Source organism: Sorex fumeus, unplaced genomic scaffold, assembly GCF_029834395.1.
Source record: "Sorex fumeus unplaced genomic scaffold, SorFum_2.1 ptg000026l, whole genome shotgun sequence".
NCBI classification, from domain to species: domain Eukaryota; kingdom Metazoa; phylum Chordata; class Mammalia; order Eulipotyphla; family Soricidae; genus Sorex; species Sorex fumeus.
Genome location: NW_026606083.1, coordinates 3,369,822 through 3,946,537, shown reverse-complemented (window position 1 = coordinate 3,946,537; position 576,716 = coordinate 3,369,822). Strand labels below are relative to the sequence as shown.

Here is a 576,716-nt window from a genome sequence, read left to right as displayed (position 1 = left end):
TCCCACGCAGATCAGGGGTTGAAAACTGGCTGTCTAGGGGCTGTTTCTAGCTGCGCGTGCCCAGAAAGGAACCCAGGCCCTTGGGGGCGGGCTGTACCTGTTGGAATTGGAGCCGTTCAGCTTTGTTGCCCAGAGCTGGGCCTCTGAGCCTGTCCCACGCAGATCAGGGGTTGAAAACCGGCTGTCTAAGGGCTGTTTCTAGCTGCGCGTGCCCAGAAAGGAACCCAGGCCCTTGGGGGCGGGCTGTACCTGTTGGAATTGGAGCCGTTCAGCTTTGTTGCCCAGAGCTGGGCCTCTGTGCCCATCCCACGCAGATCAGGGGTTGAAAACCGGCTGTCTAGGGGCTGTTTCTAGCTGCGCGTGCCCAGAAAGGAACCCAGGCCCTAGGGGGCGGGCTGTACCTGTTGGAATTTGAGCCGTTCAGCTGTGTTGCCCAGAGCTGGGCCTCTGTGCCCGTCCCACGCAGATCAGGGGTTGAAAACCGGCTGTCTAGGGGCTGTTTCTAGCTGCGCGTGCCCAGAAAGGAACCCAGGCCCTTGGGGGCGGGCTGTACCTGTTGGAATTGGAGCCGTTCAGCTTTGTTGCCCAGAGCTGGGCCTCTGAGCCTGTCCCACACAGATCAGGGGTTGAAAACCGGCTGTCTAAGGGCTGTTTCTAGCTGCGCGTGCCCAGAAAGGAACCCAGGCCCTTGGGGGCGGTCTGTACCTGTTGGAATTGGAGCCGTTCAGCTGTGTTGCCCAGAGCTGGGCCTCTGTGCCAGTCCCACGCAGATCAGGGGTTGAAAATCGGCTGTCTAGGGGCTGTTTCTAGCTGCGCGTGCCCAGAAAGGAACCCAGGCCCTTGGGGGCGGGCTGTACCTGTTGGAATTGGAGCCGTTCAGCTGTGTTGCCCAGAGCTGGGCCTCTGTGCCCGTCCCACGCAGATCAGGGGTTGAAAACCGGCTGTCTAGGGGCTGTTTCTAGCTGCGCGTGCCCAGAAAGGAACCCAGGCCCTTGGGGGCGGGCTGTACCTATTGGAATTGGAGCCTTTCAGCTTTGTTGCCCATAGCTGGGCCTCTGTGCCCGTCCCACGCAGATCAGGGGTTGAAAACCGGCTGTCTAGGGGCTGTTTCTAGCTGCGCGTGCCCAGAAAGGAACCCAGGCCCTTGGGGGCGGGCTGCACCTGTTGGAATTGGAGCCGTTCAGCTGTGTTGCCCAGAGCTGGGCCTCTGTGCCCGTCCCACACAGATCAGGGGTTGAAAATCGGCTGTCTAGGGGCTGTTTCTAGCTGCGCGTGCCCAGAAAGGAACCCAGGCCCTTGGGGGCGGGCTGTACCTGTTGGAATTGGAGCCGTTCAGCTGTGTTGCCCAGAGCTGGGCCTCTGTGCCCGTCCCACGCAGATCAGGGGTTGAAAACCGGCTGTCTAGGGGCTGTTTCTAGCTGCGCGTGCCCAGAAAGGAACCCAGGCCCTTGGGGGCGGTCTGTACCTGTTGGAATTGGAGCCGTTCAGCTGTGTTGCCCAGAGCTGGGCCTCTGTGCCCGTCCCACGCAGATCAGGGGTTGAAAACCGGCTGTCTAGGGGCTGTTTCTAGCTGCGCGTGCCCAGAAAGGAACCCAGGCCCTTGGGGGCGGGCTGTAGCTGTTGGAATTGGAGCCGTTCAGCTGTGTTGCCCAGAGCTGGGCCTCTGTGCCCGTCCAACGCAGATCAGGGGTTGAAAACCGGCTGTCTAGGGGCTGTTTCTAGCTGCGCGTGCCCAGAAAGGAACCCAGGCCCTTGGGGGCGGGCTGTACCTGTTGGAATTGGAGCCGTTCAGCTGTGTTGCCTAGAGCTGGGCCTCTGTGCCCGTCCCACGCAGATCAGGGGTTGAAAACCGGCTGTCTAGGGGCTGTTTCTAGCTGCGCGTGCCCAGAAAGGAACCCAGGCCCTTGGGGGCGGGCTGTACCTGTTGGAATTGGAGCCGTTCAGCTGTGTTGCCCAGAGCTGGGCATCTGTGCCCGTCCCACGCAGATCAGGGGTTGAAAACCGGCAGTCTAGGGGCTGTTTCTAGCTGCGCGTGCCCAGAAAGGAACCCAGGCCCTTGGCGGCGGGCTGTACCTGTTGGAATTGGAGCCGTTCAGCTTTGTTGCCCAGAGCTGGGCCTCTGTGCCCGTCCCACGCAGATCAGGGGTTGAAAACCGGCTGTCTAGGGGCTGTTTCTAGCTGCGCGTGCCCAGAAATAAACCCAGGCCCTTGGCGGCGGGCTGTACCTGTTGGAATTGGAGCCGTTCAGCTGTGTTGCCCCGAGCTGGGCCTCTGTGCCCGTCCCACGCAGATCAGGGGTTGAAAACCGGCTGTCTAGGGGCTGTTTCTAGCTGCGCGTGCCCAGAAAGGAACCCAGGCCCTTGGGGGCGGGCTGTACCTGTTGGAATTGGAGCCGTTCAGCTGTGTTGCCCAGAGCTGGGCCTCTGTGCCCGTCCCACGCAGATCAGGGGTTGAAAACCGGCTGTCTAGGGGCTGTTTCTAGCTGCGCGTGCCCAGAAAGGAACCCAGGCCCTTGGGGGCGGGCTGTAGCTGTTGGAATTGGAGCCGTTCAGCTGTGTTGCCCAGAGCTGGGCCTCTGTGCCCGTCCCACGCAGATCAGGGGTTGAAAACCAGCTGTCTAGGGGCTGTTTCTAGCTGCGCGTGCCCAGAAAGGAACCCAGGCCCTTGGGGGCGGGCTGTACCTGTTGGAATTGGAGCCGTTCAGCTGTGTTGCCCAGAGCTGGGCCTCTGTGCCCGTCCCACGCAGATCAGGGGTTGAAAACCGGCTGTCTAGGGGCTGTTTCTAGCTGCGCGTGCCCAGAAAGGAACCCAGGCCCTTGGCGGCGGGCTGTACCTGTTGGAATTGGAGCCGTTCAGCTGTGTTGCCCAGAGCTGGGCCTCTGTGCCCGTCCCACGCAGATCAGGGGTTGAAAACCGGCTGTCTAGGGGCTGTTTCTAGCTGCGCGTGCCCAGAAAGGAACCCAGGCCCTTGGCGGCGGGCTGTACCTGTTGGAATTGGAGCCGTTCAGCTGTGTTGCCCAGAGCTGGGCCTCTGTGCCCGTCCCACGCAGATCAGGGGTTGAAAACCGGCTGTCTAGGGGCTGTTTCTAGCTGCGCGTGCCCAGAAAGGAACCCAGGCCCTTGGGGGCGGGCTGTACCTGTTGGAATTGGAGCCTTTCAGCTTTGTTGCCCAGAGCTGGGCCTCTGTGCCCGTCCCACGCAGATCAGGGGTTGAAAACCGGCTGTCTAGGGGCTGTTTCTAGCTGCGCGTGCCCAGAAAGGAACCCAGGCCCTTGGGGGCAGACTCACCTGTTGGAATTGGAGCCGTTCAGCTGTGTTGCCCAGAGCTGGGCCTCTGTGCCCGTCCCACGCAGATCAGGGGTTGAAAACCGGCTGTCTAGGGGCTGTTTCTAGCTGCGCGTGCCCGGAAAGGAACCCAGGCCCTTGGGGGCGGGCTGTACCTGTTGGAATTGGAGCCGTTCAGCTGTGTTGCCAGGAGCTGGGCCTCTGTGCCCGTCCCACGCAGATCAGGGGTTGAAAACCGGCTGTCTAGGGGCTGTTTCTAGCTGCGCGTGCCCAGAAAGGAACCCAGGCCCTTGGGGGCGGGCTGTACCTGTTGGAATTGGAGCCGTTCAGCTTTGTTGCCCAGAGATGGGCCTCTGTGCCCATCCCACGCAGATCAGGGATTGAAAACCGGCTGTCTAGGGGCTGTTTCCAGCTGCGCGTGCCCAGAAAGGAACCCAGGCCCTTGGGGGCGGGCTGTACCTGTTGAAATTGGAGCCGTTCAGCTGTGTTGCCCAGAGCTGAGCCTCTGTGCCCGTCCCACGCAGATCAGGGGTTGAAAACCGGCTGTCTAGGGGCTGTTTCTAGCTGCGCGTGCCCAGAAAGGAACCCAGGCCCTTGGGGGCGGGCTGTACCTGTTGGAATTGGAGCCGTTCAGCTGTGTTGCCCAGAGCTGGGCCTCTGTGCCCGTCCCACGCAGATCAGGGGTTGAAAACCGGCTGTCTAGGGGCTGTTTCTAGCTGCGCGTGCCCAGAAAGGAACCCAGGCCCTTGGGGGCGGGCTGTACCTGTTGGAATTGGAGCCGTTCAGCTGTGTTGCCCAGAGCTGGGCCTCTGTGCCCGTCCCACGCAGATCAGGGGTTGAAAACCGGCTGTCTAGGGGCTGTTTCTAGCTGCGCGTGCCCAGAAAGGAACCCAGGCCCTTGGGGGCGGGCTGTACCTGTTGGAATTGGAGCCGTTCATCTGTGTTGCCCAGAACTGGGCCTCTGTGCCCGTCCCACGCAGATCAGGGGTTGAAAACCGGCTGTCTAGGGGCTGTTTCTAGCTGCGCGTGCCCAGAAAGGAACCCAGGCCCTTGGGGGCGTGCTGTACCTGTTGGAATTGGAGCCGTTCAGCTTTGTTGCCCAGAGCTGGGCCTCTGTGCCCGTCCCACGCAGATCAGGGGTTGAAAACCGGCTGTCTAGGGGCTGTTTCTAGCTGCGCGTGACCAGAAAGGAACCCAGGCCCTTGGGGGCGGGCTGTACCTGTTGGAATTGGAGCCGTTCAGCTTTGTTGCCCAGAGCTGGGCCTCTGTGCCCGTCCCACGCAGATCAGGGGTTGAAAACCGGCTGTCTAGGGGCTGTTTCTTGCTGTGCGTGCCCAGGAAGGAACCCAGGCCCTTGGGGGCGGGCTGTACCTGTTGGAATTGGAGCCGTTCAGCTGTGTTGCCCAGAGCTGGGCCTCTGTGCCCGTCCCACGCAGATCAGGGGTTGAAAACTGGCTGTCTAGGGGCTGTTTCTAGCTGCGCGTGCCCAGAAAGGAACCCAGGCCCTTGGGGGCGGGCTGTACCTGTTGGAATTGGAGCCGTTCAGCTGTGTTGCCCAGAGCTGGGCCTCTGTGCCCGTCCCACGCAGATCAGGGGTTGAAAACCGGCTGTCTAGGGGCTGTTTCTAGCTGCGCGTGCCCAGAAAGGAACCCAGGCCCTTGGGGGCGGGCTGTACCTGTTGGAATTGGAGCCTTTCAGCTTTGTTGCCCAGAGCTGGGCCTCTGTGCCCGTCCCACGCAGATCAGGGGTTGAAAACCGGCTGTCTAGGGGCTGTTTCTAGCTGCGCGTGCCCAGAAAGGAACCCAGGCCCTTGGGGGCGGGCTGTACCTGTTGGAATTGGAGCCGTTCAGCTGTGTTGCCCCGAGCTGGGCCTCTGTGCCCGTCCCACGCAGAACAGGGGTTGAAAACCGGCTGTCTAGGGGCTGTTTCTAGCTGCGCGTGCCCAGAAAGGAACCCAGGCCCTTGGGGGCGGGCTGTAGCTGTTGGAATTGGAGCCGTTCAGCTGTGTTGCCCAGATCTGGGCCTCTGTGCCCGTCCCACGCAGATCAGGGGTTGAAAACCGGCTGTCTAGGGGCTGTTTCTAGCTGCGCGTGCCCAGAAAGGAACCCAGGCCCTTGGGGGCGGGCTGTACCTGTTGGAATTGGAGCCGTTCAGCTGTGTTGCCCCGAGCTGGGCCTCTGTGCCCGTCCCACGCAGATCAGGGGTTGAAAACCGGCTGTCTAGGGGCTGTTTCTAGCTGCGCGTGCCCAGAAAGGAACCCAGGCCCTTGGGGGCGGGCTGTAGCTGTTGGAATTGGAGCCGTTCAGCTGTGTTGCCCAGATCTGGGCCTCTGTGCCCGTCCCACGCAGATCAGGGGTTGAAAACCGGCTGTCTAGGGGCTGTTTCTAGCTGCGCGTGCCCAGAAAGGAACCCAGGCCCTTGGGGGCGGGCTGTACCTGTTGGAATTGGAGCCATTCAGCTGTGTTGCCCAGAGCTGGGCCTCTGTGCCAGTCCCACGCAGATCAGGGGTTGAAAACCGGCTGTCTAGGGGCTGTTTCTAGCTGCGCGTGCCCAGAAAGGAACCCAGGCCCTTGGCGGCGGGCTGTACCTGTTGGAATTGGAGCCGTTCAGCTTTGTTGCCCAGAGCTGGGCCTCTGTGCCCGTCCCACGCAGATCAGGGGTTGAAAACCGGATGTCTAGGGCCTGTTTCTAGCTGTGCGTACCCAGAAAGGAACCCAGGCCCTTGGGGGCAGGCTGTACCTGTTGGAATTGGAGCCGTTCAGCTTTGTTGCCCAGAGCTGGGCCTCTGTGCCCGTCCCACGCAGATCAGGGGTTGAAAACCGGCTGTCTAGGGGCTGTTTCTAGCTGCGGGTGCCCAGAAAGGAACCCAGGCCCTTGGGGGCGGGCTGTACCTGTTGGAATTGGAGCCGTTCAGCTTTGTTGCCCAGAGCTGGGCCTCTGTGCCCGTCCCACGCAGATCAGGGGGTGAAAACCGGCTGTCTAGAGGCTGTTTCTAGCTGCGCGTGCCCAGAAAGGAACCCAGGCCCTTGGGGGCAGACTGTACCTGTTGGAATTGGAGCCGTTTAGCTTTGTTGCCCAGAGCTGGGCCTCTGTGCCCGTCCCACGCAGATCAGGGGTTGAAAACCGGCTGTCTAGGGGCTGTTTCTAGCTGCGCGTGCCCAGAAAGGAACCCAGGCCCTTGGGGGCGGGCTGTACCTGTTGGAATTGGAGCCGTTCAGCTGTGTTGCCCAGAGCTGGGCCTCTGTGCCCGTCCCACGCAGATCAGGGGTTGAAAACCGGCTGTCTAGGGGCTGTTTCTAGCTGCGCGTGTCCAGAAACGAACCCAGGCCCTTGGGGGCGGGCTGTACCTGTTGGAATTGGAGCCGTTCAGCTGTGTTGCCTAGAGCTGGGCCTCTGTGCCCGTCCCACGCAGATCAGGGGTTGAAAACCGGCTGTCTAGGGGCTGTTTCTAGCTGCGCGTGCCCAGAAAGGAACCCAGGCCCTTGGGGGCGGGGTGTACCTGTTGGAATTGGAGCCGTTCAGCTTTGTTGCCCAGAGCTGGGCCTCTGAGCCTGTCCCACGCAGATCAGGGGTTGAAAACCGGCTGTCTAGGGGCTATTTCTCGCTGCGCGTGCCCAGAAAGGAACCCAGGCCCTTGGGGGCGGGCTGTACATGTTGGAATTGGAGCCGTTCAGCTTTGTTGCCCAGAGCTGGGCCTCTGTGCCCGTCCCACGCAGATCAGGGGTTGAAAACCGGCTGTCTAGGGGCTGTTTCTAGCTGCGCGTGCCCAGAAAGGAACCCAGGCCCTTGGGGGCAGGCTGTACCTGTTGGAATTGGAGCCGTTCAGCTTTGTTGCCCAGAGCTGGGCCTCTGTGCCCGTCCCACGCAGATCAGGGGTTGAAAACCGGCTGTCTAGGGGCTGTTTCTAGCTGCGCGTGCCCAGAAAGGAACCCAGGCCCTTGGGGGCGGGCTGTACCTGTTGGAATTGGAGCCGTTCAGCTTTGTTGCCCAGAGCTGTGCCTCTGAGCCTGTCCCGCGCAGATCAGGGGTTGAAAACCGGCTGTCTAAGGGCTGTTTCTAGCTGCGCGTGCCCAGAAAGGAACCCAGGCCCTTGGGGGCGGGCTGTACCTGTTGGAATTGGAGCCGTTCAGCTTTGTTGCCCAGAGCTGGGCCTCTGTGCCCATCCCACGCAGATCAGGGGTTGAAAACCGGCTGTCTAGGGGCTGTTTCTAGCTGCGCGTGCCCAGAAAGGAACCCAGGCCCTTGGGGGCGGGCTGTACCTGTTGGAATTGGAGCCGTTCAGCTGTGTTGCCCAGAACTGGGCCTCTGTGCCCGTCCCACGCAGATCAGGGGTTGAAAACCGGCTGTCTAGGGGCTGTTTCTAGCTGCGCGTGCCCAGAAAGGAACCCAGGCCCTTGGGGGCGGGCTGTACCTGTTGGAATTGGAGCCGTTCAGCTGTGTTGCCCAGAGCTGGGCCTCTGTGCCCGTCCCACGCAGATCAGGGGTTGAAAATCGGCTGTCTAGGGGCTGTTTCTAGCTGCGCGTGCCCAGAAAGGAACCCAGGCCCTTGCGGGCGGGCTGTACCTGTTGGAATTGGAGCCGTTCAGCTGTGTTGCCCAGAACTGGGCCTCTGTGCCCGTCCCACGCAGATCAGGGGTTGAAAACCGGCTGTCTAGGGGCTGTTTCTAGCTGCGCGTGCCCAGAAAGGAACCCAGGCCCTTGGGGGCGTGCTGTACCTGTTGGAATTGGAGCCGTTCAGCTTTGTTGCCCAGAGCTGGGCCTCTGTGCCCGTCCCACGCAGATCAGGGGTTGAAAACCGGCTGTCTAGGGGCTGTTTCTAGCTGCGCGTGCCCAGAAAGGAACCCAGGCCCTTGGGGGCGTGCTGTACCTGTTGGAATTGGAGCCGTTCAGCTTTGTTGCCCAGAGCTGGGCCTCTGTGCCCGTCCCACGCAGATCAGGGGTTGAAAACCGGCTGTCTAGGGGCTGTTTCTAGCTGCGCGTGCCCGGAAAGGAACCCAGGCCCTTGGCGGCGGGCTGTACCTGTTGGAATTGGAGCCGTTCAGCTGTGTTGCCCCGAGCTGGGCCTCTGTGCCCGTCCCACGCAGATCAGGGGTTGAAAACCCTCTACATGATTCTTTCCTTGCTGCATTTATCATTCACATTTGAAGGTGGAAGGAAGTAGGTATCCAGGTGATTGGTGTGCTGTTGAGATGAGATATGCATAAAATGTCATTATTAAAATTATTATTTTAATTATTATTACAATTATTCCCTATACCGACAAGAACGTGAAAGCAAAGATAAGCAAATGAGATAAATATTACCTAAGAAGTTTCTGCACCTCAAAAGATACAGTGATCAAGTTACAAAGATAGCCCATGAAATGGGAGGAAATATTTATCCAATACCCGTCTGTCAAGGGGCTAATATCCAAGACATATATGGCACTGGTCACTGTCACTGTCCTCCCGTTGTTCATCGATTTGCTCGAACGGGCCCAGTAACGTGCTAACCTAGGTTCAACCCCTTTCATCTCATATGCTCCCCTGAGCACTGCCAGGAATAATTTCTGAGTGCAGAGCAAGGATTTACCCCTGAGCATCGCCAGGTGTAGCCCCCCCAAAAAAACAAAACAAAACAAACAAAAAATAATCAACAGGCATATAAAAATTTCATCTTCATTTATTATTAGAGAAATTCAAATCAAAACTACAATGACAGCAACTTATACCTGTAAGAAAGTTCTATAATAAAAAGAATAAAAACAACCAATATTGGTGGGAATGCAGTGAGAAAGGAACTTATCCCCCAAACACAAAAACATTAATATGAATGGATAGATGCTCACCAATGTTCATTGTCGTACTTAGCAAAATAGTCAAAATACAGAAACAAACCAAAGATCCAACTACAGATGAGTAGTTCAAGAAGTTGGGGTATATATGCAGAATGGAATACCATGTAGCTTTAAGAAAAAGCAAAATCATGCAATTTGCAGCAACATGAATAGAACTCGAGAATATTATGCTGAATGAAGTCAGTTAGAATGAAAAGGATAGATTCTGGATGATCTCTCTCATATATAGGACCTAAAGACACTGTGCGATAGCAACAAAGATCCAAAGGCAACGTGGAAAACTGATCTACATAATTGAGTTGGGCAGTGGTGAGAGATAGGAGTGTTGGAGCCCTTGGGGGAGGGAGATGAGTACACTGGTGATGGGTGGTGTTGGAATTATGTCCACAAGAAACCATTATTAATGTATTGTAAAAAATTAAATTGAATTAAAAATAAGTCATTTAGAGTTGAAAAGAAGCACTCACTATTGGTAGGAATGTGTTCTGGTTATGACTATCAAAAACATAATGGGAATTCCTAAAAAAAATAGAATTTCTATATCACCCAGCTATTTCACTTCTTGGAAATCTATTCCACACACACAAAAACATGAACTTGGGAAGATATATTTGTGTGTATCTATCTTCACAACAGCATTGAGTACATAAAACAGGATATGGAAACACCAGATAAAGTGATATATGCACAATGGCATATTACACTGATGTAAAAAAGGTCAGGATATGGAAACACCAGATAAAGTGATATATGCACAATGGCATATTACACTGATGTAAAAAAGGTGAAACCCAGAGGAAAGATACCAAATACCAGATTGTCTCCCTCAACTGTGGAATGTGGAGGCTAAATGAGGGGGTAGAGAGTAGTGAAAATAACAAACCCTTGGTCTTAGATTATAAAACTTATTGACAAATGGTGAGTAGAGAAGTTTGTGTCTTGGTGGGAGATGAAGACCAGACCAGAAGTGACATGGAGACAATGGGAACTTGGGTGGCAGTTATGTGCACTTTAGCTGTAAACTTTAATTGTGTTGTAACCATTTTGCTTAAAGTATAAGAAATATTCTAAATAAGAAAGTATGGTACCAGGTTCTAAGGTGGGACCCTGGGAGAAGGCACAGTGGCACTCGGGGTCACTTTCCCTTCCCACAGACAGAGAGGACGCAGAACTGACCTCGTTTTTGAAAGTGAAGTCTTAGCACTGGGGTAAGACCCCACGCCACACACCCTCTCTACAGGGTTTGCTCACCAGCCAATGAGCTGCAGGCAGAGGGTCTCTGTCCTAGTGCAGCCCCACCTGGCAGGGCAGTGCTTTTGCGGGCAGGAGCAAAATTGTGCCCAGCTCCTTGGGGGAAATGCATTTATCAGTTTTAAGTCACACAGGGTAGGAAAGAGTAGGGAAGAGCAGGGCACCACTGCACAAAGGCCTGTGTGGAGGATGTGAGCCTCTGCTGCTGCAGAGAAGTCATTCTGCTAGTGTGTCTTCTGGAGGTGTGCCGAGCAAGTCCTCAGGACAGTTGGTAGTTACGGCTGATTAAGGACAGGGAACTGGGGCCAGGGAGTTTCTCAAAGGCTGCCCCTGCCTAGCACCACATGCACTAGAGGGCTTATGAGCATTTCTGAACGCTGCCCAAAGTACTCCCCACTACCCCACCCAACACAAAACAGGGGGTGGAATTTAGCACACATATTCAGTAGCTGAAAACACAGAAGCAAGTAACTGGGTATTATGAATATTCTACTAGGGATACAAATTCTATTTAAAAAAGGAGATATAACTTGGTTGGTGAGGAACTTAAGTCAGTATGTCTTTGTATGCATCGGATGAATCCCAGAGTGGTGAAAAAAATGCACGATCTCTGGTCGTTCTGGGCTAGGGGCATACATGTTAGAGGCCAATAGCTTCCACAGGGTCCGAGCGCCTGTTCTTGACAGCTGCCCTCCTGTGTCCAGCTCAGTTCCCTCAAGGAGGTACAATTTGGGAATGAAAAAGTACATAATCCAGGGATATGGAGGCTCCAGCAGGTCAACCTGTACCTGTGCTGAGTGCATCAGCAGCTTGATGGTGACTTCAGGCTTCCTGACATCCCCAAATTGCCGCTGTGCCTTTGGCTGGACCTCAACAACTTGGGGCCAAGTTTACCAAGAGATTAAATAAGCCAAAAGTTAGGTATGTGGGAACCACGCCCACAAACCACCTCTGACTCAGTTATACAAGCTCATCTATTGGCTTTATTTCAGACACCCATAGATAAATCTCAAAAGAGACCAAAATCCATGGTTAATCCCAAGCCTGAGCATGGCTGAACAAACTGGGGTACATTGGAGGGGGGCAGGTTGGCATGTGTCTCCCCACGCAGAGCTCCTAGCAGCCACTTGCTTCCACAATTTAAAATCGCCATCATACTCCTGGTCTGATTCCACCATCTCAGGACGGACCTCACCAAGATATAATCTGCTGAAAATTCAGGTATGTGGGTTTTGTGGTTGAAATCTCCAGGTTTTCACAGAGTTGGGGTGGGCTACCTCCCCCCACTTCCCTATACACATGGAAGCACTGGAAGTCACCTCCATGAACCAACTTTAGTGCCACCTTGTAATTCAACTACTGGCCTTGCTTCAGAGACCCATAAATAGATCTCAAAAGAGATCAAAAGCCAGAGACACAGCAGCGAGTCCCGGAAGACACCACAGAGCTGGAGATCTCTCTGGGCCCCATACCGAGTCAATTCACTGGGGTACCCCAGATGGAGCAGGTGCAATCTCCCCGCCTACTCCAGATGGAATTCCAGTGACCAACAGCTTCCACAAGCAAGGTCCAGGTATGCAGGTTCCAGGAATAAATCTCCATGCCGCATGGTGGCAGAGGCGCCAGGCTGTCCCTCCCCAGCTCTCCGCCTGCTTGTCGGCCTGGCTGTGACTCCCACAATGTGCCTACAGGAGCCATCTTAGCGCACCAACAGCCCTAGTTCAGAGATGCCCAATTGAATCCCAAAATGGATTAGTGCGCTATATAAATGTCTCTGGAACCCAACCATCTACAGTCTAGGATTTCAGAAGCATGTGGCCATGACACTCCAGATACTCGAAATAAGCAATGGACAAGAAATCATCTAGCATCTGCCCTTAGCAGGCAATCTTGAATGGTGGTGGGAAAATTCGATCAAAACATAATGCCCCAAAGTAGAGAGACAGTATTGGGAAAATTGCCTGTCATGGAGGCAGATAAGGACTGGAATGGGTAAAGGGATATACTGGGGACACTGGTAGTGGAGAGTGTGCACTAGAGGAGGGATGGGTGTTCAATCATTGTATGGCTGATTCTTGAACATGAAAGCTTTGTAGCTATATCTCATGGTGATTCAATAAAAAAAAAGAATTGTGGAGTTCGTGCCAAATTCAATCAGCTTAATCAATGACTGAATAAATAGTAGTACTCTTACATTTAAAAAAAGTACATAAGCCATATTTTCTAAACACAGGCAGCAAATTTTCACTAGGAACCTGAAATGTAAGGAATGGTGAGTTCATGGGTTATCCTAAGAGGCAGGACCCAGCTGGTCTCCAGTCACTTTCTTGGTGTGTGTGTTTGGGATGCGGGTGGGCGGGGAAGGGTGGCTTCGTGTCTGTTACTGAGACTGGAGTCTGAACTCTAGCCCTACTGTTATCTTCTAGCCCCCTGGTCTCCATGGCCCATCACCTGGGCTCTAGCTTGCTGAGGGCCAAGCAGAAAGACGGATGATCTCTACATTTCCTTTTCCTCTCCTAGAGGGAATGTGCAACTCTTAACACATATTCTTGAGGCAAAGTTTTGGGGAGAATGTTTCTCAGGTCTTTTCTTTCTCTATATTCTGCTTACCTCTCTTCTGAGGTGCAAACAAGGAAGTTAGTTACTCTTCCTACTGTGCTGGATGTTGACAGAGCTTTAAAGCCACCTTCATTCATTTGCAACAGTGAAATTTCCAAAGTCAGTGACAGAGAAATGGGGTGGACGAATGTGGACCCTTAAACCAGATCCACATTTAAGTGTCTCCCAGCAATTCAAAGAAAATTCTTTACATGCTCGCTTGCCCCCACAACTCTTGTTCAGTGGGAAGGATTTTACCTGTTTGCATATGAGACAGTTGAAAACACAGATTAGAAAACACAGATCTGAGTGGTATTGTTGGATGTCCCACCAAGCTCTCCTTTAAAGAATAAACCCTTCCTCATACTGCCCCCTATTGTGAAACAGAGCTTGGTGCAAGACCTCGCTCCTTGCAGAAAAATAACCCAGAAACTTCTAGATGGTGCGGGGGAGGCTGTTGGCAGTCTTTAGTATTTGTCTGCCTCAGGGTGACCACCTGTGCAGACAGTACCCCTGCCAGCCTACCACTGGCAGCCCACCCACCCACGCTGTGATGGTGCCAGGCTGTGCAGCAGGGAGGATGGACAGGCTGGTGCAGTCCCAAGGGAGGCCTTGCTCCTGTCCCTGTCTGCGGGTGGAGCAGCACGAGGCCTCTGTGCCTACCTGAGTGCCTCAGCCCCTTCTCCTTGGGGCTGCACTGCCACCTTCCTCCCTCCACACTGTGATTATGCTTATTGGGTCCTGGGGCTGGAAGAGAGACCTGGAGGTTTGCCAGCTGTGCTTGTACCCCTCCAGGGGCTGGGAAGGCAAGCAGAGCCGCCCACTCTGGGCCTTTTGATCCTGCCTCAAATTACAGGTCAAACCGTGAGTGTTTTTTGGCTCTCTCTCACCAGTTGCCCTGAACCTGGGATCTTCTTTCCCTTCTTCACCTGCCCGCAGGGCATCCTGACACCGTGGGGTCTTTGCCGCAGCCTTTCACCAGCATGGAGCTCTTCTTCAGTTGAAGAAACCAGCGGGAAGAAGGGAAACAGCACAGGCCCCTCTCAAGTCACAATTACCCTGCCAGAAACACCTGCTGCTCCCATACACCCAGAGGGGAAAAATCCTGAGTGATCTTGCCTGATAATTAGGCCTATAATTGGCTGGCTAAGGAAAAGCTTGAATTTTCCTGAGGGCATTTGAGCAGGCACGTGTACTTGAGTGCACATGCATGAGCACACACACACAGAGTTACATATATACCCGCTTACATTCACCACATTTACTAATTTTCTTTCCTAAATGGAGCTGTGATTCATGACAAATCATAGGTAGTTAGTAGCTTGAGTTATGACAGGCTGGTTGAATAATGGAGTAACTGCAAGTAACAGTAAAAACAGCTTCAACAAATGGATCCCCTCCCACACACACAACTGTGACTTTAATTTAGAGCTCATCAATAACTGTTGACCAATTCTTTTGGATTTCTGTTTGTTGTTCCATGACTACAAAATAGCTGCCCCCACTATTCACAGTAGCTAGAATCTGGGAACACCCTGAGTGTCTGAGAACAGGCGGCTGGATAAAGACACTATGGTTAATCCACACAATGGAATACTGGTTAATCTACACAATGGATTAACAATGGATTCCATCTACACAATGGAATACTATGTAACCACAAAGGAAAATGAAGTCATACAATCTGATTATAAATGGATGGGCATGGAGAGTCTCATGTTGAGTGAAATGAGTCAGAAGGAGAGGGACAGACAAAATGATTGCACTCATTTATGGGATATAAAGAAAACATAATAGTAGACTAATACACAAAGACAGTAGAAACAAGGGCCAGGAGGACTGACTCATGGTTGGAAACTTTGCCACTAGTGGTGGTGGTGGTCAGGGAGAGATCAGTTGGTATAGAGAAGTCCACTATTAGTGATTGCTGAAAATGGTCACTCTGGACAAGAACTGAGTGCTGAAAGGAGGTGGAGGGATAAACATGATAACCTCTAAGTACCTGTATTGCAAACCACAATGCCCAAAAGAGAAGAGAGAAAGGGAGTGAGAGAAATAAAGAAAGAAAGTGTGTGCCATAGAGGCAGGCTGGGGAGGGGTGGAGCAAGGGAAACTGGGGACATTGATGGTGGGAAATGTATACTGGTGAAGGGTTGGATGTTGGATTATTGTATGGCTGAACAATTATGAACAACTTTGTAACTGTGTATCTCATGGTGATTTAATTAAAACAAACAAAACAGTTTCTAGTCTCTTTCCATTCCTGATAGTTGAGCTGGGTTCTGGCTGTGATTGAAAGATTGAAAGAGAAGTGTCAAGCACTCTTTACAGATATTATGTCATTCAATCCTATGCTTATTACATACGGTCTGTATAATTGATTTTTCCCATTTTCGATGTTTTTTTTTTAAAAAAAGAATGCTTAGGAAAACTGAAAATTTATAAGCATACAGTTTGGACTTAAATCCAGCTCTCTCAGTTTAATGCTGAAACCTAGCTCTTTAATGCTAAATCAGGTCTTTATTACAAGGTAAAGGGTTAAATCTCTAATATAGGACAAGTGCTATTGAAGTTCTTAAAACCTGTTATATTAATTCTGACTGAATAAAGGGGTGAGGAGGGGATGAGTAAACAGGGCTTCAATAACCAGGTATGATCAGAGGTTCACACATTTCACTTCTTCCTCTAATTCAGGAGAGCTCTTAAAAAGCACACATCTCTCCACACAACTGGGAAAGGTGCTTTTGTGTTCACACCAGCAATTCCTGTTCACACCACAAAGAGTGACACTACGTCAGTTTGCACACAGGACCTCTTTAAATAAAGGGAGTGAGGGAAGGGCCTGCAGAATTAGAGAGAGAAGAGACAGAGCATGGGTTACCCCCGCAACTTTAAATACAGTGGTTTACAAAGTTACTCATAGTAAAGTTGTTTTAGGCATTCAATATTCCAGCAACAATCCCACTACCAGTCTGACCTTCCCTCCACCAATGTCCCCAGTTCATCATCTCCCCAAGACTGGCACTTTAACAGGCACAAAATAATTTGTTTTATGTTACTTATTATAATACAATGCTGAGACTGCTCTCCAGACGCATGAAGATACTAGTAAAGAAAAAAAGGCATTCGGGTCCCAGGGCTGAGATCTCCAAGCCTGCTCGGATCAGGGGCTGAGCATCCTCCACCCAGATCCTCCATCTTCCAGTAGGCAGGGGTCACACCCACCAAATGTACCCCGGCGCCATGTAATCCATTCAACGGCCAAGACCCAGAGACTATAAAATCCAGCTCCCAGAAGCACACGGCCTCATTTGCGGCTTTGCAACATCTTATTATCTCACTCTTACTTTGGACAACCTGGCAGGCTACCAAATGTAGCCTGCCCACATGGCAGAGTCTGGCAAACTCCCCATGGTGTACCTGATATGCCAAATACCAGTAACAATGATGGGTCTCATTCTCCTATCCCTGAAAGAGCCTTGAATATGGCACTTTTCAAAATCTCATGGCGAGGGCGAATGAGACATTACTGGTGCCTGCTCGAGGCAGTCGACAAACAACAGGATGATCGTGATTGTTATCATGATTATAATACAGTGATAAGTGGAGCTATACAAAACTTATTCGTAAGAGAAAAATTGTGAAAATTGTTTTATCTAACAATGATGTTATTAAAGCCACTGTCTCAGGACTTACTCAACTGTTTATTGCTAGTTGAGCCCTCTGTGTTTTTATATTCTTTTATTGAGCTTAGTGGGTTTATGTGCCACCTTCACATGTAATTTGCTGAGCTCCTACTGGAATGTCAGTATTGTGGGATTTTGAGGTGTTGCTGGGATGTAGCTATGTATGAGGCCACACACTCCAGGAGCTTCAGGATCTGTAAAACTGGAATGATCCTGCCCGGCCCTCTTCTGAGAGAACCCAGAGTTTTCAGTGTGAAGACCAGTGTACCTGTGAAATTCATCAGCTTGGGATCTTGCTGAGATTAGTCATGAAGCTGTAAAACTGGTGGAGGCTGTAAGATGTGGGTGTGGCTACTGGGGCTTCCAGCAGCACACAAAGCTTGGCATTTAAAAAAATACATTTATTTATTTATTTCACTGAAAATAGAAATAAAGAAGTTTAGGAAATTGGAAGTCTTTTAGTGAAAAATCAATTCTCTGCAAAATTTTGGAGTAGGTTATTTTTCTGATGCAACCATTTAAATTTGTTAAATTTATAATTATCTAAACATCACTTAATCAAATAAACTGAATAACCCATTTTTATTTTCTGAACAAGGCTTTCTCAGGTGTTAGCCATTTGTGTGGGTTGCAGGTGGTGGGTAAATATTCCTGTAAAAGCAAAGTTATTTGAACACAGGTCTTCAGTCATGTGCATGGGCTCTGAATAGATCCTGTCCTGTTTGACGCTTTTTTTGGCTCTTTGGGCCATGCCCGAAAATGCTCAGAGATTATTCCTGGTCCTGCATTCAGAAATTATTCCTGGTAGTGCTCAGGAGACCATATGGGATGTCAGATGCCAAGCATCGAACCCAGGTCGGCCACATTCAAGGCAAGCAACCTACAAATTGCCCATGTTTGACACTTTCAAATCAATAATTTGAAGAAAGATATGTTACTTTTAAAGTCTCAAAAAACATAAATCCAAGAGGAATAATCTATAAAATGGACACAGTGCCAAACATCAAATTAATAAATACAGTGACCTTTTTCCTGAAAAATAAATGGTTCTTTAAAGTATGACCAAGGTGCATCTGCTGCCCAAACCCTGTGCTGCCTATGCCCAAATGTTGCTGCTGTGTGCATTTCGGCTGCATATCCCTTCTTGGGTGTGGACTTCCACACATTCACATCCGGTGATATCTAATGCTGGGGTGTGTGATGGGGGTCCCTCTCCCTCTATAGAAGCTGGTGTTCTCTCTTGAGCACTTCATTCTCTCTCTCACCCCTTCCTCAAATAATGTCTATTATATTTCACTGCTCCTCTCTTCCTGAAATTCTTTTCAGTGAGGCAAAGAGACACTGAAAGGCTGGAGTAAGGTGTAGGACTGACTTTTTTTTCCCGCCAGGAGGGAGGCCCACAGAAGACTCTTATCATTCCTAGATTTCTCTAGTTATTCCCAGGAAGAAGAGGTGAAGAGAGAGAGAGAATCTCTTTTGAGGCTGTCACCTCTCTTCTCCCCACATTACATAAGTCACCTGGAGACCCTACTGGCATCATGAAGGGAAGTTGATGTAGTGAAGAACTTTAAGGAAGAAGGTAAAATAGAAAATCTCCTGTGGTGGTATACTCTTTGGGAACAGTCTGGCGCAAGGTCTGTGTGAATGTGTGGTTTCCCTGAGAAGACATCTTCTCCTTTGTATGTCCTGTGCGCCACTAAGCATACAGGAAAGGACAGAAGGAAAAACCACCGGTGTTTAAGATTCTAGGGGACCATGGCATATGATCTACCTCAGGCAGGCATCCTTTCACCTATTTGTGTTCTCAGTTCAACAAAGGGAGTTGCCTAGAGATCTCCAGGAGGAAATTGGGATGCTAATGAGGCCAGCCTGTAGGCTCAGGTCTCCTCAACTGAAGACCTGCAGAAAGAACTAGTGAGAAAATTTCACAAGTTACTTTTTTCCTCCCCTGACCCAGATGCAAGGCCACCGCCATAGGTCAGGCTCAGAAGGTAGCTGTGGCTGAATCCGAGGCTGGGTCAGACTTCAAGGACATCTGGGTAGAACTCAGAGGTTATTGATAGAAACAAACAATACAAAAACTAACAATTTTTAGGGACCCTGGCCTGGACATGGGATGGGTCCCCTTCTGAAACTCTCAGGGTTTCCTTTCCAGGGCATGGGGTGGCATCCCCTACTTTAAGGGATTAAAGGCTCATCACCACAAAAATTATGGCAGACAATGGAAAGTTACAATGGAGGTGTTAGTCACGGTCTTCCCGTTGTTCATTGATTTGCTCCAGCAGGCCCAGTAATGTCTCCATCATGAGATTTGTTGTTACTGTGTTTGGCGTATTGACTACATCATGGGTAGCTTGCCAGGCTTTGCCGTGAGGGCGAGATACTCTCAGTAGCTTGCTGGGCTCTTGGGGGGGGGGCGTTAAAATCTCTTGGTGCGAAATTAAAGTCAATACACTAATATCAGTTGCATTACTATTTACAAATAATGAATCAGAGAAAAAAAGACAAAAAATATATCCCATTCAAAATAATATCCAAGAACATCACGTATCTAGAAATCGACTTAAAAAAAGAAGTGGAAGATGTAGAGCCGGGGAGCATGTCCCTTTCCCGTGGCCTGCATGTGCGCCCCCGTTTTCCCACAGCACACTGGACCCCCACCGCCTGGCAGCCAGAGGAGACTTGGGGAACACCTGCCGGAGTTCCATGGGATCTCCCACCCACATCTTCACTGCTCTGCCCTCCTCTGCAGGTTCCTAGGTCAGTGCTTCTCTGGGACCGGCTGGGGGTGGACTCCCCCAAAGTGGACATGGCCTTCTCCAAGGTGGGTATGGCCTTCAATGTGGTGGGTGGCCATAGTTACATTTCCCACTCCCAGCGCTCTAGACTCACATCCCAGCCTTTATCACCTAATTCTGTGGAAAAAAATCCTGGCTGTCTCAACTACAATATAACAAAAATCAACTGGCCTACTACAATTCTAACAAAAGACCAGTATGCGAGAAGCTGTACAAGCCTAATATTAAAGAGGACCACGTCCAACGCTCACTAGATGCCTGTCATAAGCCAAATAATAATGCCTGAGAGGAAGGTCAGATTCTAGAAAGGGAGAAGGGTGACCACCATCGACCAACCTTATACAGAATATTTTTCCAAGTTCAGAGGTAACAGTGCTAGAGAATTCCAAGGTTTTACCTCTAGAAAACCAAAACAGCATGAAAAAACTGCGCAGATCTCCACTATTGGAGAGGAGAAAGAAAAGAGTCCCGAATCCTCAACCGGGGTTATCCACAAATATGCTCTCTCCAATATAGAATTACGAGATGAAATGCGGAGGATGACCAAGGAACTACTCAAAGAATCAATGAAGGAGACATCCAGAAAATTAAAGGAAGAAATGAAAGAAACAATAGAATGGATAGTCAAGAAAATACAGGAAGAAATGAGAACAGAAATAAAAAAGCTACAAAAAGAAGTGTCACAAATAAATGATTTGGTAGACGAAATTAAAAACTCAGTGGCTGCCCTCAGCAGTAGAATGAATACACCTGAGACAGGATCAGTGGGCTTGAAAATGAGCAACAGAAATCGCATAGGGAACAACAAACAATGGCAAAAGACCTCAAAATACTTCTAAGGAGAATCAGAGACCTAGGGGATGACGCCAAGAGGAATAACATTAGATTCATCGGAGTACCAGAAGGACAGGGAGGCACCCCCAATGGAAAAGCCACAGTAAAAGAAATCATTGCTGAAAAGTTCCCAGAGTTATAGAATGCAAACATACAGATCCAAGGAGGCAGAAGAGTTCCAGATAAAAAAAAACTCTAATACAAACACTCCAAGCCATATCATAGTCAGAATGATGGATGCTGTGGATAGAGACACAATACTGCAAGCAGTAAGGTTAAAGAAGGAAATGACATATAAAGGAGCACCCCTTAGGCTTACAGCAGACCTATCAGAGGAAACCCTCCAAGTCTGAAGACAATGGTGGGATATAGTGAAAAAACTCACTGAAATGAATGCCTCACCAAGAATACTTTATCCAACTAAACTCTCACTCAAACTCGATGAGACGATACACCATTTTGTAGATAAACAGCAGCTCAGGAACTTCATAGACTCAAAACCAAATCTAAAAGATGGATTAAAGGGGCTCATGTAATAGAAGAAGGAAAACACTTAAAAATACAACCAATCCCTACAGAAAGATGGCACAAAAACCCATGACAATAATCTCTCTCAACGTCAATGGTCTAAATGCACCAATCAAGAGACACAGAGTGACAAAATGTATCCAGAAACTGAAACCAACATTCTGCTGTCTACAAGAAACTCATCTGAACAGTCAGAGCAAACACAGACTCAAAGTTAAAGGATGGAAAACAATCCTGAAAGCAAACAGCCCCCTTAAAAAAGCTGGGCATACTAATATCAAACAACATAAATTTCAGGTTGAATAAGATTAGAAGAGACAGCAAAGGCCATCTTCTATTTATCAAGGGATACGTACAACAGGAAGAAATCACACTCTTAAATGTATAAATGCACCCAATGAGGGACCAGCTAAACACAAAAAACAACTGCTAAAAGATTTTATGGAGAGCATTGCTAACAACACAATAGTAGCCAGAGACTTCAACATCGCCTTATCAATACTGGATAGATCAACAAGAAGAAAACTCAGCAAGACAACATTGGCTTTGAAGGAAATTAGAAAGGAGAGGGTTAATAGACCTATACAGGGCTTTACAGCCCAAAAAGAAAGGATACACATTATTTTCCAGTGCACATGGAACATTTTCCAAAATAGACCACATGCTAGGCCACAAAACATACCGCAATAGAATCAGGAAGATAGAAGTAGGATCAATAATCTTTTTAGACCACAATGTGCTGAAGATAGAAGCGAATCACACAAAGACACTGAAAAACAAATCAAACACCTGGAAATCAAATGACTCAATGTTGAACAAGGAGTGGGTCAGGAAGGAAGTCAAGGACGAAATTAAAAGATACCTGGAAACAAACGAGAATGAAGACACGAGCTACCAGAACCAATGGGGCACAGCTAAAGCCATACTAAGAGGAAAATTTAAAGCGTTTCAAGCATTCCTATGGAAAGTAGAAAAGGCCTACATAGATAACCTAACCACATAGCTCAAGATCATAGAAAAAGACCAACAAAAGGAACCCAAATTTGGTCTAAGGAAAGAAATAATAAAACGTGAGCAGAAATAAACGACACGGAAACCTAAAAAACAATCTGAAAGGTCAATGAAACCAAGACCTGAGAGCACGTTCTTTGAGAAAATAAAAACATTGATAAACCACTAGCAAGACTCACAAATATATAGAGAGAACCCTAATAAACTGAATCAGAAATGAAAAAGGGGACATCACAACAGAAACCAATAAAATTCAAAAGATCATCAGAGACTACTTTGAAAGTCTGTATGCCACGAAACAAGAGAACCTAGAAAAAATAGATAAATTCCTGGATTCCTATAATCTCCAAGATTGAACCAAGAAGACTTGGGATACCTGAATAGACCCATTCATATCAAAGAAATTGAAGTGGTAATCAAAAGTCTTCCCAAAAATAAAAGTTCAGGCCCAGACGAATTCACTAGTGAATTCTTCCAAACATTTAAAGAAGACCTTTTGCCAGTTCTCCTTAAGCTTTTCCAGGAAATTGAAAGAAAAGTAACTCTCCCAGACAGCTTCTATAAGGCACATATCTCCCTAATACTAAAAGAAAACAAAGACATCACCACCACCAACAACAAAAAAAACTATAGGCCAATGTCCTTGATGAACACAAATGCGAAGATCCTCAACAAAATATTAGCAAATAGAATCCAACAACCCATCAAAAAAAAATCATACACCACGACCAAGTGGGATTCATCCTGGGGATGCAGGATGGTTTAACATTTGGAAATCAATCAACATAATCCATCATATCAACAAAAGTAAAGATAAAAACCTATTAATCATATCAATAGATGCAGAGAAAGCTTTTGACGAGATCCAGCACCTATTTATGATGAAAATTCTCACCAAAATGGGTTTTGAAGTAACTTTCCTCAAAATAGTCAAAAGCAGAAAGTGTCCTGGAGGGCAGCTGCGGCTGGGTAGTGGAAGTAGTGGAGGTAATGGAGGTCAGCCGGGCTGCTGGAAGCAGGCAGAGGATCTCTGCTCTCGGGTCCATTGAGCCTGGAGTCCGAGGTCAGAGGGTTCTGATACCCTGGCTCTCTGGGGCTTCACTCATGCGTGAGTCCCAACTGAGTGTCCGGAGAGCGTCCTGAAGGGCTTCCATGGCTGGGTATTGGAGGTAGTGGAGGTAATGGAGGTGAGCCAGGCTGCTGGGAGAAGGCAGAGGATCTCTGCTCCCGGGTCCGTTGAGCCTGGAATATGATGTCACAGAGTTCTGCTTCCCTGGCTCTCTGGGGCTTCACTCATGTGTGAGTCATGGAATGAGTGTACAGAAAGCATTCTGGAGGGCGTCTGCAGAGCCTGGCAAGCTAACCGTGTTGTATTCAATATGCCAAAACCAGTAAATACAATGGGTCCCATTCTCCTGACCCTGAAAGAGCCACCAATATGGCAGCGTTAAGAAGGATGAGAAAGGAGAGGCTCATAAAATCTCAGGGCCAACCTAGGTTGCCAAAACAAAGAAAGACAAAAATGACTGTTTGTACTTTCAATGCACATATGCTGGCATCAGATGCATCCATTAAGGACCTGATGAGGCAAGCACGAAAATATCAAGAATGACATCATTAGTCTGACCGAGACGAGAAGATGTCAATCACATCACACCGTTTTCAACACTGGGGAAGAACTGTTCCTTGAAACATGTGACAAAAGAGGCATCGGTGGTGTCGGTATCCTTGTCAACATGAACTTGGCCAAAAACATTGATTTAGTCGAATGCCTAACAACACAAGTCAGATGATTACACTTGAATAGATGTTGCTCACTGCCGGCAGTTTCTATCTTTGTTGTCTATGCACCAAGACCCAATTATGATGAAGGAGAAATTGAGAAGTTCTACATGGAGCTGGAGAAGTTCTATAAAGAATACCACACCTTCTACAAGACGATTGTTGGTGATTTTAATGCCAAGATAGCACTGAGAAGATCAGTCGAAGAACTCCACATCGGGACCCATGGTCTAGAATGGAATGAACAGGTTGAGAGACTGTCTGAGTTCATCATGTCAACCAAGACCATACATGGTAACTCACAATTCCAGAAGGCCTAATCTAAACTTTGGGCATGGGAGTCTCCCAGTGGATGGTTCCATAATGAAATTGACTATGTCATATTCAATTGGCGGTTTTGCCTGACTGATGTCGCTGTTGTCCCAAAATTCCAAATGGGATCAGACCATCATCTCCTTCATGCAAAATTCTACTTCACAGAGCGGGGAGAAAGGGCTGCAAAGTTTAAGAAGAGAACTCCTAGAACGACCACCAACTGGGAGCTCTTTGGCACTATTGCAGAAACATGGGAAGATGCCGTCATTGACAACATTGATGAGGAATACGACCAACTGGTTCAGCACCCCCATGATTGTGCAAGGAACGCTGAGAGAGAGATAGCCACAAAAAGATGACTGTCTTCAAGAACTCTCGAGCTCATTCACCAAAATGGCTTGGTGCAAGCCTCATGGAACTGCAAGCGCACGTCTGAGCTCACAAAGAAGTGCAGAGAAGCAATAAAGGAAGACCTCAAAGAGAGAGGAGCAGCAGGGCTGGCAGATGTGGCAGAAGCTGGGAAAAGCATTCACAACGCCCGCCTGTCTGCCAAATACAAGACCAAGATGACTACCCTCAGACATCCTGATGGATCTATCACATCTTCCAGAAGGGCAATGGAGAAGATCCATGACTTATACTTGGATCTCTTTGATAGCCACTTCCACCTGCCCACATACCAAATCCACAGGATGAATACATCGTTCCCAAAATTCTCCCTTCCGAAATCCGACACGGCTTTTCATCGGTAAAGTGAACAGCACAGAGGCCCAGCTCTGGGCAACAAAGCTGAACGGCTCCAATTCCAAACAGGTACAGCCCGCCCCCAAGGGCCTGGGACCCTCTCTGGGCATGCGCAACTAGATCCAGCCCCTAGAAAGCCGGTTTTCAACCCCTGATCTGCGTGGGACGGGCACAGAGGCCCAGCTCTGGGCAACAAAGCTGAAAGGCTCCAATTCCAAACAGGAGACGTTTCCAACTCCTCGCCCAGTGCCAGGGACTCTTTCCAGAGCCGCGGCCACGTCAGCGGCCGTGAAATATTTTCCCACTACATATGCCATAGGAACCATAAGCTACCTTCTTAGATGGAAACGTCTCTACTTTAGCTCAGCCACTAGAAATACAGTAGCCAATAACTCATAAGCCTATCTTAACTCACACTGCACATCAAGCAGAATAGTAACAGTGAACGTGAAGGACTAAACCACACCTCTCACAATGGTAAAGCAACGCAAAAGCCCACCAAACTTTCATATTGAAGAATCTAGCCCAGATGACACCAACAGTACTGTAGTGTTAGACAACCTCTCTGACAAGGAATTCAGAAGGGAGCTACTTAGGATGCTTAGGGAATTAAAAGAAACAATGGAAAGCAATGCCAATAGAAAACAAGAGGATTTGAAGGCAGAAATGAGGAAAATGCAATCAGAAATGTCAGACCTGAAAAATCTTGTAGGCGAATTGAAAAGCTCAGTGGAAGGCCTCAGCAGCAGAGTAAGAGCTGCTAAGAACAGAATCAGTGAGCTCGAAGATGAAGTTCAGAGACTCTCCAGAAAAGAGCAGAAAATGGAAAAGAGACTCACAATTCGGGAACAGATGGCAAGAGAAGATCGTGATGAAGCCAAGAGGGGTAACATAAGAATTATTGGAGTCCCAGAGGGACAGGAAGAAAACGTTGATGAAGAAGAAACTGTCAAAGACATCATTGCTACAACGTTTCCAGAGCTGAAGAAAACTTGTGACCACATTCAGGAGGCCCGAAGGGTACCAGCTAGAAGAAATCCGAATAAAAATACCCCAAGACACATTCTGATCAAAATGACCAAAACCTTAGACAGAGACAAAATTCTGAAAGCAGCAAGATCGAAGAAAGAAATCTCTTACAAAGGAGCATCCTTAAAATTCACAGCTGATTTTTCTGATGAAACCCTCATGGCTCGAAACCAGTGGTGAGACATAGTGAAAAAACTCAATGAAATAAATGCCTCCCCCAAAATACTTTTCCCAGCAAGACTCTCATTCATAATAGAAGGAACAACACACAGTTTCACAGACAAACAACAGCTCAGGAACTTCATAGACTCAAAACCATGGTTCCAAGAACAACTAAATGGGCTACTTTAAGGCAAGAAAGGCCCCTCAAATACACCAAATTTTAACAGAAAAATGGGACAAAATCCCATAACAATAATCTCTCTCAATGTCAATGGGCTAAACGCACCAATTAAAAGACATAGAGTGGCAGGATGGATTAGAAAATTGAACACAACATTCTGCTGCCTGCAAGAAACGCATCTCAATAGTCAAAGCAAACACAGACTCAGAGTCAAAGGCTGGAAAACAATCCTATAGGCAAACAGCTCCCATAAAAAAGCTGGGGTAGCCATCCTTATATCAGACCACATCGATTTCAGAGTGAGGAAGGTCATAAGAGACAGTGAAGGCCGTTTCTTGTAGATGAAAGGATCTGTACAACAGGAAGAACTTACAATAATAAATGTATATGCACCTAATGAGAGACCAGCAAAGTACTTAAAACAACTACTCATAGATTTGGAAAAAGACATCAATAGCAACACAATACTAGTGGGAGACTTCAACACTGCTTTTTCACCTCTTGATAGATCAACCAGACTCAAGCTTAGCAAGGACATACTTCATTTGAGGGAAACAATGGAAGAAAGGGACTTAGTAGATATATACAGGACACTTCATCCACAAAAAGCTGAATACACATTCTTCTCAAGCGTACATGGAATATTCTCCAAGATAGACCACATGCTGAGCCACAAAACATACCTCCATAAAATTAAGAAGGTAGAGATTGTATCAACAATCTTCTCAGACCATAATGCGCTGAAATTAGAAGTAAATCACACACAAAAACAGAAAACTAAATCAAACACCTGGAAATTAAACAGTGCACTATTGAACAACGAGTGGATTAGACAGGAAATCAAAGAGGAAATCAAAAGATTCCTAGAAACGAATGAAAATGAGAACACGAGTTACCAAAACTTATGGGACACAGCAAAGGCTGTGTTAAGAGGAAAGTTTATAGCTCTACAAGCATTCCTCAGGAAGGAGGAGCGAGCACACATAAGTAACCTAACCTCACAGCTTAAGAGCTTGGAGAAGGACCAAAAAAGGGAGCACAACCCGAACAGGAGAAAGGAAATAATAAAACTCAGAGCAGAGATTAACGAGATGGAAACCCAAAAAACAATCCGAAAGATCAATGAAACCAAAAGCTGGTTCTTTGAGAAAATTAACAAGATCGATAAGCCTCTAGCAAAACTCACAAAGAAAGGGAGAGAGAAAACCCTAATAAACCGAATCAGAAATGAAAAGGGGGTCATTACAACAGAAACCACAGAAATTCAAAGGATCCTCAGGGAGTACTTTGAGAAGCTTTATGCCACGGAACATCAAAACCTCGAGGAAATGGATAAATTCCTAGACTCCTACAGACTCCCAAGGCTGAACCAAGAAGACCTGGAATACCTGAACAGACCTATCACCATCAAGGAAATTGAAATGGTAAAAAAAATCTCCCCAAGCACAAAAGTCCTGGCCCGGATGGATTCACTAGTGAATTCTTCCAAATCTTTAAAGAGGACTTACTCCCAATGCTCTTTAAGCTTTTCCAAGAAATTGAAATATCAAAAACACTTCCGAACAGTTTCTACGAAGCAAATATCACACTGATATCAAAAGCAGACAGAGATACCACAAAGAAAGAGAATTACAGGCCGATATCCCTGATGAACACAGATGCAAAGATCCTCAATAAACTACTAGCAAATAGAATCCAACTACTCATCAAAAAGATCATACACCATGACCAAGTAGCATTCATCCCAGGGATGCAAGGATGGTTTAACATTCGGAAATCAATCAACATAATCCACCATATCAACAAAAGAAAAGATAAAAAGCATATGATCATATCAATAGATGCAGAGAAAGCATTTGATAAGATCCAGCACCCCTTTATGATGAAAACCCTAGCCAAAATGGATATAGAGGGGACCTTCCTCAACATAATTAAAGCCATCTACCACAAGCCTACAGCAAGCATCATCCTCAATGGGGAAAAACTGAGAGCCTTCCCTCTAAGATCAGGGACGAGACAGGGATGCCCACTCTCTCCACTGCTGTTCAATATAGTACTGGAAGTACTTGCAATAGCGATTAGGCAGGAAAAAGATATTAAGGGCATTCAGGTAGGAAAGGAAGAAATCAAGCTCTCACTATTCGCAGATGATATGATACTCTACTTAGAGAACCCAATAACCTCCACCAAAAAAACTCCTAGAAACAATAGACTCGTATAGTAAAGTTGCAGGTTATAAAATCAATACCCAAAGTCCATGGCTTTCCTATACACAAACAGTGAATGAGAAGAAAGCAACATGAAAAAAAAATCCCGTTCACAATTGTGCCCCAGAAAATCAAGTACCTAGGAATCAGCTTAACTAAGGAAGTAAAGGACCTGTACAAAGAAAACTACAAAACGCTACTTCAGGAAATAAAAGAGGACATGAGGAAATGGAAAGATATCCCCTGCTCATGGGTCGGGAGACTTAACATTGTCAAAATGGCAATACTACCGAAAGCATTGTATAAATTCAATGCAATCCCTATAAGGATACCCATGACATTCTTCAAAGAAATGGAGCAAACACTCCTGAAATTTATATGGAACAATAAGCCCCCACGAATAGCTAAAGCAATTCTTGGGAAAAAGAAAATGGGAGGAATCAACCTCCCTAACTTCAAACTGTACTACAAAGCAGTAATAATTAAAACAGCATGGTACTGGAACAAAGGCAGAACTGCAGACCAATGGAACAGGGTTGAATACACTGACATCTCCCCTCAATCATACGATCATCTAATCTTTGATAAAGGTGCAAGTAATGTGAAGTGGAGTAAGGAAAGCCTCTTTAATAAATTGTGTTGGCATCACTGGACAGCTACATGCAAAAAAAATAGGCTCAGAACTCTGCCTAACACCATGTACAAAAGTAAGATCAAAATGGATTAAAGACCTCAACATCAGACCAGAAACCATAAGGTACATTGAAGATAAAGTTGGCAAAACCCTCCATGACATTGAAGCTAATGGTATCTTCAAAGATGCCACGCCACTGGCCGAGCAAGTGAAAACAGAGATAGATAAATGGGACTATCTTAAACTAAGAAGCTTCTGCACCTCCAAAGAAACAGTGACCAAAATACAAAGACAGTCTACAGAATGGGAAAGGATATTCACCAAATACACATCTGACAAGGGGTTGATATCCAGGATATACAAAATACTGGTTAAACTCCACAAGAAGAAAACATCCAACCCCATCCAAAAATGGGGCAATGAAATGAACAGAAACTTTCTCAAAGAAGAAATCCGAATGGCAAAAAAGCACATGAGAAAATGCTCTACATCATTGATCATCAGGGAGATGCAGATCAAAACCACAATGAGATACCATCTCACACCTCAGAGACTGGCCCACATTCAAAAGAACAAAAGCAACCGATGCTGGCGTGGATGTGGCGAGAAAGGGACACTCCTTCACTGTTGGTGGGAATGTCCACTGGTTCAGCCCTTCTGGAAAACAGTATGGACGATTCTCAAAAAATTAGAAATTGAGCTCCCATTTGACCCAGCAATACCACTCCTGGGAATATATCCCAGAGAGGCAAAAATGTATAGTCGAAGTGACATCTGCACTTGTTTGTTCATTGCAGCACTCTTTACAATAGCCAGAAACTGGAAGAAACCTGAATGCCCACGAACAGATGACTGGTTAAAGAAACTTTGGTACATCTACACAATGGAGTACTATGTAGCTCTTAGAAAAGATGAAGTCATGAAATTTACATACAAGTGGTACAATATGGAAAGTATCATGCTAAGCGAAATGAGTCAGAAAGAGAGGGATAGACATAGAAAGATTGCATTCATCTGGGCGATATAAAGTAACAAAGTATGAGATTAGTACCCCAGAATAGCTTAGATCAGCACCAGGAGGATTACTCCATAACTTAGAGGCCAGCCGGGTATCCTAGAGGAAAGGGCAGTTCAGATAGAGAAGGGAGCACCAAATAAAGGATGTTTGGAGGATCCTCCCAGGAGGGGAGATGCATGTCGAAAGTAGACTATGGATTGAACGTGTTTGCCACTCAATGCCTCTTTTGCAGACCACAACACCCAAAAGGAGAGAGAGAACACAGGGGATTGCCCTGCCACAGAGACAGGGGGGATGGGGGGATGGGGGTGGGAGGGATATTATCCATGGTGGTGGAAAATGGGCACTGGTGGAGGGATGGGTATCTGATAATTGTATAATTGAAACCCAAACACAAAAAATTTTAAATCTACAACTGTAAAAAAAATAAAATAAAATAAAGGGAAAAAAAAAGAAGTGAACAGCACCCAGCCCAGACAAGGTCAGACCCGAACACCTGAAGAACCTGCCCTCAGTACTCATCAATACACTGGCTTGGCTCTCCACATGCTACCTGTCTGAATGCAAGGTTCCATCTCAATGGAAAACCAGCAGGACTGTACCACTGTACAAGAGGGGAGACATCCACGACATTGGCAACTATTGCCCAATCTGTCTGTTGTCTGTAGTCTACAAGCTGTTCACTCAAGTCATCCTGAATAGGATTGGCAGAACACTAGATGATGGACAGCCATGTGAGCAAGCCGGTTTTCGAAAAGCACAATTGACCATATCCACATGATAACCAAGCTCATTGAGGTTTTTCGGGAGTTCAAGATGTTTAATGTTCATTGATTTAAAGAAGGCCTTTGATTCTGTTGAGACGGAAGTGGTCATCGAGGTCTTAGCCAAACAGGGTGTTCAAAGTCAATGCATCAGGATCCTCCGTGAGCTGTATTGCGGATTCACTACCAGGATCACATCATTCTACAGGAAGGTGATCATTGATGTCAAGAGAGGGGTTCGGCAGGGTGATACCATTTCACCAAAACTCTTCAGTGCCACCCTAAGAACATCATGCGACAACTGGAATGGGAAGGAAGGTTTGGCAACTACACCACCTCCGCTTCGTTGATGAAATCGTTCTTATAACACCAAACATCAGCAAGCAGCACAAATGCTGGCCGACTTCTACCGTGAGTGTGGAAAGTTCAGACTACAGCTGAATCTTACGAAGACAATGTTTATGAGAAATGGTCTCATCCTGATGTTCCATTCACTCTCAATGGGATGAACATCTCCAAGTGCAACAGTTTTTGTACCTAGTTCGAGAAGTCAACATGATGAATGACCTGGCACGTGAGTTGCGCAGGAGGAAGAGAGCAGCTTGGAACACCTTCAAGAATGTCAAAGAAATAGCTAAAAGGACAAAGAACCTCCGGCTCTGGGCACATCTCTTGGATTCCACTGTTCTTTCTGCATTAACATACGCCTCAGAGACCTGGGCCCTACGAAAGCAGGATGAGAATGCTATCTGGGTCTCCCAAAGAGAAATTGAAAGAGCTATGCTGTGAGTATCTTGCTTTACTCAAATGAGAGAAAGAATTTGGAGTTCTGACCTTTGTCGATGGTCAAGTATCGGGGATTCTGTCTCGTTTGCCAAGGCATCGAAAATGAGATGGGCTGGACACGTAATGAGATTTGGAGATGACCACTGGACTAGAGGCATTACTGACTGGATTCCACGGCATGTCAAAAGATCGCATTGCCGTCCATCTATGAGATTATCAGACTTCTTCATCAAGACCCTGAACTATCGGTTTGAGGCTTTTCGTATTCCTAGAATGAGCAGGTGCCATTGGGCTGCATTAGCATGTGACAGGGATGAATGGAGAAGTTATTGGCGCCTGCTAGAGCAAATGATGAGTACCGGGATGTCAAGTGATCAAGTGATCCAAGTCAAAGCCATCTACGACAAACCCATAACAAGTATCCTCAATGGGTAAAAACTCAGGGCCTTCCCTCTAAGATCAGGGACAAGACAGGATGCCCACTATCACCACTTCTGTTCGATATAGTACTGGAAGTACTTGCAATAGCGATTAGGTATGAAAAAGACATTAAAGGCATCCAGAGAGGAAAGGAAGAAATCAATCTCTCACTATTCGCAGATGATATGATACTATATCTTGAGAACCCTAAATCATCTACCAAGAAACTCCTAGAAACAATAGACTTGTACAGTAAAGTTGCAGGCTATAAAATTAATGCCCCAAATCCATGCCCTATCTGTACGTAAATAATAAGACAAAAGAAAGTGACAGGAAAAAAATTCCATTCACAATCGTGCCCTAGAAAATCAAATACCTCGGAAACAGCCTAAATAAAGAGGTAAAGGACCTCTACAATGAACACTACAGAATGCTAGTCCATGAAATAAAACAGGACATGAGGAAATGTAAACATATCTGCTGCCCATGGATAGTAAGAATTAACATTATCAAAATGGCAATACTCCCCAAAGCATTATACATATTCAATGTGATCCCGATAAGGATACCCATGAAATTCTTCAAAGAAATAGATCAAGCACTCCTGAAATTCATATGGAACAACAAACGTCCACAAATAACTAAGGCAATTCTTGGAGAAAAGACGTGGGGAGGCATTACCTTCCCCAACCTCAAACTCTATTACAAAAGTGGTAATAATTAAAACAGCATGGTACTGGAACAAAGGCAGGACTGCACACCAATGGAACACACAATCCCAATTGTATGAACATCTAATCTTTGATAAGGGAGCAAAAAATGTGAAGTGGAACAAGAAAAGCCTCTTCAACAAGTGGTGCTGGCATAACTGGACAACCACATGCAGAAAAATGGGCTTAGACCTCGACCTAACACCATGCACAAAATGTAGATCAAAATTTATTAAAGATCTCAACATCAGTCCAAAATTTACAAAGTACATCTTAGAGAAGGTTGGCAAAACCTTCCACGATATTGAGGCTAAAGGTATCTTCAAAGACAACACTCCAGTGACTAACTAAGTGGAAACAGAGATAAACAAATGGGACTATCTTAAACTAAGAAGCTTCTGCACCTCAAAAGATACAGTGACCAGATTACAAAGACAATCTACAGAATGGGAAAGGATATTCACCCAATACCCATCTGAAATAGGGGTTGATATCAAGGATATACAAAGCACTGGTTGAAGTCCACAAGAAGACATCCAACCCCATCAAAAATTGGGGCGACAAATTAAACAGTAACCTTTTCAAAGAAATCCGAATGGCAAAAAAGCACATGAGAAAATTCTCTACATCACTAATCGTCAGGGAGATGCAGATCAAAACAACAATGAGATATCATCTCACACCACAGAGACTGGCCCATATCCAAAAGAACAAAGGCAACACGTGTTGGCACAGATTTGGTGAGAAAGTGACTCTCCTTCACTGCTGTTGGGAATGCCGACTGGTTCAGTCCTTTTGGATAACAGTATGGACGCTTCTCAGAAATTTTGAAATTGAGCTCCCATTTGATTCAGCAATTACACTTCTGGGAATATATCCTGGAGAGGCAAAAAAGTATAACCGAAATGACATCTGCATTTGTATGTTCATTGCTGCACTGTTCACAACAGCAAAAATACGGGAAAAAAAACCGAGTGTCTGAGAACAGATGACTGGCTAAAGAAACCTTGGTACATCTATACAATGGAGTACTATGCAGCTGTTAGAAAAGAAGAAGTCATGAAATTTACATACAGTGGTACTACATAAAAGTAAAAACATGGAAAATATGATAAGTGAAATGAGTCAGAAAGAGAGGGACAGACATAGAAAGATTTCATTCATGTGGAATATAAAGCAACAAAATAGAAGACATCTGCACTTGTATGTTCATTGCAGCACTGTTTTCAATAGCTGGAATCTGGAAAAAACCAGAGTGCTCGAGAACAGATGACTGGCTAAAGAAACTCTAGTATATCTACACAATGGAATACTATGTAACTGTTAGAAAAGATGAAGTCATTAATTTGCATATAAGTGGATTAACATGGTAAGTATCAGGTTAAGTGAAATGAGTCAGAGAGAGAGGGACTGACATAGAAAACTTGCACTCATTTGTGGAATATAAAGTAACAGAATGGGAGACTAACGCCCAAGATTATTAAAGATAAGTACAGGGAGGATTACTCCACAGAAATTCAAAGGATCCTCAGGGAGTACTTTGAGAAGCTTTATGCCACGGAGATGCAGATAAAACCACAATGTGATATCATCTCACACCACAGAGACTGGCCCACATCCAAAAGAACAAAAGCAACTGGTGCTGGCACGGATGTTGCGAGAAAGGGACCCTCCTTCACTGCTGGTGGGAATGCCGACTAGTTCAGCCCTTTTGGAAAACAGTATGGACAATTCTCAAAAAATTAGAAATTGAGGTCCCATTTGACCCAGTAATACCACACCTGGAATATATCCCAGAGAGGCAAAAAAAGTATAGTCGAAGTGGTATCTGCAATTGTTTGTTCATTGCAGCACTCTTTACAGTAGCCAGAATCTGGAAAAATCCTGAGTGTCTGAGAACAGATGACTGGTTAAAGAAACTTTGGTACATTTACACAGTGGAGTACTATGTAGCTGTTAGAAAATATGAAGTCATGAAATTTACATACAAGTGGTATTACATGGAAAATATCATGTTAAGCGAAATGAGTCAGAAAGAGAGGGACAGACATAGAAAGACTGCATTCATCTGGGGAACATAAAGTAACAAAATAGGAGACTAATACCCAACAATAGCCAGATAAGTACCAGGAGATTTACTCCATGGCTTGGAGGCCAGCCACACATGCTAAGGAAAAAGGCAGCTCAGATAGAGAAGGGAGCACCAAATAAAGGGTGTTAGGAGGATCAGCCCAAGATGGGAGAAGCATGCTGAAAGTAGACTATAGATCAAACATGATTGCCACTCAATTCCTCTTTTGCAAACCACAGCACCCAAAAGGAGAGAGAGAACAAAAGGGAATGCCCTGCCACAGAGGCAGGGTAGGATGGGGGGGATAGGTGGTGGAGGGATAATGGGATTTGTGGTGGTGGAAAATGGGCACTGGTGGAGGATTGGGTACTTGATCATTGTATAATTGAAATCAAAGCACAAAAATTTGTAACTCTATAACTGTACCTCATGGTGTTTAACTAATAAAATTTTTTTTAAAAATGAAGTATCATTGTCTTACGCTGGTTAAAAGTTATTCAGAACTCTTTATTTCTGATTGCTTTATGAATATTGACTATTGGGAAAACAAAATATGTGTTTCTGATAAAAGAGGATATAAGATTTAAAATATTTTAACAGAAAACTTTTGTTTCCAGGGAAACTGGTCTTTAATTTAAAAAGAGATAAGAATAGAAAAGTAGGAGGAATATTTGACCTTCAAACTGAGGTGAACATGGGTAATTTAAAACTTTGTCCCTCTAATTATATTTTGTTTTCTCCAGGGAAATTTTAAGGTATAAATTCATCAGACCAGAATCCATTATGTACGTTGAAGAAAAGGTTGGCAAAACACTCCACAATGTTGAAGCTAAAGGTATCTTCAAATATGAAATGACACTGACCCAAGTGGAAGCAAAGAAAATCAAATGGAACTATCTTAAACTAAGAAGCTTCTGCACCTCAAAAGAAGCAGTGACCAAGATGCAAAGACAGTCTACAAAATGGGAAAGGATATTCACCCAATACCCATCTGATAAGGGGTTAATATCAAGGATATTCAAGGCACTGATTGAACTCTACAAGAAAAAATCATCCAACCCCATCAGAAAATGGAGTGATGAAATAAACAGAAACTTTCTCAAAGAAGAAATTCAAATGGCCAAAAGGCACATGAAAAAAATGCTCTTCATCAGTAATAATCAGAGAGATGCAGATCAAAACAACAATGAGATATCATCTCACACCGCAGAGAATGGCACATATCCAAAAGTACAAAACCAACTGGTGTTAGTGTGGATTTATGAGGAGAAAGGAACTCTCTTTCACTGCTAGTGGGAATGCCGATTGGTCCAGCCTTTTGGGAAAACAATATGGATGTTTCTCAAAAAACTAGAAATTGAGCTCCCATTTGACCCAGCAATTCCACTTCTGGGAATATAACCCGGGGACCCAAAAACACACAGCGTGGGGGTATGGTGCTGCCAGCAGGTCAACCTCTACCTGCGGGTGAGTGCATCAGCAGCCTGATGGTGCCTTCAGGTTTTCTGATAACCCCAAATTGCCACTGTGCTTTTGGCCAGCCCCCAACAACTTGGGACCAAGTTTACCAAGAAAATAAATAATCAAATGTTAGGTATGTGGGAGCCACACCCACAAACTACCACTGGCTCAGTTATACAAGCTCATTTATTGGCCTTATTTCAGAAACCCATAAATAAATCTCAAAAGAGACCAAATGCCACAGCTAATCTCGGACCCACACATGGCTGAACAGACTGGGGTAAATTGGAGGGGTGGGGGGCAGGATGGTCTGGTGGCCCAGAGCCTCCAGCAGCCGCTTGCTTCCACAATCCAAAATCACCACCATATTCCCAGCCAGATTACAGCAACTCATAATGGACCTCACCAAGATAAAATCTGCTAAAAATGCTGGTATGCGGGTTTTGGGACTGAAATCTTCAGGCTTTCTTAGAGTTGGGGTGGGTCACCTCACCCCAATTCCCAGTACACATGGAAACACTGGCAGTCACCCCCATGAACCAACTCCAGTGCCACCCTGTAAGCACTACTGCCAGCCTTGCTTCAGAGACCCCTAAATAAATCTAGTAAGAGATCAAAAGCTACAGAAAAGCTCAGACACGCACATGGCTGAACACACAAAGGTAAATTGGAGGAGGGTGGGTTGGCCTGAGCCCGCCCAAGAAGGGCCCCTGGCAGCCACTTGCTTCCACAATCCAAAATTGCCACCATACCCCCAGGCTGACTTTGCTGTCTCACGATGGACCTCACCAAGATATGATCTGCTGAAAAATTTGTAATGTTGATCTTAGCGCCCTGGCCCAGAGACACAGCAGCAAGTCTGAAAGACACCACAACACCAGAGATATCTCTGGGCCCCATACCGAACCAATTTTACCAGGGCACCCCAGATGGAACAGGTGCAGTCTCCCCGCCTACTCCTGACGGAATCCTGGTGACAAAGAGCTTCCACAAACAAGGCCTAGGTATTCGGGTTCCAGGACTGAATCTCCATGCTGCATGGTGGCAGAGAACCTGGGCTGTCCCTCTCCGTGTCCCCCCACCCAGCAGATTGGCTGCCATGCCCACTATTTGCATCCGGGAGCCATCTTAGTGCACCATCAGTTCTTGCCCAGAGACTCCAATTGAATCCCAAAATGGATTAGTGCCATACATAGATGTCTCTGGAACCCAACATTTTACAATCTAGAAATTTACATTTATAATCATGGCCATGCGAGCTTCCATGATATTCAAAATAAACAATGGAAAGTAAATTATCTAGCATCTGCCCCTGGCAAATAGGATTGAATGGTGGTGAGAAATTTCAAGAAAAACATAATGCCCAAAAGAGTACTGGGGAAATTGTCTGCCATAGAGGCAGGATGAGGACTGTGATGTGGGTGGTAGAAAATGTGCACTAGTGGAGGAATGGGTGTTCATCATTGTATGGCTGAATCTCAAACATGAAAGCTTTGTAATTCTATCTCACGGTGATACAATTTAAAAAAAAGTAATGTGAAGTTCATGCCCAATTCAATCAGCTTAATCAATGGCTGAACATATAGCAGTACTCCTACATTATTAAAAAAAAACACCAACCCCCTCACCAAAAAAATCACACAGCAGAAACACCATCTGCACACCTATGTTCATTGCAGCACTATCCACCATAGCCAGAATCTAGAAACAACTTGAGTGCCCAAGAACAGACAAATGGATAAAGAAACTCTGGTACATCTACATAGTTGAATACTATGCAGCTGTTAGGAAAAATGAAGTCATGAAATTTGCCTATAAATGGATGGACATGGAGAGTATCATGCATTCATTTGTGGCATATAATATATATATAGTGTGGAAGTAGTGTCCACTACTTCCACTACCCAGCCGTCGCCACACTCCAGGACGCTTTCCAGACCCGCGCGGCCGCTTGCGGCCGCGCGACACATCATAAAACACTAAATACCCATCTTCTGGAATTGTCGTACCATATTTGATAGGGTTCAAATATGGCAACACCTACAAGGGTGATTAGAGGTCACCCCAAGAGCCTCTATACCTCTCGGAAAGACTGGCAAGCTACCGAGAGTATTTCGCCCGCACGGAAGAGCCTGGCAAGCTATCCGCTGTGTATTCGATATGCCAAAACCAGTAACTACAACTGGTCTCATTCATCTGACCCTGAAGGCTTCACCGACAAGGCAGCACTGAGAAGGATGAGAAAGGAGAGGCCGACAAAATCTCAAGGCCGACCTAGGCTGCCACAACAAAGGAAGACAAAAATGATCGTCTGTACTTTCAATGCACGTACGCTAGCATCAGATGCATCCATCGAGGACCTGATGGTACAAGCGCGAATGATCAAGTACGACATCATTGGTCTGACCGAGACAAGAAGGCACGAATCTCACCATGCCGTTTTCGACACCGGAGAAGAATTGTTCCTCGGAACATGCGATAAAAGAGGTGTTGGAGGCGTCGGTGTCCTTGTCAACACAAACTTGGCCAAGAGCATTGATTCATTCGAATGCCTAACAACCCGAATCGGATGTTTACATTTGAATAGATGTGGCTCACTGCCTGCAGTTTCTATCTTCGTTGTCTACGCACCAACATCTCATTATGATGAAAGAGAAATCGAGAAGTTCTACATGGAGCTAGAGAAGTTCTATAAAGAAGACCACACCTTCTACAAGATCATTGTGGGTGATTTTAATGCCAAGATAGGACCGAGAAGATCAGCTGAAGAACTTCACATCGGGACCCATGGCCTAGAATGGAACGAACAGGGTGAGAGACTGTCTGAGTTCATCATGTCGACCAAGACCATTCATGGTAACTCACAGTTCCAGAAGGCAGAATCTAAACGATGGACATGGGAGTCTCCCGGTGGACGATTCCACAACGAAATAGACCACATTATATTCAATCGACGGTTTTGCCTGACTGATGTCGCTGTTGTCCCAAAATTTCGAACGGGATCGGACCACCGTCTCCTTCGTGCAAAATTCTACTTCACAGAGTGGGGAGAAAGGGCTGCAAAGTTCAAAAAGAGAACTCCCAGAATGACCACCAACTGGGAACTCTTTGGTACTATTGCGGCAACATGGGAAGATGCCATTGTTGACAACATTGATTGACTGGTTCAGCACCTCCATGAATGTGCGAGGAACGCCAAGAGAGAGATAGCCACAAAAAGTCGCCTATCTTCGAAAACTCTTGAGCTAATTCGCCAGCGTGGTTTGGCGCATGCCTCAGGCAACCGCAAGCTAACGTCCGAGCTTGCAAAGCAGTGCAGAGATGCGATCAAGGAAGACCTCAAAGAGAGAAGAGCAGAAGTACTGGTAGATGCGGCAGAAGCCGGGAAAAGTATTCGTAACGCCCGCCTGTCCTTCGCCAACTATAAGACCAAGATGACTGCCCTCCGACGTCCTGATGGATCCATCACATCCTCCAGAACGGCAATGGAGAAGATTATCCATGACTTCTACTCAAATCTCTTCGATAGCCATGTCCACTTGCCGACATACCAAATTCCACAGGATGGGTATGTCGTTCCTAACGTTCTCCCTTCCGAAATCCGACACGCCATTTCGTTGGTAAAGAAGCAAACAGCACCCGGCCCAGACAAGGTCAGACCTGAACACCTGAATAACCTGCTGTCAGTACTCATCAATACACTGGCTCGGCTCTTCACTCGCTACCTGTCTGAATGCAAGGTTCCGTCCCAATGGAAAACCAGCAGGACCGTACTACTGTTCAAGAAGGGAGACATCCATGACATTGGCAACTATCGCCCGATCTGCCTATTGTCTGTCATCTACAAGCTGTTCACTCGAGTCATCCTGAATAGGATTGGCAGAACACTAGATGAAGGACAACCATGCGAGCAAGCCGGGTTCCGCAAAGGATTCAGCACCATCGACCATATCCACACGGTAACCAAGCTCATTGAGGTTTCTCGGGAGTTCAAGATGCCGCTCTGCTTAACGTTCATTGATTTAAAGAAGGCCTTTGATTCTGTTGAGACGGAAGCGGTCATTGAAGCCCTAGCCAATCAGGGCATTCAAGCCCAATACATCAGGATCCTCCGTGAGCTGTATTGCGGATTCACTACCAGGATCTCACCATTCTACAAAGAAGTGATCGTTGATGTCAAGAGAGGGGTGCGGCAGGGTGATACCATTTCACCGAAACTCTTCAGTGCCACCCTCGAGAACATCATGCGACGGCTAGAATGGGAAGGAATGGGAGTGAAGATAGATGGTCGGCAACTACACCACCTCCGCTTTGCTGATGACATTGTTTTAATAACACCAAACATCAGCCAAGCGGCACAAATGCTGGCCGACTTTGACCGTGAGTGTGGAAAGGTAGGACTACAGCTGAATCTTACGAAGACAATGTTTATGAGAAACAGCCTTGTTCCTGATGCCCCATTCGCTCTCAATGGAACGACCATCTCCGAATGCAACAGCTATGTGTACCTAGGTCGAGAGGTCAACATGAGAAATGACCTGGCACCCGAGCTGCGCAGGAGGAAGAGAGCGGCTTGGAACGCCTTCAAGAACGTCGAAGAAATAGCTAAGAGGACGAAGAACCTCCGGCTCCGGGCACATCTCTTTGATTCCACTGTTCTTTCTGCATTAACATATGCCTCAGAGACCTGGGCCCTACGCAAACAAGATGAGAAAGCCATTCAGGTCTCCCAAAGAAGAATAGAAAGAGCTATGCTTGGAATATCACGTTTCACTCAAATGAGAGAATGAATCCGGAGTTCTGACATCCGTCGACGATCAAGGATCAGAGACGCTGTCTCATATAACAAGGTGTCGAAAATCAGATGGGCTGGTCACGTAATGAGATTTAAAGACGACCGTTGGACTAGAGCTGTTACTGATTGGATTCCACGGGATGTCAAGAGACCGCGTGGCCGCCCACCTACCAGATGGTCAGACTTCTTTGTCAAGATCATGAACGATCGGTTTGAGGCCCTCCATGTTCCCGGAGCGAAGAGATGCCATTGGGCTACACTAGCACGCGACAGGGACAAATGGAGACGTTACTGGCGCCCGCTCGAGCAAATCAACGACTAACGGGAAGTTAAGTGATTAAGTGTAAGTGAATATATATATACATATATATTAGTAGAATAATATCTGTATCTATGGCTAGGGTAAACAGGAGTTAGGAGGACTGGTCAGTGATTGGAACTAATCACAAGTATGTAGTATGTATGGGGCTGAGAGTAGATAAGACAGAGAAGAGACCAGTATGAGAACGTAGCACTGTAGCACTGTCCTCCCATTGTTCAATTTGCTCAAGCAGGCACCAGTAATGTCTCCATTGTGAGACTTGTTGTTACTGTTTTTGGCATATCGAATACGCCATGAAGAGTTTGTCAGTCTCTGCCGTGCAGGCAGGATACTCTCTGTAGCTTGCCCGGCTTTCCAAGAGGGACTGAAGAATAGAACCTGGGTTGGCTGTGTTCATGGCAAATGCCCTACCTGCTGTGCTATCGCTATAGCCCATGAGAAGAATGTGGAGTGGGAATGTTCCTGAAGATTCTCCAAGGTTCTCTGGGCCTCCCCACCACAGTGTGTCCTATCCTGCTGTCTGGTCAGTACGTGGGAACTGGCCACAGACACAGGCCCCTTCACCCAAGCCCCCTCACCCAAGTCCTGCTCAGTATGAGAATAATAGCTGGGAATGATCATGCTGGAAAAATCCGAGAGTTAAAAGTAGGTAAGGGATACTCTTGATAACCTTTCAGTATCAATGTTGCAGACCACAATGCCCAAAAGGGGACAAAGAGAGAGTGAGAGAGGGAGAGAGAGGGAGAAAGAGACAGAGAGAGAGAAAGAGAGAGAGAGAGAAAGAGAGAGAGAGAAAGAAAGAGAGAGAGAGAGAATAAAAGTCAGCCATAGAGGCAGTCAGGGGATAGGGAGTGGGTGATGATGGGAGCGAACAACCTGTGGACACTGGTTCTGGGACATGTATACTGGTGTAGAGATGGGTTTTGGAACACTGTATGACTGAAATCCAATCATGAACATCTTTGTATGCTCTATCACACAGTGATTCAATAAAAAAGTTTAAAACATGATATAAATTCAAACTGTGTATAAGACTGAGCTTTGTACTGGAAATTTTAAAAATTGGGGATAAGAAAACACAGTCTAATTCTACAAAAGCTGAATAATAATTGCAATTTTAAATTTTATCCTGCTTTACACAATTGTGTCACTTTGATTAAATGTGTAGTTAAATAATATTTATGATAATTTTTATGAATTTTTTGTGAAAATTTATTAAGTTTTGGGAATTTGACTAAGAGTAAGCAACTAGGAATTTTGCAAAAGAATGAACAAATCATTGACGATGAATATAAATTTGGTTTAATATCATAAGCATATATTTATTTTAAGTGATTTAAGAAACATTTTTTTGGTCTTTAAGTTAATTACCTGAAGCAATAAGGAGGACTGCATCATTATGCAAGTGAAAAATTTGCTTTTCTCTCTCCTTATGCTTTTTGTAAGTTTTTGTTTTGTAGAAATGACTTACTTGCATGGATACAGGAAATCAAATAATCTTATGCTTTTGCAATACATAAATATGCGACTTAATTTCAAAATACTAGCATGCAGGTGAAGTGATAAAAAGAACATGGGCACTCATCATAATAATTTAAGTTTCAGTTGCTTTAAGATTGTCCTTAATTCTTAACACCCCAAAGGTGGATCCTGCTTGGGGCCTTGTATGGACCTGGGACAAGCTTTATGATACCCTGGCTTCAACGCAGAGAATCTAGGATCCATAACAAATATAACTATTCAAGAGCACAGTCTGAAACAAGCTCTGAAACAACTAACAAGGGCAGTGTGGGATTGGGAGAAGCTAAACAAATTGACCTGAGTGTTGTAGGTATGGGAATATGATGAGATGTCCCTGGGTAAAGCTGTCCTCAAGTAACTTGCCGCCCCTGAACCCAGAAATACCATTTAAGTTCAATCTAAACTTTTATATAAAGAGGAATCTTTATATTTACTATTGTATTTATGCAAAGTGACTGACAATATTTATCAGAAGTAAACACTACCCATTAATATTATGATTATTTTTCCACATTATTTTTATTAAAACACTGTGATTTACAAAACTGCTCATAGTTGAGTTTTAAGCATATAATTGTTGCAGCACTGATCTCACCACCAGTGTCTACTTCTTTCCACCAATGTTCCCAGGTCCCTTCCCATATCCCCCCCCATTCCAACTTAACCTTTTGACAGGTCCCTTTCTAGTTTTGTTTGTTAAACTTTGGGTCTCCTGATTTCAGTGTTGTTGACTCTGTGGTTTGAGTATTTGGCTCTATTATTTCTTAACACCACGTTGGTACCTGACTACCCAGACCTGGCCCCTGATGTTTCTCATCTTTCTCTACTCTCTATCCCCTTCACTCTTTCTTTCCTTCTCCATTTTGTGATTATTCAGTGAATTACTAGTAGTGGATGAGAGAATGCAATATTTTGGTAATTTTTCCCTTTACATAACATAGAGCCTGCATTAAACAAGTGTGTCCCAGTAGGTTGATCTAAAGGAAATCCAGCAGATTCACCACTCTGATGTTGACAAACTTCTAAGGATTTTCAGATGCTTGAGAAGCTATAGCACTACCCTAGTCACATCTTGGAAGCTTTCTAGCCTGCGTTGCAGAAGCTTGAATGCAGTATAGAACAGAAGTTGCAGTGAGGTACCTCTCCATCTTTGCAATCAGCTGCTACTGACTTAGGCTGTGGCTGCCAGCACATAGAACAGGAAGCCACTGGCCTTGACAATTGGAACTGGATGGAAAAGACTTTATTAGTAGTCTAATTTCAATTGGTGCTGACTGGTTTAGTGGGACCCTTAATATTTTGCTACTTGCTTTTTGATTGGACTTTATATTTTAAACTGGGTCAAGTGTGTTACTCAATGAATTTCTTCTATTAAATTGCTGTATATGCACATTTATTATAATCCTGCTATGTGAAATGATATTATGATAATAGAAAATGATGAAATATCAATGATTTGATATGCAAATAGAAAAGGAAGAATGATATAGGAAGAGTCAAAATTGCAGTTTTTGATCTTTGTGAACTCTTTTAATGTTGCTACTTTTTGTAATTTATGATTAACTGTTCATGAACAGTTTAGAACTATTTAGAAGAGAACAAGAGGACCTCAACCACCTGGTTTCATAGGTGGGAGGGGGACGGGGCTAACAAAATATTTAGTGAATTAATGTATTTGGAAACAAAACAATGTATTTACCACAAAGATTCCCAACAGCAAGAGCCCCTCTTTATGTATGACTCCAGAAGGGTGAATTGTGGTGAAGTAATCATTAAAAAACTCATGGTGTTGGGGCTGGAGCAATAGCACAGCGGGTAGGGTGTTTGCCTTGCTCGTGGCCGACCTGAGTTCGATTCCCAGCATCCCATATGGTCCCCTGAGCACCGCCAGGAGTAATTCCTGAGTGCAGAACCAGGAATAACTCCTTTGCATTGCTGGGTATGACCCAAAATGCAAACAAACAAACAAAAACAAAACAAACAAACAAAAAGAAACAACTCATGGTATTTCACTAATAAAAATTAAAAAAAGATATTTTTGCTTCAAAATTTAATTTTAACCCCTAAATGACACCACCTATATATTATATTATATAATATATATACTTAAAAAGAAATCTATCATATAACTTGGTAAAGGACATGTTGCTACAATGGCAATAAATGGAAATCAAATTCTGTATGGGATATGAGGAATGGCATGAGAGAATGCTGGTGAAGAAGTCCTGTTGAGAGTCTGAGCAAGAGAAAAAGTGACAACCTGTGCCATTAGAAGATTTATTACATACTTGAACATGAACATCCTATGACAGTGTGTTCCCAGTTTTAAAGATTTTCATCAAGTCCTTGGCACTTCAGATACAATTTCATTATGTACCACTTGACTTTAATCACAGGTAGAGACAACTAAATAAAACAAAAGAAAAAACATCTTAAGATGACCCAAACAAATTTTCTTACATTTTCCCTATTCTGACTCTATTCATGTAAAATTTAAAGTGTATATTATTATTTGCGAAAAAATTCCATTGTTATGCCCTTCTTCTTTTGGTTTTACTATTGCAGTGATTACTAAAAAACTCCTATAAAACATGTTGTGAACTGCAATTCTGGGCCTCAGTTTTAGGTGAGGTTGCCTAATTGTGGCCCATCTTGACTTTAATTGAATAATTAAATAAATAATACTATAGGTATATAATAGTTTTATAAATATTATAGCTTTAACCTTTGAAATTTTTTATTATTAAAGATATTTCTTCCCCTTTTTTGAGGAAATTCTACAAGGAAATAATCCCAAACAGAAGATGAGGTATTATGAGAAAATAAGTTCTTATTTTTCTAGAATTCTAACCTTAGGTTGCTGTTAATTAAATTAGTGAAATATTAATAACATTTAGGAAAGTTTTCACATTAATGAGAAAGGTGGCGATACACAGGAGTTACTCCTGGTTCATGCACTCAGGAATTACTCCTGGCGGTGCTCAGGGGACCATATTTTGTTAGAATCATCCTAGGGAAGAACAAGATTAGAATGAGACTTGTGAAACTGTCTAAGAACTCACTGGTGCTCTTCAGATCCTAAAGAGAGACATATAAACCACTGTTTTCCCCAGAGCAGAGCAATGTAAACACAGGATCCCATGAGTTTTGTTTGCTTTATTTTTCTAGGAGCACAGTCTTCAAATTATGGGCAATAGGGACACTGTTAAAGAAGAAACAAAAACCTGAGATAGAAGTCAAGATGACTATACGGGGGCCTTTACTTATCCAGGTATTCTGGCTGCTATCCTTTAATGCGTGTTCTCATTTCTTCTTTCATGCGTTTTATTGATTAGGTGGTTAACTGTACTCAGAACGTAATCCCTGGATTCCTTATCCGAGAAACTATATAACTGGGAGCACCGGGAGTATCTTCCACACTACTGTCTTTATTCAGAGAGTGTTGTGGGATTCTGCACTGTTCCCTATCACTTCTGTAGCAGTCTGGGCATGAGTCTTCTTCTTTACCACCCTTGTCCTGCTACCAAGAAGTCAAATGAGGGTTACCTCACTGCTTTCCCAGCTGGAACTGTCCAAGTCAATTTTATTCGTAGTAAATAATTGCTTGAATTTAAAGTCCTTGGCCTTTCCTTTCCTTTGCATGTAATTTGGGGTTCTGTGATTTCTTACTGCTGCTACTATATAGGAATTTTTTCCTGGATGTTCATTATTGGAGTTATGGCTTTGTTATGAGTCATTGTGTTTGTGGGGAGTAAAGCAATCTCCAGAGACTATGATTTTGTTGTCAGAGTTCAGCATGTACTTGCTTTTAGAAGAGGGAAGAAATGCATGTCTGCAAACTTCTGGGAGGCCAAAAAGTTGCTCTACTTACTGTAGAAGAAGCATAGAGAGATGGAGCCCCCATTGGTTTTAATTCCTAGCTTTACAAGTAAGTATTTAAAGTAGGGTATTTTAATTACTTAATTAAAATAAATATTTGCATAATTATTATTTTAATTGGCTAAGATGTGTTTTATAGCTTAGAATGTGATCTGTCTTGGGATGAAGGAGTTTATAGATACTTGTTATGTTCAATTGATGGATGGTGTTGCCCCATTCAACTATGTCTTTACTGCTGGCTGGATTAGTCCTACTTTTGATAGAGGAGTCTTTAATTATAATAGCCTATGTATTACATTTTTCTTATAATTCTGTTACTTTTTTCTTGCCTAACAGCTATGGCAAGCACTTCCAGAACTATATTGAATAGAAGTGATGAGACTGGGCTCCCTTGTCTTGTGCCTGATCTTAAAGGGAAAACTTTTTAGTTTTTCTCCATTGAGAACAAAACTTGCTGTGGGCTTGTGGTAGATGGCTTTGACTTCACTGAGGGATATTCTGTTATTTAAATGGCCTAAAGGTACACGTTAAAATGCTCTACATCACTAGTCATCAGTGAGATGCAGAGAGAGAGCGGGGGTCGTTCCTGTACTAGAGGCAGGAAGGGGTGGTGGGGAGAGAAAAGCTGGGAACATTAGTGGTGGGAAATGTGCACTGGTGAAGGGAAGGGTGTTGGAACATTGTATAACTGAAACCCAATCGTGAACAGTGTCGTAAACTGTGTATCTCACTGTTATTCAATAAAATAAAGTTTTTAAAAGAAAAGATCCTAAAATAAGTAATCCACAGAATTGTAAATGTAAAAAATCTATCTATCATTTGATGGAGTATGAATTTTTGATAGGGCTAGGAAGGTCCCTGGGGGAGCCTTGCAGATTACAGAAAACTTGTGCAACAGTTGTCTGTCAATTCTGGAGTTTGTAATGACTCCATGCTGACACCAATTTCCCATCTGCAATTGTTAAATGAACAGGATCAAGTGATAAAAATTTAAAATAGTTTTTTAAAAGTAAGTCCTGAGAACCACAGGGTGTGGCCCCCCAAAAAATCAGTAAAACAAGACAAATACATGTCAGTTATGTGAAAGACTAGCAAAGTACCAACTATGGATTCTAGTCTGATAATGTCACTTTTATATTGCTTTTTGTTGAGAGAGTGTATTGCAGTGAATTATTTACATATGTTGAACAGTGCTTGCATACTTGGGATAAATCCCACTTGGTTATGCTGAATGACTTTTGTTTATATGTTATTAAATATGATTTTCCAAAAATAAGAGGAGAATTTTTGCCCCTCTATTCATCAGATATTTTGTTCTGGAGTTTTCCTTCGGTGTGTGTGTTTTCCTTTGCTGGCTTTGTAATTAAGTTGACACTGTCATTATTGTATTTAGCAGTGCTATTTCCAGCTTCTATTTTTTGAATAACATTTGAACAGGTGGAAATTAGTCCTTGAAAAGTTTTATAAAATTTATCGGTGAGAGGCCAGATGCACATGCTAGGGGAAAAGGCAGCTCAGATAGAGAAGGGAGCACCAAATAAAGGGTGTTGGGAGGATCCTCCCAGGATGGGAGATGCATGGTGAATGTAGACTATAGACCGAACATGATTGCCACTCAATGCCTCTTTTGCAAACCACAGCATCCAAAAGGAGAGAGAGAACAAAAGGGAATGACCTGCCACAGAGGCGGGGTGGGATGGGAGTGTTTGGGGGGGGTGGAGGGATACTGGGATCATTGGTAGTAGAGAATGGGCACTGGTGGAGGGATTGGTACTTGATCATTGTATAACTGAAACCCAAGCACAAAAATTTGTAAGTCTACAACTGTGCCTCATGGTGTTTCACTAATCACTTGATAACTTGACATCCCGTTACTCATTGATCTGCTCGGTTGGGTGCCAGTAACATCTCCATTCATCTCTGTCACATGCTAATGTAGCCCAATGGCGTCTGCTCATCCTAGGAAAACGAAGATCCTCAAACCGATCATTCAGGGTCTTGATGAAGAAGTCTGACCATCTCATAGGTAGGCGGCCATGCGATCTTTAGACGTCCCATGGAATCCAGTTGGTAATGGCTCTAGTCCAGCAATGGTCTCCAAATCTCATTACGTGTCCAGCCCATTTGATTTTCGATGCTTTGGCAAACAAGACAGCGTCCCTAATTCTTGACTGTCGATGGAGGTCAGATGGAGGTCAGAACTCCGGCTTTCTCTCATTTGAGTGAAATGTGATACTCCAAGCATAGCTCTTTCTATTCCTCTTTGGGAGACACGTATACCATTCTCATTCTGTTCTCTTAGAGCCCAGGTCTCTGAGGCATATGTTAATGCCAAAAGAACAGTGGAATCAAAGAGATGTGCCTGGAGCTGGAGGTTCTTCATCCTCTTAGCTATTTCTTCAATGTTCTTGAAGTCATTCCAAGCCAGTCTCTTCCTCTTGTGCAACTCATGTGCCAGGTCATTCGTCATGTTGATTTCTCAACCTAGGTACACACAACTGTTGCATTTGGAGATGTTCAGTCCATAGAGAGCAAATGAAATGCCAGAAACGAGACCATTTCTCATAAACATTGTCCTCGTGAGATTCAGCTGTAGTCTGACCTTTCCACACTCACGTTCGAAGTCAGCCAGCATTTGTGCTGCTTGGCTGATGTTTGGTGTTACTAGAACGATGTCATAAGCAAAGAGGAGGTGGTATAGTTGCCGACCATCTATCTTCATTTCCATTCCTTCCCATTTCAATTGTCGCATGATGTTCTCGAGGGTGGCACTCAAGAGTTTCAGTGAAATGGTATCACCCTGCCAAACTCCTCTCTTGACGTCAATGATCACCTCCCTGTAGAATGGTGACATCGTGGTAGTGAATCCGTAATATAGCTCACGGAGGATCCTGATGCATTGAGTTTGAACGTCCCATTTGACTAGGGCCTCGATGACCGCTTCTGTCTAAACAGAATCAAAGGCCTTCTTTAAATCAATGAACATTAGACAGACCGGCATCTTGAACTTCCGAGACACCTCAATGAACTTGATTATCATGTGGATATGGTTGTTTGTGCTGAATCCTTTTCGGAAACCAGCTTGCTCGCATGGTTGTCCTTCATCTAGTGTTCAGCCAATCCTATTCAGGATGACTCGAGTGAACAGCTTGTAGACGACAGAAAACAGGCAGATCAGGCAATAGTTGCCAATGTCATGGATGTCTCCTTTCTTGTACAGTAGTACAGTCCTGCTGGTTTTCCATTGGAATGGAACCTTGCATTCAGACAGGTGGTGTGTGAAGAGCTGAGCCAGAGTATTGATGAGTACTGAGGGCAGGTTCTTCAGGTGTTTGGATCTGACCTTGTCTGGGCTGGGTGCTGTTTGCTTATTTACTGCTGAAATGGTGTGTCAGATTTCAGAAGGGTACACTTTGGGAACGACATCCTGTGGAATTTGGTATGTGGGCAGGTGCACGTGGATATAGAAGAGATCCGAGTAGAAGTTCTGAATAATCTTCTCCATTGCCCTTCTGAAAGATGTGATAGATCCATCAGGATGTCTGAAGGGAGTCATCTTGGTCTTGTAGTTGGCAAAGGACAGGCGGGCGTTGCACATGCTTTTCCCAGCTTCTGCCCCATCTTCCAGCACTGCTGCTCTAATCTCTTTGAGGTCTTCCTTTATTGCTTCTCTGCACTGCTTTGTGAGCTCAGATGTTCACTTGTGATTGCCTGAGGCTTGCGCCAAGCCATGTTGGCGAATGAGCTCGAGAGTTTTTGAAGACAGAGTTTTTGCAGCCCTTTCACCCCATTCTGTGAAGTAGAATTTTGCATGAAGGAGACCACGGTTCGATCCCCGTTTGGAATTTTAGGACAACAGTGACATCGGTCAGGCAAGACAGTTGATTGAATATGATGTGGCCAATTTCATTGTGGAACCGTTCACTTGGAGAAACCCATGTCCAGCGTTTAGATTCAGCCTTCTGGAAGTGTGAGTTACCATGGATGGTCTTGGTCAACACGAGGAACTCAGACAGTCTCTCACCCTGTTTGTTCCATTCTAGGCCATAGGTCCCAATGTGGAGTTCTTCAGCTGATCTTCTCGGTCCTATCTTGGCATTAAAATCTCTGACAATGATCTTGTAGAAGGTGTGGTCTTCTTTATAGAACTTCTCCAGCTCCATGTAGAACTTCTCAATTTCTCCTTCACCATAATTGGATCTTGGTGCATAGACAACGAAGATAGAAACTGCTGGCAGTTAGCAACATCTATTCAAGTGTAGTCATCCAATTCAGGTTGTTAAGCATTCAAATGAATCAATGCTCATGGCCAAGTTTGTGTTGACAAGGACACCCACACCACTGATGCCTCTTTTGTTGCATGTTTCCAGGAACAGTTCTTCTCCAGTGTCGAAAATGGCGTGATGTGATTCATGCCTTCTCGTCTCGGTCAGACCAGTGATGTCATACTTGATCTTTTGCACTTGCACCATCAGGTCCTTGATGGATGCATCCGATGCCAGTATACGTGCGTTGAAAGTACAGACAGTCATTTTTGTCCTTCTTCGTTTTGGCAGCCTAGGTCGGCCCTGAAATTTTATGAGCCTCTCCTTCCACATCCTTCTTAATGCTGCCATATTGGTGGCATTTTCCGGGTCAGGGGATTGAGACCCATTGTATTTACGGGTTTTGACATATTGAATACACTACGGATAGCTTGCCAGTCTCTGCCATGTGGGCGGAACACTCTCGGTAGCTTGCCAGGCTCTCCAAGAGGAATAGAAGCTTTTAGGTTGGCCTCTAATCATTCTTGCATGTGTTACCATGGTTCAAACCATATTTGAACCCCATCAAATATCATGCAGTAATCTTGTAATAAGTGTTTTATCATGTGTCAGGTAAGTGTCCTGGAGCATGGCGGAGGCTGGGTATTAGAGGTAGTGGAAGTAGTGGAGGACTGCCAGGCTTCTGGGAACACGCAGAGGATCTCTGCTTCCGGGTCCGTTGAGCCTGGAGTTCGAGGTCACAGAATTCTGCTTCCCTCGCTCTGTGGGTCTTCACTCGTGCGTGAGTCTCAGCCTGAGTGTCCGGAAAGTGTCCTGGAGTGTGTCTGTGACTGGGTAGTGTAGGTAGTGGAGGTAATGGAGGTCTGCCGGGTTGCTGGGGGCAGGCCATTTCACTAATAAGGTAAAAAGGTAAAGGCCCTCCCGTTGATCGTCGATTTGCTCGAGCGGGCCCAGTAACGTCTCCATTGGAGACTTTGTTGTTACTGTGTCTGGCATATCAAATACTCTCGGTAGCTTGCCAGGCTCTCCGAGAGGGGGTTTCACTAATAAAAATTTCACTAATAAAAATTTAAAAAATTATGGGTGAAGTTACAACCTTGTGTTCTTAGGGTGAGTTTATATTACTGCTCCAATTTCTGTATTGTGATTGGTTTATTCACGTTTTCTGTCTTAGTAGTTTCATCTTGAAAAGTTATATGATTATAAAAATTTGCCCATTTCTTCTGTTGTCTAGTGTGTGTCAATATAGATGTCCTAATTTTTTAAGTTCATTTCTGTTTCTGTAGTACCAGTTTCAACTTTACCTAGCTTATTGAAATAAAATTAACAAATTTCTGATTCTTTATGTCAAACTTCTGCCCTTCTTTTTTTGATGAGTCGTCCATTTTATTCACCTGTCCAGACATCTGTATCCTGGTTTCACTGATTTTTTGGACACTACTTTTGTTTTAATTTTATTTGTTTCTATTCAAATTTTTATCATTTCCTTCGTTTTACTAATTTTGGCTGTTTACTAATTTTGGCTGTTTTCCTATTTCCTTCAGGTACAACATAAGCTCATTTATTTGACGTTTCCTCATTAATTGATGTGCCTTTTATGCATCCCAAGGTTTTGATAACTTTTCTCTTTGTTTCAGTTGTTTTCCAAGGGATTTAACTTTTTTTCTTTGATTACTTCATTGACCCTAGAGAAATATAGAAGCATGTTGGTTAGTTTCTACATATTTGTCTTTTTCCCTGTTTTCTTTTTGGTGTTTGGGTCACATCTGACAATACTCAGGGACTATTCCTGGTGGGATGCCCCTAATGGCACTTGAGAGACTGTGTGTGTTAGAAATTGAACCCAGGCCTCTGACAGGGAAAACATGCACTCCATCTCTTGAAGCCATCCTCGAACCCATTTTCCTTCTTATTGTTGATTATTAGTCTCATAATATTGTGGCGAGAAAAAACGTGTTTGGTATTATGTCAATCTTCACGTGTTTATTAGGACTTCTTTTGTATCTGTATTCCATTAGATGATCTCTCCTTAAGAACTTGAGAAAAGTGTGTGGACAGTTATTTTAGGGTGAACATTTCTTTATAGATTTATTAAGTCCTTTGCTTTGACTGCTACATTTAATGTCATTATTTCCTTTAGAAATTTTTTCTGTCCATTATCAAAGGTTGTGTTATGACTCCCTATAATCATTCTGTTGCTGTCAGTGTATCACTGGAGTATTGATAACTTTTTTATATTTAGATGTTCCCCTGTTTAATGTTTAAACATTAGTGTTTGAACATTAATAATCTTTTTATGCTCTTGACAAATTGATTGACATCATCTTATTAAATTGCATTTTATTAGTTGAAAATATATTTTACCAGATATGAAAATAAGCAGTTTCTGCCATCTTCTATTCTTTGTTATCTTGGAATGTCTTACTTCAATCTTTCACTGAGTTTTTATTTTTTTTAATCTAATGTGAGACCCTTGTATTCATATTATTAATCACTTGATCACTTGACTTCCCGTTAATCGTCGATTTGCTCGAGGGGGCGCCAGTAACGTCTCCATTTGTTCCTGTTGCGTGCTAGTGTAGCCCAATGGCGTCTGTTCGTTCTAGGAACACGAAGAGCCTCAGACCGATCGTTCACAGTCTTGATAATTTACTTCACTTAACATAAGATCCTCCAATTTCATTGATGTTGCTGCAAATTGCATGATTTATTATTCACTATGGCTTAATAGCAATCTATTTTGAATGTATAAAACAGCTTCATTTTCTGCCCTTATGTACCGGTGTTGTTTTTGGAACATGGCTATTATTCTAGGTATCTCGGTAAATATTGGTATGCATATATCTTTTTGAATGAAAGTTTTTGGGTCTTGTGGATAGATACCAAGCAATGGGGTTGCTGGGCCATATGGTAAATCTATTCTTAGTTGCTTTTTTTTTTTTAATGAATCTAGATAGTATTTTCCATAAGCGCTAAGCTAGAAACATTCTCACCAGCAATGAACAACATTGCTGAGCAACATTCTTGCCATCTTCACTGGTGGGGGCTGATGTCTCACTGTCATCTTAATTTAAATTTCCATGATAATAAGTGATGGTGAACACTTTTTCATATGCTGGTAAATTATCATCCGTCTTCTTCTGAGAAATGTCTGTTCATTTTCTCTCCCCATTTTAGCGTGACTATTGCAGTTTAATTATGTTGATCTTTGTGTATCTTGAATATTAAACCTTTATCTGAGGTACTGTGTACAAATATTTTCTCTCAATCAGAATACTATCCTTAACTTTAGCTTGTGGGTTTTTTTTAAGCAAGATAATTTTTACAATTGCAAACTCCCCGTGGCACACCAAATATGCCAAATACCAGTAACAATGATGGGTCTCATTCTCCTAAAGAGCCTTGAATATAATCTCAGGGCTAGGATGAAAGAGACGTTACTGGGGCCTGCTCGAGGCAATTGATGAATAACGACGAATGAAAAGATAATTTTTATTGAAACTTGTTTGGAGAGACATGAGGGGAGAGAGAGAAGTTCAAAAGAGTACACAGGCTTCTTTCTCCAAGGTGGAAATAAACGAACTAAGAAATATAAAGACAAGACAAGCAAGTTACCTATTTAAGAGAGCACAAGTGCTTGGAGAAGACTAGCCTATATTTATTTTGCTATCAGAAACTTTTTAATTTGATGTAGTCCCACTTGTTTATTTTTCCTTCTGTTGTCTTTGCCAATGAAATAATATCTTTGAAGATATCTTTGAAGTCCAAATCCTGGAGCATTCTGCATACTTTTTCCTCAACTTTCCAAATGGAATCTGGTCTATTATCAATGCCTTTGGTTCACTTTGAATTTATTTTTGTGCAAGGTGCCAAATATGGATCAATTGCATTTTCTTTGCATAAAGTATTCAATTTTCCTAATACCATTTATTGCAAAATACTATTTTACTTCCTTGAGCCCAGATCCTTTGTCATAGGGTCGATGACCATATATTTGAGGATTTATAATTGGGTTCATTGATCTGACAGTATATTCTTGTTCCAGAACCATGATTTTTTTTTAATTACTAATTTCAAGTTGGGGAGTGCAATATCTCCATTTTCTTATTTCTCAGAATGTATTTAGCTATTTCATTTTTGTTTTATATTTTTAATGTAGGAGTACTGCTTTTTATTCAGCCGTTGATTAAATCTGATTGAATTGGGTATGAACTGCACATTACTTTTTTTTAATTGAATCACCGTGAGATACAGTTACAAAGCTTTCATGTTCAAGATTCAGCCGTACAATGATCGAACACCCATCCCTCCACCACTGCACACTTTAAACCACCAGTGTCCCCAGAATTACCCCCCCCCCCCATTCTAGTTATTTGGGGAGTTTTATGGTTCCATCCAAATTTTGTCAGGGACTCTTCTAAGTCCTTCAAGCATTTCATTGTATGTTTAATGGGTATTTCATTGAATCTGTATAATAATTTAGGTAGGATGGTCATTTTGACCATGTTGATTCTTTCAACCCATGACCATGGAATATTTTTCCATTTTCTAAGGCCTTCTATTTTTTTCTTAAGTTATTTGTAGTTCTCCAGGCGAAGGTCATTCACCTCTTTTGTTGAGTTCTGAGTACTAGATGTTTTTGGACATCACTTAAAATGGGGTTGTCTGTTTTATATCTTCCTCTTCTAGATCACTATTTTAATATAGAAATGCACATATATTGTGCATTGGTTTTGTAGCCTGCTGCTGGTTTATCATTTTTGAAAGTTTTTAGTGAAATCCTCAGTTATACTAAATTATTATCATGTCCTTTCCAAATAGTAATTGTTGGATTTCTTTATTTCCCAGTTGGATCCTTTGATTTCTCTTCCTTGCCTATATCAAATAAAAGTGGAGAAAGTGAACATAATTGTGTCTGATGTCAGAGGGAAGGCTTTTCATTTTCACTTATGTTACATTAAGTGTAATACTAGCTCTGAGTTTGTTGTAAATGAATAGCTATTACTATTTTGAATGAAGTTGGATTTTGTCAGTTTTTTTCTCTGCATCCATTGATATAATCATATGATTTTCAATCTTCCCTTTTGTTGAGATTAAGCTAACTGATTTGTGTATGTTGAACCATCCTGCATCCTGTGTGAATCCCACTTGATTGTAGTTCTTTTTGATACATTGATGGATTTGATTTGCTAAAATTTTATTGAGGAGTTTTTCATTGATATTAATCAGCGAAATTAATCTGATGTATTATCTTTAGTAATATCTCTATTTGCATTGGAAATTACTGGAATGTTGGCCTTGAAGAATTTGGGGAGAGCTCCTGGTTCCTCAATATTTTGGTAAGATAGTAGAGTATAGGAATAGTAAGTCTCATTTGAAGACTTGATATAACTTACTGGTGAACCTATCTGGAATAGAACTTTTGTTCTCAGGGAGATTTTTGATTACTACTTCAATTTCCTTGCTTGCAATTTGTCTGTTCAGGCTCTATATTTCCTCTTTGTTCAGTTTTTGGCGGTTATATGCTTCTGTGAATTTATTTCTTTTAGGTGCTCCAAGTTGATAGTATAAAGTGACCACAGTAATTTCTTATGTTCTTTTTTATTTCTGAGGACTATGTTGCAATTTCTCCCTGACATGATTTATCTCTGATCTGATTTATCTTCTTTTTCGCACTTATTTCCTTATGTGTGTGTCTAAGGTTTTGTCTATTCTGTTTATCTATTCAAAGAATTGATTCCTGATTTCATTTACACCTTGTATTGTTTATTTTAAACATTTCTATAATGTTGATTTCTGTTTAGTTTTTATTATTCCCTTCCTTCTACTAATTTTGAGGATTAATTTGTTCCTTCTTTTTCATATTCTTTTTTTTTAGGGGAGTGAAGGTACACCCTTGAGTCTTATTCTTGGATTTGTGCTCAGGGATCACTCTGGGTAGGATTCAATGTGTTGGGATAAAACCCAAGTTGGGATAAAAACTCAAGGTGTTGGGATAAAACACGCAAGGCAAGCGACCCATACACTGTACTTTAGTTCTGGCCCATCTTTTCTAGATCCTTAAGATGAGTGTTTATGATATTGACTTGGGTTTTTTCTTTTTTATTAATGTAGACCTGCATTTTCATAACCTTCCCCTTTAGTACTGCCATTGCTATGTCCCATAGGTTCTGAAAACCTTGTTTCTTCATTCTTATTTGTTTCAAGGACTCCTTTTAAAACTTCTTTAATTTTTCTCTTTGACCCAGTTTCTTACTAGCTAGTAAGAAATATATTGTGCAGTTTCCTAGCATAGGAGTTCTCCTCCATGTTTTTTTTATGGTTAATTTTGACTTTCATAACATGGTGTACTGAAGTGATGCTCAAGAAAATTTCTATTTCTGTGAATTTTTGTATATTTGCACTGTGTCCTAGTATGCAGTCTATCTGATTAATGTCCTTGTGAACTAGAAGAATGCATATTCAGCTTTTTCGTGGTGGAGAGCCCTGTATATGTAAATTAATCCTGCTCTTCTTGCTTCTCATTTAAGGCTTTTGTTTATTTACTATTAATGAGTCTGATCAATCTGTTCAATGGCCAAATCGAGGTGTTGAATATCCTACTATTATTGTGTTTCCATAAATGTGCATTTTTAGTTCTGTGAGCTTTTTAGACTTTTTAGACTTTGCTGCCCTTTCATTCAGTGTATGCATGTTGATGACTATCAGAACTTCTGTTCTGCTCATCCCTTAACCAGTCCAAAGTGATATCCCTAACTATTATTACTTTGTTCAGTTTAAAAGCTGTTTGTCTGATGTTAGTATAGATGTGTGTTCCCCATCCCCTCCTGTAACTTGTGTAATTTTTCTCATCCTTTCACTCTGAGACTGTCTTGAACTCTGAAATTAAGTACATTTACTGTAAGTAGCAGAAGGTCGATTTTGTTTCCTGATCTATCCAGTCATTCTGTGCCTTTTGATGGGGAAATTCAGTGCATTCAAATTTAGAGAGATTATTGTTATAAAGAAGTGTGCTGTTATTTTTCTGCACGGGATATGTTTTTATTTAAATAGGAATTTGCTTTTTATAGAAGGCCTTTAAGTAAATTTTGCAAGATAGGTTTAGTTACAGAAAATGTCACCAGCTCTTGTTTGTCTGAGATTGTTTTTGAGCCCTCCATCAGATTTAAATGACGGCTTTGAAGAGCAGTGAACTCTAGGTTGATATATTTTTTAACTTTGGTACTTTGAATTCGTCATTACTATCTTTTCTTGTTTGGATGCTTTTATTTGAAATATCCTAATTAGTATGTTATTTTCATTGCCTTTGGATGTTTTCTCTTCTTGATGCTTTAGTCTCTCTTTTGGTCTTTTGTCATTTATATACATTGTGTCTTGGTGTGTTTCTGTTTGAGTCTATTTTGTTGGTATTTTTTGGACCTTTTCTGTGCAAAAGACTTCCTTCAGAGACCAGAGAAGGAGCGATAGCACAGCGGTAGGGCATTTGCCTTGCATGCAGCCAACATGGCCGACCCGAGTTCGATTCCTCCGCCCCTCTAGGAGAGCCCGGCAAGCTACCGAGAGTATCGAGCCCGCACGGGCAGAGCCTGGCAAGCTACCCATGATGTATTCGATATGCCAAACAGTAACAACAAAAGTCCCCAAACACAGTAACAACAAAGTCTCCAAACACAGTAACAACAAAGTCTCCAATGGAGACGTTATTGGGCCCACTCGAGCAAATCGATGAACAAGTGATCTTGTAGGAGAACTTTGGTTTGTGCTTTCTCCCTTGCCACTGGGAGATTAGGTTTATTGGGTTATACCCATTACAATGCTCCCAAAGCACTCCCATTTCCTTGGTATTCATCTTTAACTTCTCTGTGCTCTGCTTTCCCTGTTAATCACTCATTTTCCTAACCAGAACATGCGACTTGTAAAGTTAGATCTTCTAAGGATTCTGAAATTTGTATTTGTAAGTGAAATATTACCTTTCTCTTTCCCTTGTGTTCTTTGCATAATTTACTTTAGAGAACAGGCCTTTTTGTATAGACACAGGAACACAGTTAATGCTATGCTTTTGTAACTTGGGAGTTAATTGACTCTGAATATAATATTTACTCCTGGCATCTGTCATATTTACTCAACTTAAGTCTCAGTTGCCTTTAGTTCCTAGCACCCCAGAAGCAGTGTCCTGACAAAGGGACTGAATGGACCCAAGGCAAGTTGTAAGCTACCCTAGCATCAAAATGGATCAGGCCAAGTGCTATAAAACTTATAAAACTAAGATCATGGTCATGGACTAATTCTGTCATGACCCAAAGAGAAGTGAATGGACAAGGACTCTCCAAGGGTTAGGTAGGACTGATCTGGCCTTAGGACTGTAGTCTGGTGTCTATAGAGAGACATTCCCAGGGGAGCCACACTTTAAGCTTAATGTATCTCTGACTCTGTGTCCATACAAAATGACTAGAAAGATTATTAAGAAGTAAATTTAAGGTGACTGTTTAAATGGTTATGGACTAAGGAAAGGAGAAATACAGCCTTAGGTGAAATCACACCTTTGAGTAGATCTCCTAGCAGGATTCTTAGAAGAGCTATCTTTGTCTTAGAAGAGCTTCCCCAAAGTACCGGCTTTCATGTGTTGATTGTGCTACCTCACCCAGGCATAGTTGCTACCCTGGAGGTGGGCTCTAGACTAAGGCTGCAAGACTGGGCATGGGGAGACTAGCATGATGGGAAGTAGGAGACAGAAATGCAGGAGTGCAGTTTGAGACTGGAAGGGAGCACACAGTGGGTTTGAAATAGGTGCGTGAGGAGAATGAAATAAATAGCTCAGAACTACTCTAGTCTCTGAAGGAAGTCTTTTGCCCTCCTTCATGTGTCTGTTGGCAGTGACTGCAGGCTAGGGTGGGGAAACTGAACACAGTGGTGAGAGAGAGCCCATTCACAACTTATTTTGTGAATACACATCAATACACAGGATGAGAACGCTATTCGGGTCTCCTAAAGAGGAATCAAAAGAGCTATGCTTGGAGTATCATGCTTCGCTCAAGTGAGAGAAGGAATCTAGAGTTCTGACCTCCGTTGATGATTGAAGATCAGGGACGCTACCTTATTTGCCAAGGCATCGAAAATCAGATGGGCTGGACACATAATGTGATTTGGAGATGACTGCTGGACTAGAGCAGTTACCGGCTAGATTCCACAGGATGTCAAAAGAACTGGCCGCCCACCTATGAGATGGTTGGACTTCTTCATCAAGACCCTGAACAAACCGTTTGATGCTCTTCATGATTCTGGAGCGAGCAGATGCCATTGTGCTACACTAGCACACGACAGGGACGAATGGAGACGTTACTGGCGCTCACTTGAGCAAATCGATGAACAACAGAATGACAAGTGAAGATCTTGTGCTTCTTTTTTCTTTCTTTCTTTCTTTTTTTTTTTTTTCTTTTTGGGTCACACCCAGCGATGCACAAGGGTTATTCCTGGCTCTGCACTCAGGAATTACTCCTGGCGATGTTCGGGGGACCATATGGGATGCTGGGAATCAAACCCGGGTCGGCCGCGTGCAAGATAAATGCCTTATCCAGTCTGGTGGATAACTCATTTTCTTTGTAGAATTTTACCTTATTTTTAGTCTAATCGACTTGTTTAATTGCACATATTTTCCTGTAGGTGGTGCTGTGGTTTTAGTGATAGAATTCTGTTTCTAAAACTGTGATAGGGAGAGGGAAGATGAAAAAACTGAATGAATCAGAATTGACAATGGGGAGCAGCCCAGGAAGAGAGATGCTGCTCTGGTCCTTCCGGTACCTATTTCTGTCAACTGAAGGTCTCATGGTCTGTGCCTCTGGGCTATGGCTAGATACTTGGTTATTATTCTTGATGGAAGAGGAAGGGACTTCATAGTCAAGTTACCCCCAGCTTAAAACAGCAGTACTCAGTTTTGATTTTTGTCCCAGATCTTAATTGTCAGTGGCAAAATATGTACCTCTGACTAAAAGTCAAACTGCTGTTTCTGCATTCTCATCCCTTCCTGCGTGATCTGGTTTCTTGCGCTCATGGCTCAAATCAATTGATCCCACCTCTCTGGATCTGCTCTGGATTGTGACTTCATGTGAGGAATATATTTCTTTTGGGAAAACTTCACTGTATCGGGAGACATTTTTTGTTCTATGCAATTGAATTTTGGCTGTACTTTATGGAAATTTTTCTTTTAATAGCACCTATTTCTGCCATTTTTTGGAAGTAAAAAAATTACTACTTTCCCCTTATAGTATCTACCTTTCTGTTCAAATGATCCAATCCATATTGTTGCACATTCCAACTTTAACTTTAGCTCTTTTAATATACTAATCATAGTTACTTTAATTATTAATATTATGGTTGTAAAATGTGTCATATAAATTGGTTTCTTTGTTTCCTGGCAATGTGAATCCTTCCTCTTGCTCTTTTGTCTGACTTGTAGCATTTGTTGGGTGCCTGATAATCAGACTAAGTTTGAGCCAGTTAGAGACTATAGAAAATAGGTTTTGTGCCTGGAAAAAGACATACCCTTACTTCTGTGAACCTGTCGTGGAGAGGTATAGATCTGTTTGGTCATGATTTGAGTTAGATTTGGAATTACTGTTATTGCTTTTAGTGCACTGAGGGCTTTAAAGTCCTCTAGTGTTACCTTGTGTTTATATATAGCTGGATAATTAAACGGTTTTTCTTTTTAATCAATATCTATTCCTCCTTCAATTTTAGATTTTCTCCTTTGGGCTGGAGCGATAGCACAGCGGGTAGGGCGTTTGCCTTGTACGCAGCCAACATGGCCAACCCGGGTTCGATTCCTCTGCTTCTCTTAGAGAGCCCGGCAAGCTACTGAGAGTATCTTGCCCACACAGCAAAGCCTGACAAGCTACCTGTGACGTATTCAATATGCCAAACACAGTAACAATTGTCACAATGGAGACGTTACTGGGCCTGCTTGAGCAAATCGATGAACAACGGGAGGACCATGACCGTGACTGTGGGATGAGCCTCAAAAAAGAGTGTCCCTCCACATTCTTGCTCTGTTCCTGCAGGCTCTTCATGCCAATGTATTCTGAGGTGCTCTAGCCCACCACAGCTAGAGTTCTGGACCAAGAATGCATTTCTGTTTTCCTCAGGATCCTTCTTTTCTTCCTTCCTTGCTCCCTTCCTCCCACCTTCCTCCCTCCTTCTTCCTTCCTTCCTTCCTTCCTTCCTTCCTTCCTTCCTTCCTTCCTTCCTTCCTTCCTCCCCACACCCTCTTTCCCTCCCCCTTCCTTCCTTCCTTCCTTCCTTGTTTGCTTCCTTCCTTCCTTCCTTCCTTCCTTCCTTCCTTCCTTCCTTCCTTCCGTTTTTCTTTTTCTTCATTTTTTTGCTTTTTCTTTTGTTTTGTTTCTAGGTCCTTGATCCCAACAACAAGGGAATCTCCCCACAGGGGAAGGGCAGCACTTTTCTGTGGAATATTGGTGAAGGATCTGGGCAGGTTTCATGCCTGACCCTTGGTGGTACACTGCAGAGATCCCTATCTCAGGGCAGTGGAGTGCAAATATCCTGTGAGTAGGTAGAGAAACACCTTCAATTTTGGTCCAAATATCCATTAAATCAGTGAATCTCAGCCAACAATTCTCATCATTTGTTAATGATAAAGCCCTTAAGACAAATGCTTCTTATCTGATTTGATGGTATTTGCCCAAGAAGCAAGTGAACCTATTTGTATCTCTTTGGAGATATCTACTTTTCTAAGAATTTTTACCTTGAAACCTTGATTTTTTTGATGGATTTAGAAAAATCTTTGATGTTGTAAACTGGCATTTGTTTGGATTTTTTTACTATTATGAGAGTAGAAACTATGCTCTTTCTAAGTTCCCAAATCCCCTGTGGAATCTGGAGTCAATTATTTTAAATATTTTAAAATTTAATTGATGGACTGTTTTATATAATTTTTGATAGTTGAGTTTTAAACATATAATTATCCAATCCCTATCCAGCAACCAGTGTCAACTTACCTCTACCAGTGTTCCCATGTTCATCCCAAATCCTCACCACGCCTGCCACCTTGTCAGGTGCATTTCACTTTTTGCGGTCTTTTTCTCCTCTTTGGAACTTAAACATCTTCCCAGGTTTAAGTCAGTAATTACAAGTATTTTATGCTCTTCAGTTATTATTATAATTATTGTTAATTTGGATTCTGGGCCATACCCAAAGGTGGCCTGCTCAGGGATCACTCCTGACAGGGCTTGGGGGACAATTTGGGGTACCAGAGAATAATTTCAGATTGACTGAAGGCAACATTCTTTTTTTTCCCTTTATTTTATTTTATTTTATTTTTTTTACAGTTGTAAATTTATAATTTTTTGTGCTTTGGTTTCAATTATACAATGATCAGATACCCATCCCTCCACCAGTGCCCATTTTCCAACACCATGGATAATATCCCTCCCACCCCCATCCCCCCACCCCCCCTGTCTCTGTGGCAGGGCAATCCCCTGTGTTCTCTCTCTCCTTTTGGGTGTTGTGGTCTGCAAAAGAGGCATTGAGTGGCAAACATGTTCAGTCCATAGTCTACTTTCGACATGCATCTCCCCTCCTGGGAGGATCCTCCAAACATCCTTTATTTGGTGCTCCTGAAGGCAACATTCTGACCTGAGGTATTATCTATATATCTGACCCTATTTTTATCATCTTAAAATTAGAAAATCTTCTCTAGGATATTGAGTCAACTCCATTGGTAACTACAATAAAAATAAAATGAAATAAATCAAAGTAAGGAGTGGCAAAATAAATGCATGCCAAACATTAAAAGACATGTTGAATAGGAGAAAAAGTGTTTTCACACCCTATATTGGGTAAAGGATGGATGTCCAATATATAAAATTTATTTTAAGAAAACTCAACAATGAAAAATCCAATAAACCTAACATAAGCTAGGGAAAAGAGTTGAACAAACACGTCCCTGAAAAGGACACATGTTTTGCCAACAGACACATGAAAAAGTGATCACTGTCAGTTATTATCAGGAAACACAAGTCAAAGCAACAATGAAAAATTATCTTACACAAGTAACAGTGGCATACACCTAAAAGGCTGGCAACACACAGTGCTTTCGTCCATGTGGTGAGAAAGGAACCCACATTCACTGCATCAGGAAGGTCATCTGGTTGAACTTTTATGAAAATCAGTGTGGAAATACCTTTAAAAGTTGAGAATATAACTTTCACATGACCCAGTGATCCCACTGGGTATGTATCCCAAGAATACAAAAACAGTAATTTGAAGAAATGTATGTGCATCAACGTTCATTGCAATGCTTAGCACAAAATAAACAACCCAAATCTCCTAGGACAGAGATTGGATAAGAAAATTGTAGTGTGTGTATGTGTGTGTGTGTGTGTGTGTGTGTGTGTGTGAGAGAGAGAGAGAGAGAGAGAGAGAGTGTAAATGGAATACTGTGTGTTTATAAGAAAAGATGAAGTTATACAGTTTGTTGAAACTTGGATGGAACTGGAGGCTATCATGTTAAATGAATATATCAGAGGTCAAAGGACAAATTTGGATGATGTGACTTATCTATGGAATATAAAGGGGGAAAACTTGAGTATAGAAAATAATAAAAGAGAACAAACTCTTGGTCTTTTATCACAATGCCAAAAGTATAAAAGGGGATGAGAGTAGGGAGGAAGGAAGAGGTAGTTTAGAGGTGACATGAAAACAGAGGTGTAATGTCTGGGGTACATTGGAGGTGCTGAATATGTGATCATTTTGCACATTAAAACTATAAAAGAAAACACTTTCAATCATGTTATATAAACTACAAATAAAAATAGTTAAAGTAAGTTGAAAAAAAGTGAAGTTCAGGAGGTGGAATAACATAGTAAATAATAAAATATAAGAATAGAAATCTCTGAACTCAAAATGATAATGTTCTCTAGTTCTCATATTCCTTAAACCTGAAGCAGACCTTGGCAGAATTTTCATTTTCAAATGTCACTGTTCAACTGAGCTTTCAAAATATGTGCTTGAACATAATTAATTTTATTTTTTATTTAAAGAATTTGTATGAATGGAATTTTTATTATTGTATGATTTTTTATTTGTATAAGTTTATTATTGTTTGTACTTTCTACAAAAAAGGAATCAAGTGTTCTGTCTTGGGGCTGGAGCAATAGCACAGTGGGAAGGGCATTTGCCTTGCATGCGGCCAACCCGGGTTCGACTCCCAGCATCCCATATGGTTCCCCGAGCACCGCCAGGAGTGATTCCTGAGTGCAAAGTCAGAAGCCCCTGAGCATCGCCAGGTGTGAGCCAAAAAGAAAAAAAAAATGAGTTCTGTCTTTTCGCGACCCCTGAGCCTTGGAATGTGGGTCCCTGAGGGAGCTGCCAGGTACACCTTGTGACAACAACTTTGTTTTTAGTTTCCATTTATTAACTGGATTTTAGGATGCTTATTATATTGTATCCATATTTTCTAGGAATTTTTAGGAGGAGAATTTCCAGATAGAACAGATTATTTTATTGAATAACTTGGAAATATATCAAGTATGAGGAAAGAATACATTTCTCAGGACTCACAAAGTTTATATCCTATGTATTCTTTTTTAGGAAGCCTATTTTTCTCTCTTCCATTCCCTTTTGTATCTGTTTCTATTACTGAAAATTATTACATCCTTTTTTTAATCCTTAACCAATTTTTTCTTCTCACACTTTTACTTTTTGTTTTTTCTTTTAATAAATTAATAAATACCTCATCAGCAGAGCTCCACTACCTCCACTACCTCCACTACCCAGCTGCCGCCACACTCCAAGACACTTTCCGGACACATCATAAGACACTTAATACCCATCTTCCAAGATTACCACACCATATTTGATGGGGTTCAAATATGGTTTGAACCATGGGAACACCTGCAAGGATGATTAGAGGCCGCCCTAAAAGCCTCTATCCCTCTCGGAGAGCCTGGCAAGCTACCGAGAATATCCCACCCGCACGGCAGACTCTGGCAAGCTATTCGTGGTGTATTTGATATGCCAAAAACAGTAAATACTGTAGGATAACACTGTTTTGTCCTTCCTCAGGTAGCTTAGGTCACACCCATCCCAGTGCTCCCAAGTCACTCCCATTCAGGTCTGATATCAAGATCGTTGGTACAATTTGAGTTGACTTGTGTAAGATGTGAGATACAGTTCCATCTTTAATTTCTTGCTTGTAGTTATTCAATTCTTCCAACACCAAGTGTTGAAAAGGCTGTCCTTATTCCATTTCATGTTGCTCCCATCACAGTGTTCCCATTCCTCTGTGTTTATTTGTAACTTCTTTCTTTGTGCTCTGTTGACTTGTAAATATTACTTTTCTCTTCTCCCTAAGTCCTTTGCATAGTTTATTCAGAGCAATGTCCTTTTTGTATGGACACAAGAAGACATACTTTTGTAATGTGTCTCTCACTGATATTTTCCTCCTGGACATCTGTTCTCTCACCTAAGCCTCAGCCGCCATTGCTTCCTAGCGCCCCTAAAAGCCGGGTCCCAACGAGGGACTGGAATAAATCAGGGCAAACCATAAGCTATGTGCTACCCTGGCATCGAGATGGGCCTGGCCACAGCGCCATAATGCTTAACTATAAGTTAAGAGCTTGGTCTTGGATAAATGCTGTCATGATCCAAACGTAATAACTAGATTTGGACCCTGCTAGGGGTGGGAATGATTAATCTGGCCTGAGCTCTGTAGTCTGAGTCTGTGGCAAGATGTTCCCAGGAGAGCTGCCCTACAAGTCTCAATGTTATCTCTTAACATGTCCATACAAAAATAGTATTGATATGATAATAGTTATTGGACTGAGGAAAAGAGGAAAACACCATAGAAGATATTTTGCCCTTGTGCAGTCAGGAGGGCTGGAGCAATAGCACAGCGTTAGGGCGTTTGCCTTGCACGCAGCCAATATGGCTGACCCGAGTTCAATTCCTCCGTCCCTCTCGGAGAGCTCGGCAAGCTACCGAGAGTATCTCGCCCGCACAGCAGAGCCTGGCAAGCTACCCGTGATGTATTTGATATGCCAAACACAGTAACAACAAAAGTCTCCAATGGAGACATTATTGGGCCTGATCGAGCAAATCAATGAACAAGGAGAGGACAGTGACAGTGACAGGAAGGGTTTTGGTATGTAATTTAGGTGGTGTTCCCTTTGAACTTATGGGCCCCCAGGGAGGACTTTCTTATGTTGATTTGGTTACCTGACTGGGTGCAGTGTCAGCTGGAGAAATAGGGGAGTTGGAGAGAGAGGCAGGGAGAGAGACACAAGTGAAAGAAGAGGATTGGAATAAACTGCAACTAAGACCAACCAGCCTGGCCCTCCTCTCTTCCTTTGTCTGCCCTTGGCCAACAGCCATCCCGATCCAGACCACAAACAACGGCTCTAGGAAAGCAAACGCGGGTGGTGAGATAGAGCAATCCAGAGAGCCCACGAACACACAACCTTCAGCTTGCTTAGTTTTTTACAACCAGCTACAACACCAAGATGACTGCCCTCCGATATCCTGATGGATCTCTCACATCTTCCAGAAGGGCAATGGAGAAGATTATTCAGGACTTCTATTCGGATCTCTTTGATAGCCACGTGCACCTGCCCACATACCAAATTCCGCAGAGTGTCGTTCCCAAAGTCTTCCCTTCTGAAATCCGACACGTCATTTCATCGGTAAAGAAGCGAACAGCACCCAGCCTAGACAAGGTCAGACCTGAACACCTGAAGAACCTGCCGTCAGTACTCATCAATATGCTGGCTCTGCTCTTCACACGCTACCTGTCTGAATGCAAGGTTCCATCCCAATGGAAAACCAGCAGGACTGTACTACTGTACAAGAAAGGAGACATCCATGACATTGACAACTATTGCCTGATCTGCCTGTTGTCTGTCGTCTACAAGTTGTTCACTCGAGTCATCCTGAATAGGATTGGCTGAACACTAGATGAATGACAACCATGCGAGCAAGCTGGTTTCCAAAAAGGATTCAGCACAATTGACCATATCCACACGATAACCAAGCTCATTGAGGTTTCTCGGGAGTTCAAGATGCCGCTTTGTCTAGCGTTCATTGATTTAAAGAAGGCCTTTGCATCTTTACAGCACACAGCAACAAAGAAGAAAAACCGCTGGGAGGCTCCACAGCTCCCGGAGAATGCTCCAGGTCCCAAACAGAGCCAAGATCACCGGGAAGTCCCAGATGGGGTAGGTGCCGCATCTCGTCTCCTCCAGATGGGACCCTGGTGACCATGAGCCTCTACAAGTATAGCTTGGGCATGCGGGAACCAGGACTTTTATTTCAAAACGCGCAGCCACTTATGCGGCCTCGTGACATCTCCTTATATACAAAGTGATCAATGGAAAGTAAATCATCCAACGTTTCTCCTTGAAAATCAGGCTTAACTCTTTTACAAACCACAACACCCAATTGGAGAGAGAGAACAAAAGGGAATATCCTGCCACAGAGGCAGGGTGGGATGGGGGATGGGGGTGGGAGGGATACTGGGATTTGTGGTGGTGGGAACTGGTCACTGGTGGCGGGATGGGTATTCAAAATAAATAAATAAATAAATATTTTAAAAAATAAAGAAGGCCTTTGATTCTGTTGAGACTGAAGCGGTCATCAAAGCCTTAGCCAACCAGGTAGTTCAAAGTCAATACATCAGGATCCTCCACGAGCTTTATTATGCATTCACTACCAGGATCTCACCACTCTACAAGGAAGTGATCATCCAGGTCAAGAGAGGGGTTCAGCAGGGTGACACCATTTCACTGAAACTCTTCAGTGCCACCCTCGAGAACGTCACGTGACAACTCGAATGGGAAGGAATGGGAGTGAAGATAGACGGTTGGCAACTACACCATCTCCACTTTGCTGATGACATCGTTCTAATAACACTAAACATTAACCAAGCGGCACAAATGCTGGCCGACTTCTACTGTGAGTGTGGAAAGCTCAGAGTACAGCTGAATCTCCCCAAGACAATGTTTATGAGAAACGGTCTTGTTCCTGACATTCCATTCACTCTCAATAGAACGAACATCTCCAAATGCAACAGTTATGTGTACCTAGGTCGAAAAGTCAACATGATGAATGACCTGGAGTTGTGCAGGAGGAAGAGGCTTGGAATGCCTTCAAGAGCATAGAAGAAATAGCTAAGAGGATGAAGAACCTCCAGTTCCAGGCAAATCTCTTTGATTCCACTGTTCTTCCTGCATTAACATATGCCTCAGAGACCTGGGTTCTACGAAAACAGGATGAAAAAGCTATTTGGTCTCCCAAAGAGGAATCAAAAGAGCTATGCTTGAAGTATCACGCTTCACTCAAGTGAGAGAAAGAATCCAGAGTTCCGAACTTCATCAACCATCAAGAATTAGGGACACTGTCTCTTTTGCCAAGGTGTCGAAAATCAGATCGGACACATAATGAGATTTGGAGATGACTGCTGGACTAGAACCAGCCACTGGATGTCAAAAGATTGCGTAGACACCCACCTATGAGATGGTCAGACTTTTTCACCAAGACCCTGAATGATCAGTTTGTTCATGTTCCTAGAACGAGCAGACGCCATTGGGCTACACTAGCATGGGACAGGGATGAATGGAGACATTACTGGCATCGTCTCAAGCAAATCAATGAGTAATGGCATGCCAAGTGATCAAGTGATTAGTAAATTATTGAGATTTTGTGGATTACAATACTCTTTTTTTAAAAAAATGTTCACGATTTATTACATTCATATCCCAACATCAATCTCACTTCCATTACAACTTCCCGCCACCATTATTTCCAAGTTTCCCAAACAGCACCCAATCATGCCCTAATAGCAGGTCGTGAATAATTTATTTTGTAATGTTTGTTATAAATACTTGGCTAAAAATGATCAAAAAAGAAATCTTGAAAACAAGGTTTATGAAGATTGCTGTATCTCTTGGAGCAATTAAGCCCTCATATAAATTACTAACTTGTTGTTACAGGTTAGGACTTTCCATAGTTTTTAATTCAAAGCACCATGATTTACAAAATTATTCATAGCTGAGGTTTAGACATACAATATTGCAGCACTGGTCCTACCACCAGTGCCAACGTCCCTCCACCAATGTTCCCAAGTTCCCTCCCATATCCCCACCTGACCCCCCACCCCCGCTCTCCAGTCTGTCTTTTTGACAGACTCCTAAGTCTGATTGTTAAATTTTAGGTCTCTAGATTTCAGTGTTGTTGACCCTGTGGTTTGGATATTTGGCTCTATCTTTCCTTAATAACACCTACTTCTCTGTATCCCCAGCGCTGCCCCCTGTTGCTTCTCATTTGTCTGCTCTTTCCCTCCCCTCCAGTCTTTTCTTTTCATTCTTATACTCTGGGGCCAACAATTGACTAGGACATCCCGCATTAAAACAATGCATTTATTCTCATTCAGTTATTCTAAATACTATATATAAGTGATATCATCCTGTGTTTGTCCTTCTTCTGGCTTGCTTCATTGATCATGATGTCTTTCAGCTCCATCCATGTTGCTGTAAAGTGCATGATTTCATCATTCCCAACAACTGTGTAGTATTCCACTGTTTATATATACCAATCTTCATGCTATACTTATCTGTCCTTGGACATCTAGGTTGATTCCAAACTTAGCTATGTGCTGAGTGCTACAATGAATAGCGGTGTGCGTATGTTCTTTTACATGAATGTTTTTCTGTCCTGGAGGTTCACCCCAAAAGTGAAATTGCTGGGTCAGATGGAAGCTCATTTCTGAGTTTACTGAGTACCATCCAGGGGTACTGAACCAGACAAAATTCCCAACAGTGGTATATGAGTGTTCCTTTTTACCACATCCCTGCCCATGCAGAATATTTCCAGTACTTTGAGAAATAATTTTGATACATGTCATTCTCACTGGTGTCAGATAATATCTCACTGTTGTCTTCATTTGGATTTCCTGAATAATAAGTGATGATGAGCATTTTTTTCCATGCTTTGCTATCCATTGGTCTTCCTCAGAGAAATGTCTGTTCATTTCCTCTCTCCAATTTTTGATGGGACTTTTAGGTTTGTTTTTATTTTTTAATCTATGTGAGTACTTTATAGAACTTGGATAGAAACATTTTACCTTATGCATTGAGTGCAAATATTTTCTCCCATCCAGGTAGCTGTTGTTTACTTTTATTTCATGTTTCTTTTGCCATACAGGAGCTTTTAAGTTTGAGGTCGTCCCATTTGTTTTAGTTTTGATTCTTTACCCCTTGTCATCATATGGCATCATATCTCTGAAGACAGTTCTAGGTCTTGGAGAATTCTGCCTATATATCCTCAGTTCACTTCATAGATTCAGGTCTGATATCAAGATCGTTGGTACAATTTGAGTTGACTTGTGTAAGGTGTGAGATACAGTTCCATTTTTAATTTCTTGCTTGTAGTTATTCAATTCTTCCAACACCAATTATTGAAAAGGCTGTCCTTATTCCATTTCATGTTCTCAGGTGCTTTGTTAAAAGTAAACTTACCGTATATATAGGAGGTTATCCTTGGATATTCTATTCTGTCCCATAGGTCAGAGAGTCTTTCTTTATTCAAGTAGATGCTGTTTTGATCACAATGGATTCAAGTTAGAGAGATGCCTCTCAGTTTCTTGTTTTTCAATATGGTTTTGAGTATGGGGGCAGAGTTTCTTATGGCTCCATAAAAACTTTACAACTGACTGTTCTAAATCCTTAAAAAAATGTCTTAATTTGAACTGGGATTGTATTGAATCTATATAGGAGTTTAGGTAAGATGATCATTTTAACCATGTTTATTCTCCCAATTTGTGAGCATGGAATGTTTTCCATTTCCTAAGATCTTCTTCTGCATTTCTTTTTTGAGCGTTTTGAAGTTTTCCCGATGTAGGTCTCTCACCTCTTTTGTTAATTTGATTCATAGGCACCTGATGCTTTTGAAAACTTTTTAAAATGGGATAGATTATTTGATTTCTATCTTTTCTTATTTCACTTGATCACTTGACATCCCATTACTCATGAATTTGCTCGAGCAGGCGCCAGTAACATCTACACTCGTCCCTGTCACGTCCTAGTGTAGCCCAATGGCGTCTGCTCATTCTAGGAACATGAAGAGCTCAAATCGATCGTTCAGGGTCTTGATGAAGAAGTCTGACCATCTCATAGGCCACATGGTCTTTTGACGTCCGTGGAATCCAGTCAGTAATGGCTCTAGTCCAGCGGTCATCTCCAAATCTCATTACGTGTCCAGCCCATTTGATTTTCGATGCCTTGGCAAACGAGACAGCTTCCCTGATTCTTGACCTTTGACGGAGGTCAGAACTCCAGATTCTTTCTCTCATTTGAGTGAAACGTGATACTCCAAACATAGCTCTTTTGATTCCTCTTTGGGAGACCCGAATACCATTCTCATCCTGTTTTCTTAGGGCCCAGTTCTCTGAGGCATATGTTATTGCAGGAAGAACAGTGGAATCAAAGAGATGTGCCCAGAGCCAGAAGTTCTTCATCCTCTTAGCTATTTCTTCTTTGCTCTCGAAGGCATTCCAAGCTGCTCTCTTCCTCCTGTGCAACTCAGGTGCCAGGTCATTCGTCATGTTGACTTCTCAACCTAGGTACACATAACTGTTGAATTCAAAGATGGTCGTTCCATTGAGAGCGAATGGAACATCAGGAACAAGACCGTTTCTCATAAACATTGTCTTTGTGAGATTCAGCTGGAATCCAAACTTTCCACATTCATGTGCGAAGTCGACCAGCATTTGCGCTGCTTGGTTAATGTTTGGTGTTATTAGAACAATGCCATCAGCAAAGCAGAGGTGGTATAGTTGCCGACCGTCTATCTTCACTCCCATTTCTTCCCATTCAAGTTGTCGCATGACGTTCTTGAGGGTGGCACTGAAGAGTTTTGGTGAAGTGGTTTCACCCTGCCGAACCCCTCTCTTGACATCAACGATCACTTCTTTGTAGAATGGTGAGATCCTGGTAGTGAATCCGTAATACAGCTCATGAAGGATCCTGATGCATTGACTTTGAATGCCCTGTTTGGCTAGGGCCTCGATGACCGCTTCCATCTCAACAGAATCAAAGGCCTTCTTTAAATCAATGAATGTTAGACAGAGCAGCATCTTGAACTCCAGAGACACCTCAATGAGCTTGATTATCATGTAGATATGGTCGATTGTGCTGAATCCTTTGTGGAACCCGGCTTGCTCACATGGTTGAACAGCTTGTAGATGACAGACAACAGGCAGATCAGGCAATAGTTGCCAATGTCATGGATGTCTCCCTTCTTGTACAGTAGTACAGTCCTGATGGTTTTCCATTGGGATGGAACCTTGCATTCAGACAGGTAGTGCGTGAAGAGCTGAGCCAGTGTATTGATGAGTACTGACGGCAGGTTCTTCAGGTGTTCAGGACTGACCTTGTCTGGGCCAGGTGCTATTCGTTTCTTTACCAATGAAATGGCGTGTCAGATATCGGTAGAAGAACGTTGGGAACAACATAACCATCCTGAATAATTTGGTATGTGGTCAGGTGTACGTGGCTATCAAAGAGATCCGAGCAGAAGTCCTGAATAATATTCTCCATTGCCCTTCTGGAAGATGTAATAGATCCATCAGGACATCGGAGGGCAGTCATCCTGGTCTTATAGTTGGCAAAGGACACGCGGGTATTGTGAATGCTTTTCACAAAATGCTATTTTAAGTTTTTCACCTTTAGAAGTAATATTAGCTATGAAGTTTTTATATATAGCCATTACTAACTTGAAGAAGTCTTCTTCCACCCTTGGTTTATCAAGAGCTTTTTTTTTTATCATAAATGTGTTGGACCTTGTAGAAAGCCTTTTTTGCATTAATTGATATGAACATATGAGTATTTTTTTTTGCTTTTTGGGTCACACCTGGGGAGACTCAGGGGTTTCTCCTGGCTCTGCACTCAGGAATTACTCCTGACAGTGCTCAGGGAATCATATGGGATGCTGAGAATCGAACCTGGGTTGGCCGCATACGAGGCAAAAGCCCTACCTGCTGTGCTATTGCTCCAGCCCCAAATATATGATTTTTATCTTTAATTTATTGATCTTTACTTTATTGATGAGGTGTATCATGTTAATTGATTCCTTGAATCCCTGGAATGAATCCCTCTTGATCATAGTGTTTTTTTTTGATGATCTGTTGAATTCAGTTTTCTAATATTCTGTTGAGGATTTTTGCATCAATGTTTATCCAGGAATTTGGAGTAACATTTACTTTTTTTTGTATTACACCAAAAGTTAACACACACAGAGATTTTGTGTTATCTCTGTTAACTTTGAATGTAAGTGTAAAATTAACTTCAAAAAAAGTGTTAGAAAGGATTCCTGTTTCTTTAATATTTTGGAAAAGCTTAAGAAGCAATGGCAGTAAGTCTTCCCTGAAGCTTTGATAAAACTCACTTGTAAACCTATTTGGGCCAGGACTTTTGCATACATCCTTAATGTGTTGCTCACACACTTACTTGTGGTGCTTCAAAAGTTGAACTCTTTGTTGTGCTGCTGGATTCTGAAGGGTCAGGTCAACTGGAATTGCACTAAGCATGTGGTTTGGTGGTAGGGTCCAAATTCACTCAGGTTTCCAAGATGGGCAATCTGCCACTGAACCATCGTCAGGTCCTACTTAGAGATTCTTCTCTGTTTGTTTTGTGGACACTCTCATGCTGGGGGTCACAGAGGGTTACACTTGGTAGAAACTGAGAGGTTCAGGATCTCTACATGCTGGGGATACACTCTGTCCTTTGATCCATCTCTCTAAACCTCTCTTTGGAACATTTTTTGTTGTTTTGTTTGTTTTGTGGCCACCCCCAGAAGTGTTTGGGGATTACTCCTGGCTCTGCACTCAGGTATCACTCCAGCTGAGTTTTGGGAACCACATGGAATGCCAGGGATTGAATTCTGGTTAGTTATGTGCGAAGTATGTGCCCTATGCACTGTATTGTTACCCTGCTCCCTTTCTTAAAGATTGTTGATAATAATTCTAACTAAATGAGGAACCATACCAAGAAGAAGGAAGCAAATTAGGGCTCTTCCCAAAAGGGCATTTAAGAGTCTAGGATGAGAACATTGGTTCTAGCTAAGAACTATAGGTGACGCCCTGCAAAAAGCCTTCAGAAAAAAAGAAATACCTCAAAATAATGAATTTTATAATATTGTTGGAAAATAATTTAAGTTTTAATAAAGAAAAATGATGTATGAAATAGAAGACAATAAGAAATTTAAGGGCAAGAGGAAACCCTCAAAAAAACTGTACCCGGAACTTCAAATAAAAAGATAAGCAAAAATTAAAGCTGCTAGCATAATCAGCTTGCAGAACTCAGAATAGTCTCACATTGTCAGCATTGCTGGGAATGTAAGTGGCTATTTAAGTCAATTATATGTAGCTATTTAGCTAAGCAAGAGAAGAGCACATTGAATTATCAAGGGATGGAAGAAGTGCGGGTGAGTAGTGCAAGGAGGATTGAATCCTTGTGGTCATTTAAGCTAACTCTCAGGGTCTATTATAGTCAAGAATCAGTGGTAAGATTGTGAGCTAGACATATAGAAAAATGTGAAGAAGCACAAAACCAAGGGCATTGGAAGTGGCATGGAGGGCAGTGAGAATCACTGCCTCAGGGAGCACTGCTGAGGAAGCTGTGGGAAGCTACTTTATTCATGACCTTGTGCCTATGCTACTTTGACTCCATAATTAAAAATTAACTCCATTATGGGTAAAACATCTATAATATGACATGATACAATGTTAAAAGATAAAAATGAAGCAGATGTGGTATAAGCAGAAGTGGTAGATGAGGAAGAGTAAAAGGAGAGATTAATATGATTAGGAGAAAGGACAGAACAAGCAGAAGAGGCAAATCCTAAAGTCATTTTAGAGCAGGTATTCTTAGGATATAATTTGTTGCCTTATACTGCCTTGGACTCATTGAGTCTAGTTTTCTATACAGAAGGTGACTAAGGATGGAATCCAGAGACTGGGTCCCTAAGCTACCTGGAGGCCTGATAGCTCTCAAACTGACTAGGGCAGAGTCGTCAGACTGAATCTAGTGAGACTAACAACCATGTGAAGTATATAGTGAATAGGAAAAAAGGCCAGAAAAGGCACATTTATAACAGTGTACATTCCTAAAATAAACCCTCTTTTATTTTATTTTTTTTTTAAATTAATGTAGGAGTACTGTTATTTATTCAGCCACTGATTAGGCTGATTGAATTGGGCATGAACTCCATTATAAACCCTCTTTTAAAATATTAAAGAAAAACATCTTAGATTGTATCTTAGGGAAAAAAAACACTGCTGAATACTTTTCAACCTTTATTCCTCAAATTCTTAGATAATTTAATGAGGAGGAAATAGCACTGTCACTGTCCTCCCCTTGTTCATTGATTTGCTGGAGCGGGCACCAGTAACGTCTCACAACAAATTGTGAGACTTGTTACTGTTTTTGCCATATCGAATGCATCACAGGTAACTTGCCAGGCTTTGCCGTATGGCGAGTGTGTAAACACAAAAAAGGGGCCGGCAAAGGGATGGCATCAGCCTATCTCTCCCACCACCCATGTTCGGTAGTCTTGATGTAGGCAGGTAGATAGGGAAAGGCCCTTTGCAATGAAACAAAGTTTCGTGGAAGAAGAATTCTAGGAATGACCACCTTGTGGATACAGAAAACAAAGGCCTGATAAGACCATCCACAGACCCTGAGGATATAGGCCTCCTCCCCATGAAATTCCTCTTTTTGGACCTCCCCTTTAATCTGATTAACTTTAGTGATTCAGCCCAAAGAAGACCATCACAGCTTCCAACCTCCCTAGTAACCTTCTTAGCAACGGACTTTTACCTGGGAAGAAGCTTCATGTGAGGACAGACTGGAGAAACCCTATAAAGGCCACCTTGAACAAAGGAAGGGCGCACATATGCTGCCTGAGCCATTGTGCTGCTTGCGCCCACGTGGCCGAGCACATGTGGGCTGAGCACATGTGTCGCCGGCATCTCCCCTCTTGAGATGTGTACTTTCATGCTTTTGTGTCTAATGCTGGGGTGTGTGTAGGGGCTTGCTCTCTGCACCCTTGGAGAAGCCCGCGTTCTCTCTGGACGCGTTACTCTCTCTCTCTTACTCTCCATTCAATCCACTTATCTGCTTATCCCTTTCTCTCCCTCTCCAAAAGCCTCCAAATAAAATCTATTTATTTCACTGCTTGTCTACTCCTGAAATTCCTTTCTGCGAGGTTAGACAGGAACCCAGTAACTCTGGGTCCCGGGCAGCAGAGGTGGTTGGGGAGAAAGTGACTGTCTTTCTCCTCCCCGTTTCACATAAGTCACTCGTGGAGCCCACTGATATCAGTCTCAGACTATTTCCCCACTACAGGGAGGTCGATAGCGATGGGCAGGCGAAGGAAGGAAATGGAGGCCAGGATGGTTGGTCTTACTAGCATTTTATTACATGGAAGAAATTTATGTCATGGAGGCCCAAAATCTCTCAAGCATGTGCTCTCCAGGTAATCTCAGAATGGGTGTTCCCCATTCCCTCAGTTCTCTCAAACACGTGTTCCCCAGGTTCCCTAAAGCATGTGTTCCCTAGAGAGGCCCGAAAATCTCCTTACATAGATCATGGTACCTCTAAAGGGGGCAATACAGTAATGTAATCAAAAGGAGTTACAGAAAGAACATTAAGCCCCGCAAAACATACATTGTTTCTTTACATCTGCCAGCCAGTAATTTTGGCCTTCAGAAAGAAGATACAAAACCAAGACTGAAACCTTTCACAAGCACTTTCACAAACTACAAGCACTTGGACTTGCATCCCTAAAACCAGTCTGCTAGAGCAGACAAGTATCTGAGTTTTGCATCCCAAAGACTAGCCTGCCTTGAGCCTGGAATCTACATCTCAAAGATCAGGCCTGGCTAGCCCTGAGATTTCTGTGAGAAAAGGGAAACTGCCTCTTACAATATACTGAAATTATTTACTGAAGGCAGTTGGAAGGGGAGAAATGTTCAGCCTCATCCAAACTAGTCAGGACACATGGGAAAGCTGCTTCTAGGGCAGATTCTCATTTAGTAGATCGACTCAACCTAGAACAGAATCCCCTGGGAGTGTTTCTCCTCTCCTTGTCCAACAAACATATAAGCATACATAATATGAATCATTTGTATGGATACAGTAAGAAATACTTTAAGCTTATAGAATTGCTCTCCTCGGGCCATCTCGATCTCAGACTACATTGCTCAGGACAGATAGTCTTTCCTATCCCTAGCAGGGTCCTAGTCTCATTGTTACTTTTGGATCACGACAGCATTTGCCTATGATCAAACTCTTAACCTATAGTTAAGAATCATGGCACCTTGGCCTGGCCCATCTCGATGCCAGGGTAGCACATAACTCACTGGCTTGCCCTGGTTCCATCCAGTCCCTCATTGGGACCCTGCTTTTGGGGGTGCTAGAAAGTGAGGGAAACTGAGGCTTAGGTTGAGAAAGTATATGCCAGGGAGTGAATAATATTCAAAGCCAATTAAATCCTAAGTTACAAAGCATAATATTAACTGTCTTCCTATATCTATACAAAAAGGACATTGCATTAAGGTAAACTATTCAAAAGACGTAAGGAGAGGAGAAAGGCAATATTAACTTACAAGATAAGTTCGGTGTCCTAGAAGGATCTGATCTTAAAAATTAACAGATTCTGATTAGGGGGAAAGCTGATTAACTGGTTGGGGAAGAGAGCATAGAGAAGTGGTTACAGACAAACAAAGGAATGAAAGTGACTCGGGAGCACTGTGATGGGTGAAACCTGATAAACCTAAGCTCCTTGTATTCCAACAGGTGAGATACTGGGTAGCTTGCCGGGCTCTCTGAGAGGGGCAGAGGAATTGAACCCCGGTCGGCCATATGCAAGGCAAATGCCCCACCCGCTGTGCTATCACTCCAGCCCGAGGAGGGAATACTACTTAAAAATCTTCTCATAACTTGACATAGCTCTTTGGTAATTAGAAATAATAATCTTCAAGATCTAGAGCTATTTTCTCAAAAGCTCATAGCCTGTCAAGTGCACCTGTGGAGTCTTGAGAGCGAGCACTGCAGGCGTTTCTTAAGTACAAGGTGTTTCTTCTCAGCTGCATGAGAACTTTACATTTCTGACTACATGATGCAAGGTACTAAGTAGTTTCAAGAGAAAAATACATATGCTAGTAAATTATTTAATGAATTGATTTGTCCTAAGAAAAGCCATTTGGGAATCGAGGCTGACAAGAAGGAAGTCAGTGGAGCAGCAGTAAATACTCTCATTAAGTTCCTACAAGAGGAGCCAAAGCACTGGAAAGGTTTATAGAATACTGTGGCAGACTGCATAACTAAAGAAGGAGCCTAACATTTGTTAAGTGCCAACTGTGTGTGGTAATTGTTCTTGGCTGTCTGCAGGCCATGTTTGTTTCATGGTTGGAGACAACAGTGTTATGGCCTTAGTGTGACTCACAAACTTTAAAGATAATGGTGGTAATAGAAACATAATGATTATCTGGATGGGAATCTGTAAGAGGAAGGCAATACAGTCACCTTATTTCTAGGATGAAAGGACTGTAAACTACTAGCTATAAAACTAAGTCACTTTTTTGGTTCAAAATCTGTACTGTGTGCAAAATCATATCTGAACAAGACTAGCATTTTCCTATCACTTCCATTTAAGTAAATGCATGAAGAGACATCAAGATAAATCAGTCCTTCAACCTGTTTTCAAGCACAGTGTTCCACCTGAGAATTCATAATTACCTATGTGGGGACTTCTCTTATTTGTCAACTCACTTCCAAAATCAGTCAATTTTCAGGAAAAGTAATACTTATACATTTGATTTTTCCTTTTTATAATTGATGCTCTTGCTTATAGTTGATGTTCTGTATGACTTATTCATTTTTTAGAACTCCTAAAGACCTTTAGAATTCGAACTTCCAACAATAGAGGGAAGAAGATAAAGAAGAATGATGGGTAAGACCTTCACTGCAGAGAGTAGGGCTGCTCTAGGGCTGGGGTTTGAGTGGAAAGAGGAAGCAGAGTCAGCAGAAGGAATGAAAGAGGAGGAGGCTAACTGTCTTCTTCTGTGTGCAAATGGGGACGTGTTTGGTGTGTCAGGAGGACAGGTTCCCAGTCTCCATCTTATTATTTCCTGTGCCTCCACCATGTAGTTATCTTTTAAAAATTTTATCGTAGTTAAGGCAACAGATTTTTTTTATTTTGGCTGAACAGATTTGTGCTTTCTCTTCTTTCATGCAGATGTTAATTAAACTCTTACCTTCCCAGGGCTTACAAAGTTATGACCTAACAGTACTACCTTAGAAAGGCTGGGTCAAAGAAACCCACTGTCACAATAACATTTTTGACATAATTCTTGAACCATTAGTTTTGTGAAAATATATTTAAGCCACACCAAGTATCTTAAACTTACTCACATTCACATTAATTTATATTTTGAGGACCATATAGTTTATGTCTTGGACTAGGAACATAATTGGCTTAGATAATTGTGTTAGCCAGGATTTGATTAGAAAAGTAAAACCACTATGAATGATATGGAACAAAGGATTTTATATAGGAACCAGTCCTATAAAATTGCAAAAGCTGATGAAGAAGTCTTTGAGAGATTGTTGTCTTTGGTGTTGACTGAGGTGAGTAGATTTGAATAAAGAAGGACAAGGACAAACTGGAACAGCTCTGTCTCATCACTCCCATCACTCTGCCTCGACCAAAGAGTTGAACTACAAGAGAGTCTGCATCATTCCTTTCAGCATTATGTCGTAGGACCCAAAGATCCAGACAGATAACTGACAGCATTACTAGTCCATGTGTCGGGGAGTCTGGGAAGCACATGGCAAATCACCAACCTCCATCTCCAGAGTGTCAGGAGGAAACTTCTTTCTTGTTTATGCCTTCCATATCTTGCACACATCTGTTTTATACCAGGATTCATCTTGAAACACACAGGAAAAGGAGGTTGGGAAGATTCTGATGAGCTAAGTTTTATAGTTTAGTTACTAGAAAAATATCCAGTTAAAAGTACTTGTGGCAAACCTGGTATTTGGTTGTTTTACCAATGTGTAAAACACATTTTTACATTTTTTGGTTTACATTTACATTTGGTTGCCCCTGTTTGTAATTCCTAATCATCCCTTTCTGAGACTTTGTCTATGGTTTTTCCCTTGTTCTATATTCAGGCATTCCCCCCTCTATTCTCTTCATTACAAAGTTTGTAGAACTGTCCATATGGGCAATGAATGGTAAGAGTCAGAACTCTGTCATCCTGGGAGAAGAAAAAGGCTGTTATAGGTCATGCATTTGTGACTTTGTTCCTTATTATTACGATACAGTTGGAGAATTTAAGATATTGTTGAGCACAGGTGTTGCCTAATTCTTACTGTATGCTATTACTTTGAAAACACCTACTATATTGCTTGATCCATTTATTTAATAAATATTTTACGATTTTAGATCCATTTCTGTGCTGTACCATCTGCTTCCTGTGTCAGAGGAGTCCTGACTTATTGTAGGATAACAATTGATTTGTCCTTTCTCCCTTGCCACAAGGAGCTTAGGTTTATCAGGTTACACCCATCACAGTGCTCCTGAGTCAACTCCCATCCCTTTGTTTATCTGTAACCACTTCTCTATGCTTTCTTCCCCAACCAGTTAATCAGCTTTTCCCCTAGTCAGAATCTGTTCATTTGTAAGGTCAGATCATTCTAGAACACAAATTTGTGTGTTAATATTGCCTTTCTTCTCTCCTTATGTCTTCTGAATAGTTTAATGCAATGACCTTTTTGTATAGATAGAGGAAGACAGTTAATATTAAGCTTTGTAACTTAGGATTTAATTAGCTTTGAATATTATTCACTCCCTGGCATATGCTTTCTCAACTTAAGCCTCAGTTGCCCTCACTTCCTAGCGCCCCCAAAAGCAGGGTCCCGATGAGGGACTGGATGGAACCAGGGCAAGCCGGTAAGCCATGTGCTACCCTTGGCATCCAGATGGGCCGGGCTAAGGTGCCATGATTCTTAACTATAAGTTAAGAGTTTGATCATGGACAAATGCTGTCGTGATCTAAAGGTAACAACGAGACTAGGACCCTGGTAGGGATAGGAAAGACTAACTGTCCTGAGCAATGGAGTCTGAGATTGAGATGGCCCTAGAAGAGCAATTCTATAAGCTTAAATTATTTCTTACTGTGTCCATATAAAATGATTTATATTATGTATATGGTTATATGTTTATTGAACAAGGAGAGGAGAAACCCACCCAGGGGATTCTGTTCTAGGGTGGGTTAATTTGCTAAAAGAAAATCTGTCCTAGAAGCGGCTCTTCCTGAGGGAAAGAGCTCTACCCCTATTGATTGTGACCACACCTATGTGTAATTGTTACCCCAACCTGTTGGGGTTGGACTGAGCTGTCAGGGTGAGCCCATGTAGACTGCACTGCACAATGGGCAGGAACATAGGGACCCTTGAAAATAGGTGAGATTTCTTGTGTGTCCTGACTAGTTTGGATGAAGCTGAACAAACTGCCTTCAGTAAATAATTTCAGTATATTGTAAGGGGCAGTTTTCCCTTTCTCACAGAAACCTGGCTGGTCTTTGACAAGCAGATCTCAAGTGCTAGCCAGGCCTGCTCTTTGGGATGTAGATCCCAGACTCTAGCCAGACTAGTCTTTGGGATCCAAATCCAAGAGCTTGTAGCCCAAGAAAGATTTCAGTTTTGGTTTTGTATCTTCTTTCTAGAGGCCGAAATTACTGGTCTGCAGATGCAGAGAAAAAAATGTATGTTTTGCTGCCTCAGTGTTCTTTCTGTAACTCCTTTTGATGACGTCACTGCATTGCACCCTTTAGAGGTACCATGATCAACAAAAGGAGATTTTGGGGCTCTCTACTGGGCACACAGGTCTGAGAGAACCTGGACCCTCCATGACATAAATTTCTTTTATGAGACTGTTAGAGGGGGCTGAGGGAGGCAGAGGGAAAAAAGAGCGAATGGAGAGAGGATTGGAATAAACTGCAACTAAGACCAACCAACCTGGCCCTAGTTTCCTTCCTTTGCCTGCCCATCGCCCTTGACTTCCCTGGAGTGGGGGAAACAGCCTGAGACTACCGAACGTGGGGGCGAGGGGTGGGGGGTTGGGGGGTAGACTGCTGCTGTCCTTTTGTGTTCACACAGCTTATGGTTGTGTGTCTTTAAGGAATATTTATTGAATGAATGAACAAATAACAGATGAAAACAATGTAAGGGTTTTGAAAATTGGAAACTATTTTCTGACAAGTTTCATTGTTTTATTAATGAAAAATTGTGGACCGTTCTTCTGAAAATTTTCCTTAGGGGAATATTTTTTAAGCATGTGCCACTCCTAATTTACCCCTAATGTAATGAAGGACACAATGAGAAATAAAGGAGATATAGACAGAAAAAGAATTCTAACTCTGAATTACATTTCCAATGTGGTTTAAATTCAGTACCTTAATGGCATTTAAAAAATGACTTTTGTATTTAATTATAGATAACATAGGTAAGTATAGGTAAACTATTACTTGAAGGCAGGCAGACACAGGAAATTCAAGAGAACTAATAGGTTTTTAATGACCAGTTATTTATTGCTTGGAAGTTTAATTAAATTGCTTCCTTCAAATGCAACTCATTACTGATTAATAAGAGTATGTTTTCTATTTATGTGATATGAATGTTTATTAACCCACTACACTTTAAAGGTAAAACTAGAATTAATTATGTTTAGAGTGATAGAAGACAGAGTTTGCCTTGCAGGTGGACAACCCAGGCTTGATTTCTTGTACCCAAGGAGTCCGCCAAGTCCTGCTGGGAAGGATTTCTGAGTACAGAGCCAGGAATAATCACCTAAGCACCACCAGGTGTGTCCTCAAAACAAAGCAAAAAATAAAGACTTAATAAATATGGGTGAAAATTATATTTCACTTGTACAAAGTGGATTAGAGAGATTAAACCTTACTAATCTGGTGTAATTAGATGAATTTAAATGACAATAAACCAACTTTCTATTCCTGAAGATAGTAGCCTAACAGTGATAAAATTTTTTTTCTACAGGTCCCTTTGGGCCAGCCGCCCATCTGAGCCGCTAACTTGTCCACCACCCCCCAGGTTAGTCTTCGTGCCGTCCCTCTGACCAGGGACTGGGACCCCATCGTGCAAGTGTCTGCAGGCTCCCCCGCCCCCGACGCTGGGAGGAAAAGGGGATCTGCGCCTGTCTGCCTGTCATTTTGGGCTGGCCGCCCATCTGAGCCGCTCCCTTGTCCCCCAGCCCCCAGGTTAGTCTTCGTGCTGTCCCTCTGACCAGGGACTGGGACCCCACTGTGCAAGTGTCTGCAGGCGCCCCTGCCCCCGAAGCTGGGAGGAAAAGGGGATCTGCGCCTATCTGCCTGTCCCTTTGGGCCAGCCGCCCATCTGAGCCGCTCCCTTGTCCCCCACCCAGTCTTTACTTCCTGGACAGAAACCAGGTATCCGTGGGGGCGTAGTCACTTCAGAGGTGGGCGTGACTTTAAACAGTGGACGTGGCCTAATTTTCGGCGGGCGGTTGGCCGCAGGTAGTTCACTCAAACCAAAAAATATTACCCCTCCACATACACAACAACGTGAAGAAAAAATGTAAATCCCCACCACAGAGAGACCATGAGGAAATAAGTCTAGAAGCCTCAGTAGGTGCTAGCCACCTTAGGGACCTCTCTGACAAGGAATTCAGATATAAAGTCATCAAGATGTTCAATCAACTCGATGAAACATTCACACACATATCTGCTAAACTGAAAGAGGACATGAAAGAAACAATCGATCGCACAAATGACAAAATACAGTAAGAAATGAGAACCGAAATTGGAAAGCTTCGCACAGAAATGGCACGCATCACAGATTCCATAGATGAAGTCAAATCCTCACTCACTGCCCTCAAAAATAGAACAACCACAGCTGAGGAAAGAATCAGTGACTTGGAAGATCAGCTGCACCAAGCCAACAGGCAACAGCAAACAATGGCAAGAGACCTCAAAATAGCTCAAGAGCGAATCAGAGTCCTACGAGATGATTCCAGAAGAAACAACATTAGAATCATTGGACTACCAGAAGCTCAGGGAAACAATCCCAATGAAAAAACCATGCTTAAACAAATTATCGCCAAAAAATTTCCAGAGCTCCATAATACAGCCATCCAGATTCAAGAAGCACGAAGGGTGCCAGCTAAAAGAGACCCCAACAGAAACACCCCAAGACATATTATAGTAAGAATGATCGATGCTGCCGATAGAGACACAATACTGCAAGCAGCAAGGGCAAAAAAGGAAATCACATACAAAGGAGCACCCCTGAGATTCAGAGTAGACCTGTCAGAGGAAACCCTACAAGCCAGAAGACAGTGGCGAGATATAGTCAAAAAACTCACTGAAATGAATGCTTCACCAAGAATACTCTATCCGGCTAAGCTCTCACTCAAAATAGATGGAACGCTACACTATTTTCTAGATAAACAGCAGCTCAGGAACTTCATAGACTCAAAACCAAACCTAAAACAAGGACTAAAGGGGCTACTATAAGACAAGACAAATCCTACAACCACAACACACCCGCACAGAAACATGACACAAAACCCCATAACCATACTCTCTCTCAATGTCAATGGTCTCAATTCACCATTGAAGAGACCAGAGTGGCAAAATGGATACAGAGACAGAACCCAACATTCTGCTGCCTACAAGAAACTCATCTCAACACTCAGAGCAAAAACAGACTCAAAGTCAAAGGATGAAAAACAATCCTGCAAGCAAACAGCTCCTGTAAAAGAGCTGGGGTGGCCATACTAGTATCCAGCAACATTAATTTCACCATGAAAAAGGCTAGAAGGGACAGTGAAGGCCATTTTCTATTCATCAAGGGATACGTACAACAGGAAGAAATCACACTCTTAAATGTATACGCACCTAATGAGGGAACAGCTAAATATTTAAAACAACTGCTAACAGATTTTAAGGAGGACATCACTACCAACACAATAGTACTGGGAGACTTCAACATTGCCCTATCACCTCTGGACAGATCTTAATCACTTAATCACTTAACTTCCCGTTAGTCGTCGATTTGCTCAAGCGGTCGCCAGTAACGTCTCCATTTGTCCCTGTCTCGTGCTAGTGTAGCCCAATGGCATCTGTTCGCTCCGGGAACATGAAGGGCCTCAAACCGATTGTTCATGATCTTGGCGAAGAAGTCTGACCATCTGGAAGGTGGGCGGCCATGCGGTCTTTTGACATCCCGTGGAATCCAGTCAGTAACAGCTCTAGTCCAACGGTCGTCTTTAAATCTCATTACGTGACCAGCCCATCTGATTTTCGACACCTTGGCAAATGAGACAGCGTCCCTGATCCTTAATCGTCGATGGATGTCAGAACTCCGGATTCGTTCTCTCATTTGAGTGAAATGTGATATTCCAAGCATAGCTCTTTCTATTCTTCTTTGGGAGACCTGAATAGCATTCTCATCCTGTTTGTGTAGGGCCCAGGTCTCTGAGGCATATGTTAATGCAGGAAGAACAGTGGAATCAAAGAGATGTGCCCGGAGCCGGAGGTTCTTCGTCCTCTTAGCTATTTCTTCGACGTTCTTGAAGGCGTTCCAAGCTGCTCTCTTCCTCCTGCGCAGCTCGTGTGCCAGGTCATTTGTCATGTTGACCTCTCGACCTAGGTATACATAGCTGTTGCATTCGGAGATGGTCGTTCCATTGAGAGCAAATGGGGCGTCAGGAACAAGGCTGTTTCTCATAAAAATTGTCTTCGTGAAATTCAGCTGTAGTCCTACCTTTCCACACTCACGGTCAAAGTCGGCCAGCATTTGTGCCCCTTGGCTGATGTTTGGTGTTATTAAAACAATGTCATCAGCAAAGCGGAGGTGGTGTAGTTGCCGACCATCTATCTTCATTCCCATTCCTTTCCATTCCAGTTGTCGCATGATGTTCTCGAGGGTGACACTACTTCCACTACCCAGCTGTCGCCACACTCCAGGACGCTTTCCGGACCCGCGTGGCAGCTCCGGCCGAGACCCACGCACGACTGAAGACCCACAGAACAAGATAAGCGGAACTCTCTGAGACCTTGGACTCCAGGCTCGGCGGACCCAGGGACAGAGCTTCTCTGCTTGCTCCCACCACCACAGCTAATCAGGAGCCCCACCCTACCCTGCCCTGTCTGCTTCCATCAACCACCCAGGGATCGAATTGTGCACAGGAGACCCACCCTACCCAGATAAATACCCCACTGGCAGACTTCCACTCTCGACACTACTTCCACTACCCAGCCATCGCCACACTCCAGGATGGTTTCCAGACCCGCGCGGCCACAAGTGGCCGTGCAACACATCATAAGACACTAAATACCCATCTTCTGGAATTGTCGTACCATATTTGATAGGGTTCAAATATGGTAACACCTACAAGGGTGATTAGAGGTCACCCCAAAAGCCTCTATCCCTCTCGGAAAGACTGGCAAGCTACCGAGAGTATTCCGCCCGCACGGAAGAGCCTGGCAAGCTATCTGCTGTGTATTCGATATGCCAAAACCAGTAACTACAACTGGTCTCATTCACCTGACCCTGAAGGCTTCACCGACATGGCAGCACTGAGAAGGATGAGAAAGGAGAGGCCGACAAAATCTCAAGGCCGATAGAGGCTGCCACAACGAAGAAAGACAAAAATGATCGTCTGTACTTTCAATGCATGTACGCTAGCATCAGATGCATCCATCGAGGACCTGATGGTACAAGCGCGAATGATCAAGTACAACATCATTGGTCTGACCGAGACAAGAAGGCACGGATCTCACCATGCCGTTTTCGACACTGGAGAAGAATTGTTCCTCGGAACATGCGATAAAAGAGGTGTTGGAGGCGTCAGTGTCCTTGTCAACACAAACTTGGCCAAGAGCATTGATTCATTCGAATGCCTAACAACCCGAATCGGACGTTTACATTTGAATAGATGTGGCTCACTGCCTGCAGTTTCTATCTTCGTTGTCTACGCACCAACATCTCATTATGATGAAAGAGAAATCGAGAAGTTCTACATGGAGCTAGAGAAGTTCTATAAAGAAGACCACACCTTCTACAAGATCATTGTGGGTGATTTTAATGCCAAGATAGGACCGAGAAGATCAGCTGAAGAACTTCACATCGGGACCCATGGCCTAGAATGGAACGAACAGGGTGAGAGACTGGACAGATCAACAAGAAAAAAACCCAGCAAGGAATCATTGGCTTTGAAAGAAGAAATAGAAGAGAGAGGGCTTATAGACCTATACAGGGCTTCACACCCCAAAAAGAAAGAATACACATTCTTCTCCAGTGCACACGGAACATTTTACAAAATAGACCATGTGCTAGGACACAAAACATACCTCAACAAAATAAGGAAGATAGAAATAGTATCAGCCATCTTTTCAGACCATGATGCACTGAGTATAGAAGTGAATCACACACAGACACAGAGAACCAAATCAAACATCTGGAAATTAAACAACTCGATGCTGAACAATGAGTGGGTCAGGAACGAAGTAAAGGACGAAATCAAAAGATACTTGGAAACAAATGAGAATGAAGACACGAATTACCAGAACCTATGGGATGCAGTGAAAGCTGTATTAAGGGGAAAACTTATAGCTCTGCAAGCATATCTTAGGTCTGTAGAAATGGTGCACATAAACAACTTGACCTCACAGCTCAAGTCCTTAGAAAACGATCAACAGAAAGAGCCTAAATCAGGCAGAAAGAAAGAGATCATAAAACTTAGAGCAGAAATCAATGACATGGAAACCAAAGAAACAATCCGAAAGATCAATGAAACCAAGAGCTGGGTCTTCGAGAGAATAAACAAGATAGATAAACCACTCGCAACACTCACAAAGAAACAGAGAGAGAGAACCCTAATAAACCGAATCAGAAATGAGAAGGGGGATATCACAACAGAAACCAAAGAAATCCAAAAGATCATCAGAGACTACTTTGAAAGTCTGTATGCCACGAAACAAGAGAACCTAGAAGAAATGGACAAATTCCTGGACTCCTATAATCTCCCAAAGCTGAATCCAGAAGACCTGGAGTATCTGAATAGACCTATTAACATCAACGAAATAGAAACTGCAATCAAAAGCCTTCCCAAAAACAAAAGCCCGGGCCCAGATGGATTCACTAGAGAATTTTTCCAAACATTTAAAGAGGACCTGCTGCCAGTCCTTCTCAAGCTCTTTCAGGAAATTGAAAAAACGGAAACTCTCCCAAACAGTTTCTATGAAGCCCATATCTCTCTAATACCAAAAGGAAACAAAGATACCACGAGAAAAGAAAACTACAGGCCGATATCCCTGATGAACACGGATGCGAAGATTCTCAACAAAATACTAGCAAATAGAATTCAACTACTCATCAAAAAGATCATACACCACGACCAAGTAGAATTCATCCCGGGAATGCAAGGCTGGTTTAACACTAGGAAATCAATCAACATAATCCACCATATCAACAAAAGAAAAGATAAAAATCATATGATCATATCGATAGATGTAGAAAAAGCATTTGACAAGATCCATAACCCATATATGATGAAAACCCTAGCCAAAATGGGGATAGAGTGGACTTTTCTCAATATAGTTAAAGCCATGTACCACAAGCCTACAGCAAGCATTGTCCTCAATGGCGAAAAACTGAAAGCCTTCCCTCTAAGATCAGGGACGAGACAGGGATGTCCACTCTCTCCACTGCTGTTCAATATAGTACTGGAAGTACTTGCAATAGCGATTAGGCAAGAAAAAGATATTAGGGGCATCCAGGTAGGAAAGGAAAAAATCAAGCTCTTACTATTCGCAGATGATATGATACTATACTTAGAAAACTCTAAAACCTCTATCAAGAAATTTCTAGAAAAAATAGGCTTATATAGTAAAGTGACAGGCTATAAAATCAATGCCCAAAAGTCCATGGCTTTCCTATATGCAAATAGTGAAAGAGAAGAAAAAGACATGAAGAAAACAATCCCATTCACAATTGTGCCCCAGAAAATCAAGTACCTAGGAATCACCTTAACTAAGGAAGTAAAGGACCTGTACAAAGAAAACTACAAAACTCTACTTCAGGAAATAAAAGAGGATATGAGGAAATGGAAAAATATCCCCTGTTCATGGATCAGGAGAATTAACATTGTCAAAATGGCAATACTTCCCAAAGCACTGTATAAATTCAACGCAATTCCTATTAGTATACCCATGACATTCTTCAAAGAATTGGAGCACACACTCCTAAAATTTATATGGAACAATAAGCCCCCACGAATATCTAAAGAAATTCTTGGGAAAAAGAAAATGGGAGGAATCAACCTCCCTAACTTCAAACTCTACTACAAGGCAGTAATAAAACAGCATTGTACTGGAACAAAGGCAGAGCCGTAGACCAATGGAACAGGGTTGAATATTCTGATGTCCCCCCCCCCCCAAGCATACGAGCATCTAATATTCGATAAGGGGGCAAGAAAATTGAAGTGGAGCAGGGAAAGCCTCTTTAACAAATTATGCTGGCAAAACTGGACGTCTATATGCAAAAAAAAAATGGGCTCAGATCTCTGCCTAACTCCATGTACAAAAGTAAGATCTAAGTGGATTAAAGACCTCAACATCAGACCGGAATCTATAAGATACATTGAGGAAAATATTGGCAAAACCCTTCATGACATAGAAGCTAATAGTGTCTTTAAAGATGTCACACTGCTGGCCAAGCAAGTGAAAACAGAGATAGACAAATGGGACTATCTTAACCTAAGAAGCTTCTGCACCTCAAAAGAAACAGTGACCAAAATACAAAGACAGTCTACAGAATGGGAAAGGATATTCACCAACTACACATCTGATAAGGGGTTAATTTCAAGGATATACAAAATACTGGTTCAACTCCACAAAAAGAAAACATTCAACCCCATCAAAAAATGGGGAGATGAAATGAATAGAAACTTTGACAAAGAAGAAATCCGAATGGCTAAAAGACACATGAGAAAATGTTCCACATCATTAATCATCAGGGACATGCAGATCAAAACCACAATGAGATATTACCTCACACCGCAGAGACTGGCCCATATCCACAAGAACAAAAGCAACCGGTGCTGGCACGGATGTGGTGAGAAAGGGACACTCCTTCACTGTTGGTGGGAATTTTGACTGGTTGAGCCCTTTTGGAAAACAGTATGGATGATTCTCAAAAAACTAGAAATTGAGCTCCCATTAGACCCAGCAATACCACTTCTGGGAATATATCCCAGAGAGGCAAAAAAGTATAGCCAAAGTGACATTTGCAATTGTCTGTTTATTGCAGCACTCTTTACAATAGCCAGAATCTGGAAAAAACCTGAGTGCCCGAGAACAGATGACTGGTTAAAGAAACTCTGGTACATTTACACAGTGGAGTACTATGTAGCTGTTAGAAAAGATGAAGTCATGAAATTTACATACAAGTGGTATTACATGGAAAGTATCATGTTAAGCGAAATGACTCAGAAAGAAAGGGATAGACAAAGAAAGATTGCATTCATCTGGGGAACATAAAGTAACAAAATAGGAAACTAACACCCAAGAATGGCAGAGATTAGTACCAGGAATTTTACTCAATGACCCGGAGGACAACCACACATGTTAGGGGAAAAGGGAGCTCAGAAAGAGAAGGGAACACCAAATAAAGGGTGTTGGGAGGATCCGCCCACGATGGGAAAGCATGCTGAGGGTAGACTATCGACCAAACATGATTGCCACTCAATGCCTCTTTTGCAAACCACAGCACTCAAAAGGAGAGAGAGGGAAATGCCCTGCCACAGAGGCAGGGTGGGATGGGGGCTGGGGGGTTGGAGGGATACTGGGATCCGTGGTGGTGGGAAATGCGCACTGGTGGAAGGATGGGTGTTTGATCATTGTATAATTGAAACCCAAGCACAAAAATGTGTTAGTCTACAACTGTACCTCATGATGTCTCACTATTAAAAAAAATAAATTAATTGATAAAAAATATTATAAACTTAAAAAATTTTTTTCTACAGTTTTTTATGTTATTAAAGCTATTTTTTGTGGGGTGGGGAACACCAGGAATGCTCAAGTGTTACTCCTAGTATCGCATACTTATGGGCGATCTCTATGGTGCTTGTGGGATCATGCAGTACCAGGGATTGAGCACTCTGTGCAGGGAATTTTCACATGGAGAGCACTGCTACAGCCCTTTGAGTTATCTCCCCAATTCACAAAAGAAATACTTTGATCTTAAATAATTCTGCCTCATATATGGGAAATTGACCATATGAACCCCAACAGGGGCTGGAGTGATAGCACAGCAGGTAGGGTGTTTGCCTTGCACGCAAACACCTGATCTGGCTGACCTGGGTTCAATTCCTCCACCCCTCTTGGAGAGCCCAGCAAGCTACTGAAAGTATCTCGCCTTCACGGCAAAGCCTGGCAAGCTACCCATGACATATTCGATATGCCAAACACAGTAACAACAAGTCTCACAATGGAGACGTTACTGGGCCCGCTCGAGCAAATCAATGAACAACTGGAGGATAGCGTGACAGTGCGAACCCCAACAGCTTTCCTTTTTCTCTGTTATGCACCAAATGCCATTTAAAACAGAGGTCTAGTGGCCAGAGAGATAGTACAGTGAGTAAGGCACAGCCTTCCAAGGTTTGATTCATAGCACCATATAGCAGAGCCCTGCCAGGAGTGAATGTCCCTGAGAGCAGAGCCAGGAATAAGCCCTGAGCACCATGGAGTGTGAACGTCCCATAAATATGATAATAAAACGGAGCCTGAAGATAGGAGATGATACCTGTGATGTGTTACACAATGCCTTTCTTCTCAGAGATGAAAGACCCCATGAGTTTTTTTTCATCTTAATCCTGTATCACTGTATCACTGTCATTCTGTCGTTCTTTGATTTACTCAAGCAGGTGCCAGTAACATCTCTATTCATCCCAACCCTGAGATTTTAGCAGCCTCTCGTTACTTGTCTTTCCCAACATATCGGAGGCCCTTTCAGGGTCAGGGGAATGAGACCCGTTATTTTTACTGTTTTTGGCATATTGAATACACCACGGCTAGCTTGCTGTGTGGGCGGGATACTCTTGGTAGCTTGTGAGGCTCTCTGAGAGGCATATATATATGTATATATATATCACAAATATGTTGTGGTAATTATGGAAAATGGGAAATGGGTAAGGAGTGTCTGATAGTGTCCAGGAATATATCCACTCATACGTGAGGCTCAGCCCGAATGTGTGGAAAGTGGCCTGCAGCTGACAGAGGTTGGGTAGTGGAGGGCAGCTGCCAGGGCTGGGTCCCTTGGGGCAGGGAGGGCTCTCACTCACCCCACTCTAGAGTGCCCTGAGTGAAAACATCCTGGCGCAGAGTCTGGTGGTATGGTTATGGGGATCTCATTTTATACTCCCATCTGGGAGGAGCAGCCGTGAGTTCTGGAAGGTGGTCGATGAGAAGACTATCTGGTGCCGGCAGGGTGTGGCTTATCTGCGTGACCCCTGGGAAAGTGGAAAGTGGCCTGGAGCATGATGGCGACTGGGTAGTGGAGGTTGGCTGCCAGGGCTGGGTCCTTTTGATGCAGGCAGGTAGATAGGGAAAGGCCCTTTTTAATGAAACAAAGTTTCATGGAAGAAGAATTCTAGGAATGACCCACCTTGTGGATACAGAAAGCAAAGACCTGATAAGGCCATCCGCAGACCCTGAGAATATAGGCCTCCCCATGTAATCCCATCAACGGCCAAGACTCAGAGACTATAAAAACCAGCTCCCGGAAGAGAACAGTGCAGTCTTCTGCCCCCGCTCCTGGCTGTCCTCGCCGGGGCCCCTTGGAGGGGAGCGGGTTGAGCTTTCCTCCCTGCCCCGACCAGGGCTCCGGCAGCTGAAGACCTCCAGGACCAGCCACCACCATGCTGAGACCACTCTCCGCACACCTGAAGGTACTGGCAGAGGAACAAAGGCAAGAGGGTCCCGGGGCTTCAACCCCTGAGCCGCGTGGGACGGGCACAGAGGCCCAGCTCTGGGCAACAAAGCTGAACGGCTCCAATTCCAACAGGTACAGCCCGCCCCCAAGGGCCTGGGTTCCTCTCTGGGCACGCGCAGCTAGAAACAGCCCCGAGACAGCCGGTTTTCAACCCCTGAGCCGCGTGGGACGGGCACAGAGGCCCAGCTCTGGGCAACAAAGCTGAACGGCTCCAATTCCAACAGGTACAGCCCGCCCCCAAGGGCCTGGGTTCCTCTCTGGGCACGCGCAGCTAGAAACAGCCCCGAGACAGCCGGTTTTCAACCCCTGAGCCGCGTGGGACGGGCACAGAGGCCCAGCTCTGGGCAACAAAGCTGAACGGCTCCAATTCCAACAGGTACAGCCCGCCCCCAAGGGCCTGGGTTCCTCTCTGGGCACGCGCAGCTAGAAACAGCCCCGAGACAGCCGGTTTTCAACCCCTGAGCCGCGTGGGACGGGCACAGAGGCCCAGCTCTGGGCAACAAAGCTGAACGGCTCCAATTCCAACAGGTACAGCCCGCCCCCAAGGGCCTGGGTTCCTCTCTGGGCACGCGCAGCTAGAAACAGCCCCGAGACAGCCGGTTTTCAACCCCTGAGCCGCGTGGGACGGGCACAGAGGCCCAGCTCTGGGCAACAAAGCTGAACGGCTCCAATTCCAACAGGTACAGCCCGCCCCCAAGGGCCTGGGTTCCTCTCTGGGCACGCGCAGCTAGAAACAGCCCCGAGACAGCCGGTTTTCAACCCCTGAGCTGCGTGGGACGGGCACAGAGGCCCAGCTCTGGGCAACAAAGCTGAACGGCTCCAATTCCAAACAGGAGACATTCCCAACTCCTCGCCCAGTGCCAGGGACTCTTTCCGGAGCCGCGGCCGCTAACGCGGCCGCGAAATATTTTCCCACTACGTATGCCATAGGAACCATAAGCTAACTTCTCGATGGAAGCTTCTCTATTTTAGCTCAGCCACTAGAAATACAGTTGCCAATAACTCATAAGCCTATCTTAACTCACACTGCATATCAAGCAGAATAGTAACACTGAACGTGAAGGACTAAACCACACCTCTCACAATGGTAAAGCAACGCAAAAGCCCACCAAACATTCATATTGAAGAGTCTAGCCCAGATGACACCAACAGTACTGTAGTGTTAGACAACCTCTCTGACAAGGAATTCAGAAGGGAGCTACTTAGGATGCTTAGGGAATTAAAAGAAACAATGGAAACCAATGCCAATAGAAGACAAGAGGATCTGAAGGCAGAAATGAGGAAAATGCAATCAGAAATGTCAGACCTGAAAAATCTCGTAGGCGAATTGAAAAGCTCAGTGGAAGGCCTCAGCAGCAGAGTAACAGCGGCTGAGAACAGAATCAGTGAGCTCGAAGATGAAGTTCAGAGACTCTCCAGAAAAGAGCAGAAAATGGAAAAGAGACTCACAATTCGGGAACAGATGGCAAGAGAAGATCGTGATGAAGCCAAGAGGGGTAACATAAGAATTATTGGAGTCCCAGAGGGACAGGAAGAAAACCTCGATGAAGAAGAAACTGTCAAAGACATCATTGCTACAACATTTCCAGAGCTGAAGAAAACTTGTGACCACATTCAGGAGGCCCGAAGGGTACCAGCTAGAAGAAATCCGAATAAAAATACCCCAAGACACATTCTGATCAAAATGACCAAAACCTTAGACAGAGACAAAATTCTGAAAGCAGCAAGATCGAAGAAAGAAATCTCTTACAAAGGAGCATCCTTAAAATTCACAGCTGATTTTTCTGATGAAACCCTCATGGCCCGAAAACAGTGGTGGGACATAGTAAAAAAACTCAATGAAATAAATGCCTCCCCCAAAATACTTTTCCCAGCAAGACTCTCATTCATAATAGAAGGAACAACACACAGTTTCACAGACAAACAACAGCTCAGGAACTTCATAGACTCAAAACCATGGTTACAAGAACAACTAAATGGGCTACTTTAAGGCAAGAAAGGCCCCTCAAATACACCCAATTTTAACATAACAATGGGACAAAATCCCATAACAATAATCTCTCTCAATGTCAATGGGCTAAACGCACCAATTAAAAGACATAGAGTGGCAGGATGGATTAGAAAATTGAACCCAACATTCTGCTGCCTGCAAGAAACGCATCTCAATAGTCAAAGCAAACACAGACTCAGAGTCAAAGGCTGGAAAACAATCCTACAGGCAAACAGCTCCCATAAAAAAGCTGGGGTAGCCATCCTTATATCAGACCACATTGATTTCAGAGTGAGGAAGGTCATAAGAGACAGTGAAGGCCATTACTTATTGATCAGAGGATCTGTACAACAGGAAGAACTTACAATAATAAATGTATATGCACCTAATGAGAGACCAGCAAAGTACTTAAAACAACTACTCATAGATTTGGAAAAAGACATCAATAGCAACACAATACTAGTGGGAGACTTCAACACTGCTTTGTCACCTCTTGATAGATCAACCAGACTCAAGCTTAGCAAGGACATACTTCATTTGAGGGAAACAATGGAAGAAAGGGACTTAGTAGATATATACAGGACACTTCATCCACAAAAAGCTGAATACACATTCTTCTCAAGCGTACATGGAACATTCTCCAAGATAGACCACATGCTGAGCCACAAAACATGCCTCCATAAAATTAAGAAGGTAGAGATTGTATCAACAATCTTCTCAGACCATAATGCACTGAAATTAGAAGTAAATCACACACAAAAACAGAAAACTAAATCAAACACCTGGAAATTAAACAGTGCACTATTGAACAACAAGTGGATTAGACAGGAAATCAAAGAGGAAATCAAAAGATTCCTAGAAACGAATGAAAATGAGAACACGAGTTACCAAAACTTATGGGACACAGCAAAGGCTGTGTTAAGAGGAAAGTTTATAGCTCTACAAGCATTCCTCAGGAAGGAGGAGCGAGCACACATAAGTAACCTAACCTCACAGCTTAAGAGCTTGGAGAAGGACCAAAAAAAGGAGCACAACCCGAACAGGAGAAAGGAAATAATAAAACTCAGAGCAGAGATTAACGAGATGGAAACCCAAAAAACAATCCGAAAGATCAATGAAACCAAGAGCTGGTTCTTCGAGAAAATTAACAAGATCGATAAGCCTCTAGCAAAACTCACAAAGAAAGGGAGAGAGAAAACCCTAATAAACCGAATCAGAAATGAAAAGGGGGTCATTACAACAGAAACCACAGAAATTCAGAGGATCCTCACGGAGTACTTTGAGAAGCTTTATGCCACGGAACATCAAAACCTCGAGGAAATGGATAAATTCCTAGACTCCTACAGACTCCCAAGGCTGAACCAAGAAGACCTGGAATACCTGAACAGACCTATCACCATCAAGGAAATTGAAATGGTAATAAAAAGTCTCCCCAAGCACAAAAGTCCTGGCCCGGATGGATTCACTAGTGAATTCTTCCAAATCTTTAAAGAGGACTTACTCCCAATGCTCTTTAAGCTTTTCCACGAAATTGAAATATCAAAAACACTTCCAAACAGTTTCTACGAAGCAAATATCACACTGATACCAAAAGCAGACAGAGATACCACAAAGAAAGAGAATTACAGGCCGATATCCCTGATGAACACAGATGCAAAGATCCTCAACAAACTACTAGCAAATAGAATCCAACTACTCATCAAAAAGATCATACACCATGACCAAGTAGGATTCATCCCAGGGATGCAAGGATGGTTCAACATTCGGAAATCAATCAACATAATCCACCATATCAACAAAAGAAAAGATAAAAAGCATATGATCATATCAATAGATGCAGAGAAAGCATTTGATAAGATCCAGCACCCCTTTATGATGAAAACCCTAGCCAAAATGGGTATAGAGGGGACCTTCCTCAACATAATTAAAGCCATCTACCACAAGCCTACAGCAAGCATCATCCTCAATGGGGAAAAACTGAGAGCCTTCCCTCTAAGATCAGGGACGAGACAGGGATGCCCACTCTCTCCACTGCTGTTCAATATAGTACTGGAAGTACTTGCAATAGCGATTAGGCAGGAAAAAGATATTAAGGGCATTCAGGTAGGAAAGGAAGAAATCAAGCTCTCACTATTCGCAGATGATATGATACTCTACTTAGAGAACCCAATAACTTCCACCAAAAAACTCTTAGAAACAATAGACTCGTATAGTAAAGTTGCAGGTTATAAAATCAATACCCAAAAGTCCATGGCTTTCCTATACGCAAACAGTGAGAGAGAAGAAAGCAACATGAAAAAAACAATCCCATTCACAATTGTGCCCCAGAAAATCAAGTACCTAGGAATCAGCTTAACTAAGGAAGTAAAGGACCTGTACAAAGAAAACTACAAAACGCTACTTCAGGAAATAAAAGAGGACATGAGGAAATGGAAAGATATCCCCTGCTCATGGGTCGGGAGACTTAACATTGTCAAAATGGCAATACTACCGAAAGCATTGTATAAATTCAATGCAATCCCTATAAGGATACCCATGACATTCTTCAAAGAAATGGAGCAAACACTCTTGAAATTTATATGGAACAATAAGCCCCCACGAATAGCTAAAGCAATTCTTGGGAAAAAGAAAATGGGAGGAATCAACCTCCCGAACTTCAAACTGTACTACAAAGCAGTAATAATTAAAACAGCATGGTACTGGAACAAAGGCAGAACTGCAGACCAATGGAACAGGGTTGAATACACTGACATCTCTCCTCAATCATATGCTCATCTAATCTTTGATAAAGGTGCAAGTAATGTGAAGTGGAGTAAGGAAAGCCTCTTTAATAAATTGTGTTGGCATCACTGGACGGCTACATGCAAAAAAATAGGCTCAGAACTCTGCCTAACACCATGTACAAAAGTAAGATCAAAATGGTTTAAAGACCTCAACATCAGACCAGAAACCATAAGGTACATTGAAGATAAAGTTGGCAAAACCCTCCATGACATTGAAGCTAATGGTATCTTCAAAGATGCCACGCCACTGGCCGAGCAAGTGAAAACAGAGATAGATAAATGGGACTATCTTAAACTAAGAAGCTTCTGCACCTCCAAAGAAACAGTGACCAAAATACAAAGACAGTCTACAGAATGGGAAAGGATATTCACCGAATACACATCTGACAAGGGGTTGATATCCAGGATATACAAAATACTGGTTAAACTCCACAAGAAGAAAACATCCAACCCCATCCAAAAATGGGGCAATGAAATGAACAGAAACTTTCTCAAAGAAGAAATCCGAATGGCAAAAAAGCACATGAGAAAATGCTCTACATCATTAATCATCAGGGAGATGCAGATCAAAACCACAATGAGATACCATCTCACACCTCAGAGACTGGCCCACATTCAAAAGAACAAAAGTAACCGATGCTGGCGTGGATGTGGCGAGAAAGGGACACTCCTTCACTGTTGGTGGGAATGTCCACTGGTTCAGCCCTTCTGGAAAACAGTATGGATGATTCTCAAAAAATTAGAAATTGAGCTCCCATTTGACCCAGCAATACCACTCCTGGGAATATATCCCAGAGAGGCAAAAATGTATAGTCGAAGTGACATCTGCACTTGTTTGTTCATTGCAGCCCTCTTTACAATAGCCAGAAACTGGAAGAAACCTGAATGCCCAAGAACAGATGACTGGTTAAAGAAACTTTGGTACATCTACACAATGGAGTACTATGTAGCTCTTAGAAAAGATGAAGTCATGAAATTTACATACAAGTGGTACAATATGGAAAGTATCATGCTAAGCGAAATGAGTCAGAAAGAGAGGGATAGACATAGAAAGATTGCATTCATCTGGGGGATATAAAGTAACAAAGTATGAGATTAATACCCAAGAATAGCTGAGATCAGCACCAGGAGGATTACTCCATAACTTAGAGGCCAGCCGGGTATCCTAGAGGAAAGGGCTATTCAGATAGAGAAGGGAGCACCAAATAAAGGATGTTTGGAGGATCCTCCCAGGAGGGGAGACGCATGTCGAAAGTAGACTATGGACTGAACATGTTTGCCACTCAATGCCTCTTTTGCAGACCACAACACCCAAAAGGAGAGAGAGAACACAGGGGATTGCCCTGCCACAGAGACGGGGGGATGGGGGGATGGGGGTGGGAGGGATATTATCCATGGTGGTGGAAAATGGGCACTGGTGGAGGGATGGGTATCTGATCATTGTATAATTGAAACCAAAGCACAAAAAATTGTAAATCTACAACTTTAAAAAAAAATAAAATAAAATAAAGGGGAAAAAAAAAAAAAAAAAAAAAAAAAAAAAAAAAAAAAAAAAAAAAAGAGGGTCCCGGGGCTGAGATCTCCAAGCCTACTTGGATCGGGGCTGAGCATCCTCCACCCAGATCCTCCGAATTCCAGTAGGCGGGGGTCACAACCACCAACTGGCCCCCTGGCGCCGTGTAATCCCATCAACGGCCAAGACTCAGAGACTATAAAAACCAGCTCCTGGAAGCGCGCGGCCGCATTTGCCGCATTTGCGGCCGCGCGACATCTTATTATTTCATTCCTACTTTGGACAAACTGGCAGGCTACCGAATGTAACCTGCCCACACAGCAGAGTCTGGCAAACTCCCCGTGGTGTACCCAATATGCCAAATACCAGTAACAATGATGGTTCTCATTCTCCTAAAGAGCCTTGAATATAGCACTTTCTTAAAAATCTCAGGGCTAGGATGAAGGAGACGTTACTGGGGTCTGCTCGAGGCAATCAACGAATAACAGGATGGTTATGATTCGTGATTCATGTGGTAACCTCCTTAGCAACAGACTTTTACCTGGGGAGAAGCCCCACGTGGGGGCAGGCTGGAGAAACCCTATAAAGGCCATCTTGAACAAAGGAAGGGTTCACATATTCTGCCTGAGCCCATGTGCTGCTTGCGCCCATGTGGCTGAGACATGTGGTGCCCGAGCACATGTGTCGCCTGCATCTCCCCTCTTGAGATGTGTACTTTCGTGCTTTCATGTCTAATGTTGGGATGTGTGTAGGGGCTCTCTCCACCCTCGGAGAAGCCCACGTTCTCTCTGGACGCGTTACTCTCTTACTCTCCATTCCCCCACTTATCTGCTTATCCCTTTCTCTCTCTCTCCAAAAATCCTCCAAATAAAATCTATTTGTTTCACTGCTTGTCTACTCCTGAAATTCCTTTCTGCGAGGCGAGACAAGAATCCAGTAATCCTGGGTCCTGTGTGGCAGAGGCGGGTGGGGAGAAAGTGACTGTCTTTCTCCTCCCTGCTTCACATAAGTCACCTGTGGGGCCCACCGACATCACCTTGGGACAGGAAGGGCTCTCACCTTTCCCCCTCTGGGGTGGCTGGTGTGGAGTCCCATCTTAATTCTACCTATCTCTAAATCTTGTTTGTGACAAGTAATGCAGAGTAGGGTTGCTGAAATTGAATACACACATGTGTTTTTATGCAACAGGCCCAAACTGAATTATAAACAAAATAAATAAAATAAATAAAATAAAAATGATCTAAAAATACTTATATACCTATCCTCCAGAGGTAAGAAGGATAAATGTTTGCATCCCAATTATTGCCCACTTACAATTCAGTGGATAAGACTGTTCCAGAACACAAGAATTAGGATTTTGGAAACTTCAGTAAGGTCTTATATACTTTGAGTCAAAATATAAGCATGCGAGTTAACCTAATTCAAAGATAGAAATGTCCTTAATTTTGTCATCATTTATTGATGACATGTAAAAATGGTGTTACTGCCATTTTAGTTGTTAAGGGCCATTTTGTGCTTTATATGTTTAGTAACTGACAGCTGAACTGGGCATGAACCCTAGACCTTATCTTGGAACACACCCTGGAAAGAGGAATAGGAATAGAAGAAGAATAGATGGGTAACTCCTTACGAAACTGATGAGGTACCAGCCAATAAGCATAGGGCTGGAAATACCCTGGTCGTCAGCCAAGAGTGTGGTTTTGGGGTACTTAAGCCCTTCTCTGTGGTTGAAGGGGGTCATTCTCCCACTGTCTTTCTATGGGGTGTGGCCCTGGCTGGCCAGACTGTAGCAACTCTCTTTAACCAAATCTATAAACTCCTTCTGGGTGTCCTGTATTTGAATCGCAGACTCTAACAATTGTCAGGGTATTTGAGGGATACCTTCCATGCCACACTGCAGATCCACAAAGCAGATCAGTATCATTACCCATCAAAAGAACACTTGGAATTATCTTGCACATGTTTAAATTTTGCACATACTATTATGTGAATGATATGCATTTGGAGTTGTAGGAACTATAAAGATAATTGACTGGCCTCATATCTTGATCAATGTAAGAAGTCTGTCTTCAATGATAGCATGTCAGACCCAGTGATTATTTTCTTATGTGATGTGGAAATCTTGTTGTGGGTATTTAGGAGGCAGAGCTCCAGGTTGAAGCCCTGCATTAGGTGCCATCAGCAGCCTGCCATGAAAGAGCAAGGCAGATGTGTGTCCCTCAGGCACAGTTCTCTCTCTTTGATTTCAGAAGATGGTTTCAAGTACAGGGAAGAAAATGTGGTGGGAATTTTGGGCCCTGTTTTATCACTCCTATTACACAAATCAAAAATCAACTTTTATAACATAAGGGCATGGATAATTTGGGAGATTGTTTATTATAGGAGATGATTTAATGCATATTCTTGTGGTAAAGTAGTTACTGCTTTGCGTGGTAGTCTCCTCTATTTCTAGATAAATAAACCATCATTCCTTATCAGGAATCAAGGTCTATCTTTCCTCTTTTTTCTACCTCAGTCACAGCTCCACAATACACAATAATGACCCAAATGCCATGCAGATATGTGATGTCAGTGGTCAATGTTTATTGGTAGTTAAAAATATTGATTTATTGTGGTAATGTAAAAGGCTGAAATGGTTTTACAATTCCCTACATTTTTGAGCATTTTAACATCTGGATGTGATGAGAAAAAGTAATGGTTAAAGCTCAAGGGAAATCATTCAGATTAGTGAAATACACAGGCAGAGATCTAATCTTGTTCTATGCCAGATTCATACTCTGCTCTTTTATTTTCAGCTTCTTCAGAGTAAGCTCACTGCATATGGAAGATAATATTTTCCAGGAAAAAAGGAAGCACAGCAATATTTCCAACATTACATATTCTTCTAAACCTTGGTACGCATCCCCCCCCCCCGCTCAGAATGTACAAGAGTGTTTTCCCCTAGTTTATTATTATTATTATTATTATCCTGGATGGACTTATGATGATGAACTCATGATGTAATGGAATGAAGAGGTCATGACCCTCCATGACTCCAGAGATGACACTTTCACTGGACTTGCTCCCTGGAGACATTCACTTGTGATCCAGGTCACATGGCTTTCCATGTAGGTGCTTCAGCTGAAACCCAGTCCCAAGTGGCCATTCAGTGAACATCCACACTCAGCAAGTCTGTGAGCCAGCTCAGTAGAGGAGAAACAAGATATTTCCATAAGGTCCTGTCCCCGAATAGTTGCATTGGGAAGATAAATATCATTGTTTAAACCACTAACATGATAATAGATAACTGAACATTCTTATGGCAAAGCTTGCAAATACCACTCCATTTTTAGCTAAGAATTCAACAGAATTCCCACCAGGCCTCCAGAAAATTTTCTAGCAAAACAAACAAAAATAAAATGTTACTATTTCAAAAATTTTAGCCCTATGATCAGTAATAACATTCATTTACATTGCTTAGAGAAGAAAATATAGGTAAGATATAGTGGAAGTTGAATGCAGGCTCTGTCTATGGAAACTCCCATGTTAAACAAGACTGAGGTTGGCACCCATCCATGCTCACACACCAGCAGGTGCCAGCATGCTGGAGGGGAATTGAGGTGTGAATGTTTAACAGGATGTTGTATTTTTTTAATTAATTGTTTTTGGGGGGCACACCCCGTGGTGCTCAGGGCTTACTTCTGGCTCTATGCTCAGGAATCATTCCTGGTGGTGTTCAGGGGATCAAATTTGATGCTGGAGATTGAACCGTGGTCAGCTGCATGCAAAGCAAATGCTTTACCTGCTGTACTATCACTCCAGCCAGGGATGCTCTTTTCATTTTTTACAAAATTTTATTTTATTAAATAAACAGCACCATAAATTATACTTATTTATAGTTGGGTTTTTGACATACGACATTCATCACCAATTCCTCCACCAGTGTCAACTTCCCTCTACGACCAATGTTCTCAGATTCTCTCTCTTATCTCCTCAACCTCAGTCACAACTGGCCATTTTGACAGGCACTTTTTGATCTCACGATTTCATTGTTTTAGAGGAGCTGACTAAGGAAATGCAATGGCCTAGAGAGGGGATGACTAGATCCCTCTTGGTTTCAGAGTATAGAGAGGAGAAAGAAAGAAACATAGAAAAGAAAGAAAGAAGAGATAGATGAAAAGCAACGGGGGCAGGGTCAAGGAGATTCAGGTACATTGGTGGTGTTAAGGAATGATTATCTTATCCGCATGGCAAAGCCTGACAAACTACCCGTGACATATTCGATATGCCAAACACAGTAACAAGTCTCACAATGGAGCCATTACTGGGCCTGCTTGAGCAAATTGATGAACAATGGGATGACATTGACAGTGACAGTGACAGAGCTAAATAACCAAACCACAGTGATTCTATGACTGTATCATTTTTCTATTTTTTTGCAAAGTTTTTCTAGGAAAGCTATATCTTTAGGCACATGTGGGTCTGTGACCTGTTTTTTATTCATTTTTTTCTCCACTTAATTTAAACACCTTGGTTTACAAAGCTGTTCATGAAGATTTGTTACAGACATTCAATATTCCAACACCAATCCCACCACCACTGTCACCTTCCCTACACCACTGTCTCCATTTTCTCAACCACCCCTCAAGACTGGCCAGTCACATACTGGCAATAATTTATTTTATATTGCTTGTTACCACTAAATAGCTAACGGCACGATCAAAAAATGTTTCCATAGAGAATTAATGAAAACTGTTGTATCTCACCATGGGTACATTAAGTCTTTGTCTGAGAGTTTACTAAGCTGTTGTTACAAGTTGACCTTCTGTATTGTTTTTGTTAGTCTAGATTGGTTGGTTTCTATGTTACATCCCATCCATCTACTTCTGTGATGTTAGTGTTGTAGCTATTGGAAAATAGCTCCAGAAAATCCAGAATTCTTAACTGGGCAGTCCAGCTGGAGTTAAATTTTTAACTGGATGGTGGCTTTAAGGTGTGGGAGTGGCTGTTGGGGCTTTGGGTGGGAGCGGCCCGTCTCCCACCACAGACTATCAGAGGTCTCAGCCAAGAATGAGTGTCCAGGTGCTTGAGAAATTTTCTTTGACGTGGTTTTTAAGAAATGTTTAAGATCCTTCTTTCAAAGATAGTTCAGAGGAAATGCCAAACAATGGGTTGTTAGCTCTTCTGTCTCTAGAAGTGATGTTCCTTGAGATACATGAAAACTGCTAGTATTTCATTCTTAAAAGGACTATGTATTTTACCATAGCTCAGAATAAAAATAATTCATGACAGGCTCACCATTCTAATCTTCCCTTAGAAAGAAGAAAAATCATGTTTTCCATTCAGTACTCTTTCTCATAAGATTGATTATTTTATATTAGCTCTATATTTTTCATAAAGTATTTTATATTCTCCTAGAAAGCACATCAGTATAATTTATAATTGACAATCTCCCCTTGGATGATTTAGAATGTACTTATTCCAAGATATGAATTCAGATATTAAGTATTATTCACTGTCAATTATGCTGTGATTATTGTGGAGGACTTCTTTATATTCAATTTTCATTCATTTTGTTTATGACTATAATTTAAATAAGGCTTTTCTTTATTGTGTTAAACATATTACCCATTCAGTGCTTTAGTTTAATGACTGTACCATGCATACAAGTTCAAGTATTTTCTAAGATCTTGAGCCAAACTAAAATAAAGTTTGTTTTGTCTTCAAATTGGGGTACAGAATTTATTATAATCCTTTTGAAAACTGTGAAAGAAAACAGACAACTGCAGGATTAATTTTAATTCCCTCAAAGAATTTGAAATATTTTTGCCATAGTGCTATGGAAACTTCAGTTATTAATGATGGGAAACTTTATCAGAACTATTCATTGCTTTACAGTTGAAGAAGTTGATATTTATATATTTAAGTGAGTGACCTGTTTCATAGATTTAAAAATATTTATATTCAAAATCCAAGTAATTTCTTAATTCCTGAATTGAATTGGCATATAAAAAGTCTAGAGAGTTGTTCAAGGAAAATTCAACAAGTCTGGTCTAAGAACTACCTAGTCTGAAGGAGTTCTATTTGCAAGAACTAGGGAGGTCAGCACCAGCATCTTCTACCATTGTTCCTGCTGACCCCAGTTGTTCTGCTGTGTGATTATCATCTTGCTTTTCCTGGGCCTCTGCAGATCACTTACTTTCTCTGTGTGGTGGATAATCATTCTCTTCCCTCACATCACCTTCTTCTAAGTAGCAGACTTTTGAGTCTCTCGCTCAGACTCTTGCCCAGGGAGCTATTACTCTCTAGGAGGCTGTAATAGGAGGAAGTCTTCTGATGTTAGCTCTACAGTCAACTGGATCGAGTGACCATGGCCACCAACACTTGGGTCATTGAACCAACCACATCTCTTTTTGGATGGGTGACCTCTTATATTCTAGGTACCTTTTTTATTCTAGCTCATTTGAAGTGTGGGCAGAGTTTATAGAAACTCATAGCCTTTTGGCTTCACATGCATAAGGTTCTAAGAAAGTGTCTTTTCTTTTTTGCTTGTTGGGTCACACCCGGCGATGCTCAGGGGTTACTCCTGGCTCATGAACTCAGGAATTGCTCCTGGCGGTGCTCAGGGGACCATATGGGGTGCTGGGAATCGAACCTGTGTCAGTCATGTTGACTGCATGCAAGGCAAACGCCCTACCCGCTGTGCTATCACTCCAGCCCAGAAAGTGCCTTTTTTAAAGGCACATATAAGCCCCATTTCATGGTGCTTCACATTTTCAGTAAGGAGAGAGCCCATACACAGTGCAGCCTACACGATTAATACTAGTTCTAATTCTGCTTAACCATATATAAGTATCTTAGCATGAAAAGATAAGAGTTCGATAGAGAAACAGCACATCCTGTACTTGGAATAATGACATTTTCATTTTAGGTACCTAGACAACTACTGCAAAGTGAAACAAATGCCTGGTATATATTTTCAAGCTTGAGAACATTCCTCTGTAAACATCACTGTGCTGGGGATGGTAACATTTGCATAGCAATAAATCACATCTGTAAAGCATTTTGTAACATGCAGATGGAAATTGTTATAAGTAACCAGGGAAACTACTGAGATACCTTCCTGGAAACTTCTTGTTTTTTGCCCCTCTGGAAATGAAAAAAATTCTTTTCTGCAGGTTTTATGGAAGAAGCAGTGGTTACTCTTCTGGCCTATGGCTTTATTTATGACCTAAGAAAATGTATCCCAGTTTCTTAGCTCCAGATCTTTCCTTCCAGAGCTCTGTTTGAATCATACCCCCAATTTTCATACCTTAGAATCCCCCCAATAAGCTAGCACTTCAAAATCATGACGCTAATCTAGAACTTTTTATCTGGTCCTTTAAATTGCCCTCATTCACTTTAATGGGTAGAATAGCCATGTCTCCTCTGCTATCCTTTCCCTCCTACCAAATCATGGATCTAGGAAACATTTCCTAGATGTTTTCATGTGTGTATAGAGGTTTACTGAGTAAGCCTTTTTTTTCATGTGTGTGTATAAAGGTTTATTTAATTGCAAAATACTGTGTTATTAATGGAAGTCAGGATGTCAACTTAAAACTGGGTTATCAAGGAGCCTGAATTCAAGAAAGTAATTAAAGAATTTGTATTGCATGGGGAGACTGAGAGAGTAACAGATAGAGAGCAAGAATGAGTAAGTGAGAATGAGAGTTCTTATGGAAGGTCTGAGGGTCATCCGCCTTTTGAATCTTGCTATTTGAACAGTAGCATCAGGCTCTGGGAATCCCAAGAAAATTCCCAAGTACAGTGATTATTGGTGCTAAGTGTAGGAAGGACATTAAGTGCTGAGGATAAGAATCAACCATCTACTCCCTGCCTCATTAAAGCCCCATCAGAATGGGATGATATGAAAATTAACTCCCTTGTCATCAATACCCATGGGAAGCACAGCTAACATGAACAAAGGCAAGGGAACTGGCCATTGTGCGAGACCCACCCCAGGCATGGTCGACTGAGACCAACAACAGTGGACAGAAATGTGGGGTGACCTAAAGAAGGCACTAGCGCACGGTGGGAATGGGCTGGGTCTCTTGCAGCTTTCCTGTTGGCACCACTGGAATCTGCCGTGGCTCCAATTATTAATGATGCTCATGTGGTCTTTCCTTTATTTCTGACAGGTGAGGTGATGACAGTCTCTCACCACCCTCTTCAGACACTCTCTAAACTATATCGTCATGCCATAAACTCTCCTTCACTATTGCTTTTCTTCCCCATTCTCCACAGTTCTGTGATCCTCGGGACTTTTGAAAGATTTTCTCTTTTCTTCATGGATGAAAGCACTTATTACTTTGGTTTTTCCTGATGCCTATAAAGTAAGGATCTCAAGTATGCACTCTAGCTTTTTGTCTTATAAACTCTAAAATCTTGGTAGAAAAGAGATCCTGGAATTTCAACTTTTGGAAGCAAAATCTAACTCTTCAAACAGTTTGCTTAGCCTGCCTCTCCCTTGACTTTCCTACTTGTAAAAAGGAGTTTATTTGTTATTACAATTAATTATGAATAATAATGGAATGAATTTAAATGCTGGAGTGATAGCACCGTGGGTAGGGCATTTACCTTGCACGCGGCTGACCTGGGTTTGATTCCTCTGCCCCTCTTGGAGAGCCCAGCAAGCTACCAAGAGTATCTAGCCCACACGGCAGAGCCTGGAAAGCTACCCGTGGCATATTCAATATGCCAAACACAGTAACAACAAGTCTCACAGTGGAGACGTTACTGGGCCTGCTCGAGCAAATCGATGAACAACAGGAGGACATTGCTACAGTGCTAATTATAAATATAATTTATATTTATAAATTATAAATATAATTTATATTTATAAATTATAAATATAATTTATATTTATAAATTATAAATATAATTTATATTTATAAATTATAAATATATGATTTTATATATATAGTTTATAATTATAAATGGGCTGGAGCGATAGCACAGTGGGTAGGGCGTTTGCCTTGCATGCAGCCAACATGGCCGCCCCGGGTTTGATTCCTCCGCCCCTCTCAGACAGCCGGCAAGCTTCCGAGAGTATCTCGCCCGCACGGCAAAACCTGGCAAACTCCCCGTGACGTATTCAATATGCCAAACACAGTAACAAGTCTCACGTTACTCGGCCCTCTCGAGCTAATCGATGAACTATGGGAAGACAGTGACAGTGACATAATTATAAATATAGCACTGTCCTCCCATTGTTCATCGATTTGCTCTATCATTCCCGAACACCACCTTGGTACCTGACTCCCCTGACCTGGCCTATTACTTCTCATGTCTCTTCTCCCCCCCACCCCCCGCCACTGCCACTCTCTCTTTTCTTCTCCTCCCTATTCTCTGGGGCCAAGGTTAATCAGGGTATCCCCCTCATCCAATTATTCTAAATACCACATGTGAGTGATGCCATCCAAGTTTATCCCTCTTCTTCTGGCTTGCTTCATTTAACATGATGTTTTCCCGCTCTGTTCATGTTACTGCAAATTGTGTGATATGATTTCATCATTCCTTATAGCTGTTTAGTATTCCATTCTCTCTCTATATACATACATATAGATGTATGCATAAATATATATATATATAGAATGTAATATATACATCACTATCACTATCACCCCGTTGTTCATTGATTTGCTTGAGCAGGTGCCAGTAATGTCTCCATCCATCCCTGTCACATGTCACGTGCTAGTGTAGCCTGATGGCATATTGGGGCTCTTTCAGGGTCAGGGGAATGAAGACCATCATTGTTACTGTTTTTGGCATATCAAGTATGCCACGGGTAGCTTGCCGGGCTCTGCCATCATGCCAGATACTTTCAGTAGCTTGCTGGGTTCTCCGAGAGAGATGGAGGCTTTGGGGGCAGCCTCTAATCACCTTTACAGGTGTTTCCAGTCAGGAATATATGCAGGCAAGATACTCTTGGTAGCCTGCCAGGTTCTCTGAGAGCGGGAATTAGACAATAAGACTAGAGCTTGATTTTATAGTCTCTGGATCTTGGCTGTTGATGGGGTTACACGGCAGTTGGTGGGTGTAACTGTCTAGATACAGGAAGATGGGGGATCTGGGTGGAGAAGGCCCAGTCCCAATCTGAGCAGGCTTGGAGATTTCAGCCCCGGGTCCCGCACATCTGGGTTTCTCTGCTGGTTCCTTCATGCGTGAGGCTCATCCTAGCATGTGGAGAGTGGCCTCAGCATAGCTGTGGCTGGGTCACGGAGGTCTTCAGCTGGAATATATATATATACACATACATATATGTATGTATGTATGCATATATATCACGGCAGAGCCTGGCAAGCTACCCGTGATGTATTCGATATGCCAAACACAGTAACAACAAGTCTCATGATAGAGATGTTACTGGGCCCGCTCTAGCAAATCAATGAACAATGGGAGGACCGTGAGTGTGACTGTGATGCATATATATATATATATATATACACATACACATACATATATATGTATGTATATGTGTGTGTGTGTGTGTCCTTGGACATGTAGGTTGATTCCAAATCTTACCTATGTGCTGAGTGCTGCAATAAACAGTGGTGTGCATATGTTCTTTTGCATGAATGTTTTTCTGTCCTGTGAGTAGATCTCCCCAAGTGAAATTTCACATGGAAACTCAACTCTGAGTTTACTGAGTACCATCCACAGGGGTTGAACCAGACAACATTCCCACCAGCAGTAGATGAGGATTCATTTTCACCACATCCCTGCTAACACAGATTCTTCCCGGTGTGTTTGATATATGCCATTCTCAATGGTGTAAGATGATATCTCTTGTTATCTAGATTTGGATTTTAGGAATAATAAGTGATGATGAGCACTTTTTCATGTGCCTGATGTAGTGTGGCCATAATAACGTTTATTGAGAGCCTTAATTACTACAAAACAATAATGTATTTCAATTAGGATTCTTGGTAACAACTTATAGAAACCAATTTTAGGGTATTTTAATGAAGAAACAATTGAATGAATCATGAACCCCTTGGAATCACCATGAAGGTTGACAAAGGTTCAGAGCCCTACTCCTGCCTGGCTAGTCCAGAAATGAGTTCCCTTCTCCCAGGATGATACAAGCACTCTCCTAGTCCAAAGGACATCAGGATCTGGATGCTGTTGCCGTATGTAGTGGTGTGATTGTCCTCCCCACAACCAACCTTGCAGCTCCAGAAGGCTGTGCATCCTACTCTATCTCTATCACAAGGGCATGGTTTGGGAGGGCAGTGCCTGAGGGAGCTCCAGGGTACACCCTATGGTCAACCTGGAAAAAATAACAAGGTGACTTCTACCAAGTGGAGACTCTCCCAAATATGAGGAAGGTCACATCTCGGGCAGCCAAAACTGTGGCTTATAATAACCTCAACCAGTTTCTTTTGATCATCCTTATCTTTGGAAGGTTCTTCATCCTAAATTCATAGACAAGGGCTTCAAACCCCTTAGCACTCTACAATGGGATTATTTCTCTCAGAATCCAACCTTTCTGTTCAATTAACGTATCATGAGATTTTATGAATTTTCTAGGCAGCTATACTACATTGATGACTCATGTTGGCTCATATTATTTTTGTGGTTTACTGAATTCCCAAGACCTTGAAAATGGCTGTTAAGCCAGGTCTTCTCAATCATTTTCTTATATAATTGTTTTATTCGAACATGAGCAAATTTAAATTAGTAATATAAAATTGTATTTGTAATACTTCAACAATTCAGTGCACACCTTTAAATTCCTTTATACTGTCATAAATTTTACTTGGTTACTTCACCCAGAAATTGCAAAGTGGTGGCTCAAGAGTCAATTTGGCCTCACAACCATTTTGTTTGGCTGGGCTGGTGTTTTTCCAGAACTGAGTTAGTTACCAACTAATAGTTAGTCTAACTGTTGAATATTTGGACTTCTCATATGAAAACCAGGTCTTCCAACTTCCCTTGCCAAAGTAGATAGCACAAGAGATTCTGGTCCTATTTTCCTATGGGCAGTGTGTGATCAGCTGGGGCTGAGTATCGAAAGCTTCAGGCATGGTTCATACAATCCCTACATTGCTATATTGCCCACCCTTGTCAAGCTTCATTGCCACTCTCACCATGCCCTCTGAAAGGTTTGGGTTTTCAGCCTTCCCTTATTCCTGAGGTCAGAATTTTTTGATTAAATAATGACCTTCTGGGTCAAGTGAGGAACGACGATTAGAATGCTCAACCAGTGAGGGCACCCTGTAGCTTATAATAACCTCAACCAGTTTCTTTTGATCATCCTTATCTTTGGAAGGTTCTTCATCCTAAATTCATTCATTGTCAGTAGTTAAAGTATTGGAAAATGTGCTTCTGGGAAATCCACTAGTTTTCTTGTCTTACAAGTTGGAAAGCAGAGGCAGTTGGTGCAAGAGAGATAAGGAAGCAAACCATCAGACCTCAGAAAGTTGAACACAGGACACTGTATCTCATCTGGAGGCTTTGATAGAGTTCTAACAAGGGTCCTGTAAGGTGCTTCTGATTCAAACAATATTTTTGGCTATTTGAAAAAAATTAGAGTTCATTTCTGTTGCTTGCTTTCAAAACCAAACCAACAAACAAATGGACCTGTCATAACAAGCATCCTGGGCTCAACATAATGTTCCCTGAGCCTGTTCATTTCACCTGGGATTGGGCCCAGGTCCTGGGTGCTCTCAATAACTTCCTTTTGAGATTGCTGAGGGAAGACCAAAGTTTAAGATCATAATGTAAACGTTTTATTGACCATTGGGACCCTGCACTCCCATTCTCCTGGCTTTCAGAAAATCCTTTTCCAGGGTCAACTAGCTAGGCAGCACAGGGAAGCGGCTCCAACGCGCTGGCCTGCGGGATCTGGAGTGAAGCATCTGCCTGGCTGTGGAGTCTGTGCTAGCAAGAACAGCGTTCTCGGGGAAAGCCTTCAAACAGTATGTCAGGAGAGCTAAGTCGAGGCAATAGATTCGTTCAAATTACTGCATCCAAAAATGGTGGCAGCCGTGTACACCAAGGGCACAAACACAGCCGAGAGCCGAACGGAACGCAATCCTTACGACGCATTCGGTTCCGGCGTTACAAAAGGTCAAAAAAGAGACTTGATGACTTCATAACTATAAGGTCAGTATACTTACATGTAGCACTGTCACTGTCCTCCCGTTCATCGATGTCCTCGAGCGGGCCCAGTAACATCTCCGTTGTGAGACTTGTTACTGTGTTTGGCATATGGAATACTGCACAGGTAGCTTTCCAGGCTTTGCCCTGCCCGCGAGAAACTCTCGGAGGAATCAAACCCAGCTTGGTCGGGTACAAGGCAAACACCCTACCTCTGTGCTATTGCTCCAGACAGGATACTTACACGTGAGGCCAAATGGGACCATTTAGAGTATTAAACGAAATAGTGCATAGGCAAGTTCCTGACGTTTGTCTCAACAAACCCTCTCTGAGAGTAGAAACATCCCACTCCCTGCTCCCAGGGAGAGCCTGGCCTGCTCCCGCAAGCCCCAGCCCCAGGAGGCCTAGTCCAGCGAGTCCCATCCGAGGCGTTCCCCCGAGGGCGGGCCGGGCGTGGGAGCCGGCGGCCGCGAGGGGGCAGAGCGCGGCAGGGAATCGGGGTCTCGGCGCGGCCGGCCCGCCCCGAACTTCCCCGCCGCCGCGGTGCCCCCCTCCTCTACGCGCTTCCGTTGCTCTGACGCTCCCCGAGCCGGGCGCGGGGCTCCGAGCGCCGGTGCCCCCTGGGCCACTGAGCAGCGCACCCGCTCGCCGTTCGCCACCGCACCCACCCGCCTGGCACCGTCAGCGCCGCGCGTCGGCATGGAGCCCTGGACCAGGGTGCCCAGATGCCCGGGCCCGTAGGCACACTCCTGCCACTCGGCTGTCGGGGACAGGGGCCGGGTGCCGGGCTAGGGGCTCCGGGGGTCGGGGGGCAGCGGGCGCCGGGCTAGGGGCTACCGGAGGTCGGGGCAGTGGGCGCCGGGCTAAGGGCAGCCGGGCTAGGGGCAGTGGGCGTCGGGCTAGGAGCTCACGGGGGTCGGGGAGCGGGCGCCGGGCTAGGGGCTACCGGGGGTCGAGGCAACGGGCACCCGGCTAGGGGCTGCGGGGGTCGGGGCAGCGGGCGCGGGGCTCGGGGACCTCCTGGAGTCCGGAGGAGCGGGTCCGGGGTAGCGTCCTCCCGGGAGTCAGGGGCAGCGGGCGCCGGGCTAGGGACTCCCGGGGGCTGGGGGCAGCGCCCGGCTGGGTCCCCCTGCAGCCCTGGCGCATGGAGGCGCGGCGGGCAGCTTCCTGGCCCCGGCCACTGGCCGCGCTGAGCCGCGGGCGTCGGGACAGGTGTCCGGGCCGCCGTGACGCTGACGCCGCGCTCCCGGGCCCGGGCTGAGCGCGCGGCCGCGCACGGTCCTCGCGGGGCCAGCAGGCGCTGGGGAGGCGGCCGGGCGCTGCCCGCTGCCAGTGCGGGTGCCCGCCGCCCGCTGCCAGTGCCGGTGCTCGCCGCCCGCTGCCCGGCGCCACTGGCCGCCGCCCGCCGCCCTCCGCCCGCTGCGCGCCGGCCCCGGCGGGTGCCCCCCGCCGCTCCCAGAACCTCCTGGCCGTGGGCGTCCCGAACGTGGACGAGGAAGGCGGGCCCGGACACCGGCGCCATGGACGAGTCGTCCCTGCTGGACCTGCTGGAGTGCTCCGTGTGCCTGGAGCGGCTGGACACCACGGCCAAGGTGCTGCCGTGCCAGCACACCTTCTGTCGCCGCTGCCTGGAGAGCATCGTGTGCTCGCGCCACGAGCTGCGCTGCCCCGAGTGTCGTATCCTGGTGGGCTGCGGCGTGGACGAGCTGCCCGCCAACATCCTGCTGGTGCGCCTGCTGGACGGCATTCGCCAGCGGCCCCGCCGCGCCGCCAGCCCCGCCGGCCCCGGCCCGGCCGCGGCCTCCAGCGCTCCCGGCTCCCCGCTGCTTCCTGGCCTGCGCCCGCTGACCTCCGGCAGGACCGCGCAGCTCGCCAAAGTGAGTGTTTGCCGGGCTCGCGCGCGCGGTGAGGGGGTCGGGAGCCAGCTGGGACGTCCAGCAGGGCCCCGGCCCACGTGCGGCTCTTGGGGGTGTGGAGTTTTCTCCAGCACCTCCCTGATCAGCTTCCAGATAGCTCCAGCCCGGCTCCCAGAGCCCGCCCGCCTAGGTCCCCACCACCTCCATCCATCACCTGTGTCTGTTCCGTGGTTGCCCCGTGGTTGCAGGGCACCCGGTTACCTGTTGACAGGCAGGCCTCGCACCTGACCTCTCTAGGGATAGCAGCATGCCTTTCGCTCCCCGCTGCTCGACTGGCCTGGCCTGTTTTCTTGCCCCTCCCTGTCTTTCAAATGTTGCTGGGCCCTCCCATGTCCCTAGAAATGATCTTTATCGGAATCTCCAGACTTGGCGGCCTCAGCCACCTGGAGTAAAGTCAGCACTTAGTTGGTGTGGGCCTGCGACTTCAGGTGTAAAATGGCAGTAGCCCACACGGAGATTGAAGAGTGTACAGGTCCTGTTAATAGTGGAGACGAGTAGCAGCCCAGGAACCAGAGCTACACTCCCTCTGCTCTCCTAGGAGACCTTTGGAAGCACCCCGGCTCTGAGGGCCGCACCCTCACTCCATCACTGCATCATGTTGTGCATGGCTTCTGTTTTAGTCAAAAGATCTTATCTCCTGGGTTTCAATGATTCAGTTTCAAAGATGGCTTAGAAAGCTTTGAATATGCTGAGATGGTTACTGAGGGAAAGGTAGGCCACAGGGTGCTGATGTGAGAAACAAGAGACTGAGGGTTTTCTATGGAAAATACTTATTTAAAGGTTGGCAAATCCCTTTGTTGATCTATAGCAGTTATCTTATGAAGGACAAGATGCTTCTTCTTCTTTTGACCACTTATGGGGTGGTGGTCATAAACCATTTAGATAATACTTTGGGATATATAAAACTGAGATGCTAGGAAACTTCTGTTATTGGAATTATCCAGAACTGGGGCCTCTTCCAGTTAGGAACTTCAGCCCTTGGGTCTTCAGCTTTAGAATTAAGTGTCATACCCTTGGCCATGCTGGGTTTTTAATATGATTTAGGGAGCATGGAGAGTCAAGAATAGAGAAAGAATGCTTTTACTTTTTCACTGCTAAAGGGGAATTTAAATATCTTTGGTTTCAGTTGTAATTAAATCCAGTTAGAAGTGTTCATGTTACAGATTTTTAGTTTAGCATCCATTTCTAGCTGTTTAATCTAAGAAATGATAATGAGCTTTTTATCTACAGACCAAGGCACTTCCCTTCCTGGAGAATGAGGTGGTGTCATGAGGCATCTAGGGACTCTGGGGCGTTTGGGTGACCACGTGTGTACAGGCACCTTCCCCATTCCTATGACGTGAATCATGTTTGATCGAAGGTTGGGAGGTAACCTCTGAGAGAGATTCCTATAGTTTAAGCAATGCCTGAGCCTCTGTGGCATCTACAGCATTTAAAGAAAAATTGTCACTTTTAGTGATGATGCTCAGTGACAGGGAATTAATTTTCTGATATTGATGCCTTTCTAGGTAGGCACATGGAAGCGTTCTATTTCCCACTTGTGTGTTGGAGGAAAATTTAGAATACGTTTTATTTCTTGTGCTAGCTAATTATGTTTCTTAACCCTTTCCTAAGAGGCAAACCTTGCAAAGTCTAAAGGTTTTAGGAAGAGACTGAATATATTAAATCTTATATTTGATCATTTTTAGAGAGGAAGAAGCAATGGAGTTGAGAATTGCAATACATCTGGCTTCATATCCATTGATTTTTAAAATAGTCTCTGGAAGTCTTATCAGACGACCAGAAGTACTTCATGCCTATTTGTTCTCCTACTCTGAAGTAATAGCATTTATGTATTGTATTGCATTCGTGAGTGTGTGTGTGTGTGGGGGGGGGGTTGAGCGTGGGTATGTGGATGTGTTGGAGGTTGAGATGGGGATAGTGATGAAGTGGTAATGGGAAGTGGTTTGTACTAGAGTGTATTTTGGCCAATCCTAGAAATGTAGGCAAAGACTTCAACTGAAAATGACTTCCAAGTTGACTTTTTGTACTTGAATGCTCAATGATGTTGCTTTGCTCCCTCCTTGCAAAGGTGAATGCTGTGTTTCTGCATGTTGTTTTATATATCATACTTGCCTTACTAACAGGCGATTATAAATATAATGCAAGCTGGCCACAAAATATAAGAGAGTTTCCTACTTTTCCAATGAGAATATGCTTATGCCTTCTTTTGAGCCAACTGAGACATGTGTTTTAGTTTTAAAGAGATAAATATCTGCTTAGATTGTTTCTTAATTTAGTTACAGTGGGGCATTGGGAACCTATTGTATAAAATGTGCTCATTTCTATTTGGTTCCAGTTGTAGTTCATGGAATAATTTTTCCTTCAGATTCTTCACTTGCATCTTTTCCTTCAGTGCTGTGCTTGTGCCGTCACTTGGAGTCCTCTCTTTGCTTCAGCTGTGAGTTGTGTCACGTAACTGTGGGGCATCTCAAAAATTGGCAGTGATAAAAGATTTCTAAATGTGTGCCTGACAAAAATTAATTCAAAGTCAACCACATAACAGATCTGAAGTGTTCCTGGCAGCTTTGGCCCATGTTGCATTTCTCAGATGAAAGGGGTCACGAATGGAAGAAGTTGGAGAAGCCATGTTCTGCCCTTCCAGAGCTGCTTTCGTGCTGTCACTGAGATCAGTCTGAATGATTAATAACGCTTTCCCCAGAAGGTTTGCACCAAGTTACAAGTACATGCAGCTTAGGTTCGAGTAGTTGGCCACTCCATTTGCCTGTTGGAAACTGCTTGTCATTATATGCTGTTTCTTAAAATTGTAGGAAGTTCTCCTTCACAGCTCTATTTTAACACTGTTTAGTCAAATTTCCTTATATGTGCTGAGTTTCTTAGCCTTATTTGTTTCTTGTTTTGCTTTTAACACTTTACAGAATGACCCTTTTAACCCCCTAAACTGGCATTAATCAGGGTGTTTCAAGAAATGAATATTTTTAAAAGGGCTTTGTGGGTCCAAATGAACTAATTCAAAGACTACTTTTAAAATATGTGCTTTATTCATACATATGGCACTCCATTTTTTCCCTAAATGATTAAAAATAATTCCTTTTCTTATTATTGAACACACAGAGAATTAATTATGTAGTTGCATTGCCAGGCCATCTTTTTGTGAGTTTGCATAGGCACTTTATATGAAGCTATTATTAAGTGTCTCCTGGCTTAGGAGGTCCCTGTTGCTCCTGGGCCCTGGAGCAATCTGTTGGCGTCAGTACAGAGCTCTGATGGTTGAGAGAAAGGACATTTGAGAAGTTAAAATGCTGTAGAAAGCTTGGGTAATTTTTTTATGATATAAAATGAGTTTGTATTGTTAACAATACAAGCAAGAGCTAATTAGTTTGTATTGTTAACCTCAAGGTGTTTCAAGATCATTTAAATTGGACATTTCTTAAAACTCAGCAATTTAAAAAGTAAAATATTTATAATTTATATACATGGTATCTATTGTATATTTACATCATAAACTACACATATATGGTGTGAATTCTTGGCTCTGACTCAGGGGTCACTGGTGGCAGTGCTGAGGGACCGTGAGGGGTGCCACAGTATCTGCTGTACTGTCTCTCCACCCCCCAGTTTGATTGTTTTTAAAGCAGTCTGTCTTGGGTGACTGTCTCAAAGCAGTGGTTTTTCAATAAGTGGCTGCTTTTGACTTGAACTTCTTTGGTTTATATACTACTTAATTTAACAATAATTCAATTTATGGTTTGAAGTTAAAAATAATTTAAGGTTTATGTTTTGCCTTTTTAAGTTAAACATAAATCTTAAATTATTCACATATTCACTGTCTCGACCATGGTTGGAAATCGGGACAGTGGAGGTATGCAGCGTATGCTAGCCCAGAAGAACTGGAGGGTCTCCTCCACTCCTCCTGGAGTCGGAATGTGTGTGTCTTGTTCAGGGCATCACATAGCTGGAGATCAGGGGGCAGGGCTGAGAGAGTCTGCAATATCTGGGAGAAAATCATGGTGCTCTTTAGTTATCAACAATTGAGAAGCTTATGCTTGAGATTTTCTTCTTCACAATTACTGAATGCCTATCTGGTGCTGGGCACTTTGACAAATATTTTATTATGTAAACTTCACCATAAGATTTCTCAAAAAATAGAAACAAAAAGATGAAAAGAATTCCATATCTAGTTAGCTTACTCTGGATAGTTACCTGAAAATAGTGAAACACTGATCTGTGTAGATATATGCAGCCCCATTTTCACCAGAGTTCATACTTGGAAACAAACCAAGGTCCTAAATGACAGAAATTGGAGGTGGAGCTATAGCATAGGGGGTAGGGAGCTTGCCTTGTACGTGGCTGACCTGGTCCCACCCTTAGTACCCCATATAGCCCCCAAGCCCTGCCAGGAGTAATCTCTGAGGACAGAGCCAGGAGTAAGCAGTGAGCATTGCTGGGGTGTGGCCCCCAAACCAAAAACCAAACCAAAGTAGTCATTTCTGTGTACAGGAATACATTCACTCCTGCGTGCGTGAGGCTTGGCCTGAGCATGTGGGGAGCGGTCTTGAGCGTGGCGGTGGTTGGGTTCTGGAGGTTTTCAGCTGCCGGGGCTGAGACCCTTGGGGTGGGGAAGGCTCTCTCCCGTTCCCCTCTGGAATGCCCTGAGTGAAACAGCCTGGCTTGGTGTCCAGTGCCATGGCTATGGCAGGCTTCATGTTATCGCTTATTTCACTTTTTAAATTGCTTCCAGGTTTTATTACCAGAGGTAGAGTACCTGATATTTGAAACTTCATTAAAGTTAAAAAAATGGTAACTATAATTTATTTTTAAAGAGGCAATAGGATGAATAATCCTGCTCAGCCTAGGGTACAGTACATCTCACATCTCACCCTGAAACCAAGCACATCTCTTTTCTCTTTGGGACCCAGTAACTCTCCTGTGGCTGCCAGGAATGAACCTGATCAGAATGACGTCCAGGTGATCTCTTCCTTCTTATCTTTCAGAGCCCTCTTGCTTCCTGGAGCATGAAGGGATTGAGTCTCAATTATGTATTGTTTCAGGTACTTATTTCACTTCTATTTGTATTTAATCTCTACTTTTCACAGTTAATGCTCTTTTTTGAGCTACACTTTGAAATAAAAAAATAAGCAAAGATTTAGTTAGGGAAACACAACATAGCACCAGTTGAGGTCAAGGTCAGTTTTTATCCTATTTGTCTTAGCTGGAAGACAGACAAATCTAATTCATCAGATTTGATGAATTAGAATGGAATGCTTGATACCATTGGAATTTTAATTAATCTGAAGGGAATAGGGTGCCAAACTTAAGGTGTTGGCAGTGGTGAATGGTTAAAAATGGGATAGTTAGTGTGTGCCCATCTTTTTCATTCAGTGAACTCAGAAGATAAAACAAAATATTCATAGGTTGCTGACTTTCTTAAATATGACCATGGCCCTTTACAGCTTATGGATATTTAGAGATATTTAGTTTAGATAGTGATCCTAAAAGACCCATGAGGACATCTGGATGGAGTTGCTTTGCATGGAGTTTCTCTGCCTGCCACTTCTATGTGTTTACATTGCTAACCAATAATGATGGTTATCTGCAAATAGGAAGATATTACCATATTTGCATTTCTGCTTAGTGGAATGTGTGTGTAATGCTTACATGAATTTATATGAATGCAAATGAATTGGGGCTTGTGGTAAGGTCCAGGGCATCAGGAAGTGTGGGGGCCTGTATGAGGATGCCAGCTCTAGGAGTGGATGGGAATGTTCTGGAAGTTAGCTTGCCCAGAACACAGGTGCAAGGTCTCAAGAGAACTTGGACCCGAGGAGGCAGCCCAGAAAATCAGACATTTACCTCACAGGAAGCTGACACAAGTAGGATGGATGTAGATGCACTTTTCTCTCCTATTTCACTGACCACATATTGGAGTAACTGTTACATATTAGTCAATACAGCAAGCATGTGGGATAAAACTTACATTAGGATTAGAAAGTGGCATCAAAATTTACCTACCACCTTGCTGGCCAAAGAAAAATAAAATGACTTTTTAGCATCAGAATTCTGGCCACAATAGCTTCTGTCTTTTCTTGGCAACTGAAACTCAAACCCCTTTCTTCCATATACCAAATTGAAGCCCCCCACCACCACATCCCTGTGTATTTTTTTAGATGTGTTTTACTCAGAATATGTATTCTTTATGGGTTACACTGCTGGATTTCTTAAATATTTACAATCACTCTGTAAATTCTGCATAACTTAAAAGTGTGTCCCATTGGCCTGTAAAAGGTTATTAAAGCCAATATGGTTTTTTTTTTACTTTTTAATTGAATCGCTGTGAGATAGACCCTTATAAAGCCGTTCATGGTTGGATTTCAGTCATACAGTATTCCAACACCCATCTCTCCACCAGTGTGTATTTCCCAGCACCAGTGTCCCCAGTTTCCCTCCCCCCAGCCCCTACCTGCCTCGATAGCAGGTGCTTTCCTTATTTCTCTCTGTCTCTCTCTCTCTGTCTCTGTCTCTTTTTGGACATTGTGGTTTGCAATATTGATACTGAAAGGTTATCAAGAATATCCCTTTGCCTACTTTAAACACTCAGTTCTTACCCAGCGTGATCATTTGCAGTTCTTGTTGTCATAGAGGTCTCTTTTCTATCTTACCTACCCTCACTCCCCCCTCCCCACGTTATGGTGAGATCCAACCATTGACCAGTCCTCCTAACCCATTTTACCTGGCCATGGATATTATTCTTCCTCTCGGAGAGCCCGGCAAGCTACCGAGAGTATCTCACCCACACAGCAAAGCCTGGCAAGCTACCCTTGACGTATTCGATATGCCAAACACAGTAACAAGTCTCACAATGTTACTGGGCCTGCTTGAGCAAATTGATGAACAATGGGAGGACAATGGCACTGACAGTGTTACTTTTTTATATACCACAAATGAATGCAGTCATTCTATATCTGTCCCTCTCCTTCTGATTCATTTCACTCAACATGATACTCTCCATGTCCATCCATGAAATTTATAAGCAAATTTTATGACTTCAGTTTTCCTAACAACTGCATGGTATTCCATTGTGTAGATGTGCCATAGTTTCTTTATCTGTTCATCTATTCCTAGGCACTCAGGTTGTTTCCCAGATTCTGGCCATGGTGAATTGTGCTGCAATGAACACAGGAGTGCAGATGGTGTTTTTGCTGTGTGCGTTTTGGGCCCCCAGGGTATATTCCCAGAAGTGTTATTGTAAAGTTAATATGTTTGTGTAGGATGAAACATGCAGTATGCATAGGAACTTAGGGGTGGGTGGAGAGGGGGTAACAACTTGTGTGAAATAGCATTGCCTACCAAATTCCTGATGTCTGCCTTTGAGTTGTTTCTGTGGCAGAGATGGCATAATGAGTTTGTTGTGTAAAGGTACATAATGAAATTGGACTCAACTGAAGAAAGGGCTGCTCTTTTATTTCCAAGAGTGAAGAGGCTTTCTTAAAATGTATTTTATCACTTTAAAATGATTTCTTAGGGATTTACAAGCTAACCAGCATCACGATAAGACCCCTTGATTGTTGTTTAAGTGAAGTTGTTGCCCCAACATTTCTGATGAGGGGATGGATCTTGGTTTTGGGAATTTGCATCTCTGAGATCAACCCTAGGGTGGTAAACACAGTAGGCAAATTCCAGTGGCTTGTTCAATGATAGGTTTGCAGCTCTTCAACTTTTCTAGTCAGTCACTGCTGAAAGCAGCAAGTCCCCTCCCTTACATGTGCTGAGAGCCCCACTGATGGGGCAGTGCTTTCTACTGTGTGTATTTGAGGTGTGATTTGCATTCACTGGTGTCAATTATAGCTGCCTTAGAGAAACAGGATGTGGCACAGGAGATGATGTCTCAGTTGCTAGAGGGCACATGGAACCCCGAGTTTGATCTCTGCCACCATATAACCTCTGAGTACAATCAAATTTGACCCAGTGGTTCGAGCACTGCACCATGAGGTTCAAGCCCTGAATCGTCAAGTCTGCACACTGTGCTGAGATTTGCTAGGAGTGGCATCAGGTCTCCCCTGCTTTGCCAGGAGTGGTCTCAGTTCCTCAAAACTCTTCTTGGAATGGCTCCTATGAAAGACAAAGAAATGGAACAATTTTGACTAGAAATACTAACTCATCAAGTTTTTAAACTGTGCCCACTTAAGCCAAATGATAAGGCTGGGGTGAAGGCTATTGGCCAGAAGAGAACTTTCACTTCAAGCTGGTGGAAAGCCACTGGCCATCCCTCTAGAGCAGTCCTGCTTTCCTTCCTACAGGCAATCAAGAGCCATGGATCCGGAGGGATTCCCCTTTGCTCCAGCAGGAGAGACTGAACTCCTGTTCATTTCATTCCTATTCTTTAGCTCTTAATTCAGCCATGTATTGGTTGGTTGTTTTCAGCCTTCAGAGGTTCCAATGTGCTGAGTCTCCTCCACTACCCAGCCCCCTCTGAAACCTCCAGGACTTTCGGTCAAGGTCCTCAGGGCACCCCCTCCTCTGCCAGCATCCCTCACACAGTCTTCCATTTGCTGATGCTATTCTTGGGAACAACATCACTGGTGGTCTCACCTTTGGTATCACATTTGTTAAAATTCATATAAGTTATGGTGTGTTTTTGAATTTCTTCTCAAAAAACAAAATTCACATTTATCAACTTAAATCTTGGAATCTAAATAAGTCCAGGACTTCCTCCAGCTCTGCCCCACTCTGGCTGGTCAGGCACAGCTGGGAGTGTGAATATTTGTGATTTGTACTGCCCCATATATGGTGTTTCAGCCCCTGGGCCCAGCGAACCCCCATAGGACAGCTCTCTCAGCCTGGCAGTGAGAGTTGCTGGAGAGAGGTTTCACAAGAGGCTGCCTATTTGTTGTATATGTTTGTGTTTTTTGGGGGGGAGTTCCTCATTTTTTCTGGGATCATTGCAGAGACCTTTTGGTGCTGCTGATCATCCAACTTGGGGCCTTTCACAAGTCAGGCATGTGCTCCAGCCTTTTGAGCTACTTCCCTGGCCCTAGCAGTGGTGATTTTTGCCACTCCTAGCAAATCTCAGCACAGTGTACAGACTTGACGATTCAGGGCTTGAACTCTGCTCTGAACAGTCCCTGGACCCTTCTTCTTGGAGGCTTGTTTTCTGACTACTGATGTTTTCAATGGCCTTTCAGGCAGCGTTGTTGGGCTTATTGTGAGGGAAGCATGCTCCGGGTCCTTGGCAGCAGATGTGAATGGTGGCTGTCATTTGGGGACACAGTCACTCTCTAAATGTCAGTGGGAAAATTGCTGTCAGTTGTGAACTTTTCAAGAATGTCAGTTTTCAGTGTGACAATCATAATGTTGACAGATTCAGGGAGGGGTATTATAGTAGAATGCCAGGGACCTGCATGGTGGCCAGAATATAACCTGGCCCAGGAACCCAAGAAAGGGTGTCACTGCTCCTGGAAGAGAGACACAGCCTCCAGGTTGAAATGTGCCCGGGAAGCTGCAGAATGTCCTGTGCTGTGCTTGGCCATTGCCTTTCAAGTGTATTTAAACATGGTGGCAGTTACATGATGTTTAATTTATAAACCGTTGAATTAAAGCTAAGTCAGGTTAAAGAAGCTCATTAAGCAAATCTTGTGAAGCTGCAGTTGGACAGCCATCATTTGGATGGTGATGAGCTGCCATGAAAGCAGAGACTTGGCTGCCCTGGGCTCTCCCCTTTTCCTCTCAGCTCTTCTGTTCTTCCTGGGACTGCACTGTCGACCTGTGACCCTCAGAGCTGGGAGAGTGTGGCAAAGCAGTGTTTTACTTTGGGGAATCAACTTTTGGAAAAATTGCTCTTTTTGATGTCCTAGCCCCCAAATCAGGTGAAAGACTTGTTATATTTTTTCAGGCTGAAAATCTAAAAGGACCAAGAAGGGTGACTTGCTGAATTGCAGATCTGGGCAGTGATGCCTTCATCCCAACCTGCATAATACCATCACCATATTCACTTGAACCAATCAAACACCAGACTCATACTTAGCAAAGAGGAGAAATCATGCAAAGTTCTGACTCAAGAGATGAACCAAAAAAGTGATAAGTACTGTGGGGAGAGGGCCATGTCCACGAGACAGGACAACGTTGGATGGGCAACATTCAGAGTCCTTCTCAGGACTTTGGTCTCCACACTCAGGTACACAGTCAAAGAAACCCAGGAGTCCAGTGTCCTTTCAGGGCTGCAGGATATGCTCAGAATCACAGAGACATGGACTACTTTTGACATATTTGGGGAATTGGAGCCAACTTTGTTATTTTTGTTTATCAGAAGTGTCCTGTCACCAAGTCTCATTACTCTTTCTAGCTAATACCTCTGTTCTGCTTCCAAGAGAGAATAGACTTAGCCCCTGCTGTGCTCCAGGGCCGCTCCTGGCTGCATCCTGCCGTATCTGTGCTTCCCAAGAGGGAATATTTGCCTTAGCCCTGTGATCTCATACCACCCAGTTCCTGGCTGTGGCCATGGAGAGCAGGACTGCGCTTTCAATCCTGTCCTTAGAGCTCACTCTTGATGTCAGTGAGGCCCAACAGTTTAAGGCTCCCTGCTGCTCCATGTGAGTGTATGTGTGTGTGCATGTGTGTGCATGCATGTGCACTTGCGTGTGTGCATATGTGAGTGTGTGTGCATGCATGTGCATGTGTGTGTGCATCTCTGTGTGTGTGTCTGTGAAATTTCTAATTCCAACTGGAAAGCTCCTGCAGGATGGCTCATTCTGAAATCTGGACAGGTCATCACAAGCTATCAAGCCAGCCACGTCTGCATGGAAGTTTCACTGTGATTTGTTTTAAATCAATTTGACCATGTGGTCCATGTGGCCAGTGTCATTGGACTAGTGGTGTTGGAGGTCACCAAGGCTAAACTGGTGTTGCCCAGGGTCCATGCAGTACTGGGCAAAGCACTCAGGGCCTTGCACATGTAAGCATGTGCTCTGCCAGTTAAACTCTCCCCCAGCCCTGTCACATGAGGGTCATGTGATGTTGGCATTCTCTTGAGTGTAAGGAGCAGTGTCCCCATTTTGTTCTGTGAGGAGATCATTGGGTGCTTTACACTCACTCAGGCTTCCTGTGACTCACTCTCAGCCACTGAATTCATCCACTTCCTGCAGTCCTGCTGGGAGCTTTCCAGACTCTTCGAAGTTGGGGGTCTTTGAGGGACCCCTCTCCTAGTGTGGCTCCCTGTGTCGGCCTTGGGGCACCACTTCTTCTGCACTGGGGTCTGCCTGACCTCTTCCTCTCTCCCCAGTGCCATAGATCTTCCCATTCTCTTCTTCCTCTCCCTCCCTTTCCAGCCCTGGGCTTCCAGGTTCACTCAGGCTTTCTCCTAAGCAAACACTCTAACAAGTTCCTTCCCTCCTTAACTCTATTAACTCTATTCCATTTTTTTCCCTCTTGGTGACCCTGGAGTGAATCAGAAAATGTGTTTCTTTTTGGCTTAGAGGTGTCTGTAGAAATGGTTCAAATGCTCCTTTCTTGTAATTATAACCTACTGTCAGGTGTCTGTGGGAAATAAATAAAAGGGGGTGGTGCTCCCTCTCTGAGAGCATGACCATAGACAGGCATTGCTTTTAGAAGTATATTAAATAGTGACTTCTCCTGGTCTCCTGCTCTGAGTTGTCAGCTAAGGGTGGATTCTATCCATCCCACCTGTGCTGTGGGGTGGGGAACATCTCTTGCCTTCCCCAAGTATTGTGTCGATTTGCTCTTCCGTTTTTGCCACCTGTGCTTTGCATGTGATGGATGGACATGGATGTGCACAATGTCCAGGTGAGGGCAGAGAGCCACCAACAGTACTGCTCATTTTCAGACGAGTGTTTTTAGCATTTAAAACATTTTAAAAACCTGTTGGTGCTCAGATCTTACTCCTTTTTGTGCTCAGGGATCGCTACTGACAGGGCTTCGGGGGCATGTGTGGGGTGTTAGGGACCGAGCTTGGATCAGCTCTGTGCAAGGCAAGTGGCCTGCCCACTTCGCTCCAACCCTGGTGTTCAGTAGTTTTATGTCTGTGAAATGGCAGTGTTAAACACCGTCACACAGAAAGTCAGTGTGGTGAGGACTCCTTGAAAAATAGTTTAGTCTTTTTGGATGAATTGGGAAGATACTAGAGCTCCAGCTGTGTCGTTTTCTGCTCTTGCCGGCTGGTGCTTTTGGAGAATGAAAGAAGGGTTGAGTAATTGACTCTGGGGAATATTGTTGCGGATGGGGACCATTTGGATGAGTAATAGAGCCCATTAGATCACAGTAAAATACTCGATGATGCATAATTAAAGATGGCATTAGTCAAGCCAAACCCACAACATTTAAAATGTGAAAGGGATCATTACTACTGCTGAAAAGTATACTCATGACTTAAGAAGAGAGTGTAATGTAGTGTATCTGAATCATGAAGTTATTGAGGCTTGTTACAGACATGCTGTTCAATTGCCATGATGCCTGGTATCTTATAAGGGTTGAAGGGCTTGGAGTGATAGCAGTCTTGGTGGTTGCAAGAAAACAAACATTTTAGGTGAATAAGTATTTGTGATTTATTTTTAAATCAACAAAAAAAGAATTCCCATTTCTTGATCTTGCGGATTAGGCCGAGCTCACATAACCCTAGGGCTTGAGTTCTTCTGTGTATGTACAGCTTTCAGCTCCAGTTCCTTTCTTCTTCTGCTTTTCTTTTGCTTTGCCTTTGCTCTTTCTTCATGCAGAAGCTCTGCCGGTGCATCGCCAGCACTATTCACACTCTCAGGAGCCACTGCCCACTGAGCAGGCCCTGTCCTTGGACCTGGTGTCCCAGGAGCAGAAGACCTAGGGACAGTGCGGAGCAGCCAGCCGCCGTGGGCAGGCTGCCCCGCCCGGCTGCACACAGACTGCTCCAGTGTCTTGCTGGCAGCATGCCCGCAGATCCTTTGGCCTGCAGCTGGAAAGTCTGGATTGGCTGGAGCTCCTTCACTCCGTTTAATCAAGAGTCAAGTGTCTGGCATGCGACTCAACTTGATGCCAGCTATTAATAATCTGCTATTAATATTCATATTGACAGTCATTTGCACTTCCAAACTTCTTTTCATCTCAAAGGTTACTATAGTGTTTCTTAAACCACAGATGAATGGTTTCAGTTGAAGGTGCAGGATTCTTTCCTGCAGTGAGGGCAACCGGTGTGCCAGGCAAGAAAGAGCAGCAGTCACCGGGAGTTCGTTCATTCAACTGAGCCTGAGTCTTTGCTGTCTCTAGGGTTCCTGTGTCTTGGCCAACTCTGTCCTGGAGGAAGAAGGCTGCCCATTGGCACCCGGGCATGCCTGCTGGGTTCTCTGTACTGATCATATCACCAGAGCCAGATAAAGTCTTTGATTTACAGAATTTAGGAATAGTTGCCATTATGGGGGCACTGTCAAGAAACTGAATGAATAGTTAGCTGGAAATTTTCAGTTAAAATGGAGATGTTGGGCTGAAGAGATAGTAGAGTAGCTAATGTGCTTGCCTTGAATGCAGCCATGCTGTATTTGATCACCAGCACCATGACATGTGCCTCAAGCACCTCCACGAGTAATCCTTGAGCCCTGAGACAGCTGGGGGTGCCCACCCCTAAATAAAAAAATCAAATGGTAATGCTTGTACTGCAAATAATTTAGTACTTTAAATGGATTATTTAGATTAAAATAAAAGGTCTATGAATTCTCTTTGAAGTGCTGGAGGCCTCTGGTCTTCTACTAAGCTACATCCCTAGGTCAATAGATATTAATAAAAGGTTCTCTTGGGGGAGCTGGAGAAAGATCATGTTTCGCATATAGTATCACTGTATCACTATCAGCCCGTTGTTCATTGATTTGCTTGAGTGGGCATCAGTAACGTCTCCATTTGTCCCTGTCGCATGCTAGTGTAGCCCAATGTCATATTGGAGGCTCTTTCAGGGTCAGGGGAATGAGGACTGTCATTGTTACTGTTTTTGGTGTATCAAGTACGTCTAGTAGCTATAGTAGACCTGGTTATATCCCTATAACCACAATTTCCTGAGCACTTCCAGGAGAGATCCCTGCCCCCCAAGCATTGAACTGGGAATAGCCCTGAGCACCTCTAGGTGGTAGGTGTTAGTTTGTTCTCCAAAACAAACTAATAAATCTTCTGAAGACGGAAGTCACCCTATAAACGATTGCAGCTGTGTTTCTTCCCTAGCCCTGTGCTCAGAATGTGGAACTCCCCGGGGAATTTCCCGATGTAGCTCTCTTTTCTTGTGGGGCCTCCCAAGCAGTACTCAAGAGGTCCAGTGGGCACTCATGGCAATACTCAATCAAGTGGGCTAGAGTGTACCATGCTTGCCCAGTGCTGCTGGAGGCCTACAGAACTCACCTGACAGTGCTCAGTGATCTTGAGGTCTGAGAATTCAGCTCAGCTAGCTGCACACGGGCCCTGGAGCTGTCTTGTGGGCCAGCATCAGGTCACTGTGACTGCCAAGAACCCAGATGGTGTTGACTCCAGCTCTGAGCAGTGCAGATGAAAGCTCTAGCCTCTGAAACTTGGGTGGAGGACCTGTATTGGCTGCGTAACTTAAGGACTTTTTATTTTCAAATTAGTTTCCGGGGTCCTGCATTCGCTTGGGGTGGAGCCACCACAACCTCAGGCTCCTCCGGGAAAGGAGGAGAAGAAGGGTCCAGCCAGGCCACGTGCCCACTGTCCTCTAGCCAAGTTCTTCACCTCAGGTGGTAAGGCACTTAGCTACTAACCCCACAGCTGTTTCTCTTTCTCCACTAATGACCGAAAATCGGAGTCTGAGACAGTCTAATCAGAAAATCCACTCAGCTTAACTATTGCTGTGGTTGGAGTAAAATGATGGAACTGATGGAACTGTCCAGATTACCCCGTTTGCATATAGTAAAAGATACCCAGATGAAACCCCTTTATGGAATGTTCTCCCAGGAAAATCTAGAAGAGAATGGTGTCTCAGACTTTATAAATTCTTAGTACTACAGGCAGAAGAAAACCTTGGTATGGTAATGACCTTTACCTTGTGACAACTGTGGGAAAAAATTAAATGAAATAGTAGATCAAATGAAAACTAGAAGAGAAGGAGAAAAGAAACAAAAAAGAGAGGCAGAAGAAGCTGATAAGCAATTACTTTATGGCATTCCTGTTACAATTGAACATTTCTAAAATTGGAACTTCAAATTGGATGCAGACTCTTAGAAATTAAAAGGAAACAAATGAAGGAAGAGCAAGCAGGAAAAAATGAATTATGTGGGAAGCAGCTATTTGAAACAGATCATAGTCTTGACACATCAATATCCAGTTCTTGGAGGATAATGGAAACAGTGTGAGGGGAAAGGAGACATTGTTCCAGGAAATGGATGACTTGGAGTTGGGGGATGATCATGATGGCCCAGAATATGGTCCAGTTGACCCAGAGACTGGGCTGACTATAGACTCTCTAATCAGGCCCGGTTGCCACAGCGTCTGTGGCCAGCCTTAGAGGTGTTGAGTTTTCATTCTTTTTTTTTTCTAAGAGTGAAGAATTTTTAGGAGAATATTCTTCTTAGAGCTTTCATCATTGAACTTTAATGAACTCAGCTTAAAATTTCAAAATAAAAAGAAAAATAAAGTAGTTTCCATATTATCAGTAAGTGCTTGATTTTTTTCGCATATCTTTTATATATATGGGGTAGTGCGAAAGGGTTTAAGAGGTTCTGATTTAAACTACAGAGGGTATGGAAAATGATGTTGTGAAGGAAACATTTCCTGGAAGGCTGTTCCCAACTTGCAGGGAAATGAAAAGTTGGCTAGAGCTTCGCCTACAAGAGGAAACAGAATAGGACCAGTTAGGAGGGAGAGAGAGCTTGGGCCCACAGAGCTTCCTTCCTTCCTTCCTTCCTTCCTTCCTTCCTTCCTTCCTTCCTTCCTTCCTTCCTTCCTTGCCTTATCTCAAGTTGTTGTCCTGTGCTATCAGTGGGCCCCCTATCACCTTCTTTAACTTTCAGTTTTGCATCAAGCAGCTTAGTATTTCAGGATTTTGTGTCTGCAGAGGTGGGGGGTTGAGGGGACATGGCAAAAGACATGCTAGGGATTTTTCTAACATTGGTTTTGTTCTCAGAACTTCTGTGTTTAATTCAATTAAACACTTTCTTAGAAAAAATAATTTTCTATAAAACAGTAGACTCATCACTTAAATCTTTTAACAGTTCTGAAATGGAAACCTGTAACTCATTTTGCTTATGGGAAAGAGAGGCCTGCCACACACTTTTCAGTCTGAACCTTGAGAGGTTTTGCTTTCGGTGTCACAGTTTTTCTGGATGAGTGCAGTGGTCCTTATTTTACCAAAGAAAGAGCAGGACACCAAGGTATAGGCTGAGGTTGAACTTTAGTTCCAATAGTTGCACAGTTAACATTATTTCCTCCTTACCTGCCCATTCATTCTTAGAGAGCAATTAGAATTTTTTGTGCTTTTACCCTAATTGTAAAAAAATGTGCATAAGTACCAGTGCAAATTAATATTTCATAGCTAAACATAAAGAGCTGCTATACAGAGGAGAGGATGGCGAAGGGGTTGTCGCTGACCTTGTCGGGGGGGCCTCTGTGCTGGCAGCACTTCAGATGTAATCTAGGGTCACTGCACAGAGAACATCAACATGACATGTTCTTCCCTGTATTTGAACATCTGGGATCCTCTGGCTCTTGCCAGGGATTGAAGGACTCTCATTCTGGAGGATTAAAATGTGTGCATAAGGGAGTCAAGTTTTAATGCTATCTTTTTGTCCAAAAGTTTCTTCGATGACCCGTCTCTGCAATTAGAGTCTCCTTCCTTTTAGAGTGAGTGTAAAATGAAGCCCAGATATTTGTGGGGATCAGCATTTATGGCCATGGAGACAGGCTTAAAATATAATCCTCCCCACCCCCAGACACATACACTCACATATCTCAAAAATATTTGCCAAAAGCTAATGGATTAATATGTGTTCAAATAAAAATTTTTAATAGTTCAAATTCTTAAATTTATACTCCAAACAGCAGTGTCCATACAAATAATTAATGGAAACCACATGTGAACTTTAAAACTTTCTAGTAGACACATTTTACAAAGGTGAAAAGCAATATGTGAAACTGTTTTAATAATTTATCTTACTTAGTTCATTGTATCTGAAAGTTAATCACTCCAGAATTATTAATAATATATTTTACTTATTTTTCATTGCTTGGTCTGAAGCCTCATGAATATTTTGTATTTAGAGCTTACCTTACTTTTGTATCTCCCTTTTTCAAGCATTCAATAGTCACATATAGCTGGTAACTCTGTGCCAGACACTGGGCTCTAAAGGATCAGAACGTTCCAAATCCTGTCTCAGAAGCTCAAATTTTACTACTTTTATGGTTCTGACATACTTGTATACATGTAATTCACTGTTAGAGGTCAGAGGCAGCAGCAAGGCATTTCCTAGTTTCTGAATTGTCATTGTGATAGAGTCTGCAAACAGTTGCAGGAATTTTGGGATTGAACATAATGTAATAACAGCCTGGAGGGCTTATCAGAGACATGCTGAGAAATTGCTCTGATACCCAGAATGAGCATATTTGTCATACTCAGCTGATGATCTAAATTCACCAACAGGAAGTTATCGCTTCTCTCACAAGTCTCTTCATCAGCAGTCTTTTTTTTTTTCAGGGCTTAGTTGATGAACTTGGAATTTAATTTCTCCCCACCCTCAGCCCTTTTCTGGAGGAAGTGAGATTCAGTACCTGCATTTAATTTCTTCATGGAAGAGTGTCTTATAAGTAAATGATTACAAAATCATCACTTGCTTTTTTTTTTCTTTTTGGGTCATACCCGGCGATGCACAGGGGTGACTCCTGGCTCCGCACTCAGGAATTATTCCTGACAGTGCTCGGGGGACCATAAGGGATGCTGGGAATCAAACCCACGTCAGCTGCATGCAAGGCAAATTCGCTCTCTGCTGTGCTATCGCTCGGGTCCCAAAAGTCATCACTTTCTTATTGTCTTTTTCCTAAAGTGATAGGCAATACCATAGGGTGAGGTGGGTACTTCCCACCCACATCATGTTACATTTCTGTGATTTTGGGGAACCTGTGTTGTACCCTGTTCTTTTCTTGGTGTGTTTTTGTCATATCCTTCATATAATGCTCTTTGCTAACATGCATCATGAAATAAGTAAATAATATTGGGCTCATGTCTCAAGTGAAAGGGGAATGTATAACAACTTTGTTCCAGGTCCTGACGTGACATTTAGGATCAAATCTAATTTAATAAAACAGTGATGTTTGAAAGTTCACTATAGGGAAACTGGAATTTGCTGTATATATGTATATATATATGTATATGTATATACAAGTAAGTATATTAAAACCAAACACATGTGTGCTGCTTTAGGTACATCAGTGGTACATACTTGCTTGTATTCTCTTATATACATTCTCCATCCCTCTCGGAGAGCCTGACAAGCTACCTAGACTATCCCGCCCATGTGGCAGAGCCTGGCAAACTCTCTGTGGTGTATTTGATATGCCAAAAACAGTAACAATAACGGGTCTCATTCCCCTGACCCTGAAAGAGCCTCCAATATGGCAGCGTTGGGATAGGTAAGGAGAGGCTGCTAAAATCTCAGGGCTGGGACAAATGGAGACATTACTGGCACCTGCTCGAGCAAATCGATGAACAATGGGATGACAGTGATACAGTGATATATAATTATCTAATAGCATTTCATTGGGATATCAGTGAAGAGACTGATGCTGTCCTGAGCAGGTGTGGTTGGAGCCCTGGGCTGACCCTTACTGCCCATGTGCTAGGAGGTATACATACTCCTACTCCAACAGTGAAGCATGGACCTTACTGGACCAGGCACGGGAGTTGTCCTTGCCACCTCCTTCAACGGTGCCTCTTAGTGAGGAGCTACCTGTTTTTCAAAGTTGGATGGGGGAATTTTAGCTCATGTTCTCTTCCCTCAAATGGAGGCCCCTGGGCACCATTTTCATAGCCACCTCCCCTGGGATGCAACCCCTGGTCAAGGCAGCACCAGCTGTGAGATTGGCCTGGTGCAGTGCAGCACAGGGAAGATCCTTTGGGAGGCGGGGTGTGGTGGTATATTTGCAAAACTGGTTGTGATCCTGTTAGCAGCCTAGTCAAAAATTGCATCGGGATGAATGTTTCACTAAAACAGGACTAATGTTGGTGAAAAGTTCTGTCTGTGAGTGAGGTGAATGAACGCTTCCTCTTCTGATAAAAGAAATTTAATTCACTTTCGACGGTGAAGCGAGTATTTAATGAGAAAGTGAGAGTTTATTCCTCAGGGAAAGCCAGAATTGGATATTTCTCTCTCCCTTTGTGATTTTTAAATTTGTCTGTTTGGTAAGGGCTTATAAGCAAATTAGGGTGATGTTGCCTGCAGTTTGGATACATGGTTCTACTGAGAAGGAAATGAGAATTTCCAGTGATAGAGTGAGAACAGCAATTTGCAGAGTAACATGAAGGTAATAACATGAACACTAGACCGTGCTAGGGGAATCTCAGTTGCCCACCTGCCTACCTTTGCTCGCACATCCAGCACTCACCGTTTCTCTGGTCTGAATGCCACTCCAGCTTTCTCTGGAGCAGATGTCTGCTCTTGACACGCAGTGCCCAGAGCAGAGCGGAGCTGCTCTTTGTGCATGCTGCTGGCTGTGTTTCCACGTGGGGTCTGTGGATGCTTCCCAGCATATCTCACACTCAGGCTTGTTTGCATTTGGACCCATGATCTTACTGATGGGGCCCTCATTCAAGATGATCAATCAGTGACCCCAGTGACTTGGGGTGCAGACCCAGAGGCCTGAAACTTCTGTATTGACATAACAAAGTTCAGACACTACATTGTGTGGTGATTCTCACACTTTGATAACATGTGCTTTAAGCTATTTCCAGAGTGTCTGGTTCCCTGCATGGGACATACCTGATGGCCCTGAGTTGCTTGCTGATGGGGTGGTGGTGGGTTCCAAGGTGGTCCTTTGCTGTTGCTTTGTATTCCTGGGTGACAACATTGACCTAGAGTTTGGAAGTACAGAGATGAAGACCTATGCTTCTCAGCACAGGGATGATGATATGTTTTCTTGGTGGGAGTCTGGCAGTCAAGAGCCTTGTGGGGTGGTACATATGAGTGGAAAGCATTTTGAGAACACTGCCACTACTGATCTACAATAATGAAGTGTGGGCCTTTCCAGGCCAGGCTCCTGAAATAGGACCCCAGCCAATTTTGATGTCTCAGTTGACTTGAATTTTTCATCAGTGGGTACACTAGAGCAGACTGGATGTTATAATTGACCCTAAGTCATTACCAGACTGTTCAGCTAAAGGTGGCAGGTTCTGTGGTTACAAATGTCCTTGTCTTTGCTTTCCTGGCATCCAGGTGAATGTGTGATCTGGCCGGGGAGAGGGGGTGAGCTACCAAGAATTGAGACAGGGTCAGTGGAGAGCCGGGAGAGTAGTGCTCTTACTTGGTTTTAGAGCAGAGTCCTCTTCTGGAGACTGTTTCCACGTTTGGACTACTGTCCTTTTTCTCACAAACCTGAAGAATTTGCACTTTCTATTTCAGTACTCACTTTTAATGACTTCCACCTGTGCATGTTGCAGTTGGTCATTTTTTATTGGAATTATAGAACACAACAGTGTGTTTCCTGGCTTTTCTGTGGCATTCTGGGATCCCTGCTGCCCTCTGAGGTCAGGTGATGGGTCACTGAGCTAAAGAAAGGGGTTTTGTAAACTGAACATTCTTCTACTATCAGGCAAAGGAAGTTTTAATCAATGTCTATCTTTTATTTATGGCTACTTTTTAAATTGGGCTGGAGCGATAGCACAGTGGGTAGGGCGTTCGCCTTACAAGCGGCCAACATGGCCGACCCGAGTTCGATTCCTCCGCCCCTCTCGGAGAGCCCGGCAAGCTACCGAGAGTATTCGATATGCCAGACACAGTAACAACAAAGTCTCCAATGGAGACGTTACTGGGCCCGCTCGAGCAAATCGACGATCAACGGGAGGGCCTTTACCTTTACCTTTACCTTACTTTTTAAATTATTATTAGTGAGACACCATGAGGTACAGTTGTAGACCTACAAATTTTGTGGTTGGGTTTCAATTATACAATGATCAAATACCCATCCTTCCACCAGTGCCCATTTCCCACCACCACGGATCCCAGTATCCCTCCCACCCCCCATCCCACACTGCCTCTGTGACAGGGCATTCCCCTCTGTTCTCTCTCTCCTTTTGGGTGTTGTGGTTTGCAAAAGAGGCACTGAGTGGCAATCATGTTTGGTCTATAGTCTACTTTCAGCATGTTTCTCCCATCCTGGGAGGATCCTCCCAACACCCTTTATTTGGTGATCCCTTCTCTATTTGAGCTGCCTTTTCCCCTAGCATGTGTGGCTGGCCTTCAAGCCAGGGAGCAAAATTCCTGGTACAAATCTTGGCCATTCTTGGGTGTTAGTCTCCTATTTTGTTACTTTATGTTCCCCAGATGAATGCAATATTTCTATGTCTATACCTTTCTTTCTGACTCATTTTGCTTAACATGATACTTTCCATGTAGTACCACTTGTATCAGGCTGGAGCAATAGCACAGCGGTAGGGCGTTTGCCTTACAAGTGGCCAACATGGCCAACCTGAGTTCGATTCCTCCGTCCCTCTCGGAGAGCCTGGCAAGCTACCGAGAGTATCTCGCCCACACGGCAGAGCCTGGCAAGCTACCCGTGACGTATTCAATATGCCAAACACAGTAACAACAAGTCTCATGATGGAGACGTTACAGGGCCCGCCCGAGCAAATCGATGAACAACGGGAGGACCGTGCTTATCAGACCGTGCTACCACTTGTATGTAAATTTCATGACTTCATCTTTTCTAACAGCTATATAGTACTCCATTGTGTAACTGTACCAAAGTTTCTTTAACCAGTCATCTATTTTCGGGCACTCAGGTTCTTTCCAGATTCTGGCTATTATAAAGAGTGCTGCAATGAACAAACAAGTGCAGATGTCAATTCGACTATACTTTTTTGCTTCTCTGGGATAGATTCCCAGGAGTGGTATTGCTGGGTCAAATGGGAGCTCAATTTCTAATTTTTTGAGAATTGTCCATACTGTTTTCCAAAAAGGGCTTAACCAGTCGGCATTCCCAGCAGCAGTGAAGGAGGGTCCCTTTCTCGCCACATCCACGCCAGAATCGGTTGCTTTTGTTCTTGTGGATGTGGGCCAGTCTCTGTGGTGTGAAGTGATATCTCATTGTGGTTTTGATCTGCATGTCCCTGATGATTAATGATGTGGAGCATTTTCTCATGTGCCTTTTAGCTATTCGGATTTCTTCTTTGAGAAAGTTTCTGTTCATTTCATCATCCCATTTTTGGATGGGGTAAGATGTTTTCTTCTTGTGGAGTTCAACCAGTACTTTGTATATCCTTGATATCAACCCCTTGTTGGATGTGTATTCAGTGAATATCCTTTCCCATTCTGTAGACTGTCCTTGTATTTTGGTCACTGTTTCTTTTGAGGTGCAGAAGCTTCTTAGTTTAAGATAGTCCCATTTGTCTATCTCTGATTTCACTTGCTTGGCCAGTGGTGTGACATTATTGAAGATACCAGTAGGTTCAATGTCATGGAGGGTTTTGCCAACTTTGTCTTCAATGTACCTTATGGATTCCGTTCTGATGTTTAGATCTTTAATCCATTTTGATCTTACTTTTGTACATGGTGTTAGGCAGAGATTTGAGCTCACTTTTTGCATGTAGTCGTCCAGTTTTGCCAGCAGAATTTGTTAAAGAGGCTTTCCTTGCTCCACTTCACTTTTCTTCCCTTTATCAAAGATTAGATGATCATATGCTTGCGGGGAGATGTCAGTATATTCAACCCTGTTCCATTGGTCTGCAGCTCTGCCATTGTTCCAGTACCATGCTGTTTTAATTATTACAGCTTTTTAGTAGAGTTTGAAGTTAGGGGAGGTTGATTCCCCCCATTTTCTTTTTCCCAAGAATTGCTTTAGCTATTCGTGGGGGCTTTATTGTTCCATATAAATTTCAGGAGTGTTTGTTCCATTTTTTTTGAAGAATGGGTATTCAAATGGGGATCACATTGAATTTGTACAGTGCTTTGGAAAGTATTACCATTTTGACAATGTTAATTCTCCCCATCCATGAGCAAGGGATATTTTTCCATTTCCTTGTGTCCACTTTTATTTCCTTAAGTAGCGTTTTGGAGTTTTCTTTGTACAGGTCCTTTACTTCCTTAATTAAGCTGATTCCTAGGTACTTGATTTTCTTGGGCACAATTGTGAACGGGATTGTTTTCTTCGTGTCACTTTCTTCTCTTTCACTATTTGCATATAGGAAGGCCATGGACTTTTGGGTATTGATTTTATAGCCTGCAACTTTACTATACAAGTCTATTGTTTCTAGGAGATTCTTGGTAGAGGTTCTCTAAGTATAGTATTATTTATGGCTACTTTTATCTTGCTTTTGTTACCACTTTACACTGGAGAGATTTTAAAGTTGTGTATTTTTTGATTACACATTAAACATTATTTGTAATTTGATTCAGAGACTGTCTAACCTCTAATTCAATTCTGAATTTAACACTGAAATTTGGAATGGTCTCCATAGTACTGTAGGACAAGTAGTGAATAGCCAATACATATAAAAGTTCATGAGTAGAAATAAAATAAAGTGGATGGTGAATATATCAAGATGTAAGGCTTTATTTGAACTATTTTGTTGGATCTCTCTCTAACCTTATGTTCTTTTTACTGTTTCACGTATGATGGATTAAGGTAGGATTTCTTAGTGGCTCTAGGGCCAATCTACAGCCACATATTGAACCATCTTTTGATTTCAAGCACATTCCCCTTCAAATTTATTTGTCCATGCAAAAAAACGGAAGATAATTTTGAAAGCAAGAGTCTTTTCTCATTCTTGACTGTCTTTTTAAAGACTTCTGGCCTACTAGCCATTGTCCAAGATTCTACATTCTCTAATTTGTATTTCACCTGAGCGTTCGGGAACCAAGTTTTCAGAGTGATGAATTTGCACTACATCAAGCTCACTTGGTGAGTTACAGACTAGAGGGTTATCATAGACCTTGTAGAATCCTGATTGCATTTCATGTTCTCATGCTTCTCAGTATTCTAGATTCTCAGGGCATGGAATCTTTATGCTTTCTAAGCTAGATGAGGGTCTTGGGCGGTGGGGCAAGTCTGCCTAAAGTGTTTGTAGCACCGTTGGGTCAGGGAACAATCACCAATTATAAACAAACAGCTATGAATTATTTCTTTAAAGTAATAGTCTACCTGATTGTTCATTTATAATGATTCCCCAGCCTGTGGACCACCTTCACCATGGTGCATGTCTTGCTCCAGAGACTCATAAATAAATCATACAAGAGATCAACTAGTCGCCAAAATTTCTTAGACACCCATTCCTGTCTGAGCCATCTGGAACACTTGAAGTGGTGTGGGCCAGTGCCTGTTCAAACAGAGCCCCGGCAACTACTTGTCCCTACACTCCAAAATTACCACTGAGTCTCTGGCCAGATTTGATCACCTCAAGGCAGCCTTACAGAGAACTTAACCATAAAAACCTCAGATACTTGGGTTCCTGTGGCTGAAAACTCAAGGACTTCTTGGAGTCTGAATAGGCTACCTCTCCCCACTCCCCCACCTTCCTGTGCTTCTGGAAGCACCAGCAATCATGCCCACACCCCAAAGCGATCACCCAGTTAAAAGTTTAACTCCAACTTGACTGCTCAGCTAAAAATTCTGAATTTTTCAGAGCATGCATCTGCATTCACAGCTATGCAACATCTCCGACCTTTATAACACGAACAATCAAGTTATACCAGATTGGTGTGATAGAAACCAACCAATCTTGATTGGTAGAAACCAACCAATCTTGAAATAGAAACCAACCAATCAAGATTGGTAGAAACCAACCAATCTTGAATAACCAAAACTTTAACACAGCAGGCTTAACTTGTAACAATATCTTAGTAATCCCTTAGACAAGGACTCATAAAACATGAAATATGAGTTTTAAGATCCTCATGGTATGATACAACAATTTTCACTGACTTTCTTCTAAGGAAATAATTTTTGACCATTATGTTAGCAATTTGTTGGCAACAAGCAATGTAAAATAAATTATTTTGGGCCTGCTATAGGGGCTATAATGGAGACAGTGGTGGGGGGAAGGTGACAATGATGGTGGGATTGATGTTGGAATATTGAATTCCTGGAACATAAACAACTTTGTAAAACACGGAGTTTAAAAAATATGTGGGGGGTTGGGTGGGATGTAAAAAAGCAAGCAACCAATCTTGATCAAGAAAATAATAATATACAAGGCTTTGCCTGTAACAACATGCTAGTAACCTCTTATATAAAGGCTTAATTGCTCATGGTAAGATACAACAATCTTCACACACTTTCTTCTTTAGAAATCTTTTTTGATAATTTTTAGCAAATTATTCATAACAAAAAATACAAAATAAATTATTTATGAGCTTCCATCAGTGCAGGCTTGAGTAGTGGTTGGGAAAATTGAAAATAATGATGGTGGGAAGATGTAATGGTGGTTGGATTTGGATTGGTATTGGAATATTTAATGTAATAAATCACCATGAACAACTTTATAAAAATAAAATACAAATAAATAAATAAATGTTCAATGTATGCTTGGAAAAATAAATAAAATAAAATATTGTCTCTTAAAATGCAGGGAAACAGAAATAAATAAAATAATCCCTCTGTTGAGATGATGGGAGGAACACTTCTCCTTTATCAGTTATAGCTAAAGGGGGTACTTATTGCTTTCTTTTTAGTCCAAGTACTCTTATTTAAAAGCCACCAAGTAAAATTTAATTAATGTTGATTTCTACCTGGAATCACACAGATCACTTATTATGTCTGCTTGCTTGTTTTTCCAGTCAGATTTGCATATTTGACCCCTGAAAAGGCCCCAGGAGTCACTGGGAGAAGAGATATATTTCTTTTATGCTTATAATATCTCTTTGGTATTCTTATCATCTGTGTAAAGTAAGAGCTCTTGAATTTTATTTCCCAGATTGTTGTAGTGTCATCAACGGGTATTGACTGGCCGAAGAGTTTTACTTACTTCATCATAATGCTCATTTTATCTCTATAGATCACCATTCTGTGTTCTGACACCATTTTACAGATGGTGACACAAGTCACAAAAGATTACGTGAAAGCCCCATGGTTAGTAAGAAACCAGAAGAGAACCATGACCTATATTTTCCAGACTTCTAAACTGAGGCAGTTTCTTCCTCTTTAGGAAACTCAGGCTGGCAAGAGGCCTCCACTAGTGCAGGAAGACGGTTATCAACAAAGCCTTCTGGTTGCAGCTCTGCTATGCTTTGTGGAAACTCAACTAGAATAGGGGAAAACCTTCAAGGACTTTAATACATGCACACTTCTCCACAGCATGCCCAAACAGAAAGTATGCATCTGTGCGGTGGCCTTCCTGGCCATGGGAAGCTTTGCCTGCCCATGGCAGTGCCACAGTGAGACACTCCACAGTGCAGCAAGTGAGAAGCCTTCACATATTGCATTCTCTGTCCTACAATTCTCAGAATTGCCCCTAAGCCTCTCTTTTTCCTCTGCACAATGTCTACACCACACTTAGGATTCACCTTATGACAATCTTATGTTTATATTTTTCAAGTAACAATTCCTTTGCTATTTCAGAAAAAAATTTTTCAGGTAAAGCATTTTCAGATGCCTAGAGTGAACTGACTGGTGGTTATAATGATCTTCAGCTGTTGAGAAGAGGTTTCCACTGTTCCCCGTCTTCATTCAGCAGCATGAGGGTGACTTTGAAACTGGAGCCTAAACAGCTACATAATTTACACCAGGGTATGGCTAGCCTCCTCTCATTCAATTTTCTCAAGGTAACTCAGCAAAATAAGAGTTTATTCAGTACTTGTTTTCCAGTGGAAAAGCAAATGGAGAATTAACCAGGTATTCAAAAATAGTGGACCTAGACTCTATTCAGACTCACCTTGTACAGCTCATAGGTTTCCTTGGAGTTCCACCACTATGGAAGGAAATTCTGAATTCATTATGGACTGACCCAGAGTGTGTACTTCAGTCCTAGAAAGGTTGGTAAATGAGGATTACCAAAGGGGATGTGAATTTTGGAGTGCCTCTCTGCAGTGGGTAAGGGATGGCTTAGAGGGGTTGCTAACTAAAGCAGTCTTCCATGTGTCTTGACAAGCTAAGGGGATGGAGACTTTCAGCCCTAGGAGGTAGGGATTTCTAGGGGAAGCTTAGCATATTCTGCTGTGAAAGTAGAGGATGAGCAAAAGCAATGAGCTGTTTATTTAGAAACAAAGTTCTCTGGTGCTTCCTGGAGTGCTCTTGGGTTTCTCTGCATCTAGTCATCATCACCACCAATGAGACTAGTTTTGTTGGACATGAGTATCCGGGGATCAGAAGCAATTGAAAGACATGGACATCCTCACACGAGTCCTTTACACATGTCCCCGCCTCCTCCCCACACTCAGAGTCTAGCAGAATCTTGCCCACTTGCCTAGTATCAGTTCACTGAAGTATAGGAGTATGAGAGAGAGCAGAGAGGTGGTCCCACATTAGAATTCTCTCTCCCACCCACCATCTGTGAGATCTGGGGGTGAGGCATCTACCTACTGATCCTCTATTTTCTTAATTACTGGGTAGTCAGAGGATTAGGTCCTGCGGGTTGTAAGCCACAGGTGTCTGTTTTATATATGGTGTCCTATGTTGTTTCCATTCAGATGTGTCTTGTTTGTTTTGGTGTTTGTACCTCATCCTGCTGGAGTTTATTTCAGCTTGTTTCTTGGGAGATGCTTTGAGTTACTACCCAGCCCTTGGGATGTATCTTAAAGATATGGAGGGAATGTGTAGATGCTGGTTTAGGATTCTGTTGACTTAGATAGGAAGTGTTGAAGGACACAGCTGTTTTCTTCTACGAATGTATCTGGCACAAAGCCAGCTAAAGAGACAAGGTCTCACACTGATGAGCTCAGCTTGTATATGTTGTTAATCTAACTGAAGACTTTTGTGAGCATGAAACACTTAGGCATGACTGTTAGGATCCTTATGAAGTGTTAAGTGTAAATAAAACTACTTCAGAAAATTTCTCTGACAGCTTAGAAGCACATCCAAGCCAGGGTCTCTTTTCTCTTCCTGCACCCCAGCCCCCTGCCAGTCCAGTGCTCTACACTAGCTTGTTAATTAGAAACATTTAATTCCTTGACCAGACACTTACAGTTGGTGCCATTGGACTGAACACTGCAACTGGACACTAGAAGCAACAGCTTTCTTCTTTACTTTTGCTTGTTTGAGAGAAGCTTTTGGTTGCTTTTAGGAAAACTGAAGTGGTCATCTTTCAGAGATTTACATCCTCTTTGATCTGAGGAGTAAAAGTTTGGGATGCTTGACAGTGATGGGAGATTCATGTTCAGGCTCTGCTGCTAGAAAACTCAGGTGGAATAGATCAAAGTAGTGACCTTTAGCTTCCCACTGGGTCTGGCTGATTAGACATCCCACTGAAAGCACCTTCTGAGGCCTAGTGTGGCCCAGCCTGAAACGGGGACTGAAGGACACTTCAGTGGCTTTGCCTCAGCCCTGAGGTTATATTGGTGTGTGAGTTTAGGGCATTTTCCTTGTTCTTTCTGATGATACAAGTTATTCCAGTGTTGGAAAGCAGAAATCATAAGTATACTTTTAAGTATTATCAAACTGCTGATGGCTGCTCTTTGTAGACAAGAATAGATGTTCTGGGGTTTGGAAGTCTTGTGACTCCACAATTTAGAGTGAAATAACAGCCCCTGTGTAGTCTGCAGTTCGATGTAAGAATGAAACATTGGTAATTGGTCTGGTTTTCTCCTAAACAATGTTTTTCATGACCTCTCTGATCTATTTTCATGTTTCTCTTTTGTCATCTGGATGTTGTTTTTCAATTCTTTCCTTACTTCTGCCTCCTCCATAAGATTTTAATAATGATAATTTTTACATTAAAATTTCCATTTCATTGTTCTAAAAACGGGAGACCTATCCTTGGCATATTTTTTAGTGTACAACACAGTATTGTGCTCTATAAACACACATTTTTACAGTTTCACTATTGGACTGATTCGCCGTCTACCCATAACACCCAGTGCTCACTCATCAGCCAGGTTCATGACTCCTTCCCTCAGTCATGGGCTAACACTTCTTTTTCCTAAGATTTTTTTATTGAATTACTGTGAGATAACCTTTAGAGAGCTGTTCATGATTAGGTTTCAGTCATACAGTGTTCCAACACCCATCCTTCCACAAAGTGTAGAATTTCCCAGCACCAGTGTCCCCAGTTTCCCCTCCTATCATCAGGTATATACCTTTACCTACTTTTAACCCTCAGATCTTGTCCAGCATGATTATTTCCAACTATTATTGTCATACTGTCTCTTCTCTATCTTACCAACCCTCTGCCCCCCACACACTTGTGGTAGATTACAACCACTGACCAGTTTTCCTAGCCCTTGTTTTCCCTGGCCTTGGCTATGAGTCTTCTGCTATATATTTTTATATAGTACAAATGAATGCAGTCATTCTATATCTGTCCCTCTCATTCTGCCTTATTTCACTCAGCGTGGTAATCTCCGTGTACATCCAGTTATGAGCAGATTTCATGACTTCATTTTTTCCTAACAGCTGAGTATTATTCCATTGTGTAGATGTATCATAGTTTCTTTATACATTCGTCTGTTCTTACATGATCCTTGGACTCTTGTATTTTCCTCTAAGCTGAACCCCAGTGATTGTGGGGGCAATTAGAGATGTATCTTCTACTGTGTCAGATACTCAGGAAATTCTTCGTCTGGAACGCAGCCGACCTGGCCGACAAAGGTTCGATTACTCCGCCCCTCTCAGAGAGCCCAGCAAGCTACTGAGAGTATCTCGCCCGCACTGCAAAGCCTGGCAAGCTACCCATGACGTATTTGGTATGCCAAACACAGTAACTAGTGTCACAATGGAGACGTAACTGGGCCTGCTCGAGCAAAGTCAATGAACAATGGGAGGACAGTGACAGTGACAGTGACATGGATAACTATTATTGTGTGTGTGTGTGTGTGTGTGTCTGTGTGTCTACTCTATAGCAAAGCCTGGCTGTTTTACATTAACTACTAATATTAACTCTCCCATCTGTCTAGAATTTTCTCAGGCAGTTAAGTGCTAATAAAGCTTTGAAGATTGGATCTCTAAAAGGGGAAAAATATAAACAGAGCACTCACTTGTATGTTGTCAATTTCCAAAGTGTAAATGTCTTACTTTGTTCAATTTTAGGCAACCAATATGATGTAGACTACCTTGTACAACCTATGAAAATTTGTGTCAGTCTGTACCTTGCAGAAACTAGATCTAGCTACCTTTGCTCCAGGTCTTGGTCTCTCTAACAAGCGTTGTTAAGATTTTTTTTGTACAGTGCAACTGGACCATTGTAAACAAAACTAAAACCAGTGAAGATATCCTGGTTGGTTTCCTTTTCAAGATCTTAAAGAATTCGGAATTTAATTCATTGGAATTTAAATGAAGATAGCCAGTTTCCTTCACAGAATTACTTTTCATTCCTGTAGCAGTGGGCCTTGATAAAATATTATGTTTTTGCACCTGTTGGGTGAGTTTCTCTTTGTTTTCAGCCTTCTCTCCTTTGATAGGGCGGCCTGCTTTAGGTCATCAGTTCCCTGCCATATCTCTGTGAACCAACTGCACACATGGGTCTTTTTGCATAGGACTTGGAGGAAAGAGAAAACCATTGGTTCACACGTCTGTTGGGCTTTCAGAGGCATTTCCACAACCTACTGAAGAACGTGTGGGAAGCAATGGAGTTGGAGACAGATGTTTCTGTCACAGCTAGAGGAGAAAGGACACACTCAAGAAAGATGGAAAAAATGCCTTCAGTCAGGGTACTTTATGGGACCCTGGCTCACACTCTCATTTCCTCATGTGACAAAAAGTAGCCAGAGTAGAGTTGTGCTAGGAACACAGACCTGAGAAGAATGGTTCTCTGGCTCTAGAACACAGTGCTGATAGACTGAGTGCTGGGTGAGATGACAAACTTCAGGCAGGTGTTTCTTTGTCCAGTGATATCGCAAGAGGGAGTTCCACTCACTGCCACCCCTAGACTCCTTTTTTTTCTAGATATACAAGAATCCTCACTTGACCAAGGGAGAAGCATACTTATTCTAAAGCTTTCAGAGTGTGTGTGTGCCACAGGAGACAGCGTTTCCACAGGTGCCCCCGTACTGGTGATCTGCAGTATTTGAGAAGTGGAACATGACTAACTTTGTTTATGGTTATGAATTTAACTCTGTCTCTCTTGTTTTTACCATAAGGCCTACTCATTTTCCCCCCAATTTTTCTCTTTATAAATTCTGTTGATAAATAACTCCTGTATGCTACCCAGGTGAGCTCTGGAGAGTTTTAAAATCACTCACGCACAAAGTAGTGTAGAAACTCCTTAGTGTGGTAACCTCTGTCCTAGTTCTGACATTAAAGAAAATAATTTTTGCTACCATATTATGCTTAGCTTATTTACTGTGTTAGGGCTGGAGTGATAGCACAGCGGGTAGGGCGTTTGCCTTACAAGCGGCCAACATGGCCGACCCGAGTTCGATTCCTCCGCCCCTCTCGGAGAGCCCGGCAAGCTACCGAGAGTATTCGATATGCCAGACACAGTAACAACAAAGTCTCCAATGGAGACATTACTGGGCCCGCTCGAGCAAATCGAGTCTCTGTCAACTGAATTTGGGCTGGAGCGATAGCACAGCGGGTAGGGCGTTTGCCTTACAAGCGGCCAACATGGCCGACCCGAGTTCGATTCCTCCGCCCCTCTCGGAGAGCCCGGCAAGCTACCGAGAGTATTCGATATGCCAGACACAGTAACAACAAAGTCTCCAATGGAGACGTTACTGGGCCCGCTCGAGCAAATCGACGATCAACGGGAGGGCCTTTTATTTACTGTGTTACATCTTTTTCTCCTCAGACACTTTTACACGGACTGAATCAGAGCAATGGCAGTAAGAAAAGGTTATTCAAGCAACAAAAAAAATCACTCAATGTAATTATTTTTAGGAAATTTCACCGTGGAAAATTAAGGGGAGAATTTCTGAACACAAAGAATTTGGGACCAGAAAACAAGGAGAAAATCCTTACACTTTCATTTAAAGAAATAAACTTGTCTTTTAAACATTTTAAAATGGTATTACTTTTTTATTATGCTATTTATTAATATTTTGTTTTTTTTGGTAACACCCACATGTTTCTAGGACTTAATCCTGGCCCTACACTCAGGAATCACTCATGTCACAGGTTGGGGTACCATATGGGATACCAGAGATTGAACTTGGGTTGGTAGTGTGCAAAGCAAATACCTTTCTTGCTAACCTATTACTCTGGTCTGATTTTAGCCTATTATAAAGTAGGAGCCACACTCAGTGGAGCTGGGAGGTGGGGCCACGTTCAGTGATGCTTCCATTTGTCAGGTGTGGGCCTGATGGTTGGAGTTCAGACTAAGCACTGCAGTGCTGGGGACCTCTAGTCTAATCTTGGCAGTACCAATCTGATCAGTACTGGGGAGTGAATTTGGGGCCTTTTGAATGCTGCGCGTGGGCTTTATAACTTGAGCTATCACCCCAACCCTCTTAAGGTAGCATTGTTTTCACTTTGTTAGAGTTATAACATATCACTGTTTGCTATTGTGTACTGCACATATGAATCAATATACTTGTAAATGTCCCTTTCCTCCAAATAGGCTTCAGTAGGATAGTAGCAATGGCGATGGTAAAATACCAGCAACGTGTCAGCTTTCAGAGATGACTCAAGAGGCAGTGGCAGCACAGAATAGAGCAATAACAAAATTATCCTGAGAATAGTTCTGAGCAATTCTTTTGCTTTCTACTTACATTTTCTTTCTTTCTTTTTTAATTGAATCACTGAAATACACAGTTAAAAAGTTGTTTATGACTGGGTTTCAGTCATAATGTTCCAACATTTCCCACTACCAATGTACCCAGTTTCCCTTCCACCACTCCTGCCTGACCAGTCTACCTCTATCGTAGGCACTTATCTTCTCTCTCTCTGTCTCTTGCACTCTCTCTCTCACTCTATCTCTCTCTCCTTTTGGGCATTGTGCTTTGCAATATAGATACTGACAGGCCATCATGTTTGATCCTTTACCCACTTTCAGCATGCATCTCCCATCCAGAATGATCACGTCTAACTGTTATTGCCATAGTGGTCCCTTCTCTATACCAACTGCCCTTTCCCTCACCGCTTGAGGCAGACTTCAAACCATGGACCAATGCTCCTGGCCCTTGTTTCTGTTGTCCTTGGGTATTTGATTCATACTATTTTATTTTTATATCCCACAAATGAGTGCAATAATTCTATGTCTGTCCATCTCCTTCTGAGTCATTTCACTCAGCATGTTACTATCCATGTCCATCCATATACAAGCAAATTTCATGATTTTATTTTCTGAAAAAGCTGCATAGTATTCCATTCTGAAAATATAACAGAGTTTCTTTTACCAGTCATCTGTTCTCAGGCACTCAGGTGGTTTCCATATTCTGGCTATTGTGAACAGTGCTGCAATACAAGTGCATACAAGTGCAGATGTCACTTTTTCTGTGTATTTTTTCACCCCAGGTATAATCCCATAAGTTGTATTGCTGGGTCATATGGGATCTCAAGTTTTAGATTTTTCAGTAATGTCCATATTGTTTTCCAAAAAAGGCTAGACCAGTCGCTTTCTCACCAAGAGTAAATGAGAGTTCCTTTCTCCCCGCATCTGCACCAGCACTGGTTATTCTTTTTCTTTTGGATGTGTGCCAGTCTCTGTGGTGTGAAATGATATATCATTGTTGTTTTGATTTGCATATTCCTGAGGATTAGTAATGTAGAGCAGATCACGGATCACAGTCCTCCCGTTGTTCATCGATTTGCTCGAGCGGGCCCAGTAACGTCTCCATCATGAGACTTGTTGTTACTGTGTTTGGCATTTTGAGTACGTCACGGGTAGCTTGCCAGGGTCTGCCTTGCGGGCGAGATACTCTCAGTAGCTTGCCAGGCTCTCCGAGAGGGGCGGAGGAATCGAACTCGGGTCAGCCATGTTGGCTGCGTGCAAGGCAAAGGCCCTACCGCTGTGCTATCACTCCAGCCCAATGTAGAGCATTTTTTCATATTCTTTTTGGCCATTTGTATTTCTTCTTTCAGGATGTTTCTATTTTTTTCTTCTTCCCATTTTTTGATAGGGTTGGATTTTTTTTTCTTGTAAAGTTCTACTAGTGCCTTATGTAACTTGGATATTAACCCTTTATCTGATGGATATTGGGTAAATATTTTTTCTCATTCCTGGGCTGTCTCTGCATCTTGATCACTGTTTCTTTTGAGGTGCAGAAGCGTCTTAGTTTAATGTAGTCCCATATGTTTATTTCTGCTTCTACTTGCTTGGTCCATGGTGTTCATCTTTAAAGATGCCTCTAGCTTCAGTGTCATGGAGGTTTCTACCTATATTTTCCTCCATGTGCCTATAGATTCAGATTTGATATTGGGATTTTTAATCCATTTTGATCTGACTTTTGTGCCTGGCTTTAGAAGAAAAGTATGAGTTCATTATTTTGTGGGTAGCTGCCCAGTTTTCCCAGCACCATCTACTGCAGAGCCTTTTGCTCCATTTCACATTTCTTGTTCCTTTATTAAAGATTAAGTGATTGGGGCTAGAGTGATAGCACAGTGGATAGGGCGTTTGCCTTGCACGCGGCCGACCCAGGTTCAATTCTCAGCATCCCATATGGTCCCCTGAGCACCGCCAGGAGTAATTCCTGAGTGCAGAGCCAGGAGTAACCCCTGTGCATCGCTGGGTGTGACCCAAAAAGCAAAAAAAAAAAGATTAAGTGATCATATATTCTATTCTATTGGTATATAATTCTATTCTGTTGGTCTGCGGGTCTGTCTTTATTCCAATACCATGCTATTTTAATTACTACTGCTTTGTAGTATAGTTTGAAGTTGGGGAGGGTGATGCCTTCTATCTTCTATTCCCCTGTTCCCCCCCCCAAGAATTGATGTTTCTATTCATGGGGGTTTACTGTTTCATATGAATCAGGAGTGTTTTTGTCTATTTTTTTGAAAAATGTCATGGGTATCCTTATAGATACCACATTGAATCTGTATAATGCATTGGGAAGTATTGTCATTTTGACAATGTTAATTCTCCCAATCCATGAGCAGGAGATGTGTCTTCATTTCCTCATGCTGTCCTTTATTTTGTGAAGTAGTGTTTTGTAGTTTTCTTTGTACAGGTCCTTCACCTCTCTGGTTAAGATGATTCCGAGGTACTTAATTTTCTGAGGCACAATTGTGAATGGGATTTTTAAAAATATCTTTCTTTTCCCTCATTGTTTGCATATAGGAAATTCCTTTATTCTCTTTCCATTATTTGCATATAGGAAAGATATGAACTTTTGGGTATTGATTTTGTAACCCACCATTCTAGTATATAAACCTACTGTTTCCAGGAGCTTTTATGATATGTCTTTTTTGCATGTGAGATTTTCCTCCTTCACTCTTTTAGTCAGTGTAGCCTGTATCTAAAATAGGAGAGAAAATGGCATTTTACTCCAAAACATGGTAACTAATTTAGTTAAATATTTAAGAGCAATGACACGGAAGGAGATATGGTAGAGCAATTCACATAAGATCACATTTTGGCATAGGTTGTCTATAATGTAACTCATTAGCTGTCTCAATATTTTCATCATTTATGACTTAAGAAGATAGTGTCATCTTGCTGGTTTCTAGCTGGTGGGAAGTGACCAGTGAATAGGTGGGTTCTCCATCTTATATTTTTCCTTCATCGAGCTGTCATCGCACATCTCTGTGGTTCTGTGTCTGAATTCTGAACTAGTGGGTAAGTTTTATTAGGGCCAGGCTCTGTCAATTTATTCGTTTTTGGATCTCTTATCTGTCCACAAATATTTATAAATGGATGAACACATAATTCATGGTGGTTCCTTTAAATGTGGCTTTGGAGAGAAGGCTGTTTTTCCCAAAGTTTATGTGAGCCTTTCATTTGCTAAAAATAAATCATCCTACAAACCCAAATAAGACAGGCCTTTATTTTGCTCAGACTATCTTTTTGTTAGGCTTCAAAATGCATGCTTTCAGGGAATAAAAACAGCAGTCAATCCCTTGCTGTACAAACGTCTCATCATGGGGTTACAAATTCCGAGCCATTCTAAAGGATGGGGGGAGGAGGTGGGGAGGTTTGGACTACATTGGTGGTATTCAGGGTTTACTGCAGTCTCTGCACTCAGGAATCACTCCTGGCAGGCTGAGGGGACCATATGAGATACTGGGGATTGAGTTCAGATCATCTGTGTGCATGGCAAATGCTGTACTATCACTCTGGTTCTGATATATCAGTAGACACCTTATCCACAGTAAGAATGGGTGTCTTCTGTCCTGTCATGGACTGGTCATCAGCTCCCCTTGATGTCCTGTTTCAGGGTTGGCTTCCCTTCTTTATGGCTGTTATGCTGCCTCCTAAGAAGGACTTGTGAGGGACTGTCAGTACACCTCACTATGACATCCTCACTGTAGAAATTAGGCATGAACATTCTGCTTATACCCAATGTTTAGGTGGCTGTGAGGATGGTCTTTGAATACCAGTGACATGCTGCACCTGTGGGCACTCTGCCGAGTGTCTGGCATGACTGCTACCCTGGTACAGCCTCTCCTCTACGGGACTCAGCATAGTACAAGTGGCCTGGGGAAAGAGCAACCTGCTGGCTTGTGTAAGGGGATTCTTTTTAGGCCTCAGCACTTGTAACTGAGGAGCCTTTGCAAGGTCAGCTTTCTCCAGGGAGCAGTGTAAAGTTGTAATCTAATGACAACCTTGACTTTCTTCATGATTAAAAAAATAAACTGTGGAACAGTGCCGGCCAGTCTCCAAGAATTTAGCATTTCTTGGGATGTATTTTACTTGCTGGGAGGTAGGCATATTATTTGTGCTAACTTCATAATGCCTTCCATTAGTGGTATGAAATTCACTTTCTGAGACCTGTGCTATGATGAAGATCAACATACCCATCTCCCTGGAATGGAAGAGTGCCAGCCAGGAAAGGGGTATATGTCTCTGCTTGTGCTAACTTGTTCATTGGTCTATTTCCAGTTTATTTCCTCTAAGGAGTCCAAAAAATTCAGATTTGTGTCTGATGAGCAGACTACCCTATGAGTGTAACAGAATTGAAGAGTGTGACTTAACTTAGTATTTATATCAGCGTTTACATGACTTTTTATTTCTCTGTGTGTGTGAAACAAGAACATTTTTGTTGAAGCATTTAGAAAGTTGTGAGAGAAGAGAATGTCAGTATATGTGTGAGAGTGAACACAGGCTTTTCCAGAGTGGACAAGGCAAGCAAAGAGACAAACAAGCAAGCAATACAGTATGCACGAGAGACTGGGTTTGCAGTGCAAACTAACTGGGATGTTTCTATTTAGGTGACTAAAGAATGTAAATTTATGAAACACAGATAACTTGATATATTAATTTAAAAGGAAATAAATATCTCCTGTTTCTCTTTGGGTCTTGATTTTCTGTGTATGTCATAGCTGTTACATGTTAACCAGAAACTATAGCTCACGGGCCTGTAGATATTTCCTGAGGAAAGGAGTTGTTTGAGAGAACAATCCGAGGGGCCTTTGTGTAACAGGCAGGACTCAATTTGGACACTTGCTCTGCAGCATTTGCTGTTACTGTTGTGACCTGCACGGTTACCAGTATGTATGGAACATGCCTGGATCTTCCTTTGCTGCAGCTGAGAATGGGTCTGCTTCTCGGATGAAACAGTAATTCACTCATGAAACAAGTGTTTCCAGAGCGTGAGCTCTGTGCCAGACATGGGTGGAGTGAATGGCAAGCCTGGATGCTTACATTCGGCTCTGAAGGGACTTTCCAGATGGGAAGGTGCTTCAGACTCTGCTCTCCTCTTTCTGGGTGTCCTCTGGTATCCTCTGATATTCAGAGAGGTGCCAAAAGCTGTGCTTTATCTTCAGATAGCAGCCCTGCTTCCTAGCTCAGGCTGGGCTGAGATGCAGAGGCCCCCAATGGTATGCTTCCTTGGGTACTGAGTGTAACTGGGACTCCTGAGCCTTTGTGGGGTCCACAGCTCACTCCCTGGGAAGAAAAGTCTGTCTGCTGCCTCTGATCACCGATGTCCTGCCTTCTTGGGGCCATTTGCAGTGGAACTCTCTTCCAGTGTAGCAGAGTATAAGGAGCTGGTTAGATGTTGGCTGGTAACATGCATCTATCTGAACTTGAACTTCCTTATCTCCTTGCCATATCAGGGTCTTGTTTAGAGTTTCCTAAGAATTTAGAGTTTTGGGCTTTGTCTGTATTGCATGGAGGAGGCCTAGGTTGGTCCTTGGCATCACAGGTCTCCCAACACTTTGGGCAGTAGGCCAAGATAATTTGGAGCACCATCAGATGTGTGCCCAACCCAAATCTGGAGCTTTAGTTAGCTTTAAATAAAATGATGTGATTTGCTGTTAACTTCTATGCGTGTGCACAGAAAATGAGATGTACTGCCCTGAAGTTCTCATCCCTTCCATAGATAATTTTCCACACTCCATGCTACTGCCGCTTTCTTTCTACCTTAGAGCAATGTCTCACACTGGGTCTCACACGGGCCGTTAGGATTCATGTCTGTGGCGAGGCATGTAAGAAGCATTAGAACCCAAAATTAATGGTATTTCCTTCTTGCAACCCACTGTGCAGAGATATTCAGATGTTCCTGTTGGGGAATAACAGCCAGGACACCCTGGCACTAGAGAGCTTGGTCCTGCTAATACTTTCTGAAGGAGGTGGAGCCTTCCCAGGGTGGACTCTCTCTGTGTGTCCCTCTGATCCCCACCCCCTCTCAGATCCCTGATCACCAAACACACTTCAAACTGGAAGAGGAGTGGATTGCTTGCTCCAGACAGGCATCGCATTCATAGTTGGAAACACTTAATTCATGTTTTCTATGTTTCAGTTGTGAAAACCTCATTTTACGGTTCCCATAAAGTACATAAACATGGAGAGAACTGAGTCATCACTACTTTCTTTGTTGTGGGGAAATTGTTTCTTTTTTTTCAACTCAATATATTTTTCAACTCTGAATATACTTATTTATTCTTAATTTTAGAATGACAAATAGAGAACAAAGGTTGACAATATTCAGTTGACTAGTTTTTTTTTTTTACTTTTTGCTTGTAGGGACCCCATCCCCTGGTTTTGAACTGAGTAGCCCCTGTTTTGCGATCTTAGGCAGTATCCAGGACTGAGGGCTTGATTTGTAGCAAGGTGAAAAATCTGACACTCTCACATCATTTCCAAATTCTAAGAAATGCCCCCAAGGCCAGGTGGGATGGAGAGCATGGCCATCCACCGATCCATCTGGGGCGTGCTGAGGAGTTAGCTAGTAGACATGCCAAAGTAGCAGGATCCACAGCAGCCAAATTTTCTTGTGCACAGCTGTTGATGCATTGAGTCACTCGCATCTCCTCTGCAGCAAAGATATTTTTTTAAATTATTATTATTAGTGAAACACCATGAAGTACAGTTGTAGACTTACAAGCTTTCATGCTTGGGTTTCGGTTATACAGTGATCGAGTACCCATCCCTCCACCAGTGCCCAATCTCCACCACCAAAGATCTCAGTAACCCTCCCACCCCTCACCCCATCCCCCACCCCGCCCCACCTCTGTGGCAGGCCATTTCCTTTTACTCTTTCTCTTTCCTTTAGGGTGTTGTGGTTTACAATAGAGATATTGAGTGGCCATCATGTTCGGTCCATAATCTACTCTCAGAACGCATCTCCTATTCTGAGCAAATCCTCCAAACACCCTTTATTTCCCTTCTCTATCTGAGCTGCCTTCCCCCCCAGCATGTGCTGCTGGCTTCCAAGTCATGGAGCAGACCTCCTGGTACTTATCTCAACTATTCTTGGGTGTTAGTCTCCCATTCTGTTGCCTCATATTCCCCAGATGAGTGTAGTCTTTCTATGTCTGTCCCTCTCTTTCTGACTCATCTCAATTAGCAAAGATCTTTCAAGCCACTGTGTTCAGTACTAGGATCTGTATCACTTCACTAGTATCACTTGTCATCCCATTGCTCAACGATTTTCTCGAGCGGGCTTCAATAACGTCTCCATTTGTCCCTGCCACGTGCTAGTATAGCCCAATGGCATCTGCTCACTCCAGGAACACGAAGAGCATCAAACAATTCATTCAGCATCTTGACAAAGAAGTCGGACCATCTCGTAAGTGGGCGGCCAGGTGTTCTTTTGACATCCTGTGGAATCCAGTCAGAGTACATAAATACCCGGAAAAATTCTTCACACTTCCCTTAGCATCAGCAAAGCCACTTTTCCCTGACAAATACCCTTTCTCTGTGTGATTCACCTCCACTCTTCCTTCCTCCCCCAGTCACCTCTGCTAACGCTGCTGTTTTCCACGTGTGAGCTGCTCCCTTGGCATTCCAACAGGGAGATAGGCCATGTGAAGTTTTCCATTAGCTGCACCACCTCCTCCAACACGGACAGGGCCACTGCTTGAAGCCTGCTGTGACACTCTGTGAGGGAGTTTCCCCTTCTTGCCTTTCCATTAAAGTGAGAGGCACTTCTGCCCAGTCAAGACATGGGGTACAGGGATGGACCACCAGTTAAACAGACAAATGCTGTTGTCAGATTCCGGATCTTAGCACTTCATCTCAGTCTGTACATAATAGAATACTGTCTTAGGTAAGGTCACTATTTTTTTCTACAATAGAAGTATGCAGAGTCAAAGTTACTGCTTGGCATGGAAATTGTGGCATCGGTACATGTGATTTATTATGTTGCATGTCTCTTTACACAGATGTGGGCAAGACTTCACTAAAATGCCAGTGCAAATCATCTCTGGGCAGTGAGATTTACAGGAAATGTTAACTTTTATTCTCCTTTAATTTTATTTCTTTGTTCAAGTTTATGCAGTGAGAATACATTATGTTTTCACACAGGTTTATAACTGCAATCTTTGAGTTTTATACTTTTTTATTTATGGAATTTTAATATAAACTTGAGTCACAGATTTTAGAGTTTTGGAATGTGGAGTTAAAAAGAACTTTAAAGATTTCTAAGTTCAAAGTGCATAATTTAAATGAAAGATGCCAGAGTTCGCTTTAGAGTTTTTAATTTTAGTGGGAGCTTTCAAAGTCATCCTTAGCTCAGATGATTTTGGCTTGGTATGCCTTGGACAGATGCCAGACTTTGTTTCTTCTATTAAGGTCCTCATGGATAGGTAAGGTCCTCCTACTACTCTCAGGGAGCATTGCTGAGAGGATACAGTAAGCTGACAGCCCATAGCTCAGCCTTCTATACTAGGAAGAAAGGTTATTTTTACTTTAATTCAACCTTGTCTCCCTTGCTCACAATTCACAGCCTCACAAATAATGAGTAAAGGTGAGTAAATAATATAAAATCACATTGCTTTGAAGCTTAAATTCAGTATCTGGACCTTTTGGGCAGTTGTCTGAGACTGTAAGACCAGGAAGAGGTGATAATGGGAACACTATGCCAGACACATAGATGTAAGAATGAGACCTCTTTCTGGAAAAAAACAAGGAGAAAGCCAAGATTAGTATAAATTTTCCCTTACTGATTCATTATCTCAGATTTCCAGCCCATGAGATAGGACACAAAGCGGCCACTAATTCTCATCCTTGGGTTGGGGTACTAACACTCATCTCTTTCACTCTGTTGTTTCCTGTACAATGTTCTTCTAAGGATGTGGAATCTGGTGTGGACCAATTATTTGGCCTTTTAAAGCGAAGTTGTGTTGATCATACTAGAAGAACAAAGAAATGAGATTTCCTAGGTAAAGCATCTGTGTAGTAATACTATTTCTGACTCTTTGTCGCTGAAAAACGCTGATTCCTGGAGACTAGCAACAGACAGTGGAAAACACCATTTAGGGTTAATTCAGATAGAATGTCCAAAGCTCTCCAGGCATTCAGATAAGCTGTGTATTCAGTGTCTCTAAAGTCTTCACCACCCCTGGGTGGTTCAGTTGCCCTTAAGACAGAGCCTTGCTCATAGCCAGCAAGCCTTCTCAGCCAGAAACTGCTTGATGGTTCAGAGTGCCCCTAACAATGTTAGAGTTTTGAAGATGAAGTGGACATTTTCAGTAGTTGGGATCAACAACAAGTGTGTGTGTGTGGGGGGGGGGTGGTGGTGGTGGAGCAGAGGGTAGGTAAGATAGAGAAGGGACAAATATGACAATACTAGCTGGAAATGATCATGTTGGACAAGAATTGAGTGCTAAAAGTAAGTAAAGAGATATACACAGTAATCTTTCAGTATCTGTATTGCAAACCACTGTGCAAAAGGAGAAAGAGAGAAATAGAGACAGAGAGAGAAGGAGGGAGGGAGGGGAGAGAAAGGGAGGGAGGAGAGAGAGAGGGAGGGAGGTTAGAGAGAGAGAGAGGGAGGTTGGAGAGAGAGGGAGGAAGGGGGAGAGAGAGGGAGGGAGAGAAGTGCCTGCCATAGAAGCAGCATGGAGGCAACCTGGGAGTGGGGGTGACATGAGGGGGCAACCTGGGGACACTGGTGTTGGGGAATGTACACTGGTGGAGGGATGGCTATTGGAACACTGTTTGACTGAAACCTGATCACGAACAGCTTTGTAAGGGTCTATTTCATGGTGATTTAATGAAAAAAATTTAAAACAGAGATATTGTGTTGTTATTTACGTCTGGGCAGCCAGGCAGAGAGAAGTTCACATTGGCTTTTCTGGCTGGGGAGAGTGGAAGGAGTAAACATTTGAGAATACTTTCTGTGAACCTGTCTGGTGCTAGATATAAAAATATTTCATTTAACTTCATTTCATTTCATTTCATTTCAGATTCTCCTTCACAATACTTCCTTGTAATTCATAGGTAACCTCTCTCCTTCATAGAAGTGGGTGGGGGTCAGGGGCAACATAGTCAGAGCTCCAGTTTAGACACTCAAGCCATATGCATTCAGCTGGTAAGTGTTCTTGCCAGGAGTATGACCTGGCACTGTTATCCTCCTACAGTGTTCTAAGGCATCTGAATCCCTGGATCTTGTGGTACTGTGATTATCCAGAAGAACCAGAAGACTTTATTGGGAATTGCATATATTTGATGAGCAATGGGAAATGGTAATGGCTGAAATTTATTTAGAAAGTAACTCTTTCTAAACTGGGGTTCATGAACAGAGGTTAAAGGATGTTAATGTCTTTTTAAGAAGAGCTGGGAATTTCCCCTTATCTTGTGAAGATCTTCTACCCTCGGGAGACAGACTGGAAAGAACCTTTGAAGGCGGAGGCTTAAAGAACATTTCAGGACCAACAGAGTCACTGGAAATTTCTCTCTTTCACATATTTTAAATTGTCTTTTAGACTTATTTAATACTGATGTCTTCTAATGGGGATATCTTTTCCATTTACCTAAATGAGAACTTATTTAGAAGGTGGCTTCCACCTCTCTTTCCAAAGTAATATATTGTACAGTTGTCTTGTGTAGCATTTAAATTTTGGGAACAGACTCAACACTGGATGGCCCTAGGGGTCTCTAACACTACAGGGCATGAGTATCGTCAGGCGGGTATCCAGACACATGCACCTTGCCTGTGTAGGACTCTGGGTGACCTTTGGCCCCACATGCCACTGAGTGTGGCACTAACAGCCCATGAATACCACCCAGATGTTCCTATTTTCCCCTAGACCTGGAGGATTCAAGTAACTGCTTTATTAGACCCTAGCATTGAACTGCCAGACTGGCTGGTTGCAAATCACTAGCAGAGGCCTTCTGACGCCCTGAGCCTTTGGGGAGGCCACAAACAAGGACAGAAAATAAAATGTTTATTTTTTCTTTATACATCTTGTAGTTGAAACTTTAGCTCCTCTTTTTGTAAGAAAATAATGAGGCTCTACTCTACCAAGTCAAATACTTTTATATTGCAAAGGGATTTACTGCAACATCTTCAAGCAGTGCTACCTTTATCCTCTTGGTTGCTTTAACTTTTAGAGCTCTTTTTCTCTGCTCCAATTTGAAAAGCTCAAATTAATATATAGTGCCATTCCCCAACCTGCCTTATATTGATAATGTGGGAAGAGATATTGGTGTGTGCTCTCTCATTCACTTCTGCAGGCATACCTAACTCAATGCGAGCTTTAGATCATACTTGGTAACAGTTTTTTGTAGTGACATTTTATTTGTTAATGCAAATTTTTCTCAAAGTATGTTACCTTGGATTATTCCAAGCATTTCTGTGTATTATGATCTCAAAGTTTGGATCTACACACTTTGTGGTAATCAAGAATCTGTGGTAAGAAAGCATGGCGATATGGAGGGCATGACGGTGGGCTTACTCAGCGTGTTATGCTTTCCTTCCCCTCCTTGAGTTCACTTTGTTAATTTTTTGTGCTGTTCACTTAAATCTAATTAACATTTTTATTGATGTGTTATGCAGTTCTGGAAACTGCTTATTAGATTTCTTAGGTGTTTCTGGCAGCACAAAATGTTTAATGAGCAAAATAATTGTGTTATAGTGAAATGAATATGTACAAATTCACTGAATTAATAATGAACACATGATGACTTCATTGGGTTCTCTTGAGATTATGAACTATGGTAAAATATTTGTATAAAGTATAGAAATTGAGTTTTTGTGTGTACAAGGTTTTATAGAAAAAAAATGTGCCTTTGTTTCAGAGTGTAATTATAATCGAGCATTTGTACAACCAGAATGGGAGTGCCGTTCTTTGAGCCTAGAAAAGTTTGCAGCTGAGAGGACGGGGTAGGATATGGAATATCTGTAACCAGGGAAATCATATCTTATAGTTCTATAGAGATTAACATAAAATTAAGTTTTGCTAGTCAGGTATTATCCCATCAAGTAGGATCTTCTATTATCTAAGTCTGGAGATAATGACCAAGGAGTAAAAGAAAAATATAGAGCAGTGTTTCCCAGCATTTTAATTTCTTCCCCCTGGCCCTCACCCTTTTTTTTTTTTTTGATTTGGGTCCACACCTAGTAATGCCCAGGGGCTAGTACTGGTTCTGTGCTCATGAGTGACACCTGGAAGTCCTTGGGAGACCATATCTAGTGCCTGCAACTTTCCATGCACACATACCTTCTGTACTATCTCTCTGGCCCTTTCAACCATTTCCCAGTCATGGCCCTCCTTCCAAACTTCTTTCTTTCCTGTGCCCACTCCCCGACTTTGGACTCCTAGTCTTGTTTGCTCCCTCCTTCGAAAAATTTTAATCTGTTTCTCCTTGAGATATTCTGGGGACTCACAGCAGGTCACATGATCCCTAGTTGAGAAATGCTGATATAAAGGGGCAATTAAGAGACTCTGGTTGCTGCTGGGGCCAAGTCATAACTCTTATGATTTAGATGCAGAAGCAGAATCCATAGGCCATGACTAGCCTGAAGCCATGGTCCCATAAATGGTGTAACTCCCAAGAGCACCAGCCCAGGTTCCTCTTAGCTGAACAACTCTATGTCTTACTATCTGAAACATTCTTGTAGAAATAAACAAGACCATTAAAACACCACAGAAGAAAGAATTAGGACTATAGACAAACCTACAGATGAGTCATTCTGATCCAAATACATTTGTTTTTGTTTGTTTGTACACACAGGGCTTACTTCTAGTTCTACTCAGAGGTCACTCCTGGAAGCTTCAGCAGACCATATGGGATGCCAGGGACCAAACCCGGGTTGGCTGCATGCCAGGCAAACATCCAACTCACAGTTTTATTGCTCCAGACCCCAGATGCAGTTTTAAAAGATTATTGTGATGAAGAAATAGACTCACTTAGATCCCTTAAGGGGTGGGAGCTTATTTCAAGGCTTTGCCTGTGTGTGGACAGGCCTTAGGAGGGGCAGGAACCCAAAAGATCCTGAGGGCAACCATCCTTCTGGGTTGTGGGTCTCATTTCTGTCATCACTTTGCCATTGTTGATCCACCTACTCACTTTCGTTTCCTCTGTTCTCTCACTAAGTTACCCCCCCTCCCATCTCCATTCTGTCCTTCTGCTTTCTGTTCAGTGTCTCTACTTCTCTCTGACTTTAGCTTCTATTGCTCCTCTCGGTTTAGCAGAAAGTACCAGTGGCTATCCTTCACCCGTTTCTTATCCTTAAGAGGCTATCATACAAGGCTCCAGTTGTCCGCTTGACACAAATCTGGCATGTGGGCAGTTCCTCTGTGCTGAGTGCTGCACTTGATCAGGTGGTGTTGTGGGCCTGGGCTGAGTTGGACAGGCTCACTGGGAAGGGACTTGGAGGCACACCTGGAGAGCATTTATACTTTGACTTAGTTTCTGAATCCCTCAGTCAGTGATCAATTCACTCTGGAGCATGTTTTTTAGGTTGCAAAGTAATAATACCATTTATCTTACTAGTAGTTCCTTCTTGACAAGGTGCTGCGGTCTGATGGTCTGTGCTGGGTGGGGCCCATCACGAAGATAGGTGGTTGAGGGAAGTGAGAAGGAGGAATGTTTCAGGAAGCCCTTCAGCTCACTCGTTTCCAATGCTGGACTTCCATATTAGATTTGTTCTGAAAGCTTGCAGTCACTTAGATTTATAGAAAAGCTGAGGAAAGCATGTGTAGAATTCTTGTATTATCCATTATTCAGTTTCCTCGAGTGTTAATATCTTATGTTACCATGGTACTAAGAAATGTACATGGATGCATTGCTATTAACTGAATTACACACTGAATTTGAATTTTACCAGTTTTTCCACTCTGGTCTTTCATTTATTCCAGGATCCAATCAAGAGTACCACATTGCAGTGAGTTGTGTAAAATTTTATGGAAGAAAGGATTCCACTGCTAAACAAAAAAATATATTGTACAGCTACAAAACACACACCACCTGCACAAGAGACCCAATATCTGCTGTGCTTTCTCCTCTAGTCCATATGCTGCCATGTGGTCCCAATTGCTCTTTCTTGAAGCTGCTTTAGTCGACTTCATCACTGGCCTCAGAACTTACAGTAGATGGCTGGTGTTGCACACTGGAGACTTTCAAACCAAACCTTCTCTCTCTCTCTCTCTCTCTCTCTCTCTCTCTCTCTCTCTCTCTCTTTCTCTCTCTCTCTCTTCCTGCTGCACACGCTGTATGCTGCTCTGCCTGCTTCCTCTTCTTTCTCTTCAGCTGAGTGTCTGGGAGCAGGGATGTTTCCCCTCCAGCCTTAGTCTTTCTGTTTGTTTCTCTTTTATCTCTGAACATAATTCCTGCATGCCACTTTCTGAGGATCATTTCCCATGACATCCTTTCTACGTTCTGCAGTTGTGTTGTTACATCTTCCCTAGACTTCCCTAGAACTGAGATGATGGAAGCATGCACAGGCCGTGAGTGACGTTCACTCCTTGCTCTGGGGAGGAGAAGCCTGATTCTGAATTAAAACAAAAATTCGGTTTCTTTATCCATAATCTGCCCAAAACTCAATTATGAATAACTTTAAAAGTTATAGTGCTGGGCTGGAGCAATAGCACAGCGGGTAGGGCATTTGCCGTGCACGCGGCCGACCCAGGTTCTATTCCCAGCATCCCATATGGTCCCCTGAGCACCATCAGGGGTAATTCCTGAGTGCAGAGCCAGGAGTAACCTCTGTGCATCGCCAGGTGTGACCCAAAAGGCCAAAAACAAGTTATAGTGCTTCAATAATAAAATAAGAAAACATTTTGTGTGATAAACATAGACATACTGCCAACCAGGTGATTATTTTTAAATAGAGTAAGAACTAAAGCTGTTGGATTGTGTAGAAATCACAGAAGAGTCTACAATAGTTTCATATTCAGTAGTTGGAACCTGAAGAAGCTGCATAAAAATATTTGTTGAATGAGCCAGTGATTAAGGGGAAAATAAATGATGGCTCCAGCTAAATGTGGATGCTTTAAGGTTAGACGATTGATGATAATTTATATCGTCTACCACATTTGTCCATATATAAAGTAACTCAATTTAAATAATGTCCCATTTTAAGGGGGGCATTCCGGTCCGTCCTTCACACCCTACCGAGGTCACCAGTTACCCCCCACGAGCGGCTCTCCAGCACAGCCACGGCCCCAGAAGCACAAGGACTTAATGCAGAACCCAGCAGCTTGGAGCAGAAAAGTGAACGGACTATGCATTGATCCAGCCCAGTAAGTCTGCCGGAGGGGAAAGGGTGTTGCCCCATTCGCCCTCTCCTCTCTGGAAAGAAAGATGGCGGCCACATGGGAGCCTTGTGGACAGCAGGTATGAGCCGGGAGTGTGGGGGCGACTAAAACCTCATGGGAAGGGGGGCGTTTCGGTCCGCCCTTCACGCCCTACCGAGGCCACCAGTTGCCCCCACGAGCATCTCACCAGCACGGCCACAGCCCCAGAAGCACAATGACCTAATGCAGAACCCAGCAGCTTGAAGCAGAAAAGTGAAAGGACTATGCGTTAATCCAGGCAATCATTTCTGCCCAGAGAGGAAAGGGTGTTGCTCCCTTCCGCCCTCCTCCCTCTGGAAAGAAAGATGGCGGCCACATGGGAGCCTTGTGGACAGCAGGTATGAGCCGGGGGAGTGGGGGCGACTAAAACCTCATGGGTCAGGGGGCGTTCCGGTCCGTCCTTCACGCCCTACCGAGGTCACCAGTCACCCCCCGCGAGCGGCTCTCCAGCACCGCCATGGCCCCAGAAGCACAAGGACTTAATGCAGAACCCAGCAGCTTGGAGCAGAAAAGTGAACGGACTATGCATTGATCCAGCCCAGCAAGTCTGCCGGAGGGGAAAGGGTGTTGCCCCATTCGCCCTCTCCTCTCTGGAAAGAAAGATGGCGGCCACATGGGAGCCTTGTGGACAGCAGGTATGAGCCGGGAGTGTGGGGGTGACTAAAACCTCATGGGAAGGGGGGCGTTTCGCTCCGCCCTTCACGCCCTATCGAGGCCACGGATTGCCCCCCGCGAGCGGCTCTCCAGCACGGCCACGACTCCAGAACACAGAAACCAATTTCTTAACTATCTGACTTTCAGTAGAAATACTTCCAGGGTCAATAGGTAAAATAGCAGAAATCCAAAACCAACATTTAATTCTTGAACCCAGCTGTAGAAAGCAAATCACTTCACAATGCTTTTTCAGCATGTCTGATTTGGGGGGGGGGGTAAACTCTAAATAATAGTGGTGAATCTTATTGAAATAATGAATCTAATCAAAGCAGATAGAGTGTTAACTAGAATTCATCTGCCTCACAGGGACGGGGAGGGGTGGGGGGTGGGGTTTTATTGGGGTTCTTCAGGGTAAAAAATAAGTATTGGTAAAGGGAAATGTGTTTGATATTTGCATGACTGAGACATAAACCTGAAAGCTTTGTAACCTTTCCCACAGTGATTCAATAAATAAATAAAAAAAAAATAATGTCCCATTTTTCTATGTAAAGATTTAAAAAGATATCAGACCACCATGGGAATTTGAATATCTAAGAATGTAAATGGAGTGCTCAAATATTTGTCACTAATTTTAATTTATTTAATCATTCATATTAAAATAGCATACACCTAAATTAATTAAATGTAAAACAATAAAATTAATAAGAATTTTTAATTCAAAAACTTCCCTTGAAACTTTGCCACTGGTGACTTTCTCCACCAGGAGCCCCTTCTGGGTTCTTGATAGGTTGCAGAGCACACCTTCCTAAAGGCGGCCATTGTGTACTGTGATTTCTTGGAAGTTGATTTATTTAATTTATAAAACTTCATGCTTATAAATCCAATTTTAAACTCCAGAAAACTTATAAAATCAAAGCAGAACACAAGGACCAGTGATAGTACAGCAGGTTAGGCACTAGCCATGCACCTGCTTAGCCCAGATCCGATCCTTGGCACTCCAGAAGCACTGTCAAGAATGATCTTTGAGCACAGATCCAGCAGTAAAGCCTGAGTACAGAGGAGTGTTCCTTTCCCCCTTCAAAAGCGTAAGACAGTACAAACAGAATTCTTGTTTGGTTTGTTCATTTGTGACACTCTTGGTAATGTTCAAGGGATCAAAACTGTGGCTCTAACACTCAAACCATGTACTCCATCCTTGGATCCATCTCCGCACCCAGCCACAGAACACAGTAAGATAAAATTAGGTTACACCACTGGGCTGAACTGGAAATTCATCTGATATCAGGCGTATGATGTCCTCTTAGTCACAGCTCTTATGCTAAGATAGTACTTTCCAGAGACTCTCAGTTCTCATTCTTGTGTTCTCAGTCAGAGGTTCTTATCCCCTCTGTGTGTGGGTGGGAAGAACCACTGTGTTAGATTTGTGCTGCCCCAAAGAAATATAATGTAAACCACAAACACAAGGAAAAAATATATATAATTCAATTTTTCCACTATAATCACATAAAAATGTAAAAATAAATGAAACCAATTTTAATAGCACTTTACTTTACTTTGTTTTGATCAGTTTGATTTATATTTTTCAGATAATTTCACCTTGTAGTGAACATAAAATATTTATTGAGAAGCTCTCCATATATGACGTGGTTTTACCCTTAATTCTTTCGTTCGGATCACTGCATTCAGTGCGTGTGCTAGCCATCTGTGACTAATGGTCACTTTATTGGCCCCTGCAGCTCTAGGTTTCACTCTTGAGGGAGTCTTGGTTGTGTAAAAGTCTGGTTTTAATACCTCTTCTATTAGTTGTTTTCTGTGTGACTTTGAACTGTTTACTAACAGATGAGATAAATCTCTCTCAGCATCTGGTCCCTTGAGTCCCTGGATAATATTTATTTTCTAGACCTTTCTGAATGGAGGTGAAAAGTTAAGTGGGAAAAAGCAGAGGCTTTAGAGATAGAAATTCAAAGAAGATTCCTGACCTCAGGAGGAGTTCTGTACAGATGATAAGTTGATTAGAAAAAGTGTGTGTGTGTGTGTATGTGTGTGTGGGGGGGGTGGGGGAGGTAAAGATGGACACTAGTTGGGCAGCTCTAGATAAGTGTGTGTGTGTGAGTGTGTGTGTGAGTGTGTGTGTGTGTGTGTGTGTGTGTGTGGTGGGGGAGGTAAAGATGGACACTAGTTGGGCAGCTCTAGATAAGTTCTGTGTGGATTGTGGGGGTATTATACCCCCTTTGAGGACATTAGCGTGAGTAAGGAAATTCATGTCTTGAAGGAGGTGATTATGTTTCCATTACAAAAGGAAAAGGGGCAAGGAGAAGGAGGAAGGAAAAAAGAGAGAAAAGGAAAGGAGGAAGGAATCTATGAAGAACGGCATCCTTATCTTTACAATTGACCAGCTTTGTCTGACTTTATGAAGCCAGACTAACGTAGAAGCTGCTAGAAGGAAGAGTCTGATTCCCCTAGAAAGTTCTTAAATGTTTAGGAACTCAAGAGGGAGAGATGGTACAGCAGGTAAGTTGCTTGCCTTATCACAGCTGACCTAGATGCAATCCCTGGCATTGCATGTGGGCCCCCGCGGTCCCAGGGAGTGACCCCTGAGCACAAAGTTAATGGTGAGTACAGCCAGGTATGCCCTCCCCCTGAAAAAAAATAAGGCTTGATAATAAGGTGGGTTGTTCTATGTGGTGTGAGCATTTTATCAGGTCATGAGCTACCACTTTACTGTTTAATTAGAGCACTGTGAGGAAGACCAGTGGGGCCACACAGATACAGCGCTGTGATTAGACAAGGGTAAATTTAGTGATCACGTCACTGAAATGTAATGAACCAGATGAATTCTGATGCCACTGCAATATTCTCTAAGTCACAGTTCCTTTCTCAGGACTCTCTGTGTCCTGCCTGACTCTGTACTCTTCAAGGCCACGCCAGGAGAAACCTGTCTTTTCCAGAATCTCTGTAAAGATTGACATCTCAGAGGTCAGGAATTCCCCTCTCTCTACTTCTCAGATCCAACCACCTTACCGTGAACCTGTGTCTGTGTTCCAGGTCCTGGCAGGTGTGGGTGCTCTTCTTGGTGCTTGGATTCCAATGACACTTGGAGTGTGTCCTGGATTATGATACCACATCCTCCAGCTGTTCTTCCTACTCCTAAACCCATCTTCTCCAAGTACTTCTCCCTTGAAGGATTTTTTTTCTTTTTTTGTTTTTTGGGTCACACCCAGCGATGCACAGGGATTACTCCTGACTCTGCACTCAGGAATCACCCCTGGCGGTGCTCAGGGGACCATATGGGATGCTGGGAATCGAACTTGGGTTGGCTGCGTGCAAGGCAAATGCCCTACCCACTTTGCTATTGCTCCAGCCCCTGTTTTTTTTTAAATTATTATTATTCCAGACTTGTTCCCTCCATGATATCTTTTCTTTCTTTTCCTTGCTCGTGACTTGGAGTCTTTTCCTCTTGCTTGGGTTCTCCCAGAAGCTGCCTATCTGATGTCGTTGTCTTGCATGCCACCCAGCACTATACACCTAAATTTCACGTTCCCCAAATGTGCTCACCCTTCCCAGCTGTCCTGTGCTAAGAGGTACTAGCATCCTCCCATTTGTTGATTTTTTTACTCTTTTATATTCTGAGCTATGATGATCAATTTACCCTACAGTGAATGGTTAGCTTTGTTTTAAATTAAATGATTATAACACCTGTAAAACTAGAAATTGTGAATCACTCCTTTTTGTTAATTACTGATTCTGTGTTAACTGTATTTCTTGTACAGTAACTCCCCAAAGCCTCATCCAGATACCACAACTCCAAATGTTACTTTGGTATAACTAATAAAGTAATCAGAAGACTGTCTTGCAATAGCAGCATCTGTAGGGAACCAGGGAAATGACTTCTTTATCACTGACTGGTGGTAGATAATGATTTTTTCCCTCATCTATGTGAATGTAGTACAACTTCTGTGCCAACAGAACCACTACAAAAGTTGAGATTTACAGAATTTTCATAAACCTTTTGAGGGCTATGTCTTCTATATACCAACCAGAGCTAGAGTACCTGTGTGGTTCAGTAGCTCTTCACATCTTAGTGTCATTTTTTCTTTTGTATAGAAGAATTTGTATGGTGAATTTCTTCCTGTTCTGTTTATGTATTCACTTTTTTAAAACTGAAAAGTATCAGGTTCAGCCAGTAAAACAAAAAGTAAAACCCATGTGACCTCCCAGCATTTTCCTCCATGGAGTATTTGATCTTACAACAACTGTTAGTTCCAGAATAATCTTACAGATACAGAGGTGAGTATAGAGAGTCAGGTAACTTTTCTAAGGTCATCTGACTGGTAAAGAATGAGGCCATGGGCCTGTACAGGTAACCCCTGATTCCATAGGTATCTGTTCTCTCTGGACCCCTCTGAGGAGTGAGACCCATCTCTCACCCATTCTAGTGGTAGATTGACTTTGTAGGATTCTTAGCAAATTATTCTTAGTGTGGTCAAATAGCTCACAGGGCCCTGGGTGTTCTCTGGGGTACCATGGTCCCTCTGCGATTGTGGTGTGCATTTGTATGTGCTTATATATTGAAGCTGAACAATGTATGTACTTATATATTGAGTGTAATTTGTCATATTTTAGGGTGTCTGGCCCTGAAATATGATTTTTGAGTAAATTACATATCTTGGCTCTTTTGTCAAAAATTAGCTGTCCATGGATATGGGAATTGGGGAGGGGGATATTTGATCCTGACCCACTAGTCAAAGAGCTTATAATTCTTTCAGTACCATGTGTTTTGATTCCTATGACTTTATAGTAGTTTCAAATTAGGCAATGAGATACCTCTCATTTCCATATTTTTCAGTATGGCTTTGGCTATTCATAGTTTCTTCCTATTTCATACAAAGGTTTTATTGTTGTTGTTGGTTTTATTTTTAGTTTTCTTTTGCTTTTTGGGTCACACCCAGAGATGCACAGCGGTTACTCCTGACTCTGCACTCAGGAATTACCCTTGGCGGTGCTCAAGGGACCATATGGGATGCTGGGAATTGAGCCTGGGTTGGCCACGTGCAAGGCAAACATCCTGCCTGCTGTGCTATTGCTCCAGCCCCACAAAGTTTATTATGACTGTCCAAGCCCTTGAAGAAAGCCATCTTAATTTGGATGGGGATTACGTTGAACAAACATAATAATTTAGGATGATCATTTTGAGAACATTGATTCCATGATTATGGAATACTTTTCCATTTTCTAATGTCTTCTGTCTTATGTGATTTAAAGTTTTTTGTTATAGATCTCTCATTTTTAAATTGATTTATAGATAATTGATCTTTTTGGACACTATTTTGAAATGGATGTATTCTTTGATTGCTTTCTCTGATTCCTTCCTTGAGGGTTCTTTGAGGTCTTCTATGTATATCATTATGTCATCTGTATATAGTGATGATTTGACTTCTTTTCCAATTTTGATTCTTTTAATTTTTTTACCTGATTGCTCTAGCTAGGACTTTGAATACTCTGTTGAATAAAAATGGAGGCATTGTACATCCTTGCCATGTTCTTGTTCTCAAGAGAATACTTTCAGTTTCTCACCATTAAGAATAATACTGGCTGAGAAGGAGAAGGAAAATATGGAAATGTCCTATATCAGTGGTGGAGAGATAGTGGCATTTTGATGGAAGCTTGATTTTGTAATACTGTACCCTAAAACAAATATTTAAAATCTTGTAAAATAGTATTACAATAAAACTAAAATTCTAAAATATTAAAAAACAAAAGAATAATACTGGCTGTGGACTTGTTAGGAATTTCTACTATTACCTTAAGGAATGTTATTTCCACTCCTATTGTTTTGAGAATTTTTATCATGAATGGATTTTGAATCTTGTCAAAAGCTTTCTCTGCAATGATGAATATGATCATATAGTTTTATCTTGTACTGATGTTGTGGGAGGAATGATAGCACAGTGGTTAGGGCGTTTGCCTGACACGCGGCCCACCTGGGTTTGATTCCTCTGTCCCTTTCAGAGAGCCCGGAAAGTATCCCGCCGCACGGCAGAGCCTGCCAAGCTCCCGGTGGCATATTTGATATACCAAAAACAATAACAACAAGTCTCACAATGGAGACGTTACTGGTGCCTGCTCAAGCAAATTGATGAACAGTGGGAGGACAGTGCTATAGTGCTACTGATGTTGTATGTTATGTTATTTTATTTGTATATGTTGAACCATCACTGTATCCTCGGAATAAATCCCACTTGATTGTAGTGTATTTTTTCTATATTGTTAGAGTCAGTTTTCTAAGATTTTGTTAAAGATGTTTACAACAGTGTTCATCAGGGAAATTGTTCTCACATTTTATTTTAAATTATTGTCTCTATCTGCTTTGAATATTAATTAATATTAGCTTCACTGAGGTTATAAAGGATATTAGGAAGAATTATGTTATTATATATAATATCATTATCAGATTATGAAGGATCATTATTACATTATAAAGAATTATATTAGAAAGGATTCCTGCTTTCTCAATGTTTTGGATGAGTTTAAGGAGTAAAGGCAGTGAGTGTTCTCTGAAGGTTTGATAAAAATCACCCGTTTACCCATTTGGACTATAACTTTTAGGGTGTCTAGGCCTGTGCCTTGAGAGGGAGATTCTTGGGGGAGTTTCTTAATTACTGTTGGTTCTTAGGGAGATTCTTAATTACCTGGGGATATCCTTAATTACTTTCATTTTCTTTATTTGTGATTGACCTGTTCAGTCTTTCTAAATCTTCTTCATTCAGTTTTGGGAGCTTATATGACTCTAAGAATCTACTTTTTTCTAGATTCTTCAGCGTCAGAGCATAAGCTTATTCATAGTAATACTTTCATTATATTTTAAATTTCTGAGGGATCTGTTGTAGTATCTCCCCTTTTGTCTACGATCTAATTTATTTGGAAAATTTCTCTTTTTTCCTGCAAGTTTAGCAAAATGTTTGTCATCTTGTATTTTCTTTCAAAGAACCAGCTCCTGATTCGATCAATTTCATTGATTCTTTGTATTGCTTTCATGGTTTCTATCACTTGATCACTTGACTTCCTGTTAATCATCGATTTGTGCGAGTGGGCGCCAGTAACGTCTCCATTTGTCCCTGTCGCGTGCTAGTGTAGCCCAATGGTGTCTATTCATTCTAGGAACACGAAGAGCTTCAAACTGATCATTCAGGATCTTGATGAAGAAGTCTGACCATCTGGTAGGTGGGCAGCCACGAGGTCTTTTGACGTCCCATGGAATCCAGTTGGTAACGGCTCTAGTTCAGCGGTTGTCTCCAAATCTCATTACGTGTCCAGGCCATCTGATTTTTGAGGCCTTGGCAACGAGACAGTGTCCCTGATTCTTGAGGGTGGACGGAGGTCGGAACTCCGGATTCTTTCTCTCATTTGAGTGAAACGTGATACTCCAAGCATAGCTCTTCCCATTGCTCTTTGGGAGACCCAAGAATAGCGTTCTCATCCTATTTGCATAGGGCCCAGGTCTCTGAGGCGTATGTATGTTAATGCATGAAGAACAGTGGAATCAAAGAGATGTGCCTGGAGCCAGAGGTTCTTTGTCCTCTTAGCTATTTCTTCGAAGAAATAGCATGGTTTCTACATTATTGATGTTTACTCTAATTGTTATTTCCTTTTTTTACTACTTTTTGGGTTGATTTAGTGGTGATTCCTTTCTCAGATACTTGAGATGTGTGTTTATGTTGTTGAATTGAGCTTTATCTTATTTCCTAATGTAGGCCTGCGTTGTTATGAATTTCCCTTTTAGCATTTGCTGTATCTCATACAATCTGATATCTGGTATCTTCATTTTCATTAGTTTCAATAAATCTTTTTATTTCTTCCTTAATTTACTCTTTGATACAGTTATTTAGCAAAATTTTGTTCAGCTTTCAAGTATTGGAAGTTTTCCCATCTTCTTTTGTGGTTAATTCGTATTTTCACAGAAATGTAGCTTAAGAGGTTCCTTGTTTTGATTACTTGTTATGGTTTCTATATTTGTAAATTTTTGTATGTTTGTATTATGCTGTAATAATTTATCTTTCCTGGCAAATGGTCCATATTCACTAGAGAAGAATGTATTTTCAGCTTTGGAGACATTGGAGAGCCCCGTATATGTCCAATAAATCCAGTTCTTCTTGATTCGTGTTTAAGATCTCTCCCCTGATACCTGTCTGGTTAATCTATCTAGTGGGGAAAGTAGTATATTGAAGTCTTTCACTACTATTGTGTTTCCTTCAGTCTATTTCTTTAGTTTTGTGAGCAGAAGCCTTATGAACTTTGCTGACCCTTCATTTGATTTTGATTACTATGGGCCTTAGTATTGCTTTGTTAGATGATCTTTTTATTTATTTATTATTATTATTAATTATTATTCTTTGGGCCCCTTGAATCTGTGCAGAATCCTACTTCCAGAAACTGGGACAAGTTTTCAGTTATTATTTCTTCCTCCATTTGTTCTTCTTTCTCTTTTTCATCTCCTACTATATTCCTCTATTATTATTGTCACACGGTCACGGTCCTCCCGTTGTTCATCGATTTACTCGAGTGGGCCCATTAACGTCTCCATCATGAGACTCGTTGTTACTGTGTTTAGCATATCGGATACGTCACGGGTAGATTGCCAGTCTCTGTCGTGCGGGCTAGATACTCTCAGTAGCTTGCCGGGCTCTCCGAGAGGGGCGGAGGAATCGAACTTGGGTCGGCCAACATATGTTGGCCGCTTGTAAGGCGAATGCCCTACCGCTGTGCTATCGCTCCAGCCCATTATTATTGTAATTCTCTTTTTTTTTTGCTACTTTGTTATTGTTGATGTCCCAAGCATTACTGAAATGGTTCTTCTCATACAGTGTTCTGTTGCTATTTTTTTTAAATACATGTTTTTATTTAAACAACCATGATTTACAAAGTTATTGATAGTTGTTTCAGGCATACAATATTTCAACTCAAATCCAACTACCTTTGTCAATCTCACTCCACCGGTGTTCTCCTACTTCTCTCTGTCCTCTCTCCCTACCACCCTATCACCTGCCACCTTGTCAAACATATTTCAAAATTTGGGTTTTTTAAAAACTCCTTCAATTCCATTTGTATGGGCTCTTTAATACCTTGGATCAGTTTTCCCTTGAGCTGATTGAGTTTCTCTTCAGTGATTGCTTTATTTGCATTGCCATTGCATGGCATATTGATCTGGCCCTCCTTGCTGAGGCTTGAGGCATTTGTGGAGCACCAGGACTTTCCGGGACATTTGTCCCTGTCAGCAGTGCATAAGAATTCCTTTGTTTTCACATTGTCCTTTGAGTTTTGTTTGGTGCTGACAGGTAAGTTTTAGATTTCAAATTATTAAGTAATGATCTGATTCATTATTTTATACTAAGAGGCGACCATTTATGATCTATTATTGTAATAATTTCTCTGCTCTTGAGATGGTATTTTTTTTTTTTTTGCTTTTTGGATCACACCCAGCAACGCTCAGGGGTTACTCATGGCTCTGCACTCAGGAATTACTCCTGGTGGTGCTTGGGGGACCATATGGGATGCTGGGAATTGAACCCAGGTCGGATGCGTGCAAGGCAAACACCCTACCCACTGTGCTATTGCTCCAGCTCCTTCAGATGGTATTTTAGTGGTTAGGCAGGTGGAGGTCTAGTAACTCCTGTTTACACACCATAGTTATTATAGCAATATTTGAGGACAAATATAAGAACCCAAAAACCCTTAGAGTTAGTTTGGAATCTAACATTTCAGTGCTGATGCTAACGTGTCTATGCAGGTATCAGAGCAGTCTCTGGGGTCCTGGAACAACTGATTTGGTTTAGATGCAGTGTCACCTTCCACAGGTCCATGGCTGGAGGTTCTGGGGCCGAGGGCAGGGAAGCAAAGCTTCCTCTACTCCTGAGATTGGGGAAAGGACTGACGGGGGCTAGAGAGGGTGGCATGGGTGGAGTTAGAAGCCTCCCTACAGACCTGCATTAAGTCTGAGGTGGTGTTTTCCTCCCTGGTTATTAAAAGCTGTCTGTCAGAACTTGAAAGGTGATGATATTTTGATAGTGCTAAAAATAGTTTGATTTGACTTGTTGTTAGAAAGTGATTATAGATCTGTGTTGATAAAATTCCATCTAAGACTAGTTCAATGTGTCTTTTCCTTTAAACAATGATAGACTGGATTATTAGGGCTCCAGTGATGAATAAGGACAGCAATGTTTATTTTCCTTGGGAACTTAAATAAAAAGTCTTGCTTTAAATGCCTGTATCACTGTATCACTGTTACCCCATTGATCGTCGAATTACTTGAGCGGGCACCAGTAACGTCTCTATTTCTCCCAGCCCTGAGATTTTAGCAGCCTCTTCTTACTCATCTTTTCCCAATGATTGAATGCCTGATCTGAAGAATTAAAGTACCTGGAGAGGGAAGATCGTTTACTCATGATTGACGTGTTCAGCCTTCCTAGCTCTTCCTCATTCAGTTTTGGGAGATCCTATGACTCTAAGAATCTATCCACTTTTGGATAGACATCAGACTTGGTTAACAAAACATATTCTGACAAGGAATACTGAGTGAACCTTGGTGTTGTTGGTTGGGAAATTTCTCCCCAGCCTCACGTCGTGCCCAGAAACTTAAGCTGAGGCCTGGACAGCAACCTTGAGGGCAGGTCCAGTCCACCTAGACAGGACATAGGAATGCAATAATTTTTAGAAAAACTTATCTAATATTTTATATTATATTTTAGATTATTACATTGGCAGATTAATCATTTAATGATTTACTGTCTGTACCATGACAGAAGAAACGGGCCATAGTGTCTCACAGTTCAGTGACCTTCTTGTATCCTTGGACATGACCAAGTCATTCAGTCCCATAGATAGTCTTGTCTCTGCTGGCACTGGTTTCTGGGGTCAGCCAGCAGTGTTTGTCCTTGGCTTTAGGAGCATGTTTCCTTCCTCTGGGTGGTCTTTATTCCCATACTCTCTAGGATGATTATTTTGTACATTTAATACTGTCATTGTGTTTAACAGAGAAGGGCAGGACATACCTTGAAATATATCTTTCAATACTTTCTTTAGTGTTTGCGAATTTTATCCCAATATGTGTACATTTTCCTCTCTCGTAATTATTCCAGGAGTGGCTTATTCTTAGTATTTTCAGAATAGTTAATGTTATACTTGCTACCATCCTAGATACAGGCACTCCCAAAGAGAGGACAACAAGCGATACATGTGAATGAGGACACACTGCACCAAGGATTTTAACTCAGGGACTTAGTTCTAACAATATACTCTCTTCTGCCTTGTGTAGTCTGCTCAGCACAATTTCAGACTATTTTTAACATAAAAGTTTGGAGGGCCAGTCACTCAGATTTTAATTTAACTATTTGCATTTAACATTTCCAACAATCACTGAAGCAAATTAATCAAGAGACAATTCATAAGCATGAGGTTCTCAATTGAGCCAGAGAACTCTATGATGTCACTGCATGGGCGCTATCAGATGAACCTTCCCTCTAATTTAAAATCCCATGTACAAATATGAGGTGTTTTCTTTATGGTCCACTTGTGAGGGTTTAGAAGCATGTGGAAGAGAAGGCATCTATACTTGCATTGTAAATAACTTACTAATTCAGTGACTTTCTTACTTAGGCTTCTATTGGCCATGGTCTATTTTTATTAAGTCGGTACATTGTTCTAGTTTATAGCATAAAATGACAAATGACAAATGACCTGGCACCCGAGCTGCGCAGGAGGAAGAGAGCAGCTTGGAACGCCTTCAAAAACGTTGAAGAAATAGCTAAAAGGACGAAGAACCTCCGGCTCCGGGCACATCTCTTTGATTCCACTGTTCTTCCTGCATCAACGTATGCCTCAGAGACCTGGGCCCTATGTAAACAGGATGAGAAGGCTATTCAGGTCTCCCAAAGAAGAATAGAAAGAGCTATGCTTGGAATATCACGTTTCACTCAAATGAGAGAAAGAATCCGGAGTTCTGACATCCATCGACGATCAAGAATCAGGGACACTGTCTCATTTGCCAAGGTGTCGAAAATCAGATGGGCTGGTCACGTAATGAGATTTAAAGACGACCGCTGGACTAGAGCTGTTACCGACTGGATTCCACGGGATGTCAAAAGACCGCGTGGCCGCCCACCTTCCAGATGGTCAGACTTCTTTGTCAAGATCATGAACGATCGGTTTGAGGCCCTTCATGTTCCTGGAGCAAACAGATGCCAATGGGCTACACTAGCACGTGACAGGGACAAATGGAGACGTTACTGGCGCCCGCTCGAGCAAATCGACGACTAACAGGAAGTTAAGTGATTAAGTGAAGTGATAGCATAAAAAAATGTTAGAGCTGAGAGAACTTAGCTGTCTCTCATGACCTGGGAAGTTTGCCCAGCACATGCAGGACAACTGGCATTTCACTGTCTTGTTCCGGGAATTCTGATTTCCCAGGACAGCACTATTCACTCTACTCAAGGCTCATACTCCATGCAATGCTCTATAACTGCAAGAAAAGATGAGAAAAACAAACAGGACCCAACCCCAAATATTATACCACATTTTTAGTAATTTCAACACATTATTCCCCAACTGTCAGTGTTTCTTGTTATTTTAGACTGAGTTTTCAAAATCTGCTTCAGTGGCTGGTGAGGTAGTGCGGAGGTTAAGGCGCATCCTTTCCTCTCAGCTGATGTCAATTCAATCCTCAGTGCCATATATGGTCCCCCAAGCACCAGCCTGAGTGATCCTATCACAGAGCCAACCCTAAGTACATCCAGGTGTGGGTCCCAAATAAAACAACAATAGTAACAACTGACTCGAAATTTCAATAATTGTCCAATTTGAAAACTCACCAGTCTGGTTAAATTAATTTAGTACATCTATCTGGATTAGTCAAACAACATTTGAATTTGAAAAAATCCCATAGGTTTTAAAATGACTTTATGGAACTGGAGATATAGTACAGATAGCTCTGCATGTGGCCAACCTGGGTTTTATATCTGGCACCAAATAAAGTCCCTGAGCACCACCAGGTTTGGTCCCTGACACAGAGCCAGTGTCATGGTTCTCTCCTCACGTCCAGCTGACCACTTGCCTGACCTATAAGAGAAAAAAAACATAACTGTATGTTCTAGAGCATGTTGGTGGTTTTGTCTGTTCATCTTTCAGGAATCTCTGCTGTGACTTCTCAGCTGGGAGGGGGAAGGGGAACCGTTCTTCCAGGATGTGACTTCTTGGGTTTATGTATCAGGACCAGATTGTATCCTCCAAGTAACCTCTCAGCAGATCTGGCTCCTGCTTAGGTGTGAGACCAGCCCAGAGAAATAGTCCCTCTCATCTTGACTGTATCTGGGAGAAGGGTCAGGTGGTTCTTTCTCTGGAAGAGGTTTGTTTTCTGGAGAGAGAGGAGAGTCTTTTTTGTCTGGGACTGCAAAGAGCTGACATATGCTCGAGGTTTGCACCATAACAGTATGTGGTGCAGCTGCTGAGACTTTATGAAATATGTCATCATAAAAGCACAATATTGCTCTTTGGTTCTTTATTGATATCTGTGAACAAAATAAAAATGGCTCCTACTTTGTAGGCAGCACTCAAAAGGGAGAAAGTGTTGCTTTTCTGTAAAAGCAGTCATTCTAGCATTTTTTTCCAGTAAAAGAACCTGAAAATATGTTTTTAAAGTGTTCTCTTCAGTGAGGAAATAGAAGCACTTCTGAGGGAAAGAGGCAACTTGATAGTGGTGGTCTACATATTTCCTGGGTGAGAGACAGGAAAACTGTAAGTGGGTCTCCTCAAGGATGTCTGGGTGTTCCTCCCGCCCTTTCTGCAGAGGTAGTTGAGAGCTACCCGTGTTTTGGACAGGAGCAACTTCATGTCCCAGCAACAGAGGCGTCCCATATACTATGACTTGTGGACATTGTTGTTTTTCACCTAGGATGAAAATACACTTATGATACACAGGGTGATTAGGGAATCATCACTGTCTGAAGAATGATGTGGGTGGGGCACACACAGTGTCTGGGTTCATATACTTGAAGTATACTCCCGACACAAGTCTACACCTGGTCATCAGATTCCGTCCACACCTCTCCCCCAGGAGAGGGCACTTAGTAGGGGCAAGCACATATTATCTATTTCAGACCTCTTAGAGAAAAATGACAATCTCAATCAGATTTTAATTTCTACACAGTTTTATTTAGCAAAACAAACCATTTTAAAAACAAAGTACTGCATTTAAACACTGTGGTTAACAAGTTGTTCATAATACACTTGTTACAGACTTTTGATGTTCCAACAACAAAAGTTTGGCCACCAAACTGACCATCTCTCCACCACTATCACCACTTCCTACCCACCCTCAAGTTTGCCCCCAGAAAACACATAATGACATATTTTATACTGCTTATTACACTTAAATGGCTAATAGAATTATCAAAAATACTTTGGTAAAAGTAAATTTGTGAAATGTATCTTATCATGGTGTTGTTAAGTCCTTGTCTGAGGATTTTCTAAGCTATTTGTTGTTAGTTGAGCCTTCCGTGTTATGTTTTTGTTTATGGAGTTTAGTTGGCTTCTGTATTACTTTCCCATCTAATTTGGTGTGCACAGTCTACCAACTTCAGGGTCTGAAGAGCTGGGCTGTGAATTGGCATGGCAATGGCTGCAGAGGGTAGGCATAGCTGCTGGGCTTCCATAAGTGCTGGGGGATGGGGACAGGACACTAACCCTCACTCCAAGACCCCAGAGTTCTTAGCCTCAACATCAGAGTACCTGGAGTTTTTGCACTTTGGTGTCTGCAGAAATTGTTAGTGAAGTGTGGAGTTGGGCCCTTGGCATGATAGCAGCAGTGAGGTGTGGGTGTGGCTGCGGGGCTTTGGCAGGGTGGGGACTTGATTCACCCCTCTCTCAAGGGCATCCCAGAGTAAGAAAATTTTATTTTTAATGTTTATATGCTTAAGTTTTTTTTCTTTTGTACCACATCTAATGGTGCTCAGGGCCTATTCCTGACTGTGCTTAGGGATCAATCATGATGGGACTCGGAGGACCAAATGCATGTAGTGCCAGGGATGGTGCCCGAGTAACCGAGTACACAGCAAATACCCGACCTGCTATACTGTCTCTCCATCCCACTTTCTGGTTTTCATGTCAGTATTTTTCATGACTTCCTAAATTATCAAGTATATTCCTTGAAAGAGATCCATTTGTTGTCTTAATAAATATTTAAAGTTGAAATCAAACGGCCGGTGAAAATAACTTTTATGAGTACCCCACTTGTCTGGAGTCCCTCAGCTCTGAACTCCCCAATCAGAATCCCACATAAAGTCATGCTCAGTGCTCTAAAGTGCAACCTCTAGTCAGTACAGCTTGAGTCCCTGCTTTCTCCATGTCATTTATGTTTTGTTTTGGTTCATTTTAGTTTGGGGCCACACCCAGCAACACTCAGTGCTTCCTCCTGTCTGTGCACTCAGGGATCAGTCCTGGCAAGCTTGGAGGACCAGACGGGCAGCTGAGAATTAAACGTGGTTGGCTTCTAAGGCTGTACTTTCTTGTGAGCCTAGGTGATTGTCTGTGAGTTTTAACAAAACCAGAACATCTTCTTTTCCTTTGTTACAAACAAACCATTTTATTTTTATTGGTTGTTCGTGTGAGTTATAAACTTGCAAATGTTGATTTTTTTTTATTTTTGTGAATTCCAATTACACCTGGTTGCACAGCTTGTTAATGGAGATGGGTAAATTACCAAACTCCCATCATATCTAATTACATTGTGGCATCTTGGTGAAAATTGTTCTTATTGCTTTATTCCACACCCCTGTATGCTCTTAAAAATACCAGCAAATTGTAAAAAAAAAAAAACCAAAACATTAGCTTGGTGCCTGGTATCTTTCTGTTCGAATGATTCAACACTCATGGGATGAAATAAATAATAGACTTAATATAAAAGGCTGAGTAGAAACTAAACTTTATAAAGTAGAACACTCTATAAACACACACACACACACACACTAAACAGCCTTTTAAGTTTTGTGTTTTAAATTTTGGGGGTGAGAAAGATTTGGGCCAAATAAGGGATTCTGTTGTGGTAGGGATTGAACCCAGGCTTGGAAAATATATATTTAGCCTTTTGCAATATCTCCTTGACCCCAGAATGTAACCTTTTTTTAAGTATTCAATTTATAGGTCATTGGACTAAACATTTTTGATATTAATGAGAAAATAAGTTTTATAATATTTTACTTTTATGTTTTTATGAAGGAGAGAGCTCTAATTAATCTCAACAATTGCTTCAAGTCAGCAAATATTTTCTGTAAGACTAGATACTAAATATTTTAAGCTTTGTAAACTAATTACTGTTGCAGCATGAAAGAAGTTATAGGCACTATATTAATATATAGGGCGAAAAACAGAGATAGCAGATGAGACTGTATAAATTCTGTGTCCCATGGGCAGGTTAAGAGAAGACCTCCACTTGGAGGCAGAAGTGAAGACTGTGTACTTAGAAAAGTGAGCAGAAATTTCTTTTCCTGAGTTGGAGAAAGATATGTTTGAATGACAGGAAATTGATTGCAGGGGTGTCTTAGCTGAGGTGGTTTGTTACCTTGAATATTGGTTTCCTACTGTGAATTCTGTTAGAAAGGCCACTCAGGAATCAGTGGATTTTGATAGACTAAACTATTGAGGTGTTCCTTAGAAGTTTAAGCAGCCTCAGAGGGAGAAAGGGGGCCAGGTCACTGAGGGTGACCGCTCACAAAGGACAGAGCCAACTTTCTGAGACTGCCCCAAGCCCTGCCTGCACTCTCTCCTCTGTCACCAAAAAGGAGGTGCAGGTACTTTTACATTTTATCATCATTGTTATTATTATCGTTAATAACACCTACTGGTGCCAAATTATTACTACTGGCTCTGCTTAGAAATCACTCTTGTGGTGCTGGGAACCATGTGTGTCACCACGATCGAACCAACATTGCAGCATGTAGGGAATATGCCTTAACCCACTTATTATCTTTCCAGTCCCCTCCTCTCTCATTTTGTAGTTAAAAATTAAATTTTGAGATTGAGAGTATGTAGTCCAGATAATTTCAGTGTCTTACTAACATGATATTTAGGCAGTATTTTAGGTAGCAATGAACATTTTTTTTCACTATCTACACCAACTTTAGAGAAATCTCACTGTTTTAATCTTCACAATTTGTATCATCAGTCATTTGATGACATGGTCTTCAGGCTGGAAAGGAGGACTCCTCTCACCTGTGGTTAATAAAAGATGAATTCTTTGATATTACTTAGAGCAGATTTTAGGGAAACTATTTATTTTCAATATATGGTCCCTTTTGCTTAAGTGAAACTGTTGAAAGTAAGTGGTTTTTATTTCCAGTTAGTGAGAAAAATGATTAATTTTCCATAAATTTAATTAAGCCTGATGCATTTGAATAAAAATGAATTCATTTATTTCATTTTTTATTGAAGAAGCATTGGGCTCTTTACTGTCTCTGGTTTAGGAGTGTTTTTCTATACCTCTTCAAAAGTTAGTCTTCATATCATACTATTCTCAGCCTCTAAAAAGCAGTTAGCTCTGCAGTGCAGTCTGGAGAACCAGGTCAGCCCTTTAATCTCCCTCTACTCTGGCAATATAAATTCTGCAGTTTGGATGCAGGGGTTAGTTTTGGATTAATTTTGTCTGTTATTTTGCTATTGTTTCTTTATATCTCACATAATGTGAGATCATTTGGTATTTGTTCAAGGGTTTACTTTAAAAGCTGAAAATTGCTTGGAGTAACACATTTGCTCTGACTTAGACAAATATGAAGAACTATTGGACTATGTCAGTCCATTGGGCTTCTGTCAGTCGCCTGAGTGCCCTGATATTAGGACTTTTCGGTTGGTGATATTCTTGTTGAGATTTAGGAATTCATAGTTAAATTAAGGCCAGTTTAATAGCAAGGAGTAGCCTGCTGGATTTCCTCTAAACTCGGAAAGTTGTATTTTATTACTTTTATTGACATCTATGTCAGCACGAAAATAATCTTGCCATTTGTGAGGGCCAGGAAAACTCCTTCAAACATGGTCTAGAGGTTATTTAATAATGATAATAGATTAAAATTGTAAAGAAATATTTCTTAATTAAACATTTGAAGTGTTGATTCAAAAAGAGAATCACAGATAATTGAAATCAGATTAAATAATTTGTACTCCCTTGGAAGATATGCCAAGGCAGTAAAAAATAGATTTCTTATCATTTCTCCTTTATTTACATTCTTTCAGTGGTGTTATTGAGTTATATTTTATATTCCATTTAACTCACACATTCAGATATCAATCAAATGGCTTTAACTATCTTTATTTTTATGTGCAACCATCACTGTAATCAATATTAGAATGATTGTATCATGTCAAATTGTAACTTTGTTCCCAATACTGTCAAACTGCCTCAACCCCAGTTCATCCCAACTTCTCAGTCCTGAAAACAGTTAATCTAATTCTGACCTTTCATAGGTTCCCTTACTGTGGACTATCATAGGAATGAGAATTGTATAGCCTAAGAACTTTTGAGACCAGCATCATTCACTTAGTAAAATATTTTCAGGGTTTACCTATGGTGCCTAAATTAATATTTGATTACTTTCTAAAGGTGGATAAATACTCCATTGATATAGATATCACATTTTCTTATCCCTTATTAGTTGATGAACACAAGATTTTTCTGCCTCTACATGTACTTTTAATAATTATATGACCAAGTAAATATATTTATGCATTTTGAAACACAGATATTTCTTTTTCTTACATAAGTAGCACTTGTTCAGGGCAGGGAGAGAACTATATTCTTTTGGGGATAATCAATTGTGTACTTGATTTCTAAAAGTAAATGATGAAGACTAGTTTACTATACATATATAGTATATCAGATCTTATCACCATAGTCTAATAATAAAAATGCCCCAGAAGTCTAGATTTATGGACAGTTGCTCTTGAACTGTCCATAAATTCAAGAGCAACTTCCCCACACTTGCCTGGACTCTGAGGAATCCATCAAGTTTGACTCATGTGCTCTTAGGACACAACATCGGGTGGTCGCTGAAGCTGGAACTTCCCCACACTTGCCTGGCCTCTGAGGAAACCATCAAGTTTGACTCATGTGCTCTAAGGACGCAATATCGGGTGGTCGCTGAAGCTGGACATGTTGGCCTTTGCACTACTCATCTCCAGGAAAATTTTCTAAAGCTCAGTCTGTGGTCTCCCTTGGATGTGCCCCTTCATGCTCCTGGGACCATCCTGGTGGTACGGGGGCAGGGACACTTTCCTAAAGCTCACTCTGTTCCAGTTCCCGTCTGCCACCCATAGTCTGGCTGAGCTGTCAGCTTACTGAGAGCCTGTGTCAAGCTCCTTGCTGTATGAAAGTATACGGCTACAGTTTGGGTCAAGGAAAATTTGAGAAAGGAGTCATTTTCTCAGACAGCTGGGAAGGAGCTCCGTTGTGGGTTGTGAAGCATTAGTTTAGGAGACACGGTAGGTGAGTCAGTGCTGGCTCTGTCACACAGAGACACACAGGTCTGTTGGTAGCTACAGACTGCAGCGGTCACTGAGCAGGGCAAGTCCTCACTTCTCTCTACTCCAACGCTCCTTGGAACGTAGGGAATCTTCACAAGTTCTGAGAGAGAGAGAGAGAGAGAGAGAGAGAGAGAGAGAGAGAGAGAGAATTAACCTCTGGAATTAGGAGAAAAGATGAGATACATTTTAAAGATTCCTATCTATTCACATATATGACGATCCACAGCTTTTTGCAGAGGGGAAATTAACTAAAATAAGATGATTTTAAAAATCTCAATATGTTGAGTAATTGCTGAAAAGTCAAGCAGTCATGGGCTAGCAATGAGTTCTGGGGAAATAATAAAACCAAGAATTGACTTAAATGACCCTGTCATTAGCCCTAATGCAGTTAACAAGCACAAAGGCTAGACCACTTTGTGGAACCAGGAACTGTATCTGATAAGACTTGTATGGTGCTAGCACTGTCCAGAAAAGCCTGGGCACTGCCAGAGAGGACATGCTCTAGAGGAGCAGGAGACTGTGATGAGAAATAAAGGTGGACCACCAAAAGTACAAAGTTCTTAACCTCTCCAGCACCCTGGCCATGGACTGTTAACATCCAAAGTCCCAAGTGGGGCAGTTTGAAAGGAATCCTATAAAACAAACTTTGTAAAGGTGAGCAGATATTTCTGCACCCTGCAGAGAGCACTGGCTGCCCAGCCTGAGATGTATAATCTCAGTCCTGTCCCCGCTGGAGAGAACCCTATTTTCTCTTGAATGTGTTATTTGCTTTCTTTTCTTTCATCTCCAAATTAAGCTGTTCTACTTCACTTTTCTTCCTCTTAAAATGAAGCAATAGCACAGCGGTAGGCGGTAGGCATTTGCCTTGACACAGCCAGCCAGGTTGAGCTGGGTTCGATTCCTCTGCCCCTCTAGGAGAGCACGGCAAGATACCAAGAGTATCTCGCCCGCACGGCAAAGCCTGGCAAGGTACCCGTGATGTATTCAATATGCCAAACACAGTACCAAGTCTCAAAATGGAGACATTACTGAGCCCACTCGAGCAAATTGATGAACAACAGGAGGACAGTGATACAGTGCTACAAATTATTTTTAGTAAGAAAAAGCAATGAGCCTGGGTAGAAATTATGATTGGTCTTCCTCTTCCTGCAAAGAGCAGTTCTCGTTCTAGTCTCAGTTCTATGGCTTCCGGCACCAGGTATTAGTTCCCACACTGTGTAGATCAAAGGGACTAAGATGATGCAGATGGCCACCATAAGGAGCTGGTGAGACTTAAGGTATGTTTTGTGCAGGTCCCCTTGAAAAACCAATAAACTTCTCTCTGTCTTAATCCACCCCCCTCCTCCCACCCCTGCCCAGGCTCTTCCCTGGGTGATCCAGTTGGGTAAAGAGCTGGATACTCTTCTTTCAGTCACCTCTCCCCACTTCACAAAAAAGTTACTCACATGTGGAGGGGAAAAACACTTTAGTAAATGTATTTATAACTGGAAGATGGCTTTAAAAAGACAGATTTGGTTCTTTCTCAAGTAAGGAGAACATTGAAGTGAGGACTAGGTCAATAACAGATGTCTTTTAAAAAACTGGGTCAATCTAAGCTTTTAAAAATGTATAACTTAGGTCATAGGATTACAGCAGTTTTCAGGCTTCTGCTACTGTCCCATCCCTGCCACCAAGGATGTGCTCATGATTCTTCCCTGTGCGTCCACTCTAGCCCAACATTCCTTCCCTCTACTGCTGACCCATTATCGATTAATTGATAGTTATGCCTTTGGCGCATACTGTTGCCTCTCTTAACAGCACCCAGGTGCTTGAAACCTACTCCCCTCCCACCCCCTACACACGCACACACAAGTGAAGCTAAATTCTGTGTACCGACTCTGCAGTTCTGTTACCTTTGGTCACTTGTTTATCTCATAATGTGTCTTTAGGTCCCACTCCTAAATGAGAGAGATCATTCCGTGTCTCTCCTTTTATTTCTGACCAATTTCACTCAACATTTATAGTTTCATCTGTGTATTGGAAAAATTGCATAGAGTTCTCCTTTCACAGATGCAGTGTATGTGTGTGTGTATTGCAACAACTTCTTGAGTTATTCACCCCCATAGTGGGCATACGGATTGCACTAAGTGTGGCAGTGAATATAGGTGTGCATATATCGTTTTGAGATAATATTTTGTATTTTGAAGGTAGATATCAAATGATATTGTTGTGTTATTTTGGAGTTCTATTTGTACTTTTTAAAGAAATCTCCATACTGCTTTTCATAGAGGTTGAAGCAGGTGATAGTCACAGAGTGAATGAGGGTTCCTTCTCACCAGAACCCTGCCAATATTGGTGTTTCTAGACTTTTTGATATATGCCGGTCTCACTATTGTGGAATGATAGCTTCTTGTTTTTATTTGCATTTACCTTATTATAAGTGATAATAAGCATTTGTTTGTTTTTTTTGAGAGTACTTATTTGTATGCTTATTGGCCTTCTATATGTTTTCTTTGGCGTATGATTTTTTTATGCTGTTGGATGAAGTTTGATAAGATTTTGGCATCAATGTTCATTAAGGAGATAAAAAAATTTTTGAAAAGAATTAAAAAATGAGATTGGTCTGAAATTTTTTTTTTGAAATATCTCTGTCTACTTTGGGTATGAGTGTAATGTTTATTTTGTTAAAAGTTTTAGGAAGAATTTTTTTCCTTTGGTATTTTTGATCAAACGCAGTAAATCTTTGAAGATTTGATAGAATTCACCAATTAAACTATCTGGAAAAGGACCTTTGTTTTGGGGGAGATTCTCTATTACTGCTTCAGTTCCCTTGCTTGTGATTGGCCTGTTCAGGCTATTTCTTCCTCATTCAGTTTTGGGAGATTATATATTTCTAAGAATCTCTTCATTTCCTCGAGGTTCTCCAACTTAACTGAGTAGAGTTCTTCATAGGAAGTTCTCAAGATGTTTTGGATCTTTGAGGGTTCTGTTGTAATTTCTCCTCTTTTGTATCAGATCCTATTTATTTTAATACTTTCTATTATTTTTCCTGTGAGTCTAGCCAAATGTTTGTCTATCTCATTTATTAAGATCCAGTTTATGGTTTAATTGACTTTTTATTGTTTTCTTAGTTTCTATATCATTAATTTATCTCATGTTTTTTCTTTTTTATTTCCTTACTTTCATTCTTTGGATTCATTTGTTGTCGGTTCTCTAGATTTATGAGATGTACATTTAGGTTGCTGATTTTATCTTTTTTTCTTCTTTCCTAATGTAGGCCTGTATTGTGATGAGTTTCCCTCTAAGTATGGCTTTTGTTGTATCCCATATATTTTGATACCTTGTTTCTTTATTATTATTTTCAATATTTTTAAAAAATATCCTCATTGATTTCTTCTTTGATTCAGCTGTAATTTAGTGGAGTGTCATTCAGTTTCCAGGTGATAGAGTTTCTCCATATTTTCTCTTTTATGATTGATTTCTATCTCTGTGGCATTTTGGTCTGATAGGATACTTATGATTTTATATTCATGAATATAGTAGGTTTATTTTATGGCCTAATGTGTGCCCTATCCTGGAAAATATTCTGTGTGCATTATAGAAGAAAGTGTATATAGCTTTCGGGGCATGAAAGGTCCTGGAAATGTCCAGTAGTCCCAGTTCTTCCAGCCCTGTATTTATTGCTTTTATGTCTTTTACTGACATGCTCTCTGTTTAATCTGTCCAGTGGTAACAGTGGGGTATTGAAGGCCCCCATTACTGTTGTGTTTATATCTATATGTTTCTTGTTTTAAATAAACAGATGTAATTTTTTTCCTTTTTCTAAATTTTTATTAGTGAAACACCACGAGGTACAGTTGTAGATTTACAAATTTTTGTGCTTGGGTTTCGATTATACAATGATCAAATACCCATCCCTCCACCAGTGCCCATTTTCTACCACCATGGATAATATCCCTCCCACACCCATCCCCACCCTGCCTCTGTGGCAGGGCATTCCCTTTTGTTCTCTCTCTCCTTTTGGGTGTTGTGGTCTGCAAAAGAGGCATTGAGTGGCAAACATGTTCAGTCCATAGTCTACTTTCAACATGCATCTCCCCTCCTGGGAGGATCCTTCAAACACCCTTTATTTGGTGCTCCCTTCTCTATCTGAGTTGCCCTTTTCCCTAGAATGCCTGACTGGTCTCTAAGCTATGGAGTAATCCTCCTGGTGCTGATCTCAGCTATTCTTGGGTATTAATCTCATATTTTGTTACTTTATATCCCCCAGATGAATGCATTCTTTCTATGTCTATCCCTCTCTTTCTGACTCATTTCGCTTAGCATGATACTTTCCATGTTGTACCACTTGTATGTAAATTTCATGACTTCATCTTTTCTAACAGCTACATAGTACTCCATTGTGTAGATGTACCAAAGTTAAACAGATGTAATTTTAATGACTCCCCTATGAAACATACGAACTCCTAAAAGCAAAGTTAGTACCTGAGATTTTCTTACAAAACTTCATAAAGTTAAGTCTTGAGTCAAAAATAGAACTCTACAAAAACAGCCTCAAAAACCACATATCTACATGTAATCCCAAGAAAGTTCTGACCCATCATGCTACATCCTCATTATCCAGCACAACATAGATGCCTTGACTGCACCTCTTAATTTTCTTTCTCTGTTCAGTTTCATGCTTATCAATCAGCCACAGTGGTACCTGGTTAAGTTATTTCCATCTCCCAACTGTAGGTCCTCACCTGTTTTTCCATTTCTGCCAACTGGGGAATCCTGTGTATTACCATAAACTACAATCATGGGCAGTCTTCTGACATTAGACAAGCTTGCAAAGTCAGATGCTGGATCGAAAGAAGGTTCTACAGTTGGGATATTTCTATCACTTTGTAAACTCAAATGCTGGCTTCATCCTCCTCTTTGCCTAACTTTATTGATTTCATCTGGTTTGGATGAGGACAGAATCTCTATGTCTGTGTTGAACTCCCTGGGCTCCGCTCCAGAGTCAATATGCACACCATCCTGCTCTTTGTATTCACCAATCCACTTCTTCTTTGGCATTCTGAAACCTGACATCTATCTATGTCTGTGATGCCAAGCTAGGCAAAACACTCAGTCGACTGAGAATTGGTCGTAGGCACCAACTGCATCTATTCTGAGGCACATGCCCGAGGCTTACCAGGCTCGTAATTAGCAGCTGTCATGCTGAACTTACAGAGAACTCTGAGGTTACGATTCATTTTTTCCCCCAGGATTTCCTTTGTAGTATCTTCTGCTGTATTATAATCCCACACGGTGTGCAGGCCACATGGGATTGTGATGTAGAATATGCCTGAGAATAATAAAATTATTAATTTATTATTATAAAATTATCAAATAAAATAATAAAATAAAATTATGCTACAGATGCCTATTCACATTAGTGTGATCATTTGTAGCCCTGAGTACAGAGAGCTATTCAACATTAACCTCAGGTAGTCAGGAGGCCCAGGTTCATGTTCTAGTTCTGAAAAAAAATCTGAAGAAAGTCTCTGTGTGGCAAGCATTTGTCCAAGACTAAACTTTTGGTTGATTTTGTTGTCTGTTCTCTATTCTTTTTTATCCTCTTTTAAAAATTTTTATTAGTGAGGCACCATGAGGTACAGTTGTAGACTTGCAAATTTTGTTGACTTGAAGTGTCCTAAAAGTCTGCAAGCAGCAGGTCTTCCTGAGTGTTAGTTTCAACTCTTGTCAGGAAAAAAGATTTAGTCTTAAGATGGCTTTTATTGTCATAATGATATATATGTATATATATTTCTTGGCCATTGATGAGATAATAATATGTCCACAGTCTGCTTCAGCTGTTTTAATTTATAAACTTATATATTTATCACATCATATTTACTCCTTGTTGTAGCTGAGTCTTATGGTGGCATTCAAAATGACCTAAAACACCTGCAATGAAAGGGAGAGGGCTCTTTTTCCTATCAACTTGTCATTAGTAAGCTTACCTTTTAGTCACAAGATTTGAAGATACTAGAAATTTCACCAATTCTTATGCTTCTGTATCTTACTATACTAGCCGAACATAAATAATAAATGTTTGGTGTTACTCAGCCCCCATATGGTAACTTCTGCAGATAATTTGGGGACTCGTGTTTTTCCCCTATGAAAAACTGGGCCATTTGCTTTCTGGAATAATATCTGGATAAGCTCTGCATGGGTGGGTACTTAGGTAACACATGCAGAGGATGTCAACTTTGTAGAAAACTGCCTAGAAGTCATCACAGCACAGCAAAATATCTGTGGGCCCCAGGTCTTGCCATTCTGCCAGCACCAGGGTTTTGTAGATTGTGTCCAGCTTGCCTTAGCAGCAGCCAGCCACAGCTGTTGGCATCCTGTTGGCTGAAAGTGAGGAGTGCAGCCTGCACCCACCAAGGTCTGGAAGGTAAAGCCCCAATGTTTCTTTAGATTTGTGAGAACAAGTCTTATAAACTTTCGCTGGTCCTACATTTGGTGTATATATAACTTTAACATATATACTAACTTGTATATAAATACTAACATATATTTCTTGATCGATTGCTTCCTGAACCAGTAGGTAGTGTCCATCCCTACCTCTAATTACTTTCTTTAGACTGAATGCTGATCTAAGTTTCAGCTCTATGTTCTATTTACTATTGGCATGTATGATTGTTTTCTATCTGCACTCTGTGCATTTTAGATATGTTTTTTGAATGCAACATGTGGATGAATTGGTTTTCCTGATCCATTCCACTACTCTGTGTCTTCTCATGGGAGAGTTCAGTCCATTAACATACAGAGAAATCACTGATGTAAAGGGCTACGTTGCCATTTTACTGTGTGGGGCTGTTGCTTCTCTGTTTCCTCCCTCTCCCCATGGCCAGGTTTCAAGTGGGAAGCCTTGACCCAGGACCCTGAGGCCTCACTTCTGACCGACCCCGTCCTGAGCTCAGGGAGTCACCCTGTCTGACGGCAGCTCTGGTTGAACTCTTGAGATCTCTTAAATCATTGTTCCCATCTTGCTCTTCAGGTTGGGGAAATTCTCTTTTAATATTTCTTTGACAAGTCTTTCTTCTCTCTCGGGTTTTTGTCCCAGAATTCCTATAATCCTGAAGATTTTTCTCTTGGCATTGTCGATACTTATCCATATTTTCTCTTTGTTTTCTCATTCTCTTTCTCATTCTCATTCTCTTTTCTATTTCATCATTTTTCTTGCAGTAGTTGTTTACTATTTCTATACTCTGAGTTTACTGATTTCATTTCGCTTCCACAGTAGCTTTAAAACATACTGACACATTCTAGATGTCCTTTACTTTCACTTGAACAATTTCTTTCATTTTGTCCATCAGGTTCCCTTAAAGTTTACTGATTATCTGCTCTAATGTCATTTTCAAATCATTGAACACTGAAATGATTAGTGTCCTAAAGACTTCCTCAGGCATATTATAAAGGTGTGATATCACCGGACTCTCCCCCCCACACCCAGCCCCTGATACTTGTCCTCTGCTATATGTGCTACATTCAAAATTGACAAGGGTTAGACTTGGCTTGTGTTATCTATGCCCAGCAGCAATCTGGGCTAGTGCTGAAAACTGGCAGATGTTTGGAAGAGCTTTGGACTTTTGTTACTCTGTCAAGCATGCTTAGGTCTTTTGCTTTTCGGTTGGACTCAGATTTACTATAGTACTTGAGTATTTGAAGAGGATGTGGAGATTTTGTCATGTGGCTGCCTGTATGGTTCAGGATTTAATTTTTAAAATTTTATTCTTAAATTAATTTACTTATTTTAATAATGCTCATGATTTATTACAATTAATGTTCCAACATCAACCCCACCACCGGTGCATCTTCCCACCACCATTATTTTGAATTTTCCCAACCACCCCTCAAGTTTGCCCCTATAGCAGACCCTGAATAATTTATTTTATATTGCTTGTTATAATTTGTTAACAATGATCAAAAATATTTCCTTAGAAGAAGGTGTGTGAATACTGTTCTCTCCCACAACAGCCTGTAGCCTTGGCAGGCACAATTTTAGCTTTGTTAGTTGTCATTCAAATCTCATTTTTCCAGTGCTGATGGCTTTGTGTTTTTTGTCCATATCACTGTACCATTTCTCTGCATCCCTGATGTATCTGAGGTCTGTGACCCCTGTCCCTGTTACTTCCCTCAGCTTATTGCCCCCTTCCCCAGTTTCTAGCCTCCTCTGTCCTTCTGGCTATACTCTGGACTCATGGGTGATCTAGACAATGCTCCTTTTGTCTATTTTATTTCTTCGTTTGTTATTCCATGTATCACAGATAAATGATATCCTGTGTTTGTCCTTTTTCTGGCTTACTTCACTTAACATGATATCTTCCAGTTTTATCTATGATGCAGCAAATTGCATGATTTCATTGTTCCTTTCAGCTGCATAGTATTCTATTGTGTAAACATACACCTCTTCTTCACCCCATCTTCATACTCCACTCATGTATTATCGGACATCTAGGTAGATTCTATATCTTACTATTATACTAAGTACTGAAATGAATAATGGGGTACAGGCGTTCTTTTGAGTGGATTATTTTTATATTCTGGGGTTATAGAACCAGGAGTGTAATTGTTGGGTCACAAGGCAGCCAACTTATAGTTTAGTGAGAAATTTCCATGCTGTTTTCCATAGGAATCGAACCAGATTGCATTCTGACCAGCAGTGGATGAGAGTTCCTTTTTCACCACATCCTCTTCAACACAACTTGTCCCTGGTATTTTTGATATGGTCCATTCTCACCAGCGTGAGATAGCTCATTGTTGTTGATTTGGATTTTCCTATTCATAAGTTATGGTGAGCACTTTTTCGTGTATCTGTTTGCCGTCCATTGGTCTTCCTCCGAGATGTGCCTGTTCGTTTTCTCTTTCCATTTTTGGATATGAATTTTGGATGGATATAAATCATTTGGTGTGTGGAATGTGAATATTTTCCCTCATTCAGTTAGTGTTCTTTTAATTTTAGCTCCTGTTTCTTTTGCCATGCAGAAACTCAATAATTTGATGTCATCCCATTTATTTGATTTATTGATTCTATTGCCTTAGTGAAGTTTGGAATTTTGGGGAGTAACTAGTCTACAAGCAAAGTCTAAGATCTGTACAAGTGGGTGGGGCTAAAGTCCACTGGCACTTATGTGCTGAGAGGGATTCAGAGGCAGTAAGAGTTGGTGAATGGTGAGTGGGACTTTGGTGGTGAAGTTTCTGACCTGGGCAGAATCAAGAGTCAACCTTCAGTCAGAAGGTTTTTCTTCTGAGGGTCTTCTCGTGCTCTTAAAGTGGTTCTGGGTGGTGGTTTTTATCCTTTCTTTTGTTTATAGGATTTAGTAAATTAATTAATTTTTGTATATTGGAACATGGGGCTGGAGCAATAGCACAGAGGGTAGGGCGTTTGCCTTGCACGTGGCCAACCCAGGTTCAATTCCTCCATCCCTCTCGGAGAGCCCGGCAAGCTACCGAGAATATCCTGCCCACACAGCAGAGCCTGGCAATCTCCCTGTGGCATATTCTATATGCCAAAAACAGTAACAAGTCTCACAATGGAGATATTACTGGTGCCCACTCGAGGAAATCGATGAACAACAGGAGGACAGTGCCACAGTGCTACAGTGCATATTGAAATATCTTGCATTCCAGGATGACTCCTACTGGATCATGGTATATGACCCTTTCATATGTTATTAGATTCAATTCGGTAAGATTTTGATGTGTGCTGATATTACTATCAACTTTCCCATTAGATCCCTGATGTGTGCTGATATTACTATCAACTTTCCCATTAGCACTGCTTTTTCTGTGTTTCATAGATTATGATCATGCTTTCATTCTTATCTGTTTTGAGGAATCCATATTTCCCCTTTGATTTCCTCATTGATCCAGTACTTATTTATCAATTCAACTTCAAAATGTTTAATTTTGCCCCACTCTCCTTTAATGATTAGTTTTCACCTTTATTTTATTGTGATCTGGAGAAGATATGTGATGATTCCTATTTTTGAATTTTTATTGGTACTTGCATTATGGGTCACATTAAGAGGTATATTGGTGAGTGACTTGGTGAGGGCAGAGTTTTCCTGTGGCAGTTCCTGTGGCTGTGTGATTTGGGATTCTCACTGGGAACTTCCTGCAGGGTGGTGATCAGACAGGGCTCGGTGCTTGCCCCAATGGGGATGGAGGAGAACCTGGCAGTTGTTGGATGTTCTACTGTCAGCTGAGGCATTAGGGTCAGGACTGTAAATTTCCTCTGGAATGGGTGGGCAGTTAGGGTTCTGTGCTCACCTAATGGGGATTGGGGAAGAAGTCAGAGGTTGATGGGGGGCAGTTGGGGTGCATCTTGGGGCTGGGGTAGAGTGCAGTTGGGTTAACATGCCTTTATCTGCTCAGTCACTCCAGCCATTCAGAAGCAGAAAAAGAAAGAGAGAACTGTCTGATGGGGTCATGGGCCAGAGAGGAGTCTGGGAGGAAATGATGACTGTGTGGTATACATTCCTAATGTCTTAACTCTTGCTGCCTCCACCCCTTTCTTGGTCTGGTCATTCTAAGATAAGTATATTTTATTTGAAAAGTCTATATTCTTTGGAGACCTTTGCAATTAAGTTCTCATTTGTGTCCAGTCCAGTGTGTGTGAGAGTGGTTCCAGTGGAGCTGCTTTTAGGTCATTTTCTGGAAGGATGCCTTTCCCCCACAGGCAGTCCCTGATTGTGTGCCAGAGAGCTCAGCTTTCACATTTTTCCCTGAGCATTTGCTATTTTTGTGCTTTGTGGGTACTTATTTGACCTGAGATTCCAATAATGTGTTTTAAAATAGTTTTAGACCTCCTGTGGGCAATTGGCCTTTTAAAATAACACTTCACTTGAAGATGTGTGTGTTTTGTTATCACTTGATTCTGAACTGGAGTGTGCAAATCTTTGAAGGGCGTCTGCTTCCCTCTCCCTATGGACACTAATTTGCCTTGTTCCTACAAGCCATCCTACAGTGAATATAGATGTTTCTACACCTCTTTTGTGGGTCCTTTGGAAACTAACTCAACACTTTCTCAGTGACATTGCATTTGATGCTCTCTGGGTGCACGGGGTTCTCCGTAGTTTGGACCCATAATATCGTGAAAGTCTACCCTAGGGTCTAAAATTCTTAAGTTGAAAGTTTTGTAGAACAAGGGACACACGCAGGCTAGGCAGGTTACAACTCACTCAAGTTCACAGCCGCATACCTGGTTACCTGAAGAGCTACTGGCCACCTGGATTCCCTGTCTGTCCTAGTGGCCAAATCATTAGTGGTGGCTAGTAGTTGAATCCACATGGCCTCCTTGAGAGACTGTCCTTTTGGTGGGGTTATGCCCACCTCTCTGTGCCTCTGTATCCCCTGGCTGCCTTGCTGGCTCACTGTTGGGTTACCATCACCTCCACCTGTCATTTTAGTTATGACCCAGCTCCTCCTGCTCCTGATCTTCACTGAAATTCTGAAGGGTGCAGGATAGCTCCCATTCCCCGGCTGTGGCTTCTGTGTTATTGCTGCTGTCTGAGGGAATCTCTGCGGGGAAAGGGAAGCAGGTATTCTGCTTGGATGGTGGGACCAGAGGCTCATCACAAGGAGACCTAGGTGGTACCCGCTCTGAGAGTGACCCTTAGGAGTGACGCTCACAGTACCCATCTCAACAACTATCATTGTTACTGGAATAATTACAGGGCTTCCTGGTTGTATTGTAGCTTTAGAGCTTAGGAGCAGTGGTGACCAGCAGCTGCCCCCCCATACTTTTACAGGAGGTGGCCTGCAAGAAAGGGGGATGCCATGCCAACACCCTCCCAGGCCCACTCTGCCCAGACAGGCCCAGGCTATGGTGGATCTCCTCCAAACTCTGACACAAAACTAAGAGGGTGGGGTTCTTAGAGAAATATGAAAGCCACACAAAGTCTGTGAGGCCCAGGCATGAATGTGTGGCGGCTGATATTCTGACATTCTCTAGCTATCTCCCAGACCTCGCGGTCATCTGTGCTCTGCCTGAATGCTCTCGCAATTTACAGCCTCACTGAAGCCCTGATGAAATAAAGCAGCCTTTATTTCAATATTAGTCAATGAGGATGTGAAGCACAGGGACCTTGGAGGGCCTGCCTGGACATAGCTTGCACTGCACATGTCCTGTGTGGCACTGTGAGGAGGCTGGGACGGGTGTGAGTGCAGGCTGCTAGGAGAGGGTGTGACCCCACAGGTTTTCCTTCAGTATGCTACCTCTGGAACTCAGTTTCTTCACTGAACAGGGCGGGGGGAGGGATGTGAGGCTGTTCTGCTCCTAGAAGAAAGTATAATTTTGCTAGTGAAAATGATTTGGGACTCAGTTGCTGCCTATGTGCTGGCTGAGCAGCAGGCTCTTGAGAGGGTCCCAAGCATGGGAATGATGCTCTGTTATCTCTGTATAAATATTCTTAATAATCTTTGTGAAGTGTGGTGGCATAGTGTGAAAGTCCAGAATTGCATTTTGGGCTTCCGTGTCCACCTTTCCAAGATGGACTCTTGGCACTGTGACTGACCCTGGTGTGGCCCAGCCTAGAGCTGAGATTGGACATGCCCCTTTGCTGGCAAAAGTTGATCTTCTGCCAGGGATGCTCAGAAAATAAAATGCTTTGTGATGCCTGAGAAATTGCTCCAAGTGTTGAGTGCATGGTTTGAATGCAGGAGGTCTGGGTTGACTCCAGCCCTGTGGTCTCTCAGGCACTGTCAAGCAGTTGACTCCCCAACCCCAGCATGGAGTTGGAGTATTCCCTTAGAAAAACTGGGTGTGCCAAAAATAGCCAAGATAAGTATCAGGAGGTTCACTCCATAGCTTGTAGGCCAGCCGCACATGCTAGGGGAAAAGGCAGCTCAGATAGAAAAGGGAGCACCAAATAATGGATGTTGGGAGGATCCTCCCAGGATGGGAGATGTATGCTGAAAGTAGACTGTAGACCAAGCATGATTGCCTCTCAGTGCCTCTTTTGCAAACCTCAGCACCCAAAAGTGGAGAGAGAACAAAGGGGAATGAATGCTCTGCCACAAAGGCAGGATGGGATTGGGGGGGGGGGGGATGGGGGGGGGGGAGGGGTCCTGGGATCAGTGGTGGTGGAGGATGGGCAGTGGTGGAGGGATGGGTACTCGGTCACTGTATAATTGAAACCCAAGCACAAAAATTTGTAAATCTACAACTGTACCTCAAGGTGTTTCACTAATAAAAAAATAAATTTTAAAAAATCACATATATTTGATAATACCAACATCAAAAGAAAAAGAAAGAAACACTGGGTGTGGCACAAAATAAAAACAAAACAGAAAGCACCCGTGACAGGGAGAGAGGCCACAGTGAACAGGGCTGAGCTTTCCCCTGCTGTTTGCGCAGAGCACTGCTACTTGGTTTTATGCAGGGTCCCACAGGTGGTGTTACACGAAGGTTGTTTGGAACCTGAGTGGTCAGAGAGGAGAGGATTTCAGAGTTGGCCTGAGGTCAGCAGGGGCAGGTCTCCCACACAGCTGCTCCTTTCAGCACTGGCGTGGCTGTTCCCATGTGACTGAGCAGGTGCCCTGTGCTCATTGCCCTTGAGGAAGTTGTCCCCACCCTTGATAGAGTGAGCCTGTCAGTATCTACACACCAGCCCCACCTCCAGATTTGCTGTCAAGGGTTACTGAGATAATCAGTGACATTTCCAATACGTGTTGTAAGTGAAAAACTAAACTGACCGGTGGCCTCAGTTGCATTATCTGAAGACATCTCCATGAGTGTGACTCTACAGTATTGGGGGGACAGAACGAGTGCAGGGACTGCAGTGAGGAGGGCTGAGTGAGGAGGGCTGCTTGCAGTTACATCTGTCTGCTCAGGTACCTCCCACGCTCCCACCTGCTTCGCATAGAAAGACCCTTTCCTCTGCATCCTTCTCATTTTCCTCACCCTTCCTGTTTCTCTGATGCTCAGCCTCCCTCCCGAACTCCAGTATGTTCCCTGCTGCTAGGCCCAGGTTCCAATGAATTCCTATCCCTCTGCTGGACATGCTGACTACTGGATTTCCAGGCTTTTGAAAGTACCACTGGCTTTTGAAAAGAGCCTTCTTGGTTGAGAGACGCTCTTTGTCTGTACTACCTCTTGACCCGTCCGCCGTCTTGGGAAGTTTATCTGCTAGAATGTGGGATTGTGCGCTTTCCCTTCTCACCTTCACCTGCCCACTTCCTTCCTAGCCCCGTTGACTCCAATACAAGATTGAAATACAGCTTCCCGCTCCCTACCCGCAGTCAGCTTCCTCTGGGATCTTCCTCGGGTATTTTGTTTGCTCTCCGGGTGTGCAGGGATTACAGTAGCCCCCCAAAGGCGTGGCAGACCTTCCTGCATTAGGTTTTATATGGGTGTTGTTGTGGGCCCATGTTGCCAGCAAGGGGGAGGGCGCTGGGGATGCAGTCCCTCAACCCAGTGGCAGAAGAGACCATCTGTGAGCCAGGCAGCATGTCTTGGGCAGTGGGTCTTCTCCCAGTTCTTATCTCACTTACTCAGCCCTTTTGTTGTGTTCAGTTGTTCCTTCATCTCAGAAACCTTTTTCCGCCTTCTCACTAACCTTTTCTTGGGTAGCTGGTAATCCCCAAATGCTACCTTCCTTCAGAACTGATGGTGCAACAAGAACCTCGTCCCGCATATGAATCCCCCATATGAGTGCTCCCGGGCTAGTGCTCCTGTCCATGTTCCACAAACACAGAACTGGACCCAGGACTTTGGCATATCTGTCCATCAGCCAGGTGTGCTGCTCCCTGGAGCTGGCTTGTTCCAACCAGGCTAGCTTTCCTCTGCTCTCCCTTTGGGATATCTTCGGGATGTACTCTGTTTTCATTTTGATCTCTCATATCACAGCCTTGTCATATTAACACAATTTATTCAGTGAAATTGATCTGTTTACATATTTTCAACATGGTCCACCCAAAAAATATTCTGAAGTATCTGCATTCAGAAGAGGAGATTCCCGTCTACTCAGACGATCCAGCCCTGCTGTTGCAAGGTCTAAAACTGGGTGTGAAATCTGACTTTGGGGAATCAATATAAATGTTGCTAAACTGATATTCTCATATTCTTTTGTGAAATCTCCATTTTAAATTTTAATTTATTTTTGTTTGGTTTTTGCCCACTCATGGATGTACTGAGAATTTCCTTTAAGCTCTGTGTTCAGGGATCAACCACTCCTGGCAGTGCTTGGGGGCCGTATGTGGTATCTAAGACAAAACTCCCACTGTGTATAAGGAATCACTTTAATCCCTGTACTTCCTCTTCATCTTCACTTCCCCATGTTATTTTTATGAGAAAAATAATAACTTCCTTAGGGATTATGTCCTGTGTTAAGCTGGTCACAGCCACAAGGCTGAACCTGTAACATGTTAGTGATCTTTTTACAAGGGCTCAATGGCTCAAGGGTGAGATACAACTATCTTCACACACTTTCTTCTAAGGAAAACTTTTTGGATGAATTTTAGGTAATTACTCATAATGGGCTGGAGAGATAGCACAGCGGGTAGGGCGTCTGCCTTACACGCAGCCAACATAGCCAACCCGAGTTTGATTCCTCCACCCCTCTCGGAGAGCCCGGCAAGCTACCGAGAGTATTCGATATGCCAGACACAGTAACAACAAAGTCTCCAATGGAGACGTTACTGGGCCCGCTCGAGCAAATCAATGATCAACGGGAGGACCTTTACTCATAATAAGATATACAAAATAAATTATTTAGGATATGCTGTTAGGGAGCAGGTTTCAGTGGTGTTTGGAAATATTCAAAGTAATGTTGGTGGGTAAGGTGTAGTGGTGGTAGGATTGGTGTGGAATATCGAATGTAATGAGTTATTGTAAACAACCTTATAAAAATAAAATTAAATAAAAAAACAGCTGGCCACAGTCTATTAGTTAACCATAACTTGATCACTTGACATCCCATTACTCGTCGATTTGCTTGAGTGGGCACCAGTAATGTCTCCATTCGTCCCTGTCACGTGCTAGTGTAGCCCAATGACATCTGCTCATTCTAGGAATACGAACAGCCTCAAACCGATCGTTCAGGTTCTTGATGAAGAAGTCTGACCATCTCATAGGTGGGCGATCGTGCGATCTTTTGGCGTCCCGTGGAATCCAGTTGGTAATGGCTCTAGTCCAGTGGTCGTCTCGAAATCTCATTATGCGTCCGGCCCATCTGATTTTCGATGCCTTGGCAAACGAGACAGCATCCCTGATTCTTGATCATCGACGGAGGACAAAATTCTGGATTCTTTCTCTCATTTGAGTGCAGCGTGATACTCCAAGCATAGCTCTTTCAATTCCTCTTTGGGAGACCTGAATAAAACCCTAATGACCCCACAGAACCAGGAAAGTGGAATTCTGTGACCTTGGACTCAAGGCTCAGTGGACCCAGGAACAGAGATCCTCTGCCTGCTCCCAGCATCCTGGCAGACCTCCATTACCTCCACTACCTCCATTTCCCAGCTGCTGCCATGCTCCAGGATGCTTTCTGGATCATGCGGCCACTTTGTGGCTGCGCAACACCTCATAAAACACTTAATACAAGATTACTGCACCACCATATTTGATGGGGTTCAAATATGGTTTGAACCATGGGAACACCTGCAAGGGCAATTAGAGGCTGCCGTAAAAGCCTCTATCCCTCTCGGAGAGCCTGGCAAGTTACCAAGAGTATCCCGCCCATATGGCAGAGCCTCACAAGCTATCCATAGTGTATTCAATATGCCCAAACCAGTAAATACAATAGTTGACCACATGCATTTAAAATAAGGGCACAGAGAGCAGAGCGAAAAGTTAAATTGGTTTTAAAACAAATGTTTTCTGAAAAGTTATATTTCCAAAGAAAATGGGAGACAAAGTAATGCCTGAATTCCATATTTGACTTTGCTTTGAGGCCTGGCCGAACTGTTAGCTGGCCTTTTCCTCTCTTGTAGGGTGATGGCCCAGCAGCTTGCAGCCACTTACTCCCCGCACACAATCACAAAGCAGAGAAAGTTTAAGTATAGAACTCACAGCGCACAGAGACAGGAAGAACGAAACAGTCCCCCCAACGCCAACCATTATCCCTTGTACAGGCTTTCCTGAGCTCCTCTGCCCCAACACCACTACTGCCCGGTCCCAAACCACCTGCCTTCAGGTCTAGTGACAGCAGATTCATGCACATCTTTTAAAAAAAGATATGGGAAGCACTTTTTTTCCTTTAAAATTGTGGTTTGACCTGAGCGCCATCCACCTAGCCAATGCCACCAGTCTCCCGCGCAGGTGCATCCCTGTGGCCCTGCCCTCCGCCACGCCCCCCCCTGCCAGTCACTCAGAGCCTCTGGGACACCTGGCCCGAGTTCCCCTGGGGCGCCCACCTAACCACTTCTCCAGATCTTCCACATTTTTCCTGCAGGTCGGTGGGCCCTGGACTGGGGATATGGCCTCCACTGTAGGGGGTGTAGCATCCACAGAAGTGGGTGTGGCCTTTTGTGTGCCCACAGTTATATCCCCCCCTTCCAGCACTCTGGACTCACATCCCAACCTTCACCACCTAATTCTGTTGAGAATGTCCTGGCCACCTCAAACACAATAGGACAATAGTTCACTGGCCTACTCCAATTTCACCAAAAGACCAGTGTACACAAGAAGGTGCATGAGCCCAGTATAAAAGAACGCAGCCTCCAAAGCTTCACTAGATACCTATCATAAGTCACAGAAAAATGCCTGAGAGGAAGGAGGTATTCTAGAAGGGGAGATGGGTGGCATTTGACAAGATCCAGAACCAGTTTATGATGAAAACTCTCACCAAAATGGGTTTTGTAGGAATTTTCCTCAAGATAGTCAAAGACCTCTACCACAAATCCACGGGAAACATTATCCTCAATCTGGAAAAACTAAGAGCCTTTCCTCTAAGATTAGGGACAAGGCAAGGATGCCCACTCTCACCACTTCTATTCAATATAGTACTGGAAATCCTGGTCGTAGCAGTTAGGCAAGAAAAAGATATCAAGGGCATCCAGATAGGAAAGGAAGAAATCAAGCTCTTACTATTCACAGATGATATGATACTATATCTAGAGAACACTAAACCCTCTACCAAAAAACTCCTAGAAACAATACAGTAAAATCGCAGGCTATAAAATCAACACCCAGAGGTCCATGGCTTTCCTATATGCAAATAATGAGAGAGAAGAATGTGCCGTAAAAAGCAATTCTGTTCACAATCATGCCCCAGAAAATCAAGTACCTCGGAATCAGCTTAACTAAGGAGGTAAAAGACCTATACAAAATGCTACTTCACAAAATAAAAGAGGACATGAGGAAATAAAAACATATCTCCTGCTCATGGATTGGGAGAATAAACGTTGTCAAAATGACAATACTCCCCAAAGCATTATACAGATTCAATGTGATCCCTATAAAGATACCCATGAAATTCTTCAAAGAAATAGATAGAGCACTCCTGAAATTCATATGTAACAAAAACCCCTCAGGACCAGCTAAAACAATTCTTGGGAAAAAGAAGAATGGAGGCATCACCCTTCCCAATCTCAAACTCTACTACACAGTGGTAATAATATAGCATGGTACTGGAACAAAGGCAAAGCCGTTAACCGATGGAACAGGGTGGAGTATCCTTACACACAACCCCAAATGTATGAACATCTAATCTTTGATAAGAAAGCAGAAATGTGAAGTGGAGCAAGGAAAGCATCTTTAACAAATGGTGCTGGTATAACTGGACAACCACATGCAAAAAAATGGGCTTAGACCTCGACCTAACACCATGCACAATAGTCAGATCAAAATGGATTAAGGACCTCAACATTAGACCAGAATCCATAAGGTACATTGAAGAGAAAGTTGGTAAAGCCCTCCACGATATTGAAGCTTAAGGTATCTTCAAAGATGACACTCCACTGACCAACCAAGTGGCAACAGACATATACAAATGGGACTATATTAAACTAAGAAACTTCTGCACCTCAAAAGATACAGTGACCAAAATACAAAGACAGTCTACAGAATGGGAAAGGATATTCACCCAATACCCATCTGATAAGGAGTTGATATCAAAAATATATAAGGCACTGGTTGAACTCTACAAGAAGAAAACATCCAACCCCATCAGAAAATGGGGCAATGAAATGAACAGGAACTTTCACAGGAAGAAATATGAATGGCCAAAAGGCATATGAAAAAATGCTCTACATCACTAATCATCAGGAAGATGTAGATCAAAACAAGTATGAGATACCACCTCACACCACAGAAACTGGCCCACATCCAAAAGAACAAAAGCAACCAGTGTTGGTATGCATATGCCAAGAAGGGGAATCTTCACTGCTGGTGGGAATGCTGACTGGTACAGTTGGGAAAACAGTATGGAAACTTCTCAAAAACTAGAAATTGAGCTCCCATTTGACCCAGCAATACAGCTTCTGGGACTATATTCCGGAGATGTGAAGAAGTATAGTTGAAATGACATCTGCACTTCTGTGTTCATTGCTGCACTGTTTACAACAGCCAAAATCTGGAAAAAACCCGAGTGCCCAAGAACAGAAATTTGACTGGTTAAAGAAATTTTGGTACTACTACACAATGGAATACTATGCAGCTGTTAGCAAAGATGAAGTCATGAAATTTGCATATAAGTGGGTCAACATGGAAAGTATCATGCTAAGTGAAATGAGTCAGAAAGAGAGGGACAGACATAGAAAAATTGCACTCATACGTGGAATATAAAGTAACAAAATGGGAGACCTAAGAATAGTAGAGTTATGTACCAGGAATAGTAGAGCTATGTACCAGGAGATTTGCTTAACGGCTTGGAAGTTGGCCTCACATGCTGGGGGTAAAGGGAGCTCAGATAGAGGAGGGAACACCAAGTAAAGGGTATTTGGAGGACCTGCTCGGGATGGGAGGTGCATGCCAAAAGTAGAATATAAACCGAACTCGATGGCCATGCAATAACTCTATTGCAAACCACATCCTAAAGGAGATAGAACAGATGGAAATGAACTGCCACAGAGGCGGGGTGGTGGTGGTGGTGGTGGTGGTGGAAGTGGTGGGAGGGATACTGGGATCATTGCTGGTGGATAATGTGCACTGGTGGAGGGATGGGTACTTGATCATTGTATGATTGGAATGCAAGCACAAAATTGTGTAAGTCTGTAACTGTACCTCATGGTGATTCACTAATCAAAAAATTAAAATTTACAGAAAAATTGTGATTTGCGGGCTGGAGGGATAGTACAGTGGGTAGAGTGTTTGCCTTGCACGTAGTCGACACGGCTTCAATTTCCATTATCCCGTATAGTCACCCGAGCACCGCCAGGAATAATTCCTGAGTGTGAAGCCAGGAATAACCCCTATGCATCGCCGGGTGTTACTCCCCCCCAAAAAATCGTGATTCAGTAAAGATTCAAAAAGAACAAAATAAATCTTGTAAGTATAGAACTTCTTTCTCCTCAAGAGAGAATTCAAATACTCTATAAAGACAAAGCCCTGTAGTTCTTTTTTTTCCTCGTTTTTTTCTTTTTTTATTAGTGAAACACCATGAAGTACAGTTATAGGCTTACAAATTTTGTGCTTGGGTTTCAGTTATACAATGATCAAGTGCCCATCCCTCCACCAGTGCCCGTAATCCATCACCACGGGTCCCAGCATCCCCCCCCCACCCCTATCCCCCCTGTCCCATCCTGCCTCTGTGGCAGGGTATTCCCCCTTGTTCTCTCTCTCTTCTTTTGGGTACTGTGTTTTGCAAGAGAGGCATTGAGTGGCAATTATGTTTGGTCTATAGACTACTTTTAGCATGCTTCTCCCACCCTGGGAGGGTCTTAGTGTGTCCCAGGTTCAAATAAGTTTAGATGGGAGGAGAGGACCGTGAGGAGCTGGTGGCTGTGTCCCAACTGGGGAGCTGGAGGAGCTTTAGCCCCTGCAGGGTCTCCTGCACCCACAAGCAATGTGTCTCTTGGGTGAAGACTGAGGTGGTAAAATGCAGGCGGGAGGTTGTGGTTAGGAGGTCTTAGTGGAGGGTAAGGAACAGAGCTGCTTCAAGGCAGTGCCACACCTTGGAACGGACCTTTGGGCGTGGCTTTTGACCACCTTGCATTGTGGTACCTCCACAAATCAGGACATGAATGCTTTCAGCATCTGCACCATCTTCTCTTGTGTGGGCCATATATCTTCACTCAGGGGTTGAACAGGAGAACTGACTTTCTTTATCAAAATGCAGTTGACCCTTCTCCTCACTCTATAAGTGTGTGTAGGTTTGCTGTAATCATGACTCTTTTTCAGGCTGACAATTTCTAAAGACCCTGCTTGACATGAAAAACTTGTCAGGATTGGTGGTTCTCACCTATCAGTGCAACCAGAGTTTTTGAAAGTTGTTTCTGTTATGTATAACACACAGTTGAGTTCTAACAGACTGAACAAGTGTGACTGTATAACAGACCCACATAAATTAATCAGTAAAATCTTTGGTAATTATTCTTTATATCCATCAGCAGCTCTCTATGAACAAAGATTTCTTAATGTGAATCTGTACTGGGTGAATTTAGTTTGTGTTTTTAATTGTGTTTGCTCTCAGCATCATTGGTGCTGGTTCAGTTTTCACTCCTCTGGGTAGTTGGTTAAGAATTATCATGGTAGTTCCTTCCCCACTACGCTTCTCTCCCTCCACCTTCTTCCCTCTTTTTATTATTATGATTTTCACTTTTGCAGCAATTATGATTCTCACTTCCCGGTAAGTTCCTACTTCAGAGCCTCCAGGTTGGAGCCAAGGTTATCACTGAACAGCTTTCAGCATGTGCCCTTCCTATGGGTGTTTTCCACATTTTTAAGAGCTCCCATGTGTCTGAACCTTCCTGTAGTACTATAGACAGCCATTTCCAAAATCTGATCCTACACACATTTCAGTAGAAGGTATGTGAGCCTCATTCCTAGGGGAAGACCTGACTTTAAGTCTTTGTTGTAGAATTCCTGGAAATAAAAACTGCTTGGTTCATTAGCAGTTTTCTGTCCCAAAGTAATATTTTAGAGTGTAGGTTATGTGGAAGAAATAAGAGCAGAACTTGACCGTGAGTGTATGAGGGTCCATGTGTGCTAACTGGTATCTCTAGGGACGCAGGCCCTGGTGGCAGTGTTACCATGGTTTCAGGGAAGATGCTTTCTGGGAGGCAGCTTTCTCTGTGTTGGAAGTATGGTTTTGGGTCCTGCCCTCAGCTAACCTGTTTTTTTAAATCTATGCTCCTGTTGCCCTCGGCTGTCAGGTAGCATGACATGAGGATACTTTATGACAGAAGGCGAAGATGAAGACATGTGTGCATGCCTCTTCAGAGTGCTGAGGCCAACAGACAGAGGGGCAAATGGATCATTCAGATGCTGGGTGGATTCCTCAGGGAAGACTGCCAGTGTGCACAGATGCAGAATCTAGTTTCTTCAGCTGTGAGATGTAAGGCCTTACTCCAGATTGCTTCCTCCTACTGTTGGTCATGTAGTCTCAGTCAGGCAGTTATTGCTTGCTGCCTAAGATCCCAAGATTAACAGCAGCCCTCTGCCAGAGTCCTATTGTTAGCCTGCTTCTCTGTTCACTTGCCTAAAGGCTCCTCATGACTTTCTTAATGTAGTGACTCCAGTCCTATTATGTGCAAGTGGGCCTCCCATGCAAACTTACCTCTACTCGGTTTGATTGTGACCCTGTTCTTTTGTCCTCTGGTGCAAGGGACATGATTACTCTGTACTGTTCTCTTCTGCAGCACCACACTTTCCCAGACCTATGTTCTAGACTCTTCCATTGCTAGCTCCACTCATTTGCACTCTGTCCTCCAGAAAAACTGCCTGCATATCTCCTGTCTTCCAGCATGCACTTCTGACTGTCTCTAGGTAGCATTTTTTCTCTTGGAAGGGTCACATTTCCTGTTGTCTGTTTCCTTGTACTGATAGGGGCAGAGTACTATGCTGATGTGTATAGTCAGGGTTTCCACAACTGTCCAACAGAGTGCTTGTGTGGACCTCAAGTGTGCCAGTATTGACATGCAACAAGTGGTTCTGAATGTAAAAATCAGAAAATCCTGTCTTGTAAAACTACCGCAGGTCATTTTCAGAAGATCCTAATTTCCATCAATTTATTGCCATGGATATTTTTAAATAAGAGGGGATGATAAGAAAAATATCTGGAAAATGTTTATTATGTATTTAACTATTTTCCACTTTTTTTTCTTTTTGTCTTTTATCTCTCTTCCTTAGGTGGGCTATGAATCTTTATTTTGCATATATGTTGTTTCATTCCCAAGTGATTAAAGCACATATCTCTGAAAATTAAGGGCATCCTTTTATAACACTATTGTAATGACTAAGAGAGCTAACAAGATAATACTAGACCAGACCTTCCGACAGTCATACAGCCTTCCAAATACTTGTGTCAACACTTCTGTTGTGTGGCGTCTCTGGCCTCTAGATTTCAATAACATTACTTCTTCTGTGTCTAACAATCTAAACAGTTGTCAGACATTACCAAGTCCTCACAGACTGTCAGATGTCCTTGTTGATCTAGAACAGTTTTAACAACTTGTTTTCCAGAACTTTCATTACACTTGTGAGTTATGTATGATGGCACAGAGCCAGTTGTTTAACTTTTAAAAGTAGAACAATGTAAGTTTAGACATGATACAAATAATTCGGGGTATGGGGAGTCCATGTTTCTCTGCATACATCAGTATCAGGGTTGCATCTGCATAGTTGACTCACAGGAGTTGGATTGTTTCTCTCAGTTCTGTGCAGTGCTGAGATGATATTCAATGAGTATTCAATGTTTTGTTCACTTTTTGTTTGAGTCACATGTGGCTTTGCTCACGATTTACTCCAGGTCAGGGATCACTTCTGATGATACTCAGAGGACCATATTCAGTGCCTCGGATTGAACACTGGTTGGTCACATGCAAGGGAAGAGCTTTATCTCCTATATTACTCCAGCCTTATACTCATTTTTAAAAAGTGCTTGAAGGTCTCAACTGCAATTAAGATAAACCCTACTGAATAGTAGAGAAAATTGCACATTGTACATTAGATAAAGATTATACAGCACACAAAAATTCAACAACGAAACCCAAAAATAGGATGAGTAGATAAATAGACACTTCCCCAAAAAGACATCTGATGGCCATGTAGCTGATGGAAAATGCTCATCATCACTCATGAATAGGGAAGTACAAATCATAACAACAATGAGCTGTCATCACACACCATTGAAATGGAATACTGCAAAAAGTCTGGAACAGCCAGTGGTGGGTTTGTGGTGAGAAAGGAAAACTCACCCAGTCTTGGTGGGAATGTTGTCTAGTTTAGCATCTATGGAAAGCAGAATGGGGTATCTCAAAAAAGAAAAATAGCAATAGACCCAGAAATGCCACTTCTTGGTGTCTACCTCTAAAACACAATAGTATTAATTAAAAAGGATATACGGATGCCTATTTACTGCAGAATTTAGTACAGTAGCCAAGAAATGGAAACACTAGAATGAATGGATCAAGAACTTGTGGTATATATTCTGAATAACACTACTATACAGCTTTAATAAAGAATAAAATCATGTAGTTTGCCACAGTATGGATGGAACTAGAGAATACCATACTGAGTGAAGTGAGTCTAGAAAGTCTGCAACATCGTTGGAACTGGAAGATATCATGTTAAATGAGTAAGTCAGAAGAAAGACAATCACAGGATGCTATCACTTATATGTGGTATTCAGAACAATTGGATGATGGAATGCAGTGGTTTAAGGGGAGGCTTAGATCATCCTATGCCCAAGAGTATAGTAGAGAAGGTATCATTGAATGACTGAAACTCAATCCTGAAAGCTTTGTAACTGTATCCCATGGTGATTCAAAAAAAATTGTTTTAAGAGTAGAGAAGGAAATAAATAGAGTGAAGGGAAAGGGGAAAAGTGATATATGAGAAGCATTGGGGGCAGGTACTTCAGTGGTGTTAAGGGGTGATAGAGCTAAATATTCAAACCACAGAACCAGCAGCACTGAAATAATGAAACCCAAACTTTAATAACAAAACTTAAAAGGTGCCTGTCAAGATGGTATTAAGTGTGTTTTGCACACTTGAGGAGTGTTTTAACTGTGTTCTCATATAGAAGCTATGTTATTAGGACCATAAATTATGAGTGTGGCAGGATAAGGGAAGGGAAGTGCAGATGAGGCAATCTGGGAACACTGGTGGGGAGAATTTGACACTGCTGGCTGGACCAGTGACAGACATTATGTGTCAAAAATCCAAATACGAATGACTTTGTTACTCATGGTACTTTAGTACTGTACCACTGTAGCACTGCCCTCCCGTTGTTCATCAATTTGCTCAAGTGGGCACCAGTAATGTCTCACAACAAGTTGTGAGACTTGTTGCTACTGTTTTTGGCATGTTGAATACATCACGGGTAGCTTGCCAAGTTTTGCTGTGCAGGCGAGATACTGTCAGTAGCTTGCTGGGCTCTCTGAGAGGGGCGGAGGAATCGAACCAGGGTAGGCTGAGTACAAAACAAATGCCCTACTCTCTGTGCTATTGCTCCAGTCCTTTATTAGGGAGAAGCAAATTACAGTTTTGAAATACTTCATCAAACCAAAATAGACAAGAATTAAAAAGGAACATAAAATGGCAAATCAACTAGAACACCAACTATGTGGGATGAACCCCCAATGAATTGAACACTACTTACGTGTAACCTGACTCAACACAGCCATTAAAAAGCAAAAATTGTCAGAATGTATGACGTCAGGAAGGCAGGCCAGGTCAATGACAAACAACTTAGAAGAGACATAACTTCCATTCATGGTGGCCACCATCAGCAGCCTGGGGGCTGAGAGGGGAGAGAGACATGCCAAGAGCACTGCTGGAGTTAGGCCACACAGTAAGATAACCTGTGTGTTGCTAACACAGCTCCAGGGCAGGGGGGGGCAAATACATAACACAGGGACCCCTGAACTCCTCCGGGAAGAGACTCCAAGCTCTATTGCTTGTGAACAAAATCTAAAAATAAATAACATAACATAGCTTCAAAAATAGCAGAAAGACTTGACAGGATGGATCAGGGCAGCGTGGCCAAGGCCCTAGTCCTAACAGAAGATGCAATCACCTTCCTGAGCAACAGAGATATGCTTGCTTCAAGGGTACACAGATTATATACCAAACACAAGGACAGAACAAGAAGGGGAAGAGGAAGTAGGGAGAGGAAGGAGGGAGATGGCAGGGGGAGAGTTCTTAAAGTGCCCCACCCCCCAATACTGGACCATTCCTGGCCACTGTGGTCCTGATGTGAGGGCTTTCTGGGGCTCAGTGCGGCCTAGGCCAGAAGTGGGCATGCTCCAGAGGGCCAACGCTGGCCTTCCCAGGCAAGGCTTGCACTACCAAACTTCCTCCTAGCCCCCGAGGAGCCCTAAGGACCATAAGCAGAGCCATAGGGAAGGAGTGCCCCACAGCTGTACCTAAGAAGCTGAGTGCGGGCAAGGAGACCTGGGACAGACAACTGTAATACTACTGAAAAAGAAAATATTTTAAATAGGCTTAAATTAAAAAGAATGTACACAATCAATTCAAAAGTTTTCCAAGCCCAGGTAACATCCACAGAGAATTCTACCAAAGATCTGGAAGCAAGGCAATCCCACCTTACATAAACTCTCCCAAAAAAAGAGAAAAAAGTAAGAAGACTTCATTCCTTACTTGAAATCAGTAATACAGAAATATTAATAATATAGATCAATAATATAGGAATATCAAAACTTGAAAATCAGAGGGAAAAATCAGATTAATGTATTAAAAGTAAAATAAAATTTGGGAAAAAAGAAGAAAAAGAGTCTAGAAAGAAAGGAATAGAGAGTGATCTCTCATCTGTGGACTTAAGATACATGCAAGGTAGCAACAAAGGGCCAATGGAGACATGATGGGAGAACGGAGCCACACAGGTGAGTTGGTTGGGGGGATTAAAAAAGAGATGCCTTAGCATGCTTCGGGGAGGGAGGTTGGTACACAGGTGATGTGTGTGGCGTTAGAATTATGTGCATGAGAAACAATCATTAATAGTATCATAAATTACAGAATCTTAATAAATTAAAAGTATTATAAAAGAAGTGCTTGAAGGCCAGACAGCAGTTGGGACCCAAGGGTGAACTGTTACTTGGTTGTATTCTGAGGCTGTTCCTAAGCTATTGCTATGACTCATATGACTCATTTGGTGACTTACTAACTGAATATGTGTGAATTGGAGTGTAGCATGCCCACTTGAGGAGTATTTTAACTGTGGTCTCAAATAGAAGTTAGGTAATTAGGAGCATAAATTATGGAATTTCTGCAGATGCTGTCTGTTTCTATATATGGCTCTAAGTTAATTCCATTGATCCTTAGCACCTTCTCTGTCTAGCTCATGAACTTGCACTTGTGTTAATAAGTCTGTTTCACGACCGGAATCGTCTTTGACACAGCTTTATTTAGCCAAGCTCTGACTTTGCAGGAGGTGAGAATTTACATGAGTCATCAGCACCAGAAGCAGGATCTGTCTTGACTATTTGGAAGAATGGATGTGGAGGACTGCTTGCATTGGGGAGGAGGAGCATGTCATTGTGTTTAATCACGGAAGGGGTGATGCTGAGAGCAGTGTGGGGATGGTGAAAAGACTAAGCCCTATATTATATAATTGTGCTATCATCGAGTGTAAACAGAGAGGTCTGTTTACAGTGGTTCATTTTTGTGAGGAACAATTAAGATTCTGAATAGTTCTGTGTACGATGATTATTAGGATAAGCTATGAATCTGATTGAAGAAAGAATTCGTATCTAATTTGTGATACTTTAAAGATTGTGTGTCTTTTGTGTTCTCTTTGTCTCTGGGGGAGGGGATGCAGGTTGCTATGGAGATGGCATGATTAAAAAGTGACAGGCAAGAAGGCTTAGCAGTTTCGATTTTTAAAATATTTGTGATGTAGATGATTATAATGTGTATTAATATTATGCAGCAGAGCCATCTGCCTTCAGAAAGATGTGGAGGAATTGTCATGAAATTGTACAATAAAAATGTCTATAAGAACAAAATGCTATTGGCATGCCATTTGGATATTAATATTGGGGACAATAAACATAAAACAGAGCCCTAAAATTGTTTCCAAGGTGCAGTTGCTGCAGATGTCATGTGCCCTCTTCAGAATTTGGAAAGCAATTTTCACTCGGAAACAAAACAGTAGTATTGTCAGACTTACCTGAGATTAAATTGTCTGTGCAGTTTTCTAAGTAGCTGAATTCTGCTTTACACTAGTTAATGACTGATTTTCATCCATTTAAATGGTAGGATTCTCTCTATTTCTCTTTATCTCTCCATTAAACTAGACCAATTGAACAAACACACACCTGTCTGCTTCTCCTTTTCTCCCTTCCCAGACATTTGTTTAATTTTGCTCCAGCTGGAATTTGTTTCTTTTATTTGTATTTAGTTGAAAAATTCGCCCGTTTTAGATTTCTGATTCTAGATTTACAAAACAGACACTTTCCATGGGGCTTGTGACAAAGTGGCCATGCTTGTCAGTGTGTGACCTCTGTCAGTCTTCAGAGAGCTTGTGCTCCGAGTTTAAGCTCCGGTAAGAAATGCTATAGCCATTCAGGGAGAGCTATAGTTTACGTTCATGTCTTCATATGATATGTCCCTGAATCTAGTCCATGGACTTCCTGACCATGAGGGACTGGGGCAAGCTCCTTTCCTTGAGCCTGAACTCTGACTGCCTTGGTCAGTAGCCTTGCAGCTGATTTGGCTTTGTGGCAGATTTTGAGCCCAGACTTTCAAAGATCAACATTTTTCACCCCCTGTTTCTTGGAACACTTGCTCTGGAACTCTGTAAGGAAGCTCTGCAACCTCATGAGAATAAAAACCCGGAGTCTCAGTTATGAGTCCCTTTGGGGTCAGAGATGGTGCTCAGTTCCTTTAAAGTCCTGTTCAGGTTGCATGTTTGTCTGCAAACCTTAAGTGTGGGGAGGAAGAGGGGAAATATATGCACACAATGGAATATTATTCAGTGATAAAAATGAGAAATTATGCCACTGCAACAAAATGGATGGACTTTGAAGGCTTTATGTTGTGTGAATGAAGTAATTGGCAGGAAAGACAAGTACCATATTATCTCACTTACATGTAGAATGCTATTAAAATAAAATAAATTTAAAACACCCCCAAGATCATATATGTAAAGTAGAGGAGATTTGAGGTTGCCAGAGTCAAGGGTGAGGGGTGCATTGGAGAATTAGTACTGCAGGTAAATCATTTGCCTTGAATGTGGCCAACCTGGTTTGGTTACATATATGGTCCCTAAATACTGCCAAGAGTGATCCTTAAGAATACTGCCCGGAGTAAGCCCTGAACATCTCTAGGTGTGACCCAGAAAGTAAAAAGGAAAAAGGAAGAAAGTGAGAGGGGGGTTGGGGAAGGGAGGGAGGGAGGGAGGGAGGAAGGGATAGAGGGAGGGGAAGAAGGTGAGGGGTGGGAAAATGAGTAAAGTGGGTCAAATGAGTAAACTTTAATTTATAAATAAATGACCCTAGGGATGTAATCTATAACATAGGACTATAGTAATCAATATTAAATTGAATATTTGAAAAATTCTAAGAGAATATCTTAAATGTTCACATCACAAGAAAAAATATCAGCATCAAGAGCAGTAGTACAAGTGGTAGGGTATTTGCCTTGTATACAGCCAACCTGAGTATGATCCCTGCATCCCAGATGTTCCCTCCAACTACCACTAGAAGTAATTCTTTAACACAGAGCCAGGAAGAAGTTCTGAGCACTTCTGTATATGGCAAAAATCAGAAAGAAAAAATATCTTTTAAACTGTCGGTGGTGATGTATGCTAAAACTGGAGTTAGTATTACTTGTATCACTTGTCATCCTCTTGCTCATCGATTTGCTCCAGCGGGCACCAGCAATGTTTCCATTTGTCCTTGTCATGTGCTAGTGTGGCCCAATGGCATCTGCTTGCACCAGGAACACGAAGAGCATCAAATCGTTCATTCAGGGTCTTGACGAAGTAGTCTGACCAACTTGTAGGTGGGAGGCCAGGCAGTCTTTTGATGTCCCGTGGAATCTAGTAGGTAATGGCTCTAATCCAGTGTTCATCTCCAAATTCCATTATGTTTCCGGCCCATCTGATATTCAACACCTTGGCAAACAAGGCAGCGTTCCTGATCCTCTATCGTCGATGGAGATCGGAACTCCAGATCCCTTCTCTCACTTGAGCGAAGGGTGATACTTCAAGTATAGCTCTTTCGATTCCTCTTTGGGAAACCCAAATAGCGTTCTCACCCTGTTTTTGTAGGGCCCAGGTCTCTTAGGCATATGTTAGTACAGGAAGAATGGTGGAGTGGAAGAGATGTGCCTGGATCCAGAGGTTTTTTGTCCTCTTCACAACTTCTTCGATGCTCTTGAAGGTGTTCCACGCTGCTCTCTTCCTCCTGCGAAGTTCTGGTGTCAAGTCATTTGTCGTGTTGAGTTTTCGACCCAGGTACACATAGCTGCTGCATTTGGAGATGTTCGTTCCATTAAGAGAAAAGGAAATGTCAGGAACGAGACCATTTCTCATAAACATTGTCTTCATGAGATTCAGCTGTAGTCTGACCTTTCCACACTCACAGTTGAAGTCGGCCAGCATTTATGCCGCTTGGATAATGTGTGGTTTTATTAGAACAATGTCATCAGTGAAGTGGAGGTGGTGTAGTTGCTGATGGTCTATCTTCACTCCCATTCCTTCCCATTCCACTCATTGCATGACATTCTCGAGGGTGGCACTGAAGAGTTTCGATGAAATGGTATCACCCAGCCAAACCCCTCTCTTTATGTAGGTGATCACTTCCTTGTAGAATGGTGAGATCATGGTGTTGAATACGTAATACAGCTCACAGAGGATCCTGAGGTACTGAGTTTGAACTCTCTGTTTGGCTCGGGCTTCAATAACCACTTCAGTTTCAACAGAATCAAAGGCCTTCTTTAAATCAATGAATGTTAGACATAGTGGCATCTTGAACTCTCGCGAAACCTCAGTGAGCTTGGTCACTGTGTGGATATGGTCGATCATGCTGAATTCTTTCTGAAACCCGGCCTTCTTGCATGGTTGTCCTTCTTCTAATGTTCTGCCAATCCTCTTCAGGATAACTCAAGTGAACAACTTGTAGATGATGAACAACAGACAGATCAGGCAATAGTTGCCAATGAGCTGGATGTTTCCCTTCTTGTACAACAGAATGATTCTGCTGGTTTTCCATTGGGACAGAACCTTGCATTCAGACAGGTAGCATGTGAGGAGCCAAGCCAGTGTATTGATGCCTACTGGTGGCAGATTCTTCAGGTGTTGGTTGGGCCGCTTTATACGCTTTATACGTTATACGCTTCTTTACCGATGAAATGGCATGTTGGATTTCGGAAGGGAGAATGCTGGGAACGACATATTCATCCTGCAGAATTTGGTATGTGGGCATGTGGATGCAGCTATCAAAGTAGAAGTAGAATAATCTTCTCCATTGCCCTTCTAGAAGATGTGATAGATCCATCAGGATGTTGGAGGGCGGTCATCTTGGTCTTATAGTTGGCGAAGGACCGGCGGGTGTTGCACACTGCTGCTCTTCTCTCTTTGAGATCTTCTTTTATCGCTTCTCTACATAGCTTTGTGAGCTCTGACATTAGCTTGTGATTGCTGAATGTTGTTGTGTTGGCAAATGAGCTCGACAGTTTCTGAAGACAGGTGTCCTTTTGTGGCTTTCTCACTCTCGGCATTCTTTGCTCAGTCATGGAGATGCTGAACCAGTCCATCGTATTTCTCATCGATGTTATCAATGGCACATTGGTTGCTGCAATAGTGCCAAAGAGCTTCCAGTTGGTGGTCATTCTGGGAGTTGTCTTCTTAAAATTTGTAGTTCTTTCTTCCCATTCTGTGAAGTAGAATTTTGCGCGAAGGAAACAGTGGTCTGATCCCATTTGGAATTTTGGGACAACAGCGACATCAGTCAGGGAAAACCATCAATTGAATATGAAGTGGTCAGTTTCATTGTGGAGTTGTCCACCTGGAGACTCCCATATCCAATGTTTAGATTCGGCCTTCTGGAACTGCGAGTTACCATGGATGGTCTTGGTCGACATGATGAACTCAGACAGCCTCTCACCCTGTTCGTTCCATTCTAAGCCATGGGTCCTGATGTGGAGTACTTCGGGCTACATTCTCAGTCCTATCTTGGCATTAAGGATACTGACAATAATCTTGTAGAAGGTGTAGACTTCCTTATAGAACTTCTTCAGCTTCATGTAGAAATTTTCAATTTCTTCTTCGTTGTAGTTGGATGTTGGTGCATAGACGACGAAGTTAGAAACTGCTGGCAATGAGCCACATCTATTCAAACGCAAGCAACCGATTCGGGTTGTTAGGCATTCAAATGAATTGATGCTCATGGTCAAGTTTAAGTTGATGAGGAAACCGGCACCACTAATGCCTCTACTGTTGCATGTTCCGAGGAACAGTTCTTCTCCAGTGTCAAAAACGGGGTGATGTGATTGATTCCTTCTCAACTTGGTCAGTTCAGTGATGTCGTATTTGATCTTGTGTGCTTGCACCATCAAGTCCTTGATGGATGCTTCTGATGCCAGCATACAAGCATTGAAAGTATAGTCATTTTTGTCCTTCTTCGTTTAAGCAGCCTAGTTTGTCCCTGAGATTTTATTTTATTTATCGATTTATTTTTTTTGTAACGCCATACTTTATTTTTATTTATTTTTTCTCCTTATCATTAATGTGAAATGGGGAATTTTATTATTATTATTTTTTTTGGTTAGTAGTATTTATTAATTTATTTTTTTATTTTTTATTAGTGAAACACCATGAGGTAGAGTTGTAGACTTACAATTTTTGTGCTTGGGTTTCAGTTTATACAGTGGTCGAGTACCCATCCCACCACCAGTGACCATTCTCCAACACCAATGACCCCGGTATCCCTCCCACTCCCCTCAACCCCTCCATCCCACCCTGCCTCTGTGGCTGGGCATTCCCTTTTGTTCTCTCTCTCCTTTTCGGTGCTGTGGTTTGCAAAAGAGGCATTTCGTGGCAGTCATGTTCGGTCTATAGTTTACTTTCAGTATGCATCACCCATCCTGGGAGGATCCTATACTTGGTGCTCCCTTCTCTATCTTAGCTGCCTTTCCCCCTAGCATATGCGGCTGGCCTTCAAGCCATTGAGTGAACCTCCTGGTACTTGTGTCGACAATTCTTGGATGTTAGTCTCCTATTTTGTTACTTTATATTCCACAGATGAATGCAATTTTTCTATGAATGTCCCTCTCTTTCTGACTCATTTCACTTAGCATGATACTTTTCATGTAGTACCACTTGTATGTAAATTTCATGACTTTTCTAACAGCTGCATAGTATTCCATTGTGTAGATGAACCAAAGTTTCATTAACCAGTCATATGTTCTCGGGCACTCAGGTTTTTTCCAGATTCTGTCTATTGTAACAGTGCTGTAATAAACAAAAAATGCAGATGTCAGTTCGATTATACTTTTTTTTTGCCTCTCTGGGATATATTCCCAGGAGTGGTATTTCTGGGTCAAATGGGAGCTCAATTTCTAATATTTTGAGAATCGTCCATTCTGTTTTCCAAAAGGGCTGAACCATTTGGTATTCCCACCAGCAGTGAAGGAGGGTCCCTTTCTCACCACATCCGTGCCAACACCGGTTGCTATTGTTCTTTTGGATGTGGGCCAGTCTCTGTGGTGTGAGATGATATCTCATTATTGTTTTGATCTGCATCTCCCTGATGATTAGTGATATAGAGAATTTTCTCATGTGACTTTTAGCCATTCTGATTTCTTCTTTGAGAACGTTTCTGTTCATTTCATTGCCCCATTTTTTTTATGGAGTTGGATGTTTTCTTCTTGTGAAGTTCAATCAGTACTTCTTTATATCCTTGAAGTCAACCCTTTATTGGATGGGTATTGGGCGAAAACCTTTGCCATTCTGTAGATTGTGTTCGGGTCACTGTATCTTTTGTGCTGCAGAAGCTTCGTAGTTTAATTTAGTCCCGTTTGTTTATGTCTGTTTCCAATTGATGGTCAGTGGAGTGTCATCTTTGAAGATATCATTAGCCTCAATCTCGTGGAGGGTTTTGCCGACCTTATCTTCAATGTACCTTATGGATTTTAGTCTAATGTTGCGATCTTTAATCCATTTTGCTCTGACTTTTGTGTGTGATGTTAGGTAGAGGTCTCAGCCCATTTGTTTTGCATGTGGTTGTCCAGTTATGCCAGCACCATTTTTTAAAGAGGCTTTCTTTGCTCCAGTTCACATTTCTTGCTCCCTTTTCAAAGATCAGATGTTAATACATTTGGGATGGGTGTACAGATTCCACTCAGCTCCATTGGTCTGCGGCCCTGCAGTTTTTCCAGTGCCATGCTGTTTTAATTATTACTGCTTTGTAGTACAGTTTGAGGTTGGGGAGGGTAATGTCTCCCCATGTCTTTTTCCCCAAGAATTGCTTTAGCTATTTGTGAGCGTTTGTTGTTTCATATGAATTTCAGGAGTGCTTGATCGATTTCTTTGAAGAATTTCATGAGTATTCTTATAGGGATCGCATTAAATCTGTATAATGCTTTGGGAAGTACTGCCATTTAGACAATACTATCTTCCTATCTATGAGCAGGGAAATGTTTCCATTTCCTTGTGTCCTCTTTTATTTCATGGATTAGCGTTTTGTAGTTTTTATTGTAGAGGTCTTTTACCTCTTTATTTAGGCTGATTCCGAGGTATTTGAGTTTCTGGGCACGATTGTGAATGACATTGTTTTTATATGTAACTTTCCTCTGTCTCATTATTTGCGTTTAGAAAGGCCATAGATTTTTCAGCATTAATTTTATTGCGTACGACTTTACTGTACAAGTCTATTGTGTCTAGGAGTTTCTTGGTAGAGGATTTAAGGTTGGTGAGATATAGTATCATATCCTCTACGAATATTGAGAGCTTGATTTCTTCCTTTTCTATATGGATGCATTTAATGTCTTTTTCTTGCCTAATCTCTATTGCAAGCAAGTACTGCCAGTACTACAATGAACAGAAGTGGTGATAGTGGGCATCCTTGTATTGTCCCTGATCTTAGAGGAAAGGTCTGCAATTTTTCCCATTGAGGATAAAGCTTGCCATGGGTTTGTCGTAGATGGCTTTGACTATCTTGAGGAAAGTACATTCAAAACCCATTTTGTTGAGAGTTTTCATCATAAATGGGTGCTGTATCTTGTCAAAAGCTTTATTGTCAAAAGCATCTATTGATATAATCACATGGTTTTTATCTTTACTTTTCTTGATATGATGGATTATGTTGATTGATTTATGCCAGACACAGTAACAACAAAGTCTCCAATGGAGACGTTACTGGGCCCGCTCGAGCAAACCATCTTGCATCCCTGGGATGAATTCCACTTGGTCTTGGTGTATGATCTTTTTGATGAGTTGTTGAATTCTATTTGCTAATATTTTGTTGAGGATCTTCGCATCCATGTTCATCAGGGATATTGGCCTATAGTTTTATTTGTTAGTGGTATCTGTGTTTTCTTTTGGTATTAGGTATATATGTGCCTCATAGTAGCTGATTGGGAGAGTTACTGTTTTTTCAATTTCCTGAAAAAGCTTGAGGATAAAAGAAGAATTTAATCTTCTTTAAATGTTTGAAAGAATTCACAGTGAATCCATCTGGGCCTGGGCTTTTGTTTTTGGGAAGATTTTGATTACACTTTTAATTTCCTTGATATGAATGGGTCTATTCAGGTAATCCAAGTCTTCTTGGTTCAATCTCGGGAAATTAGAGGAATCCAGGAATTTATCCATTTCTTCTAGGTTCTCTTGTTTCATGGCATACAGACTCTCAAAGTAGTCTCTGATGATCTTTTGAATTTCATTGGTTTCTGTTGTGATGCCACCTATTTTATTTCTGAGTCGGTTTATTAGGGTTCTCTTTCTCTCATTCTTTGTGATTCTTGCTAGTGGTTTATCAATCTTGTTTATTTTCTTAAAGAACCACATCTTGATTTCATTGACCTTTCCAATTATTTTTTTGGGTTTCCACGTCGTTTATTTCTGCTCTAAGTTTTATTATTTATTTCCTTTAGCCAAATTTGGGTTCCTTTTGTTGGTCTGTTTCTAAAATCTTGAGCTGTGAGGTCAGGTTATCTATGTAGGCCCTTTCTTCCTTAGGAATGCTTGCAAAGCTATAATTTTCCTCTTAATATAGCTTTTGCTGTGTCCCATAGGTTCTGGTAGCTCATGTTTTCATTCTCATTTGTTTCCAGGTATCTTTTGATTTCATCCTTGACTTCCTTCCTGATCCACTCATTGTTCAACATTGAGTTGTTTAATTTACAGGTTTTTGATTTGTTTCTTGGTGTCTTTGTGTGATTCGCTTCTATCTTCAGTGCATCATTGTCTGTTAAGATTGTTGATACTACTTCTATCTTCCTGATTCTATTGTGGTATGTTTTGTTGCCTAGCATGTGGTCTATTTTGGAAAATGTTCCGTGTGCACTAGAGAAGAATGTGTACATCCCTGTAAAGGTCTATTAGCCCTCTCTTTTCTATTTCTTCCTTCAAAGCCAATGTTTCCTTGCTGGTTTTTGTTCTTGTTGATATATCCAGAAGTGATAAGGTGATGTTGAAGTCTCTGACTACTATTGTGTTGCTAGCAATGTTCTTAAAATCTGTTAGCTGTTGTTTTAAGTATTTAGCTGGTCCCTCATTAGGTGCGTATACATTTAAGATTGTGATTTCTTCTTGTTGTATGTATCCCTTGATAAATGGCCTTCGCTGTCCCGTCTAATCTTTTTCAACCTTTAATTTATGTTGTTGAAAAGTAGTATGGCCTCCTCAGCTTTTCTGAGGGAGCTCTTTGCTTGCAGGATTGTTTTCCTTCCTTTAACTTTGAGTCTGTGTTTGCTTTGACTGTTCAGATGAGTTTCTGGTAGACAGGAGGATATTGGTTTCAGTTTCTGGATCCATTTTGCCACTCTGTGTCTCTTGATTGATGAAGTTGGACCATTGACATTGAGAGAGATTATTGTCATGGGGTTTTGTGCCATATTTCTGTAGGGGTTGGTTGTGTTTATAAGTGTTTTCCTTCTTATCTTACAGGATCCCCTTTAGTCCTTCTTTTAGATTTGGTTTTGAGTCTATGCAGTTCCTGAGCTGTGGTTTATCTACAAAATGGTGTATAGTTCCATCGAGTTTGAGTGAGAGTTTAGCTGGATAAAGTATTCTTGGTGAGGCGTTCATTTCATTGAGTTTTTTCACTATATCCCACCATTGTCTTTGGGCTTGGAGAGTTTCCTCTGATAGGTCTGCTGTAAATCTAAGGGGGGCTCCTCTGTATGTGATTTCCTTCTTTGACCGCTGTTTGCAGTATTGTGTCTCTATCCATGGCATCTATCATTCTGACTATGATATGCCTTGAGGTGTTTATATAAAGTCTCTTTTAGCTGGCACCCTTCTGGCTCCTTGTATCTGGATGTCTGCATTCTTTAACTCTGGGAACTTTTCAGCAATGATTTCTTTCACTGTGGCTTTTTCACTGCGGTTGCCTCCCTGTCCTTCTTGTACTCCGATGATTCTAATGTTGTTCCTATTGGTGTCATCCCCTAGGTCTCTGATTCGCCTTAGAGATATTTTGAGGTCTTTCCCCATTGTTTGTTGTTCCCTATGCGATTTCTGTTGCTCATCTTCAAACTCACTGATCCTATCTTTGGCTGTCGTCATTCTACTTTTGAGGGCACCCACTGAGATTTTAATTTCACCTACTGAATCCTTTATTTGTGACACTTCTTTCTGTAGCTTTTTTTTATTTCTGCTCCCATTTCTTCCTGTACTTACTCGACTATCCATTCCCCCTTTTCTTTCATTTCTTCCTTTAATTTCCTGGATGTCTCCTCCATTGATTCTTTCAGTGGTTCCTTGAACATCCTCAGCATTTCATCTTGTAATTCTTTATCAGAGAGAACATATTTGTGGGTAATCCCTGTTGAGGATTCGGACTCTGTTCTTCAACATCTCCTCGTAGTGGAGATTTGTGCTGTTTCTTCATGCTGTTGTGGATGTCTAGAGGTAAAACCTTGGAATTCACTAGCACTGTTCCCTCTAATCACGGGAAAGGATTCTGAATAAAGTCAGTCAATGGTGATCACCTTCTCCTCTTGTAGAATCTGTTCTTCCTTTCAGTCATTATTCTGTGGCTTATGACGGGCATCTAGTGAAGTGAAGGAGGTGCTCTTTCATATTGAACAGTTTGTACAGCTTCTTGCATACTGGTCTTTTTTTGGAATTGGAGTAGGACAGTGGATTATTATTGTGGTTGAGGCGGTCAGGACTTTTTCCACAGAATTAGGTGATAAAAGCTGGGATGTGAGTTGAGAGTTCTGGTAGTAGAAAATATATCTGTGGCCGCCCACCACACTAAAGGCCACACCCACTTTTTTTTTCTTTTTTTATTAGTGAAAAACCATGAGGTACAGTTATAGGCTTACAAATTTTGTGCTTGGGTTTCAGTTATACAATGATCAAGTGCCCATCCCTCCACCAGTGCCCGTCATCCATCCCCATGGGTCCCAGCATCCCCCCCACCCTCATCCCCACCCCCCCATCCCATCCTGCCTCTGTGGCAGGGTATTCCCCCTTGTTCTCTCTCTCTTCTTTTGGGTACTGTGTTTTGCAAGAGAGGCTTTGAGTGGCAATCATGTTTGGTCTATCGACTACTTTTAGCATGCTTCTCCCACCCTGGGAGGACCCTCACAACACCCTTCATTTGGTACTCTCTTCTCTATATGAGCTTCCTTTTCACCTAGAGCCTGTGGCTGGCCTTCCATTCATGGAGCAAAATTCCTGGTACTAATCTCAGCCATTCCTGGGTGTTACTCTCCCTTTTTGTTGCTTTATGTTCCCCAGATGAATGCAATCTTTCTGTGTCTATCCCGCTCTTTCTGACTCATTTCGCTTAACATGATACTTTTCATGTAGTACCACTTGTATGTAAATTTCATAACTTCATCTTTTCTAACAGCTACATAGTACTCTATTGAGGCCACACCCACTTTTGAGGGGGACACGCGCCCTATGCTGGAGGCCACACCCTCAGCCAGTCCCAGGGACCTGCTGACCTAGCAACCTGCAGAGAAGAGTGGTGCCCTGAAGTGGTAGGTGCTCTGGCGTAACTGGGGCAGGTGTTCTCCAAAGTCTCCTCCAGTTGCCAGGCAGTGGGTTGAAAGGGGTGTGCACGTGGGGCACAGGACAGTGACATGCTCCCCGGCTCTCCGACTAATCTGCAGAGGAGGGTGGTACATGATGAGGTGAGCGGGTGGCCCTGAGATTTTATCAGCCTCACCTTGCTCATCTTTCTTAATGCTGCCATATTGGGGGCTCTTTCAGGGTCAGGGGAATGAGGCCCATTATTTTTACTGTTTTGGGCATATTGAATACGCCACGAGTAGCTTGCCAGGCTCTGTAATGTGGGTATGATACCCTCGATAGCTTGGCAGTCTCTCCGAGAGGCACAAAGGCTTGTAGGGTGGCCTCTATTCTCTCTTACAGGTGCTCTCAGTCTACTGAATGCAAGCTTTTGTCTACTGGCATGTTGTAATGATCTGTACGCTGATAAACATGCACTTGCCTGTGTCTCTGGGCAACACCTGTTGGTTCACTTTTCGTCAGTTGTCACCATTGCCACCCCCCACCACGATGAGAACGTGGGGATTTTAAAAACTCATTTTAAAATCGAGTGAGCGATAGCACAGTGGTAGGGCGTTTGCCTTGCACGCAGCCAACATGGCCAACCCGAGTTCGATTCCTCTGCCCCTCTCAGAGAACCCGGCAAGCTACCGAGAGTATCTCGCCTGCACGGTAGAGCCTGGCAAGCTCCCCATGACGTATTCGATATGCCAAACACAGTAACAACAAAGTCTCCAATGGAGACGTTACTGGGCCCGCTCGAGCAAATCGATGATCAACGGGAGGGCCTTTACCTTACCTTTACCTTGTTTTAAGCCACTGAAGGAATACTTTCACAAGCATCTCTAGTAAAAGGCTAATCAGTATACTTATCTCTTCCCAGGTATTGTGTTTTACCTACTTACTAGAAAAAGGCAGATGACGCCTTTTCTTGAATTAGATGTGGTCATAGCTAGTGTTGCAAGTCCACTAATCCAGGATTCTCCGCTTCCTCAGCCACCCACACTGGCCTGTGCCTAATTCCTCAGCATGAGTAACATAGTCCCTTGGCGTGTCATGTATCCTGATGCGGTGGAGAAGTTGACCCCGTCCTTTCTCCCTCAGCATTAGGGACTATCTGGCATAATGTTTGAGTCATCAAAAGGTCTGATTATTCATTGTTTTGTGGTGTTGTGACTAATATTTGGGGGCTTTAAGAAAACACTGCCTGAAACCTGACATGTCATTAAACTCAGAAGCTCCTTCCTATCAGCTCACTGAGGCTGCCTCTGATGACCACGGCTGGCTTTTCTCAACATCTTCGCTGCAGTGTCAGCTCTTAGCATCCCCTTTCCAGGAGAGAGTGTTGTTCTCTGTTACTGCCAGTTTCTAGCACTGAGCCTCTCTTACCTTGCTGATTCCGAGCTCCTGGAGGCCATGACCAAGTCCTGCATAGGTGAATTTGGTTGGCTGTCAAGAGTGTGAGCAAGGGACTGTGACTGGCTGGGCTGACATGAGGGAACAATGTCAGCAATATGGGGCTTGTGGGTGCTCAGGGAGATAGCTCAGCTTCCCTCCACAGTCCCCTTCCTTGTTTCAAGTAGGAAGGTAAGCTCTAGAACCTTGACCATTCCTCTGGCTATAATCCATATTTTTTAAAGTAGGAATCACCAGAAAACTGATGATTTTAATTTTTAATTTTAAAAAATCTATGTACAAACACTGGCAATAAGCTTTTGTAACTAAAAAGGAAAAAGAGTCCCTATATCTGTGTGATTGGTGTACTGTTATCTTTTTCTTTCATGACATCCTCCAGGACTCAGTTTGGCAGTGAGGTACAAAGACACTTTTGGCCCCCTTTTTCCTTTGTAGGGAGTACTGGCAGCTGGAGATGATCTCTTTTCTCCCTATTCTGTGAAGATCCCATTTATGCATTTCTATAGGGCCTCTGGAGATAACATTATTTGCATCATTAAGTGCAGTGAAAGGGTAGTTGAGTCCTGCTTGTGGCCTCAAGCTGGTGGGAACCCCCAATGGCAGAATATAAAGAGAGGAAGCAGTGGTTACAAACAGGTGCATGGAAAGGGGAAGGGAGATTCCCCGGACTGGAGTGGACACTGGTCACCAGCCTGAGTTTTGTTTAACATCTTTATTAATGGTGCTGGAAGGAACAGTAATCAGCAATTTGATGGGATCCACAGATGGTTCAGTCACGAGGTGTCGTCAACAGCAGCAAAGTCAGAGCCCCACAGGACTGCACAGTAGCGGGGGCATGGCTACAAAGCCATGCTCGGCACGGTGGGTGGGGGGTGGGTGGGAGACTTGCTTATAAGAGTGTGTATGTGCAGGGGGGGGATAGTAGTGCTGAGGTCCCTCATGATGGAGAAGAGGTGAGCTAGAGCACTGGGACCTTGCAGAGCATGAATGAGACACAGGAAACATAGGCCTGAATGGTCTCTCTTTGTTCCTTCTAGAAACCTGAACATAAGCTCCAGTAGATTTAGGAATAAATCAGTGAACACTTGCTTTGGCTTAACTGCACTTGTTTCAGAATTCCAGGAAGATATTGAAACACTAAGGGTAGGGAAGTTTACTCCATATTTGGTGAAAGGGCTGCTTGTCTTCAGGGGGTCTAGGAGAGCGGGAGTCTGGCTTTCTGTGCCTCTATCATGGGTGCAGGGCTATTAAGGAAAGGAAACCTTAGTGGCTGGGAGAAGTGGGATAAGTGCTGGGGGTTGCCAACTGTGTCTCAGAATCTCATGAGTCTGCACTGAGAGATCCAGAGTGGATCAGGAGGGCCAAACCCTACGTTATGGAGCCTGCCTGTTAATGGTCTTCCCTGTAAGGGACATCTGGGGATAGAGTTTTCTGTAACGGTAAGTGTAACTGTGTGTACGTCCATATGGTTAGAGGGGGCATGGTGAGAGAACAGAGTTAACAGTCAGGACAGGAGGAAGATGTGTGTGGGTTATGGCCGTTGATGCAGAAGAGGCTGCTGAATGATAATCTGAAACTAGTCCCAGAGGAAAAGGTTGGTAAATGTGGTAAATTTTGGGGACCATGCAGGAAGAAAGTCTGAGATGAGTCCCCTGTTTTGGGGTTAAGTAACTGAAGCAGAGAACAGGCAGGCGGTCAGTTTTGGGGAGTGGAAAGTCAGAGTGTTTCTAGAAACTCTTAGATAACAAGATTTGTACCTGTGACACATCTAATATGCATCAGCAGAGTTGGATCTAAAAGACTAAAAGGCATTGATAAGAAATGGTTTTCAGCATGTGGTTTCCTGGGAAAAACACAGAAGCAAGAGATCCCCAAGGGAGAGAAGTAGGACCGTGCAGGTGGCCCACTTGGATAGTTGCACAGAGGAGTTCAGGGTTGAGGAGAGAAGGGAGGGCCGAGAGAGAAAGTTGTGGTAGCGACTGCTGTGGGGGCTCTTAGACATGAACCAGGTATTCTGTTGACATAAAACAAAATGCTGAATCCTTTATGAAGGCATGTTTGTTCTGACTATTGATTTCTTTTGAATGATGTATCAGTCTGATGTTCCCACTGATTCTGTGGGTGCTACTGTGAGTTTGGCAATTGGAAAGTGAGGTGTGGGTACAGCCTGCTGCTGAATAAGCTGGGTGCTGATTAGTTTCCCTCTCTTTCACCAAGTGGCTTGTTCCAGAGCCACTGAGAAAGAAGCTGGCAGCCATCCCTAGGAGGGAGAGGTTAGGGCTCTGCAGGGGAGGGGGGCTCCAGGGCAGACACCTTCCCAGCCAGCGCCCTGGGAACTAACCCCCAGGCCTCCTCAAGCAACTGGTACTCAGCAAGAACCAGCCAGCCAGTCTTGCTCGATTCAGGCCCCAGTGGCAGAGGGAGCTAGCAGCTCTGGGAGGCTAGCTTTTGTGCTTCTGGTGTTTCTGCTAATGTTGGCCTTTAAAACAGTGAGCATAAATGCATAAATAAGGTTTCAGTTGAGAGGATTAAATTCTTTAGGTCAAAATTTGCCACACTAAACATCCCATTCTTCCCTATTCTCTCTGTGCTTCTTAATTTTGTGATAAAGAAATCTGTACTTCAGCCTCTGATGACACTTTCCCCTTTGCTTGTCTCCTGTGTGAAGAGAAGGAGGATCCGGGTCCTTGGTCGAAGAGGAGAATGATCTTCATCATCGAGTTAGAAATAGAGCAGCTTGTCTAACACAGGAATAGAACTTTCTTTTCTTTCTTTTAGGGGGGATCACACCTGGTGATGCTCAGGGCTTACTTCTGGCTCTTCACTCAGAAATTACTCCTGGCAGTGCTCAGGGGGTAATTTGGGATGCTGGGGATTGAATCCCGGTCAGCCACATGCAAGCCAAGCGCCCTCCTCACTGTGCTATAGCTCTGGCCCCAAGTTTTCTTTATTCAAAAGAAAGATCCTGGAAAAAGAGCCACGAATCTAGGCAGTCTGTGCAATGCCCAGTGTAGCTTGTTCATGGCTGTTCTAGACCTTTGGAACAGGAGCAGGAGGACATGGTCTGATGCAAACATGCACATACTTGGCTCTCCCAAATCTGTGCATTTTTGCATCAAGAACTTCTGTTTGTACCCCTGTTTTTTGCCTCTGGGGGGATGCCTTGTTCAGTGAGATGCTTTTTCACTGACTTTTGAATTTCATCAAGGAAGATAATGTCTTCACCTCTGATGCCAATTATTGGGATGTGCTTTTTAGGTATCACCCCTCTGCTTAATCCTGTCTGCCCTTAAGTTCATGAAATCTTTAACATGGCTGCTTCTGAAGATCCTGTAGAATTTTACCACGGAGGTGTCATGAGCAGACAAGTGATTATTTCATAACTTTGATAATTTTGTTAACTTCTAGTCGTGGCCCTTATGACAGTGCTCAGTCATGGGGCAGGTGGGGGAATGGAAGACAGCTAACATGATGTGCTCAACCTAACCCCCAGAGGACTCCCGGGCTCTGGGCTCTGCAGCCCAGCATCAGTGGCAGGCCCTGGCTGCAGTGCACAGAATAGGAAGGGGGCTGCCACAGGAAGGGGGGAGTGGTAGGCAGACCCTGCTGAGTGCATGGCTCTGGACCTCTGGGGGAGTTCCCAGCACTGTCTCCTGCCTCCAGGAAACCTGAGAAAATAGCCTGAACTGCCTCTAAGCTGAAACACAAAGGAGGGATTCCAGGAGACTCGCTCTGAGGTTTCCGATCCCAGTTAGACACAGTGTTCACAGGACTCTGTCTCATTGAATTTCATACTCAAGGCACTAAACCTGAGTTAAAACAGATTCATTTTGTGGAAGAGGTTCTGAGTCCTGAAGTAGTACACCACTGAGCTTTGGTGACACAGGGGTTCTGCCAGTGCTGAAGCAACCCCAAATTTGAGGTTAGTGCAAGACATTCTAATTGTGGGGCTCTTTATTGGGAAGGCAGCTGGGCCACACATGGTGCTTAGCTACACTGATTGATTGGGATCTGCTCCTGCTGCAGTCATGTCTCCTCTCCATTCAGAGGATAAGCAAGGGTCTTGAGGAACACTTTGTTCTTTGATAGAACTTGGTTCGAATGGGCATGAAGTTGATTTCCTCAACTGTAATAAAATGCACTAAATATCACCATCTTATTCGTAGGTACTCAGTGGCATAAACACACTCTGTGGGGAAGCTGCCACTACCACCACCACCACATCTCCAGAACTTAGTAATTCTGGAAAATGGAAACTTCCCATAACATACTCTCTCCTGGTAACCACCAAATCTTTGGAGTTGGCTTCCTGGGACCATAACTAAGTTGAATCCTATGAGTGAATGATTTGTTTCACTTAACAAAATTTATTCAAATTTTACTCATGCTTTAATATGTGTGAGAACGTTCTTGTGAGGGCTGAGCATCTAGCTCCTGATGAATATGCCACATTTTGTTGATCCACTTATCTGTGATCGGTTTGCTTTTATATGTGTGTATTCTATATTTTGGGAGCAATAATGCTCAATACAGTTTTGCCTTTCATGGAATTTTTAAGTATGTTTTATAATGATTTTCCACAAAATGTGTTTTTACAGAGGAAAGCTTTGGTCATCATATTGACAGCAATATTTTAGCCTGCATCAGGACTTGACTGACTGGTGTCTCTGAGTTTGCTCTTCTGGCATTGCTGCTCAGTTCTCAGGCTGGGCTGCATGTGGGGATCCCTGGCCTCAACTCTAGTTGCTTAACTATATTCTTGCTCTCAGATCAGTGGTAGATAACCAGACATAATGCTCATCTTACTAATAGGATTGATTGGGTCAGCCTGGCCTTCTCCAGAATGCCATGATCTTTAGAATGACAGAACTCTGGCAGATTCTCTCCCCTCCCCTCTCCTCTGCTCCCCTCCCCTACCCTTCCCTTCCGTCCCCCTTCTCCCATATCACCCTTCCATTTCCCTTCCCTTCCCTCCCCCTCCCCTCTTCTTCCCTCTCCTCCCCCTACTTCCCTCCCCTCCCCTCCCCCTCTTTCTCCCCTTCCCTCCTTCCTCCCCTCCCCTCCCTTCCCTCTTTCCCCTCCTTTTCTGTTTTTTCCCTTTCTTTCTTTCTTTCTTTCTTTCTTTCTTTCTTTCTTTCTTTCTTTTGCCACACCTGATTGCGCTTGGGGCTTACTCCCACTCTGCACTCAGGGATCATTTCTGTTCAGTTTGGGACACTATGTGGGGTGCTAGGATTTAACTTGGGTCAGATGCATGCAAGGCAGGTGTCCTACCCACTGTACTATCTGTCTAACCCCAGGTTGTTCTCTTTTGTTGTTGTTGCTGTGGTCCTTAAAGTCAGGGCTTCCATCATGTGTGCTCTGGGCCACGCTGCTGGGACCTGGACCTAGAGTCTCACAGATGTAAGGCATGTGCTCTGTTACTTGAGCCATGTTCCCAGTCCATTCAGGTCTAAATTTACTCCACTCTACTGTCTTTGGCAATTCTGCTTTATGCAGCTAGTGCACCAGAATTGAAATAAAATCCCTAAAAGCAGACTGAAGGAGATGAGCCCCAAGGGGAAGTTAGGCATTCGCTCAGAGACCAGATATTCTCGGACTTTGGTGGGGAGTGTGATTTAACCCTAAAAAGCTGTGGCGTAGCATAAACAAAGCATTTTTCTCCTACTGTGCTTAGTTTGGACTAGCCTGACCACAGTGGCCATCCACAGCGGGCCTGAATCTCACGGGTTTCGAACCTCAGAGTCCATAGTGCACCATTTCCGTTGGTGGGCTTGTAATTGCATCCTGCCTCTGACTGGATGAGGAAGACTGTGGTTCTTCGCCCACAAAAGGCACTGAGCTTAAGAGAAAAGTTCTTATTTGAGGAATCAAGCCAGAAGTGGCATTCAGCATCCAGAGGACCTAGTGGCTATGTTCTTGAACAGTTCAGATGAAAAATGAGCGTTTACTCCTCCTAGCTCCTTGGCACTGCAGCTCTAGATAGTCTCTTCATGTCCTTGGGCATTAAAGGAGAGCTGTAGTCTTACACAGGTTTCTTCCCCTTATAGTGACAATTTGGGCTCCTTGGTATAACTGTGACCCTGGGCCCTTCTGGTGCATTTCTGGAGGTAGCCATCATGGGTGATTCAGGTAGCCAGGGAGTGCATGTGTTTGACCTCTGAACTTGCTTTCCTGTTGACCAGCTCTGGCTTTGTCTCCAGCAAGGCTCAGAGAGGCATGGTTATTTAGAATGGTCCTTTTTTTTTTTTTTTTTGCTTTTTGGGTCACACTCGGCAATGCACAGGGGTTATCCTGGCTCACACATTCAGGGATTACTCCTGGCGGTGCTCGGGGGACCATATGGGATTCTGGGAATCAAAGCCAGGTCGACGGCCTGCAGGGCAAACACCCTACCTGCTGTGCTATCGTTCCAGCCCCCAATTGTGAAACTTCTTTACAAGGTGAAGAAATGAAGCAGGAAAGCAAAATGGGAAAAGATTGTATATTTTTCTACTGAAAGTGTGTGCATCGGGGTGACGTTCATAGAAGCCTTAAATCCCCCTAAACTCCCACCCAGCAGACGCAGAGCAGTAGCTTCTTGCAGGGCTCTGAGTTGTCCCAGTATTATCAGTTGGGGTTTGTCCTCAGGGTGGAAACAGCCCTCAGACAGAGGGGCTCTCTCGTGGTGAGGGAGCTTCCCAGTTCCTGGAGGCCCAGGAAAATCACCCAGGAGTGGGAGCTCCGGTACTGCTTGCTTACTCCTGTTTCCTGTTCCCATGGGCCTTACTCTCAGAGAACAAGGGATGCTTGAGTTTGGGTGTTGTGAATAGGAGTAAGAAAGGCTCTAAAAATTAAATTGAGATTGGGACTATTTTAATATCCTTTTCTGTCATAAACACACAAACAACAAACAACCCTGCTGAGGTTGTTCCCGCTTTCTAAGATAGGTGACAAAAACCTGATTTAGTTAGAGGTAATTTCTGCAACATAGCATAAAAAATAAGCATTTATATTTGTTACTTAGTGCTCACCTGTTTCGTGTTATGAATTAAAGGCAGGTGTGGATTTAATCTGCTCACCAGAAGCTGTCCTTCTTTTGACTTGAAATATGAGTACTACTGAGTTGTTGGATAAAATAGTCCAGAAACAGTATTTCAGTGTAATTGTTTACACTTTCCAAAACTGGGTTTTGAATTCCACTTCCTCTCGATACAAAGCTTCATGGTGCTGCTTGTTAGGCAGAAACCTAAGAGCAGATGAAAGGGTCCGTGTTACCGATGCCTTATAACCACAAAACCAAACAATAGATGTTTTCACTTTCTGGCAAAAACACAGCCCTTCACCCCCTCTACCCCTTCACCAGAGTACCATGAAGCTGTGGATGGTGGCAAGGTGGGTGATATTTACAGACCCTTCTGTTGCTGCCTCACATAGGCATCTTGTTCTCTGAGCAAAGCAGAACTGCTTAGGAAGACTCTGACTACATTTGCTCTTTATTTAATGCTCTCCTGCTTTGCTAAAAATAAAAGTTAGGGAGGAGATTAGATCAGAATGGCAGGCTATGAGATCTCCATGCACCCAGGGAAACATTGGGTGAGGTTCCAACATATCCAGATTTGAAGTTTGGGACATCTGAGTGGCCAAAGAACACAAGAGGTCCAGTAGTCTCCGGAATTTTGCCTGCACTGGGGGAGTGCACAGCATCAGGCGCAGTCCTGGAGGATGGCTGCTTCTTGTTTGGTACAGAGAGAGCGCCCAGAACTGGCCTCAGAGAACCAAGATTCCTGCAGTTACACGAAACTGGGGGTCACGGCAGAGTGAACCGGTAGAACATCACTGGTGGTTCTCTGTCAAACCCTTTGACTTCTCTGTCAAACCCTTTCTAAGAAGTTTCTTCACATCAATGTTGTGATTAAGGGGATGTTTCATGCTTGTTAAACTGAAGAAATGGGTGGTTCATATGGGATAAGCTACCAACTTACAGTGTCATGGCCTGAAATAGTCCAGAAACAGTATTTCAGTGTAATGAAGACAGAGTAGACAGGATTCCAAACCAGTGTCTTACCTATAGTTAAGGGAGCTTGTTTTCATATATACATGCCAGAACAGAACCGTGTTTGTGTATTTGATGTGTGTGTGTCCATAAACTCTGTGAGTGCCCCCATGTGTGTCATATGTATGTCTGAGGATATGTCTTTAGGTGTGTGTGTGTGTGTGTGTGTGTGTGTGAGTGTGTGTTCAGAGAAGGACTTAAAAATTGAAAATGAAGAGATATAGTTTGGGTTTTTATAAAAAGCACAATTTCTACCTTTACCTATGTAGAGTTCTTTGTTATGAGTGCTAAGCACCTGTATTTATAGCAAGTTCCCTGTGGCTGTTGCTACTCTGGGTGTGAATCCCAATCTGAGACATGCTAAAGGAGGTGTGGACCTTTTCCACTGCCACCTTCCTTTCCTCCAAGTCTTTCCCACAACTCTGTGTCCCTGATTCTACTTGTCAAGAGTATAACAAGTATGGAGAAAGGTAGTGATGGAGAGAGATCATGGTGATCTGTGGCCCTCAGGCACACGGGGGAACTGCAAACAGCATGGTCAGAATGTCCCTCCCCTAAGCAGGCCTCAGGCCCTTTGTGTGTGTCAGTCTTGCTCACTCTGCTAGGCCAGGTGAGAGTGCTTCCTTGTTTGCTCACTACCAAGCACATTGTAGATGATTGTCCTGCTTTTCCTTTTCTCACATTAAGACTATTCCCTTTATGGTAATATAATTTTATTTATTGGTAATAGTGCTAGTTGGAGTTTATCTGCTTAATTAGCTGACTTTGGCTGAATCATTTCCACGGTGCCTTATGCCCCGTTTAGCTATACCTCACCAATAGCAGCATTTCGACCCACAGAAGCATCCTTTGGAGAATCAAAAGTTATTGGGCTTGGTGAGGTATTATTACCAGAGGTTTGGGTTTTGTGGGTTTCGTGCCACCCCTGGCAGTTCTTGGAGGGAGCTATGTGGTGCTAGGAATTGAACCTGGACTTCCTGCTCACAAAGAAAGCATCTGTTAGACCGTTGAGTTATTTTTATAGTGCAAATATTTGGGGCTTTTTTTTTACCAGTTACATTTCTAAAAGTTTTTATATAAGTTTCACGTTTATTTTTCCAAGAAAAATGGATTTCAGGGGGCTGGAGAGATAGCACAGCAGGTAGGGTGTTTGCCTTGCACGCGGCAGACCCAGGTTCGATTCCCAGCATCCCATATGGTCCCCTGAGCACGGCCAGGAGTAATTCCTGAGTGCAGAACCAGGAGTAACCCCTGTGCATCGCCCCAGGTGTGACCAGAAAAGCAAAAAAAAAAAAAAGGATTTCACATTTAATAGTTATGTAATGAAATAATGACCATTTTAATGTCATAAGTAGAAATAGAAACCATCTATCGTCAAGATTGTGAGAAAAATAATTAGATATATGTTGGAAAGAAAGAAGTTAAATTATTTATATTTGTATCTTATCTGATATCATAATAGGAAACCATAAGAAAATTTCAAAAATTTTTGAGTTAATACATGACTTCAACAAAATTTTAGAGGGTATCATAAACACCCAAAATTCATTAATCTGGCAATGAACAGTTCAAAAAGGAAATTAGAGACAATTATAGAAGATTTCTCTATATGTGGGATATAAAAACTCATGATAAGAGAACAAAGTGGCCAAAATAAACAAAATCTAAGAGCTGTTCTGCAGGATGGAGTTTACCAGGTCAGTAAGGTATGGGGAATAGGGTGGGGATAGTGAGGCTGGGCTGGGAAGGTTGAGGGAGGAAAATAGGCTGGTGACTGCTGCAGTGTTAAAATTTTATATGCATGAAACCCTGCCATACACAATATTGTAAAACTGTGAATCACAGTGGCTAAAATAAAATATAACAAAGAAAAGTGGAAATTTAAGAAGCAGCTCAATTTATAATAGCATCAAAGAAGAAATTTAAGCTAGTCAAATTTAATATAGCCAAAGACTTGGATACTAAAAATGAAAAAAAAATCTGTAATATAAACAGGGGGGAAAATAACCCTATTTATGGGTTGGAAAAATTAGTATTATTATGATGACAATGCTGTTCAGACAATCACTACAGCAAGCCCACTTTCACAGGACACACTCAGCCATGTGAGATGATTCTGTATAAGTGTGTATTAATTAGATTTAAATTACCCAAAAGTTAAGCATAAAAAATAAAATACCATCCTAGAAAATAGGTAGCCCTTTTTCCAAGAATGTCTAAAAGGATTTGCTTGAGCGGGCCCAGTAACGTCTCCATTGGAGACTTTGTTGTTACTGTGTTTGGCATATCGAATACTCTTGGTAGCTTGCCGGGCTCTCCGAGAGGGGCGGAGGAATCGAACTCAGCTCGGCCATGTTGGCCGCTTGTAAGGAGAACGCCCTACCACTGTGCTATCGCTCCAGCCCTAAAAGGAACCAAGTCTGAGAAACACTGACCTAAATGTTTTTCTTTTCCTGCCATCCCTCGAGTTTCCCAAAACTTAGAATCTCTTATATGAAGTTTGTCTATTCTAGAATTGCAATATCAAGGTAATAAGTTTTACATTCTCTGTATCAATGCTAATTTCCTTTGTGATAAAGAGCACCCACAGATCAATACCCACAGACTATCAAACCTACAGTTTGCTTATTCCAACTTCCAGGCAAACATCCAATCCTCATACCCATAACTATGTCTTATATCCTGAACTGCACCGCCTCACGTAGGCTTACATGAGAACTCTACTCCTTGCACCTCACAATGCACACACTCCTGTCACTGGCTGAAAACTGGCAGAGGGGAAGAGAGCAACAGCCAGCCTAGTTCCCCAGAATCTCCCAGTAGGCCTACCTACAGAAAGTCACCTCAGTACAGAAGGAGCAGAGTTGACACAGTGAGGAAGATGCATGGAAGCCCGCCAAGCTCAGGGATGGAGACAGGCCCATAAGCCTGGACCAACTAGCTCAGTGAACTCTAGGAGAATGACTTCAGTGACACTATGTTGAGATCAAAGAAATAATGTCACAAGATGTAAAGCACAACATATGAGAGAGGAAATAGAAAAAATTGTAATGAGAAGTGACAGAAATGAAGAATATGGTAAATAATATAAAATTCAGCAGAAGGTCTGAGCACAGAGGGACAGCAGCTGAGAAAGAGTGATCAGCTCTGAGATAAAATGCCAAAAGTCTCTAGAAAACCACCAAAGACAGTAAGAGCCTGAAAAGAAATGAACAGCATACCTGATAACTATGGAATAAATTCAGAAGGCACACTCATAAGAATCATCCAAGTCCCTGAGGAACAGGAAGGCAAATCTGATGAAAAAGGACTAGTTAAAATATCATAGCTAAGAAATTTCCAGAGCTAAGGAGAGCAGACATCCAGAACCAAGAGGCCTACAGGGCCCCAGAGAAAGAGGCTTGAATGGAAAATCTCCCAAATGCAGTATGCTCAGAATAATGAAAGCCAAACACAGAAACAGAATATTTACAACTGAATGATAAAAAGCTGGAATTTATATACAAGGAACTCCCATAAGACAAGTTTTATCAGGTGAAACCCTTAACCAGAAGTTTTTTTTTTAAAAAAAAACAAAACAATAAAATGAACGTCTCACCAAGAACACTGCCTCCAGCTATATTATCATTTACAGTTGAAGGAACATACAAATTTTTATGGACAGGCAACAGCCTAGAGAACTCATAGCTTTGAAACCAATTTAATTGCAAGAAGCATTAAAGGAGCTTCTTATAGAAAGTAAAGGTAAAGGTAAAGGCCCTCCCGTTGTTCATCGATTTGCTCGAGCGGGCCCAGTAACGTCTCCATTGGAGACTTTGTTGTTACTGTGTCTGGCATATCGAATACGTCACAGGGAGCTTGCCAGGCTCTGCTGTGCGGGCGATAGAAAGTAGTAGAATAAATTATTTTCTCTTTAAAAGAATAGATGAAACTTTGCCATTGAGTACAGCATTTATTCTTGGTGTTCGTGGTTGTCCTCTGTGAGATTAGGAAAGGGCTGTATCTTGCTTTCTCAGTGTTTTATACTTATTTATTTATTTATTTATTTATTTATTGAATCACTGTGACAACAGTCACGAAGCCTTTCAGTTCAAGTCTTGTTCGGTCATACAATAATCAAACACCCATCCCTTCAACAGTGCACTTTTTCCACCAGTATACCCACCCTCTCACCCACCCCCCACCTGTGTGGCAGATTTCCATTTTATTCTCTCTCTTTCTCTCTCTCTCTATGTTGATCACATTTGATATTACGACAAAAGACCCAACATTGTTATTTGGAATTTTCCCCAACATTTAGTTTGCCACAAAGACATCGTTAGAAAATTTGTTTTCTATTGCTGATTATGAAGAGCATATGATGTCATGTGGCCACAATAGCGGCCACACAAATTTGGATTTCTGATATTTTAGTAATAAACCTAGAGGGATTACTGCCAAAAGCCCGTGGGTTCCAAGATTGGTTTGTGTGTCTCTGGGATCACAGTCGTTCAGAAGCCAGATCTGATTCCGAAAGTCATGCCCACAACCCGCAGCACACAGCAGCAAAGAAAAAAAACCGGCTGGAGGGCCCCACAGCTCCCAGAGAATTCTCCGGTCCCCATACAGAGCTGCTATCACCTGGAGGTCCCAGATGGGTTAGGTGCAGTCTCTCAGCCTTCTCCAAATGGAATCCCAGTGACCATGAGTTTCTACAAGCATGGCTCTGGCATGTGGGTACCAGTGTTTTATACTTTAAAAATAATGTTTTATTTACATTGAATGTAATTTTGGTGTCTTTTCTGGTGAAATTTTAAAAACAATTTCTCTTTTTTCTTTCTCTGAGTACCTGATGTTGCTCGGGGCTTACTCCTGGATCTGCACTCAGGGATCACTGCTGGCGGGCTGGGAGTGACAGGGGCATTGATTGGTCACATGCAAGGCAAGAGGCTTACCCACTGTACTATCTCTGCTTTTATCCATTGAGATTTTCAAAAGACTTTTACTTATTAATACAGTTACTTAAGCATTATATAAATATAACATTTTCTAAGATAAAACAACATTACCATTTTAGGAGAAAACACATTTTTATACTTTTATAAGCCTATTCAGATTCTCCAATTGTTAATTCTCCTCTCCAAATTCTTACTAAATTGTATACCTGTAGATTTATATATTTTATGTATAATTTAAAATATGTTAATATAGAATTGTTTGTTATTTCTAAAATGTATGTACTATAAAAATATAAACATTTAAAAATATTTTTATCAATTTATATAGTTTCATGTAATTTCAGGAGTTTAGCTTTGTTTATTTGTGTATTTGTGTGTATTACCTCCTCCATAATAAAACACAACTCTATTATATGTGGGACATAAAGAAACATAGTAAAGGAACAACTAGTGGTCAAAGGCATGGGAATTGGGGATTTTTCTACAGAATTGAGCTTAGTGAAGGGCAAGGTGGGCCAGAGGGACCCTGGGGCACTGTTGTGGGTAAAGATGGGTGTGAGTGGGAACCGTGTATTTATGGAAAGACTAATTCAAAGTAGTGTAAATTATGGTACCTGGGTAAATTGTGTTCCCAAAAGCTATCCACTCAATGCTGTGTTTCAGTCATAGAGGAGTTTGAGTCACATTGGTTGTTCACATAGGTACATCCCATTTTCAGCTTTTGTGGTTTTGTGTGTCCCATTTACCTCATAAGATGTATCAAAAATTACTCATACCAATGCAACAACTTCTTTAAACCCTTTGAGGTTTTAATCCTTTTATATTCTTTTGGGTGACTTGGTATGTCTATCCTTGTTAGTTTTTTTTTTTTGAACTCTTCTTGAATTACTGTTATTTCCTGGGCCTTCCTCCATATCCCATCTTACTTCTCCTCACTCTGCAGCTCAGCACAGCCCTAGATGCAACTAGGATTTATTGTGTGAGGGTCGTCATGAAGGTTCTCTGGGGATAGCATATGACAGCTGTGCATTAGAGGACCAGTAAGAATCCAGAGAAATAATTCACCATGGAAATAATCCAGGTTTCTAAATGTGGTGAGAAATGTAAAAATTTGGACCAGTCCAGATAAGAAATTAAGCAAGCTATGTAGTGGCCTAGGTATAAGTTTATATGTACTGGGACAAATTCTTGGCTGGATGGTGGCTTCAGGGCTGGATCTCCTCCTGGTTCCCGGCAGTGGTCCATAAACTCCAGTATTTCACTAATAGGAGCAGGATAGTGTAGGATCTCTGTCTTTTTAAATTCTGTAGTCTCTCCTAGAACTATCCCTGGAATGTGTGTGGTTCACTGTGTTTGTTGAAGGAGTTGTATAGATGGCAGTGTTCTGCTTAGGCTTTGATATTTTGTCTCTAAAAATTGGGATGATGTTACATAAGCCTGGGAGACTTTGACTGGGGAGTAGGTGCTTAAGATAGAATCCGTGACTGCTCCTGGACATTGAGTGAATAGAACATGTTTTGTCCAGGTATTACTGTACTCAGGGATAGGAAGAAAGTTGTGGTCAAGTTAAAAAAAAAGTATGTGTTGAGAGTGGAGAATTGGAAAAAGTTAAGGGGTATATGGGCTTCAGGGTTTGACTGGACCATCACCCCTGTCCATTTCCCTAGGAAACTTGAAGGATCATCTTTAGAATCTAGGCCATGCCCCTAGGCAGTGACTACTATCTTCTGAGGCTGCTCTTCTTTACAATTATGATAATTATTTATAAGTTTTCACTCCTCTTACTCTTCCAGACAGATCACTCTCAGCAGGGGAGACAGCGGTCACTCCTGGGAACCCTGGGTATACCACATACACTGATGGCTTTGATCAGGGTATGTGCCATTGTCCTTTTAAAAAATATTTTTGAGATTTAAACTAAATTTTATTGTACTTTAAAAAAGAGTTTTAGTTGAAGTTTACAATACTATTAAAAATCGTTTCTCAATTAAATAATTCCAACACAAACCAATCACAAGTGCACCTGCTCCCTCTTTCATAGATACCAGCACTCTTCCCTCCCAGCTTTCCCACCCCCACAAATCAATTGTGTGGATCATTTCTCTCATTGTGTTGCTTTTTGACCTTTTACCTTTTTTTTCTTCTTGATCATCATTACTTCTGGTATGTCTCCTGCTCTGTCACGCTCCCAGCATGGTTGACATTGTTCTTACCTCGAGAATTTTCTTAGTCAGGGCATGTGATTCACATTTGTTCTAGGTTGGACAAAGATGAGGAATGGCTCTGTGTTTTCCTTCCATTGTAGGAAAGTGGGAACCAATCACTGCCTTTTATGTCTGGTTTGATATTTGGATTCTTCCTTATATGTATACAGAGGATTTCTGGGATCCTATGGTTAAATTTTTCACGCTGAAAATTGTGTACTTTCAGTGTTTAGCAAACATTGTACCACTTGCTTCTAATATTGTCAGAAATTCAATCAGCGGCCTTCAGAGTTCTGGAATATGCTCAGTGGCAGGTGTTACGCTATATGAATCTATCCCTTGAGAGCTTTCATTGTCTCATTAATGAGCAGGTGTGATAAATTCTGTTGTAGACAGCACCTCTCTTAGTCTAACGGTGTTTGAGGATGTGTCTTCTATTTCCACTCACCACCCTGAAGTTTTGCTGTATTTTTTTAACTAACCTTTTCAGTTTTAGAATAGTTGGGAGTATAGTAGAGAGTATTCTCATAAATTCCCTCTCCTCCCCACCCCGCACTGCTTATACCTCAGATTAGTTTGGTATATCTGATATGCTGGTTTTTGATAACATAAGACTCCTTGGGCATCGTTTCTCAAACATTCTTTTTCTATCCCAGGATCCCACTAAGAACAGCACGTCACGATAGTATAGGGTCTTGATGCCTCTCGTCTACAACAGTTTTTCAGTCTCTCTTAATTTGATTTGATGACTTTGAAAGTCCAGATGACTGTTGGTCAGGTGTTTGTAAACTGTCCCTCAGTGGGTTTTGTTTGATGATCTTTGCATGATTAGAGTGGGGTCATGTGATTTGGGGAGAAAGTGCCCTTCTTATCACGTTCTATCCACAATTCAAAACCTTTTTGTGTTTAAAATGAAAGTGTGCCTTGTACAAGCAGACTGGTGGGTAGAAGTCAGAAGAGGGAGGTGGGAATTGGTGGAGGGCAGTGAGCCCAGGTGGAATAGGTGTTGAGACAATGTATGCCTAGAACCAGATCATGCATAGTTTTGTAATTTCACAGTAACTAATAAAAAAGAGTAAATGTTAATTTCCCTTTTATGTTTATTTTTGACATTTGTAAGTATGTGATTCAGTGACATTGGGTGTATTGATATTGTTGTGTGACTCTCACCACAATCTATTTATTCTTCTATTTATTCTTTTATCATATTCAACTGAGACAACTGAGTAAATACTACCCCCCCTTCCCAGCTCTGACAATCACCATTGTACTTTCTTTCTGTATGGATTTGACGGTTCTAATGTTATTTATTTATTTGGGATTTTGGCCACAGCCAGTTGTGCTCAGGGCTTATTTCTGATTCTGTGTTCAGGGATCTCTCCTGGCTGTCATCAAAGGGCCATATGTGGTTCAGGGGATTGAAACCAGGTTATCATGTACAAAGCAAGTGCCTTACCTGCTGCATTGTAGCACCAGTCCAGTTTTTATGTAGAGTTAATTGTCATCCAAGTATGAAGAGGTTGACAGATCAGGAAAAGGCTTTAATGAAAAGATAGTTTAGTAAGGTTCCCCAAAGAAGACATGTCATGCTAAAGAGGTGGGCCAGGTAAGCAGGCTTATCATTGTCTGCTCTGTACAACTTTTGTGTGGCCTGCCCCTGGGTGTCTGTGTAATTAGAGAAGGAGAGAGTGACCCCAAATATAGGAGCCAGATAAAGGAGGTGGCTGGGTGGGGGCTCCAAATGGGCTTGCTTTGCACTTGGAGAGTGTGGTTATGACACATTGCTTGTCTGGGAAGAGAGTCCCCCGGTGCTGGAAGTCCCCAAATGGCACAGGACCAGAATGCAGAAAATAAGACATGGCTCATCAATCTTTGTCCCTTATTAAAAGGAACAAAATAGGATTTGTCCTCTGATGTATTTCACTTTGTATAATGTTTATTTTGTAGCATATTCAGAGTTTTTAAAGGGAGAATTATACTCATTTAGATATATCTCAACATATTTTGTTTGTTGATTAGATATACTTATTTTTAAAGAAAACAACAATTTTATTTGTTTTCTAATCCCCCAGAGATTCATTTGGCCCTTCTGGAGCTGTTTCCATCTTGACTAAGAGACAGCATACACAGGATAGAAGGAAGGAAAGGTCAAACTCATTTGTGGCAGGAGTTGGGCTGGCCGAGCAAGACAAAAGTGCACTTCGTTATGTGTAATTAATCCTCCTAGTTTCTGACTGTCAGCATTCATATGAGTCAGGCATGTTGGCTTCCAGGATGCAATTACTGTTCACTACCCGTGACCAAAATATAGGCCCGAGGTGCCTTCCTTACCTGTGTGCATGACCTCCACTTCCCCGAGCAGTTCTACAGCAGCCTTGTGGAAGTCTCAGATGAACTGTCAGACGAGGGCAGTTTATTCATCAAGAGTTGTTTCTAACCTCTCATTACTGTGCTTTCTTCTACAGCTGAGAGAAATTGGTGGGCGGATGTGGGAGAGGCAGGCTAATGCAATGACATTTTGACAAGTGTGTTACAATAAAAAAGTAACTCCCCTGGGAAAGGTTAATGCAGTTATCAGCCACATTAGCACTGGCGTCTTTAGATTTGTGCCTTGTTGGGGCAGATGCTATCTCTGCTGGGTGGGTCAAGAAGTTCCTGTCTTCAAACAGACAGTGTTTGAATTTTTTTCTAGAAATATATTGTTAAGAGTGACTTACATTATCTGTCTACAGATTTTTTCACTGGGGGTTTCTGCTGTATTTCTTTATTCTGTGATTAGCTTCTTTCCACCTACTACTCAACTAGGCTGTTTGCCTCTATTTACACTGACATGTGGCTGGGGCCTACACACTAATTTTAACATTAGTCTAAGTAAAAACATAATTATCATTTTTAGCTTGCTTCCAAATTAAATCTTACTATCCATTCTAAATGTAACTCATTTGGAATTCAGAGTTTCCATTCCTTATTCCTGTTCTATTCATTTTCACTTTCTCATTCTTAATAATGTAGTTTGCTACATCTGAGGTAGATATTGCCATGTATACAGGGCTTTGTGAGGCCAGAGCTACTGCGTAGCAGGAAGGTGCTTGTCTTCCCAGCAGCGACTCTGGTTCCCTGGCACCACATCTGGCCTCGAGGTCTGCAGGGTGATCCCTGGGTACTCAGCCAGGAGAAAGTCTGGAGCACCACGGGGCATCCCACACCAAAAGAGAGCTAAAAATATAAAGATAGATTTATTGATATTAAAATGTTACATGTTGTGTTATTGGCTTATTTAATGTGTAAGATCCAATGGTTTTTAGAATACTCAGAGGTACATATCTTTCTATAATGAAATTTAGAATTTTTGTTCTCTTTTCTGCGGAAAAGTGCTTTGTTGTTTGAATATACCGCAAAGTTTATTCATCTGCTTATTAGATGATGAACACTAAACTGTTTCCACCTATTTGTTGGGAAGGGGGACATCTTGTGTAGTGTACATATTACCCTTGACTCTGTGCTCAGGAGTCACTTCTGGCAGCTCCCAGGGGACATAGACCTTCAAAGGCAAGCACCTTAACCCCTACCCTGTCTCTTTGGCCCATGTTTCTACATTTTGAATTTTTGAATAATGTGATTTTGAACCGTATCTTTTCACTTTCTGAACAATGTGCTACAGATATCAGTGTTTGAGCTTCTCTGTGAATTTATGTTTCCATTTTCCTGGTGTGGGTCACTCGACCCTGAGCTCTCTCTAGATGGACCACTTCCCAGGGTGGCTGCTTCAGTTTCTTTTACAATTGTCACAGGTGTTCTTTCCCTATATTCTTGCCACTACCAAAGCTGTATCAGTGGTGGAATCATTTTTGAGTTAGAAAACTGAATAGAGTTACTAGGAATAAACATATTGGTCAAAGCTTTCACTCTACCTTGTACTGTTTACAACTTACCAGGGTGAGTGATTCCTTTCTCTGTGATTCTAGTGATTCTAGGCCTATCTGTTGAGAAAAGTTGGTCACACTGGCCATAGAGTATGTTTGTAAATATTGAAAAAAGAATGTGAAACAGTACTACATTTTTAAATACTGAATTATTAATGCTCAAAATCATAAATGTTTGCCATGGTGCATAAAATGATGAAAATTGTGGGTCAATGCCCTTTCCTTCAACCCTGTTTACCCCTTCCTTTTAGAATCAGATGATTGAACAACTATATTTTAGAGAAATATGAAAGCATCCTGAATGAACAAAAATGAGTTAAGGGGCAGCATCAAGGTGATGAGTTTCAGGAGAAATAGGATTTTCTGCATTTTCTTAATAGCAGTGTCTGAATTTTCAAGATGATGCTTACAGGAGTCACATAGTACTGCCAGTGTGCCTTAGGGGTAGAGCACATGTCTTTTGTGTGTGAAATCTGAGACTTGATTCTCTGCACTGCAAAAATTTGGAACATCATTTTATTTTTATTAAATTAATAATATAGTCTGTATTAAAGTATAATTTTTACATAATAAAATTAATTATTCTGGTATAATTTCTTTGAATTTTGACATGTATCTTTTAATTTTGATATTTTTTAGCTAAATCATTATGCTCCCAAGTCAACATGTAAACCCTAAGTTGTGCCAGCTTTACTCTTTGTCCTTACATGTTCCTCCCAGCTTTCTATGCTCTTGGCAGTCACCTGTTCTGTTCCTGTTCACTGACTTAGTTCTATTTTATCTGAAATATAAGTAATTGTCAAAAATAACTCACTGTGTTACAGTAAAAATCCTTATTCTCTGCTGTTTAAACCAACAAAGGTTTATTTTTGTGTGTGTGTCTCAGGCACAGGATTCTCTTCTCATTGGTCATGACTGGTGACTGACTGATAGGAAGGGAATGTGACAGCTGTTTGGCTCTCAAGTTTTCTGCCTAGAAGTGAACATTTGCACATTCCTAATTCACTTAACCTTTATTTGCCAAAACAAGTTACATGAGAGCATCTGACCTCCTGGAGATATCCAGCAGTGGTAGCGGAATATGCTGTTGGACAATCTTTGTCAACATCTCAAGCTGGAAAGGACCGCTCTTCAGATGGGTTTGTGTCTGAGTTGCTGGTCGAGGGCTCCCTCTGAGTACTGCCTGGAGATTCTGTAGTTCGCAGGGCTGTTGGGAGGGGGCATCTCACACCTTCAGTCCCTACTCTGAGTCCCTGAGGCTTGGGTCATAATTCCCTCTTTCCTTAGGAAACAGTGCTTTTAAAGTAGACCACAGAATGATGACATTTTTGAGTTGAAGAAGCCCTTGGAGACTGTCTCCTGTCAATCCAAAACACATTTAAAATGGAAAATAAATTTCTCTAAAAAAGTTTACGAGGAAAGTCAGCATGTAGACAAAAAAACAGATATTTTTTTAACAGTGAGATTGGTATGTAAGAAATGCTAGCTGTGGAGTATTTTTTCTTTTTACTTCTTTACATCTTTTCTTCCTTATGTTTTTACCCTACCCTCGCACTTTCCCCCCTTAACTTTCCTCTTTCAACCAATCACTTTCTTCTCCTTTTCCTCCTCCCACTGATCTCTAATTACTTCCAAGGTCAAGTTCACACAAATCACAAATCATCCTGTTAATCATTGATTGCCTCGAGCAGGCCCCAGTAACGTCTTCTTCATCCTAGCCCTGAGATTATATTCAAGGCTCTTTAGGAGAATGAGACCCATTATTGTTACTGGTATTTGGCATATTGGGTATGTCATGGGGAGTTTGCCAGACTCTGCCGTGTGGTCAGGCTACGTTCGGTAGCCTGCCAGTTTGTCCAAAGTAGGAATGAGATAATAAGATGTCCTGTGGTTCCAGGACCTGGTTTTTATAGTCTCTGAGTCTTGGCAGTTGATGGGATTACATGGCGCCAGGGGGCCAGTTGGTGGGTGTGACCCCCACCTACTGGAATTTGGAGGATCTGGGTGGAGGATGCTCGGCCCAAATCCGAGTAGGCTTGGAGATCTCGGCCTCGGAACCCGCATGACTTTGTCCCTCGGCCAGTACCTTCATGTGTGCAGAGAGTGGTCTCAGCATGGTGGTGGCTGGTCCTGGAGGTCTTTGGCTGCTGGAGCCCTGGACGGGGCAGGGAGGAAAGCTCAACCCGCTCCGCTCCAAGGGGCCCCGGTGGCGAGGACAGTCAGGCGCGCGCGGGGGCAGGAGACTGCACTGTTCTCTTCCAGGAGCTGGTTTTTTATAGTCTCTGAGTCTTGGCCGTTGATGGGATTACACGGCTCCAGGGGGCCAGTTGGTGGGTGTGACCCCCGCCTACTGGAATTTGGATCCAGTAAGGTCAAGTTAAACCCGAATATTTAACTCCTTACAGTATTGCCAAGTAAGATAAATGAGTATATACCCAATGAATTAGGACTTGCGCTGTAATGACAAGCATGTGATGTCTGGTCAGCTTGAGATGAGAAAACATTAGAAATAATTCAGTGTGGATTCACCATTGGTTGTGAGGACTCTGGTTAGTTGGCCTCCAAGACCATAATTTGTGTTTTGCTATGTTTTGGTGTCAGTGGAGAGAGATATGAAGGATGTACATATGTACCTCTGTCAAGATTTAAGATCTACAACTTGAACATTCATGTGGAAAGTATGAACCTTGGTGATAATATTTCTAGGCCTCTGTCATATGTTTTTTTCACCATTCTTGTTTTACTTTCACACTTGCCCCACAATTAAGCATCCCTGTTTCTCCATGTGTTTCACTACATTAACTGCTTAACCTGTAAACCTTAATGGTACAGAGGGAGGTCTCCAATGTAGGAGAGTTTATAGTCTTGGGAAACAGGATTTTACTTTAACCTGCTGTAATGTGCATTAAACATATTTAAACCTTAAACCTTTTACAGAATATTAATTTATTTCTAAGGGAAATAATTTTGAAGTGGTAGTAGCTCTGACAAAAAAGAAAGAACTCTCAATCTTGGGGCTGGCATTTGCCTTGCAGGCAGCTGATCCAGGATTGATCCCCACATTCCATATGATCCCTGAACACCGCCAGGAGTAATTCCTGAGCACAGAAACAAGAGTAACCCCTTAGCATCGCTGGGTGTGACCCAAAAAGGGAAAAAGAAAAAAAAATTCTCATTCTGAAAATAAAAAGTGGCTCTTGAGAACAGCATTACTCTGAATCAGACCAAACTCCTGTAAGCTGGAGAGATGTGGCATGGTTCTCTAACCATCCAGAGTTACCTAGAGGAGTGTTTGGGTTTCTAGTGAGTCCTCTGGAGAATGTTACCTGAAGTTCTTCCTTTGCACAGGGAGAGGGGAAAGCACTCCCAGGAATGCACCTTAATTGCCTGCCATAGAGGCAGGCTGGGGGTGGGGGTAGGGGGTGATGGGAGGTAACCTGGGGACACTAGTGCTGGGAAATGTTCACTGGTGGAAGGGTGGATGTTGGAAAACTGTGTGTGTGACTGAAACCTAGCCATGAATAGCTTTGTAAGGGTATGTCTCACAGCTTAAACTTTTTAAAAAGTTTTTTTTAAAAAAGAAGGTGCCTTAATAAAAATAATTTTTTCTAAAAAAAGGAAGCCACTTAACACATTTTGGTGTAAGTTTTTCATTATTTATATTCCTTCCTCCTTAAAATACACTGCAGGCACATTGTCATGAACTATGCTTATTTGGAAGCAGAAAAGAAAGTCTTCCTTGGATGAATGCATTTGCAAATGTGGTATGGAGTGAAGAGTGTTGCTAACATTATCACCATCAGGAGCAAGTGGGAAATTTAAGGAAAATAAAGGTCAAGGTTGAGAAAAGGAAATCCTGACTGATCTTATCCATCCCTTATGTTTTATTTTCATTTCCTGAAACTGTGGAACTGTTTCCTGTTTGCAGACTGGTACTGCAACTGAAATAGGACAGGGACCAGACTTTGGAAGAAATAGCTCATAAAGTGGGATTCTTATCTACAGTCAAACTGCAGTTTTGAAGAAGGGCTTTTTTAAAGCTCAAAGGTGAGCTTGCCAGGGCTCAGGTGGCAAGGCTAATCTATAGAAAGGTACAAGCAACCCTCAAATGCACCTCAGGTGTTAAATAGGAATAATTACTCAATATCCAGTGCAAGGGCCAGGAAGAATTCACAATACTTTGCAGGTGTGACTTCCAGATTTGACATCTGGCACCTTTTGGTTACCTGAGCATATTCCAGGGAGCCCCTAAGTACCAAGCCAGGAATAGCCCCTGTGAACTACTGGGTGTGGCCTACAAGTAAAATAGAAAAAATTAAACCTACTCAGATCTAAAATGAAAGGGAGACAATAAGAGAAAACTGTGGTCAGGCTGATCACACAGTGTTGGAGACAATTATAGCAAACCTTCCAGTAAAACATAAAATACACAGAAAAATTATTTAGACAGTTTTTCAATAGTGTTCTTAATATATAAGAAATATGTTAAAGGCAGTTGTTTAAAATTACCAGACACGCCCAGATTTTAAATTTGATCAATGTAAAACAGCAAAGAAAGTGTGTAAATAATTAATATTGAGGAATTTATAGTAATATTGGAAAATATTTTATCTTGATTATATAGAAACTTAATGGAAAAGTATTTGCCCTAAGTAATCTTCCAACTTCCAAATTAACAAAGAAAGGTGGAAAGTAATCAGAGATGTACACATTTAGAAAAACAAAACAATGCCGTCTTCCAACTTTCAAATGAACAAAGAATGGTGGAAAACCGCAGTCTGAATCTGGCTGTGGCTAATCAGAAACCCTTGAACTTCCCTCATAACGGAGTAAAAAATTCTAAAACGTGTGACTTGACCCAGAGATTCTACTCAGGGAGAGGTCAGAGGAAATAATTCTCCTAATAGGAATGGAAACAAAAAACACCTTTACCCAATCCTCAGGTTTTGAAATAGAGGGAGAAATCAATAGCAGCTTCCTTGTCCTGGAGGGGGCGATGGTGCTGCAGGCTGGGCACTTGCCTCTAACTCAGGGTCCCTGGGCTGGTCCCTGACCCCAGCACCGCACCGCCAGGAGGGACTCCTGAGTGTAAAGCCGAGAGTAACCCAGGACCATTGCTGGTTGTGGCTCCCAAACAAACAAACAAACAAAATGGCCTCCATATTCTTAATTATTTGTGTGGGAATTGTTGAACATATTATTATATATGTTGCTAGTTCAATATTATGCTTCCAATTTAAAGTGTTTTATATATATACATACATATATATATATATATATATATATATATGTGAAACACCATGAGGTACAAACTTTTGTGCTTGAGTTCCAGTTACACAATGACCAGGTACCCATCCCTCCACCAGTGCCCATTCCCCACCACCAATGATCCCAGTATCCTTCCCACCACCCCCATCCCATTCCACCCCCCTACCCCACTGCCTCTGTGGCAGGAAATTCCCTTTTTCTCTCTATCTCCTTTTGGGTGTTGTAGTTTGCAATAGAGGTATTAAATGGCTATCATGTTCGATCCAGGGTCCACTTTTAGGCCGCATCTCCCATCCCGAGCAGGCCCTCCAAGCACTCTTCACTTGGTGGTCCCTTCTCTATCCGAGCTGCCTTTTCCCCCAGCATGTCAGACTGGATTTTAGGCTGTGGAGTAATTCTCCTGGTACTTATTTCTACTATTCTTGGGTATTAGCCTCCCATCCTGTTACCTTATATTCCACAAATGAGTGCAATCTTTCCATGTTTGTCCCTCTCTTTCTGACTGACTTCACTCAACATACCTTCCATGTTGAACCACCTATATGCAAATTACATTACTTCATCTTAAAGTGGTTTTAAGATTAATAAAAGCGTTAGTAGATACAATGCTTTAAAACAAATTTCTTATTTTTCCTATTTTATAATTTTTAACATCTTATATTCTTTTGATAATGATGAAAATAAAAATATTTAGGGGTCTTCACAAACATCCATGTGGTATAATGCCAGTATTTCCTTGTTCTCAGGCAAAATACTTTCTGACATAATAGCAGTTTATGTGTGGGTTCCCCTGAGCACTGGCTGGGAAATGCAATCAGTGAAGTTGTCACTTCACTCCCAGGTAACCCTCGCCATATGTCAGTACTCAGGAGCCAGGGTGAGTGAAGAGGAGGCTCGGGTGGAGGGTGGCTCTTCCCCTTAGCTTTTCTGTCTCTGGCGAGCCTGGGTCCATCAATGAGCGGTCACTGGGAGGCAATGAAGAGGACAGCACAGAGCTCTCTGCGTGGCTCGAAACTAAACTCTGGGTCCCCCAGTCACAGCAAACACTCTGCAGGCTCTGCAGGCAGGCAGCCCCAAATGCAGCAGGGACATGTTGCCAGTCTTTCACACTCACCGCCAGACAGTGATCCACCTGGGAGGAAGCAAGCGCAGGGCACATCTGTCACGTGTGCCTGAAACCCGAGTCTCCTTACAAATGCTTAGAAAATAGGGGGATGAAAATCTCCTATGAAAACTTTTTTTTATCTGTATCGGTGCCTTTGTTTCAAAACTGCATAAATCCAGAGTGTGATTAGAACAAGGGAAAGGTGCCCAGGAAGGTCTCGCTTGTCTGTAAGCAGGGGACATGCTTGATGCTGCCCGTCCTGGCCTCCACCTGCTGCTCTTTTCCATTCAATCCAGAAGCTTTCTGGTCTTTCTGAGCAGCCTGGTGATGGGTGGTGACACCTAGAAGAAGGAAGCCCCTGTGCTTTCAAGAAAGGGGGCATCTTCCCGAGGGCAGAAGAGACAGGGCCAGGAAGGAAGATCACTCCACAGTTGGAAGCTTGCCTAAGGAGCTGAGGGAGAAGGAAGCTGGGATAGAGATGGGATCACCAAGTTAAAGATGGTTGGAGGAATCCCCCGGGATGGGAGATGTTTGCTGAAAGTAGATAAAGGACAAACATGATGGCCTCTCAGTATCTGTATTGCAAACCATAATGCCCCAAAGTAGAGACAGAATAAAAAGGAAAGTGCCTGCCATAGAGGTAGGGGGTGTTGTGGTGGGGGGAGGGATACTGTGGACATTGGTGGTAGAAAATGTACACTGGGGAAGGATGGGTGTCTGATCACTGTATGATTAAAACTCAATCATGAAAATTTTATAACTATACCTCAGAGTGATTCAAATTTAAAAAAAAGAAAGGGTGGTCTGGCACTCATGGGTGTCAGTGAGCTCTGGGAACCCTGAGAATGGGCATGGGGCCACAGACCAGGAACAGCTGCAGCTAAGAGAATCCTCTACCTGACCTTTATGATCTTTCTATTCGGAGAGAATAAAAAAGTAGGTAAAAGTATGAGAAAAGCAGTCAGAATGAACAAGGACCCAGAAGATATTTGTATGAACTGAAAGCAGAGGCTTTGCATTTGGCAGGTGTGCAAAGCCTGTTTCTATCAAACCTTCCAGGATGTAGGATAACATTGGGTTTGGGTTTGTCCTTTCAGCTTTGCCGCAGGTAACTTAGTTTACTTTAAAGCAATGTCCTTCCTGTATGGACACAGGAAAACAGTTAATATTATGCTTTGTAACTTGGTGGTTGATTGATTCCAATAATATTTACTCCTAGGCCTCTTCTCTCTTGACTCAGTTGCCCTTTGTTCCTAGCACCTCAAAAGCAGAGTCCCAATGAGGGACTGAATGGACACAGGGCAAGCTGTTAGCTACTCTGGCATCGAAATGGGCCAGGCCACAGTGTGACAATATAAGTTGAGAGCATGATCATAGACAAATGCTGTCATGATCCAAAAGTAATGACGAGACTAGGACCCTGCTAGGTTTAGGAGACTAACCTGGCATAAGGACTGTGGTCTGAAATATATAGTAAGATGTCCTCAGGAAGAATAAAGCTGGTCTGGAGGAGTGGTCTTACCCCTCTTTGTTGATTTGTTAATGTTCAACCCACCTTTGTGTCACCACCCTATGTGATTGCTATATAAACTAAAACTGTAAGAGCAGAGGGTGGCAGAGTCAGAAGTGATAAGCAGAAGGGCGAGAGAGAGAGAGAGAGAGAGAGAGAGAGAGAGAGAGAGATTGGAAGAAACTAGAGGAGAGACTACAGAGATAGAGTCAAAAATAGAGAGAAAGAGGAGAGCACAGAAGCACACAAAGAAGCAGAGTACAAAGGAGGAGCCATCCCGATCCAGTTCATACATAGCAACTCCGGAGCACCGAACTCGGGCAGCAAGATAGAGCTGCCGGGAGAGCCCGCCAATAACTCACATCTGCACGTGTGCAAGATATTTTTTCCATCCCTCTGCACGTGTGCAAGATATTTTTTACACAGACCTTAAACTTCCTCACTTGTGAGTACTTTGAGTTTTGTATGCAGTCTTCTTATCCCATGACACTTAGAAGGGTGCAATGAATAGCACTTGGAGTAAGGCAGTAACTATAAATTTGAAATCAAGAACTACTTGCTGATAATGTATAGCTTTGGGTTTTTTGCATGGACTTTATTTTCCTGGACCCTTTGTAAGGGAAGACTTTATGCATTCCTGGAGATTAGGGTAACAATTTTGTTCTGTTAGGTTTGCAGTGGACCCTTTCCAGACTTTCCATTTCATTTTCCTAACACTAAAATAAACAAAATTAAGGATTTTTTTTGCTTGCTGTGAAAATGTCCACTTTTTTCTTTGAAATTTTCTACCAGGAAAATTTCAAATCAAACAAATTTTAAGTTTAATTTACATTTAATTTTAAAATATAACAGGAAAATAGGTCAACTGTGATTTGAGAACATTAGGCTGGTTGTAGAGCTTGGATTTGATAGAAGAGCAAGGGAAAACTAGGGGAAATGAAAGGTGACTATCTTAAGAGTATTCTTAGTTGAATAATAGGGTTTTGAAGAAGGAATTTCTGTGCTTTGTTACTCAGCCACAGTTCTGAGTAGGGTTGCATGTATCTGGCAGAGAGTCCTCAACGCCACCTGCCTTTCATTTGTAACTGAAATGAGGCTTCTCACAGCATCTTCCAGAATTTCTGAAGATTTTTCTATGAAGCTTAGGAAATTGTGTACTGAAGAATGAGAAGCTATCAAATTGCTAGGAGTTGGCCATGATTGCTTATTTCAGAAAGGTTTTCTTTTTCTTGTTAGCCATGGGGTTTACAAAGCAAAATGACAGGCTCTTTCCAGGCTATGCCAGCTAATAAGATGGGTAAATCACCTTTTACCTCTGGAGCTGCCAGTCTCTGTCCTGAATTCCTGTTCCTAACTTTTATACTTCACCAAAAGATGTTGTTTTGTTCATGCCTGGAGCCATGCCTGAGGTTATATGACAAGGATGCCCAAATCTAGAGGTCATTTGGTGGAGTGTTTTCTCCTCTTTCAATGCTCTGTGCTTGTGACCTGTTTCATCTGTTGTACTTGTTCTAAAATATGAAAGTATTTTCTCAACATTGGCAGCATCCATAGCTTCCTCCCAGACTCTGATTCCTTTGCAGTTCGGCTCCACCTCTGATGCTCTCTGTGTGTCCTGCCTTCCCATGCTCTGACCCCCAGCCCAGAAGACATATCCTACCGAGTCGCCCAACCCCATTCCTTCCTTTTGACATAAAAAATACCTGAACATCAGAAGAAAAAATCAAAACAGGTTTTAAATAAGTAGCCTTAATAAATACTGAGATCTCAGATAGAGAAGGGAGCGCCAAATAAAGGGTGTTTGGAGGATTCTCCCAGGTTGGGAGATGCATGTTGAAAGTAGATTATAGACCGAACATGATTGCCACTCAATGCCTCTTTTGCAGATCACAACACCCAAAAGGAGAGAGAGAACAAAAGGGAATGCCCTGCCACAGGGTGTGGGGGGGGGGGGGGATGGGGGTGGGAGGGATACTGGGATCCATGGTGATGGAAAATGGGCACTGGTGGAGCGATGGGTATTTGATCATCGTATAATCGAAACCCAAGCACAGAAATTTGTAAGTCTACAACTGTACCTCATGGTATCTCACTAATAAAAATTTAAAAATAAATAAATAAATACCGAGATAAGACATCATTGTTATGTGTTTGTTTCTTACTTTAGGGCCGTACCCAGCAGTGCTCAGGGGTTACTCCTGGCTTTGTGCTCAGCATTCACTCCTGGCCATGCATGCTAGAGATTGAAGGTAGGCCTCTCTCAGGCAAATCATGCATTCCATTCCTTTGAGCTATCTATTCAGCTTCATAGTTGTTTAACTAATAGAGGTTAATTAACACTGAATGATGATAAGAAGAAAATGAGAAAAGTTTGCACTTATATAAGTCAGAAAGCAAATGCTTTTGTCTAAAAATGAAAAAGGTGCATAGAATCTTTGATTTGAAAACTCCAACTGTGTATCTAACCAAAAAACAAATAGTGATTCATTTGTAAAGAAGTTAATCACAGTTACAACACTTAATTGAACTTGGAAGGATATGAGAACATTAAAAGTATAAAAGAAAGAAAGAAAAAAATCTTTTATAACCCTTCCCTTTTTCAATGTTATATATTATTTTACTATTTTTTCTGGAAAATGTAATATTTTATGTTCTTTGCATAGTTTATTTTATTTTTTATTGAATCACTGTGAGCTACAGTTACGAAGCTTTCATATTTGAGTTTCAGTCATACAATGATCAAATGATCCCTCCACTAGTACACATGCTCCCTCAGCAATGTCCCCAGTATCCCTCCTACCCACATCTGCGTCCTACCCGTCCCCCTGCCTCTATGGAAAAGTTTCCCTCTTACTCTTTGTCTACTTATGGGCATTATGATTTGCAGTGCCGATACTGAGAGACTATCGTGTTTGGTCATTTATCTATTTTCAGCACACATCTCCCATCCCAAGGGATCCCTCCAACCATCATTGATTTAGTGATACTTTCTCCATCCCAGCTCCCTTCTCCCCTAGCTCATAAGGTAGGTGTCCAACCATGGAGCAATGTTCCTGGCCCTGTCTCTACTGTCTTGGATGTTAGCCTCATGTTATGATAGTTTATATTTCACAAATGTGCAGTCATTCTATGTCTGTCTCTCTCTTTCTGACTCAATTCACTTAGCATAAAACTCTCTATGACCACCCATTTATGAGCAAACTTTATGACTTCATCTTTACTAACATCTGCATAATATTCCATTGTGTAAATGTAGCAAGGTTTCTTTAGCCATTCATCTGTTCTTGGGCATTGGGGTTGTTTCCAGTTTCTGGCTATTGTTAACAGCGTTGCAATGAACATACAGATGCAGATGTCATTTATACTGTGCTTTTTTGCACCCTTGGGATATATTCCCAGAAGTGGTATTCCTGAGTCACACGGAAACAATATCTAGTTTTTTGAGGAATGCGTATATTTTTTTCCAGGAAGGCTGGACTAGTTTGCATTGCAACCAACAGTGAAAGAGAGTCCCTTTCTTCCTATATCCATACCAGCACTGGTTGTTCTTGTTCTTTTTGATGTGTGCGAGTCTCTGGTGTGAGATGATATCTCATTTTTGTTTTGATTTGCATCTCCCTAATGATTAGTGATATAGAACATTTTTTCATGTGTTTTTTAGCCATTTGTATTTCTTTTCTGAGGAAGCTTCTGTTTATTTCTTCTCACCATTTTTGATGGGGTTGGAGGTTCTTTTCCTTGTACAATTCTACTAGAACTCTTGTATATCCTGGACATTAACCCTTTATCAGATGGTTATTAGGTAATATTCTTTACCATTCCATGGGCTCTCTTTGTATTTTGGTTCCTGTTTCTTTTGAGGTGCAGAATCTTCTTAGTTTAATGTAGTTCCATTTGTTTATGTTTGTTTCCTCTTGCTCAGTCAGTGGTGTTTCATCCTTAACAATGCTTTTAGCTTCAATGTCATGAAGGGTTCTGCCTACATTTTCCTCCATGTACCTTATGGATTATTTAAAATGTTTTTTGTGAAAGGTCGATGCTACCCAACTAATTCATACTTCTACACCTCACACATTTAGCCATTTTGTGTGTGAGATTACTCTTTTCTCTTATTTTTAATTGCAGCATGATTTACACAGCAGTTTATAATATAATTGTTTCAAACATGCAATGTTCGAAGCCCAGGCCCACCCCCAGTATGACTTTCCCTCCACCAATCAGGTTTCCTCCCACTCCCCAGCCAGTCCTTACCAGGTATATAATAAATTTGTTTTATATAGCTTGGTCCAACAAAACTTAAAGGAATAACAAATGAAATTATCAGAAAATACATAATTAAAAGTTAAAGGTGGAGGGATGGGTGTCTGACCATTGTATGACTGAAACTCAAACATGGAAGTTTTGTAGCTGTAGCTCATGGTGATTCAATAAAAACACAAGTAAATAAAAAAGTTGTTATCATTACTTCCTATATAGTTTTAACCAATGTAGATAAAAAGTCAAATAATTTAATACTATATAATCTGATGTCTATTTCAATTTATTTAAATGAGTTTTCAATTGCATTAGCTTTTGTTTCATACTCGGATCTCACTGTGGTAATTGTCATGTCCTCCCTGACATAAATTAAATATATTTAAAAAATCTACAATCAAAAAATTCTGTTCTAGTATATTTTGGAGTTCCCATTAAGTAGCTAAATTTAGTAATAGTGAAAGAATTAAGAACATTTAAAGAGGAAGATCTAAACAGGTCTATAAAAGTACTGATTGTTTTCTTCTAAGAAAGGAAATACTGGTTTTATATTAGTAGATAAAATATTATATTGTAGATAGTGCCTACATGTTTAAATTAATGAGTATATAAAATAATTTTTAATGGAAAATATTCTTTTTTTTTCTTTTTATTAGTGAAACACCATGAGGTACAGTTGTAGACTTACAAATTTTGTGCTTGGGTTTCAGTTATACAATGATCAAGTACCCATCCCTCTACCAGTGCCCATTCTCCACTACCACTGATCCCAGTATCCCTCCCACACCCAATCCCCCCAATCCCACCCTGTCTCTGTGAAAGGGCATTCCCTTTTGTTCTCTCTCTCCTTTTGGGTGCTGTGGTTTACAAAAGAGGCAGTGAGTGGCAATCATGTGCGGGACCCATTTCTTACAATTTTTTGTGCTTGGGTTTCAGTTATACAATGATCGAGTACACATCCCTCCACTAGTGCCCATTCTCCACCACCACTAATCCCAGTATTCCTCCCACCCCCAATATCCCATCCCACCCTGCCTTTGTGGCAGGGACTCTCTTTTCTTCTTTCTCTCCTTTTGAGGCTGTGGCTTGCAAAAGAGGAGTTGAAGTCTATAGTCTACTTTCAGCATGCATCTCCCATCCTGGGAGGATCTTCCCAACACATTTTATTTGGTGCTTCCTTCTCTAGCTGAGCTGCCTTTACCCCTAGAGTGTGAGGCTGGCCTCCAAGCCATGGAGTAAACCTCCTAGTATTTATCTCGGCTATTCTTGGGTATTAGTCTCCTATTTTGTTACTTTATGTTCCCCAGATGAATTCAATCTTTCCATGTCTGTCCCTCTCTTTCTGACTCATTTCGCTTAGCATGATACTTTCTTTTTACTTTTTTAAATTTTTTTTTATTTTTTAAATTTTTTTATTATTAGTGAAACACCATGAGGTACAGTTGTAGATTTACAAACTTTTGTGCTTGGATCTCGGTCATACCACGATCAAATGCCCATCCCTCCACCAGTGCCCATTTTCCACCACCAGGATAATATCTCTCTCCCCCCATCCCCCCAACCCCCCATCCCCCCTGCCACTGTGGCAGGGCATTCCCTTTTGTTCTCTCTCTCCTTTTGGGTGTTGTGATCAGCAAAAGAGGCATTGAGTGGCAAACATGTTCAGTCCAGTCTACTTTCAACCTGTATCTCCCCTCCTGGGAGGATCCTCCAAACACCCTCCATTTGGTGTTCCCTTTTCTATCTGAACTGTCCTTTCCCCTAGAATACCCAGCTGGCCTCTAAGCTATGGAGTAATCCTCCTGGTGTTGATCCCAGTTATTCTTGTGTATTAATCTCATATTTTGTTATTTTATATCCCCCAGATGAATGCAATCTTTCTATGTCTATCCCTCTCTTTCTGACTCATTTCGCTTAGCATGATACTTTCCATATTGTACCACTTGTATGTGAAGTTCATGACTTCATCTTTTCTAAGAGCTACATAGTACTCCATTGTGTAGATGTACCAAAGTTTCTTTAACCAGTCATCTGTTCTTGGGCACTCAGGTCTCTTCCAGTTTCTGGCTACTGTAAAGAGTGCTGCATTGAACAAACAAGTGCAGATATCACTTCGGCTACACATTTTTGCCTCTCTGGGATATATTCCCAGGAGTGGTATTGCTGGGTCAAATGGGAGCTCAATTTCTAATTTTTTGAGGAACGTCCATACTGTTTTCCAAAAGGGCTGAACCAGTCGGCATTCCCACCAACAGTGAAGGAGTGTCCCTTTCTCGCCACATCCACGCCAGCAACGGTTGCTTTTGTTCTTTGGAATGTGGGCCAGTCTCTGAGGTGTGAGATGGTATCTCATTGTGGTTTTGATCTGCATCTCCTTGATGATTAATGATGTAGAGCATTTTCTCATGTGCTTTTTTGCCATTCGGATTTCTTCTTTGAGAAAGTTTCTGTTCATTTCATTGCCCCATTTTTGGATGGGGTTGGATGTTTTCTTCTTGTGGAGTTCAACCAGTATTTTGTATATCCTTGATATCAACCCCTTGTCAGATGTGTATTCGGTGAATATTCTTTCCCATTCTGTAGACTGTCTTTATATTTTGGTCACTGTTTCTTTGGAGGTACAGAAGCTTCTTAGTTTAAGATAGTCCCATTTATCTATCTCTGTTTTCACTTGCTCAGCCAGTGGTGTGTCATCTTTGAAAATACCATTAGCCTCAATGTCATGGAGGGTTTTGCCAACTTTGTCTTCAATGTATCTTATGGTTTCTGGTCTGATGTTGAGGTCTTTAATCCATTTTGATCTTACCTTTGTACATGGTGTTAGGCAGAGTTCTGAGCCCATTTTTTTGCATGTAGCCGTCCAGTGATGCCAGCACAATTTGTTAAAGAGGCTTTCCTTACTCCACTTCACATTTCTTGCACCTTTATCAAAGATTAGATGATCATATGATTGAGGGGAGATGTCAGTGTATTCAACTCTGTTCCATTGGTCTGCAGTTCTGCCTTTGTTCCAGTACCATGCTGTTTTGATTATTACCGCTTTGTAGTAAAGTTTGAAGTTAGGGAGGTTGATTCCTCCCATTTTCTTTTTCCCAAGAATTGCTTTAGTTATTCGTGGGGGCTTATTGTTCCGTATAAATTTCAGGAGTGTTTGCTCCATTTCTTTGAAGAATGTCATGGGTATCCTTATAGGAATTGCATTGAATTTATTCAATGCTTTCGGTAGTATTGCCATTTTGACAATGTTAAGTCTCCCGACCCATGAGCAGGGGATGTCTTTCCATTTTCTAGCATGATACTTTCTATGTAGTACCACTTGTATGTAAAATTCATGACTTCATCCTTTCTAACAGCTACATAGTACTCCATTGTGTAGATGTACCAAAGTTTCATTAACCAGTCATCTGTTTTCGGGCACTCAGTTTTTTTCAGATTCTAGCTGTTATAAATAGTGCTGCAATGAACAAACAAGTGCAGATGTCACTTCGACTATACATTTTGCCTCTCCGGGTTATATTCCCAGGAGTTGTATTTCTGGGTCAAATGGGAGCTCAATATCTAATTTTTTGAGAATCATCCATACTGTTTTCCAAAAGGGCTCAACCAGTTGGCATTCCCACCAGCAATGGAGGGTTCCTTTCTTGCCACATCCACACCAACACAGGTTGCTTTTGTTCTTTTGGATGTGGGCCAGTCTCTGTGGTGTGAAATGATATCTCATTGTTTTTTTCATCTGCATCTCCCTGATGATTAATGATGTAGAGCATTTTCTCATGTGCCTTTTAGCCATTCGGATTTCTTCTTTGAGAAAGTTTCTGTTCATTTCATTGCCCCATTTTTCGATGGGGTTGAATATTTTCTTCTTGTGGAGTTCAACCAGTACTTTGTATATCCTTGATATCAACCCCTCGTCAGATGTGTATTTGGCGAATATCCTTTCCCATTCTGTAGACTGTCTTTGTATTTTGGTCACTGTTTCTTTGAAGATACAGAAGTTTCTTAGTTTAAGATAGTCCCATTTGTCTATCTCTTTTTTCAACCGCTTGGCCAGTGGCGTGGCATCTTTGAAGATACCATTAGCTTCAATGTCATGGAGAGTTTTGCCAACTTTGTTTTCAATGTACCTTATGGATTCCGTTCTGATATTTAGATCTTTAATCCTTTTTGATCTTACTTTTGTACATGGTGTTAGGCAGACATCTGAGCTCACTTTTTTGCATGTAGCTGTCCAGTTTTGCCAGCACAATTTGTTAAAGAGGCTTTTCTTGCTCCACTTCACTTTTCTTCCCCTTATCAAAGATTAGATGATCATCTGCTTGGGGGGAGATTTCAGTATATTCGGCCCTGTTCCATTGGTCTGCAGTACTGCCATTGTTCCAGTACAATGCTGTTTCAATCATTACTGCTTTGTAGTAGAGTTTGAAGTTAGGGGAGGTTGATTCCTCCCATTTCCTTTTTCCCAAGAATTGCTTTAGCTATTCGTGGGGACTTATTGTTCCATATAAATTTCAGGAGTGTTTGCTCCATTTCTTTGAAGAATGTCATGGGTATCGTAATAGGGATCACATTGAATTTGTACAGTGTTTTGGGAAGTATTGCCATTTTGACAATGTTAATTCTCCTGATCCATGAACAGGAAATATTTTTCCATTTACTCATGTCCTCTTTTATTTCCTGATGTAGCGTTCTGTAGTTTTCTTTGTACAGGTCCTTTACTTCCTTAGTTGAGCTAATTCCTAGGTACATGATTTCCTGGGGCACAATTGTGAACGGGATTGTTTTCTTCATGTCACTTTCTTCTCTCTCACTATTTGCATATAGGAAAGTCATGGACTTTTGGGTATTGATTTTATAGCCTGCAACTTTACTATTATTTCGAGGTCTATTATTCTATTATTCAAGTCTATTATTTCGAGGAGTTTCTTGGTGGAGGTTTTAGGGTTCTCTAAGTATAGTATCATATCATCTGCGAATAGCGAGGGCTTGATTTCTTCCTTTCCTACCTGGATGCCCTTAATATCTTTTTCTTTCCTAATCGCTATTGCAAGTACTTCCAGTACTATATTGAACAGTATCAGAGAGAGTGGTCATCCTTGTCTCGTCCCTGATCTAAGGTGGAAGGCTCTCAGTTTTTCCCCATTGAGGATGATGCTTGCTGTAGGTTCTTGGTAGATGGCTTTAACTATATTGAGGAAAGTCCCCTCTATCCCCATTTTGGTGAGGGTTTTCATCATAAATGGGTGCTGGATCTTGTCAAATGCTTTTTCTGCATCTATTCATATGATCATATGGTTTTTATCTTTTCTTTTGTTGATATGATGGATTATGTTGATTGATTTCCAAATGTTAAAAATAAACTTTTTGTAAGTAAAAATTGATTGGACATAGAACATGCAATATAGATGAAATATTAATTCATTATTGAAAATGTATAAAATCCCTCAGAAAGCAAGGAATAACCATCCCTTTCTCAATCTAGTATAGGACAACCATAAGCACCATATGTGAGTGCAATACTCAATGCCACATTCTGGGACGACTGTTCTGTCCTTTAAAGAAACTCCTTTGACTCTTTTTTGACAGGTAAATTCTTTGACGATAGGGATTCGAAGCAAATATCCAAATTAAGGGGACAAGGCCAATGATACTAATATGGTAAGCCAGAAATGACCTGGAATTTTCTAGAATCATACAGAGGTCTGAATGGTTGTGCAGTCTAAGGGGTACATATAGGTGATTTTCTGTGGTGCTTAAGGAAAGATTTAAAGGGCTTTAAGAAGAGAAATAGTGTCACTTGCTTTGGAAAGATTCTGTCGGATGTTGCATGGGAAAAAATGTTTGGGATAAGGTGACCAGATAGGGATGTTTATAATATCTGAGGCAATACGTGATAATTACTTAGACCAAGCTGGGCTAGTAAAAGTGAATGCAAAGTTTATATGAAATAAAGGAAGTTGGGAGGATCCTCCCAGGATGGGAGAAGCATGCTGAAAGTAGACTATGGACCAAACACGATTGCCACTCAATTCCTCTTTTGTAAACCACAACACCCAAAAGGAGAGAGAGAACAGAGGGGAATGCCCTGCCACAGAGGCAGTGTGGGATGGGGGGTGGGAGGGATACTGGGATCCGTGGTGGTGGGAAATGGGCACTGGTGGAGGGATGGGTATTTGATCATTGTATAATTGAAATTAGCTGTTTTACTTGAGGGTGATGTAAGTAAACTATGCTGCCTAGAGATATTTTGGCTTTAGAAAATGAATAATTTTACATTTATTTACCCAAAAATCAAAGACTGCTTAATACCCAAAATGATAGAAAAATTTCTAATCAGGACCTAGTTAAGTTAGAGGTATCTATTAGGTATCAAAGTAGAGATTTCAAACAGTCAATTGCTTTATGCAGACTAAAATTGTTGGAGACTAGCATTTTGGGTAGTGGCAAACTTTTCAGTTTACCTAGGACAATCCTGGTTTACACCTATGGTCTCTCTCAACGGAATCATTCAAGGACCTCCCCTTCACTTTCAGCAGAAACTCATGTAATTTTTGTATGTGTGCATGTGATGTAATTTATATGGCATCCTCCTCATAGACTGTTTTAAGCCATTTATCTGAAGTGGTCACTAGTGGGTATAAGCTCAGACAGAACCCAGGCATATGGGCGCATGCTAAGAAGCAGCCAACAGATTAAACGAGAAGCCTAGAAAAGGTGGAACAATCCAGGTAGAGAGGGGATTTGCCTGGCAAGAAGAGTTGGGTATTTTGTTTTGTGTTTGGTTTGGGGGCCATGCCTGGTACTGCTGGAGGTGGGATCCATCTACTTCTGGCTAAGTGTGTGGGGGTTATTCCAGCATCAAACCCAGACTTCTGTAGGCAAAGCATAGCTCCTTCTCTTTGAGTGATCTCTCTGTCTCCAGTGAAAGTTTAACTTCTGACAGAGTGGATGTGTACCTCATGGACTTCTGTGGGTGGCAGTGAGATGATGGTCTCAACGGAACCCAAGTGGAATGAATTATGGAACTTGTTTGCTCTTTTCTCTCTATTCCCTCACTTTTTCAACTAAAATTATACTTCTCCTAAGGAGTGAATTTAAATGTCCACTGTTGAAGCTATATGAATCATAAATATTAATATAAATATGAATCATTTCTTATCCCTCTAAATTATGTTTGTACTTTTTCATATATTTCTATTTCTCAGGTGAAAAAATTAACCTTCATCTAATACAAAAATGATATTTCAAAATAATTTTCGCCCCATAGCAAAATCTCTTGTCTCAGAATTCCACAAGTGTACAATCCAGGACCCTAGCTCAGAAAACCCATTTTGGATTATGTGATGGTTATGGAAAAGAAAAGAACTTAGGGTTTAGAATGAAAATATCTGGGTAGTAGAGCTGATTTGCATGCTATGTAAACTTCACTGGGCCCCTTTGCTTCAAGACTAAGTTCCTTGAGCCAGAGAAATGGTATAGGTCATTGTAAGGTGCTTTCTTTGCATGCAGCCAACCCTAGTTCAGTCTCTCATACCACATGTGGTCCTCCAAGCACTGCCAGGAGTTATCCTGGGGCACAGAATCAGCCCTGAACGCTGCCATGTGCGGCCAAGCTGTCATGCTGTTCAGTCCTATCACTACTTCAATGCCCCCCAGACCCTCATCTGTCCCTACACATATCCCTCTGCATATCCCCTAGCTCTTGCTTCAGTGGACATGTATTCCAACCGAATCCTCATTTCAGTCATTCTGAACACTGGCCAGTAATTTACTACTTACTATTCATTTTAAGGGCTGAAGTGATAGCACAGCAGGTAGGGAGTTTGCCTTGCATACAGTCGACCCAGGTTCAATTTCTCCATCCCTCTCAGAGAGCCTTGCAAGCTACTGAGATTATCCTACTCACATGGTAGAGCCTGGCAAGCTCCCTGTGGTGTTTCGATATGCCAAAAACAGTAATAACAAATCTCACAGTGGAGATGTTACTGGTGCCTGCTCGAGCAAATCTATGAACAATGGGAGGACAGTGTTACAGTGCTAGTGCTGTTGACGCTTAGCTCAGGCACCAGCAATGAGAATTTATTATTCTCTGTATTCCTATATAATGCTCATGGCCAAGTTTGTGTTGACAAGGACACCGATGCCTCCAATGCCTCTTTTGTCGCATGTTCTGAGGAACAGTTCTTCTTCAGTGTCAAAAATGGCGAGTGTAATTACTGATTTTGGCATATCGAATACACAATGGATAGCTTGCCAGGCTCTGCCATGTGGGCGGAATACTCTCAGTAACTTGCCATGCTCTCTGAGAGGGATAGAGGCTTTTGGGGTGGCCTCTAGCCCTTGTAGGTGTAGCACCTGGCCCAGGCAAGGTCAGACCCAAACACCTGAAGAATGTGCCATCAGTACTCATAAATATACTGGCTCGGCTCTTCACACACTACCTGTCTGAATGCAAGGTCCCATCCCAGTGGGAAACCAGCAGGACTGTACTACTGTACAAGAAGGGAGAAATCCACAATATTGGCAACTATCACCTGATCTGCCTATTGTCTGTCATTTACAAGCTATTCACTCAAGTCATCCTGAATAGGATTGGCAGAACACTAGATGAAGGATAACCATGCGAGCAAGCCAGGTTTCGCAAAGAATTCAGCACCATCGACCATATACACACGATAACCAAGGTCATTGAGGTTTCTCGGGAGTTCAAGATGCCACTCTGTCTAATGTTCATTGATTTAAAGAAGGCCTATGATTCTGTTGAGGTGGAAGCGGTCATCGAAGCCATAGCCAATCAGGGCATTCATACTCAATACATCAGGATCCTTCGTGAGCTGTATTAAGGATTCACTACCAGGATCTCACCATTATACAAAGAAGTGATCATCGATGTCAAGAGAGGGGTTCGGCAGGGTGATACCATTTCACCAAAACTTTTCGGTGCCACCCTCGAGAACATCATACAACAACTGGAATGGGAAGGAATGGGAGTGAAGATAGATGGTCAGCAACTACACCACCTCCGCTTTGCTGATGACATCGTTCTAATAATACCAAACATTAACCAAGCGGCACAAGTGCTGGCCGACTTTGAGTGTGGAAAGGTCAGACTCCAGCTGAGTCTCACGAAGACAATGTTTATGAGAAACAGTCTCATTCCTCACGTTCCATTCACTTTCAACTAAACAACCATCTCTGAATGCAACAGTTATGTGTACCTAGGTCGAGAAGTCAGCATGACAAATGACCTGGCACTTGAGTTGTGCAGGAGGAAGAGAGCAGCTTGGAATGCCTTCAAGAGCGTCAAAGAAATAGCTAAGAGGATGAAAAATCTCCAGCTCCAGGCACATCTCTCGATTCCACTGTTCTTCCTGCATTAACGTACACCTCAGAGACCTGAACCCTATGAAAACAGGTTGGGAAATCTATTCAGATCTCCCAAAGAGGAATTGAAAGAACTATGCTTGGAGTATCTCGTTTCACTCAAATGAGAGAAAGAATCTGGAGTTCCGACCTCCGTCGACGATCAAGAATCAGGGACACTGTCTCGTTTGCCAAGGCATCAAAAATCAGATGGGCTGGACACGTAATGAGATTTGGAGATGACTGTAGGACTAGAGCCATTACCGACTGGATTCCACGGGACGTCAAAAGACCGCATGGCCACCCACTTACAAGATGGTCAGGCTTCTTCATCAAGACCCTGAACAATCAGTTTGAGGCTCTTCGTGTTCCTAGAATGAACAGATGCCATTGGGCTACGCTAGCACGCAGCAGGGACGAATGGAGACGTTACTGTTGCCTGCTTGAGCAAATCAATGAGTAACGGGATGTCAAGTGATCAAATGATTCCTATGTAAATTTTCACCTGACCATTTTAATTGTTTATTGTGTTGTTACCTGTGTACAATTAGGAGTCCTCAGCAGACTATAAGTGAGTGAATGAATGAATGAATGAATAATCAAACGAGTAAGAAAGTGAGTGAGAGATTAGAATTCCAATAGAGTTGCTGTCAAATATATATGCAGGGTAACAACAACAGACAATTGTTTCTATTTTCTTCCCTGAATTATTTGTTCATAAGCAAAATCTTTTGCTGTGAGTAATGATTATTGCACATGCCATGGATAATTGCAGGGAGGCTATTTTCTGTTCAGTTGGTCCTAGGCTGCTCATAATTATGATGGAAATAATAGTTTCCTGAAATTAAAAAGTCACCCAATTTCTTTATTTCTTTATTTCCATTTTTCTTGTACTGTTTGAAGGATATACTATTTATGAACTGAAAAACAATAGGTTCTAATCTGAGCTCTTTAGCTCACATAAAATGTAGGCATTGTAGCACTGTAGACCTGTCCTCCTGTTGTTCATCGATTTGCTCAAGCAGGTACCAGTAACATCTCCATTATGAAACTTGTTGTTACTGTTTTTGACATATTGAATATGCTACGGGGAGCTTGTCAGGCTCTGTCATGCGGGCGAGACACTCTCAGTAGCTTGCTGGGCTCTTCGAAAGGGATGGAGGAATCGAACTCGGGTCAGCTGTGTGCAAGGCAAGCACCCTACCTGCTCTGCTATCGCTCCAGCCCTGTGCTATCCAGCGCTGTGCTATTGCTCCTGCAAAATGTAGGAGGGGCCTAAAATATTTAAGAAATATGAAGGTATCACAACAAAGCACAACAAAACTTTCCTTAGGAAAAAATATGACCACTTTGCATCTTGGAGCTGCTTCTCAACACAGCACTTGTTTGTGTACTTTATAAACCTCAAGTAGTATTAAGAAAGAAAGTACTACATTGAGTATTTAGGAAGTGATAAGAACTGGTTTTGTTTTCATTATACTGATGATGGAATTCTGTCTTCCTCATACATTTGAAATACCCTAAAACAAATGTCTAATGTGATATTAGAAGTTAAATGTATAGGTACCTAAACTCTGTGCAAACTATGTTAAGATGAGAGTTGTTTTGCCTAATAGCTGCTTTTGAAATAAGCTGACAGATTTAGGAAATCCATAAATGCCCTGGTTGGATTTGAGAGGTTCTGGTGAAAATTTCTATTCGGTAAATGCAGGGCAATCTGGGAATGAAATTATCTGCAGTCCTTGAGAGTTGCCAAGTCGAAAAAAACTCAAGTCAAAGACATACAAAACTTCTATACATGGGCTCTTGAGAAAGTCTGGGGCCTAGAACAGGTCCCCCTCTGCCTCTTGCCTGGTTGAGGTGAATGCTGAGAATAGCTCTCGTCACCAAAGCCAGTGACATTTCATCCACTCTTCCCACCACAATCTACATGTTCAGGTTCTGGTCTGGGTTCCATGGACACATTAGAAGCCAGTTAGGGTTAGTTGATCATGAACTTGCCTTTGAGTTTCATGGTCAAACTGGTCTTCCTTGCCTCTAAGGAGGTGACTTAGTCTCTCCCTTGCTATTTGATGGCATCTCCTGGAAGTATTCTGCCTCATTTCTGGGCAGCTTTCTGCTGAGACCCCTGTTGCCACGGTACTACTCTGCATAACTCTCTGCAGAGGGGTGAGGCTCTCTGGTGCCCTTACCAAAACACACCAGCTGTGTTCTTGAGCAGTAGTCCTCTCCTCTGGAACAACACAACAGCCTGTTCCCTAAGCTTGGTTCCCTGCTGCTCTGAGGGCTTTGAAAATAGAGCTGTGGTATAGATGGAACTTTTAGCTGTGGTTACCACCTCTGAGCTAAGCCATGGCCAGCTCTGATCTGGGCTGCAATTGCGCCCTTGCACAGTGCTCAGCTATACTTTTTTGTTTCCATTGTACTTCTCCTGGATGCTCTGCCTCTCAGTATCTAGCAGAATGATCTGTACATCAGTTCCTCCTCAGGTAAGGTGGTGATTTTCCCAAGTGTCAACTGGAAATAAAGTCAATTCTTACTTTACTTGAACAAATTTTACCTCTAAACTGACTTATAGGAAATTGGGCTTTGATGAGACAAATTTAAGGCTATCCATAAGTATTGTTATAATTTCACATTTGCTTCTTATCTCTTGAACTGAGAGCAGATTTATTAAGATTTCCTCCTGAAGTTGGCCACAATTAATATGCAGGAAATTCTTTAAAATCATATTTTTTTTGCTATGATTCCCTGTGCGATAGCACTGTGGTAGGGCATTTGCCTTGCGCACAGCTGGCCCGGCTGAGCTGCGTTTGATTCCTCTGCCCCTCTCGGAGAGCCCGGCAAGCTACCGAGAGTACCTCGCCCGCACGGCAAAGCCTGGCAAGCTACCCGTGACATATTCAATATGTCAAACACAGTAACAACAAGTCTCAAAATGGAGATGTTACTGGGCCCGCTCGAGCAAATCGATGAACAATGGGAAGATGGTGTTTGTTCCCTGACCTTCAGATTTTCTAAACTGAACTTACCTCAAGGGATTCTCATATCTTTTATGTAGTTTATAAACTCTCTAATGTTGAAGGCATTTTAGAATATAGAGCACTTATCATAGTCATAGTATTCATTACTCAAGAAATTATTTGAAGCAACAAATCATGTTGCCCCTGAAATGAAAGGATTGAACTGACTCATTCATAGTTTGGTGTGGTGTAGCAGTATTTGAAAGCCCTGCTGAGAACTGGATTCTATCCATGACTTATGATAACAAGTCACTTAACTCCTGAAGGCTAAATGATGCCTTTTCATGGGTGTTTGTGAAATTGGGGAGTAAGAGCATTTCTGCCGGATGACTGGTTCATATAAAGGCCCTCTTACTCCTTTGCACGTCAGCTTACTATTGCCTGATTTGACGTCTTGTGCAGTTTGTGAGACTAGTGGAATTGCTCTGGCTTATCTTAGGCTAGATATTTCTGCTTGTTCTATTTATATACTTTTTTAGGTTTTTGAACCACACTCAGCTGCAGTTCAAAAATTAGGAACTTGGGGCTTCCTATTGCCTCTGTGCTTCAGGATCACTCCTGTCAGTGCTCAGGATGCATATTTTCACCAGCATTATAGAGGTGAGCAGAGTCAGACATGTTTAGACACTCCTAATTAATTGAATAACAACCCATACAGTAAATACTATCACTAAAATCACACATATAAGTAAGCTAATCCATCCCAGAACCTTAATATAAATAATACAATATTTCAAATCATGTCCACACTTCCTATTGGCTAATCACAACCCAGGCCCTCTTATTGTGATTATCTTAGATGTTCGATGAGCTCCACATTCTCCTCTCGGGGTCCTCTGATATACCCCATAGGAGGTTGGCGGAGAGACCAGGATTGTCAGCAGCACTGTGTGAGACAGACTGGACACAAATCGGGCAGAGTCCATCCCAATCTCGAGCATGTTGGAGACAAGATTCTCTGTGGTCATGTCAGCAGCTACTGACAACGTATGGTATTTTCAAACGTGGAGTTGCTCCTGCTCTCTGTATGTTCATAACACATATGTGATTCCAGAAACCAAAACCAGGTGAGCCGTGTGCAAGGGTAATGCCTTACCCACTGTACTATCTCTCTTGTTTAGGATGATTCTGTTTATATGGCCCTGCTCATCCTTTCATGATACAGAAATGGACCTGAGGTGTGAGCCTGGAAATGACTTATTCATCCTGTATTGACCCATGAACACCAGTTTGAACTCTGATCTATATGTATAGGTTCTGAAAGTGAGCATGTCTGGGCAGTCTGATGCTATGATGCGTGGTGGCATCCGCCTAAGGAAGAGTAGGGGAATCTTTTCTCTTTGATGGACTGATCTGGGTATCTTTGACCTCTGGCTCTGGTTGAACTCTGAAGCAAATTTCTGATGAAATGTCATCAGTGGATGAAGATGTTCCATGATATAGGAAAGAGGACGTTCCATGATATAGAAAACAGGTTAACTCCGTTTAGTTTCCACTTTTAAAATTATTGTTATGATAATAAGTTGGTATACAAGCTTATATATTCATGTTTGTGGAACAGTTCCACACCACCTCAGAATGTTACCATACCACACCCACCACCAAAGTACCACTTGTCAGCTACAGATGACCCAACCCCCCTCCACCTTTTCAACCTGATCCTTGAGCTCCTTGGGAAAAAAGACTCAGTTATGCAAAGTCCACTGATTTGCTTTTGTTTAGACTTGTCTCTTAGCCTGCTTTGTTTCTCTCTTTTGGGCATAGTGGTGGTTGGATTATATCTATGTGCTCGGAGTCACTCCCAGCATTGCTCGGGAACCATAGGGTGCAAGGAATGAACAGAAACTGTGTGTGAAACACATTTGTGCACTCTCTCCTCTTCTCTCTCTTTGGCTTGCTTTGCTTTGTCTGTGTTCTACACATGGATGAGATCATGCAGTATTTTTCTCTCTCATTCTGGCTTATTTTCCTTACCATAATCCCCTCTAGTTCTTTCCATGTTGTCACAAAATACAAGGTTTAATGTTTTCTTATATTAGTGAGCTATCCCAGTGTGTATATTGTCGTTGGGCATCTCAGCTATTAGAAATAGAACTCCAGCAAAAATCTTTGAGCACATATCATTTCAAACTAGTGTTTTTAGGTTTTTCTGGCAGATAAACAGCAGTGGAATTTCTGGATTGTATGGTAGGTAACTTTTGATTGCTTAGGACAACAACCTTTATTGCCTGGAGTCACAACTGCATTCAGCTTTGAATTTTTAACTTTGAACTTTTATTTTTAAATTTCCATATTTAGACAGAGGGGATAGAACCCCATGAATGAATTGATATTATCCATAGATGTAGACTTACCTTTAAAGTTTTGTTTATTTGGTTTTGGGGCCACACCCAGCTGTGCTCAGAGGTAACTTCTGGCTGTGTACTCAGGAATTACTCCTGGCAGTGCTCAAAGAACCATATGGATGCAGGAATAAAACCCAGGTCAGCTGTGTGCAAGTCAAATGTCTTACTAAACTATCTCTTCAGCCCTAGAGACTTACATTTTAAAAACCATTTTTATTTAGTGCTGAAATTTACAGTATTGCTGCTCATACTTTTCATGGACATATCATTCACCAGAGTGCTTGCTTCCCTCTGCTAGTGCTCCAAGTGCTCGTCCTCTCTCCTTTCTTGTAAATTCAGTTCTGTGGAAAACATCTTCAGTTCTGATCACTTGCACCATTTATTATTCCATTGTTATGTTTCTTTCTTAAAAATCTCATATATGGGATAGATCTATCTGTTTTTTTTTAATTGTGGAGGTGGTGATACCTACACACATAGCTGAATAAAGGTAAATTCCTGAAATTCTACAAAATATTAAATCAGTAATAAATTAGTAGAGGATTTTTTCAAAAACAATATAAGTTATTGCCAAACAATTGGCAAATCAAAAGATATTAAAGACATTGAAGTCATACAAGAAAAAGTCAAACTATATCCTAAGAACTCTATGAAAAAGCTCTTAGAAGCAATAGACTTGTATAGTAAATTGGCAGGCTGCAAAATTAACGTGCAGAACCTCACAGCTCTTCTAGATGCAAATAGTCAAATAGAATATATAGAATTTTTTAAATCTCATTCACAGCTGGGCCTCATAAAATTAAATACCTGGGAATCAGCTTAACAAAAGATGCTAAAGACAAAACTATAAGTCACTCCTGAAAAAAGTAAAAGATGACACAGAAAATGGAAAAATTGAATTATATTTTGATGCAGCTTAGATTCTTATTTCTTTACTATTTTATGGTTTATATTTATATTTTGGAGGGTTTATTGTTTGCAGGTCACACCTACCAGTGCTCAGGGTTAACTCCAGTGTTCAGAGGATCATTCCTGGAAATTGTCTGGGGACCATATATGGTACCAGGGATCAAACTCAGATGAGTTATGTGCAAAGTAAGTGCCCTACCTGCTGTACTGTCTCTCTGGCCTTATTTAGAGTTTTGATTATAAAACTTGGTTGTATCTAGGTCATTTGGAAAGAAATTTGTGTTTGGAAAGTAGAACATTAAACAGATGGTTATTAAACCATAGACCAAGTGGAAACATGACTTTGCTCTGCTTTAGATGTAAGTATTGCTATATCAGTTGCTATTAAAGATTTATAATGCTTCATTTAAGAGAATATTATTCAGGAAGTAAGAAAAGAAACTGACATAGAGTATTTTATATTGAATCTTTTTTAAAAACCATCACAAGAATTTAATTCACTTCCTCTTGGGAGATGGCATCATTCACATTATATTTGTTCTAGTTTTGTCTTGAGAAATTGGTAATTTTTGTGACTTGTGCAGTATTTCTTCTGGAAAGCACTGGTCAATGTGATTGCTTTTGTCACCATTCCAGGAAAGCTATCTTGAGGAAAACATAACAGGAAACATTTTTTCCCTTCTATCGTCTTTTTTTCCCTTCTCCTCCAACTGCAAAATTACTTCTATCTACTCTGATATGATAGATCTGCTTTTCTATTCTTAAAGTATAGCAGTACTGTAGCCTAGAACACAGACTCAGGAGCCAGTACAGAATTTACTTAGCATATTGTATGTAATGCTACTGGTCTGGGTCTGCTTTGTTGCTTGACACTACTCTGTAGAGCATCCATGTTCACCAAGACTGTATCCTCAGTACTAATTACACTTGAGTGCATAGGTGGAAACTGTCCCAGTAGAAGACAAGTATTTAAGTAGTTTCTTCATTTTGCTTTTGGATTTGTCTCTCTTGGTTTGAGCAACCCCACTGATGTTCTCTATACTTAGGTGTTGAACCTGCTTGGGATGAAATCTCTTTTGCAGTAGGACCTGTGATTCTTGAATTTCATCTTGCAAACATAATTTCACTAATGTTTCAGTTCAGTGAGTGGAGTGACGGAAATCTTCTGGGGCTATAATGGTGTCTCTCCAGGTAGTATTCTCTCCAAAAGAATCATAATCTTCAGGGACAATCTCACCGCAGGACATATTTTGCTCTCAAAATTCATTAAAATGCTACATAAAGATGGGGAACATATTAGATATAGCAGTGTCATTTTCATCAAAAACTGAGATTACGTTTTATTCCTGAACTGGAGTTGAGAACCTAAACAAAAGAAGAAACTGAAGATCTCTCAGAGATCACAGCTCACATTTGAAGGATAGTATAGTTGTGCTGTGTCATTTTGTGGATTTCCAAAAATTGGTGTGTGGTTGGGAGGGAACACATTTTCATTTCCCAATAAAATGCAGGCAATTTATTTATTTATTTATTATTATTTTTAATTGAATCACCATGAGATACAGTTACAAAGCTTTCATGTTTGAGTTTCAATAATACAATGATCAAACATCCATCCCTCCACCGTTGTACATTTTCCCACCACCAGTGTCCCCAGTATAGCCCCCCTTTCCCACCCTCCCCCTGCCTTCATGGCAGACAATTTCCAACATACTCTTTCTCTACTTCAGGGCATTATGGTTTTCAATGCAAATATTGAGAGATTATCACATTTGGTCTTTTTTTCTACTTTCAGCACAGATCTTCCATCCCGAATGATTCCTTCAACCATCATTGTTTCAGTGATCCTTTCTCTATTCCAGGTGCCTTCTCCCCAGCTCATGAGACAGGCTTCCAACTATGAGGCAATATTCCTGGCCCTTATGTCTGCTGTCCTTGGGTGTAAGTCTCATATTGTACTGCACTGCCAAGCCCTCCCATTGTTCATCAATTTACTCAAGCGGTCCCAGAAACGTCTCCATTGTGAGACTAGTTACTGTGTTTGGCATATCGAATACATCATGGGTAGTTTGCCAGGTTTGCCATGCAGGCAAGAAATTCTCGGTAGCTTGCCGGGCTCTCCAAGAGGGGTGGAGGAATCGAACTTGGGTTGACTGGGTCGGCTGTGTGCAAGGCAAATGTCCTACCCGCTGTGCTATTGCTCTAGCCGCAGTCTCATTTTATATTATTTTATATTCCACAAATGAGTGCAGTCATTCTCTGTCTGTCCCTCTCTTACTCAATTCACTTAGGATGATACTCTTCATGACCATCCATTTATAAGCAAATTTTATGACTTCATCTTTCCTAACAGCTGCATAGTATTCCACCGTGTAAATGTACCAAAGTTTCTTTAACCAGTCATCTGTTGTTGGACACTGGGTTTTTTTTTTCCAGTTTCTGGCTATTGTGAACAGTGCTGCAATGAACATACAGGTTCAGATGTCATTTCTACTGTGTTTTTTTGCACCATCGGAATATATTCCCAGAATATATTGTGGGGTCATATGAAAGATCAATTTCTAGTTTTTGAAGGAATACCCATATTGTTTTCCAAAAAGGGTGGACTATTCGGTATTTCCACCAACAGTGAAAGAGCGTCCCTTTTCCCCAACATCCATGCCAACACTGGTTGGTTTTGTTCTTTTGAATGCGTGCCAGTCTCAGTGGTATGAGATGATATCTCCTTGCTGTTTTGATTTGCATCTCCCTGATGATTAGCGATTTAAGGTATTTTTCCTGTGCTTTTTAGCCATTTGTATTTATTTTTTGAGGAAGCTTCTTTTCATTTCTTCTCCCCATTTTTGATGGAGTTGGAGGTTTATTTCTTGTGCAATTCTACTATTGTCTTGTATATCCTGGATGCTAATTCCTTACCAGATGGGTATTGGGTAAATTTTCTTTCCCATTACGTGGGCTCTCTTTGTGTTTTGGTCACTGTTTCTTTTGAGGTGTAGAAAATTCTTAGTTTGATGTAGTCCCATTTGTTTATGTTTGCTTCCACTTGCATGGTCAGTGCTGTTTCGTTCTTAAAGATGCTTTTAGCTTCAATATCATGGAGGGATTTTCCTACATGTTCCTCCATGTGCCTGGTGGATTCATGTCTGATATTGAGGTGTTTAATCCACTTTGATCTGACTTTTGTGCCTGGCGTTTTGCAGAGGTCAGAGTTCATTTTTTGCAGGTATCTTGTTCAGTTTTCGCAGCACCACTTGTTGAAGAGGATTTCCTTGTTCCATTTCTCATTTCTTGCTCCTTTATCAAAGATTAAGTGATCATATATTTGAGAGTTTGTGACAGAGAATCCAACTCTGTTCCATTGGTCTGCGGGTCTGTTTCTAGCCCAATACCATGCTGTTTTAATTATTACCACATAGTAGTACAGTTTTACGTTGGGAAAGGTGATGCCAGCCATCTTCATTTTCACAAGGATTGCTTTAGCTATTTGTGGGGTTTATTGTTCCATATGTATCTCAGGAGTGTTTTATCTATTTCTTTGAAGAATGTCATGGGTGCCCTGATAGGGACCACATTAAATCTGTATAATGCTTTGGGGAGTACTACCATTTCGATAATGTTAATCCTCCCTATCCATGAGCAGGGGATGTGTCTCCATTTCCTAGTGTCCTCTTTTATTTATTGAAGAGGTGTTTTGTAATTTTCCTTGCAGTGGTCCTTCACCTATTTAGTTAAGCTGATTCCAAAGTACTTGATTTTCTGAGGTACTATTGTGAATGGAATTTTTTTTATATCTCTTTCTTCTCTTTCATTATTTGTATATAGGAAAAACATGGACTTTTGGGTGTTGATTTTGTAGCCAATGCAGGAAATTTATTGTGGTTACAGTGTGTACAGTAAGTTTTAATATTTTTCTTGCGAGTTATTGTACTAGATACCAGTATTCTTTATATTGATGACGCTTCTAAACTTGGAGGACAGAACATTTGACACACAGTTGTCCTCCAAAGAGGCAAAGATTGGTTCTAGGATCCCTACAGATACCAAATCCTGTGTATGCTCAAGTCATTTGTATAAAAGGTGTGGTGTTTGCATAGAACCTATACACATTTTCTATATATTTTAATTCATCTATAAATTACTTATTATACATGAGACAATGTAAATTAACTACAGATTTGGTATTCTGTATTGTTTAGGGAATAAAAGTTAGCATGTTTAGTGTAGACACAACCCTCATAAACCTATGTTCATAGTACTGGTTTTTTCTATGGTTCACTGGATGCAGAATTTTGGATATAGAAGAAAACTGCCTATACTTTTGGTCAACTTTGACATTAACAGAGAATTTCAAACCACAGTATTTAAAAGGAAAATAAGAGGGGTGGGACATGGGAGAGAAAGAGCAAGAGAGACAGAAAGAGAGTGTGTGTGTGTGTGTGTGAGAGAAGAAAAGTGTCTGCATAGAGGTAGGCTGCAGGGTAGGGACAAATGGGAAGGAGACCGGGGACAGTGTTGATGGGAAATGTACACTGGTGAAGAGATGGGTGTTGGCAAATTGTATGATTCAAATTCAACTTATGTTTATTCATAAACAACTTATGTAACTGTATATCTCATGGTATGGCCACTCAATACCTCTATTGCAAACCACAACACCCTAAAGGAAAGAGAGAGAAAAAGGGGATACCCTGCCACAAAGGCAAGCCAGGGTGGGGGGATGTGGCGGGGAGGTGGGAGGGCTACTGGGATCATTGGTGGTGGAGAATGGGCACTGGTGGAGGGATGGTTACTCGATCATTATATAACTGAAACCCAAGCACGAAAGTTTGTAAGTCTACAACTGTACCTCATAGTTTTTCACTAATAAAAAATAAATAAATAAATAATTTAAAAGGTGAAAAAAACTCTGCTGTTTTTATTTTAGGTAATATCCATGAGGTTGTGGATACTTTTAGTATTCAATAGGACTTTAAGTCAGCTTGATGACTGTGTATCTTTAATTTCCAAGAATACAAAATTAGCAAATAACCTCATCAAAATAATCTCAAAGACGTTCTTATTAATGATGCTATAACATCTGCAGTTTTGAAAATGTTAAATAAACTGGCTTATTTATGTCGTTCCCAATATTCTCCCTTCCAAAATCCAACATGCCATGTCGTCAGTAAAGAAACAAAGAGCACCTGGCCCAGACAAGATCAGACCTGAACACCTGAAGAACTTACCATCAGTACTCATCAATACATTGACTCGGCTCTTCACACACTACCTGTCTGAATGCAAGGTTCCATACCAGTGGAAAACCAGCAGGACTGTACTACTATACAAGAAGGGAGACATCCACGACATTGGCAACTATCGCCCAATCTGCCTATTGTCTGTCGTCTACAAACTGTTCACTCGAGTCATCCTGAATAGGATTAGCAGAACAGTAGATGAAGGACAACCATGTGAACAAGCTGGATTCCGAAAAGGATTCAGTACCATCGACCATATCCACACGATTACTAAGCTCATTGAGGTTTCTCGGGAGTTCAAGATGCCGCTCTGTCTAACGTTCATTGAGTTAAAGAAGGCCTTTGATTCTGTTGAGACGGAAGCGGTCATTGAGGCCCTAGCCAATCAGGGCATTCAAGCCCAATACATCAGGATCCTCCGTGATGTGTATTGCGGATTCACTACCAGGATCTCACCATTCTACAAAGAAGTGATCGTTGACGTCAAGAGAGGGGTGCGGCAGGGTGATACCATTTCACCAAAACTCTTCAGTGCCACCCTCGAGAACATCATGTGATGACTGGAATGGGAAAGCATGGGAGTGAAGATAGATGGTCGGCAACTACTCCACCTCCGCTTTGCTGATGACATCGTTCTAATAACACCAAACATCAGCCAAGCGGCGCAAATGCTGAACGACTTTAACCGTCAATGTGGAAAGGTCGGACTACAGCTGAATCTTACGAAGACAATGTTTATGAGAAACAGCCTTGTTCCTGACACTCCATTCGCTCTCAATGGAACCACCATCTCCGAATGCAACAGTTATATATACCTAGGTCGAGAAATCAACATGATGAATGACCTGGCACCTGAGTAGCGCAGGAGGAAGAGAGTGGCTTGGAATGCCTTCAAGAATGTTGAAGAAATAACTAAAAGGACAAAGAACCTCCAGCTACGAACACATCTCTTTGATTCCACTGTTCTTCCTGCATTAACATATGCCTCAGAGACCTGGACCCTATGAAAACAGGATGAGAACGCTATTCGGGTCTCTCAAAGAGGAGTCGAAAGAGCTATGCTTGGAATATCACGATTCACTCAAATGAGAGATAGAATCCGGAGTTCTGATCTTCGTCAACGCTCAAGAATCAGGGACGCTGTCTCATTTGCCAAGACATTAAAAATCAGATGGGCTGGACACGTAATGAGGTTTACAGACAACCGCTGGACTAGAGCCATTACTGATTGGATTCCACGGGACATCAAAAGATCATGTGGACGCCCACCTACAAGATGGTCAGACTTCTTCGTCAAGACCCTGAATGATCGGTTTGAGGCTTTGCATGTTCCTAGAACGAACAGATACCATTGGGCTACGCTAGCACGCAACCGGGATGAATGGAGACGTTACTGGCACCCACTCGAGTAAATCGATGAATAAGGGGGATTAAGTGATAAGTGAAGTGATTATTTGAAATTTGGATATCTTTTAAGAACTGCTGGGAACCGCTTTCTGAGTTGTTTGAAATAAGCAGTTTATCATAAGAAAGGTAGCTGTCCCCTGAGGGTGTCTAATGGTAGCTCTGTGTAAGTACTGCCCTACCCCCCCCCACCCCCCAGCTTCAGTGGGTAGAATCATATTGGGTCAAGTCTCTCTGATTTAAGGTACAGTGATGAAAGGTAGAAGAACATCTTAAGTCTTTGGCCCTGGTGATTACAGATCCCAGAGAAGACTTCCTGAGTATACCTATACATAGTGTACATGCTCTCTCTCTCTCTCTCTCTCTCTCTCTCTGTTTATAGAGCACACTTGACTGTGTTCAAGTTTTTCTTCTGGCTCTTCTGTTCTCAGGGATCACTCAGGGCAGGGAATAGGGCACCATATGCAATGCCAGAGAGAGAACTCAGGCCAATTGCCTGGAAGTCAAGCTCTTTACCATCTTGACTATCTGATTTCTAAGGCGAAGGTTCTCTTGACATTCTGTTCCTCATCCCAGGTTTGGTCTTTCCCCATAACCTGTGGCCTCAAAGCCCTTGAGGAGAGGTCTGTGCACTGTTCACGATGAATCCTCACATTTTCAGACTTGCTCCTGGGGTTCAGAATGAAAAGAAACTAGGTTGGCACCACTGTCTTAAAGAGATCACAGTTCTGTGGTCCTCCCTTTGTTAAAAAAAAAGGGAGAGTTGAGGAGGCCCACTGATTCTGTGATCTAGGCTCTGTGAATAACTTTATGTATAAAAATATTCAATATAGTGATTCCCTTGTTCTCAATGTGCTGAAATTTGGCAGAAGGGGGGGAAGGGTTGGGAATTTTCTCATAAATTTGTAGCATATCTTTCATTGCTCCATTTTCCACTAGTCTTGCCTGAGTTTTCATTTGTTAAACTTTTTTCTCTATGTGTATTTAAGTTTTAATCTGTGTATGGGGAAACCCCAAGTATTTGATGAATGTATCATTAAACAAAACTACCAAAGAGAGTGTTATCCAAAGTCAGCTCAAGTGCCAGACTGGAGTGGTACCTACCTCCCATGTCCCGTTGCCCTGGAGACTAGCTGCCAGTTCCCATTCCATTATTTTTATGCAAGCTCATGAGTAGTGCTGGAGAAGTCCTTGAGGGAAACCTCTTGCTTCTGCTAGATGAGGAGGTGTCGCATTCATCACTGCTGCATTAGAGTCCAGTCAAGGCACTCTCTGCATTATCAGCTGTGGACATCTCAGTCTGAGTCAGAAAGGTACTTCAGCCTGGTTTGTCTGCATTATAGAAATGTGTCCATCAGGGTGGGAGCTTTAGGTGCTTTGTTGGAGTCAAAGAAAGTTCTTCTTTGAGGCTACATCACGTCACTCAGCCCATCTTGTGAAAAGGAAAGAGCAAGTTAATTGTTTTGATTTTCCACAAGGTGTGCTTAAGGGAAAGCAAGGGGGAGCGGCATCTGGCTCCCTCTGGTGGCAGCACCCTTGGTCTGTGCTGTGCAGTGAGGAGAAGACTGCCTGACTGTGGGTGGAACTGCTGGGTAGGAAGGCAGATTGAGTTGAGCGTCAGGTAGTGGTAGTGCTTGGAAGCAGAGGCGTTTGCAATCTTTTCCCTTTGACTGCTCTGAGCTAAGCTGACTCTCTTTGCCACGAGTTTCACAAAGAAAGTTCTCTCTTTTTGTGTGTGCATTGGGGATTACATTCCGAAAGCCACTGGCACCGTCATTCGTTTCCTGAGCTTTCCTTGTTTCAGTTTCCAAAAACAGCACGGGACCCAAGTACAGACACTAAGGCTAAGAATGTATGTTTTATGTCAAGGAGACAAAGAACCAGTTCAAACGGGGACTTCACTGGGAACTCATCTTCCCAGATAAGTCGTTGGTAAACACCAGCATGCAGCTTCCAAGACTCGGTGTTTCAAAGCCGAGAATAAAGCACAGAGCTCAGCTTTCGTGCCCGCCTCAGCGCTGGCCCTTCTCTGGTTAGTACCACACTATGCATGCATGCAGGAATGCATGTGAGTACTTTCTCGCTGACAAGAGCAGTCATTTACTGCCCAGGACTCTCGCTTCCCCAGGGAACAAGCTTTAGAGAAGGGAAAAACCTAGTGCTCATCAAACCCAAACATTAGACAATGCATATTGCTATCAGCCAACTTATACTTCCATAAAAGTGAAATCTTCCTTTATAGTCCTACAAATACTTTGTGGCAAGACTAGCAGGGATTGTTTATAGGAAAATAAGTGAATATTTATTGGAGGGATGTTGTTGGGATTGGCATCAGGAGAGCTAAGAAAGAGACTATGCCCTGTTTTAGAGAGAAAGACACTGTGTCTTGTAAATCTAATTTCTTAGGCATTCTGTGAAGGTTTCTCAAAACTTGGAGCCAATAAGCTGTATTTGCACCCCTCGTAGTTGGGTAGACAGCCTTCCTTGGTCCTCAACTCATGCGAGTCCAGGTGATGCAGAAGTTTTCTTGCTTACCTGTGAGGAGGCAATCATGTAGGTGTAAGTGATATTAAGAGGAAGTGATGTGGACATACTGTTTCCAGGTCCTCCCTCACTGGCCATCTCTCAGTCCAACCATAGCAACTCCCTTCCAGGACCATTCAGAATTGCTCTCTGAACATTGAGAGGTGGAGTAGACTCCATCTGTAGCAGGCACTTTCTCTGACCCGTGTTACTGCCTGGAGGAATAGAGTCACCTTGCACCACTGGGAGTTCCTCTTTGACCATCAGGGCTGGGACTATTCTGATGTATGGGACTGGACATGGTGATGCAAATTGGAAGCTGCTGCGCATGGCACTGAGTGTGTCCATGCTCAGAGCCTGAACTCAGCTTCCTAGGAAGGCTGCCTGCTGGCCAGTTGCTCTGATGGAGCCAAGGAACTGTGCAGTGTTCAGCCAGAACATTCTCTCATTGGGGGTTAGCCTTTGAGCAAGAACTTTGGAGACTCCTGCCATAGTCCACTGCTTTCCTTGATTCTGCCCATTGGTGCTTACTCTACTGTCTGCCAGGAGCAGAGGACAGGACTGCATCACCTGTGGAGGGTAGCGACTGCTGGGTCAAACCTAGGTTCCATGAGTCATCCTTACCAGGTTCCAGATATGCACCAGCTACCGGATCACAGATAACAGCTGTGAGGTCCCTGGGCTGAGATTTAGTCACTCAGGAAAGCTAGGAGGGGTTCACCAGCATGGCTTCAGACAGTGGTAAATTCATGTGCTCTGGGAGAGATTACTGAACACACTCTTCATATCGAAGCCAGTAGATGCAACAGCCGTACTTCCCTGGCCTTACGCAGATATTCCAGGCAACTAAATGGAGTGCTAGTTCAAAACCTCTAATAGCACTGCATAGTAAAGGGAGTAATCTGAACAGAGCGATTGTCAGTAACACTCAGGTATAAACAACTGAGCTTATCAGAAACCTGTGGTAGTGACTGCTGAGTATCCGGCCTGCACAATAGAAGGAAGAGTTCTTCCCTCCACCATTGCCGCCAGGAGCCCTGCAGCCTGGTCCTCATGCCGAGATCCCTCATCCTGAGAGTAGCATCAGAAGCCTGAGGGTCTTGCAACAGTGACTGTGTGACCCAATATTCCAGTTGTTACTTTAAACTATGAGGAGTTTGGGGTAGTTTTTGTCCTGAAAACTGGCCTGGGTTTAGATGATAACTCAGAGAGGTGAGCCCATGCTTTCCACGCAGGAGGCCTGAATTTAATACCCAGTCCCATATGTTGTCCTGAGCCTCTGGAAGTAGCTCCCATGCAACACCAGTTATATCCCCAAGATTAAAATGTAAATTAGTTTCTCAAAACCATTTTTAAAAAAGACTGGCCTGAAATACATTATTCTTCAGTTTGTTTCCTTGGTATTACAGCACTCAAGGATTTTCCTTGCTCTGGGCCTTGCACATGGTTGCTGCTGCAAGTTCTCTCTGGCTATATTGCCTATTAGCATTCAGGAGGAACTGAGAGGGTAGTGAGCTTGCGGTAACTTCTGTGACTCCCTACACGTGTTCTAATAGGAAACTTCAGTGGCAGCAGATTCAGCTCCGCCGCCTCCCCCGCCCCCTGACTCTCTCCTGGTAATAAGAAACTGCAATCGTTGTTCAAACCTGGGGCCTTGGGCTTGATAAAGAGAGAAGTATGTTCCTTTTTGGACTACCATGTGGCATGCTTGAATTTTTTAAATAAGAGTTTTCTTTTTGGAATGATGATATGAGTTGGTGTGTTTTGTGGGTATTAATTATAAGGAAAAATCTTAAATATTTGTGTTGACTCCAGAGAGAACATGGTTTTTGACCCAGGCCTGAGTATCTAGACTATCACCTCAAAATGCAATAAAACACACACACACACACACACACACACACACACACACACACACACTTTTGTCAGGACTCACTGCTATCTGGAGTGCAGCACTGGCACAGACCCCCTTGCTTCATGGGTTCCCTGAGGCTCACATGATTGTTGTTGCCATGGGAACCCCAGGTATTTCACTGTGAGAGCTGAGACTCCATGCTGTTCCTGGAACACCGGTGATCACTAGGGGATAGCGCCCTCTCCTGGGCAGCAGGCCTGGCCATCTACACAGTTGTCCTTCCTGCGCAGGAGTCTCCATCTGTGGTACTCTTGTCAACATTTCCCAACAGCTGTCACCCCTACTCTACTCCTATCCCACGACTGTGGCCAGCCTACCTCCATTCTACCCCTTCTAGCTTCCCTTTATGCACACTGGGGATTAGAGAATTTATTCCCCATCTTCCCACCCTAGACTCCCAGTATGAACTTCATAGTGTCCATCTCAGAATTAATGAAGCTTGTGAAGATACAGGAACATTCCTGGATTTCCATGGCTGGATTTCCACCTTGATCTGGTGGTGCTTTGCTAGTCACTTGACCATTCACTCTTTACCAGCCCTTGGGAGAGATGTTGGGCGAGTCCCAAAGCTGGCCTGGAAGCCAATGCCTTTCCCTTTGTATTTTCTGACTTACAGTGTTCAGTAGACAAAGGATGTCCACATATGCAGGAGGGATCAAATCAGCTCTTCTTTATGATAAGGTCTTGCGGGAGGATTTAAAAATTCAGGTTTATAAGTCCTCCGCCCCCAGTGAATCAGAATCCTGATGAGTGACACTGACTCAGGTGCTCTTTGCAGGACTCTGCAGCACGTCTCTCGGCCACACCATGTCAGTGCTTTGTGATCACACCCACTGTGAGGTGAGAAGCAGAGTGTAGGTGGCTGAGGAACTTGCTGAAGGTATAAATCTGAATTCAACTCTTAAATCTAACTTCACACCTCGGACATTTTTCTCTAGGCTTGTACAATGTGATACTCTCTACTTCCCCACTTGGCAATATATTGTCAGATATCTATTTATCTTTACTGGAAAAATTATTGTAAAAAAAAGCTTAAAAAGATATTTGGTGGGAGTCGTGTATCACAGATAACTTCATGCATTGAATTTGAAAGACCACTACTCCATCTGGAGAACAGAGGACAAGAAGGCCTGCCCCACAGAGATGGGTCTAGGTGCTCCAGAGAACTTTTCAGGTTGGGATGACTGCTTATTTGTTGTAGAAGTTGTTGCTTCTGGTCTTTCTGTGAAATCACAGTTAAGACAGCTGTACTGTCACTGGTGGAATGTAAGGAGTGGAAAACACCCACGAAACCCACCTACTCAACCTTTCCATTAGGACTAAACACGACAAGATGAAGAGGCTGAAGCAGCTCTAGATAGCCGCTGGAGAATGTTCTTACCAACTTCTGAAAAGCAAGATTTAAAAATATACCTGAGAAATTTCAAAATAATAAGAGAAATGAACCTTTCTCTAACTATAGCTAAGCACCCCCTCCAAATGAGATAGTGGAAAGAGAGAGCTTAGTTATGAAAATAGCTGGGTTTTAAAGGCTGAGTCTTACAGCTTGTCCTTGCAATAGCAGAAGTGGTTCCTTGCAAGAAAGTTATGTTCCTCTGTTGCTTCTTCTCTGTCCCCGCAACTAGGGGAAAGCCCTTACCTCTGCCACATCAGCGTGCTGACAGTCCAGCAATATTTAAGGGAGGTTGAGCACAGACTGTCAGCCCCAAAGCTAGCTTTTGAAGAAGCGGATTGAGAATTCTTGATGGCAGGCCTCCCCCTTCCCAAGGCACTGACCTGTGGTGTGACCCAGGCTGTTTCATCATTATCATTCAAATATGCTATTGTTTTGAATGGATGAATTGAGATTTATACAAATGAAAAGCATAAGAATGAAGAGGAGGTATTTATGTGCATGTAAAGTATATCACTTTTATGAAACTTGTATACTATTTAATGACTCTGCAAATATTCAAGGCTGAGGAACATGCTTTAGGTAACCACACTTCTCAGGACAGGACAGATTTATGACCGGTAAGCAATGAAGAGGAGTTATGAGCAGATATTTACAAATGTGCACTAAAAACAACTTTTAATTTGCTTCAGAAGACAGTATTGTTTGTTTACAAAATGTTTTCTATTCAACAAAAGCAGTGATACCTTATTCTGGTTTTATTAAGCTATAATTTGCATATATCATCGCATAAGTTTCAAGCATACATTTACTGTTTTGTTATATCGTTAATAGACCATTCGCCCGTGGACAGGGTCCATGAATAATTTTTGACTCCCCCTAAACTTAGCTGATCATAGTATTTTATACTCTAACAGTAAAGTAAGCCAGAGAAGAAATATAATTGAATAATGCTTAAGGTACTATACTTCACTTATTGATATCATATGTTTACATATTTGTTTACAAGAAAATTCATGTGTAAGTTGGCCAAGAAGGCCAGACCCATGTTGTTTTAGGGACCGTGAAATGATCAATACAATAAGCATCCATTATCATAGTTAAATATCTGCCTACTGATATAAGGACCTGTGTGTGTGTGTGTGTGTGTGTGTGTGTGTGTGTGTGTATGACACCCAGAAATGTATAGTGATTATTCCTGGCTCTTGCACTCAGGAATTATTCCTAGTGGTACTCAGGGGACCATATGGGATGCTGGGAATCGAACCCGGGTCAGCTGTGTGCAAGGCAAATGCCTTCCCCGCTCTGCTATGACTCCAGCCCTGATGTAAGGACTTTTAAGAGTGACATTTTGGGCAATAACAGTGGACAATATTGAGATACATTATTAATTTTGAGATATGTCATAAATGTAAAATAACAGCATTGAGGTACATTTTTAACGTGGTTGCATTATATATTCAAGAAAGGAGGAATTTGGTATTACACCCACTGTAATACTTACTGAATTCCCCTTGCCTTGAATGGGATATCTCTCTCCAGAAGGGAGATGATTGTCCTAGGTCTTTCCTGACTGTAATTGCCCTGCACATGCTGAAACTTCACCCCTTTCCTCCCCTAAAATGTTTCCTTCCTTCCAAAGATAAATATGCATGAAGGCAAACAAAGGAATCAGCTCATGCTTTTTTTGGGGGGGGGGGGCAGGGGCCAGAGAAGAGGGCAAAACCCATACCCATCCGTATCTGCTTGAAGAATACCATGACAAATCCAAGAGAATAATTGGTTCTTGATAGTTCCGAGTAAGCCAGAAGGAAGAAATAGCACTACAAGTGAATGCCTTTCATCCTGCCACTCATCTCACACCTTTTCATTGGAATCCTGTAGAGGTTACTCTCAGCTGGGGTGGTGGTGATGGCTCCCTAAGGGAGGGGTCATTGTCAGACTGATGTCCAAGTGGAGAGGAAGGGGTGATAGCTTTCATTCTCAAAGTAGGAATCCACTGAGAAGCCCTTTGGGGGTATTTTTGTCATTGCTCTTGATACCAGTGCAGTCTGCCCCCGCGCCTGGCTGTTCCTCGCCGGGCCCGTTGGAGGGGAGCGGGTTGAGCTTTCCTCCCCACCCCGACCAGGGCTCCGGCAGCCGAAGACCTCCAGGACCAGCCACCACCATGCTGAGACGACTCTCCGCACACATGAAGGTACTGGCAGAGGGACAAATCCACACGGGTTCCGGGGCCGAGATTTCCCAGCCTACTCGGGTTGGAGTCGAGCATCCTCCACCCAGATCCTTCAAATTCCAGTAGGCGGGGGTCACACCCACCACCTGGCCCCCTGGCGCCGTGTAATCCCATCAGCGGCCAAGACTCAGAGACTATAAAATCCAGATCCCGGACGAGAACAGTGCAGTCTTCTGCCCCCGCGCCTGGGTGTTCCTTCCCGGAGCCCCTTGGAGGGGAGCGGGTTGAGCTTTCCTCCCCGCCCTGACCAGGGCTCCGGCAGCCGAAGACCTCCAGGACCAGCCACCACCATGCTGAGACCACTCTCCGCACACATGAAGGTACTGGCAGAGGGACAAAGGCACGCGGGTTCCGGGGCCGAGACCTCCAAGCCTACTCGAATTGGAGTCGAGCATCTTCCACCCAGATCCTCCAAATTCCAGTAGGCAGGGGTCACACCCACCACCTGGCCCCCTGGCGCCGTGTAATCCCATCAACGGCCAAGACTCAGAGACTATAAAATCCAGCTCCCGGAACTGCGTGGCTGCATTCGCGGCCGTGCGACATCTTATCAGGACATCTTTTATGACATCTTATTATCTCATTCCTACTTTGGACAAACTTGCAGGCTATCGAATGTAGCCTGCCCACAGGGCAGAGTCTGGCAAACTCCCCGTGGCGTACCAAATATGCCAAATACCAGTAACAATGATGGGTCTCATTCTCCTAAAGAGCCTTGAATATAATCTCAGGGTTAGGATGAAAGAGACGTTACTGGGGCCTGCTCGAGGCAATCGACGAATAACAGGATGATGAAATGAAATGAATGATACCATATGAACACTATATAATTTGAAAATTTTTAATTTATCTTTATGGGGGATGTGATTTTGGCCATACATACATAACAGTATTCAGGGGTTACTCCTGGGTCTGTGCTCAGGTATCGCTCTTAGTGGTGGTTGGACTGGGGTTCGAGCTGGGGTTCGCTGTGTTCAAGGCAGTCACCTAGCTAGCACCATACACACTTTTAGAAGCCCACTGTATATGGAGAAGTCAGGAACACCAGCAAGGTTCACCCAGAAGGTTTGGCCTCAAGGGAAGGATGCCCGTTAGGAGGAGAGAGCTGGCTGGCAGGGCACACAGAGCTGTGTCCCCTCTTTCTGGGCTCCCGTGGAGTTGAGAGCCTAGGTCACAGTCTTGGCCACAGCCATGTGTCTGAGCTGAGTATCCTGGCGCAGGAGTGGGGAGTCGGAACCCAGGATAGAAACTTGCTTTGATATTCATTTTTGTAGAATTTTGTAAGAGTGAAAAATGAGAGGGAAAAATGGTCTGCAGTGGACTCATCTCCAAACAGTTATTTGAGTATGTCAGGGGTTGAGCTTAGGGCACCACACATGTGAAGTTGTCCTCTACTACTGTACTACATCTTTATACCTCTAAAATGTTATTTTTATTTTCTCTTTGTTTTCCTTAAAATTTTTTGTTGTTCTTGCTTCCTCTACTTTTGGAGTTCGATCCAAACAGTCATTGAAATTAGACCAAGTTGATCACTGCCTACACTTGCTTCCAAGAGATTGATGGTTTGAGATCTCTTGCATTCAGGTACTTAATTCACCTTTAGTTAATTATATAGTCTTAAATAGTGGATCAGGGTTTTTTGTGGATTTTTTATTTTTATTTTTTGGTACAAATGTGTGCAATTTCTCAATTTTTGAAGGAAGTATTACTTTTTGCATTTTCTCTTCATGACCCCTTGGTAATAAGTCTAATTTCTCTCATGTGCATGGGTTATATTAAGCTCTCTCTTCTGTCTCATTGATATTACGATGCTACTATGCCAGACCATAATGTTTAGTGTTTATAGCTGTGTAATTTAATTTGAAATTTGAAGCTGTTAAATATCCCGGTTTGTTCTTCTTAAGTGCACTTTTTTTATTTGTTTGTTAACTTCTCTTACTGTTTTTGGGACCACACCCAGTGGTGCTCAGAAATTTCTCCTTTCTCTGTGCTCACACCTAACTCCTGGCGGGTGTCAGGACCCAAGGTGGTGTCAGGGATCGAAAGCAGGTTGGCTGAATGAAAGGCAAATGCCCTACTATATCTCTAGCCCTTTTTTTTTTTTTTTTTTTTTTTATTAGTGAAAAACCATGAGGTACAGTTATAGGCTTACAAATTTTGTGCTTGGGTTTCAGTTATACAATGATCAAGTCCCCATACCTCCACCAGTGCCCGTCATCCATCCCCATGGGTCCCAGCATCCCCCCCCCTCATCCCCCCCCCCGTCCCATCCTGCCTCTGTGGCAGGGTATTCCCCCTTGTTCTCTCTCTCTTCTTTTGGGTATTGTGTTTTGCAAGAGAGGCTTTGAGTGGCAATCATGTTTGGTCTATCGACTACTTTTAGCATGCTTCTCCCACCCTGGGAGGGCCCTCACAACACCCTTCATTTGGTAATCTCTTCTCTATCTGAGCTTCCTTTTCACCTAGAGCCTGTGGCTGGCCTTCCATTCATGGGGCAAAATTCCTGGTACTAATCTCAGCCATTCCTGTGTGTCACTCTCACTTTTTGTTGCTTTATGTTCCCCAGATGAATGCAATCTTTCTGTGTCTATCCCGCTCTTTCTGACTCATTTCGCTTAACATGATACTTTCCATGTAGTACCACTTGTATGTAAATTTCATAACTTCATCTTTTCTAACAGCTACATAGTACTCCATTGTGTGAATGTACCAAAGTTTCTTTAACCAGTCATCTGTTCTTGGGCACTCAGGTTTTTTCCAGATTCTGGCTATTGTAAAGAGTGCTGCAATGAACAGACAATTGCAGATGTCACTTTGACTATACCTTTTTGCCTCTCTGGGATATATTCCCAGGAGTGCTATAGCTGGGTCAAATGGCAGATCAAATTCTAATTTTTTGAGAGTCGTCCATACTGTTTTCCAAAAGGGTTGGACCAGCCGGCATTCCCACCAGCAGTGAAGGAGGGTCCCTTTCTCGCCACATCCGCGCCAGCACCGGTTGCTTTTGTTCTTGTGGATGTGGGCCAGTCTCTGTGGTGTGAAATGATATCTCATTGTGGTTTTGATCTGCATCTCTCTGATGATTAGTGATGTAGAGCATTTTCTCATGTGCCTTTTTGCCATTCGAATTTCTTCTTTGCGAAAGTTTCTGTTCATTTCCTCACCCCATTTTTTGATGGGGTTGGGTGATTTCTTCTTGTGGAGTTTAACCAGTACCTTGTATATCCTTGATATCAACCCCTTGTCGGATGTGTACTTGGTGAATATCCTTTCCCATTCTGTAGGCTGTCTTTGTATTTTGGTCACTGTTTCTTTGGAGGTGCAGAAGCTTCTTAGTTTAAGATAGTCCCATTTGTCTATCTCTGTTTTCACTTGCTCAGCCAGTGGCGTGACATCTTTGAAGATACCATTAGCTTCAATATCATGGAGAGTTTTGCCGACTTTGTCTTCAATAAACATTATGGATTCTGGTCTGATGTTGAGGTCATAAATCCATTTTGATCTTACTTTTGTGCATGGTGTTAGGCAGAGATCTGAGCCCACTTTTTTGCATGTAGCCGTCCAATTTTGCCAGCACAGTTTGTTGAAGAGGCTTTCCCTGCTCCATTTCACTTTTCTTGCCCCCTTATCAAAAATTAGATGATTATATGTTTGGGAGGAAATGTCAGTATATTCAACTCTGTTCCATTGGTCTGCAGCTCTGTCGATACAGCTCACCTAAGGGATCTCTCTGACACAGAATTCAGATATGAAGTCATCAAGATGTTCAATCAACTCAATGAAACGGTCAGACAGACAGCCAGCAACACCACAGATAAAATCGACAAATTACGCGAAGAAATGAGAGCAGAAATGTCACGATTAAAAGACTCCATAGATGAAATGAGAAACTCAGTTTCTTCTCTTAAAAATAGAATGACCGCAGCTGAAGAGAGAATCAGTGACCTAGAAGATCAGCTGCAACAAGCCAACACGCAACAACAAACACTGGCAAGGGACCTCAAAATGGCTCTACAGAGAATCAGAGTCCTAGCAGATGACTCCAAGAGGAACAATATTAGAATTATGGGACTACCTGAACCTCAGGGAAACAATCCCAACGAAAAAAACACCGTCAAACAAATCATTGCTGAAAACTTCCCAGAGCTGCACAATGCAGCCATTCAGGTTCAAGGAGCCCGAAGGGTGCCAGCTAAAAGAGACCCCAACAAAAACACTCCAAGACATATCATACTTAGAATGATCGATACTGCCGATAGAGACACAATACTGCAAGCAGCAAGAGCAAAGAAGGAAATCACATACAAAGGAGCATCCCTTAGATTCACAGCAGACCTATCAGAGGAAACCCTACAAGCCCGAAGGCAGTGGCGAGATATAGTCAAAAAACTCATGGAAATGAATGCTTCCCCAAGAATACTCTACCCGGCTAAACTCTCCCTCAAAATCGAAGGAACAGTACATTATTTTATAGATAAACAGCAGCTCAGGAACTTCATAGACTCAAAACCAAACCTAAAGCAAGGCCTAAAGGGGCTACTATAAGAAAAGACAAACCCTACAACCACAACACACCCGCACAGAAACATGACACAAAACCCCATAACCATTCTCTCTCTCAATGTCAACGGTCTAAATTCACCAGTTAAGAGACACAGAGTGGCAAAATGGATACAGAGACAGAACCCAACATTCTGCTGCCTACAAGAAACTCACCTCAACAGCCAGAGCAAACACAGACTCAAAGTCAAAGGATGGAATACAATCCTGCAAGCAAACAACTCCCTCAAAAAAGCTGGGGTGGCCATACTAGTATCTGACAACATTAATTTCACCTTGAAAAAGATTAGAAGGGACAGTGAAGGCTATTTTCTCTTCATCAAGGGATACGTACAACAGGAAGAAATCACACTCTTAAATGTATACGCACCTAATGAGGGAACAGCTAAATATTTAAAACAACTACTAACAGATTTTAAGGAGGACATCACTACCAACACAATAGTACTTGGAGACTTCAACATCGCCTTATCACCTCTGGATAGATCAACACGAACAAAACCCAGCAAGGAATTATTGGCTTTGAAAGAAGTAATAGAAGAGAAAGGGCTTATGGACTTATACAGGGCTTTACACCCCAAAAAGAAAGAATACACATTCTTCTCCAGTGCGCACGGAACATTTTCCAAAATAGACCATGTGCTAGGACACAAAACACACCTCAACAGAATCAAGAAGATAGAAATAGTATCAGCCATCTTTTCAGACCATGATGCACTGAGGATAGAAGTGAATCACACACAGACACGGAGAACCAAATCAAACACCTGGAAATTAAACAACTCGATGCTGAACAATGAGTGGGTCAGGAACGAAGTCAAGGATGAAATCAAAAGATACCTGGAAACAAATGAGAATGAAGTCTCTAGCCCTTTTTAAAAATTGATTAAAATTCTGTCATTTATAATAGTGTTAAATATGTCTTATCATGCACATAATTCCAACACCACATCCATCAATAATGTAGCCACTCTCTCCCCCAGGTTGTTCTGGAGTGTTCCCTTCTGGAACTGAGTGCATTAGTACTAGATGCTGCAGAAGAGCAAATCTGTCTACATGAGTTGGGGTAAAATAGTGGAGCCCAGTAGAAATTCCTGGCATGTTTTTTTTTCCTTGCCAGAAGCAAGGGACATAGGCTCATCTTTCATTTTCCCCTGCCCACTTACTTTCAACTGGAATGATCTTCCCCTATGCGACTCATGAGGACCACATTGTTTGGATTGCAGATCAACAATTAGGACAGCATGTTGTTGGTCAGAAGGAAGGTTTTTGTTCATAGGCTTAGGGGCTGCGGGAAATGTGAAGTGAGTGTTTTAGTGAGTCTCTGGTTACCTTGCTATGTGAGACCACCTTCCCCAGGCCCTAGAGCCCCTTGGCAAGCAGCAAGCCGTCCCAGGCTCTCATCATCAGGCCGTCCTTTCTCCTGCTCTGTGGCTTTCTTGTATCCCAGAGTCCGGGGAATTGATAGAAAGAATGGTGTTGGTGTATTGGTGAGGATGCTGGGCTTGGAAAGCTAGGAGACAGCTCTGGGCTAGTCCTGTGTGGCGAAGATAGCTGGGCAATGAATCCTATCTTGTCTGTCTTGAGCCAACTCAGGCCTGTGTAGGGGGAGGACAATTGCCCTCTCCTGGTGTTTTGTGTCCTGCTTTTGGTTTATAATGTCTGTTCAATCTTTTTTGTTTTTCTTTTGGGGTCATACCCGGTTATGCACAGGGGTTACTCCTGGCTCTGCATTCAGGAATCAATCCTGGCGGAGCTCGGGGACCATATGGGATGCTGGGGATCGAATCCAGGTCAGCTGTGTGCAAGGCAAATGCCCTACCTGTTGTGCTATCACTCCAGCCCCGATTTCTTTTCAATACTTTTTTAAATTTTGCTTTTAGGGTCACACACAATGATGCTTAGGGGTTATTCCTGGCTCTGCACTGAGGAATTCCTCCTGGCGGTGCTCGGGGGACCATAATGGATGCTGGAAATCAAAGCTGGGTCGGCCACGTGCTAGGTAAATGCCCTACCCGCTGTGCTATCACTCCAGCCCCCTTTTTCAATCTTGACCTAGTTATTTGCCACTTTTTAAATTTTTTAAAAAATTTTATTGAATCACCGTGAGATAGTTACAAGCTTACATGTTTGGGCTACAATCACAAAATGATCAAACAACCATTTCTCCACCAGTGCACATTCCACACCACCGATATCCCTGGTATACCCCCACTTCCCACTCTCCTCCTGCCTGTCCCATGTATCTACTATTCTTAGGTGTCAGCCTCATGTTATGTTGTTTTATACTCCACAAATAAGTGCAGTCCTTCTTTGTCTGTCCTCTCTTTCTGAATCATTTCACTTGGTATGATACTCACCTTGTCTACCAATTTATGAGCAAAGTTCATAACTTCATCTCTCCTGACAGCCTGCATAGTATTCCATTGTATAGATGTACCAAAGTTTCTGTAACCAGCCATCTTTTGTAGAACACTAGGGTTGTTTCCAGATTTTGGCTATTGTGACAGTGCTGCAATGAATATATAGGTACAGATGTCACTTCTACTGTGCTTTTTTTTATCCTCGGGATATATTCCCAGGAGTGGTTTTGCAGGGTCATATAGAAGATCAATTTCTAGTTTTTGAAGGACTGTTCATATTGTTTTCCAGAAAGGCTGGAGTAGTTGTGGGCATTCCCACAAACAGTGAAAGAGTGTCCCCTTTTCCCCACATCTACGCCAGCACTGGTTGCTTTTGTTCTTTTAAATGTGTGCCAGTCTCTGTGGTGTGAGATGATATCTCATTGTTGTTTTGGTTTGCATCTCCCGGATGGCTAGCATTTTTTCATGTGCCTTTTGGCCATTTGTATCTCTTTTTTGAGGAAACATCTGTTCATTTTTTCTCCCCAGTTTTTGATGGGGTTGGGGGTTTTTTCCTTGTACAGTTCTACTAGTGTTCTTGTATAGTCTGGATATTGATCCCTTATCAGATAGGTATTGGGTAAATATTCTTTACCATTCTGTGGGATTTTTCTGCATTAAGGTCACTGTTTCTTTTGAGGTGTAGAAGATTCTTAGTTTGATGTAGTCCCATTTGTTTATGTTTGCTTCCACTTGCATGGTCATTGCTGTTTCATTCTTAAAGATGCTTTTAAGATGTCCTGGAGAGTTCTGCCTATATTTCCCTCTATGTATATTATGGATTCATGTCTGATATTGAGGTCTTTAGTACACTTTGAATCTGACTTTTGTACCTGGAATTAGGTAGAGGTCAGAATTCATTATTTTGCAGGTAGCTATCCAGTTTTCCCAGCATCACTTGTTGAAGATGCTTTCTTTGTTCCACTTCAATTTCTTGCTACTTTGTCAAAGATTAGGTGGTCATATATTTGGGGGTCTGTGACATAATATTCAATTCTGTTCCATTGGTCTGCAGGTCTATTTCTAGCTCTGTACCATGCTGCTTTAATTGCTACTGGTTTGTAGTACAGTTTGAAGTTGGGTAGGGTGATGACACCCATCTTATTTTTCCCAAGGATTGCTTTAGCTATTCATGGGAGTTTATTGTTCCATATGAATTTCAGGAGTGTTTTGTCTATTTCTTTGAATAATGTCATGGGTAAACTGATAGGGACTGCATTAAATCTGTATAGTGCTTTGAGCAGTATTGCCATTTTGATCATGTTAATCCTCCCTATCCATGAGCAGGGGATGTGTCTCCATTTTCTAGTGTCCTCTTTTATTTCTTGAAGTAGTGTTTTGCAATTTTCCTTGTATAGGTTCTTCACCTCTTTGGTAGGGGAAGAATAACTCGTGGCTTCTAACGGCTGCAGAAAGGAGCCCTGCCACCGAGTGGGTACCTGGATGAGATGAGCAGAGGGTGCCTGAAACGTTTCAGCTTTGGGTGCACACAGTGTGCCTCAATTTCCATCCCCCACAGACCAAGAATGAAACCGGCTGCCCTGGGGGGTCTAGTGGCTCTGGGAAGGAGCCTTCCCACCAGAAGGGTACCTAGATGAGGTGAGCCTATTTTTTGATGTTTACTAATGCTGGATATTATGTTCACCCAACACCAAGTAAATCTTCATTCCTTCCTCCTTGGTTTCAGCCACGGAGGGGAAGCTGAAGCTACTAGCTGCAGTTCTCCCTGGGGACTCACTGACAAGTGCAACAAGGTGTGTTTCCCTGCAATGGAAAAGCAGCAAGATACGAATGAGCAATTCCAGAAAAGTCTAGTGCATCTCCCAGAGCCTCCTGCCTTTCTTGTGTTATATTTGTAGACTTCTCTATCTTATGTGTTTTAAAAATATTGATAAAAAGAAAAAAATAAAATAACTTTATTGTGATTCTGTGGTTTCCAATACTGTTAATAATGGTTTCTTGTGAACATGATTCCAATATCGTAGCAGTGTATCCACCTGTCCCTCCGAGAAAGCCCAATACCCTTCCCTCTCAGCCTCGCACCCCCACAACTGTATTTTCTTTAAACTCTAATCCTTCTCCAGAAGAACCTAAGTAAATGCACACTGAAAATTTATGAAGCTGAAAACTGTAGTGAAAACTTTTATTGTTTTGCTCTTTGGAAGAAGATTTTTAGAAGAATTGTTCAGACTATTTTGCTGTTTCTTTTTTTTCTTTTTTTTTTTTAATGAAACAAACCCATTTATTTCCAGGAAACTAGAAAAGGGAATTAAAGGGACTCTGTATACCCCCGAACTTGTTCAAATTGGCAGTAAAATTCTGGGACCCCTTCTGGGAGTGCGGGGTTGACTTTCATCTGACAGGGCCCCTCAAGGAGCTGCTCGCTAGTCGAGAGCCCCACTGCTGGTCGCACAAACACTCCGTGGCCTCACTGGACTTTGTGGTATCATTATGAAACTCAAGATTGAGTTGACCATTTTTGAAATGTACAAATGTGGATGGAATGTGTATAGTAAATAACTTTCATCTTATCGAGAGTGTTTAGAATAAGTTTAAGGAGGAACTGAAATTTGAATCACTGTCCATGTGAGTCCTCAACCCCTCATTCTCTTTGTGATTTTGAGATCATGGGTGCCCTGGCCGGGGAGTGCTGACGGCTCGGAGACCCTGTGGGACCCTCCTTACTCAAGCTCTGTATTTGGACCAAGAACCCTGTTCTTTATCATCTAGGAATCTGGCTTCCTCTTTGGCACGTACTCTTCAAAACCCTTACCATTTTTACCCTCAGTGAAGGAAACCCAAAGCTCCCAAATATGTCCTACTACATAAAGAAAAAGAAAGCATTTGCTTTCTAAAAACTGATTTTGCCTTTCCACTTTGATAATGGACCTGAGTAAGCTAGGTGGAAGTGTCCTGGGTGGAAGAAAGGGTCTGGGCACAGAGTGAGAAAGATTGTTATCCTAATCTTAATTGTGGTGCAGTAATCTTGTGTGCCCAAAGCATAAATATTAACACTCTTGTAAATCACATTACCTCAATTAAAATACTAATAAAGTTACAAATAAAATATTTCAGTTTCACCAATGTCTTGGAATAAAGTAATATAATTTACAACAACCGTTAGTTACTGAGTATGACTTGAGAAAATTTTCTTTGATGACTATGAAGGTGACATTTAATGTATATAAAAATGAAGGGACTTCCCATTAACTCACAAAACTGAGGCCTTTATGAATGGTTATTCCATGCTTTTTTAATATCCATATGTTGGAGCTGGAGATGGTATGCACAAGTGTTCTGAAACTGCAGTACTTGTGAGCCCAGATTTCTGAGACAAAATATTCCCCCTTGGAAGTCAGGGTACTATGTATGAAGGAAAATCCTGAGCATAGACGAGGAGAGCAGAATCATAAAGTGGACGGATGAAGTGGTGTATGGAGTGGAAGGATGGGGAAGTGTATGAAGAAGCCAAGAAAAGGGTAATGACTGAGGGCCTCGTGGGTACAGCATGTGCTCTGCAATTGCACACAAGGTGCTAGGTGTGTGCATGTGGGCGGCAGGCATAGGTTTCTGCTCTCCTTGAACTTAGGGCTTTGCAATATAAACATTAAGCAGAAGGAGTGAACCCAAGCAGTTGCACAGGCCTATATGAGTATGATTAGTTACATTTGGAGAGTAGGAGTTCAAGCTTTGGACAGGAGAGTTCCATTCCAGTGTTGACAGAGGAATTTGGGTTATGACTAAAAGCCAGAGAATACTGCTTTGAGACCAGAATCAGTCTAACATTATCTTCTTACAAAGGGGTTGTTTGGTGTGATGTGTGAAAAAAAAAACTTGGCAGTTAAGATTCAAACTCTGGAGTGGTGGGTCTAGGACTGAGACTCACTTATTGACTATAATTTCTCCATGGAAAGTGGGATTTGTTATCATACAGACAAGTTTAAATGATGGTAATTATTACCTTCTATGTATTATTATATTTTTTGCTTTTATACTGGTTACTTATGCCAAAGGCAGGCTTACAGATTTAGAAATCATTTTATGGAAAAATTGAAAATTTGTCAACATACATTGCAGATTTGAGATTTCAAGTTTATAAGTCATAAACATACTGTAACAATATTTTGTATATCAAAAAGTAGTTCTATCAATTTCACTCTATTTGTAGCACTTAACTCTCCTCCCGTTGTTCATCGCTTTGCTCGAGCAGGCACCAGTAACGTCTCACAGCAAATTGTGAGACTTATTGTTACTGTTTTTGGCATATCGAATACACCATGGGGAGCTTGGCAGGCTTTGCAGTGCAGGCGAGATACTCTCGGTAGCTTGCCGGGCTCTCCAAGAGGGGCGGAGGAATCGAACCCAGGTCTACTGCATGCAAAGCAAATGCCTTACCCACTGTGCTATCACTCTGTTTGTATGTCCCAAATACAAGAAATTGTTAAAAATATATGTATATTCATATTCATATTAAAAAACAAACAAATATGTGTGTCTTCTTATTCCACCAAAAATTGAAAAAGCAAGCCTAACCTTTCCAAAAGTTTTGCTTAATTGTCATGAATGTGGTTAACATTCTTTACTGTAATACAGTAACTGAGGCTAAAGGGGTGCTGAGTGAGATTTACTCTCGAACTGTCCTTCCCTTGAGGGTACAAAAGATGTCAGGATGGGGGCTGGAGCAAATGGGTAGGGCATTTGCCTTGCATGCGCCCGACCTGGATTCGATTCCCAGCATACCATATGATCCCCCAAGGCACTGCCAGGAGTAATTCCTGAGTGAAGAGCCAGGAGTAACCCCTGTGCATTGTCAGGAGTGATCTCCCCAAAAAAGAAAAAGAGATGTCAGGCATCTATGGAAAATCAGATGATATACAACCCCTTCATATGTTTGTGCCAATGTTAGTAAGTTTCTCAGAAACATGCCTAGACTAAAGGAAAGCTGTTTAAGTATTTGTTGCTTTGATTGGAATAGAATTCTATGACCCTCTGCTCACTTCACAGATTCGGGAAGTTTGATGTGGACAGAGGTGGTGTGGGTTCTGAAGAAGTCAATGGCCTTTTGCCACTTGGACACTATTCTCTGTGAGCACTTCTAACTAAGTTAGGGTGCTGTTTATTTACTGTAGGATAGACAGCATTTCTCAATGATTGAAATGGCTGTAGTTTCTGTAATAATTGGGTGAATTAGTTGGTAAATATTCAGATTGTAATTGACACCTACCCAGTATCCATCATTTTCTTCCCCTGCCTCTGGGTACTTGATTTGCTATGAAGCTTTAGAGTCCCTCACTTTGATTATCCTGCCTGTCATCCTTGTAAATATAGCTAACTTCCTGCTTCATCTTATTGATGAGGGTTTGTTTATGGAGCGAGGCACAGGTCAGAGGGCTCTGAAGGGTTCATGAGGATCAGTAACAGGATCTAAACTTTTCCCATCCAGGTCTGATGGGTTTTAGTCCACTTGGGTTAATGGAGGGTAAAATTCATTCTAATATGACGTTCTTTGTCTGCAGATGTAGAATGGATTTGTAGCCCATGTCAGTTATAGCTGGAACAGGAAGACAAAACATGGTCCCATTTGATTCTTGTGGCAGGGCTCAGGGTTCTAATCACAGAGAGATTTCCTGGTTGGCTTGTCAGACAACCCTTCATTCAGATGGTACTTGGTGCCGGGGAGCTCAGGAAATGGGGCAGTTTTTTTTTAATGAATCACTATGAGGTACAGTTACAGACTTTCATGCTTACGTTTCAGTCATAAAATGATTGAGTACCATCCGTCCACCAGTGAACATTCACCACCACCAAAATTCCTAGAATCTCTCCTACTCTCCCATCCCCCTGCCCCACCCTCCACCTCTGTGGCAGGCGCATTCCCTTTTACTCTCTCTCTCTCTCTCTCTCTCTCTCTCTCTCTCTCTCTCTCTCTCTCTCTCTCTCTCTCTCTCTCTCCATTTGGGTGTTGTGGTTTGCAATAGGTATTAGATGGCCATCATGTTCTGTCTATAGTCTACTTTCAGCACACATCTCCCATCGTGAGTAGGCCCTCCAAGCATCCTTTACTTGGTGGTACCTTCTCTATCTGAGCTGCCTATACCTCCAGCATATGAGGTTGGCTTCCAAACCGTGGAGCAACACTCCTATCTCTACTATCCTTGGGTGTTAGTCTCCAAATCTGTTATTTTATATTCCGCAAACAAATATAATCTTTCTATGTCTGTCCCTCTCTTTCTGGCTCATCTCACTTAGCATGATACTCTCCATGTTAGTTCACTTATAAGCAAATTTCATGACTTCATCTTTTAATTTTTAATTTTTATTAGTGAAACACTATGAAGTACAGTTGGAGACTTACAAATTTTTGGGCTTGTGTTTCAATTATACAATGATTGAGTACACATCCTTCTGCCAGTGCCCATTTTCCACCACCACTGATCCCAGTATGCCTCCCACCCCCCATCCCTCCCATCCCACGCTGCCTCTGTTGCAGGGCATTCCCTTTTGTTCTCTCTCTCCTTTTGGATGCTGCAGTTTGCAAAAGAGGCATTGAGTGGCAATCATGTTCGTTCTATAGTCTACTTTCAGCATGCATCTCCCATCCTAGGAGGATTCTCTCAACACCCTTTATTTGGTGCTCCCTTCTCTACCTAAGTTGCCTTTCCCCCAGCATGTGTGGCAGGCCTCCCATGGAGTGAACCTCCTGGTACTTTTCTTGGCTATTCTTGGGTGTTAGTCTCCTACTTTGTTACTTTATGTTCCCCAGATGAATGCAGTCTTTCTATGTCTGTCTCTCTCTTTCTGACACATTTTGCTTAGCATGATACTTTCCATGCAGTACCACTTGTATGTAAATTTCATGATTTCATCTTTTCTAATGGCAACATAGTATGCCATTGTGTAAATGTACCAAAGTTTCCTTAACCAGTCATCTGTTCTTGGGCACTCAGGTTTTTTCCAGATTCTGCCTATTGTAAACAGTGCTGCAATGAACAAACAAGTGCAGTTGTCATTTCGACTATACTTTTTGCCTCTCTGGGATATATTCCCAGAAGAGGTATTACTGGGTCAAATGGGATCTCAATTTCTAATTTTTTGAGAATCGTCCATACTGTTTTCCAAAAGGGCTGAACCAGTCGGCATTCCCCCCAGCAGTGAACGAGGGTCCCTTTCTCGCCACATCCTCACCAACACAGGTTGCTTTTGTTCTTTTGGATGTGGGCCAGTCTCTGTGGTGTGAGATGATATCTCATTGTTTTGATCTGCATCTACCTAATGATTAATGATATAGAGCATTTTCTCATGTGCCTTTTTGCCATTCAGATTTCTTCTTTGAGGAAGTTTCTGTTCATTTCGTCGCCCCATTTTTTAGGGGGTTGGATGTTTTCTTCTAGTGGAGTTCAACCAGTGCTTTGTATATCCTTGATATCAACCCTTTGTCAGATGGGTATTGGTTAAATATCCTTTCCCATTCGGTAGATTGTCTTTGTGTTCTGGTCACTGTATCTTTTCAGGTGCAGAAGCTTCTTAGTTTAAGATAGTCCCATTTGTCTATCTCTGTTTTCACTTGCTTGGCTAGTGGTGTGACATCTTTGAAGATACCATTAGCTTCAATGTCATGGCGAGGTTTACCAACTTAGTCTAAAATGTACTTTATGGATTCCAGTCTGACGTTGAGGTCTTTAATCCATTTTGATTTACTTTTGTACCTGGTCTTAGATAGAGATCTGAGCCCATTTTTTGCATGTAGCTGCCCAGTTTTGCCAGCACGATTTGTTAAAGAGGCTTTCCTTGCTCCACTTCACATTTCTTACTCCCTTATCAAAGATTAGATGATCATATGTTTGGAGGGAGATGTCAGTATATTGGTCCTGTTCCATTGGTCTGCGGCTCTGCCTTTGTTCCAGTACCATGCTGCTTTAATTATTACTGCTCTGTAGTAGATTTGGAAGTTAGGGAGGTTGATTCCTCCCATTTTCTTTTTCCCAAGAATTGCTTTAACTATTCGTGGGGGGCTATTGTTCCATATGAATTTCAGGACTGTTTGCTCCATTTCTTTGAAGAATGTCATGGGCAACGTTATTGGGATCGCATTAAATTTGTACAATGCTTTGGGAAGTATTGCCATTTTGACAATGTTAATTCTCCTCATCCATGAGCAGGGGATATTTTTCCATTTCCTCGTGTCCTCTCTTATTTCCTGAAGTAGCGTTTGGTAGTTTCCTTTGTACAGATACTTTTACTTCCTTAGTGAATCTGATTCCTAGGTACTTGATTTTCTGCGGCACAATTGTGAATGGGATTATTTTTTTCATGTCACTTTCTTCTCTCTCACTCACTATTTGCGTATAGGAAAGCCGTAGAATTTTGGGTATTGATTTTATAGCCTACAACTTTACTATAGAAGTCTATTGTTTCTAGGAGTTTCTTGGTAGAGGTTTTAGGGTTCACTAAGTATAGTATCATATCGTCTGTAAATATGAATATGAAAGACTGATTTCTTCCTTTCCTACCTGAATGCCCTTAATACCTTTTTCTTGTGTAACCGCTATTGCAAGTAGTTCCTGTACTATATTGAACAGCAGTGGAGAGAGTGGGCATCCTTGTCCTGTCCCTGATCTTAGAGGGAAGGTTCTCAGGTTTTCCCTATTGAGGATGATGCTTGCTGTAAGCTTGTGGTAGATTGGTTTATCTATATTGGGGAAAGTCCCTTCTATACCCGTTTTGGCAAAAGTTTTCATCATAAATGGGGGCTGGTTCTTGTCAAATGCATTGTCTGAATCTATTGATATGATCATATGGTTTTTATGTTTTCTTTTGTTGATATGATAGATTATGTTGATTGATTTCCGAATATTAAACCATCCTTGCATACGTGGGATGAATCCCACTTGGTCATGGTATATGATATTTTTGATTAGTTGTTGAATTCTATTTGCTAGTATTTTGTTGAGAATCTTTGCATCTATGTTTATCAGGGATATCAGCCTGTAGTTTTCTTTTCTTGTGATGTCTTTGTTTTCTTTTGGTATCGGAGAGATACGGGCTTCATAGAAACTGTTTGGGAGTTTCTGTTTCTTCAATTTCCTGGAAAAGCTTGAGAAGAACTGGCAATAGGTCTTCTTTAAATGCTTGGAAAAATTCACTAGTGAATCCATCTGGACTTGGGCTTTTGTTTTTGGGAAGACTTTTGGTTACACTTTCAATTTCCTTGATGTGAATAGATCTATTCAGGTACTCTACGTCTTCTTGATTCAGCCTTTGGAGACTTCGTCTTTTCTCACAGCTGCATAGAATTCCATTGTTTAGATGTACCAAAGTTTCTTTGACCAGTCATCTCTTCTTGGTACTCGGGTATTTTTCCAGATTCTGGAGGTGGGGCAGTTCGGACCTGCAGTGGTGATGCCATGGCATACTTGCTAATCAGAGCTATATAAAACTCCTTATTAGACAGGATTGGGGTCTGGGTACATAGGTTTAGGCATTTAAAAGATAGCATAATTATTCTTTTTTGGTTTTGTTTTTACATTTTTGTTTTCGGGACACACTAGGCAGTGATTGGGACTTGCTCCCAGCTCTTTTCTGAGGAGTCACTCATGCCAGTGCTTGAAGGACTGTATAGGGTTCTAAAAATCAACCCTGGTTAACCTCTTACAAACCAAGAACCTTACTGTACTAATATGTGAAAGGTGTTGTTTAAAGCCATTTGCTGCCTTAGTCTCTGTCTCTTCTATAAAGTGGGTGTAGTAGCTGAAAGAAACTTGTTTCATGGTATATTGTTAAGGGAAATCCTCATCATAGTGACTGCCTTGTGCACTCTGGACTGAGTTGCAGAACACATAACACCGTTGCCTGGAAAATAGCTGGAATCAGAAAGTCACACCTTATAAAGCATCTTCCTTACTCCAGATTTGCTGATGTCACAACTCTGTTATCTTACGTCTAACGTCAGTTTTGATTTAGACGGCATGTGATATACCTTGTTCCTGAAGGGCTTGACTTGTTTTATAGAAATAATACAGCTAAACGAGATAAAGTAACAAAATTAAAATGAGGCAAAAAGTGAATTCAGTGTAGATAAAGATAAAGTATGAAGCATTGTGGCCATCTCTCATGTTTGGGGAGAGGGTTTTAATAGGAAATGTGAAGTTTAAGTACATGGATTCCAACCTAATCTGACAAGCTTTCACAGAGCATCTTTAGAATACCAGCACCATGGCATTGACTTCCTTATAAAATCAACTTCACATATGCTGTCACTGTGTCATCCTCAGAACTCAGGCTGGGGTGTGGTAGATAGGCCGTCATGCATCATTACTATTTAGTTAGAAACGAATTTACAGAATCTTGGCTGATTCAGTTCCAGGTGAATTTTTCACACTGGTCTTCTGTCCAGGAACCTTACTTGCTGTGATTAGGATGTGTATTCAAAGGTTTGCAGATAATGGTTTTATCAGATTTTGAACTTATTCTCCTTCTAGTATGACTTTATTTAAGATTCTTTATGTGATCCAGAATGCACTTATAGAGATCAGCTTCATACTTTTGACTACTTTATCTATGCAGTTTCATAATATTTAGTATTTTCTACTTGTTCAGGGCATCTAGCTGCTGTCAACACCTCTAAGCTCTCCACTGAATACCAAGTACCAGACTTCCCTGGGACTTACTCTGTGTGCTGGCCTCCTTTCCTACTTGTGTTCTTCTCGACAACATAGTTCAGAACAGTCCGTGTTTGGCTTGAGATTCCATCTTTCCCATTCTTGGCATCTCCAATTCACGTGGAAGCCTGGCTGCATGTGAAAACAGGATACCTAAACTTGTTGCAGCTATACTCAGATGCATAAGTTTAGGGAAATTATTACTTTTAAAGTTGCATTTTTCTTCCTATTTTACATCTTAAAAGTAGAGAAGTGTTTAACTTGGAATCTTTCCACATGAAATTCAATTTCAAGAGTATTTCTTTAATTTGAAGCTATTTTAATAGATCACTCTTTTGCCTGTACTTATCTGTGGAGGATGTGCCAATGATTTCACTCGCCATGGGGACTGTGGGAATAGGGCAGAGTCCTTTTAGGCTGTGGCCCAAGAGCATATCTGTTCACAGTGGTGGTGTGTGATGTGAGGGGCCATGGAGTTTCTTCTTCTTCCAGTGTGTGAAAATACGCACTCATCAACTAAGTAGCTGCAATGGTTTATAGTTTACAATGAGACACACAGCAATGACTTTAACAGTGAATACGGGAACATACTACACCATCAGCGAGCCAGTGCCCTAGAATGGTACAGAGTCTTTGGACTAGGAGCACATACTGATCATCTCCTATAAGATGGTGCACATAGGCTTGGCTTTATCTTTCATCCTCTTTGTATCAGCAGCCACTTGACTAAGAGGTCAGTTTTCTTTCTGACAAACATATTTAATTATCCTTGTGGCATTAAGTGGTACACTTAGAATTGGGAAGAAGTTTAGATATTCTTTTTATGTAAATGAACTGTGATTTACAAAGTGATTGGTAGCTGAGTTTTAGGCATATAATATTTCAATACCAATCCCACCACCAGTGTCAGCTTCCTTCCACCAGTTTTCCCAAATTCTCTCAGCATCCCAACCCCTGCCCCATGCCCACCTGTCAACTTGATAGGCACAATACAAATTTACGGTGGTTGCATCTTAGGTCTCATGTTTTCTGTTTTGTCGAGTTTGTGTTTTGGATATATGGCTACACCACTTACTCATATCATCAGTGTAACTGAAGCTCTGAAGTCTGTTTACCCATTGCTTTCCATTCTCTTCTTTCCCCCTTGATTTCTTTCTTTCTCCGTCTTCTCTCTAAACAGTGGGATCAAGGGTTACCTAGATGTACCCCTTTTACTGTGGTACATATCTTCAACCAGTATTTTGTATACCACAGATAAGTGAGATCATCCTGTGTTTGTCTTTCTTCTTCTGGTTTACTTCATTCAATGTTATATCTTTCAGTGCCAACCATGTTGCTGCAAATTACTTGATTTCATTGTTCCTTGCAGCTGTATGATATTACATTCTGTTTATATACCATATCTTCATAATCCATTTATTGTTCTAAGTGTATCAATAAATAATGGTGTGCATATGTCCATTTGAGAGAGTGTTTTTATGTCCTGGGGGTAGCTACCCAAAGGTGGAATTGCCGGTTCATATGTCAGCTCAATAGTAAGTTTACAGAGACCTCTCCAGACTCTTTCCTAAAAGGGCTTACCAGGCAATATTCCCACCAGCACTGGAAGAAAATTCCCTTAGAGGCTTAGATATTCTCTGCTAATTAATTTTCTAAGAGATTTGTTCACTCTGAAGTAGGTGATTCTCTACAGGAGTACTTTTACACCTTCTCTGTTTTGGTCAAAGCTGGCAACTCAGTAATGATTTTAGTGACCAATATAAGGATTTTAGTGGCCACAATTCTAGTCCATTAACACTAGACAAAAGCTCATGCTCTTGTTTCAACCTTATTTTACATCCAGGAAAACTGAGGTCAAAGAGGGGGGAGGGATTTCCTGGGGTTCCCCAGCCAGTGGGTACAGTTGCATCTGGAGTTTTTGTGCTGTGTTCACACGGAACACTAGCAGTTCCTCAGGAATCCAACATGAGGGTGGGAAACAGCAAGCGGGAGGAGAGAGAGTGGGTCCGTGCTTGCTGTGTAATTGTTGGCCATGTTGACCAAAGTGCTGGTATTACAAAAATAGCAATTTATTATGAGGATCTGATTTCCACCTCCCTAAAAACCATGTTAGGGTTACTGTGTGAAGAAATATAATATCAGTAAGCTATACTGGAAAAATGCTAATTAAAAAACAATTTGGATGATACAAACACCTTTTCTAATAATAAAATCATGCCTGCAAGATTTATCTGGATGAAATAGAGTTTAGTTTCTGACTTGAGTTTATGGTAGGTTAAGTTTAGACAAGGGCTTAGTTTCTCACTCTTTTTATTGAATATCTATTATCTCCATTATATGTTATCCTGTCATGCACATATGGAATCTTTATAGTATATATATACCTTGAAAATGTACAAAACAGAAGCACTTAACCATTATGAGTTTGCATAGGGTCACATAAGGGAAATATTGCGATGCAAATTTAAACAAAGTTCTACCATGCTCCTGAGCCACACTATTGCCACACAGTACTGTGTGGCGGGGGGAGGAGAGATGCATATGATTGAAAGATAGGAATGGGTGCAGTGGTCACATATGTGATAAATTGAATCTCTACCCAGCATAGCCATGGATGGTCATGAATCTCCTTTGAAGATTTGTTTAGGTAGAGTTTACTTTCATATCCATCCTTCTCTTTCCCTGGCCCTGGTTCCTTTGTTCTTCATCATGTTTTCCATTGCTGGGTTGGAAAATGCAAGAATGAGACACTGATCTGAGATAAGAGATTCTTGGCAGGGACCCTCCTGGGTGTCTGTGTCCAGATAGCAGCCTACAGAGGATCAGATGCTCTTGCTGGTCTGAGTTAAGAGTGTGCACTTCTCAGCAGTTTGGCAGCAGACCGTGGGTACAAAGAAATGCTGATCAGTGTTAACTCCTGAGAATTAGGATTGGAACCTTTGTAATCAAGCTCTGGATTTTTCTCGCTGGAAAAGTGTGATGATTATTTTGAATGAAATGTTTTGAGTGAGCAGTTGTCTAATTTTCCACATTTCTTGGATCCAGGTTAAACTTTAATAAGAAGAATCTGTTTTTTCCTCCTTGGTAATGGAACTGCTGCTCACCCAGGAGAACCCTAGCAAAATGATTCTGTATAGTCATCACAGCATCCATTATGGTTGGACCACAGACTGCAGGGCAGCAGTGAGGGTGCACAGAGACCAGGAAGGCTAATAGGCCTTGGGGGAGGCAGGGAGGGAGGGGACATAGATGATGGGTGGATGATGGAGGACAGATTTCACCCTGGGGCACCCTGGTAGCAAAGCTACCAGGAGACATGTGGAATACAAAGATAGGGTGGGTGCGAGGTCACCCTTAAAGGCCTTGATGTGGTCCTTCCATGGAGAGCTTGTTGCTGAGGACACATGAGATGAAAGCTGACTTGCTGCAGTGCTTGGTTTGGGATTGGGGATTTGGTGTCCTCCACAGGAACGATTTCTGATCACCTCAGTTAGAACTGCTCTGTATCTTTTGGCATGTGCAGTTATTAGGGTTAAGGTATATACTTATCTGTCCTCACCATGAAGGGAGAGCTATGACTTGGGAGAGATATGATTAGCATGTGAGTGTGTGTGTTTGTGTGTGTGTGCATATGTGTGTGTGTGTGTGTTTGTGGAGGGAGGGGGATAGGGCCATTTTGCCCATGTTCATGAGTTGGTACACAGCATCTGCATTTGCTCCACAAAAGTATTCACAAAGGGGAAACAGTGGTCATATGTATGACGGGGACCCCAAATGATTAATTCAGGGCATGAATTACAGGAGCCCCTGCCCTGCCCTAGCCCCCAAGTTTCTGGTTCAGCCCCGGAGCCTCTGTATACTCAGAGGGGCTTCCCTGCACGTCAGAGGTGGAGCTGCTGTGGGGATCTGGCTTGAGGTACCCATGTGGGGATGGCGGGGAAGCCCAGGACACCCCAGAGACTTTCATGTTGGAGGTAACTGAGTGCATTAGTTGAATAATTGATCCTCATAAAGTGGGTCTGACCGTTTTCTTTTTACTTCTCGACTTTGTATTTTTGTCCCTTGACCTAGTAATTAGAAAGGTTAGTGAGCTAAGATGCATGCAACTATCTCTATGCCCGTGTCCCCATCGACAACTCGGGGAGGCAGGGTGAGTTGGGGCTCAGCATGCCAGGCTAGTCCGGTGTGGTCCTGGCCCAGTGCAAGATGCCTAGCTGATGCCTCTGGCTTCAGCAGAGACTGGAGAAGGTCTGTCAGCAGTGACGCGGCCAGCCCTGCCCTCACCACCCAGGCTGTGCCTGAGAGCGAGCCTTGCCCTGAGGAGCTTCCAGACAGGAGATAAGCCAGTTCACTGGAAGCAGCAGGAATGGCAGCATACATCCTGAAAGAGATGCTCAATTCTGAAAGAGAATTTTTTTTACCTTTAAAGTGTTATATTTATTTATTTATTTTTAATTAGTGAAACACCATGAGGTATAGTTATAGACTTACAAATTTTTGTGCTTGGGTTTCAGTTAAACAATGATCAAGTACCCATCCCTCCACCAGCACCCATCCTCCACCACCAGGGGTCCCAGCATCCCTTCCACCCCCCATTCCCCCATCCTGCCCTGCCTCTGTGGCAGGGCATTCCCCCTTGTTCTCTCTCTCTTCTTTTGGGTCCTCTGTTTTGCAAGAGAGGCATTGAGTGGCAATCATGTTTGGTCTAGAGTCTACTTTCAGCATGCTTCTCCCACCCTGGGAGGATCCTCCCAACAGCTTTTATTTTGTGCTCTCTTCTCTATCTGAGCTTCCTTTTCCCCTAGCACGTGTGGCTGGCCTCCAAATCATGAAGCAAAATTCCTAGTACTAATCTCAGCCACTCCTGGGTGTTAGTCTCCCATTTTGTTGCTTTATGTTCCCCAGATGAATGCAATCTTTCTGTGTCTATCCCGCTCTTTCTGACTCATTTCGCTTACCATGATACTTTCCATGTAGTACCACTTGTATGTAAATTTCATGACTTCATCTTTTCTAACAGCTACATGGTACTCCATTGTGTAAATGTACCAAAGTTTCTTTAACCAGTCATCTGTTCTCGGGCACTCAGGTTTTTTCCAGATTCTGGCTATTGTAAAGAGTGCTGCAATGAACAAACAAGTGCAGATGTCACTTCGACTATACTTTTTTGCCTCTCTGGGATATATTCCCAGGAGTGGTATTGCTGGGTCAAATGGGAGATCAAATTCTTTGAGAATCGTCCATACTGCTTTCCAAAAGGGCTGTATATAATATTTTTTTTCTGTTTCAGGAATCTTTTATTCTTTTTTTTAGATTTTTATTAGATTTTTATTAATGAAACACCATGAGATACAGTTGTAGATTTACAAATTTTTGTGCTTATGTTTCAGTTATACAATGATCGAATACCCATCACTCCACCAGTGCCCATTCTCCACCACCACTGATCTCAGTATCCCACACCCCCATCCCCCCCCATCCCACCCTGCCTCTGTGGCAGGGCATTCTCCTTTGTTCTCTCTCTCCTTTTGGGTGCTGTGGTTTGCAAACTGAAAGAGAATTGTAAATGCCCAGGTTTAAAAACGGCTCATGATTCCCAGGGAGGATTCCGAAGGTGGCTGCGTGGCTCTGCCCCTACACCCCTTAACTACTGTGAATATCTTCCCTAGGCAATGTCCGTCAGTCTTTTCCTTGCCTCGGGGACTGTTTGATTTCCCCTGGAAGTCTTCTTGAACATATGTTCCCAGGAAGGCCTCTGGAGAGAAAGCAGATCAGCTGCTGGCCCAGCATCCAGTATCATCATGTGCCAAGTGCCAGTAATTATTAGGGAAAGGACAACATCCCTGTGCCACATCTTTCTCCCCTGAACCTCCTGGCATGACTGGAAAAGCTGCTGAAGTGCAAGGCCTCAAGCACAGGCCACGCCAGACACTCCACACCATGAGCGAATGCCTCTACAGCACCCCACAGAGAGCAACTGCAGTGTCATCCGTGCGTTCTGTCTTGGTGGTGCCTGTGCTCACATGTTCACACCTGTCTCTCAGGGGCATCTTTCTGGTGGGAGGAGTTGACACACTGGGTGGTGAGCTGTTTCAGGTGTGACCCAGGGAGCAAGGGGCAGTTCCTCAAGCCTGAGGGGTGGTCACTGAGTTCTGTGGACTCAGATTCCTAGCACCAGCAAAAGTGTGTTTCTGTGTCTCAGAAACCCAGGATCAAGTTTGGAAAGCAGCATGGTTCTGCAGTTGCAAATCTAAAAAATCCAGTTTCACCTTCCCTGTCCTGGTCTCTGTGCTTTGGGGTGGGACCACAGATGGCCTGTTTCTCTCAACATGACCCCAACTATGAGCTCTCCCTTCTTAGCAAGTTACTCTGGTGTGTTTCTCCCAGTGGGCTCTTGTTTTTCTGTTCACTCACTGACTGACCTGGTTCTCTCTTTTCTGCTCCAGTTTTGAGGCCAACCCAAACTGTTTAACTATGATAAAATAATATTTAAGGAAGGTGTTGGTACAAATCTGCACTCATGTTTATAATTATAGTGGTGTTTCTGGCATCTAGAGATAGATGTATTGTCAACTGTCACTAAGTGTCTGAAGGGAGAATTATGTGGAGTTGTGTCTGTGGATATTCAAAGGTATTTTATCCTAGGGCCTGATTTCACTTTTGTTTCTCAAGGTAAGGGACAACTTTGTAATTCTATTATTGGCAGAAATTGAGTAAAACACAGTTGTGATGACTAAAACATGATTGTGGGTAAGAGAAACAGTCGAGGAGCTGAGGCACGTGCTTTACATCTGGAGAGGTCACTGGCATGACCTGGCTCCCTGGCACTGCGGGTGTGGCTCGGGAGGTACTGCTGCGGGTGCAGCCGACTCCCCAGGGGGAATTCCCAGCACTGATAGAACCCCTCTGCCAGACAAACCAAACAAGCATGTGACAGAGGAACTTTGACACTCCTAAGCATTGGGGGTTGCCACTCTGCCTGACTACTGAGCTCTGTACCCCTCACGAGAAACATTGTGTGGGAATCTGAGAGCTTGGCTCCCAAGGCCTATGCTGATGGTAGGATTCCTGCAGTCACTTGCCACTCGCTGCCCAACTCAGCCATCCTGCAGGAGGCTTCTATTCTTATCACCTCTGTTAAAGAACTGGGAAGTAACAGAAACTTGTAGAGGTAATATGTTGGCTCAAAGTCAGGCAATGTCACTGAGAACTGGAGCTTGACTTCTCTCTGGGTCATCCTCCTGTTGCGATGACTCAACCCTGTGGCCCAGGACACTTTTCAGTCACATGAGGGGTATGTGGCCTCTGCATAGGTTGTTCTCCATCATCCTAAAATCCGAAGAGATTTGCAAACTGAAATGCCCTTTGCATTTAGCATAAATGCTTTTAGCAAATTCCCTGTTGCTTGTCCCTGAGTCTCTGTGACTTGGTGATGTTTCCCTACAGAAATGTGATGCATGCAGGACTGGCAGGGAGGAGACATATTACAGTCAGGAAAATGAAGGTCTGCCATTCCCAGATCTAAATGTTTTAGAATCCCTGGGCCCATCTAACCCTAGCAACGTCCAGCAATGGTGGGCTGTAAAGTGGAAGCTGGAAATGAACATGTTTCTACTCCTGCCCACATAGCGAACAAGACATCCACGCACCATCCCACCCCAAAACCTTTTCCTATTCCAGTAATTTGCCTTTAAAAGTCAGCCACGGCTGCCTCATTGTCTGAGATTTTAAAAGAGATGGTAATTATGGGACACAATATTTTACATTCAAAATTTGCACAAAATTTTTTTTCTCCTGGCAACTTAATTCTGGTGGGGTTGTATGTTTGATCTCCCCCATGTGGGTATATGGTGGTCTTTAAAGCTGCTGGGTGGCCATGTCATTCCCCAAGGTCTGACATCTGGTTGATAGCTGTTCCATTGTCTGCAAGTTTTCAGACTTTCTAGAAAGCTCTGAATAAATGGGCATGTTTATTTGCGGGCTTTCCATCAATATGAAAAAAATCTCTGAGGTTCTCAGACATCTTAAGGTCCCCAACAGTTTCTGATATCACCAGCACTCAGCTCCCTACCACCTGCCCCACCCTGCCGCCAGGGACCCTCAGGCTGAGTCATCAGGACCATGTCTAGTCAGGAGAGTTAATGCCTGTTCCTCTTTCCACAAGCCACTACTGTGCTTCTCTCTCCTTTCTCTCCACACCAGGCTTCAGGCTGTGGGATGCTGCCCTATCTTGGTGAGGGTTCCTAACCCCTACCCTCCTCATCCTCCAGTTTATTTTTTACAAACTTAAGTGTACCTTCCCTCTTCTTTTAGGATCTGCTGGATAAATTTATCAAACCAAAAAGTGGTTTGAATTCTCAGCATGGACAGTACTCTGGTTCTTACACTGCTTGTTGCCAGCTGGTTGATTTACCCAATCCCAATATCACTTATTTATTCCTTTAAACCATGGTCAACTAATTTGCACAAATGTGAAGATACCATGAGAAAATGCTTTCATCTCAGTCTCCAAAAAGAACTTGGGGAAATCCGGACACACAGCACTTGTAACCATTTAGAAAAGGCAAAAAGGTCCAAATCCCAGGGCCTCCTAAGAGAAGAGTGTAAAATTAGGCTGAACATGATTAACTGTAATTGCTTTTTCATAACTCCAAGTAGAGTGACAGGAGGTTTGGAGTCCAGGAGCTTGCCGAGTTCTTAATGCATTAAGTCACATGAATACTCAGAGGCATTTTTGTCTAAAGACCAGCTCACAAAGAAGGCATTTTAATGTGAATTGGTCTACTCTTCAATTGAATGAAGCCAGACTGCATGTGAACCTGCAGAGAAGTCATTACAGTCATTTCCCCTCCCTCCTTTATTAGACACCCCACGTGCCTCTCAGTGCAGAATTTTTGTCATGTAAGACTGAAGTCACCCTGCTTTCTTTCTGTCGGCTGATCTTCATTTCCTGAAAGCACTCAGGGATTTTTGTAAGACTGGGCACTGTTACCAAAAGACTTAGTTCACTCCTGGTTGTTGTTTTCCCCCTCCTAGCATGATGGAATCCTGCCAATAGCCCTGGTGGATGCATCTGATCGTTACCCGTGGATCTGGGGCAAAATGATTGTCACGACTAAGGACACATGGATAAGATGGCAGATGGCTGGAGAGCTGCTCCAGAATGGCTGAAATCACTTTCTTACTTAGCTTTTGGAAATATTTCTGCCCATGTGGTAGAAAAACAGTTGGAGGCACCATAAAGATACTGGTATCAGTGACTATATTACCTAAGAAAATATATCTTAACTCCAAATGACAGCTATGAATAAATTAGCAAATTTATTTTTCAAGGACATAAAATAGTAATTCTGGCTGTGAAATAAAAATGGCATTGTGTTGCTCACTATATTTGTTTGTCAACTGTTCTTGGACTGGGTGTTAAATTATAACCAAGGAGCTGTTATAAAGCCAAACTTGGAGTTTCCAAGCTGTCAAATGAAAATTATTAACTATTTCTTCTTCTATACTTCCTATATCCCTCTGCCAAAAGAGGCCTCTCCCAGGTGCCATACGACTTGGAAAGCATATTCCGTAGGAGCAGAATGTTGTAATAAATGCCACATTATCACCAATTGGCTAGAGATAATTCTTCTCATTATTTACTCCCACCTGGCACAGGATTTCAGATATGTTATCTCTACATAAAAAAGCCTTTAAAAACAACCCTTTCCGGGTTCGATTCCCAGCATCCCATATGGTCCCCTGAGCATCGCCAGGAGTAATTCCTGAGTGCAGAGCCAGGAGTAACCTCTGTGCATCGCCAAGTGTGACCCAAAAAGCAAAAAAACAAAACAAAACAAAAAACAAAACCCCAACCATTCCAGACAGTTACCAAGAGTACACTAAGAGTTCTACAATTTTGTATGGGCATTGATTTTTGTGTTATTATTTCTTGATGTTTTTCAGTTTGATAAGAAATATGTCCATACATTCTTTGGTTTTGTTTGGAGGGACTGCACTGACAGTGCTCAGGGCTTACTCCCGACTCTTTGTACAAGTATTACTCCAGGCAGTGCTCAAAGGACTATATGAACCCAGTTCAGCTGTATGTAATGCACCTTACATGCTGGACATGGCTCCTGAAGTTATGTACTTTAAAAATTTTTTTTTAAAAATTATTAAGGTACTGTGAATTACATTATTTATAGTTGAGTTTCAGACATGCAGTGGTCCCATCACCAGTGCCAACTTCCCTTCATTAATATCTAAGGATTTCCTTCTACCTCCAATCTGCCTCATTGACAGGTATATTTTTGAATTTGGTTATTGTAGATTTGGTCTTCTGCTTTCATATTTGTCAGCTCACCACACCTCTCCACTACCCTGAGTCTGAGGTCCCTCCTTGCTTCTCCTATCACCTCCCATCTTCCTATTCTTACTCTCCCCACCTTGATTTCTTTAATTTCCTGTTATCACCTCTGTAATCTAGGGACAAGAAAAATCTAGGTATTCCCCCTCTTATACCTTGCATTCCCTTGTTCTGTTATTCTTTGTACCACAAATGAGAGATCTCATCCATTATTTGTCTTTCTTCTTCTGACTAACTTTGCTTAACATGATATCCTCCAGTTTTATTCAAGTTTCAGTGAATTGTATGATTTTATTATTCCTTGCATCTACATAGTATTATATTGTGCATAAAATCCACACTTTCACTATCCACTCATCTATTCTTTGTGATTCTATATACGAGATATTGTACTAAGTGCTGCAATGAAAAATGAGTGTATATCTCCTTTTGAGTGAATGGTTTTTCTAGACTATCTTGTAGCATCATTAAGGCCACCATTTCAGGAGACTATGGTGCTGACTTGTGACTTTTGGGTAGAGCCAGTTTCTGCAGTGCAGCTACTTGGTGTTTGATGGACCACTGTGGACTCTTCCAGGCAGTGGGGGAGTGTGTGGCCTCAGGGTGCACATGCTTGAGGAATCACGTCAGGAGACCACTGTGTTGCCTTTTTAAAGAAATTGAATTACCACAAATTATAAAGATATCTATGATTGAATTTCAGGCATATAACATTCCAACACCAATCAACTTACCAATGACCACTACCCTCCACCAATGTCTCCAGTTTCCTTCCTATTCCCTACCCTGCCTCTGTGCAGGCTCTTTTCCCATCCCCTATCACCCTAGTGTTTCCTTTCCTAACCTATTCCCTGGCCCCAGTAGCAGGGTTCCTACTGAGAACAGTTCTTCTGCTCTTCACTTCCATTGCCATTGGGCAGATGGTATTACTCCACCAACTTTCTTTATATCCCACTTATGAGAGATATCATTCAGAGTATGTTCCTTTCTCTCTGACTTATTACACTTCCTGCACTCAACATGATACTCTCCAGATCCATCTGTATTGTAACAAATTGCGTTCTGACCTTCGGACAGAGCCAGTTTCTATTATACTAGTAATATATTATAATAGAGTAAAATATACAATAATATATTACATATAATAATACTATTGGTATTCTCCAATACACAGTTTTCATATTTATCACTATCTTTCACACATGATGCTGGTGTAAAATATTTCTTCTGTTGAAATGTCTTTTTAACCACATAATGTTCACATTTCTCGATTTGCTCCAGTTCTCACTTCTCCTTGAGACTTTTTGACTTCCCTTCCCTTCCCTTCCCTTCCCTTCCCTTCCCTTCCCTTCCCTTCCCTTCCCTTCCCTTCATTCGGAAGCATAGTCTCAGACCTGCCCTTGTCTTTATCATGGCAGCACTGCTGTTGCTCATACCCCACGTGGTTTGAGTTCTTCCTAACACAGCTCTGGACAGCTCCTAGCAATTCCTTGAGATATCTCCCATCACAGTTTAAAATGAGGGGGAAGGTTCCACTGAACATCAGCCACTCTCCTGGGTTTAAATATCATCTTATTGTTTGTCTACATAGACCATGCCTCTAAAGCTAGGAGGTAACTTTGTACTGTATGGTTGCCAAGTGCATGTCTACTTGGCATGTTCTTATCTTTCAGGGGTGCCTGGAAGAGAGCCAGCAAATAGTATTTTCACAGTAAATAAAGTTTTTTCACAGTTGTCATGGAGCAGCCCTGGGTTGCACATTCTTACATGTTGCTTTTTTTTTCAGATGGAGTCCAAGGTTCCCTGGACTGTCCATATGTCCGTACCTGGGCACTGAGTAGGTCAGACAGAACCTAACTTGAGACTTAGAAGTCTGGGGCTTGAGTGAGGGGGGGGGTTTCCACTGAACATCATTCCTTTAGAAGTACTGTCAAGGTCATGTGATGTTGAAGAAAAGCTGTCCGAGGAGAAAGAAACCCACATGTTTCTTGCTTGCTTGCCTGCTTCCTTGTGCTCGGGGGTTGGGAGGAGGGAGTTGTTTTGATTTTAATCTCCTGCATGAAGCTGGCTCTACTGATTTCAGCTGGACACGGTCTATCTGCCAGAAAGGGTGTGCTGCGTATACTCCAGGGATACACAGTCGTTTCAGTACTGCCCTGGGACACACCAGATCCCATGGGCCTCTGAGCCTCTGTGGTCTCTGTCCCAGGGGCTGCCAGAGGAGCTGTTGAGATGAATCCTCCTCTGTGTTAGTGGTCTCCACTGGTCCCCCTACTATTTATTTCTCCAGGCTGCTTCTAGCCCCAGACCCCATAGGAGAGTCTCAGCTTAGCAGCACCCATATCTCCAGCGACTGACCATAGCATTTCAGAGAGAACTGCCAGAATTTGAGCCAAAATGATCTAGCTTTAGTCTGAAAAGAACTATGTTAAAATATTTCCTTCTGGTTACTTAGGCTCTCTACAGAAAATGTGTAGTGTGTGAACATATAAAAGTAATGTTTAAGGAAGGAACTAGAATGCACCCTTTCCATGGTGCAGACAAAATACTCATTAATATTTTGGTGCTCTGCATATGTTTTTGTCTTCCCAGCATGATCGGGGTCATGTGAAACATAGTATTTGTATCCAGTCTTTTCACTTAATGTTAACTTTGCTCAGAATATTTTCACTTCATTAAAATGTTTTTAAATGGGATATTTAAGAGCTGTGATTTGAATAATTATTAATATTTTCCTGATATGTAAGCTTTCACCTATTTAACATTTGAACTTCCTCCAATTTTTCTTTATTTTAAGAAATATCGTTCTATTGTTTCTATTTAATCCCCCACTTTCTATTTTGGGCACTATCTTGCTTATTTTCCAGTTTGCTAATTTTTCCCCCACATAATTTTCCTTCAGTAACACGTATTTTATTGAGATGTGTAGAGGAAGGAAAAACCTGCTAGTTGACTTAATTACTGAGATGGGCTGTCAGTGTGATCTGCCGCATGTCCAGGACTGCCCTCCCAGTGAGACACCCGAGGAGAGTGGGAGAGGCAGAAAGCAGCACGTCCAGGGCTACAGTGTGTCAGCAAGGAAGTCACTGCTGACAGATCTCCTGAAACATCCCAGGAGGACAGACGAAAAACCTGAGGAAAATCAGCTCTGGAATTCATCTGTGGAGTCATGGCTCATCTCCCCCTGGCTGCTGGTCTCCTCCTTCACACCTGGAGACCACCAGATCCCAGGAGGACGGGGGCCCCAGCACTGCTGTTTTTGCTCTCTGGGATTTTATGTATAGTCAGAACTAAGGGTCCCAGCTGAAAGGGAGAATGAAGAGCCTGGCATTCCCATCTGCATTGCACAGTGCCCTGTCTTAGGGCATCCGCCCCCGAAATATCCTGACAGCAAATGACGTGAAAAACATGCCAAACAGAGAACCCCTTTTTCAACAAATTCAGGTTTCAGAATCATGTGCTGTCTTCCTTGAAGCAGTGCCCTTTACCTGTAGAATGAGCAATGGGGAGTAGCAAGCCCATCCTGGTGCTCTTATACAGATGACAGACTTCCTGAAGTCCACTGTTCAGAATTAGTATACCAAGAACTGAGCAGAATGCTTGGGTGCTATTTTTATTTTATTTTTTAAAATTAATTCATTTTTTGAAGTAAAATGGTTTTATCTAGGAAGGACATTAATTCTAAGGAGAAATGGAATGAGAGAGAGAATACACACATACCTATATATTTAGAAATTTATCACTTTATTTTCAAATGATATTGTCATTACTCAACTTTTGCTTTTTTTCCTTTTTATAAGGTTGTTCACAATAATTAATACATTTAATATTCCAACACCAAACTCACCACTGTACACATTACCGCCACCTTTATTTCGAATTTTCTCACAACCACCCAAGACTGCCCCAATATTTATATTATTTATAAATGTTTATATTATTTATAAATGTTTATTTATAAATAAATAATTTATTTTGTATTGCTTGTTAAGAATAATCTGCTAAAAATGATCCCAAAATGTTTTCTTAGAGGAAAGTGTTTGAAGATTGTTTTATCTCACCTTGGAATCATTGAGTTATTGTATAAGAGATTACTAACATGTGTGACAGATTGAGCCTTGTATGCTAATATATTGAGATTGGTTGCCTTCTACTTTACACTCCATCAAATGTGGTGTGCTACTCTTGGTATACTAGTGGCATAAAGTGTGAGATGTCATGCTCCCGGAATTCTAAAATTTTAAATTGGGTGATACAGCTGGAGTTTAAATGCATCTCTGCAGCTGGTTGCTCTCTTCCAAGATATATTTGAGAGTCTCTGGATCATGGCCATTAATGAGCTTCTCTAGTACCAGAGGCAGTTCGGAGGTTGGTGGGGTGGGTGGGAGGTTGCCCATTCCCGATGCCGTGGGAGCCTGGAGATTTTGGTCACAAAACCTGCACACCTGAATTTTTCGGCAGATTCATTCTCATGTGTGGGGACTAATCCCAGGCTGTGGAGATTGGCGTGAGCATGGCAGTGATTGGATTCTGGAGCTTTTCAGCTGCCAGGGCTCTTTTGGAGTGGGATATGGGCTCATCCTGCACTATCTGGGGTGCCCTGATGAATTCAGCCTGGAGCAGGGTGCGGAAGAATCTCTGTACTTGTTGCTCTGTTTCAAGATTTATTTGCAAGTCTGACTCAGCTTTTTCAAAGCCATAGCTCAAGTCTAATAATGCCTATACAGCTCTTCCTGCTTGTACCCAATGCTGTGCCCGGTCGTCTTCCACCCCCAGGTAGTTTACCCATAACCAGCAATCTCGTGTAACGTCTCAGTCTCCATACCTCCACACCAACATGAAGAGACAATACAAATCCCCACCACAAGGGGAGGAGGATGAAAAGAGTCCAGAAACCTCAGTAGGTGCTACTCACCTAAAGGACCTCTCTGAGAAAGAAATAAAGATATAAAGTAATGAAGATTTTCAATGAACTCAATGAAACAGTTAGACAGATATCCAGTAAACTAAGGAAGGACATGAGAGAAACAATCGAGAAATTGAAGGAAAAAATGAGAACAGAAATTGGAAAGCTACACACAGAAATGTCACGAATAAAACATTCCGTAGATGAAATAAAAAACTCAGTCTGTGCCCTCAACAGTAGAATGGCCACAGCTGAAGACAGAATCAGTAAGCTGGAAGATCAGCTACACCGACTCTACAGGCAACAACAAACAATGGCAAACGACTTCAAAATAGCTCTAGAACAAATCAGAGTCCTAGGAGCTGATTGCAAGAGGAACAACATTAGAATCATTGGAGTACCAGAAGGTCAGGGAAACAATCCCAATGAAAAATCTGGGGTTAAACAAATCATTGCTGAAAAGTTCCCAGAGCTGGACAATGCAGCCATTCAGATTCAAGGAGCCCAAAGGATGCCAACTAAAAGAGACCCTAACAAAAACACTCCAAGACATATCATAGTTACAATGATGGATGCCATGGATAGAGACACAATACTGGAAGCAGAAAGGTCAAAGAAGGAAATCACATACAAGGGAGCCACCCTTAGATTCAGAGCAGACCTATCAAAGGAAACCCTCCATGCCCGAAAGCAATGATGGGATATAGTGAAAAAACTCACTGAAATGAACGCTTCACCAAGAATACTCTATCCGGCTAAACTCTCACTCAAACTTGAAGGACTGGTACACTATTTTCTGGATAAACAACAGCTCAGGAAGTTCATAGACTCAAAACCAAACCTAAAAGAAGGCCTAAAGGGGCTATTGTAAAACACAACAAATCCTGCAAGCACAACAAACCCATACAGAAAGAAGACACAAAACCCCATAATAATAATTTCTCTCAATGTCAATTGTCTAAATTCCCCAATTAAGAGACAAATGGTGGCAAAATGGATTCAGACACAGAACCCAACATTCCACTGCCTACAAGAAACTCATCTGAACAATCAGAACAAACACAGACTCAAAGTTAAAGGATGGAAAACAATCCTGCAAGCAAACAGCTCCCTTTAAAAAGCTGGGGTGGCCATACTAGTATCGGACAAAATAAATTTCAGGTTGACAAAGATTAGAAGGGACAGCGAATGCCATTTTCTATTCATCAAGGGATACGTAGAACAGGAAGAAATCACGATCTTAAATGTATACACACCTAATGAGGGAACAAATAAATATTTAGAACAACTACTAACAGATTTTAAGGAGGACATTGGTAGCAACACAATGGTAGCCGGAGACTTCAACATCACCTTATCACCTCTGGATATATCAACAAGAACAAAACTCAGCAAGGAAACATTGGCTCTGAAGGAAGAAATAGAAGAGAGAGGGCTTATAGATGGATACAGGGCTTTACACCCCAAAAAGAATCCACATTCTTCTCCAGTGCACATGGAACATTTTCCAAAATAGACCATGTGTGAGGCCACAAAACATACCTCAATAGAATCAGAAAGATAGAAATAGTATCAACAATCTTTTCAGACCACGATGCACTGAGAATAGAAGTGAATCACACACAGACATGGAGAACCAAATCAAACACCTGGAAATTAAACAACTCAATGTTGAACAACGAGTGAGTCAGGAACGAAGTCAAGGACAAAATCCAAAGATACCTGGAAACAAATGAAAATGAAGACATGAGCTGCCAGAGCCTATGGGATGCAGCTAAACTGTGTTAAGGGGAAAATTTATAGCTCTGCACGCATTTCTCAGGAAGGAAGAAAGGGCCCACAAAAACAACTTGACTTCACAGCTCAAGATCGTAGGAAAAAGACCAACAAAAGGAGCCCATACCATGCAGAAGGAAAGAGATCATAAAACTTAGAGCAGAAATCAATGACATGGAAACCCAAAAAACAATCTGAAAAATCAAGGATACCAAGAGTTGGTTCTTCGAGAAAATAAACAATATAGATAAACCACTAGCAAACCTCAAAGAGAAAGAGAAAGAGAACCCAAATAAAACAAATCAGAAAGGAGAAGATGAATATCACAACAGAAACCGAAGAAATTCAAAAGATCATCAGAAATTCCTTTGAAAGTCTGTATGCCACAAAACAAGAGAACCTAAAAGAAATGGATAAATTCCTGGATTCCTGTTATCACCCAAGGCTGAATCAAGAAGATCTAGAGTACCTGAATAGTCCTACTAACATCGAGGAAATTGAAATTGGAATCCAAAGTCTTCCCAAAAACAAAAGCCCAGGTCCAGATGGATTCACTAGCGAATTTTCCAAACCTATTGCCAGTTCTTCTCAAGCTTTTCCGGGAAATTGAAGAAACAGAAACTCTCCCAAACAGTTTCTATGAAGCCTATATCTCTATGATACCAAAATGAAACAAAGACATCACAAGAAAAGAAAACTACAGGCCAATATCTCTGATGAACATCTATGCGAAGATTCTCAACAAAATACTAGCAAATAGAATTCAACTCATCAAAAAGATCATACGTGATGACCAAGTGAGATTCCTCCTGGGGATACTAGGATGGTTTAACATTTGGAAATCAATCAATATAATCCATCATATCAACAAAAGAAAAGATAAAAAGCATATGATCATATCAATAGATGCAGAAAAAGCGTTTGACAAGATCCAGCACCCCCTTATGATGAAAACCCTCACCAAAATGGGTATAGAAGGGACTTTCCTCAATATAGTTTAAGTCATCTACCACAAGCTTACAGCAGGCATCATCCTCAGTGGGGAAAAACTGAGAGCCTTCCTTCTAAGATCAGGGACAGGACAAGGATGCCCACTCTCTCCACTGCTGTTCAATATAGTACCGGAAGTATTTGCAATAGCGGTTAGACAAAAAAAGATATTAAGGGCATTCAGGTAGGAAAGAAAGAAATCAAGCTCTCACTATTCTCAGATGACATAATACTATACTTAGGGAGCCTTAAAACCTCTACCAAGACAGTCCTAGAAACATTACACTTGTATAGTAAAGGAGCAAGCTATAAAAACAATAACCAAAAGCCTATGGCTTTCCTATACGCAAATAGTGAGAGAGAAGAAAGTGACAAGAAAAAAAAAACAATTCCGTTCACAATTGTGCCCCAGAAAATCAAGTACATAGGAATCAGCTTCACTAAGGATGTAAAAGACCTGTACAAAGAAAACTACAAAACACTACTTCAGGAAATAAAAGAGGACTCAAGAAAATGGAAAGATATCCCCTGCTCATGGATTGGCAGAATTAACATTGTCAAAATGGCAATACTTCCCAAAGCATTGTAAAAATTCAATGTGATCCCTAAAAGGATACCCACGACATTCTTAAAGAAATGGAGCAAACACTCCTGAAATTCATATGGCACAATAAGCCCCCATGAATAGCTAAAGCAATTCTTGGGAAAAAGAAAATGGAAAGAATCAACCACCCTAACTTCAAACTCTACTACAGAGTAGTAATAATTAAAACAGTATGGTACTGGAACAAAGGCAGAGCCGCAGACCAATGGAACAGGGCCGAATATACTGACTTCTCCCCCCAAACATATGATCATCTAACCTTTGATAAGGAAGCAAGAAATGAGAAGTGGAGCAAGCAAACCTCTTTAGCAAATTGTGCTGGCAAAACTGGGCAGCTACAGAAAAAATGGGCTCAGATTTCTACCTAACACCATGTACAAAAGTAAATCAAAATGTATTAAAGACCTCAACATCAGACCGGGATCCATAAGGTACATTGAAGACAAGGATGGCAAAACCTTCCATGACATTGAAGCTAACGGTATCTTCAAAGATGACATGCCACTATCCAAGCAAGTGAAAACAGAGGTAGATAAATTGGATTGTCTTAAACTAAGAAGCTTCTGCACGTCAAAATAAACAGTGATCAAAATACAAAGACAGTCTACAGAATGGGAAAGGATATTCGACCAATACCCATCCAACAAGGGGTTGATATCAAGGATATACAAAGTACTGGTTGAACTCCACAAGCAGAAAACATCCAACCTCATCAAAAAATGGGGTGACGAATTGAACAGAAACTTCCTCAACGAAGAAATCCAAATGGCTAAAAATCACATGAGAAAATGCTCTACATCACTAATCATCAGGGAGATGCGGATCAAAACAACAATGAGATATCATTTCACACCACAGAGACTGGCCCACATCCAAAAATACAAAAGCAACCGGTGTTGGTGCAGATGTGGTGAGAAAGGGACGCTCCTTCACTGCTGGTGCAAATGCCGACTGGTTCAGCCCTTTTGGTAAACAATATGGACGATTCTCAAATAATTAGAAATTGAGCTCCCATTTGACCCAGCAATTCTACTCCTGGGAATAGATCCCGGAGAGTCAAAGAAGTATAGTCGAAACGACATCTACACTTCTATGTTCATCGCTGCACTGTTCACAGTAACCAAGATTTGGAAAAAACCCAAGTGCTCAAGAACAGATGACTGGTTTAAGAAACTTTGGTACATCCACACAATGGAGTACTATGCAGCTGTTAGAAAAGATGAAGTCATGAAATTTACATACAAGTGGTACTGCATGGAAAATATACTTAGTGAAATGAGTCAGAAAGAAAGGCACAGACATAGAAAATTGCATTCATCTGGGGAATATAAAGTACCAACATAGGAGACTAACACCCAAGAATAGTCGAGATAAGTACTAGGAGTTCACTCCATGGCTTGAAGTCCAGCCCACATGCTAGGGGAAAAGGAAGCTCAGATAGTGAAGGGAACACCAAACAAAGGGTGTTGTGAGGATCCTCCCATGATTTGAGATACATGCTGAAAGTAGACTATAGACCGAACATAATTGCCATTCAATGCCTCTTTTCCAAACCTCAGCACCCAAAAGAAGAGAGAGAACAAAAGGGAATGCCCTGCCACAGAGGTAGTGTGAGATTGGGGTGCAGTGGGAGGGATACTGGAATCATTGGTGGTGGAGAATGGGCACTGGTGGAGGGATGGGTACTCAATCATTGTATAACTGAAACCCAAGCACAAAAAACTTGTTAGTCCACAAATGTACCTCATGGTGTTTCACTAATAAAAATAAATAAGTAAATAAATAAAAAAGAATGATTATACAAGGTTCCAGTGTAGAATTACAAACACACTGTCTTCAGTAATGACATTCCAAATCTTTCATTATTCAAGTTTTCATAATTAACATATACTTGTACCTCCAATTAAAAAAATAAAATTATATCAGAATTGACTACTTAGTAAATGTTCATTTAACTTTCCTAAATATATTTAACAGTTACCTTAAAATTTCCATTGCAGGAGCCAAAGCAACAGTCCAGGGTTAATTAGTTTTTTCTTGCATATGGCCAATGCTAGTTCAGTCACATATGTGAGAGCGATGCAGAGATGCTTTGGGAAGCTTATTATATACATATATATTTATATACACACATACAGATATACATATATATGTATTTTTTCTTCAAGCTGCTTCAGCTTAAATTTTATTTTGTAGTGCCAGGGATATAACCCAGAGTCTCACACATACAAGGAGAAAGGTATATCATGGTTTATGATTTCTCCCTGGGTCTTCTTCATGAGGAATTTGTTCTAGCCAGGATTTTTAATTTTTATTGAGGGGTGTAGGGAAGACAATCAGTTGGGATCGGGATCTACCCCTGGTTCTGTGTTCAAAGGTAACTTCTGGTGGTGCTCATAGACCATAAGTGGAGCCAGCCATTAAATTGGGCTAAGCTGCATGCAAAAAAGCACCTAAACCACTGTGTTTTCTCTCTAATTTCTAGCCAGTGGTCAATCAGTTGTTTCAAATGAAGATAATGTAGTGTTCATTAGTAGGAGATTTTGATGGAGACTTTGGAGAGTTTTGAGGAAAGCTCTGCTGTCTACATAAAACACAACCATCTGACCCCTGACTGCTCCCTAGCCCCCAGGCAGGCTCCCATCCAGGTCATAAGCACGTGCTTTTCCATAGCCCGAAACACTTCCCTACTATTTCTTCCCATTTCTCCTCAGTGGTCTGCCTTGACCACTTTATACAAAATTGTACCCATGCCTTCTCCAAGTATCTTCTGTCTTCTTTCTTTCATATTTTTTTCTATAGAGGATTTCACCCCATTCAGTCTTCTTTGTTTTGTAATAGCATATTGTCTGTCTTTAGGACACTAAATTTTGAGTTGTGTCCAAGGCCAAAAAGATAGCAGTACATGACACGCCTAGCCTGAGCAAGGCACTGAGTTCAATTCCAGACACTGCATGGCCCTCAGGCACCAGTAGATCACCAGGTGTCCCCAGGCACAAAAAGGGAAGTTTCTCACCAAAAATTGAGGTCAGTGAAAGCAGAGAAATTTACTAATTTAACAACTTGCTGTAAACCCTTGTACAATAACAGCTTTGGGGGTTTCAGTCCTCAGCTCACATCGGAGTGGTGGGACCAAGACTGCCTCGGGAATCGTGCACAGGCCTCCTGACCTGAGACGTTGGCCTCTGACCCACCCCTAGGCTTTTACCAAGCTTTTGTTTTTGACCTTGTGCACTCTGGAAAGAAAGCTTCTGCCCAGGGAGCACCTGGTGAGGCTGAGGTTGAGGATACTAAAATCACAAGGGAATAAAATTGTCTCCTTTTTCTACACCTACCTCCAGGGAGATAACATGGAAACTCCTTTGCTCTCAGCTCAACGAATCTAAAGGCTGATTTTGTGTGGAATAGTCTGAGAAATCAGGGGGATTAGAAAAGAGAATCCCTAAGCAAGGCTTTTCTTCTGTGCTCCCTCTTTGCTCTGTTGTCAGCACCATATGGAGGATGTGGATTTGGTACAGGCTAATTTATTTATTGATTAAAATGCTTGCAAAACCCAGCATGTACAACCAAGCTGAACATTCAATTAAAAAACCTGAATTGAAAATTCAGAATTGCTGAATGACAAGTAGGATATACAGCACCAATGAAGCAAAGGAATAAAATGATGAAGCTTAACATGGGCAAGGATTGGATCTGTGTATTCATTCCATACTTTCTTCTAGAATTTGAAAATCATAAAGCACTGCAGCCCACACAGTGCTTGGTTGGTGACCCATGAGTCAATGGCTGAGACTTTCATGGAGTTGGATACCAGCTCATGAGTGGAGCAAGCTTTGTCATTTTGATGCAGGACCAACTTGGATCCAGATGCACATATCATGAACATACGGAGTAGGGGTGGGATAACTGTCCCAAGCTTTAGAGGTATTAGCATGAACTTTATATTACTCTGACCACTGCATGAGCATAAATATGTGGGATGGGGAGAATGGACAACCATGTCTCTGGCAGATCAGTAAGGGCAAGGCTGCGTGTGGAAAGTATTCTCTTCCTGCATATCTTCCTCCCTCTGCTCTCCCCACTTCCTGAAAGCTGGGCTCACGTCAGAGTCCTGAGGTCAGTGTCGCTGACAGTTTCTCTTTCATAACATGTGAGATCTGTGCGGGTGAGTCCTCTATACCAACTTGGGTTCTTACCAAATAGGAACAGCTCTGAATAGAGAAAGGGTGAGGGCCTGGTCTTTCCCCTGCCCCTGTGACCCTGACATTGCAAGGTAGTGATTAAGCACAGCCATTGGGCTGTAACCTTGCCATACTAGCATATCTGTAAGCCAGAGAGTGATGAGATGGTGTGGGCATTGCTTGAGGTTGTGTATACTAGAAATGCCCAGAATATCAAATACTCAGCAAATAATAATTGCTATTTCAGTACCTATGAGATTCAGTTTATTTGCTTTAGGCAGTAAATTTGTTTGAAGAGAATGTTCAATAGGAAACTGTCCAGAGACTTCCTACTGACCAAGGCTCAGGAATCACATCAGAACATTTGCACCACTCTGCACTTTTGTCTTGTGCATGTATGTGTGTGTGATGTGTATAATATATATGGCAGTGTTGGAAGTGTGTGTGGTGCATTTGTATGAGGGGTGTGTTTAGGTTGTGTGTGTGCTTATGTGTATGTTTATGTGCGTGGTATGTGTCCATATACCCCTTCTTGTTGTATATATTTGTGAGCACATATATCTACATATACAATGTGTTATGTTTGTGTTTATGTGAAAGGAGTTGTGTGTATGTGTTGTTTCTGTGTAGTTGGGATATGCACATAGTATACTTGTGGTGTGTTCATGTATATGGCTGAAGTATGTATACATGTATGTGGCATATAGGTGTCTTTGGATTATATATGATTGCTAATGCATGAATCGTGTGTTTGTGTGTTATGCTTGTGTGTCTGCTTGTGGGTGTGTTTGGGAGTATGTGCGTGTGTGTATTTTCTGTGATAGGTATGACATGTCTATGTATTTAGGTTTCTGTGTGTTGCATACACACATGTGTACTTGTGTGGGAGCATATTTGCATGCTCTTTCCAGTGTTATCTCTCCTCCTGCTCTCACAGAAGTGTGCAATGGGGTCTCCACAGGGATGGGAGCAATGTCGGAGTGACGAGGACAAGTTGGGACACTGCCTCCACTGTGGTGCAGAGAGCCTGTACTGTCACTAGTCCTTCCACAGCCCTCTAGCCCTAGGCCTGAAGAGTGTTAGCCAGGGTCCTTTAAAATGCATTTGTGAATTTGTCCTCATGACTCTGCGCTGAGAAGCATGGCCTTAACACACCATCTTCCTTGCTCCTTATGGCCCTGTCTCACCTTTTATGATGTTTCATGAGTTTGGCCCAAAAAGAGAGAGATTTGTCCTTGCAGATTTTCCTCCAACAGCCATGAAACCGCTGGGGTTCAAAAGGTCAGTCTCCATCGCTGAGCCTGCTCTGGAGGCTGTTCTGTGTCCATCCGATGATGGAAGTCTGTCAGGACTGATACGATTGCCATCCTGTGTTTCTTCCCAGAGTTTATATCTCCAGTTCCCCCTGTCCACTTGCTAACAGCACAGCGGCAGGGCTGAGTGCAGCCCTGCTGTCCCTTTAATATAGACGTCAAAGCTGTGCGGAGAGCTGGGCATGAGCGGGGGCAGTGCTTTTACACAGTCAGCTTGGCCTATCTACGTGCTCGAGGTTCTGTAACTTTTATAGTGTAAACATATCTGTACTCTATCAGACAGGGTGCAAAAGTTTATCCCTGATGTCTGTGACTTAAACTGGGAATATTTATTCATGACAAGAGACTGGTGTTAAGTTTCTGCTCACCATGACCTCTGGAGGATAGCGTGGTACCATACTGGGGGGTGGGCAGGGCACAGAAGAGTGAGCAGCGATCACCCAAAGTGGCATACATGTTCACATAGGACTGCTGCTTGGGGTGATTCCCAATCTGTCAGAATTATTTTCTATTTTCCAGGGGCTTCAAAAAGTGTCTGAACACTTTCTTTAATAGTCTCAGTTGCTCTCTCAGCCAGGTGAGCTTTCAGGGACATTATAATGTGTCAGTGAGTACAGTTTCCTCACTGGTGGCCTCGGTCTGCCAGGAGGCTGTGACCCTCCCTGGTGACCACAGGATCCCAGCCCTATAATGAGGTCAGCTCTTACATTCCTGCTTTTCCTTTAGACACCAAATGTCATGTGCCACCAACAGAAGAACTCAGTAAAATTCAGACTGGAGTGGGAGAAAAAAAAATCCTCATTGGTTTTTGCACAAAATTTGAAGTACAATTATCTGTTATCTTTAGTTTTTAAATTCAGCTTGTAGACCTGAGAAATTAGGAAAAGATTCTCAAGTCTGACACATGTCCCCAAGTGTCTGGTGATGCAGCTCTCATCTCCGAGTGACTAGGAAACACTCAGGTGGAGGAACATGCTGTCTCATACAGAATGAAGAGAAAATTCACTTTTGGTTTTATTGAGGATAAACAATGTTCTTAGGAAAAGACTATTTTAGGGAAAGACTATTCTCCAAAAATTCTACATTTCAGTGGGTGGTGGAGCTGGGGAGGGGTCATGAATGTGTGTTGAGATTTAGGTCCCCCAGCTTGCCCTGGTCCCATGGCCAGTGACAGATGACTGGGAAAGACCAGATGTTCTGGGCACTCTCTGAGGCAGAGAAGTCAGAAGTACTCTGGGAAGACACAGAGAGTAGCTGCAGGGCTGGTGAGTCAGAGCCGAGGAAGGATGCTAGCGCTGTTTCAGTGCTTCCTAAAGAATCAGCACCAACCTGGAGAGAGATGTATTCATTACCAAGGTCTCTTAACTTGACTTTCAGATCTTGAATAGTTTCCCATTCCCTGAAATTGCACCTCAGATGCTTTGATTACTTCTATAATATTAATACATTAGGAAGGAGCCCATGGTGGGGATTCTCTAGGGTTCTGCCCAAGAGTTGTATCATACACCTGCTCTTCAACTCCTCTTACCTGTTGACTGCTTCATACTTTAAATTTTGTGCTTGACACGAAAAACAGCATTTTTCTTAGCTTCTGAGACAGTGACAAGATATTCACAGGGTCCATTTCCTACAGGTTTTTACCCAACGCCAGGACAGCAGATACTTTCATTATTTCATAATCACACATATAGATTTTATCCTGTAACTTATAAAACCTTAGACTTCCCACTTTGAAAGTTCAAGATGAAAGTTAGGTTACACTCATCACAGCAGAACTAGGGGTAGAAGTCATGCTTGGCCATTTTATTCTGCTTGAAGAGAGACTTAGATGAGTACCCAGAAGCACAGCTCTCTGGGAGGATGCCCCGGGCTTTTTGCATTCCTGAAGCATAAACAGAGCGTGGTGTCCAGGCCCACAGGGAAGCCCTGAAGAGGTGTATTTGATAGAATGAAATGAAAATAAAAGAGTCTACTCAGGTATTGGGTAAGTCAAGAAGGGAGAGATTCCAGTCACGACACCAGCTAGCCCCTCAAGATTCCCCAGCCTAAGTACTGAGCCTTGGTGCAGAAACCAAGGAAATTAAAACTACACAGGATGCTTCTGGCTGTGTCATGCATGGTATTAAAACAAACAAAACGCCCATCTTCCAAAAGAACAAAAACAAAGACTCCTCTCTTGATGTGATAAAGAGCTGTAAAATATGCTTTGAGAAGAAATGAAAATCTCACATGGAAATTCTTGCTGATGCACAGCTGTGTTTAGTTGGACTGGAATTTTCCACACCTTCTGTGTTTCTGTCTCATGAGGAGAGAGAGAACTTTCTACTTCTCTGTAAGGCCAAGAGAGACTGGTGAGCCAGGACTTACGATCTCTCTCAGGGGTGGCAAGCAACTGGCCCAAGGACTCTAAAAGCTTGTTAGATCCTCTGGTTGGCCTGGCACATGGTGGGAAAGGCCCGTCTCACTGTCAGCAGCCTGAAGTCTGTTCACCTATATTGGACAGACCATGGATGATAGTTGGATTTCCAAATGGCCGTTGACAAAAGAGTTTCCCCATACCCGTTATACATCTCCCACTTCCTACAGACTGGCCAGACAGTCAGGGTCATACCCTGTCCAAAGCCTTTGCTTAGGGCATTCGCCAAACCAGGCCTGAAAGAGCTCTGCAGACTAGCAAGCCCTGGATAGCTATTGGCACTGGAGTCCTCTTCATCTGCTCCTACATTTCCACTCCAAAAGGCAGCCAGCACTGACATTCTTAATATGGGCATTTGGTTTAAGCCACAGGTGGCAGGAGGATATGTCGTTGATCCAGTCTTCCTGTTCTTTGTTTCTTTCATGATATCTTTAAGGGATTATCTGTGCAGAACCTGGTATGTTACTTCTCTGGGCACAGTGTGAGAACCAGTAAGGAAAGAATTGTAGGGGGTCATGAGTATAATGGACCAAAACCAAGCTGGTAACCAACAGCAAGAATGGAAAGGATGCTGATTTCCTGAGATAGCTCCTCAGATCGTATGTCTATACTATATGTGGTCCTTCTCAATTTGTATGTACCATTAAAGTTGATCTGAGCTAAAAGCAGATAAGAGAATAAAGCCTTGGCAAGCTCTCCTGAACAAGGTCCTCATTTAAATCATCTTAAGTCCACTGGTTTTCACGACTTCCTTTCTTCCTGCACAGCATAGCCCTGACGTGTGTGGGGAGAATGTGCACTCTAGTCTGTGGCCCTCAAAGCATCCCTTTGACTGCTGTAAGTGGTCTCTAGTCAGGAGACACAGTGGATCTTGTTGAGACAAATACACATGTGACTGACCAGATCAAAAAGAAACTCACCTGGAACTCTTTCGTGTGCTTGGCACTCTCTGAGTCCCCTTTGAGCTGCTTCTCCCACTTAATGAATTTCTTATTCATTTGGCATGGTGCTTATTGGACTGTCAGCACATGCAGACGCCTCATTTCACAGTAACCGGCACTGCCTTCTAATGAGCTTCTGCTAGCCCTATAGGGTGTGTTAAGGACATTGCTTTCTTCCTGTTCCATTCTTTTTGTTTCTTTGTTTGTTCAGGGCATTCTGTGCTTATATCACCCACACCAACAGGAAGCAGTATCACATTGACCACATATCACTGGTGGAGAACTGACTGTTTGTCAGGATTCATTAAAATGACTGAAGTAGAGGCTGGAGAAATAGTACAGCAGGTAGAGCACTTACCTTGCACAGGAGTGACCTGGAACCAAGTCCTGGCACCCCATATGGTCTCATGAACCTCTCCAGGATTGATTCCTAGCACAGAGTCAGAAATCAGTCTTGAACACTGCTAGGGGGTGACCTAAGAAAGCAAAAACCAAAAAACCAAAAAGGTTTGAAGCAGAGTAACACTCAGAAAAAATACAGCATTAGCAAAGCGCAATTTCCAGAATGGGTCAGGGTGACTCCAGATATGGAAGGGTACCTCAGCCCACTTGATTTAGTTCAATTCTTAAATCCAACGTTTAATATGATTCTATCATTTTTTCTGCTGGGGTTGTTACAGAAGCTCTCTGGCAAAAGTTAGGAAAAATATAACTTTTTTTTTAACATTTTCATAATATTTTATTTCCCTTATCTTCTGAAAATATTTCTTTGCAAATTTTTGATGATACTGACTGAGATTCTAGGTCCTTTACCCTCCCCTTTGCCCTGTTGTTGCTTGTGATAACTGGGGGTTGCACCAACTCCGATTAGGTGGCACTTGCACACTTAGGGATTTCGAAGCAGGTGAGAGTGCTTACAATCAGCCAAAGGGCTTGGGGAGATCTCCATACTTCCTGTCTTTGGATTCCACTCTGTGGTGCTCACAGCTTACTCCTGGCTCTGCGCTCAGGCGTCACTTCTGGTGGTGCTCAGGAGACCATATGCTGGGCATCAAAGTGGGGCTGACCACATTGTCAGGCAAGCACTTTAACCCCTGTACTCTCCAGCCAGCCCATCCACTCTATTTTAAAGAACATTTGTATTGAGGTACCATGATTTACAAGTAACTCACTTTTCCTGGGCATATCATTCAACAGCACACCCACCATGAGCCCCTTCCTCACCCTAGTGTCCCAAGGACCCCTCCCTGCCTCCATGTAAGCTCAGATCTATAGACAAAAACTTCAGTTTTGATGATTGACGATTTGTTCACTTACTAAGTTGTTGTTATTTTTTTTAAATGTAGGAGTACTGCTATTTATTCAGCCAGTGATTAAACTGACTGAAGTGGGCATGAACTCCACATTACTTTTTAAAAAAAAATTATTGAATATTCATGATATAGACCATTACAAAGCTGTTTATGATTGGGTTTCAATCACACAATGATCCAGCACCCATCTCTCTACCAGTGTACATTTCCCACCACCAATGTCCCCTGTTTCCTTACCACCATCCCCCAACACCTCACCCCCAACCCCAGCCTGCCTCTATGGCAGGTACTTTTCTTCTCTCTCTCCTCTCCTTTTCCTTTTGTGCATTATGGTTTGCAATACAGGTACTAAGAGATCATGGTGTTTGTTCAGGGCTTTCAGTATTTTTATCTGGAGGTAAGACTGGAGTAGCTTTTTAACTGGGTGGCAGCTTTGGGATGTGGATGTGACTTCCAAGGCTTCTGGAAGTACAGGGAGGTGGGGGCAGGTAGCCTACCCCGACCCCGAGAAAGCCTGGAGATTTCAGTCACAAAACCCACATACCCAAATTTTCAGCAGATCATATCTCAGTGAGATCTGTCTTGAGATGATGGATTCTGGTCATGACCATAGTGGTTCTTTCGGATTATGGAAGCAAGCAGTTGCCGGGGACTCTGCTTGGTGGGCACTAGGCTTACCTGATCCCCTCTGATTTACCCCGATCTCTTCAGCCTTGAGTGGGTCTGAGATTAACTGCGGCTTTTGATCTCTTCTGAGATTTATTTATGGGTCTCTGGAACAAGGCTAATAAATGAGCTTGTATAGTTGAACCAGAGTTGGTTTGTGAGCGTGACTTCCACATACCTATCTTTTGCCATTTAATTTCTCCTAGGAAACCTGGTCCCAAGTTGTTGGGGTTTGGTCATTTGGGGTAACAGGAAGCCTGAAGGCATCATCGGACTGCTGATGTACTAGCCCCGCGGGTACAGGTTCACCTGCTGGTGACATCACAACCCCTAGGAAAGCAATGTTTTAAGGACAAACATGTCATCTCTCTCTTTTGTGTTCTATGCTAGATCTTGGGAGGATGTGTTATTTAAAGTTAGTGAATGGTAGAAAGATAATTTAGTACTTGATTGGAGAAGTACTTTTTCAAATAAAAGAAAACATTATTTTGGTGGGACTGGAGCGATAGCACAGTGGGTAAGGAGTTTGCCTTGCATGCAGCCAACCCGGGTTCGATTCCCAGCAACCCACGTGGTCCCCTGAGCACCTCTAGGAACTAATTCCTGAGTGCATGAGCCAGGAATAACCCCTGTGCAACGCCAGGTGTGACCCAAAAAGAAAAAAATATTAGTTTTTCAAATTAATGCTTTGTGTAGAAGCCAAGATACCTAACTGATATCTGTCAAAGTGATCATTTTCCTTGTCTAACTTCACTTTGAAATGGTCCTCCTTTCTAGCAATAGGTGAATCACATCAATGCACATTATGTGACAAATAAATGAGCTTCACTAATTGTCTTATTCTTTATTGTTAAGTGACTTGTCCTATTCTTCATTGCTATATTCAACAGTTTTGAGGTTGCCTTCTCCTTTACTTCTCACAATACCAACTCCTTGTAGATTGAAGAATCACATAGGATTTACAGACAACCCTCGCTACAGTTGATGCTGTGATTTGCCCCCAGCGCCCTCCTGATGTGGGAGCAGGCCTGCGGGACTCAGCCCCTGCTGCTCTGCCCAGTGCACTGGTGGCTTTACAGTGTTGAGGACACACAGTCCTAGGAAACAGCAAGTGCCTCAGTTCCTACCAGTGCTATTAGCTCATAAATATGTCAGATATCCAGAATTAGCTATTTGGTAGCCAAAGCTAAGAATCTTACAAATCAGTTTAATAAAAAAAAAAACAGAAAAGGCTGAAGGGACAAGAATGCAAATTGACCCACCACTGTCCTCCTTTCACCACAAAATCCTGTCTCTGGAAACTTCTCTTATGCATTCTAATAATTAGACTATTCTAGATACAAGGGGAATCACACATTTTTCCTTTTTTTGTCTGGCTTTTTTCACTTGACATAAAGTTTTAAAGTTTTATCCTGTTGTAATATGCATCAGAACTTTGTGTTGCTTCCACCTTTTGGCTACTGTTTCAAGAGCTACATTGGGCATTCATGTATGAGTATTGCTAAAATAGCTGTTCTCAATTCACTGGGATATATTCCTATTGTTTTTCACCAAAGTTCTCAAACTCGTTTTATTTATTTAAAAATTAAAGTGTAGGTAACATGGTTACAATCTTGTTTATGGTTTGTATGACGGTTCCTATGCTTCACCAAAGTGTCCAAGATTTACAAATGTTTTCATGTGATTTCTAGTTTCCCTCTTTATTCCCACCACCCATTCCCCACCTGCTTCATAACCTCAGTTTTATAATTCAAGGCCACAGATGCTCATCAGCCAATACAGTCTTATTTTACCTTTTTAAATAATATCTTCTCTTGTCTCTCAATTCACTACAGATAGGTAATATCATATAGCATTAGTTCTTCTCCCTCTGACAGTTTGATAAATGATGTCCCTCAGCTGCATTCACTTGCAAAAAAACTGCATTATCTCTTCTTAAAGCTGTATATTCTGCTTTTTTATCCACTTATCTAGGGTTGGACGTTTGGGTTATTTCCGTATCCTCGCTATTGTTCTACAAGCTGCAATGATCACAGGCATGCATGTATTTTTTTCAAATTAATGTTTTGTGTAGAAGCCAAGAAGTGAAATTTGGGGGTGATATGGAAGCTCTTTTCTTATTTGTTTTAGGAACATTGTTTTTAGGAACTTTTATTAATAGATGTTTAACCATACAACATTCCCACCAACAGTTTTCCTTTTTTACCATATCTATGACAGTATTTTTAGTTTTAGCTTTATTTGATAGATGCAGTTATCACTGGTGTGATATAATATTCATAGTTATTTTAATTTGAATTGTCCTGATTCAGACTTTATTTTAATACATAATAATGACAATGAATCTCCTGCCCCATGCCTGGCTGTCCTCACTGGGGCCCCTTGGAGGAGGGCGAGTTGAGTTTCCCTCTCTTCCCTGAGAAGAGCCCCAACAGCTGAAGACCTCCGGGACCTAGTCAAAGTCATGCTGAGACCACTCTCCACGTGCTTGGATGAGGAACCAGCAGAGGAATCCAGGTGTGCGGGATTCGGGGATGAGATCTCCAAGCCTGCTCGGTTCAGGACCGGGCCTCCTCCACCCAGCTCCCCCACCTTCCAGTAGCTAGACAGTTACACCCTCCAGCTGCCATGTAACCCATTAACGGCCATCCAGAGACTATAAAACCAAGCCCCCTGAAGCACGGGTCCGCATTTGTGGCCTCGCGACCTCTTATTTTCTAGTTCTCACTCTCAGAGAACCTGGCAGGCTACTGAGAGTATCATACCCACCTATATGCCTGACTAGGAACACCTATAAAGGTGATTAGAGGCTGCCTCAAAAGCCTTCATCAGTCTGGGAGAGCCTGGCAAGCTACCGAGAGTATCACGCCTGCACGACAGAGCCTGACAAGCTACCCATGGCTTACTCAATATGTCAAAAACAGTAACAATGAATAGTTCTTATTCCTCTGACCCTGAAGTAGCCCCCAATATGTCATAGAGCTACACTTGCACGTGACAGGGACGGATGGAGATGTTACTGGGCCTGCTTGAGCGAATAGTGAATAATGACAAAGGAGAAGAGAAGCTAAATGTAGTAGTAAGGAACGTCAGAAGACAGGAGTCCATATGAAGGTTCTGCTGCTAGAGTGAAAGGGTGTGACCATTAGTCTTCTCTGTGTGCACGGGCTGGAAATGGGTTAGAGAAACTGTGATACCAGCATCCTCCCCCTGGTGTTATGCTTTGTCCACCTTCTCTTGACAGTGCTAAGGTCTTCTCCAAACTGACCCAGCATGCACCCTAATGACTGAGCCTGCCATCTATTATCTCTGCTGTTTTATAATTAGCAGAGATAGCCTGCACTAACTGTGCAAGGGATGGGAACTCCAGCTGAATTGTCAGACGATGTGTTCACGGGAGACATTGATCTCGTGCTTCCGTTGTCACAGAGGTGCCAGGCTGCACCTGCCCTCACTGTGTACTGACATCAGGCAGATCTTAAATAACCACATGAGATAATTTTCATCTCCTTTGTGTGATATCACAGCTAGTAGGGAGTTCACCTTGCATGTGGCTGACCCAGATTCTATTTCTCCGTCCCTCCCAGAGAGTCCGGCAAGCTACTGAGAGCATCCCACCCACATAGCAGAGCCTGGCAAGCTCCTCTTGGTGTATTCGATATGCCAAAAACAGTAACAAGTCTCACAGTGGAGACATTACTGGTGCCCGGTTGAGCAAATTGATGAACAATGGAGGGGGGGCAGTACTACAATAGATTTCCTGAGAATTAGTGGGCAGGCATTGATTTTCCTGGATTGAAGAACAGACGGACTTTTCTTCATGGTGGCATTTGCCTTAATTCTTGAAGAATTTTTTGAGCCTTTTTTGATAGATGCCATTATTACTGGTGTGATATAATATTTACTGTTATTTTGATTTGAAGTCATCTGATTTTGATTTTATTTTTATATATGTAGGGTCCCTAGATTTTACAGGTCCCTAGATTTTGCAGAACTTAAAGAGAGGCGTTTGGAACACATTTGGTTCAGAATAATGGGTATTTAGCTTGAGCATGGGAGTTTAAAGAGTGGTTATGGATAAAATGGAAATGTGCTTTGTGACCTTGCACAGAAATTGAGACGTTGGAGTTTGCTCTGTAGGACATCAGAGAGATGCAATGGAAGGGTTTTGAATAGGGGAGGCATGGAGTGTGGTCAGAATGAATCTAGAAACCCAAGGCACTGAGCTAGTGGGAGAGGAATAAGGCTATGGAAAAGAGAGGGTGGGGAGGAGCTGGTGAGGATTTAAAGCACTGTAGTGGCTGAAAGTAGGCCTGGCAGGTACCTAATGAGGGTGAGACAGACTATTCTTTACTCCGCGGGCAGTTCCTGTAAGGGGCACATGGATATACTGGGTCGCAGAGTGAAATGCATTTGACTTAAGAATCAAGAATTGAAATGCAGTGTATGAAAATATTTTTTCTTGTATAGTTACTTCATAGATTCTAAATTCTCCTAGAGGTTAATAATCCTAAATATCGGATATTTTGGTTATTTTGTTTTGAGGCTCTAGTCAGCACTGCTCTAGGCTTTCTCTAGTTCTATGCTCTGTGCCCAGGGATCACTCCTGGCTCAGGGTACTATGTGGTGTGATGGGAACTGAGCTCAGGTCATCTCCATGCAAGGTGAGTTTCCTACCTGTTGCAGCATTTCTCCAGCCCCTGATCAGACATTCTGATAGGATAGTTTCCATAGATCATACAATATGATAATGATGCTTCTATATGCAAGACAAGCAGGAGTGAAAGTTAGGGACCAGCATCCCCCAGGGAAAGTGGGTTAGCTCTAAATAGCCTCGCATTTGACTTGATTTCCCTGGTAAAATGGATTTCTCTACTGCATGAATAAAACCAGTAACTTATCCAATTTTATATTTCTGCCACCTTATGAATAATGTCTGTATCTTAATTTGCATGTGTCTGTCACTTCACATGGTCTTTATGATTGCATATGAATTTGCAAATTAGTTCTCCCTTCCATGCATAAAGAAGATGCTCTATAATGAATAATTTGATGAATCTTTTAAAAAGTGAATATTCTTCACCAGCCTATTTCTTACTTTATTTTTTTCATTTTGGTTTTAATTAATGTTAATTATAGCTGTACTGACATCACAGTTCTCTTTGAGGGTAGGAAGCTTAGACCACATAGTATCAGATGGGCCCATATGGACAGTCAGTTGTTGTGGAAAACATCGCCAAGATGTGGCTGTGGGAACTTACAGCAACTCTCAAGAAACTGTTCCTCTCCACTAAGCCCATAGTTCTAAGCCTCCGATTACTCATTCCAGATCTATACTAGGCAGAAAAGCACTGAACCATCATGTCTAGCAAATGCTTGGTAAACTTGAAGCATAGCTTGGTAGTTTGTTTGTTTGTTTGTTTGTTTGCTTTGGTTCTGAGCACCACTGGAGGGTCTTAAATAATAAAGTAGTTTTTTGGTAGACTAGATTACTGGAAAAACACTTTTTTCCTTATTTATATTTAAAATTCCCCTTTGACAAATCTGAACGTATAGAGGTAAGTGAACTCCCAATATAAAGCAGAGTTGCCCAGTGGAAAAAGCTCTAGTCGTTTGAAAGACCCCTAGATCTATCCCATCCTTGAACCACAAATTAGTCATACTAAATAAGGTTGATTGCATTGTTCTTATAGTATTGCACTTCTTTTGGGGGGTGGAGGGGGAACACTGTCAATGCTCAGGGCTTACTCTTGGCTCTGTACTCAGGGATCACTTCTGGTAGAACTTAGAAAAGCATATGGGGTGCTAGGGATTGAACCCAAGTTGGCAACATACAAGGCAAGTGCCCTGACCACTGTATTATCTCTTTGACCCTCGATCTTACAATTTTTGTAGTTATTAAATGAAAAGCAAAATAAATTGGTCCCAATCTCATTAGGATAGGCTATTTAATAGCATTTATCTATAGACTATACTTTTACTAAATGACAGCTAGAACGTACCATGAAAACATGACTAAACACAACTGTGATATATTTTTGGTTTAAGGAGAGCTGACAGTGAGTGTGTGTGTGTGTGTGTGTGTGTGTGTGTTTGAACCAAGATGTCAAGCAGAGAGTCATCTGAGGATCTGAGGACATGTTTGTTGGGTGTGTGTGGGTGTCCCCACATCTCCTTAGAGAGGTGCCTCATAGAAGCTACACTTTTCCTCTTAGAGTTTTTCTCCTGGGATCCTTCATTTGCAATGTATATGGCTCCTATGACATTTAGAGAGGTAGAAAAGTGACTGAGTGTGGCATTCCCATCCCGAAATTCCCTTATCTACTTTACTGTGTAAGGACTGATGGAACAGGCAAACCACCAAGTATCTGTAACCACACAGCTCCTGAGATGTATTGCAGATTTTTTGCTTTGTGATGTAACTTTTTATACAAATGTATCAGAGGAATTTGAGAAGAAGTGTGTGGGGGGGGCATCATTTTTTTTTGTTTTATCCTCAAAAGCTTTGTTGTATGTAGAAATTAATATGGTTATTAAAAAGTACTTTCCAGCACACATTTTTTTGGTGTGGGAGTGGTACTCTCAAGAAGTGCTCAGCCCACAAAGCTGGCTATTCAATGCAAGGGTCAAAGAATATATGGCTGGGTGAGCCCAGTGGTATGGAATGCCTGGGCCACCTGGAGTTGATGGAGAGCTTTAGGGCTGCATCCAGCAGTGCTGTGGGACTGTGTGGTGCTGAGATTCACGTGTTCTAACCACAATACTATATCCCCATCTCAGCACACATTTCTAAGAAAAGAGAGGATACTGTGGGGCTTACTAGAGGTGTTTTGAACTAAGTTTATGGCACTGGAGAAACTGGGAACTTCCAGGACAGGCTGGTTCCAAGTCTTTGTTACTTGCAGCAAACATGCCACTCCAGCAGCTCAGCAGCTGTTTGGGAGATGGGTGTGTGAGGAGCATGGCCAGGGAGAGGTGCCACTCATGCTCTTCTTTCTGAATGGGGATGGGATGCCAGCACGGGGACAGCATCACAGGGTGGCAGCTAACCATGTGGATGGCTGCTGGAGAGGGCTGGATAAGCCAAACATTTCTGTCCAGACCCCACTTCTGTTCCCACCCATGAACCAGAGTGTGTTGTCAGGGACTTTCCACTACACAGGTGGTCCTTACCAACACAGTCCTTGGCACTCATCTGAGGGAGACCTCTATTTTTTCCGCAATGGACTTTATTTCATACAGTAGTTTCAGGTTCACAGAAAAATTGATATGACAGGACAAATATTTCCTGTATACCAGCTGTCTGCACCTGTAGAGTCTTTCCCATATCTGCTTCCCACACCTGAATGGCACACTGTCTATACTGGCTTATCCTAGTCCCTACTGGCTTCCCTTAGGATTTACTGTATGGATTTGCACAGTTGTATCCTTTATATACTATCACACAGCATCATTTCACTGTTTTGAAAGTCTTATGTTCTGCATATTCATCCTTTCCTTTACCACAAATCTGTCAACCACTGATTCTTTTATTCTGTATAGTTATTTCTATACAGTGTTGTGAAATAAAAATTGTGTCATATGTAGCATTTTAAGACTAATTCTTAACACTAAGTGGAATTTCAGTCACCTCCATGACTGTGCTATTTTAGCTCAGATTCTAATTCCATTGTTTGGTTGTATGTCTGTGTTTTTCAGTTCACTGTAGCTGCTTGCCAGTGTAAGCACCTATGGTAGAGCTGCTGAAAGCATCTGTGTGCAAGCTTTTGTGTGTACCTGTTTCTATGCTCTGTTTTTTATGCTTTTGGTTGGAGAAAGAGTTCTCAGTCATGAGCTGATGGTAATTCCAGGCCAAGTCTGGCCTATGCTCACTGTTGTAATGACTCATACCTGCTTATCCATTGCATGACAAGGGAAGAGAAAAGAGGGTCCTTAGGCCTTTCTTCTTATTAACTTGTTGAGTCACATCTCATTGTGAGTAAGCACCCAGTCACTGATATCTGACCCAACTCTTGGCTAACGGGAAGTAGGGCACGGGATTACTGTAAAAGGTGAACTCACTTTTGGACGTTTATGGCAAGGTTTAACTCCTCTTATCCTCTTCTGATGTTCCTTTAAAATATTAATTGAATATTTTATTGCAATATAATTATAATTGTATTATATTAATTACAAGTAGTATTTATTTTATCAATATAATGATTGATGTGTTGATATATAATCAATAAGAACTGAGTGCTAAAAGTAGATAAAGGAATATTTCTGATAATCTTTCAGTATCTGTATTGCAAGTCACAATGCTCAAAAGGAAGAGTGACATACAGGAGGAAGAGAAGAAGGGGAGGGGGAGGTTGGGAATGAGGAGGAGGAGGAGGAAGAGAAGGGGATAAAAGAGGAGGAGGAAGAGAAGGGGCAGGAGGAGGAACGAAGAAGAAAAAAAGTACCTGCCATAGTGTCAGACTGGGGAGTAGAGGGGCGATCGAAGGGAAGCTGAGAACACTGGTGTTGTGAAATGTACACTAATGGAGAAATGGATGTTGGGACACTGTATGACTGAAACCTATTCGTGAACAGTTTTGCAAGGGTCTCTCTCACAGTGATTAAAAACAAAAACTTAAAAATAAAAAAAAAGAACTTCTTGTAAAACAAGTTTCAAGGACATAAAGTTCCCAAGCTATTGACTATCTTTGATTATTTTAAAGTAATATATCATTATTTTAAATTTGATAATCTTGCTGAGTATTCTTGGTGAGGTAATTCATTTCCTTTAAGCTTCTTCTTTTGTTTTCTTTACTGTATTCCACTTTTCTAACCTTTAGAGCTCATCTGATAGATATGCTGTGAATCATATTGGATTACCATTTCCTTTTGTAAATTTCTTTTTTGATCTTGCCGCTCTCAGTGTTTTGTTTTTGACTTTTGTCATTCTGATTACAGTGTATCTTGGAAGTGTGTTTTTGAGGAAATATGCTCTGTCCAGACACTTTAAGTCAGAGAAGAGGCAAGACTCTGCTTTACAGCCTGTGCTTATGGGATAAGGGATGTACAGGAATTAGGTGGTAACCGCATGGAGTCTTTGGCAGTAACCAGAATCATCTCTAAGTCTGTGGGCTTAATGTGAGAGGAATAAATCTGTATAGCTCGAAGTGTGCAGTAGCATTGTCACACAGCCTAAGGGAGGCACTGGACCTGGACCAAAGGCTGAGCCATGCCAGAGAGGGGTTGGGAGAGCTAAGCCACTGGGAAGCTGGGTGGGATGCTGAACCTCTGCTGCACTTTGGAGGTCTGTAATCAGAAAGCCCTCACTAGTTCCTGGGTATTTCTACTTCCTAGAAAAAAATCGAGTCATATTTAGATTACTTCAAGTCACCATGCTAGTTGCTGTTATCTTTATATCACATACTAAAATAAAAGTGATGTTTGCCTTTTGAGAAGAAATGTTTTACCGAATGTAATCCTCTTTATGGGCTGGAGTGATAACACAGCGGTAGGGCATTTGCCTTGTAAGCGGCCAACATGGCCGACCCGAGTTCAATTTATCCGCCCCTCTCTGAGAGCCCGGCAAGCTACCGAGAGTATCTCGCTCACACAGCAAAGCCTGTCAAGCTACCCCTGACGTATTTGATATGCCAAACACAGTAACAACAAGTATCACAATGGAGACATTACTGGGCCCACTGGAGCAAATTGATGAACAATGGGAGGACAGTGACAGTGACAGTAAATCCTCCTTATGACTACATTTTTGGAGTCTAGGCAGTAACTGGGAGTTGTGACCTAGAACTAAAACAACTTTATCTGTATGGTGTTCATATTTCTAAAAGGGGAAAATAACTAGAATGTAAGTCAACAGGAAACATGACTGTGATCTATCCTCCAGGCCCCACGGACCTTGCACAAGGGAGGTCCCAAAATTCAATGACCAGAACCTTAGTGGAAGACACATCTGGACAGATGAATGAGAGGATAGAGTGAGAGGAATAGGCAGGCTAATCATCTATTCTGTCTCATTCATCCATGGACAGGTGGCATTTTTAGAATGCAAAATAAAGGGTTTTTTGAGATAAAAAATCATTCTGGTGATACTGAAAGGGTTGAAATCCTTGCCTAATTTCAGATTAAGCAAAACATAAGCATTTAGCAAATGCCAATACTGTAAAGTTGTGCAAGCAGAAAAATCACTTTGAAATTTGAAGCTCAGACCCAGATGTTTGGGTGGGTTTCCGTTTGCACTTCCCCTTAATGTGACTGTCTCATGCCTACCAGATGCTAAACCTCAGTTTATGGCACATGCTAGAAAGGAAGAAAGGATACCACTGAGTGCCAGCAGATTAAGAAAATTCTTTAAGGGGGAACAAGTCTGGATTTTTGTCAAATATTCCTTTATCAGAGTGATTGAGTTACCACGTTTTTTTAATTCTGTATTTTTGGTTTTGTGGGATAAGTGATGGCAGACAACTGTAATTTGTTTTTGTGGAGTATGTTGTTTAAAATAAGGGTGATTATCCCTTGTAAGTGTAATGCAGCGTTTGTGACTAGTGTTTTGTTTTGTTTTGTTTTGTTTTTTTGCTGATTGGTATCTGATGACATTCCTATCCACTGGATCATGCAATGGGCAAACACTAGTGCTACCCTGGCCAGCTGCCAAAGGTTGCCCAGGTGCTCACCCTGCTATCCTCCAGCTGAAAGAGCAAACACAAAAGGTAAACTCTGAGACCACCTCTCAGCTCAAATAAGGCAGGAGATTTGAGAAGAAAAGGAAAAATTTGGGATTAAATGCCACTGGAGTTTCTTGCCTGCTATAGGTAGAGCCATACGGATTAAATAGTTAATGTAATATTATTTCAGAACTTCTCTGAAAGCTCTTAGATTTTGTTTTAAAAAAATGGTCAGAAGTGGGGTAGGCAGATAGTACAGCAGACAAGGTACTTGCTTTCCATATGACTGACCTTGATTCTATCCCCAGAAAACTGCCAGGAATAAGCCTTGGTAACTTAGATGTGACCCCAAACTCCTCCAAACAAATAAGCAAGCAAACAAACAAAAACACAACAAAAATTGTCAAAAGCACTCATCTGACTGGGTTAGAGTTCAGAAAGTGACTGACTCTTAGTTCTCAGAGCAATGCCAGGTAGACTGCCATGAGGCCTCCTGGGGCAGCAGTCTTCAGTGGGCGTCGGCAAGGTAGGACCCTCTTTGCATCCATTTGTGGGCCTGGCTCGGTTTGTTTTTCCATACTTTATTGTTGCTCCATTGATAATAAATAGTTTAGCAGTATGATTTGGCAAGAGACAAGTGTTAAACTTAATATATCTTTCCTGGCCACTAGTGATAAACTACAATATTGTTACCAACCTGAGCCCATGAAAGCCAGTGACTAAAGGAGACAAATGCTCCTCAGCTGTGTCTGCAGACAGTTCAGGTGCCATTGGACACACTATTTGCCTGTAAAGGTCCTACAGAGAGAATATGGATTCACAAGCACTTTGTGTTTTCACCATTTTCAGCTTCTTGAGGTAGTGACTGGTCAAGGATCTGTGAAGCCCATACAGATGAAAGTTCTGGGATCCTATCCAGTGCCCCTTCATTATTTCTAGTATCCCTATCAATTTTAAATATCACCGGTAGTCTTTGTCTCCCCACTTTCAAAAATATGCTTTTGAAGAGCCCTGTTTTCCTTGTTTTATCTTTCTAGGACAGACCCACCCTTGATTTTTGGAAGTCTGGACTTTCTTTCTCTATTCAGTTTGGAGCCTTTTCCAGCCATACAATGTCATTTTCATACCCTTGGAAAAGAGGGAACTAAATTGGCATCCATTTGTCCTATATTTAAGACATATATTCCTCTGGGTTAGAGATGGTTAGAAAGGGAAGGACAGTTCCCAGGAATCTTGTTCTGGAGCGCCCAACATGAAAAACTTTCATCTTGATTCTTCAGTGTAATTGCTACTTTGCATGGGCTTGGAAACTAGTTCCTAGGTTAGAGAAAATATTCTTTTTTCTTTTCCCTTATTTCTTTTTATCTTGGGGCCACATAGAGCAGTGTTTACTACAGACTCTGAGTTCAGAGATTACTTGGGGACTACATGTGTGCCTGTGGGCTGGAGCGATAGCATAGCAGTAGGGCGTTTGCCTTGCACGCAGCCAACATGGCCGACCCGAGTTCAATTCCTTCGCCCCTCTCGGAGAGCCCAGCAAGTTACCGAGAGTATCTCGCCCGCACGGCAGAGCCTGGCAAGCTCCCCGTGATGTATTCGGTATGCTAAACACAGTAACAACAAAGTCTCCAATGGAGACGGTACTGGGCCCGTTCGAGCAAATCGACGAACAACGGGAGGGCCTTTACCTTTTTTTACCTTTTACATGTGTGCCCCAGATTGAAACCAGGTTGGCTGCATACAAGGCAAGCACCTTGCCCACTGTACTATTTCTCCAGCCCTGTAGGGGGAATTATTTCTATGCTGTGTTGGATTTCAGTCAAGTTAGACAAATTGGTAAGAGGCGAAAGCCACCAAGAAGTTTTTCAAGCAGCTTACAATACTCAGTACCTCTCTACCCCATGAAATTCAGTAAAATAGAATTGAAATTACATGTTTTACAAATAGGTTGTTTTGCACAGTACAAGTGACCTTAGCCAGACCAGGAAGGAAGATCCCCTGTCTGTAGCCCCCCATCCCCTTGACTCCAGCAACTCAGCAGTCACGCCCATAAGCCACCCCTGGCTGGTGCCAGATAATCTCATCATCAGTCACCATCCAGATCACAAGCCCTTCCCTCACGGAAGGGAGCATAACATGACACTCACCATAACCATGCCACCAGACCCCATGCCAGGCTGTTTAACTCGGGGTGCCCCAGATGGGGGTAGATGAGACCTCTCTCCACCCCAAGGGACCCAGCCCCTGCAGCCGAAAACCTCCAGAACTCAACCGCTGGCTGCCATGCTCACAGCCGCTCTCCATGCTCAGACCGAGCCTCACCCATGAGTGAACACATTCTTAGACCACACTGCCACATTCACGGCCATATGATACTTCATAGAACATATTCTACCCATCCTCCAAGAGTACTGCACCACATTTTGTGGGGTTCAAAGTAGGAGACAACCAACCTTTAAGGGAAATATTATATTATTTTGGTTCTGCTTTGGGGCAGGGATTAAGGTTTGGGATGAAAACACCTGAAATATGGTGGTGGAAAGGTGTAATGGTGGTACGATTGGTGTTTGAATATTAAATGTAATCAAGTATTGTGAACTACTTTATAAAATAAAAAATTAAAAAAATAAATGAACTTAATTTTATTTATGTTGTATAATTCATCAAGACCTAGGAAAGAACTAACTCTGCATATAACTATGCCCACATTCCCTCCTTCTCCTTGATATTTGAACTTTTTCTTCTGTTCTATCTTCTCTATTACACTTGGAAAATTTTATTTTTCGAAACATCTAATGTCATCTTCTCAGTGAATCCTCTTGAACTCCTGTACTGTTTGTCTGTGTTCTGTCTTCAAGGCCTCCGTAAGATCTGTCTTTATAAATTCCTAACCTAGCTGGTGAAGTCTAAAAGGCATGTTTATAGAAGAAAGGTATTTGTTTCCTTGCAGGGCAGAGGGGTGCATAAGAACTAAGAGAAGTCTCTTACTTCTTCTCTGCCTTCTAGACCAGAGACACAGGCTCTTTTCCTGGTCTAAGCACTCTGAGATCATCATACCAGCTCTGACCATATATCCTGCCAAACCAAACCATAGCCAGCACAAAACCACTCTTCTGCTAACGTAATAGCTTCAGGCCTGTGACTGTATTTTTCACAGCCTTGGTAATGGGTTGCAAATTTTTCTCCTTGTACTTTAGAATCTACAGCCAGTTTTCATGAGGTAATTCTACCCATCTTCTCTACGTTTATTACATGAGAGCAGTCTGAACTGCTTTCAACCAAACAAGAGTGTCTGAAGCTTCTGCTTACTACATTATGAATTCTGTCTCTTTAAAAATGTTACCTTTTGAATGATTGCTCTTGTAAATTTATTGGTAGTTTTCTCCTGTGAAATATCAGTCATGATGGTCATGAAGAGTATCATGCTGATTGAAATGAGTCAGAAAGAGAGGGACAGACATAGAATTACTGCACTCATTTGTGGTATATAAAATAACATAACTTGGTCGCCGCCCCTCCCCAACAGATCTGTGTACCCGCTTGGCGCCCCTGCCCCACCCAAACTGGGAAACCCAAAAGCCAGTTGCCACCAGGACCCCAGCCTAGGACACCTGCCTCCACTTCCTCAGCGAGCGCCAGCCCAACTAGTCGTGGAGCCCCCCACCCCCAACAGATCTGTGGACTAGCATCTGGACTGGATGAGGGCGTGGCCACCACTGTGGGGGCGTGACCTTCTCAAAAGTGGGCGTGGCCTTCTCCGAGGTGGCCCCAGTTACATTTCCTATTCCCAGCACTCTTGACTTTTATCCCAGCCTTCATCACCTAATTCTGTGGAAAAATTTCTGGCCACCTCAACTACAATACAACAATAATCCACTGGCCTACTCCAATTCTAACAAAAGACCAGTACACAAGAAGCTGTACAAGCCCAATTTAAAGAGCACCTCCTCCAAAGCTTCACTAGATGCCTGTCATAAGCCAAATAATAATACCTGAGAGGAAGGTCAAACCCTAGAAAGGGAGAAGGTTGACCACCATTGACCGACCTTATTCAGAATCCTTTCCCATGGTAAGAGGGAAGAGTAATAGTGAATTCCAGGGTTTTACCACTAGACAACCAAAACAACATAAAGAAACAGCGCAACTCTCCACTACAAGGAGAGGGTGAAGAAAAGAGTCTCGAATCCTCTACCTGGATTATCCACAAATATGCTCTCTCTGATAAAGAATTCCAAGACGAAATGCAAAGTATGATCAAGGAACTACTCAAAGAATCAGTGGAGGATATACCCAGAAAACTAAAGGAAAAAATGAAACAGTAGAACGGATAGTCGAGAAAATACAGGAAGAAATGAAAGCAGGAATAAAAAAAGCTACAAAAAGAAGTGTCACAAATAAAGGATTCGGTAGACTAAATTTAAAAGTCAGTAGGTGCCCTCAGCAGTAGGAAGAATAGAGTTGAAGACAGGATCAGTAAGCTTGAAGATGAGCAACAGAAATCACATAGGGAACAACAAACAATGGGAAAAGACCTCAAAATTAGCTGAAAGGAAAATTAGAGACCTAGGGGATGACGCCAAGAGGAACAACATTAGAATCATTGGAGTACCAGAAGGACAGGGAGGCAACAGTGAAAAAAGCCACAGTCAAAGAAATCATTGCTGAAAAGTACCCAGAATTAAAGAATGCAGACATACAGATCCAAGGAGCCAGAAGGGTGCCAACTAAAAGAGTCCCTAATAAAAACACTCCAAGGGATATCATAGAATGATGGATGCTGTGGATAGAGACACAATACTGCAAGCAGCAAGGTCAAAGAAGGAAATCACATACACAGGAGCACCCCATAGATTTACAGTACACCTATCAGAGGAAACCCGCCAACCCCAAAGACAATGGTGGGATACAGTGAAAAAACTCAATGAAATGAACACCTCATCAAGAATACTTTATCCAGCTAAACTCTCACTCAAACTCAATGGAACTATACAGCATTTTGTAGATAAACAACAGCTCAGGAACTTCATAGACTCAAAACCAAATCTAAAAGAAGGACTAAAGGGGTTCCTGTAAGATAAGAAGTAAAACACTTATAAACAAAACCAAGGGACTGGAGAGATAGCACAGTGGGTAGGGCATTTGCCTTGCATGCAGCCAACCTGGGTTTGATTCCCAGCATCCCATATGGTTACTTGAGAACCGCCAGGAGTGATTTCTGAGTGCAAAGCCAGGAGTAACCCAGGAGTAACACCTGTGCATCGTCAGGTGTGACCCCTCCCCAAAAAAAGCAAATAAAAAAACCAACCCCTACAGAAAGATGGCACAAAACCCCATGACAATAATCTCTCTCAATGTCAATGGTTTAAATGAACCGATCAAGGACACAGAGTGGCAAAATGGAACAAGAAACTGAAACCAACATTCTGCTGTCTAAAAGAAACTCATCTGAACAGTCAGAGCAAACACAGACTCAAAGTTAAAGGATGGAAAACAATCCTGCAAGCAAACAGCTCCCTCAAAAAAGCTGGGGTGGCCATAAAGTATCCGACAACATAAAATTCAGGTTGAAAAAGATTAGAAGGGACAGCGAAGGTCATTTTCTATTTATCAAGTGATACATACAACAGGAAGAAATAACACTCTTAAATGTATATGCACCTAACAAGGGACCAGCTAAATACTTAAAACAACTGCTAGTAGATTTTAAGGAGGATATTGATAGCAACACAATTGTAGTTGGAGACTTCAACATTGTCTTATCATCTCTGCATAGATCAAAAAGAACAAAACTCAGCAAGGAAATATTGGCTTTGAAGGAAGTAATAGAAGAGGGAGGGCTCACAGACCTATACAGGACTTTACACTCCCAAAAGTGAAAATACACATTCTTCTCCAGTGCACACGGAACATTTTCCAAAATAGACCTAGTGCTAGGCCACAAAACATACCTCAATAGAATCAGGAAGATAGAAGCAGTATCAACTATCTTTTCTGACCATGATGCACTGAAGATAGAAGTGGATCTAGACACAGAGACACAAAGGCACGGAGAACCAAATCAAACACCTGGAAATTAAACAACTCAATGTTGAACAATGAGTGGGTCAGGAAGGAAGTCAAAGACGAAATCAAAAGATACCTGGAAACAAATAAGAATGAAGACACGAGCTACCAGAACCTATGGGATGCTACCAAAACCGTGCTAAGAGGAAAATTTATACCTTTGAATGCATTCCTAAGGAAAGAAAAAAGGGCCTACGTAGATAACCTAATCACACAGCTTAAGATTTTATAAAAAGATCAACAAAGGAACTGAAGCCCAGCCGAAGGAAATAAATGATAAAAATTAGAGCAGAAATTAACTAAATGGAGATCCAAAAAAAATCTGAAAGGTCAACGAAACCAAGAGATGGTTCTTTGAGAAAATAAATAAGATTGATAAACTGCTAGCAAGACTCACAAAGAAAGAGAGAACCCTAATAAATTAAATCAGAAATGAAAAAGGAGACATCACAACAGAAACCAATGAAATTCGAAAGATCCTCAGAGACTACTTTGAGAGTCTGTATGCCACGAAAAAAGAGAACCTAGAAGAAATGGATAAATTCCTGGATTCCTATAATCTCCCAAAATAGGACCAGGAAGACTTGGGATACCTGAATAGACCCATTCATATCAAGAAAATTGAAGTGGTAATCAAAAGTCCTCCCCAAAACAAAAGCTCAGGCCCAGACAGATTCACTAGTGAATTCTTCCAAACATTTAAAGAACAGCTTTTGCCAGTTATCCTCAAGGTTTTCCAGGAAGTTGATAAAACAGGAACTCTCCCTAATAGCTTCTATGAGGCACTTATATCCCTAATACCAAAAGCAAACAAAGACACCACCAACAAAGAAACTATAGGCCAATATCCCTGATGAACACGGATGTGAAGATCCTTAACAAAATATTAGTAAATAGAATCCAAAAACTCATCAAAAAGATCAGACACCACAACCAAGTGTGATTCATCCCAGGGATGCAAGGATGGTTTAACATTCAGAAATCAATCAACATAATCCATCATATCAACAAAAGAAAAGATAAAAACCATATGATCATATCAATAGAACCAGAGAAAGCTTTTGACAATATTCAGCATCTGTTTATGATGAAAACTCTCACCCAAATGGGTTTTGAAGTAACTTTCCTAAAGATAGTCAAAGCCATCTACGACAAACCCATGGCAAGCATTATCCTCAATGGGGAAAAAATAAGGGCATTTCCTCTAAGACCAGGGACAAGACAAGGGTGGCACTATCACCATTTCTGTTTAAGATAATACTGGAGGTACTTGCAATAGCTATTAGGCAAGAAAAAGACTTTAAAGGCATCCAGATAGGAAAGGAAGAAATCAAGTTCTCACTATTCGCAGATGATATGATACTAAATCTAGAGAATCCTAAATCCTCTACCAAGTAACTCCTAGAAACAATAGACTTGTAAGGTAAAGTCGCAGGCTATAAAATCAATGCCCCAAAATCCAGGGCCTTTCTATATGCAAATAATGAGAGAGGAAAATGGCATTAAAAAAATAATCCCGTTCACAATCGTGCCCTAGAAAATTAAATACCTCAGAATCAGCCTAACTAAAGGGGTAAAGGACCTCTACAATGAAAACTACAAAATGCTACACCATTAAATATAAGAGGACATGAGGAAATGGAAACATATCCCCTGCTCATGGATACGAAGAATTAACATCATCAAATTGCAATACTCCTGAAATCATTATACAGAATCAACATCATCCCCATAAGAATACCCATAAAATTCTTCAAAAAAATAGATCAAGTCCTCCTGAAATTTATATAAAACAACAAACGCCCACAAATAGATAAAGCAATTCTTGGAAAAAAGATGTGGGGAGGCATTACCCTCCCCAACTTCAAACTCTACTACAAAGCGGTAATAACTAAAACAGCATGGTTCTGGAACAAAGGAAGGGCCATAGACCAATGGAACAGGGTGGAATATCCGTACACACAACCCCAAATTTTTGAACATCTAATCTTTGATAAGGAAGCAAGAAATGTGAACTGGAACAAGGAAAGCCTCTTTAAAAATTGGTGCTGGCATAACTGGACAATCACATGCAAAAAAGTGGGCTTAGACCTCGACCTAACACCAAGCACAAAAGTCAGTTTCAAATGGATTAAAGATCTCAACATCAGGCCAAAATCCATAGGGTACATTGAAGAAAGGTTGGCAAAACCCTCCACAATATTGCGGCTAACGGTATCTTCAAAGATGACACTCCACTGACAAACCAAGTGGAAACAGAGATAAACAAATGGGACTATTTTAAATTAAGAAGCTTCTACACCTCAAAATGTACAGTGACCAGAACACAAAGACAGCCTACAGAATGGGAAAGGATATTTACCCAATACCCATCTGATAAGGGGTTGGTATCAAGTATATACGAAGCACTGGTTGAACTCCACAAGAAGAAAACATCTAACCCCATCAAAAAATGGGGTGATGAAGTGAACAGAAACTTTCCCAAGAAGATATTCGAATGGCAAAAAGGCAAATGAGAAAATGCTCTACATCACTAATCATCAGGGAGATGCAGATCAGAACAACAATGAGATATCATCTCACTTGACAAAGACTGGCCCAAATCCAAAAGATCAAAAACAACTGGTGTTGGCGTGGAAGTGGAGAGAAAGGGACCCTCCTTCACTGCTGGTGGGAATACCGACTGGTTCATCCCTTTTGGAAAACAGTATGGACTCTTCTCAAACAATTAGAAATTGAGCTCCCATTTGACCCAGCAATACCACTCCTGGCAATCCATCCTGGAGAGGCAAAAAAGTAGTCGAAATGACATCTAAACCTCTATGTTCACTGCTGCACTATTCACAATAGCCAAAATCTGGAAAAAACTCGAGTGCCCGAAAACAGATGACTGGTTAAAGAAACTTTGGTACATCCACACAATGAAGTACTATCCAGCTGTTAGAAAAGATGAAGTCATGAAATTTACATACAAGTGGTACTACATGGAAACTATCATGCTAAGTGAAATGAGTCAGAAAAAGGGACAGACATAGAAAGATTGGATTCATTTGTGGAATATAAAGTAACCAAATTGGAGACTAACACCCAAGAATAGCGGAGATAAGTACCAGGAGGTTCACTCCGTGGTTTGGAGGCCAGCCGCACATGTTAGAGGAAAAAGCAGCTCAGATAGAGAATGGAGCACCAAGTATAGTGTTGGGAGGATCCTCCCAGGATGTGATATGTATGCTGAAATTGGACTATAGACCAAATACAATTGCCACTCAATGCCTCTTTTGCAAACCTCAGCACACAAAAGGAGATTGAAAACAAAATCGAATGCCCTGCCACAGGGATGGGATGGGATGTGGGGATGGGGGGTGAGGATAATAGGAGCACTGGAGGTGAGAATGGGCACTGGTGGACGGATGGGCTCTCAATCATTGTATAACTGAAACCCAAGCACAAAAATTTGTACTTCTACAACTGTACCTTATGGTGTTTCACTAATAAAAAATTAATCACTTAATCACTTAACTTCCCGTTAGTTGTCGATTTGCTCAAGCGGGTGCCAGTAACGTCTCCATTTGTCCCTGTCGCGTGCTAGTGTAGCCCAATGGCATCTGTTCGCTCCGGGAACATGAAGGGCCTCAAACCGATCGTTCATGATCTTGACGAAGAAGTCTGACCATCTGGTAGGTGGGCGGCCACGCAGTCTTTTGACATCCCGTGGAATCCAGTCGGTAACAGCTCTAGTCCAGCGGTCGTCTTTAAATCTCATTACGTGACCAGCCCATCTGATTTTCGACACCTTGGCAAATGAGACAGCGTCCCTGATCCTTGATCGTCGACGGATGTCAGAACTCCGGATTCGTTCTCTCATTTGAGTGAAACGTGATATTCCAAGCATAGCTCTTTCTATTCTTCTTTGGGAGACCTGAATAGCGTTCTCATCTTGTTTGCTTAGGGCCCAGGTCTCTGAGGCATATGCTAATGCAGGAAGAACAGTGGAATCAAAGAGATGTGCCCGGAGCCGAGGTTCTTCGTCCTCTTAGCTATTTCTTCGACGTTCTTGAAGGCGTTCCAAGCCGCTCACTTCCTCCTGCGCAGCTCGGGTGCCAGGTCATTTGTCATGTTGACCTCTCGACCTAGGTACACATAGCTGATGCATTCGGAGATGGTCGTTCCGTTGAGAGCGAATGGGGCATCAGGAACAAGGCTGTTTCTCATAAACATTGTCTTCGTAAGATTCAGCTGTAGTCCTACCTTTCCACACTCACGGTCAAAGTCAGCCAGCATTTGTGCCGCTTGGCTGATGTTTGGTGTTATTAAAACAATGTCATCAGCAAAGCAGAGGTGGTGTAGTTGCCGACCATCTATCTTCACTCCCATTCCTTCCCATTCCAGTCGTCGCATGATGTTCTCGAGGGTGGCACTGAAGAGTTTCGGTGAAATGGTATCACCCTGCCGAACCCCTCTCTTGCCATTGATGATTACTTCTTTGTACAATGGTGAGATCCTGGTAGTGAATCCGCAATACAGCTCACGGAGGATCCTGATGTATTGGGCTTGAATGCCCTGATTGGCAAGGGCTTCAATGACCGCTTCCGTCTCAACGGAATCAAAGGCCTTCTTTAAATCAATGAACGTTAAACAGAGTGGCATCTTGAACTCCGGGGAAACCTCAATGAGCTTGGTTATTGTGTGGATATGGTCGATGGTGCTGAATCCTTTGCAGAACCCTGCTTGCTCACATGGTTGTCCTTCATCTAGTGTTCTGCCAATCCTATTTAGGATGACTGGAGTGAACAACTTGTAGATGACAGACAATAGGCAGATCCGGCGATAGTTGCCAATGTCATGGATGTCTCCCTTCTTGAACAGTAGTACGGTCCTGCTGGTTTTCCATTGGGACGGAACCTTGCATTCAGACAGGTAGCGAGTGAAGAGCCGAGCCAGTGTATTGATGAGTACTGATGGCAGGTTCTTCAGGTGTTCAGGTCTGACCTTGTCTGGGCCGGGTGCTGTTCGTTTCTTTACCAAGGAAATGGCGTGTCGGATTTCGGAAGGAAGAACGTTGGGAAGGACATATCCATCCTGTGGAATTTGATATGTCGGCAAGTGGACATGGCTATTGAAGAGATTTGAGTAGAAGTCATGGATAATCTTCTCCATTGCCGTTCTGGAGGATGTGATGGATCCATCAGGACGTGGGAGGGCAGTCATCTTGGTCTTGTAGTTGGCGAAGGACAGGCGGGCGTTACGAATACTTTTCCCGGCTTCTGCCGCATCTACCAGTACTTCTGCTCTTCTCTCTTTGAGATCTTCCTTGATCGCATCTCTGCACTGCTTTGCGAGCTCGGACGTTAGCTTGCGGTTGCCTGAGGGATGCGCCAAACCACGCTGGCGAATTAGCTCAAGAGTTTTTGAAGATAGGCGATTTTTTGTGGCTATCTCTCTCTTGGCGTTCCTCGCACATTCATGGAGGTGCTGAAACAGTCGATCGTATTCCTCGTCAATGTTGTCAACAATGGCAACTTCCCATGTTGCCGCAATAGTACCAAAGAGTTCCCAGTTGGTGGTCATTCTGGGAGTTTTCTTTTTGAACTTTGCAGCCCTTTCTCCCCGCTCTGTGAAGTAGAATTTTGCACGAAGGAGACGGTGGTCCGATCCCGTTCAAAATTTTGGGACACCAGCGACATCAGTCAGGCAAAACTGTCGATTGAATATGATGTGGTCTATTTCGTTGTGGAATCGTCCACCGGGAGACTCCCATGTCCATCGTTTAGATTCTGCCTTCTGTGACTGTGAGTTACCATGAATAGTCTTGGTCGACATGATGAACTCAGACAGTCTCTCACCCTGTTCGTTCCATTCTAGGTCATGGGTCCTGATGTGAAGTTCTTCAGCTGATCTTCTCGGTCCTATCTTGGCATTAAAATCACCCACAATGATCTTGTAGAAGGTGTGGTCTTCTTTATAGTACTTCTCTAGCTCCATGTAGAACGTCTCGATTTCTCTTTCATCATAATGAGATGTTGGTGCGTAGACAACGAAGATAGAAACTGCAGGCAGTGAGCCACATCTATTCAAGTGTAAACGTCCGATTCGGGTTGTTAGGCATTTGACGGAATCAATGCTCTTGGCCAAGTTTGTGTTGACAAGGTCACCGACGCCTCCAACGCCTCTTTTATCGCATGTTCTGTGGAACAATTCTTCTCCAGTGTCGAAAACAGCATGGTGAGATTCGTGCCTTCTTGTCTCGGTCAGACCAATGATGTCGTACTTGATCATTCGCGCTTGTACCATCAGGTTGGTAAAGAAACAAAAATAATAATGTAACATGATACTGACACCCAAGAGCAGTAGATACAAGGGCCAGGAATATTGCTCCATAGTTGGAAGCCTGCCTCATGAGCTGTTGGAAAAGGCAGCTGGAATAGAGAAGGGATCACTAAGACAATATGATTGGAGGGATCGATCGGGATGTGAGATGTGTGCTGAAAGCAGATAAAGGACCCAACATGTTAGCGTCTCAGTGTCTGTATTGCAAACCATAATGCCCCCAAGTAGAGAGAGAGTATGGGGTATATTGTCTGCTATAGAGGCAGGAGGAGAAGTAGGATGAGTGTGTGGATACTAGTGACATTGGTGCTGGAGAATGTGCATTGGTGGAGAGATGGGTTTTCAATCATTATATGACTGAAACTCAAACATGAAAACTTTGTAAGTGTTACAGTCATTCAACTTTAAAAAAAGTAGTATCAGCCCTAGCAAATACAATGGGTGAATAAACAGTATCTTGTAGGTGAATATTTCTGAAGACTCGGCAGGGCCTCCAGGTATGAGTTTGTTCCAGGTCTGTGTGGAGAGACAGAGTTAGGCAATTGAATGGGTAGTGACCGGGAACTTTTGGGCCAGACTCAGAATCTAGTCCCTGTCATACTAGTCTTGTCTGTGTGAGCCCTATATAAATTTCTAAACTCTCTTAAACTGCAAACTCTTGTTCTGCAAAGTGAGAATTGCCTATATGTCAGTTTTTTTCTGTAATGAGGAGTACAATGAGTATATTGAAATACCTTTAGGAGTTAAAAATTTGCTGCTACTACTGTTAAGTTATAGCAGAATAATTAATGACTATCACCGATAATTATTTATGGTCAATATATTCATGATATACACAGGGGTACACATATTACTAAGATACGTGAACACATCTCTCAAACACTTCTTTGCTTATTCTTTGCATTCTTTGAGGTATGCAATCAGTAATGAAATGCAAACCTTAGATCCTCAGATTCACTTTTAATTAAACAGTTCTCATCAAAACACCATTTCATTACTATCATGCCACTTAATTTAGTAAATTGGTAGAGCAAATGTGGCATGCAAATTGCCTTTTCCTCACTCCAGACTATCATTCATTGCCAAAGCCAGCATGAATTAGAAACATTTGAAGTGGAAATTACTTGAGTTAGGGCAGGCTGCTGTTGAATTTTGATTATCTGCTTACACTATTTTAAAAATTACATTACAGTTTATTTCCATTTAACAAAGGAAGGAGAATGTTATTGGTGGCATTTTACCAAAATAGAAATTTAGCAAACTTTCTCCAATGACTAAATGAATTTTAGGAGATGTGACTAATCAGTAGAAGATTAAATTTTGCCTAGCCAATTTAAGAGTCTTATCTAGATCAAATTCTCTGTTGCAGAATTAATCTGGCAAATATGACCCATCACAACTTGGTAATCCACCATGCTACTCAAAGAAGACAGTTCTAGATGGCAGGAGATATTCCCTTAATAGTCTGTATGAGTGCTGAGAGATATGAAAGTTAGTTTTCACATGTTGTTTGTTATGACAAAGTTTGGTCATGAAAATTACACAGTTCTGACCAAATTCCAGTGGATTCTAATTGTTTACTCAAAATCCTGGTATGAAGTGAAATAGGACCATTTTATGGCTGATCTGAGTTCTGTATAGTCAGTTCTAATAATTTAGTACCAAAGCAAATTACACATTTCAAGATGTAGGCAGCTATTTAAAAAGAATAAGCACGGTGACAGCATGAAGATAGCAAGAAAAAAGAAACAGGGGCAGCAAAAAAAAGATGAGGAAGTAGAACATGGGAAAAGACTAACAGGTATATTCAATGTAACAGGTATATTGAATTCATCGCCTGGCCTCTGACAGTTCTTAATCTCCAAACAGTAAGCACCCCACTTGTGTATTTTACATTTCCTGTTGAAATTATAAACAGAGATCGTCCTTTGGAATCCCTGCAAATCTGAGGGCAACAGGCCAAGCCAGGCAAAGTGGAATCTTTGAGGCTGTTTCCAAGGACAGCCATGGTGGCAAAAGTATAGGAGAGTTCTGGGCACCAAACTAAGATACAATTTAATAAGTAGGAGCACTCCATATAAGCTTGCCAATAAAACTGTCAGTCTAAGATGCTTAGATTTCTAAAGAAGGCTATAAATAATTTCACAAATGGGGCCTGTGCTGTATTATAGTGAATGCTGATTTTTAAAAGCTACTGCAAGAATAAATTTGCTGAATGAATAAATCTGCAGTTGCTGCCAGTTGAATGTGAAAAGATGGCCCAATACAGAAATAACCTCTTTAAAAGGATGCATTAACTATGCACAAAGGCTAGCTACAAAGTGAATTCTAACTCATTAAAGCATAGCCTCTCAGCTCATTCTTTGTTTTTTCAGCAGTTAAGTATTCAATGAGGACCTTTCTCCAATTTGGAAATCAGGTTTCTGGTATCTGCTTACCTTACCAAGTTAGTAAATATGTAGATAGCTTTATTACTGTCATTTAAAATACCCTGCACAGATTTTATCATGTTAATATGAAGCCAGGAGGTAGCTTTTTCTTGGGTTAATTGGAGTTTAATGAGCATAGGAAGACATCATAGAAAAACTAAATATGGAATATGGGCATGACTGTTGAGTTGAGAAAGGAGTTTCTTATTTGTATGGTGTTATCACCCTATCCATGAGGATGTTTAGTTACAACGTTAAACAGAGAGGAAGGAACTTGCATATATCTTGATTCTTCTGCTAAGGACAACTGTACTACTAGAATGTGCCTCGGAGAAAATCCTTGGCATCCACGGACAATGCAAAGGCAGGAAAGGGAAAGTGTGTGTATCTGAGGAGGGAAGAAGAGTCAGAGGACTATCAGAACACCTCTAGTATAGGATTCGGCTCTGGAAGTTGTTAGATGTTTAGCAAAGCTGACAGAGAGGCCAAGTAACTGTAAAATGGATGAAAGAAAAGAGATGGTGAAGAGTCAGTTCTGTGAGAGTCCAGTTGTTGGCACCACATTTTCTCCACAGATGAAGTTAGTTGAGGATGAAAAGAGAACACACACACACACACACACACACACGTGTACACGCGCATACACACACACACACACACACACACACACACACACTCCAAACATATATACTTACCATGGCAGAGTGGTAAGATTTCAAAAAAAATGAAACAAACCACCCAAATTGATGTTCTCTGTTAATAATTTGTCATCCCACATATGCTTTATTTCAAGAGATAATATTTTAAGTAGTAATTGGCAGAGTGCAAAATAAAACTTACCTAATGTAGCAATTTTCTATACTTCTTGGCTCCATGTAGTTCTTCATGGGAGTTAATGGCTTCTAGATGCTGAGGGATTCTGATGTTGGACCGTGTGCTGTGCAGGACTGCAGGGAAAGCAGTAGGACTGGTGCTATCTGATGTCTTCTCAAGCCAAAAATGGTGGTAAAGCATAATAGAGAGAGCGCTATACTATTAAATTATTTTAATGCCATTCATTGTTGTTGCTGTTCTAGGTCTTCATAGTGCTAATATTTCAGATATTTTTAGTCCACATTTTATCTCATAAAAGTATTTTATTTATTTTGATTTTAGGACCATACCTGGAGACACTCAGGGCTTAATCCTGGCTGTGCACTCAGGTACCATTCCTGGTGGGGTATGGGGGATCATATGTGGTGCTGGGCATCAAACCTGGATCCACCACATGCAACGCAAGCACCCTACCTTCTGTAGCTGATTCACACAACCAGAGTCACTAATTCCAGAACATTTTTATCACTGCAAAATGAAGCCTGTGCCTGATGAAGTCTCTTCCCAATCTTAACAGTCCCTACAGTTCCTGAAATCCCTGCTTTAAAATTTTTTGGTCTCTAGAAATGTGTCTGTTCTGAACATTTGGCATATGTGGAATAAATGATGTATTATAGTTTTTGCCTGGCTCCTTGATGGATGTTATATGTACTTGCATTTCACCTCCTTATAGCTGAACATGATATGAACAAGTTATGAAGATGTTATGAAGAAACATTTGTTTCTCCATTCAATAGTTAATGGACATTGGAGTTCTCACATTTTCACTATTGTGGATAGTCCTGCCATAAATAATCAAGTATGCCTGTGTATGGTCTTATGTTTTCATTGTTCTAGGATTGAAATTGTTGGAGCATATGTAATTTTAACTGTTAAGAATAGGCAGTTGTTCAAAGTGGTCACACCATTTACATGACCTCAACCAAGTGTCATAGTTCCAGCTTCTTCACATTTTTGACATTTGCTTGGATGACATTTTCTGTCATTCATGTGCACTTGAAGAGGGTTTGATTAAAATTCTAGATTAAATAAAATAAAGTCAAGTCACTGCTTACCTTGGAAGGAATCTACATGCATGATCTACCAACCAATATGTATAAAGTTGCAGTAAGTTATCTCAGGATACTATTTTAAGGATACAGATTTTACTCTATTCTGGAGTTCCTTAATTAGAAGCTGTTGAGCCTTCTGGTAGTAAATTAGATAAAAAGGTAAAGGTAAAGGCCCTCCCGTTGATCGTCGATTTGCTCGAGCGGGCCCAGTAACGTCTCCATTGGAGACTTTGTTGTTACTGTGTCTGGCATACCGAATACTCTCGGTACCTTGCCGGGCTCTCCGAGAAGGGCGGAGGAATCGAACTCGGGTCGGCCATGTTGGCCGCTTGTAAGGCGAAAGCCCTACCCGCTGTGCTATCGCTCCAGCCCAGTAAATTAGATAAAAAAAAAATTATGATCTCTATGTAAAACACTGGACAATACTGAGCGGAGAGTGGATGTACTGGACCAGAGTCAGCTTTTAGTTCGAAGAAACAGGATTGTTCTCTCTTCCCTGGTGAATTTTGTTAAATTTTGCATGTTTGCAAATATGTACATGTTGGCACATCATTACCTGAAAGCAATAGTTGAGATGTCTCTTCTCCAAAGTCTCTTCTCTTTCCATTGCTAAACATTCACGACTAAAATAGAAAAATGCAATCATACAACAATAACAAATAAGTTTATTCTGGGATGAGCCTTTGGTTTCTGTTAATAAATGCTTTAGGGATGTGTGTAGTTTTCATTTTTTGTTTTTGTAGAGGCCAGAAAGGAGAATGTGATGAATCTTAGCAAACCCTAGAGATTAGTGTGTGGGTTTTTGGCCACATTTCCTCTACAGTGCTCGGAAACAATGCACTAGTCTTTAATTTTCTGTAAAGAGCAGTGCCTCACTCCATCCTTTTAGTCTGCATGATTGAAGTTGAGGTAGGCCAACTTACACAGAGAAAGCAAAGAACCCGTACAATGAGAACTGGAATGCCCTCATCTTCCCATGCAAAGACTCAGCTCACTTTATATAACCCCTCCCCGAAATGTTTCTTTCATGTTTAAGTGTGTTGCAGACACTCTCACAAGTAGCCCATTTCATTTTCAGCAGCTTTGGCTGCTAGTAGGTTCTTCTCTATTTCAATTCCAAGTTTACTGCCCAGTGACATTTTCCCTGTCATCTGGGTTTCCTTCCTGGGGACCACTGTTCTGAATGTATTGTTCCAACCTTTTTTACAAAAGTTTTTAAAGGATTTTAAAGCAGCGAATGCCTATACTTATAATGTAGTTTCCAGGTATGCCTCTACTCTGCTTATCCCTAGAACTCACTCGATATCCCACAGGCTGCCTGGCTGGAAACTCTGTGTAGAATCAGTGGCATCCACTGCAGTCTCTCCTCATAAATGCTACATGACAATGCTGTGTCCAATGTAAACCTCATGTGCCTCCATTCTAAATCACTTGAAAACATAATGTGTTTGGATTAGAAGTAATAGGATTTAAGCTTAATTTTAGTGATTTTTTAAAATGAGATACAGTTACAAAGCTTTTGTGTTTGAGTTTCAGTCATACAACGATAGAACACCATTCCTCCACCAGTGTGCATTTTCTACCACCAATGTGATATTTAGTGATATTTTTATTGTAAAACAGTAACATAGGAATGTAAAAAATTCATGGTTGAAAAATGATAGTTGTGACTCATGCCAGAGAGACAGTCACATGAGGTTGACATGGGTTTGACACTATGCACAAAAATATTATTTTAATATTTTTGTTGAAATTTTTGTAGTGGTAAAACCAATTAGAGTTATGTGCACATATGTTGCTAAATAGTTGTATTTAATTTGCACTAATGCAAATATTACTTATTAAAACCACCATGTCAAAAGCAAAACATCAAGAAATTAAATTTTATTTTGAACTGAAAAAACCCAATATGTGTTCCTTTTGACTTCCACCCATCAAAGAATCACATGTTGATTCATGTAGATGTTACTTTTTTCTTTACTGTATTCTATAGTTTTACTGAATCAGACATAATTCACTTCACAATTGATGTGCATTTTGGTCACTACTTTTTTTTGATGTAGGCATAGAAGTGAAGTCTTACTGTGAGATGAGCTTAATAGAAATTTATAAAATATTTCACTCTTGAACAGATGCATTTATATTTTTCTCAATGCATGCATAACGTTTTCAGGGATAGACTATTTGTTTTGAAAACAATTGGAAATAAACTTATGAAAATTTAAGTCATATTAAGTATATTTAATAATCAAATTGCTATAAAAATAGAAATAAGACCCAAAAGAAAACTGGAAAGAACTAAAACACATGCTAAACAAAATTCTTCCTAACAACTATTTGGTCAATAAGAAAATCAGTGCAGGAATTTTGAAGTATCTTGAGACAAACACATGTAAAATTAAATCATAAGAATCTATAAGATACATTAAGAGGTATTAAGAGCAAATTAATAGCAATAAAAGAAATGATATAAAGAAACCAAAAACATTTGTTTTAAAGAACATATGCACACCACTATTCATTGCAGCACTTAGTACAGTAGGTAGGATATGGAATCACTCTAGTTGTCAAATGACAAAATGAATGATAGTGAAGGTGTGGTAGTGAAGGTGTGATAGTGAAGGTGTGCACGGAAGAGCCTGGCAAGCTATCCATTGTGTATTCGATATGCCAAAACCAGTAACTACAACTGGTCTCATTCACCTGACCCTGAAGGCTTCACCGACATGGCAGCACTGAGAAGGATGAGAAAGGAGAGGCTGATAAAATCTCAAGGCCGAACTAGGCTGCCACAATGAAGGAAGACAAAAATGATCATCTGTACTTTCAATGCATGTATGATAGCATCAGATGCATCCATCGAGGACCTGATGGTACAAGCGCGAATGATCAAGTACGACATCATTGGTCTGACCGAGACAAGAAGGCACAAATCTCATCATGCCATTTTCAACACTGGAGAAGAATTGTTCCTCGGAACATGTGATAAAAGAGATGTTGGAGGCATCGGTGTCCTTGTCAACACAAACTTGGCCATGAGCATTGATTCATTTGAATGCCTAAAAACCCGAATCGGACGTTTACATTTGAATAGATGTGGCTCACTGCCCACAGTTTCTATCTTCGTTGTCTATGCACCAACATCTCATTATGATGAAAGAGAAATTGAGAAGTTTTACATGGAGCTGGAGAAGTTCTATAAGGAAGACCACACCTTCTACAAGATCATTGTGGGTGATTTTAATGCCAAGATAGGACCGAGAAGATCAGCTGAAGAATTTCACATCGGGACCCATGACCTAGAATGGAACGAACAGGGTGAGAGACTGTCTGAGTTCATCATGTCGACCAAGACCGTTCATGGTAACTCACAGTCACAGAAGGCAGAATCTAAACGATGGACATGGGAGTCTCCCGGTGGACGATTCCACAACGAAATAGACCACATCATATTCAATCGACAGTTTTGCCTGACCGATGTCGCTGGTGTCCCAAAATTTCGAACGGGATCGGACCACCATCTGCTTCGTGCAAAATTCTACTTCACAGAGCGGGGAGAAAGGGCTGCAAAGTTCAAAAAGAGAACTCCCAGAATGACCACCAACTGGGAACTCTTTGGTACTATTGCGGAAACATGGGAAGTTGCCATTGTTGACAACATTGACGAGGAATACGATCGACTGTTTCAGCACCTCCATGAATGTGCGAGGAACGCCAAGAGAGAGATAGCCACAAAAAATCGCCTATCTTCAAAAACTCTTGAGCTAATTCGCCAGCGTGGTTTGGCGCATGCCTCAGGCAACCGCAAGCTAACGTCCGAGCTTGCAAAGCAGTGCAGAGATGCGATCAAGGAAGACCTCAAAGAGAGAAGAGCAGAAGTGCTGGTAGATGCGGCAGAAGCCAGGAAAAGTATTCGTAATGCCCGTCTGTCCTTCGCCAACTACAAGACCAAGATGACTGCCCTCCGACGTCCTGATGGATCCATCACATCCTCCAGAACCACAATGGAGAAGATTATCCATGACTTCTACTCAAATCTCTTCAATAGCCATGTCCGCTTGCCGACATATCAAATTCCACAGGATGGATATGTCGTTCCCAACGTTCTCCCTTCCGAAATCAGACACGCAATTTCGTCGGTAAAGAAACAAACAGCACCTGGCCCAGACAAAGTCAGACCTGAACACCTGAAGAACCTGCCGTCAGTACTCATCAATACACTGGCTCGGCTCTTCACTCGATACCTGTCTGAATGCAAGGTTCCGTCCCAATGGAAAACCAGCAGGACCGTACTACTGTTAAGGAAGGGAGACATCCATGACATTGGCAACTATCGCCCGATCTGCCTATTGTCTGTCATCTGCAAGTTGTTCACTCGAGTCATCCTATATAGGATTGGCAGAACACTAGTTGAAGGATAACCATGCGAGCAAGCCGGGTTCCGCAAAGGATTCAGCACCATCGACCATATCCACACAATAACCAAGCTCATTGAGGTTTCTCGGGAGTTCAAGATGCCGCTCTGTTTAACGTTCATTGATTTAAAGAAGGCCTTTGATTCTGTTGAGACAGAAGTGGTCATTGAAACCCTAGCCAATCAGGGCATTCAAGCCCAATACATCAAGATCCTCCGTGAGCTGTATTGCGGATTCACTACCAGGATCTCACCATTTTACAAAGAAGTAATCATCGATGGCAAGAGAGGGGTTCAGCAGGGTGATACCATTTCACCGAAACTCTTCAGTGCCACCCTCGAGAACATCATGCGACGACTGGAATGGGAAGGAATGGGAGTGAAGATAGATGGTCGGCAACTACACCACCTCTGCTTTGCTGATGACATTGTTTTAATAACATCAAACATCAGCCAAGCGGAGCAAATGCTGGCCGACTTCGACCATGAGTGTGGAAAGGTAGGACTACAGCTGAGTCTTACGAAGACAATGTTTATGAGAAACAGCCTTGTTCCTGATGCCCCATTCGTTCTCAATGGAACAACCATCTCCGAATGCAACAGCTATGTGTACCTTGGTCGAGAGGTCAACATGACAAATGACCTGGCACCCGAGCTGCGCAGGAGGAAGAGAGCGGCTTGGAACGCCTTCAAGAACGTCGGAGAAATAGCTAAGAGGTCGAAGAACCTCCGGCTCTGGGCACATCTCTTTGATTCCACTGTTCTTTCTGCATTAACATATGCCTCAGAGAGCTGGGCCCTACATAAACAGGATGAGAATGCTATTCGGGTCTCCCAAAGAGGAATTGAAAGAGCTATGCTTGGAATATCACGTTTCACTCAAATGAGAGAAAGAATCCGGAGTTCCGACATCCGTCGACGATCAAGAATCAGTGATGCTGTCTCGTTTCCCAAGGTGTCAAAAATCAGATGGGCTGGTCATGTAATGAGATTTAAAGACGACCGCTGGAGTAGAGCTGCTACCGACTGGATTCCACGGGATGTCAAAAGACCGTGTGGCTGCCCACCTACCAGATGGTCAGACTTCTTCATCAAGATCATGAACGATCGATTTGAGGCTCTTCATGTTCCCAGAGTGAACAGATGCCATTAGGCTACACTAGCACGTGACAGGGACAAATGGAGACGTTACTAGCGCCCGCTCGAGCAAATCGATGACTAATGGTAAGTTAAGTGATTAAGTGAAGTAAAGTCAGAAGAGGTAAATACTGGATGATCTATTTTCTGTGGTTTATAGAAATGCAAATGGAAATGCAAAGTGTCAAAGAATGGATACCTATATTACCATGGTTCCTAGATTACAGAATTGAGAAGGATAGAAAGAAAAGAAACTGGGATAAGATGGGGGGTGGAGTATTATTCCCTGAACACATAACCAGGAGTAAGTCATGAATACCTCAAAGCGGGGTCCAAAATTAAAAAAAAAATAACCTGTTGCTTACAAGGAGACAGGGTGGGGCATGACATGGGAAGACACTTGGGAATATTGAGGGAGAAAAGTTTACATTGGGGGTCAGATTGATGTTGAAACACTGTATGCCTGAAACTCAACTCTAAAGAACTTTATAAATCATGGTGCCTTAATAAAAAAAATTCAAAATAAGAACACCAAAAGAAATAAACTAGCAAAAAAGTTCATTGACCTTAAGATATTCTTTTTAAAAAGTTATATAGTTGATAAAGTGCTCCAGGCTGCTTTCCGGACAGCTCAGGCTGAGCCTCATGCATGAGTGAAGCCCCACAGAACCAGGTAAAGCGGAACTTTGTGACCTTGGACTCCAGGCTCAATGGGACCCAGAAACAGAGATCCTCTGCCTGCTTCCACCAATCTCCAGTGACCCAGGGATCACATTCAGAAAATCCACCCTGCCGGTGGCAGATAATTACTTCATCTGCCGACCTCCACCTACCTCCATTACCCAGCTACCACCATGCTCCTGCCCGCTTTCTGGACACATCATAAGATACTGAATACCCATTTCCCATAATTACTGGACCATATTTGATGAGGTTCAAATATGGGAATACCTGTAAGGGTGATTAGAGGCTGCCTTAAAAGCCTCCATCCCTCTCAGAGAGCCTAACAAGCTACAGAAAGTATTAGCTCCCATGGCAGAGCCTGGCAAGCTACCCGTGGTATATTTGAGATGCCAAAAATAGTAAAAACAATGTGCCTCATTCCCCTAACCCTGAAAGAGCCCCCAATACTGCAGCATTATGAAGGATGAGCAAGGAGAGGCTGATAAAATCTCGGGGCCGAACTAGGCTGCTAAAAGGACTGAAGTGACCATCTGTACTTTCAACACATGTACGCTGGCATTAGAAACATCCATAGAGGACCTATGGTACAAGCACAGAAGTTCAAATTCGACATCATTGGTCTGACTCAGATTAGAAGGCATCAAACATCACACCATTTTTGAAACTGGAGAAGAACTGTTCATTGGAATATGCAACAAGAGAGGCATTGCTGGTGTCAGTGGCCTTGTCAACACGAACTTGGCCATTAGCAGTGATTCATTAGAATGCCTAACAACCTGAATTGGATGATTACGCTTGAATAAGTGTGGCTCAATGCCAGCAGTTTTTATCTTTGTTGTCTATGCACCAACATTCAACTACGATGAAAAAGAAATTGAAAAGTTCTACGTGGAGCTGGAGGAGTTCTATTAAAAAGACCACACCTTATACAAGGACATTGTTGGTGATTTTAATGCCAAGATAGGATTGAGAAGGTCGCCCAAAGAACTCCACATCTGGACCAATGGCCTAGAATGGAACAAACAGGGTGAGAGGTTGTGTTCATCATGTCGACCAAGACCATCCATGGTAACCCATAGTTCCAGAAGGCTGAATCTAAATGTTGGGCATTGGAGTCTCCCGGGGGACAGTTCCACAATGAAATTGAGTACATCATATTCAATCGACGGTTTTGCCTCACTGATGTTCTGATGTCCCAAAATTCCAAACAGGATCAGACAACCATCTCCTTTGTGCAAAATTCTACTTCAGGGAGCAGGGAGAAAGGGATGCAAAGTTTAAGAAAAGAACTCCCATAATGACCACCAACTGAGAGCTCTTTGGCATTATTGCAGCAACATGGGAAGATGCCATCATTGACAAAATCAACGAGGAATACGATCGACTGGTTCAGCACAAGGAATGCTGAGAGGAATGCTGAGAGTGGGAAAGCCACAAAAAGATGCCTGTCTTCGGAAACTCTCAAGCTCATTTGCCAATGTGGTTTGGCATGAATCTCAGGTGATCACAAGTTAACGTATGAGCTTGCAAAGCAGTGCAGAGAAGTGATCAAGGAAGACCTCAAAGAGAGAAGAGCAGCAGTATTGGCCAATGTGACAGAAGCTGGGAAAAGTATTTGCAATGCTCACCTATCCTTCACCAACTACAAGACCAAAAGGACTGCCCTCCAACATCCTGATGGATCTATCACATATTCCAGATGGGCAATGGAGATTATCCACGACTTCTACTTGGATAGCAATGACCACCTGCCCACATACCAAATTCTGCAGGATGGATATGCCATTCCCAATGTTCTCCCTTTCGAAATATGACATGCAATTTCATCTGTAAAGAAGTGTACAACACCTGGACTAGACAGGGTCAGACCCGAATGCCTGAAGAATCTGTTTCCAGTATTCGTCAATACACTAGCTTGGCTCTTCATATGCTACACGTCTGAATGCAAGGTTCCCTCTTAAGGGGAAACCAGCAGGACCATTCTGTTGTACAAGAAGGGAGAAATCCATGACTTCGGCAACTATCACCCAATCTGCCTGTTGCCCATCATCTACAAGTTGTTCACTTGAGTCATCCTGAATAGAATAGGCAGAACACTAGATGAAGTAGAACCATACGAGCAAGCTGGGTTCTGCAAAGTATTCAGCATGATCGACCCATATCCACACAGTGACTAACCTTATTGATGTTTCCAGAAAGTTCAAGATGCCACTCTGTCTAATGCTCATCAATTTAAAGAAGGCCTTTGATTCTGTTGAGACTGAAGCAGTCATCGAAGCCCTAGCCAAACAGGGTGTTCAAACTTAGTACATCAGTATCCTCTGCGAGTTGTATTATGGATTTACTACCAGGAATGAATGGAGAAGTTACTGGCACCCGCTTGAGCAAATCGAAGATCAACGGGATGACAAGTGATATTTGATAAATCTTTAAAAGGACTAGAAGTAAATGTTAAGAGAAATAATTATAATAAGATATGAAAGGTGGGAAAATTCAACAGGTACCACAGATATGTGAGAAAATTTAACAGATTAGTATGAATAAAGTAAATGGCAGTACATTTTATAATTCAGAAGAAATATATATGTTGTTGCTCATGGCACACTTCTGGCTCCATTCAGGGATCACTTGAGACGGGATTCAGGGAACCCTGTGGGTGCTAAGGATCAAAATTGGACTAGTCTCATACATGGCAAGAACTCTGCCTACTGTAATATCTCTCTAGCCTTAAGAAATTTATAAATTTTAAGGGAAATACAATACACTCATACTTAATTAAGAACAAATAGAAAATAAGTGGACCATAAGCATGAAACTTGAAGCAATAATAAAAGGTTATTACCCCCTTAAAACAAAAGTCTAAGGCCAATTTTAATAGTGAATTTTACCAAACCCTTAAAGAAGATTATTATTCTCAAACCCTTCCCCACAAAAATCAAAGAAGCAATACTCATTAATACACTTAATCGGGTCAGCATTACTTTTATATCAAACCCAGAGAATGAAATAACAAAAATATTAAGAAAATTAAAGACCAGTATCTCTGATTAGTACAGATGTAGGAATTTACAAGAATACAGAAAATGGAATTCAAAAATACATTGAGAAGGCCTTATACCATTACCAAGTACAGTTTATTATAGACATGCAATGACGATTAAAGATATGAAAATAAATTAATGTAATATACCATGCAATAAGAAGAGAAAGAAAGTTTTATGGCAATATCAGTAGATACTCAAAAACATTTCCCATGTATAGTAAAATATCTCAATAAAATGGGATATATGGAAGATATCTCACCATAATAAAGTGCAGATATTGTATGTCCATTAATGATGTAATGTTTTTCAACTTTAACCATTTATATTAAATCAAATTTTAGGGCAATTAGTCAATAACAATTAAAGTAATCTGGTTGGAAAATCAGAGATGAAACTCATTCTTTGAGAAGATGTAATTATATTTGTCTGTAGGTATAGTCCTGAAGATAATATTAAAAAGCTATTATAAATAAGGAATATGTAAAGTAACAGGTTACAAATCACAGAAAGGTCCATTGCATTCGTATATGTAAATAATCAGAAAAATAGGCAATTCCATTTATAATTGCATTCAAAGTTATTAAATACGCAGAATAAATTTAACAAAGGGAGAATATCTATATGATGAAATATCTAAGGCATAAAACAAAACATTAAGAGGTGGAAAGAAATCCCATTTATATGGATAGAAAGAATAAGATTATATATATTTTATCCAAAGCCTGTATAGATTGAATGCAATACCAATCAAAATACCAGGAGTGATAGCACAGGGGTATGGCATTTGCCTTGCTTTGCCTTGCATGGAGCCAGCCAAGCCGACCCAGGTTCGATTCCTCCATCCCTCTCGGAGAGCCCGGCAAGCTACAGAGTATCTTGCCCACAGGGCAAAGCCTGGCAAGCTACCCGGGACATATTCGATATGCCAAACACAGTAACAACAAGTCTCACAATGAAGACATTATTGGGCCTGCTTGAGCAAATCAATGAAAAAAGAGAGGACAGTGCTACAGTGCTATGGTACTACTTTTAAGTAAATAGAACAAAAATGGGTACTTATGTGGAATCATAGAGATACTATATTAGAGACAATCCTGAGGCAAAGGGAAAAAGAAAAATGAAGTCATCACACAGCCTGACTTCAAGCCTTGTTACAAAATTTGTAATTTGAATAAAGCTATACACACTGATCAATGAACTCGAATCATAAGCCCAGAAGTTGACATACACATATATTGACATGAATAGATGTCAAAGGAGCCATCACCATCAAGTGAGAAAGAAAAATCTCTTCACCAAATGGTGCTGGCAAACTGCAATGAAAAGCTCATATACAAATAAATGATATTGGACCTTCTAAACTCATGTCAAATAAAAATTAAACACCTGTATGTAAAGCCCCAAACTAAAAAGTACTTAGAAGATATCTAGTGGAACATTTTGTGAATCAGCATAAAAGATGTATTTGTGACTTCAACCCTAAACTCAAGGGAAATGAGAACAGAGATAAATAATTGGTACTACATTAAAGTATTTTGTGCAAAGAAATTATAAACAGAATTGAAAGACTGCATAAAAGAAAACATTTGTATAACGTACTTATGATAATCAGTTACTGCTCAAAATATATAAATAACTAATGTAGTTCAGCAACAACAACAATAAAAAATGCATTAAAAGTGGACCAAAAAATTAAAAATTTAATAGATACTTACCCAAAGAGGGCATACTAACTGACTAGGAGGCAATTAAAAGGTGCTCACCATCACCTATTGGTAGTGAAACGCAAATCAAAACATTAACAACCTACTGTTGTGCACTTGTGAACAGTAAATGTTGACAATGGTGGAGAAATAGAGATCCTGTTACAATTGATGGGAAAAGAAATTGATGCAGATAGTATCAAGCATTATCAAGAAACAACAGAGTTGCTACTTACTCTAGCAGTCCCATTTCAGGCTGTCTGAAGAATCTCAAACCAACTTAAAAGTTATAACAACTTCAACATTTGTTAATTTACTTTTTGTAGTGAGCGGCTTCTGAGCAGGTGGCAGGAGGCCAGGATACTCAACCACAGCATGCAGGCCTGAGCCCAGTCCTCATGACCAGTGCTATGTTGATGCTCGGCGCGGTGACGCTGGGACTGTCACAGCTGCATCTGTGGCACTTGAAGACTGGGAAGCTCAGGAGTTGAGCTGGAAGCATGTGCTCCATCTCTATGAGTGATCTCCCCAGCCCAAGATGGATGGGCGAAGGGGAAAGGCTATTTCTACTTGTCGTAGTTTGGTGGGTTTTTTTCTCTTTCTTTTTTTTCCATTTTGGGATTGAACATAGAACCTGACCCATGCAAAGTAAGTGTTCTGCTGCTGTTGCTAGATCCCTAACCTCACTACAATATTTATAGACCATTTACAGAAGTGTACAATATTTATAAAAGTCTTATTTAAATGTTAATTATAGAGAACCTACTAAATGCCCTTCTATAGACCACTGAATGAAAGTGTGTCTGTCATATGTGCACAGTAAAATACTGCTCAACTTAAAAAATGATAAAAAATTTTCATTAGCAGAAAAATAGAGTTTTATATTTTAGGAAGTGAAATAAAATTGAAAAAGACAACTATTGGATGATTTCATCGATGTATGCAATATAAGTTATGAAATTTATAAGTAAACAAATGAAATACAAATTTACCAGTGGCTATTGAAAACAGAACTAAGATTACCATAAGGGAAGAGTAAGGGGGTGGGATGGGAGAATAGATAGACTGCTGCAAGGAAGATTATGTGTTTTGTAAAAATTCATTTGACACCAAAGAGAAAGGGGGAAAGAAAGAGAAGACCAGGGTGTTCTCTTTGGAGTTAAATGGCTCAGATGTAATTGGCCATATTCTACTCCTATTAGCAGCAGTGATATTATTTTTTATACTCTTGCTGACACTTGCTATTGTCATATTTTTAAGTTTCTGCCATTTTTATGAGCATGCAATGATGTTTCTTTGTGACTCGGTTTACAAATATATTTCAACTATGTTATTTAGTGTGTTCTCAAGTATTTACAAATCATTTGTGCTTGTCTTTCAAACAATGTGTTTTGGTAAAAAGGTAAAAGGCCCTCCCGTTGATCGTCGATTTGCTCGAGCGGGCCCAGTAACGTCTCCATTGGAGACTTTGTTGTTACTGTGTCTGGCATATCGAATACTCTCGGTAGCTTGCCAGGCTCTCCGAGAGGGGCGGAGGAATCGAACTTGGGTCGGCCATGTTGGCCGCGTGTAAGGCGAACGCCCTACCCGCTGTGCTATCGCTCCAGCCACGTTTTGGAATCACTTGTATTTTCCATGCGTTTTGGAATCACTTGTATTTTCCTGAAGACAGACAATGAATGCGTCTAGTATTGGTTGACGCTTTTCCAAGTGTTGTGGATATATTAACTGTTTCTATCCCTCCCAGTAAAGCTGGTTTCACTACAGTGATGTGAAGCTGGTGGAGTTACTTGCATGGTGTCCCCACTGTTTACTCAGTATCTTTTCTTTAATGGTGAATATTTTGTGCATTTGAATTTTTTTCTAATTTAGAGCCTTATATTAGTAACTTCAAAATGTTTCAGAATTTTTCGTTTTACATTTCTGATTTTAATTAATGCAGAAAGAGATCTATGAAGATGATCACTTTCTCCTCACATAGATGATCCAGTTTTGCCAAAAACATTTCTCAAATAGCCTCACCCTATGCTGCTGATCTACATAGTGCTCAGACACATAAATCAAATCTGTGAGATGTTACTCTGGAATAGTTCATTTACCTTAGCTTATTTCTTATTTCTAATTCAGTTACATGTTTGTAATTAGTATAAATTTTGTAAAATCTTTATATCTAAGGGTAGGATGCAAAGGGGGAAAGGAGGACCCTAGTGGAGGGCAGTGGGCACTGGTGAAAGGATTGGTATTGAAACAAAGTGTGCCTGAAACCCAGTCAGGAGGAAATTTGTAATATCATGGTGACCAATTAAAAAAAAGAAGAAGAAATACAAAGGACTTTGGCATTCCATGTAAAGTTTGAATCAATTTCTCAAGTAATTAAAAATTCTGTTAATTGACTTTGGGGCTGCATTTGAGCAATACATCAAATTGAAAGGTAATTGCAGCTTTTTAAATCTTTATACTTTACATTAATTTTGAAATGGAAGTCTTTCACATAATTATTAACGTCTTTCAATAATTTTGATATTTTCTATAAAACAAAAACATTTTCATAGTGTTCTTATTTATAAGAGCCAAAGAAATATAGTCCTTTAAAATTAGATATGCTATTTGTTCATTGTATGTAGTAAATAAGTTATTTTTTGTTCTTTTTTTGTCTTATAGCTTATCCAAATTCTTATTAGTTCCAATAATAAGGGCATGTAATAGTTTCAAATTAGAAAATCATCTTATTACAAATGATTGTAATTTTGTTTCTTCCTTTATGTGTTTTTCATTTCACCCTTGTAGAACCCATTTCCAGCAGAGTGTTAATTAGGAATGACATAAAAGCATCCTTGTCTTACTCCTTATCTTAAAAGTAATGCATTCAGTATTTCTAGTTAAGGACAATGTTTAATGTGGGGATTTGTTTATATTCTTTGTCAGATTAAGAAAATTCTCTTCTCTTTAAGCTCAATGAGAAATTGTTTCAAAACTATGTCAATTTTGAATACTATCAAATTAATTGTCCCTAGCTTTTGAGATGATATGACTTTATCCTTCAGTGTTCAATTTGAGAAGCAAGAATGACATTCTAAAAATGAACCAAAGTTCTATTCCTAGAATCCCTTTCATTGGCCATGGTGATTGTTTTTGAAAGAGCAATAATGTCAGCTGGATTATCTTATGTTTGGGAAACTGGCCCCCAGCTGCACATCTCCCGTTCATGCTCTGATTCAGAGTGTAGCCCATTAAAAGTGAAGCTGCCTGGATCTGTTAAGAAACTCCAAAGAAGATCTTGCAGGACCTGCCCCAGCACCACACACATCCCAGTAGCTCAGTGGGAGTGGTTACGGGCACTGCTGCTTTCTTCCCAGGTTCACATTTGGCCTCTGCATAATTCCGCCTTTTGTATTAGGTCCACAACATGTCTTATTTTGTTGTTGTTATTCAAATATACAGAACAGGAAGAGGGTTGAGCATAACAACCTCTGGTATATACTGTCCAGCTTCCAATACCCAATCTTATTTCCTGTATCCCTCCACTTTTCTTTGTACCCTGTTAGAAATACAAACATGCTGTATCACCTTTAGTTAAATATATTCAGCCAATGAAGTTTGTAGAAAAACATATTCTCAATACTATGACTATTTATTTCTAAATTAACAATAACTTCCCCAGCATAAGTCCAAATGCCAGTGTTACTAGCAGTCTCTAGAAAGAAAAACAGAGTCTGTTCCTGTTCTATTATTTACAATGTGATTCACACATTGAGTTGGGTTATATCGCGTCCATTTCTGGTCATCTCTAACACCTCTCACTAGCTTGTCAGACCATTAATTTTCAGAAGAAACCTGGTCATTTTTCCTATAGCATTCCTATATTTCTTACTCTGCTGTCTGTCTACTTCTGTTATATTTTTCATGCTCCTTTTTCACTGGCATTTCCTGTACACTTATTTACTTGTTTGTATTTTTAGTAGAATTCTGGAAGATGCCATCAACCTTCAGCTTTTGCAATTGATTTCAGAGACAGACTTTGTTCATTTTATTTTTTATTAAGGTCATGTTGATTTATGAAAGTGTGTTTTAGGTGCATGTTGTTGCTAAAGTACACCCACTACCACAATATTAGAACTCCCCCCCACAATAGATCATAAGGCCTTGTTAGCCCCCCCCCCCTTCCTTGGTGCCTTCAGCTCTGTGGTCAGGTCTAAGTGTTTGCCTCCTGCAGATATTCTTTCTTCTTATACTTTGTATAGCAAGATCGTTGGTTGTCTTTCTCCTTTATATTTCCTTCACTTAAAATAGCTCTATCCTTATTGTTACAAAAGATAATATTTCACCTTTAAAAAAATTTGGGGGCATAGGGCAGACCCAGCTGTGCTCAGAACTTACTCCTGGCTCTAAGCTCAGGGATCATTCCTGGTGGTGCTCGAGGGACATATGGGGTATTGAGGATTGAAACTACATTGGCCCCATGTAAGGCAAACTTCTAATACTGTCTCTCTAGTCCCTGTCTTGTCATTTGAAGTAGCTGAGTGGTACATACACTGGTGGATGACTGTCCACTCCTCAGTCACTAGGTGTGTGGTGTGTTTCCAGGTCCTGGCTATTGGATAGAACCCTGAAGTGAATATAGGAGTCCACGTGGCTTTTTGAATGAGCACTTTTGTTCTTTGGAGAGATATGTAGGAGTAAAATTGTTGAACCCTGATAGCTCTGGGGTTTTTCTTTGAGCAATATATGTACTGTTTCCACATAATTACTGAACCCGTTGATTGCACTGACAGCCAATAAATGTTCCTTTTTCTCCACACTCAAAATACCACTTGTTGTTTGTGCCCTTAGTGATATATGCCATTTTCACAGATGGGAGCTGATATTTCATAATGGTCTTGATTTGCATTTCTCTGATAATTAATGGTTAGCATTTTTTCATCGGCCTGTTGGCCATCTGTATGTCTTTAGAGAAATGTCTATTCAGCCCTTCTTCATTGTTTTTTTGATGGTGTGATTTTTTGTGGGTTGGGGTGAGAGCCCAGCAGATAGGGCAGTTGCCTTGCACATGGCCCACATGGCCAACTCGGATTTGATTCCTCCGCCCCTCTTGGAGAGCCCGGCAAGCTACCAAGAGTATCTTGTCTGCACTGGCAAAGTCTAGCAAGCTACCCATGACGTATTCGATGTGCCAAACACAGTAACAAGTCTCACAATGGAGATGTTACTGGGCCCGCTCAAGCAAATTGATGAACAACGGGAGGACAGAGCTACAGTGCTACAGTGTGTTTTTGTTGTTGTTATTGTTGTTGAGTTCTTCATGCTTTATAAAACTTTGGATATTAACCCATTTGTTTAGATTTATGGCAAAATGTAGATATAGATTAAGTATCTTTTTGTGTGTGTGTTGATGACTGGCAGTGTTTATTCCTGGCTTTGCACTCAAGTATCTCTTCTGGCAGTGCTAGGGGGATCATATGAGATGCAAGGGATCAAACCCAGGGCAGCAATTGCCCTACCTGCTGTCTGAATGCTTTGGCCCTCATTTCATGCTTTGCCCATGTTGCATCTAATGTAATTTGTGTGTGCCAGACTAACTAAATGTTTATTCCACTTCAAGTTAATTTATGTGCATAGTGTGAGGTAGTGGGTCTGGTTTCATTGTTTTTCATGTGACTAACCACTTTCTCTGGCACCACTGGTTAAAAGTACATTTCGATTTTTATTTATGTTTGCTCTTGGATGCTTTGTTGTAAATTAACACTATATCTGAAGGTTTATTTTTAGGATTTCAATTCTAATCCATTGATTGTCTGCTTTATATAGGTCAATACCGGACTGTTTAATTACAGTCACTTTCTAATATAATTTAAAATTGGGGAATATCATCCCCCTATCTTTTATTTTTCAGGGTTGCGTTTTTTCATTTGAGAAGGGGTTGATTTATTATTAAAAAATTCAGTAATGTTATTTCATATCCTTGCAGAATGTCATTGAAATTCCAATAAGGCTTTTTATTTGAAAAAATTTTTATTAGTGAAACACCATGAAGTACAGTTGTAGACTTACAATTTTTTGTGCTTCAGTTTTAGTTATACAGTGATTGAGTACCCATTCCTCCACCAGTGCCCATTCTCCAACACCAATGATCCCAATGTCCCTCCCACTCCCACTTCTCCCCCATCCCACCTTGTCTCTGTGGCAGGGCATTCCTTTTTGTTCTCTCTCCTTTTGGGTGCTGTGGTTTGCAAAAGAGGCATTGAGTGGCAATCATGTTCGGTCTGTAGTCTATTTTTAGCATGCATCTCTCATCCTGGGAGGATCCTCCCAACACTCTTTACTTGGTGCTCCCCTCTCTATCTGAGCTACCTTCTCCCCCAGCATGTGCAAATGGGCTCCAAGCCATGGAGTGAACCTCCTGGTACTTATCTCCGCTATTCTTGGGTGTTAGTCTCCAATTTGGTTACTTTATATTCCCCAGATGAATGCAATTTTTTTATGTCTGTTCCTCTCTTTCTAACTCATTTTACTTAGCATGATACTTTCCATGTAGAACCACTTATATGTAAATTTCATGACTTCATCTTTTCTAAAAGCTGCATAGTACTCCCTTGTGTGGATGTACCAAAATTTCTTTAACAAGTCATCTGTTCTGGGGCACTCGGGTTTTTTCCAGATTTTGGCTATTGTGAATAGTGCAGCAATGAACATAGAAGTATAGATGTCATTTCGACTGTACTTTTTTGCCTCTCTGGAATATATTCCCAGGAGTGGTATTGCTGGGTCAAATGGGAGCTCAATTTCTAATTTTTTGAGAATTGTCCATACTGTTTTCCAAAAGGGCTGAACCAGTCGGCATTCACACCAGCAGTGAAAGAGAGTCCCTTTGCCATCACATCCATGCCAACACAGGTTGCCTTTGATCTTTTGGATGCGGGCCAGTCTCTGTGGTGTGAGATGATATCTCATTTTTTTTTTAATTTTTATTAGTGAAACACTATGAAGTACAGTTGTAGATTCACAATTTTTTGTGCTTGGGTTTCAGTAATACAATGATCAAGTATCCATCCCTCCACCAGTGCCCATTACCCACCACCACTGATCCCAGTGTCCCTCCCATCCCCCATCCTCCCCATCCTACCCTGCCTCTGTGTCAGGGAATTCCCTTTTGTTCTCTCTCTCCTTTTGGGTGCTATGGTTTGCAAAAGAGGCATTGTGTGGCAATCAGGTTGCATCTCCCTGATGATTAGTGATGTAGAGCATTTTCTCATGTGCCTATTAGCCATTTGGAATTCTTCTTTGAGAAAGTTTCTGTTCATTTCATCACCCAATTTTTTGATGAGGTTAGATGTTTTCTTTTTGTAGAGTTCAACCAGTGCTTTGTATATCCTTGATATCAACCCTTTATCAGATGGGTATTGGGTAAATATCCTTTCCCATTCTGTAGATTGTCTTTGTATTCCAGTCACTGTGTCTTTTGAGGTGCAGAAGCTTCTTAATTTAAGATAGTCCCATTTGTTTATCCCTGTTTCCACTTGGTTGGTCAGTGGAGTGTCGTCTTTGAAGATACCATTAGCCTCAATATCGTGGAGGGTTTTGCCTCCAAAAGGGCTTTTTCTGGTTGTTTCTAAGAGAAGTTGTGCTTTAACTAGGACAGTGATTTTAACAGTGTTAATTCTTCCCATTTATAATTGTGGAATATGTTTTTTTATTTTCTTCATTTTATATCTTTTATCAGTGACTTACTGTTTTTATGATAAATTTCTCATCTTTGTGGTTGATTCCTAGAAGCCTTCATTCATTTTATATGGCTGTAAGTGAGATGTTGCTATTGGTCACTTTCCCTTCTAATTCTTCATTTGCTGATGGAAATGCAACATATTTTGTGTATTTTATACTGATTTGATGGTATAAGTTTTTTCTCTATTTGAATCTCTTTTTCCTTGCATATTTCTGTGATGAGGACTATGCTGTTTAATAATGGTGAAAATGAATATACCTGTCTTGTGCGACTGGCTATGAATTTAGACACGGGTTTATTGCATATGTCCACAGACACGAGGCACTTCTCTGCTGCGGGGCCATCTCCTCAGACTAGTCACACTTTTTGTTGATTTTAAATGTGTGTTGAATCTTGTCAAAAAGTTCTCTACTTATAGATATTATTTTATGATTTTGTCTTCCCTTTTGCTGATGCAGTATATGTTAGTAGAATTGTCCTATAGCGTGCGTGCATGTGTGTGATGTTCTTGCTTGTCTCTTTTTGGTGTCAGGGTCATATTGGCCTCATATAAACTGCTCAGAAGAATTATTATGTCCTCAAATTTTTGAAAAACGTGAGAAAGATCAATAATAGGTAGTTTTTCAAGTTTGGTAAAATAAATGATCTAAAGCATTTCAACCTGAACTTCTTTTTTTGGAGACATTTTTACTACTTTTTCAATTTTATTACAATTAGCCTGTTCAGTATTTTTCTTTCTTCATGGTTCAATGCTAGTAGACTAAAATTGATCTTTTTTTCTAATTTCTCCAACTTAATGGCATAAAGTTTTTATTGTAATCTCATACTGCTTTGTATTTCTGTGGTATCTTATAAATTCTTGCTTTTCATTTATGATCTTAGTTTTAGGATTTTTCTCTTTATTTGCACTTTGTCACACTCCCTAAGAATTTGTCAATCTTGTTTATCAATCGAAAAACCAGATATTTGTTTCTGTGCTTTAAAAAATTTCTGTTTTGGGACTGAAGCGATAGTGCAGCAAGTAGGGTGGTTGCCTTGCATGCAGCTTACCTGGGTTCAATTCCTAGCATTCCATATGGTCCCCCGAGCACTGCCAAGAGTGATTCCTGAGTGCAGAGCCAGGAGTAACCCCTGAGCATCACCAGGTGTGACCCAAAAAGAAAAAATAAATATTTCGGTTTTACCTATGTATGCTCTAATTTGGGGAAATGGAAATTTTGCAAATGAAAAAGTGGTACCCCAGAACTAATTCTGGAGCACTGCCTGGGGGTCACTCCCAACAGTGATTGGGGAAACTTGCAGGTATTGGTGAGGGAACCTGGAGTTTTGGAGTGGCAACTGCCTTTTGAGCTCTCTTCCTGACTCATCTGCTCTAACTTTTATTATTTTCTTCCTTCTGACTTTACTGTTCCCTAGCTCCTTAAAATTTGAGGTTAGATTGTTTATTTGAGTCTTTAAATTTTCTTTGTGTTAATCTGTATTGCCATGACCTCTCTTAGTACTGCTCTTGCTGTTTCTCATATATTTTGTAAGCAATGTTTTCATTTTCATTTAATTCAAGGATATACACCTTTATCCTCTTTGATTTCTGTATTTTGTAACTCGTTATTTTGTCATCAAACATTTTGAGTTTTTTTTCTGACTTCATTTTTATTGTTGATTCCAAATACTATTCAGTTGTAATCTGAAAGGATTCCTGATGTATTCTCAATTTTCATGACTTTACTGACACGTGTTTCATGCCCTCCCTGTGGTCTTTCCTTGGGACTGTGGAGAAGAAAGTGCAGTAACCTTTTTTGAGGCATATAGCATAGAAGTATCTGTTAATCCAGTTCTTCCAAACTCCTTACTTAAGGATGTTGTTTCCTTCTTGATTTTCTGACAGTTCACTGGTGAGGAGTAGAAGTTCCTGCTGTGTTGCTGTTGGTGTCTGTCTGTTAACGTGTTAGTTACTGCTTCATATAGTTGCTTACCCTTAATTTAGTGCATATACATACGTATATATGAATGCTATGTATTCTGAAGTACTAATACTATCATTATTATATAATATGCATTCATTTCTCATGACTTTTTTAAATTTGTAATCTTTTCTGAAATAAGTATAGCTTTTTCTGCCTTATTTTTAATAGAAGCACCATAGTCAGTGGGGCTCAGATGGCCTGGGCCACTCTTAGCTATGTTCAGCCTAGAAGTACACGGCATTCGGGTCAGTAATCAGATCCAGCAATGTTTGAAAGCCACTTGAGGTTAAGCCACTGGAGAAATCAAGCTCAGGTTCCATTCATGCTGAGCATGTGCTCTGACACTCCAGAAGTATCCCCATCCTTTGTCTGTTCATTTTTAGGTGGCTGTTTGCCTCCATGACACTTTCCAACCTTTTATTCCAAATCTGTGTTTATAATTGATATGTAATGGGTCTCATAAACAGCAGAAGTCTGGGTTTTGTTTCTGTGATTTGTAGTTCAGATCATTGACATTTAATGGGATTATTCATATAAACTAATTTAGTACCAGTTTTATACAATTGTATACATTCTTAAAATATGATTGTTTCTTTGTTCTTTATTTTTTATTTTTATTTTTTAATTTATTTATGTCTTTATTTTTTCCACAGCTCTTTCTTATATGTCGTTTATTTTAGTGATCCATCCTATTCATTTCTTCTTATTCTAAATATTCTTGTTTTGAGATTACCATGTAATTTCTATCTAGAGTTCTAAGATTATATCTTTTAAATTTAAAGAAAGTAAGAGCCAAATTTATTCTGAGGCCCCAGTGTTACTATCCCACACACCTTATGTTTTTTTTGTATCTTACTATTTCCAAGTGGGTTTGTGCGTTTTCTTTTCCTTTTATAGAAGACCCTTAAGTATTTCTTGTAGTACTGGGCTAGTACTCATGAGTTTCTTTAACTGTTATTTGGTTGAAAGATTTTTATCACTTACTCAAATCTCAGCACTAATGTAGTTGAGTAGTTTATTCTCAGCTGGTGGTTTTTTCAATTCAACTCATTGACTGTAGCATAACATTCCTTTCAAGTTCGTAGTTTTATTTGAAAGACATGCTGTGAGTCATGTGTGCTTCCTTATCTGTGTGTCTTTGCTTTAATTTGTTCCTTTTAGTATTTTATCTCTGTCTTTAATTTTTGTAATTTTAATTACAGTATATCTTGATGCCAATTTATTTATTTATTTAACTCCTTGGGATCTGTGGACTGTGCATCTGCTTTATTCCTCAGTTTGGGGGAGTTCTTGGCTATAATTTCTTAAACTAAATTCTGTCTCTTTCCCTCTTTTTTGAATCTTTCTGGAACCTCTATGGTGTGAACGCTATTTCTTCTGATGCTGTTCCATAAGTATTCCATACTTATCCGTACATCAGCCTTTCCCTTCAGCCCGTCTGCTCTCTCACCTCCATGCAATTTTGTGATTTCTGGAGCACTCCAAGTGAAGGAAGTAATTTTACAGTGAGTGTTTTCCAGAAACTATCTGGAGAACCTTTAAATTTTGTTTTTCACAGTATTTTATAATTGGTTCTTGGATCCCAGCCATTGAGAAGGGGATGCCATTAAGAAGACAAAATTCTTAACCCTATAAATCCATAATTTAATCCAGATCAAGAAAACATAAAATTTTCTTTGAAAAATGTAAAAATTGCATATGTGAATATATGTGTGTTACCTGTAAAAACTGTGTCCCACTCTGGGGTGGCAGAATTGTGAAGTGAAATACTGGGAAGAATGTCTTCTGCCCAGTTTCCATCATAGTGGAATAATGTGTATAAAGTTTCTAAAAGTTGTGGTTGTCTTTCCTCAAGACAACAAAATGTCTTTCCTCATTTTGGTTCGCCATACAAGTTGTCATTACAAAACTCAAGAAAAGAATCAACTTCCTTTTTGTTCATCAATATTTATATCTTGTCTTTTATATTTTCTTCGTGTTATTATATCTCAAAGTAGTATACAACTTTTATTAAACAGGTTTTGCAAAAGTCATATATGCACTGAATATTATAAATTTAAATAATATTTTCTATTTCTCACAAATTTTGTGAATTCATGGATGATACTTGTCTATGGTTCAATGAGTGATGGATCAATGAATGGTTGATGAATAGTTGACTGGCTAGCTGTATATCTGAATGGATGGATAGGTAGATGCACACATACTGGATGAAAGGATGATGTATGAATTCCTGGATGATGGGTGGATTAATGAATGAGGAGAGACTTCAAAAATCTTAATACATATATAAATAGATACCATTACTACTAAATCCCCATAAAAAAGTGTGTGTTATTGTGTGGAAATATGTATTCTGATCAATAAAATTATTATATTTTTTAAAGTATGAATTCTTATTTATGGAACTTATTTCAGTGTCACGGCACAGTGGTCTTTGAGAACCATCAACTGAATACATGTGATAGAGGTCATGTGATGTATTAGCTTGTTTTCTAAAGTCATGGGAAAAGTCAAGAATATGAATCTTTGTACTATTTGTTGTTGACTTTGGCCCAAAATATAAAAGTGTTTGTTCAGCATTTCTGTTGAACAATCTTAAGGTGCTCTTTGGAAAGACTATGATATTCTTTCCAAGAGGAATAGAAGATCAAATAAGAGTTTCTTATTTTCCTCAATAATCTATGCCCCGATATCTCTTTCTTTGATTTTTTGTATGCTGACATTATATTCATTAAGTTAAAATACCCTAATACTGAAGACAGACCATCTCTCTCTGTACCAGAGCAAGATTCAGAAATTTGCCAGCAAATGAATTCCTCAGTTGTCATCAAATAGCAGCTACCCCAGTCTTTTTCTTTTTTTCACATCTCCTCCTTTTCTCTTTACTCCTTTTTCATCAAAAGGAAACTGATTTGAGTGTGGGAATAGCAATTATATGAATCCAGGGACTTTATCAGATTTTATCTCTCCACCTGAAGCATAATAAATTCTTACCTCCATAAACTATATGGTTATCATATCTTCTTTCAAGTTCTTTCTCTCTAGACTCAATTGAAAACTGAAAGTACCCACTCACACAGATGCTTTCTAATCTTGTTTTAAGTGTATTTTATTCACCATAGTTACTGTTTTCAGTATGCTGCACATGATTTATTACTGAGATGTACAAGGAACTATATGTTACCAAGCAGTTTGAACATCAGATTGTATGACAGTCAACTCACACAGGTGTACACACATACATGAATGTACACATGCACACAAGATACCTCAGTACACAAGTCAAGCCTGGTTTTTCTTTAGACAACAATTTAAGTCTGATCACTCTCTGCCAAAAACAAAGTGAGATAATACACAGTGCTTAGTAGCAAACCTAAACCGGGGCCAAATTTGTGCAGCTGCCTGACCTTGTAAATAAAAGTTTACTGGAGCAGCCACACCCATTTGTTTATATATAATCTATAACCATTTTCATTTTATTCTGCCAGAATGAAGAAGTTAACTTCAGAAGAGCCCCAAAACTACAAGACCAAAATGCATGTTGTTTAGATCTTACAGAATAGATCTTCTTCAATCCTTATCATAGGGGAACATGGCTGAACAATGAACAAATCATCTAACTTTGTAATGATGTTTTTTCATCTGTTGAGTAGAAATATCTGTGAGACAGGTGCACTTTCTACCCAAGCTGGAATTTCAGATGGAGAGGGAAGGACAGCAACATGGTAGCACCAAAAACGCACACTTTTTAGTGAGAAAATAGTGGGAGGGAGAGTGGGAACACCAGCTCCCAGATAGTCTTTTCCATCTCATTAGAACAGGGTATGATAGGTACTTATGGTCATGTAATGATTTCATCTATATCTGTTTCTTGTTCTTTTGTTTTGGGGTCTAATCTGGCAGGACTCGGGGCTTTGGGGACCATGTGGGGTGCTGAGGATTGAACCCAGGTCAGCCACATGCAAGGTAAGCACAAAACCCACTGTACAGGGTTGCTGTGTCACCTAATCATAGTTTTTTTTAACCAAACTATTGGAAAATTGGGTCAATTATGTGTTTGGAAAAGACATTTTTATTGAGAAATCTCTGGGTTCCTTTCCTATCTCTATTCTTTGAACTGGATTTTCTAAGAAAGTTCTTCTCATTATACTTTTATGTATTGTGGACCAGGTGCTCTGATTTGAGGCTTAGAGATATAGTTTAATATTACAACTTACATGCTTATGCTATTTCAAGTAACATTTATTTCTGTTCCTGATAATGACCATTATGTTCTGTTTGCTTCAAAAGTAAACTTTGTTTGTTCTCGGTATAGATCCATCAGAGTGTCTGACAGTGCACTGAGTGTGCCTGTTTTGCTTGCCATTGGCACAGTTCCATTTCTTGCCTTGATTTAGAATGCAAAATGGGTATGCAGCTCATTAGTAAGCATATATCTTGAATGTTTCCTGGGCTTGTTCCCACATATATCACATACACACACACACACACACACACACACACACACTTGCATACCAAACACAGTCACCTTGAAAGAGGTGCTATGGAATTGGTCGAGGAGCCACCTCAGATGAGCAGAACATCACTTCCTTAATATTATGCAGAGAACGAAGATTTTTTTCAGAAAGGAGACTTTTTTTAGATTCCTTCTATGTCTGAGTTTCTAGAATCAGTCACAAAGGGATAAAACCCTTTTTTTTAGAGTCCCCTTTGAGATGTTCCTGGCTTTACATGAGTTCCCCCAGAAACTTCTAGACCTCCTTATCTTCCTGGCAGCTATGCAGGGACCTGGGCACCTCCATGACCCAAAACCCAGCTTGCCCTCCACTCTTCTATGGACCTTCTATGATATGTGGCTCTGCAATTTCCAACTACTGAAATGCAATTTCCTCTAACACCTATCATTTCTCATTTCTCCAGGTTACTTAGTTGTGACCTGTATTGTAACGCAACTCTATGTGGGAAGGGACTTTTTGTTTTGTTCTCTAAAGCCAGCAGTCTGCGGTGGATGTCCAGTATTGAAATGTTGAATGAATATATACAATTTTCTAAAAACCACTTCCTACCTTTCAGTTCTTGTGAAAATAAAAATAAAATTTAATAAATCCTGTGAAAATGCTTAGACAAGTTGGAAATGTTATATTCGTATGAAAGGTGTATCTCTTACTGAAGCAATTAGTAAGGAACAAAACTAACTTTGTTCAGGCAGAGGTGGGATCGACACCCAGTTTGATACTGTGATGTAGCCAAACATTTAAGTAGTTGTTTAAGTTTAAGAACCCATTAGTTTGAGTATTCAGTGCTTGAGTATTCAATGTGTTTTTAAAGAGTAGCAAGAGTATACATAGGACAACAAAAAAGCTTAGAATGGACAGTATTTCTCTCCCTGATTTTTAAAAATTCAGACAGATAGTATGCTCTGAAATTATTTAGGAAGCTCATGAATATTTACTATTTTGGGAAAGGAAAAATTCACCACTTTTCCCATAGGTTAGTCAATAAGGGAAGAGGTTTCATGCCAGAAGTGAGATTGTTTTCTAGGATAGGTTGAGGACAACTGAAGTTCTCATTTTCTTTAAAATACGTTTGCAAAGTCACATTAAAGTATGAAGGTTTTGAGAATAATTTTTCATAGAACATAACTGAATTGACCTCTAGCTTATAAAATATGTTCTGGAGCCAAACCACCACCAGTAAATTTTTCCCTTGAACTTGTAGCAGATAAATGCAGAAGGCTGGGAAACTTCTATGTAGTTTCCAAGCTGCTACTGTATCCCCAAATTTGTGTTCAAGACGAATGCCAGCTCCAGGGAGCATGTCAAGACATACATAGTATTTGTGGGGACACAGGGGCTTAGGAAAGCAGGTGTTCTATAGTGAGACCACGTACATTAATTCCCTTTTTATGCAGCTCACCTTGAACTGTAAAAGTGGACTTTAACATTCAGTTTTGTAGTTATGTTTTACGAAATTAGCACAGCATTGTATAATTAAATTATAATTTATTAAAGTAATGATTTTTATGAATCAACCTAGAATTAAAACACCTACGGACCCTCTCCAATTCAAATTAAGCTTAGCAAGGTAAAGAATTCTGCCACTATGTATTATTGTCCCAGGCCAAAAACAAGTCTTTCATATGGGTAGCAAATGGCAATGGGACTTGTAAATACAGTATATGTGTGAATTAAACCCTGCATCAATGGTATGTAATATCCACTGATCAGTGTTTGGACATTGTATGGCTGAAATCTGATCATGAACAGCTTTGTACCTGTGTATCTCATGATGATTCAGGTTTTTTAAGTACACTTAGAATAATTTTAAAATAAAATACTAAATTAAAATAAATAAGTAAACTCTGCATGCATGCCTGTTTTAAAGAGGAAGAGTGTGAGACAGAGCAAATGTTAAGATGAGTCAATTTCATAAAACTATGCTACATAAGTATTATTAAACTCCTGGAAACCTGGCATCTAGCTTTAACGTGGGTCTATTTTTTCTCTCTTAGAACTGAAATTTTGGGACAAAATACAGATAGATGGATAGATAGATAGATAGATAGATAGATAGACAGATACTGATGTTTGAAATTATTTTATTTCCTTGCCTTCTTATAGTAGTTTATTTGGGGGTAGTATCAAAACAGTGATGTGGAAAAAAGTATGATGCTGATATTTTGGGTTGAATTAAAGACCTAGCAGGAATCATTTGTATCAAATTTACTTCCTAAAAAAGCAGACTTGGGGAAGCTGAACGGCTCCAATTCCAACAGGTACAGCCCGCCACCAAGGGCGTGGGTCCCTCTCTGGGCAGGCGCAGCTAGAACCAGCCCCTAGAAAGCCGGTTTTCAACCCCTGATCTGCGTGGGACGGGCACAGAGGCCCAGCTCTGGGCAACAAAGCTGAACGGCTCCAATTCCAACAGGTACAGCCCGCCCCCAAGGGCCTGGGACCCTCTCTGGGCATGCGCAGCTAGATCCAGCCCCTAGAAAGCCGGTTTTCAACCCCTGATCTGCGTGGGACAGGCACAGAGGCCCAGCTCTGGGCAACAAAGCTGAACGGCTCCAATTCCAAACAGGAGACGTTCCCAACTCCTCGCCAGTGCCAGGGACTCTTTCCGGAGCTGCGGCCGCTGACGTGGCCACGAAATATTTTCCCACTACTTATGCCATAGGAACCATAAGCTACCTTCTTAGATGGAAACTTCTCTATTTTAGCTCAGCCACTAGAAACACAGTAGCCAATAACTCATAAGCCTATCTTAACTCACACTGCATATCAAGCAGAATAGTAACAGTGAACGTGAAGGACTAAACCACACCTCTCACAATGGTAAAGCAACGCAAAAGCCCACCAAACTTTCATATTGAAGAGTCTAGCCCATATGACACCAACAGTACTGTAGTGTTAGACAACCTCTCTGACAAGGAATTCAGAAGGGAGCTACTTAGGATGCTTAGGGAATTAAAAGAAACAATGGAAAGCAATGCCAATAGAAGACAAGAGGATCTGAAGGCAGAAATGAGGAAAATGCAATCAGAAATGTCAGACCTGAAAAATCTCATAGGCGAATTGAAAAGCTCAGTGGAAGGCCTCAGCAGCAGAGTAAGAGCGGCTGAGAACAGAATCAGTGAGCTCGAAAATGAAGTTCAGAGACTCTCCAGAAAAGAGCAGAAAATGGAAAAGAGACTCACAATTCGGGAACAGATGGCAAGAGAAGATCGTGATGAAGACAAGAGGGGTAACATAAGAATTATTGAAGTCCCAGAGGTACAGGAAGAAAACCTCGATGAAGAAGAAACTGTCAAAGACATCATTGCTACAATATTTCCAGAGCTGAAGAAAACTTGTGACCACATTCAGGAGGCCCGAAGGGTACCCGCTAGAAGAAATCCGAATAAAAATACCCCAAGACACATTCTGATCAAAATGACCAAGACCATAGACAGAGACAAAATTCTGAAAGCAGCAAGATCGAAGAAAGAAATCTCTTACAAAGGAGCATCCTTAAAATTCACAGCTGATTTTTCTGATGAAACCCTCATGGCCCGAAAACAGTGGTGGGACATAGTAAAAAAACTCAATGAAATAAATGCCTCCCCAAAAATACTTTCCCCAGCAAGACTCTCATTCATAATAGAAGGAACAACACACAGTTTCACAGACAAACAACAGCTCAGGAACTTCATAGACTCAAAACCATGGTTACAAGAACAACTAAATGGGCTACTTTAAGGCAAGAAAGGCCCCTCAAATACACCAAATTTTAACAGAACAATGGGACAAAATCCCATAACAATAATCTCTCTCAATGTCAATGGGCTAAACGCACCAATTAAAAGACATAGAGTGGCAGGATGGATTAGAAAATTGAACCCAACATTCTGCTGCCTGCAAGAAACACATCTCAATAGTCAAAGCAAACACAGACTCAGAGTCAAAGGCTGGAAAACAATCCTACAGACAAACAGCTCCCATAAAAAAGCTGGGGTAGCCATCCTTATATCAGACCACATCGATTTCAGAGTGAGGAAGGTCATAAGAGACAGTGAAGGCCATTTCTTATTGATCAAAGGATCTGTACAACAGGAAGAACTTACAATAATAAATGTATATGCACCTAATGAGAGACCAGCAAAGTACTTAAAACAACTACTCATAGATTTGGAAAAAGACATCAATAGCAACACAATACTAGTGGGAGACTTCAACACTGCTTTGTCACCTCTTGATAGATCAACCAGACTCAAGCTTAGCAAGGACATACTTCATTTGAGGGAAACAATGGAAGAAAGGGACTTAGTAGATATATACAGGACACTTTATCCACAAAAAGCTGAATACACATTCTTCTCAAGCGTACATGGAACATTCTCCAAGATAGACCACATGCTGAGCCACAAAACATGCCTCCATAAAATTAAGAAGGTAGAGATTGTATCAACAATCTTCTCAGACCATAATGCGCTGAAATTAGAAGTAAATCACACACAAAAACAGAAAACTAAATCAAACACCTGGAAATTAAACAGTGCACTATTGAACAACGAGTGGATTAGACAGGAAATCAAAGAGGAAATCAAAAGATTCCTAGAAACGAATGAAAATGAGAACACGAGTTACCAAAACTTATGGGACACAGCAAAGGCTGTGTTAAGAGGAAAGTTTATAGCTCTGCAAGCATTCCTCAGGAAGGAGGAGCGAGCACACATAAGTAACCTAACCTCACAGCTTAAGAGCTTGGAGAAGGACCAAAAAAAGGAGCACAACCCGAACAGGAGAAAGGAAATAATAAAACTCAGAGCAGAGATTAACGAGATGGAAACCCAAAAAACAATCCGAAAGATCAATGAAACCAAAAGCTGGTTCTTTGAGAAAATTAACAAGATTGATAAGCCTCTAGAAAAACTCACAAAGAAAGGGAGAGAGAAAACCCTAATAAACCGAATCAGAAATGAAAAGGGGGTCATTACAACAGAAACCACAGAAATTCAGAGGATCCTCAGGGAGTACTTTGAGAAGTTTTATGCCACGGAACATCAAAACCTCGAGGAAATGGATAAATTCCTAGACTCCTACAGACTCCCAAGGCTGAACCAAGAAGACCTGGAATACCTGAACAGACCTATCACCATCAAGGAAATTGAAATGGTAATAAAAAGTCTCCCCAAGCACAAAAGTCCTGGCCCGGATGGATTCACTAGTGAATTCTTCCAAATCTTTAAAGAGGACTTACTCCCAATGCTCTTTAAGCTTTTCCACGAAATTGAAATATCAAAAACACTTCCGAACAGTTTCTACGAAGCAAATATCACACTGATACCAAAAGCAGACAGAGATACCACAAAGAAAGAGAATTACAGGCCCATATCCCTGATGAACACAGATGCAAAGATCCTCAACAAACTACTAGCAAATAGAATCCAACTACTCATCAAAAAGATCATACACCATGACCAAGTAGGATTCAGTCCAGGGATGCAAGGATGGTTTAACATTCGGAAATCCATCAACATAATCCACCATATCAACAAAAGAAAAGATGAAAAGCATATGATCATATCAATAGATGCAGAGAAAGCATTTGATAAGATCCAGCACCACTTTATGATGAAAACCCTAGCCAAAATTGGTATAGAGGGGACCTTCCTCAACATAATTAAAGCCATCTACCACAAGCCTACAGCAAGCATCATCCTCAGTGGGGGAAAACTGAGAGCCTTCCCTCTAAGGTCAGGGACGAGACAGGGATGCCCACTCTCTCCACTGCTGTTCAATATAGTACTGGAAGTACTTGCAATAGCGATTAGCAGGAAAAAGATATTAAGGGCATTCAGGTAGGAAAGGAAGAAATCAAGCTCTCACTATTCGCAGATGATATGATACTCTACTTAGAGAACCCAATAACTTCCACCAAAAAACTCCTAGAAACAATAGACTCGTATAGTAAAGTTGCAGGTTATAAAATCAATACCCAAAAGTCCATGGCTTTCCTATATGCAAACAGTGAGAGAGAAGAAAGCAACATGAAAAAAAAAATCCCGTTCACAATTGTGCCCCAGAAAATCAAGTACCTAGGAATCAGCTTAACTAAGGAAGTAAAGGACCTGTACAAAGAAAACTACAAAAAGCTACTTCAGGAAATAAAAGAGGACATGAGGAAATGGAAAGATATCCCCTGCTCATCGGTCGGGAGACTTAACATTGTCAAAATGGCAATACTACCGAAAGCATTGTATAAATTCAATGCAATCCCTATAAGGATACCCATGACATTCTTCAAAGAAATGGAGCAAACACTCCTGAAATTTATATGGAACAATAAGCCCCCACGAATCGCTAAAGCAATTCTTGGGAAAAAGAAAATGGGAGGAATCAACCTCCCGAACTTCAAACTGTACTACAAAGCAGTAATAATTAAAACAGCATGGTACTGGAACAAAGGCAGAACTGCAGACCAATGGAACAGGGTTGAATACACTGACATCTCCCCTCAATCATATTCTCATCTAAACTTTGATAAAGGTGCAAATAATGTGAAGTGGAGTAAGGAAAGCCTCTTTAATAAATTGTGTTGGCATCACTGGACGGCTACATGCAAAAAAATAGGCTCAGAACTCTGCCTAACACCATGTACAAAAGTAAGATCAAAATGGATTAAAGACCTCAACATCAGACCAGAAACCATAAGGTACATTGAAGATAAAGTTGGCAAAACCCTCCATGACATTGAAGCTAATGGTATCTTCAAAGATGCCATGCCACTGGCCGAGCAAGTGAAAACAGAGATAGATAAATGGGACTATCTTAAACTAAGAAGCTTCTGCACCTCCAAAGAAACAGTGACCAAAATACAAAGACAGTCTACAGAATGGGAAAGGATATTCACCGAATACACATCTGACAAGGGGTTGATATCCAGGATATACAAAATACTGGTTAAACTCCACAAGAAGAAAACATCCAACCCCATCCAAAAATGGGGCAATGAAATGAACAGAAACTTTCTCAAAGAAGAAATCCGAATGGCAAAAAAGCACATGAGAAAATGCTCTACATCATTAATCATCAGGGAGATGCAGATCAAAACCACAATGAGATACCATCTCACACCTCAGAGACTGGCCCACATTCAAAAGAACAAAAGCAACCGATGCTGGCGTGGATGTGGTGAGAAAGGGACACTCCTTCACTGTTGGTGGGAATGTCCACTGGTTCAGCCCTTCTGGAAAACAGTATGGACGATTCTCAAAAAATTAGAAATTGAGCTCCCATTTGACCCAGCAATACCACTCCTGGGAATATATCCCAGAGAGGCAAAAATGTATAGTCGAAGTGACATCTGCACTTGTTTGTTCATTGCAGCACTCTTTACAATAGCCAGAAACTGGAAGAAACCTGAATGCCCAAGAACAGATGACTGGTTAAAGAAACTTTGGTACATCTACACAATGGAGTACTATGTAGCTCTTAGAAAAGATGAAGTCATGAAATTTATATACAAGTGGTACAATATGGAAAGTATCATGCTAAGCGAAATGAGTCAGAAAGAGAGGGATAGACATAGAAAGATTGCATTCAACTGGGGGATATAAAGTAACAAAGTATGAGATTAATACCCAAGAATAGCTGAGATCAGCACCAGGAGGATTACTCCATAACTTAGAGGCCAGCCGGGTATCCTAGAGGAAAGGGCAGTTCAGATAGAGAAGGGAGCACCAAATAAAGGATGTTTGGAGGATCCTCCCAGGAGGGGAGATGCATGTCGAAAGTAGACTATGGACTGAACATGTTTGCCACTCAATGCCTCTTTTGCAGACCACAACACCCAAAAGGAGAGAGAGAACACAGGGGATTGCCCTGCCACAGAGACAGGGGGGATGGGGGGATGGGGGTGGGAGGGATATTACCCATGGTGGCGGAAAATGGGCACTGGTGGAGGGATGGGTATCTGATCATTGTATAATTGAAACCAAAGCACAAAAAATTGTAAATCTACAACTGTAAAAAAAAATAAAATAAAATAAAGGGAAAAAAAAAAGCAGACTTGGACAGGAAGTCTTTGCTTTCTTCCTGACCTCTTGACTTTCCAAGAAGGAGGCAGGGTATCCTGGCACGTGTGTGCCATGACCAGAAGGAAGCTCAGGAGAGGTGCGGGAGCCTGAGTGGAATGATCATTCCCTAGCCTGACCAGGGCCTCTCTGGGTTTGGGCCAGAGAGTTGCTGAGCAGAGGGCTGCAGGAAGTAGGCAGCAAGACCCTCGTTCCCATGCATTTTTTTTTTATTACCAGAAACATAGGTCAACAATCCAAGACGTCTTTCTCTGTTCCACCGCATTCCATAAAGCAGTCACATTCTACTGAGTGCCTTCATCAAAAAGTAGCCATGAGTTTCCCATTATTAATTCATTATTAGATGTGATCATTCCAGAAATTCCTAGTCCAAGTCCAAATCAAAGGGTTGCTTTTATATCCATATTTTCATTCAGCTGCTGTCTGGAATATATGATGTGTGTGTGTGTGTGTCTGGGGGACAAAATGGAACAAAAATGAGTCTGGGTTCTAGATCTGCCTAGGAAATGGGTCTGGGTTCTAGCATCTGCCCAGGAAATGGGCCCGGCAGCATGTCGTAAACCTTTGTACACTCGTGACCTCTCTTTACCAGAAAAAAAATTTTTTATATGATTCTAGGTATATAAAATAGGTATACAAATCAAACATTTACTGATAATTTAGCAGATATTGATTTTAGACAAACAGTTTTGTAGTTGTTTGACCCCTTATGGGGTTAGAACACTATATTTAAGAACTAAAATCTAGGGTCATCTCTAGAATTCATAGAACTATGATGAGTACTGAGTGGGCATGACATCCAGGAAAGCATGAATAGACGTATGAGATCTTTGTGAATTCTTTATCCATGCTGTTTAGCCGAGCTTACTGGGAGAGCTGTAAAAGTGAGGCAAACTGGTCCCAGGCCAGCGGCCCCCTCTCACTCACCATGACCCAGCACTTCCCCACCACCCTCCCCAGAAACCAGTACCACTCAGCTGACCAGACCACATTTGTCACAGCCTGCTGCAGTATTGGTCTTGTGAAAATGGAGACGGCGCTGCCACAGTGCCTGAGCAGCCGTCTCTGCAGGATAAGGCATTAAGAACCTCATCAGACTGTGTGTTGCATCTGAGTAATGAGCCATGAAATTGACATTATAAGTTTTAATTATTATTAATGCCTTGCAGGGTGGCTGGTATTAATTATCCTGCAGACATCCCAGATGTATTTCTCCCTTTCCATTTATTTCTTTTCTTTGATGTCTTGAACCCATACAATCACAGTGTTTGAATACAACTAATCCAAAGGGATTGTGAGGAGGAGGGAGGGCAGTCTGGGATGGGAAGGAAATGGTTATAGAGGCTAGAGTACTGCAGCTGTCGAGGCTCTCTTGGTTGGTGCCTTCCATTTCCCAGAGTCTTCCCTCTACAAGTCGCACTGGCCTGGCTCTAGAGTACCTGATTTTATAAAGGTTTCAAAGAGGAAGGATGTTTCAACATTCTGAGTCTTCTCTTCTGTGTGTTCCTAGCTGTAAGAGCCAACACTATTAAGTGTCAAGCTTGCTTCCATACATTGCCTATAGGCTGCATCCTGACTTCCTTTATTGACCCCCAGAATGTGCCCTGGACTTGGAAAGAATTGCATTCTCTCTCGGTTGTTCTCAGTTTTACTTGTTTTGGAGATCTGGGGAGGGGTAGTAAGGTTGCACAGCCCTTTTCTGCCTCTATTTCCCCTTTCTCTCTCTCAGGCTTCTTCCGTGCCAGCTGATACAACCGACACAAGAGCTGATGCTCCCTGGGTTGCCGATGTGGTTGGCCTGTGGTGCTGTGCTGAGGGATGCGTCAGTCCAGTCCCCCGGCCCCACCTCCACCATTATGGAAGGAGCCAGGACCCTCTCCTCCCCTGGTCTGCATGGATGAACCTGCGCTCCTATGGAGCTGGGTGATACCCTTAGAAACTTATTCCTCCAGTGAGGCATACTGGGGGGGGGGACCGAGGTTGGCCTATCAGAGCTTGCATTTCTAACTTTCACCTCCTGACATCTAGGCCTTACCTTAGGAGAAACCTGAGCATGGAGTTAACCAACATGCATAGGCACCTCCCCAGACAAGGTCTCTCCTCAGTCCCCAGATTAGCAGCAACTGCAATTCAGCTTTGTCTGGGGTCTTGGTGTACTGGGACCTGGATACTAGATGTCTGGGACAGAAAGTGGAAGGGAGAGGGCAGAGAACATAGCAAAGGTCTAAGATTTCGAGGGCGGGTGCTCTCTGCTAATGAGTGTGCTGCCCTCTCTGGCAGGGGTCAAGTGGGAAGGGCGCCAGTATGTGTGGCTGGCTGAACTTGGGCAACACCCCCATGGTTATAGGCTAGGACAGCACGTGGTGGGGCAGCTTCGCATCAGGGCATGTGCTGTCATAGAGTTCTGGGTGTCCTTGGCAGAGGTTTGTGATGGCTGAGGCAAGGGAGGTGGAACACAGACAGTGCTGGAGTGTGCTGGAGTCTCTCTCCGCATCTCAGACTTGGGGTCTGGATCAATGGGTAGGTGCAGAGTTGGAAATGACAGGTGCTCCCTTAGCAGTGGGTGGAGACCCACAGGCACAGCGATCAGCTTGAGGGGAGAAAAAACAGCTTCAGGGAGCAAGACGTATCTGGGCAAAGATGTCAATAGAAGTCAGTGATATGTGTGTCCTCTTTGAAGGGAAGCTGAAAGGCCCGAGGGAGAGGTGAGGCCATGAAGATGGCCAGAGCTTCTGGGTCATGGTGCTCTCTGACTGATGGGGACATGCTCATTGTGCAGAGCAGGAGAGCAGCCTCGCAGGAACAGAGGCGACATGCTGCTAGGAGAGGGCCTGGAGCCAGGCCCCGGGGTGGCACCTACTATGCCCCCCCCCCCAGGCTTTTCTGCTGCAAGCCCTCTGTGCCATCTGAGCAAGCCAAAGGGAGGCAGGCACCGAGCAGCACAGACATCTGTCCCAGCTCACACCAGAGGAGGCACATGGGAGCAGTTGGCCCATGAGCTGCAGCTACTGCTTCTGAGCAGCCTTCCTGGCCTGGAGATGGAGGGATCAGAGGCTGAGGGGAAAAGTTTGGTTCTTCTTCTTTATTTAATGAAACTAATTGAGCGCTGTTTCTAAGGGTAAAGTTGCTGGAATTTAAGATTAGTAGGTTCTACCCCGGCTCCTCCACCAAAAAAAAAAATGATTAATAGGTTCTAGTTCTATTCTTTCTATTGCTTAACATTTCTTACCTCAGTATGTATCTTAGCTGGTCTGTGTGCTAGAGTTAAAATAGTCCCATTATGAAGAGAAGTGTGCTCCCTTTCTCCTACTGAAGTGGTGGTAGACCAAGGATGACTGAAGGAAAAACCTTTGAAACAATTTTCCTGCACAACTTGAGTAGGGTTTCTGCCCATCGCACTGCCATGGTCTGGGCAGGAGAACACTGTGGTGGTCTCCTTGTGGTCTAGGGTGTGGAGCAGGTCCCTGCCCTCTGCCTCTGAGATGCCAGTCATTCCCACTTCCCAACTGCCTCACATTCCCCAGGCTAATAAATGTCCCTGATTAGGAACCTCGACCAGGGATTGTTGGTGGTGGCCCATAGCCAACAGTCTCTTCTAATCTTTTCCAATCTCAGTATTTGTATTGCAAATTATCCATTTTCTTCCATTTCTAAAATTGTTAAGATTGGGGCCTGTTACAGTCTATTATGCTGATAATAAAGAGCTATTGAGAACCACCTTATTGGAAGCAAATGGATTTTTTTTCTTCCTCTAGTTCTGCAATGAAGCGTCCTCTGGTGTTGCTATTTAATTGGCTAGTGGTAGCTGTTTGTCATTTTGCCAGCGGGTTTTCTCTTAACTGCTTGGATCTGACATTGCTAAAACATAAATGTAGAGTGATTGAGTTGCTAACATGCTATTAAATGCTCTATAAAGCGCTTTTCTCTGTACTCCTGCTTTAGGCTTTTGTACTTTATCGATTGATTTGAATACTAAAGAAACCTTTGGCAAAGGCAGTGCTGGTGAGGAAAGCGCCTCTGTTAGTAAAGTTGCTGGCCACTGATGGGTGGGGGGAGCACTCTGTTCGCTTCCCACTGACACAGAACTGGCCTGTAGCACTGAGTTGGTGTTTGCTCAGAGGAGCAGTCACTGACGTCCTGTACAGAGAAGGGGCCCAGTTTCACAAATCATTATGAAAAAGACCCAGTTAAGTGAAAAGAGCTCCGGAAGTGCACTTGATAACAAATGGTTTCAGAGAAATTCAGTCTCACTGCTGAGACCAGAAGACTGCCAAGAATTGTTTGGATTTCAGAATGAGTTACTGTTTGAGAGCAAGAGTGGTGGACCTTTGGAAGGATTATCTTATTCCTAGGACAAATAGGATAAAGAGAATGTACCATGACATTAAAAGGAAGTTGTGGCTTCCCTTCTCTGCAGCCGCAGTTATTTTCCCCATTCCCAGCACTCTCAACTCATATGCCAACCTATATGACCTAATTCTGAGCAAAACAATGCGGCCTCCTCAAACACAATATGACAACAATCCACTGGCCTACATCAACTCCATTAAAAGACCAGTGTACTCAAAAAGTTGAACAAGCCCTATATAAAAGAGCACATCCTCCAATGCTTCACTAGATGCCTATCATAAGTCACAGAAAAATGTCTGAGAGGAAGGACGTATTCTAGAAGGGGAGAAGGGTGACCACCATCAACCAAGCTCATTCAGAACCCTTTCCCACTATAAGAGGGAACAGCACTACTGAACTTGAAGGTTCTACCTAGATACAACCACAACAATGTGAAGAAACAGCGAAAATCTCCACTACGAGAAGAGGACAAAGAAAAGAGTCCCGAATCCTCAAAAGGGGTTACCCACAAATATGATCTCTCTGATAAAGAATTCCGAGATGAAATACTGAGAATGTTCAAGGAACTCAAAGAATCGATGGAGCAGACATCCAGAAAATTAAAGGAAGAAACAAAAGAAACAGTGGATCGGATAATCTAGAAAATACAGGAATAAAAGAGAGCAGAAATTAAAAAAAAAAAAGCTACAAAAAGAAGTGTCACAATAAAGGATTCGGTAGACTAAATTAAAAACTCAGTGGGTGCCCTCAGCAGTAGAATGACTACAGCTGAAGACAGAATCAGTGAGCTTGAAGATGAGCAGCAAAAATTGAATACACAACAACAAACAATGGGAAAAGACCTCAAAATAGCTCTAAAGTAAATCAGAGACCTATGGGATGACGCCAAGAAGAACAACATAGAATCATTGGAGTACCAGAAGGACAGGGAGGCAACCGCAATGAAAAAGCCACAGTGAAAGAAATCACTGCTAAAAAGTTTCCAGAGTTAAAGAATGCAGACATAAAGATATAAGGAGCCAGAAGGGTGCCAGCTAAAAGAGACCCTAATAAAAAAAAATCGAGGCATATAGTAGTCAGAATGATGGATGCATGGATAGAGATACAATATTGCAAGCAGCAATGTTAAAGAAGGAAATTACATACAAAGGAGCACCCATTAGATTTACAATAGACCTATTAGAGGAAACCCTCCAAGCCTGAAGGCAAAAGTGAAATATAGTGAAAAAACACAGTGAAATGAATGCCTCACCAAGAATACTTTATCCAGTTGAACTCTCACTCAAACTCGGAAGGAGTGATACACAATTTTATAGATAAACAACAGCTCAGGAACTTCATAGACTCAAAACCAAACCTAAAAGAAGGATGAAATGGGCTCCTGTAAGACAAAAAAAGAAAAAAAAAACCTATAAGCACAACCAACCCCTACAAAAAGACGGCACAAAACCCCATGACAATAATCTCTCTCAATGTTAATGGTCTAAATACACCAATCGAGAAAAATAGAGTGGCAAAATGGATCCAGAAACTGAAACCAACATTCTGCTGCCTACAAGAAACTCATCTCAACACTCAGAGCAAACACAGACTCAAAGTTAAAGAATGGAAAATGATCCTGCAAGCAAACAGCTCCCTCAAAAAAGCTGGGTGGCCAAACAATTATCCGACAACATAAATTTCATGCTGAAAAAGATTAGAAGGGACAGAGAAGGCCATTTTATATTTATCAAGGGATATGTACAGCAAGAAGAAATCACACTCTTAAATGTATACGCACCTAACAAGGGACCACCTAAATACTTAAAACAACTGCTAGTAGATTTTAAGGAGGATATTGCTAGCAACACAATTGTAGTTGGAGACTTCAACATCACCTTATCACCTCTGGATAGATCAAAAAGAACAAAACTCAGCAAGGAAACATTAGCTTTGAAGGAAGAAATAGAAGAGTGAGGGATAGTAGACCTATACAGAACTTTACACCTCCAAAGGAAGGAATATACATTCTTTTCCAGTGCACACGGAACATTTTCCAAAATAGACCTAGTGCTAGGTCACAAAACATACCTCAATAGAATCAGAAAGATAGAAGTAGTATCAACAATCTTTTCTGACCACGGTGTGCTGAAGATAGAAGCTAATCAAACACAGACACAGAGAACCAAATCAAACACCTGGAAATTAAACAACCCAATGTTGAACAACTAGTGGGTCAGGAAAAAAGTCAAGGATGAAATCAAAAGATACCTGGAAACAAATGAGAATGAAGACACGAGCTACCATAACCTATGGGATGCAGCTAAAGCCATGTTAAGAAGAAAAGTTATAGCATTGCAAGCATTCCTAAGGAAGGAATAAAGGGCCTGCATAGATAACTTGACCTCACTTCTCAAGGTATTAGAAAAAGACCAACAAAAGTAACCGAAATTTGGCAGAAGGAAAGAAATAATAAAACTTAGAGCAGAAATTAATGACATGGAAACCCAAAAAACAATTAGAAAGATCAATGAAACCAAGAGGTGGTTCTTTGAGAAAATAAACAAGATTGATAAACCACTAGCAAAACTCACAAAGAGAGAGAAAGAGAACCCTAATAAACCGAATCAGAAATCAAAAAGGGGACTTTAAAAGAGAAACCAATGAAATCCAAAAGATCATTAGAGACTACTCAGAGTCCGAATGCCATGAAACAAGATAACCTAGAAGAAATGGATAAATTCCTGAATTCCAATAATCTCCCAAGATTGAACCAAGAAGACTTGAAAGACCCAAATAGACCCATTCATATCAATGAAATTGAAACTGTAATCAAAAGTTTTCCCTAAAACAAAAGTCCAGGACCAGATGGATTCACTAGCGAATTCTTCCAAACATTTAAAAAGGACCTATTTCCAGTTCTTCTCAAGCTTTTCCAGGAAATTGAAGAAATAGAAACTCTCCCAAACAGTTTCTATGAGGCATATATCTCCCTAATATTGAAAGCAAATAGAGACACCACAAAAAAGAAAACTGCAGGCTGATATCTCTGATGAAAAAGGATATGAAGATCCTCAACAAAATATTATCAAATAGAATCTAACATCTCATCAAAAAGATAATACACCACTACCAAGTGGAATTCATTCCGGGGATACAAGGATGGTTTAACAATCGAAAATAAATCAAAATAATCAATCATATCAACAAAAGCAAAGAAAAAAACATAGGATCATATCAATAGATGCAGAGAAATCATTTGACAAGATCCAGCACCCGTTTATGATTAAAACTCTTACCAAAATAGGTTTTAAAGGAACTTTCCTCAAGATAGTCAAAACCATCTACGACAAACCCATGGCAAGCATTATTTTCAGTGGGGAAAAATTAAGAGCCTTTTCTCTAAGATCAGGGAAAATATAAAGACTATTACCAGTTATGTTCAATAAAGTACCGGAATACTTGTAATAGTGTTTAGACAAGAAAAAGATATTAAAGGCATCCAGATAGGAAAGAACGAAATCAAGCTCTCACTATTCACAGATTATATGATACTAAATCTAGAGAATCGTAATTCCTCTACCAAGAAACTACTAGAAACAATAGACTTGTACAGTAAAGTCGCAGGCTATAAAATTAATACACAAAAATCCATGGCCTTCCTATACACATATAATGAGACAGAGGAAAGTGACATGAAAAAAACAATCCTGTTACAATTGAGCCCCAGAAAATCAAGTACCTCAAATGAGCCCAACTAAAGAGGTAAAGGACCTCTACAATGAAAACTACAAAATTCTACTCCATGAAATAAAAGAGGACACGAGGAAATGAAACATATCCCCTGCTCATGAATGGGAAGAATTAACATTCTCAAAATGGCAATACTCCCCAAAGCATTATACAGATTCAATGTGCTACCTATAAGGATACCCATGAAATTCTTCAAAGAAACAGATCAAGCACTCCTGAAATACATATGGAACAACAAATGCCAACAAATAGATAAAGCAATTCTTGGGAAAAAGACGTTGGGAGGCATTACCCTCCCCAACCTCAAACTCTACTACAAAGCGGTAATAATTAAAACAACATGGTACTGGAACAAAGGCAGAGCTGATGAAGCTAATGGTATCTTCAAAGACGACACTCCACTGACCAACCAAGTGGAAACAGAGATAAACAAATGAGACTATCTTAAACTAAGAAGCTTTTGCACCTCAAAAGAGACAGTGACCAAAATACAATACAGAGACCAATGAAACAGGGTGAAATATCCTTACACACAACCCCAAATGTATGAACATCTGATTTTTGATAAGGGAGCAAGAAATGTGAACTGGAGCAAGGAAAGCCTCTTCAACAAATGGTGCTGGCATAACTAGACAACCACATGCAAAAAAGTGGGCTTAGACCTCGACCTAACACCAAGCAGAAAAGTCAGTTTCAAATGGATTAAAGCTCTCAACATCAGACCCGAATCCATAAGGTATTGAAGAAAAGGTCGGCAAAACCCTCCACGATATTGAGGCTAATGGTATCTTCAAAGACAACACTCCACTGACCAACCAAGTGGAAACAGAGATAAACAAATAAGACTATCTTAAACTAAGAAGCTTTTGCACCTCAAAAGAGACAGTGACCAAAATACAAAGACAATCTACAGAATGGGAAAGGATATTCACCCAATACCCATCTGATGGGCTGGAGCGATAGCACAGTGGTAGGGCATTTGCCTTGCACACAGCCAATATGGTCGACCCAAGTTTGATTCCTCCGCCCCTCTCGGAGAGCACAGCAAGCTACTGAGAGTATCTCGCCCGCACGGCAGAGCATGGCAAGCTACCTGTGACGTATTCAATATGCCAAAAACAGTAACAACAAGTCTCACGATGGAGACGTTACTTGGCCCGCTCGAGCAAATTGATGAACAACAGGAGGACTGTGATACTTGATACCGTGATACCCATCTGATAAGGGGTAGATATCAAGGATATACAAAGCACTGGTTGAACTCTACAAGAAGAAAACATCCAGCCCCATCAAAAAATGGGGTTATGAAATGAACAGAAATCCTCTCAAAGAAGAAATCCAAATGGCTAAAAGGCACATGAGAAAGTGCTGTACATCACTAATTGTCAGGGAGATGCAGAACAAAACAACAGTAAGATATCATCTCACACCACAGAGACTGGCCCACATCCAAAAGAACAAAAGCAACCGGTGTTGGCGTGGATGTGACAAGAAAGGGACCCTCCTTCACTGCTGGTGGGAATGCCGACTGGTTCAGCACTTTTGGAAAACAGTATGGACGCTTCTCGAAAAAATTAGAAATTGAGTTCCCACTTGACCCAGCAATACCTCTCCTGGGAACATATCTCGGAGAGGCAATAATGTATAGTTGAAATTACATCTGCACTTGTATGTTCATTGCTGCACTGTTCACAATAACCAAGATTTGGAAAAAACCCAACTGCCCGAGAACAGATGACTGGTTAAAGAAACTTTAGTACATCTACACAATGGAATACTTTGCAGCTATTAGAAAAGATAAAGTTGTGGTATTTACATACAAGTGGTTCTACATGGAAAGTATCATGCTAAGTGAAAAGAGTCAGAAAGAGAGGGACAGACATAGAAAGATTGCATTCATCTGTGGAATATAAAGTAACAAAATAGGAGATTACCACCCAAGAATAGTCGAGATAAGTAACAGGAGGTTCTCCTGTTTGGAGGCCAGCCACATGCTGGGGGAAAAGGCAGCTCAGATAGAGAAGAGAGCACCAATTAAAGGGTGTTGGGAGGATCCGCCTAGGATTTGAGTTGCATGCTGAAAGTAGACTATAGACCGAACATGATTGCCACTCAATACCTCTTTTGCAAACCACAACATCCAAAAGTAGAGAGAACAAAAGGGAATGCCCTGCCACTGAGGCGGGATAAGATATGGGGTGTATAGGGGGTGGTAGTGGGAGGGGTACTGGGATCATTGATGGTGGAAAATGGGCACTGGTGGAGGGATGGGTACTCGATCATTGTATATCTGTAACCCAAGCACTAAAATTTCTAAGTCTACAACTGTACCTCATGGTGTTTCACTAATAAAGAAAAAAATAAAAGAAAGCCGTTTTATTTTCCTTTTTTTATTAGTGAAACACCATGAGGTACAGTAATAGGCTTACAAATTTTGTGTTTGGGTTTCAGTTATACAATGATCAAGTGCCCATCCCTCCACCAGTGCCCGTCATCCATCACCACGGGTCCCAACATCCCCCCACCTCCCATCCCCCCGTCCCATCCTGCCTCTGTGGTAGGGTATTCACCCTTGTTCTCTCTCTCTTCTTTTGGGTACTGTATTTTGCAAGAGAGGCATTGAGTGGCAATCATGTTTGGTCTATAGACTACTTTTAGCATGCTTCTCCCACCCTGGGAGGGTTTGAGGGCTAGAGATTAATACTCTTGCCTTCTGATACAGGCGGGTAAACAGGGGAGGGCCCCCAAGCAATGAAATTCCTAGGAAGTATTAAACCCAATAGCCACTAGGCTACAGCAGAGCCTACCATATGAGGTCAGGGGCTTGAGAAGACTTTCACCTGCCTCCAACAGAGACCCAGAGAAGGCTTGACACCTGCCACCCTCCACCCCTCTCCCACACCTCCATAGAAGCTCTAGCTGGAACAAAGATCAAGGGCAGGAATTTCAACCACTCCCAATTCTACCCCCTTGGAAACCTTCCTAGAAGCATCCTCTTAACTTGCTAGAAGCCCCAAATGGAGCCGCGTAAAAAAAAAAAAAAAAAAAAAAAAAAAAAAAAAAAAAAAAACCTAAAAAGCCACTTGAAAGAAGTAAGCATGCACATATGCTGCCCGAGCCCATGTGCTACTTGTGCCCAGGTGGCCAGGCACATGTGGTGCCTGAGCATGATTGTTGCCTTTATCTCCTCTCCTGAGATGTGTTCTGGTGCTCTTTTCACCTTTGGAGAAATCTGTCTTCTGCTTTGGGTGTGTCAATTTCTCTACCTCCTCCCCTTCTTCAAAACCTCCAAATAAAATCTGTTATTACTTCACTGCTTGTCTACTCCTGAAATTATTTTCTGTGAGAAGGACAAAGATCTGTAAGGGCTGGGTAGGGCTTAGACTGTCTTTCCTTCTCTGCAAAGAGCCTGCCCAGCTGGTCCTGGGGTGTCAGAAGTGGGTCGGGAGAAAGCGACCATTTCTCTTCTCTTTGCCCCATATAAGCCATCATGGGGCCTCACCAACTTCACCTACGTGCAACTTACTCTGGATTTAATTCCTGGTCCCACATACTGTACTCTTGAGCACTGCCAGGAATGATCCGTGAGCTCGGAACCAGGAATAAGCCCTGAGCACAGTTGTGTATGGCTCCCAAAACAGAAACAAACAAAAAGGAGTGGATGCTGCTTTATGCTCTTGTAATAGTACCCCTGGATCAGCCTGCTTTGTCACTGAACAGCCAATGTGCTGTTGCTGGGGACTCTCAAGAGATCCTGATGCACTGCTGCTGGGAGTCGCTTCAGGCTGCCATGATCAGGCTTTCTCCTGTTCTTGCATCTTTAGCACATACCACATTGTTGTAAGGCCACTAAACGGGACGGGCGTTTATTAACTTGATCACCCCCTTGTCTATGCGTTGCTATATAGTTTCAGTTGGTAAAATAAGGAAAAATTTTGTTAGATGACAATTGCTGGAAATATGGAAGCTAGAGATACACCCAGTGGGATGTCATTCAACATGCAGCAGTGGGTGAGAACATCCACACCCAGACCCTAGGGTGGAGACTCTGCTCTCCCCTCAAGGTGAACATACTCAGGCCATATCCCTCTTGCCTTCGTGTTTTCATCTGTAAATGATGGTCATTTACATTCTACTTTCCAGTCCTTTCCAGTCTACATGGAGAGCCTGGGACCATGCCTGTCCATTCCACCAGGCTTCAGGGAGAGTGCCAGTGTGGACACTCTTGCGTGGGCAGAGTAGTTCTGGTTCAGGGGTTTGTGTATTTCTGTCACTGAGGATGTGCTTCTTTGAAGTGATTTCCACCAGAAGGGTATGCTCTGGGTACTTCCAAAACAGACCCCCTGGATCCACCTGGGAGGCAAGCACAGCCCTGGATGACAGGCAGACATGCTGAGTAATAATAACCTGGGTTTGTGTTTCCTTTCCAGAATCCCTCCCAGCTTCCCTATGGAAAAGCCCTCTACAGCTATGAGGGAAAGGAACCTGGTGACCTCAAGTTCAACAAGGGCGATGTCATAGTCCTAAGGCGCAGGGTCGATGAGCACTGGTTCCATGGAGAGCTGCATGGGGTACATGGCTTCCTGCCTGCCAGCTATGTGCAGTGCCTACGACCTTTGCCACAGGCCCCACCCCAGGGCAAAGCACTTTATGACTTTGAGATGAAGGACAGAGACCAGGATAAGGACTGCCTGACCTTCACCAAGGTAAGATTGGGCTCTGTCCACAGCCATCCACCCACACCACTCCCCACAAGACTATTGCCGGGTAAGAGTGGGCATCTGGTGCCTAGGCCGTAATTCTCGAGCTCAGGAGTCTGGGGTCTCCCTCTCAGTAGCTTCTGACTGGGGAGAGTGATTGGTTCTACCTCCCCAGGCTTGTTGCTGAAACTAGACAGCTCAGTCAGATACTAGCTCCAGCTATAGTTGATAGGTGTGTTTTGGTGACATTAGCTGGACCCCACAAACCTAAAGGGGCTCAGAAACAAAGACAGGAAATATTTCAAGATGTGGAGTGGTGTGGAGAGGGTGCTACCTCTAGGACACTCCTTCATGGAATAGTGTCAGGGACAGGGAGGTATGTCACAGCCGTTCAGGAGCAAAGGATGCTCAGGGTTGTGGGGAGTAGCCACATCAGTCTGGCCAAGATGGACTGTGGTTGGTGACAAGTTAAATAGTATTTGACAAGGAGTTTCCCTGGAGGGCCAAGTGAAATGCCAGGGGCTGGTCCACTAGGGCCTTTATAGGGAACAGAGTGACTGTCCTAGGCCAGAACGAAGCTCTTTGGACCTTGCCGGCTGCAGTGCCTCCTTCCTCCTGGTCCTTGGGCGAGGATGATTCCTCCTGCATGGGATCCTGGAAGCACTTCTGATGACAGCAAAAGCAGTGACTGCTGATTAATTATCCATATCGAGTGCTTTACCAGCAAGCTTGCATTTTTTCTTTATAGTATCTGCAATTCCCATGGAAGTGGTTGAAGTCTGTCCTCCTAATTTTAAAGCAAAGCTCAGAGAGAGTACATAACTTATTTAATGCTGGTGGTTTTCTCTTCTTTGCTTCTAACTCCTATCTTCTCTTTGTTTTTTTCCTGCTCTTTTCTCTCTCTCTCTCTGTGTGTGTGTCCTTACTCTTGTCTGTCTCTGTTTCTATATCTGTCTGACCTTCTCTGTATTTCTATGTCCCTATCTGCCTATCTCTGTCCCTGTCTCTCTATATCTCCCTGTCCCTATCTCTGTCCCTATCTCTTTATGCCTGTTTTTATTTGACTGTCTAGTTAACTTTATCTCTCTCTGCCTCATTCTAAGTCTTTTTCTCTCTATCTTCCTGTCTATAGCCCCCCTCTCTCCCTCCCTCCCCCTCTCTCTCTCTCTCTCTCTCTCTCTCTCTCTCTCTCTCTCATGCGCACACACACACATCTGCTCATGCAGAATTTGGCTGTAGTACTGAGCTCCCTGGAGGGCTGCTAGAGTACCATGCGCACCATTTTAGAGCAAAATTAGCATGCCCTGCACTTGGCTGCTATTTATGTCTTGTTCCATTCTTTACCTTGACAATGAATAATCTATTTTTAATTCAGGGATTCAACTCTTTCTTCCTTTTATCAAAGGTGTTCTGATGATAATTTCAATTGTCATTTATCTGATGCATCTTCCCAAGAGCTCCCACCAATATTTCTATTTCTCTCTCTGCTTCCTGCTCTCTCTCTCTCTCTCTCTCTCTCTCTCTCTCTCTCTCTCTCTCTCTCTCATACACACACACACACACACACACAGACTAGATGAGCAAGCTGTCTGGAATCTCAGGCAGACATACCCCTCCATTTTTCTCACTTATCTGCCCAGTGGTCTCAAGAGCTCCCCTGAAAATGAGATTCTTGGAGATCCATAATACTTGTGACAAGTTTCACGATGCCTAGTAACTCTTGGTCTGCTCATGTCCTTTCTAGGAAGACAGACTCATTCTGTCTTCTAAACTTTGCTGACTTCAGGGGCAGACTCAGAATTTAGGATTGGAGGAGACCTCACTTCCTGTTTCTTCTGGCCTGAGCAAAGGTCTGTCTCCACAAAACCACCTGAACCTGCTCCATCCTATCAGTGTTTACCTGGGAAAATCAACTCCAGGGTGAAGACAGGATGTTAGGCAAAAAGGGACAAAATACACTGGACCGTAACTCTATTGCTGGCATCCAACATTCTGAAATCTAGTGGGAGAACATGCAATAACAAGCCAAGAAATAAGTGCTCCAAAAATCGAATAACTTGGTGAACATTGCTAGACATAGCAAAGTCTCAAACATTAAATGATAGGATTTAATAGTTGACATTGCAAAAGACAGTAAAATAACCATTGTAGGAAACTCACTTCAAACTGTTTAACTTCCTTAAACTCACTCTGCAGCAGTGTTGTATTGTTTGAGTTTTCTTTGGGTACCACAACTACCCCTAGGTTGTGAGTCACACCACTGTTGGGAGATACAGCTCTGAGGGTCCTGTGGAAGGAGGTGAAGGGGCCAAGGCAGTGTGGTGGGATGCCCTGTCACAGGATAGGTAGCTTTTATCAGAGATAGCTAGCTGGCAATGCACTCTCCCAGGATGCTTCTCAAGGATTTATTTTATTGAATTCTGTGGATTCATTGTTGGGTTGCCCTACCATGGTCGACAGACTTGTCACCAGGCATCTGCTTAGTTTTCCTCCTGTGGGTCCTGGGACATTGCTGCTGACGTCCTCTCATCGCTCCAACCTCACGTGTCAGAGAAAGCTGTGGGGGAACATGAGCATCATGGACTGGCCTCCTCATGGCCACATCCTCACTGGCATCCTCACTGCTCACCAAGTTTCCTTACATCTGGCTCCATGGCCTGGAAGTTTGATTCCTCTGAATGGCCTTCATCTGTATTACTCTTACAGAGATCAAATTATCCTCAGATCATGGTACCATCACTGTCATGCCAGCTAAGTTTTACCTCTGGAAAGCATATTTTTTTTCTTTTTGTAGCGCCTAGAATAATGGTCTCTGAAATCTGCAGGTGGTGCTAACTTACTTTAGAAAGCATCTTTGTGTTGAGATTGATTAGTTAAAAAGGCACAAAGCAGGTGGATCGAAGCTAGAGTTTTACCTCCTGTTACGGCTTTTGAATAGTCCTGTTAAAATTGCTTTAATTAAAGCCGTTCTAAAACCAAAGTCTTTGTTTCATTTATGAAGATAGTGAATAATTACTTTGGTAAGTCAGCTATTAAAAGAATGTTTTATTACATTTTAGTAGATTCACTTAAAAAAGCTGTTAGCTGCTCTCTATGAAGCCTAAAGGGCTGGTGCTGGGCCTGACTCTCCTACTCTCCAGGATCTGGCCCTGGGTGGGGAGTGGTGGGAGATAGGATCGGTGGACACTCTGGGCAAGCAATTTTCAAACAGATCACTTTAACACTTTGTAACTGTAATGTTGATGGACCCCACGTGGCTTATGTGAGGAGGGAAGGAGAGAGATGGTGAGATGGGCACTTTCTCCCAATCTGCCTCTACCACCCAGGACCCATGTTTAGTTACTGGGTTCTTGTCTCACCTCATAGAAAAGAATTTCAGGAGTAAATGAGGAGATAAGCAGTGAAGTAAAACCAGATTTTATTTGGAGGTTTTAGGAAGGGGAAGAGGAAGGGGGAGAGAGAGAGAGAGAAAGAGAGAGAGAGAGAGAGAGAGAGAGAGAGAGAGAGAGAGAAACATGCTCTTGAAGGAACGTGGGCTTCCCCAAAAGTGGAGACACTCTTACACATACCCCAGCATTAGATATGAAAGCATGAAAGTACACATCTCAAGAAGCAAGGTGCGGGTGACACATGTGCTCAGTTATGTGGGAACAAGCAGCACATGGGCTCAGGCAGAGAATGTGCACCCTTCCTTTGTTCAAGGTGGCTTTTATGGGGTTTTTTTTTCAACCTGAGGCTTCTACCTAGGTAAAAGTCCATTTGGAGGGAGGTTGCCAAGGGGATAGGGATGGGAGTGGGGGATGTTTTTGGAAATGCCTTTCCTGGCCCTTTGTTTCTGCTGGAACTTTGTCAGAGCCCCGCCTTTTCTGGGTCTTCTGATGGCCAGGTGAGTCTTCTCAGGCTTTAGTTCCTGTTTTCTGCAAAGTTGACTTTTTGCAACTTCAGGGCTACTGATCTCATTATTTCCAGGAAATTCACTCCTGTTGCCTTGAGGGAGGGGCCTTCCCTGTCTGCTTGCCCTCTTCCATCAAGTGGCTCTAGCACTAGAAAAAGTGTAACTGTGCTGAACTTCCTAGTCTTCTAGGTCAGGACAACTCTACCACTCCCCCACACCACCCGGGGGTCTTCAGGGCAGTGTGATATAAGTACAGAGGTGAGCAAGACAGGACCTGAGTCCCATTCTTTCTGCATCATCTTATTCCAAATTATCTTATTTTTATTCACTTATAGGATTCAGCAAATGTTTATTAAGTCCTGTCCAGGTAACAGTCAATGAGGAGATTTGCAGTCAGGTTGCAGTGCTGGATGGAAAGGCTGGAGCTTCCCCTAGTGAATTCCCTAATGCTCAGGATCAGCCCAGGCCAAGGGGTATTTCTTCAGGCAGGACCTGCCCTCAGAAAATCTCCTTTGCTCCTTGACTGAGAGTGGGTCCCTGCACTCAGCTGTGATGACCTGACCTGCCATCCTTGCTAGGTAGCTGTGTGGGGGGCGCTAGACTTTGAGCACTGCAGCAATTCCCTCAGGTACCTCAGGTACGCTGCTCACACGTTTCCCCCATGCCTCAGGGGCCAATGGGTTGCCTTGAGCTGAAAAGCCCTTTGTCTTTTGTTTGGGGGCCAACTCTCGTGGTGCTCAGGATTTCCTCCCCGCTCTGCATGCAGGGATCACTCCTTGCAGGAGCCTCATGGGATGTCAGGAACTCAACCGAGGTTGGATGTATGCAAAAGAAGCATGTTTCCCTCTGGACTATCACTTCATCAGAAATCTTTTAAAAATGCTACCCCAGTCGGTCCCAACTTTCCTCATGCTCCTGTCACCATAAAATGCTTACGAACTCTGGTGAATGGTTGATCATCATTTTGCCACAAGGTGGAAATTCTCTCCTTTGTCAACTAACCCTGCTCGAGCGGGCCCAGTAACGTCTCCATTGGAGACTTTGTTGTTACTGTGTTTGGCATATCAAATACTCTTGGTAGCTTGCCAGGGTGTCAACTAACCCAGCACTAATCCCAAACTGTTCTGACCCAGAGCATAGACTTAGATGCATAAAAACCAAATGTAGGCAGATGTGCTCTGGAGCCAGATTTGAATCATGATGCTTTTCTTTTTACTTACATAATGACTTGAAAATATCATTTAGCTTTTGAGACTCTTTTTTTAAACTATAAAGTGGAGTTGTTAATATAATTCAGTGAATAAAGGCATTCAGAAAAATGGAAATTAAAATAAACATTTAGTAAATATTTGCTTTCTGCCCTCTGTTTTCTTCCCCTGTTACAAAGTCTTTCAGTTCTATAATTGTAACATCTCTTTTTTATGTGAGCCCAGAAACTCAAGAGAAAATAAACATCTCTCCTAAGATAAATCCTCCAGAAAGAGCTAGGGAGTCAGGCTGGCTCACCCAACCCTGCTTTCCTGGTGACTGGCTCTCCAGGGGCCTGGCCAGGTGTTGTGAAAGGTGTGGCCCTTGCAGAGACCTCAGGAGCCCCTCAGTCACCTTGTCTGTGCTCTTCTTCCTTGGAGGGTGAGGAAGGCATTGGGGGAGGCTCTCTGCTTGGCCAGTGTCCTGCCAGTGTCCAAGAAGCAAGCCCAGGAGGATCCAGCTCCTCCACCCACTCTCTCCTGAGTCCTGAGTGTTACATGCCTGGAAAAGATTGCCTGAGACTCTAGTCCACTTTCTAGAGCTTCTGCCTGGACACCACCCCCTCCCCTCCGCCCGCACCCACCCCCCTCCACACACACCCCAAATTACTAGACTGGGCTGCAGCCTTGCAGCTGCCTGAGTGCTGCCTGGTCCTGCGTGGAGAGAACACTTGGCTAAGGTGGACACTTGGGTAAGGTGGACACCTGCGGGAGCCTTGGGACAGTAGCTCTGCTGCCAGGCAGGATGGTGGGTATGTGTTGGGGGGGGGGGGAAGTGCTAAGGTCAAGTGCTGAGCCCTTGGCTCTGCAGTGGGGCAGGGCGGTGGGTGTATGTTGCGAGGGGCAGGGAGGGATTTAGGTCCAGAGGGGAGCCCTTGGCTCTGCAGCAGGGCGGGGCAGTGGGTGTGGGGGGAGGGGCCTGAGACCAAGTGCTGAGCCCTTCTCTGGGAGTTATGATGCATCAGGAAGGCTTGTCTGCAGCTTGCAGCTGTGGCCAGCGCTCTCTTTGGAAGTCCTTTCAAAGCTCTGGACTGTGGGCTGCGTCTCTGTGACAGCCACAGCTCCCCTGTGCCTGACCCCACTCTGTCTGCCTGCTGCCAGCCACTCCCCACCCCCAGTCTGAACCCCACCCCAGTGCTGGAGCAGAGTGATACGCGTCCTATGGCACATGGTGTATAACACCTCTGCTCAAAAGCCCACGACTTAACTTTTTGTCTAGTCAATACAGTCTCGGGCTGGAGTGATAGCACAGCGGGCAGGGCGTTCGCCTTACAAGCGGCCAACATGGCCGACCCGAGTTCGATTCCTCTGCCCCTCTCGGAGAGCCCGGCAAGCTACCGAGAGTATTCGATATGCCAGACACAGTAACAACAAAGTCTCCAATGGAGACGTTACTGGGCCCGCTCGAGCAAATCGACGATCAACGGGAGGGCCTTTACCTTTACCTTTACCAATACAGTCTTGGCTGCCCACCCATCCCCTGATGTGCGCGCCCTCTGCGCCAAACTGGCTGGAGCTCTTGCTTCTGGCACATTCCACTACGGGCTCTGCTCGACTGGGGGCTCCTGCTCTCCCCACCGAGCCTCTGGCCCCTCAGGCCTCTGAACTCAGCCTGAATGACCCCCACGCCACATGCTCATCCTTATGGCAAGGTCCATGTGACGAGGCCCTCACTATCATGGCTATATTCTGCTCTGATATGATTGGCATTTGCATTTACTCCACAACTGCCTGCCTCTCCTGGATAGGATGAAGGTTGGTGAAGGTCATTCATCCTCCACTCACTGGTGGTCCACGTGATGGCACAGTGAGGCACTCAGGACTTGGAATAAGTATTTGCCAGTGATGCTTTGAATGGAAAATCTGCATTGACTGGGCAGTGCACCAACTCATCTTCTATTGAAAGTATGAGTTTATCCTCCCCAACTTCCCCGTTAATTTATTATGCATTTATCAACACTGTATTGTGTTTCACGGACAATAAATGAACACATAGAGTGTTTTCCTAAAACACCCATGGACTCATGGTGGACAGAGTAAGAGAGTGCTCACAATGGGCCCTGAATCTCGAGCTGGCTGGGTTGTGCGTGTATTTTTTTGTGTAAGTGTGTTTGTGTGTACACGTGCAGCTTGGGAGTGCTCCAGCTCTGAGGAGTCCAACCTCTGACACACCAGTTCCATCCATGGTGTCCAGCTGTCCCCCGCTGTGGCTTAGATTCTCTCCAACACTGAGACTTTGGAAAGTCTGCTTCCCTCTTGTGGAATGTGGTTGCTGTAAAGAGGGGCGAGTTCTTCCCCCACTTTGGGTACGCTGCATGAGGGGGAGGACAGGGGGGCAGAGTCTTCTCTAGACAGCTTGGCTTCATCAGCCACCGCAGGACAGGAGCTCCCTGGTGACTATGATTCATTGCAAATCTCCCTAGCGCTGCTGGCAGCTAGCAGAGGAAACAATTTTCTGTTATTACTGCAACAAAAGACTGAGGAAGTTTTGAGCTTTTACCTTTAAATTTCCCCTTCTCTGTGAAGCAAAGTGATTTTGATATTCTCTGTCTGTCTGGCTGTATTCAAATGAGGAGAGGGCCTTAGGGTCATGCAGCCGAGCTGCAGCTAGTTGAGGAGACTGGGGCAGAGCTGTGTGGGCAACCAATGCTTGCGTGTCTCTGCCCTCGGGCTCTTACTCCTTAGAAGCCACTTGATTGAGGGTGACAGAGAAGAAAGGGAGTGAGGGGCTCCAGAAGAGTGACCTGCTTACTCCCCGTGACCTCCACAGGCTATGCTTTGGATGTGATATTACCCTACAGCTCATTTAGGAGAGTAAAGTATTGGGCCTACAGAGGTTGGTTTACCCCAGCTGCTGAAGGGTTCCTCCTGGCTGAGTCAGTGACCCCCTAGCTGTGATGCTCACTATGATGCACCTTTATGGTGGCCTTGAAATACAGGGTACTCAGTCAGCCTTGTTGGTGGGTCCAGGGATTGCTGTGAAAACTAGGCTTTCTGCCTGCTGGCAGTCAGTCTCCACATCTCCTTGAAGTAGGTAATCATAAAAGCTTAACTATTTTCAGTTTAATTTTTCCACAGACAGAATTTATGCAACCCTTTGGGGGAATAGGGTAAATTAGAGGCCTCTTTTAGAGAATCAACCATGTTCCCTTTATGCCTTGAAAGTGTGTTACCCAATCATGGTACAGCAAGAAAGGCAACACACATACAGACATACACAGAAACACACAGAGACACACACAGACACAGCCCCCTGTGTTCATAGCCCAGATTTCAGAGTATGTGCGACCATGCTGAAGCCATCTGAAAATCAAGTGAATCTACTTCAAGATAAGCCTTGCACGGTGAGCCTGCATGGTGAGGCTGACATTTGATGTATTTTCCAACATGAACTTCTAGGAAACAGGGAGATCCACTGAGCGGTGCCTAGCCACATGAGTGATGAGTCTCACTTCCTGTGAAACTGTAGAGTAGAGTCATGAGTCTGAAAGTGAGATGACTTCAGGGAAACAACCTTCATTCATAAAATCATCAGATGCAATTACGTTGGCCCTAGAATACGTTCATCCCCCCCAACTAACCGTGGCATCCATGTGTCTGATTAGATCACTTTCTCATATTGATATTGACTGGTAACCCAGAGCTCTCAGGCCAAGCCTGGCCTGGGTTGTTTGCCTTTGTCTATCAGGTCTGATTGGCACAGTCAAACCCATTACTTCCTGTCACTTTCATGCTGACTCAGCTGAGGCAAGCAGCTTTCAGCAGTATGTGGGTTGCATGTCATAAGCACTGTCTCTCTGGTCCTCTCTAGAAAGGTTTCCTGAGCCATAACAGAGCAAAGCATTCCAGAGTCCAAACACCTGCATGAGATTTGCATGTGCCTTTCCACCTGTCTTCTTCTGGAACCAAGGACAGCCTCCACATTGAATGGGACAAGCCACAGATGCCATTCTCAGAACAGAAACTGGCAACTCCAGTGCAACACTACAGACAGGATTATCTTTGTCCCGCATTTCCGATTTATGTTTTACATGGGCATATTCCCCACTCCCCAGAGGCTGTGGAGCAGCTGTCCTCGAGGACTGCAGGTGTGGGGATGAGAGCTGTCCAGCACTGTGGTACCCAGCTTTGGAGGAAGATCCAGGCTTTCCTGAAGCTCTGTGGTGCTAGAGAAGACAGTACTGGCTGCAGTGCACACAGTCTTCTACCCTGGAGCTGCAAGGCACAGGGAAGTTTCCCTGTCCAGCACTCGGAAATTCCTCACTGTGGTTTATTCTCTTTGTTGGAGTTTGGGTTGGGGTCAAGTCATGGGAAGCCTTCGTTAGTTCTTTTGAATGTATAAGAGTATGCCAGCTCCCGACAACTGCTCCCAGGCCAGAGGATTTCTGGATCCAGTCTGATAATGGACTAGGAGCTGCCCCAGTTTGAGTGAGGACAGGCATCTGCCACCAGACGGCAATCAGCTGGACATGCAGAGGCTATATTTGTAACTATTTCATTTGGGGGGTACTGTTGTAAATAATATCACCCCCTTCCCTTTATTTGCTGTTGTTACAGTGATCAAGGGTTACATACTTTTGCTTGTCCTGTTTTCCAAGGGGCACATGTTTTCTTGTGTTGGTTACAAACCAGTTTTGGAGTATCAAAGCTAAAATGTGTGAACCCTGGTGATCAGCACCTACCATTAAAGGAGCACTGTGGAAGACGAGGTCCACTAACATGCATGCTCTTCTGCACAAGCACGTGAAGAATGCCAGAGCTGGGGAGCACACGCCTAGTCACAGTGCTCTCACACAATTCTTGACTGTGGTGCTGTCCATGGCTCGCATGCATCTGAGTGTGTGGAGTGATTCTGTGGCCTGGTGGCAGCGGGGAGCATGGGCAGAGCTCCTAAGGCAGTACAGGGATCAGGCCTTGGAGTCAAAGTTCAAGTCAGGTTCTTTTTGTTGCCACTGAGCCATTTCTTAGATCCCCAGTACATCGTTTTTGGTATTTTCACTTGTTTATTACCTATGTTAATACGTAGAAAGTTATTTGTCTTTTGTGCTTCAATCTTATATAGTGTTTCAACTTTGCTATACATCAGTTTTTGTTTGGGGGGTTTAGGGAATTGTTTGTTTAGCTTTTGGCACACACTGGTGGTGCTCAGGGATTACTCCTGGCACTGCATTAAGGTATCACTTCTGGGAAGTTCAGGGAACCAGCCAGAGTACCAGTAAAACCCAGGTCAGGTGCATGCAAAACAAGCTCCCTATTGACTGTACTATTTCACCAGCCCATATAATTAGCAGATTTTCTGTTTATTTATTCACATTTTTATATAGTACTAATCTCATTTGAAGACAAAAACAGTTTTATTTCTTCCCTTCCATGTTGTATCTTTGAGGTAACTTTTATTTCCCTTTCTTGTCTTACTACATTACATAGAACTTATAGTATTACAGTGAAAGGCTGTGTTTTAGAAGCATCCTTAACTTGTTCCTGGTGGGAAAGCTTTGCATTTCTAACCCTGAAGCAGGAGGTTAACTAATGAAATGTTCTTCATCAAGTTGAATAGTTTACTCTGTACTTTTCTCTTTTTCCTGGTATTAAAGAAATCACTAATGTGCACTTGACTCCATCAGATGCTTTGTCTATTCTGTTCATATGGTCATGCCATGTTTCTTTAGCTGCTGATGTGACTATCAGTTGAGTTTGAATTTTGAACCTACCTTGCATATGTGGGATAAATTCCAGGCTCATGAAGTATTACTATTTTTAAAGAAATTAATTTAGTTAACGTGGTTTATAGATGCAGGGTTTCTTTCACACACAAGACATTCCAGCAAGACCCTTGAGTGCCCACTTCCCCTAAAACTGCCCTAGGGTCACCTTACCCCCTTAAGACCTTCTGGTGGCAAACTTCTATTGAAGATCAGTTCTCTGGTTTTTTTTTAACCTTTGGTCTCCTTGTTGGTTTTAGTATTAGTCTTGTAAATTGAATTAGAGAGCATAGAAAGATTGCACTTGTTTGTGGATTATAAAGTAACAGATTGGGAGACTAACACCTAAGAACACTAGAGATAAGTACCTGGAGGATTACTACACAGCTTAGAAGCCAGCCTCAAATGCTGGGGGGAAAGGCAGCTCAAATAGTGAAGGGACCACCAAGAAAAGGGTGCTAGGAGTGCCCACTCAGGATGGGAGATGCAGGCTGAAAGTAGACTATGGATCCAAGAGAATGGCCACTTAATACCTCCACTGCAAACCACAACACCCAAAAGGAGAGAGAGCGCAAAAGGGAATGCCCTGCCACAGAGGCAGGGTAGGGTGGAGGGGACAGGGTGGGGGTGATGGGAGGGATGCTGGGACCATTGGTGGTGGAAAATGGACACTGGTGGAGGGATGGGTACTCAACCATTGAACGTTTGTAAGCCTGTAACTGTACTTCATGGTGATTCACTAATAAAAAAATTTTTTAAAAAGTAGTCCCTCTGCCTTTATCTTCAGGAAGAGATTGTTAGAAAAACTGGTATACTTTCTTCCTTAAATTTACTTTGTAAATTTCATTAGGGAAATCGTTAAATCCTGAAGATTTTAGAAGCATATTCATTATTATTGATCGAGTTTCTGCTTTATTTTATTTATTATTTTTCCTTTCAATAATTTTATTTTATTATTATTACTGGGTTTTGGACACACTTGGTAGTTCTCAGGGATTTCTCCTGGCTCTGTGATTAGGGATCATTCCTAGCACTGCTTAAGGGTGTATGGGATCCTGGGAATTGAACCCAGTTTGGCTACATGCAAAGAAAGAATCTTACAATACTCTCTACTCTCATAGTTTTACTTTTTATTTTTTGATTTATTTTTATTGAGTCACCGAGAGATAAACCATTACAAAGCTATTCATAATTAGGTTTAGTCATACAATGTTCCAACACCTATTCCTCCATTACCGTACATTTCTCACCACCAGTGTCCCAAATTTACTCCCACCAACCCCCTACTAACAGCTTCTGCCCACCTGCCTCTAGGGAAGCCACCTTTCTTCTTCCTCTCTCTCCTTTTGTGCATTATGGTTTGCAGTTTAGGTACTAAGAGGTCATCATGTTTGCTCAGGACATTCAATATTTTTATCAGGAACGCACAGCTGATGCAGTATTTTGTTATTTGTTTTGTTTTTTATACTGGGTGGTGGCTTTGGGTGTGAATGTGATTGCCTGGGTTTCTGGAGGTACAGGGAGGAGGATGAGGTAGCCCATATCAACTTGAGATAGCCTGGAGACTTCAGTCACAAAACCTGCATACCCAAATTTTCAGCAGATTAATATCTTGATGAGGTCCATCCCAAGATGGTGGATCTGACCCGAGGAATGACAGCAAGTTTGGATTGTGGGAGCAAGTAACTGCTAGGGACACCAGGCAAACCCGCCCCCCTCTGACCTATTCCAGTTTGTTCAGACTTGTGTGAATCCTAAATTAACTGCGTTTTTTATTTCATCTATTTTGAGATTTAAAAGTTTTTCACAAAAATTGGGGGCCACAATCAGCAATATTCAGACATCGTTTCTAGTTTTGGAATCACTTCTAGCTATGCTAAGGGTGTTGGGGATTGAACCTGGTTTGGACACATGGCAAAGCAAATGCCTAGAGCTCTGTACTCTCTCTTTGGCCCCCAAATTTTTATATTAACCTGGTTATTTTGTTATTTTCTTGTCTCTGAATGGACTTCCTTTGACTAGAAGTCAGAAAACATTTCCATGATTATACCCATTAACAAGAGAAGAAGATGGTTGTTTTTTGAAGGCCAGTGTTCAGATTTCATTTATTCTTTAATTTTTATTTCATTTTTAATTAAGATATTTAAAATTGAGATTCTGTGGTGTACAATGCTACTGATAATGGTGTCTAATACACATAATTCAAACACCACACTCATCGCTACTTTAACCCTTCTTTTTCCCAAGGACCTCAGACCCTCCCTCTCAAAAAAAACCTCTCCCCATCTCAATTATGCGGATCAATTCTTCCATAATGTCGTTGTGTATATTTAAGCTCCACACATGAGAGATCTTCTTCCCTCTTACTGACTGATCTTGACATACGAGTCTCAAGTTACATTTATGTTGCTGCAAATTGCATGCTTTTGTTTTTTTCTTAATATTAATATTCTTAAAGAGGAGGGATTGTTGGTTTTCTGTAGCTCTGGCTTGTAACCTTTGAAATGGACTTCCACACAAAATAGTTTATTTAATTTTTGTATTAGACTTTCAATAATGAAATTCTAAAGTGGAATTAATTTTTAGTTTTTTTAATTTTAGGCACGTGGTTTATAATATTGTTAATAATAGGGTTTCTTGCATAAAGTATTCTACCACCAAACATGTCCTCTCCCCTCCACTTTCATCTCAGGACTGTAGCCCTAACCCACCTCCTACCCACGGTGGTGAGCTCAGTTCTGTGGAACAGTTCTCAGTTTTGTTGCCTTTATCTCTTTGCTATTCCCTTACTATGTTTCTTTATATCCCACTGATAAGGGTGGATATTCTGTATCCACCCTTCTTTTGTCTAGTGTAGTCAGCATGAAATTCCTCAAATCCATTCATGTAGCAGAAAATTGCATGCTTCCATCTTTTCTTATAGCCAAATAGGATTCCATTGTATACATGCACCACTGTCTTTATCCTGACAACTTGGATTGTTCTTATACTTTGGAAATAGTGTTTAAATGAACAAAGGAGCACAAATACTCTTTCCAAATTGAGGTTTTGGCTTTTGGTGTAATTTTCAAGGAGTGGAATTGCTGTAACATATGGGGACTTAATTCTTCAATATTTGAAAAGTGTTGATATTGTTTTCCTAAAATGTTGGCCAGTCCATAGTCCCACTAGTAGTGGGTGAGGTGTTTCTTTTATCCTACATCCATGACAACACTGGTTGTTTATGTTCTTTTTCATAGAAATTGGGAGGGTTCCTATTTCCTCAGCATTCTCGTCTTCTCTAAAGGTTTAGAACTCACTAGGCTCAAGCTTTTGTTTGGGGGAAGATTTTTTTATTCCCATTTTAGTTTCCTTGATAATTGTTCTGTTTTTGTGCCCTATTTACTTTTGGTTCAGGCTTGTAAGGTTATAAGAGTCCAAATTTTTATTCATTTCTTTTAAATTCTCCAATTTTTGGCATGAGCATTTTTGTAGTATCCTGATCATCATTTGAATTTCTGTGGCATCTGTTGTGATGTCCCCTATTTAATTTATGATTTAACTTTTTAGTTTTCTCTCTTTCTTTGTGAGTATTACTAATGGTTTGTGAATCTTATTTATTCTTCTAAAATATAGTTTGGTTTTTCTGACCATTTGAATTTGTCTTTTTTCCATTTCACCGATTTCTACCCTAAGTTTCATTATTTCCTTCCTTCTACTTGCTTTGAGTTTCCTTCGAATCTTTTTAGCTGCTTAAGTTGTGTTATTAGATTAATTATTTGGGCCTTTTATTGCTTCCCATGAATGACTTTATTGCTGTAGCTGTCCTCTTATAGCTTGAAAAGATAGTTGATTAGGTATCTTTTATGATTTTTTTGTTTTGTTGTTTTGTTTTGTTTTTTGGCCACACCAAGTGGTGTGTAGTGTTTTCTCTTGGCTCTGTGCTCAGGGATCACTCCTAGCAGGACTCAAGGGATCATATGTGGTGTCGGAATGGAACCCAGGTCCGCAATATGCAAGGCAAGTGTCTTACCTACTATTCCATCCCTCTAGCCGATAGGATTTCTTTCTTCTTGATTTTATAAGTTTTATGACCCAGTATATATTTTATGATCCAATATGTGATCTGCTTTGGGAAATATCACATGTGCACTGGAGAAGAATGTGTATTCTACTTGAGGGTAATCAAATACCTTATACGTGTTTTGTAGGCCCTTCTCTTTCATTTTCTCCCTCAGTACCTTGCTTCCTTGTTGTATTTTCCCTAGTTGATCTATCAAGTGGTGATAGAGGAGTGTTAAAGTCTATCAGTATCTTCCTTAAGATACATTAGTACTTGGGGCTGGAACGATAGCACAGCAGGTAGGACTTTTGCTTTGCATGCGGCCAACCTGGATTCAACTCCCAGCATCCCATATGGTCCCCTGAGCACCACCAGGAGTAATTCCTGAGCACATGAGCCAGGAGTAATCCCTGTGCATCACCGGGTGTGACCCAAAAAGAAAAAAAAAAGATACATTAGCACTTATTTTAAAAGTTCTGTACATCTGTCATTAGTTGCATAGATCTTTAGGAACAATTTCTTCATATGTATTGATGCATTTATCCTTTGATTATCATTAAATGATCATACCTGTACTTTTCTAACCTTTTGTGAGTCTATGCTTTCTGATATAAGTACATTTATGTCAGATGTTTTACAGGAAATATTTGCCTGTAAGATTATTTTACAGCCTTTTACTTTGAATTTTTAATTACCCTGACTATTCAGATATGTCTATTGTAGGCAGCAGAGAATTAGTTTTATTTTTTCTGATCCATCATAACACATGCCTCTTGATTAGCAAATTTATGCTATTGATTTTGAGTGCGATTACTGAGAAGTTTATTACCACCATTTTTTAGAAATAATTTGTGTTTGTGAAGTTTTTGAAATTTCAACAATAATAAAAGATTCATTTGTTTTTACTTGTAGTTCTATAATTCTGCATAAACATATTTTAACTGTTTTTAGGCACATACATATTATTAAAGATTGTTATGTTTGCTTGGAGAATTGACCTCTTTCTACTTGTTAAATGCTCCCTTAAATCTCTGACACATTCCTTGTTCTGAGTTCTCTGTTCAGAATTGGTGCAGCCAATCCCACTGTTAGCATGATATCCCTTTTCTTATTGATTTAATCTTAATCTATATGTGTCATTATATTTGAAGCTGGTACGTTAAGACTAAATCTTGTTAGGACATCTTGCTTTGTTGATCCTTGTGCATGGTCTTTTAATTGGTGTATTTATACCATTGACATTCAAAGTGATTGACGATATTGTTGAATTATTTATCATATTTGTTCCTATAAATATAGATATATTCTACACTGTTTCTGTTCATATTTTTGTCTTCTACTCCTTTTACTCTTGTAATTTTTATTTACCATTTTACAGGGTTCTATTTCTTGTTCTTAATTAGTGTATGGGCTGCACCTTTTTGATTATTTTAGTGTTTACTGCTAAATATAAATGAAATATACATTGACAACTAATATAAGATCACTTTCAAATAACATTATTTCATAGTTAGTGTTAGTGCATTATAGTAACAGAATAATCCTAGTTTGCTAGTTCTGTTCTGTCATTTATTTCACTTATAAATGAGTGTACTTTAGTGCATTTATGTATTTCACATAATGGTATTTTATTTACAACAGACTTCATTGGTGGTCCCCAAATTCCCGTTGCCTGTTGGCTTCATTGCCTTCCTAATTTTTTATACTGGCAGCAGTCTCATCCATTTTGCTCACAAAAACTCTTGATAACATAATTTTCTCTTATGCTTGATTTAATCTCAGGTAGTTTTGTTGCTTATTTCCCCTATGTATAAAACAATCCAATACTAATCCTATCAGTAGAAGCCACATAAAGTGATTGACCTAGAATCTTAATTAGTAGTCATTAAAGACTATGAAATGGGGAAAAATCAGTAATGGTCATTAGTCATCAATTGAACATGTCTCATTCCATCATACCAATTATCCTGAAGAATATTTTTAAAATGTTTTTAATCAGTGAAACACCATGAGGTACAGTTGTTAACTTACAAACTTTCGTGCCTGGGTTTCAGTTATACAATGATTGAGTACCCATCCCTCCACCAGTGCCCATTCTCCACCACCAGTAGCCCTCCCAACCCCCACCCCGCCCCACCTTTGTGGCAGGGCATTCCCTTTTGCTCTCTCTTTCCTTTCAAGTCTTGTGGCTTGCGATAGAGGTATTGAGAGGCCATGTGTTCGGTATATAGTATACTTTCAGCAGGCATCTTGCATTCCAAACAAATCTTCCAAACATCCTTTACTTGGTGTTTCATTCTCTATCTGAGCTGTTTTTTTATCCCAGCATGTGTTGCCAGCTTCCAAGCCATGGAGCAGACCTCCTGTATTTATCTCAACAATCCTTCGGTGTTTGTCTCCAATTCTGTTACATTATATTACCCAGATGAGTGCAGTCTTTCTGTGTCTATCCCTCTCTTTCTGACTCATTTTACATAGCATGATACTTTCCATGTAGAACCACTTTTATGTAAATTTCATGACTTCATCTTTTCTAAGACCTTCGAAGTATTCCATTGTGTATGATGCTTGCCATATTCTTGTGGTAGATGGCTTTATGTATATTGAGGAAAGTCCCTTCTATCCCCATTTTGGCGAGGGTTTTCATCATAAATAATAAAAGGCAATCAGATCTTGTCAAATGCTTTATCTGCATCTTGATATTATGGTTTTTATCTTGACTTTTGTAGATATTATGGATTGTATTGATTGATTTCCAAATTTTAAACCATCCTTGCATCCCTGGGATTAATCCCACTTGGTCATGGTGTATGATCCTTTTGATGAGTTGTTGAATTCTATTTGCTAGTATTTTGTTGAGAATCTTTGCATCCGTGTTCATCAGGGATATCAGCCTGTAGTTTTCTTTTCTTGTGGTGTCTTTGTTTACTTCTGCCATTAGAGAGATATGAGCCTCATAGAAACTGTTTGGGTATGTTTCTATTTCTTAAATTTCCTGGAAAAGCTTAAAAAGAACTGGCAATAGGTCCTCTCTAAATGTTTGGAAAAATTCGCTAATGAATCCATCTGGACCTAGGCTTTTGTTATGGGGAAGACTTTTGATTATTGTTTCAATTTCCTTGATATTAATAGGTCTATTCGGGTATTCCAGATCTTCTTGGTTCAAATTTGGGAGATTATAGGAATCCAGGAATTTATCCATTTCTTCTAGATTCTCTTGTTTTGTGGCATACAGACTTTCAAAGTAGTCTCTGATGATATTCTGAATTTCTTTGTTTTCCATTGTGATGTCCCCCTTTTCATTTCTGATTTGATTCATTGGAGTTCTCTCTCTTTGTGAGTTTCACTAATGGTTTTTCAATTTGTTTATTTTCTCAAAGAACCAGCTCTTGGTTTCATTGATCTTTAGGGTTGTTTTTTGGGTTTTCATGTCGTTGATTTCTGCTCTTTTATTATCTCCTTCCTTCTGCCTGGTTTGGGCCCCTTTTGTTGGTCCTTTCTTAAGATCTTTAGCTGTGAAGTCAAGTTGTTTATGTGGGCCCTTTCTTCCCTCCTGAGAAATGCTTGCAGAGCTATAAATTTTATTCTTAACACGACTTTAGCTGTGTCCCACAGGTTCTGCTAGCTGGTTTCTTCATTCTCATTTGTTTCCAGGTATCTTTTGATTTCTTCCTTGATTTCTTTTCTGACCCACTCATTGCTCAACATTCAGTTGTTTAATTTCCAGGTGGGTTGAAGCAATAGCACAGCGGTAGGGTGTTTGCCTTGCACACAGCTGGCCCAACCAAGCTAGGTTCGATTGCTCCGCCCCTCTCAGAGAGCCCGGCAAGCTACTTAGAGTATCTTGCCCACAAGGCAAAGCCTGGCAAGCTACCCATGACGTATTCAATATGCCAAACACAGTAACAACAAGTCTCACGATGGAGACGTTACTGGGCCCGCTCGAGCAAATTGATGAACAATGGGAGGAGAGACAGACAGACAGACAGAATTTCCAGGTGTTTGATTTGATTTTCTGTGTCTGTACATGATTATCTTCTATCTTCAGTGCATCGTGGTTTGAAAAGATATTTGATACAATGTCTGTCTTCCCGATTCTGTTGAGGTATGTTTTGTGGCTCAGCACATGGTCTATTCTGGAAACTGTTCCATGTGCACTAGAAAAGAATGTGTATTCTTTTTTTTTTTTGAGGGGGGGTGAGTCCTGTATATATCTATTATCCCTCTTTCTTTTATTTCTTCCTTCATAGCCATTATTTCCTTGGTGAGTTTTAATCTCTTTATCTATCCAGAGGTGATAAGGTGGTGTTGAAGTCTCCAACTACTATTGTGTTGCTCACAATGTCCTTCTAAAGTTCTGTTATCAGTATTGTAGGTATTTGGCTGGTCCCTCATTGGGTGCATTATACATTTAGGAGTGTTATTTCTTCCTGCTGTACATATCCCTTGATTAATAAAAAATGGCCTTCACTGTCCCTTCTAATCTTTTTCAACCTGAAATCTATGTTGTTTGATATGAGTAATGCCACCCCAGCTTTTTTGAGAGGGTTCTTTGCTTGCAGCTTTTTTTCTATCCTTTGACTTTTGAGTCTGTGTTTGTTCTAACTGTTCAGATGTGTTTCTTGTAGACAGCAGAATGTTGGGTTCAGTCTCTGAATCCATTTTGCCACTTTGTGTCTCTTAATTTGTGAATTTAGACCATTGACATTGAGAGAGATTATTGTTATGGGGTTTTGTGTCATCTTTCAGTAAGGGTTTTTTGTGCTTGTAGGGTTTGTCTTGTCTTACAGTATCCCCTTTAGCCCTTCTTTTAGGTTTTGTTTTGAGTATGAAGTTCCTGAGATGTTATTTATCCGCAAAATAGTGTACCGTTCCTTCAAGTTTGAGTGAGAGTTTAGCTAAACAGAGTATTCTTGGTGAAGCATTCATTTCTTTGAGTTTTTTTTTTCACTATATCCCACCAATGTCTTCGGGTTTGGAGGGTTTCCTCTGATAGGTCTGCTGTGAATCTAAGGGGTTCTCCTTTGTACGTGATTTCCTTCTTTGACTTTGCTGCTTGCAGTATTGTGTCTCTATTGGCGGGATCCATCATTATAACTATGATATGTCTTGGGGTGTTTTTGTTAGGGTCTCTTTTAGCTGGCACCCTTCGGGCTCCTTGAATCTGGATGACTGCAATCATCTCCAGCTCTGAGAACTTTTCAGCAATGATTTCTTTAACTGTGGCTTTTTCATTGGGATTGCTTCCTGTCTTTCTGTTACTCCAATGATTCTAATGTTGTTCCTCTTGAAATCATCCCCGACGAATCTGATTTGCTCTAGAGCTATTTTGAGGTGCCTTCTCAATGATTGTTGTTGCCTGTAAGCTTCCTGCAGCTCATCTTCAAGCTCACTGATCCTGTCTTTGGCTGTAGCCATTCTACTGTTAATGGCACACACTGAGTTTTTTATTTCATCTACCGAATCCTTTATTCATGACACTTTTGTGCATAGCTTTTCAATTTCGGTTCTCATTTCTTCCTGTATTTTCTCGTTTGTCTGATCCATTGTTTCTTTCATGTCCTCCTTTAATTTACTGGATATCTGTCCCACAGTTTCTTTATGTTCATTAAACATCTTCAAAAGTTCATTTCTGAATTCTTTATAACAGAGCTCACATTTGTGAGTAATGCCTATTGAGGCTCTGGACTCTTCATCATCTTCTCCTCGTGGTGGGGGTTTGCACTCTTTCTTCATGTTGTGGTTGTGGTATAGATACTGGGATGTGACACCAGATTACTGGGTATGGGTAAAAGAACTGCTGCTCCTATTAGGCTACGCCCACTCCTGCAGAGGTCACGCCCCCTATTGTTATGTGGTGTGGGTGGGTACGCACCTGGAGAGGGAGAAAACCTGCCCAGCATTGGGGACATAAAGGAAGGTGCTCAGGGAGGGTGTGCGGCCCAGGGTCTGAGAGGATGCCCGGGGCTCGGGCGTGGCAGAGGTGGGGTCCCGGGTTCGATTATTCACTGACTTGGGAGAGGGAGAAAACTGGGTGCGGCATTGGGGATCAACAGGATGGTCCTCAGAGAGGGTCCTGAAGAATATTTTAAATTTACTACTGTTTTCAGGTGGTTTAAATGATTTACCAATAGTTATTTTGCGTATGTAAAAGTGTTAATTTTAGGCAGCAGGAAAAGTTTTAGAAATTCTAGATAAGAAAACTTATCTCGTGGAGAAAAAGTACTTGCCAAGGCAATCTTCACTATGAATGAAGTCCCCCTATTCTGAAAACAGATGTAGGAATGATTACTGTGTCTTTAAGTCTTTATATGGTAAGTACAATAAGCTTTTGTGTCCTTTATCGCTTACAATTATTTTTTTCTCATTTAATTTCCTTTATTTCTTTCAGTTTTTCTTTTTTTGGGGGGAGGGCAATCCCAGGTGGGGCTCCTCCTGCAGTTCTCACCTATTGGCAGTGGTTCAGTGCAAGGGTTCAAGGATGGAAGACTGCAATGCTGGGGACACCCTCAGTGGTGCTTGGTCTCCAGAGCCACATCTGGCAGTGCTTAGGGGTCTCCAAGACTACACCTGGTAGTGCTTGGGGGGGGACAGTGTGGGGCTGGCAGTTCTTGGGGGGGGGGCAGTGTGTGGCTGGGAATCAACCTTCCCAAGTTGAGCACATGCAAGCATGCACCATAACCTCTGTACTATCTTCTGGTCCCGTTACTACTTGTTCTTATCCCAGAAGATTGGTAGGGCTGTGTTCCTTTGTGATCAGCTGTTACACTTAAAACCTCCCCCCCTTCATGATTAAAAGTTAGTTGTTATTTTCTTCATAAACATTGGAGACCCCTCTCCCCAACAATTAAATTATATGCAAACTTAATTTGCATATAATTTATATAAAATTATATAATTTTATAATGATATAATTTTATAATAAAATATACAAAAATTTATGCAGTTGATTTATATTCAGTTAGTTATGCACCTAGCATTATTGTAATGGTTAACTAATTTTAACCATGTTTTCAACCAATTAAATCTGGTAGGTGGGATAACCAATGATTTTTGCTGTTTATGTACACAAAAAATTGTATACTCTTCTCTCCAATAGTAATATTTCCTATTTTATTTTATTTCATTACATTGTATTTCTGTAGTTTCTACACCAATGGTAAACAATAGCATGGATGTTATGAGATTTTTTTCTTTTAACTGAAATTAACCTAATACTTTCTTTTTTAAATTTACAAAATACCATTTTATAATTCTTAAAATTTGATTCATAATTATAAGTGAGTAAAACAATTACGAAAAATCCAATAGAATAGTACAGAGATTAAGGCATTTGACTTGCATGCAGTTGACCAGTGTTTGGTCCCTCATACCACATGCCATGGAGTGTTCTACCTGTTTTCCTCAATAAAACTTGTGTATTTAAGTCTGATAGCGAGGTCTTATACAAAATTCCATTTCTTTTTTTACGTTACTTTGCTTTGACTTATGAGCCTTCAGTTCCATTTCTTTTTGCATAAATCACCTCCCTTTCACTCATGGTTTCAGGACTGGGGCAGAGGTATTCTTCAGGTCGACTCGCCACCCTCATGGTGACCAGAAAAAGCCCACAGGCTCAAATGCTGCACATTTGCCAGTAGAAAACCTTTCTTAGTATCACCTTGAGCACACGTGCAATGTGTCCCCTCATAGCGACTGCTCTTTCTATCTAGTCCACATAAACAGGGAAAAGGAACATTCTAAAGTCACAAATTTGTATTTGGGTTGTTCCCATTAGATGCAGGTTCAGCCTCAATCAGCTTCCGAAATGAGACTCTCCCCATCACAGCGAAGCAGCTTCTCTGAAAATTTCATGGTCTATGGATTAACGCCTACTCCTGATCCCGAGAGGCCCCAGGTACACGTATTGTTTCCCATCAAAGTCGGCAAGGCTGATGGAAAAGTAGTGTGTCAGTCTGGTCTTGGCCACTGAATCTTTACATAGGGCACCAGAGGATCTTTCTGATGTCCTAGTGGATGTCCAAGTGCTGATGTCCTTGAGAGACAAAGAGCAGGGTGGTTTTGATGTAGGTAGGTGCTAGAGACAATCTCTGGGGGCTCCATTACCCACCCTGTCAGTGAGGAAAGATAGTACAGGAGAGAAAGGGGAGGCTAGTCAAATTTCCTGGTGTAAGATAAGGTCTCCCAGAAACCCTCCTGTTACTGCTGCAGCCCATTTGTCTTTTTCTCCCTTAGTCTTTTCTGCAGTTTTGTGACCCTTGGTCCTCAGTGCTCTCTGCCTCCCGGCCTCTGTTCCCCACCCTTGGCATTGTTATCTGCAGCTACAGGCAGCTGGGCAGGTACCATGGGAGTGTCCTTTGATAAAATTTGCTGCGGCTGCTGAAAGTTTCTCTTCTTTCCTGATTCAATCCCTTTCTTGTGCTTGCTTCCTTTCGGCTTGATGCATCTGTACTTGAGGCAGCTACACCCTGCTTTTAAAAGCTTATGTTAGGCCACTCCACTGTCACAAACGACCTACATTAGGAGCTATTTTCAGTACTGAGAAATAAGGGTTTGTATGACTCTTCTGATTAGAACTTGCGAGATAGCTGTCACCCTAGAAATAGGAGTCCCTGAACAGGACTTGCCTCCATGGGAGCCTCTCAAGGAACTGTGTTTTTTCAGGCTGAGCATTTATCACAGCCTTACTTCTTTCACCACGCTCTAGTGTGATTTCAGGTTTTGTATGTTTATTTGGTATGATTTGGCAATTTCTTTGGGGGATCTGGAAGTATTAAAATTTCCATATAAATTAATGGTAATTGCTTGTTTGCTTTATGTAAGTTTGATTTAAAAAAGATCTCAGAAAATATTATACTTTCGGGTAGTAGAGGAAATCTATAATATAAAGCATGCTAAAGAATTTAAAGGGACTATTCAAAACTCTATGTACCCATAACTCTAGATAAATAGAGCTGTCTTGGGTCAATTTTTGTTCCTTCATGTGATCAGCAATTTATAAGGTCTTAGATTCACCTGAATTTATTTATTCAAAATACTTATTTAGTAAGTCATAGAAACGTGAGTTGTAAGGGCACACGTGGTAGTTCTCAGAGATGATTCTTAGCTCTATGCTCAGGGTTGCTCCCAGCTATGCTTGGGGTGCTGTGGTCAGCCACAGTAGGCCAAGAACATTAACCCCTGAACAGCTCCCCAGTTCCAGGAATAAGAAATTTTGAATCCTAACTATAGTATAAATTACCACAATTTTCCATTTGAATGTCTATGCAGATATGACTACTACATAAGAGAGATAGGAGGAAGAGACAAAAAGACAGATCCTGGGTAAGGATTTAAGGACTGAGTGTTCTCATGTGTCAGATTGTGAATTGATAAGAAAGCACTCTGAGTAATTACCTAGAATCTTTTCTTGACCTCAACACCACTAATCAGGCTTTTGTTTTCTTGTTTGTTGTGTATGTCCGTGTGTTTGTGTACATGGTGGGCTCCGGAAACTCCAGGATGAAATTCTAACTGTGATCAGAAGAGTGGATGACAACTGGGCAGAAGGGATGCTGGGGGACAAGATTGGGATCTTCCCCCTCCTGTACGTGGAGGTAAGGACTTGCCATCTGACTTCTGCCACTTTGGTCCTATGTTGCTCATCAGACTGAAGGAAGATGAGATTGGAAGCCCCTCCTCTAAGAGACTGAAAGCCTATTCTAAATGAATCTAAGTTCAGTAGAGACTGCAGTGCATTCTCATTTTAGTGCTATGAGAATTTCCTTTGCAAGTTTTGAGTAGTCTGAAATAGGTGCAATTTTCCCATTTCGCATAGAAAACTGCATTCATTTTCCCCAGGTGCTACTAAGTACTTCTGTTTTCATATTCCCAGTGCCATCAGAAAGGTCTTCACACCTGACAGCAGCATGCATAGAGGAAGGAAGTGTTGTGGGTCTCTTGAGTATCTTTCTAGGACTCGGATTATTTGGCTTCTTGTCTGACCTCAAGTCTCTAGAGCAAAGACAAGGCATACTTGAGGTTTATTAATTTCCTGGTCTTTTTTCTGCAACCAAGAGCAATCAGATGACATTATAGGAAGTTGCTGAGTGTTGAGCATCATAGGATGTTTTATTGTGAAATCCTTGTTCCCCAAAGGTGACTGAGAATGCACAGAAATATTTATCCATTTTGTGTATGAGTGTGTGTATGCACACATGTGCACAGACATAAAGTCCTGTCTGTCAGTGCAAATCCACTTGCATATTTATTTCCATAAGCTTGTTTCATCTAAACCACTGAAGTTACTTGACAGAATTCATTTCAGCTGATGCTTACTGCGTGCTTGTTGCTTACCAAACACTGAAGAACTTCCTCATGTAAGCTTCTCAACAGCTCTGGTAAATGAAAGCCATGAAATGTACACTTTACAGAGCAAATAGGAATAGGTTGGTTATCCCATAAGTGGTTGAAGCATTATACATAGGCCATTTTCTCTAAACATCCTTTTCCCCTTCAGTCTGTCACTAACAGTTGTACTCATTCAGTGAGGACTTTACACATCTGTTAGTGAAAGAACCAGCTTTGCCGTACTCGCTGAGCAGTGTGGGGTTGCCATTTGGCTGATCTTACTCTGCCTTATGATTCTATTTGCCCAAAGCAGTGATTTGACTGAGGTTCAAGGTGCTTTGCAATTGGAGCCTTATCTCTTTTTCAATCTTCAGCTCTTCCTATTTCCTCCTTCCCAAAACACTGGAGACAAGTGCCTCTTTCACATATGCTGTGGATAAATTGCCCTTGAGATGTCCCTCAAACAGTTTTTGTCTAGTGATCATTTTCACTTACCATTGTCACAGTAGTCCCTTCTCTATCCTAACTGTACTCCCCCTCCCTTTTTGTGGCAGGCTTCCTACCATGGACCCTTGTTTCAATGCTCTTTGGATATTATTCACATATATGTGATTTTTTCCTTTACATCCCACAAATAACCCAATTATTCTGTTTCTCTGACTCATTTAACTTTTATTTAAATGTTTAATTATTTTTGTTTTATTTGGGGGCCACACATAGCAGTGCTCGGGGCTTACTTCTGGTTTTCTACCCAGAGATAATTCCTGGAAGGCTGGGGGCACCATATGGGGTCTGGGAATTGAAACCAGGTCAACTTTATGCTATGCAAGTGCCCTAGCTTCTGTAATATAGCTCTGGTCTGAAAATATTTTTTTCTAATTCTAAATTGTATGCATTATACAATAAAAAGTAGAGGGGAAAGTTGAAGTAAAGATCCATTTAGTAGAAATTTTAAAGACACATCTGATAATAATTATTGATGTTTTACTATATTTAAATGCATTTATTTCAGTCAGACACTACTATCTACATTGCTACTTACAGTAGATTTTCAGGCACTTCCTGTCCACACAGCCACTCCACCACCTGTGTCTCCATTCCCCTGCCCGTGTTACTTCTAAACTTCCTACTCTTGTTTCTCCCCAGTTGTTTCTCTCTTTCCTTGGCATTTTTGTTTGTGTAACTAGAACCAGTGTTTTCTCCACCTTTGCTGTCTACTACTCCTTTCTATGTGTGTTCTTCCATATACCACAAACTGGCGAGATCACCAGGGATTCATCTCTTCTAATTCCACTTAACATAAAAATCTTCAGCTCCATCTAAGTTGCAGTGATTTGCATGATTCCATGATTGTGTATGGCTACATAGCATCCAGTTGTGTATCTATACCACAACTTTATCATCATTCACACTTAAGTTACTGGGCACCTGGATTGCTTCTATGGCCTATCTATTGTACTTAATGCTGTAATGAGCACAGATGGGCATATATATTTCAAATGAATGTTTTTTTTATCTTGCAAGTAGATACCAAGAAGTGGGACTGCCAGGTTATGTGATAGCTCTATTAGTGTTTCTGAGGAATCACCATCGTATCTTCCATAAGGCTAACACAGACAACATATCCACAACAGTTCATAAGAGTATCTTTTTCAACATATTCCCGTGAACAAATTGTTCTTATAATTTCTTTCTTTTTCTTTCCTTCATTCTTCTTTCAAGTAAGAACAGATTTTGTTTGAAGGTTTTTAGGCAAGAGAAGGAGGGAGAGAGTAACGCACACAAGGGAGAACATGAGCTTCTCCAGAGATGGAGAGAGCCCCTACACACACCTCACTATTAGATATGGAAGCTGCAAGTACACATCTTCAGAAGGGAGATGCGGGTACCACATATGCTCAGCCACGTGGGCACAAGCAGCAAATGGATTCCGGCAGCAGATGCACCTGTTCCTACCATTTTTGATTTATGCCATTCTCAATGGCGTAGTGATATCTCATTGTTTCCATTATTTGGAATTCCTAATAATAATTGATGATAAATACTTTTTGTATGCATACTTCCATCTGTCTTCTTCAGAGAAATATCTGTTAATTTGCTCTTCCTTTTGATATATGGTTATCAGAGATATTAATGTTGATCTTTGTAAGTGCTTTGTATACTTAGCTAATAATACTGCATCCAACGGGTTGTATGCAAATAAATTCCCCTAATCAGTAGAATGTCTTTTAATTTTAGCCTGTGTTTGTTTTGTCATGCAGAAACGTTTAAATTTGATTTAATCCTGTGGGTTAACAATTGATTTGTCTTTCTCCCTTCCACAAGGAGCTTAGGTTCATTGAGTCACACCCATCACAGTGCTCCCCAGTCACTCCCATTCCTCTGTTTATCTGTAACCACTTCTCCATGCTCTCTTCCCTAACCAGTTAATCAGCTTTCCCTCTAATCAGAATCTGTTAATTTATAAGGTCAGATCCTTCTAGGACACTGAACTGGTAATGTAAGTTAATACTGCCTTTCTCCTCTCCTTATGTCTTTTGAATAGTTTACTTTAATTCAATGTCCTTTTTGTATAGATACAGGAAGACAGTTAATATTATGCTTTGTAACTTAGAATTTAATTGGCTTTGAATATTATTTATTCCCAGGCATCTGCTTTCTCAACTTAGGCCTCAATTGCCCTCACTTCCTAGCGCCCCCAAAAGCAGGTCCCAACGAGGGACTGGATGGAACCAGGGCAAGTAGTAAGCTATGTGCTACCCCTGGCATTGAGATGGGCCAGGCCAAAGTGCCACGATTCTTAACTATAAGTTAAGAGTTTGATCATAGACAAATGCTGTCATGATCCAAAGGTAACAATGAGGCTAGGATCCTGCTAGAGATAGGAAAGACTCTCTAGCCTGAGCACTGTAGTCTGAGATCGAGATAGCCCTAGGAGAGCAATTCTATAAGCTTAAAGTATTTCTTACTGTGTCCATACAAAATGATTTATATTATGTATGCTTATATGTTTGTTGGACAAGGAGAGGAGAAACCCACCCAGGGGATTCTGTTCTAGGGTGGGTCAATTTGCTAAATGAAAATCTGTCGTAGAAGCTGCTTTCCCTGAGGGAAAGAACTCTACCCCTATTGATTGTGACCACACCTATGTGTAATTGTTACCCCAACCTGTTGGGGCTGGACTGAGCTGTCAGGGTGAGCCCATGTAGACTGCACCGCACAATGGGCAGGAACATAGGGGCCCATGAAAATGGGAAAGATTTCTCATGTGTCCTGACTAGTTTGGATGAAGCTGAACATTTTTTCCCCTTCAAACTGCCTTCAGTAAATAATTTCAGTATATTGTAAGGGGCAGTTTTCCTTTTCTCACAGAAACCTGGCTGGTCTTTGACAAGCAGATCTCAGGTGCTAGCCAGGCCTGATCTTCGGGATGTAGATTCCTGGCTCTAGCCAGACTAGTCTTTGGAATGCAAGCCCAAGAAAGGTTTCAGTTTTGGTTTTGTATCTTCTTTCCAGAGGCCAAAATTACTGGCCTGCAGATGCAAAGAAACAATGTATGTTTTGCTGCCTGAAAGTTCTTTCTGTAACTCCTTTCGATGAAGTCACTGCATTGCACCCTTTCCTTCCTTCCCCTGCCCTTGACCTCCCTGGAGTGGGGGAAATGGCCTGAGACTACAGAAGGCAGGCTTCAGGCTTCAGGAGAGATAGACCACTGCTGTCTTTTTGTGTTTACACAAACCCATTTGTTTAGTTTTGTTTCTGTTGTTTTGCCAATGGAATCATAGTGTTGAAAACATTTTTGAAGTCCATATCAAGGCCCAAATACAGGGCTGAGTGTTCTGCTTATATTTTTTTCAGTGTATTTTTATGGAATCAGATTTAATCTCAAGGTATTTGATCCACTTTAACTTGATTTTTTTTTTTACTTTGAGTTAACTTTTGTGTAAGGTCCAAGATGTGAATCAGTTTCTTTTTTCTTTTACCTTTTTTTTTCTTTGCAGACAACTATCCCGCTTTACCCATCCTATTACTGAGAAAGTTGCTTTTCACTCTGCTCTATGGACCTAGCTCCCTAGCACTTCTGTCCTAAAGATTTACTGTGGGTTTGGTGTAAATGGTGGCTATTAATTTGAGAGAGATTCCTTTTATCCCTTTTTTGTTAAGAGATTTTTTTATGAACAAATGTTGGATTATTCAAAAGCTCTCATATGATCATATCTGTTCTTTTGTCGATATGGTGTATGATGTTAAGTGATTCATGTCTGTTAAATCATCCTTACATCCTTGGTGTGAATTCCACTTTTTATAGTTGTGATCCTTCTGATGTCTTATTGGGATTGATTTGTTCAGGATACTCTTCAAGATATTCAAGATATTGTTCCGTATTTTGTATCAATGTTCATCAGTAAAATTGATTTGGAAATTTTTTCTTAGTGACATCTCAGTCTGCTCTGTGTGTTAGTGTAATATTACTTCACAGAAACTGTTAGGGAGTGTTACTATTTCTTTGACATTGAGTATAGGTTTTTATTATTCTTTTAAGTTTTGATAGAACTCACCAGGGAACCCATCTGGGTTAGGGCTTTTGTTCTTGGGGGACTTTTTAAAAAAAATTTTTGTGTTTTTGGGCTACACCCAAAGATGCTTAGGACACAGGAATTACTACTGGCAGTGCTCAGGGGACCATATGGAATGCTGGGGATCAAACCCAGGTTGGTCACATGCATGGCAAACGCATGTTTTCTTTTATTATTTATGCACGCACACACACACACACACACACACACACACACACACAATGTTGGGATCGGGAGTTCCCTAGCCCTGGGAGGCATGGAGAGACCAGATAGACACAATTCCTGCAGGAGTAAAAAAGGGGTTTATTTAGACCAGCATGCTGAGGCTCCACAGCATACCCCAGAGTGGGCAGTGGCTGAGAGCCCCGAGCTTCTTCAAAGGGGATCTTATATAGGCCTTCACTGGCCGTTACAGCGAGGCCCGCACATTTCATAGCCAATAGATTTGTAACAACATATACTTTCTTAACCAATCCATTTAAAAGTACCTCACTCCTTAGCCTATAGATTCAAAGATAAGCATTTATGTACATCGATTGTCAGCACAAGCAAGGTTATAGCAGGAATCATTAAGCCTTAGGTAATCTCCCTTGACCATCCACATTTTGAGTTACCCAAGTCTGCAGGGTGCTTTAGTGAGACAATACACTCCAGGAAAGGGCAATTTTCCCCAACCACCGCATCATGAGTTATCCTTTACCCAAGTCTGCAGGGTGCTTTACTGAGACAATACATTTCAGGAACAGTAAATACACCTGAATTCTGTCACACTTGGTTTAGAAAGAAGTTATGCCCTGTTCACTTTCCAAGTCCCCTCTCCCCCAGGTGCGAAGCAGCCAAGCAGTTTTATAGAAAGCAATGTTGCAAGTTAGCTGAAGCACGCAAAAATTTGATGCCCTAATATGGATTCTTTCAACACATATATCTTTTCAATTACTAATTTAATTATTTTGCTTGTAATTAGATTTGTTCAGGTTTTTTTTACTTTTTCTTCATTCCATTTTGGGAGATTATATGCTTCTAGGAATTTATCTATTTTTTTCTAGTTTCTCTAGACTGACAGCATAGTGTTGTTCGTAATAGCTTCTTGTGATCTTTCAGATTTCTAAGGAGTCTGTTGTAATGTCTCCCCTTTTCTTCCTTCGCTGATCTGATTTATCTGGGTCTTTTTGTATATTTCTTTATTGTGAATTTTTAGCTAAGGGTTTGTCTATCTTGTTTATTTTGTCAAAGAATCAGCTCATGGCTTCATTGACCCCTTGTATTGTTTCTCTTGATTTCCATATCATTGATTTTCACTCTAGTTTTCATTCTTTTCTTCTTTCTGCAAGTTTTATAATTCATTTATTGTCCCTTTTCTAGGTCCTTCAAATGAATACATAGACTATTAAGTAATTTTTTCATCCTAAATATAGGCTATGCATTTCCTCTTTAGTGCTTCCTTTTCTGTGTTCCATAGGTTCAGAAGTTTGTTTCTTTGTTTTTATACAGTTTCTTTGTGTTTCTTTACTTTCCTTTATGATCAATTGTATTTAGCAGCACTTTGTTCAGTTTTCAAGTATCAGAGCTTTATATATCTTCTTTTCACGGTTAATTGCAACCTTCCATAGCATAGTACTCTGAGAAGATGCTTAAAAAATTTCTGGTTTTGTGACTTTATATATGTCTACATTATACCCTATAACATGGTCTCTGTACATGAGAAGAGCACACATTCTGCTCTTTAAGGGTGGAAAACCCTGTATGTATCAGTTAATCAGTTAATCCATGTTCTCCCAGTTTCTTATTTATGGTTTTTTTTAATTCTTTGCTGATACCCTGTCCGGTTGATCCATCCAATTCCAAAGGTGCAATGTTTCAGTCTTCCAAACTATTGTGTTTATAGAAATGTGCCTGTTTAGTGCTCTGAGCAACATCTTTATAAACTTGCTGCCTTTTAATTCAGTTCATATATGTTGATGAACATCAGGATCTCGTGTTCTACGAATCTTACCAGAAATTAAGAGTAGTGCCCATCCCTACCTCTCATTTTTGTGTAGTTTAAAAGCTGTTTGGTAGGAGTCAGGAGGGCTGGTTAATGGTTGGAATCTCCCACAAGTGTGTGGGATGTGGAGGGTAAAGACAGAGAAGTGCCCATATGACAATAATAGTTGGGAATGATCCTGCTGGAGAAAAACTGAGTATTGAGAATAAGTAAATGGATGACCTTTTAATATCTGTATTGCAAGCCACCATGCTCAAAAGAAGAGAGAGACAGAGAGAGTACAGAGAGGTGGAGAGAGAGAGAGAGAGAGAGAGAGAGAGAGAGAGAGAGAGAGAGAGAGAATGAGAAAGGTGCCTGGTGCCTGCCATAGAGGCAGACTGGAGGAAGGGATAGGAGAGTGGGGGGAAGGGGAGGAGAGTTGTGGGAGGAGGAAAACAGGGAACTCTAGTGCTGGGAAATGCACACTGGTGGAGAGATGGTTGTTGGAACACTGTATGACTGAAACCCCATCATAAACAGCTTTGTAATAGGCTATCTCATGGTGATTCAATAAAAATATTCTTTCAGCAAGGCACTGATTACATATGATATGTTATAGTATATCCAAAAAAGGAAAATACCATTTAAAAAAAAAAGAAAAGCTGCTTGGTGTGATAAAAGGATAACTGTCCCTGTCTTGTCCCCTTTTCTGTTATCTTGTACTTGTTTTTTCCAATCCTTTTACTCTGAGCCTCTTTAATCCAACAAAACAAAGTAAAGTTCCTGTAAGTAACAGAAAGACAGAAAGTTGGTTTTGTTTCTTGATCCATGTCTCCACCCTATAACTTTTTTTGTTTGTTTTGTCGGGTTTTTTTTTTTTTGGTTTTTCTTGTTTGTCTGTTTTATTAGTGAAACACCATGAGGTACAGTTGTAGACTTACAAGTTGTTGTGCTTGGGTTTCAGGTATACAATGATCGAGTGCCCATCCCTCCACCAGTGCCCATTCTCCACCCCCACCAATCCCAGTATCCCTTCCACCCCCCATCCCCCATCCCACCCTGCCTCTGTGGCAGGGCACTCCCTTTTGTTCTATCTCTCCTTTTGGGTGCTCTGTGGTCTGCAGAAGAGACATTGGGTGGCAATCATGTTCGGTCCATAGACTACTTTCAGTATGCATCTCCCATCCTGGGCAGTTCTTCCCAGCACCCCCCTTTATTTGGTGCTCCCTTCTCTATCTGAGCTGCCTTTACCTCTAGAGTGTGCAGCTGGCCTCTAAGCCATGGAGTGAACAACCTGGTATTTATCACAGCTGTTCTTGGGTGTTAGTCTCTTTGCCTAACACCATATACAAAAGTAAGATCAAAATGGATTAAAAACCTCAACATCAAACCGGAATTCATAAGGTACATTGAAGACAAAGTTGGCAAAACCCTCCATGACATTGAAGCTAATGGTATCTTCAAAGATGTCACGCCACTGGCCAAGCAAATGAAAACAGAGATAGACAAATGGAACTATCTTAAACTAAGAAGCTTCTGCACCTCAAAAGAAACAGTGACCAAAATACAAAGACAATCTACAGAATGGGAAAGGATATTCTCCAAATATACATCCAACAAGGGGTTGATATCAAGGATATACAAAGTACTGGTTGAACTCCACAAGAAGAAAACATCCAACCCCATCAAAAAGTGGGACAACGAAATGAACAGAGACTTTCTCAAAGAAGAAATCTGAATGGCTAAAGGGCACATGAGAAAATCCTCTACATCATTAATCATCAGGGAAATGCAGATCAAAACAACAATGGGATATCACTTCATACCACAGAGACTGGTCCACCCTATACCTTTTAATGGGAGAGTTTAGTACATTGGCATTCAGAGACATTGTTGATATATAAACTGTGTTGCCATTAAACTGTGTGTTATTTGCAATTGAACAGTTGCATTTTATAGGCTGCCTTTCAGAGTTGGTTTATTTGTAGAAATTTTGTCAACTCTGTTTGCCTTTGAATGTTTTGGTCCCTTCCTAAAATATAAACAACAACTTTGCTAGGTTGAATTTTTTTTTTCTTTATTTTTAAAATTTTTATTTTGTTTTAAGCACTATGCTTTATAGTACTATTTTGAACATAGGGTTTCCTGCATAAACCATTCCAGCATCACACCTTTCACCAGAGGACCCACTTCTCTCCTCCACTATCACAGTGTACCTCCATCCTAACTCACCCAGTAAGATTCCCATTGAAGATCACATTCAACTTCTGTAACCTTTGAGCATTTATTATTCCCTGACTGTTTTACAGTGTGTTGAAGATTTTTTTTCCATTCGTTATTTGAATGTCATTCCACTCTTTGCTTGATAATAGTTTCACATGAAAAATCTCTTGTGATTATTTCCTTTGTACTTGAAGTTTTTCTTCTTTCTTAATGTTTTCAGTAGAGTCTCTCTTTACTTGTGTTTTTGATTACAGTGTGTCTTGGTGCTGTTCTTTTTGAGTCAGTTTTTTGGTACTCTTTAGGTGCCTCTTCAATATGTGCAGAAGTCTCCTTCCAAAGGCTCGAAGGGTTCCAAGCTGTTATATCATCTGTCCGTCATTCTTCCTCTTCACAATCCTCCGGCATTCCTATGATTCATAAATTATTACTCTTGCTGTTAAGTATTTTAAATTAAGTATGTTATATTTTCTTCCATTCTTTCCCATCTCTTTTCTTTTGCCTCTTGTGTTTTGTTTTCCAGTTCACAGGTTCCGTTCTTGGCATTCAGAACACTGTTGGTGTGTCTCCCTACAGTAGTAGCCTCGACCTTCACTTCCATTTGCATAATTTTTTTAATACTCTGAGTCAATTCTTCCTTGATTTCCTTGAATTTCTTTCCCAATTATTCCTTAATTTTCTTAATTTCCATTGTCATTTTATGGATTGTTGATTTGAGGTCCTCCTCAACAACGATGGAAAATTTTGATGAACTTGGCTTAGATAGACTTCTGTCCCTGTCTTCTGGAACAGCTGGATTTCTTGTTTTCCTATTGTACTTAAAATTCTGTGGATTGATATTCAGATTCCTGAGGTTCTGAGTGCTGACCCTATTCATTGTTCTTCACTACTGGGCTGCTTTTACCTTTATTGTTCTGAGAGTCTCCGTTTCCTTGGGAAGGTATTTCAGCAGGACAGGCAGAGGTGAAGCTAGTTCCTCTGCCCCAGTTGCAGAGACTTGCATGGGGATAAAACCCCATATGTCCTGAAGGTGTGTGAGGAGGGTAGAGTACATCACGCTGTAGAGGCAGGGGAGGGAACTTCTCTCATCTGGGCCAGGACTAACTAGGGACTGATGAAAATCTTGGGGTCACGGTGGCGCTACACAGTCCCTACTACTACCTCACAGGTAAAGGGAAGGCACTTCTCCAATATGGAGCCAGTGGAAAAGATCTGAGCACCGATTCTTTTTCTTGATACAGGTGTGATTACATAGCTGTATGCAGCCATGAGTCATGTGTATCAAACCTATATACTTTAAGCTGAAATTTTCAAATGTTAAAATAACTTTATAGGAACCCTAAGTCAAGTTACATTGCCAATCACCCATGTGGAAGGACAGGCTGGCCCAGTGGGCCCCTTATCCAGAGAGGAGCTCTCAGGCCTCTTTGGAAAGAGTGAGTGGGCTAGAGATACACAACTAGCTTCTCACAGCCCTTCCTTGTTCTGTAGAAGAGGCATGCCATCAAGCAGCCTTTGCTCCATCAGGGAGTGTGATTCCTGGCATTCTTCCTCAGACATTCTTCCAAGTTCTACTCCCAGAAGCCCCAGGAGGCCCTTGTGTCTCTGGCAGCATCCCTCCATGGCCCAGTCCTCACTTTCCTCTCCATCTCTGCCCTGTGCACAACCTGCTCGCTCACATCCATGTGGATTTCTACAGCGTGGATACCCACTTGACCCTCAAGGCTTGAGGAGACTGGCTCTCTCCCAGGAGCAAGGGCAGAGCATAGCACATAGCCGTGCTGAGGACCATGCCCCCTGCCATCTGGCACCTTCTTAGGCAGTGCCCTGCCCATGCTGTTGCACTGGGCCCAAGGACACAGCTAGCACTTCTCAGAACCCACTACTGAGTTCCCAGCAGCTGTGTAAGACACAGGACCACAGCAGTGTTTGCTGAGACTATAACAGAGTCTACATCAATTTCTTCTTGAAATACTTGAGCCCTGAAGCAGAAACCACAGATACTGTATCTATCCCTGCTCTCAGGGAAGGTCCTGGGAGGCAGAAAAGATCCTCATGGGAGCAGAGCAAGCCTGGGGAGCAGTGTGATTGAACTGGATTCTTTCCCAGAATTTGCACCCAGCCAGAGTACTAGTCTGTTAGTGGGTAGCCAGGAGATGTGGTTGACTGCTTGGCCAAATGACATCATTTAGAATATTGTTTTATTCTTGGAAAAGAGTGCAGTGCTGATTAAGGAATGTGGCCGCAGACTGGCCTTATCTAAGGCATGCCTCTGAAGGCTGAGTCACAGCATGTTCTTCCCTGTTCTTCCCCAGGCAGGAGGCTAGCAGGCGGGAGCCCCTCAGGGAGAGGGGGGTTCTCAGACTACCGAGCCCTCACTCACTGTGCTGGTTCTCTGCCCTGTGCTTGTGGACAGTCCCAGTGGAACAGATGGTACCAAGCTGGTTGGAGTTGACCTGGCCACATGCTGTTAGGGGCCTTTTTTCTGAAAGGCAGCCCATCTCTGGAAATGTCTTGACTCCTGGAGTTCTATGACAGTCGCCCTCTCCTTCACTCTCTCTCTGGCAACAAGCTTTGCTGCAGTCGTGTCCTCAGCACTGACCTAGCCTGCTGGATGCCAGCCCATCTCTGCCCTTGCTCACCGCTCTCTTGCTTTCTTACCAGGCTGGTGTCCTTCCTTCCCAGGCCTTTGACCATTATCTCTCTCATGCCCTGCTTCTCTTCGTGCTGTCCTGTCCCACAGTCCCACCATATTCTAGGACCTGCCTTCTTATTCTTTGCCCCCTCCTTTTCTGTTGAGCAGCCATTTACACAGCAGGCCAGCCACATGTCCCAACTGCTGCCCACCACTAGACAACTTCCCTCAACATTGTCTACTAAAGGAAAAGGGGGATACAAATGAGGTGTTTTCAGCCCCAGAAAGAAGCCCAAGCTTACCAGTGCCTTCCTTCATGTCTCTAGTCCTTGAGGGAGTAGGATTATTGTCAACATTTTGTTTTCTCAGAAAAAAATTCTAAAAGAAATAAGGTGTTCTTAAATCTACTTCTGCCCCCTCCCCCCACCACACACACACACACACACACACACACACACACACACACACACAATGTCCACAGTGCTGCCTTGAGGGCAACTGCTCTTTTGAATCATGTATAAGGTTTTGCATTCTTGGTACAAGAATTTGATGCCCTGTAGTCCCACTATGAGAGGTCCAAACCAGTCCCATGTTTGTTTGTTTTCCCAAGGGAATGCCTAGTAAGTACACACTCACACACAGAGGCCCCCTGGCTTTAGTGGTAGGACCAGGCATGGTATGATGCAGGTTGGGCTTCATAGACTCAGAAGTGAAACCCTAGATCACCTCCTGCACATTAGACATTATAAAGAACATATGGCAAGTTCCTGAATGTTCCTAGACACAATTTTCCTCCTCAAATAAGGCTAAAGAATTTGAGGTAGTTGTGAGGCTTACATGGGCAAACAGACAGACCAGACATGGGCAGGGTGGAGATTCTCAGGGGATGCTTGTCATGGTTTGTTGTTATAAATGTCAACGAACAACTACACCGTGGCCCATTTGGCTGTTTATTGAAGATTGTTTTTTGTATTGCTTCTAGACATTGAAATCTGTTGGTCTTGACTAGACAAGCATTCTTTCAAAAGTGCTCATTTTAGCTCCCCAGAATGAGCAGGGAACTTTTTGAAAGTAAGCGTATCTTGATTTATCTGTATTCAAGTCAGGCCTTGTACAGTTTTCTGAACTGAGTATGGTTTTCAGTCAAGGAGACAAGAAACAACAGTCTTTGTATGTTGAATGATAGGAGAAGTATGTTGCTTGACAATTCCCAGGAATGGTCCCGAGGGTGAGCCTCATCATGGAGCTCCCAGAGAGCAAAGTGTCCTGCCCAGGCTGCTCTGAGTCCCGGAAGGACTCTGAAGAGATGTGGAAGGCACTTTGACAGTGAGGCTAATCTGTAACAAAAACCTCTCCATGAGACTAGAATTTGAGTCTAACAATAGTAAAGGCTGAAATATGGTGGAAGGATTGATTGCATGTGGTAGACATGAATGTAAACTTCTACATTCACATTCAGAAAGTCAGTCGTTAATTTACAGTTATGAGGTAACTAGATCACAACCTGTTAATTGAAATAAAACCTTTAAAGTTCTAGCATGGGGCTGGAGTGATAGCACAGCGGGTAGGGCGTCTGCCCAACATGGCCGACCGAGTTCAATTCCTCCGCCCCTCTCGGAGAGCCCGGCAAGCTACCGAGAGTATCTCGCCCGCACAGCAAAGCCTGGCAAGCTCCCTGTGATGTACTCAATATGCCAAACACAGTAACAACAAGTCTCACAATGGAGACGTTACTGGGCCCGCTCGAGAAAATTGATGAAAAACGGGAGGACAGTGACAGTGACAGTGAAAGTTCTAGCATAAGATAAGCGTGCTTATGTTATAGTCGGATCATTCAACCATAGCTTCTGCAAGGACCTGATCATATGCTCCTGACTCCATAGTTGTGTCAGGAATGCCTCTACATGTATTCATACCATCCTCCCTATACATACATGCACATCATCACCCCTATACATATATTCATACCATCCTCCCTATACATATTTCCATATCAGTTCCCCTATACATATATTCACACCATCCCCCATACATATATTCATAGCATCATCCTATACATAGATTCATACCATCCCCCCATACATATATCCACACCATCCCCCTATACATATGTTCATACCATCCCCCTATACATATGTTCATACCATCCCCCTATACATACATTCACACCATCCCCCCTATACATATTTCCATACCAGTCCCCCCAGGCCCACCATCACAAAGCCTGATCATCTTATTTCTGAAGTAATCTGGGGGACTCTAGAGGGAAGGAAGCCCTGCCCAACTTCCCTAGCTGTGCACATGGGCAAGAAGGTAAATATGGCCATCTGTGCCTCAGAGGAGCCAAAGTGTCAAAGGCTGGTGGACAGTGCTGACCTGCCAGCACACTGTGTGGCACTGCTCAGTGCTGTGCTGTTCAGCAAAAGCCTTGGGTCCCAGGAGGATTCTGCTGCCTCCAGTCTGACTGGGAGCAGAGATGCAGGGTCTACGTCACTTCACCTCACTTCACCTCACCTCACCTCACCTCACCTCACCTCACCTCACCTCACCTCACCATTTAGTACTTGACTAGAGCTGCCGGTGCTCTTCAGCGTTTTCATTTACTGCCTCCTTCTCATCACGCAGTTTTCCAGAAAGTGGTAGGGGTGAGACATCATTCTGCCTTTCTGCCCAGATTTCTGCTTAAAAATAAGGTGCCTCAGTGTGACAACTCAGGGCACTAGGTCCCTCTACAAGAAGAAGTCTGCAGGCAAGACTGCTTGTGAATGTCCAGTGACTTGTAAGTGTCGTGCTAAGCCAACTCTGCCCAGGCAGGGAGTCAGCCTAACAAGGGTCTGGCTGCAGCCTTGGGTCAGCCTGCGTCTCAGCCAGACAAACAGAAGAATCAGGCACGTAGTAACTGCAGAGAGGCAGACAGGTAGGCCCTCTTACTCACCCCCACACTCATCTGGAGAAGACTTCTGAGTGCTGGACACTGCTGCCCACCTGCTTGTATACCCCAGAAGGGTATTTTTGGAGGGGGGGGGGGGTTGCCCATTTAATCGCATAGCACAGAGGTAGTAAAATTACCATAAGGGAAGAGTAAGGGGGTGGGATGGGAAAATAGGTAGACTGCTGCCTTGCACATAGCCAGCCTGGCCGAGCCGGGTTCTATTCCTTTGCCCCTCTCGGAGAACCTGGCAAGCTACCGAGAGTACCTCGCCCGCACGGCAAAGCCTGGCAAACTACCCATGATGTAATCAATATGCCAAACACAGTAACAACAAGTCTCAAAATGGAGACGTTACTGGGCCCGCTTGAGCAAATCAATGAACAATGGGAGAACAGTGACAGCCCTTTTAATCAATGTTACTGTGGTAACAATTTGCCAGATTTTTACAGAAAAGTTGTAACTAGACACAACTTTTTATAGCATGGGGGGGTGCATAGTGGATGGAAAATAAGTTGGTTAGATTGCTTAAAAAATTTTTTTTAAAAAAGATGTTATAAACTGGAGTTAGGAGAGTTTGAACCAACTTCCACACATCAGGCAGTGTGACCAACACAGGAAGAGATGGCACCAGAAATGCCAGGACTGTCTCTTCTTATGTAGGAGACCAGGCCTGGGTCTGGGGAAGTGAATGAGTAAAAAATAAACTGAATGAGGAAGAAGAAAAGGGGAACCACAACACTTTTTTAGTTTTCTTTTTCTTTTAACTATTAAGGACTAAATGTAAATTGAAGATTTGGGATAAATTTGGAAAAGAAGAGAAACACCATTCTTTAAAAGTAGATCGAAGTAGTGATTTTTAAAACAAAGAAAGCAGAACCAGAACATCTTAAATTTTTAATCCTTTCTTTACAGGTTACCTAGACCACTTTTGATTAAGAAAACTGTAGAAAGTTAGTAACTGCCACAAGCGAACGCCAGGTGGTGGCACATGTCAGTTTTCCACAGAGTCCTGCTTTGCGGGTGCTTGAATGCACTGCTCGGGGTGTCTGCTCACACTTGCCGGAATCAATCATGACAGATTTAGTCCATGGGTCGCTTTTCCCCATATTTCTTTGTAAAATCTTGAGCATTCTTACAGAATTTTTTACGATCCTTAGAATATTCTTCAGCTAGGTCAGCCCAAAGTGGGTGCTCAGGCTGGGGGTCATTCACCAATGAGGGACTGGATTACTTGGTCAGTTTTGGTTGCTGGCTTCCAGTTTTCAGCACTAATTACTGGCAGACAGACCTGCCCCTTTTCATCAATGTTTGGGTGATAGATCTTTGTTTTAAATGTGATCTTCGGTGGTTTGAATGGGTACTCTGCTGGAAAGTTTATTTCAATTCTGGAGGCCCCCTTATCATATGGAGGATTGTCAGGAACAATAAGCCCTTGCCAAGTCAATAAATTAGCTTCATCAACCTGGATGTTATGGAAGTTTTTCATTCCGCATTTGCGGATTTCTTCGAGTTTCTTCATCAGCCTCCTGCTGGCTGCCATCTTGGATCACCCCAGAAGGGTATTACTGGTATGTCTCAGGTGTCTGGGCATCTGTCAGGCCAAGATTGAGGCTCTGAAGAAGATGATCCAATGGCCTTTCACAGGGTCGTGGGGAAGGAATCTGCAACAGAGGAAAGTCTCCCTGGGATGCCTGAACAGAGATGGCCACATTCTTCTTCTTTCATTTTCTTCTTTTGCTAACAAAACAAGGAATCTCCCAGGGAGACTTTCCCCTTTTGCAGTGTCCCTGTGTGCTAAGTGCTCATTCCATTTTGCATGCCAGGAGTTTCTGATGTGACCAGCTCCTGCCTTCCCCACTGACCTGTGCTCTGAGTCACAGCTCCCCTGCCTCCTGTGTCTCCCAGTTTGGTTGTGCAGTTACTTGTGAGTGGTTCTGACCTGGGTTCACCTTGGCACCAGGCCCGCCTGTAACTCTGCTCCACTCTGGCCCTAGGAGTCCACTCTTAGGAAGAAGAGAACCAGCCCTCCAGAAAGAAGAGAGGGGACCAGGATGAGACTGGAAGCACTGAGCTAGGCTGTGTGGGATTTCGCCTGTTCTCCTGATCTCTTACCATGTGATTTGTTGAGGATTGTACAGGTGAAATCTCCACAGAAAAATTGTTGAGCCTTTAATAGGTGTGAGTTGCAGTTGCCAAGGGTAGAAGTCAGTGATGGATTAAAAAGTGGCCAGGTTTGAGCCAGCAGTGTGAAAGGGTTATGAGGACTGGCGTGCATGACTTTGGGACATGTGATATAAGTGGGCACCACAAGTGGCTTATGTGAGGCTGGAGGAGAGAGATGGTCACTTTCTCCCAATCTATCTCTGCCATGCGGGTCCCAGGATTACTGGGTCCTTGTCTCACCTTACAGAAAGGAATTTCAGAAGTAGATGAGTACTGAAGTAAAACAGATTTTATTCAGACATTTTGAAGGGGAGGAAGGAGGGAGAGAGAGAGAGGCAGACAGACAGAGACAGAGAGAGACAAACACAGACAGACAGACAGACAGAGACAGACAGAGAAGAGACGGAGAGAGTAACATTCTCAAGGGAGAGCACGGGCTTCTCCAAGGGCAGAGAGAGACCTTACACACACCCAAGCATTAAATAGGAAAACACACTCCTTAAGAGGGGAGATGTGCGCAACACATATGCTCAACCATGTGGGCACAAGCAGCACATGGGCTCAGGCAGCGAATGTGCACCCTTCCTTTGTTCAAGGAAGGGTTTTAGAGGGTTTTTCCAATCTGAGGTTTCTACCTAGGTAAAAGTCCATTTCGAGGGAGGTTGCCAAGGGGGTAGGGTTGGGAGTGGGAGATGGTTTTTGAAATGCCTTTCCTGGCCCTTTGTTTCTGCTGGAGCTTCTGTCAGAGGAGGGTCTAGCCTTCTCTGGGTCTCCTGATGGCCAGGTGAGTCTTATCCGGCCTTAGTTCCTGTTTTCTGCAAAGTTGGCTTTTTGCAACTTCAGGGCTAATGATCTTGTTATTTCCAGGAAATTCACTCCTGTTGCCTTGAGGGAGGGCCCTACTCTGTCTACCTGCCAGCTACACCTCTAGTGCTCGCACCCCGTATCCCTTCCCTAGTTATGATTCCAGCCAGGGTTCGCATCCCTTTTACTCATGCTCTCACACACCCAGCTGTGATACGGTGCAGACGAGTTGTTGGGGACGCCAGACAGCATCACTGTGAGGCCCAACAGGGATTATGCTCTGGCTGTGCTCGGTCAAGTGCTGCTCTGAGCCCTGGCTGTGTCTCCAGGTCTTGAACGATTCTCCACCTTTGTCCTGGTGTGTCACTAATCACTCAGAAACAGTGGCTGCTTTTTTGGCTTCCAAGCCTTGCCAGACAGGACTGGACTGCCTCGAGAGTCAGACTCACTGACTCCACTTCCAGAGCTCTCATTTTATCCACTTTGTGCTCACTGCTTGCTGGAAGATGGTCCAACCCTCATTTTGCTTGAGCTCAGGAATGGCTCTGCTGTTCCCTCAGCCCTGGGAAATTCCTCGCAAATGGAGACTTGCAAGGGACTCTGCAGACTCCCCTTTCCTGAGCCTTGGCTGCCAAGAATGTCACAGAGACAACCCCGGAAACCCAGCTCAGCTCAGGGAGAGTGCATGAGCCCAACAGAAGCCCTGATACTTACTTTCCCAGTTTCACTATTCTTGGCATTCTTTATCTACATAAACACCAAAACTCTGTCTCTGGTGTTTCGGGTTAGAGGTAAGTATCATCCCTATACTACAACTTGGCCAAATTTAGGAATTTGGAAATGATTGACAAATAATTATGTTACACATATAAACTAATACATCCATAATATCTTGATTATAAAAAGTAGGGTGATACAATTATAATCAAAGAGAAAATTTGGCAAGATATAAGAGTTGTATGTCAGCTGTGGTCTAGCAATGCATCCGTGAGATCAGTGTCTTAGCAGTGGAATGAGACCTGGTCAGGGCTTGAGCCGTCAGTGATCCTCGTCAAGAAATGCCAAAGTCTGGCTCCTGTGGGAGATGTTTCCTCCCCCACCACCTCCCAGCAGCTGTCTCACCATCCCAGTTCTCGAGCCATCTAGAACCTGCCACACTATATATGTGTAAAGGCCTCAGAGAGGAGAAGAACAGGAACTGTTCAGGGTTTGGCCCTAGGATGTTATGGAGACATAGTTTTGTTGAACATTTTGTTTTCTCTTTCTGAATACCTGTGCTCTGTGTCTTACTAGCTGAGGGCAGATGGCAGCTGTGACTGGGCCCCCATCCCTGGACTGGATACAGTCCTACCCAAATTTCTGTGTCCCGGTGTGGGCTGAACCTCTGTGAAAAGTGAGTGCACTTCACTGTAGAGGGGGTGCTAGTCACCACCTAGCAGTTACCGTGGAGCCACTGAGGGTCTTTGCCCCAAGGCCTGAGCCACCTGTTCTCATGTTGATGGCAGTGGTTTTTATGGACAAATATAGGTGAGAATTGGATCCCTGGTTTCTCCCTTCTTTTCACATTTCTAGTTCAGTTAGTATTTTATAGTATAATATTTTACATTCCACATTTGCTGGCTGTTATGCTGTTATTGTTTGTCACCTTAATACTATAAGAAAGGCCCTTTGACACTCCTTCACTGTTGGTGGGAATGCTAACTGGTTCAGCCCTATTGGAAAACAGTATGGACGATTCTCAAAAAATTAGAAATTGAGCTCCCATTTGACCCAGCAATACTACTCCTGGGAATATATCCCAGAGAGGCAAAAATGTATAGTTGAAGTGACATCTGCACTTGTTTGTTCATTGCAGCACTCTTTACAATAGCCAGAAACTGGAAGAAACTTGAGTGCCCAAGAACAGATGACTGGTTAAAGAAACTTTGGTACATCTACACAATGGAGTACTATGTAGCTGTTAGAAAAGATGAAGTCATGAAATTTATATACAAGTGGTACAACATGGAAAGTATCATGCTAAGCGAAATGAGTCAGAAAGAGAGGGATAGACATAGAAAGATTGCATTCATCTGGGGGATATAAAGTAACAAAATATGAGATTAATACCCAAGAATAGCTGAGATCAACACCAGGAGGATTACTTCATAGCTTAGAGGCCAGCCAGGCATTCTAGGGGAAAGGGCAGCTCAGATAGAGAAGGGAGCACCAAATAAAGGGTGTTTAGAGGATCCTCCCAGGAGGGGAGATGCATGTTGAAAGTAGACTATGGAGTGAACATGTTTGCCACTCAATGCCTCTTTTGCAGACCACAACACCCAAAAGGAGAGAGAGAACAAAAGGAATGCCCTGCCACAGAGGCAGGGTGGGATGGGGGGGGGATGGGGGGGAGGGATATTATCCATGGTGGTGGAAAATGGGCACTGGTGGAGGGATGGGTATTTGATCATTGTATAATCGAAACCCAAGCACAAAAAATTGTAATTTTACAACTGTAACTCATGGTGTTTCACTATTAATAAAAATAAAAAGAAAGGCTCTTTGAATCTCTATAATGAAAACTACGAAATGCTACTCCATGAAATAAAACAGGACACAAGGAAACGGAAACATATCCCCTGATCATGGATAGGAAGAATTAACATCGTCAGAATGGCAATACTCCCAAAAGCATTATACAGATTCAATGCGATCCCTATAAGGATACCCATGAAATTCTTCAAAGAAATAGATCAAGCACTCTTGAAATTCATATGGAACAACAAATGCCCATGAATAGCTAAAGCAATTCTTGGGAAAAAGACGTAGGGAGGCATCACCCTCCCCAACCTCAAACTCTACTACAAAGCAGTAATAATTAAAACAGCATGGTACTGGAACAAAGGCAGGGCCACAGACCAATGGAACAGGGTAGAATATCCGTACGCACAACCTCAAATGTATGAACATCTAATCTTCGATAAGGGAACAAGAAATGTGAAGTAGAGCAAGGAAAGACTCTTCAAAAAATGGTGCTGGCATAACTGGACAACCACATGCAAAAAAGTGGGCTTAGACCTCCACCTAACACCATGCACAAAAGTCAGTTTGAAATGGATTAAAGATCTCAACATCAGGCCAAAATCCATAAGGTACATTGAAGACAAGGTCGGCAATACCCTCCGCAATATTGAAGTTAATGGTATCTTCAAAGATGACACTCCACTGACCAGTGGAAACAGAGAGAAATAAATGGGACTATCTTAAATTAAGAAACTTCTGCACATCAAAAGATACCATAACCAGAATACAAAGACAATCTACAGAATGGGAAAGGATATTTACCCAATACCCATCTGATAAGGGGTTGATATCAAGGATATACAAAGCACTGATTGAACTCTACAAGAAGAAAACATCTAACCTCATCAAAAAATGGGGTGATGAAATGAACAGAAAATTTCCCAAAGTAGATATCCGAATGGCTTTTTAGCACATGAGAAAATGCTCTACATCACTAATCATTAGGGATATGCAGAACAAAACAACAATAAGATATCATCTCACACCACAGAGACTGGCCGATATCCAAAAGAAGAAAGGCAATCAGTGTTGGCGGGGATGTGGCGAGAAAGGAACTCTCCTTCACTGCTGGTGGGAATGACAACTGGTTCAGCCCTTTGGAAAACAGTATGGACGATTCTCAAAAAATTAAAAATTGATGTCCCATTCGACCCAGCAATACCACTCCTGGGAATATACCCCGGAGAGGCAAAAAAGTACAGTCAAAATGACATCTACACTTCTATGTTCATTGCTGCACTATTCACAATAGACAAAATCTGGAAAAAACCTGAGTGCCCGAGAACAGATGACTAGTTAAAGAAACTTTGGTACATCTACACAATGGAGTACTATGCAGCTGTTAGAAAAGATGAAGTCATGAAATTTACATACATGTGGTACTACATGGAAAGTATCATGCTAAGTGAAATGAGTCAGAAAGAGAGGAACAGACATAGAAAGATTGCATTCATCTGGGGAAAATAAAGTAACAAAATGGGAGACCAACACCCAAGAATAACCGAGACAAGTACAGGAGGTTCACTCCGGGGCTTGGAGGCCAGCCGTACATTCTGGGGGAGAAGGCAGCTCAGATAGAGAGGGGAACACCAAGTAAAGGGTGTTGGGAGGATCCTCCCAGGATGATAGATGCAAGGTGAAAGTAGACTATAGAACGAACATGAAGGTCACTCAATGCCTCTTTTGCAAACCACAGCACCCAAAAGGAGAGAGAGAACAAAAGGGAATGACCTGCCACAGTGTGGGATGGGGGGGTGGGGGGGTGGGAGGGATTCTGGGAGCATTGGAGATGTGGAATGGGCACTGGTGGAGGGATGGGTACTCAATCATTGTATAACTGAAACCCAAGCACAAAAATTTGTAAGTCTACAACTGTACCTCATGGTGTTTCACTAATAAAATTTTTTTTAAAAAAAGGCCCTTTGAGACCTGTCCTGTAACACATCATTCTCATCCTGTCTCAGGAATGGCCATGGAGCTTGGCACAGAGACAGGCTGTACAACCAACCCAACTTCGAGCAAGAAATCATTGATCATTTGAAATGGTCACTGGGCAGGTTCAGGCATGATCATCTTGGACTCACTTGCTGGAACTTGGTCCATACTTTGAAACTATCTGTGCTTGCCACCCAGTCTCACCAGGACTGTCTGTCTGGGACAGAGAGAAGCCAGCCCACAGCTGGAAAGGGGCATCCGCAGGGACCCAAGACTCAGCTGAAACTGGAGGATGCCATGTTGATTTGTGGACATTGCTAGGGACCACTGAGGAACGACTTGGATTAGAATGGGCCTGAGATTGGTCCCTCCCCCACATCTTCCCCTTTGGCTTCCCAGCAGTGCTTCTCCCTCTCCCCTTCCCTCCCCCCTCTCTTCTCTCCTCCTGCAGCCATCCGTGGCATCCATCACCTCAGTGACAGCAGGGTACAATTGGGCAGACAGGATTCCTGACCTAGAAGGGATGACAAACTGCAACATCCTGAAGCCATTTGCAAGCGTGTGCTGGATACCCCCATGAAAAGTATGTTCCCTGTTCCCCACAAAGTCTGCTCCCTGTTTCTTGAAGTGTATAAAGCTGACCCTGCTTGCAATACAATGAGTCTCCCCCTGCAGAGGTTCCCTGAGCACGCACGTGCCGTGTCTTTTCCTGTGGCTCCACATGCTCACTCTCCCTTAAAGGGCTATGCCCTCCCTGCTCCAGTGCACAGTGGATGGAGTGGACGGACTCAAGCTGCTCCCATGACCCCAGCATGTTGATGAGACAATGAGTGAAGTAAGAGAGAAGAAGAAAGACAAACACAGGATGATCTTACTCATCTGTGATACATAGAATAACTGAATGGGAAATGTAATGTAGGAAAGGGATGATGCCTAGATCACCCTGACCTAGAGTTTAGGCAGATAGGGGCAGAGAAGGAAAGAAATCCAGTGTGGAAGGAAGAAGGTGGGAAAGCAAAGTAATAGTGAAACAGGGGTTGGGCTTCAGTCATACTGGCGATGGGGGAGAGCAGTATAGCTGTACATCCAAAGCACAAACTCAGCAACACTGAGAACTTGGGATCTAAGCTGCTACCATCAAACTTTGTATTGTGTCTATCAAAGTGGCAAGGGGAGGGAGGAGGAGTGTGTGTGTGTTGGGGGGGAGGCATGGGAACACTGGTGGGGAGATTGGTGTAAAATATTATATGCCTAAAACTCAGCTATCAGTAACTTTATAAACTATGGTCCTTTCCTTAAATAAAAAATTATAAATTAAATGAAACAGTCTAGCATAGGCAGAAACATCTTAGCCTGTAAACATCTGCAAGAACAGAAGCCCCTCCCACCCACTGTGCTGAAATCCTGGCTCCTGGCCTCGGCCAGTTCCCTTAGAGATGAGCTAACTCACCCCCACTGTGTGCTCTGACTTGCCTCAGATTCACACTCAGGTGCTTCCTGAGACATCGTGTGAACCCAAGGTAGCTGGCGGATGGTATTTTTTTTTCACTTAGTCCTCCTCTGGATCATTCTTGATCTTAGAATGTTTCCGACCCCAGGCACTGTCCATCTTCTTCCTCTCAGAGGTGACAGAGACAGTCTCAGGAGCTACACGGTCAGCCAAGCCTCAGTTGCAGCTGAGGTGCCTCGACTCACCTCTGCAGTTCCCACTCTTTTGTTTTCATTTGTCTTCCCTTTTTAAGAACTTTATTGAATCAGTATGAATGACCAAGTTAGAAAGTTCCTCATGATCGAGTTTCAGGTGTGCAGTGACCAAGCCCCAGCCACAGTCCCTTTACCCGGCCCTTCTAGCAGTGCCCCAGTTTCCCTTCCGCCTCTTCCTCCAACCTGTGTATATGGCAGACACTTTTTCTTTTTTCTTTTTTTTTTCTTGAAGACACTGTTTGCAATACTGCTACTGAGAGCACATCATGCATATTGCCCTACTTCCTTTCATCACCCAGTTTCCATCCAAATCCACCACTGCGCCCATCCTCATCATGGTGTCCCTGTCTGCCCCACTGTGCCAAGCTTCCTGTAAAGGACAGGTTCACTGCCCTTTCTATTATCTTTCTATTGTTTGGGGCATTCTTATTGCCTTTTTATGGAAAATATCCAGGCTGGGCAACTCATAAACTTTTCAGAAACTCTGTGAGCACTAGATCTTCTGGAAAGTTCTGGTGCCCAGCCCCAGAGAGATAGATGAGGGCCTGGGGGCTCCTGAGAAGGAAGTGGAAGAGCAATCTTGTTCTGCCAGATCCTAATCATTGGCACTGGCCTTGGCCCACCCACAGGGACTGTTAAGTAGGTTGCCTCCTCCTGGGCAGGCTTTGTTCTGGTGCCTGCAACCAGATATGATGGTTGGGAGGAGACTTTTGCCCCAGGTGTGGTAAGTTGATGGCAGAGTGCTAGTTCGTTGCAGTTAAGAGCCCATGCTTTGTGCAGAAGAGCAGTGTCTAATTATGCTGTTGGATTCAGGGTTGTGAGTTTAGGTGGGGAGGGGGGGCCAAGCGGGTACAGACCTGTTGGCGGGGGGTGACCTAATTATGCTGTTGGAATCCCTGACATCCATCAGCTCGTGGTGCAGCGTTTTTTCAGGGACTGCAGGCATCTTTCCTTGAGAGCAGATTAAGTATCTGGACATAACTGCCCTGTAATTCCCAGAATTGCCAAGATGCTCACTCTACACCTCTGGGCAAATCAGCTCTACTCTCTCCCTCCTTTATGCACTGGGGGATTTCTATAGCTGCCTCTGGTCAGCTGTGATTGAGAGAGAGAAAACACTGCTAATTCTGGTTTTATCCTGTTTCTGCTCAGCCTGTTCAGAGACACCTGTGATTCTCTGCTGATTTCATTTCTTTCAAATCCCCAAAGTAAGAGCAATTAATCATTGCAGCTTGGAGCCCCCTGAAGACTCTTCCTGCGGGAGCTGTAGTCAAGCCTTGTTTTATTGGCCAACTCTGCTAATGGCCTTCCCTCAGTGACTCTCCCTGCCCCACTCTGCTGCCTGCAGACACCTCAGAAACCACCAGCTTCTGACTCTCGGGGAACCGTGACTGGCAGTCTAGAGGCTTCCAGCTACCACTGATTTTAAACTCTGTTCTGGGACAGCCTTTATTTAGAATAGTCTCCCTTTATATCTCAGCCCTGCTTGGGGATTCCCTGCTCCATTTATTAAGGAGAACAAATGCAACCACATCCAGTCGCCCCTTTTTACATAAAATACAAATGGATGCACCTATCCTGGAGGAACTTGCCTTCAGCTGGGAGATGTGTTTGCTCTGTTTTGCTGCAGGTTTCTGTGGTTGCATCTTAGTTTCTGACTTAAATAGCGAAATTTTCCAACCTGTATCTTTCAGACCATTGGTCAGCCAACATTTATCCTTCCATTCCTGCCTTCCTCAGCTAGTGAGGCCAGCTCTGGCCATGCAGTGGACAAAAAAAATGGCATCCTCATTCTTCAGGGGTTGGAACCTTATTTCTCCTAAGAGCTGATCAGATATTTATAATGTTATTTGGAGGCCATGCAAGTAGCTGGGCTGCACTCAGAACATGTGCCTATTCCACCAGGAACCAGGCTCAGAGCACAGAATTTGTGGCCTTATCCAGCCCATGGGCAGATGTTCCCATTTGGCTCTCATGAACAGAGACACACAAAGGAGATGCATAATAAGTTCTAAAGGTAGTATCTTCTCTCTGAGGAAAAAAAAACAGTTAAATGGGGTGGTGGCATAGGTTGTGGAGAGTGGAGGGGAGCTACCACTTTTGTGAGTGTGCTTGGAAAGGTCCCTGAGGAGTGCAGCTTTCATGGAAGAGAGGCTGACGAGACGGACAAACCTCGTGCACCAGGCAGCAGCCTTAAGTGGCATGTGGGCAAGCACCACACAGCCAAGGCTGCAGCCAGCAGGCTGAGTACAGAGCCAGTAGAGCAGAGGGTAGTGGGTGGATCAGCTCAGTGGGTCCCCCACCCCCTTTACCACGAGGAGTTGGGGGCTTTGCTCACAGGTGTTTTGACTATTGTGAATAGTGCTGCAATGAACATAGGAGTGCAGATGTCTTTTCTGTATTGTGCTTTGTTTTGGACAACAATCGGCATTGCCCAGGGACTTCTCCTGGCTCTGTTATTGGGAGTCACCTCAAGAGGTGCTCAAAAGACAAGGTGGTGGTAGGAATAAACTTGGGTCCCTGCATGCCAAGCATGCACTCCAGTACTTTGAGTGAACTACCCAGCCTTGGCTTGTTTTTTTTTTTTGGTGTGTGTGTGTGTGTGTGTGTGTGGCTTTTTTGATTGTAAAAATACTGCCTGACTCATTCTAAAAAGGGAGAAATTCACGAAATTAAAAAGACAAACATTAAAATCACATATAATACTACCTGGAAATATAAACATGCATAGAAAAGATGAAACAAAATGAGTTGTTTCATTTCCTTTCTTCTTTTCTATGTATAAATTTACATATATTTTGAACAAATTTGAGGTCATGCTGCATCATTATTTCTGTCTTACCCTTTCCACTAAATCGTGAGAATTTTCTAGTGACTTTGCTTCAGTAGCTTCACAGCACCATAGTTGCGGTTTGCTGTCAGTCCTGGTTAGAGGACTATAGACCCCTGACGACGTCCCTGAGAGGAAAGCCCAGCCCTCCTGAGCTCCTCAGAGTTGAGACCTCGCTGACGGCAGGGTCTGCAGCTCCCCTACCCGGCTCCTTTGGCCGCTCTGCCCCTCAGGGTCCTTCTGGGCACAGTGGTCTGCTCCCCTGCAGGACCTTTGGGTTTTTATTTGAAATGTAATCATGACATAGTTTGTGCCTCGATGGTCCATTCAGGTAGGTGTAACAAAATGCAAGGTGGTTTAAGTGAGAGATATTTATTTTTCACAGTCACGGAGCTTGGGAGATCCAGTCTCACCCACCCTGAACTTGTGAATTAAGAGGAATGTAATAGCACCCACTGCAACACTCATAATGACGAGAACAACTCTTGATTTCACAAAAAAGTAGTTAATAGAAAGGAAGAATAATAATAATGGGAATTAAATGTCTGCCTTTAAAGAAAATAAAACATAATGCCAAAAGTAATGCCAAAATTTCACTCAAGAAGTAACAGCATAATTAATAACAGGGCTATATTTTCATTATGTGGTCCAGATGTGCTAGCCTCTGCTTATTATTGTTTCTATAAATTCAGATGAAGGCATGTCAGATGTCAGCGATTTTTTATGATTATTATTTTAATTATTTTATTTTAAGATGTATATGCTACTTTTCTTAGAATAAAAAATTGAGAGTATAATACTCTATACCAAGCTGGGTGTTTTGAGGAAAGTAGGGCTCTCCTTTTCTTCAGTGTTCTAGGTAAAGGATAGAACTAAATGATATTTTCAAAATAATTACCAATTAAACACAAAAATATTTCATTGCTTTTTAATTTTTGCTGTTAAAGCCACACCTGGCTCTGTTCTCAGAGGCCATGGGTGATGCTGCTTAGATGCCGATCAGAGACCAGATGAGATGCTGGAATTCAAAGCGGGTCACAGCTGCTTCAGGTGCTAGGCAAGCATTTTAATCTTTGTACTCTCTTTCCAACCCTTGGGAAATATTTTTTTAAGAAATGTTATTAAATACGTGATTTACAAAGTTATTTATAGTTGACTGACAGTTATACAATTTTCCAGCATCAATTTCCCAGCAGTGTCAATTTCCCTCTGCCACTGTCCCTAAATTCTGTCTTATTCCTGAGCACATTTAACAGGTGTCTTTTTGAGCTTGGATCTCATGCTTTTGGGGGCATTGCCTTGGTTAGATGTATAGATATGTTATACCTGTACCCCACCTAGTGTGCCTGAGTTCCCTGGCTTTGCCCCCGTTCTTTTATACTCCCCTCTTCGTAGTTCCCCCTTTATTTCTTTACTTCCATATTTTCCTTCCCATACTCCAGGCCCAAGGTGATCGAGGTAGTCCCTTTAGTATCATGCATTCCTTTGTTCCCTTTGTCACAGATAAGTGATATCATCCTCTGTTTTGTTCTTCTTCTTCTGACTTACTTCACTTAATAGATATCCTCCAGTCCTGTCCAAGTTATAGCAAATTGCATAATTCACTTTTTTTTCTAGGATTAGATACCAAAAAATGAGTATGTTGGGTCAGGTCATATGGCAGTTCAATTTTTACCTTTAAAAGAAATCTACATACTGTTTTCCATGGGAGTTGAATCAGACAGAATTACCATAAGGAGTGAATGAGACTCCTTTCCACCATGTCCCCATCAACACAGATTGTTTCAAGTTTCTTCTTGAGATGATCTCATTTTCATATTTTTATTTCCATAATAAAAAGTGTTAATGAGAACTTTTTTCATGGTTTATTAGCCATCTCGCTGTCTTCTTCAGAGAAGTCTTTGTTTATTACCTCTCCCCATTTGTGGATAGGTTTTTGATACTTTTTGTTGATCTCTGTGAGTGCTTTACACATCTTGGGTATGAGCCCTTTATCTGATATATTGAATGCAAATATTTTCTCCCACTTAGTAGGGTGTCTTTTAGTTTTAATTTGTGTTTCTTTTGACATGCAGAAATTTTTTAATTTGACGTAGTTCCATTTGTTTATTTTGTTATTCTTTTTTTACCCTTGCCATCATTGGAATCATATCATTAAAAACCATCATTGAGATCCAAATCTTGGACCATTCTGTCTATATTTTTCTAAATGTATCATATGTTTTATGATTTGATCTTAAGTCTTTACTCTACTTTGATTTGATCTTTGTGAAATATGAACCCAGTATATTTCTTTTACACATAGTTTTCCATGTTTCCCAACATGTTTGTTTGAGACTATATTTAGTCCATTTCGTTTTTCTTCAACTATATCAAAACTTAGCTGTCCTTAAATATGGGTATTTGTCCTTGGGTACTAAATTCAGTGATTTGTCAGTCTACCTTTATTCCATGATCATGCTGGATTACCAGAGCTTTATAGTTTCAAATTAGATAATGGGATAACTCCCAGTTTTGTTTTGTTTTTTAACTTCTCAATATGCCTTTGGCTTTGTAGGGTGTCTTTTGATTCCCTACAATTTATTATTAACTGTTTTAAATAATTGAATATGTTGTTGAATTTAGATGGGTATTGTGTTGAATCAGAATAACAATTCATGGCCATTTTGATCATATTGATTTTACCCATCCATGAATATTGAATAATTTTCCATTTTCGAAGGTTATCTTCTATCTCTTTCTTAAGTGATGTATAGTTTTCAAAGTATAAATTTCTTCCATTTGTTAATTTGATTTCTAGGTATTTGATGTTTTAGAACACTATTTTGAATGAAGCAGATTCTGGTCTCTTTCTCTTCTAGTATATGTTTTGCACTTAGGAATACAAAACAGTTTTTTTTTTTGCATTTTGTTAAAGAACTGTGATTTACAAAGTTATTGAGGAGCTAGTTTTAGACATAGTATTATGGCACCGATGCTCCAGTGTCGACGTCTCTCCACTGTACCCCCAGGTTCCCTCCCACTCCACCCCCAGGCCGCCACCTCAACAGGCACATTTTAAAGTGTGGATGTTGTTTGAATCTTGTGTTTTGAGAGTTGTTGAGTCTGTGGTTTGGATGTGTGGTTATACCACTCCTTCACATCGTCATTGTAACCAAGCCCCTGAGCCATGCTTCCCCACTGCTTCCCTTCCATCTTCTTCATTCTGTCCTCATGGCTTTCCTTCTCTGACAACTCCTCCCAACACTCTGGCATCAGGGCTGCCATTCCAAGCATTCCCACCTTGCTGCATTAAGAGTGCCGCAGACTTTTTGTATTGACTTTGTAACTGGCCACTTTGATATATTGGTTTATTGTTTCTAGAAACTTTACTGTAAACTCTTTAAGGTTTTCTGCCATCTGCAAATAGTAACAGATAAAGATAGTGAAAGACTTTATCTTTCCTATTTGGATCTCTATAATTTCTTTTTCTTGCCTGTTTGCTGTAACTGAAACTTTTGATATTATCTTGAATAAAAGTGGCAAGAGTTAAAAACCTTGCCTAAAATCAGAGGGACTGCTTTCTGATTCTTACCCCTGAGGATAGTGCTGGTGGGATCGTAGGCCTGTACTACTAGAGATTTCCTTCTTTGTACTGCTTTTACTAAAAGGCTGTTAGCTTATTTCTTCATTCTGACTGGTTTCAAGGCTTATTATAGATGTCCATTACTTTCTTGAGGAAGGTCCTCTCTGCCCCTATTTTGTTGGGAGGGGTTATCATGAATGAATATTATATTTTGTAAAAAGCTTTCTCTCCATTGATTTACGTGATGATATGAATTTTATCTTTCGTAATTTCGAGTGCTATGTTAATTTATTTGCATATATTAAACCACCCTGCCTCTCTAGGATAAATCCCACTTGATTATGGTGTAAGAGGTTTTTGATTCCCTGAGCCTCTTCCTGTTCATCCACAACACTGTGCCCGGTCTTCTTCCACTCCCAGGTCAGTGACTTGAAGCCGGGACTTGGCTTTCCCCACGAACAAACCCCAGGTGTCCTCTAGAACCCTGGGATGCTCACCATACCTGAGCCTCTTCCTGTTCATCCCCAAAGTTGTGCCTAGTCTTCTTCCACCCCCAGGTTGTACTTCCCACAGACACCATGTACCCATAGAGGGAGTTACCTCTATAGAAGTGGGCATGGCCTCTTCAGAAGTGGGCATGGCCTAATTTTGGGTAGGCAGCCCCTTATGCGGCCACAGGTAGTTTATCCATGCCCAGCAATCTTGTGTAACATCTCAGTCTCCATACCTCCACACCAACATGAAGAAACAATGTAAATACCCCCCATAAGGAAGGACAATGAAAAGAGTCCAGAAGCCTCAGTAGGTGCTACTCACCTAAGGGACCTATCTGAGAAAGAATTCAGATACTAAGTAATGAAGATAGTCAATGAACTCAAAGAAACAGTCAGACAGATATTCAGTAAATTAAAGGAGGGCATGAGAGAAACAATCAAGAAATTACGGAAAGAAATGAGAATAGAAATTGGAAAACTACACATAGAAATGTCACGAATAAAAGATTTTGTAGATGAAATAAAAACTCAGTCTGTGCCCTCAACAGGACAATGGCCACAGCTGAAGACAGAATCAGTGAGCTGGAAGATCAGCTGCACCAAGCCTACAGGCAACAACAAGCAATGGCAAAGGACCTCAAAATAGCTCTAGTACGAAACAGAGTCCTAGGAGATGATTACAAGAGGAACAACATTAGGATCATTGGAGTACCAGAAGGTCAGGGAAACAATCAAAATGAAAAAGCCGGAGTTTAACAAATCAATGCTGAAAAGTTCCCAGAGCTGGACAATGCAGCCATTCAGATTCAAGGAGCCCGAAGGGTGCCAGCTAAAAGAGACCCTAACAAAAACACCCGAAGACATATCATAGTTACAGTGATAGGTCCCACCAATAGAGACACAATACTGCAAGCAACAAGGGCAAAGAAGGAAATCACATACAAAGGAGCACCCCTTAGATTCGCAGCAGACCTATCAGAGGAAAATCTCCAAGCCTGAAAGCAGTGGTCGGATATAGTGAAAAAACTCAATGAAATGAACACTTCACCAAGAATACTCTATCCAGCTAAACTCTCACTCAAACTCAAAGGAATGGTACACTACTTCCTGGATAAACAGCAGCTCAGGAACTTCATAGACTCAAAACCATACCTAAAATAAGGGCTAAAGGGGCTACTATAAGACAAGACAAACCCTACAAGCACAAAAAACCCTTACAGAAAGATGACACAAAATCCCATAACAATAATCTCTCTCAACGTCAATGGTCTAAATTCCCCAATTAAGACACACAGAGTGGCAAAATGGATTCAGAGACAGAATCCAACATTCTGCTGCCTACAAGACACTCATCTAAACATTCAGAGCAAACACAGACTCAAAGTTAAAGGATGGAAAAAATCCTGCAAGCAAACAGCTCTCTCAAAAAAGCTGGGGTGGCCATACTAGTATATGACAACAGAAATTTCAGGTCAAAAATGATTACAAGGGACAACGAAGGCCATTTTCTCTTCATCAAGGGATATTTAGAACAGGAAGAAATCACACTCTTAAATGTATATGCACTTAATGAGGGAACAGCTAAACATTTAAAACAACTGCTAACAGATTTTAAGGAGGACATTGCTAGCAATACAATAGTAGCTGGAGACTTCATCACCTTACCACCGCTGGATAGATCAACAAGAACAAAACTCAGCAAGGAAACATTGGCTTTGAAGGAAGAAATAAAAGAGAGAGGGCTTACAGACCTATACAGGGCTTTACACCCCCAAAAGAAAGAATACACATTCTTCTCCAGTGCACATGGAACATTTTCCAAAATAGAAAACATGTGCGAGGCCACAAAACATACCTCAATAGAATCAGGAAGATAGAAATAGTATCAACAATCTTTTCAGACCACGATGCACTGAGAGTAGAAGTGAATCACACACAGACATGGAGAACCAAATCAAACACCTGAATATTAAACAACTCAATGTTGAACAATGAGTGGGTCAGGAAAGAAGTCAAGGACGAACTCAAAAGATACCTGGAAACAAATGAGAATGAAGACACGAGCTATCAGAGCCTATGGGATGCAGCTAAGTCGCATTAAGGGGAAAGTTTATAGCTCTGCAAGCATTTCTCAGGAAGGAAGAAAGGTCCCACTTAAACAACTTGACTTCACAGCTCAAGATCTTAAAAAAACCAACAAAAGGAGCCCAAACCAGGCAGAAGAAAAGAGATCATAAAACTTAGAACAGAAACCAATGACATGGAAACCAAAAAAAAAAAAAATTCAAAAGATCAATGAAATCAAGAGCTGGTTCTTTGAGAAAATAAACATTATAGATAAACTACTAGCAGACTCATAAAGAAAGAGAAAGAGAGAGAACCCTAATAAATCAAATCAGAAACGAGAAGGGGGATATTACAACAGAAACCATGGAAATTCAAAAGATTATCAGAGACTACTTTGAAAGTCTGTATACCACAAAACAAGAGAACCTAGAAGAAATGGATAAATTGCTGGATTTCTATAATCTCCCAAGGCTGAATCAAGAATATCTAAAATACCTGATGTTCTATTAACATCAAGAAAATTGAAACTGTAATCAACTTTTTTCCAAAAACAAAAGCCCAGATCCAGATGGATTCACTAGTGAATTTTTCCAAACAAGGACTTATTGCCAGTTCTTCTCAAGCTTTTCCAGAAAATTGAAGAAACAGAAACTCTCCCAAACAGTTTCTATGAAGCCTATATCTCTCTAATACCAAAAGGAAACAGAGACATCACCAGAAAAGAAAACTACAGGCCGAAAACTATAGTGCTTCTATGTTCATTCATTGTTGCATTATTCACAATAGGCAAAATCTGGAAAAAAACCCTAGTGCCTGAGATCAGATGACTGGTTAAAGAAACTTTGGTATATATCTACACAATGGAGTACTATGTAGCTGTTAGAAAAGATGAAGTCATGAAACTTGCATACAAGTGGTACTACATGCAAAGTATCATGCTAAGTGAAATGGGTCAGAAAGAGAGGTACAGACATAGAAAGTTTGCATTCATCTGGGGAATATAAAGTAACAAAATAGGAGACTAGCACCCAAGTAATAGCTGAGATAAGTACCAGGAGTTTTACTTCATGGCTTGGAGGCCAGCTGCACATGCTAGGGGGAAAGGCAGCTCAGACAGAGAAGGAGCACCAAGTAAAGGGTGTTGGGAGGATCCTCCCAGGATGGGCGATGTATGATAAAACTAGACTATAGACCGAACATGATTGCCACTCAAGGCCTCTTTTGCAAACAACAGCACCCAAAAGGAGAGAGAGAACAAAAGGGAATGCCCTGCCACAGAGGCGAGGTGAGTTTGGAGGTTGGAGGGGGGATGTCTGAGGGATACTGGGATTATTGGTGGTAGAGAATGGGCACGGTGGAGGGATGGGTACTCAATCATTGTATAACTCAAACCTAAGCACAAAAACTTGTAAGTCCTCAACTGTACCTTATGGTGTTTCACTAATAAAAATTAAAAAAAAAAACTCAGTAGGTGCCCTCAGCCGTAGAATGAATAGAGCTGAAGACAGGATCTGTGAGCTTGAAGATGAGCAACAGAAATCACATAGGGAACAACAAACAAAGGGAAAAGACCTCAAAATAGCTCTAAGGAGAATCAGAGACTTGGTCAAGAGGAACAGCATTAGAATTATAGGAGTACCAGAAGGACAGGAAGTCAACCCCAATAAAAAAGTGATAGAAATCATTGCTGAAAAGTTCCCAGAGTTAAAGAATGCAGACATCTAGATCCAAGGAGCCAGAGGGTGCCAGCTAAAAGACCCTAATAAAAACACTCCAAGACATATCATAGTCAGAATGATAGATGCTGTGGATAGAGACACAATACTGCAAGCAGCAAGGTCAAAGAAGGAAATCACATACACAGGAGCACCCCTTAGATTTACAGAAGACCTATCAGAGGAAACCCTCCAAACCCGAATACAATGGTGGGATATAGTGTAAAAACTCAATGAAATGAATGCCTCAACAAGAATACTTTATCCAGCTAAACTCTCACTCAAACTCGATGGAACGATACACCATTTTGTAGATAAACAACAGCTCAGGAACTTCATGGACTCAAAACCAAATCTAAAAGAAGGATTAAAGGGTCTCCTGTAAGATAAGAAAGAAAACGCTTACAGAAACAACCAACCCCTAGAGAAAGATGGCACAAAACCCCTTGACAATAATCTCTCTCAATGTCAATGGTCTAAATGCACCTATCAAGAGATACAGAGTGGCAAAATGAATCCAGAAACTGAAACCAACAACAACAACAACAATAACAAAAGACTTTTTCTGACATGCTGTTGGGAGTTAGTTTGCTACCATTTTGCAAATGATTTTTTGTGTCACTGTTTCTCAGGGTAATTAGTCTGAAATCTTTTAGTAGCATCTCTATATTCTTTGGGTATTCTAGTTATGTTAGCTTCATAAGATAAATCTGTGTGTTCAATATTATGGAAAAAACAAGCAATAACAGTAGTAGTCCTCACTATAAGTTTAGTAGAACTCAGCACTGAACCCATCTGGAGCAGGGTTCTTGTTCTTTATATAGTATTAGTTACTGCTTCATTTTCTTATTTTGTGATTGGCCTATTTAGGTTCTCTGCTTCATCCTCATTCGGTTTAGGGGGATTACATGATTCTAAGAACTTTTCCATTCCTTCTAGGTTTTCCAGATAAACAGCATAAAGTTGTTCATAACATCTTCAATCTCAGAGGGCAATCGAAGTTACTGTTGTAATTTCTCCCCTTTCATCTCTTATGAAATTTACTTAGTCATTTTCTCTTTCTTTGTTTTAATGAGTATAGCTAAAGCTTTGTCCATCTTGTTTATGTATTTGAAGAACTGACTCCTGGTTTGATTGATTCTGTATTACTTTCTTGATTTCTATATTAATGATGATCTATTATCTTTATAGTGCTTTAATATTTTTATTTCTGTACTTTTCTACGTTTTTTGATTATTTTTTTTAATTGAATCACCGTGAGAGCAGTTACAAAGCTTTCAGGTTTAAGTCTTGCTTATACAATAATCAAACACCCATCCCTTCACCGGTACACATGTTCCACCACCAAGAACCCCAGTATATCTCCCCTCCCACCCTTCCCCCTGCCAGTGTGGCAGATAATTTCCACTTTACTCTCTCTATACTTTGATTACATTCAATTTTTCAACAGAAGACATACCATTATTTTTTGGAATTTTCCCTCAACAATCAGACCTGCTGAAAAGGCATCATTAGATAATTTGTTTTCTATTACTGATAACGAAGAGCATATGATTTTGTATTTCTGATATTTTACTAATTAAGTCTGGAGGGATTTCTGCCAGAAGCCACTAGGTTCTGAGATTGGTTTGTGTGCCTCTGGGATCATGGCCATCCAGGAGCTGGAGGAGCCATTCGTGGTGGCAACTTGGAGTCTCATCGGGGCAGGGAGAAGGGCTGATTCCAGCCCCCATCCCGTGCGCACCCCCCCCGCCCCGTGTCTTGTCACTGCAGGCTCATGTCCTATAGACTCTGAAGGATGGTGGTCACCATGCTGCCAAGGGGGAAAAGATGGAAGGGACAACACCTTTTCCCACTCAGGGGTGGCACAGGGCTGTAGCTTGATTCAGAGTTCAGAAGCATTTCTGCCAGAAGCCGCTGAGTTCCAAGATTGGTTTGTGTGCCTCTGGGATCATGGCCATTCACTAGCCGGAGGAGCCATTTGTGGGCAGCAACTTGGGGTCTCATCGGGGCGAGTGGATTTATTTAATTTTGTTCTTCAGATTTTTGAGATATGTGTTTAGGTTATTGTTTTAAGCTTCTTATTCTGCCCTGTGTAGGCCTGTATTGCTATAAATTTCCTCCTTATGAAATGCTTTTGCTGTTTCCAATAGGCTCTATTAGCTTCTTTCTTCATTCTTATTTATTTCAAGGAATATTTTTGTATTGATTTACAATTTTATACAGTGTTGTTTATGTGTTTGTTAAACTTTCAAGTGGTGGAGATTTTCTCCATCATATTTTTGTGGTTAATTTCTACTTTCATGAAATTATTATTGGAGAAGTTTGAAATTTCTATATTTGTAAATTTATGTATGTATGCATTATGCTGAGAAAAATAATTATGATAAGGAGAAGACTTCAGGCTTCTAAGGGGTCCTCTGAGAAAGCAGCGGTGAGATGAATCCTAGGTATGAGAGGCAGTGTGGGATCTCTGCCATCTTGGGAGGATGAGGGAGATGGAGTAGTGGGTTCAAAGGCTTTGCCTAAAGTCTAGAAGAGAAATTCAATCAACTCAAAGACAAACTGATTCAAAGTATTAAAGAATCCATGTAAGCAGCAAATAGTTGGAGTTTGGATTATGGGGATTTTGTGGGGCAGGGGGGTGGTATTATTTGTTTGGGGCACTGGGGAATAGTTTCTAGTTCTTCTCCACATCATAATTATTTTTCTCAGCTTTTGTTCTTCATGCGTTCTGCACCATCAGGCATACTATGCGTGATTCTGGACTTATTTCCCAGGTTCCCCTGAGTGCAGGCTCGCGTCTCTTTGGTTTCTGGTGCCAATTAGAGTCAAGCTCCTTCTGCAGCAGCTGCATTAGGGATGGGGATCGTTCCTTTTCCAGGCAGTCTGCCTGGACAGGCCCCTTCCAGTTTCATCCTATGGCTTTCATTTTTACCCCTGATTCCCTAGAAATCTACTGTGATCTTCCACAGATTTTCCTACCCATTCTTCAGGGCTCAGGCGTTCCAGGCTTTAGGTCACATCTCAGCTCCCCTTTAGCTTCAAGCGTCTATGCGTGATTAATCCCATTTACTTTAGACTATGTACATATAGAACATGCCACAGGTATGCACATAGTATGCTGATATGGTCCTGACTTCTACCTGTGCCTCTCTGTGACATGAAACACTTCTGTCACTTCTGGTCCCTAACGTCAGTCCTTGAAATTAAGTTCTTTCCAGAATTAGCCCAAACTTTTCTAATATAGTTGGCACTCAGTGTCCATTTAATGGTGCATACTTGTTCTTATGCTTCCTGTGTGACTATGGAATGCATTTCTAAGGTGCGCTATTTCTGTGTAAGACCCCACTCACCACCTCAGCTCTGTGTGATCATATCTGAGAGCAGTGGCCTGTGGGGACTGAGTGAGACAGCATGGATTCTGGAATGTCCAGGGAACACTGCAGGGGTATCAGGATTCGTCCCATCTCTTGGCTCCAAGCTCATGTGGGGGAGGTAGGAGGGGAGATGAGCTCCTACTGCTTCTTGGCTTTACAAAAGGGCCTGTGGTGAGTGCTGAGCTACACTTAATCTACCCATCTATAAATGGACACACCGCATATAAAAACAGTGTTACCTCTTCCATGTCATTCTGAAATTCAGAACTCATCTCTGAGATTTTGTTTTATAGCAGTTTCTCTGGACAATTAAAGAGACAGAATGATGCAGGGAGACCGAGATCCTGCAGTATTGCCTGGGATGGCTCTTGTTGAAGCCCCATGAGTGTGGATGGCAGCCAAGGTCTGTTCTCATATGAGTAAGAGAATACTTGCTCACCAGCCCAGTCAACAATGGAGATCCCTTATTTGTATAAACTTCTCATCAAAGCTCCAACTGAATTCCAGAATCTATCTTAAGGAGGGAAGAGAATATCAGAGTTAGAAGGAAATCATTCTGATGCACTTTGTAAAGAATGATGTGTTTTCCATAATTTAGCTACTATACTGAGTGCAGCAGTTAATAATGGTGTTCATATATACTTTTGAAAGGGTGTTTTAATGACCTAGGGAGTAGATTCCCAAAAGTGGGATTGCTGTGTCCAGCAACAGATGAGTGGTTTATGAAGATGTGGTATTTGTAATGAAATATTATGTACTTGTAAGTATGAAATAATGTAATTTTCTATGATCTGGTTGGAATCAGAAGACATCCTGTTAAGTGAAAGAAGAATACAGAAGAAGAAAGACAAACACAGGGTGATCTCACTTATCTGTGGAATATAGAAAACTGATAAGGAAATGTATTGTAGTAGAGGGGAATGCCTATATCACCCTTGACCCCAGTGTTTAGAGAGGAGATAGAGGAGGAAATAAATAAAGGGAGGGAGGAGGAAGAGAATGAGAAGTAATGGTAAACGGGCACAAGGTCTTTAGTTATACTGGTGATATGGGTGAGTGTTATAGTCATATATCCAAAACACAGATTCTACAAAACTGAAAATATGATGTAAGCTGCAACCACTGGAACTTTGTAATGTGCCTGTCAAATTGACAGACAAGGGTGAGGCAGGGGTTAGAGTAGGAAGGTAATATGGTAATACTGGTAGAGGGAAGTTGGCACTGATGGTGAGATTAGTGTTGAAATATTATATACCTAAAATAACTTTTTAACAAGTTTTTAAATAACAGTCCTTCAATTTAAAAACTTTTTTGAGAAAAATAAAAGAAAATATGCATAGAGTTGAAATTCTAAAATAAAATTTAAAAGAAGAATGACATGTTTTACAAACAAGAAGCCTGATAAAAATCTACCAGGATGGGGGGGAGGGATATTATCCTGGTGGTGGAAGATGGGCACTGGTGGAGGGATGGGTGTTTGAGCATGGTGTGACCGAGATCCAAGCACAAAAATTTGTAAATCTACAACTGTACCTCATGGTGTTTCACTAATAAAAAAAATGAATAGCCCTGTCACAGAGGTAGGGTGGGATGGGGGGAAGTGGGGTAGGAGGGATACTGGGACTGGTGGTGGTGGAGAATGGGCACTGGTGGAGGTATGGGTATTCGATCATTGTATAACTGAAACCCAAGCACAAAAATTTGTAAGTCTACAACTGTACCTCATGGTGTTTCACTAAAAAAAAAATTTAAAAAAAAGAATAATCCTTGAGTGGCGATTATGTTCAGTCTGTGGTCTACTTTCAGCATGCATCTCTGTCCTGTTTCAGCATGCATCTCCGTCCTGGGAGGATCCTCCCTATACCCTTTACGTCCTGGGAGGATCCTCTCCACACCCTTTACTTGCTGTTCCCTTCTCTGTCTGAGCTGCTTTTTCCCCTGGCATGTGCGGTTGGCCTTCAGATCATGGAGTGAACCTCTTGGTGCTTATCTCGACTGTTCTTGGAGAGAGGAAAGCACCAAGTAAAGGGTGCTGGGAGGATCCTCCTAGGATGAGAGATGTATACTGGGAGTGGACTGTGGACTGAACATGATTGCCACTTAATGCCTTGTTTGCAAACCACAGCACCCAAAAGGAGAGAGAAACAAAAGGGAATGTCCCGCCACAGGGGTGGGATGGGTGAGGGGGTGGGAGGGATATTGGTAGCACTGGAGGTGGGGAATGGGCACTGGTGGAGGGATGGGTACTCAATCATTGTATAACTGAAACCCAAGCACAAAAATATTGTAAGTCTACAACTGTACCTCATGGTGTTTCACTAATAAAAAAAAAATTAAAAAAAAAAGAGGAAGCTGCTGAGGCTTTGGCAGGTAAAGGGAATTCTCTACCTGCTCTAGGTCTGTAAAGTTCTGGAGAATTATAAGACAGCTGCAGGTGAGATGTTCTTTGCTGAGCCATGGGGGAAGTGATGGCAAAAGGGCAAAGGTTACCCTGAAGCTGTTGTTCTCATGGTCAGGATTAATTGTGGGGATATCCACTTCTGTTTAAGTGGATATTGAAGAGTAGTATTCTAGACAATTTCCAGGCCACTGGGGCTTTCAGGAAGATCAGTCTCATCTCCTGAGAGCTTGAAGTCATACTGAAACTTAAGTTCACCCAGCCCTGATGAAGGGACTCTGCATCTTTAAGCCACTCCAGAAAATTTCAGTGTATACAGAGTGCAGAGTTCAGTCGAGAAGGCTCTGTTCACTGTGCCTCTAGATCTGAAACGGAGCTGGGATGTGGGACGTTATGACCAGAATGGTGTATCTCTGAAAAGATCAACTGGTCCCCATTCTTATATGTAAGTACTTCCTTGCTCTGCTGGCCTCCTTGGTTTTCTGGACTTCCATGACAGGGAGACACACTTTTCCCCTTGGATGTTCATCTGAACCCAGGTCCAGGTTAGGACAGAGGTCCATGTGTACCTCTGTTTTTCTATCATTTTCCCTGAGGTCTCCTGTTCCTCCCTCCCATTCAGAGTGTAGGGGCTCCCACCCAACCCTCACCAGGACCTCCTTCCTAGGACTACATTCCTCCACAAACACAGAAATATCTAGACAGCTAAGAAATTTGTGGCATTTTGTTTTCCCATCATTTAAAGAGTCACACTTTATTAGCTCCTCAGCAGGGGTTGGTTGGAACACTGAAGCTGCCTGTAGTTGGGAGACTTAGTCAAGAGGGCTCCATTCAGACTTCCATGAGCCTTGCAATCTAAGTGTCTGAGGTCTAGGGAAGGACCAGATCTGGGCTCTGGGCACAGTGTGTTCATCTAGAAACCCCCAGTGCTGCTCCATAGGACCATTAACTGAATAGATGCAGCAGGGATTCTGGAAGGAGGTATGCTCTTGGTGAACCGAAACATCTTTCCAAAGCCAGCAAGTTTCTTCAGATACACGACAAACTCACCAGAGTTTTAAATGTTGGTACTGCCACTTGGTTTCTATTTTACATCAGCATCGTGGTGGAAGTTGTATTTCTGGGGGCCAAGACCTACATCAGGCAGTAAGCAGTGGCTTGGAGGTGCAGGTGACCTCCTACTCAGGATGGAAAGCTTTGGTGGAGTGGCAAGTAGTAGGAGTCTTTCAAAGTAGTGAAGGGCACTTCCTCCTACCAGCCCGTGTCCTCCAGCAGTAAGTGAGGCGGTCAGCTTCGTGCTCTGGCCTGGAGCCACTCCCTAGAGGACTCCTAGGTACCTCCGAGCTCTCGGTGTGTTCCATTAACTGTGCTAGGCCTGAGCCTGGTGTGAATTGTGAATCTCTGGAAACCTTATTGATGTAGACACACAGAGTTTGGGAGAGCCTCTCACAGAGCTGAGGTCCAGTCCACAACGGAAGACCACGTTGACACCGCTTCAGGCTCCTGGCTCCTGTCACAGGTCCCAGGGTCCTGCGTGGGCTTCAGATGCACTCAGGCCACTCTGGAAATGCATTAGAGTCAGCACTGGGAAGTAGAAGTTCTCCTGTGATCTACACATTGTCAAAACAGTATTTTTTGGTTGTTACTGTGTTAAAAATAGATATTCCTATACTTAAGTAAATGAGGAGAAAAACTGAAAAAATGTGTAAAAAATTAAAAATTAAACAAGATCAGTGTCCACTGCAGACTCTGCACAAAAACTTGTGGCCCTTCAGTTCGCACCAGAAAGAAATGGCACTGTGGGGCTGTGTGCAGCGACAGGGCTGAGAGGCAGATAAGGTAGGGCTGGGGAGAGGCGTCTGCACTGACTGTGCATCAGCTCATGCCACACTCCCGGTGTTCTAGAAGCATGTTCCACTAGCCTGCAATTTTTGGTGTTGAAAATGGAGTTTCTATAAAGGTAAAGGTAAAGGCCCTCCCATTGATCGTCGATTTGCTCAAGCAGGCCCAGTAACATCTCCATTGGTGACTTTGTTGTTACTGTGTCTGCCATATCGAATATTCTCGGTAGCTTGCCGGGCTCTCCAAGAGGGGCGGAGGAATCGAACTCGGGTCGGCCATGTTGGCCACGTGTAAGGCGAACGCCCTACCCACTGTGCTATCGCTCCAGCCCTGGAGTTTCTATAGTCAACTTAAAAAGGAAGCTATACATATGCAGCCGGAGCCTGTGTGCTGTTTGTGCCCATGTGGCTATGCATATGGGGTGTGGAAACACATGTGTCGCCCGCATCTCCATCTTGAGATGTATGTAGGGGCTCTCTCTGCATTTGGAGAAGGCCGAGTTCTCTCTTGAGCTCGTTTTTCTCTCTCTCTCTCTGTCTCTCTCTCTGTCTCTCTCTCTCTGTCTCTCTCTCTGTCTCTCCCTCCCCTCCCTCCTCCCTCCTTCCCCTTTCTCCAAAAGTCTCCAAATGGAATCTGTTTGTTTTTTTTTTTTAAATTTTTATTAGTGAGACACCATAAGGTACAGTTGTAGACTTACAAATTTTTGTGCTTGGGTTTCAATTATACAATGATCAAATCTGTTTTTACTTAAAAAAAAAAAAGAAAGAAAAGAAAACAAAAGAAAATGGAGTGGAGTTCCTGTTGGACTCCACAGAGTCATCAGGAAATCCAGGCACTCCTGCCACTGCTGCTGGGGAAGGGCTTTCCCGACCTGCCTCCGGGTGTTGCTGCTCATCCGGGCATTCTTGGCATGTTACTTCTCTGTAGTGTGTTTCAAGCTGGAGACAGCAACAGGTGGTGTTTCAGTTGGATTCTGATGCCAGTGAATGAAGGTGGGTATCGTGCCCACTTCTTCCACCTTCTCTTTCCTTACTGACCCTGTTGGATGGGCATGGCACATGGGTCCTTGGTGGTTTTGGGGGTGTACCCTGTACACCCCACGAGCAGTCAGGAGGGAACAAGCTCTGCTCTGTTCTCTGAGCTAGCCCTGAGGAAACAGATGAATACAGCTATCAAACAGAGCAAAGCAGCAGAGCTGGTCAGAGGAAGAATTTCAAAGAAAATAATCCTGGAATTAGATCACAGGTTGGGGTGCCTTGAAGTGCGTTTTTATGCCCTCCCTCTGAGAGGCAGGCACCTGTAACGGAAACTCACTCCCCCTGTTGCCTGGGGCTGCATGGGTCTTAAGGAGCCACTCTGGGCCTCACTGCTAACATTCAGCATGACTTTTTGTTTTGTTTTCTCTCATCAAGCTTCTTCATTCACCATCTGCAAGCTCCTGCCCTGGTGTTTGTTCCACCTTGTCGTCAGATTGGGGCCCTTTCTAATGCAGGCCCAAGTCAGTCCCCACATCCCCACCTGAGCCCACACTGCACTCACCTCCTCACACTCCACTCCTCCACCACCCCACCCAGGAGACCCAGCTTTAGAACTCCCAACTGCCCCTTCTTCCTGCTTCCGGAAGCCTGTGCTTAGTCCAGGCCTACTCGGCACAGCCCCTCAGGAAGGCCATGGAGGGGTCTGTTTGCACCGCCTCTGGGTCAGTGCTTCTCAAAGGTGACTGCACACAGATCTACACCATGGAAGCCCAGGTCCTCCCCACAAAGCTGATCCCAAGTTTTGGTTGTGCTCTAGCCCTAAGCCATGCTGTCAGGGACATGAGAAAGACATTAGGAGTTGCCAAGGTTCTCCCAGTAATCCAAGTAAATAGAGAACTTGAGAGACTCTGCTGAGAGCAGCCACTCCGCCGGCCCTTCCCCATTGCAGACTCTGCTCCTAGTCCTTCAACTCTGGTGTCTGAGCTGGCTTGGGACTCCTGCATCGTGTTTCCCTACACCTCTCAGAACGTCTGTGAGCTGTAGCTGCACTCCGGGCAGATGTGCTGTGCTTGTGGGAGGACCCCTCCCTCCAGGAGACAGTCATGGTGGCAGAGCTCTCTGTGCTGGGTGGGCACCTGGCCTGGCCTCGTGGAAGGTCCAAGAATCTCCCAGCCTGGCTTAGGACTGTGGGTAGGTTTTCGTAAACTGAGGGATCCACCTCAGGCACCTCTGACCCCCCTGGCCTCCCCAGGGAGCGGCAGGCTTCCTTCCATGGGTCCTGTTGGTACCTGCACGCTGCTGGCTCTGCTGGGCCTACACAGTGCCCTGGCTTCAGGCCTGCTGGTCGCCCCATGCTGCTGAGAGCTGGGCTGTGGCGCAGTGTAACTGCAGCCTCCACTGCCGAGTGCTGCAGGCCTCTCAGAGCTGGTGGGCCTTCAGGTCTTCCAAGGCACGGGTGCACTTCTTGCTCTTGTTATTTTTTAATTTCCTTCTTCTTGTGGCAAAGGCAGCCCACGGGACACAGGAAGGGTCTCTGAGTCCTACTTGGTTATCCTCAGTATTCCCGAGGCACCTTGAAGGCGCCCTTTCCATCCTCACGCAACCCCTGGAGCCCCAAGCCTGGCGCTGCAGCCCCTCCACGGACATGACTGTCACTGTGACTTGCCTTACAAGTCACAAAGGAAAGCGAAGATGGAATTCTTGAGGGAATCCAGTGCCCCTCACAGTGGAGAAAACTTTCTGCTTTGGAATGCGACAGGGAATATGCTCAGGCTGCCCCTGCTCTGCACAGCCCAGCCTGGGCCCGGCACCTCCCTCATGGGTGTGAGGGAGGCTGAGTGGTGCCGCTAGCATGGGGCCCAGAAGACCAGCAGGCTGCAGGCTCTGGCTCCCTCTGTGGTCCGGGGCCTGTGCTCTCCACGTAGAACTGGGCTCGGCTCATGCCTGTAGGGTCAGGTTCCAGGTGACTGCTGGCCACAAGCAGGTCCAGCCCAGAACAGGACACCCCTCTTCCTTCTGCAGTGAGCCGTGGGGGGAACCTGCATGAGCTCCCACAATGTGTGACTCCCCTGATGAGTCTTTGCAGGGCCTCAAGCTGTGTTTTCCAGGGGATGGGGGGGAAGGTGGCTGCGAGGCTGGGGGCTGTAGAGTGGCTTCTGTTACCACTCTCCTTTCCTCCAGCCTACATAGCTGGGCCTGTCACTCTCCCATCTTGTTTCTTCTGACCTTTATTTATTTTTTAGTTTTGTTCCTTTTTTTCTCTAAACATATTAAAGCCCTGTGACATATAAAGTTCCTCCTGTCCTTTTGGTCACACAGGACTATCCCCTCTGCGCTGTCCCTCAGTAGCTGCCAGCCCTTCAGCTCTGCGCCAGTCTCAGGTAGCCTGTGCAGGAGGTGGGAGCCATGGCCCTCAGCTCTTCTATCTGGTTGTGTTTAGGGGCTCTGGGTGATGCTAAGGGCTTACTCTCAGCTTTATGCTCAGGAATCACTCCCAGTAGGTTCACTGGAACATGAGGTGCCAAGGATCAAACCCAGGCCAGCTGTGTTCAGGGCAGGCGCCCACCACTGTGCCATCTCTCCATCCTGTGGACACTCACTTCTAGACGCGAGCTGACCAAAAGCCCTGCCAGGTCTACCCCTACGTGTCCTCCTGCCTGGGATCCCAGACACTGTTCCCACACCATCCACTGCAGGCTCTCCTTCCTTGGGACCTGCCTGCATCCCACAGGCAGTGGAAGGAATGTTTCTGTGGCAGCTGGAGGCTGGTTTTCACAAACCTCAGAATCGTCCCAGTTGGTACCATCTGTGTCTGTGAGCTCTCCTGGGAGGTGCCTGGAGCCCCCGGGCAAATGAAGGGGGCCCCATGTGTGGACTCTTTTCAAGTCCCTGGCCATGGTATCACCAGCATCCCCGGGGAGCGGGCTGCTGGGCTATTGCTGAGAACACCCAGCTCCTGCCCACGGGCCAGACTTTCCTGCCCACTCGCAAGTGGGTAGAGGGTGTGTCTGTCAGAATGTGAGAGTTGCCAGGGTCTTCACCCAGGAGCAAAGACTTACTTGGGCTCTACTCCTTTCCTGCCACGCTGCACGGTACAACCCTGAGCTGGGAAACCCAAGAGGAGACTGAGGTTCAGCAGGCAGTCTGGTGGTCAGCTCTTGAAAAACACAGCTGCCTCAGAAAACTTTTCCAGGAAGTCCAGAGGTGTCATGTAATCATTTGTTGTGTTTCCTCATGCCTGGTGAGGCTGGAGGCCTTGACAGAGCAGATCGAGTTGAACACATCATCCATCTTAAGCATAATAGGGACTGGCAGAGTGCAGAGAGCAGGACATGGTTGGAACCCTTAATGAAGACCCCTCTTTTTCCCTTTCTCACCAGCTCAATGACTCTGCCAAGCAGCTTATTGAGATGGACAAGCCGTGCCCAGCCTCCGCGCCTGGCTGCCACGCCTCCCTGCTCTCCGACCCTGCTTCTATGGCTGGGGTGAACCCAGGCCCCACTGTGGGCAGCACAGGGGCGGTCAGTGCCTTTCAGCGACGAGTGGATGGCAAGAAGAATGCCAAGAAACGCCACTCCTTCACTGCACTCAGCGCAACCCACAGATCTGCCCAGGCCACCAGCCACAGGCATTCCATGGAGATCAGTGCTCCAGTTCTGATCAGCTCCAGTGACCCACGGGCTGCGGCCAGAATTGGGGACCTGGTTCATCTTTCATGTAGTGCTCCCACCCAGGTAAAATCCTTGGGGTATGTGCAGGGAAGCTGGGTTCTCTCTCTCTCTCTCTCTCTCTCTCTCTCTCTCTCTCTCTCTCTCTCTGTGGTTTCCAGGCTCCCTTGTGAGCTAGGCCCTCAGCATTCCTTTTGAGCCAGCCTGCTGCTTTGGGCTTTACTTGTGGTTTCAGCTTCATTGCCTGACCTCGAGAACCCGAACCCACCCCACCTATAGGCTGTGAAAGGAAATCTGGCCTCCCTTGTCACAACCAGAGAACATATGTGACCACAGCTCTCAACACTAAGATGAGCTAGGTAGCAAGTGAGATGCTTTTCAAGTTACTTGAAGCAAGCCTTTGAATGGCACTGAGCAGAGCAGAGACACAGAGGGCAGTACCAGCTTCAGTCAGTTGGTCTAGTTGTGGTTTGAACGTCTTCCTGACTCTTGTTAACCTCCTTCCCTTTCAATACAGAGAAGGGGCCAGGAATTAGCTGTGTCATTTAAAGATCTTACTATTTCTTTTCAAATGACAGAGGAGATGAGGAGATGGAACAGGAGACTAAGACGGGAGGAGAGATGGATACAGAGGGGTGGAAGTTGGGGCAAGAAAGAGGCAAAGACGGGAAGGGAGGAGGGAATGAGACTTCAGTCCACACATGCCAGGTCAGTGTTCCCTGGGCAGCAAGTCGCCGCAACTACACCTTCACGCCAGGCTCGCGCTCCCTCTGTGTTTGGGATGTGCAGGCCTGGCCTTTCCTAGGTACCCGCCTCCTCTGTCCAGGACAAGGGGTTGAGTGGGCGGGGTGCAGAACCTGGAGCCCGGCCATCTCAGCTATTTTGCATGGCAAGCACTAAGAATAGTTTTTACATTTTAACCTTTTTTTTTTTTTTTGAAAGAGGAGTCTAGTAGAAGATCAGCTAGGATAGGAGAAATGCAGTACAGGGAGAAATAAAGGAAGAAAAAGAAATACTCAGAGCCCAAACTATTGAGCTGAACTTTGGAATTTTACAAAAATGCTGGAGGCTCAGGCTGTATTGTTGTTGAGCCTGAAAAGGAAGAAACAATAGGACCAGGATAAAGACCTAGTGCAGGGGTTAAGGCGCTGGCCCTGCAGACACCAACCCTCTTGCTTCTATTCCTGGCTCTGTAGGTTGTCCTTTGAGCACAGAGCCAGGATTAACCACTGAGCACCCCATCATACTTCCCTCCCTCCCAAAACAAAAGTTATGATTTTTTTTAAGTAGTTTTCGTTTAAGGGGCACGATGAAGAAGAATACTTTCATCTGAGGCGGAGGTGGACAGGCACTGCCTTTACTTCCTCCCCGCGCATCGGAGGAAAGTGGGATGAAATGTGGAATTTGTGGTCCCTGCTCTGGCTAGTGTGTCCAGGGGACTGAGCTGGGTCTCACCCAGGTCCCTGTGACCAGGAAGCATCACTGGGAACTCCCCCAGGCTCTGATTCAGGATCTCTCATTCTCAGTCACAACCAGAGACAGCCATTCTCCCCTGCCTCCTGTCTGGCTGCCCGTCTTTACTCCATGTCCCCTCAGATGCCCAGAGTTCACAGAGGCCCATCTCTGGCGTCCTGCCAGCCCCTGCTCTCCTCAACATACTTTCCTCCCTATTATCTGCCATCGCTGGTGACTGCCCTGTGGCTGAGCCCACGTGACTGTCACACCTGGCCAGAGCTCCAGGCCAGAGATGTGGACTGTCTGCCCTTGCCTGTGACCATGCTGCCCATGGCCTCCACTGGTGACAGCAAAAGCTCTCCTCTCCTCTCGTCACTCAGAACACAGACCAGCCTGGCCCACATCCTCCCGGCAGGGCTATTACTCTGCCTCTGCTGTTGGGTCCCCGCTTGTGTCACTGTACCCGAGGTTCACTGCCTACAGGGACATGCCAGCCCCTCTGCTGCAGGACTCTTCAGGCTTCAGCCTGCTGTCCCTGCCCACTCCCCCAAGCTCACTGTCTACTCCCACAGGCACAGACCACCCCATCTTACCGACTCAGCCCTCAGCTGGAGATTCTCTTGTCAGGCTGTGGTGAGAAGATTGACTGGGGAGGGGTGGGGAGAGGCCAACTCCACTTTCCAATGTGTGAGTTCACAATATAAATGTGTGGGTGCTTCCTGATGACACGTGCTGCATTCAGTGGCCCATAGTTCCGTCCTCCCCAGGCTCCCCCAAGCAGAGAGACAGAGAGACAGGGGACCACAGTTCGATGGTGAAATTGGCCCGTTTAATGCAGAGCAGCCAGCATCCTTATAGAACCTCTGAAGAGGGTTGAGGTAAGGACAGAGATGTGATTGTTCATTTACATAGGTAAGACATCTCGAAATTTATATAGATCTTTTACATAGATTATGTAGATATTGCTCCAACGGGCCCAGTAACGTCTCCATTGGAGACTTTGTTGTTACTGTGTTTGGCATATCAAATACTCTCGGTAGCTTGCCGGGCTCTCAGAGAGGGGCGGAGGAATCGAACTCGGGTCGGCCATGTTGGCCGCTTGTAAGGCGAACGCCCTACCGCTGTGCTATCGCTGCAGGCCATTATGTAGATATAGAAAATTCTCTTTTGGGGAGATTATAGCAAGGAGACACTGTCTCCCAGGGACATATATATTGCTTTTATCTTTCCCTCTAGTTGTATAAGTTATTAATACTTACGGTTGTTTGGATAAACACAGTAAGAGACAAAGATCCCAATACTTGGGTCTCTGGGCTTTGAGAGCAAACAAGGCTTTTAGCACTTAGTTGTCTGGGCTCTGAGAGCAACCAAGGCTTTTACCATAAATCCCAGACTGAGTCCTCAGGCCGGTACAGCTAGTTCTTCCCCATGGAGGTCCTGTTTATTAAGTTATAACTGCTTGCATCAAGACCATGCGTTTATGCTTTCTAGACTGTCCCATTTTGATGCCAGGGTAGCTTTGCCACTCACCTGGGGCCCATCCCAGTCCCATGGCAGGATCTCCCTTTTGGGGTGTTAGGAACTACAGCAACTGAAGCCTGAGTCAAGTAATTATAACCAAGTAATTATGCCCAGGAATATATAAATTTCAGAGTCAGTCAACTCCCAAATAGTAGGAGCACAAGATCAATGGTCTTTCTGTGTTTAACCAAAGAACATTGCTTTATAGTAAAATATAAAAAGGCTACAGGAAAAATAGAAAAGCAGGGACAAATACACAGCACTTCAAATACAAAGCACAGAATCACCAAAAAGTTCTGGCTTATAAATAATCAAGACTCACTTGGGGGAGTATGACAATGAGAGGTAAACTACAAAGGAAAGGTTAAAGATTAACTACATCAGGGATGCTAGCAAGAGCACAGTAAGCTACTCTTTGGGGAGGAAAAGGGGCAATTCACTGATGAAGCCTAAAGCATTTCGGGTTAATATCCAACACAAAAGGCCCAGGACTCACTCATAGATTGAACTGGCTCTGAGTGAGAGAAAATGGCTTACATTTTAAACTGTTTCCTCATAAGCCAAGGACCAGGGAGATGGACCACAGGCTGAGGGTCGTGAGAGCTCTGGGTGGAGTTCCCAGCATAACCTGGAACCCCATCAAGGCCAGGGCTGACTCCTACCACTGCTGGGAGAGGTTCCCAAATGAGGCGTGTGACTAGTGGAAGCTGCAGTCTGCCCACAGGACTTGTAGTACAGCTGTTCCTAAGGCTTTGGCTGAATCTCCTGCACTGCATATGACGCCTTGAGCACCGCAAGGAGTGTTTCCTGAGCGCAGCCAGAAGTTCCCATCGGCACCCCTTTAATTTAAAAAAGAAAAAAAAAAGAAACAGAAAAAAGTGCCTACGAATAATGGGTAAATAAAGGGAATCCCACCCTGAGGTCCTTGTGCAGATCTGGAAATCTGTGTGACGGGGCAGATTTCCCTACAGTTTCCACTGACTCCTGACCTTCTCTTCTCTCCCCTCCCACTCCTCCTGACTGTTGTTGCTGTGGTTGTGATGAGGGGGCTGCAGGATATGATGCTCATGCCATGCTGCTTCCCCAAGGATTGCTCTCCTTTAATGGCACATGTCCTTATTGGGGATCATGCTTCTTGGCCCTCATGTTTGCACTGTGTTGTGGTTGCGGCACTTGCCGGAGCCTGCACACAACAGCTGTGATTTCTGAACCTCTGGCTGTGGTACGGCTGAGCTGCACATCATGTGGGACACCAGTGATCACAAAGAGCAAAGCTCCCAGGATTGTGCTGGCTAGATAACACTTGGCATTGGAACTGGACTACACCTGCAAGATGCATCCTCCAGTCTCGCTGCTGTTTCTTGGGGTCAGGGTCCATGTTTCTCTGCTCTGTGCAAATCAGCATCCACGTCCATGGGGTTTGGCCTCATGTCAGGCCACCCACTGGTGAGCAAGACACATGCCCAGAGAAGTGCCATGAGCAGTACCTAGGAGCTGCAAACTGCCTCCATTGGCCTGCAGACTCGCTCTCCCTGCAGGTCAGTGCTGAGATCCTTATCAGTCTTCTGTGAGTAGCATCGGGTACAGGAGGCCTCCTCATGGCCCCTCTACCCCATCACATGAGGACATGGCTCTGTCCCAAAGAAGACAAGAAGTTGAAAGGGTCATATAGTCAGCCAGGAAAGGTGTGAACAGCTAGAAGACTGCTGGCGAATTTGCTCCTGGGAGGAGCAAGAGGAAGTGAACCAGACTCCAGCGTCTCTGCTGTCATCACTATCCAGAGGTAGTGCGGACACAGACACCTGGTGTGCCTGGGCCGTGAGGAGGTGCTCAAGCTTCCTTTTTAACCCCAGATTCCTGAGCAATCCTCTGCGCTGGCCAGCATGGATGCACTGAGACCACTGGTTTCCTCCTTAATCATCCCTGCTGTCCCGGTGACCTGAATCTTCAGTGTGACCAGGTTAGAGAACACTACTCCAGTGTCCCGCCAACCCCAGGCACCCTCTGAACACAGCGTGGGGGTGGGGTCACCCCAGAGCCAGTTCTGATCTACCCTCTGCAGCTCTGGGAAGTCACACCTTTACCAGGAGGATGGCGGCATGGTGCCCACAGGTCAGGAGTCTGAGGCCGAGGGGAGCTTGGCCCTGTGCCCTGGAACCCACTCCCCCTGCTTAGCCCAGATGCTGGCTAGCAAGGTAAACACACTGCAGATAGCCGCCCTCAGCCTCTAGGTGAAGGAAGCTGGTCGGCTCTGAGGAGAGGATGGCTCCACGTGGATTGTGGTTAAAGTCTGTGAAGACACTGTTAGGCTTGCAGATTCACACAGGGGCTGATATTTTCAGCCACAGACTCAACTGGCCCCAACCACCAAGTACACTGATTCTTGTATGTAGAAAACCACAGCTGTGCCTCTCTGGAGTTGCCTCTGATGAGATGATGGAAGAAGCCATGGGGCCTCCTCAGAGAGTCGAACTGAGCACAGTGTCATGAAGCCCCAGCCTGTGCACTCCAGTTGTCACTGCCCTGCCACCTCAGTACAGCTGCATGACTTGGCCGTTGTCCATGAGAGTGCTAGAGGGTGATGCCAGGGGCAGCAACTCCTCTATAAACCTGGTTTACATGTCCTGGTGTCATCTCTACCTGCAGCACAATTAGCATAATTCGAAAGGCCTTTGACGTTGTACTCTGTGCTGCCAGGAACCAGCGTGGATCAGTTCTCTAGACATTCCCATTTCAAGTTGGCTGCCCTCTGCTCCCACATCTCAACACTCAGCCCTAGTTTGCTGTGAAATTCCACAGGTTCATTTTGTAGTATTTTTGTTGAGGGAAGCAGGTGCTTCTGGCAGGACTCAGGAGACCTGAGTTTGGGTCCACTCCTGTGTTGTGAGATGGGCTCTGCACAGGGACCGCCCCCCTGCCCAGAGAGACCCTCAGTGGTGCTTAGGGGGCTAAGCAGTGCCCGCAATTAAACCCAGGGTCTCACATATGGAAGGCAGCAGCTGCACTCTCTGCAACATCCCTGGCCCCAGTTTGAAGTTTCTTTGTGTGTGAAGTCTTTAGCTAAGGTGCCGTGTGTAAACACAAAAAACAGCAGCAGCAGCGGTCTATCTCTCCCGCCACCCACATTCGGTAGTCTCGAACCAGTTCCCCCACCCTGGAGAGGTCGATGGTGATGGGCAGGCAAAGGAAGGAAACAAGGGCCAGGCTGGTTGGTGTCAGTTGCAGTTTATTCCATTCCCATCTCCATTCTCCTCTGATTTTTCCTCCCCCATGCTACTTCATTCTCCTCCTCTATCCCCCTTCATCCTTCTTCTGGCTCTGGAATCTGGATCTGAATCCCCTTTCTCCTTTTCCTTCTGGAGTCTGGATCTGATCCCCCAGCCCACTCTTACAGTCTAGTTATATCCCAACGCATGATAGGTTGGTGCTTACACATAGGTGTGGTAACAATCAATAGGGATAAGTTCCTTCCCTCAGGGGGTACTTCTTCTAGGACAGATACCCTCTCAGCAGGACGACCCACCCAAGAGCGGAATCCCCTGGGTGTGTTTCTCCTCTCCTTGTCCAAAAAAACATATAAGCATTCATAATATTAATCATTTTGTATGGACATAGTAAGAAATACATTAAGCTTATAGAATTGCTCTGCTAGAGCCATCTCGGTCTCAGACTACAGTGCTCAGGCCAGATAGTCTTTCCTCTCCCTAGCAGGGTCCTCGTCTCATCGTTACTTTTGGATCATGATAGCATTTGTCTATGATCAAACTCTTATATTAAGAATCGTGGCACTTTGACCTGGCCCATTTCGATGCCAGGGTAGCTCACCACTTGTCCTGGGTTTGTTCAGTCACTCGTCAGGACCCTGCTTCTGGGGTGCTAGGAACCAAGGGCAATTGAGGCTTAAGTCGAGAAAGCAGATGCCTGGGAATGAATAATATTCAAAGCCAATTAAATCCTAAGTTACAAAGCATAATATTAATCGTCTTCCTGTATCTATACAAATAGGGCATTGCTTTAAAGTAAACTAATCAAAAGACATAAGGAGAGGAGAAAGGCAATATTTCGCTCATACATACAAATCATAGATTTCTGAGGAATCTGACCTTGCCAGTTAACAGAGTCTGATTGCGGGAAAAAAGCTGATTGACTGGTTGGGGAGGAGAGCATAGGGAAGAGTTTACAGATAAACACAATGGAATGGAAGTGCCTCAGGAGCACTGTAATAAATCTGAGTTCCTTGTTGCAAGGGAGAAAGGACAAAGCAATGTTATCCTACAGTGCCAGGACCCCCTTTTAGGTTAAGTGAAGTCCCCGTGGGGCTGATGCTCTGACTGAGGACCTGAGTAGCCCCGACATGACGTTCCTGAAATCTTGCAACACTCTACCTCATTCACCGTTGGTAGTAACGCTATCAGGTTCAGCTTCTCTGGAAAAGAATTGTGTCAATTTCTACAAAAACTAAGAATAGATCTTCCATATAATTCAGTAGTTGCATTTTTTAGAATCTATTCCCCCAAACACACACACACACACACGTTAATTCAAAAAGACATCTGTGTTATCTTTATGGGAGCTCTGTAATGACACTACAAACAGCAGGAAATGATTCTATTACATTTATGTAGACCAGGGTTTAAAATTAATATATTGGGATGATTTTTAAAAAAATTTCTGGGGCTGCAGGAGAATCTGCTTCATACCTTTGCATCTCTAGATGCATAGGTAGAATCTGCCTCCATCTTCAAATGACTTTCCTTCCCCTCTGTGTCTGTTTTCTCCTTCTGTCTCTTATAGTGTATCCATCATTGTATTCAGGTTGAACCAAGGATAATCCCATAGAACAATCCCTACCTTATATCTGAAAATGATCATATTTTAAATAAATTCACACAGATACCAGGAACTGTGACTTCAGCTTGATTTGGGGGTTAGACACAGCTCACCTCACTGTGCCATCTAACCTCACTGGTAGGGAAACAGGGGCTGTCCAGGGAGAGATGCTGTAGGACAAGTGAACTGCATGGCTTGGGGAGATGTTCAACCCTCAGAAGCTTGCCTGTGGTGTTCTTTTCAGGAACTACCTTGAAAAATCATATGGTCCCTGCACCCTGATTGGCCCTTAACCTCTCCCTCAGATCCTTGGTGGTCATGTGCTTCTCGAAGTGGTTAGAAGCACTTATGCTCAGCTCATCTTGAAGCCGGTCATCCCTTGACAATGACTTCACATGCTCAGCTTCCATATCTCAACCGTTGGGGTCTGAAGGGTGTACCTAATGTTCTGCAAATCCTATCCCAGGTGACAGTCAGAGTACCAGCCCTCCTGAGAGATTCATCTTTAGCTCCCCAGAATACAACGTCCAAATTAGTACATGCCATACTTTTTGTTATGAAAGATCTTGACTGAGGTTTCTTTCACAAACACAAAAATGATTAATTTAAATTCCAAGAATAAAAGCATATTTTACCACACTACCTAGTTCCATGCTAAACATAGCCTTATGCTAGTCAACCATGCTCTGACCAAAAAGTAATTTTCTTTGCTTTTGTCACCCATTGCCTCTTTGGCAAACCACAACACCTAATAAGAGAGAGAGAACAAAAGGGAATGCCCTGCCACAGAGGCAGGGTGGGATGGGGGGGTGGGGGTGGGTGGGAGGGATACTGGGATCCATGGTGGTGGAAAATGGGCACTGGTGGAGGGATGGGTATTTGATCATTGTATAATTGAAACCCAAGCACAAAAATTTGTAAGTCTACAACTGTACCTCATGATGTCTCACTAATAAAAATTTTTAAAAAATTAAATAAAACTACCTTACAAAGAAAAAAAAGTAATATTACTTAAAAAAATATTTTCTTGGGTTTGGGATATGACTCTAGAATGTGTGAGGTTCAGGGTAGAACCTCCAGAACAGTATGACCCTAGGAACTTCCAGATATGGTTCTGCTTATCACATTATCAACATAATGTGATTCCTCTTAAAACAAAATATTGTATCGAAGTGGCATTTACTTGTAACACTATATATGCACTATAATTCACCATCTGTATATACTGTATTATAATCCCCACCAAAAATCTAATCTCTGTTTTCCTATCAAATTTACCTTTTCCACATCTTCCCACACACTCTCTCCCATTCATATTGTCCCATGCACCAATCTGATCACATAAGTTAAAAGCTTTATTTCTTTATCAATTTTGACATTTTAGTTTCCAGACTATAATTCAACATCTATGATACAATATCCTCTAAATGTCTTTAACCTACCACCAAACAACTGACATCTTTACCATGTTACCCACTCTCCACATACATGGTATTAGTAGAGTCTTAGGGTTAATTTTTCTCATGCTGTACCCTGTGATGCTCAGGCCTTACTCCTGATTCTGTGCTCAGGAATCACTTCTAGCAATGCCCAGGGGGACTATTCATAATACTAGGTTCAAACTGGTTTTGACTGAACACAAGGCAAGTACCTCAACTCCTGTTCTATCTCTCCAGCCACTGAGGTTTTATTTTGGTTTGGTTTTATATGTTCATGTTTTAAATTTTGTTCTATACTTCTTTGTGCGTTGAAATCACTGTGAGGCTCAAGTTTTGGATATAACTTTCTATGGATATAATTTGATGTTTGGGATTGATTTATACTTAGATTTAAATACATATCTTTATTTGCACTGGGGAGGAGCCAACATGGAGCATTTGTGAATTTTCTTTTTGCTGCTCAGTTCTGTGAATGCTCTTTTATAGAATCCATAAATTGAAGCACAGCACCCCACCAGGTATCTCGCTGAGAAAAGGTCACTGGAAAAAACATATGTCTCCCGAGACTCGACTCTGTAGAAGGCAGAACTTCTGGCAAGTCTTGACCCAAGGAGTGCTTCCCTTGGATGGGAAGAGAAGCAGAGACTGCTAGAGGAAAAGTTTAGGCAAGTCTTATAGGCTGATTCCAGATGGAAATGCCAACCTAGGACAGGAGGGAACTGAATATGAAGTACTCAGAGAACATCACTTCCATACTGGCACTCAGTAAGTCGGAAACAGATGTTGGTCTTAGTGAGCACAGTGGGCTGCTCCTCCCAGAAAGAGTGGTACCCAAGATGGTTATCTTCCTGACCCCACCCCAGCAGTCTTGCTGCCTGAGCTGACTTGGCCCTGCTCCAAATCCCATTCAGCAGATTTATGCTGAGAACTTAATTTTTTCATAGAATTCAGTTTTGTAGTAGACCTCACAAGTCATACTGTTTTCAGGCTTTACTGAACCAACAAAGGGTGAATACCCACAGCTGGTCCAAGCTGGAATCATTCATCCCAGATGTGAGCAGTGCCTAGCAGGACTGAAGCCCCTATGCTCCCAGTAGGAGCTGCAGTCAGGCAAGATCATCCCTAGTATGATCCCAGTCTCAGCGCTAGCCCAGCACTCTCAGAGCCTCAGATCTCCCCGATCAGGCCCCACTGTCTGGTTCCAGCTTCCAGACAGTGAAACAAGTTTTTAACAGGAACCATATGGGAACCAAAGAAAGCTCCTTCTAAGAGGTCCCCATGTCACAGCTGGGAGCAGCCATCCCTGAGAAATCAGTTGGGAGTTGCCATTCCAGAGGCTGCAATTGATAGCATACACCCCTGAGGTGAGCTCCACTCACCAAGCAAAGGTTCTGAGCAGCTAGACCTAAACTGGTACTAGAAAATGAAAAATCCCTTTATTGTGCAACAATAAAGATTAGCTTGTTGAACGGTGTTATTTAGTACATTATCACAATTTCCATTCACTTCTGAGTCAGGTGGACCTTGACCCATATCAATTGACAGTCACCAGAAACTAAATACTGGGCCAGAGTCAAAGCCAGTTAGACTCTGGTGCTGTAACAAACACTAAGGAGAAAGCATGCCACTCATTCTCACCCATTGTTCTTATCCTTGTGCACAACAAATCAGGAACACTCTTGCAAGCAGTTAAAATCCTCAAAAGGCATTCATGGTTTCCAGAGTTAAGTACACTTACAAGCACTAGCCTCACACTGTGATGGAAGCATTGGATTACTACTCAGACCATCTGGAACTTGAAGCTCCAACCTTTGCTCCCAAGAAGCACCAGAAATAGTCAAAATGCAAATTCAATGCATCAAATGAAATAAAGAGACTGTATTGATATAGTCAAAGTACTGAATTAAAATAACATACAACCAGAAATTATCTACCCTGCAAGTTTTATCTACCCTGCAAGATTTGAAGAAGTGATAAAAAATCTCAGACAATAGCTAGACATTTGATATATTTTAACTGGTTCTATAAGGAACAATGCATGGCCTCATGTGAAAAAGCAAAGTTCTAATGGCAAGAGAAATCTCAGAAAATACAATTTTCTGCTGATTACAGGAAACACACGTGGGCTCTCATGATAAACAGGCTCAGAGTGAAAAATGTCGGAAAACAATCTTTACAGGCTAATAGTGTACTTTCAAAAAAGCCTGGGCAGACACACAAGTAGCATCCCAGCTAAGGAAAATAATATGAGATAAGGCTGGACATTGCATATTGATTAAGGGAATCAGTGGACTTGGGTAATTAAGCTCCAATTAATACATGTGCACCAAATGAAGGGATGAAAATGTTCATACAGAAACTGCTAATAGACCTGAAGAGATATATCTATAACAGCACAATTGTAGTTGGTATTGGATACACCAACTAGAAATACCATTAGTAAAGAGCCTCAAATGAGGAACCAGAAACTTCCACACCCCAAATCCAAATACACATTCTTCTTCAGTGTAGATATAACATTCTCCAGGGTAGATCACATTCTGATCACAATCTCAGTGTTCATATAGTTACAAAATGGAAATGATCTTTTTCTTTACAAAATGTCAAATATCCTTTTAGACCACAATGTTATGAATGCAAAAATTAATCACAATAAGAAAGTTGGAGAGTTTACATTTAGAAACAGCAACATGCTATTAAATGAATATTAAGTCAAAGAGTAAATTAAAGAAGAAAAATATTTCCCAATATGAGATGTAAAAAATAAGTCCAAAATTAGTCAGATCATAGATAAAAGGGGAGAAATTACACAGATATGTCAGAAATACAAAAGACTGTAAGTGCCACTATAAATAACTCTGAGCCAAAGAGAGGCGATCCTACAAGAAATTGATGAATTCCTATAATCACACACACAGCCTCCTAACACTGAACCATAAGAGAAGTAGAAAACACAGACAAATCATGGTAAGAAAATTAACACAATAATCATAACAGAGGACAAAAGTCCAGAACTAGATGGGTTCACTGGTGTGTTCTACCAAACTTTCAAAGAATTATTACCTATATGCCTCAAACTCTTCCAAAATATTTAAGAAATCAGCCCATGAACCACCTCTGATGCCATATAAGCTCACCAATTAGCTGCAAAATCTCTTCAACATCTGTTCCTAACTGACACATCTGGGACACTTGAAAGGGACGTGGGCCAGCACTCACCTAACAGAGCTCAGTAGCTGCTTGCTCCCATGTTCCAAAGTCACAGCCATGCCTCCGACAGGACCCCATCTGCTCAAGATCAAGTCCACAGGGAGATCAATCTACCGAGAACTCAGGTACATGACAGGTCCCTGTGACTGAAATCTCCAGTTTTCTCTGAGTGTGAATGTGCTACCTCCCCCACTTCTCTGTATTTCCAGAAACCCTGGCAGTCACGTCCACACCCCAAAGCTGTTGCCCAGGTGAAATTTAACTCCAGCTGTACTGGACAATTAAATATCTGGACTTCCTGGAACAAATATATCAGAACTCTACTACACTGATAATTCACTCATAGCAAACTAGATTGAATGGGATATAATATAGAAGCCAATAAATCTCAACTAACCAAAATATTAACACAGAAGGCTTAGCTTGTAACAACATCTTAGTCATCTCTCATACAAAGACTTAATGCCTCCATGATAAAACAATTTACTATAATTTTCTTCAATGGAAATATTTTTTGATCATTCTGTAAGTAAATTATTGATAATGATGCCGGTGGACCCCACAGGTAGCTCATGTGAGTGAGGAGGAGAAAGAGTCACTTTCTCCCAATCTGCCTCTGCCACTTGGGACCCAGGGTTACTGGGTTCTTGTCTCACTCGCAGAAAGGAATTTCAGGAGTAGACAAGCAGTGAGGAAAAACAAATTTACTTGGAGGCTTTTGAAAGTGTGTAGGGGAAGATATTGGATGGGTGGGGGTGAGAATAACAGAGAGAGAGAGAGAGAGAGGAGAGAGAGAGAGAGAGTAACACATTCAAGAGAGAACTTGGGCTTTTCCAAGGGCAGAGAGAGCCCCTACACACATCCCAGCATTAGACATCAAAGCATGAAAGTACACATCTGAAGAGAGGAGATATGGGTGACACGTACTCGGGCACCACATGTCCTCAGCCAACTGAGCACAAACAGCACATGGGCTCTGTCAGCATATGCTCACCCTTCCTTTGTTCAAGGTGGCCTTTATAGGGTTTCTCCAACCTGCTCCCACGTGGGCCCATTGCTAAGGAGGTTACCAGGGTGATTGGGAATGGTGATGGTCTTCTTTGAAATTCCTTTCCTGGCCTTTTGTTACTGCAGGAACTTCTCTGGGTCTCTTGCTATAGATAGGTGAGGGTCTTCTCAGGCCTTAGTTCTTGTTTTTCCTGTTTTCTGCAGGGCTGGTTTTTGTCATTGCTTTAGGAGGGGTCCTTCCCTGTCTACCTACCTACGTCAATAACAGGCAATGTAAAATAAATTCTTGTAGTCCTGTCATAGGGGCAGGCTTGAGGGATGGTTGGGAAAATGGAGACAGTGGAGGAGGGAAGGTGACAGTGGTGGTAGGATTGGGATTGGAGTATTGAATGCCTGTAACAAATCATTATGAATAGCTTTGTCAACCACAGTTATTAAAGTATAGGGGAGGGAGAAATATTTACATATATAGGCCTTACCTATTTCATTTAAATTCCAAAATGTATTAGCATAGAATTTTTTAAAGTTTATTAATGCCAGATTAGATATGGTTATTACCATAGTGAGATCCAAGTATCACTGTATCACTGTCATCCCGTTATTCATTGATTTGCTTGAGTGGGCGCCAGTAATGTTTCCTTTCATCCCAGTCCTGAGATTTTAGCATCCTCTCTTTAATTGTCCTTCTCAAGGCTGCCATATTAGAGCTCTTTCAGGGTCAGGAAAATAAGACCCATTATTGTTACTGTTTTTGGCATATCAGATACACCATGGGGAGCTTGATAGGCTCTGTCATGCGGGCGGGATACTCTGGATAACTTGCTGGACTCTTTGAGAGGAACGAAGAATGTATATAAGAGAATACAAACAAGTATGCTAATACCAAACTTGTGCTGCTTTAGGTACATCATTGGGCTAGACTATAAAAGGTCACATGGCTGGCTGTGTGCTTCCTGGAACTTTGTTATATAGTCCTGGATCTTGACAGTTGATGGGATTACATGATACTGGGGACAGTTTGCGGGTGTGACTGCCAAGCTACTGGAAAATGGGGGATCTGGGTGGAAGAGGTCCAGTCCCTCTCTAAGCAGGCTTGGAGATCTCAGCCCCAGGTCCTACATACATGGGTTCCTCTGCCGGTTCCTTCATGCATGAGGCTCATCAGACCTTGTGGAGAGTGGCCTTGAGCATGGCTGTGGCTGGATTCTGGTGGTTTTTGGCTTCCAGGGTTCTCTTGTGGTGGGGACGGAAACTCAACCTGCCCCCCTCCAAGGGACCCAGTAAAGACAGCCTGAAGTGGGGGCAGGAGAATCTGCGTCACTCTCTTCTGGGAGCTTTGTTTTATAATCTCTGGGTCTCCTGCCCCCACACCAGGCTGTCTTCACCAGGATTTCTCGGAGGGAGGCAGGTCCATCCCTGCCCCAAGCAGTACCACGGCAGCTGAAAACCTCCAAAACCCAGCCACAGCCATGCCCAAGGCCACTCTCCACAGCCCGGACAAGCCTCACATATGAAGAAACTGGCAGAGGAACCCAGGTATGCAGGACCCAGGGCTGAGATCGTCAAGCCTGCTCAGATTAAGACTGAATCTCCTCCACCCAGATCCCCAGTTTTCCAGTAGCTTGGCAGTTACACCCACACACTGCCCCCAGAGCCATGTAATGAGATCCAAGTATAAAATAAAATTTAATACAATATATTTTAGATTCCAGAGTTGAAAAATAACTATTTACATGAGAATGGGCATTTTATTGCATTGTATTAGTTTACTATATGGTCTTAATTTCCTTATTTTAATAGGTAAAAATCTTATAACAATCACAAATTAGCTTTTACTGATTTATTTTCATAATTTTTATTTATTTCCCATTTCTTTAAGCTTTGTTGGAGCAAGCAGTATAAAGTATATTTGTTATGAGACTATGGGGGGAAAATTGGGGTTGAGAGGGAAACTGGGGACATTGGTGGAGGGAAGGTAACATTGGTGGTGTTGGAACATTAAATGACCGAAACTGTATTGAAAAACTTTGTAAATCATGTTGTTTTAATAAAAATTAAAGCTAAAAATATTCAAGAAATAGGAATTATTTGTAATAGCTTCTTTCAACCCAATGTGAGCCTATTACCAAAAGGAGACAGATTAATTATTTAAAAAAATAAATTACAGGGTAGTAGTGGTAGTACAGGAGGTAGGACATTTACTTACATGTGGCCAACCTTGGTTTGATTCCCAGAATCCATATGGTCCCTTGAGCACAGCGAGAAGTAATTCCTAAATCTAAAGCTAAGAGTGACTTCTGAGCATGGCCAGGTGTGGCAAAAAAATTCAAAATAAATGAGTAAAATAACGAATCAATAATCGTGATGAACTCTGACGTGAAAATCTCAACAGAAACTTAACAAAATAAAACTAACAGTATATCAAAAGGATCATACACTACAACAAAATATATTCATTTCAGAGATGCAGAATGATTCAATATATTTAGGCATCTATAAAGGGTAAGATCAAATCATATTATCATATCAATAAACGCAGAGATAGCTTTTGGCAGGATTCAACATCAATAAAGATCCTCCATCTTAGTACACCAACAGCCTTGGCCCAGAGACACAGCAGCAAGTCCTGGAAGACACTGTATAGCCAGAGATCTCTTCGGGCTCTATACAGGGCCAATTTCACTGGGACATCTCAGTTTGAGCAGGTGCAATCTCCCCACCTACTCCAGTTGGAATCACAGTGACCAAGAGCTTCCACAAGCAAGGTCCCAGTGTGTGGGTTCCAGAACTGAATCTCCAGAATGCATGGCAGCAGAGGACCTGGGCTGTCCCTCCCCGGGTCCCTGCCCACCCAGAAAACTGATTGTCATGTGTACAATGTGCCTCTGGGAACCATCTTAGCACACCAACAGCCCTAGCCCAGAGACTCCCAATTGGATCCCAAAATGGATTAGTGCCATACAGAGATGTCTCTGGAACCCAACCATTTACAATCTAGAAATTTATATTTATAATCGTGGCTGTGCAATCTCTCATGAGATTCAAAATAAGCAATGGAAAATAAATTATTTAGCACCTGCCCCTGGCAGGTAGGCTGAATGGTGGTGGGAAATTTCAGCAAATTATAATGCCCAAAATTAGAGACAGAGTATTGGGGAAGAGCAGGGTGAGAAATGGGATGTGGGTGATGGAAAATGTGCACTGGTGGAGGCATGGGTGTTTCATCATTGTATGGCTGAATCTCAAACATTAAAGCTTTGTACCTCTATTTCATGGTGATACAACTAAAAAAAAGTTGTATCACCATGAGATAGAGTTACAAAGTTAAAAGGAATGGCTGAGATTAGTACCAGGAATTTTGCCCCATGAATGGAAGGCCAGCCACAGGCTCTAGGTGAAAAGGAAGCTCAGATAGAGAAGAGATTACCAAATGAAGGGTGTTGTGAGGGCCCTCCCAGGGTGGGAGAAGCATGCTAAAAGTAGTCGATAGACCAAACATGATTGCCACTCAAAGCCTCTCTTGCAAAACACAGTACCCAAAAGAAGAGAGAGAGAACAAGGGGGAATACCCTGCCACAGAGGCAGGATGGGACGGGGGGGGGGGAATGAGGGGGGGGGATGCTGGGACCCATGGGGATGGATGACGGGCACTGGTGGAGGTATGGGGACTTGATCATTGTATAACTGAAACCCAAGCACAAAATTTGTAAGCCTATAACTGTACCTCATGGTTTTTCACTAATAAAAAAAATAAAAAAATAAAAAAAAAAAAAGTTACTTTTAATTTTAAAAATTAAAAGTTACTTTAAATTTTTATTAATAAAAAAAGGTAATGTAGAGTCCATGCCCAATTCAATCAGCTTAATTAATGGCTGAACAAATGGTAGTCCTCCTACATTATTTAAAAAATATAACCTCAACAGAATAAGGATGAAAGGAATTTACTTCAAAATAGCAGTGGTCAGTTACAAAACACTGGTAGCCAATGTTATACTCTGTAGCACTGTAGCACTGTCCTCTCTTTGTTCATCGATTTGCTTGAGCGGTCACAGTAATGTCTCCATTGTGAGACTTGTTCTTACTGTTTTTGGCATGTCGAATAGGTCATGGGTTTCTTGCCAGGCTTTACTGAGGTGGAATACTCTTGGTAGCTTGCCGGGCTCTCTGAAAGGGGCAGAGAAATTCAACCCAGGTTGGCCACATGCAAGGTGAACACCCTACCCGCTGTGCTATCGCTCCAGCCAATGTTATACTCAGTGGGAAAAAAATGAAAAGCCTTCTGAGATATAGAACGAGGCAAGGATGTCCACTTTCTCCACATTCAATATAGTCATGGAAGTCCTTGGTACAGCTTTACTGAACAAAAAAGAGAAATTTTTAGACCTTTTAAAAACAGTATTCCAAAACATAAAGTATATAGAAAATAATTGAAGAATATGAAAGACATACATTGAAAACTATGTCTCTATTAAAAGAAGTAACACAAAAATGGGAAAATTTTCCCTGTTTCTGGATCAGAAGAATTAACACTGTCAAAATGACTGTCTTTCACAAAACATTAAACAAATTCAATGAAATTACCACAAAATTTCTGATGCTGTTCTTCAAGGACTTAGAGTAAACTTTACTAAAACTTTTATGGAATTGATGTGCAGTAATATTGGTCTGGCTCAGCTGCCTGGAGAGTAAGCCTCCACTGGGGTCACGAATAGGTAGCTCACAGACGTCTCCCAGACATGCCAGTGTTCTGTCACTGCCTCTTGTGTAGACAGAGCTGGTGGCTCACCCAAGACACCCAGAGAATCCTTTGGCATAGGCAAAATAGCAGTGTCTGGCACGCTGACTGGGGCTGCTGGGCCCGGGTTTCTAGCAGTTGGACTCAGTCCCAAGCATCTGGGGACCTCGTTCAGGATGGCTGTGTCACACTGTCAGAGAGGAGCTCTCCTCCAGGCCTGGTGAGCTGAGGGGAGGCGACCGCCTGGTGCTCAGTAGAGCTGGGTTCATAAGGTTGCAGGAAGCTGTCTAAATAGCACTCACTAGAATTTCAACGTTAGCGATTGTCCCTAATACCTAATGGCCATGAGCCAGATGGTATAAGAGTGATAGCGAGAGTTTTGCCTCTTATGATTCTGGCACTTCCCAGACCGGTAGCACTATCTGGTTCTCAGACACCTCCTTTAAGGGCAAGTTTCCTTCTGCTATTGTTCATTCCCCATGCATCCTCTGTGTTGAGACTCCAGAGAATCACCTCTGTGGAGAGTCACCAAGGAGTTGCAGTACCCAATGCCAAATGCCTCCCTTCAGCATCTGCCACATTTCTGCTGAGGTATCTCTGTTCACTTACACTGTGGCCTCCTTTTCCACAACTCTCCCTGAGATGTGTGCTTTAATCTTCACAGCAGTGCAAGATTTAATTCTTGATAAGAACATACTTTGGTCTCTCCAGCCTACCTTGGTGCTGCCAAATTCTTTTTTTTAAAAATCTTTTCTTTTTCCATGTGATTGTTTGGTTTGTACCTGTCCAGTAAATTCACTCAAGGCCATACCTCCGATTGGAGTACATATGTCATTGGCTGCCTTTGAAAGGGGGAACAGATGCCTCTGGATTTTCACTGGACTTTGCCTTTCTCTTCTCTGGGTGGGAGCACTGTCCCTTTCCCCTAGTAAACTCATCACACCTCCTCTTGTTTATCTCCAGGACTCCTCGTCAGCTGGACCTGCCCCAGGAGCTGAGCAGCAGGGCACAGCACCCAAAATCCAACTGCCCCTTAACGTGTGAGTTATTTCAGTTTTTACTTTTGAGATTCCACACCTTTACCATATCCATCCTACCTTACTCTGTAATATTATATGGGACTCACATTTGTAATCAGTTGCTCAGGCTATTCACATGTATACTGCTGAACAGAGTGTGAAAACAAAAACATAGTAGGTTTTTTAAATGACATCCCTAGGATGCTTATTAAAATTAAGGAAGAGATTCAAAATATTTGACCACCACAGGTATTGGTCCTTTAGGGTCAGAATCATCCCGAGCACAAAAAAGGCCCCCACACCCCTGGAAGGTCTGAGGTGAGCCTAGCAGCGGCACATCACTGCAAGAGAAGTGGGTGGTCTTGAGAGTGTGGGGCAGTAGCTAAGTTAGTAAATGCTCAGAAGTAGCTCCAAATTTTAATAACCAGAATTGCTGTTCCAGCTGCACATCATCTCCAAATATAACCATATGAATCACTGCTAGGAAGTGAGATGCTTATCTTATTTAGAAAACTAGCTCCTATTAAATTACAGCTCTACATGCAGTTTTAAAGTTTCTCTTTTGAAATAGAGTTCAGAGCTAAACTAACTTCTACTCTATTACTTGGTGATATATTCAATTACTTAAATACAAAATTTAAAGTGTAAAAATTTTATTTTGCCAACACTATGGCATCGATAAAAGTTCCACAAATCTTATCAGGTCAAAGGGACAGAGCACCTGTGTGGTTATGAATCAGAAAGTATTCCAAACAAAAAACAAATGTCTTTTGAAAAATCAGCTTTCAAAACTTGAGAAGGTTTTCTAGAAGTAGCTTGAAAACATGTTCTGCTCCCTCCATAATTTAAGTTGAATTATTTGCCTTTGTCTGGCATCAGATGGGAAACAGGAACATTCTCCCCAGTCTGTCCACAATGTCAGAATTAGCTTATTTAGCATGACCAAATGAACACAAGGAAATTGAGACTTTTTACCAGACTTACAATCATGCACATAGCAGCTAGCTGCCAGATTCTCTAAGCTCTTGACAGGATTTCTTCCCAGACCTGACAAAGGATGTGCCTGGTGATGAGGTGTCCTATGTGCTGCAGCAGCACACCTACTGCATACGCTGAAGGACTGGGGACCAGGGAAAGGAAAACGGGTGGTGATGGTCTTACACCTGCTGAATAGTCAGATGTGAGACCCCGTCCCTGAGGAAGCAGGCCCTGTAACAGAATCCTCAGAATAGCCCTCGGTTCTAACATGATGGTGGAGCCCTGAATAGTGTGTGAGACTACGCCCACTGCACACAGTAAAATCCATCAGATGCCCCCAATTATTTTCCTTTTGGGGGTGGGGGCACATCCAGTGGTTCTCAGGCTTTCTGAGCAGGGTTCACTCCTGGGAACCATATGGGATGTCAGGGATCAAGCCCAGGTGTGTGCCTGGCAGACCCCTACTTGCTTTCGCTCTGGCCCTGAACATCTCTCAGTTCTTAACCATACCTGTAGTTGGTGCTTGGGAATAGCAGAAACCAATCTGCCTCCAACTCACTGTTTAAACACAGACTCATGATCCTTTTGAGCCTTGATTTCCTTAGCTGTACAGAGGGATAGGGGGGAGGAAAGGAAAATGGAGTGTCAAAATTCACATGGCCTTAGAGAAGGAGGGCATGTTACAAATGTCAGTGCCCTGCCTGAGTCTGTAGTGAGGTGAACAGCTGACAGCCCTTTGGGTCCAGTAGCAGACTTCTACAACAAATAAATAAATAAAATGAGCGTTTTGACTCTGAAGATTTTGAGAGCCTGGCTTTGAAGAGTGGAGATGCCGTGTTGCCAGTGGAGTGATGCCGTCTTTGAGAGTGGCACTTCCTCTGCCCTACTTTCCATCAGCACTGCAGGATGTCTGTGCCACTAGAACATGATAAATAAAATAACCAACATAGCAAAGTCCATGCACTTCCCTCAGTTGGAAAGCTAGGCTTATGACTTTACAAAGCACCATTTCTCCATTATCAAACTCAATCAAGGCATCACTCAACAGAGCCTCCACTCAGAGCTGCAGCTCTGGGAGCAGCTACCACCCACCCTTGGCGTCCAGGATGGCAGACAGACCCCGTCAAACATACCAGGCATTGCTTCCTACCAGTTCCGCGTCTGTTCTTCCCCTATCATTTCACTAAGAATTATCCCTGGGATTATCTAAAATAAACGTAGAATTTTGAGCACAATCTTTTCAACTTGGGATCCCTAATCAAAATGAATTAAAGACCACAATCTAAGTACATTCTTTTTTTATGAGGAAGGAGAAACAATCCTTTTATGATCAGAAGTGAACATGAAATTCATATGCTCTGTGTTCTTTATTAAATAGCAAGGGCTTTCAAAAATGCTGAGTAAAAGATCAAAAACTCCATCTTAAGCCATAATTAACTTTCAATTATTTGATGGTTATCCCCCCCGGAGCACAAATATGACTGTCAAACCATTGAAGTGGTTACTGGGGTGTTTATCACAGTTACTAACACTTGCCTTATTTTTAAATCTGAAGTGGGAATTTTCATTTTTCAAAATTGGATGCTTCTGAATTCACTGATCACAATCCCTCCTACACTCCATGAGCATAGTGAGAAGTGGGGAGAAAATAAAGCTGGAGACAGGAATCTAAATGCTTCATCAGGACAACTTTTGATGTGGTCAGCCTTTCTTGAGACACAAAAAGAAGTATTCAGTCAGCAGCCAACATTGGAAACCCTGAGAGCAGAGTTGTGTGAGACCCCAGGACCCAGTCTCCCCCAAGCTGGCAGTGGAAGAGTGTGGCTGTGAGCAGAGGCCATTAGTCTGGGCAAGTCAGATGAGAGCCAGTGGTCCCCCAACATGCAAGCAGCAAAGGCAGATCATAGCTTGTCTCTTCCTGACCAGCAATGTGATCACTGCACCTCCCCCCTGCCCCAGAGGCCATCACTTCCAGCTTGGCAATGAACTCCTGTGCGCTCTGTATTCACTGGCTGCAGAATTAAAGAGATTGTTCTCACACTGTGAGGAGAACGAATGAGGCGAACTTAAATAGGATTTATGCTTCAATGATATTTCCTTGAGTGCCAGCATGAAATGTCGTGCTTCATTTCCATCAGCTCACAGGCCTCCCACGACGGATCCCAGCCACTCTTTCTCTTTGAATCTTTCCTTTGCCTGAGCTTGTTTCATTTGTAAGCCCCCACCCCTAAAGGGAGCTTCTGAACAGTAATAGGACAAGAGGCATTAATAGTGTAAATGTGACTTTTCCATTTGTAGGAATGACTGTTACCATCAAAAAGCTCCCTGAGAGCCATCAAACTTGAAACAGAAGAATGCCACATGGGTTCTTTTTCTTTGTCACCTGGGAATTGGGCTGAAAATGTGAATATTTCTTCCCATATCTCCATGATGAAACATTTTGTTTATCTTCCCAAAGCCCAACTATTTCTTACTTTCAAATAGGGAAGAACTAAAGGTAGGAAATATGAAACCTTTTATCACAGAAAGGGGTGAGGGGGAAGGAAGAAGCTAAATGCAGAGGGAATACACAGGAACAGGCCTTTGCGGAACGCAAGCAAAGGGACTTGCACAATGCAGGGTTAGGGAGGTGGAAAAAGGTGATTTCGTTTTTGTTTTCATTCAAAGGATTCTCATTGAGTTACGCCATATTCTTCACTAGACTTCTTAACCCAGGAGGCCTTCTTTCATATATTCATACTGGAATATATTGTTGTGTCTTGTTGTGTGTTCATACTCTAAGAAGGTCCTTACCAGACTCTGCCTGTCCTAGTCACATGTCCTGTATAGGCTGTGGGTGACGAATGGTAACCCTGCAGAGATATCCAGGAGATGGACATCATTAAAATTCATCTTTTATTCCGTATTTAACTGATGCTCCCAACAATATCTCTGCCTGAATATTATGAGCAGATATAATTACCTAAAACCGTTCTCCCCATGTGTTCAAAACCATCCACCCTACCAACCCCAGAATAGCAGAGCACTTTGCAAGCACTTTGCAAGCCCTATACAATTCTTGATATTTTACAGAATAAAGTTCCCCAGGTTAAATCAGAGCCAAAATTTCTCTACCAAAGGCTAGAATTTTCACCATGTTCTTTGTCTTGAAACAAAGCTTAAACAAGTACAATGTATGCAGTAACTTTGTACTTTAGTATCAAAACTTTGACACAGTTTGAACCATTTTACACAAAATGTAACTTAAAAGAAAAATAAAATTTGAATAATTAATCATGCTACAAATATTACAAGAAAGAATACAACCAATACTCTCCTAATATGACTGTCAGTTATTAAAAAGTACTGGCTGGGGCTACTTTCAGCTCAGGCTAATTGGCTAAACAAGGTCCAGTTTAGGGTCAGTGAAGAACATTCAGCCTAGACTTGCATAATTTAATCTGCTTTCCCTAAAATTTTCTCTTTGCAGAGCATCAGGCTTTGGACATCATAGATAATGGGAAAACAAAATATTAAGGACCCAAGATCTTCCATTGCTAATGTTCTGCCCAAATTTTCGATCCCCAATTGCGGAGAGACCAAGTCCACACATGATAATGCAAAAGCAAAGGAACTTTATTGCTAGTTCAAGCTAGGGTCCAAGATTCATCCAACACAGTGGAGTCTTGACATGTACCCTGACTCAAATCACAAGCAGTTTATATAGGGTTCAGTGTTAAGAAGCTATTTAGATGGTCTATTTTTAGCATTGGCCCTATTATAACAGTGGTCAGCAATTAACAGTTTGGGGGTTTTCTGGGGGGTGGGGTGCAACCCTTCATGACTGGCCAGATCCAACTGTCTAGTTCCTTATCTAGGTACATTACTCAACTGAGAGTTTGCCAGAAACTACAAGTCCTGCTCTGGGGATGCAGAAACTGAGGCTTAGTTAAGACTTAATGTTAGCTGCAGCCTGTCATGGCATCAGTCTCACCATCACACTAAGACCTAATTCTAGAGGATGCCCTCAGACCTCACTGAGTGTGGGATAGGAAGGTGGCACCGTGTAACTGGCTTCCTGGGTGAGTGTAGAGCTATGAGTGACCATGAAGCTCTAAGCATTCAAAAGCATCATCCCTTCTCTGGAATACACTAAAGTACCCTGTCCCTAAATGCCTCAGGAGTTCATTACAAAGGATAAATTAACGTGGCGTGTGCATCTCCCTATGGACACCAGTTATTCTGTTCAGGTTGGCCTCATCCAGAGATGACTTCACATGGATCTCCACTCAGTGACTTTGGCTCTGTTCTTCTGCCTGCAGGTACCTGGCACTCTATGCTTACAAGCCCCAGAAGAATGATGAGTTAGAACTACGCAAGGGTGAGATGTATCGTGTCCTTGAGAAGTGTCAGGATGGCTGGTTTAAGGGCACATCTCTGAGTACTGGGCTCTCAGGAGTGTTCCCTGGCAACTATGTGACACCCGTCTCCAGGTATGCTGTGCTCTTTTCCATTGTCCTCACTGATGAGGTCATCTGTGGCCCGGGCAACCCTAGCACAGTAAAGACAGCTTGGACATGCCTGCACTGAGGGCTCAGGATTGTGAGCTCTACTTCTGAGTAGATACCAGCTCCCAGATGGGACAGAATGAGCCAGGCTTGATTAGCACACTAAGTGGGGTGAGTGAGATGTGTCTGTACAATGTGAGTTCATACATATTCATATTTACACATGTAAAGCAAACCCCCCCGAAGTTACTATTAGTTATTGGATGTTAAAAGGTAAAAAGTAAAGGCCCTCCCGTTGATCGTCGATTTGCTCGAGCGGGCCCAGTAACGTCTCCATTGGAGACTTTGTTGTTACTGTGTCTGGCATATCAAATACTCTCGGTAGCTTGCCGGGCTCTCCGAGAGGGGCGGAGGAATCGAACTCGGGTCGGCCATGTTGGCCGCTTGTAAGGCGAATGCCCTACCCACTGTGCTATCGCTCCAGCCCATTGGATGTTAGTTGTATTGATTGTAGATAACTTTTTACTTGTATTTCCTTTTAAAATTTTCCATTATTGTTAAATATTATGTTATTTTATGACTTATGAGAGTAATAATTTTAAAAGTTATATTATTTAAAAAATAGAAAACCCAACAAAACATAGTTTATAAAGATGTTTTCCAGAGCCATCTGAGGATTTTTCAGGAGGATGAGAGGTCCAGGCCTTGATTTTATTTCAGTTTTATTAAAGAAAGCCCTTCCGAATGCCCTGTTACAGAGGCAGGGTGGGATTGATATTTTACAGAATAAAGTTCTGGGTGGGAGGAATACTGGGATCCGTGGTAGTGGAAAATGGGCACTGGGGGAGGGATATGTATTTGATCATTGTATAATTGAAACCCAAGCACAAAACTTTGTAAGTCTACAACTGTACCTCATGGTGTTTCACTAATAAAAATTTAAAAAAAAGAAAGAAAGAAAGAAAGAAAGCCCTTTAAGGGCACACAAACAAATCGAAGACATTAGATCAGGACTCTCCCTTTTGTAGCAGCACTGATATGAATAAATAAATAGTGCCTAGATCTTTCATCATTGTCTAGATGGATTCACACTTTCCAAAGAAGCAAGGGCAGTAGGGCTTTAACTGAACAGGAGATAAACTCAGTCTTCATGTCAGCCAATGGTCCTTCCTGGAAAGCCCATAATTTGTAAACCACTTGAATCAATTAAAAAATTATTTACTTGTGAAAAATGAGATCAATATATATTAGATGTGTTTTTTTAAAAAAAAAACAATCTTAGTTGTGGCTAACTGGTTCGGAGTTCCATGGGAGGGGCAGACTTCAGGAACTTCCCAGGTTTTTCCAGGAAGTTCTTTCTTTAGAAGCTGTTTTACAGAAGACCTGACTCAGTGCTGTAGGGGCTCTAATGTGATTGAAGTCTGAGACAGTGGAACCAAGCCTCAGACACGGGCTCTTTGACCCAACTCAAGAGCTGTGTACCCACGTTCTTTCTCTTTGCCACCAGAGAGTTTCAGTGTCTCACAGCTGGGATCCAGAGGGCACAGAGTGTTTACTCAGCCCCATAACAAATGGGAGACATTCTTGTCCTATTAAAAGGCATCAACAGAGGGTTGGAGCAATAGCACAGTGGATAGGGCATTTGCCTTGCATGCGGCCTACCCGGGTTCGATCCCTGGCTTCCCATATGGTCCCCTGAGCACTGTCAGGAGTAATTCCTGAGTGCAAAGCCAGGAGTAACCCCTGAGCATTGCTGGGTGTGACCCAAAAAGGAAAAAAAAAGGAAAATAAAAGGCATCAACAGGTCCCCTGGACTCTAGACTCTGGACCCCTGGACTTTTCTCTATCTCGTATCCCCATGACTAATGAAGTTAGCACAAATTACATACATGCTGAATAAAAGGATTAAGGTCCATTTCAAAATTTTTTGTTTCCTTTTATACTTCTCTAACACTCAAAATAGGTTTCATGCAGAAACTTTTATATGTCTCTGGGATGTGGTTGCATGTTCCTGACATCCCTCAAAGACACGGTTATTTGAACCCTTTTCATGAGTCCAGCAGCAGTGAGGAGGCAGCTGTCAGGAGGGATATGGTCCTGGCCATGCATCCCACCACCCGTTAGAGCATCCATGTCTGTGGGAAGATGTGACTGAGTCAGCATCTTTCCTGCTGTGTTTAGGGATGTACTGATTGATTTTTGTTCCAATGATTCCACGTGTCTCTGGTCTAAATTGGTGACTTCCATCGGCACATTCCTCTGTTTCTTAGTGTCCTTTTGCTCTTTCTGGAAATTCATAGTATGAGTTAACCTTCATGGAGGTCCTATAGAGACTACTCTGCTGCCCAGCTCTGGGTGCTCTCTCTTCATAGAAATGTAGTTTGTATTTTTGTGTGCATTTGCCTCTGGACACCAGTCTTCATCTCTTAGGCACAGTAGGTAAAGGGGACCTTTATCAATGAACTGTGCAGTGTGGCTTGAGCTGCATTTCCACTCAGAGTTGTTCTGCTTTATTCCTTTAGGGTTCCCATAGGAGGGGGCCCACCTCCCCGGAATAATTCAGTTGGAGGGTCTCCACTGGCCAAGGGGATGGCTACAACCATCCATCCAGGTGGTGGGAGTCTGAGCAGCCCAGCTTCTGCCTCCAGGTCTAGTCTGGCCCTCAGCGCACCCACAGCCCAGGCTCAGCAGCACCCTGCCTCACTCCCGCTAGGGACTTGTCTGCGGCACTCAGCCCAGTTGGCAGCCAGCCAAGCCCGAAGCACCATTTCTCCAGGTACGTACCAGGTTACCAGGGTCCTCGCTGCACCGGAGAACGTGACAAGAGGGGTTTCTCGAAAAAGTCATGGAAACATTTTAGCTCAGGTTTCAAACAGTCTATAGGGGGTTACGTTGTATTTGTTTATAACTGCCATAAAATTCAGCTGATCTGGAAGTGTGTGGCTTATCATCTCATACTCTCCTGGCAGCTGGATTGGAATGCACTGGAGCAGTGGTTTTCATACTTTTTCTATCTATGAGTTGTCACCACCGTGGCCCATGGACCTACATTTAAAAACTACTGTCAGTTAAAGGGCAATAACGTTTTCATGGAACAGCAGGAAATTTCTGGAGTCAGTCACCAGATCATTGACTGGTAGTTGAAAACCACTGGCTTCTCAGACATTTTCTTGTAGGAAGGGGACTCCATGGATAGATTTGTTACAGTAATGCCTCCGGACACCCCAACGGGGGAGTTTGTGTCAAATGTACTAGCCTATTCGGGTGTCTAGAGAGGCAGATCTGTCAGGACAGAGCTTGTGAAGCAGCACAGCTCCATATTATTTTTTATGTTATTTCTTCTGGCTCTGAGACCAGAAGGAAGAATGACCATTGACCCTTCACCTTTTGGTCACCATTATCTGTGGAATTTAAATGGAAATGGTTGTTGCCTGCATAGTGCAAGGGGAAAGAAATTATAGAATGAATCTTAGATGCATAAAGAAGCTGCAGATCTCTTCTTTGGAAGCATAGTTGTGATCTAGTAAGCATGGCTTAAGTGGGACCAGAAAGATAGTCCAGCAGGTAGGGCAAACTCTAGCAACCTAGATAGTCCTCCAAGCCTGCCTGGAGTGATCCCTAAGTGCAAAGCCAGGATTAAGCCCTGAGTACTGCCAGGTGTGTGACCCCAAAACTAAAAAAGGGGGGATTCCCACGACCCCATACCCAGCATCCTTCCCAAATGCATGCAGAGCTAAGGTCATTGTCATAGAGTAGTAAAGGGAACCCAGAACAGCTACATTTAATTCTGAATGTCTTTTAATGGTAAGGACTTCCTCTCCCCCTCCAAACTTATTTTCTAATAATTTTTCCTCTCATTCTCAAAGTGAGTCTTAGGAATCATAAAGTGTATAACTTCATTTTTAGCAGTAAAGTATGTCATTTTAAAGAATCTAGCCAAACAGAATGAAACCCACTGGAAATGCTCCAGAGAGAGTCCGAGTCAGAGTGTGAAAGTCCAGGGCTCCATGCAGCACCCCACTATACTCAAAGACCCCTTGATGAGTGGGGTGTTTCTGCCCACCACTCACTCCAGAGACATTTGCCTGCACATTCCCACATGAGCATACACTGAAGCCAACACTAGCAATGTGGGGCCTTGCAGGAACCCCTGGAAGTGACACAACCACTGGTGTCTCAGAAGCAGCCACGTGGTCTTCCTCCTACTCACCAGCAACAATTCCAGCCATGCACTCAGCAATTACACACTGACTGGCAGCAAAGCAGGGTCCCAGCTTCAGGACAATGAGTGCCCCTGGGGGCTGTTTGATGTGGGGGGAAGGTGATTGGGTTTCTGATTTCAGAAAGGAGTGAGGAGAGCCCTTGAAAAGTCTGGTCAAAGAATGAGGAGAAAAATTCTAAGAGAAGGCCACAAATAAGAAAAAGAGGTTGTCCTCAAGAGTTGAAGGAAAAAATAGAAATCGCACAATTGCAAAAGAGATTATTCCATCTTGACAGCTGCAAATAATTCAGTAAAGAGCCTGAACAGAGGCCTCAGGAAGACAAGTTTCTTCCTCCTTCCCCTTTCCTCTGGCTTGTGGCACCTGTGTGCAGGACACTGTGGAGCACCCCACAGCAGTAGTAACTTCTATTTTCACTCTTCTTTGAGAGAACTGGAACATAATGATGCAAACATTGATACAATGATGTTAATCATCAAAGTATCTGCCAACGGGGTTATATTCTTTCTTAAAGGTAGTGAATACCAAGGAAATTTTAAGCCAGAAAAACTCTTTGCCAAATGTCCCCAGGAACAGTTGGAAGGCTGGCCTGTTGGTACCCAAGAGTGGCAGTCTACCTAGGAAGGAGCTGCTGTGAGAGCACTGTGTGACTGAGTGAGAGCACTGCTCAGGCTGGGTGAGCCAGAGCTCTGGAACTGGAGCAAAATGATGAGAAGACTCAGAGAAAGAAAGGTTATGACTTCCACAAGATACTGATAGAAATACTGAGGGTATGAGGAGCCAAGTCCAGGTTCTAGAATTCTGAACTGATAACTCGGATACTAACATCATCCCTGACTAAGAAGAGCATAAAAGGTGACTAGTTTATGGAAGACAGAATTCCTGTGACGTGTGAGCACAGTGGCTGTAAGTGGACTCCTGTCCTGTGTATGACTCCATTTGCCTGGGGGAAGGTGAAGGAACCAGACCTTGCTGGTCAAGGTGACTTGCGAGTCGGGCAGCCCTGCCCTCACAGGCATCCCTGTGCCTGACTTCTGCTCAGAAGACCGCAGGGACAATGAGGCCCCCTTTGGAGAAGAAGGTGGTAAAAACATCCAGCGTTTTAGGATCACTTGGGTGGATTGGTGTTCTGTGGATTATCGGGGGAGAGACTAGGTTTCCAGTGTCCTGTGATGCCTCCTGTTGGATGGTGCTCGTGTTCGTAGGGGTAGGGTCTGCACAGTGCTCAGCATTGCTCAGATTGTTGAACTTCTGTAACTTGAAAATTGTATTTTCTATGTATCTTTTGCTTCAATAGCCAATAGTGAGCTCTGTGTTTGGGTAACTCTGACCTCCTGGACACTGTAGTTGTACTTAAAGAGCTCCACAGTGTTACTACCTGATGTCAGACCTTTCTTCTCCACCAGCCTTACCAATAACATGGGTTCAGTTCATTAGCCAGTATGTCCTGATCACTTCTATCCCCAGATGCAGCCATTACATGATCTTTGTGATCAAATAACATCCAAGACTCCTGACTGCTGTGCCATGATCTGACCATAAGCATCCCCAAATGTGAGTCCTTGGTCCTGGGAGCACTGAAACAGGACCCAGGGGGTCTTGGGCCCACATTCATTTCCCTCTCATCACTGACACCAGCATGAAGGACCATCTCCATGTAAACCATCACAGAAAAGTGAGACAGTTCTACTCTTCACCTCAGCCCTGGGTTATTGGTGCAGAATTCTAGGATAATGACCCCCTGATGCCCTGCCTTGCTGGCAATGTTTCAATTCCATGAAGAAAACAAGACCTGCTTATCATTTCTCCTCCATGCAATACCAAGCAGAATCAAATAAATAGTCATGGTTGGAGCAGCACAGCCCTGAGTGCCAGTCCCTCGTCACTATAGTAACCACTGGAGTGTAACAGGCTTCTTATTTTATCAGTTTGATTTTATATATAGGAAGAATGAGAAACAGGACGATGAAAACAGCTTCCAGGGCTCATTCCAACTTCATACTCATCTCTATAAAATTGCTATCACCACCACACTAAAAAAATGGCTCTTACCACATCATATCAGTGAATTAAATGCCACTGAATTCCCACAGCATTTTCCACTTTATCCCACATTTAAAGAGGAAAAATACTGTTGACAGTACAAGTAATGGATTGTTGGCATTAGTAATTGCCCATTTCAGCATATCCCAACACAGATGGTTGAGAGGCATTTTATCAATGTTCTTGTCTCGAGCCCAAGTCAGGCAGTTTGACAAAGGCTTAATTGCATTGGTCATAGCATCCAGTATGACTTGTTCTACTTGATTAATATAGAGACAGAGCTCTTCTTCTAAAATTCTAGTTTCCACACATACACATACTCAAGCAAGTACTTAGAGGCAAGAGTATAAAAGGCATGGCAGGATATGGAAATGTAGGGAAGTCCCCAGCTGGACCCATTTCTACTCCCAATTATAAAGGACAATAAATGAAACAATACAGTAGAGTTTGAATAACACATGTGGGTATTAAGAAGACATGTCAGAAATATTCAGATGTGGGAAGGAGTAGAGAAGTGGATTATGGACAGTTTTTATTTTTAATTGAGTCACTCTGAGTACATAGTAACAGATCTGTTCAGGGTTGGATTTCAGTAATACAATGCTCCAACACCCATCCCTCCACCAGTGTACATTTCCCACCACCAATGTTCCCAGCTTCCCTCCTGCCACTCCCACCCTAGCTTGTCTCTGTGGCAGGCACTTTCCTTCTCTCTGTTTCTGTATCTGTCCCTGTGTTTCTGTCTGTCTCTGTGTTTCTCTCTCTCTCTCTCTCTCTCTCTCTCTCTCTCTCTCTCTCTCTCTCTCCTCTCTCCTTTTAGACACTATGGTTTGGAATAGATATACTGAGAGGTTATCATGTTTTTTCCTTTTCAGCATGCATTTTTAAGATGAGGTACTTGGTACTTAAATCAAGGTGTCCTTGATACTTAAAGGACAGTAGGAACTCTGAGTAGACACTTGCACTTTCTAGAGGGGCACAAGCGAGAGCAAAGGCAATTAGGAGGACCCTCTCTTGGCTGACTATTTAATTTAATGTGACTAAAACAAAGATAAGGGAGGAGGAGTTTAATGAGAGTTTTCCTGAACTGGATATTTTTAGACCTCAGATATGTGAAAAATGTAGTATTCTGTGGTGAGAAGGGATGAAAGTGAAAGTGTGTTAAAAGCTCTGTGGCCTTTTCAGTGGTACACTAAAAAACAGACCAACTCAGTATGTAAAAGCAAAGAAAGCAAGAGAGTGAGTACCTGTGGTAAACCTGCATGAGGTACAGACAAATCAGGAGGGCTTCTTTACAAGATGTCAAAGAATTTTCTTTTTACTCTGAGTAAAAGTGAGGCAAAATAGAGTATTATTTTTGTCTTTCCTTACATAGTAAAACCTTTTTTATTTGCGTATTTAGATGGACAATACTACCAAAAAAAATTCATGTCTAGTTTTACACTGGGACATATATGAAGACTGGCTGCCAGAGTTCTAGCACATTCCCATCACCAACAAGGACCCTGTCCTCATACCTGCCACCCTCCTGCCTCACTCACCAGAAGCAAGCAGGAAAAAGGAACATGCATTATTTTCTCTGTGTTTAGAAGTTAATTTTGTGCAGTTTTCTTTGTTTTAGTGATTTGTTGGCAACATGTGATTGAAACTATCTTTTAACTATCTTTCACTTCTAATTACTTATTTTATTTATCATAATCACCTCGTTTCATCCATTTGTCCCAAAAGGGATGATTTTATCTTTAATTGTACAGGGATTTGTAATACTGTTAATCATACACCAATCCCACAACCATTACACCTACCCACCACCATATTTTGGGTGTTTCCATCCCAAAGCAGAACCAAAATAATATATTTTGTATTGTTTGTTAAGAAAAACCGCTGAAAATGCAACAAAAAAGTATCCTTAGAGGAAAGAGTATGAAGATTGTTGTGTTTCATAGGGCCATTAAGACCTATGCACAGTAGCACGGTCCTCCCGTTGTTCATCGATTTGCTCAAGTGGGCACCAGTTATGTTTCCACAGTGAGACTTGTTGTTACTGTTTTTGACACATCGAATACGTCATGGGGAGCTTCCCCGGCTCTGCCATGTGGGAGGGATACTCTCAGTAGTTTGCTGGTCTCTCTGAGAGGGATGGAGGAATTGAACCCGGGTTGGCTGCATGCTATCACTCCAGCCCAAGACCTTCTGTAAGTTTGTAATAAAAAAAAATTTCCTCTAAGATTGGTTCTAATTTAAGACCCATCAAATATGGGTGTGGTACTCTTGGAGTATAGATCATGTGTGTCCTATGAAGTATCCAGGAAAAGGTTCACTCACTATGGGTGAGGCTTGGCCCCAGGGTGTAGAGAGCAGACATGAGCAGGGTGGCCATTGAGTTCTGGAGGTTTTTGTTTCCCAGGGCTGGGTCCCTTGGGGCGGAGAGGGGTCTCATCTGGCCCCTTTTGTATATCTCTAGTGAAACAGCCTAGTGCAGGGACCAGCAGCATGGTTATGCAAGTGTCATGGTATGTCCCTTTCGGGAGAGAAGGACATGGGATCTGGATGGTGGGCAATGACGAGATTATTTTTATCACATATTTGGGATGAATCTCTCTTCTCAGTGGAATGACCCTGAAAGACCCATTGTATGTACTGGTTTTAGCATATCAAATACGCCACAGAACGTCTGAATGCAAGGTTCCATCCCAATGGAAAACCAGCAGGATTGTACTACTGTCCAAGAAGGGAGACATCCACAACATTGGCAACTATCGCCTGATCTGCCTGTTGTCTGTCGTCTACAAGCTGTTCACATGAGTCATCCTGAATAGGATCGGCAGAACCTAGATGAAGGACAACCATGTGAACAAGCCAGGTTCCGAAAAGGATTCAGCACAATCGACAATATCCAGATGATATCCAAGCTCATTGAGGTTTCTCGGGAGGTTTCTTGGGAGGTTTCTTGGATGCCGCTCTGTCTAATGTTCATTGATTTAAAGAAGACCCTTGATTCTGTTGAGATGGAAGCAGTCATCGGCGCCATAGCCAAACAGAACATTCAAACTCAATATATCAGGATCATCTGTGAGCTGTATTACATTTTTACTACCAGGATCTCACCATTCTACAAGGAAGTGATCATCCATGTTAAGAGGTGTTTGGCAGGGTGATACTATTTCACCAAAACTCTTCAGTGCCACCCTCGAGAACATCATGCAATGACTGGAATGGGAAGGAATGGGAGTGAAGATAGACGGTTGGCAACTACACCACGTCTGCTTCTCTGATGACATCGTTCTAATAACACCAAACATTAGGCAAGTGGAACAATTGTTTTCTGACTTTGACCATGAGTGTGGAAAGGTCAGACTACAGCTGAATCTCATGAAGACAATGTTTATGAGAAATGGTCTCATTCCTGACGTTCCATTCACTCTCAAAGAAACGAACATCTCTGAATGCAACAGTTATGTGTACTTTGGTCTAGAAGTCAACATGACGAATGACCTGGCACCTGAGTTGCACAGGAGGAAGAGAGTGGCTTGTAACACCTTCAAGAGTGTCAAAGAAATAGCTAAGAGGACGAAGAACCTCGGGCTCTGGGCACATCTCTTTGAGTCCACTGTTCTTCCTGCATTAACATATGCCTCAGAGACCTGGGTCCTACAAAAACAGGATGAGAATGCTATTCGGGTCTCCCAAAGAGGAATCAAAAGAGCTATTCTTGGAGTATAACGCTTCACTCAAGTGAGAGAAAGAATCTGGAGTTCCTACCTCCATCCACAATCAAGAATCAGGGACGCTGTCTTGTTTGCCAAGGCATCGAAAATCAGATGGGTTGGACACGTAATGAGATTTGGAGATGACGGCTGGACTAGAGCCGTTACCGACTGGTTTCCATGGGACGTCAAAAGATTGTGTGTCTTCCCACCTATGAAATGGTCAGACTTCTTCATCAAGACCCTGAACGATCGGTTTGAGGCTCTTCGTGTTCCTGGTGCGAGCAGACGCCATTGGGCTACTTTACCATGCGAAAAGGATGAATGGATATGTTACTGGCACCCGCTCAAGCAAATCGATGAGTAACAAGATGTCAAGTGATCAAGTGATAGACAAAGAACTCCTGAAATTCATATAGAATAATCCCCCACAAATAACTAAAGAAATCCTTGGGAAAAAGAAGAGGGGTGGCATCACCCTATCCAACTCAAACTGTACTACAAAGCAATAGTAATTAAAACAGCACGGTACTGGGCTAGAAACAGACCTGAAGACCAATGGAACAGAGTTGAATATTCTGTCACAGACCCCCAAATATATGACCACTTAATCTTTTACAAAGGAGCAAGAAATTTGAAGTGCAACAAGGAAAGCCTCTTCAAGAAGTGGTGCTGGAAAAACTGGATAGCTGCCTGCAAAGAAAATGAACTCTGACCTTTGTCTAATGTCAGGCACAAAAGTCAGATCTAATTGTATTAAAGACCTCAATATGAGATATGAATCCATAACGTACATAGAGGAAAATGTAGGCAGAACTCTCCACACATTAAACCTAAAAGTATCTTAAAGGATGAAACAGCACTGACCACGCAAGTAGAAGCAAACATAAACAAATGGGACTACATCAGATTTTTGATTGTGGAGGTATGATAGCTGCACATATAGAGATAGTCTCCCCAAATTTCATAAAATTATAAATCAATAATATATTTACAAAGTAAGGTTTTCAAAAATTATATTATTTTATAGGTCACACTGTTACACTGTCCTCCTGTTGTTCATCGATTTGTTCGAGCGGACCCAGTAATGTCTCCATTTTGAGACTTGTTTCTGTGTTTGGCATATTGAATAAATCACGGGTAGCTTGCCAGGCTTTGCCGTGTGGGTGAGATACTCTCGGTAGCTTGCCGGGGTCTCCAAGAAGGGCAGAGGAATCGAACCCGGTTTGGCCAGGCTGGCTGCGTGCAAGGCAGACGCCATACCACCGTGCTATCGTTCCAGCCCATCATTTTATAGGTATAACATTTTAAAAATTAATATTAAATATAATTCTATGCTAGGACACATCAAAATTTACATGAAATTTATACATTGATACATCCTTGTGACTCTAAAAGGTTTTCTTTTGTTTGTTAATTCCTTTTTGATCTTGCTGCTTTCAATATTCTATCTTTAGGTTTTGTTATTCTGCACAATGTGTCTTGGAGTTTTCCTACTTGAGTCTATTTTCACTAGCACCCTCAGGCCACTTGGTTCTCAGTGCCTGTATCCCCAAATTCAACAAAATTCTTGGCAATGACTCCTTTATTGTTTATTTCATCAAATTTGCTTTCCTATTCTTTAGGAACTCTGATGATTCTTACATTTCCTCTTGTACTCATCCCTTAGTTCTCTGGTGTACGTTCATTTGTTTCAGGATGTTTTTTCACCTTCTGTTGTTTTTATCAGTTTTCTCCATCTCATCTTGGAGCTCTTCTGTCTTTTCCTCAGCTGCTGTTATTCTGCTACACAGAAATTCTACTGTGCTTTTTAAATACCATTCACCATATTTTTTTCATTTTTGCTTGAGTTTTTTCATTTTGGCTCAACTTTCTTGTGCTTTGCTGACCACTTGTGCCATCGTCTCATTGAGTTCATTAAACACCCCCACAATGATGCCCTAAAGTCACCTTCTGAAGATTCCTGAGCTGCCTGGTGCTGCTGTCTTCTGTGCTATTGTTTGTTCTTATTGAGCTCCAGGGGTTTCTGTGGTCCTCCTCCTGTGTATGCTGTGCTCCTGCTCTTCTGAGGGTGAATCTCTGCAGTCAGCCCCTCCCCCTCAGGACTCTTTGGAATTACACTTGAGATTTCTCTCTTCCTTCTATGCACGTTTTCATCCAGCGATTTGAAGTATAACTATGAGCATTGTGAAATCCGATGCGCAGTTTTCTCATCCAGCTGTGTATGCAACCACATTCTTCAGGAGATGTGGAGGGTGGCCCATTGAAATGGCAAAATGAAATTACTTTCTAAGAAGAAGAAAGGTCCCTTTTCAAAAAAGAGATAACGGCATATTGAAGAAAAATAAGAAAAATGGGAAAAAATAAGAAAACGAATAATAAAAAATAAGAAAAAAGAAAAATAAGAGTCTCCTGCCCCTGCGCCTGGCTGTCCTCACTGGGGCCCCGTGGAGGGGGGCGGATTGAGTTTCCCTCCCCGCCCCAAACAGAGCTGTGGCAGCCGAAGACCTCCAGAACCAGCCACAACCATGCTGAGACCACTCTCCACATGCATGAAGGTACAGGCAAAGTAACAAAGGCATGCGGGTCCTGGGGCTGAGATCTCCAAGCCTGCTCGGATCGGGGCTGAGCACCCTCCACCCAGATCCTCCATCTTCCAGTAGGCAGGGGTCACACACACACCAACTGACCCCAAGCGCCGTGTAATCCGATCAACGGCCAAGACCCAAAGGCTATAAAACCCAGCTCCCAGAAGCGCGTGACATCTTATTATTTCATTCTTACTTTGGACAACCTGGCAAGCTACCGAATGTAACCTGCCCACATGGCAGAGTCTGGCAAACTCGCCGTGGCATACCCAATATGACAAGTACCAGTAACAATGATGGGTCTCATTCTCCTAATCCTGAAAGAGCCTTGAATATATGGCACTTTTAATATCTCAGGGCTAGGACGAAGGAGACGTTACTGGTGCCTGCTTGAGGCAATCGACGAACAACAGGGTGATGGTGATTGTGTGAAGAAAAATAAGTAATACAGCAGGCTGATTGCTAAAAATCAGTAACCATTATCTAGGAAGAGAACCAACCTTGAAATTTGGGGGGAGGGAACATACTTAAGTACAAAAACTTGGGCCACACAGTAGTACAGCGGGTAGGGCATTTGCCTTGCACATGGAGGATCAGGGTTCAAACCCCAGCATCCCATATGATCCCCCAAACATCGCCAGTAATTACTGAATGCAGAGTCATGAGTGACCAAAAAAAGACCAAAAGAAAAAGTTTAAAAAGAAGCAAAACCTATTTACTCTGGACACAGTTGAAAATGAAATAGTGATAGTGGAAAATTATCAAAAGAAATTTATCCAGAACTCAGAGCAGGAATTTTTTTTAAAATGAGAGAAGTGTAAAGAGTGCTGCAATGAACAAACAAGTGCAGATGTCACTTCGACTATACTTTTTTGCCTCTCTGGGATATATTCCCAGGAGTGGTATTGCTGGGTCAAATGGGAGCTCAATTCCTAATTTTTTGAGAATCGTCCATACTGTTTTCCAAAAGGGCTGAACCAGTCGGCATTTCCACCAGCAAGCACAAAATTTGTAACTTTACAACTGTACCTCATGGTGTCTCACTAATAAAAATTTAAAAAAAAAATCAAACAAACAAAAATAAAATAAAATAAAATAAAAAGGGAACTGGCCAAAAAAAAGAGAAGTGTAAACATGATAGTTTGAGGAGTTCCAAACTACGTTTAGAAAGACCTTCAGAAACAAAATAGAGGGGTTTCAAGGGTCACTGAGCACTATCCAGTTGTTCACATAGAGCTGCTTACAAGGAACTCAGCATAAACCTAAACCTAAACATGCTGCACTGAATTTAGCATCACAGGACAAAGAAAAATACTATGAAAATGTCAGATAAACAAAAGGTCACTAAATGGATGTGGGCGCTCAAGAATATTAAGGTCATTGGTGAAGGGTAGGGGACACTGGTAAAGGGATTAGTTTTCTTTTTAATTTAAATTTTATTGAATCATCGTGAGATAGTTAGAAGCTTTCCTGTTTGAGTTACAATCACACAATGCTCAAACACCCATCCCTCCACCAGGGCACATTCCCCACCACCAATCTCCCCAGTATATCCCCCCGTCCTGCCTCCGTGGAAGACAATATTTCCCATACTCTCTCTCTATGTTCGGGCATTATGGTTTGCAATATAGATACTGAGAGGTTATCATGTTTGGTCCTTTATCTACTTTCGGCACACATCTCCCATCCCGACCAATTTCTCCAGCCATCATTTTCTTAGTGAACCCTTCTCTATTCCAGCTGCCTTCTCCCCTTCGCTCATGAGGCAGGCTATGGAGTAGTCTTTCTGGCCCATGTATTTACTGTACTTAAGTGTCAGCCTCATGTTATGTTGTTCTATACCCCACAAATAAAGGGATTAGTGTTGAAATATTGTATGCCTGGAACTCAATCATTGTAACTTTGCAACTCACTGATTCAATAAAAATATTTTTAATAGAAAGAAAAGAATATTAGTGGAAAAAATCACTAAAAAGAGATTCTAGATAAAGAAAAATTAAGAGGACAATTTTAAATGGGGAAACTTAGTTTATAAATTATAGGAGTAAGTCAAAGGAAACAAAGAGAAGGAACCAGTTTGAAGATCAACTTGAGGGATTGCTGGAATCCCCAAGACTTGAGAGGGCAGAAAACGACAAAGTAAGTTCAGAGAAATGTTGCAATAGTTTTCAGGTGTTTCCACCCTATCTGTGGAAGATGAACAAGGGCACAATTTATGACAATACAGTTAATTTATTCATTCTATTTATAAGAAAACTCCAATGTACCTACTGGAAACCAGCATGACTTTAGCTTCTGGGGAGTAGACCGCGACTGAGGAAGGGTTGATAGATTCAGGTTCCAACACTGAGAACACATTAGTGAGTCATGTAGCAAATCCCACCTTTTTGGAATTGCATTGTTGTGTGTGTGTGTCACAATAAATAAGTACATTAAAAAGAGGTGTATTATGTAGAACACATCCATTATGTAGTATTTAATATGTTGACCACTGCTATAGGAGAACAGTGTATTTGGCACTAGTTTGATCACACAGTGTGGGAAGATAAGCTGGTGGCAGGCATCTGTGGCATTCCCAACAGCTCTTCATGGGAAGAAAATCCTGTGAGAAAGACACAGCCTAAACCACGTTTGAAGAAAGAGAGAGCCTGCGTGTTCAGGGGGCAGCTAGGAGGCTAGGCAGCTAAGGGGAAGGAGATGCTGTGAGATTGAGGTTGCAAGTCAAGAAGGGTAGGGCTTTTTGAAATTGCCTCTCTTTTTTGTGTCCAGAAAGATGACATTATAGTCTTGAGGATGTGCAGGAGAGCATCAAGTACCTCGCAGACTAGTTTACTGGGCCTAAGTGTGTATGTGTGTCCCTCACTGAGCTTCAATATCTATTTTGAGACTGGAGACTAGGGTGAAGGAGTGTTCACCCTAGCAGAGGAGAAGAAAAGAAGTGCCAAAATGTGGAGCCATGGTGAATGAGAATTCGATCTAGAACAGTTTTTGTTCAATACGTAAATAAGCCTTTGTGCATGTCCCTTCTTAGAGCAAGGCACTATGTCTGGAAGTTGGGGCCCCACAATCATGTAATTAGATAACCTATTGGGATCTATAGGTGAAACATCAAATTGAGGCAAATTAGGAGGATTAAGAATACCTTTTTTCCTTAGCATTAAATGAAACTTTATTTAAACACTATGATTTACAAAGTTGTTTCAATACCATTGTTTTGGGTATTCCATATTCCCACATCAGTCCCACCACAGATGTGCCCTTCCCTCTCCCAGTGTCCTCAGTTTTCTAGTCATTCTACAATCTTGCTCACTTAGCAGGCACAAAATAATTAACTTTATTTCACCTGTTAAAACATATATCTCACAATGGCTTTGGTAAAGCCATTGCCTGAGCATTTGCTGAACCATTAAGAGCTATCTGAGCCTTCTGTTACGGTTTTCACTCAGAGTTTAGTGAACTTCTACTCCATTTCCCCATCTAATTTTCTATGTTTATGATGGGCTGTCAGCTCTGTAAAGTTTGGAGTTGTTGTGCAGCCACATATGTGACCACACACTTCAGGAGCTTTGGAACTGGGATGACCAGCTGCCAGTGTCTTTCTGGCATGTCGCTGACATCAGCCATGGAGCTGGTCTGTCTGGAAGCGACAGGAGCCAGCTGTAGGTGTGTGGAGTTCTGGACCTTGGACAGCATGGGGACTCAATCTGCCCCACCCACCAGAGTTCAGACACCTGGGCCCAGCAATGATCGGGCTTGTCTGGAATAGCTCAGTGACCAGCGTCCCTCAGATCTGAGAACATCGTCTTAGTCACTATATTTTTCCATGTTACAGAGCCATGAATTTTTACAATTATGGTAGTAGAAACTAAATTATGGTACCATAACTTTCTCTTTGGTAACAATATACACATGAGCATATTAGGGTTTTCGTGTTAGATCAGACACTCAGTGTGAAGGGGTTTGTGCTGTGGCCTCTATCTCCCACTGTCTTACCTGTCAGGCTACTTGAAGTCATTGTTTCACTCTGGCATGGTCTCTCTCTCTCTCCCTCTCTCTCTCTCTCTCTCTCTCTCTCTCTTTCTCTCTGATTTACCTGAAGTTGATGGGATGATTCTTCAGAATTCAAAATTTCTAACACAAACAGTAGAAAGATTGATTTTATTATAGTATGTATTTAAAGAGAACGTTAACAAATGACAGATCTGTATGCATGTTATATCTGATACCCATAGCATCTTAGGACTTTTTAAAATGAAACTTCTATTCTATAAATGAAAAAAGCTCATGCTTTAATGAACAAGTAAAGCAACAATCATATTGTCATGGAGTGGCTGAATAGACACTGCCTCAGTCTGCCACAGTAAGGTCTGCCTGCAGACTTCTTGGCACAGCATGTTCCTCTGCCACAGGAGTCTTGTGCCTGTGCCCTCACTCAGCAGGTCAGTTACAGAAGCATGGGACAAAGAACTGAATGGCTTCAGTGGTTCTGTGACTTTTGAAATTCATCATCTCACATGCAGTGGTATCTAAAAATTGTGGACTCTTGAAACTTCTTTATAATTCTTACACAGACTTTATTTTTATGAGCATCTTACTGGGTTTCCTGAGTTCACTAGTTTATCATGACAAAGAAAACCAATCAGAAGACTTCATAAAAAACTGGGAATATGCACACATTCATGGAAACCTAGGAAAAGATAGTGAAGCTCATACTCAGGGGGGCAATATAGCACAATAGCCAGGCTTTGGAAATATAGAATATTCTGGGTTTCTCAGTTTGTTTCTTTGCCTGTGAGGTAGAATTATATCTGGAGATATTTTAGAGACACTGTAAGTGCTGGTAAGAGTTTTTGTGATTGCATTACAGGTTTAAAACTAACCTTTTAACCCTGCTGTCTCTCCAAACTTGTGCTCCAGCCAATGCTTCAGCTCAGGCTCAGGACCGACCAACAGCCACAGTGTCACCCCTGCGTACCCAGAATTCTCCATGCCGCCTGGCCACTGCCAGTCTCAGGCCTCACTCTGCGGTGTCCCCACAGCACAACCACCATCCCCCCTTGCAGACACTGGCTGGAGCCCAGGGTCCTCGGCTCATCATCCCACTTACATCAGCAGCATCAGCCATCACCCCTCCCAATGTCAACGCTGCCACCCTCCACGGGGAGACTGGAGGAGTTCCTGTCAGTGGCCCGTCAACATCCAGTCCCACCAATACAGGATGCAAAGCAGATGAGAAAAAAAACGAAAAGGTAAGTGACCCACTCTGGTTAAGCCATGGCTAACCCTCCTGGTGATCATAACTCTGTGACACACCCACAACACTGTTTTTCACAACAAAGTATTGAATGTGGGCACCAAGTACCAGCTCTCGTTTATGCCAAGCATGTGACAACCTGCTAAGGCAGCAAAGCAGATGGTGGCTGAAGTAGAATTTAGATAAGACTTAGCTCTAACTGAGAAGGGCTGACACAGGCCAGCTGTAGTTTTCATGCAAATCCCCTCCACAAGATGATTTCATTCCATCTGTCAGAAAATACATGCAATGTATTCAGTTTTGTAGAACAAGATTCTTTTGACCAGTTTCCAAAAGAACTGTACAAATCTCACCACTGAGGGCTCAGTGCCCCTCCACTGTGCCGTGCCGTGAGGCCATGTCCTGCACAAGCGCACAGCTCTTGGCAGGAAAGTGTCCACCTAGATTTAATATTTTCAGTGCTTAACTGAGTGGAATTGGGTTTGTTCGCAAAATGAAATTTGAATCCAGTGAACTTGCTTCTCTGTCGTCCCCAAATGCACATTAGATTGGCCAGGATTAGGACCCATATTTTTATTCGGTGTTATATGATGGAACAATAATGTATGTTCATACATATTCAGATATTCGCTGTCTGGGATGTGGCTTAGGTGGAGAGCACTTGAGCTCTTACAAGGTCCTAGGTAAGGGTTTAGGTCTTACACAGCAGTACTGAATAAACTCCCATTGCAATGGGCGAAAACTTCGCCGGAGTTTTCAAAAGGTTAAAATGATTTTAAAATGAAATAATATAATGTATCATCAATTAAACACAATATACAAAATTTTATTGTTTGTGTATGTGTTGTTAGTTCACAGTCTCCTGTGCACAGAAAGGGCCAATGTGAGAGGAAGCCCTCTGGGCTAGCCTGGGCCTAAGAGATGTGTTTCATACACAAGAGATTTGCACCTGAAGCTTATTTTGGGTCATTACAAAACAATTAGATCCCTGCCTTGTCCTCTGGAGTATTAAAAGCTTATGTCCCTGCCTTTTCAGGCTTCAGTCATGGACACTCCAGGTGGTCTCAGAGCTATGTGCTTAAATGACTAGTGTGGGACAGGTGAGAAAACAGTCACTGAGAGAACAGAAGAGATAAGGAAGGAAAGGGTCTTCCAGGGTCAGCTCCAGGGTTTATCAGCAGCCATGCCCTCTTGATGCCCTCCTTCAGCAGATATAATCTATATTTTTAAAAAATTTCCATGTTATACTGCTTTCAAACCTGTCTTTGATAGCCACAGTGACTGCACCATGGCTTTGGGGAGTGGTCCCCACCCAGGGACTCTGTTAATTGAGCCGTGTGGGTTGAGACCTGCCATTGGCTGCCACTCTTATTGGCCTTGTGGCAGGATAGGGTTAGTTCCTTCCTCTTCTTGCTTTGTTTCATTTTACAATTCTTTTGAATCCTTTACACCTGTTTAGAACAGTTTTTGAGCTGGAGTGTGCCAGCCAAGGCCTGGGTGAGGTCCTCTGCTCCAGAATCCCGGCCACAGGAGCCTTGTGCTTCTGAGTTCTGTTCTCTGTGTTGTCTTTGTGTTTCTCCTTCCCCTCCCCATGTTCTATTTTAAAAGTTCATCTACTGAAACACAATGTCCGTCATGCTCCATAAGGCGGGTGTCCCAGGGAACTGGTGCCCCTTCAAACTGACGTTTGAAAATGACTCATTCTTTCACAAAAATGATGCAGTGGATTTGAACCAACATTTTTGTGGATTGAATAGGATATTAAGAATGAAGTAGAGTTGGTCAGCATGTGTACCACACAGCAGGAAGTCAGTAGGGGAAACTATAGTACATACTAGAAACTTCTGACTTACAAACATTTCAAAAAGCCCCCAAGTCCTAATAAACATCTGGAAGAGTGGCTTGCTCAAAGGAGGCATGAGGTGACATTTGTAACTAAAGAGATGGAAACGTTGCTGCCCACCAATTTTCATTCCTAGGGCTTAAGATAACTTTTTCATTTTACAAGCCAAAAGATAGTTAAGTTTTACACTATAGTAAGTAAGTAAGTAAAAGCCCTCCTGTTAATCATCGATTTGCTCAAGCCAGCCCAGTAACGTCTCCATTGGAGACTTTGTTGTTACTGTGTTTGGCATATCAAATACGTCACGGAGAGCTTGCCAGGCTCTGCCATGCGGGCGAGATACTCTCGGTAGCTTGCCGGGCTCTCCGAGAGGGGCGGAGGAATCGAACTCGGGTCAGCCATGTTGGCTGCGTGCAAGGCAAACGCCCTACCGCTGTGCTATGGATTATATTATTTCAGCTTCATAAACTAATAGATTACTGAAACTTTCAAGAGCCTCTAAGGATCTTTTCAACCAGCATCTCCTAGTCAGTGGCGTTTCTGAGATGGAGAGGCTGCCTGGCATGTGCACTGGGGTCAGCATAAGGGCTCTGTGCTCCCAGCCCAGTCTCTGACTCCAGTCCTTTGCTGTGGTCCCTCCATTCGGCACGAGGTTCTGCTTTAAAGTGTTTTGGGCTGCTTCAGGGGCATGTAGGTGGAATGTCTGGGGAAGTAGCTGACAGAGAGCTCTGAGCTAGAGTGGAGGAATGTCTCTGTCATCTACCTTCTGGCTCCATACTGTACTTCTCTGCAGCAATAGCTTGTGTGAAGGTGATACATTGACCAGACCCATGTAGCAAACATGACCTTTATAAATAAGGCATTGCTCTAAAAGGAACAAGAGCCTTGGCCAAACAATGGTCCAAAAATAGCAGGCATAAAATAATTTATTTTATATTTGTTGTTATTATAAAATGGCAAAGTGGATTTATTGAATAATTAGTAAAAGGAAATTTGTGAAAAATTTTAAATCTCACAATGTAGTTATTAAAGTCATTGTCTAAGTGCTTGCTAAGCTGTTTGTTGCTAGTTGAGTCTTCTGTGTTTTGTTTGTTTATGGAGCAAAGTTGGCTTCCATGCTACTTTTCATCTAATTTGCTGTGCTCCTACCTACTGGGCTGTCAGTGTTGTGGGGTTTGGATTCTACATTCCAAGAGCTCCAGGATCTGTTGAACTGGGACGATTCTCAGCCTGGCCCTGTGCTGAGAGGGCCGAGTTTTCAGCCCAAAGACAGCGTACCTGTGAGTTTCAGTGGCTTGGCTTGCATCTCTTCGGAAACTGGTCATTGTGCTGTGAAGTCAGGCAATGCTTACATGGTGGCAGCTGTGGGATATGGGTGCGGCTGCTGAGGCTTCTGTAGGATGTGGGGATGGGAGCAGACTTCCCACCTCCACTCTGAGAAGACCCCAGAGTTTTCATCTCAAATTACAGGATACCTGGAAATTTTGTTGGCTTGGCATAAGTGTAAAAATTAGTCATGAAGTATTGAATTTGGGTCACTTGCATGGCAGCCATGAGGTGGGTGTGGCCAGGGGCTTCTGACAGAGACTCACACTGTCCCTCTCCCAAGGATGCCCCAGGATTTTCAGCCCATAACCAGTGTACCTGTGAGTTTCATGGGTGTAGCTTGGCATCTCGTGAGATAAGTGTTGGAGCTGTGAGGCAGGGCCATTGTTTACATGCAGCAGCTGTGGGATGTCCACTTTCTACTAACTGTAGACTCTTTTCTTTATTGAATAACCATGCAATAGTTACAAGCATCATGTTTGGGTTACAATCACAAAATGATCAAATACCCATCTCTCCACCAGTGCACATTCCCCACCACCAGTATCCCTGGTATACTCCCCCTTTCCCACCCTCCCTATGCCTCCATGGCAGACAATATTCTCCATACTCTCTATCTCTCCTTTTGGGCACTATGGTTTGCAATACAGACACTGAGAGGTTATCATGTTTGGTCCATTATCTACTTATCTACTTTCAGCACACATCTCCCATCCCAACCGATTCCTCCAGCCCTCATTTTCTTAGTGATACCTTCTCTATTCCAGCTGCCTTCTCCCCTCTGCTCATGAGGCAGGCTTCCAGCTATGGAGCAATCTTCCTGGCCCTTGTGTCTACTGTTCTTGGGTGTCAGCCTCATGTTATGTTATTTTATACCCCACAAATGAGTGCAGTCCTTCTATGTCTGTCTCTCTCTTTGAATCATTTCACTTAACATGATACTCTACATGTCTTTCCATTTATAAGAAAATTTCACGACTTCAACTCTCCTAACAGCTGCATAGTATTCTATTGTGTAAATGTACCAAAGTTTCTTTAACCAGCTGTCTGTTCTAGGGTACTTGGGTTGTTTTCAGATTTTGGCTATTGTGAACAGTGTTGCAATGAACATATAGGTACAAATGTCATTTCTACTGTGCTTTTTGCATTCTCAGGATATATTCCCAGAAGTGATATTGCAGGGTCATATGGATGCTCAATTTCTAGTCTTTGAAGGACTGTCCATATTGTTTTCCAGAAAGGGTGGACCAGTCGGCATTCCCACCAACAGTGAGAGAGCATCCCTTTTTCCCCACATTCACGCCAACACTGGTTGCTTTTGTTCTTTTGAATGTGTGTCAGTCTCTGTGGTGTGAGATGATATCTCATTGTTGTTTTGAATTGCTACTCCCTGATGACTAGCTATGTGGAGCATTTTTTCATGAGTCTTTTGACTATTTGTTCTCTTTTTTGAAGAAACTCCTGTTCATTTCTTCTCCCCATTTTTTGATGTGGTTGGAGGTTTTTTTTCTTGTACAATTCTACTATAGCACTGTAGCACTGTTCTCCCGTTGTTCATCGATTTGCTCGAGTGGGCCGAGAAATGTCTCCATTGTGAGACTTGTTGTTACTGTGTTTGGCATATCAAATACATCACGGGTAGCTTCCCAGGCTTTGCTGTGCGGGCAAGATACTCTTGGCAGCTTGCCGTGCTGTCTGAGAGGGGCAGAGGAATGGAACTCAGGTCGGCCATGTAGACCAGGTGCAAGGCAAACGCTCTACCTGCTGGCTATCACCTCTATTAGTTTTTTGTATATCCTGGATGTTAATCCCTTACAAGGGGGGGGGGGTATTGAGTAAATATTCTTTCCCATTCTGTGGGCTCTTTCTGTATTTTGGTCACTGTTTCTTTTGAAGTACAGAAGCTTCTTAGTTTGTTTATGTTTGCTTCCACTTGCTTGTTCAGTGCTGTTTCATCCTTCAAGATGCTTTTAGCTTCAATCTCATGGAGAGTTCTGCCTACATTTTCCTCTATGTACCTTATGTATTCATGTTTGATATTGAGGTCTTTAATCCACTTTTATTTGACTTTTGTGCCTGGCATTAGACAGAGGTCAGAGTTCATTTTTTTGCAGAAAGCAATCCAGTTTTCCCAGCACCACTTCTTGAAGAGGTTTTTCTTGTTCTACTTCACATTTCTTGCTCCTTTGTCAAAGATTAAGTGGTCATATATTTGGGGGTCTGTGACAGAATATTCAACCCTATTCCATTGGTCTGCAGATCTATTTCTAGCCCAATACCATGCTGTTTGAATCACTACTGCTTTGTAGTACAGTTTGAAGTTGGGGAAGGGGATGCCATCCCTCTTCTTTTTCCCAAGAATTGCTTTAGCTATTCGTGGGGGTTTATTGTTCCATATGAATTTCAGGAGTGTTTTGTCTATTTCTTTGAAAAATGTCATGGGTATCCTGATAGGGACTGCATTAAATTTGTATAGTGCTTTTGCCATTTTGATAATGTTAATCCTCCCTATTCATGTGCAGGGGATATGCCTTTATTTCCTAGTATCCTCTTTTATTTCTTGAAGTAGTGTTTTGTAATCTTCCTTGTCCTTCACCTCTTTGGTTAAGCTGATTCTGAGGTACTTGATTTTCTGAGGTACTATTGTGAACTGGATTGCTTTTTAATGTCTCTTTCTTCTCTTTAGTTATTTGTATAAAAGAAAGCCGTGGACTTTGGGTGTTGATTTTGTAGCTTGCCACTACTATCCCTCTCAGATAGCCTGGCAAGCTACTGAGAGTATCCACATGGCAAAAATCCTGCCAATATGCCAAACAAGTCTCAAAAAATGGAGATGTTACTGGGCCCGCTTGAGCAAATTGAAGAACAACGGGAGGACAGTAACAGTTTACTATATCGACCTATTGTTTCTAGGAGCTTTTCTGATGAGTCTTTAGAGTTTTCTAAGTATAGTAGCATATTGTCTGCAAATAGTGACAGCTTGATCTCTTCAAAAGGAAAATTTTTAATTGCCAACATCTTCAGAGTAAAAGAAAAGCATGCCAATAGCACAGAAGCATGGTATGTGCCGATTACCATGCTCCATTTCTAATGAAGGTAATTCCTATCAGAAGCAGTACTGTAAGCGCTGTGCAAAGTCCCTTGATAGTGAATATGGCAGTAGTATGGGCAGAATTATTGATGAATGGAAAACAAATCCATATTCAGGGAAATAAATGCCCAGACCTGATGCAAATGTTTCAACATGTTCTCTTCTGATAACCCAGGAATGCTTTTTTTTTTTCTTTCTTCAATCAGTGTCTCAGTTCAGTCTTTCTGTTTAGCACCCTGGGCACTCAAGATGAATAACCAAGACCTTGGTGAGTGAGAATCTGTTCCTGGGCCCATATGCAACTCCATCTTCTTCAATAACTACTTTAGCTGAGGAAAGAGTATGACTGGTATCCACAGAATTGGTCATTAAAGTCGTCCTCTGCTGAAGTCAGCCTTAAGTAGACATTAGCTTATTTATTTCCACATATTTTTTTCTCAGTCCTGGAGGTCTTTCATATACCATGTTCCCAGACTGTCTTTTCACCTATTTCCCAATCATGTTACTTCCATCCTGTTATTTACTATTTCATTAAATCATCACCCCTAGACTACATATTAGTATTCAGTCACATACTTGGCCATTACTATTTCCAAGAGAAATAAACAAGTATGCTGCTCAACTTTATGCCCATTGGGAAGATTTTCCTCATAACTATCTTGTACGGCAAGGGATATACTGAAGCAGTTTTTCAGATGGAGTCTACATATTGTACAGAACCATCTTTAAACGAGGTTCCAAATCTTTTCTTCAGTCAGTTCATATGTACAGGCTCATAGAAGGATGACTCTAGCAGAGGAAAGGAGCGTTAGTATTTGGGACACTTTATGTAAGATGCTTGGGCCTTAATGGCCTGCTTGGACTCATTCATATAGTACTGCCACTTAATTATAAAGGACTCTGTGAACTCTAGGATTCACTGGGTAAGATAACAATCCTGTTTATGATGGCAGGTCAGGTTGCATGGTAACTTGGTGTTTAGTTTCTGATAATGCCCACCAACAAGTCAAAAGATGTTCTCTCCTGAGGGAGAACAGTTATTTGAAAAGACTGACATGAATTTGCTTTTCTCCTGAGAAACTGTGTTGAGTTCACCTATTAACAGGCTCCAAATAGCATTCCTACTTTCACTGACTTCAAACATCATTTGATCTGGTGGATTATGTGGCCCAAGTGGCAGAGCAGCTTACACTTTGGGAATATTATCCTCTTTCATATCTTTTCTAGTTCTCAGCTAGAAATTTTTCAGGCTACTCAGGAAGTGGGTCAGAGTAACACACCCAAACCAGGAATATGTTGCCTCTAAAAATCTACACTCCCTTTAGTGTTTTTCTTCTTTATTTCCTTTTAATTTTTATTTCTTTTTAGTTACAAAGCTGTTCATGATCAGGTTTCAGTCATACAATGATTCAACATACCTCCACCTGTGTCCCCAGCACCAATGTCCCCTGTTTCCCTCCTTCCACCATCCCCTGCCTGCCTCTGTGGCACGCACTTTCCTTTCTCTCTCTCTCTCTCTCTCTCTCTCTCTCTATATATATATATATATATATATATATATATATATATATTTCTCTCTCCCACTCCCCCCTCCTTCTGGGCACTATAGTCTGCAACACAGATACAGAGGTTATACTGTTTATTCTTTTATCTACTTTTAGCATGCAGTTCCTATCCAGAGTGACCATTTCCAACTATCTTTGTCATAAGGGTCCCTTCTCTATCCCATAGTGTTATAGTAAGTGCTAAAGTTATAGTGACATAACCTAACCTTCCACCTAATTAAGGATATATCAATATCCCCAACTAATTTTTCTCTAGAAATTTCACTGAGGTAGAAGACATATTAATTTTTGTTGACTGTATTTCTCTACTTCGGACATGTAACTGTCTTACTAATAAATCTAATATACAATAAATCTCAGCTTACCCAGTTCAGCCAAAAATGTCACCAATGTAGTGGACCATGTAATATCTGTGGAAGTGAAAAGTTATCCTGTTTCCTCTGAAATAAATCATGATACAGTGAGATACGTGGTTGACTCTGTTGCTGTAAAAAACTGCTTTTGTAGTTTAAAGGTAGGGGTGGGGAGTCACTTTCTACCAGGTACCTGGGAATATGTTTATTTTATGAAATGAATCCACATCTGGTACAGAAACTGCCAATTGAAGTCATTACCTGGCTAAGTTTATGGTCAACTAAACCCTTTTCATTCATCTAGATGTGTTTATCTTCTGTCTAGGCCTAGTAGGAGCACTGACGCCTATGCTAGGAATGACCACCCCCACCGTCCTTCAATTCCTTGATGCTTACCACTGAGCTTTGTAATCCCTTCAGGAATGAACATTGCTTTCAATTTACTCTTTTCATAATGTGAGCTTGCTCTAATGCTCTTTGCCTTTTATAAATGATAACTGATCTCATAGGACAAAATAGCCAATGTAAGTATTCTGCCAGCTATAGAGCATGTATTTTCTTATAGAGTTTTCTGGAACTTAAGGGGAAAATACAGACTGACTGGAGAATAAAATTTCATACATAACCTCACCCCCATAAATTTCTATTTTGGCTTGGTAGATCACAATGAAGTTTTGGATCTTCTACAATAATTAATGTCAATATCAATTATATTTCAAGAGTTTCTGAAAGATATATTTATTTCCTTTTCTCTAATTTAATGTTATCTTTATTTTAAAAAATTAGATTCCTTCATGGACTGCTAGAGAAATACTGGGAGCATAAATTATTGGTAATATATTGAATTTACTGGAGTTTTTCCTCAAGAGGATTTGAATTTTGAAGGATCTCAGAGTCTCTAAGCTGTAAATAGGAGAATTAATTGCAATATAATTATTTTTCACTTTAATAATTGTTTCAAATTGTTTACAAGGCTTATAAGCTTCTATTTTGCAGAATAAACTAGTTTTGTTGATTTCCCAGCTACTTCTATTCTAGGTGTGTGGAGCATGGTAACAGATATCAGAGCAGAGCAGAAAAGATCTGTCCCTGCATAGCAGATAAGAATTTTCCCTGCATAATGAATCAGTAGGGAGTGTCTGGGCACATTTTACAAGCAGCAGGGATCCAGCCTTGAGTCTCACCCAACCTCTCAAGAACTGTCACCTTTGCTTAGCAAGTCATTCCTAACTGCAGCATCTAGCCCTAATTGGGATTGGGCTGGGACAAAGCAGAGTTGGAAAGGTGATAGATCAGTAATACTAAACTTTATGTGATAGGATCATCCTCTTAAACTGAGACCCCCTATAAAATATATGTGTATTTGTCAATAAAGTGAGCAGCCATCAGCTGTCTCCCAGAGTAGTTTCTCCACGCACCCGTCATCCTTCACCTCATATCTGCCCAGACCCAGTGCACAATGTGTCTGGGAACATTGGGGAATACTGTTCGCCAACATAGTGGCACTGTGATACAATGCAGATGATATAATCAGGTCTGTACATGTCAGACTATTCTCATTGCTTGATCTCTTGTCCATTATACCTACAATATATCTACTCTAAAAGTTTAATATCCAAAAGCTATTGAGTTCTTTTATCTGTGGTATACCAGGGCAGGTTTGGCATTCAACCTCATTTACTGCATGCTACTTTACTGGTTCATGTATTAGACAACCACACAATTGTAGCCATTTTTAATCCCACAAGTCCATAATATTAAATCCATCTTTCCTGTTTGTCTCATATCAGTAATTCAGCCTGATCTAACTTTGTTTTTTCTATTACCTCACAGCTTTACAACACACACACACACACACACAATTTCCCAGATAGATTTATAGTCATATAAATTGGAAAAGGACTGGAGCGTTAGCACAGAGGCTAGGGTGTTTGCCTTGCACGCGGCCGACCCAGGTTCAATTCCTCCATCCCTCAGAGATCCCAGAAAGCTACCAAGAGTATGCTGCCCACACAGCAAAGCCTGGCAAGCCACCTATGGCGATATGCCAAAAATAGTAACAAGTCTCACAGTGGAGACATTGCTGGTGCCTACTCAAGCAAATCAATGAACAACGGGTGGACAGTGCTACAGTGCAATAAATTGAAAACGTTTTAGTGTAACACATCTTTCTGGATCAAACTTTACCCATTGGGGTCTGTTTGTATTGAAGAAAAGAGAGTGATGGGTTGTCCTGAATATAAACTACAGTACCTCAATGGACAACTCACTCAGAGGAGACCATAATGTATTCTTTGGAAAGTAGGATTAACCTCCTTGGACAAGGGTGAAAGGATAGCCTCTACTCGCAAAGAAAAAGCAGAATTTACGGGTTCCATATCCCATGCCTCACCAAAATCTATCTATGATTTTAGTATCTCATTCTTTCCCTCGAGTGAACAACTTGTAGACAACAGACAACAGGCAAATTGGGCGATAGTTGCCAATGTCGTGGATGTCTCCCTTCTTGTGCAACAGAACAGTCCTATTGGTTTTACGTTGGGATGGAGCCTTGCATTCAGACAGGTAGTGTGTGAAGAGCCAAGCAGATGAAGAGTACTGGCGGTAGATTCTTCAAGTGTTCGGGTCTAACCTTGTCTAGACCAGGTGCTGTACACTTTTTTACTGATGAAATGATGTGTCAGATTTTGGAAGGGAGAACGACATATCCATCCTGTGGAATTTGGCATGTAGGCAGGTGGACGTGACTATTGAAGACATCCAAGTAGAAGTCATGGATAATCTTTTCCATTCCTCTTCTGGAAGGTGTGATAGGTCCATCAGGATGTTGGAGGGAAGTCATCCTGGTCTTGTAATTGTTGAAGGACAGGCAGGCATTATGAATAATTTTCCCAGCTTCTGCCACATAGGCCAACACTGCTGCTATTCTCTCTTTGAGGTCTCAATTTATTGCTTCTCTGCACAGTTTTGCAAGCTTGTGATTGCCTGAGGCTCATACCAAACCACATTGGCGAATGAGATCAAGAGTTTCAGAAGACAGGTTTTTTTTTTTTTTTTGCGGCTTTCTCTCTCTCGGCATTGCTTGCACAATCATGGAGGTGCTGAACCAGTCCATAGTATTTTTTGTCCATGTTGTCAATGATGGCATCTTCCCATATTGCTGCAATAAGTGCCAAAGAGTTCCCAGTTGGTAATTATTCTGGAAGTTCTCTTCTTAAACTTTGCAGCTCTTTATCCCTGCTTCATGAAGTAGAATATCACATGAAGGAGGCAGTGGTCTGATCCTGTTTGGAATTTTGGGACAACAGCAACATCGGTCAGGCAAAACCATCAATTGAATATGATGTGGTCAATTTCATTGTGGAAGTACTGTCCACCGGGATACTCCCATGTCCAACATTTAGATTCGGTCTTCTGGAACTGCGAGTTACCATGGATGGTCTTCATCAACATGATGAACTCTGACAGTCTCTCACCCTGTTCCATTTTTGACTGAGGGTCCAGATGTGGATTTCTTTATGTGACCTTCCCGGTTCTATCTTGGCATTAAAGTGACTGACAATGACCTTTTAGAAGGTGTGATCTTTATAGAACTACTCCAGCTCCATGTAGAACTTCTCAATTTCTTCCTCGTAGTTGGATGTTGGTGCATAGATGATGAAGATAGAAACTGCTGGCAATGAGCCACATCTATTCAAAGTTAATTGTCTGATTTAGGTTGTAAGACATTCGAATGAATCAATGCTCATGGTCAAGTTTGTTTTGATGAGGACCCTGACACCACCAATGCTTTTACTCTTGCATGTTCCGAGGAAGAGTTGTTCTCCAGTGTTATAAATGGTGTGATGTGATTGATGCCTTCTCATCTCCATCAGGCTAGTGACGTCATACTTGATCTTCTGTGCTTGCACCATCAGATCCTCAATGGATACGTTCCATGCCAGCATACATGCATTAAAAGTGCAGACAGTAATTTTAGTCTTTCTTCGTTTTGGCAGCCTAGTCATCCTGAATAGGATTGGCAGAACACTTGACAAAAAACAACCATGTGACCAAGCTGAGTTCCAAAAAGGATTCAGCATGATTAACCATTTCCACAGGGTGACCAGGCTCATTGAGGTTTCAGGATATTTCAAGATGCCTCTCTGTCTAATGTTCATCGATTTAAAGAACACCTTTGATTCTGTTGAGATGGAAGCAGTCATCAAAGCCCTAGCCAAACAGAGCATTCAAACTCAATACATCAGGATCCTCCATGAGCTGTATTATTCATTTATCACCAGGATCTCACCATTCTACAAGGAAGTGATCATCAACATAAAAAGATCATTTCAGCAGGGAACCATTTCACTGAAACTCTTCAGTGCCACCCTTGGGAACATCATGTGATGACTGGAATGGGAAGGAATGGGAGTGAAGATAGACAGTCGGCAACTACACCATCTCCACTTTGCTGATAACATCATTCTAATAACACCAAATATTAGCCAAGCGGCACGAATGGGGGCTGACTTTGACCATGAGTGTGGATATGTCAGACTGCAGTTGAATCTCACGAAGACAATGTTCATGAAAAACTGACTAGTCCCTGACATTCCATTTGCGCTCAGTGGAACAAACATCTCCAAATGCAGCAGTTATGTGTACCTAGGTTGAGGACTCAAAATTACAAATGACCTGGAACCTGAGCTTCACAGGAGGAAGAGATTGGCATGGAAGGCCTTCAAGAGCATTGAAGAAGTCATTAAAAGGACGAAGAAACTCTGGCTCTGGGGACATCTTTTCAACTTTGCTATTCTTCCTGCACTAACATATGCCCCAGAGACCTAGGCCCTACAAAAACAGGTTAAGAATGCTATTCAGGTCTCCCAAAGAGGAATCGAAAGAGCTATGCTTGGAGTATCATGCTTCACTCAAGCGTGAGAAAGAATCCAGAGTTCTGATATCCATCGATGATCAAGAATCAGGAATGCTGCCTCATTTGCCAAGACGTCGAAAATCAGATGGGCTGGACACGTAATTCGATTTAGAGATGACCACTGGACTAAAGCTCTTACCCTACTGGATTCCACGGGAGGTCAAAAGAATGTGTGGCTACCCACCTATGAGATGGTCAGACTTCTTCGTAAAAACCCTGAATGAATGCTTTGAGGCTCTTCGTGTTCTTGGAGCGAGCAGATGCCATTGGGATACACTAGCACGTGACAGGGACATTACTGGTGCCCACTTGAGAAAATCGATGAGCAACGGGTTGACAAGTGATACATTGTTTCCCTACCAATTCTCTCACTGAAAAAATAGACTCTCTGCAAGTTTGGGTATTCAAGCTGGGTAATTCAGCCACTTGCAAGATCGAATTTTGGATTGAATTTTCAGACATCTCAGTTCTAGGGCTACAGAATATAATAGTTTCTTTCACAAATGACATAATACATGCATATAATTTATACATACCCTAAAGGTGGCCAATTGAATCTTGAACTCATTTTTCAAGAATTGTTCAGGGAATCCAGAAAGTCTCATTATATCAATGAATTTGACAAAAATGTTCTAAATATAATGTATTAATTATCTCATGGTCATTCAGAATCTTGCCTTCTGAAATATTTGATGAGGACTATCTGATGATGGTATTGTGCGTATCTCTACTGCCAAATCATACCATCACTGTTCACAGCCCATTATCAGATGTAGGACATGTAAAATGTGTCATTTCTGATTTTCACAGAAAAGTTTTTCTCACGATTAAGTACAATGTTAGCTGTGAGGTTTTGTTACATTTACTATGTTAAGGAAATTTCCCTGTATTCCTGGTTTGCTGAGGATTTTTATCGTAGTGGTTATTGGGCCTTGTTGAAGATTTTCTTATGATTATATAACGTTTCTTTTTTAACCTTGGATGGATAGCAGTAATTATCTGTTCATGCAAAACCAACCTTAGGATAAACATCATTTTTCATGATAAGTACTTATTTTAAATATTATTGAAGTCCCATTGCTAATATTTTATTAAGGGTTTTATTGACTGTTTTCTGCCTGAGATCATGAGAGTTATTCTTTTTCTTAAAACGCTTTTGTCTGTCTTGGGTACTAAGCTGTGGTAGCCTAATAAAATGAGTTTTAAATATTCCCTCTGTCTCAGTTTTCTAAACTGATTGTGAGGAATAGCATATGTCTTCTATAAATGTCTGATAGATTTCATGAGTAAACCCACCTCAATCTGGTGCTTTCTCTTTCAGAAGTTTATAAATTACTATGGATAGAAATATTTATTATTGTGTATGCTTTGGCAGATTGTGACAAAGGATTAGCCAAATAACTGATTAACTATCCTCACAAAATTGATAACCATTGTGAATATGAATTTCAATTAGTCATAATTTTTTTATTTTCTAAGATCCATAGCATCTGTAGTAATGTTTCCTTTTTCATTTCTGATATTAGTCATTTGCCTTTCTTTATTTTTTAATTTTTTTTGCTTTTTAGGTCACACCCAGAGATGCTCAGGGGTTACTCCTAGTTCTGCACTCAGAAATTGTTCCTGGCAGTGCTTGGGGGACCATATAGGATACCGGGGATTGAACTCGGGTCGACTACATGCAAGGCAAATGCTGTACTATAGTTCCAGCCCATGTTTTTCTTTTTCCCTTAATTTCATTAGCTAGAAGCATCAATTTTACTGCTTTATTTATTGGAGGAGATTATGTCTTTTTATTGCGGTATTCTTGATTTACAACACTATAGGTTTTAGGCATTCAGTTTCACACCTTTGCAAATGTATGTTACCAGAAATTTATAAATTTTATTGTAGCTTCAACGAGCCAAATTTTAATTTATTTGATCCTAAAACTCCAGATATGTTTCTACACAAAACTAGTTAGTTAAAAACTAAACTATGGAGTGCCTTACCAGTGCACTCAATTCACACCTGCACACTCACAAGGAAAGCCCCACTGGGGTATCTCAGGCTTTTCTCTCCCACTGACAACCCCTATCCCCAGTATCAAAAGGTTCCAAGAGTTTATTGGCAGAGAAGAAAGAATCTATAGGTCACCCATACACAACCCAGCCTGCCCTTTTATGGTAGAGCTCTTATTACTAAAATTTTCTCAGTTTTGAGAAACTGCAGACTACTTAGCCACAGGTATCATTGCTCAGTACTTAGAAATTGCTGGCTACTTAGCCACATCAGATACTTGGCCAGAACTCAGTTGACAGCCTTTTGTGTCATTTGATTTGGAAAATATGCCCTTTTCTTCACAAGTACTTTGGTATGTCAAGGAAGAATAGAATTTTGGCCATGCTTATGAAGTACTTACAGAATGAGCCCACATAGATTCAGACACCTCAGCTTCTTCCTAATTTATCTCCTTTTCTTATTATATTAATGTGATAATAGCCACATGTGACCTCAGAAGAACAGATCCTTGATGAAAGTTAGTAGCAGTTGCCAGTTTAAGATTTGGCACAGCTGAGAACCTAAGTTAGATGCTGCCTCTTGGCTGGGTTCCAGAACACTCTGTGTAGAGTGTTGGCAGGAGTGCCCTCACTGTCACCTCCCTTGGACATCACTCCCATGATCTCAAATGAATCCCCAGGACTGGGAGGTATCTTGCATTTCCTGGAGAAAGCCTGTCTGTAGAAACATGCATTCAGAAAGACAGTCTACACCATCCATAGAGTTTGCAGGCCTGCGCGTGCTGACAGCCTGCTGTGAGTGCTAATGGAAATAACCGCCTGGACGCAGAAGTCCTGCGCCCCACTGACAAAGCATGCTGCTCCTTCCTTGTGTGACATGACTCCCTGTGGCTGTCTCTTTGTGGAATGAAGTAGTCTGCCCATCTGTTCGAATTTTGGAAAAATATAGAAATAAGTTTGACATGATAAGCAAATAAAGTGTTTAACCATACTTCTTCCCTCCCAGAAATTGATCTGAAGAAAATATTTTAAGGGATTTTATATGAGTACATCGTGTTTAATCTAATTATATATGATAGCACTGTATTTTATCCTAAAGTAAATTAAGACCTAGTAGAAATCCAATTGTAAGGCAAAGTTATTGTAAAGGGACAGAGTCGTCACAGCCTATAAGCATCCTAGAGCAAGCAGAGCTGCTGAAATCTTATCTCTATTCATCTGCCTTTTGGCCCAATTTCCTTTGAAGTGCCTTTTGGCCCAATTTATTTGAAAGCAATTTAAAAGGGATTATTATGCTATAAATTCTGTTGGGTTAGTTGGACCTTCTTGCTTCAGTGGAAAGATAATGGCATGGGGTGAAGCAGCCAGGGGAAAGAGTCAGCATTACTATAACTTCTCAGGTGCTGAGTCCTAAAGAATTTGTAAAAACTTGAAAGCTCAACATTTTAATCCTCTTTCATTTAACAATATTAAACCTCGTAAACTGTGTCTCAACTCTCTAATAGTTTACCTCTGGAAGACAACTTCTCCCCCTTGAAATCTGACTAACATCCTTCTGAGGTCAGCCTGTCCCCTTCATGTCCAGGCCTCTCAGGACTTAGAGTCACAACACGACCCTGCCTGGGCTACCTCCCTTCAGGCTGTGGGAGCAGCAGGAGGTGCTCATGGCCATGTCCCGGTGAAGGTGAGCAACGCAGTCAGGACGGTCTGGGCGCCATCAGTGATAGGTGCTGGACTCTGGCAAAATGTGAGGAACCATGCCCTTGAGGACCATCACAGACATTTATAAATAATAAATAGGTCAGGGTTATAACTGCCTTGGGGGAGCACGAGTCTTGCCTGGCTTGGGGCACTGAGTCTGACCCCAGTATCATATACCCCACGGAACACCACTTGCTATGATCTCATTTTTTTTTAAGTTGGTAATTCAGAGGCTGAAAGGAACTTGAACAACATGGACATGGGACTGAGCAGAGCCTAAAGAGAGAGAAACTTCACAGATGCTCATCAGATTTTCAAGGAGGTGTTTCTCATTGGAGCCTAAAGTGAAAATGACCATCACAGCCTGGGAGGGAGAAGACGGCATGGCCTGTGAAGAGGTGATGCCTCCTTCCTCTTCTCATCCCTCCTTGGAGAGGGCCCCAGAGCACCCTTGGGGGGGGCTCTGAGGAAAAAGGTTCTATTGAGGCACATCCTTTTCCTTATCACTCCTAGGTTCCATTCCTCACCCCCCTATAGCACAGCTGCCTGATTCCAAGAGTGGATTCATCTCATACTCTAATCACCCCACCCTACCATGTCTTAGGGTTAGAGTTTTTCCTTCAAAAAGGCTGAGATCATAGCATGACATGAGCCAAGGTGCTAGAAGAAATTCCCTGAGCTCCAAAAGCTGGGGCAGGAGGTGTCTGTGGGATCATCTTGGTCTAGGGTTCAAATTCCCACTGGTAGCCTAGGAAAGTGGAGAGCACCCATAAGCCAGACCCACTCTGTCTGCTCAGCCAGGGACAGACAGCATCCTCTCCCCAGTCAAAACTGTTTAAAACAAACATTTCTAAATCACCTGTGCAACTTGATGGGCTCCTGGATTTTCTTGTTGGCCACACACATTCTTCATCATCTTTTCCCCTCCAAGTAAAACCAGCAGCAGTCAGATGCCTTCTTTCCAACTCCTGCTCCAGGCTAACAACCTGCAGTTGTCAAGCTCTTGAAGCCAAATATGAAGAGGAGGGAACTTCTTAGGGAGTTGTGCAGGCGAGGTCTCCAGTTCCATAAGGTTCACATTATGTGAGTGACAGAAACTGATGAGTAATGAGTGGCCAGAGGATATACCATTCTACCTCTAATTGTGCTAAAGTCTAAGCATTTACTGGATGCCCAGTTTGTCAGGATCCTCAGTCATAGCCAACTGTGCTACTGTTTCACTTGGTGAGCTTAGTGGGCTTCCATGCCACCTCCCACTTAACTCAATGTGTTCCTACTGAGCTACTGGTGTTATGGAGTTTAACAGGGTCACACACCATTGTTCTCCACTTCTCCACAAAGGCCACATCACCCTCTGCACCTCTCTTACTAGGAAAAATGCAGACTGCATGAACTCACTACACAGTGCTCATTTTCAGTAGCATTTTACCTTTGTGTCCCCCGCAATCACCCATCCCTGATGAAGATGCGGGGGCTTTCCAATCACTGAGTGTCTCACCCTCACAGGAACAGATCTTCCTGCTCCCAATTTGCTGATGACTCCCAGAGGCTCAGTGCCCAATTCCAATTTTAAAGTCCCACAGGTGATAGCACAATGGTAGGGCGTTTGCCTTGCGTGAGGCTGGCCTGGCCAAGCTGGGTTCAATTCCTCTGCCCCTCTCGTAGAGCCCGGCAAGCTACCAAGAGTATCTTGCCCGCACAGCAAAGCCTGGCAAGCTACCCGTAACATATTTGATATGCCAAACACATTAACAAGTATCACAATGGAGACGTTACTGGGCCCACTCGAGCAAATCGATGAGCAACGGGAGGACAGCACTACAGTGCTAAAGTCCCACAGGAGAACAGAGAGCTTGTCTTCCAGTCATACCCATCCTTTGCCAGCCTGGCAAGTGGAAAGTGGAAAAGAAGAAGATAAGTCTAGTCCTCTCCTAAAGGAATCTTTCACAAAGCTCAGGAACTTCCTCCAGTGTAGACTACAGAGAGGGAACCTACTGCAGGTATGGCTTCTGCTGCCTCCTCACCTTGTAAGGAAGCAGTGCTGTGTGATGTCATGCTCAGACAGGCTTGTGGAGATGGGACTCAGAATGCCTTATTTTTGGACTGTGATAAGAGGACTCATCATCGCCGAGGACTCTGAGCTGACCAAGAGTGTCTTTACACAGGAAAGTGAGCAGCCTGATGGGGACAGCATTTGGTAGGCAATGGAAACTTTTTTAACTTAAATGGCCTTATTAACTTTAATCTTCCTCATCTGAAGCTCTCACTGTATTTTTCCTGTGTCTTTTCTTAATTACTGTAAAACCATTTAGCTGTCTCTTTGATACATTCACATTTGCGTGATTTGGATTCCCTGGTCTGTCTGAAAGATGTGTCCCAGAAGTTAAGACCTTATCCTCAGTTCCCACTTCCCTCAAAATCCAGACCTTCTGGTTATATTGCTATTGCCGTCCTGTTGTTTGCTTTTAACTGTATTAGGTTATGTAGGCTTCTTTGTGTTTTGAGTAAACACACTTGTCATCTTCCCTTGCAGAATTATCATGTTATTATTTGGATGCCTGGGTTGGAGTGATAGCACAGCGGGTAGGGCATTTGCCTTGCATGTGGCCAACCTGGCCGACCCGAGTTTGATTCCTCCACCCCTCTTGGAGAGCCTGGCAAGCTACCAAGAGTATCTCGCCCACATGGCAAAGCCTGGCAAGCTACTCGTGACGTATTCGATAGGCCAAACACAGAAACAACAAGTCTCATGATGGAGACGTTACTGGGCCCACTTGAGCAAATTGATGAACAACAGGAGGACAGAGTTACAGTGCTATTTGGATGCCTATTTTAATGACAGCTATACATTTTTCTTACTTCAGTTAAGCATTGTGCTTACAAAGTTGTTCATAATACGGTTGTTTTGGTCAGTCATTGTTCCAGCACCAACCCCACTGCCATTGTCCCCAGATTTCCACCCAAAGTCCAAATGCCTTAGCCCGCACAAAATTATTTTATAGTGCTTGTTACAACAAAACAGGAAGTGGAATTATCAAAAATTAGTCCAGTAAAGGAAAATTTGTGAAAATTTTTTTATCTCCAATGGTGCTATTAAAGCCTGAGGATTTACTGAATCCTCAGTTTGTTTCTAACAGAGCCTTCTGTGTTATTGTTTTTGTTTATTGAGTTTAGTGGGCATCTTTACTACTTTCCCATATAACTTACTGTGTGCTCACGGCCTGTCAGTCCTGCAGAGTTTGGAGGCATGACATGACCATGTACTCAACCACGCATTCCAGGAGCTCCAGGAGTTGCCCCCTCCCAAGGGTGTCCCAGAGTTTGCAACCCAAAGACAGTGTACCTGTGAGTTTCAGTGGCTTAGTGTCTCTTCTGAAATTCATTGTGAAGCTGTGAAGCTGGGCCATTTACATGGTGCAGGCGTGGGTGTGAGTGTAGTAGCCTAAGTTTTTGGCAGGATGGGGACTAAGTTATGCCACCTCCGGAAAGGGCCCCAGAGTTTTCAGCCCAAAGACCAGTTTGCTTGTAATTTTCACTAGATTGGAGCTTCTTTTGAGATTAGTTGTGAAGCTATGAAGCTGGGCTGTTTACATGGAGAAAGCTAAGGGATGAGACACAACTGTTCATTTTTAATATTTATATAAACTTCCAGAAAAGTTTACTTGGATATTATTTTATTTTAAACCCTATATTTGTTCATCAGAAATACATGTTTGCACATGCATGCACATTTGCATGTGTGTGTGTGGTGTGTTTGTGTGTGTGTGTATCTCATATGTAAGCTATATAGGTGACTCTTCAAATGTGGCAATGTCAACAATTTTATAATGTCTTCTGAGGCTGGAAGGGACGCTTTGTAGAATATTTTTAGTTCTTCCTCTGCATCATAAGTCTCTTCAGTAAAATTCAGTGACTTAAGACAGGGACTTTAGCATGCTCACATTTGCAGGTCAGGATTTTGAGCAGACCCTAGGCAGCTTCCTACATCCCACCGTATCTACAACCTCAGTGTAGTGAGCTTAAAGACTGTGTGGTTCAGTCTGTACCAGACATCTATAGACATATGTTCTCTTGCTCGTTAAGTCACTACAGTGGCTGGCTGGTTGCCAGAACACCAATCAGCACAGAGCCTGTCCGTGTGTTTGCATGCAGTGAGTTTGGCTTGCTCACAGAATGCAAGAGCATTTTGGAGTGAGTTTGTCACATTCATGATCTGGCATTGCTAGCTAATGTGTTCTCAGTGGAAGTTTGAAAAGAGTTTTACCCAAAAGGAAACATGATTTCTGAACACGTTTTAAACAATTTCCAAGTTTGTTTCTTTCACATGAGGAGGAGACACAAAGGAAGAGACCCATTTATCATTTATTAATGAAGCCATTTATGAAGCCATATTAATGAAGCCATTAACGAAGCAATAGCTAAGAGGACGAAGAACCTCCGGCTCCGGGCACATCTCTTTGATTCCACTGTTCTTCCTGCATTAACATATGCCTCAGAGACCTGAGCCCTACGCAAACAAGATGAGAACGCCATTCAGGTCTCCCAAAGAAGAATAGAAAGAGCTATGCTTGGAATATCACGTTTCACTCAAATGAGAGAACGAATCCGGAGTTCTGACATCCGTCGACGATCAAGGATCAGGGACGCTGTCTCATTTGCCAAGGTGTCGAAAATCAGATGGGCTGGTCATGTAATGAGATTTAAAGACGACCCGTTGGACTAGAGCTGTTACTGATTGGATTCCACGGGATGTCAAGAGACCGCGTGGCCGCCCACCTACCAGAAGGTCAGACTTCTTCGTCAAGATCATGAACGATCGGTTTGAGGCCCTTCATGTTCCCGGAGCGAACAGATGCCATTGGGCTACACTAGCACGCGACAGGGACACATGGAGACGTTACTGGCACCCGCTCGAGCAAATCGACGACTAACGGGAAGTTAAGTGATTAATGAAGCTATTACAACTTTTCTCTGTAGGGAGTATGAGTGGGAAGGAAGATAGTATTGTGGCCATGTTTAGAAAATTCATCTTGCCACATACCCAAGTTCTATTTCATTTATACATTTATAGTTTTAGTTTTGCAGCCACACCTGGAGGTGCTCGGTTAGAGAGGTTACTCCTGTCTCTGCTCTCTGGGATCACTCCTGGCAGGACTTAGGGGATAAATGGTGCCAGAAATCGAACCAGGTTGACCTATGCAAGGCAAATCCCTACACACTGGACTAGTGCTCCAACCACCCAGTATCTTTTTTGGCTGTAATCATTCACTATTTTGAGTGAATGATTGAGTTCAGTTGAAACATTTCTTTCAGGGGGGGACATAGGAAGGGTGCTCATGTCTCATTCCTAGATCTTCACTCAGTTATCACTCCTGGTGGGGGAACTATTTGTGGTACCATAGATCAAACCCAGGTTGGTCACATGCAATGCAAGCACCCAACCTGCTGTATTTTATTCTTTTCTCAATTTTATTGGATCACTGTGAGATAGTTACATAGCTGTTCAAGAACAGGTTTCAGTCATACAATGTTCCAACACGAGTCCTTCCACCAGTGTACAATGCCCACTGCCAACGTCCCAGGTATTCCTCCTGTCACATGCCCCCCCCCCCCGCCCTTGCAGCCTGCCTCTATGGCAGGCACTACCTGCTGTTTAATCTCTCCAGCCCCCAGTAACATTTATCTGGCAAATGTTCACCCCAATTTAGTATATTTCATTAATTAAAACCCACGCGGGTTCCGGGGCCGAGATCTCCCAGCCTACTCAATTGGAGTCAAGCATCCTCCACCCAGATCTTCCAAATTCCAGTAGGCGGGGGTCACACCCACCACCTGGCCCCCTGGCGCCGTGTAATCCCATCAACGGCCAAGACTCAGAGACTATAAAATTCAGCTCCCGGAACCGCGCGGTCGCATCTTATCAGGACATCTTTTTATGACATCTTATTATCTCATTCCTACTTTAGACAAACTTGCAGGCTATCGAATGTAGCCTGCCCACAGGGGAGAGTCTGGCAAACTCCCCGTGGCATACCAAATATGCCAAATACCAGTAACAATGATGGGTCTCATTCTCCTAAAGAGCCTTGAATATAATCTCAGGGTTAGGATGAAAGAGACGTTACTGGGGCCTGCTCGAGGCAATCGACGAATAACAGGATGATGAAATGAAATGAAATGAAATTAATTAAAATAAAAACATTCATTTTTGTGTTCTGACATCTCCAAGAAGTTTTTTTTCCAGTTTTCACTGATAATATAGGCAGCTGCCCAGGTTCTAGGCAACTACATACCATCCTTCACCTCCCTAAAGACCTGGGGCTATCTCACCTTCTCATTTTTTAATTAAATTAAACCATATTGAATAAAATTGTTGATTTTTTCTTGTTGAAAATCTATCTACATTTTCCAGCTTTGTAATAGCATAGGAAATTCACAGACCCCTGAAACTTTCCATGGGCCAATGATCAAGACTTTGTACTTGCTGACATCAGATACTTCACGTTTGAACACTAACCAACCCCATGCAATGGCAGGTCTCTGAAAACTTTTCTTGCTTCCCCAATAGCTTGGTGCCAGTGATGTGTTCACTCAGACATACTTGCCATCCTAACCTGTGGGAGACTCTGACTTCAGCCCTATCTTTGATGAGGACTGATGTCTTAGACAGAAAAACTATGTCCTGGTACTTTTCTTTTGGTTAATACATGAAAAGGAAGTATGTAGAAACACTCAGGTACCACTTAGAGCATCACACTCATCCTGGCAGAGGAATGTATTTTATTGTCATCTTCATGATATCAAACATTTATGTTGTCACACAACTGAGCACACTAGTATAATTCAGGAACAGACAAACATGGTGGGCCCCAGGGACCAGAGCCTGTGAATTATTTCACTGGGCCCACACTGGTCTTTGGTAGGTAATGTCACCCCAGGAGGTGTTTGAGGTGCAAAATTCATAGCACTTTTTCAGAGTACATGATTGGTGAATATGGAAGCAGATTTGAACTCCAGGAAATCTGCTTTCTGCCTTTGTTGCCACATTACCACTTTCCTTTAAAACAGACTTTTGGTCTAGTCTTCCAGGTGCAGAAGATACTCCTGGAGACACCGACAGGCTGTTTCCCAGCATTCACTCCCATGCCTTTGGATATCCAGGTCTGTTTCCTCTTGTGCCCCGCCCTGCAGGGGGCCTGCCTGGCCTTTAATGCACACCCCAGTGCCCCGTGAACCTAGCCTCCCTGCTATGCTTTTGGAGTGCCCACAGCATAAACCAGCTAAGGAAGTGGATGGTAAGACTGACCAAGGGCTTTGATGCCACGTGTTTAGTACCTTCATGGAGTATTACCCCAAGCTGGTCCTGTGGCCAGGGTGTATGCAGTGCTGTTCTTTCTGCAGAAGGTACTGTGTGAGAAAGAGAAAGGGAAAAGTGAGGCGAGGGAGCAGAGCCCACCACTGCTTTCCTCTGACAGGTCTTGAATTACTAGGGAGGTGATTCTGCTGCTTTATCCAGACATGACTAATTAGGTGTCAGGGTGTGACTCACCATCTATTGCAAAAAGTGGCTGTGGCAGAGGCTGGTTATTTGGGAGGTGGGGTCTCCAACATGGTATAGCATCAGCCAGCACACTTCCCAGGCCAGGATCAAAGTAGGTAGAAATGCGGAAGTTACCTGAACCTTGGGGAGAGAGACCCCCATGGCTAGCAGGGTAGCGTTTTGCTGAGGAGGGTATCACTCATCACCTTTGTCTCACCTCTACTTACTGCCTCACTAAGAAGAAAACGACCTCCACTACCTCCACTATACAACCACCGCCATGTGCCAGGATGATTTCCAGACAGTCGGGGTGAGACTCACACAAAAGTGAAGTCCCACAGAACCAAATAAACAGAACTCTTGAGACCTTGGACTCCAGCCTCAACTGACTGGGGGACAGAGATCCTCTGCCTGCTCCCAACAACCACAGGTGACCAAGGGATTAAAACCAGGAACCCAACCTACCAGGCCCTATCTGCTTCCACCAACCGCCTGTCATCCAGGGATTATGCACAGAAGACCCACCCAAATGGTACCAGATAAATACCTCACCAGCAGACCTCCACTACCTCCACTACCCAGCTGCCACCACACTTCAGGATGCTTTCTGGACTGTGCAGCCACAAAGCGGCCATGCGACATATCAGAAGACACTTAATACCCATCTTCCAGGATTGCCACACCATATTTAATAGGGTTCAAATACGGTTTGAACCGTGGGAACAAGGGTGATTAGAGGCTGCCCTAAAACCCTCTATCCCTTTCGGAGAGCCTCGCAAGCTATGAGAGTATCCCGCCTGGACTGCAGAGTCTGGCAAGCTATTCGTGGCATATTTGATATGCCAAAACCAGTAAATACAATGGGCCTCATTCCCCTGACCATGAAAGAGCCACAAATACGGCAGCATTAAGAAGGATGAGGAAGGAGAAGCTGAAAAAAATCTCATGGCCAAACTAGGCTGCCAAAACGAGGAAAGACAAAACTGTACTTTCAATGCATGTATGCTGGCATCGGATGCATCCATCGAGGACTTGATGGTACAAGCACAAAAGATCAAGTACGACATCATTGGTCTGACCAAGACAAGAAGACATCGATATCATCACGTCGTTTTCAACACTGGAGAAGAACTGTTCCTTGGAACATGTAATGAAAGAGGCATCAGAGGTTTCGGTGTCCTTGTCAACATGAACTTCACCATGAGCACTGAATCATTCGAATGCCTAACAACCCGAATCAGACGATTACACTTGAGTAGATGTGGCTCACTGCCGGCAGTTTCTATCTTCATTGTGTACAGACCAACATCCAATTACGATGAAGGAAAATTGAGAAGTTCTACATGGAGCTGGAGAAGTTCTATAAAGAAGAACACACCTTCTACACGATCATTGTGGGTGATTTTAATGTCAAGATAGGACCAAGAAGATCAGCTGAAGAATACCACATTGGAACCCATGGCCTAGAATGGAACGAACTGGGTGAGAGACTATCTGAGTTCATCATGTCGGCCAAGACCGTCATTGGTAACTCACAGTTCCAGAAGGCCGAATCTAAACGTTGGGCATGGGAGTCTCCCGGTGGACGGTTCCACAACGAAACTGACCACATCATATTCAATCGACGGTTTTAACTGACCAATGTTGCAGGTGTCCCAAAATTCCAAACAGGATCAGACTACCATCTCCTTCATGCAAAATTCTACTTCACAGAGCGGGGAGAAAGGGTTGCAAAGTTTAAGAAGAGAACTCCCAGAACGACCACCAACTGGGAGTTCTTTGGCCCTACTGCGGCAACATGGGAAGATGCCATCATTGACAACATTGACGAGGAATATGATCAACTGGTTCAACACCTCCATTGATTGTGTGAAGAACACCAAGAGAGAGATAGCCACAAAATATCGCCTGTCTTCAAAAACACTTGAGCTTATTCCCTAACATGGCTTGGTGCATGCCTCAGGCAACTGCAACCAAATGTCCAAGCTCACAAACCAGTGCAGAGAGGCTATAAAGAAAGACCTCAAAGAGAGAAGAGCAGCAGTTCTGGTAGATGCAGCAGAAGCCGGGAAAAGCATTCACAATGTCCGCCTGTCCTTTTCCAACTACTAGGCCAAGATGACTACCCTCCGACAGCCTGATGGATCTATCACATCTTCCAGAAGGGCAATGGAGAAGATTATCCATGATTTCTACTCAAATCTCTTCAATAGCCACGTCCACCTGCCATCATACCAAATTCCATAGGATGGATATGTTGTTCCCAACATTCTCCCTTCTGAAATACAACATTCCATTTTGTCAGTAAAGAAACAAACAGCACCCAGCCCAGACAAATTCAGACTTGAAGACTTGAAAACCTGCCATCAGTTCTCATCAATACACTGGCTCGGCTCTTTACACACTATCTGTCTGAATGCAAGATTCCATCCCAATGGAAAATCAGCAGGACTCTACTACTGTACAAGAAGGGAGACTTCCACAACATTGGCGAATATTGCCCAATCTGCCTATTGTCTCTCATCTACAAGCTGTTCACTCATGTCATCCTGAATAGGATTGGCAGAACACTAGATGAAGGACAAGCATGCAAGCAAACCAGGTTCTGCAAAGTATTCAGCACCATGGACCGTATCCACATGATAACCAGGCTCATTGAGGTTTCTCAGGAGTTCAAGATAACGCTCTGTCTAATGTTCATTGATTTAAAGAAGGCCTTTGATTCTGTGAAGATGAAAGCAGTCATCGAAGCCCTAGCCAATCAGAGTGTTCAAACTCAATACATCAGGATCCTCTGTGAGCTGTATTACGGATTCATTACCAGGATCTCACCATTCTACAAAGAAGTGATCATCCATGTCAAGAGAGGGGTTCGGCAGGGTGATACTATTTCACCAAAACTCTTCAGTGCCACCCTTGAGAGCATCATGTGATAACTGGAATGAGAAGGAATGGGAGTGAAGATAGACGGTCGGCAACTACACCACCTCCACTTTGCTGATGACATCATTCTAATAGACCAAACATTAGCCACAAAAATACTGGCCGATTTCGACCATGAGTGTGGAAAAGTCGGACTACAGCTGAATCTCACGAAGACAATGTTTATGAGAAATAGTCTAATTCCTGATGTTCCATTTGCTCTCATTGGAACGAACAGCTCCGAATGCAACAGTTATGTGTACCTAGGTCGAGAAGTCAACATGATGAATGACCTGGCACCTGAGTTGTGCAGGAGGAAAAGACTGGCTTGGATCACCTTCAATACCATTGAAGAAACAGCTAAGAGTACAAAGAACCTCTGGCTCTGGGCACATATCTTCAATTCCACTGTTCTTCCTGCATTAACATATGCCTCAGAGACCTGGGTCCTACAAAAACAGGATGAGAATGCTATTCAGGTCTCCCAAAGAGGAATCGAAAGAGCTATGCTTGGAGTATCATGTTTCACTCAAATGAGAGAAAGAATCCGGAGTTTCGACCTCCATCGACGGTCAATAATCAGAGATGCTGTCTCATTTGCCAAGGCATCGAAAATCAGATGGGCTATACATGTAATGAGATTTGGAGACAACCACTCGACTAGAGCTGTTACTGACTGGATTCCATGGAACCTCAAAAGACCATGTGGCCACCCACCTATGAGATGGTCAGACTTCTTCATCAAGACCCTGAACGATTGGTTTGAGGCTGTCTGTGTTTGTAGAATGAGCAGATGCCATTGGGCTACACTGGCGCGTGACAGGGATGAATGGAGACGTTACTGGCACCCACTCGAGCAAATCAATGAGTAATGCTATGTCAAGTGTTAGTGAAGAAGGAAACAGGAGGCAGAGTCAGGCTTTTAGAAAGGACAAAGACCTGGAGAATAAGGGGCACAGAGAGGTCTGAAGAGACTGAGTAGAAAGGCATGGTTAAGAAGATTTATTCTATGTCCAGATGTGGCAACCACAGGTCCAAGCAGTTCCTAATGCCCCCTGGCTGTGCTTTCCATTGAGGAGGAGGATGGTGACCCAGTCCAAATATCTGGCTGAAACCTGAAGAACCACTCCCTGTTTTTGTCCCACTGCCACCTGCCTCTGCCTTGCTCTAGTGGCCTTCCTACACAGGGCCTCTAGCTAAAAGATAGGGACATCTTTGAGTAGTTTTATTTGTGTGATTCATTTCTTAAAATAATGTCAAGATAAACCCCTAGACTTTCTAGGCCAAAAATATCTAATAAGCTCTAGAAATACTTGCACCACAATAGGGAGAATAGAAGAGTTGATTAATTGGTGAAAGTTCATGATTTTAATCATGTTAAAACTTCAGGCAAAAGATATTAATAAGTAAAGAGAATAACAAAGTCTAGGAGTTTTTTTTTGCAAGCTGGACTAAAGGATCCAGTGGTGGCAAAAGAAGCCAAGAACAGTTTGTAAAGGCAGGGAGAAAAACCATTCTGTGGTGCCAGGATGTCCCAGAAAAGGGAACATCTGAATGGAGAGTATACAATGAAGGCCAGGGGGCTCTAGGTGTCATATTTGGGGGTGAGGATGAACCCAGCTGAAATCTAGTACTCAAATTATAGTGACACCGTGTTGACACAACATATGTGTGTGTGTGTGTGTGTGTGTGTGTGTGTGTGTGTGTGTAGAGCCTGGCAAGCTCCCGTGACGTATTCGATATGCCAAACACAGTAAATATATATATATATATATATATATATATATATATATATGGTGCTGGAGTGATAGCACAGCGGTAGGGCGCTTGCCTTGCACGCAGTCAACATGGCCGACCCGAGTTCGATTCCTCCGCCCCTCTCGGAGAGCCTGGCAAGCTACCAAGAGTATCTCACCTGCACGGCAGAGCTACACTGGCAAGCTACCCGTGATGTATTCGATATGCCAAACACAGTAACAACAAAGTCTCCAATGGAGACGCTACTGGGCCCACTCGAGCAAATTGATGAACAACGGGAGGACAGTGACAGTGAGATATATATATATATATATATATATATATATATATACTATTTACTATGTTTACCAAGAGCTAGAAAGAGCACCTTCAACCAAGCAAACTAAGTTTAAGCAAAATATGAACAAACAACACGTTTATTTTGGCCTGCTTCTGGGCAACATTCCTGCCTAAGGCCAAATACCAGTCAGTGTGTTTCTTCAAATTGGAGCTCTTGGGACTGCAGTCTTCAGTGATTGATCAGACTGAAAAGTTTCTGCACTTGGAGAATACTCTACTCTATTATTCCAGACATTTAAAAATGCTGAAGGCTTCCAGAGGATGGGAGATATCTGACTTTCATGTCAGTCCCATTCATGTCTCCCTTTATTTGTGAAAAACCAGATATGTAGAGTGCCTCTGACGTTGGTCTATGAGAAAAGATAAATATTGCTGAGGACCAGACTGTGGGTATAGAGTGCTGACACTGTATAGTCCCTAATCTAATAATCCACAGAAGTACTTGTTTATGTGCCCAGGGAAGAGATATTTTTTTACACTGTGTTCTGAGATGTATATAAGAGTCATTCTTTGTAATACTTTGCCATCTGTGGAATGATTTAAGCAAATAGGGGGCCTGCCATTCACTGAATGCTGTACTCAGATTATGTTCTTTCTCTTACAGTTTTCATGACGAATCACTGGAGCAGTAGTTAAATTTTATAATCAGGCCTGAATTCAAATCCAGACTCTTCAGCTTTCTAGTTGGTCACCCTGTGCCCAGTGTCTTAGTGCTTTTTCAATAGCTGTGCCTATTATTTGTGTTTTGTTGTTTTATTGAGAACATATTGATTTACAACTTTGTATAAGTTTGAAAGTGCAATATCACACCTGAAGGTCTATATGCCATACCACACCTACCAACAAGTCACATTACCATCCACCACTGCTCTGTCAACCCCCTCTTATCTATTCTGCCATTTGTCTATTTCTCCTCTGGTAGCCAAATTCTGTTGCCAGAATGTTTGGTGTTATTTTTGTGGTTTTGTTTGTTTCTTCTCTTGTTTCTTTACATTTCACATAAGTATGAAATCCTATAGTATTTATTCTCCTTAATTTTCTTAGCATAACCACCTCAAATTCCTCCCATGTATTTGCAAACGACAATATTTCATTTTTGTAATAGAGGTCATACCTAGCAGTACTATTGTGACCTACAATCACCTCTGTAGGTGCTTATGGGGTTATAAGGGGTTCTTGCGGTGAGAAAGGTCAAATGCAAGGCTGCCCCAAAGCTTGGCATGTTGTCATCACTTGAGCTATTTCTTCCTAACCCCTTCTTTTATATGTATAACTGGGTAATTATTTTATATTTACCAGACTTAAGACAGTTCCCAGTGAGCTCTAAGAAAATAGTTTCCAAACATACATATGTAATCTTATAGTTCATTTTACATATGAGGAAATAGCTACAAGCAGACAGGTATTCAGAATCAGTAAGCTAACCCTCGCATCCCATTTTGTCTGTCTCCAGAGCTTTAGTGAGACATTTCTGTATTCAGAATCAGTACATTTCTGTATTCAGAATCAGTAAACACTGGCCTCCCATTCGCTCTTTCTCCAGAGCCGTAGTGAGGCAGCTGTACATCTCTGTATTCAGAATCAGTAAACTAACCCTGGCCTCCTGTTCGCTCTTTCTCTAGAGCTGTAGTGAGGCAGCTGTATATCTGTTTTCCAAGGGTCCACAGGCAGCAGGGCTGGCTCAGGTCTGTTTGAGGGGCCCCTCCTGATGCTCTGCCCAGAAGTGAAGGCCAGTAGTGCAGTGTAGTTTTAGCCCAGTGTTATAGAGACCATCAGGGTCATGCCAATTGGTGTTCAGGGAGTCACACAGTGCAGGATTCAATGCAGGTTCTCACACAGCACGTGTTAAGTATGTGCTCTGCCACTGAACCATCTCCCAACCCCTTTAGCCTCCACTTGAAGAATTCTTTCCTGGGATAGAACTTGGCTCCCAACTCAAACTCTTACGAGACAGCTCTTGAGTGTGCTTTGCTTTTTTTTTTTTTTTTGGCAAACTGTCCACATGGCCATTCTTGCTCTCTACTTTAAAGGGACAGGGATGGTAATCAGTTCTCACTTTTCCTTCTGGCCCTGTATTTCCCCAGATTTCCCAGCTCAGTATCACAGTCATAGAATGATTTCTGGGGCTTGACACAATGATAGTTTCTCAGAAGAAAATTAAAAGCAGCAAGATGTGGCAAGCATCTTCTTCATGCCACACAGAGCCCTGGAAAGTCCCCTCAGAGGGGTCTGCCACTGGCTGCCTGCTAGTTGCTCCTGTATTTTCAGGAACCAGTCTTCCTTATTCCCCATCTTTTGTAAAACTAGTATTTTTAAAAGATTGTTTAATACACAAATAGCCAAAATTATTGGAACTGCAGATTTTAGATAAAGAACTGAAAGAAAATGGAAGGGTCTTTGAGGTGCCAGCCTCCGTGACTCCACTATGGCAGAAACACTGCCACTAGTTCACTCTGACGGTTCTGACACCTTGGAGCCCCTATTTCTCTCTCCTCCGGTCAGCTTTAGCTCTGCCTCCAGTACAGCCCTCATGGTTCCCAGCCTCCACCCAAGTGCTAAAGGCTCCACATTGTACCTGCTTCTCCACCAGCGCCTCCTTTCATCTATATCTGCTCCTTCCACACCTGTTGACTCATCTCTCCCACATTACCTATATACTTCTCATTATATCCAGAGCAGCCTGATTCTGGAGACCAGGCCAGTTGCCCCATTCTATAGCCCTCCTCCTTCACCATCAGAAAATTAATACAAAAACTTCTCTCATTCATCACATTACCTCTATTGTGTACAAAGCAACTGGTTGAAATTTTTTCATTGGTATGTTTTCTTTAACAATAAGAAGAAATGAGTCCCAGTCCCAGAAGACTGAGGAAGTCCATGCGCTGGAGGCCCTGCTGTTTGCTCAGGATGACCATCCTATGCACCAGCTCAATAACACTCCTATACCCACAGAGAGGCTACACCGTGGACTTCCATTAAGCTCAGCAGCAAGACATTTCTATAGCTCTCTATGATTCAATACAAACATGCAGAGACATCCTAACTGTGGGCACATAACCGCACAAGAAACAATTTCAAAGTATAAAGGACAAGATGGCAAAGCAATCCAGAAACCAAAAAACCTTAGTGGCCAGAATATTCAGCCAGTAATAATGAGTTACATAACCTTTTTGATAAGTAATTTACAGAGGAATTGTTGAGGATTATAAGGAGCTCAGAATGAACAATTGAACACACTGCCAATAAAAAAAACAAAAGGATATGAGAGCTGAATTGAGCAAAATACAAACAGAAATGCCAGATCTGAGAAACTTGGTAGGTGAACTGAAAATCTGGAAGGCCTCAGAAATAGGGTAACAACTGCTGAAGACAGAATCAGTGAGCTCTAAGATGCAAAAAATTTTCATATAATAGTAGAGGATAGACAGAAGCCCCAAAATAAACCAACAAATGACAAGGGAACATTGGGATGAAGAAAAACAACAAAATCATCATTGGGGTCTCAAGAGGCAGGAAGACAATCCTGATGAAGAAGCAACAGTCAAAGACATGCTTGTTGAGAAGTTCCTGGAGCTGAAAAGTGCACTAACCCAGATGCAGAAGGCCTGTGGGTAGCAGCTTAAAGAAATCCAAATAAAAATACAGAAGTCCTAATCAGAATGACAAAAACAATAGGTAGAGATAGAATACTAAAAGCAGGAAGATCAAAGAAGGAATTATATAAAAGCAGTGCCCTTAATATTCACAGCAGACTTATCTGGATGAAACCCTCTGGGTTCAAAGACAGTGGTGGGATATAATGAAAAAAAATTAGTGAAATGAATGCCTCACGAATAATATTTTACCCATCCAGAGTCTGACTCAGATTTGAAGGAACAATACACAACTTCACAGATAACAATTCAGGAACTTCATAGAATCAAAACCATTCTTATCAAAAGAACTAAATGGACTACTTTTAGATAAGACACCCCACAGACATGCCAAACTCCTGAAGAAACATGGCACAAGACTCTAAATCAATAATCTCTCTCAATGTCAATAGGCTAAATGCAGCAATTAGGATACACAAAGTGACAGGATGGAGTAGAAAATTAAACCCAACACTCTGCTGCCTATGAGAAATACATCTGAGCAGTCAGAGCAAACGTAGACTCAAAGATAAAAGTTGGAAGAAAATTCTCAAGAGAACAAGTTCCTCAAAAAGGACAGCATGGTCATTTTACCATCAGACAACATAGACTTCTGGCTGAAAAATTTTATAATAGACAATGAAGGTCATTTCTTAATGATATGGATATGTACATCAGGAAGAACTCACACACCTAAATGTATATGCACCCATTAAAATACTTAAAACAATTGCTTAAATATACTTGAATAAAGACAGTGATAGCAACACAACAGTAGTTGGAGATTTCAAAGCTGCTTTGTCACCTCTTGATAAACTAGACTAAAGGTCAGCAAGCGAATACTTTATTTGAGGGAAGAAATGAAAGAGGAGTTTTGTGTGTGTGTAAGTACATATGTGTGTATATATGTATACACACACACACACACACATATATATATATGTACATAGCCTTTGGGGATGAAAGCCTCAAAGGCCGAATAGATATTCTCCAATACACATGGGACATTCTCCAAGATCAACCATATGCTGGGAGACAAGACATCATCCACAAAGTCAAGAGCATAAAAACCATATCAACTATCATCTCAGACTATGATGCACTGAAAGTAGAAATCACAAACAGAAATGGAGGAACAACTCAAACACCTGGAAATTAAATACTTCCTACTGAACAACCAGTGGGTCAGAGAGTAAATTAAAAGATTCCTGGAAACAAACTAGAACGAGGACACTACCTATCAAATCTTGTAGGATACAGCAAATGCAGTATTAAGAGGAAAGTTTATAGCTCTGGAAGCATATCAGGAAGGAAAAAAGGGCCTGCATTAGTAACTTAATTACACAACTTAAGAAAGAAACTGGAAAATGACCAACAAAAGGAGCCCACACCAGGCAGGAGGAAGAAAAAAATAAAACTAAGAGCAGAAATTAATGAGCTGGAATCCCAATATACAATCCAAAAATATAATGAAACCAAGAGCTGGTTGCCTTTTTAAAAATATACAAGATTGATAAACCATTACTAAGACTCACAAAGAAAGATAGAGAACCTTAATAAATTGAATCAGAAATGAAAGTGAGGACATCAAAATAGACACCACAGAAATTTGAAGGATCTTCATATTACTTTGAGAATCTTTATGCCACAAAACAAGAGAGCCTAGAACAGGAATATTGATGGTTTAACATAAGCTAGTCAATCAAAATAATACATCATATCAATAAGAGGCCCTCCCGTTGATCATCGATTTGCTCGAGCGGGCCCAGTAACGTCTCCATTGGAGACTTTGTTGTTACTGTGTCTGGCATATCGAATAGCTTGCCGGGCTCTCTGAGAGGGGCAGAGGAATCGAACTTGGGTCGGCCATGTTGGCTGCGTGCAAGGCAGACGCCCTACCCGCTGTGCTATCGCTCCAGCCCATCAACAAGAGGACTAAAAATATATGATCATATCCGTGGATACAGAGAAAGCATTTGACAAGATCCACACCAATTCACAATTATACAAAAAAACTCAACAAAATGTAAATTCACTGAACTTTCTTCAATATAGTTAAAGCTATTTACCACAAGCCCACAGCAAGTATACTCAATGAGGGGAAATATCCTTTCCACTAAGATCAGTAACAAGACAAGTTTGCCCACTCTCACCACTTCATTTAAACATAGTGCTGGAAGTACTCACCATCTCAATTAGGCAAGAAAAATATATGAAGGGCATCTAGATAGGAAAGTGTCAGATATTAACCCCACGTATTTTAGGCGTCATCAGTGAATTGCCCCTTTTTCTCCCCTAGAGAAGCTTACAGTGCTCTTATGAACAGTCCTAATCCCCCAAGTTTATCTTTAACCTTTTCTTTGTGCTTTACCTCTAATTCTCTTAGCTACTAAGTGCCCTGTCAGGCTTGGTTACTTATAAAGTCAAACCTTCTGGTGACTCTAGACTTTGTATCAATAGTAAATTATTTGCTTACTTTCTTTCTCCTCCCTAGAGCCTCTTCATATTTTACTATAGAGCATTATTCTTTGCTTAAATACAGAAACACTGCTAATGCTATGCTTCTAATATTTGAGAGTTAATTGACTCTGAAATATATCTACTCCTAGGCATCCGTTTATAATTACTTGACTCATACTTCAGTTGCCATAATTTCTAACACCCCAAAAAGCTGGGTCCCCCTGAGGGATCTCCAAATAGGCCCAGAGCAAGCAGCAGAACTACTTTAACTTAGATATGGGACAGTCTAGAAATCATAAATCACAGTCTTGATACAAGCCATATTGACTTAAAGACAGAATCCCAACCAAAGGATTTGCCTCTGTAAATTATTATTCACACATATGTGTCATTTTGTACCTCAAATTCCCTCCAATTCTCTATAAATTTGCTATTCAGTTCTTAATTAAATGGGCCATTTGACCATCAATCTATGGGTCCCCTGTCTCTTTGTTCCTCTTCTGGATAGGAAGCTCTTGGCCACTGAACACACCAGCACACGTTCTTCTCAGGAATGGGGAAGTCAAGCTCTCACTATTGCAGATGACATGCTACTGTGATTATAAATTCTGGGGACAGAATGATGGTACAACGGTAGGGCATTTGCCTTGCCCAAGGCTGATCTGTGTTCAATCCTGGGCACAGAGTCAGGTGTGATCATCGCTGGGTGTGATCAAACAGCAAAAAATTAAAAACTAAATGAATGAATGAAATTAAATGAAATCCTAAAGATTTCACCAAAAAAAAAACCTAGAAGCAATGGATTTGTCAAGTGGCATGCTACAATATTACTACACAAAAGCACATGGCTTTCCTTTACACAATGAAATAGAAGAAAGATATTTTTAAAATAACCCCATTCATAGTTATGCCTCAAAAAATCAAGTACCTCAGAGTCAGCTTAACTAAAAAGGTGAAAGACCTGTACAAAGAAAATTAGAGCACTACTTCAGGAAATAAAAGAGTACATAAGGGAACACATCCCCTGATCCTGGATTTAGAGGATTAATATAATCAAAATGGCATTACTTCCCCAAATGTTATACAGATTCAAAGCAATAACTCTAAGGATATGCATGTCATTTTAAAAAATAGATTGGACACTCCTGAAACTCATATGGAACAATAAACACCTCATTTTCAGACTGCAAGTGCAGTCCTTGGGGAAAAGAAGACAGGAGGCATCACTTTCACTTACTTCAAATTATACCAAAATGTGATAGTAAGCAGCATGATATTGGAATAAAGACAGACCCTCAGAATATTGGTATAGACTTACATATCCCGAGGCAGACCCTCAGGGATGTTATCAGTTAATCTTCAATAAAGGAGCAAAAATACAAAGTGGAAAAATGAAAACCTATTCACAAGTGATTTTGGGAAAACTGGTCAGCTACATGCAAAAACAAACAAACAAACAAAAAACTCAGATCTCTTTCTAACTCCATGCACAAAAATCAAATCAAAACAGAATAAAAACCTGAAACCAGGTATTGATGTCAGACCTGAATCCATAAGGTACATAGAGAAAAACATAGTCATAACCCTCCCTGACATTGAAGCTAAAGGCATCTTCAAGAATAAAACACTAATGACCAAGATAAACAAATGGGGCTACATCTAAACTAAGATGCTTCTGCACTTCATAGTAAACATTAACTAGAATACAAAGATAGCCTGTGAAATGAAAAAAATTATTTACTTATCATTCATCTGATAAAGGGTATAATGTATAATATATAAGGCTCCAGTAGAACTTTATAAAAAATACAACTTCATCAGAAAATGGTGAGAAGACAGAAACTTCAAAAAATAAATAAAAATAAAATCTTTAATAAATTCAAATGGCCAAATGGCACAGGAAAAGAGTGCTCTACATCACTAATCATCAGGGAGATGCAAATCAGAACAACATCATCACGAAATCATCTCATGCCACAGAGACTGGCACACATTAAAAGGAGAAAAAAAAACTGCTGGCATAGATTCAAAAAGAAAGGGATTCAATCACTGCTGGTGGGAATGTCAATTGGTCCAGTCTTTCTGGAAAACAATATGAACATCCCTTAAAAAACTACAAATTGAGATTCTATGTAACTCAGCAATACTGTTCCTTGGACTATAACTAATGGCCCCAAAACACAATGCAGAAAATCCATCTGTACTCCTATGTTCATAAAAACACTATTCACAATTTACAGAATCTGGAAACAACCCAAGTGTCCCAGAACAGAAAAGTGGCTATAGAAGCTATGGCACATCCACACAATGAAAATTACGCAGCTGTTAGAAAAAATGAAGTCATGAAATTTGCTTATACATAGATGGACATGGAGGGTATCGTGCTGAGTGAAATGAGTCAGAAGGAGAGGGACAGACATAGCCTGATTGCATTCACTTTTGGGAGATATATGACTATGTCACTATTATGACATAGTATGTGAATAATACCCAAAGACAGTAGAAACAAGGGCCTGGAGGTCTGGTCCATGGTAGGAAACTTGCCAGAAATGAGGAGAGGGGTTTCAGAGAGCAGTTAGGATAGGGAAGGTGCCACTATGACAATGATGTTGGAAATGATCACTCTAGAAAAGAGCTGAGTGCTGAAAGGAGGAAAAGTGATATGTACAATACCCTTTCAATAACAGTATTGAAAACCACTGTGCCTAAAAGGAAAATAAGCAGGAGGGGAGGAGAGGGAGAGGAGAATAAAAGTGTCTGCCATAGAGGGAGGCTGGTGGGGAGTGGAGGCAGATGGGAGGGAAACTGGGGACATTGGAGGCAGAAAATGTGCACTGGTAAAGAATGGGTGTTGGAATATCTTGTATGACGGAAACTCGACAGGAGCAACTTTGTAACTGTGATACAATAGTAAAAAAATAAAACAAAAAATGAAATAAAAAAATAAGAAAAAACACTTCTAACACAATAAACCAAAGGTTAAAACAGGGCCTGACAAAAATCAAATACTGTTAAGCCACCCTGAGTTTCTCTGCTGCTGTGTGGCCTGTGGTATAGATCAGAGGAAATGTCTCTCCCTCTTTTCAGTGTGCTGAAGTGCCAGCTCTCTGACTGTCCACACATGACCTGAAACTATCCCCTGGCCTCTGTATCCTGGCTCTCAAGTTATCCCAGTATCACTTATGCAACTGGCAGAGTAGAACTGCTTGGCCAACACTGAAGAGCATGCCTGCATCCATGTGCCAGCTTCTGCCCTGCTCAGCCATCCCCAAACTCTGGACTGGGGATCTCGACAGATGCTGCAGGTTAAAGTTTTCCTGACTTACAAATCCATACCATGCCTTCATCTAGCCCAGTTTCAAGTGTGTCTCACTAATCATTTTAAATATTGTCATAAACAAAAGGAACTATATGGTAAAATCTGGAAATATGGAAAATGACCACTTTATCAGTAATAAGCTTTTTGCAGGGTTTTCTATAAAATTTATATAAAATGAATAGCTTCTAACAGTTCTTTTTAATATGGTATTTCTGGATTGTGATTCTTTGGAGTAGAATGTGTTTTATTTCAGGGTGTCTGGAGGTATGCATGTTTATATGGGCTCACATTAGAGTTTCTTCTTAATGTCACTGATGAGCTATTCTATCATTCAGCTCTGTGTTTATCTCTTGAGGAGAGTCTTTCAAAGCATCAATAGTGACGTTAGGGAGCCAGAGCTCAGGACTGTGTCTTGGGAACCAAAGCTGAGAACTCGCGTCTGTTCCTGCCTGCAGAATGACTCATGTCTCTCCCTGTGCCTTGTTTGCTCTTCTGATGAGTTTCTGCTCGCACGTTAGCCCTGGTGTCTAAATGTGTAGCCAAGGAGGACACATGCCCCTGGAGCCTGGAGGCAGCTCTGACCCTCTGAGGAGGGGAAACGGGCTGGCCTGTGCCAACCCTCGAATGCAAGCCTTAAGGTCCCTGAGTGTTCCCAGTCCGACCATGTAGCTGTGATAGTGAGTTTGCTCACTTGGTTGCCCTCTCCTGTGACAGCTACTTCTGAGTTTACATCACTGTAATTTTCTAAAATCACTTAGGATTTATCACAGATAATCATTGGCTTCTATTGATCATATCCTGAGTTCTGTATCATAATCACATTTTAAATGCCTATTTCAGGTCTGCTGAAGGTGACCCTCAAATTTTACATTTTGTCAAATTCTTTGGTTCTATCTTTGTATCCAGAGTTTGAGAGCCAAGACTGTCCCCTGTCCACATGGGCCCTTACACTCTCTGTAAGCAAGGCAAGAGTTACCTATGACAGTTAAGTCAATTTCAGTAACTTAGCAAAAATATATGGGAAACAATATAGATCCTAGGGATTCTGAAAAATTTTTCAGATAACTAAACCCCCTACAAAACATACTAAAATATTCTTAGATGCATTCATTCAACAAGCCTTAACATGCTTGTCATCCTCACGACTCCTGCAGGCAAACTCTTAGCACTGCCCCTAACCCTGGCTGTCTCCATGCCCATAACAGTGACAGGAAGGGCACTGAGTAAGAATAGAGAGTAGGGGCAGCTCCATGAATCCAGGACTGTATCCCCAGATGGCTTTACCCTGTACCTTATTGACAGGATGAGTGAGCCTCTCTGCAGAGCACACATGTCTCTCTTGCCCAATTCTCCTGAGGTAAGGAGTTCCGATTATCTCAGGCAAGGCAGAAATATTGGTGATGGCCATGCAGAAGACCAAGGAAGTGGAAAGTGGTCCTTCTGCAGGAGACAGAAAATGAACCAACGACAAATGCCACAAAATGCTGGCAATAAAAGCTATATAGGAGGCTCATGACTACCAAACATAAACAGGATCATGATTTTCCACATCCCATAAGGCACATAATACTGTTAATTTAGTCTCTATCCCTAGAGATATCCCCACAATTTTGTCCTTCCTTAAAATAAACTTTTAGGCTAGAACACCAGTCAAATGTAACCTCCAAAATATTCTCCACAGGTGGCCCCTAAAATAGGTCACAAAGTGTTTTCCTGATGCCCCCCCAGGCTTGCTAATGAGCAGTCTCCCCACTTGCAGAGCAGGGCAGCCTTTGCAGGAGGTGTCGCTCCGAGCAGCCACAACTGTAGACCATGGATTCCCCATGCACAGTGGTGCACATCCGCAAAATCCCACAGCAGTTTGTAATTATGGACACTTTGGGCATTAACATAATTCTATTATGGACAGGAAACATATTGGAGAGAGTTTTCTATTCATATCAGTGTTTGCCAAGCTCGAAATAAGGAAATGATCTATCATATTTAATTACAGAGAATGAGGTAGGGAAATTTTCTATCTCCTTTCCAAACATCCACATTTGCAGGACTTGACTGCAAATGTGCTCAAAACAAGTGGGTTCACCTGCTCAGTGCCAATCCCCCTGGATATGGGCTTCCCCCAGAACCCATTTGTTGGTTTCATGTGCTCTCTACTGAGGAATCCCTGGGGGAGTGGGTGGGAGGAGACAGAGTGCCCATGCTGGCCAAGCTTACTTCACTCTCTGACTGCTGCTGTGTTCTAAGCACCATGTGTCACCATGGCAACACTGCAGGGACCCAAATAAACACATCCCTGCTCCCAGTGCTCCTGACTGAAAGAGGAACCTGAGGGAGGATGGAAAGTAACCTGTCTTCTAGAGGAGGAATGTGAGATGCGCAGGGAAGTCTGGGTGAGGAGCATGTTGGAAGGAATTTATAACAGGGTGCGGGTATGGGGGCTCTGAGCAGATCTCAGGAAGGGCCCCAGCCATCAGACCCCATCCTCATGTATTCACAGTGTACCTCCACCTCATATCTTTGGCTTCCATTGTATTAAGTCAGGAAACCGTCTTGAAAGAAGAGGCAAGCACATTTCTAAATATCTTGAGCTTTCATTTGACCCAGCAAATCCTCATCCTGGAATATACCCCAAAGGCCCAAAACCAGATAGAGAAAAGACCATTGCACTCCTATGTTCCTTGCTGCACTAGACACAATAGCCCAAGTCTGGAAACAATTCAAGTGACCAAGAATAAGTGACTGGATAAAGAAACTATGGTACATAGACACAATGAAATTTTACTTGACCATAAGAAAAGATCATCATGGAACATGTTGCTACACAGAAGGGCCTGAAGAGTATCATGCTGAGTGAAGTTCGTCAGAAAGAAAGAGACTGACACAAAATGATCTCTCTCTGTGGGATATAAAGAAACATAATGGTGGCATAACAAATACCCACAGAAAAGGGAAACAAAGAATATGAGAACTGATATTCAGTAGGTAATGTGCTACTGAGGGGCTGGGTGACAAGGAGAGAGGGGCAGCACCTGTGTTGGAGGGAAACATTCAGCAGGACGAGGAGGTGGTGCTGACAGGTGGGAAGGTTATTGTAAGAGAAACCCTACCAACCACAATGCAAAAACGTATGGGGAAAAAGTGTCTCATAGAGGCAGAGGCAATGGGGACACTGGTGACTCGATCAGTGTTGAAACACTGTGTGCATGAAACCCAATCATGAATAACTTTATAATCTCACAGTGTCTAAGGGGGGAAAAGGAGAAGCCAGGCACAGCCCCACAGCTGCTCTGTGCTGGGGTCTATCTCCAGAGCCCTGAAAGACCAGTCAGTCTGAACCGTGGTATGGTACCCTGGGAGGTTGCATTACTTCAGCTCCTCTTAAAGAATGTTCTCCAGCTTCGATTTTGTTTCTGGTGTTGTTGGTCTGTGCTTCAGCTATGTAGCTATACTATCTCCCATGTCATCGGTGCAGCCAAAACCCCAGCCCTTGTTCCCCATTACTCCCTTTTCTATCTCCTTTATTCCCCGCATTACTTCTATTGTTCTCCTTCCTAAACTCTGGGGTCAAGGATAACCTAGGCCTCTCCCCAAGGGACTGCCTCACAGTTCCGGGTCCAGTGATTCTGTATACCATATATAAGTAAGATCATCCTGTGTTTGTCTTTATTCTTCTGACTTCACTGAACATATCTTCACACTCCAACCATTTTGCAGAAATGCGTTACCTCACCATCCCTTGCAGCAGCAGTATCCCATGGGTATATATGCCATATCTTCGTAATCCATTCCTATGCCTTGGACTCCTAGGTTGATTCCGTATCTTAGCTCCTTGTGGAAACTGTAGCACATCTGTTTCTGAGTGTTAGGAGAGGACTAACACAGACTGTCTCATACTTCATAAAGTGATTATGACTTTGCCTAAATGACTATATACAACCATGCACCACTGAATGGCATCACAGTAAGTGCCAGATTGAATCTTGGAGGTTCCCAATCACCGGTAGACGGGGCGTGCAGTAGCCCTGCCATATACGAGTGGGTGCCCGCATTCTGAGAGCTACATCAGTAGGAATCATGCCCAATGACTTTTTATAGAATTGTGCTAACTCCAGCCCTGCATGATTTTTCATTACACTTGTCATTCTCCAGATGACAATGGCAATATCCTTGGTGCTTCCACATGATCACCACAGGGAGAACAAGCAGGTCACTCACAAGCTCACAGAACTTAGAATGGGTCTAAGAGCAGACATAAACGTTGGTTCAAACACCTCAGGACATCTGCAAAGTCTCACCTGGAGTGAATTAACTGCCCCATCCCATTGAGTCTACACAGCCTGAGACAAAGGAGAGGTGTTCTGCTGGAGCATAAAGAGTTGGTTCCAGGCCATGGATGGAGACCCTGTTGGATTGCAACTGTGGGATGCCATTTGTAGTGGGCCCTGGGACTATCTATGAGAGCTGAAAATAAGGGTGAGCCTGGAGCAGGGCAAAGATATCCTAATGCAATTCCACTAAGGCAGGTCCTAAGATTTTTCAGGGCAGATCCAGGCAGGTCCCATTATTTCTTGTGATGAATGTAATGGGCCTTTGAATATATTTGAGACATTTATGCCAGGTTTGGGGGAAAGAAGGAAAATAATAATTGGAAAAAATGTTAGTTTTATTTTTTAGAAAACTTTATGAATTATGTTTAAAATTTCTAAGTAGGATCAGACTTTATCTCCTTCACAGCGAGTAAAGCTATTTAGGAGAATTAACCCATTTGATCATCTTGTGTGTCTCTCCAGAAAGAGAAGAAGAGTGGACTATTGAAACTTCTGGCTGGGGCATCCACCAAGAAGAAGTCACGCTCCCCTCCCTCCATCTCTCCAACCCAGGACCCCCAGCTGGCCGTGGATGTCTCTCTCCAAGGCGCAGTGGGGCCGGATGTGTCTTCACTGTTCATGCATGGCAGGGCAGGGTCCTGCCCCATTGAGAGTGAGATGCAGGGGGCCATGGGGCTGGAGCCCCTGCACAGAAAGGCCGGCTCCTTGGATCTGAACTTCTCTTCATCTCCTACCAGGCAAGCGCCTCTGTCCATGGTTGCTCTCCGCCCCAAACCCAAACCACTTTCCAGGGAAAGGTGAGGAGGAAACTGGCTCGTGGGTTCACTTCTGAGGTCGGAGACACTTCTGGGGAGTGGGGACAGGGAGATTCTTGGAGAACGCCACTCGTCACTTCCCAATGTAGGATAACATGAGTTTGAGGATAAAGGGCAGCACATTTCATATTATGAATATGTTGAGGTGCTGAGTTTTGGGTTTGCATATGTGTCAGAACTGAGGCAATGTGAAATGACAGGATATATTTGCCTGTGTCCTGGAGTGGATCCAGTCCCAGACACCTGCACCCCTTCCCAGAGTCCCAATGTCCTATTGCCTGGCCAAGCCATCAACTTTACTCAGGCCTTCCTGATAATTTAGAATTTTTCGTGTTATCCTAAAACTGGCTTAAAGGGTGTATAATCAAGCTGTTGGAGGAAGCCATGTGAAATTGCTGGTATCTGGGCCTTAGTTGTTTTTTAAAGTCCAAATAATCAATTTCCTAGTTGAGCAAAGCATTTCCCAGACACGCCCATTGAGACCCTGACTTTGCCTGTATCAGAGGTGGACACTTCCCGTGGGTGGGCCCTTCTGAGTTACTGAGCCTTTGAAGACTCAATGAAGACTTGACAGCACTCTGCGGGAAGGGATGTGGATAATTAGCAGCAAAGAGGTGCTTCCTTCTCAGAATCATCACTGCTTAAACTATGACAAGGGAATATTCTCAGAAAAAAACAAAAAACAGCCCTGAAATTCCTTCTATCTGCACTCTTGTCCATCATGTGTAGGAATCCATGTAGTTCCACACATCTGCTAAAGCCAACACCAGCTTGATGGGGTCTAAGGAGAGTCCAGTGGTTGGCAAGTAGCATCTCCGCTCAGGTCAGATGTTAACACTGCAGAGGCCCTGTCCCAAGAGTGCAACTGTGGCTACTCAGCTCTGCCCTCGAGGCGAGGAGTGCCAGGCAGGGCTGCACAGGGCTGTGATTCACCGGGGCTGTCGGTAAGAACTCCTACAATTGGATTGCATACCATTTTCTTGTGTCGTAAAATATTTTTCCTCTTTGGGTTTCTTTTTCAACTATTTAAAAATCTCACCATCTCAGAACACATATATTAGCCTGTGGGCCACAGCCTATCAACTCCTGCTCTAAACAAATCCATGTCAAGAAAAGGGGAGGGACCACATGGTCTGCAGGTATTAGCTTCTGACAAAATCAAAATTTAAACCATATTTATAGCTTCCTTGAGAATAATAGCCTTTATTAAATGTCTGTGCATGGTGATTTCAGAACATGCAACAATCGGTTCTAGGCTCTGGCCCTAAAAATTCAGAGATTTGCTGCAGTTCAATTTCTGCTGACAGTTCTCCAACGCTAAATGCCTCATTTCACTGATCATCCTATGAACCTCTGGTGTGTAAGTGCAATATAGGAGGAGACTGAGTACTGGGTAGTTTACGTAGCTGCACAGATTGGAGGCAGGGTTGAATCTGGACTCAGAATCGCTTCATTTTGTGGCTTCATTGTCAGCAACCATCTCTGTAGTGTCCTAATCTGCAAAAATCAAAGATACCTTTGATATTCATCTCCCTGTGATGCTTCCCTCTCTCCTCCTGAGTCTGGCAGCCACCACTTGCTGTTCTATATCTGGCATATCCTGCCAGAGTCTGGCAAACTCCCCGTGCGCACCAAATATGCCAAATACCAGTAACAATGATGGGTCTCATTCTCCTAAAAAGCCTTGAATATAATCTCAGGGCTAGGATGAAAGAGATGTTACTGGGGCCTGCTCGAGGCAATCGACGATTAACAGGATGATGAATGAATGAATCCTGCCAAAGAGCAACAAAACCTTTAGACTGGCTTCAAACCACATGTATCGTACAATGCACGTGCACATACATATTCCACAGACACACACACCACCACACACACCATACGGACATGGACACTCATAACTCAGATATCACACACACACATGCAAGACCCAAACACAGGGTGGGAAGCTGGCTCAAAGGGCTGGAGTGCCTGCATGATTCCTATGCAGAGGTCCAGGGTTAATCCTCAGAACCACACATGCACAGATGTGCCAAGCACTATGCTAGAATTACCTCCAACCACTGCCTATAAGTGTCCCAAAAGAAAAAAAAATACAACACAACACTCATGCAGTACACATACAAACACAGCACACACAGCACAATATGTATGAACCACAGATATTACACACATTCTACACACCACTCAGATAACCACACCACACACAACACATTTTTTGTCTCTCTGTGTCTCTCTCACTCTCACTTTTACACACACACACACACACACACACACACGACAGAAGTGCTGAATGCTTATCTCTTGCTCAATATCACCAAGTATCCATGTGGGCTCATAAAATCTCTGATTGTTTAGAAATTACTTTTTTCTTAACAGATTATATTTTCATACCCACTATCTGCCTTATGTCTATAGTTGGAGAAAGAGCCAAGACTTGTGTTCATAGTCTACGAAATCCTGAGCTAAGCTGTTTCCCTGCAGGGGAAGCAAAGCAGGCACATCTGAAGGGAGGCAGAGAAGGCTCAGGTGGCATTCCTGGCCTCAGAGGCCCAGCACCCCAGTTTCACGGGACCACAGTATATGCAGTCTGCGTAAGACTATGGATGTAGTTGAGTGCAGCCTAACTGTGTCCTGAACTGTCGGATGTTGCTGAGTGCAACTGAGCTGTGTCCTCCTGGGCAGCGTCTGATGCTAGAGGCAACAGTGAAATCTATCTGAACTCCATCCTTGTTGTTTTCTGAGGCTCATAGAGACCTTTGGGCCTTGCTCCACACAGGAACAGACCCTGATTGCTGATGACGTAGTCCTGGAGCTTCCTCCCTTTGAATCTGCCTTCCGCTGCCTGAGAAAGAGAGACTATGAACTCCCCACAGCAGAACTGTACCTTCCACATGCCTGTCATGACACCAAGTCCCGAACTGGACACTATGAGCAGGGAGGTTGGAAGGACAGTCATTCTTTTGTTTTCACTCTACCACCAATTCTCTACATCTGTACAGGAATATTTGTTCCTAGAAATTATTGAAAATTCATAGTTCTCTACCCAATCCCCATGGTTTCATCATCAGTAGGTTCAGTATCTAACTTGGAAGGGAGGCTGAGGATCAAACAAGGGGTCCTGAATTCTGGGGTCACGTTTTGAAACATGTTAACTTGGAATTCACTTTTGTTTGTCAATAGCCTATTTCTATTTGGAGAGGGTGGGGAGGGAGCCTTGTTTGTTTTGTTTTGGCTTTTGGGCCATGCCTGGTCGTACTTGGGGGAAAAGCTCAGAGACCAGACAAGGTGCCAAGATTTAGTCAAGACAGGTGTTATGCAGGCAATGCTCTGTCCCTACACGCTCTGCTTGGCCCCATAACCTTATTTCTTCAAGACCAAAGTACACGAAGTCAGGGGTGCACGTTTGGCCTGGGGATGTAGCTGCAGGGTACCTGCGAGACAACTTTAAGGTCATGTGATTGACAGGAAGCACGGCCCAGACCTCCTAGCACCTTGGGAAGAGCAGGGAACAGGGGTAGCTCATGCACCTCGGGCCAGGACTATAGTGCCCACGTTGCCAGGTCGAAGGGGGCACCCCTCGATCGTCCCACTAGTCTGGGTAAGGTACTAGCATGCTTCTTCTCTGCCAGGCACCTGCAGCCTCTTCAGGAGAGAAGGAGGCCCCGAGTAAAGACATCACCGGGCGGGTGCCCATCTGCAAGCTCCAGCATGGCTGTCCCACTGGGGACTGCAGGAGAAGAACCCGACCCCTGGCCAGGCAGGTGTGGGAGCAGACGGCCAGCTGCTGGGCAGTGGGATTGATGGCCACACCACAGGCTGCCCTCTCTCCCCTGGATCGGACATGCCCTGCAGCTCTGGTCATCCTGTTGCTGGCAAAAGGGCATCAGCCTGACTGAAGCAAGATCCTCATGTGGTTTCTGAGCCAGGGGTCTCAGAAGTGGGCCCAGAACTCTCTCTGCTGGAGCTGAGAGAGCAGCTTTGGTCTGATGAACCCCAGCCACACCCTGCTTCACCCTGCAGGGCCAGTGCCTGGCCCCGGAGCAGCACTCACCAGCTGGGCCACCTCTGCTTCCCAGAGATGGACCGACTTCCCTATCCTGCACAGCGCCTCTGCTGGTGGCTCCCTCCCACTGACCCATGTCCCTAGCAGGCCTGTGGGTAGAGGGCACGGGAGGGGCTGGGGGTAGCTAGAAGAGGACAGGCCTGCGTGGCTCAGCCTGGGTTTAGGTTGGAGGAACAGAACCATCATCTTCTGCATGATGTCACTGGTATAGTCACAGAGCAGAGGGTGAAGCAGAGCCCCAGGGACCCCAGGAGAGAGCAGGGCATGACCATCAGGCTGGCCAGTTCGACCTACCCAGTGCTCTTAGCCTCTAGACTCAGAGTATCTTCCAGTGGGAGGTTTGGGGGTGAGTGCAGCCCCTCGGGCCACCCTCCTATCTGCCCCAGTCAGGAGTAGGTTTGCTCTGAAGCCTGCTAGGGGCTGTCCTTTCCATCCTTGTGCAGGCCTGACCCACAGTCAGTGACGGTTAAGGGTACCAGGCCCAGGTAGAGACCGGGAATCACGTCCCGGAGCATCCCAAGGGCCTCAGGAGGGAGCAAGGTGGAGCTGTAGGCTGGGGAGCTCTCCTGTGAGATGAGGGGGCTCTGAGCACATAACTAGCCAAGGGCATGCACACATCTGCCTTTGGTGCTGGTTTATTGATTATGTTTATTCTAAATATATTTTCTAATTTTTAATTGAATTACTGTGAGATACTCAGTTACAAAGCTATTTGTGATTAGGTTTCAGTCATACAGTGCTCCAACACCCAACCCTCCACCAGTGTACATTCCCACACCAATTTTCCCTGTTTGTCTCCTGCCACCTTCCACCCTCAGCCTGATGCCATGGCAGACACTCTCCTTCTCTCTGCTCTCTCTGCTGTCTCTGCTCTCTCTCTCCCTCTCTCTCTCTATCTCTCTCCCCCATTCCCCTTTTGGACATTATGGTTTGCAATACAGATACTGAAAGGTTTGTTAGTTACTTTCAGCATGCAGTTCTTATCCAGAGTGATCATTTCCAACTATCTTTGTTATGGTGATCATTTCCAGCTATCTTTGTCATGGTGGTTTCTTCTCAATCCCAACTGCCTTCTTCCCCAGAACCTGAGGGCAGGCTTCCAACTATGGACCAATCCTCCTTGCCTACATTTCTATCATCTTTGGGTACTGGTCTCATACTATGTTTCTTTATATATGAGTGCAATCATTCTGTCTGTCCCTCTTCTTATTTCTCTTTTTACTCAGCATGATATTCTCCATGTCCATCCATTTATAAACGAATTTCATGACTTAATTTTACAACAGCTGCATAGTATTCCTTTGTGTAGATGTACCATAGTTTCTTTAACCAGCCATCTGTTCTCGGGCACTCAGGTTGTTTCCAGATTCTGGCTGTTTAGAATAGTGCTGCAATGAATAAAGAAGATAGCATTTCTGTTGTGATTTTGCACCCCAGTAGTATATTTTTGGACTTGGTACTGTTGGGTCATATGGAAGCTCAATTTATAGTTTTTGGGGGAATGACTGTATTGTTTTCCAAAAGGGCTGGACTAGTCAGCATTCCCACCAACAAAGAGAATCCCTTTCTCCCTGCATCTGCGCCAGCACTGGTTGTTCTTGTTCTTTTTGGTGTGTGCCAATCTCTGTGGTATGAGATGCGATCTCACTGTTGTTCTGATCTGCATCTCCCCAATGATTAGTGATGTAGAGTGTTTTTTATGTGCCTTTGGCCATTTGTGTTTCTTCTTTGAGGAAGCTTCTGTTCATTTCTTCTCCCCAGCTTTTGATAGGGAAAATGAGAGACCTTTCTGCCAGCAAACTCACACAGCAGAAGCCAGTCACCTGAGGGCTGCTGGACACTCTTCTTGTAGCACTTCTGGAGCAGAGGACCATAGGCCCAGGTCCTTGCAGCCAAGATGAGGCTGAGGGCAAAGAGGCAGCCCCACCTCCATGGCAGTCCACCCCAGGGAGGAGGCTGACTGTGGCCGCAGGCTGGTGTGCGAGTGGGCTCACTTTTCTGTTTCCCTGCAGGTACCGCGTGGTGGTCTCCTACCCACCCCAGAGCGAGGCAGAAATTGAGCTGAAGGAAGGGGATATAGTCTTTGTGCACAAGAAGAGAGAGGACGGCTGGTACAAGGGGACCCTGCAGCGGACTGGCCGCACAGGCCTCTTCCCGGGAAGCTTCGTGGAGAGCTTCTGATGCCCAAGTTCTGAGTTCACCACAGCCATGCCCAGAACTCTTCAAGAGTCTCCAAGTGCAGGGACAGGGCACATCCAGATGGGAAGGAGCTCCAGGGTATGGAGGCAGCTGTGCCTTTGACTCAAAGCCAATCAAGAGCTGCTCCAGGGTGCTCTCCAGCAACATGTCTCCCTCCACACCAACTAAAGATACATCCTTGGAGGGGAAGAGGCTCATTCCACTAGAATCTGCCAGGACCTGCTATGCCCAGCCTGCTGGCAGCCCTGCAGGGGCATGGCTTGGGCAGGGGCAGGGCCACAGTGTTCAAGCAATGACCTGTGCTTGCCTGAGGTTCCCTTATGCCCCATCGCCTCTATATACCTCAGTCACCTACTACCTAGATTCTCTGTAAGAGTGTCCCTGGCAAAGGGTTTTTGCAGACCCCAAGTCTGGGCCAGCAGCACACTGTCGGGCCTGAGCAAAGCTACTGGGCATGGCTTCCTCTCAGACTCCTCAGCACCACTCCTGCCACTCTCTCTTCACATGGCTTCTTTCTTACAGCATCTTTTTAATGCAAAGCTGTAGACTTTATATATTCCTAATAGCACCTACATTGCCTATTTTTCATACATCTGGTGCTGCCTTTTTGTAAAATCAGTAATGATTTGGTTGAATTTGAAACAAAAACTGAAGAGACATTAGCAGGTAGACTTCTGTACTTGCCGTGATGCATCTAGAGAGCTCCCACCAGCACTCAGCAGACGACAGGGAGACACCCCAGGGTCGGGGCGCTTAGAAAAGGCCGCTTCCTGTAAACCTGACTTGCCCTGATTCTGTCTAGACAGAGGTAACTATTATTCAGGACTGGAGCATTTCGAGGAAAGGCCACTAGAACTGCCTGTTTTGGAGCAGTAAGAAAAGCACATGGATGTGGAGCCCATTCAGGCAGGGGACTGTCCTGTGCTTTTCGTTAGAGGGAATTACAACATCATCATTACCAAATTATCATTTTCAAAATAAAACTTTTCTCTGGAAAAGTACAGTCCTAGCCACTGGGATTTACTACCTGTGAAGGCTTTTTGTTTTTAATAAATATCCACCCACCGGGCAGGCAGTGGGAACTTAGTTAGGAGGCAGAAGTTCCAGAGAGAACGGGGCCAGGAGGCAGGGCTAGCAGGGAAGGGCATGTGACAAAGGGCATACAGCTCTGGGAAATGGTATCTTCTTAGGGTGAGACCCCCAAAACCTCCTGAGCCCCACACCAAGTGCCCCGGAGCCTGTCAGGGAGCACAGCCTCAGGAAAACACGCTGACCCAGCTCAGATCAGAATCCCGCTTCAAATTTCTCCGGAGTCCAGTTTGGCAGAATAAACTCCTCTGGCAACATAGGCCTGCCTGGTTGTTAGAACGCCAGGAAGCCGAGCCGGTCCTGCCCTCTGCTGGCGTGACAGCTCCTAGCCCACTGCGCAGTTCCCCTTCGGAATGTGGCTTGGCTGTTTGCTGCTACCTTGGAACAGCACAGTGGCAGGATGGTATTTAAAGAACGACTCCTTTCCTCTCTAGAAGATAATATATTTAACATATTTAAGGATTTTTCCCAAAATCTAATAAAAAGAATCCTAGCAGATTTCTACTGCCATGGGTCACCAAATTAGTTGCCTACCATGCACAGATTTGTGTGCCTTTAAAACCACGTCATCACCAAGACCCTGCAAACATTAATAGACTGAGTGAGAATTGTTCTACAAACCAGAACTAAATGTAATTTCTCAGAGAATAAGGAAAATATTTTTTCCCCAAATTAAAGCAGTTACCAGGCAACAGTATAGAATTAAATCTACTTGTCTCTTACAACATGCTCAACAGAACCCTGGGTAACTAGGAATTACTGACCACTCTGGTGAGGTGGGTGAGGCTGACAGCAGGGCTGACGAAGCCCCTCCCACACCTAGCAGAGAGTGTGGCACACAGGTTGTGACTCACCAGAGCAACCTAACGCTTTCCCAGTGTCAGTGCTATTTTCTTGATACATGGAGATGCCATGGGCCCCACAAGTTTCAGACCCCTGAGAGAGAGGGCAGATACTGACCAGCATGAGCTCATCACTGAGGTTTTTCAGACATAGACCCACCAGCCCTTGTGACCATTTGACCCATCAACAAGCAGGAGCAGAATTAGACCCTGTCAGGTTCTCTTTCCTCAGAGGATAAAATCATTTTGGCTACTGAGATGAAACACCATGACTAAAACCCTATAGTCTACACTGGCCCAGTGACTTGAATGTCTTGGTTGCACAGTGGCATTTGGTGGCTGAGGTGACTTTGAAGAACCTGGTAAAGCCCACTTCTACCCTGAGGGAAGTCAGTGGACACAGATGACGAGGATGGCCTCAGGCACAGGTTGGATGGAAAACTAGCCAAGGGACTGCCGGCTTCAGTTTTCCACTCTTGGGGAGTGGCTGGGCAACTATTTGTACTTTGCACAATTCACAGCACATATACACGTGTTTGTTATACACAAATGTCAGTGTGTAACTTTGAAAGAATTGACAGTGATGACAAACTATGATGCCTGTGTTTCTGAGTCTGAATAAAAGTGAACATGGAATGGCCTTTGTCTCAGTGGGGTGTCAGCAAGGTGTGGGCCAGCGCTGACAGCAGAAACAGTCTCTGGGTAACACCGCCATCTCCCTACCCTGCCCACCTGCCTCTGCCACCCTCACTACGTCAGTCTGCACATGCTGGCCATGTGAGTTGACTTTCATACTCCTACCTTTCATGTCACTGCTCACTTGCCCAGCCCCCACCTTTCAGACTGGCATTCCCATGGCCCTGTTGCTGTCTGTCCACCACTGGGTGTGCCTGCCCCTGGAGTGGGCTAGAGGACCCCAGCGACGGCTGCAGGAGGCTGCGCCCCCAGAACCCAAAGCACTTCTGAGTCCTTAGAGTCAGTGTGACAGTGCTGTGAACACACGTGCCCTGCACTGACTTTTCCTGAGCTCAGACCTAGAGGAAACCTGTGTTCTTTCTCCCTTTTCTCTCTTCTTTGGTTTTAGATCATACCTTAAAGTGAAGGAGCTACTCCTGCTTCTCCAGGCTCAGTACTCAAATCTTTGAATATCTTCAAGGTCCAGAAACTCACAGTTTCTTGTTCTGCCTTGAGTCCACACCCATTGCCATGCAGGGATCACTCCTGGCTCTGTGCCAGAGATCATTCCTGGCAAGATTTGGGAGACCACCTGTGGTCCCTGAGATCAAACCCAGATCAGCAGCGTACAAAGCAAAACCCCCTACCTGTGGTATTATCACACCGTTCCCAAATTCCACATTATTTAATAATTCTACCTTTCCTTGACATGGAAGTTTAGCAAAGAACCATTTTGTTTTGCTGTAAAAAAGAAAGAAAGAAAGAAAGAAAGAAAGAAAGAAAGAAAGAAAGAAAGATCTTGATGGTTTAAGTGTGGACTGTGGGTTGGGGAGGGTCACGTGGGTTGTTCATCTCCTACTTCCTGAGTGAGCAGCCCTGACTAAAGGAGGACCAAGGAGTCACCCAGGTACCAGCACAGCGGGTCATCAGGCCCTGAAATACAGTTCAACGATGCCTCTCAACAGAAGCAACGTGTTGGTGTGGAAGTCGGAAGAGGTCCAGAGGTGGTGCTCACTAGAGTCAGGAAAGGGCATCTGGCGTTGGTGCAGCCATCTGTCGGGCAGGTGATGGGGAGGAAGGTGTCTTCTGCTCCAGGCCTAGTGCCATGTGACATTCCCAGATACTCTCACATTCTGCATCTAGGTTCACAGAGAGGCATGACTTCTTCCCTTCACTCTGGCTGGGCAGCAGACACCGCTCACCTATCCTCTGCCTCCCTCATGCCTGTGGGGAGCTGTGCAGTGGAATACTGACCACGGTAAATCACTCTGGGATCTGAACCACAGGACAGCCACTAGCGCAGCCGTGAAGACCACACACACTCGGCTTCACAGAATGGGCTGGGTTGGGGGAGAGTCCGTGTTGGGGTCGTGGCTGAGGAGCCCACCCCACAGATGTTGCCCCTAGGCTCCCACCGGAGTGTGCCTTTCAGAAAGTGAAGAAACCAAGGCTTGGTTGTCAAATACGGAGGCTAATACCATTCAAAGTCTGGTTTATGAGATGTCTTAAAAAAACACTATCACTCCTGTCCTGAAGTCATTTCCTGTGGGGTGACCCCAATACCTTGTTTTGATGAAATGACTGGTGATTGATGAGGATAGTGCAATATTTTCATTTTTTTCAGATTTTAAAAATATTTATCTTTTGGAAGTTAACGTGAATAGGAAATGGAAAAACGAAGCAAAGAACAGTCATACACAATTACATGCAGTTAAGTCTTACATGTTCTTTTAGGTCTTGTTTACCTACACAACTAATTATGTTATTAAGATCATATGTTTGTGCATCATGCTTTTTTACATGCCATGAATATTTGCCATTTGAAAGTCCCAAAGCTATTGATTATTTGGCAAACAAAGATATACACACCAGGGGCTGGAGCAATAGCACAGCGGGTAGGGCATTTGCCTTGCACGCGGCTGACCCGCGTTCGATTCCCAGCATCCCATATGGTCCCCTGAGCACTGCCAGGGGTAATTCCTGAGTGCAGAGCCAGGAATAACCCCTGTGCATCACCGAGAATAACCCCTGTGCATCACCAATTTTCATTTCATTTTTTCATTTCATCATCCTGTTAATCGTCGATTGCCTCGAGCAGGCCCCAGTAACGTCTCTTTCATCCTAGCCCTGAGATTATATTCCGGGCTCTTTAGAAGAATGAGACCCATCATTGTTACTGGTATTTGGCATATTTGGTAGGCCACGGGGAGTTTGCCAGACTCTGCCCTGTGGGCAGGCTACATTCGACAGCCTGCAAGTTTGTCCAAAGTAGGAATGAGATAATAAGATGTCGCGCGGCATTCGAGTAGGCTTGGAGGTCTCGGCCCCGGAACCCGCGTGGCCTTGTCCCTCTGCCAGTACCTTCAGGTGTGCGGAGAGTGGTCTCAGCATGGTGGTGGCTGGTCCTGGAGGTCTCCGGCTGCCGTAGCCCTGGCCGGGGCGGGGAGGAAAGCTCAACCCGCTCCCCTCCAAGGGACTCCGGGAAGGAACACCGAGGCGCGGGGGCATCACCAATTGGAAGGGAAAAATTTAATCCAATCTTTCTTGGCAATGAAAATTTATTAAAAGACAAGAATGGCAGCAAAAATTCTAGATAAATATATTGGCATAGTGCAATTAAAATACTGCATTCCCTGTAATGTTCTAGTGAAAATGAGAAAAGCAACTCAGTAACAAAGTATAAGCTTCTAATAGAATTATTCACTCATTCTAGTAAAATGTTAGTAAGGAAGCCTAGTGCTAATGAAGTGCCCACACTGTGTACCTGCACACAGCCAGAGACGCATCAAATCAACCAGCAACATCCAATGTGACCAGAACAGCCCCTTCCCCTGCAAGTCATTCTCCCTGTGCTGCCAACCGCAGAAACAAGATGTGGTGTTTTATTACTCAAAGATGTTTTAACAAGGTTATGTCCAAGAAGCTCCCTTTCTATCAGTTACAACAGAGATACATACAAATTGGGTTAATTCACTTGTTCTACTTTTTATCATACATTGTCACCTCAGGACATCTAAAAGCTTAGATGTCCTGAGGTGGTAATCACAATCACAATCATCCTGTTGTTCGTCGATTTCCTTGAGCAGGCACCAGTAACGTCTCCTTCTTCCTAGCCCTGAGATTTTAAAAGAGCCATTTCAATGCTCTTTCAGGATTATGAGAATGGGCCCCATCATTGT

At 42.6% G+C, this 576,716-nt stretch overlaps 1 protein-coding gene and 2 pseudogenes across 1 annotated transcript; 2 read left to right on the top strand and 1 right to left on the bottom strand.

The window, feature by feature from the left end:
* The first annotated feature begins 114,827 nt into the window (after window positions 1–114,827).
* On the top strand, window positions 114,828–570,913 carry SH3RF3 (SH3 domain containing ring finger 3). Its single transcript, XM_056114572.1, has 11 exons — window positions 114,828–115,275; window positions 406,347–406,622; window positions 431,003–431,098; window positions 477,975–478,328; window positions 497,424–497,500; window positions 502,759–502,929; window positions 505,467–505,720; window positions 505,966–506,080; window positions 520,370–520,751; window positions 564,314–564,648; window positions 570,745–570,913. The coding sequence occupies exons 1-11, from the start codon at window positions 114,919–114,921 to the stop codon at window positions 570,911–570,913; spliced, it is 2,586 nt and encodes an 861-aa protein (XP_055970547.1). The 5' UTR covers window positions 114,828–114,918.
* Window positions 130,149–130,789, top strand: LOC130023966 (RWD domain-containing protein 1-like; annotated as a pseudogene).
* LOC130023994 (ubiquitin-conjugating enzyme E2 L3-like) lies at window positions 446,938–447,700 on the bottom strand (annotated as a pseudogene).
* Window positions 570,914–576,716: the final 5,803 nt, after the last annotated feature.

Excerpts from the sequence above, each read along its gene's own strand:
- SH3RF3 (XM_056114572.1), top strand. The coding sequence starts at position 114,919 with ATGGACGAGTCGTCCCTGCTGGACCTGCTGGAGTGCTCCGTGTGCCTG. Across the intron at positions 478,329-497,423 it reads CATGTAGTGCTCCCACCCAG|GACTCCTCGTCAGCTGGACC; the intron begins GTAAAATCCTTG and ends GTTTATCTCCAG. Across the intron at positions 505,721-505,965 it reads CCGAAGCACCATTTCTCCAG|TTGTCACCACCGTGGCCCAT; the intron begins GTACGTACCAGG and ends TCTATCTATGAG.